This window comes from Gambusia affinis, linkage group LG12, assembly GCF_019740435.1.
Source record: "Gambusia affinis linkage group LG12, SWU_Gaff_1.0, whole genome shotgun sequence".
NCBI classification, from domain to species: Eukaryota; Metazoa; Chordata; class Actinopteri; order Cyprinodontiformes; family Poeciliidae; genus Gambusia; species Gambusia affinis.
The window spans coordinates 14,497,440-14,938,753 of record NC_057879.1 but is presented as its reverse complement, the minus strand read 5'-3'; the positions used below and the strand labels follow the sequence as shown (position 1 = coordinate 14,938,753).

The following is a 441,314-nucleotide window of genomic DNA, read 5'->3' as shown; positions in this document are numbered from 1 at the left end:
TTTTTATCTCACCAGTGAACTCAAGTAGCTATGAAAAGCAGGGCCTTCCTCTCATCAGGCATATTCTTTAAATCATAGAACAAAAATGCCACTAATGTTAATTATTTTTAGTTTGAAATAACTTCCAAACTCATGTAAAGCAAGTAAAATGTCTACTGTGAATTGTCACAAATGACTGTTGCAATTAAGATGCAGAAATGCACTGTATTTTTTCTTACATATTACATACGTCTGTGGTATCTTTCCTTACATATTTATTAACAGTTGCGTCATTCTCAGCTGCTTTAAACTTCAGTCCGTTCACAATTAATGATCTGTGGCATAACACCCATTAACGCTTTTCTAATGTGACACAAAAATATGGTTTAGAATTATCATTAAGGAAATTATGATGAAGCCATGGAAAAAAATCCCATTAGCACGCCTGTCAGTGTTCTTGACGTGCGACTGAGCGTGTTGGACCCGGGTGTCGCGGGAGCTGGCCGATATCTGTCCTTTTTCCGTGGCATGTGTCGCTCTTGTTGTCATGGCTTGTCTGCCACATGGAGACACACTTCTGAGTCAGAGACAGTGACTGATTTGTACCACTGCTGTTTCTGATATAATAGTATGAGGACGAATGGCATTAATATTTACTGGAAGCTGAATTTGCACAACCTGCATAATGAGATTATTGATTCATGAGATAAAAAAAAAAAGAAAAAAAAAAGAACTGGCACAAACGGGGTTGTTTTCATTTTTTCTGTACAATTTGTTTCACACAATACGTGAAACAATATGTGAAGGACTACAAATATTATGCAACACGATCAACATGCTTTTCTGCTGCAAATTATTTATGACACTAATCACCAGTTCAAATAATGCTCATTAAGAAAGTTATTCATGTGCAGTGTGTGTCCTCCTCCCTCCCTTCTCCCCGGCCCTAATTGAGGAGGGTTGACCTCTTGACCCGAGCTAAATTGAGTTGTACTCCCCGTGGCGAGCGTCTCCTTCCCGGTCAGTCAGGGCGGATTACACAGCCATTGTGTTCGGCACTGTATCGTCCTCGCTGGCTGTAACCAAGCAGATGAGTCACGCATATCCAGGAACACACTTCGGGGCTGTTTAAATGTCTGCGAGTTGCTCACCCCCAACACACACCATACAAAGGCTTACAGGCACAAGTATGTGGGCATACTTGTGGAAAAAGAGCATAAAACATATCCTCTATTCGTACATCTTTGTGAGCTTGCACACACACACACACACACACACACACACACACACGCACCCTAAATCTATTGTCTTACACGGTCTGATATTCTTTTCTTCTGTTTTGAATAAATGCTTTTCACAGCTTTTCCAGGCTATTTTTCTTTCTATTTGTCTTGTTTTATTTTTCTTATTTTTTACATATCAGATAAAAAAACAAAAACATTTAACCGCAATATCTTAAGACTATTTAACAACCGTTAGATGTGTTTATGGTCAGTATGTAAAGTGTTGCAGAACTTCTTTTTTTTCCACTGCATTTTCTTTTTTAAATTAAAGGTTCTTTGCCCAAATTGTCCCAAGTGTACGCAATCCTGTATGTACGCAATCAATGTGTAGCACAATGATTGCAGTCTGACGTTGCTTGAGTGATACACTGTACCTTGTCAAACATTAATTAACTGATAGCAGCGATGCGTCTACAATACTGTGAACTAAGTTTTACTCAAGTCATTACAAGCCAATCATAAGCTTAAGAACACATTAATTAAAAAGCTTCTGTTAGTTATATTTGCTCTGTTCTCTTTGTTAATCATAGTCCAGCTTGTTAAAAACATCCCTTTACTTGACAGCTTACCCTTCGTGATCGCTCCAAGCTGGCTATTAATTATCAAGCAGCCAGGTACAAATGAGAAAAGTGTTTGCGTGGTGGTGGAAGTTGTTTACTTTAAATGGCAAAACTTTTAATAAGTTCACAGTGGTGACAAATCATCGCAAACTGCAGTAATGTTTAAGTTCTTATGGCATTGTAAGATAGAATTTTCTGCCTGAGCTCCCTCATCTCGCCAACAGTGACGGTAATCAAAACAAAAACTCTTGCTCCCGCCACCATCCTCTGATAGAACGGCGGGGGATTTATTAGGACCCCCTATCTGTAGCCCATTTAAATGATCCGAGATGCAAGGCGCTCAACAGTGCTACAGAAACTCATTAAACTCTCAGGGCGTCAGTCACAGAGGCGTCCTTTAACAGGACAAGTTTTCTCCGAAGGCTGAAACAGCAGTTCTGAGGAGACGCACTACCACAGTGGTGTCCAACTAGGACTATGTCACCATTTTTAATTGATTGAGCTAATTAATTGTCTGACTTTTGACCAGTGGTTTTGCATATTTTCCATATGCAGTACATAGACGCATGAAGGAAATATTTCCAAAAAGAGCATTACAGGCATGTAAATGGTTATCTTCTGGAAGTCATCATGGACTGGCAAGAAAACAGACATCTTCTACTGTTTTGTGTCTCACAAAAAGCAACTCGACTCTCCTCTTCATTTTTCCACTGATGTTTGTTACCCTGCTTGACACCGACTCTTACTCCCCTGAGGAAAAGGCTTCTGCCACCATAGGATCCCCATCTTAATTATGCAAAGTACAGGATATTTTGTGCAATTTTAAAAGTGCGCCAATTTCTGCTTTGGCAGTCACTGCCATACTCCCCTACTGGGAGGTCCTGTCAGTTCCACCCCCCCTCTACTCCCTTCCTCTTTCCCCAAGAAAATGAAAGGCTAGAAAGAAAGGACATAATGGAGAATGCATTTCAACTGCAGGGTGGAACGCAGAGGCGTATGGAGTCCTCAGTGAGACCCTCATTTTACATAGAACAGGTGGGAGACTCTTTTGTTCTCTTCCCGCTGTTAAAATCCATTTCGTTTCTTGTGCTTGACATGCCGCAAGAAAGTCTCACCAGCTCTAAAAAGGCTCCAATTTAAAAAGGTTCTGCCTTTAACTAAAGACAAGTCATGTTTTTCAAGGCTTGTGTTGTCAAAAAGTCAAAAGTGACTTAGTTGCCATGCACCTAATGAGCAGAGTCTCCATCAAGCTATCTCTATATTGTCACCCTGCCTGTTAGAGTAAAAGCACTTTGCTGCTGCTTTGACAGTTATGACACAGAAACTGAATCTTAACTGGGTATTTCATAGTAATAGAGATACACCAATAAATTGACCAGAGAGAGAAATCAGCTTTTCCCTTTATCAGGTCTGACCAGTGATGAAATCCAGAAATGTTTTAAGGTTTTCATACTCTATGCATCAAAAACGTAAGTTTAATAAAGTTTTTATCAAATGCAATTAATAAAAATGTTTAATAAAAAAAGTTTAATAAAAGCAGACGAAGGTACTTTAATGAATACAGGAAAGTCTTTGTACCATTTTCCTTCTTTAATAGAATGAAAACTCCTACTTCCATAAATGGACCTGTAGCAAATATTTATTTTTGATGTGTTACAGTTAAAGGAAGGAGGCAGATCTGACCTTAAAGGAAGCCAGCAATTGGTATTGGCAAGGAAACTGGTGATGCTTTTAGCATGTGCATTTTGATTTCTGTGCACTGGAATCTGCTCTTTCGTCTAATTTGTTAAACTAGCATGCTGCTTAGTCGTCTTACTAATGCAGTCATCAAGGGGTTTTTTTTCTCCGACTTAGTCAATGTTGATATCAGGGAGGCATTTCAGGGGAGACGTTTATAATTCATCACGTCATTACCTAGTCCAATATGTTATTTACGTGTGTGGCTGTTTGCCTTTTTGCCAGAGCTCATACACTTGAAAGACTTGTGTGGATTCCCAAACCACAGGTTGAGCCATCGAGAGCATCTGAAAGCTCTTTTAGTTTCCATCTAGAAAAAAAAAATCAAAAATCTCAATTTGTCAAAGTTGTTTTTCACTGTTAACTGTTTCTTTCCTTCCATTCCTTCCCCTCTTCTCTCTCTTTTTTTTTTCTGGCAGTAGAAGACAATGTGACAGAGGACCAGCACAGTCCTGGGCAGACTGCCATTCCAAGCGGTAATGCTCCATTTCATATTTCATCATTTTCGGCTGGAAAGTGGATCATGTGTCTGTATGGGTGTGTTTGTGTGTGTGTGTGTGTCTCTGTCTGTAAAACCTTAGTTTGGACAAGACTGATGAAAAAGTATGAGGTTTCCTGTTTTTACGGTTTTCATGGTGTAAACTGTACGGTCGCATGTGTTTTCCACTACAGAAAGGCAGAAAGCGGTGATGTATTGTCTTGTGTGTGTGCGCGGGTGGGGGTGCATGCGTGTGTTTGTGTGTATGCCGGGTCTGCATGCATGCATGCCAGTGTGCCCATAGCCGTCCTTGTGTTTCTGTATGCTCTCGCTGTCTTTTTTTTTTTTTTTTTTTTTACACTCTTTGTTTCCCAGCCCTCTGTATGATGTAAAATAGCGCTTCGCAGATGAATGTGTTCTGTCTCCATGCGTGCCATTCACAGTGGCCCTCCAGGAACAGAGCGGTAATTCAGGTCAGGCTAGCAGAAAGCCCCCTATGAATGAAGTCTGCTTCTGATGCACCACACAGTATATTTTCATTTCATTTGTCTCTGGTAAAGGTTAAGTCTCAGGCGTGGTTATTTTAAACCCGATATGGATGGTTTTGCCCAGCAGGCTGGGGACCACGAGTACACCTAGGCTGCCACATTAGTCCGGCATTTACCCATAGCTCTGAGTGCTCCTGTGCAAAACACTGAGGCTGTGTGCAGCACTATAAATACTTGCTTGGCTCAGCTATGTTTGATCTTTTTAAAACTTTTATGTCTAAGGAGTTCTGGTGTAAAGAGATCTCATGCCACGAGATCTTGCGACATCGCCACAGTATTCCTTGTCAACCTCTAACCACTTGCTCTCAGCATGTTATCAAGTGAATTTATAACATTTAATTAAATTGACCCCAGATATAATATGACTGCTGTACATTTGTTGATTTTCATTTTTAAATAAGACAGAAAGTAGTACTTGAGTTTTCTGGTGTGTTGACAGAGACTGACAAAAGTACACTGTTGGCCTGGCAATACTTGGTTTCAGAAGCATTAAAAGCCTTCATCAGTATTTATCTAATAGAATTGTGGGTACTCAATATCTTAAGCATTAAAACATGTACAAACAACCTGAAAATTATTTTTAAACACTCTAATAATACTATATGTGAGTAACCAATGGCACCTAACAATGCTAATGTTAAGATCTGCTTTAAAGTTTGCTATTGGGATTAAATTTAAAGATTAATTCAGTTTTCTGGCTAAATCTGGATTACACATGATAACCTCAAATTTGATATATAAAATAACGATTAAATCGGAAGTGGATAATTCTACACTGCACACGTTTGTATGTGCATTGTTCCTGACTTTATTAAGTATTTAATTTAATTTTTTTTTTTTTATGAGCTTGGACTGCATTTGGTCCATTCCAGTTTAAGATTAAAATGTGACCAAACCTGAGCTGGCTATTTCTGCTGAGAAATATTTCTTTAAAACAGTTTCTAATTTGTGGAACCTGATTATAGCTCTTTGATTGTTGCCATCACATAGAAAGCACCATCATTGTCCCATTCTTTTTTTTTTTTTTACTCCTGTATTGATTAGTATCAGTTGGTTCTTTTGTGTAAAGGAGCTACTTTTCCCCCCTCTAACCCTGGACATAAGAGACTAACTTGCCTCAGAGATCTCCTGTCATCCAGAGCCAAGGCAGAGCTAATGAGTGTGCCTGATTACAACGACCCCCTCAGACACACGAATCTCCCCTCTCACCATCCCTCCACCGCTTCTATCTCCAGAGTGAGGGGAGACAGCCGCTGCATGATCGATGTCTGCCTGTGGAGAAATCAGGAGGGCGCACAAATTAATTTCTCACTTTCCTCATTTGACTTCATCTGACTGATTTATTTTGTGCATGGATTGACGAACGGTCAATGAGAAAATGAGCCGTTACGAGTGGAAAACTTTTAAGTCGCTGTCAAACCCGTCACCCGCAACTTTAAAAATGTTTCGACACAGGTAATCAAACAGCGGTCGCTTCAACTTACAGCTGAAAAACATCAAGTTGAAAAGCAACAGAAAGGGCTCACCTGATTTTTCTCCGTCTGGCACGTTGATGGACAGTCCCACAAAAGCTGTTTGACTTCTGACAAGCCAATAGCTTAATCAGACAGGGTTTCAAGACCTGCCACTGTAAGTTGTGGACTTTTGTGACTCTGCAAGTTTGCTGCAAGTCCTGCATCTTGGCTCTCATTCATGTTTGATAAGAAGCAGAAGCAAAGGATAAATTTTAACAAAAGAGACTCCTCTAACAGATAGACACTAAAATGTATAGTACAGAGAGGCAGGAACAGCTTGATGTCTGAGATTTAATGAGGCAGTATGTTTTTTTTTTTTACCAAGAGAGTCTGGGGCGGCTTAAGATCTGCAGCTTGGCTGTACCATTGTACAGCATGTGTGCAATTATGCCACATCTTTGTCCTTGTTTTCCCGCCTTTAAATATATATATATATATATATATTTTTTTCTTGCTTTCTTGTTCTTGGTGAAGTGAGACTGATAGGGCTTTTTTCCCCCCCTGTAAGATTGTTTCACCTCTGTCAAAGGAAGGTGGCTAAGAACAGTTGTAGAGATCTGAAGTCTTGGCTAGGTGCTGTAGTGTATGTTCAGAGTAGTGTGTTGTCATTGTGTGGCGTTGGAAACTCTGGCTCTGCTTAGGTTCCGGCTGCCCACAGATCAATGTACTGCAGGGCTCACTACAGCAGGAAGAGGAAGGGACTCTTTCACTCCACCACTTCAGAAAATCATACTCTCTATTATTCATTTCCTTTGATGTTTTCCTGCACTAATGGCATGGCAAGGCGCTCTGTTCAATATTATCACTCCCAGTGAGGGAGTTGGTAAGACAGAAAGAGAAAGAGCATTCGGTATGTTCAAATGTTGTTTCTCATTCAGCTGCTTTGATTTTCCCCCTCTTTCTTTGTACGCCTGTCTCTCTTCTGCACTTTCAGGTTTTACTGGTGGATGATGCCGATTGTGTACTTGTGCTTCCGTCAGTCATAATTCTCTCTCTCTGTGTTGTCTTCATATTTTGTTCTTAACATATTGTAATTGTTTTAGATCTGTATGACTTTCATCTCAGCTCAGCGTGCATCATAATGTCTTTCTTGAAAAAATGTACGGCAATTTTTTTTTGTGCTAAATAACAAACCCAAATTTTGATGTGTTCGGAACGGTTAGAGAAACAGCTCTTGATGAACACCTTTGCCATTCTACTTTTACGTTCCCTCGCATCTGAATATTAAGCTGTCCTTTAATAAGAACTTGGAGGACTGGGGGCGGGTAAAACCGCTCACATCAACCATAAGAAACCCCTGATCCCCTTCCTACATCTTCACCGCTACAGTCTTTCTATATAAGTAAACTCCTAACAAAAGCTAAGAATCCTGCAAGTTCCAAGCTTGCAGCTTCGTCGCCTGAATGATGATATTCTTTAATGATGGGGGGGAATGAGTCGATCTGATGAAGAGTCCTCTAAATCCCATCCACACAGAGGAGGGTACACTCAGAGGCACATGTGGCATTAGAATGTGGTGTGACCTATATATGTTGGGTGCTCAGCAGAAGTTTTAGATTTTTAAATAATGAGGTGCCGGCAAGCCTGTGAAGGTTATTCAATCTTAATGTCCTCCTATTTCTGACAGCCTCCCTCACTCTGATAAAGAAGTGCGCTCACCTTTGATCAGGCCCGCCGACACGTGTCGACAGAAGCTGCTCACTGGTTAAAATAAATTCTTAATTTGAACTTGGGGGTGGGTGGTTGCAGGGTGGTTTGCCAGGGAAGGAGACGAGTGGGGTGGTGGGGGGAGTCGTGAGATGAGGATCTCTTGAAAATGATGGAAGGGGGGGAAATGAGCGGATCGGTGCACTGGCAATGATATTTTTGACACCAGGTTCTTTCATTGCACAAAGAACGCTCCATCAGGGTTTAGTCTGATTGAGGCTAACATGCTTTTTTTCTTCAGGCTTGTGAGAACGTATCCCTTAGTAATTTTATTCTTCTTTGTATATTGTGCCTAAATTTGGACAAATGCAAAATTAAAACAAAACATCCATGAATCTTGTCCTTGTTTTAGGATCTTGATGCTTTTGTCTAACCTTTTTGCTTAGGGTCAGACACAATTCTATCCCAAGAGGTTAAAGTGGAAGATCTTTTTCAGAGTTAACTTTTCTGGTTAGGATTCTGTTGAGTACAGCCTTCACTGAAGCTTTGTGTCACATTTTCAGGCATGAGTCTGAAACTCTTGCAGTATGATAAACGTACTACAATGCTGTGTGGATGAAGCTACTATTATAACAGAAATGTTTACAACAAAATGTTTTATCTGATCTAATTGCTTTATGTATATCAGAAAGAATTAAAAATGTTTGACAGATATAACAATATGAATTTTAGCATTCATAGTTGTTTTTTACTGTAATGCATATCAATTTTATGTACATACATACATACATGTATGTATGTATGTATGTATGTATGTATGTATGTATGTATGTATGTATGTATGTATGTATGTATGTATGTATGTATGTATGTATGTATGTATGTATGTATGTATGTATGAGAATCATTAATCGGTAATAAAAATTGGGGTGACAACAAGGATGCCTTTCAATCTCAATAAGAAATAACCAGATTACCAGAGGAAACATGCAAGAATATGGTCTGGCTATTATAAGAACGGCTTTATCGCTGTAATGCCAATTTTTCACCGATTACTGAAAAAGCTGTGGATAATTTTGACATGTCATTTTTGATAAGTTGTATGTTAAAAATGTATCTTTTTTTTTCAGCATTGAACTTTCTTTTGAAAGAGGGTAGGGTCTCATTTTTATCAGAAGCCAACGTCTTAGTGGAATGATTTTTGTTTTGTTGTTGTTTTACATTTAAATCTGTCAGGTGTATAAGAATGTGAAATAAATGTATGTACAGGTATAATTTTATTTTTTTCTTTGTTTTATGTTTTTGTGTTTAAATTTATTACATAAAATAATTTTTAATACAGATCCTATTACTTATAATAATAATAATAATAATAATAATAATAATAATAATAATAATAATAATAATAATAATAATAATAATAATAATAATAATAATAATAATAATAATAATGATAACAATAACAACAAATGCTAATATCAGCTGTCAGTCAGTTTGTGTGGTCAGCTGTAGTTGGTTGCTTAGCCAATCCTTGTTTCAAATATTTGTCCTACTTGAAAGCTAAGAGGAAGTATAAAAATAGTTTTTCAGCCAGCTGACCAATAGTGTGCTGCAATTGATGGAGCCATTGTATCAGTTTCTCTGTCTAAATTAAACAACTTAATACCATTGGAACATTATAAAGAAAAACTGTAGCACTGCTACAATGTACAGTAAACTTTTCTGTAACTTCATACCAATAACCATCCCATGCCCACTCATTTTATTGCCTTATATAGTTTTTTCCACTCCATTCCTGTGGGTTCTTGCCCTTCCTCTTTCCCTGTGGTCAGTGTCTCCACCTGTCTCAGTGTGTGGGCCAGACAATGGTGGAGCTTCCCTGCCAGGGACCACAGATCCCCAGTGGGGCTAATGGAGCAGAATAGAGAATATCAATTAAAAGGTTATAAATATTTAAGAGCAGAAATATTCAATAATATAAGGGTGGGGGGTCCAAGAGACTCCTGAAGTCTCAAAGATGAAAGTTGTGGCATGATAAATGTCACCAGGCACCACAAGTGTGCACATGATTGATGGATTTTGGACTCAGTGCGATATTACATAGCTGTAAAGATGTCAATATCCATTCAGATCCCCACATTTTATGGGCCCAGGATTAATGCGCTTTTAGTTTGGTAAAGAGTGGAAATTCATCTGTAGAAATCTTTTTGGTGAGATCTTCATTATCCCCCTGTGGCCCTGATACCCCACCCCCACATGAATAATTTCTTAGTTACAGCTATTATCCTTCTTTGAACTGCTTTTATCTAAATATGGATCAGATCAGCAATTGGTCTGGCCTCTCTCTGGTCCTTCTGCACCAATCATGTCACTTTGATTCTAAAAATTAACACAGATGTTAGAGTCTGGTTTAAAAACAAACAACAAAATGTTGCACATCTTCCCCCAGTATTCAGCATATGATTGTCAGCCATTCCAAGCATACCGGTATTGATCGACTGTCCAGCCTGCAGAGACTGGTAGAAGAGGATGTCCTGATCTGATGGATTACTGTATGAGGCCCAGAGGCACAGGAACCTCAGTATTGATGTGGCTCTTTAATCCCTGGGTTGGACGTGACCTTGCCCTGTAGCCTCAACCCCCACCACCACCCCTGAAAAACATACGTACTCAACATCAACTTCCAGTTTCAAACTCACCAGCAGTTCCTTGTTGGAGTTTGTACTTCCAGACACTCCTTACACTGGCACACTGGAAATCATTCTTCTCTCTTACAAACTGACCAGTGGGAGCCGCAGCTGAAACATGTCACCTAAAACAAGGGAACAACAATTAAAGTTAGTTCAGACTCGAACATACATGAAGATATTTAAGTATTTATCTCAATTCCTTTGTCCCACTGATTATCAAACAGAAATAGCAGTTTCACAATTATATGGTGGTATGAGCTAGATGTACGAACTTATCCAGAACAGTATAGATACAGCACATTGCTGAAGCATGTAACTGTGTTAGGATGACTCAGTCAAAATCCAGTCCTAAATCCAATCAAGGTTTGTAGATGGAAAAATCTGGTAAATACATTCCCCAAAAGAGTTGTAATGACTGTTGTGAAAGGAGTAACTGCAAAGCATTGACAAATAATACTTTTCAGCAATTTTTCTTTCCAAGAAAAATAGGCAGAATATTCTTTTTTCTTCACAATTTGGTTTGGTAGAGCACAAAAAATCCTAACAAATTACATGGAGTTTGTGGTAATAGTGTAAAAAAAAATATGAACATCTTTAAACATAGAACTACTTACTGTAAAATGCTAAAATAGAGTCATCAGTAGTTTTCCCTGACAGAATGAGACTGTAATATTAAATAAGTGAATGATTCATGAATAGATTTGGGGAAAGAAAATCACAAGTCATAACCTTCTCTGCAGGCTGCCTGTGAGAAAAAAAAATGATATAAAGTGTTCAGTTTTCAGTTTATACTACAAATGTAGTCTCTGCATGTGTGGATGAATCATAAGTCTATATTGTGTGGCTTTTGGCCTCAGTCAAAAGTGTTTTCCCAGGAGCAAGAAAGGCCTGCGTCTGCGAGGATTGGGTTGGGATTTTCATTTTCTTGAAACACCTTCTGTTCTGTTCTGCATGGTCCCACCTGGGACCACGGCACTGATATTTTTAGAGGGCATGTTCCGAGAGCCTCCGTCGCCAAGAGGGAAGGACAATGGAGGGTGTGATGTTACATCAATACTTGGCGCAAGTGGGGGAAAGGAAAAATCCTGGGTGGCCTTGATGAGTTCTGGAACGCCTTTCCTAGAGGAATTTCACAATATAAGAGAAGGAGGTTTTAAAATGGTTCCTCCTGTACAACCCAATATATGAACGCCCACACCTGTGCATGTCGGTGCCACACACTCTTTGCCCTCAGGTGCTGTTAACAGTTTGCTGGATGAAAGAAAAAAAACTGGCTTTCACCTAATGTTCCCCTGCAGAGTTTCCAGACAAGCAGAAGAACACTTTCATCAGTGGGGCTTAAAATGGCTGCTGGTTAAGTGCAAAGGTTCTTCTCCCCGACAAAACATAACCTGGTTGACAACACTGTTAGTCTGAGGGTGCTGTCTTTTAATCAGATTGGCTTAAAGATTTTTCTTCATTATAGTGAGAAATACAGATTTGGCGAGTAATTTGAAAGATGGTTACTAGTCCTGGCTCAGGGTAGTCGTTGGCTTACCCTTGGCGATGCTGCGGCACAAAGACAACAAGAGACGAAACTGCAGATGAATTGAAGAATATTGATGTGCACGACCCGCGGCTGCCTGCGAGCAAGGCTGAATAATTTAAGCAAGTGTGTTGTGACGACAATCTAATGCACAACAATCTCGGTTTTTGCATGTTTTTTTTGTTTTTTTTAAACCAAGCTGCACTCCGAATATTCACAGTCCTGGCTTTGTCTGATGTTGGTTGAAGCAGTTCAGCACTCGCTTGGTGAAATTTCATATATCTTTGGTCCAGCCAAAAACTGCAATCCCAGATTTATTAACTGCACATATTCCCATCAGTCTAGTTTCATATACTAAAGTTTTGCTTGGGTGAAGCAGGGCAAACACAACGTAAAACCATTTCTAATAACAAGAGTGTGTGTTTGTGTGTTAGATATGAGTGTGTGCCAACTTCTTTGCTTGTATTTTTCTCACTCCACCTGCCCAACTCTTCTGTTATGGTACGAATGGTTGAGTTACAGAGGTTCAAATTGAACCCGCATTTTTATTACAGCTTTTATTATTGTTTTTATTAAATCCAGAGTCTAGAAATCCATTTTATTGTCACCCAGAGGAAGCTGTAGTACCTCACTGTGTGGGTCACCCTTCTGACTATGTGGTACTGTCATTTCCTGTGGCTCCGTAGATCCAGAGTGCGCCCTCGAGAGGGTGGCGGAGGATGGTGAGGTTGGGCATCTGAGGAAGAGGCTGCTCTCTCCAGAGGAAGGAGAGGAGGGAGAAGAGGAGGACGAGGAGCCTGCGCTGCACAGCTGCGACAGCTGCCGGCAGGTGTTCGAGTCGCTGAGCGATCTCACCGAACACAAGATTAATCAATGCCAGCTGACAGGTAAACAACGTTCAGCCCACCGAGCCTCCCCTCCATTCTGCCACTCAGCTCTTCTCCCACTCCCACTCTCGCGCTGTGCCTTCAATAGAGAATATGCCTCGCTACGTGTGTTAGTACACTGCACTAAGGAGAGCTCAACACTAGATTTCTAGTTTTCCTGGTAAATATCTACCAACAAAGGCCTTGGTACATGTGCCATGTTATTTATATGCACCTTACACTAGAAGATGGCACACAAATAGGCCTCTGTGAATCGTTATAATGTGAATATTTACAGCCTGGGCCAGAGCCTTCCTTGTTTCACCATAAATCCATATATGTTTCTAATCTCGAGCTACGCGGTCTAGATCCTCAACTGGAAACAGTAGATTTCTGTAAGAAAGTCCCCCAGTCAGCCCCACTGTTAGTACACTGCAGTAGTGATACCTTGTGGGACTGAAGAAGAAGGATGCCATTGGCAGACTCTGTCATTGACCTGTTGATGGATGAATAGGACTATAAATACACTGACAAGGTGGCAGACAGAACTAATGATGTGAACTGAAGGTTTCCATGTGCTTCTCCTGGATTTGCTGTCCTCCTTTGCACATCCTGATGGGCCTAAATTGAGAGATGCCATCTGAGGCTTGCTCAAAAACACAGCATGAGGCAGGACACGAATATTTAAACTTTCATTTGTTGTTTAATGAAAATTTAAGGGTAACTCATGAGAATCTTTGCTTAGTCTGTGTTCTGTTTACATTCATGCGCAGTTTGGTTTCACATTTTGCAGCCCAGTCAGCCAACCACAAATTATAGGTTAGATATCCCAAGAGCATTACAAAGATTTTCCTTCATCTTCAAAATACTCTCAAGTCTGATGTTTGAGTGTTTTTTTTTTCACTTTTCTTCATAGTTTGTATGAAATCGACAGTGTTGTTTCTTCAAGCAGAAATGCATGCATGCTCATTGCATGTGGAGTGGCTTGCTTACATATATCTGTGGGCCCGTCTCTGGTGTGAAAAAATTACCAAAAAAGGTGTAAAATTAAAGAAAAACTGTTCACTTTCTTTTTTCTTGTTTTTCTGCTGAGTGGCTGACATTAAGCACAACAGTTTGTGTTTGAGAAAAATTTTAGCTTTTTATGCTCCAGAATATAACTGGCCAGCCTGTATGACCTTGAGATCTTTTTCTTTTTTTTCCATCAGCTCACAACCACAAACTTCAATGTATTTTATTGGTATTTTATGTGACATACCAACACAAAATAATATATAATTGTCAAGTGGAATAAAAGGGATAAATGTATATTTTTAAAGGATAGGTATTATGTACTTTCCAGGAAGGGAGTGCAATTTTATTGAACAATCAAGTAACTATGTTTCTTTCAGCATTGTGCTGTATTTATCAAACATAACTTAAAAGAAAATTGACTTTTCAGTTTGATGCCTTGAAATTGGGCCTCTCTCTGACATAAAGCTAATAAAAAAATCGATTTTACATAATACCCTTCTTTTAAATGTTGTACTTATAATAAAAAGTCTCATGGCTCATGGTAACTCTGGAGGAGCTCCAGAGATTCACAGCTTATTTTAATAGGACAACTATTGATCATACATTCCACAAATCTGGCCTTTATATACGATTGGCAAAAATTAAGTCATTTTTCAAAAGAGAAGCAAAAGAAGTTTGGTTGGCATTTTTCTACCCACAACGTAGGGGACATGACACACAGGTAAAAGAAGGTGATCTGGTCAGCTGAAACCACAATTGTTCCTGTTCTATGTACAAAACTGTGAGGAAAAATAACATCATCCTAAACACACCATCCCTACAATAAATCTTGGGAGAGACAGAATGTCATGTTGGGGTGCTTCTCTTTAGGTGAACAGGGAAGCAGGTCAGTAAACCTGGATGGAGATAATCACAGGACAAATCTGGAAGAACGCCTAAAAGGTTTCAAAAGAATTGGTACGAGGTTCATGACCTCTAAGCAGAGCTATAGAGCTTCAACAGAATAATTTAAGTTTGCAAACCAGTTATTTTCCTTCTTCTTTAAAACTAGACACTATGTTTTCTAGCATGTAAAAATCTCAAAGAAATGCACCAAAGTTTACATTTGTATAAAGCCAAAACATGAGAAAGTTTAAAAGGCCTGGATACTTTTTACTTTTGAAAGGCAAAACATAAAGGATTTTAGCAATAGAAATATAAAAAAATCTTTTGTTCACTGCAACATGTAACAGCGGCCATTACTGACAAAGTCATATTTTTTTTCTATAATTAAGCCCAATCTTTTGTAAATGTCAATCTAACAGACAAATAACTCTTAATTGCTCAATGATAGGAAGAAAAAAAAACATCGTTTGGATAAGGGCCCCTGTGGAAACTAAACAAAAGAATCTAATTGCCATTAGGGTATTGTGATTGTGCAGAAACACTCTATTAGTATTCAAACACAGCAGGAGAAAAGAAACTTCTAGATGGCATACTAAGTACTTTGAATGTGTGTGTTTGTGTATGTGTGTGCGTGCTCATTTGTGTGTTCTCAGGAATATCGAAAGATTTCCTACGTGGCATTATGTAGACATCCATGACCAATTAATCAGCCTTACATCAAGCCTCTGCTCACAGATGGATGCTTTATTAGAACCATTTTCTAATCAACCACCAGCACCTGCTAAACTCTCCGTTTTTTACAATTTCAAATTTTTTATTTTTGGTAAACAAATTGCAGAGCTTGACTGGAACCAATCCACATTTTGGAAATTTGCATGCTCACAGAACTTGGGCCTTAACAGTGTGTTACTAGAACTGCATGTATCCATATATGCAGGCATTACCTCACATATGGCTTCTGTTTCTTATTAAGCTTCACCCTTATGCTAGTATCTAAAAACAAGAAGATGACATCTGTGAGACAAAACAAACTACGGTAAATAAAGTCAAAACATTTTCGAACTGCCTGTCGACCACGCCCGACGAGCAGAAGGACAGAGAAAGATGTCACATGCAACTTCGATCAATGGCAGCCATTGTCTCTCCCTCCATCTAGCAGAGGTGTAACACCTTTCCATGCACTTAAGCTGTGACCACTGCAGTGCGCTAAGGGAGCGCATGGGTATGGATTGCCTGGTGTCCCCGATGCGATCGGTGGTATTGATCGGGCTAATGCTGGACTGCGGAGGAAGGCAAGAGCCTGAGAAATGGAGCAAGGGAGAAGAAGGGAGAGGGAAACAGGGAGAGAAAGTGCTGCAGGAATGTGTCCCCAGGGAGCTCGTCTTGGGCTGGGGCAGGGCTTCAGGAATGCTCCCCAGGAGATCCCAGTGAAGGCTAGGGCAGGGCTGCAAGAATGTTACTCCAGAGAGTTGAGAGTGGAAGCTGGCTGGGGCAGGGCTTAAAGAATGTTCCCCCAGAGCACCCCTTTAACTCCGGGGCAGAAGTGAAGGGAGTTTTGTGGGGGTGGGGGTGGAGAGTTTTCCTCAGGCTCCAGGATGGCTGCAGATCAGGTTTCCGTGTGGGGATCAGCATCCTGCCGACAGGGCTTTAGGCTGCCCAAGGGAGGAGACAGGAGGCTGGAGGCATAGCTATTCCACAGGCCTTTCCAAAAACATTTCACAAATGCTTTGTCCCTGTATCACACAGACTCAGTGGATCATCTGTACTACCTCATATTGTTACAGATACTTCACAAAGAAAGAGGAACAGTATCTGTAGTTTGACTTTTGCTCTCAGTTGGTGCAAGACATGTTCATATGCCAGATATGAGATTGCGACGGGAGTCAATGCAACCTGCCCTCAGACCCTTTCGCCTCTTCTCATTTCCACTTGTTTACTAGCAAGCCCACATTGCAAATAAAAAACACACCACTTGCTCAAAGTTTATTTTAAAAGATTGCATTTTCGGCATCATTTCTTGAGTCCCGACTCTCCGATGGTATTTGAATAGCCAAGCGCACACACTGGCTGTCAGCCTGGTGGCTATTCTTTCATTACGGGTCCAGCTCCCCTGAGCAACACCTTTTCTTGTGTCCTTCACTAGAGGAGGAGCATGGCTGCCCCCTCCCCAAGAGAGATCCTTGCCCTGCTATTTTAACCCTCTGTGAGATGACCTTTTTAATAAGTGTCTTTCTCTGTTTTCCTGCCGGCCACTGTGCGAGCAAACAGAGCATGTCTTCTGCTTCCCTCAGATAAAGGAATCAATCAGAGAGTGTGTGAGAGGAAAAAAAAGAGAAGACAGATAACTGGGCCATATATGGATTTATATTATGCAGATTTCCCTTTTTCCGCATCCCTGTAGACATTGCAGAATGCATTCAGCTTCAATAAGAAAACATTTTCAGATTTATGAGAAAATACAAATGAAACACTAATGCTCAGTGAGAAACAATAATATCCCAACACAACGCAGAAGATGCTGATTTGATTGGAAAAGTTTGGATATGGATAAAGTCTCTATTTGTGATGGGAAATAAAACATAGTGCTGTTGAACTGTATTTGTCTTGTCACTATATCTTCCATTTTTGAAAATTTTTCGGCACGAGCAATTGTTTCAAGTCATCAAACAAAATGTTATCTTGGCCAAAAATAATGTGAGGGAATACAAAAAGCAGCGTTCAAAGGATCATTTATTAAGGGATAGCAAACCTCACCAACTTAGTCCAGTGTGAAAATGTACTTAACCCTTTTTCTGCCACACTTGTCAGCAACTGGCAGTGAGTCCTTTTCATCACTGTGCAGAAATTCTGTTCACAGAATTGTTTTAATTTTGCCAGATTGGTTGTTAGTTGAGCTGGACTGGGCTGTCTTTGACCACTGTCCTGATGTGTAGGCCACATAAACGTGAGCACAAACTGATCTGGTCACAAACTGGGGACCAGACAATCTTCTTCAAGATTTACTGATAGAGAGTCCATGGTTCTGTCAGCTGCAGCAGTTGTCCAAACCCTGAAGCAGCAAAGCAGTCACTGACAGTCCCACTACCATAACTATTTTTGAATGTCATTATGATTTTTTATGTATTAGTTTTATGCCAAATGTAATCAGGAGCACAGCTTTAAAAAATTGTGATTCTTATCATGTTGGCTCAAAGAGATCTTTCCAAACGCATGGCTTTTTTTCTGTGAAAGTGAGATGGGTGCTTGTGTTCTTTTGGACAGAAGAGGTTTTGGTTCTGGAACTCTCCCTCTCCAGATTCAGTTTTTGCTCAGTCTCTTGTCGCTGTGTGTCGAATATTGAAGACTGACTTTAATTGAGACAAATGACACAGATTTTGCTCTAGATGTTGCTTCACATACTTTTTTGCCCACCTGGATGAGTTATCAATAAGTTCTGAGAGTAATTTGGTAAGGAGGACCACTCCTAGGAAGGCTCGCCACTGTTTTATGTTTTCTTCTTTTGTAGATAGCTCTTATGGTTTATTAGAGTCCTAAAGTTTTAGAAATGACTTTGTTTCTCATATTACTTTAAGTCAGTGTGTGATGTGTTGCATTTGAATATTTTTCAGTCTACAATGAACCCTCGTTTTTTACGGGGGTTGCGTTCCAAAAAGAACCCGTGATAGGCATAATCCATGAAGTAGTTAACTTTATTTTTTACAATTATTATACAGCATAATTAAATACTCTACATTGAAACCAAAGAACAAAACTTGTTTTCAGGACCAAGCATTTTTTTAAACAAATATAATGCTTTCTTACAAACAACTACAGTAAAATAGTCATTTTAATCATCAATACGAAGTACAATAGCAGAAATTGTGACTCGCATATTTCACTGTGCCCCTGACTGTGACACTGCAGCCTAACTCCAGTGTCTTTTTCTTCTGAAGCCTGTGGTGCAGGTGTGTTTTTTCGAGAGAAGAACATAGTTATCGGTACTAGTAGGAACAGTAGTTGTTGCTCTTTTTTCTTCTAGGCAAAATTATTTGCCTAGAATTTGCCAAGCTGTATTACGTATATTTAAATACTGTAACGTTGTTGGCACACAGGTAGAGAAGAAGCGGAGAGACTGTTTAGACAATCAGGACGCAAAACACAATGCACTGTGGAAAAAAAACTATACAAAAAGATCCGCGAAGCAGCGAGACCGTGAAAGGTGGACCGCGTTACAGCGAGAGTTCATTGTACTTCAAGCTGTCAGGGAGGTTCTAATTTTGGGTTTTTTCTGAGGCCACAGGTAGTAGTCAGACCAGGGTAAAGCATGTGAAACTTTAATCACAGTTAACTTATGATTTAATATATCTTTCACATTGAGCCAGGTTGATTTGGATAGCTTTTTTGGCTAACAATCATGAATTGAAATGTACATTTTGTATGAACTAGTTATCGCTGTATTATATTGAAATGTGTTTGACATCTGAAACATTTTAAAAATAGTAAAGGAGCTCGCAGACTTCTTGCAGTACTGTACATAGTTTTGAAACAATTTCAGGCCACAACAAATGTTTCAAAGTGTTTAGATGAACTTGCATCAAGTTTTTGGGCCACGGAAATATCAAGTAGTAGCCTTAACTATGAACAACTTTCTGCCAGTACATGTTTTGTACTAACTGTTTCCAACAGGCTTTTATTGGTTGTGTTTCTTCCCATCTTCTAACTTCGCATATTGATCCAACAGCTGCTTTGTGGCTGTCAAGAAGAATGTGCCAAAGTGCGTCAATTTTTTTTTTTTTTTTTTTTTTTTGCTTCAAAGGGGGCTCACATGAGAGGAAAGCGACATGAGCAAGACCTGATTAGCCGAACTCTGAGCCGCCACTGTTCATCAGAAATTCTGCTGTGTTTTTGCTGGGGCGTCTTGCGACATCCCAGTACAAAGAGCAGCACACACTGATTACAAGGCTTTGAAAGGAGGAGAGGCGGTCAGGAGAGAATAGCTACTTCTGGCACAACCCAGCCACTGAAGAGAGACCTCATGCTAGAGTGAGCTCTTACAATTGGGCTCATTTTTTTTTTCTTTGCCATGTATGTGTTTGTGTGTCAATGTTGTGTAGGTAAGGAAAAATAGGTATGGAGATACAGGAAGGTAAAAACAAAGAGACGAGGAATAGAAAGGTAGGATTAAAGTAGATGTTTGACTGCATGGCACATCCTCCCTGTGTGTTCCCTGTTGCAACACTGCCAGTTACGTTAACAGGAGTGTCATTAGGAATTCAAAGCATATGCCCTCGTGAGGATGCCCTCCTTCTCTTCCCCCGGTGCTTCACATAGCACGCATTATGCACAGTATAAAGTATTTATTGGTCTTTGTCAGGCTCGGGCTGCATATCCAAAATAAGAATAGAAGAGTTTATAAAGCATAAATGACAATAGCCACAGCCGCAACTCTTGCTCACACTCGCATCCACCTCATCTAGCGAGATCCGTCTCTCACATGTGTGCTTGTTTAATCAGTCGTAGGCTTAGGCATGCAAACACACAAATATCACAGAGCACACGCACTCCCTCACAGCACCTGCGTGCTTGCCGTTTGCATTTTGGATGACACATAATTCATCACGTTGGGGACTCAAGACATGCTGGGACTCCATCCAGTTGACCTCTTTCTTAAGTAGGTAGCCACAATAGCAGGGAGGATGTGTGGACAAAACAGAGATAATTCCATGTCCTCCGTCAGAGCTCCTCTCAGTGGGTGAAAATCCTGTATCAGGGTCACTATTGTTACCCCCCCTCCTATTTAGCATACCATTTAAACTGTCGACCAGTTGTATGACGACTGGCCCACTGAGCCGTTGTCTTGGTGTCTCATGCGCTCTCTATCTCTCCCTGGCCCTGGCTCCGCTTGCTCTTTGTTCACTTTCTTCCTCAGCCTGCAAGTCTTTTTCAGCAGCACAAGCAGAAGAATGGCACATTAAATCTTAATAGGACTGCGTCTGGCCGTGTTGAATTGCAGAGCGTGTTAAGCCGGCGCTTTCCTCCCCCTTGGCACACGCTTGTGGAAGTGGAAAACAATTGAATAAAAGAAACCGCTCCCTCCCTCTGTAACACAAGTGACTTTGACCGCACTGCTAAAGCTATGAGACTTGAACTGACTCCCACTCACAAATGGCTCAAGATTTAACTAAGAAACTGTGGGATAAGGGAAATTAGTACTTTCCCAAATGAACAAATATCAAAGGTAGATTGCAGGGTCTATATGATCATCCACAATTAGTTATGGGCCGGTTTGCAGTATCAAAGAGGACAAGAAACTGGATATGGTAGGAAAATGAGTATGTGAGTTGCACTGAGTGCAGACGTAGGTATGAAACAGTCAGCTTTTGCAAATGCAAAGAGTCCAGGCCTGCTTTGTAAGGCAGCGAGAGGTAGTAATTAGTCAGTGATGAGTTGACTGGTTGTGTGTCCACTGCTCAGCACTGCTGGGTGGGGCTGTGGGAGATAGATAAGGCCAGCGGTGGGCTTATCTCTTCGAAGGACAGACACCAGGCCTGCCAGGCAAATCCACCCACTGACCAGCTGCATTTTATTAACAGCATCATTAAAGCCAGGTTGTGCCTGGCATTAAGATATAACGGAATGGGCAATGGAAGACATAATGGAAGGGGAAAAAACACACAATGATAGAAAATGTCTCAATTTCTGCTTGTTCTGCGAGTCTGAAGTACATAGGCACCGGTTGACCTGTTTTGAGATTTTGAAAGGATGGAGCTTGCGGAGATGTTTACCAGGTAGGCAGCCAGTGGCAGGGCATGAAGAGGGAGCTTGGCTCTTACCTCTGGGTTTTGCTCACTTGCCTCTGGGTCCCCAGAATTCAAATGATTTTCTTTTTCCTCTTTCAAACATGGGATTGCTCACCAGAATAATGATGAAGCTGATACAGAGAAGCATAACTACAGACAAAGAAAAGGCAAAGAATCTATCTTAAAACAGGGGTGGACATTTCTAGGCAAAAAAAGCCTTTTGTTAAAGGTAGTTTGCCCACGTTTCCATCTATGAATATGCATTGTTTAGTCAGTTTTCAGTCTTTTCAAGATTGTAATGTGTCTTTTAAACTCTTTTATGCAGAAAAATACATATTTATTAGGATCTCAAGTTAATCTGCTAACATTGATTTTACCTAGGATTTAGTTTTATGAATAATTTTCTTCAATTAAAACTTCAGCAAATGTTTAATATTACACATCATATATATACACACACACACACGTATATATATATATATATATATATATATATATATATATATATATATATAGTTGGGACAAGTTGGGGGTAAGAACAGTCCTTGATCCCAGAAATAAATGAAAAAATAATTTGGATGAAGAAATGTCTATAGTCAACACCCATTCTTGGACACCTAGCAGAAACATTTACAGACATTTGAACCATGTTTGTCGATACCTCTTAAAGGTCAAAAGATTTTGCTAATGTCTATGTGGAAATGTACTGCACATTGATCCCCATAGGGCTTTTTCCTTAGACAGGTTTTGCCAAACTCACCAGTAATGGGAGGAAAGAAAGGCGGGAGATGAGGGTGGTGGAAAGAGTGACCAGTCCGACAGGTTTATGTCTCCCCCTAGGCTGAGTTCGGTGGAGCGGGCCCACAGGAAGAAGCAGAGCCAGCTGTGACGGCATCCTGCTTGCCACTGTGGTTTTGGAGCTTTGGGGTTACGCTATCGCCGACTCAACATTTCCCCCTATCCTGTACCCCTCCCAGGGGTTGTTTTTGTTGGCCAGGGGGTGGTGTTTGGGTGGGGGCCCACTGCTGTGGGGGCTCTTTAGAACAGCCACTCCTCTACTTGAGGATGTAGGGAGTTACAGTCAGCAACTCACAAGGACAGATATCATGTAAAGAAACACATTTGTTCCTTAGTGCTAATTGCCATTTTCAGACTGGAAGGTGTGTTCATAAATTCAGTTTTATGGGCAGGATGGGTGTCGTTTCAGGTCTCCAAGGCCACCAGCTGGGCTGTGCTTTGGCAAAGGGGAAATCATGTGTCGGTACAGAATGTAATGGTCTGACAGTAAAGCTATGTGTTTCAAGTAATACAAAGATGTCCTTTCAATGTTAAAAGCAGTAGACAGAGAGTGCTACAGCTTCATTTAGAATGTAAAGGTCATCTAATCCATTCCAGCCTCTATCCGTTTGTCTGATCAGTCATTCTGAAGGAATCAATCAAATGGATCAGAGAATTTATTTTCAACAAGTGAGAGGGAACTTTGAGAAGCCATAAAGTGTGCCAACTTTGACATTCAATTCTTTGATTTAATAGTAACTTGCCACCTGTGGTAGGTATTCTCTAAACAGACCACTAATTTAACACAGCAAAAAAGATCTGCTTTTTAAGCAGCTATCTCTTCATATGACAATTACACTCCATCTAAATGTGATGCATGCATATGTATATATTAAGTCATGTCCCCAAAATCTGTCATAACTGACTGACTTACAGGCAAAAGAGAGTGTGTTGTAGTAAACAAAGTGGTAATATTTATATTAGAACATTATGTACCCCCCAGCCAAAGTATGACACATCTTTCTCATCATGAATTTAGTTTGTCGAACATACCCCACAAACAAAGTCAACAGACAAAACCATCTTGTGATTGGTTTTTAATCCAATTGCATTATTATTCAGGCCTCCCATTGGCCATTCATTACTCTCACATGGAGCTTGTGTGGGTTGTTATCACCCAATCAGACTCAGGACTGTATTCTGGAGAGCATGCTTTCGTTTGCATCCTTTAAACCCTGTGAGCTTTCCCTCTCTCTTGGTCCGCCAACGGAATACCTAATTCCAAAGTAAACTGATTGCTCTTTCCAACAAGATTACGTTGTGATGATGTTATCCAAATGAGACCACTACAGATGCAACCAAGGTAGGCAAGGATGCTTACCGCAAGTTGACTGATCAGCATGTTAAGAGAAACGAGGTTGGGGAGGAAGAAAAGAAGAGAGAATGAGGGATAGAAATCGAAAGAGTGAGATAGAATTGTGTGCGTGGGGGTGTTGTGGGGGGTTAAGCTGGAATGTAATTTGCTTCTCACCTCAGGCGACTGGGCTCTGAGGCCAGTAAATATGCAAACAAGCTGAGCTTGGCCATCAATATGAAGGCCCTAGATGATTACTAATCTTTACCAGAGAAGTAGATTGAGATCTGTCCCATGCAACATGAGAGGAACAAGTAAGGCCAAAGTCCAAATTTCATCTCTGTGTCGGCCTCGCTTAGTATGCACAGTTAGGTATATGGATGGAGGCTGGCCTTCAGATTGGTCCTGTTTGTGATGAATACAAATCAGCAACCAATTACGATATTGGTGTCTTAAACCTATTAAAATGTTTTAAAGGAACTAATCATGTAACTTCTCTGCAACTTTGGACCTTAGTTTCAACTCTTATCTCTTTTCATCACGCAGAAGTCATAGTCTGATTTGAGCTCCTAGTTGTGCAGCATTGTGGTTTACCAACCCATTGTCATTCCCCATCTGTAATCAGGGATAAAACAAACCTTTGGGACATGGACAGGTCTGGAATCATTAGGTGTGTGCGTGGCTTAGCCAGACAGCTAGATAAACCAGATGCCTCAGGATGGCCAGGGGTCATCTCTCTGTAAGAACATGTTGTTGATGTCCTTGTCTCTCTTTAGCTCTTCTTCTCCACCTGTATCCCTTCTCCTATTCCTCTTCATCATTCCCTTTCTTTCTTTTTCTCCCTGCCTTGATTGTGCTGTATAGTCATCACAAACACAGAGGTCCATGTTGGAGCTTAGCAGTCGAAGAACCTGTCAGCTAAAGGGAAGGAGGAAAGACAGACCAGGGAGTTTTCTGTGGCCCTAGGTTGGATGCCTGAGGGTGTGCTACGTGTGGAGGATAGTTAGTGCAGAAGGACACGCTGCAGTCTGCAGGTGAATCCACTCTTTTTAGAAGACTTAATGCATTTGAATCATCTCCTCTAGGGGGAGGTGTTATGACTTCTCTTTTTACAAAAGAAACCTTGATATAAAATGCAGCAAAAGTTGTGTTTCTCTTCTCGAAACGTGGCAGCAGGACAATGTACGCAAAATATGTATTCTAAGAAGGTTTTCCCAGTGCTGAACATAATTGACTATTCCCTGTACTTTAGAGTGTGTTTTCAGCATTGAGCTTTACCCTCTGCAGAGAGTGCACAAGGCTTGAGGATGTTTACCTGGCATGGTGCCTGTTGTAGCTGCCCTCCTGTTGAGGGAAAGCGGGTCAGGCTATAGCTTTGTGTTTGTTTGTTTGTTTATTTGTTTTTGTTTGTCCATGTGAGCATCTTCACAGCTTTTTATTAAATTGAGAACATGTTTGCCTTCTGATGCATTTATGTGCTTGTAAAGCAAAAATGGAAATCATTAAGGTAGAGAAAATTTCAAATGGTGCTGCATTTCTGAAAAAGATCATTTGTTTCTCCAAAGAAAGTTTTTATTTCGTTCAGGATAATGCAACAGTTTTATTTGAGGCTGTAGTGGATGGTTGGCATCCGTAAGAATCATCTGTCAGCTCAGGCATCAGTCTTCAACCTTTCTATCCCTGTGCTCATTTACTCATCCGCTCTTTTATCCATTCTCATCTGTGGCCAAAGGGCCATGTCTTTGTGGCCCCGATAATCTTGGCCAATTTCCTCTGCAATTTATTTCCCACCCAATCACCCACCTGGTCAAGCAGCATCAAGCTCCTCAAGGTAGATGCATTCATCTCTGCAAGCCCCTTTCTAACAATCACATTTGGAGTGTTTTTTTTTTTTCCCAACTCAAGGCTTAGATCTTTTCTTTTCTGGATGTTAAAGTTTCAGTTCAGTGCTGCAGTAGGCCAGTTACCTTTCTTTTTATCTTTGCACATCCCTGCTAGAGGCAGTAAAATGGAATCAGTTATGCTACAAAAACATATAATGTAGGGGTGGACAATATAGCTGAAAAGTGTATCACAAAATTAGCATTTCATACCAATTGATATCAATCATTATTGATTCTCTTTTTGTTTTAAACATCTGAAATACTGTCAAACTGGGGAGGTGACCTGCTGTATTGCAGTTTATTCAACAGGTTGTTGCTAGGTAACCAAAAAGTGAGTATGTTCATTGATGCCACCCACTTTGCTTAGCTGTGCATGAGAGGTTGAGCATCTGAAGCCTTTCCTCTGCCAACATCCGCCTCAAAGCTGTGCAGTTCAGTGAAATTATTGAATATTCTATTGGACACATTTTCTAGTGATACTGATCATGCGTCTATCACAATAAATGTTATTGATTTATTGCGCAGCCCAAATAATTCACCTGCAAAAATTCGACTGCAGAAATTTGTCTGCAAAAATTCACCTTCTAAAATTTGACACCAGTGTTTTGGGCAGAGAATTGTGTCTCTTAGCAGTCAGCTAACCCGATTACTGTTTGACACATGATCAAAGGAATGTATCTTGATTGGCTAAAAGCTACTTGACTTTAACTAGTGCTGATAGCTTTGGCTTGCATGGTTGCGTTGGCTAGTCAGGTGAATCTTTTAAGAACAATTTTTCAAGGCATTTTTTTTTTGCAGGTGAAAGTTTTACTTGCTAACTTGAAGTTAAAAACATCATACATATTTACACAGAAGAAAAATTCAGTTGTAAATTCAATGTCTAGACAGAGTTGGAGTCATATAGTTTTCCAACCTTTTGAGTAATGTCAATGTGCAATACTGCAATGGCAAAGACACTGCCAGGATGCAATATTTAGTAGATATGATATTTAACTGCCATTCATCCAAAATTTCAAGCCAGTAATCTTTTTGGCCTATTAGTTAGGCCAAAAAGATTCGCTTGATAAGGACACTTTATGTGGTAAGTGGCTTAGTTCCTAAAGTGATTGGACATAACGATGTTGAAAAAGTGTTTTTATGCAGGCTGTATAAGTTCACATTTCCCTCTATAACTCATTAGTCATAGCAAAGCCCTCCAAAATTACATAAAATAAGTTTGTTCCTCCTTTCAGACAAAAATGACACTGATAATAACCATCCTACCTCGAAAAATCAGCGTGAAAGAATCATGTCCTGATTTGCAGTACAAGCTACTATGCTGAAATGGTGCTGTCTCTCACTGGGTGAATCTTTATCATACATTTTATGAGTCATAGAATGCAGACGTTCTGCCTGTCTAGCATGCTGACGCTGACCTCATCTGAACTGAGAAATGAAAAAAAAAAAATTAGTTAATGAAATGATTTGCTTCAAATCGTCCATTTAAATTTGTTCATTTAAAAAGGCTCATTCGTGAACGACACAATACTAATTAGATGTTAGCCTCTCACCATTTAAAGGATTTATTCCTTTTTTTAATCTGCAGAAGCAGGACAGAAAATCACAACACAGGACCTCACTTCAAAGATCTGAACTATCCCTTTTACTGAGAATTTACCTTCAAATTCTTAGTGCCAGAAACATAAAGTTGGAGCATGATTATGATTTGGCATGCATTGTTTGACTTAACCTGTTCCAAACTCTTCTCCATCTTGGTTTCCTTATCATCTTCAAATGCACTCTCTTTCTTCCACCCTCCCTCTATCCTGTCATGGCTCCTCAGTATTCTGCTGCTGTCTTGTGTGGAGTGATTTTGCCCAGACACGTCTGGCTCTGGGTAAAGTGCAGTCCCCGGAGACTATGCTCCGCAGCCCCCAGGTCGCTAGCACCATGAATACATTATGATCCCCATTTCCATCCTGTTGCCACGGCAGCACTTTTTGAGCCGCAGGGCGATTAAGACATGTGCTGTTGATACCCTGATAGGAGCAGAAGTTGGATCTGGATGCCGGCCTTTGATCAGATTTCATCCTCCCACCTGCTATTGGGAGGCTTGGTTACAGGAAGAGATGGGAAGGGTATTGGGATTTTTTTTTTTTTTATTGGTTTGACAGACTCACCTGGTAAATATAAGCATACATACATACCTCTTTCAGCACAATTTTTCTCCCTCTGCGCTTTATCTCCGTGTTTCCTGTCTGAACTCCCCCCTCCTTCTTTTTTGTATCCTCATTTCCTTCGCTCCACCCCATCACCGCAGTTTAGCTACGGCAGCATTATACGCAGACTAGCTTTGCTCTATGAAATTCTGTTATCCTCACAAAAGAAGCAACTTGCGTACCTTTTATTGTTTCCTTTCTTTCTTTGAGGTTGATGTATAAAACATGGTGCCTCAGGTAGAGGATGTTGGGTAGGAAGCCATGTCCCCCTAAATGGCCAGCCGTGTGCATGCGCCTAACACTTCACTGAGCAATCTGTCAACATGTCAGCAACACATGTTTTGTAAAAAGCCTCTGGTGGGAGCCAGGGGAAAAAAGGCACTCCTGCCAGACCAGAAAGGAAATGCTTTTTTCTCCTCTATGCAGTGGATTTTCTATTGCTGGTGCTGTGTCCCACGGGCCCCCCTCCACCACCCTCTCCTCCCCCACACGCACACCCGTTGTCTGCACTTCAGAAATTTGAACTGGGGACCCTCGAGGGGGTTTACAGGGAAGGTGGGGGTAGGCTGGGAGGGAAAAGGCTCCCTCTTTTTTTTTTTTTTCAAAGCGTATGAAATTGTGAAGGTATATTGTGGCAGGTCCCCAAGCGGTCTTTTCTAATACCTGAGTTTCTGGCGAAGCTGGAAATTACCAGCGGCTCCCCCGAGGGACGGCTTTATCCACACCAGGAAGGAGAGCAGAACTCAGTGGGGAGGTTACTTAATGCATGGCTGAAATAAAAGAATTTCTGAAAGACAGAGGCTGAAAAGCTACTTTTTTTTTCAACCAACCCCCCTGCCTCATTCCCGTTCCCTCTCTCTCCTTTCCTCCCCAGAAGTATAGTTTACTACTCTCTGCCTTCTCTTGAAGGGTTCTAGTTTAATAAACTTTCAGAGGATCCTGCTGGTGCAGACAGCTAGACAAATACCCTTGTGTGTTCTCTTTTGTCGAAGATACAGCTTTTTGTTATGTTCTTGCAAATTTGATTTCTCCCTCTGTCTTTCTTTTTCTCCGCCACCCTCTGTCTCTCTCCCCTTCTGCATTTGTCTTCATCTCCCTCGTCCTCCTCTTGCTTTCTGTCTCTCGTTCTGATTCTGCACAAACACACACGCACACAAAGTTAAACTCTGTCTCTTGTGGTTGGGTTTATTGTTTGGTCTGTCTGTTCGTTCTCTCCCCCCTCTGTGCTCCCTTTTGTTTTCTGTATGTTTTGTTGTATTGTGCACAGAGCCCGAGATGCAGATAGAATGCAGAGAGTTTGCCCAGGGTGAAAACTGTGCATAAGCACCTTTTGGTATCTATTTAACAAAACACATTCATCTATTTACTCATGACCAATTGGATAAAACTCCAACTACGAAGCAGCATGAAATATTTCCCATTAGGGATTAAAAGCATAGTAATTCACCCATGTATCAACTTTGTTATTTTGAGTCTTCTGAAATTCAGATCTCTTCAGTAATCAGCACCTTTTCTAAAATATTTATAGATAATTAACCTTGCCATGTTTCTAACCTCATGAAAACAACAACATAAAAAATCTCATCCATGTATAAAATGCCTCTTCTCATTCCCTCTGTCCATCTCCCCCTCTACTATTGGTAAATAATTCAACCTCTTCCCTGTAACAAGTGCTGGCCTTAATAGGGAGCAGTACCTGTAGTTGGGATAAACAAGCCAGTCGGCCTCAGCAGTGAAACAGAGGGATTTGGGCTTCATGAGGGCAGAAGAATAAGTCGTTTCCTTCTGAAAGGCAGAGTCGACTGGCTGACATTAATTAAGCCCTATAGGATAAAGGTTATCTGAAGCCTAGCAAAGCAGAGACTGTGCATGCGGGATGCTACGTCTGCCGAATCCTAATCAAGACTTCTTATTATAGTGACATGTACGGGGTTCAGTCATGTATGATGTGTGCTGTTGTTGTTTTTCCAAATCTTGTTTGTTTATGGGAGACATACAAAAGCAGAAAAATATCTGAATTTCACTGAATAGACAAAACATCTTAGACCATCTGTTCTTAGACACAGATGATTACTGCTATATTTAAGCATAGTGGTAAAAAAAAAAAAAAAGCATTGCAAATAATTTTGTAAGTGTCTCATAGATTTACAGTCCCCAATACTAAAGTAATTGGGAATTTTCTAAATTTTCCTAAATTTTTTTTCTTTGTGATTTTTTTTCCCTGCTCACAACAATTTAAAATAGATTTTCTGACTCAGTTTCTACTTGTCTATTTGGTTTTTTACTTACTATAACAACATTCAAGATGCATCTACAAAATTCAATATGTTTTCGAAATTTTGTGTGCTATATCAAAAAAGTGCCATTATTGTAAAGTATTGTAAAGCTGCACCATATATTGTAATTGCATCACAATAGCAATATCATTGGACAATAATTGCAACAAATTGGTTTGACTGGAATAAATTTTATCTAATCATATAAGTACAATGCGCTTGTGCTCTTTGTGCTAACAATATATTTGATGCTTGCTGTTTGATGCAACCGAAAATGCTTTATAACATTTTAGAACTACTGCAAATATGTTCTCGTAAACTGGGACATAGATGGTTGTTGACCAAGAAAGAAAATGTAAGCTTAAAATGAAATTTGAATTTCATCTGTGTACAACCAGCTTCATATATGACTCAATAACTGATTTCTGGATTTTTAATCAATCCAAAATGGAAACCCCTCAACGCTGTTTAGCTAACGCACTGTTTCTCACAAGCCATATTGTCGCTCTAACAGTCATCACCAATATTGCATATAATCTATAAATATAGATTTTCAAGTCTTGTCTTAGATTCTTGGTTGGATTAGGTGTGAGCTTTGACTGGGCCATTCTAACTGTATGTTTAGTGATGCTGTGTTGCTGGACCAGGACTTTTGCTCCTGCTAATTCAATTCATTTTCCCATTAATTCCGGGCAACTTTTGTGATCTCGCTGAAAAAAATGAATTTCCACAGCATAATTGTGCTACAAAAAATCTAATAAAATGCACTTTGTGCTTAAAAGTTCTCTAAAAGTTATTTTGTAAAGTACTCCATTCCCAGCTTCATAAAAAAATTGTTTTACATCGTAAACCCAAACTCTAACTACTGAGGAGCAAGCAAGGACGGCACATGTTAGAAGGCTAAAATTAAAGCTCTTACCTAGTGAAGTTCTGTGTTTCTACTTGATGTAGAGAAATGTTTAACAACATATATCCTGTTGCAATCAGACTATATCATCTTCATTATGTGAGGTGTGTATTATCCAGTGGCAAACTAAACACATTGCTTTTATGACCTGACATGGCCACCTATATGCACAGCGACCTTAATTAAAGGTCACCTTATCAGTGATATTCTCTTGAAATATAAAATAGCTTTGTGAGCCGCTGGATGAGTGACATGGGATTTATTACCATTTCATTGTACACCGCTTCTGTATTAGAGACAGCAACAATGGCTGGGCCACACTAATGGTGAAATAGCAATGTCTTCTCCTTTCATATACCGATAACGGCCGGTGTCCTCTCATCTACAACGGCACAGTGAAAAGTAATTAGCTGATATGGATGTTCCTGTCAGTGATAACTGATATTAGGGGACTATTACATTCACTCTCTTGAATGATGGTCCTTGAAATTAGTTCATTGCAGTAAGCTGTACCTTTCGGATTGCCACATACAATATTACAGGGTGTAAGAGCAAAACGATTGCAGCATCCTCAAAAAGAATCTTAAAGCACACGTTTTATCCTGCTCTTCTAATAATCAGTAGCTTAGATTTGACTATCTCTCTTAACATTGCTTTTAAAGCAGAAATGAAAATGAAAAGCTTCCAAATGCTATTCTTAAGTTTTTTCGTATTAAATAGTTGGTAATACCTTAGAGGATTTTGTTTGGCAGTCATATCAAGTTCCTCTCCTGAGAGAGACATAAATAGCCTTGCAGGTGGTGGCATGTAACTAAGTAAATGGTTAGTAAGCCAAGATGTGCAAAGTATATGTAAATAGGGAGAAAAGTATGTGTTGATGTGTTGGTGTGAGAGGAGGGCATTCATGAAGGGATTTTTTTTTTCTACAGTAACCCTGAAAGTTTTTCACTATGCCCATCAGCATGCAAACTTTTTAGTAAAACAGTTCAGGGTAAAGGATTTTTTTTCTGTTTTGTCAGCTGATAAATAGATAAACAGGAATAAATCAATGTGAAGTGATGGATGAATAAGTAAAATGCCCTGTAGTCATTTGTCTGGTTGTATTCAGGCTTCATATTCTATCCCTACCCTGCAAATGAAGATCAGGGTGAGGGGCAGTGAACTGCTTCCTTTGGTGAGGTGTTCGCCCGTTAGTTAGCATGTATGGTTGTGTTAGTGTTCATGCTTTTTTTTTCAATCCTTTTTACTAATATGATTCGACAGTCATGAGCTGCCTGGACACCAGCAAAAGACAATGCAGGATGAAACAAAGCAAACTCCTAAATCTGTCTGCCATTTGTGCTCGCATGCTGTACGCACATGTCGTGAGTATTCTGGCACAGTTACTGGGCCAAAGCAGAGTTGGTCTGGGGCCTGGCCCATTCTCCAGAGACCAACCCCCTTTTGCCTCCACTTTCTCCGCCCCTTTCCCCCCTTCCTGTGCAAGTCTGTGGACACAGTCTGAGGCGACAAGGTTGCACAACAGCACTCTAAAATCCTCCCTATACAAACACGATCATTAAAGAAAACACAGTCTGTCATTAGGAATCTGTTTAAGAGGGGAAAATAATTAGAACGACTGTGATAATTGTGTCAAGGGGGAAATAGATCAGACGTATTATGGGAAGAACCAGAAAATCTTGCCATAGCTTTGTTACTTTGCTGTTGGTTCATTTCAACATTGATCCACCCTTCCATCTGTCATCCTTTTCCTTTTCTTCAGCTCCTCGTTTATTTCTTTCTTTCTGTCTCTTTCTTGGATTCAAGACTGGAGGAGCCTTCTGGCTTTAAATGCAGAAGGGATGAAGATGTTTATTCATCTGGAGGGTATTAGAGCCATGATTAAGGACGGGAGGGAGCTGTGAGGCTGATGCGACGTCTGCATTGCTCATTCGTGGACTGCGTTCGGGAATCTGGCCAACAAGCCAGGAAAACAAGAAATGATGCAGGATGAAAGAAAGAACTTGTAGTGAAATTTGATTCTCTCGGGAAAGGACAGACGTTTAAATTTTCTCTGTCTGACACACACTTGCTCATTCTCACTCGCGCTCCCTGTCCTCGTAGCTAAGCTAATTATTAATGAATGCGGTTTCTGTTGAACCTTGGAGAGGTGTCAGCACTGCAGTCACTGAGGGTTAAGAAATCTTGACATTTAAGACAGGGATGCATGAAAATACATCGTCTTGCTTGAGTTGATGCTTGTTTTTCTTCCCCTCCTGCTCTGTTCTCCAGTATGCGTGTTTTCTTCTCCCTTCTGGGTTGTATCCAGTTGTTTTACCACTGACAAGCTGAACTGCTATTGGAGAAATATCAAATAAAGCCAGAGTGTATTCATCAGTGGAAGCAGAGGTCACGGGTCATGAAGCAGGGCCATGACTTTCTAACATGAGCTAATGCTTAGGCTGGGGTAGGAGGTCATTGCTATAGTTTTTTTGTATTAATATGACTTTCATTAGGCTTTTGTGTGATTTGCAAAGCAATTCCCTCACTAAGTGCTAAAACATTTCAGACCCAACAAGGTTTACATTTCTGTGAAAAAGAGTGCTTTTTTCCCCCCCTTTGTCTTCGACCATCTTGAGCACCTTCTTTCAGTTACTTTTTCTCACGTAATCTGTTTAGTTTGGATATCTTTTTTCTCATTGTAAATTATGTCATTTGAAAACTACTTGTTAAAATGGGTTTTACCAACCGAAACATTAAATTGTGACAAAAACAAACTGCAAGGAAGGAAATACTTTTTCATGTCACTGGGTATTTGTAATGTAACTCAAACTTGAAGTGTAGTCCCAGTTTTAAAGAGCATTTAAGAGAACTAAATTCCAATTTTCAAATTCACTTAGGCTTTTGTTGGGTTTTAAGTAATAGACGGCATGTGCTCAAACTTGCAGAGCAAACCCTATTTTAATGAAGCAACCATGCTATATAGTAACTCAGCATATTTCTATGCTCATTTTTTCCAAGCTTATCACATAAATCACATTTTCTTGAGTAACTAAGTGTGTGGGCAAACATAAAAAAAAACCCCATCAAAGTAAACCCTCTTGTGGGAAAATACAGTAGGAAAGCTAGTGGATTGCAGAGCTGCAGCATCCTTCACAACAGCTGACTGGCTAGTTGACTGTCCACTGGGTCCTGCGCCTAGTTTGCTGCAGTGTTGAGGGAACAACACATGGAGACGAAAGCCCCCTTGCCTACTGAAGCCCAGCCCAGACCAGTTCTGCCCGGTCCAGTCCTGCCTGGCCCAGCGCTCCCTCAGAGCCAGCTCTCGCAGTGAGTGCAGGCGGTGAAGAGGCATGCTGGGGGACAGATTGTCATCCTCCTCCTTCCCCCTGGGAGGCTCACTGTGGCTGCTGGTCTGGCCAAGACCAGAGGAACAGCCTCCTTCCTGTTTGTGCAAAGTCCACCTGAAGTGGTCAACTGTCCTTTCCTCTACACACCAACAGCCCACTCAGTCGTAGGAAAGAAACCTCAACTGCTACATCTCTACTTGACTGCTCCAATGAGATCCTTCAGCTGGGTCTTTGCAGAATCTTTAGAAAGTGAGCATGAAAGGCATTTATTACTATCTATATTTTTTAAAGAAACAATATTTTACATTTCTCAGAAATCACAAAGTGTCTTTCAGAAGTTTTGTGATCTTTACACTTTTCCACATTTTGTGAATGTACAACCTCACACTTACGTGCTATCTATGAATGTTCTGTAACTGACAAACTGAAAGTTGCACATTAAATTTATATGTGCAACTTTCATACCCAAATTGATTCTCCCAAGACAATCAATGGGCAGCAGCTCATTTTGGGTAGAGTTGCCAATGCATGTACTCAAATAAGTGTAGTGTTACATGAGTATATCTTTACTTAAGTAGAAGTAAAAGGTAGTCATTAAAAAAACTGGTCAAGTGAAAGTGAAAAAGTATGCAGATTTTCATAGCATGATGAATTTTTTTCCAACATTTTTCAGGCAAACATCTTCTGTGTGTTTGCCATTCCTCCTATATAACTTTTGGAAACTGTAAACTGAAGTTCTTATAGATTTATTTCAGCAATGGCTTTTTCCATGCTACGTTTCCATAAAATTTTTGATTTGTGGAGTGCTTGACCACGTAATTGTCCATTGATTTTGGCTACATGCTTTGCTGACTTTCCACAGTAACACAAATATTTAGCAAACTGAGATTTTCTGCTGCATTTGCTGCCAGTGAAATTTTAGTGAGAAACATTTGATTTTTAACACAGCGTTCCAAAGTAAATATACTTAAAAGAATCTGTTTGCGACATATTTGGGAGGACTGGATTTCATGCATGACCACAACTGCCTTTTGTGAAAGAGATCACATAAACAGTCAAGCTGCTTTTGTTTTGTTTTTTACTTGTTTTTATGTTTTTGTTCACATCTGTCATGCTTTGTCCAGACTGCCCTCCGAATTCAAATATAAGCCACAAAGTGAAATGACTCAGTATAAAGTGACAGCATCAAAGAGAACATGAACTACAATAGTTTTGAAAGAATCCTTTGAATCTTTGGCTTTGGCTGGATACAGGGTATTCTTTTGAACTTTCATGTTGTAAATGTTGATGCTCTTGCCACTTACTGGCAGAATTGGTGCAGCAGCATTTGTGAAGGAATCCTACAGACAGTAGCAGAGATGGTGCCTCGAGTTTCAGGCTCTTCAGAATTGAGATTGAACTTGGACTCAGCAAGATACTTTTTGCAATCTTTGTCATATAATCAGTGAACTACAGACTGGAAAAGCAACAAAAGTTGCTTTTGTGACTAGTTGCATTATTACAAAGTCATTTTTGCTTTACAGCAAATCACTCATTATTTTTTCATTATAGCATACTATTGGAATGTGCTATATAGTCTTGAAAACAAACATTTCACATTTAGATTTGGAACATTGAATAATTAAATAATTATTAAATTCAATAGTAATACTAATAATTTGTGGATTTCGTTCTGTGATTTTTCTTTAAACATAAATATAGATATATGTTCTTAATTGGGTAGATATTGCTCTGTATTTTTTTAAATAGTTTGATGTAGCTCATATAAGTTATTTCTTCTTATGTTAAGAATAAATTATAGCTTTGTATTTATGACATTAGGAGTAAGGTCAAACAGCACAGGATTTTAATTCTCAGGGTAGAGTTGTAGACAGGATAGAGGGCATGTTTATGATTGTTTTTTGTTTTTGTTTTTCAGTCAATTGAGACCAGAGATTTGACTTGGATTTGGAAAAATGAACTGTGAAATCTCTGCTATGTAGTCAAAGATATTTTTCAACGCAGGGACACAAATACTATTAAAAAATGTCCTGAGGGGTCAGGGCCTTAATAGCATGGTGTTGTAGTGGATTAGACATGTTAAACCCAGCAGATAGTTCTCAATGAAATCCATTTATAATTCAAACACTGTAACATTATCAGATGTTCAGCCTTCCATGCTGATAAACTTTACATGCACTGATATTTGCGATATAATCCTATTTGTGTCATTCTATCACAGAAAAAAAAAACAGCCTGGTACTGTAAAGGATGACTGGCCGGCCTACTTTTCTTCCTCTGGCCTTCCATTTGTCTAACTTTCCCTGGATGCCACTGGGGCACTGAGATTTCTGGGACAGTGACCAAGTGCTCCTGTCTGAGCTGGGGGACGTGGGTAATGTGGACAAAGTGGTTGACAGTTTGCCGCTTCCCCATGGTTGAGAGACAGAGCCATGAGGGCCAGAATAATGGACACCCCCACCACAGAGTCAGAGCAGCGCTTGATGTTTCGGCTCTTTATGTCAGGCCCGGCGTGAAAATATCCCCACTGACTGCAGTTTGGGGATGTGAGCAATTCTCCTTGAAGCTTTGTGTTGTCTTGTGTTTTGGACATACGTGATGTTTGGCCAAAGTAACTTGCTGATGAAACTGCGGGAAGTAGGTCCCTATTTCAGCCAACATTTTTTTTCCCAGTATGTCCACTAAGAGACGGCATCCTTGTGCACGGATGCTCCAGTTGTCTCATTCAACCCCTCCTTCTCATCATGTAGCTTGGTGGATTTGATTGATCTGAAGCAAAGGGGGAGAGGGACCCGACATTTCCCAATGATGTGTAAAAACATATTGTGTTTGCTGAAAAAAAAAAAAAAAGAAAGCGAGAGACAGATGAGACTGCGCACACACACAACGCAGAGACTACACAATATCTGTGGCTGGAAATTTGATCTTAAAATGCTTTTCCTCATTCATACAAATTTTTGTTTACAAGTTGCAAAAAGTCCTAACTAGCCACCTGCCATGTTTGCTTGCAGCTTCTGGAAATAATCAGTGTTTCATTTTGACTGGATTTGATGTCTTAAACTGGGATGTAGCAGGACCACTGTGAGTAAATCTCCAAGCTGGTTCTCTTCCAAAAAGATGTGCATCCTCCGAGCTCAGTCCCGATTCAACGGAGTGATTTGCTCGTCTGACTGGTATCAGTTCCAGGAAAAAAAAAAAAAAAAAACTCCCTGCCCATCTCTTTGTCACAGACAGTGTAAGGCATCTTAGCTAATGTGAAAAATCTCTTTCGCCACCTCCACTATTAGATGCTAAATGACTGTGTCACAATCAGAGCCATCCACACGACAACATTCTGTTCAGACACAAGCTCCTATTTGGGCTTCAGAAAGGAAAAAGTGTGGAGATGACACATGCGTTGTCTCATGGGAAAAGGCTCACCATTTTTCCCAGTAACTGTAAAAAGACTCCCCCCTCCACCCACCCACCCTGAATGTGAAGTAGGGTCATGGTGTTACATCAGACAAGTTGTCAGCTTTTTGTTTATTCAATGAATCCCCCAATCCCCAATGTGCCACAAATGCGCTCACACAAACGCTTCTCTTATGACAACCGCCACGTTCAGATCTCTACTACAGCACGGAAAGAGATGAGGTTGGGCGCATAAAAGGGTGGCCAGCCTTCTGCTTTTCAAGGTGTAGTTTGCTCTAAAAGCAGCAAATGACTTGTAGTAAATAAATTCTTTGATAAGAGTTTGCCTTTGTTCAATTATAGAGACCTAATCTGCAGCTTTCCAGCAGTGACAAGTCAAAATATTCTGGTTCCAGAGTCACAAAGATTTGCTTTTCTCAAAGCTTTGTCCTTAAAAAGATCTCCGAAAGATATAAACCTAAGTTCAAAGTTATTCATACCCCTGGCAGATTGAGCTTTGAAAGAGTTGCTTAGTTTTGCCTACATGTTTTTTCTGATTGGAAGTGATATAAAAATTGTGAGTGGCCCAGTTAGATTTTCAAGATGACTCTGATAGAGCTCCTGTGGAGGCAGCTAAAGATTAGGGTGCTGGCAAGGAGGCCTTTCAATTTGATTGCCAAAATACTAGAGGAAACAAGTAAAAATTGATCAGCAATTACAAGAAGGGCTCAATTCTTCCATTGATTATTGAGAAGGGTAGAAAGGATTTTCAAGACAAAAGTCCAATAGCAGTTTTGTTTTTATATTGTTTTATCTTTTCAAAAATGTTCCTAACAGAAACAAAGCTCTTAGATGACTGCAAGTAATTTAATCTGCCAGGCATAAAAGTAATAATTTAGCCATGAAATATAAAGCACTATAAAGTTACCTTTCAGGAATAAATTTGGAAATAAATTTAATTAAATGAAGGTCATTATTATTATTTAAAACCACAGAAAATGTGTCTTCTAATTCATAATTCTACTTTGTATTGGTGTATCATGCTAAGACACTTAACTTCCTAAGGACATGACTTAATTCTGTTTTGAAACAGCTTTAAAAGAAAATAACATTGTGGAACTGTAACCTTAAAAACACAGGATCCATTTTTGTTTTAGTGGTATTTATTGTTCCTCTTTAGCTACTTTTTGTCTTAAATGGCTAAAAACATACAGTATACGCTAAAATCAATTACAGCACTTCAGCTTTCAGACAGCTGTGCCGCCATGCGTAATACATACCAAATGGGAGAAAATGTCATCAGGATAAATAATGACTGGATTCCTGAAAACATATATATATATATATATATATATATATATATATATATATATATATATATATATATATATATATATATATATATATATATATATTATGGCTGATTTTCACAAATTTAATTGCATAAATAAGCGTTCCTCAGGGCTTTTGAAAGCTGTGCCGCTGTGTACTAAAAAGGCAAACTTACCTTTTCCTGGCATTAAGAATCGTATTTGAGCAAGACTATTTACTTTGGGAGAAGGTGCTATAAATGAACACAGAGGAAGTGGAGCACAAAGAGTAGTTCAGACTGGTTAAGAGGAAACTGAGGCCTGCGTGTGAGAAGGAAATTTTTTATGTTTTTTCTACACCACAAGAATTAGGAAATAACTAATTGGTGCAATACTACAGATGTCTTCGTCATGCAGTTGGCATCACAGAACCTGCAGACAAAGCATGATTTTTATTTACTTGTTAGACAGTTTTTATGCCCTGTAGCTTAGTTAGCTTGTTCTTACTCTTTTAGTTAATATGGCTGTGACTCATTTTTCATCATTCCCTACAGCGTCACTTTATATCAAGCTGTTTTGTTCCATATAGGAGACCTTAAAAAAATAGTGAGGGGGGTAGGGACAGAACTCCCGGAGAGGGACAAGCCTTAAGATGGAGGTCTTCCTCCCAGGACGTGACAGGCTGTTGGCTGGAGGATGCTCAGGAAGGCCTTGGCAGACCAACAAAGACAGCCCTTCAGCTGCAGGGTGTAGTTTTTCAGGCCCCAGCATCCCCTTTGGCAGCAGCACAGAGAGCGCTGGCGTGCACAGGCCCCCAGCCCGAGAGACAGAGAAGTAAGGCCCGTTCTTTTATTTACTCAGGCTGCTGCTAAGGCCTGGGCATTTCTTGTCTGGTTGAAGAAAGAAAAGAAAACAAGTCTCTCTCTTTCTTTCCTCTTCTTTGTCTCCAGAGGAAGATTGTTCTTTCATCTGCAGTTGTTCACACACTTGTTTCGGCCACTGCTTTTTCTTTCTGTGGATGCTTGCACATGACTTGTGTGCACATATAAGTTCAGACGTGAAAGTGGATTTTGTGGAATAGTAGATGGTGTGCTTCTAATAAAGTTGGTGTGTCTGTCTGTAGGTGAGGAAAACAGTAATATGTTGTCTTTCTAATCAACCATCATCCGGTTTTCTTTTGAAAACAAGATGGTGATATATTCCTTAAGACGTTCATCATTTATTGGTAGAAATTAATTTGTTTAATTTTCACTTCATTTTTATTTATTTTATTGTTTAGTAACAAAAAAAGGTCAAAACCACATTTTTGGCACACTACATGGTGCTTTGTACTGTCTTCTCATGGTCTTTCGGTTGTTATTCACAGGGTTTTGCTTGTTATTCCTGCAAGAGGCTTTTACGTTTGTCTTGCATGCTCTGATTGTTTGATGTCTTGCCAATTTTTTTTTTAATCATGCTTAGGTCAAAGGAATGTGAGGGATATGGTGAAACCATCAGCTTGTGCCTCCTGAGACTGCCCATTGTGAATATAAAGTTGCTTCTTGGAACATTTTGCTTTTGTAAAATCCATATTTATCTTTTGTTCCACTCAAAAGTCTCTTAGATTGTAAAAAGATTCAGATTTACACACAAGTCAGTGTATGAGCTTTATCTTTAAACAGAGCCTATTCTTCAAAATGAACTTCTTTGCTTGCACATTTTTGTAGTTTCATTTTAGTCTATGCTGCTTCTATAAACAGACCAAGCACTAAAAAAACAGCATCCAGCTTTTTCTTGCTATAAGCTAATGTTTTTGGTGTCAGAAAACTTATCCATTACTAAAATCCCCAGATTTTGACAGCACAATCAGCGGGCTTTCTCACCTTGTAAGCACTCCACTTCATTATTAGTAAACTAGCATGTTTCAGCTCATTTTACTGCTGTGTGCTCTGTACAATGGCTGCTGGAAAAGGCAAGTTTTTGTTGTTGATTTACCATTCAGAAATAGCTTACTGCATTATTAATGCTTGTGCAGAAGGTTCTACTTATTCTACTTCTGTGCTCAGAGTGAAAGATTGACAGTTGTATGATTGCACATCTGTTTGCAGCCATTTTCCCAAGCATAAAATGTGAAAATAATCATTGAGTTGATTGTTTTAGAAAAAAAAGCATATACATTTTCTTTATGCAGGTTTTTTTGTATTATAATTACTTTGAAATTCTACTCAAACAGACTTAAGGTGTTCATTCATTTGCAAATTCCAATATCTGAAGTGTGCATACAGTAAACAATATTAGTTCACATTCACATTTATGTCTCACCCTCTTTATACTAAATCAACAATTTTTTCTCTGAAAATCTGACTTTGTTCCCTTTGACCATTACATCAGACAAAGGTTGAAATTGAAGGTTAAAGATGAAGGTCAGATTGTTAGAAACATATCCTTTGATGCATAAATGTGGATCTTGCACATTTATGAAGTTCTTTTTTTCTATTGGATAAAAAGGTTTACCTTTATCACTTGATACATACATTCTATGTGTGATATATAGAATATAAAAGCATATAAAAGCAAATGAAGGAACGTTATTTTTTTATTACAATTACTGGTACTGGAAATAGCTATAAAATAAATCTAATTATGAGGTGTATTCTGATGTGTTTTCACTTCCTCTTTCTAAATAATTTCTTAAATCATATTGTTTTTCTTCTCGCCCGGAACGTAGCTGGAGATAGGCACCAGCAACCCTCCTGACCCCGTTAGGGACAAGGGTGAACAGAAAATGGATGAATATTGTTTTTCTCAGCTTGAGGAGCTAGCTTTAATGTCCTAATTGTTGTTTTGTTTTTGTCAGTTTTATTTGTTTTAGTGTACAGCACTTTGGCCAGTGGTGTTTTAAAGTTATTTATAAATAGAATTATATTGTATTATGATCTACTCATTAATTTGTGGATGCCGAGCAGAGCCAGGCAAAAGTTGTTAGGTTGACGCATGGTGTTGTCCCTGCACCTCTAGGAAAAGTATTATTGTTGGAAAGTTAAAAATGATCAGAAATTGGTAGAATCAGAAGGAATGGGTAAGGATTAATAGTTTGATACAAACAACTGTATATATAAGTATATTACTTGTTAATTTAATCAAAAGAGGTATAGCAGTACGAAATATGACCACAGCTAAGACACAAAAAGCTGAATCTGTTAAATTAGAATTAAATTAGAACTTTTCTAGCCTTTATTGGAAACACCAGACCAGCACTGGACCATAGTGCTTAACGGTTTGTTTATACGTCAGAGAAACGGCTGTGATTTATAGAAAGAAAATCTTGGGACTTTTGGTTCTGACAAGCTCAATTTTGTAGTGTGATGAAAAAAAGTTGTTGCAAATTAGATACATCGTAAGACTTTAAAAGCAGTATTGTTCACTCATTTCACTAGTTTGGGGTTATTTGTGCCATATATTTCAAGTCTGCTATAATCAGTTTATGCATCTAAACATCGTATTTTTATTAATTTAACTCAAGAACTGTTGCAGCTCCCCTCCGGCCCCAAGCAGACATTATTTTATTTATGTGTGTTATTAGAGTAAGTCACTAAATAAATAATGTACATCATGTAAACAAACATCAAAATGGAAGAAGGTTGTCCTGACAGCTTTGAAATGTCTCTAGGCAAATTCATCCTCATTTAAGACAGTAGAATTTCATTTAGCCTTGTATACAGCCCCATTTATTTGTTTGTTTTATACTATTGTCTCCAAGCCAATATGTTTGACTGTAAGGCATTGACTGAGGTCATTTTTTTGCACTGTCTTCTTCTTCTGTACCCTGAGAGGCGCTATGAGATAGGGCAGATCCGCCCCCTCTGTGGAGGAGGGCATCGCACTGAGTCACTCATCCTCCCTCAAACCACAGAGAAAGAAAACATTGAGACATGGATGGGAGATAAAGCGAGTAAATAAGGCAAGGTTCGCTCCTTGAGTGAGATGTGTGTGCAGAGTGGGCGCCCTGCCAGGGGTGGGAGGTTTCCGGGAGGGCCACGGTGTGGAGGTGGGCTCTCAATGTGCCGCTTTCAGCAGTTTGGAGGGGCAAGGGAATGGCCTCCGACCCCATCTGTTTCCTGAAGATAGGCCCTGATGGGGGTAAGTGCTCAGAGAGGGCATGATATCCTGACAAAGGGCAGATCTCACAGCAAAAAAAACAACAAACATGGAGAGCGAGCGAAAAAAAGAGGGAGAGAGACTTAGATTTCTCAGTTGAAGGAAAGTAAAGTGGTTAGAATCCTGGAAAGAGCGTATGCTTTTCCCTCTCATAAATCTCAGCAGTTTCCTCTTGTTTTTCCCATTCCAAGTTATGGCCTTTTGACACAGATTTTTTTTTCTGAAGGGACTGGGATTACGTTGTTATTTAGGTAAGGAAGTTCACAGCATTTAGACTTCAGCAGCGGGAAGAAGTGGTCTGTAACCCTTTGAACCTTTGGAAAGTAGTATTCTCTGTTTTCCATTCATATCAGCATAGAATGAGCCATTGGATTGGAATGTTGGCAAGGAAGTCATTTATGTAGGGAGACTTTAAAGTATTTGTAAAAAAAAGAATAGGAGCCGTTTTTTATATATTTGGTTGATTTTTGCACCTGTTCGGCCTTGAGTGGGGTATTTAGCTTCTCCCTTTCCTCTTCCCTGCCCTCTCTGGATTTACCTCCCTGCTCCAGCTGATGATTGGCAGATTTTTATTCTTTATTGAAAGAGGGATTTAGCTGTTTTTCTTTTCCTTCCTATTGATTTAGACCTTTTTGATGGGCTTTTGTTTTTCTAAAGAAATATTCTAGAGAGTGTTCAGGAATAATAGAAATGTTCTAATTTACCTCATGCAGGGCCTACATCCTAAAGTACACCGATTGTCTTGTGTTGGCTTTAAATGTCAGAAAGATTGTGTTTTGAATCACAGTGGGCTAAGCCATTACATGGCCACATACAAGGTTAATTGTAGTAAAAGTATTTCCACTTATTCTCTTCTCTAATTATATTTTTAAATTGCATATTTAAATTTTACTTTTCATATAACACCTAAGGAGAGGCATTGTTTCAGCTGAAGCTGCTGAAGAACTGAAAAAAAAATCAAGTGTACTATAAAGAAATCTAAATTCATACACAGTCTCACAACTATGACAAATAACACCATGGTGCTCTAAATTTTCTATTCAAATAGCTGAACTAAATCTAAGAAAACACTTTGCTAATGCACTTTTTCTGTTTTTTTCCATCTACTTTGTTTTTTACTTCATCCTATCTTCTTCTCCAGATGGTGCAGATCTTGAGGATGACCCATCTTGTTCTTGGCCAGCATCATCTCCCTCCAGTAAAGATCAGACTTCTCCAGGACACTGCGAGGACTATGAGTTTGGAGAAGAGGAAGGAGGCCCTGGTCTCCCGTACCCCTGCCAGTTCTGTGACAAGTCCTTTAGCCGCTTAAGCTTCCTCAAGCGCCACGAACAGAGTCACGGTGATAAGCTCCCTTTCAGTTGCACGTTTTGCAGCCGCCTGTTTAAACATAAGCGAAGCAGAGATCGACACGTGAAGCTACACACCGGTGATAAGAAGTACCATTGTGGAGAGTGTGACTCCGCCTTCTCCCGCAGCGATCACCTCAAAATCCACATGAAAACCCACGCCTCCAACAAACCCCACAAGTGCCCTGTGTGCCGTCGAGGCTTCCTTTCTTCCAGCTCCCTCCACGGCCACATGCAAGTACATGAAAGGGGTAAAGACAGTGGTAGCACAGGCTTTAATAGAGCTGACGAATGGAAGCTAAAAGAAACTCGGAAGTGCAGTCGGTGTGAGGAAGGTTTTGATGTCCCAGAAGAGCTACAGCGGCACATCGCCGAGTGTCACCCTGAATGTTCTCCATCCGAAGATGGAGGCCTTGGGGCCACCCTGCAGTGCATCTACTGCCACGAGCCCTTCAGTGATGAGGGCACCCTGCTGACCCACATTGACCAGGCCCACAGCCGGGATAGGAAGGGCCACACCTGTACCATCTGCTCTGAGCACTTTTTGTCTGTAGAGGACCTCTATTCTCATATGGACATTCATCAGCTCCCAGAATCCAGTAATCATAGCAACAGCCCTTCCTTGCTCACTGTGGGCTACACTTCTGTCTCTAGCACCACTCCTGATTCCAATCTTTCTGTTGATAGCTCTACGATGGTGGAGGCAGCAGCACCTGTGGCCAAGACAAGAGGAAGAAGAAAGAGAGCTTCTCAGAACACATCTGAGTTGGGAGGGAGATCTTCAAAGCAGCCTAAACTCTCCTACAGTTGCATTTACTGCAACAAGCAAGTATTCTCTAGCTTGGCTGTACTTCAAATTCACCTACGAACCATGCATCTGGACAAGCCAGAGCAAGCTCATACTTGCCAATTTTGCTTAGAGGTTCTACCCTCGCTGTTAAACCTAAATGAACATCTCAAACAGGTCCACAATGCAGAAGACCATGCTGCCCTGTTAGCCAGCCTTCCCGATGCCCTCCTTCAGTGTAACTTTTGCCCTGAGGTGTTAAGTGACTTAAATGCCCTCCAGGAGCACATCCGTTGCTCCCATGGTTTTCCTAGTCCCGTTGCCAAGGAGAGTAATGCCTTCTTTTGCCCTCAATGCTTCATGGGGTTTTTGACTGAGGCTACATTAGAGGAGCATGTTCGTCAGACACACTGTGATGGAGGAAGCCTGCGATTTGACTCACCCTTGGCTGTAACTCCCAAGGAACCTATAGTAGAGGTTTACTCTTGTTCATATTGCACCAACTCACCCATATTTAACAGTGTTTTGAAACTCAACAAGCACATTAAGGAGAATCACAAGAACATTCCTCTGGCTTTGAACTACATCAACAACGGAAAGAAATCTTTGCGCACTCTCAGCCCCTCTTCACCAATATCTGTGGAACAAACTGCCATGCTAAAACAAGGCAGCTCTGCCTCACGCACAGCCAGTGAGTTCATATGTAACCAATGTGGTGCCAAGTACACAAGTTTAGACCTTTTTCAGACTCACCTCAAAACTCATTTGGATGGTCTACAGCCTCAGCTCACTTGTCCCCAGTGTAACAAAGAATTCCCCAACCAAGAATCCTTACTGAAGCATGTGACAATTCACTTCACGATTACCTCCACGTATTACATTTGTGAAAGCTGTGACAAGCAGTTCACTTCAGTGGATGATCTGCAGAAGCACCTCCTTGACATGCATACTTTTGTGTTTTTTCGCTGCACTCTGTGCCAGGAAGTCTTTGACTCAAAGGTGTCTACTCAACTTCACCTGGCTGTAAAGCACAGCAATGAGAAGAAGGTGTATCGTTGCACATCCTGCAACTGGGATTTCCGACATGAGACGGACCTACAGTTGCACGTTAAACACAGCCATCTGGAGAATCAAGGGCGTGCTCACCGATGTATTTTTTGTGGAGAGTCCTTTGGCACGGAGGTGGAGCTCCAGTGCCACATTACCACTCACAGCAAGAAGTACAACTGTCGTTTCTGCAGTAAAGCCTTCCATGCCATTGTCCTTCTAGAAAAGCATTTAAGGGAGAAACACTGTGTGTTTGAAGGAAAGACACCAAATTGTGGCACTAATGGCTCTGCTGTAAGTGGTGGGGATGGGCAGCCTAAAGAAGACGTTGAAATCCAAGGTCTCTTAACTAACAGCCATGGTCCAGGAGCAGGTGGAGGATCTGTGGTGGAGTCACAGAACAGCCATGATGGAAGTGAAGAAGAGGTGGACACAGCAGAACCCATGTATGGGTGTGAAATATGTGGAGCATCCTACACCATGGAATCCCTCCTCACTAACCACCAATTAAGAGATCACAATATCCGTCCTGGTGAGAGTGCAATGATCAAAAGAAAAGCTGAAATGATCAAGGGCAATCACAAGTGCAATGTCTGTTCCCGTACCTTCTTCTCTGAGGCTGGACTAAGGGAACATATGCAGACTCACCTTGGGCCTGTAAAGCACTACATGTGTCCAATTTGTGGGGAACGATTCCCTTCCTTGCTTACCCTTACAGAGCACAAGGTAACCCATAGCAAGAGTCTGGACACAGGCAGCTGCCGCATTTGTAAGATGCCGCTGCAGAGCGAGGAAGACTTTCTCGAGCACTGCCAGATGCACCCTGACCTAAGGAACTCTCTGACAGGTTTTCGCTGTGTAGTTTGCATGCAGACAGTGACCTCAACATTGGAGCTCAAGATCCATGGTACCTTTCACATGCAGAAGACAGGTACTATGTCCTCCAACCAGCCTATGAGTCGCAACAATGTCATCTCTCAAAGCCAACAGCCACACCACACTCAAAAGCTTTTTAAGTGTGCCTCTTGCCTGAAAGATTTCCGGTCCAAACTAGACTTAGTGAAACTGGACATCAATGGGCTGCCTTACGGACTTTGTGCATCTTGTGTGACAGCCGCTGGCTCTAAAAGCTCCAGTCCTACAGTTAATGGAGGAAGGCAACAGCAGCAGCAGGGTGGGGCCACAACTCCTGCAACAACTGCTGCATGGGTTCAAAGAGAGAGCTTGAGTCCTGGAGATGGAAAAGGCAAGGGTGTTTCTTCATCATCCTCTTCCTCTTCTACATCTTCATTGTCTGTCATCAAGACACGCTGTTCCAGCTGCAATGTGAAGTTTGAGACTGAGACCGAGTTGCAAAACCATGTCCAGACGGTGCATAGAGAACAAGCAGGGGATAGCAACAGTGGACAGCTGAAGACCCCCCAAGTGTCACCAATGCCGAGAGCCAGCCCCTCTCAAACTGAGGAGGTATTGCTGATCATTTTTGTTTTTAATTAGATTAACAGTTCTAAGGTTAAGCAACTGACTAAGAAAATATTTTTGTGTCACTTCATCAAATTGCTGAAACAGCTGCAGTTATCTGCTGTTTAAACCTTTGATTTTGATTCCTGTTTTTATATTCATAGAAGAAGACATACCAGTGCATCAAATGTCAGATGGTGTTCTACAGTGAATGGGACATCCAAGTTCATGTGGCCAACCACATGCTGGGTAGGAAAGAATGCTTTTTTTCATTAAATGGATAATCTGTTCTATTTCTGCTTCAGTAGCACTTGTGTAATTTATCAGTTTGTCTATAATATGACATATGATCAATCAATGTGGCCTTCAGGTATAAATTGTAACTGTTTTGCGAAATGATTTTCTGTGACTGTCATTTATGAAGTATGCAAATCAGTAAGGAAAATTTTCCCAATTAATTTATAACAATAACAGAAAGATTTTTGGCCACTTTATAGAGGATGAATCATATATTAAGCATTATGATTAAATACTGAAATATTTGACCCTGTCTCATTCAGGCTTACAAGTGCCCGGATCACATCACCAAATAGGTGGAATTATTTTAATATTTTGACCATCAAATGCATCCCAAGTGTTGTGCTTTCATTATTTTTCCGAGTTTCATCTTCCCTGCATGTGACTGGTTTTTGCATGCTTGTGGAGACGAAAATCTCAATTTAAAATTACTCTATTATGCTGAGTATTTTATTTTCAGTACCAAACAAACCCTTATAGAACTGTTAAAAAATACTTGCAAAGCTTTTGACATTTTTCAATAATTGTCCACACACCCATACTATCCTTTGTTGTTTTTGTTTAGCGTGTCCATTTGATGCATCTTTTTACATCAGCACTCCTCTTAAATTTGTTTGTTGTTGGTACAATATTTTGTACTATATCTTTGCACAAAGTGCATTTAAATGCATTAAATCAACTGGAAATTGAATATTATGTTGTATATTGCAAATTTATGCCTACTCTTTACAAGATTTCTAAACTGTGAGTGCCAGTGTAAAACCAGTCTCCACATTTTCAAAATGTCTTCACTTTTGGTTGCCATTTGTATGCAGGCAGAATAATTTGTAGAGAGGAGACAATTGGAAAACAGGTTTTCTTGCCTGCAGTAAGTAGGCGTCTGAATTCCGGTCTCACGTTCCTTTATTCATTCATTTATTCAGCTCGTTTGGCGGCTCTTTCATTACACTGCATTATCTGTTGTCTTCAGTGGGGGAGAGACTCATTGATCTGGAACCAAACCGCCTCTCTGTTTGGGACACGCTTCTAGGCGCAGGTGAATTTAAACACGGTGGGCAATTCTATCAGGACTGGTAGGCAATTCTATCAGGGGCCCACTGTTTGTGCATAAACAATCAGAGGCATGTGATTTGTGATTTTGATTCTGCGGCGTATTTGCAAAAGAGAGAGACGAGCTGAGGGTGTGTAGGTGTGTGTTTTGTATTCATCTTTGCGATCTGCTCACCCACTAGTCTACTGGGGGTGCCTAATACAGTACCATGCCAGCATTAGTCCTTTCTCTCGCAAAGGCAGTCACGGAGCACACTGGGAGGGTAGAAAACAAACCCCCCTACTGGTTATTTTATGTCTTTCAGCCGCACAAGCACACAGTTCCCTCATAATAGCGGAATTCAGAGAGCTTAAGATAACAGGAGGATAGGTGATTGGGTTATTGTCTGATGTCTTACTTCTATGATATGCAATTTCTTAGTATTCAACATGATAACATGTTTCATCTGACTTCTCAAAAGGTTTCTCTTAGACATATTCATTTAGTGATTTGTAAAATATGGAAAAAACAAAGTTATTGAAATATGAAGCAAAAGTGAAGGTGAACAGAGTAAAGCTAATGTGCTTAAATGTTTTAATAATACTGTACGATGATAGGATAGTTGCAAAAAGAGATTTTTCCTTTGCAGTTTCTTGCAAATGTGTTCCTACCCCTTCAATTTTTTTTTACATTTTGTGATTAAACATTTAGAAATATCAGTGTATTTTATTGGGATTTTATTCTAAAGACAAACACAAATTGTCTTTTAGAGTAGTAGTAGTAGAGTAGCACAGAATATTGCATATTTTTCACAATTTGTTTTGATTAAAAATCTAAAACATTTGGGGTGTATGTGTATTTAGTCCTAGTGAGTCAATACTTTGCAGAACTGCCTTTTGCTACAAGTCTTATGGAACATGTCTTTACCGTCTTTGCACATTTGACTTTTTTTACCCATTGTTCTTTACAAAACAGCTGAACCTAAGTGAAATTGTGTGTAGATTGTATGCGAATATCAATTTTCAGGCCTTGCCACAAATTTTCAAATTGATTTAGAGCTGGACTTTTAGTAGGCCATCCCATTCTGGCTGTATATCATTGTTGTTCTCAAAGTTTGAAATGTTTGCAACCTCAAACAGGTTTTCTTCTAGGATTGCCCTCTATTTGACTCTGACTATATTTCAATCAATTCTCACTTTTTCAGTGCCCTTCATGAATAAAAGCAAACTAACAGAGTAACCTTAAGGCTGGCTTCTGCAGTATAATGTGCTGTGGTTTCCTCCACATAATGTTTTGCATGTAGACCAGAAACCTTGCTTTTGGTTTCCTTTTTTAAAATAATATCTTCTTTCACATGTTTGCTGTGCCTTCTAAATGCTTTGTGGCAAGCTGGTAAGAGCAACTTCCCATGGCTTTCTTTCAACATTGGCTGTATTCCTGCCACTCAATCTTGATTACCTAATTTATGGAGGGCACAGCTAATAGTTGTCATTTCCTCAGATACTTACACATGAGTTGTTGAACTCTGCACCTCCTCCAAATTTATCTCAGACTTTTGGGCTGCTACTCTAAATGATGTTCTCCTTGCCTGACCCATTAGTTTAGGTGGATCCTCATGTCTTGATAGGTTTGTGGTTGTGTTATACTCTTTCCAAAAATGGAAAATATCTTTATCTTTGACCTGCCACATGTCTCTTGGTTCTTGTGACACTCTTCTTAGGCCTTTATAGAACAGTGTATTCACTGAGTTTAAATTACATACAGGTTGGACTATATTGACTTATGAAGTAAATAGGTTCCACTGAATTTTATTCAAGATTATTAGTGTATAGCTCCGCGACAGACTAGAGACCTGTCCAGGGTGTACCCTGCCTCTCGCCCCTAACGTTAGCTGGAGATAGGCAACAGCACCCATGTACTTGGCAGCCACAAGGGACAAGGGTGTTAGAAAATGGATTATTAGTGTATACAAAACTGATTTCAAATGGACGCAGAAACATGGACAACTGTGTATAATCTTTCAGTGTAAAGATTTCACTCCAAAATAATATGCTACTTTGTTTTGTTTTATCCATTAAAATCCCAATAAATTACATTTAGGTTTGTGATAGCAAAAACTGAATACTTGCTGTGAATTTCAGTGGTTCTTTAAGAGCAAATCATGGTTAAAGTTCTGGTCTGTAATCACCACGAAGTTAATGTAGAGCCAAAAGCAAATGAAAAGATCTAATTTGGAAAAAAGCTCTAAATACCTTCTCCACAGAAAAAAGGGACACTTTCTCCTTTTAATGGCCATCTGCACAGGAGAGGGGAAACAGGGGGCTGGGGTCATCTCCGCTCAGCTGTCAGCGTTATTAGCGTAGGTAATGGAGCAGACGCTGGATTCATAGGGGTGTTGTTTTCATCCATGCCCCGCTCCATGGTGTCAGTTCACACTGATAACTCTATATATAGTGATGTGTCGTGACATAACTATACTACTAAGTGTATGGAACAACAGAACCCGAGCCCGTCTCAGCCAGACGCATTCTTATTAGCTGCCTGTGTAATACAATAGTGTCTCCAAAGCAAATGTAATGAGCCCCTACCTTCACCTCTTCCCATTAGGGCGAAGTGGTTGTAGCTACCTCTTCTGTAAGACTGCCAGTGGATTTTGATGCATGGACATTACGCTCGGATGATGACGGTCCTGGTTCAGGCATAAAGGGCGGATCTGGAGCTCAGCTCCTCAACATTTACTATGATAATGGAGGTAAATGAAAGGGAGGAGGAGGCCACGATTGCAGAGGGGTTGTGCTGCAGATTGGCCCCAGCCAAACTCATGAACGGCCCCACGTGTCTTAAGATGGAGGCTGCAGCCTACCAGGGCCCAGATGGATCAGTACACATTTGCTGTACAGCTGGTCGCTCTGTTTGGGGACCTGGTGTGATACTCCTATGGAGAAAAAAATGATATCGCCACCATCCAAGGAGCAATTTAATAGCAGGCCAGAAGACAGCTGGCCACTCTTTAGTTTAGAGTTTTTTTGGCATGGCACACTTACAGAATCGAGGGTGTCCGATTTTTCTCCAGAGACGCACAGATTTTTACAGCTTTCAGCTGTTGCAGTCAGTATCAATCCTTTAAATGTCTATTTCTTTCCTCCTGATAACAATTTTTTTTTCCATCAATACATTTCTCCATTTTGATAGCTGATGCACACTTCGGCAAATGTTTCACAAACTCCGCCCTTTTATTTTGTTTTTTAAGAGGTCTTTTGAAGGTCTTTCACTGATACAAAACCCTGTTTGGTTTTATCAGCATGCCATCACGAAACCCCACTGCTTCACTTTGACCCTAGTGTAAACTATGACATTTGGGCCCTCATGGGGGGGCAAGTTTGGCCCATTTATCACTCTGTTTCAAATGTCCCTGTGTGGATTTTCAGAGGCATAACTTGTATTGAAGCGTGGGTTCATTCTTAAAGTGTTTTAAAGACAAAAAGGCATTTGGAGTTTTTTTTTAATACTTTGTTTCTTTCCTTCTTTCTTTCTTTCTTTTTTTCTTCCTTTCTTGTTTTTTTTCTTTCTTCTGTCCTATCCTCATTTCACTCCTGCCCACTCTCAGCAGCAACTGCCAAGGTGGCAGCACACAGAAGGGTGACTGTAAACAAACAAAACCAAACTACATCCCGGAAAACTGTTTTCGGGGTCACCTCTACAGAATTTTTTTGGGTTGGTGACAACGGTGAGCTCGAAGCCAAGTCGAGGGAGGAGCCCTCTCTCGCAGAGAGGAGCCGGTGGCCTGGTCAGCCCAGGCGAAGGGGGTGGCGGGGCACCGGAGGGGTGGAAAGGTTTGGGGGCGGAGAGGGAAAGGCACATTTGCTGTACAGCTGGCCGCTCTGTGTGAAGCAGGCACTGTGGGCCGTTACAGAGCTGGAGAGGAGAGCGAGCGAGAGGCCTTTAGCTCTCCTCTGTTCTCCTCCTCTTTTCCTCTCTGTTCTCCCTGTCCACTAGCTCCCCGTTTTCCTCTGTCTCAGTATTTAGCCCTCACATGTTCATATTAACTGAGCTCCAACCTGGCAAAGCATACTGTGTTGGCTGTTAGAGGAGAAACCGACAGGAGGCACACAGTAACAGTTTTTGAAGCTGAAAGCCTTGTTTTTGTCTCTTGCTAAGGGTTTTAAAATTATCCTTGACACATATCCTCTTGTCTTGGGCCCCTGGAGCAACTTGGCCTGTTGTATGTTGATTATATGGTCTCCATCACTCTGTGTGCCCTGGTGGAAACCCATTTTTTACCCCCTTTTCTTGCTCCTTATGCATAAGCAGAACACGGGATTTCTTGCTTTGTTTCTTTTTCTATAATCATCTTTGATTAGGCATGTCTGATGGTGTTCCCACAGATTCTAGGACTCATTCATAGAGGATAAACACATGTAATCTGTTAACAAACATGACAAAACATTCCTCGTTTGACTCCTGGGGGGGGGGCTGGATCAGAGTCAGAACTCGATAAACAACACAGCACAGGAACAGGATCAATCTTATTAAATAAATAAGAGAATAGGTGTGGACCAGCCACTGGAAACAAAGCAATCCATGCGTGCCATACACCGAATGTGATATCTCCCTTCTTTTATTAATTGGTGATTAATAACGCCTCTCTGTTCGTTAGCACAGTCACCTCCCGTGCAGCCAAGTGTGTTGCTGCTAATATGCAATTATGTGCACCTTACTGCTCGTTACATTATACCTCTCCCTGACTAATGTGGGGTCCATGAGGAGAATAGAAATCAGACTGAGTTGAAAAAAACAAAAAACACACCCATCAATAAGATTCACACATTCTTTGTGTTACTCACAAGTAGGATAAAAAGAGTTTCTTACAAATTCCTCGATGTAACCAGGAGACTGCATTAAAAGTTTTACAGCTTTGCAGAGACTCTTCCCAGTGTTTTTGTTGTAAAGCAGAGGTAATTGACATCACCATGGGGATGCTCTGTTGCTAGGCCAGACAAGCTGGGTCTGATGTGGTCCTTATCTATTGATTTTCCTGACATTTCACCGCACCTCACAGACTAGGCCAACATGTGAGAAAATATCTGATCCTCTCAGTTCATACAGCCTGCTTGTACAAACTCTGAGCAGGCGCTCGCTGCCCCTCGCTGCATTGCAATTGGTGGGTTAGTGTCGCAGTAGCGACTTGGGGTTGCTTCCTCGTCAAAATGTGTTTATTTGTTGTAATTTCTCTAATCTTTGTGCAAGATCAATTATTATCTTTATAATCGTCAAGCATGCTTTAGGAGTAGATATATGTAGATCAGTGTTTTTGAGCTCTCTGTTTTTAGTAAACCTCAAACATGCAAAAAATTACTTTTTTTCTTCAAGAACTATAATTTGAGAGCACATAAAATAGATTATAGTTTGGTGCTTTTTAGTTCTATTTCATAGAGCAGTTGCAATAAACAAGATTTTTCTATTTTTAAAAAACAAGGAGTTGACATTTAATACTTTAGAACCTTATTTAATAAATTAATATGGTGAGTGTCATTACTCAAACAGCTGTGTCTGTGTGCAATACCAAGAAAATGTAGATACTTAACTCAGAAATCTAAACATCTGTAAAGGTAAAAGCATACAGAGTAACTTCAACCACATCTCTGATTTGCTAAAAGTCCAAATTTGCATAACTATTAGAAAGGAATAACATTGTAAGAGGGACAAACAGTTTGTAAAAACACTCTGATTAATATAATTGTACCTTTTTGTTTTGTAAGATAGGTCATTGCATATGACACACCCCCTCAGCTGTGTTTCTCACTCCATGACCAGCTTTAAAACTTTCTTACAAGGCACCTCTTTGAAAAAGGGCTGTTGTGTGGTTCTGAATATTCTAAATTGGTAATTTCCAAACATGTCTCAACATGTTCGCAAAATAGTTTTTCACTCTAAAAATATCTAACATCGTTTTGTTTTTTTCCTGAAGTAACAACTTAAACAACAGAGTGTAACATAAAACCACTGAGATGTGATCCATTCACTGACAGAAAATAAGATTAAATTTTTTAATGTTCAGCCAGCCAATAACCAACGAGGGCCTGTTAAACTGAAAACCTTCTGATTTTGATCAACAGCTGGTTTGTCTGAGCATATCTGCTTAAGACTTTTACAATCTGACTAAAGTCTCTTCTAGACTGTCCTTCTTCTGATATCTTTTATTGATATAAAGAAGACATGTCTCCTTTAAAGTGTTAATGCCAACCCTTGTTCTAAAGTGAAAGCCATAAATAGTGGATGATCAGAATTAACCTCTGCAGTGCTCCTTCTCCCTGTGGTCTCTGAGGTTTCACCAAGGGCGAAGGTGTGTGTGCACCCCTGTTCTGATGGGGTTGCTTAGCAGTCTGACTGGAGGGAGGGCTTATGGGAGAAGTGCAAACAGACAGCCCTGCCTTAGTAAAAGGTCAGAGCTGCAACCTACACCTCTCAAATCCCAGACTAGCTCTGATGGGACCAGGGTTCCAAGCATGCCTAGAGATGCTTGTGGTAAGGGAGACATCCAGAGAGCAATAAGCGGTGTCCTGCCATTGAACTGCGTTGCTTTTAGATGTTTGTCAGCACCAATAGTGGTGTGACAAACCTGATCTAACCTGGTGTAGTGCCTATTACCCAGTGTGTTTTTGAAATTATGTGCATGCCATGACAGTAAAAGCTATCATATGCTGCTGAATAGAAACAAATTTCAAAACTGTGGTTTCATAGGTGTGGAGTGGTTTGTTTTAAAACACAAACAGACTCCAAAAGAGTCTGGCAAAAAGAAAGTTTAATTCTCTTTATGGAGCACAATGGTGGTTTTCCAAAGTACCATGTGACGAATGACCATCCTCATCAAAGTTTGGCTGTGTGAATGGTGGGCAGGGGAGGAGAGAGAAGGGGAATAGGGCTCTGAAAGGCCCCCCAGCGTCAAAGCCTTAATAATCATGTGAGCAGCGCTGGACTTCATTACCCTCCTGTTCGACAGGCCGAGTGCCAGCCTGGATTGCTGGCTGGCTGTGGCAAGGTCAACGGCGGAGGAAAAACCAGTTACTGTGTTACTCTGGAGCGGAATGGAGAGGGGCGGCCATCTGTCAGCTCAGGCCTGCCATACCCGCAGAGCAAATGGACACGGGCGGCCAGAGGAGAGGCCACAGACACCCATAGAGCTAAACCCAGCGAGCATAACACTAAGGCGTGGACACGGGTCCAGCCAAAGAAATGGGCCTTGATACCACTAAAGCACACATATATGTGTGCACATGGAGAAGATAGGGCTATCTGCAAGAAATTTGGCAGCAGGTTGTGTCTATATTTATGCAGTTTTTTTAAGCTTCAGCACACTGTTGGGCTCCCACTGATTTCCATCCAGATGGCAAACTATTTGTTAAAAAGTTAACAAAAAGTTTTGTGCTTGCCAACATTTAATGTGTTTAATTAGTTTTTTCTTTATAGAAACACTGAAAATAAGAGGATATCCTATCATATCTTTTTAAATTTTTTGTGCTATTTGTGCTATTTCTATGTTCAACACCTATCTATAGCTGATTCTGTATTTAATGTTTCACCTTGCTGGCTTTTTTGTCAGCATCTGAGTTACACGGGTCCGCTCTGCGAGGACCTTTACGATGCCTTCTGGCCAAAGTGGAAGAACCTTGTGGAATGTTCCAAAGCTCTCTAATAGGTTTCAGGTGCTATGGGCTGCCAGCCAGCCCCCCAACCCTCATCAACACCCCGCACTGTGAGTCTGGTATGATAGGATCCAGCAACAGCAACACCACTTCTCATATAAAAGGGTAATTTTACAAATTGGACTGTTGCTTTCTTTAAAATCTTAGTCTATCATGTCAGTATGCTCAGATGCCCTGACTTTGGGTCCTAAAGTTTTTTTTATATTTTTATAGGTGTTTTAATGTTTTTAAATAGAATAATAGTTGCAGTGGCGTAATAGCAATAATGCTAATGAAGAAAGCACAGATGCATGCACAAAACACACATCTATCCATCCATCCATTTTCTTTACACCCTTCTTCCCTAAATGGGGTCGGGAGGGTTGCTGGTGCCTATCTCCAGCTGCGTCCTGGGCGAGAGGCGGGGTACACCCTGGACAGGTCGCCAGTCTGTCGCAGGGCAACACAAAGACATTCAAGACAAACAATACACTCACACACACACCTAGGGAGAATTTAAAGAAACCAATTAACCTGACAGTCATGTTTTTGGACTGTGGGAGGAAGCCGGAGAACCCGGAGAGAACCCACGCATGCACAGGGAGAACATGCAAACTCCATGCAGAAAGATCCCCGGCCGGGAATCGAACCCAGGACCTTCTTGCTGCAAGGCAACAGCTCTACCAACAGCGCCACTGTGCAGCCCTCGCACAAAACACACAAAGATAAAAAAATAAATAAATAAATCTCTGGACATGCAGATCACTATTGCATGTCCAGTGGGATTTTAACTTGCATCAAGATTACAAATCAAGATTTGCAAATTGTAAATATACATACACGTAAATATACATTGGTAGAGTATCAAAATACTCTACCAACAAAAACAATCTGATGCAATTTGTTTTAGTACATGGGTTTAAATGACCATAAATTGGAAGCACTATGGCATGGAAGGCTAACGGGAGCACAGACTGGTGAATCAACCTAGATTCTTTTTGATACCATTATTTATTTAATGTTCCTCTTTGTTTTACAGTATGTTCATTTCTTTGGATAACTGTATCTAGTCACAGCCTAGCTGTTGATTTGCATATTTTTTAGTTGCAATGTCTATTCTGTAAAACTGATACAAAAGTTTTCTTAATCTCCTGATATTTTTTAACGTTTCGTCTGCAGTTCATTGAGTTCTTGTTTGTGCTTCCTATATTTCAGTTTCTCTCACAAATGATGTCAGAGATTAGACAGTGCAGCAATTTGTTTCAATCCCAGCACAGCTAAAGTTCCTCCTTGTTTTCTTCCTGCACCAAGAAAACCAACCACCCCCCAGCTTGAGAATCAACATACTCCGGAAAACAGGGAGATGGTCCTGGGCGATTCCCCTTGCCTTAATGGAAATCACACAGGAACTCCCTGGATGAAAGCTCTATTAGTTATTAAGGTTTAATGTTGATATCAGTGGTTATGTGTTTACTGGAGTGCACAGTGTTGCTGATGTGGAATTGTTGGAGAGGTGCAGATTTAGTAAGGAATTAGTGTACACCCAGGATTTAATTAAGGGGATCTATTTCCATCTTGTTAGAAAGAGATAATGTGAGTACTGCATGCATTGTGGGTTACCATATTAAATGCTGCTTCCTGTTAACGACATAATATGAACTACAAAAAAGGTTCGCAGGTTAGAAACGATGTGCTTTATAAGCAATTTGTCTTTTGTAGTCAAAGTTAGCAAAAAGGTGTTTTTTGAGAACATTTTCCCTCTTCATCACTTTTTAATGTTCTTTTTTATGTCAATGAAAAATATACAAAGTAACTTCATTGCTTTCCATACACAGTTTCTGGCTTGATAGTGGAGCGTGACTGCTACAGTGACACAGACTCTTTGTCTCTCCATTTGTCCCTGAAACAGCCTACAGAAACCTTAAGCCACTCTCTCTCTCTCTCTGATTAATCTTTTAACATTTATAATTACTAATTAAGTTAGTAAGAGACTTTTAATGTAGTCCTCCTTCAATGGGGAGCAGAGAGGACAACAGATCATTAGCTTCAATAATGAACGCAGATGAGATGGATAATGGCCTGTGATAGGTGAATACCGACAGCTACATAAAATAAGTGGAGTGTGTGGGAAACAATTCATACACCTAAGCACTTATAGTGTCATGTCAAAGTATTCAAACTTTTTCACATTTTAAGTGATTGCGAACCTCCCCTGTATCCAGTGTATCTTAAGAAAGTGAAATTGTACGTCACACCAGGTGAACTGGTCTTTTCGTCTTTTGAAAATAAAAAATAGTGCGACTGAACTGAAATTACCGGGGTAGACAACAAAAGTATTATTCAGAAACGATGCAGCCAAGCCTATGGTAACTCTGGAAGAGAGACAGAAATGTTGGGAAAATATCTTAATTGAACATCTGTTAGTGGTGCAACTCCACAAATTTGATCTTTATAAAAAAGTGGCAACAAGAAAACTAGTGTTGAAAAACTTTGTATGAAAGAAGTTTCTTTATTCTTATGAAAAAAGCAACTTTTTGGCCTAGATGAAAAACTAACACTGGACATCATCCTGCACACACCATCCTGTTGGTGAAACATGATGATGGTAATATCATGCTGTGGAAGTGCTTTTCTGTTAGCAGAAACTGGAAAGTTGGTCAGATATGATGGGCAGATGAATACAATGTGGCAGTTCGGGAATAAAACATATTAAAAACTGCAAAGAACTTGAGACTTCAGAAGTATGCAAAAAAATTTTGATTGTCCATGACAAAATCTCAATGAAATCCACAAAATGTTTTGGTTCTAACATTAGAAAAAATGGAAAGGTTCAAGAGGTATAAATACTTTAGCTAAGCATTCAATTTGGATTCACAATAAAGCTAGACAGGAGGGAGAAACCATTGTCCAACCCCAATCCCAAATCTTTCATAAATAATTAAAAAATATGTTTCTATTAAATTATGCTGGTGCTAATGTACTTATGATGCAATCTACATTGCAAAATATATAGGCTGCCTATAATAAGTAGTGGTGTCAGACTTAATTTCAGGTACAGACTTTGTTATTAGATTAATTCACACTGGTTTTATTGAGCCTCCCTAATGTTGCTAGTGTATCTCATTATCGCATTAGTACATTAGTGTCTGTATTATCCTGGTGGCTGTGAGTTGCTGCCCATTAAAACAGTCATTCCATCTCAGTTTTGTTATTTTTAACTTTTATTATTATTATTTTTCTTTTTTACCTTAACGACAGAGCTACTCCAGTGCTTTCCCACTTTGGGGAAGGTGCTTATGCCATAATGATTATTATCATTAAGAAGATATTAATGTGCTTAGTGTTTGCGACCCAGCTGCTCATCATGGCCCCAGCTACACACGGGAGGAGAGCGCCTGCCAAAACGGACAGCGCTTCTCGGCCACCGCCCACCTGTCCAGAGGTTTCAGGGTTAGCAAAGGTCACTGGTACATACCTCCCTGCCCTCTGCTGAACAAGCAGAAGGATAACTGCACCACAAACAAATTGGAGTAGATGAACTGTTTTGTGAGCTTCATTAAGTATTTCAGCAGAGTAAACTGCAAGTGAATTTAGTCATCTTCCTGTTATACAATTTCAGCACACACGTTAATTATAACCAAGTCACTCTGCTGGGTGGGGAAGCACATTTTTTCCCCCTGTAGAGATTCATGCCACATAATTATAATTATTAATTGAACTGAGATCTTGCTATTTTTTCGGAAATTTAACATTATATATGTTTTCATTCAGGTAGTTTTATGAGTACCATTTTTCTTACTTGTTTTCATCATACAACTTTTTTTTTTTCTTTTTACATATTTGCCTGATAAATCAGATGTATCATAACTTGTACTTTCAAAGTCTCACATACAGAGATATATGGTGTGTGGCTGAAATTCCTCCAGTCTCTTAGTTTCAAAATGCTGCTTCATTAGGGCTGGAAAAAGAAGCCCATAGTTACATTTAATCAAACAAATCGGTACTGCAGACCAACCTAATCAATCACAATCCTTCGCCAATACACGGCATTCTGTAACTACCAAGCTGGCTCGGAAAAAAGTTAATTATGGCCCCTGTCTCTGCTCCTCTGTACAGTTTCTGCAATTATTTTCATCATGCAAATGTGCACCGCATTCTGCATACATTTCACACATGCAGTCTTTTCCTACTCCTGGAGTTGTTTTTCTTTTTATGCTGCCAGTTCTTGTATGATACATGGGTTGTACTTTTATTTTTTGGAGAGTGCAGTGTGCCATCACTGAAATAATCAAATTAATTATTAATGATTTTTACTCTCAGACTAACAATTGCGTTACTCAGTGGGCTGCAGACAGCGATGTTCATATTTCATATGTTTTTTGAGTCCATATGGACCTGTACTCACTTCTTCTTCTTGTTTGAAATCATTCACAGTTCGTTTTAATTCCAAGTGGTATTTTCCCTTCGTCTTCCTTGAGTAGATTTATGTAGAGTACCATTAAAAAGTATTTCTAAGACTCTTACTGTACAGTGTTAGCCCTTACCCTAAAATGGAGATAATGTGAAACAGTGTTGAATCTTCTCAGGAACTGCCAGTTCCTCATGGATGACTGACTCATCCACAAGAAAGCCAAACATCCTGGAAAAGCATAAGTTCTTCAGGCCTTGTTTGTTCAATTTAACTCAGTGTTTACAATTCAACAATAAGACAGAGATTGGGCAAAATGTGCATATGTGGGAGAACGTGTAGGTGAAAAGCACTGAACACAAAGGACTGTCTCACTTTTCCCAAAAAACCTGAAGACTTTAGGAAAAATTTGCTGTGAACTCACAAGACAAAATCAAAGATTTTTTGGAAGGTGTGTATCCATAAATACATGGTACCAATCTAACAAATTTCAGAAAAAACATATTTTAAATTGTTAAACATGGTGGTTATAACAAGATTACGTAGGGCTGCATGTTGCTCCACAATCTGAGTTACATGACCTGAAATTTGCTCTGTATTAGGAAATCCTAATGGAAGATGTTCTTTCATTGGTTTGTGAACAGGACACAAGGACAGTCACTCAAAACACACCAGCACCTCCACCTCAGAATTATTGAAAACAAACCAAAGAGTGTTTTTTTTGCGTGTGTGTGTATCCCATTCAACATCTGGGCATAAATCTGTTTGGGACATTGAGGCATGGCCTTAATTAAAGAGTCATGTTATGCTCAAAAGCCCCCCAATCAGGCTGAAATAAAACTAAAAATCGTGGCTACAAATTCATCCGCATGTACGGAAATCATTGCAAGTCGCTGCAAAAGCTCGATGACAATTGTTGCCACCAGCAACCAATTACTTTTTCCCATAGGGCCAGGTTAGGTCAGTTAGCTTTTCCCTTTAATGAACAAAGTTATCATGGTGAATCTGTTGCTTTTAGTTGTGCTGTCTTTGTATTTTGTTAAAAGATTTAAATTTAAGTATTTTATTTAAAGTAATTAAGGTTTTAAATGTTAACAAAAAAAGAAGTCATCTTTATGAAGGCAAATGTTTTTCACCACATCATATGCACATGCAGAAATCTATCACTTCTATAAATCAATCTATATCTATCTTTTTTTTCAACTTCTTGTGTGTTCATTTCTCCAATTTTCCCCTCAGTGTTCAGTCTAAAACACAGCAAACACGCTGTACATAATACACACACCAGAAAACACACGAGGTACCTCGGTTGGTGGGGGCCATGGCTGCAGCTCTTCTGCGCAGTCCCAGAGTGGCTCCCGGGGCTCGGCTGCCAGTTGTTTGCCAGCGTCTCCGTGTGGAATTCATTCAAATTAAAGCGGTGGAATGAGGCCCGAGTCCCAGAATGCCTCGTCCCTCTCCTTCATCAGCATTCCGCCGATGAGAGTAATTAAAGCAGAAATTAATTCTGCTGTAAGCAGAGGAGCCACAGAATAACTGATATTAGAGGCTGGATGATGAATGCTTGGCATCAAGGGAGGTCTCAGGGGAGGGGAGGAAAATTCACAGATCTTTCTTTCTTCCTTTCTTTCTTTCTCTCTTTCTTTCTTTCTGCCTTGCTTTCTTTCTTATTTTAGTTTATTGTTGGTTTGTAATGCTTTATTTCAGATTATCTGGTTCTGATTTTAATTTTGCTTCCTCTTGCTGCTTTTACATACTAGATGATTCTTTATTTTTTGCAATTTTTTTGATCCTCTGTGGGAAGATTTGTCTTTCCGTCTTGTTTCAAAATTGCAACAAATACCTAAAGACTCTGACAGTGACAGTATTTCACATTCTGTCAGCACTCATAGTTCCCATTTTCAGTCAACAGGCATTTTGGAGCATATTGATGCTCCAAATGTCAGTGTACGATTGTTTGCCAACACAAGTTAAACTGGACACTCCTCCTAGGGTAATTACTAGCCCAGAGTAACACATTTCATATAAAAAAAAAACAACCTCTGCCAATTATATACAGAGGGGAGTACATAAACATATTAATAAATCAGTGTGTATTTAGTATTGAGCTGTCTCAGAGCTAAATATTGTGCGTTATTCCAAGAAGAATGACTTTGTTCCCTTGCTAGGCATCATTAAAGATTGAACCTTGAAGCTCTCCAGATGACGTGATATTCTACCCATGATGATTCAGTGATCCTCCAAGTCCCCAGATGCTTTTATTTTTGGAACGCCAACTCCTAAGCGAGAACAGTCACAAGACAGAAAGACAAACAAATGAACTCCTAAAACACAGAGGCTAGATGAGATTTCCAGTGTTTTCTGCTCCCAAGAATCAAATGGATTTGAACAAAGGTTAGATCTCTTTGGGGCTTTATGGTAATGTGATATACGGTGCTGCCATGGAATTTGCGAATGCATGTCTTAGCTCTGTCTGACTCCAAGGATGGAGTGAATGGTAATTATGCTGACCTCTGCCCCTCCCTCTCTTTCTCTGCCCTCTGGGTAAAAAGCCTGAGGAGGTAATAAACAATAGATAGATTTGTCTTGTTTGTAATACAGCTGCGCTCCTAATGACACGTGAGATCCGCCTCTGTTTTGAAAATAATTCACGCCAAGATCTGCAGGTATTCAAATTGCATTTTTAATTGGTTCCGCACAGGAATATCCCAATCAGATGTAAATGAATTGAATCTCAACCAGAGACTTACTGACTGGTATTAAGAATTTAGCAGGCGGGCAAAAGACCTGGAACACAGAATTAATGATAAAGTTTGGCAGGGGGGAAACACAATTGTGAGGAGGATGAAAGCCAACAGAGTCAGCCATAGACCTGTTGAGGTACCCCGTTTAAAAGAACATTGATCATCTTACAAAATATGCTACCATTTTCCAACAATGAACACAGGGAGCTTTTTTACCTTCCTTATTAACCTCTTCACCTTCTGTGGTGGCAACATCCACTTTTTGAAGTTTTACTCTGGCCATAGTTATTTGTAAACTTCAGCAACTGGCTATTTATTTTCCAGCAATTTCTTTAATTTTAAAGATAAATGCTTATTATCCTTACTTTATTCTGTGTAATCACTGGGCCAAAAAGAAATAGGTCCACAAATTATATCATATTTGTATCTCAGAAAAAATAATTTATGGGCCATTAAATAACAGTTTTTTGACAACTTAGTGGTAGTGGTTGAATTTAAGAAAGAATAAAAAACATTACATTACATTACATTTATGTTAAGAAAGCCAATAGTTGTGTCACAATAAAATAATTCTGTTAAAACTGTACATTTAAAAGTAGAATCTTTATGAATCTCCATTACTTATTTTCACAAATCACAAAATGTGATTTATATCTAAAATATATTCCAGCCAAGGTTTGAACATCTTATCTACTGCAGTTTTTATGGTTGTTTGAATCCAAGATGGCCTTAATAGAAAAAATAAACAATTAAAGATTCTCTTTTAAATAGAAGCGCTATCTTGCAATATGTAACAGAACTATATTGCACAATATGTAGAGCGATATAGTTGCTTCACAAGACAGACTTCACTCTGACAAAACATAACCCGGTGTTTTAAAATTACGATCTTCTCGTAGATTATGTTTTACAATAAGAAAGATTAATGTATCAGCTTTTTTTTTTGTTAAGAAGGAATGCCATTGTTTATGCACGTGATAACAAAATTTCTTAATTTTATTGAAAATCTTTTTAATGAATGCTAATATCACATTGATCAAATATTACCAAAGCAAATTGCTAAGAAAACAAAGATACTGAAAAGTAATTGGAACCACTTATTGACACATGATGATGCACTGGCAGCTCCAATAACAGCACTAAATCAAAACATACTCCTAACCACAGTCTTTTCTTTGCTTAGCTTCCTATTTTCCATTTTTTTTCCCATCCTCTTTTACAGGGATGATGTGAATCACCATGCAAAAATAGTAAACATACAGTAAAGGTATTTTCTCTAAATAATTCAGCAATCTTGAGTCTTTTTTAGACTCAAGGTTTACCTGCGGCCCTTTCTAAAAGCCTTCTACTTAACAGCAGTTTTCTGGGAGTGTATCCACAGTGGATCATATTGCTGTAGTGCCTGATGTCTTCCTCTGTCATTCAAATAGGAATGTTGTTATGAGCTGCAAGGAGACATCTTGTTTTATGTTTGTCTGCTTGGTACGTGCTCCAATAATAATAATAAAATTCTCAAAATGAAACCTTGCTGTAATGATGACCTTAAACACAATGACACCCTTTCCCATAACATTGTCCTGTCCAATAGTCCAGAACTCCCATAAGAGGCCTTACAGCAAAGTCTAGGAGGAACCAAATGAGAGAGAAATCGATTACTTTCCTCTCTCCACTGTCTCTGCCCTGGCTGAATTACTGAAACAAGATGCTGCACTTAGAGGAGTCTTTGGAGAGCTCGGGGGAAAGAAAGAGAGGTGGGTGAGAGAGAAACACTTTTAGGGACATGGGTGCCATTTAGACGAGGACCATCTTCTCACAGAAAGCCACTAAAAGCAGCGAATGATCCTCTTCCTGTCCCCGGCTGGGAGGTGGTTAGCCTCCTGTGGTCAAGTGAATACAGAGCTTACATTTGGGTTTGAGGTCAAGGCAAGATCATTAAAAGAATATTTATTTCTGAACTTTAAGCATGCATCATTTTGTTTGTGACTTCAGTTCAGCATGTCACTGGTGCCTACATGACCACACTTCGATGCTCTGCAGTCTTCATGATGTCACACCGTGTTGGTTAGCTTCAGCTCTGACTTTTATTGTCAAAAGTACGAAGATAAAATTGAAACTAGTTCGTCTGGCAGACAGAACACGGTGCTTAAGGGACCCAATCTATGTAAGTGCCATTAAGTGGAAATTGCTGTTCACATATTCCAGTGGTTTGATTAATTATGCTCTCTCATGTGTTTTTATAAAGGCCAAATGAAATATGGAGAGCAAATTGCATTGTGTTTCCGTATCCTGTTATGTAAAAGCAGTTTAATTATTGACACATGTTTTGCCACCTGGCAGGGGAAGGGTTTGTCGGACATGAATAGGAATCATACAATGAATGTTACGAAAGAGCAGAAATGGTACTTGAAAGAGAGGACGTTCCTGCATCTGAGGCTTGGTTGATGCTTCTGCCCTCGCACTGGCTCATACGTTTTGTGCAATCAGAGCAAAGTGCAAGAAGATGGCAACATTTTAAAGGAAGCAATGCGAGTAAGTGACTGGACTTTGAAATTCATTTAACTTTGTGAAGCAGGATTGCTTCTTGAAAGGTCTTCTCTGGCAAACATGGAATTAAGGCAATATTTTATGATGGCTGTGTAGCCTCTCTGGGGGATTAAAGGATCAGTGCAGGCTTTGTGTGGTATCTTAAGATAGCTCTTTCTGATCAGAGGAGAGGCTTAGTTACAGACATTACTTTGAACTCAAAGAATCTGTGTAAGACAACAAGCAAATTTGCAGCTTTAATTGAAATGCTTCCTTTTCTCTTTCTTCCTTTTTTGTCTTTGTTCTCAAAGTGTTTCTGAAGAGTAGCACCCTCTAGTGCCATGGAGATTGAAAGACAACAATGTGCCTTCTGTTGTACTCTGTAATACTTAGAGTGCACTTCATTCTGTATTCTACAGTGTATGTGGAGGTATTAGCTCATAAAACCCTCCTACTGTTGTATGAACCGACTGACGTCCCTCAGCTCTATATGAACAGCAGGGCCCTGATACTCAGTCCCAAGCTGTTCCTGTTTGCCCAGAACGATCAGGCCTGGCCTCATGCTCCCTACCTGATCTAGTTGACTGGGCTGTGTAAGTTAGGTAGGCAGTCCCTGTCTCCATTCCCCTCCTCCCTCCCAATATGCACTTGGACGGGGGCTCAGGCTGCACCTTTTGTGTTCCACAGGGATAGGGGGCCAGATGGAGGAATTTGATTAACCAGCAGTGGAGGACCAAATGTTCAATTGGATACAGAACCAGTTGGAAGACGGGAGTGAGCGAGGGATGAGGCGGGGGTAGAGAGAGAAATCTAAAATGGCTGGTCATGTGCGCCGGCCAACACTTTTCCAAAGGGGAGCCCAAACAGACACTGAGGTGTAGTAATGCAGAAGCCCTTTTCCAAGTACCAGCTGGGCCTTTTAGGAGCCTCTATCCCCACAGCAGACACTCAGCAGCCTCCGAGCAGCTTGACTTTACCATATGTGGAACTTTTTTATGCTCCACCTGGTTTCCCCAGGGGTCTTGTGCCGCTGGGATGCTGGAGGCAGGTGAATTGCTCTTAATGCAAGGCACTGAATCACTGGGCCAAATACATGAGGGAAGTGCCTGGGGAGTGGAGAGGAATCTGTAGAAAGATGGACTGGCACAACCTTGGTGCTGTTGCCTGCTTTAGCTAAGAAAAACTCATGGTGTGTCATCATGCCTCTACTCTATGCGCACCTCTGTTTTAGTTACGTTAAAACTAGATTTTATTTTACAACTAATCTTTTCACTTAGCAAATTGTGCTGTTATCTATGGCATTTTCTTAGTTTTGGAGTTTTCAGTTGCAATTATTACAATTGCATCTTTGTTAAAGGTATAACTGCCAAATATTTTTCTAGTATTGTCATGGCTTGTTTAAATGACGAAGCCTTCAAAAACTAATTTATTTTCTTTGACCGTCAGTTACTACATCTAAATAAAATCCAGTGCAATATTTTGACATCAGAAGTAGATTTGTAGCATAAATCCATCTGTTCTATGAAGACCTCACAAGTTTGAAGAAGTTATAAAGACCAAGGGATAGTGTGGTTCCACCTTCAAAAAATATCAACATTGCAGTGGTTTAAAACAAAGGTTCTCTATTCTGGAGGGCCCACTGTCCTAACTGAACTAACTAACCCTACCCCTTGTTTTTCCTACTGCAGCACATTTGACATGAATGCATGGCATTTATTAAGTTTCTGCAGCACTTGATGACATGCTGAGAAGACAATGCAGTTCTTTGAGTCGTGTGTGCTGGAGCAAAGACACATAGAAAACATGAAGTACAGTGGGCCCTGAGGAAAAGAACTAAGGATAATTGGTGTAGATCAAAGAAGATTGATAACCTAGTTAAACTACAAACTCAGATATAATTGAAAGTATCTGACAAAAAATAGTCAAGAATATTTACTTCTTGTGTGAAAACCTTGTGGAGGCATACCCCAACAAACTTCCAGCTATAATTGAAACAAAAGGGCTTTGCGAAGTGTTGAAAAATCTACGGTTTCCTTGTCTTCCATTTCACAATTATGTGCTATATGTTGTAGGTATATCACCTAAAAATCCAGTAAAATACATTCAACTTTGTCGTGGCAATATTCTAAATTGCAGAGAAGTTCAAGGTGTTATACAAGCATAGCTTTCACAGTCCAGGCCATCAGGACAACTACTGTAGGTCAGTTGAGTGAGATTTCGGCCAAGATGATGGGGATGTGGTCACTCTCCTGCCTGCACCTGTCTTCCTGATTCTGTGGCACAGAGCCAGAGGTCAGGGGTCACAACAGGGGGCTGTCAAGGTCAAAGGTTTATCACTCTCCAAGGGGTCTTGGAGCCATCACTCAGATCCTGCGGTACACACGCTCTGCCCAGTCGAATTTCCCTCTTCCCCCACTTTTTCTAATCCTTCCAAATGGCTCAGGCAAAACTCCTGACAGCAGCGAGAGAAACAAACTGTGGGGTGTTGAGCTCTAAGCCATCAGCTGGAGATTTAACTTTGAAAAGATTCCCTTTTTACTTGCTGCCCTTTCCACCAATCTGAGGGCACACCAGAGTCCAAGCACCCAGAGCAGCTGCCCTCTGACCCTGCCAGCGGTTGTTGGTTTATTTTGTTTGGGCATTTGAGAGGGAAGGGGGCCTGCTTTTGACAGGTCAGGCAGCAGGACTTGGATGAGGTCTTTAGCCAAGAAGGGCCAGAGAGGGAGAATTTCACAGCTCGAGAAAAGACACAGAAGCTACGCTGGGCTGGCTTTGCTGCTCCAGCTCCAGCTCCAGCATTATACCCATGATACTGGATTAGTTGTCATATTCATGGAGACATGTGGAAAATGGGCTAATTTGGGGGTCGATTCATGCAAAGTCAATTCCATCATGCAGGCAGAAATTCTACGATACCTCTGTTTGTGCAGCTGTGCCCACTTCTCAAATTACACCGACCCCCTTCACAACCCTCTTTGCTCCCCTTTACTTCCTTTGAGCGTGCCAGGAGCCTCACACAGGTCTTCTACTTATCAGGGACTAAAGTAAGAGATTATGAAACATAAAGGAGAGCCATGAGGTAGAGCCACGGTTCTTCCTTGGGTCGGTGGAGGGGAGTGCCATATAAGGGACAAGCAATGAGGCCACATCAAGAAGTACTAACCATCAGGCTGTTGCACCAAGTCTGACAGACCTCAGGGAACAGACCTGCCGCATTGAGTCTGTCAGCTGTTCCAGCAGTTCAGTGCAATCGTGGGAGCCCCTTCCACTGGGACTGTGTTACTGAGGGCCTTTCTTCTCTGCTTCTGTTTTATTTGGGGGGGGGGGGGGGGGGTCGGGGAAGGCAGGGTTGCAACACTGTGTGCAAGAGGGGGTTTTGAGGGGTATAATTTAGAGCACAGAGGGAGCTTCGTCTCTCCATCTTATGATTTGGAGGTGAAGACAAGCGCCCTCGGGGGCCCCCTGTCAGAGCTTTTGGGCGCGCTCAGTGCAGACTTCAATAAAAACACACAAAAAGAATTCCCCCACAAGGGCGCCTGGCTGAATCGCTGACGCCAATGTAAAAGATTCAGTTTTTTCTGTGAATCATTTAGTACACGACCCCAAGCTTGCCAGACAACGTGACAATAACAAGGAACTACTGCTCCGTCCTCCTCGTCGAGAAATAACGGGGAACAGTTGCAGCCAACCAGCAGAGAAGGGCCAAATGATTTCTTTCACACCAGCAATTTCACACATCGATCATCCTCTGCCACTCCTCCATTTTCCTTCCTCTACTCCCACCTCTCAATCCCCCCTTTTCTTTTCTCTCTTTTCAGTGTATTCCTGTCATGACAAATGTCAAACACAGTCAGTTAGGAATGTGTGTGTGTGTTTTTTTTTTTTTTTTCTTTTTCTCTTTTTGGCAAGCAGAATGTTGCCAAGTCGAACGTGCACTGGGACAAGGCTGCTGCAGAAGCATCACACTGGAGCATCAGCATCAGATATTTCTGTGAAAGTAACAGAAATGTTTGAAGGTGTTGTCACAAGCTCACAGGTTCCTGCTGTTTGTGTGCACCGGAGGGAAATGGCACCTTCTCAGCCCTTTTGTCTCCTCCCTCTCCGTTGTTGTTTTTTTAAACTTATTTCTCTGTTTGGTTGTTATCACTTTTTACTATGGTTAAGAATCTCAGCATGGCTGTTTTTTGTTGGTTTTGACAGTGGGGGTCGGTGTTACAGTCGGAGTTAAAATTAGAGGAGTTGTTTCTCTGAGCGACTTGGAGACATGTCATCTTCTGGAAGCGGCGGGGAGTCTGTCAGTCACAGCCATGGTGTGTTTTAATCATCTCTGTCCCACTTGGTGGAGCGCTGACGGTTAGAGTGAGGGTTCCCTCCCCTGGACAATACCAGTGCGCTAGAATCTCATATGCTCTGATGTCAGACACAGCAACCGGTTAAGAAATATGAGACGTTTTCTTCCGCAAGTTAATCCTACAAATTCAATGGGGGAATCAAGCGATGTCTGGTGAATCTGACGACGTATCACAAGCATGTTTGAAAGGCTCTTGTGATCTTTCAAAGGATGTGACAGCTGGAAGGAGATTGGCAACAAAATAGCGGGAGTTTGTCACCATATTAAGAGAATGAAGTAGATGGAATAATCAAAACTTATGATGTGTTTGAAGCTTAATGAGCCGGGGCTCCCCCCAAGCGAGCAACAATAGCAGTGTTTTGTAATTCTATAGCCATTTTCACAACACACCAAGGAATTAACAATATGCATTTATTTTTACATAAAAGTGGGTTAGACTGCATATTTTGTTTGATTATGTAGCAGCAATGACAGCAAATCTTTCCTTTCTGCTGCTCCGCGAAGATGAGCAACCTCAAAGCTGAGAAGCTCTGGGGCAAAGTCAGGCTGTAGAATCCCTTAACCCTCAGTCAGAATGGGCATTTCACCACAACCTAACCCTGGTCTGAGCACGCTCACTTTTGTCCATTCCAGAGGCTCCTTTTGGGACTATCTTTTGACAATCATAAGTTGTCATGGTCCAGAAGAACTTTTGCTCTAAAGCTTCCTGCTGACACCCTGGAAATCAGCAATGCTCTCCAGTCTTTCGTCATTCTATGATTGCGTTTGCTTGTTCAAAGAAATGTCATTTAAATCATCTACATTTGACCTTTTTAGAAGTAAAAAAGTTGCTTAATTTGAAAAGCATCCATACCCCTTTAAGGTTTTCATACTTTATAAGGTTATTATGACAAACTTTAAAGTATATCCGACCGATAGTCTCTTGGGCAGCCTTTAATTTTTTAATTTTGAGTTTTATTTGTAAAGATTGCCTTATATTTAGCTGCATTTTCCATTCCATTAAGGTTGACCTGATTCCCAGTCCCTGTTGAATAAAAGCATCACAAAACCTTTATGCTGCTTCCACCATGTTTCACCGGGGGCTGATATGTTAGTATGCCAAAAAGTTCAAATTTGGTCTCTTTTGTCCAGAGCATCTATTTCCATTGATTGAAACCATGTCCCCTGCATGGTTTATTGCAACTGAGACTTTTAAAAAATGTCTTTTATTTCTCTCTTACATAAAGGCTAGATTTGTTTACAACTTATGGATGTCATGTTGATTTTGAAAAATACCTTCAAAGTACTTTGTGATGTTGTTTTATAGCCTAACCATTATCCCCATCTCTTTTCCTAACCCGTCTTCTATGTTCCTTAGTTTTAATGGTGCAGTTTGTTCTGTAATGTTCTCTGACAAACCTCTTAAATCTTCACAGATGAATTTTTACTGCCATGCAGTAATAAACAGGTGAGCTTCTGAAGACAGTTTCATTGAATATTATTTTGATAGAGGCACAGGAGGATAAGCATACTACACCTTTTTTTAAAAATTTTAACATTTCTTGTAAATGTGCATTTGTAATTTTATATACACTTTAAAATAGTTTACTGATTTGTGTTTTATTACATTAAGTAGCATTAGCATCACCTTCCTAAAATGATGGCCTAAGTCATTTTTTGCCAAATATTTTTTACATTGCCTAAATCATCTTTTGGAAAGAAAAAGGTGCTAAGAGTCACATAAGCCATTATTTTAAAAAAAATGTGACGATAGAGGTTTGTCTTTGGATAAAAGTGGAGAAGTTCACTGTGTCTTAATACGTATGTGCTTGTTTTCTAGAAAAATTAAAAAAAGAAACATTTGTTTTTAGTGCTTTCACACTTTACTTCTTATTATCTTTTCTAGAGTGAGATTTTCCACAAATGCGTGTCAGTTGTGCTTCAAACAGAGGTACTTAGAAAAATATCCCTACAAGCTCCTGAGCAATTAGTCCAGCTGCCTGCCTTTGTCCACCCACCTATTGTGTTCTTTGTAAAACACTATTCTCTTACACCTCCACTTACTCCATCCTCTGAGACAGGGCTGGAAATCCAAGGTTCTGAATTGAACCCACAGTTGGTTTAAACGTAATGAAATGTATGTCATGTCTCTTGCTCACTCCCTCTGGCTTCTCTTCACCCGGCACTCCCACCCCACCGCCAACGCACCGTCTTTGACAGGGAGGCCTCTGTGGCTTCTGCTGCAGTGATCTTTAGCCCCTTCAGGTCCCACCGACTATTTAGGATGTCCCTGCGATTTGAGGGTGGACTCAACCATAGATGCACGCTTCATAGCATTGACTGCAGAGCAGAATAGAAAGAGAGAGGGAGGCAAAGTTTAATCAGCCTTGTAGAAACCATGGCTGATTAAAATTAAAAACAAACCTCCTCTTCTAGTAATATAATTGATGCTACAGTATCCTTATTGTAAACGTCAGAGTTAGTAGTGTTTACCACATCCACGCATGGGGCGCTAAAAAACATGCACATTTATTCTCTAGTTTCTACTTTTTCATCTATTTTGTCTCTTCTCCCCAACGGTGTACACATAATAGAAACCATGGCAACACAAATCAGGTGCCGTTTCTGGAAAAAGGACACAAGCTGAGCCATTTCAGATGATGCTTATTTAAATTTCAACATATATTGACTCAGCTCAGTATCTGTGTCTTTTTTTTATTTTGTATCCAATCTGTATGCAGATGAGACTGAACACACAGAGCATCTGTACGTATTTGTGTTTATGAGGCTTTATATGTGGTTTACCTAAAGCTTTGGAGCGTTTGGCTTTTTGTGTTCCCCGGCGCACATATGTGCATGGACATGTGTCTGTGCATAGATATCGCAGCTCGAAAACGAGTGTGCATGTCCACTATATTAGACAGAAGCGCGTGAGGGGGGTGCCCCAGCGTGTGTGTACTGCTGTCTGTTCAGAGCTCTCCGCGCCAGCAGGGTGCGCCATTCCAATTTACCCATCAGCCGAAGAGGCAGGGGGTAAAAGCGCGGGGCATCGCTGTCGGAGATTTCACATTCGAGGGACAAGATTACCTGTCAGGGGACCCCTGTGTGGAGGTGATGAGGGAGGGTGACTGCAGGGGCACAGTGTGGGGGAGTTCAGACTGTTTGGGGGGACAGGAGGAGTGCTGAAAGATGGGGAGGGCAACACGACTAAAAACCACGCTGAAATCCATGGGTTCTCTGTTTTCTGGGGAGCATAGCTGCCAAGTTGCACATCTGTTTGACACCAGGCGCTGTGGTATGGCAGTCAGGGGCTGTCTGTCCTGATTCACATCTCTTCGCTCTCTACTTTGTTGCGAGAATCTAAACCACTGTTGGAGCTCTGTGTCTGCAGAGAAGCTTGCAAAACATTTTCTTTCTATATGAAGAAAAAGAAAACCAAAAACAACAAAGAAAGCATGAAAGGAAGATGTAGTGTAAGATGGCTCAGATTTAGATTTTTCTCTTGCATGTACCTCCACACTCGCCCCTCTTGAGTTAGTTCACATTTTGAGCCATTAAAATCACACACCAGACTGCTTCTTTATAAAGTTTTATATGATAAACTAAAATAAAACACTTAAAATAATTACCAATAACTCAGGGTTTTGTTTTTTTTTTTCATATTTTTGTGACCAAAATTGTAATTTCCTTTAGACCTTATAAGTTTCCATCAGCGACTACTTTTTTTTCCTACTCTGCCATAAATGACAGACTTGTGATTTGAACGTTAAGGAGTTGTTTTGTTGTCGATTTCAGGCATGAATCTCTGGTGCTCTCCAGAGATACAGTGAGCCTCTTGGTTGCTTCTCACATTAATGTGCCATACTTATTTTATTCTGGGGTAAAAAAAATAAAGATAAAGGGTCAATGAATACAAATCCACACCTTCTTAAAATTTGTATTGGGATAAAATGTTGAAAACCATGAATTTGTTTCCTTACATATATCTCTAAGTTTGCAAGGATTGATCATATAATATATGTGTAAAAAATACAGAGAGGAAAGGTTAAAGGGGTATGAATGAAGGGGTATAAATACTCTTCCAAGGCACTTTATGTGTTAAGAAACTCAGTGCTTGAAACACCAGATTGAATCGTTCCTTAAAGCCCACAGACCCAGCTTGCTCTCATCTGAGTTCGCTCTGCTTATGTTTAAGTGTCAGCCAAGATAACTAACACTGCTCCAGAGATCCTTAAAGTCTGTTGGGAGACGGGACATTCCAAACTGCAGACCTCATTCTTTACCCCATCTCTGCTGCCATTAGTTAATTATATGCAGGTGTTTTCCTTTCTCAGTCATTCTTGTTGTTGTTTTTGTTGTTCAAGACCTAATAAAATGTAGCTATAAGAACAAAAAGCCAGAAAGGCGGCGAGAAGAAAAGGGGGGAGATTGTGTGGAGGAAGTGGCTGAATGTGCTGTGTGAAGCAAATTATTGCCCCCATGTAGATTCATCAGTTCTCCCTGCTGGATTAAGGAAGGGCCTTTCTAATGAAGTTCGCCCCGTCAAAATGAAGGGACTAATTCTGATTTAGCTGAGGTAATGAACTTCCCCTCTCCTAGTGAGAGCAGCGCCATGGGGTGAGGAAAGAGGGGTGGCGGTGTAAGAAGAGGAGGGGGCAAAGCAGAGTGGCAGCAAGAGAGAGACGGAGGCAGGTCGAGAATTGAAGAAGGGAGAGATCGATGGAAGGAGGATGAGACAAAGCCAGGAGGAAGACTGAATGCAAGGGAAGAAAGAGAAAAAAAAAATTATGCAAAACGGCTGTCTCGTATTTGCTGAGATGTATTAAATTTCCAGTGCGGGTGCCTGTGTTATATAAAATTATGTTAATGTCTTGTGGCCCGCTGCGAATGGCGGCTTGCTGGTCCTGAGCATGCGTGGCTGGCCGCTACACGGAGCGCGCTCAGTGGGACTCAGCTTTTCTATTAAGGAAAACCTCTAGACACCTGATGATGAATTCTCTCTCACCAAATGTTCCCCCTTTTTTGTGTCGAAAATATGAGCGCTTCTCTAAATGACTTTGGAGAGCCTGGCATGGCGCTTGGCGGCCCGCATCTAGCAGGGGGGAGAAAGGGTTTAAAGAAAGGGGGGAAGTGGCAGTGTGGAGAGGGGGGGTCCCCTTGCATCAGGCTAAGGGAGTCAATTAAGGCAAGCACTGATAATTATAAGCCAGCAGAACGCAAGGGCTGGCTAATTGTACAGTGTTCCATGCCGTGAGCCCAACCAAGGGGCCTTTCTTCAACACTCTCCTTCCTTGCTCTTTTGTGTGGACCGCAAACCCCAAAGACCCCTCATACCTCAGCCTGACAATGCCACAGTGAGGCTTGCAGAAAGAAGATGTAAAAAAAAGAAGAAGAAGAAAAAAGTCCAGCATGTGCCCATAATTAACATTTTACATTCAGGCCACTCACTCTTAAGTGATCTAAATTAAAGTACTGCCTCGTTTCGTTTTTTAAAAGCTCCCGAAAGTTTTATTGTTTCCCTGCTTGTTTGTAATATTCACTTTGTACACCAACTTTTATCCAGTCTTAGAAAGTCAGGGCAAAGAGGCTTGACCTTTACTTCCTCCTGAACACAAACAGGCCCTGTAGTTTAGAATAGGTAGGTATGTGGAGTAAATTAGAGCATTTCAGTGTTGTGGTATTTTTTGTGTGTGGCTGTAGGGGGTCCAGCACTCCATGCAATCCATCTCAGGCAGCCTGCATTGTTTGTCCCCAATGGACCTCCGTACCTGCCTGCAGCTGCTGCGCCTACATATCATTCGTTAGCACGTATTTGCCTCTCACCTTTGTTGTTCTGGATCTCTCCCTTCTTCTTTTTTCTCTCTACAGCCACAGTGACCTACGCACTGTACAACTGGTCAAATGTTTTAGCTGTTTTTTCCCACTTTAAACATAAAAAATCATTTGGTGATATAGGGTGGGGGTTTTAAAGCTGCAAATAGAAGTGCAAGTTGTAATATCAAGTTCTGCAGCTGGATTTCTTCTTCAAGGGCTATCCTTAGCTTTAGTCCCCCCCTAATGATCCCACAGCGATCATTAGCAGACATTATTGTTCCGAATTTGTCTGAAATCATCACACAGCTAAGGAGGGATGTGTAAATCTGACTTGTGCAAGTAAATGCATATTTAACACATCCCGAGGATCATGTTGGAAGCACTTTGCCACCACCTAGTGGTCAAAGTCTGGCCCACTAGCATACTGAACTCGAATAAATTGAGATTAACGATCCCTTCATAATTTTGAGCCTGTTTGTAAAACAAAAATATATTTTTATAAAATTACAAAAAAATATACCTTCAAGCTGAAAGAAGAAAGTTATCATCGATTTTTGCTTTTTGCGAATAATCTGAAATGCTAAGAAAATAATATATTTTGTATGCATTCATTTGCATATTCTAATAAATTTTAGGGTAAAGCATTTTTCAAAGCTCTTCAAACCACATTGTTTTCTGTGCTTATAAAAATCTTTTATCTGTGAAAAACTTAACTTTTGTAAGTATACTTGCCAGTTAATCTCCAAGTCTAACCCTGTCTTCCTCGTGTGCATAATTAATTAGACATTAGGGTTCGCACCCAGGACTGATAAACCGGGATGGAAATTGGACTCAAAATGCAACAAATTTTTTGTCATCATGAACTGAAATTATAACCATTTACATTCTCTTGCAAGTATATTTGTAGGATGACAAGTAAAATCAATTTCTGAGTAATATAAAACACACTTAAGATATCTTTTAAACACATAACACCTAGTAGTGATAAGAATAATTTTTTTTCCTGACAAGTCAAGCCACAGTTTGATAATATAACAGATGTAAGTCCTGTGTTGGACATCTGCTAAAAACCTAACAAAATGAGCTGTCTTACCTGACACCTAATAGGAAGTGACTCACAAGTCTCTTCTCAGCTGTGTTTTTTTGCACACAGCCATCTTCTCTTCCCTCTGTCCTCCTGCATGTGACCTGAAAATCGATCTCAGCATGCCAAGTTGAACGATGTCTCAATTTCTAGAATAGATCCAAAGGAGAAAGGAACAATGAGTTGAGTGAGCATGAACGGCTGTGTCGTTTTGTGGGAGCTCGTTCAGCACTCATAAATTATTGTAAAAGATTTTTACAATAATTCTAAAATGTAAATTTCACAGACACTTTTAGTGCTCATGTAAAAGAGATACAAATGTTTTGAATAGGTTTGATTTCTATTGACCGCTTAGACCAGTGAACTTTTTGGCAGAACACTCCTTTAGAGAAGAGAGTCCACCTTAACAAAAATTTGTTTTTGTTTGGATGATTGCAGTTTATATTTCAGTCTTCTATTTTTTTCTTTTCTTATATCAAAAAGAAATTGTTTGATCTTGTCCTTGTTTTTTGTCCTTTTTCAAAATAAAGTTGTAAATGTGTTTTCATAAAACAATTAAAATTTAAGAGCTTCATCAACTAAAATTATTTTTTTTAAAAAGGTGTTATCTTTTAAGACACACTTCATGAAATTTATCAATATTATTACTGATATTAACTTCATCATCACTTTACTCTCACCAATACAAACAGAATGCATTTTTAATAACAATATATGTTTACAACTGTTGGTTGTAAACATATCTATCTCGAGATCAAAGACATAAAATAATAAAAATAATAAAATTAATTAAAATGAAATAAATTTTGAGATTATTGGAATCAGTATACTCTTGTGACTGTGACAGAAATGAAAAGATGAATCAGATTTAAACTTCAGTTAAGAGAAAAAGACAGGAATCTCCAAATGTTATGTAGGATTTTGAATTTTCCACATTTATTTACTTTTCTCTCTATTGTTCTGACAAAATATGTGAACTGATACAGATTTTATTACTAATATTTAACCCAAGAATTTTTTTTGTTAGTCTGTTTTTAAGTACAACTAAGAACTTTGGTAAACAATAATTAATAAAATAAAAACATTTTAAAAATAAAAAAGGTGGCTGATCCATTAGTTTTTACTTTACTTTTATATAAACACATACACACACGCCCATACACACACCTAAATTGTTTCAAATAAAGCCAAGAAATAATAAAAAAAAACAACATAATATTTTACATTTACTCCAGAGAAATATTAAATATATTTATGAAACATTTGTAGAGAACAGATCTTTGTTTATTTCCTAACATCTACTTTAAATTTAACAGCAGGACATGTGTTTATGTCTCTACTTCTGTTTTCATGTCTTCCTGTCCTCGTTCATAACATCTGTACGCCAGCAAACAGCGACACACTGTCATCACTACTACTATGTTGTTACTGATTATCACCTAAGGAAACGGTTTTCGTTCCAAAACTTTAGAAGAAATAAGCCTCATTGTTTGGCGCATGGAGGCTGGACAGATTCGCCTTATGAGAGCCACAGCAGAGCCGCATCAGTGTTACTTCCTGTCACAGAAAAAGTGCCTATTTGTTGAATGTGTAAAGCAGAGTTTGAAACACTGGAAGACTATATACATTAGTTCTGTTTGTAATAAATAAATACACATTAACAAAAAGAGGGGATACATGTTTGTTTAAATTTAGAGGCGCTGGTACAATATTTAAAATAAAAAGCACATCACCACCATTTGACTTGACCGATGAAAAACAAGCCAAAACGGCTGTAATGCAAAGCTACTCTAGTATGTTATATGTGGAATTTGTTTTGTTGTTTTTTAAACCTGTTTAAAACAAATCTGAATTCATGTCTTGTTATGTTATTCTGAGATTGAATAAAGTTTTTAGTTGTTTTAAAGAGACGATAGGGTGGGAAAAGATGAATGCTTTTTATATTGAAAAAAAAGATCAATTTACTTGGTATGTTTGTGAAAAAGGAGAAAGTGTCCTCATGATTTTGTCCCTCATGTTTTGTGAAATCCAAAAGGTGTTCTACTTGGCTAAACCCTTTGTAACAGTCGTTCAAGCGTTACGCATGTTTATCTCAACACAAAAACCTGTCACTTTGGTGTTTCTGCCTCTGGCCTGGTAGCCAGGGGAGCTGTGAAGCGGTTAATGTAGGCAGAACGCGCCTGATCCTAGCAGGGGCCTAGCCCTGCTCTGATTAGCACCTCCAACGAGCTGCCATGCATCAGAGCTGACATTGTCTCAGAGTCTCGTTCCCCCACAATCCTCTGCTCTTGCTGTGTGAGGGCATCACTGCTGACATGTCACAGCCTCACCCCTCCTTCTCCCTCTGCAGGTTGGAAATAATCCAAAGTTGGGACAGGATCATGAGCGCTTCACTACCTGGGTTACCTTATCTGCACCTTCCTCTCGCAGAACAGAAAATGTATTTTATATCCTTTGTCTTTACGGCACTAAAGCTTATCCTTTCCTGATGCAGTTGTCCTCCAGCGTTCCCTAGTATTTTCACTTTTATGAATTGACGCATCATCACATATCCCTTGCTCTTTATGTTACATAATGATATTTTCATACATTTTGTAGATTAGGACATTTTACTTAGTAGCTATGTCACAATGAAAGTGACATGCAAAAGTATTGATACTGGAAAGTTAATAAGGTTTCATCTAAAGAAATGCAACATGAGCTGTAAGTTTAGTGTCATTCTGCTATGAGGGTGTAATCCACACCTTAATCTTTTGTGGCCTAAAATTCCTCTTCTTCCAGTTTTGCCCCTTCCATTTGTTTCCCATCCTTTCTTAAACCCTGACCATGATTCCTCTCCCTGCTATATAAATGTGTTCAGTTTGTTCTCAAATGTCCTCTAATAACCACCTTTTTTTAGGGGTGTCAAAGTAAAGTGGACTGAATACAAAGGTACACCAGACCTTTTAAATTATTATTTGTGATTAATAAAAAAAAAAAAAGCAATTGTATTTATTTTTATTGTTCCACTTAAAATAATGCCTTACTTTGTGATGTGCTGCCACATAAAACAGTCAAAATAACGTGACTCTGGTGCTTGCAATCTTACAAGCGGTGAACAAGTTGAATGTGTGCAGATAGTTTTGCAAGACGATGTAAAAAAAAAAGAAAAATCTCTAACTTGATTCTCTATGCTCCTCTTAAACTGTGGAGGCAGGAAGAAGGTATTAAAAATGTTTTCCCGTAGGCACCAGTTCTCCAATCAGTTTTGGTCCAGGGGGAGTCCATCCCTCTGAGTTCCCACCTACCACCTTCCCGCCCCCATGCTCTGCATTCCCCCGGTCCTTAATGGGCCACATAGTACTTCTGAAATGAGCTCTTGCCTTACGAGCAGTGCTTCTACCTCAAGAGAGCGCACCACACGGAGGTGGAGTCAATTTGTATTCACCCATAATTCCCTGGGCCTTAATCACGCAGATTTTCCCCCCATTATCAGTTAATGGATAGTTCCCGTGGAGAGAAGACGAAGTAAACCCACCTACTGTTTACAGGCCCGAAGCTTTCTCTTCTGCTGCCATCCAGCATCCTGCAGTGGGTTGTGTGTACAGCAGTGAGTCTGCTGAACAGCAGTTCTTGTTGGTTTATTAACACATAACTCCAACATCAGGCTGAAAAGTAGGAGACAGATGGTGAGGCAAAGGCGGAGTTCCTCATACAACATTCTCATCCAAAGCAGGTATTCCTTTCTTTTATTGCAACATTTGACATTTTAGATACTCAGCCTCGCTTTGGTCTGTTAGTTTGAGAGGACAAGCTTTGATCGCTACGTCTGCTCCCTCTCTGAAACAGCCCATTCAAGTCTACTAAATATTCTCAATTTGTTCTCCCACTTGTTTGCTCATTACTCTCTGCAAAAAGAAGTGCCCAGATTGATGTCCTTAATATCATCTACTCTGGCGACGCACAAGCAACTGGGGTCCCTCTAATAGTGAGCTTCAGAGAAGCGTTCACTGTGCCCCAGAGAGGAGAGTAAATCTAAGCATCAGATTTTTCTCGTGGAAAACGAAGCGCTCTAATTCAAACTGTTTCTCAGCAGAATTGTTTAAAAGTAGTGAGGGACAGTGATGACGTTGGAACAGAATAAGATGAGGAAGATTTTTTAATTAAACAATGCCCCTGCATTGTACTTAATTAGACACGATCGTCTTAAATTAAGGTTGCCTTTGGTTACTTTATTTTTAGTCTGTTACTCATCATTAGATAGTTATTTCAACCTTTACATTTATTTGCTTAAGAAATTATATGCCATGAATTATTTCACGTTGTCATAACTGTCAATATTAAAACTAACTCTTTTTTATAACTTTTATGTTTAAAAATATTGCCTTGTTCTTTTTTAAATTTTTTTGCTAATGTTAATAAAAGTAACTGCAGATGGGCTGAGGTGTTTTGAGCTGTGATTTGTATAAATTAAGGACATTTATATTTGCATTGGCAGGAGGAAGTCCACATGTTAAATGCTGTAAAAGACTTGAGTACACCCAAAAGGCAGTGGAATAACATAAACCATAGAGCAAGAACTACAATGGATTGCTTTAATTTCAAAAAGTTCAAGCACTGTGAATACTTTTGCAGGGTACTACAAATGAAAATTAACCCACTATGCTCAGTAAACTTTGCCTACATCAATTTTTACTCTGCTAAACTATAAGATCCGGATCCGCAAGACCCGGCTTCCCAAACAACCTTCAACAGCACGCAGTTCTCTGCCTGGATAAAAAAGTAAACAGCACAGAGAAATAGAGACCATTCTTTGTGAAAGTAGTTTTCCCCTCTCCCTCTCCTGTCCTCCACATGGGAGAGATATTAGGCGTTTGTGTTTTAAGGAGCTGTGAAATACATAAACCATGAGCCCCAGGAACGCGAGACCCTGTGGATATGCAGATGGGCTTACTTTGCTGGTGTCAGGGATGCTTAGAGGGAGCAGACGCAGGAGCAGTTCTCATCTAAAGGATTTTCTTAGGAGTGCAGGGGGACAGGGTGGTGGCAGCGAAGAACACCCGGGAGACTCGGAAAAACAGAGTGGGAGGAGGCAGAGAGGAGGATAGAGAAAGAAAGGGAGAGAGAACTGACAGTCCCCCGTGGCCTTGTAACTATATCCAGAGTCTGCACGGTGCTCTAAGAGGGGTGGGGGCCCACACAGGGCCTTGCTGATTGGGCAGGCCTGGAGAAGGGCTGGCGGGGCAAAAGGAAGTGACCTCAGCCCAATGAGGCAGCTATAGGGGTGAGGAAGCTGACTTCCTCCCTTGGCTCTCACTAAGAAACAGGCTGCCAGCCTGATTCAGCCTCTGCTACTTTGTGGAATTCAAACCCAGTCCTGAAGGCTGCATCAGCGAACGAACACAGCATAATCTACTCTGCAGTCAATTAGACTAACTTTATCTGAATGCTTGTCCTCTGTTTTCTGTCCATTTATTGTTGCTTCTTAGATTTTCTGGAATCATCTAGAATTTAAATTCACCAATATAATTGTTTTTTTTTTTTTGTTTTTTTATATATATATTTATATATAAAAATCAATAATTTTCTCTACATGACATCAAGTTCTGTTCATTTACCTTTTCATTGTTTCTTACCTCTGTAGTTTTTGCTGTAATTTGTCTGTCTGCTGTGCCTCTGCATAGACATGGACCTGCCAGTCATGGGATTTTATACCAATATGATGCGTCAATCCACACCCACCCCATCGACATTTTGTACCTTCCTGATGGATATTGAGCAACAGCATTCAATATGTCATGTGGTATCCTTCTGCATGCCTAAATCATCACATTTAGTCCACCTCTCACCTCTCAAAAAAGAACAAGATTTAAATGCATTACTATTCAAATATATTTCAACAATTATCTATATTTTATGCTTCTTCAGTCAGAACAAATATGGTTCTAAATAAGACATTTTTAACTTTAATCTGTGTAAAGGTTTATGTATAGAACTCATCAGAAGTATGTGCTGCTTAAGTATAAGTGTAAAACATGGTAAATATGTCAAGAGAAATTAAGTATGGGCCACAAAGTTCATATTACCAGTGACACGTGCCCGTAATTATTCTGCTCCATATACTATTTCATTTGAAATACGACCAAGTACCACTTTTTTTTTTTTTCAATTATGATTGTCAAAATCACCAGGCTTGTCCTTTAAAATTGAAGTATTTCAACTTCCTACCTCCACTTTCGCCTCATGCACCTGCGTACAGACACAAACATAGACATTCGCTCGCACAAGGTCAGTCATGCAGGTGCGGAGTTATCTGCATAATAAAACAGGCCAGGTCTCTAAAGGGACGGCATTGTGTACAAGGGTCAAATGAGGGCTGCGCATATGGTGGAGGAGTGGATCCGCGTAAGCTGCGGCGAACTTGACCTCAAGTGTGCACATCCTAACACAAATAGGCAAAGAGTGGTGATCAAAGAGAACAGTGATCCTCTTGCACGGCTGCATGGATGCTCTCGCGCTACCCTCCCCTAAAACCCCCTGCACCTCCCGCCGACCCCCCACCTTTCACTGATACATGGTGCTACACTCAGATGCACATGTAGGGTACAGAGTAACTCATCTGTCAAATACATGATCGCAGCAAACACAACACCAACTCGCTCCCTTTTGAACTACTTTGATAGGTTTTTGCCTGTCAAGCAGAGATGTCTGTGAGAACACGGTGATATATGGTGCTTGCAGCTTGTTTCCATGCAGTAAATAGATTATCAGAAGCTCAGTAGAAAGTTTATTCTTATGTTATTGAGAAATGATGTAAGGGAAAGTCTGGCAAAAAGGCACTATATTATAAAAGTTCAGTATGTATATATTTTCTCAATGTTTCTTCCATCACTGCAGGAAATGTTTTAATTTCCTTCTTTTGCTGGAGTATTAAGGATCGTTGGGTTCCAGTTGTCACATGGACTCACCAACAAATCGAAGTCAAAGAAACTGTGATGGCAGCTATATTTTACAGATGCCATTGCTTTGTCTAAAGCCTTACTGCGAACACTAAAAAGGAAATACAAAATACAAATGTAGTATGGTAACAAATTGATAAAGTGGAAAAAGATTGCAATAATGGCCCTGCTGTAAAATATAAAAAGAATCACAAATAAGATGTTTTACATTTATGGTTGCTATTGTCTCGTTTTTAGTTGCTTCATTCTACCTAATTTGGCGAATAACACACACAATAAACTTTCTGCTTGGACACGGCCACGCACAGCTGTTTAGCTTGATTATGTATACATGCTCCTGGTACCCAGGGCCTCTGTGGTGGGCAGTGGGCTGTGGAGACCTGGGGATAAACCCTGGATGAGCCCCTGAGGTGTCCATCCTACCCCCAGACCTGCAGTGATGGGCTCTGCCAGGAGTTTGATGGTGCACGGTCTGGCCCTGTGGCAGAGTGTAAAGCACTTTTATTGACACAGTGGAGAGGACACAGTTTTCTAGAAATCTGAGTCAGCGGGTTGCTCCAAATAAAAGTGCACAGTTTACAGTTGTGAAATCTATTTAAGTTATTAGTAGAGTTTTTGAAATGTACATGGATTCATGTGTTTGTAATCCAGCAGTTACATGGCATCCGGTTGCATTTTAACATGTTTTTTAACATTGTAGCACCAAAGAGTGCAGTATCGCGATTTGATGGTTTATTATACTATGTTTCATGTGCCGGATATTTTATCAATGCTTGAAACTAATAAAACAAGATCTTCAATATCTCTTGTGCCAACACCAGATCTAACTCCTCTGAACAAAGTGCTAGAGACATCAAGTTGATTAAAAAGTAAGAGAATAGTAGGAAACCAGGGGTTGATCTCGACTGATGTAGCCATCACTATATTCATCAGTAATATAATTTTAATGTAATAGCCAGGCCTATTAAAAGAGCAGACTGGAGACTGATCATATTAAGATGATATTATAGAAAGATCTTCTTAACAAAAATATCCTCTTGAGTTGTAATTCTGATTCTACAAATCTCAAATCCCTTTCTTTCTATCTAAACCTCTTTTAATGTTATTTTAATTTTCAAATTCTGAAAATGTATCATTTGTGCAAGTTAATCAAAAGGACGACGTACACCCCGATCTTTAGTTAGCACAATTAAGATCCCAACTGGTTATTCAATTAATGTCTGATGGGACAGGGTCACATGTTCTTTCTTTTTCCTGTTTGAATCATGAAAATCTCAGACAGGAGAAAAAAAAAACTGTTGGTGTTAGGGTTAAGACTAGAGTGAGACCTTTTGCTGCTCCCTGGCCATTCATGCTCTGTTTATTTTTCCACTCATGGCTCTCTGTGTGTTTGTGTTGTTTCTTCTCCACAGAGGAAGGACTGAACCATGAATGCAAGCTCTGTAGTCAGTCATTCGACTCACCGGCGAAGCTTCAATGCCACCTGATTGAGCACAGCTTCGAGGGCATGGGGGGAACCTTCAAGTGTCCTGTCTGCTTTACAGGTTTGCACAATACCTTGAAGACAAATTCAGTGAATTAATGGAAAAATATATATATAAAAATGGGAAATTTGTCATTGTTAACTTTGGGAAAAAAAATTGAAAAAGCAAGTACAATGTCTTGACCAGTCATACTAAATAAAAATGTGGTTACATAAAAGCAATAAACTTACTTTATTTTATTGGGGTTTGTATCAGATAGATCAACACCAAGTATTGCGTAATTAAAATGTGCAATGTAGTTTAAAACTATTTTTACATAAAATATTAAAAGGCATAGTACGTATACTTAACAAGTACACGTCCATTTTGCTGCAGTCACAGCTGCATGTCTTTTGGGGTTTGTCTCCATGTCCACATCTAGACACTAAAGATTTTGTTCAATTCTTTTTGAAAAATAGATCACGCTTTGTCATATTTGATTGAGGACAGCTAGCCACCATTTAAAAACATTGCCAGAAATTCTCAGATTAGGGTCAAATATATTCTGATAATAAATATGAACATGCTCCAAACCACTGATATAGTTGTATTTTTAGGGATTTTGTCCTGCTGGCATGGTGAACCTCCACCCCAGTATAAAGTCTATTGTAACTTTTAACAGGCTTTCTTCCTTTATTTAAGTCCATCCTTTGTATCATGTGTTCTGAACAGTTTCTATCTCCCTGCTGAAATGAAACATCCCCACTCCATGATGTATTTGTGTATTAGCTTTCCTCCAAACAACATGTTGTATGTACGTAGGCCCAAATAAAAAAAAAAAAAAAAAGAAACTCTTCACAATGTTTGCTGGGTTATCTGTAACTGAAACTGGACATTCCTCTTATTACTTTTCCATCCCACACATTTTAGTTTCTGATTAAAAAAAAAAAATACTGCAAAAACTACCTATCTTTCCACGTCACAATTATGTTGTACTTTGAGGTTTTGTTTTGTTTTTTTCACAGAAGATCCCTATAAAGTACATTGAATATTATGATCTTAATGTCAAAAAATGTGGAAAAGTTCAAGGGACACAAATACTTTTTCAAGGCACTGTAGCTTTTAAACGAGTCTTGAAAGGTCAAGCAAGCCATCCGTATAAAGCTGATAGCAGTTTGCACCATGTGGCTTTTTGTTTCGTCAAATTGCCTCAAAATCAAGGCCAAAGAAGTGTCACAAGGTGAAAGAGGGGGAAGGAAGGAAGACGGGGAAGGGGGGCTAAGACAGTGTGAGCTGAGGGGAGATGGGGGGGTGGAGGAGTGGAGAAAGAAAAGGAGATGTGCTAATTGTGGATGGCAGTGGTGCTGATAGCTGTAATGATCTCATCTGTCTCTGTGCGTGGAGGTGGAAGGACCGGACTCCTCCTGAGAGAATAGCGCCCTCCTTCAGTGTCAACAGGGTTAACTATCTCTATAATGAAATCTGCAAAGTCGTTAACTTCGGCTCTTCACTCTTTCTCCCTTCTCAGCTCTTTACTCTTCCTAACACTTTTTTGGGTCCAGCTCATTTCCTCTTCCTACTTCCTCTAACCCCTCCGCCGCCCCCAGCTTCATCCATCCATCGCACAATAAACTCATTTGCCTCATGTCTACTTGTTAGATCAATTAATATCATTACTTACTGTTCTGCATCTTTTCGTCTTCCCAAACGTCTTCATCCGCTTCAGTTCACAGCTTCCTTCCATGCACCCCCCCTCCTCTACTCTACATCACTGTTTTGGCCCTATGCCTCTTTTAGAAGAAGCCTATTGATATTCCCCCACCCTGAAACCCCTCTCCCTCCACCCCTCACAGGGGTCCAGGCATTTAATATACAGAGCATGCCTCCTTCATCTGAGCCTTCATTTTCCTGCGCCCGTCTTTGACAGACAGGTCCCCCCACTCCCTCAGCGTCCATATCGATCACGGCACATGAGAGAGAGGAGGGATAGAGTGAGAGAGGGAAGGGGGGGATGCTAGGAGGAAGGCAGAGGGAGGTAGAGACAGAGTGCTCCCCCAGGACAGCGGTCGCGGAGCAGACAGACAGATGGGCGAAGAGGCCTGTGGTAGCTGGGAAGCCGTCCGGTGGACAGTACAGGATGAACTGAAAGGCCTCCCTCTGTTGGGGATGCAGGGGACAGGCAGGCCGAGCTGAAGTCAGAGCACTTGGAGAGAACAGAGCAATTGAGAGATTAGCTGACAGCTGTCCTTGAATATATTTCTTCAAGCTGAGTCAAAGAAAAGAAAAGAAAAGAAAGAAAACATTTGTCCCTGATTTAGCTGGACATGAACTTTATTTTAAAACGTTCTAACTTTCTAACTAATTGGACTCAATACTTTATTTCCATACTCTGGATTTCCATGGACATCTTTTTAGTGCAGTGCCTTAGAAAAGCCCTTATGCTGGTTGACCTATGAAATGTTATGTCTTTATTGGTGAGTTATGTGATAAACCAACACAATGTAGTTCATAATTGTAAAATGAAACAAATATAAGACATGGTTTTCATACGTTTACACATTTTTAATGTGTGTTCAAACCCCCATGAGCGATACAAATTTATAACACACTTTTCAATAGTACTGCCAATACAACTTTTCTTATGAATGATTAATAAATAGTTAATGCAATTGTTATTAATCAAGAAAAGATAATCATGAACCATTAAGGTGTCCTTGTTGAACCAAAAGAGAGGAGTGACTGTGTTTTTGCCAGTTGAGTGGTTTATAGCTTCTTTACATCTGCTTGACGGTTCTGTGTGAAGTATTTTGGTTTATATAAATATCGTTAGCCATTTGTAAATGTGCATGTATGAAGACAAATTAACTTATTTTGCAAAGTAAATTTTATACATTTTGTTACTTTCACAGTGCTGTCTTTTTTTGCATTCACAGTTGGTTGATCATTTCCAGCGATTTACTTGAACTACGCCATAACTACTGCATGCCCGGGTTACCAAAATACATTATTTTCATAGATTTAAAGGGTGCCTTCAGTAGATGGAATGAGTCCGGACATGAAAGCAAAACTTTGATCAAACTAGGTGGTGGCAGGGCTGTTGAGCGCGCTCGTTTAACAAGGTTGCTCTTTGTTTAAAAGCCCATTCCCCCTCAGTGCACATGTTTCAGTTTGATCTGCCCCCTTGTGACCCAAAACGCAGTGGGAGGCAAAGAGTGATTGTCATTCTTCCTACACACCTGATTATCCCCAATCTAAACTCTTGTGAGCTGAAGGGAGATTGAAGTGGCGAGAGGACTGCATCGCACAGCAAAAAAAAAAAAAAAAAAAAAAAGACTGAAAAAAAGTATTAGGGAAAGTAAGTTAAAGACAGTAGATAAGGACAGACGAATGTAGAGGAGAAAAGGAGACAAAACTTAAAGGAAGCTGAGAAGGTTGCAACTGGCAAGTTTGGATGTGAGATGAAAGGAGGGAAGTGGAGGAGGAAAAGAGAGCTGTGTAAGGGAGGGAGGGTAAATGGAGAGAGGTCCATAAGCCCCTGGATGATGAGAGAGAGGCTGACTCTCCCAGGACAGATTTGACAGGTTTCAGAAGTGGGGGAGCCTGCAGCTAGAAGTGTCTGCCTGCACCCTTAGGAGCTGTAGGGAGGACTGGTGTGGAAATTGTGATTGGGAATATGTGCTTAAGACAAACAAAACAGAAGAAAGTGTGCCTGATGAAAGTCCTGTGTATGTGTGTGTGTGTGTGTGTGCACTGTTTTCTTTTTTTCAGTTTATGTCACCACATGAGGAACAAACTTAAAAAGCTACAGGATGCACTGCCTTAAAATCTACACAAGTGTGACAAATAAGGTAGTTTAATTAGCTTGTTGTTTAGTTGCAGCTCACATGCTGCTGCTATGTGAAGGTAGGTTCATGACAACTTAGATACAGAAGAAGAAAACAGGCTAAGCTTTAACTTAGAATTCAGCTATCTGCTTGCAGCTCTGCATCAACTCCCAATTTGTTTGTTTCGCCTCAGAGCCTTCAGATAAGGTTCCGTGTCGCGAGTTCTCAAATTAAGCAGAAACGAGCACATGTAGGCAAGATGGATAAATAAATGAAAACGAGAATGGGAGAGGGGAGGGCGGGGGGGGGGAGGATAAACTTATTTTTTCTCCCTACACAAACAGCTTAGTATTGGTGCAGTGCAGCCTGCAGAGAGCACCACCCTGCCAAAATAAAGATGAGCTGGGGCCTGTAGTAAAGGAGACGTCTGCCATGCGCGGCCCATGAGATCTAATCAGAGGGCTTAATATCCCCCACAGCGAGAAGACCTTGGCCCCTCAGCCCCCTCAGCCCTGACACCCCTGATGCCCAGCCCGGCTCAGCGCTCTGTGCAGCTCTGTGCAGCTCGGCTCTGGCTCTGTGGCCAACAAACTCCACAAAGTTCGCTCTCTCCTCTCTCCCCTCTCACATTCTCAGCAGGGAGAGACACAATGGCCAGCCGTTGATCCTGTTTGGATGTGGTTTTTTGGATTATTTCTTTTCCGTTTCTTTCTATCCTCGTTTCAACCCTCCAAGAAGCGTTGTATCTGCCCCCCCCCCCCCACCTGCCCCCAGCTCCTACAGAAGAAGCAATGCAGTTGTAAATTTTATATCTTTCTCATACTGCCAAATGCCAAAACATGGTCCCTTCTTAGTGCATTTTAGCGCATCCCTTTATTACAACACATTTTTACATGTTTCATGCCGATGTGTCAGACAATCACAATAGACAGGGGGACAAAGCTTGGTTTTTATGACATAAAACAAAGCAACACTTGCAGTGCCTTGAAAAACTGTTGATACCTCTTAAACCTTTTCATAATTTATCACATAACATAACATTTTTTACATGCACAAAGTAGTGCATAGTTGCAAAGTGAAAAAATGAATCCCACTTTTGTTTCATGTTATTTTTATTTTTTATAAATATCTTGGAGTCTTGCAGAGGTATAAAAACATACCCACAGTGTAATGCTCGTACCACTTTGCAGTGTTTTACAAATGACGTATTATTCGTTTTCTTTTTATCTCATCTGACCAGAGCATGTACTTCTGCATGTTCTTCCATGGTTTATGGCAGCAAACATGAAGACACAGATACTTTTTACCATTTTTAACGATGACTTTCTTCTTTCCATTCAGAAAGACAAGTCAGATTTTTGGAATGCACAACTGGACAATGTCGACAGATTCTCCCACATTAACAGTGGATTTCTGTAGGTTCTTCAGAGATTCGCTGGGGCTTTTAGCGGATGCTCTGATGAGAGCTTTCTTTATTTGCTTAAGCTTTATTTAACCAGGTAAACCAGTTGAGAACCGATTCTGATTTGATTTTGTCAAAAGCTTAGTATTGGTGCAGTGCAGCCTGCAAAAGCTTCAGCAAGGCAAAACATTCCTAAACAATTATATTGCAAAAGTATTCTAATAAAAAGGTTTTGAAGACACTGAAACCTTTGTTGCACAAAATTTGTAAAATACATTCAGCAGAATCCTACAGACGTCCCAATCATAATCACTGATGGGAAACTATTGCTTGCAAGCATTAATCCAAGTAAACATACAGGTATTGACAATGGGTTCTACAAGAGCAGAAGATGAGGCATGGGACCTCAGACGTTTGTCAACAAGGCCCGCTGTAGGTGGGACACACAAGACGTGTGTCTCTTTTGGTTGTATTTTACCCAGCATGCCGTGTGTTGTACTCTACACAGGCTGGTAGAGTAAATTTTACCATGCCGATGTGACAGACAGTCACAATAGACAGGGGTTAGAAAGTTACCAAGCTGTAACTGCAGCTTGGTAACTTTTGAAGGTAGTTGGTGGCTCTGGATTTTATTTATGGGCATCAGATTAAAAGGGGGATAAATATAAATACTCAACATGCTTTTGTGATTTGTTAAAGGATTAAAAAGCATTTTAGATTTTTTTCCACTTCACAATTACGTACTGCTTTGTAATGGTCCATTTTGTTAAATTTCATGTTCATAGTACTTTGTGGTTGTAAGAAAACAAAATGTTAAAAATTTCAAAAGCTTTTTCTCCCTTGATGAATCGGCAGCTCAAATACGTTAAAAAATATCCTCTTTTACTATTGCTTAATTAGCCCATTGAAACATTTAAAGCATTATTTATTTATTTTTTTTTTTTTGCATTTAATTATCCATCACTTTCCTTTTGGATATCAACGGATGCCAGCCTACAGCTGTTAAATGCAAAACTGATTATAAATTTGCCTCTCATTGGAGCAGAATTACATGTTAACAGCGAGTAACATCTGACTTGACATCTCAGTTGTGTTTGGCTATGCTGTATAGTATTTGAAGGCCCCCCAAGTCTCAAATCCATTTTTATTTTTGCTGTATTGACTTTTTCTTCCTCCAGCCAAAGACATAATGAAGGCTTCCTGCAGCTGCTCTGACCTGCTTCTGTACTGTATATGCAGACAAAAAGCAGCTGAAGGAAAGGGCCATTGTTTATCAGCACAATTTCTGCTTCTAGAGCATGGATTCCACATGGAAAATTGTTGTTGGGAGAGCCCAAATAAGTGTTATAGCTGAGGTCTTAACCTAGAGCCGAAATGTTTTGTCACCAGTCGTAAAACTGGCAGTTACGTTTATCCTCATATTGCTGTGGTCGTTAGTCTCAGAAATGGGCCATGGAGTTGCTGTTTGTTCATTAGAGGAGGTTTGTTCATTTGTGGTTAACATTGCTGCCATACAGACAGCTGCCACCTAGGCATTAGCAGTCTGACACCATCCCCACAGCGTGTCTGCTATGGATCTAAACTTTTATTTCCCAGGTCAGGGAGTGTGACATTCACCGAAGCCGAATGTTTCTCAACCCCACACCGCTCAATAATTAATAATCGCTCTCCCAGGTGAGCCTTACTTCTTACATGTTGAAGTTGTACCTCCACGGCATGGGGCCATAGTGAGCCTTAAAGCCTTCTCTCCGACAGACGCCTCACCTTTTGTGGCTGTTTCTTGTCTTCCTCTGTCACCCCATGGCCACCAATGCATCCATTTAAAAAGAAGTTATTTTGAGTTGTAAGAAATTCAAATGAAGCCCCCATGTGCTAACTTTTCCACAGCAACCAGACCTTTGAGATTAGAAAGCCATCTTTAAAGCACAGGGATACGGGATAACAAACGGTGTGTTTGAAGTGCTCCTTGGAGGGCGTACCAACACAAGTCGCTCAGGCACACACAATCGCATCCCCACTTAGCTTTTTTAATGTTGACCGTGGCTTAATTAAAGCACAAATGTATGGTATGTGTTTTAAGCTCCTGCGAGTTGTGTGTTTATATGTTGGTGAGTTATAATGTGTGCCTGCATAAATAAGTAGTGGAACACCATGAATATTTATACTGTCAATATACTGTAATTAGTGATGTAGACTAATGGAGGCCATGTTTTGCACTTGAAGCCATGCCAGTTTTTGTGGTTGTTTATTTCCCGGCTTGTTGTCCCCACAGCAGTGCTAAATAAAGAGCATCATTATTCCCCAAACGTCATGAATTTACCAGCTCTAGCACCAGAAATATGACTGTTCTACTCCATAGAAACTGTTTTATCCCAACCAATATGTAGTGCCAACCACATTTATTAGCACTCCTGGTAAAGAGAATTTAAAAGGCCTAAAAGAAGTTAATCTTTTATTGGAGTAGCATAATTTCATACAAAACATTTATTAAAAATCCCAACTTTAACTTGAGTACATTGATTCAGAAGTCCACACATCGGAAGCTAATTGTTTAGAACAAACTCACCGGTCCTACAGCTTACCATTGCCCGTAACAAATGCTTGAAAAGTAAATGTAACCAAAGCATTATCTTTAATTTATACTTTAGCTTCTCAAGTCAAACAGAGTTTCTTAGTGACCATGACTTTTTTTTTCCCAGAGGTACATAAAAAATGACACAGAAGCCCATTTCTTTTAGCCACTGAACACAAAGCTAGACAAGGACCCATTTTAACTTTCCATTAAGCACAGAGGAAGGCCAAATAAGTGCTCATGGTTAGAGTTTTTATATATAGATGTTAGCTCACCAAGTCTCTTGAAAATTGATTAGATGCTATTTACATGGCAGCTGCTTTTTGGGACACTGCCAGGAAAGAAAGCCTTTTAAGCATTTGGAATATAAACATGTGGACTTGCTCCATGAAACTGTGTCTTTGACAAAGTAGTACATCCTGCCTACTGCTAAGAATGGTGGAGGAGCTATAATTCATTGGGTCTATTTCTTTTTCACAGACCTTTTCTACTGCTTCTGGACTTTAACTGGGTCTGTGATCTGAAATGATGAACCTTAGAGTTAGCTTTTCTACAATAAGCACTCCAGATGGGTTTGGTGTTGAACAAAAGGTTAATATGTGGAAAATAGAGATAGACAACTATCATATCCTTTATCTTTATCAGGATTTTTTTTTTTTTTTTAATGTTAAAAATTCATTTTTATGGTAACAACAATAAATTGCAATGGGTGATGTTTCCCATTATTTTTATTTTTTCCACTATTAGATCCATGAGAGCATCAGTAAACATAAATGTGTTTGAAAATTTTAATAAATGCCGTTATTGCATGCAATTTAACAATAAAGTCACACTTCTTAATGTAACTGCTGTCCTAAAGTGGCCCAAACCATTAGGTGTCCTTTTGTTGAGAACCATATTTGTGCTTTGTGAGGCTTTGGTTGCAGTGGCCTCAAGTTACAGTTTTTCAGTTTATTCCAAAAGACATGGTTCACCAAACACAGAATCAACCTTCCTCTTATCATTACCAGGTTTGTGCAATTAAACATGTCAGCCACTGTTTATGTAATCATGTATTTGCAATTAAATAATTTTCTTCACTATTTGAAAAATCATTATTCTGTTTTATTTAGGTTGTTGCCTATTTTAATTCATCAGCAAAGTGAAGATGCATTTACGATCGTTGTTTACTATTTCATGTTTTTTTTTTTTTTTCTGTGCAGTGTTTGTCCAGGCCAACAAGCTCCAGCAGCACATTTTCTCTGCCCACGGACAGGAGGATAAGATCTATGACTGCTCACAGTGCCCACAGAAGTTCTTCTTCCAGACAGAGTTACAGGTGAGCTTTCGAACCCAGGTGTAGCCCGCCAGGAAAGACAAAGAGAGCCAATCACCGAGCTCAGCTCCACAAGCCCTAAACACAGGGCTCCGGCTATCCTCCTCCACTCCGACTGGGACAAGCGACTCAGAAGGAATTATTTCAGTCTGTTTCCAAAACTCATTTGTGATGTGCAGATATGATTTGATTTGCTTATTAGACCAGCCAAGCACTAAAATATCTGGAATTAGAGGATTAGCGGAATGCTCATTTTTGAAGAGGTAATTACATACAGCGCAGAGGCAAAAACACGGCTGAGTCAATATGCCTGCATCTCCTCTCCTAATCACAGAGGAGGCCTCGTGGCTAAATATGAGCTCTGTCCTCAGGGAGTCGGTATCTGCCCTTCAACAAAGTTACTAGTTGGACTTATGAACTCGCAATGTTAGAGAGATAATCCATTTTCTAGCAATCTTTTCCTCTGCTCCTTGGAGAACCTGGAAAAATGAAACAGACCTTATTATATTATTTCACTGTGGTGGTGTTTTCGAGCAGCTCTGTTTTGTTTGGGGGATTCTCTATTGTACACTTCTCATATCCAGATCCCTTTCTATTACCTTTTTGAAACCGAATCACTAAAATATGAACATTCTATAATTGCGGTGTTCAAAAGTGCTGAAATTATATATTTTTTAATTTACTTTAATGTTGTAAAAGAAGCAAGAAGCTCCTCCTGCTGGCATTGACCTGGATCTTGGATTATGCAGCGCCTCAGAATAGCTGGTAGCCAGAGGAAGTGCCCATTGATTGGGAGTGATTTTCATATTGAGATTCAGGTTGTAAACACATAGGTGTGCGTCTGCCAGGAGGAAGGTGAATGTGATCATTATTTGCTGGTCATTCCGGCAACGGGAACATGAATAAAACAAGTCCTGATCCACCGACATGCAACTCTGCAGCAGGGAAGATTATATGAAAAGCCTCAGCAGCACCCCACCCATTGTTAATGCCTTTCAGTCACATCAAGCCCCCTTAATTTGTCACGTTTTCATTTCTCATTGGTACAAGTGTTTTATATATGGCACGGGTTGCGAGAGATACCTGTAAACAATCTTAAACAACCTGGGGATGTTTTCCTACTTTTTTTTTTTTTTTTTTTTTATGTTTGACATTTTCAGGAAAGAAGTGATCTCCACCTCCCGGAGGTAATGTTTCATGCATGATTATATTGTTTTACTGCGTGCGAAAAGACAAGTGCAGTACATGAAAGACCTATAGCATTCTGCTGTGAAACGGGGGGTTATGAAAGGAGAGCAAGAATGAGCTTGGGGGATAAGACAATCATTATCTCCAACCTGTTCCGTGCTCTTCCGAGAGTCCCGTGTGAGCGCATGATGACATGATCTCAAACACACGTGCCGCACATATAGATACATGCGTTGCTTCTTGTAAAAGCAGATACTTAAAGGAAATTAAGTTGTCATGTGGTGCCCTTTTAGAGTTTTTACTCACAGTGCTTTGCAGCAGCAATAATAGCTATTGTTCTTATTTTATCATGCTGCAACCACAGATCTCTAAATATTTATTTGGGAATTTTTAAAGAATACCTGTAAGCTTCTGTAAAAGGGTTGAAACATTCACCCTCTGGAAGGACAATTTAGTTTTTCCTGAACTTATGAACTGCTCATGGATTTTATTTACATGCATAGCTAAAACCTGACAAAATATGGATTTGCCAACCTTTGCCCTTCCAGATATCTGCCTGATGCAGGGCGCTTTTTTGTCAGTCTGTCTGAACTGAAACTTTCCTCAAGCAGAAGAGAATCCTTTCTTTGCTTGGACCTGAGTTTGGAGTCTTTCCCTGATCCTCTCTGACTCGCTGGCCCACTGGCCGGCTACCCGGGCCCCCTCATCTCTCACAGTAGTGGGAAGGGTCAAAGGGCCAATACAAGCTGGGGAGAGGAAGCAGCAAGGAAACAGAGAGCTGCCATGGCAGGTAAAGCAAAGCAGGGAAGATATTTTATTAATTCGCTGCTGAGATCCTGAAACAGACCAAAGGCTGTGACAGGTATCCAGTGCACCACTTCGCATCCTCCCCCTATGAACTCTACCCTGTGAGGGGCTAGCCAATTTTCGCCAGCCTGTCGAGATGGATGATGGGAGAGCATCCGTCTAATCAGCCCTCCCAGGACCCCCCGCCCAGCTGCCCCCCTCAGACCGACCAGATTGACTCACTCCTGGGTCTGCGTGCCCCAGAATCCAGAGTCCAGTGGAGAAAAACCTCTCTTGCTCTTCTTTTCTATTTCTTCAATTTCTCTTTTTCACCACTTTTACCTTGACAAAAAATAAGCGGTGAGATGTATAGACCTCCACTCCACCTGAAAGTCTGCAGAGGAGTCCCCTTCTAGCATCGCAAACTCTTACACGGCCTCGACTTTGCTTATCCCTTTCATTCAACCAATTAAAATGAAATACTGAGTAAAGCTGTCACATAAAGTCATGATTTTGAGGGCAGTCTTGCTGCTTGAACAGTCTCTCACTGACCACCTGAATGACAGTGTATCTTCTCACCCATTTGACCTTAGTTCCCCCTTCTGTCCATTCATAAGTGCCTGAATGGCTCTGCTGAAGAACACATTGCAATGTGAAACTGCCCCTTTTTGCAGTTTTAGATGCAGTTGCATTTCACATGGCATCAAAGAACTGAGCCACCAACAATGGTGCTTGTCTGGATTAATTAACCAGATTCATTAACTGATAGATCCACAGTATCAGCCACAGTTTTAATCTAACATTTCTCAGAGTGCAACTCATTTGTATTTGTTTGTGAACGTCCACGTAGGCTTAACTTCCGTGTTGCACTAACTGCTGGATGGCTGCAATCAGGAGAATTTATTCTCAATGATCCTATAAAGATGAGACAAAGAGGCTGAAGTTGCTCAGAAGCACCGGGTTACATTTTCCACACAAAATTCCCTCGATCCTTCTGAGCCGCTGCGTCTTTTATTCTTTCCGTCGTCTGATTTCTTTAGGTTGTTGTAAGCCACAGAGTATTGTAAGTCTTGCTGTGATCGACAGAGAAGCCTTACAATCTGGGTGCTCAATGACTTCTCCCTCCCCTCAGACGCCCGCAGGACACGCACCTTAATTGGAGCATCTTTTTTTTTTTTCTTCCTAAAAAAAAAGGATTCCTTCAAAGACAATCCAAAGCACCCCAGCCTTAATGAGTGCCGAAAGTGACAAGAGCACATCTGCATCATTTTCTACCACCCCCCACCCTCACAAATGAGATTCTCCGCTCCCCGTGTGATGGCCATTATTGCCAAGCTGTGACCAATTCAACGGTTTTAATTAAGCATATTTATAGGTTTCACGGTCACCAGGTCAGCGTAAACAGCTACGTTTGTCATAATGTCTGTCCCGGGCAGAATGCAGGGAAAGGAAAGAGAGAGATGGTTACTCTGTGAGAGCCCAGTCTGCGGCAAAAACAGCAACAGAGTGGGTTCTTTGAGCATCAGAATGCATTGAATTACTTTTTCTTATTCTTCAAATGACAGCTCCCAAAAATGACATTTTAGACACGTAGCTTCTTTCCCTCCCTCTGCCTTTCAAAGCTGTTCTTTAGTTTGACGCAGGAGACCTAATTCCCCAGAAGTTTTTCTATTATTAATTTTAAAGTATGCCCCGGAAAATGCCCTAACTGCCCCGAGTCCCTAATGTGTCATACAAAAGCAAAGCTTTATGCATTTGTCCCCTAGTGGCTCTCAAACACCAAATTTTTCCTGAATGTCTTGATCTGCCAAGTGTGACAGCTCTTCACACATTTGAAAGTGGCAAATATATATTTATATTTCCTTTCATATGACAACTTGTTTTCTTCTTCATCACCCCAGGTCCTTGGAATTCTGGCACTGTTTCAAACAGCGGCACGGCAAAATAAAACAAGAGTGAATTAGGGGAAAAAAATAACTTTTGAGGCGCAGTCATTAATATTTAAGCTTATTTATAATTGCGTACCAGTCTTTGCGCTGCTGCTGCGTGGTGTAAACGAGCACATATACCGCCTTAGATGGCTTATGATGTTTATCACAATAGTTGTGTTCTACTTTTGTAGGTGGATCAGAATTAGACAGCATGACAGACCTAATGATCCTGGGAGGATATTCTCTTTCGCACTGCGTGTATATATGATACTGTGTTTGTGGGTATACATCTGTGTGCATCCTCTATGTATTTGTCTTTGTCTCCATCTCTCTCAGGGTCTGATATGTGCATGCAAACACAATGTCTGGAGGGAGACATGACAAAAACTCCCAGAAGCCTTTGAGCTCCTCTGTTTTTTTGTCTTTTTTTCCTCTGTTGCACCATTGGGGAAAGTTAAATCCAAACAAAGAGGAGACGCTCAGTGTACTGCGCTCGAATCCATCACCGGATCCTTTCCTCAAACGTGTCTCTTTTACTTTACTTGGTTGACTTTTTCAGCAACTTTGATAAAAACAATTTGAAGCATTTCTCAAGGAAACTCATGCAGTTTTAATTTTCTGTCTGTAGTGATTTGATTTCCAGGTTAACAGAATGTATCAGAGGACACAGTAAGCAGCATCAGAACAATGACTCCAGACGGAATTTGGTTGTCATATTTTACAAACACTGAAGTTTAACTTTTGCCATTTGGAAAACAGGATGTCTAGAGAGTCATAGACAAACATGGACATTTTTCTGTTAAATATTTTTTCTAGTTTATGAAAATAAGTGTATGCATAAAATATATGCACACAGTCAGTACATATTTGTATTTTCAAACTTCATTCCCTATTCCTTTGCCGAGATATTAACTACGGTTTCAGGCTTGCACTCAAACTCTACTTAAGTCATAAAACAAAAACTTCAAACTGGTCTTTCATGCTGTTGCCCTTTTATTCATGCTGCAAGCACTTCAGACTTGACTTAGACTCAGACTCCTAGATCCAAGTCTCATAAGCTGATTTTATTTTCTGTAACAATCAGTGAAATCAAGCTAGCATGTAAGCTGCTAGATCGAGTCAAGTACTGACCATACCAAGAGAACGACAAGACTAAGAATTACTAAAATGGAAGGAGACCAAACCCAAGGCCAAGACTAACTGGTTGTAATGGTGAACCATCTGCTTCAGTAAGGTTCTCTATGACAAGATTTTGGTGAACTTAAACCCAGATCAGTAACTGCATGCAACTTATCCAACAAATTTGACAAGCTGTTAAAAAGTTAAACAGACGAGCCAGACAACTCTGAGAGTAAATCCATCCATCTAAGCGTTAACTGACTTGGCATTAGCTGCAGGCAGAAGGGATAGAGGCGACAGGTGGAGGTGGAGGACTTAAATCACTTAAGAGCTCCTTCTTGCTGTGTACTGTAGAGACAGACAAACATCCATACATTTGCAATGGAAAAGGTTTTCCTTCGTTTTCACGTCCCTATTATCTTCTATTCTCTGACACAAAGGAGCACAGGTGGCATTGTTGAAAATTTTTTTTAAGTAAAAAACTTTATTTGTTGCAGCTAGCACCTTCATGCTAAGTTGCTGTAAAAAGAGAATGGTGCAGCAGCTGTTGTCTTGACCAGACTTGAAGTAAAAACTGGAGTCAAACATGTGTAAGAGCAAGAGGAGATTGAGTTTAAAAGAAGCTCAGATTCAGAAAAGACTAAGACTTTTGACAATGACTGATCCTGAGTCCTACACCAATAATATAGACTCTCATAGTTAATAAGCTGCATTATTACATCCTTTGTGTAAAAGGATGTATTTCATTGTTAGCCAGTGATCTTCAACTTGCTAACAATGGTGGGCTGTTAGTTGTTTTAGAACAACCTGTTTGTGTTTACTGTAGCATCATAAAAATTACCCCACTATAAAAGATTGCATTACATGTACAGTATTGAAATACAGACTTTATCAGTCTGTACTTCTATATTTGCTTTCATTTACTCACTACATTGAATACTAAATACTGCTCAGCATTCAGTATTTATTTATTAAGAGAGAAACTGTTCTATTGTATCTTTTTGTCAACTTTATATAAACATTGTGCAGTATAGAAATCAACTAAATCAAACATTTTCAATAGCCCAGATAGTTGAAATAAATCATTTGTGTGATGAAAATATCCTTCTTTATGTATATTTCTTGCAGCCTGTTTTGGTGGTGGTAGTGTGATTGTCTGGGACTATTTTGCAGCTTCATAAACTCAGGCACACTTGGGTTATGCAGGAGTACTGTGATTCAAAGCACAGCAGCAAGTACACCTGGGACTGGTAAAAAAGCTTGCAAAACAAAAAAACCCCAACAAATTAAGACTTTGTAGTGGCCTTTGTGTAAGAACGATTGAGAACTTCAGTCTGGAATTTTAGCAATAATGGCAACAACTTGCATAGTGAAAATGATGTGTCAATTAGAAGTACTTTTTTATTATTATTTTTGCCATGACTGGTACAAAAAACACTGCAAAATAACTGTTTATCTCTTGTAGAACTGTGGAAAAAATTTTGAAGAATTTTGCCCACATCTCTGATCATATCTACCACAGCGGCATCAGTTGAAAAGCAGGTGTGCACTCTGAAATATCCCTAGTCAAAGTTTGTCCCTGACTGAAGTGGTTAAATGTGAAAGTAATTGTGTTTTGTTTCTGGGACTGACATGCGGAACCCCACGGACCCCATCTCCCTCCCAGTGACAGGCAGAGATCCTCCCCCCTCGCTCTGTCTAATTAGAGGATGTAGCCCAGGGCTCGTGTCCCAGGAAGACCCATCCCCCTCCCAAGATGGTTCCCCTAAGAAAGCCCTTAATTGGGTTCTTTAGTCATAGACTTCATTTTGGCTGGAAAGGCATCTGTGTGTTGCTATCACCTCACAATACAGTTTGTATCGCTCTCTTGTGTTTTTTCTATTCCTCTTTCTCTCCCTTTTTTTCTCCCCCTCACTGGCCTTCTCTCCATCTATGCTCCTCTCTCCCTCTCCCCCTCTCCCAGTCTCTCCTCACTTAATGAGGCCCCATAATAACACAGCAGTTGTGCAGTTGTTTTGCTACCTCAGTCAAACAGCGGGATCACTGCATAGTGTGTTTCTAGTACCATTCACTTGTCTACTTAGACAGGGTAATGAGTATCATTTGGAGGTACAAAAGACCCGGCCCAGAAAAAAAGCGGTGCTCCGTCATCTCCGGTTACACCTCAGAAGTGTTTGCTCCGGGTGCTTAGATGTCTCAAAGCGTTTCAAACGTTATGGATTCAAGATGTATTTTTATAGCCGCTCAGTGTGACTACATGGAATACAGTGAAATCCATTGCTGTTGTCATCTCCGTCCTCGCCTAGTGCTGTTACAGTATGACCATGACTCCCTGGGCACCTCGCTTCAAACAAGACTGTCTGTTACCAAGGAGACTGGGCTGGTTGTGGTGCAACAATGTTTTGGGTCAACCCTCCCCATGGTCCGATAAGTGATGACTGTGGAGAATGCCAGCTGCTGTTTTATTTATTTATTTGATTTTTTTTTTTTTTTTTGTAATATCCATTGGCTAAACTAGCCAGCAGTAAGCCTGGCCTGGGGTCAGAGCAGGGAAGGATTACTCCCTCAGTGGACTGGTCGACAGTAGGGAAAGCACAAAGGAAGGACTGAGTCGATACTGGACAGCAAGTTCAACACACCATTAAAGTGCCAGAGAGAATGCAATACTCCTGTCTTTCCCTAGAGTTTTATTTTCTCCCAAATAGCAAAAAAAGATTTCAAACTATGTCACAAATCTCACACAATTACTCATAATTCTGGTCATTGTTCCTGGACAAAGAACATTTTTAAGTGACATAAACATAAAAGATTAAAACTTTCAAAGACAAAGCTATATTACTGCTGACTGAAAGCTAAAATATTCCCATCACGCTATTGCATATCTACCTTGAAACTCAGTGACATAGGGTGATAGAAAAATAATAACCATGGCCTCTGGACGCTCTAGCATACATTGGTTGATCACCTCACAAGCGATGCAAGATTGGCCCGGATTGTTATTTACATGTTAAAATTGTTTATTGCACGTGTGTTGCAGCTCTCATGGACATTCAACTGTCTTCTAAGAACCGCAGTAATCACCTAATCATTTTGACACCACACCAAAAATAATGTACGATAATGTAATGTAAAAAACCTATTCATTAGTGCATTTTATAACGACAACGTACATATTTTCCAAGTATATGCTATACATAATTTTGAATAAACGGCCTAGAAAATAGATTTAAAAAAAATAAAAGGCTGCATAATGGGACACATTCCGGTCAATTCACTGGTTAGCTCTGTGTTTGTTTAAAGTGCAAACCGCTTTATTTGTTCAAGAAACCGTGAAAAGGCCATGGCTTAAAAAGTCATTATTGTCAGGTACCAAATGCTGATGAAGGCACTTGTATCTCTTAATTGTGAACTTACACTCACCAGGCACTGTACTATAAAACCTTGCTGATATCCAGTTTTCACTTCTGAACTTTCTGGACCCTGCATGTCATAGTTGGTTGAAGGCCCCGTAAATTTGTCTCAGAGATTTTGGTCCAATTTGACTGGATATCTTCATGATTTGCTGCCGTTTTGTCAGCAGCAAATCCATGATGTGATGTGAATCTCACATTCCTAAAGTGAGGCTTTGGGTTGCACTTTGGTGACTGAGGAGACTATTGGAGTAAAATGAACTTATTGACATGTTCAAGAAACCTGTTTGAGAAGAGCCATATCTTGTTGGTTGTAGCTATCATAGCATGGTTACACTGTGGTACTCAGAGTAGGCTGTGGTGTGTAAAAGATGCTCAATTGATGTCAAGCCTCACCAGCAACCTGAAGCATTAATCCAATGTAGAATGGATTCATGCTTTAATGTTGCTTAAGCCAAATTCTGACCCTGTCATCTCTCATAGATGAAATTCCTCATCACACCAAGCAAATTTTCCAATCAATTATTATGTGCTTTTAATAATCTTCTGAGAATTGTTGTCTCAGCGTCATGTCACAGTTGACATGAATGAAACTTGTGGTCTTGTGGTGCGGTAGCTCATCTGCTTCAAGTTTCAGTGTTGTGTGTTCAGAAATGGAATCCTACACATATCGGTTGATAAAGCATGGTTGTGTGAACTGCTGTTGCCCTTTTATTATCTCCACTCTGTCAATTCTCTTCTGAACTCAGCACGGCATTTTGATCCACAGAACCACGCAAACAATATCCACTCACTGGATATTTTCTTTTTTGGACCATACTCTGTATGCCCAATTTTGCTTTTTGTTGCTTAGTTTGAACTTTAAGAAGTCATCTTATCTTAGATGCCTAAATAAATTGAGTCACTGCTATGTGATTGGCTAATTTTGCAATTTTCTTAGTAAGCAATTAATTAGAAAATCCAATTTATTAGATTGGCCAGTGAATGTAGGTGCGAAATGAAAAAAAGGCTCATGTCCACTATGATGTTTGCGTGCACGCATGTGTGATGATGACTCTGTGACAGGTGTGTCTAGTCCATGCCAGTTTACGGAGTCCAAGGCCATGTTTTAAACAGAGCGCAGCAAGTGGGGCATGTAGTTTGCATTAAAGGGATTAGCAGTCACTTCAAAAGATGACCTGGATTCAGCCCACCAGGGACACCCGTTACACACCCCCTGGTCCACACTCCCTTTAAAGAACCTGGCACAGCTGCCCCACTACAACCCCACTCTCAACTGTGTGTGTATCTGTGTGTGTGTGTGTGCGTGTGTGTGCCTGCATGTATTCCAGAGAAGCATCGTAACAGAGTTATATCCTCACCTTGTGACGGCGTCATGGTTAATTGTGCCCCAATACATATTCACAGAGGTGTGGAGGATCAAATCATCAGTGGCCTTACCTGCACCTCTTGACATTTTCTCTGCAGGGTACATGTGTAGTGCATTTAATAAATGTAGGCACCTCCAGGGAAGATTTTCTATGTGGTGTGTCAGAGTCTTGTGATGGATTTGTTGCCATTGGGGCAGCCTTTGATTGAGGTTGGAATATTTTCTGTCAGTGGTCTTAATTATAATGTTAGACCAGATTTTAAAGGAGTAGTTCACAGCATTTGAAGTGATGTTGATGTGGACACAAAACTATTTTTTTCTATTGATCAACCAACTCATTTGTTCCGTGGTCTGTACTTTACATGGCCCCAGCGAACCTTTTACACACCTTTTCTATAAGAATCAATATTTCTGATCAAATTATCCACAACTGAAATCCAGATATTTGTTTTTTCACCACAAGGCATACTGCTTAATCTCAGACTCTTCTAGAATTTTCATTGTGTTTAAATTCAGATTAGTATTTCCCAGAAACTGAAGCTAACAGGTAGTAGAGGGGCCAAGACCAATGTAGCTTCTGCTGTGTCCAACTCTATAAATGTTATAGTAATTTATGTGAGTGGTTGGTTTTGACTGGCATTTACTTAAAAGGCAAAATATTTTTACAAAGGAAATGGAACCAGAGTATCCCATTAAATATATCTATCCTCAATTAGTATAAATCCAGTGTAGTTCTTAATCTAAGAGCTGGTCTGAGAGGGACCAGGTCCAGAGCTAAAGGTGCCCATCTTAAAACTCATCCTCATTGTGTTTTTGCAAACTGTATTTCTTTGGTCTTCAAACAGTTATCTTGTTTGACCAAAAGTTATTCTAAAATGGTCACTTTGGTCTTTGTCCCTCTTAGACTAGTTGCTTTTTTCATCCTCTGTGTCAACTTATCTGGATTTGGACTAAATCAGGATGCCAAGACTCATCTGTTACAGGAGGGTTAGTTATAGTTTTGAATTTTTTCTAACAAAACTCCGCTTAGCAAAATCCAGAACCTTCACTTTTATTCTCTATATCTCTGTATGTTCAAGTTAAGCATGCCTTTATTTCTTATAATCATGTCTTCCTTGTCTTTCTGTGTTTTTTTTTTCTTTTCTTTGCAGAACCACACGTTGACTCAGCACAGCAGCTAACGTGGCAGAGCTCAGTGCCATGACCAAGAACAAGGATCACATGACGCACAGAACCAATCCTGACCGCCAATTACTGTCTGCGTATTTTCCCACTGACTGACTAGTCCTGAGCATTAGATTCAGCCACACCGGCCAGAAACCACACCACAGAAGGAAAAAAAGAAGAAACAAAAGCAGAGAAAGAACATAAAAGAAGCCTTTCTGTTCTTTACTAATCATTGTGTCCAAAGTAAAGAAAAGGCCATCTTGTTTGTACATAGACTTCTTTATGTGTTCCTTATCTACAGGTATATTACAATCTTATACAGTATTTGCCATTGTACAGTTAAAAATGTTTGTCTAAAAAAGAGTAAAGGAGGGGGAAAAAAATATCATTAAATCTGTCAAAGAAAACGGGTCTTGACCCATTGTGTGAGGAGGTGTGCCATTACGAGCACAGGACTCTTCATCACTGGCACTCCTTCGTGCTGTATACAGACACAGTCAATCATTATAAGGTAAAAATTTTGAACAAAAAAAAGAACTGAATTCACCAGCATAGGCAGATATATTGTCTGTGTGTCTGTCATACAGTAAGCATGGCTGCCGGAGGAGCAGCTGTGAATGACGGCGCAACAAATCTGCACTGCCTGTGCTGAAGTTCATGCGAGAGATGGGAAAAACTAAAAACAACACAAAGAAGAGAAGAAAAAAAAACAGGACAGGGGACAGACAGGATGCTGATATATGCAAATGCAGTGACACAGATTTGGAAAAGGCTAGCTCCTCTGGTTGGCTCGTGAACAGAGGCGTGAAGCTCCCATGTGGCTCTCAGAGCGTGGGGAAATCTCCGGCCCACTGATTCAACCTGTACATTTCTGTTATTAATGTTTACTGCTTGTTGAAGCCAGAAGATTACTGGAATTTTCTCCTTTTTTCCATGTTTTGTTATCTCTGTGTATTTTTCACAATTTGAATTTAGGGCATGAAGACTGAGCGCAATCTCAGACTGTCTCGGGGATCCAACCGTAGTTCTAAAACGCCGTCCCTGGCTCTCCTGGAGAGTGTCCACCCAACCCTCTTCCTTTGCAGCGTCTCATTGCCCACTGCTCAAACTGGAAGCCACTGTGGCACCATACAAAACTCCTGATCCATCCTGTATTGTAAATGTTTTGCATTCATTGAACCTGAGATGCACTTTTGTATGAAACTTTCATGTTTTGACATTTTGACTGAAAATTGTTCGTATACAGTTTACAGGAAAACACGATCTCCTGCGGCAAAAAGGAAAGTTATCTCTGATGTTATTAAAATGTATTGTACAAATATAGAGTTCTGTATTTGGCAGACCTCATTTTTTTTGTGTTGCACATGTGATGGAAATAATAAAAACTGTATGAGGAAATGGCTTTAGTGTCGCTTGTTTTCTAAAAGCTTTGTGTGCAGGAGTGTGAGAAAGCAAACACAATTAACCCATCAGACAAGACCTATGACAGTGCAAGCACAATAATCATCCAAAGCTTGCCCGGTTTTTTTATTGTATCAAATTGCATCCTATTTTTCCTCACTCCCTTGTGGCAGTCGCTAACGAACATCTGAGCATCTTAAGGGAGGTCTTTGTTATTAATGACTCCATTACCCATCACCCTGTGCGGTCCCATTCTACACACCCTTGCGTAAGGCCTATTTAGGGAGCCTCCAGCGCTCCGGGGGACCTGGGAAAAGATTCTCCTGCCTTCGCTGAATGGGACATTAGCATCTGTCTGTCTCAGCAAATGATTCATCAGTGGTGACACAAAAAGCTGCCAACGATTTGTTGAAGCTTTCACTTTTTGCTTTGAATAAGCCTTGCTCTGAAGCTGAAAGCTTTGTAACTATTCTACAAGATACAACAACAACGATAAGCATGCAGTGGTTTATTAATCACATTTTCTAGTGGATACCGTTAGAAAATATTGCATTATTTAGCCTCACAATTTTTACATTATTATGGTCCTCTCTTTCCAAACCATGCATGAAGAAGCATAGAGGATGTTTTTTGGATGAATATGACCCCACAGTACAAAACACAACAGAGAGGGCAAAACATAAGATGCAGAACTAGAAATAGCCTTTACTAAGTAGTCACTGAATCCAGTTTAGTGGGGTTTGCTGTGTTTTTTGTTAAGTGTTTAATGAAAAACTGCTTTCTTCACATTTTTTGTTATTACACTGTATTTGTCTACTATACCTGCTTTCTTTGTAGATTTTTTTAAGTCCATTTTGTTTTGTTGTGTACATACTGTACACTTTATACAAATAATCACAAACCACTTTTCCAGTGCGGCATGGTGAATGTGCTCTTACTCGTTTACTTTTACTTTGATGTTCAGTCTCAAAGATTCTCATTGGCTAATAGGATTCAATTTCTATAATGAGGATTAGATCACTAATAGACTAATTGCAACCCCACATCCATGTCAGAGATGGTACATCCCAGCATTAAACTGTCACAGGAAATGCAAGCTGGGCATCCATTAAACAACTTTGCTAGCATCTCCCTTTGCCAGACACTTTTAATAAGCTTCAAGGGCATTTGAACAGATCCAGAACTTTGCTTTGCCAGAGATGGACTGGCCCACATCATCCATTACATTAAATTGGGTGGTGGCCTCCAGCTCATATTTATGATTTAATTAAATTCACTTGTGAGGCGTATCAAAACCACTGCGGCCTCGCTTTTAGCGCCAGCCTAAGCAGCTCAACGCACACACACATGCATGGCTACATACATTAGTGCGCACACACGCGACGTGTTCCTGACACACGCCCAAGTGCGAGACTTTGTAGGCGCTTTGGCAGAGGGTTCTCTAGGGTTCATTTAAAGCAATATAATTACACAGCTCCCAAGTATTCTTCCATCAGAAAGCAGCAGAATGGATGGCTTGTTCAGAGATAACTCAGCCTGGCTGATCCTCTACAGTGCCGTCACTCTGCACATAACCTTAATGCAAGTGGCACTTAATGTTGCTAAGAGCCTGGCCAATCCTTAATGAAACTGGCCAGTGGGGCCAGATGTTTGGGGGTAGCTGAAATGGTGTTGTTTTTATCTGAGATGTGTTTAAAATAGCATTTGTTTGTTTGTTATTATGGGATTTTTTTTAGACTTAAGAGCCACATACCTGCAGTCCTCTTGAGGAAAAGCAGCAGTCTGTGTTAGGACTTTATTAAAGAAATATGAGCTCCTGCTGAAGCTGTGCAACATGCTGCAGTCCAGAAAGGTACAATTGTGGCCTTTCATCCCTTCTGAACAAATATACATTCAGTGCTTCTCCCTTGTGTTCCAGTGTCCTTGCTATTGCTCTTCTTTGGTGCAAAATTTAGTTTGGTGAAAACTCCACATTGTTAGGCTGTGCATTCCTCTGGCTGAAGGAGACCTCAGAGATCTCTTATGGCATTCAATATGTGCGCCCAAGCATGAGATCCAGCTCCATTTGGCTGGGAGATCCACTGGGACCGTCTGAGGTAACCTAATCTCTCACACCAGCACTTCACATCCACAGAGCCATCTTTTCACTTCAGAACTATGTTAGCAAAATGGACGTCTCAACTCGACTATGTCTAAGGCATGCACCAGATTTCTTGTTTTCAGAAAAAAAAAGAGTGAAAGGAGCAAGGTGTCAAAGAATGATCAGTTGGATAAAAAAACCTATTTACATTTACTAATTTTATGAGGAAATTTTAATCATAATAAAAACAGACAATACATGAAGGCTGAGCTTTGTCATTAGGACCTTTGTCAGTTCTGTCACCCCCCCAAAAAAACAGAGACAAAACCCTTCATCTTTCAGTAAACATCACCTTCACATTATGAAACAAGGCTGGAATAAAAAGAAAAGGAACCTCAAAGAAAGAAAAAAATCCAACCAGAGAAAAATTACACATAAAATAATAAGTGTTGGAAAACATTTTAAGAAAATATAAAAAGATATATTTTTTATGTATATAGAAAACAAAATTATATACAAATGGCTGAAGGCATAATGTTAATGGCCATTCTGAAGTAAACGTAGAACAAAAATACAAGAAAAAAATATGAAAGAGGACACTGGAAAGAAAAAAAAGACAAAACAAACAAAGGAAAACAGAAACAAAGCAAGAAAAACACTAACAAATTATCTGGACGAATTGTGGCTCAATTTAAGAAACAATAAACAAGTTTTCCAATGGTATAGATTTATTCCCAAAAAGAAATAATTAACCAAACACATATTTCCTTACTTTGTTAATGTTGAATCAAACTTAGCAGATGAAAAAAGCAAATAAAAAAAACATACTATCCATGTAATCAACTACATGTTTATTAGGATAACTTTCCACTTTTGTAGCTGTTGCTTTTAGGAGTTTATGTTTTGCTTTTGTTTTCCACAGCCCTACTTTGTGATCGTAGGCTGACTTTATCTTACTCTTCTGAAAAAAATGGCTGATTATCGGATTTTGAACTTGAAACTGAATGGTAATCATTTAAAAGTAGTAATTTATTTTTCATAAATGTTCTAATGTCTGTAATCTAATCGTGCAATACATTCACTTCTAATCTGGGTTGTAATCCATAACAATTCAGTTCTCTTCACGGACAAACAAAAACTCTCTCCTCCACTGTACCCTCCTCTAATGATCCCCGTGTCTCCTGCACTGGGAGAACTGAAGGTGAGTATCACCCTCCAGTCATCTCCCTCTGCCTCACTAAGATAGACACCTGAAATAGACAAGCCACTCTCCCCTTTTTATTATTTTTTTATTTTTTTTATTTCTAGTATGACTGGATGGGGGAGGATTTTCAAAAATGTATTAAACTCCAAGCAATGAAATATAGACCAGGTGGGGTCAAATTCCCAGTAACTCTCTTGGCTCCATGTAGCCAGCTCAGTTTGGTGTGAGTGAGGAGGACAAGGGAAGAGTCTAACAAGAGGAGTGAAAAGGGAAAGATACTATCAATAATGCAGAGTACTCTGTATGGGGCTGAAGGTAAAAATGGAAAATGCACTGACTGATAGAAGGGCTCGCTGAATTCTAGGCTGTACTTAAAGTTTTTAAACATAGTAGAAGTTTTTACACAATTAGTATTTTTGCTGCATATTTCCTTCATATAGAATATCTAGTCACATTTAAATGTTTTTGAGTAAATACAAAAATCAGCTCTACAATCACAATTTGATTTGTTAAGGGTGAAAAATTGTTTAAACTAACTTCTGTAGAAGTAACCAAGACAGGACCTGTGTAGAGATCTAAAACTGCCTAAAAGATCTCATAAATAAAATGAAACAGGAATAATCTTCAATGTCCCTAAGTGGGGAAATTAAGCTTTGCCAGCAACAAAGTGATAGGAAAAATAGAGGCATGCAGATCCACACATCATAAAATTTTACAAGAATTTATTAAGAATTAGAGACTGTGCAGTAAGGGCATGTTTACTATACAAGGAGAGAAAATATTGTACAGTTTTTAAAAATAGTATATTCAGATTAAAAGAAAATGCAATTTAGTAAAATAATAGAATAAATGACGCAAATCTAAGTGAGTTCTAGAACCAATGAGGAAAAAAGTCACTAACACTTGTCAGCCCGTACAAATAATACAGGACCACATTTGCATCGTTTTACAACTTAAAAACTGCTTTCCATAAAGATCTGATGCATTTAAGAGTGACAACAAAGCAAAAAGACAAATCTGCAGGGGATAAACCTGGTTTCCTGTCACTGTACAGTCATCTATTCATTGTCTATGCCCACTTATCCTTGCAGGGTCGCGGTGGGGTCTGGTGCCGATCTGCAGAAGTCATTACAGCAAGAGGCGAGGGACCTTGCACAGGTCAGCAGTCCATCTCAGGGCAACATGGAGACACACAGGACAAATGACCAGACACAAACACACTCACAAACACGCTCACACCTAAGGGGAATGTAGGGGACCAATTAACCAAACAGTCATTATTTTTTGATAGTGAAAGGTAGCCGCAGTACCCGGAGAGAATTTCGCATGCACAGGGAGAACATTCAAACTCCGTGCAGAAAGACCCCAGGCAGGGATTCAAACCCAGAACCTTCTTGCTGTATGGTAACAGTGCTACTATCTGCGCCACCGTGCAGCCACTGTTTTGTTTTAAATAAAACATTTCCTAATTATTTTGTTAATCTTTTCATTTCCCTTAGGTTTCATTTTATACCTCTGCTCCATTAATTTATTCAAATATCTGAACATTTTCCACATCTTGCCACGTAACAAGCAACTGTTGCAAATCAAAAAATTGAAGTTATTGCAGTGTGGATCAAGCTCAGTCAGACTGGCTGCAGAGGATCTTAAAATATCAGTTTTGCCACAAATTGTCAATTGGTCAAAAGTGTGGATTTTGACTGAATATGCTTTGGTCAAAATCATTTCATTGTAGGGTTTTCTTATCCTGTATTTAGCTCCATCCAACTTACCATAAACTCCAAACAAGTGTCCTGGCAATGCTGAGGAAAATCAAGCCCACAGCAAGATGCTGCCACCTCTTTTCTCATCACGCTTTCCCCTCCAGCAATCCCAGTCTTTATTCCCACAGTTCATTCATGTTTCCTCCTCTCCCTGTGCATCTTTTGTATTGTAAACAACTCACAAAAGCATGACAAGGGTTCTGCAAAATGTTCCCCTCCACCTCCCTTTCTCCTCTCCCAGCTATTTGTTATTGTCTCCCCGCTATCGTGCACGAGTTTGTCTCCATCGCATGTTCTTTCTTCTGTTTTTCCTCTGCGTCAGAAAAGCAAAAGTTAATTAAATATGGAACGAGATGGAGCAGCATCTCTTTAAACCATCATGTCATTAAAATGGCATCCCTGGGAGATCAGCTTAAAAGGAGCTGGAGAACAATGTCTCCTCAGTCGGATATTTATGGGGCTGGTTATGTAAACATGCTCTCTTTATTCGCTATGTATATTTCATGTAATTATCACTTTTTGTAGCTCTCCCCCCTTGAGATTCATGGAGGCAAGAAGTTACTGGGGGAATGTCATTAGAGGAGACTATTGTTACAGAGCTGCTGTGATGCCGCACAAGGAAGAAAGGTAGATTTTCATCCTGGTGAAATCTTTTATCTATATTTGACTTCATCGTATAAAAATCATCAATGTCTTTTTACATTGCATCTCCTGCTAAGAAAGGAAGAAGAAGAAGAAAAAAAAGCCCAGGCCTACGGTTCCATTCTCTGCAGTTGCCCGTCTTTAATAGAAAGTACAGCAAGCTACAGTATTTTGTTCTCCTCCCAGCATGCATTTGATCTAGACACCAGAAAATACACTGATGATTTATCAGTTTGCCAAGAAAACGTTGATGCCTCTTTCTCAACCTGCCCATGCCTCTGTCTATTAGAGGCACTGACGATCTGGAGTGAACTAGATTCTTTTTGCAGAAAACGCCAGTCACTGGTGCTCAAAGGCCTGGCGCCAGCTGACGGGAAGCCGCTAATTAAGAGGGCTGGAGAACCAGTGGGGCACCTTACGAAACACGGGCACCTGGGTTTCCTATTCTTCTTGTGCTTCCTCACTCAGCTGGGGGCCATCGCAGAGCGAGACATCATTGTGTTGCACGGTGAAAATATACATGTCAAGACGCATTCCCTTTCAGTCAGTTGCAGTTAAATACATCTGCAGCAAGGTGAACGCACACAATAAAACCTATATGCGCACAGGATTTAAAGTCCCACATGCAAAACCTAGCGCTCCTCCTCTTGCTATTGTTCACCGAGTCTTCTTTGCTGTAGGGTCAAAATGTCTTTAACTAATCTAAGTGGCTTCGACTTAGGGGACAGTATGAGGTCTGCCATGAGTTCTGTCATTACACTTTCGCGCACCAGAGGCAGATACAGCTCCCGACCACCACTGAACCTCCCCGTATTACCATCCAATCCGACACCACAGATGCAGCAAACCTAAGTGAACCGCAGTTTCGAAAGTCGACAGCAATAACCACTGCAGAATTGCTTTTAATCAACGTCTGAAATGAGGGTGACTTGAAGCGTCGCCCCATGCTGATTAAATGTAATTGTTTAATTGCCAAGTGCTGGGAACCCATCCTAAGAGGATTCCAATGGAATTATTTAATCTCTAGTCAGGAGGTGCACTGCAGGAAAAAAAGAGGAGGAAAAACGGAAGAAGTGAAAAGGCCAAAATCAAGCAGAAATAGTCTTTTTTTCCTTCTTTTTAAGTGTGTCCCTGATGAAATATTAACTGTGGTTTACATTTAGTTGGCTGAGAGAGTGAACAGTCTGTGCTGGAACTTCAGCTTCTGAAGGGGTCACGGTTCTGACCTCTTTCTGCGCAAAGTGGTTTGATCTTGTCTGCAGGTTCTTTTCTATGTTTTGCCAATATTCTGGAGTAGTGCAAATGCAGAATAGTGTTCCGTTCTTTGTAGAAGAGAGTCCAAGGACGTAAAAATGCCTTCAACTATTAGCATTAAAATACAGTGGTTTCAGTTTACATCTGATACTTTTAATTGCATTTAATCCGATTAGAAGTTAGATTTTAAGATTAAACAGATTATTTGGGATTTTTGTTAAAAGATAATAAGCAGTTGCTGCAAATATATCACCTGCAGTAACTCCATTTACATTTTCATTTAGTATAAATCCAGATTAGTTGGTCATGGAGGTTGAAGCTAAAGACTAGTCAACAACCCAAATTTCTCACAGGGGTTGTGCTAATGCAAATTATGCTAATGCTTAATCGAATTTTGAACTGAAGTTATTTCGGTGATGGTACAGATGAGAACATCATTACTGAAGATAGAAACACAAAAAAAGCCTAGATTTTATTTTCTTTGTGGTCCTATTTAACCAACCTTTACCAACTTAATGCTTGCATTAGATGGTTATTTATACAGCTGATAAATACCCATGACAAATGGAGGTAGAAGCCAGGGATCTTTCTGTGAGAAACAGTTAGGAAATAACAACTAATGTATTTTGACTCAAAGGAGTCAGAAACATTCGTCAAAGTCATTTAAGTCCTCTTTCTTTCCCAATTTGATGCTCGGCTGAACTTGAATAAGTTGTTTTCACCACATCTAATGCTTAAGGCCACTGAGTTGATCCCATAAGGTTGGCTGTTTTAGCAATTGAAAAAGTGTACCTAATAATGTGTCTGGTTGGTGTATACCACCGTGTTATTCTGCCTGTACACATTCGCATGTCTTTATAAAGAACATCACATAAGGTGCTTTGCCTCCTTCTTCCTATTGCTGGGTATGGCATCTCTTAGAACAGCTAATCAGACACCAGATCCAACTAAATTAGATCTATACTAAATACAATATAGAATACTAAGTATACTAAAAGAGATGGAGATATTAAGTCCAACAAAGTGCCAAGGAAATGCAATAAGAAGCTTTAAAAGAGGTTTATCTGATCACAAATCTGTCTTTGCTGAATGGGCTCTATAAACCAGACTCTTAGCAGTTGTCTTCTGTTTGGAGTTACCGCCCCTTAGGATCATTGCCTCCAGTTATAAGCCTTGACCAAGAAGTGCAGGATGAAAAAACAGGCAAACACACACTTCTTCACATGTCTTAATTATTATCTCCCATTGGAATTTCCCTTTGCTTAGACCAATTTAAGCTGGCATGATCCCCAACACTGCGTCAGTCAGCGGCCAATAAGATTGGCACACATGCCATGACATTTCAATCTATCATCAAAATCAATAGCAGTATCCCCCACTAATATCACTGCACAGAGTGCACAGAGAAAGTGCTCTTGCTGTCACATTTGAGAGTAAACCCAGCTTTGCCATTCTGCTGATGACTGCAGTTTTGTCAACCCCAGGGAAATACGCCTGCATCCCTCTGGTCAGAGCTGAACTGCTGTCCCCCTCAACCATGTAGTGGGCTGAGCGGGAGTGAGAGGTGGGGTGGGGGGAGGGCATAGCAGAGGCCTTGTTCCCTGCAGCTGTGCCCTTATTCCCAGCACCTGACCAGGGGGCCAGATGTGCACACAGAAAACAGCAACAATTTGAGCAATGCAAGTCCCCTTTGGGACCCAGACACCTGCAAATGAATCCTCAAGATCTGACACAAAGGCATAATTACAGGTCTAACAAGTATGCATCTGGAGAGAGAAAGGTTTAATCTTATCAAATAAAGCTTACATAGACAGAGGTATCGGAAAACAGTTTTGCACTCTCAGCATTTCATGCACACATCAAACAAAAGTAGTAGCAATTTGGCACAAACCCAGAAACTATAGGGCACAATGTGGTCATTCACAGTGGAGTGCTGAAATCCATTTTAATTATTTCCTTCCAGGCTTTCCACAAAATCCATCAGCTACTGTCTGAGATAAGTGTGTTGATGAAAGTCTTCACTAGCATTCCTGTTAAACAAAAATATATAGATAAATATATATTTTAATCAGAGATATTTCATTAAAGCCAAGTGAATAACATTTAAAATATTAATGTGTATTATTGTTAAAGGATAAATACAAAACATTCAATTGCAAAACAGCTATTTCAGGCTGTTTATAACACAGAGAAGAACATGCCACAATAACATATTTGTATCTATGCTGCAAGAGCACAGCCACATGCGATCATTATTGTTATTATTGTAAAAATGAATACACTTTCTTTTAAACAAAAAATTTACACAGCAACATCAAAGTAAACCCGATAAAGCTGATGAAAAGTGATAACATTTTGAAAGCTTACTTCAATACGTTATTGCACAGAAAAGGTTAATGGTGACATCTAGTGGTACAAGAGTATATGCACACCTTTTCATACTGTAAATTGTTTCAAAAACCTCCCGCAGTCGAATATTTATTTCTGATGAATTTCAGACAAAGAAAAAATACATTGATGCCTCACACAAAATTAAAGAGGCTCATAAGCCTCTAAAGTCGATGATTATGAGGAAACTGAAAGCAGAGCAGCAGAAACACAAGAGGTTTTGTTTGACAGTTCATCCCGTCTTATATACCTTCATGTTGCGACCACAAACGTCAGCATAGTTCATGGGGATTTCATGTAATATGTTAACAAAAAGGAGCAGATAATTGTGCAGTAAAAAAAAATGTCAGTCTACAACACTGCTATGTCTTTTGTAGAAAAGTGGAAAGTAATACAGTAATATTAAAATAAAGGCTAAATGAAAGGTTTTTGATAAAAGCATATTCCTATTCTTGAAAGGCCCAGTTAAAGTTTAGAGTCTAATAGAGTCAGGGCCTAAAAGACACTCTTTTTCTGGTGGAGAATGTGCTGTAATTGTAGAAGTAGCTGGTTCTACAAAGAACACTATTTATTGTCACCTTGTGTTAGTCTATCACATTAAATCTCAATAAAATACACTGAAGCTTGTAGTTGGAGTTGGAAGTTGGTGAGTGACAAAATGTGAAGGAAGTGCTGTGTTGTTTCCTTCACTCTTTGACAGTAGAGGGTGATATTGGCCTGTTATCATTCAGTTTTGGCAAGGATTCAATGTAGAGGACAACACCTTAAAATATAATTTTAAAATATAAACGTTTTGAAGGATATATAGACCGATACGGACACTAACACAAACAATAAATAAATCAACATATTTCAGGACTCCATTATATATTTTTTTCAAGCATATATGAAAAATGTCTATCTTCAACTCCTAAAATGTTTCTTGTTTTGTACAAATGGCAAAGACTACTTGAAAGGTTCTTTTCCTTCTGATAAGCAAACAATAATATTTACTTTTGTGAATATGCACATGAGAAAGTATTCCCTTCCTGTTGAATACACACACACAAAAAAAAAAAAAAATCAATCAAACACTACAAAATGCAGTTGGAAACTCAATTACGACCCGTATGACAAATTGCTGGACACAGATTATTTTAATCTGCATTCAATCAATTGTTTTGGCACATTGTTTGTTGGGGTATTCCTGTCACTGGCCAGGGCGCAGGGCAGAGGAAGGCGGAGTTGTGTACCGCTTTGGGCAAAGGATCTTGCTGAAGGCCCTGCGGAAGCTACTGTGGCACAGTGGGTACAGGAATGGGTTAATAGCTGAGTTAAGCCACAGGAGCCAGAAGGTGACCTCATACCAGTGATGCTGGATGCATCGCCCTCTGCAGGCAGCACGGATGATCATCAGTAGGGTGTATGGTGCCCAGCAGATGGCAAACACACATACTATGATGGCCAGGGACTTAGCAATTTTCTTATCCCTGGACAGACGGCTAGGCTGAGCAGCCCTGCTGGTTGAGGGATCCAGTTTACCCAAACAAGGGGAGGAGGTCTGAGAGTGGAAGGAGCCTCTTCCAGGCAGTTTTATCCCAAATCCCCAGTTATGGGATAGAGGGATGCCTTCTGTCTGGGCAGACGCTGGTTCACTTGCCTGAAGCTGATGCTGAAGTTGGGCCTCCCTATGGTGGCGCCTTCTCCTGCGTATACTGAGGTAAATGCTGAGGTTGAAGAAAGCCACCGAGATGAAAGGAGAGAAAAACTCCAACATGGAGGCACTTAGCAGAAAGTACCAAGAGTAATAGAACTCTGCAAAGCACTCATCCTGTGGCACGCGGCTTCTGCCCACCACCAGCTCCCAGAATATGATAGCTGGCCCATACAGGACAAAGGCCAGCACCCAGACTGCAATCATCTTGATTATGGCTTGATGAGTCATGCTCTGTCTGGCTCGATAACTTACCTGCAGGAAAAATAAGCATAAATCAGAAAAATTACTTGGATAAAGCTGCAATTAGTGCCACTGTCTTTGGACATTACAAAAATAGTTGTAAATGCCTTCTTTTTGTAACCATAACAACAATAATATATGCTGTGTTTATATTGATTGATAACATAAAGAATTTTTTTGTTTTTTTTGTGATCATGGACTAAAATCATTTGTTCAGTAGGAAAAAGAACTACTGATTGATTTTCTACAATTAATTTTGTACAACCATTGTTGGTACAAAATGTTTTTAAAATAGATGAAGATGATTTTTGGAAGTGCAGGTGGTGGCATTTTACTTAACTAATTCAAATTGGTCAGAGTTATTAATTTTTTTACTTCTAATCTGTTGAAAAAGGAAGGTTAAAAATAATCTTCAGATGTGACAGAACTGCAGCAAACAGACGCATCAAGACTTATGCTCACAGTGAAGCATGGTGGGAGATCTGTGATGCTGAAGTCTTGTTTTTCTTCCAAAGGCATTAGAAACTTTGTTAAAGTGCATGGCATTGTAAAATTAATCTTTAAAAGAAATCTGATGAGCTCTCAGAGAGAAACAAAAATTTATTTTCTCCATGTTTTAAAAAACACAGCCAAATTAACACAGGGATGTTTCCACACAAAATCAGTTGTTTTTTAAGGTCATTTCACTCTGTGGCCCTAAATCCTCTCAAGAAATTATCTTAGTTGAGCTGAAGAGAAAAGAGTATAAGACAGGACCCAGGCCTCTGAATGGTACAAAACAATTATGCAAAGAAGAATTGTCAAAAATTACTCTCTGTAAACTCCAACTGGGTCAAATGCTGCAGAGAAACACTAAATGCCGTCCTATCGACAAAGAATGTACTACCAATTAACAACAGGAGTGCCGGCAATTCTGAAATCAATGATTTTCTTCAAATAATTATTTCTTTACAAAAGGACATATGCTCAATAAATTGCAATATGTGCTTTGATAATGCTTATTAGATTAAAATTACCTTTTGAAAATGCATCCTTCAAACAGATCATAAACAAAACTTTCATTAAGTCCACATTTCTGTATTTTTTAAATTCATCTAAAGTAATAATCATATCTTGACTGTCATGTTTTGATTAGCCGTAGGAAAGAAAATAATCATAATTAACAACAAATGCTTAATTAAAAACACCAGTCTGTGCATAAATAATTAATACCTAGGTAAATTGAGTTATTAAAATAAACATTGTATAAATATTCAAACTTAATGAATATGATTGTATATCTACCTTAAAATGCTCTTTAAAAAGTAATTATTGTATTTTCAGTACAACCTTACAATAACTGTAGAACAGAGACGTACCAGCATGAATTCTGTAGCATCAAGAAAAAGTAAGATAAAAGTAAGGATAAAGAACATTAGACCGTTAAGCCACTAAGTTCATAAATCATGTAATTACATTGATCATACCACAGAATTAAGAGCTAGATTTCTCAATAATAATAATAATAATAGAAGATTTTAAAAGCCTAATATTAGTATTTGAGTAACTTCACAACTTAATGAACTATTAAATGAATTTCAAAAACCTTCTATGCGGCAGCCAACTCTTAACTAATAAACACTGACCATTGGTTATCAACACAAACCATGTCGAACAATCCAACACCATGTAGTGTTTAAAAGTGTGTGAATGAGTATTAAGTCAATGAAGCACCTCTCATCACCACTCGTCTCAATTAATGTCACATTCTGCGTCCCTGTTCGCATCCCTGCTCAGTGAACAGCAGACTTTAGAGCCTCTCCAGCTCCTCTGAAAATTTCTCACTGTGCTTCTTTCTAATTAGCTTTAGTGCAGAGAATATTAAACCTGGAACCACTTGTGTTTGTACAAATTAGTTTGTACCTGACTCTGAACCCTGCTGCATGTCAATCATCTGCTGAAACCAAGAATTATAACGTCAAATGCCTTGAAAAAGTATTCATACATCTTGAGGTTTTTCATAATTTCCCCATGACAACCACAAATCTCAATGTAGATGAAATGGAATATGGCAAAAGCCTTCATAAAAGGCATTAGGTTAACATTGTCTTTTGTTTGTTTGATTTTACACACACACACACACACACACGCACACACGCACACACACACATATAGACAGACAGACAGACAGACAGACAGACCGGCAGGCAGGCAGGCAGGCAGGCAGGCAGGCAGGCAGGCAGGCAGGCAGGCAGGCAGGCAGGCAGGCAGGCAGGCAGACAGACAGACAGACAGACAGACAGACAGACAGACAGACAGACAGACAGACAGACAGACAGACAGACAGACAGACAGACAGACAGACAGACAGACAGACAGATAGATAGATAGATAGATAGATAGATAGATAGATAGATAGATAGATAGATAGATAGATAGATAGATAGATAGATAGATAGATAGATAGATAGATAGATAGATAGATAGATAGATAGATAGATAGATAGATAGATAGATAGATAGATAGATAGATAGATAGATAGATAGATAGATAGATAGATAGATAGATAGATGTAAACCTGAAAAAATCTTTTGTAGATTTCATTTCAAGGTGTAGGTGTATTGTAAGTTACAAATGCACCACATCTTCATCAAATTATTTACTCAGGTCCTTGATCCTTCTCTTAAAAAAATATGCTCTGCCTTTTGCAAAAAATTAAAAAAATCCCAATAAATTACATCTAACTTTGTGGCTGAAATGTTGGAAAACTTGGAAATATTTAGGCTGCATGCATACTTTTGCAATGCTCCAAACGTTAAAAATCAATTAAAGATGTGTCTAATAATCCTGTCAAATTAATATTAACTCCATTCCACTGACGAAACTAGCAACCAAAAGATGGTTCCTCTCAAATGCTGTGAGATTTTGACAGTTCTCTCTCATGCCAGCTGTGTCATCTGACTCCACCTTTTTTTTTCAAAGACAAACTGTGTCTCTGACTGCTGACAGCCCTTTGTCTCCCAATGTTCAGAGAGAAATGCTTTTAGGAAAATGTTGGTCGGCTGCAGGCGGCCTGTGCCTGCAGCGATTGATCTCTCCAGGTTGGAGGGACCAGGGTACGGAGGAGGACCTCTATGATCAAAGCTGTCTAATTAAAGAAGAGGCTCACTCTCTCTCTGGTGTTATTTGTATTCATTGCTCTGATGTTAAGTGTTTGCCTCTGAAAGGAGACAGAGCACTTTCTTTGTCTCCTGTGCCAAGCATCATCCCACCTTTTGAGTTATCACAGAGGTAAATAGGATACAGTCAGCCGGGTTATGCATGTCCAAGGTGCAGAAGAAGAAGCTACATGAGGTGAAAGGCTTAAAAATATATGCTAATTTTACTTTATACATATATATATATATATATATATATATATATATATATATATATATATATATATATATATATATATATATATATATATATATATATATATATATATATGTGGGTGAAAAACAAATACGTAAAAAAAGATTTTAAAGTTTTGAAATGAAAGATTTGAGGCCTCTGGCATGATTTGTCATGTTTGTGTTTATTTCTGAAGGCCAATCTTTCCCAAAGTCATAATTTGACTTTTCTATTTTCGTCGTGAGGGAATAACTATAATTAGTGGTGGCACCAGGCCTGAAAGGGTCAGGAGTTATTAACCTTCACAGATGGACATGTTTGGGAGGATGTGGTTGCCGTGCCCCAACCACTGGCCTTTGAGTCACGCCAGACATAATAATAATAAAAAACAAAACATTAAAGAAGAAATATTCTGGTCGAAAGAATTATATTGGGTCTGAACAGGTAAAGTGAACCTCTTTAAGAGGTTGGGTTTTTTTAGATAGTTTGAGACACAAAATCAGTTCTGGTTTGACTTTCTCACTGGTTATTTTCTTCCTCATAAGATGGCTGACAGAAAAGCATACACAGCCCAATGAAAAGTGTAGGTTTCTGTAATGTAGAATATAAGACAGCGATAAAAGGATTCCAAAGAATTTTTTGCCTTTAGAGTGACAGGTATTCTTTATATTTCAAATGAAGAAACAAATTTGTTCAGGTAAAACAGTAAAAACAAAGATGTTGCTCACCTCTTTCAAGTAATGCTTTGTCAAACTAAATTTGGATTCACCGTCAGCATTCAGTTTCCACTGCATGTTGGTGTACACATGACCTGCAGCTTTAGAATAAATATACCTCAAACGTAATTATATTGCTGTGCCTCTCCATTAAACATTGAGCCCCTGCAGTCAAAACTGACATCAGTTTTGCCAAAGTTGTCCAGACGCTTAAAACTGTAACGACATCTTTTCAGGTAACCCTGTCTAGACTTTTACTGGGCCATTCCAAAAATATGCTTTTTTTAAAGTAATTTTATTCAATGACTGGCACATTTTCCTAATTTCATCCCTCTTGATTAAAAGAAAAACTGTTTCATCACTTTTCTATGTGCATATATTGCATGCTCAGTGTGGTTTTTGTGGCAAATAAATTGAGGCCAAAAGTTTAACTTTTGATGTATCAGAAAAAAATTTTTAAAAGTATATCTACAAGGTTTCACGAGATTTCAGCCAAGCAAGGATGCATTTTTGAAAGAAAAGACTTTTGTTTTATAACTCCACTCCATATTCCCACAGCTTCTTCAAAGTTGCTGTTGTCATTTTGGCAGCCTCTCTTACCAGTTATCTAGTTTTTCCTTTAGTTTGAAGAAATATCCAGATTTCTAGTATCACCTTCTTGTCCCATATTTTTTTCCAGTTATGAATGATTGTCTTCACAGAGATTTGGTAAACAGATATTGTGCTGTTGTTATTTTCAGCACCCTTGTGCTGACTGGTACCTTTGTACAATAAGATCACCTTGGTTCTTTGGAATCTCTCAATGAGTTATGAGTTATGACTTGAGTTTGAGGTTTTCAATCTCTATGGGGTTTTTAGTCCCCCACCTGGAATTATTTGCTTTACAGCTGAATTGTGAAGAACATGTATCACATTAAATGTAAAAAGAAAAAGTTATGAAATGACTTATTGTGGTCTCATTGTTCACAAAAAGTCTGGGCTGTGTAGACTTTTTAGGTCAATTTTAAATCATCCATGTGGGCGGCCAGATGCTGAAATTCACCTGGCTGACTCTAAGATATTTAGGAACAGCATGTTCCACTCACCGCTCTGGTGACAGAGAGGAAACGGTCATAGCTGATGAGCACAATGCTGAAGACAGATGCCGAGCAGAGCAGATAGTCTGTGACCAGCCACAGCTTGCACAGCCCTCGACCCAGCGTCCACCTGCCTGTCAGGATGTAGGGGATATAGACCGGGATACAGAACGCCCCTACACAAAATTGATGAAGAATAGAACCAAAACAAAAGGCCAGACAGTATAATAGGCTCTTTTTTATAGCACTTTGTAACATGTAACATGTTAATATAAATGTATTTATGTCACTTTAGAACAAAATATACATTTTCTAAATTCATAGAATAAAAATATCCACATAAAATATATAAATCATAGCAGCAGAAGGCTTTTTACTGCTAAAATAACCTCAGGAACTATTAGTTTCTAAATATGTCCATTTTAATTCCATCCCTCCATCCATCCAGCAGTAGATAAAATACTGAACAAAACTGAGGAACACTGGACTGACTTGAGCCATGTAACCAATTGAAAGGATTCCAGAACTTAATTTGGCAGGCTAAGGAAAAGTACACACATGTAGCGTTCATGTAAGAAACCATAAAAGTTTACTATTTGGTTATTACATCGTCTGTATAGGAATATTAGAAGATTGAACTCACCTACTAGAAAATCTGAAATTGCCAAATTCAGGAAGTAGTAATTGCACTGTCTCCTCAAACTCTTATCCACCTTAAAAGCCAAAATGACCAGCGCGTTACCCAGAACTATCACCACGACCAAAGTCACCATCATCACCATCAGAATGACAAATATGGGTCCTGAGAACACGAAGCTGCTCTGGATTCGTGTTGAGGGATTGTCAAAATAGTACCCGCTGGAGTTGGAATCAGTGTGTTCCTCCGACATGGTGGAGATGTGAGTCGTTAGAATCCTTAACAGGCAAGTGCCAACAAAAATAATAAACCAGCAACAGGTGCCTGGCGGACGAAAACTGCGATCAACACCCCCATATGTGCTTCGAAAGCTCCGGGCTTCCCGACGAAACTGAGCACAGTGCTCGGAAATATCCACGAGAGAGCGCAAGACGCGCTTCCATAACGCATGCCTGGATACCTGATGAAGTTTACGCACGTTTGGCAGCAATATCTCTGCACAATTTGCAGTGACAGGGTGGTATCAGATGGCATCCTTTGCCACTCATGCGGGAATACTGTTGCTTTTCCGCGGAATCAGCACCAGAAATCCAGCTCTGTAATTCCCCAAATGTTAGCTGTGCTTTTAAGGATAAATATAATCCTCTGAAACACAAACATAAATATGGCTATGTTAAGAATATATAAATCATATAAAACTGGCATTTCAGCACAGTGAACATCCTAAAGTGCCCAATCTGTTTTATTCAAATGTCAACCTCATGATGTGAATCAACACAGCGGGTTATTCCACTGTTTAACTATCCTCAGACATATTTCCCTTGATGAAAATCTTCATATTTGATTCGCAGACACACATTTGTTCTCTCCAGTAGTCACATGGGGTACGAGATGGATGGTTACCACGGCACAGGAAATCCAGTTTTATATGTTGTTTGAATTGGAACAAATGCTCATAGAACACAAGTTATAAAATACTCAGCCTGGGAAGTAATAGCATATTAGGTAGCTATGTAAAAAAAAAAACCTGCATGGTTAATTTGTTTCAAGTCATCAAAGAATAGAGGTTAATATATAGCCTAATAAGAATAAAGTTCCCATCAGAAAAATAATAACACCTAACCCTCATTTTTATACTGCCTTTTGCAGTACAGGTTTGTGTCAATAAATTAGAATTTTACAAAAGTTTATTTCAGTAATTCATTTCCAAGACGAAACTTCTGTATGTTGTTGAAGGTCTTTACAGGTTAAGTAATTCAAGAGTTTATCCATATCTCAATAAATGTTATTATTACTCAACAGTTGATTTATTTCAGGAAGTCAATTTAAAAAGTAAAACTCGTATGGTTTAATTTCTTACATAAAGGCAGTCCCTCAACAGTCAGTAAAACAGTCCAAAGGGAGGGAAAACTGCAAAAGGAACCAGGCTGTTCGTGTTGTATGAAAGCATGTATAAAATTAAAGTTGAGTGGAAGGAAAAGGTTCATCAGAAAAATGAGCACACATAACAGGAATACCTGCCAGCTTGAAAAATTATTCAAATAAATCTTATTTAAGAGCTTTGGGGAGTGGACTGCACCCAGCCAGTCTTCCAAGAGTTACCACGAACAACCATACCCAGGATATGGGCAACAAGTGTCACATTTCTTGTATTAACCTACTGTTGAACAAGAACTATCAGACATTTTGTAACCTGTTCTCTGTCGCTCAGTGGCTAAAAAGCACTTTAAAATTTGTGCATGCTATGGTGAATGATGTTTCAGTTATACATGATGCAATGATGCATCAGTAATTTACTATGTATGTTAACTCTAAAAGAAAAAGAAAACTTGTATGATCTCTTACAACTCTTGGTTTGTCTGAGCATTTCCATTCACTGGAATTGTCCATTTTTAAGACAGACAACTGCAGACAGGTATCTTATTAGTAAAGTGAAACATGGAAACTAAAAACGTTTATGATTCTGTATTAAAAATCATTTTGAACCTGATCTTTTTTCAGCTGTTTTTGCACAATTTTACCTCATTGCATCTGCATTTAATATTTGACCCATCAGAAAAATGCTGCAACTTTCAAATAAATTGTGAAATTAAAATTACATTAAATTAAAATTAAATTAAAATTACATTATTGCTTTTTTTTTTTTTTCATTTTCTCTGCTAAATTAGATCGGATTTCTATTACTATACAGAAAATTGAGCTTGATTTATTTATTTTTTCTTAAGTTTCTTCAAAGTTGACTCTGACAGCCCAGCATTTTGCCCAAAAAGAACTATATGACACTTTTTATTATGTTACCACAGTGTACAGTGAAATTTTCTTCACACCACCTTGAATTCACAGGAAGTCCTTTAAGTCCACCAGCAGGAGTCAAAGAAAGCTGCAGGACTCTCTGCAGGAGAACATTTCAAATTACAGTTCTTTTCTCACAGTGACCAATATCTCTCAGAGTTATTCCTTGCACTGAGACTAATGGAATTTATATAACTTATCTGAATTCAGAACCTCTATTTGTTTCAAATTTGGGGAAGCACAGCACAAAAGTATAAAAAGATTGCGTATGTTTATCACAAGTGACTTTGCTATGCTGTTTGATCCACACTGGGCCTTTTGGCTCACTGAGAACACATAAATAATAACCTAAACTGATTAATTTATTGCAGTAAATTCAAAAATATTAATTTAAAGCAAAATCAGTTATTTCAATTCTAAGGTTTTGACTGGCTCTAAAACTGGATAATAAATGTGAAATCTCCAATGTTTCTTTTTGATTCAAATACATAAATTGTATTTGTTGATGTCATATAAAGCGACTGAGCTGTATTGGTAATAACATTTTACAAAAGTACAATGAAATTAGGACATTTCTTTAGACATTTTGCTCCCTGTTATGTGCAAAATATAACCGCTTGAAAAAAATTGCCACAGATTCTTAAATGTCATAAATAATAGGTAAGTTATTCCAGCCCAACATCTATGTCAAATCAAAGATCATGCAATTAAGTGCAGCAACTGCACTTTAATAAATCATTTTCTTCCTGGTGAAATCCATCTCCAGTGGAGAATTTCTAGTCATCTTTCGATAACAATTTCGTTCTAGTGTGAAATAAGATAAAGTAGCACATACATATTAAACAGAATCGGTTTTGGGGGAAACAATCAGTTGAACAGGTGCAGCCTCTGGATCTGAAAATCCAAAAGTAGAGACTTATTTAAATGTCGAGGGCACTCAGAAACAAAGCTGTGTCACGGAGGATCCACAAAGGCTCTAGTGCTGCCAATTATACCGAGCCCTGCTGTGGCTCTCTGCCACGCTCTCACTCGAGTGTTTGTGTTTGGGTGCTGGCTTGGAGCACAGATGCTATCATACTGTGAGTACGGCTTCCCGTCTACCGTAATCATGGTTAAAATTCACCCATAACCTATCTGGTGCACGTCTTACGCCGCCAATTGACAAAAGCTTTGAAGTGGTTTCTTCAAAGATCACAATGCATGTTCCAGCAGCTCCTGGAACATGGCGTAAATTCAGCCCTACTGTAAAACAAACATCCAGTATAAATCTACTCTAATAAAAATGTTTATTGCATATAGACTTGGTACAGGGTAGAAAAAAATACAGCAAGATACAGCAAGATTTCTCACATGTTTCTGTATAACTGTATTAATAAAAAGTAAGTGACAAAGATCAGTGAAACCTATTTTTCAGTTGACTCTGACAGGTTCCGCTTTGAAGTTGAGGCTTGATATGAATAATTCCTTTGAAAATGTACATTTAAAAAACTGGAAACAGTTGTCACAGAAAATTTTGATTTTAGACTTGCTTTATTCTAACATCAACGCTTTTCTTCATCCGATTTTTGCCATATATTCATTGTTATTTTTTAATTATGTTTTTTCTAAATAAACTACCTATAACAAATAATTTAATATGACCCGGTAAATAAACTCTATTTTGGAATGCTGTAATAATGACTCTTTATCACATTGCACAGGCTTTTTCCAGGTTGGCGACAAAAGCTATAAAGTCTAGATGACTAAACCCTCTTAAAGAATATATTGGCCTTTGTTCTTTCAGTTGCCCTTTCACACTGTCCTGACCTTTCATCATAATATTTGTCCAAAGTCTTGCTTTACATTTTGGTATTTCTTTGAATACGTGAAGCCTGGTGAGGATCAGATTGTTTTAAAAAGCTATGACATTAATGCATCCATTATCTGACTACAGTTGTCCTTGCAGGGTCACGAGCCATCGATGGACGAGAGGCAGGGTTCACCCTGGATTGGTCACCAGTCCATCACAGAAGTTACGACATACATTTGGCAATTTTAATGGGAAGTAAAAAGCAACTATGAGACTGTTACAAACGTTACTATGTCAGAACATTTAAGGTAACCAATATAGGAGACAGTAAAAAATGTTTTACTGATAATGTCAAATTATTCATTTCACAGACTGAAGGGGGAAAAAACAGCTAAATGCAACCCCAAGGATTCACAATCTGGAACTGTCAGAAGAGAAATAAAAGGATGAGAGAGGAAAAAGAAATGTCAAATTGGAAGTGATTACCGTACATTGTTATTTTTGTGCAGTAGGCAAGAGAAGACCAATCCAAAAGATGTTACTGTGAGGTTGAACTGTCAGATGAGTCTCCAGATGACAATGCTTTGCAAAGTGCTCTCTCTTAAACCCTTTCAAATTTATTTTGAAAGAGTATAATTACAAACTTCTGCAGGTTTTCGTGGGATTTTAGCAAATGATTACGAAATAGATGGAAAGGGAGACATCCTTTCCAATACTGCAGCCCGAGTTGCAATTAAATAGTTTAGATCTCTGCATACACGTGTTAAAGTGGCCTAGTCCAGACTAAAATCCATTCACAGCAAAGTAAAAAAAAATTGATGTTCATAGATGCTCTAAGTGCCTCTGACTGAGCTTGCTATTTTGTAAAGAAAAAGTAGCAACAATTTCCATCTCAATTTGTACAAAGATGGTAGAGACGTACCCCAAAAGACTTATACCTGTAATTGGTTTTAAGAAATACAGACTCAGTTGGACAGAACATATGAGCCCAATGTTCTGTCCACGTTTTTCAATAGTGAGGACTGCTTCCTGTTCATGGAAGACTTTTTAAACAGAAAGATAATCTGAACAATGCAAAAGGAAATCACAAGTAAGAAAAACAAGCTTTGAGAAATTTTTCAGAAATAGGTTTGGCCAAGTTACAAAAACCATGAACTGACAATCTGGTTGTGAGGGTTTGCTTTGCCAGTCTTTTTACGTGTCAAAAGCGACATGAGTTCATGAGCCACAGATGTTTACAGCAGCGAGAGAAAGCCAACTCCACCTACACAGTGGAGTTAAATGAGTGAAGCAAGGAAAAAAATATATTTTTAGGCTTCATGGAATGAAGTTCACAAAACATTACCATGTCAAAAGATAAAAGTATCTCCAACTTCTGCTGTTTTTACCAAAGGAAGCTTGACTAAACTTAGCTTTCTTCTGTATAATGTGGAGCCATTATACAGAGAAATACGCACTCACACATGTTTTATTTAAATAAATAAAACCTTGGGAAAAAGCTAAGAAAATACAGCATGAACATGTTAAACTTGTATTTATTTCCATTTAAATAAAAGAGAGATATCCCTTAGTAGTCCTAGCCTTCACAGCACAACAGAAACGTCACAGTTTACATAATAAAAACGGATCACTAACCAGTGAGTTGTACTCATCATTGGACTGCACAACAACCTGTTTAGCAGAGCTGTTTGTGAGAGGAAGAGCGTTGGCATTTACTTGATGTTGGAGAACGACAGAAGCTCATTGACATGCTGTGGGTGTGCCTCAACGTGACAGTATTTGTTCACTTGTTAAATTTTTCATCTCACCCTCAAAAGCTCCTAGCTGGGTAATTACCCCTACAGATTTGCCCCTCACCCAAATGTGTTTTTTAAATTTTTATTTATTTATTTATTTTAAATCAATTCAATTCAAGTTTCGCCTTGCGCTATATATTCCCACTGACATGACAAATTATCCTTGATAAAATATAAATACATCAACACAGTTTTAGCTTTAAGCTGTAAGATATCTTTATCTTATTGAGATGTAAAGATGATGGCTAAAATTAGATTGTCCAAGTTTCCTCACAAATGTTAAGAGATAATTGTAGATCCTAAAACATCTTACCCATTTTGAATGTTTGGACTGGGTTACTACTCTCATTTTTGAATAGTACTCTTCAAATGCAAGAGCTTCAACATCTTTTGACAGTTTTCTGAGCTTTCACTTTAAAAAAGCACTGACAAAAACTATGTAACCACAAGGTTATATTTGAAGAAAGAGAGACAATGCATGTGAAAGAACTAAAACAATGGATTTGTTATGATCCTCAATTGAAATGAAAACCATTTCATTTGACATTGTAGATGCAATGTTCTGCAGCCCATGTTCCATTATGTGCTGCAGGCTTCATTTTCATATTTTAGACCTGGTACACCAAATCTACAAAATGACTAAAGAAAGTACAGCCAAAAATTGTACATTCACTTATCCTCAGCAAAACAGTTTTTTAAATCCTTCTTAATCTTATATATTCCTTCAGGAATAAGCATGAGCATAAAATGGGGACAATGGCATTTTTATTCAGGGAAAATACTTCTAATAATGCAATTAGTATATATTTACATCAAAATATGAATGGTATTTATTTTTCAACAGTCATTGAAAGAGAGCTGGAGTACATCCTGGATATATTGCCAATTCATCACAAGGCAACAGAGAGACACACTGGACAAGCAGTCATGCACTCACTCATACCAAAGGACAGATTAGATCCATGCTTTTGGAGTGAGGGAGGAAACCTGAGTACCTGGAGAGAACCCCTGTGTTCACAGGGAGTGAACATGCAAACTCCATGCAGAAAAGCCGTCGGTTTGAGATTTGAACTCAGGACCTTCTTTTCCAACTTGTAGGTATACAGTCATTTTTTTCATTAGTGTGCTACAGTCTTAATCCTGGTTTGCCTGGAATAAAGAAAAGGTTTGCAAACATGTCAAAAGTATCAAAATCCATAAAGATCTACATTTTTTTTTCTACATGCCAATAATGAAGAAGAGGTTTTACATATGTGGGGATAATAAGAGTCATTTAAGCTGTTTTGGTATCTGATTAAGATGCCCCATGGCCACCTCCCTTTGGCATGTCTCACTGGGAGGACACTTTGGGGAAGACCTAGATCTTGCTGGAGGGAATATGTATTTCCTGTCTGACCTGGGATCACTTTAGGATCCCCCAGGAAGAGCTGTAAGATTTTGGTGGAGACATTTTTAATAAAATAAGAGAAACAGGCAAAACCTGTGGCTGAAAATATAACAAACGTTCCTGATAAATAAAACTATAAATACACAGCATAGCACCGATACTTGGAATAAGCACAAACATGTGCATCTTCGGCTCATTACAGCGAAAGTAATCAGCTCGCTTATCTCATTACCATCAAAGATGTGAGAGCATACACAATTTTGCCAAACACTCCAGTAATTATTGTCACAACTATTTTGTCAGTCAGAATCTATTTTTGTCAGATCAATTTATTGCTGCTCCTGCATTGCCATGAAACGTCAATTTAAATGCTGCTCATGTTTGCAACTGACTGTGATCTAATGTGGTTCTCTGACTGATCAAATATTATCCCTTCTCCTTGTTGAGCAGTTAATATCAGGCATTTGTCCCCAGGTAGATTGAGATGCAGATCATCTGTTCAAGTGGGGAGGAAAGAAGGACAAGAATTGCTAAAATAGCAGCAAAATTAAACAAAAATTGACAGCATAAATTGTTTCCCTAATATGTTTTTTGCAATTATCTTTTCTTTTGTCTTGACAAGACATTGGCTTCTAACAATTTCAGGATATGCTTATTTGGTCTGGTGAATTTTAATCTGAATAAGCTTTGTATGCAGCATTTGCTATCACAGGTGAGACGGTGGGGTTCTTGGTAAAACGTAAAGACAACACCATACAGAAATCCTAAGTAGATGTGATTTTCACATAAATGGCACCCTGGGTGAGACCCTTTTTCTCCACCAAATGTACAATTCACAAGATGAGCCAAGATTAACTTTTTATTGCTGTTTTCACAAACAGATTTCACAAAGGCTTCTGTGTTTCAAATAATATTTTCAGTCCAATTTTGACCAATATGCAGATGAAACCAGATTTTTAAATAAACTGCATAAAAGACACATAACCAGTTTTTTTCATTGTTTAATATTGTAATCTTTTCTATATTTTCTCAAAACCAAAATAACAAGGAAGACCTTCTTGTGCAGAGTTCTTGAAGAAGATAGTTACACAGACAAAAGTTTGACCTCCCACAGCAGTCTAGGATCTGATAAAATGCACACAAGGGGTGAAAAACCATTCTGAAAGTTAAATTCTTCTTTATTCAGACCTTGGGTGAGGTCAAGGGAAAGTACTGAGGGAAGAAGCAGGAAAAGAAGGCAAAGCAATTATCCAAATGAGACGTAAACAGCATCTGCAGAAAACAAAAAACATAACTGTATCAAAAGATAATGAGTAACAGAAAGCATTGTCCATGTCAACCCATTTTAATGTACAATTGTAGGTCTGTTTGGGCCTTACATGGCGGGAGATGTAGTGAAAAAAATACAGAACCATTTGTGCTGCTGTTGTGAGTGACCAATCATCAAAAGTGTCCCTTTTGGCATATTATGAATTTATCTCAATGAAGAGAGACTGGGAAAACATAGTCTGCCCCCAGCTCAAATTTTGTGGCTGTACTTAAAGAACTGTTTGCAATTTTAGAAAATCTGAGTTTCGATAATTCAAGATCCATTCAGGAGACTCTCCCCACAGAGAAAAATAAAGCTTCCTCTTAGATCTGGTCTGAAACGGGCATCAAGCAGCAGAGGCAGTGGGGGAAGTTTGGCTGGCATGGATCTTAACCAGTAGCAAAACACCAGGAACTTTCTGCACATTTATTGAAATCACAATATGCAACAGATATCTTGTAACCTTTTCTTCACTGCTTTCGTTGCTCTTTGACACAATTGCACCCTGGGTGGTGAGCCATATTGCTCATATCAAAAACCACTGCTGACCACAATAAACTTGGGACGTTGTTCACTAAAGAAAACAAACATGCATATTGTTAAAAGATCTCTATAGAGCAAATTGCTTCACCAGAGAAAAAAATTTAAAAAATAAATAAAAAAAACCCTCCTCACTTTACCCAGAAACACTCAATGAGAAGCGACTACACACTGTTCATTTTCTCCTACCTTTTTCCTATTCAGTGTAGTTCTGTGTCTGTCCCTAAAATGGCCCTGCTGGGAATTCTATCTCCTGATTCCCTTTGAAGCAGTGGCCTCTCATTGCCTCCATTATCTTGTAATTTGTGAGGGATTATGCTTTGGAGCACACGCAGTCCATCCCTTGCTTAAAAACTGTGACAGCTTACGATAATTGCCATGCTAATTAGTAGAGACTAGCCCAGTGTGCCTCCATCCCTCACTAGACCTGATTTGATGAATACGCTTTTGATTCATGTCTCAAGCAATGTTTCCATTACAATATAATGGAAGCATTATATTGTAATAAAATATATATATAAAACATATAGTTATATACGTTATATACATAACATATAAAACTATATGTTATATATATAACATCCCCCCATAACATATATGGGGGGACGTGTGTGTGTGTGTGTTTGGGTGTAAATACAAAGATATAGAATTATAGAATGTATGTCCCTTTTCATGATTCTTAGTGTCAAAATCTTCTGAATGTTCTTGTACATAAATGGATTATGCAGTCATAATGAGGGAAGGCACAGGAAGCTGGTTTGTTTTATAGCTCTATCAGTTGTCTCACGTTGCTTTACAAACTGAAATAATAAAACATCCTGACTTGGAGAGTAAATCCATCACTGGCTAATGCTGCTGTGTCCATTTAGACACAAATGGTGGCCTTTCACTGGCACTGCTTGTGAATTTAATTCAGTCTCAGAATCTACTCCATTAAATGTTTATCTTTTGTCTGCCTCCTGCAGCTCCATTGTGCATTAGCATTCCCCACTGACTGTACTCTGGTCAGTGCAGTCCTGAGAGGTATACCTCATCTTTTTACAGGTGACTATGTAACTTATCTTTGAAGCTGCCTCTCATTACTGCGTGCCCTCTCATCACCTTTCCCTCACAAATATGCTCATCCCTCCTGAGACCTAAATGCTAGAAGCAAGCCCTTCAAAGCCACACACAGACACTGACCTTCATATCCTAAAATAATGTTTGTTGCCACTGTTTTAAAAATATGCAGCCCAGAATGTCTGAAATGGCATTTCAAACAAAAACAGACTACGTTTACAATATAATGATAAAACTCTTGACTGACATGCTTGATTCCCAGTTGTTTTCCCTTTTAATTTAATGTTACCATCACTCTGGCAGAATTATCGGAACTGGTTCTGCAAACATGAATTGCTCCAGCAAACGCTCCCAACGAGGGTGTGGAGAAATGTAATTTCATGGAGTTAAATTTCATTTGTTTTACAAAACAGAGAAAAAGTTAAATTCATGCAAGCCCAAGTGTGAAACAACATGGTTTTCTGAAAAGATGTGCAGATAAGCCTTACAATTAATGAATGTTTCATATTTGAAAATCTTAACCCTGAAAAGTGCTTAAAAATATAACATCAACATGTGTAAAAAAAAACAACTTTAACTTTAACGTGAGTTTATTTATCCAGCAGGTTAAAAAGCCCATATTTAAAAATAATGCTTTCACAAAATCATGGCACAGTTAATGTAACTAATCCTAATAACAGAGACATTTTCTTTTGTTCTTTTTTGGTCATGGCTCTCCCAATTCCTCTAATCCATCCCAAAATAAAATTCTGAAGCACAAAGCAATTACAGCAACACAGCATGTTTATATAACTTGTATTATTGTTGAAGAAAACCTTCTGAATTCAGTCTGTCAATTATTCCAAGAGCGAACAAACTCGAACTAACACTAATCAGATTGCTATTAGTTCAATCATAAATAATTATACTTCATTTGTCTGTGGTTCACAATAGATAAAGAGACATTTTTCAAACACAATATTGTTTTGTTTTGTTTGCACTTAGAAAAAGTGAGCAGTACAAGAATTAAGTCAAAATTCAATCCAAATCGAAAAATATTTTACCGAAAAATTTGATCAAATAATCCATCCATCCATTTTCTGTACACTCTTGTCCCTTGTGGGGTCAGGAGGGAGCTGGTGCCTATCTCCAGCAAACATAATTAGACAAAATAATACAACAAAAATTTCAGAATATTATGAGAATAATGTCATACAATACAAATACAAGATGAAAGTCGTACAAAAATAAAGTCGATATATTATTGCGTTTATTTTTATATCAAGGTTCTCATTAAAACACCATTGATAAGTTCTTTTAATAACAACTTTGTCATTAAATGCCTAAGTATTGTAATGTAATTACCAGTTACATTGTAGTTTTACTACTCAGATATTCATATATATTTAATGATTTAGTGACTAACTCAACAAAGTATCTTGTATGTACAGAAATTAATTAATGTATATTAAGTTTTTTATTTGTTGTAATGATTAAAAGAACATCAGAATTTTTGCACAGTGAAATATATGGAGAGTGATTTTTATTATTAGTCTGTGCATAGGAGTTGAAGAAAAACAAATGTAGGAAAATCAAGGAGAATAGAATCTGAAGTGCCTATATTGGAACGTCAAAAACTGTGTAAACAAACTAAATATAGTACATGCGCAATACCACAACACACACAGATGTATCCTTATTTTTTCTCCTTTCTGCCTTTGTTTGCCTCCATGTCTGTATAAGTAAAACACATACACATGTATATGTATTCTGTATAAAAGAGAAATGCTGATGAAATGCAGGGGCAAACATGGGAGGGTTGTAATATAACACTGGATTGTTGCTTTCTTTCAAACAAACAAGTAAAAGTAGTATATGTATTTTTTTAGGGAGAGAAAGACGTTTTTAATTTCTGGAAATAAGGTTTTAAGTTTTGCAAATTCATTGCAATGAAGCAATAGTCTTTGTGGATTTCGAATGAGGATATTACGCCATTTTCAACATTTCCAGCAGCATTTTCAGTTTCACAAAATCTATGAATAAACCTAGAATTTATGAGAGAAAACATAATTTTAGGCATCCTTGGTCTATTTATCTCCTATTTTGATCATGAATATCATTTCTCTATCTGTGATTTTCAGCACCAGTGAAAAATAGCCCACTGATTGCTAGGCTCATTATCATTGTAATAGTTGTGGATAGGCTATGAAAATCAGTCATTTTTCAAATAGAAAAGAAAAGTCGAAGCGGTAAAGATGAGGAGCAGACTGAAGAGGTGGTGGAGGAGCTCCTGTTCCTGTGGCAGAAAATGATTCTGAATGTGGCATGCTGCTTTTTGAAGGAGCCCAGGTAGTGCTCCTTTAGTCAGGGAAATATCACAGAAACTAGTTTCATATGCATAACTATATGCATAACTATATTCATATGCATAACTATATATTTGCATATAGTTATGCAAACTATATGTTTGCATAACTATATGTTAAACTCAATTTTTTTGAGAATATGAAATACATTTTAACATTGTTTACAAAGTCATGGAACAAAATATGACAGACACCTGCATGGTTATTACTTATTTTAAAAAGATGTGAAGTTTTAAGTTGTTTAAATTATTGATAAAATTGAAGAAAAAACTTAATCAGGTCTTAATCATGCAAGCATGGTATTCATATAGCCTAATTTCAACATACTTAGAAGGATTTAAAAATTCTTAAGATTTCTTCACCGGATCTATCCTGAATCCTGCTATTTTTAATGCAAAAGCGGACTACTCCACAGTCAAAAAGAGAATGCATAGCTTAAACTTATGTGGGTGGTGTGCAAGATTTGTTCTCAAAGAAAACACAAGTTGAAGTTTATTAGAAAGAGTATTGGACATGTGGAGTAATGTTCTGTGGACCAAACAAAACTGAATTCTTTGAACACCAGGAGAGAGAGTTCCTACTACTGTCCATTGGTCTGAAGATGGAAACTGATGCAAGCACAGCCTTAGTGCTGAGAGCGGAAAATAATACTTTGGGGAGCTCTGTTAGAGAAAAAGGGAAACCGTCATCCAGGAAGACATAATGAATGAGCTTTGAGATTCAAAGCTCAATGGCAGAAAGGAACTTCTGCACCAAAGGAGAAGAAAGATATAATAAAACAATTTTTTAGGAAGCGTCATCAGAAAAAGCAGAGGAGGGTAATGGTTCAGCTCACCTTTGGATAACAAGAGAAACTGGTTGGACACATAACAAATTATGTTAGTAGATTGTACAACTGGTGGAAACTGATCCAGAACACACTCAGTTCTCTATGGAGAGCTTGGAAAATTATATCCTTAACATTGTGGTTGAGCTTCCAGTGGTACCTCATGATGGTTTGGCTGATCCATGTCAGAAGAGAAAAAAAGAGAGAGGGACTAGGGTGTGATGATCTGAGAAGGAAAGTTTTGTTGCAGCTACATTTGGGGAAATCTAACACTGAAGAGATTAACATGGCAGTTTCTTTAAGCAAGCAGGGTTTTCTTTTTACCACATGTATGGTTTTACTGAAACTGGGCACAGATTGAACGAAGCTAGAGGCAATTTGAAGAACGGGATATCAGAATAATTTAATTTTACTGGGGTTTTTTTCCTTCTAAATAACAGGCTAAAGGTGAAGATTAATCATCGCACACCAATGGAACAAAATAATCTGAATGAGATGGAGAGTTGAACTAAGATAAGTATCTAGAGAACCTCAATACTGTAGAAACAGACTGTGGATTCTGTGCTGCCTGAGATTATGGACACAACAGGCGCTGATGATTGAACTCACTGGTCTGGCCTTCATACCAGCCTGATTCCACCTGCCTTAATTCCACTTTCCCTCTCAGTGAGCTTGAGCTCACTGGCCTGGAGAACAGGCCAGTGACTTAATGTGATAAGACCAGAAATGGATGGCAAGGGGTACTCCAATCATGGAGGCAAGTAAGAAATGCATTAAACTAATGCAATGTTGATATCAACCATAATCAGGATAACATTTACAAAACAAATGTAAATCTAAACAAAATCTAAACCGTAGCACAAGTTGAGTTACCAACATATCATTGACCATTACCAATGTTTTTATGCAAGAAAGCTAGATGAGGATAATTGGTCTCAGGTGAGTCTAATGCTCAGCAGGAGCAGCTCCGCCCTCACAGCAAGGAAGCACAACGGGAACGGAAGATAACGAAGAGACAAGACACAAACAAAACATAACCACTTGGGCATCATGACAATGTTTCATTATCAATTGAATAAATTTTGAAAATAGGGATCAACTGACATTCATCAGTTTGCATGTCTCATTTACAGCCACTTAGAGTTCAATTAGTTTGAATATTATTGAAAAGTTTTTTTTTATTCCAGTAACTAAATCATTTTGAGAAACACAACATGTAGCACATTTACACAGAGATTGATGTTTTCAAGCCATTATTTCAGTGAATTATGATTCTTTTCCAATTACTGTTAATGAAAACACAACATTTAACATTAGAGTACTACATTCAAACAATAATAAAAGCTTAATACAGAAATGTGGGCTTTATGAAAGTTTAATACCTGATTAGAATTTATTTCAAGAGGTAGTTTTAACTTGAGAAACACATGTTCTAATTTTTAATTATGACTGTAAAGTAAAATGATACAAAGCAGTATTTTTAAACGAACAATGGACGAGAATGTAACTACCTTTTCAGTATATTTCTGTCTAAGAATCTGTTACTGTTACTTATCTGTTAACCCTCTTTTTCAAAATATGCTGTGTCTAAAGTGGAACATTTAAATTGTAACCTCTATATATACAAATGGTGGCTTAAGTACTGCCAAAACATTATTTTAAAAATAGAAATCTACATCTTGACACACTATAAGAGCAAAACAAATCAAAGACAAGACACCAAAAAGGGAGCTTGTTCGTTGTAACTCACATATTGATGTTCATCATTTTTCTTAGGCTGTCTTTAAGAATAGGCAGCTGGTCTAATCTTTATTTGTGTCCAGCTCATTTCCATTATTTGTAACCTTCTGTTTTATGATTAGCAGACACATTTCAATATGGGGACATCAACTAGATCTCATTAAAATGTCACTCAGCATTAAATTCATATTTTTCCAGAATACGTATTGGCCAAAAACGCAGTAGAAAATATTTTGGTTTTAGTGTTTTTAAAGAATGTTTTTATAAATCTATAACAAAGTTTTAGAGATGTTTAGAGCAGAATGATTATTTCAGTTCTCATCACAAGGAGTCCAGATTAAGAGTGAAGAAGCCCTGTAGGTTTATACAAGTTAAGAGTCTTAAACTCAAGAAATTTAACCCTCCTGTGGTGCATGACAATGTTGCTAACAGTGCTCAAACATATGCTAATAATCAGAATTAAAGTGATGACAGACAGACAGCTGTCCGTTTTCTGTGCATTCCCAAAAAGAAAATGTTTGTGTTTTACACTGGAAGTTTTGTACAACATAAGTTTCCCCATGTCACGGTTTCTCTCTATTTTCAAACAATATTTGAAAAAGGAAAAAAAAAAATTAAACGGTAATGAATTATGTTTTACCTTTTACATAAGTATTGAAAGTACATACATAATTACAAATGATCTTTTTACTTTTCTAAAACCTTCTTAAATTTAATTATACATAAATTTAAAAGAGCTACATAAATAGGCCAAAATAAGCCTAAAAAGTCAAAATTATGTGATGCTGTGTGTTGCTTCTTAGCTTATTTGCTTCCTTAGGTTGTGCTAAGGTGGCTAACCACCATACGTGCCTGCAGTATTGGCCACTGTAGCAGCGCCCTTGCTCAAGTCCACTCTAACAGCTGCACGGTCACGTGACGGAGGTTTGTCAGCTGATGGACGCTATCTAATTTCGGCAGGAAAGTTTTTCCCCCTAAAGCAAGCTTCTTGTCGTAAAAGCTTGCTCAGTATTCTTATATATTTACGGTAGACAGAATTTTTTTTAACATAATGTTTTAGTTGTCTTCTTTGGATTTTCAGAAGTGCGTCCATGAATCTTGAGTTAACATTTGTTGTGAAGTCTAGAGATGGAGGAAAACACCCAAGAACAATTTCTTCTTTTTGCTAAAGAGGGCAATTTTCCTCTCATTCAGAAGCTGCTTCATTCAAGAAGAGACAAAACCAACTCGCTTGACATTAATTGCAGATGTAAGTGGGGGGAAGGGGTGGGGAAGTTTAACAGCGGCTATAATATAACTTCTGGTGTGCCTTGCAAAGTCTTAGATTTCCTGATTTTCATTACAGCCGAGTCTAAAAGCACCTTAAGATGGACAGCTCTTCATCTGGCCTGTAACTCTGGCCACAGGGATGTTGTGGAAGAGTTACTCAAGGTGATTTTATAATGTAGAGTACACTGTATTCTATATAGAATGCACTCAGCCATAGAAATGTACCACAATGGATGCATTTGCAGGCAGGGGTGGATGTAAATGTGCAAGATGACATTGGTGACACCCCTCTACACAAAGCTGCATACACAGGAAGAAAGGTATGAATATCTTACTTATACACTGACATTGTTCTCAGTGTTCATTGACACTATAATCACTATCGAAAGGCTGAATATATAAAAAGTGTTAGTTGTGCATGTTTGTGTGTGTGTGTATATATATATATATATATATATATATATATATATATATATATATATATATATATATTATTATCACTTTGAAGGAAATTGTTCTGCTGCTGCTCCGGTACAATGCCTGTGCCAATATAATCAATGGTACAGCTAGAATCCCCAAAGACGTCACAGATGATGATGAAATCATTACCATGCTGGAGGGTATGAAATCATAGTATATATATATATATATATATATATATATATTGGATATTGGTTCTCATTACAGAAGCTCAGCTGTCTTTGTTCTCAAGTGCTGTTTGGTCTGTGCAGCTGCAGAGAGGAGGGAGATGAGGCGACAAGAGGAGAGGCTTCTGGAGGCTGCTAGAGAAGGGGATCTCTCCACTCTGTCTAAATTGGTTAGCATCTGACCTTTCTTGGAACTTTTGAAGATAAATTGCTAGTTGAAAGGGTGTTTTCTTCCTTAGATTATTAACCTCTTTCAAACTTGGTGCATGTTTAATTTTTTTTCAGTTGTTCCTGAGATCCTCAAACAGAAATTTTTTCAGATTTTATGTAGTTTTTCTAGTACTGAGCTTTAACTGATAGCATGTCTATCAGCAGGGTTGCTAAAACCAAGATAATGCCTACAAGTTATTCTTGGTTTGCTTGATCATACCTCATCACTGTCATTGTACGTTTCAAATGTAATAATTAACATCTCAGTTATTAATAAGTTTCCTGAAGGTGAAATTGCTAAAGAGATAAATGTCAGATTTTGTTTTCAGTTTTTCACTTTCGTCCTCTTATTTCAAGCTCAGTGCTAAGGAGGCTCCTGATATCCACTGCAGAGATTCAGTTGGAAACACGCCTTTGCACTGTGCAGCCTACAGAGGGCAGAAGCACTGCATCATAAAACTGCTGAAGTCTGGAGCCAGTTCAAATATCAAGAATAGTAACTGTATGAAATTAATCTTATTTTCATTTTTTAATTTTTGGGGGAAGTATTAAATATTGTTTTGTCTCTTTTAAAGTACATCTTGTCCCTATATTTGTATTTATTTATATTGCTGGTCTTTTTCAGATCAGACCGCTCTGGATCTGGTTCAAACTGATGAGCTCAAACAGATGATTGCAGCGTATCAAAAAAAGGTAGAATAAAACAATATTCAACCTGTAGGTAGGCCTTTTTTTTTCCCAGAAGGGACAGGAAAGATGATTGTTTGACGAGTAACAGGCAGAGTTTTCAACTAAACAATAACCCTAAACATAAAGTGTAAGCTGCATATAATGACTTGGGTTTAAGTTTATTGTAGTAAAATGGCCAAGTAAAATCCCAGAACTAAATTGGATTGATATTCTGTGGTAAAACTGGAAGATCAATGATAAAACTTGCAGTGACTTAACTTTTGCCATTATTGCTAGTGGAGATGCAGTCTCTCCCAAAAACATGCAGCAATAAATGCTACTACATATTGTTTCTATAATGTTTTTTTTTCCTTCCACTTCAGAGTTGGGGACTTGTATTTTATGTTGGTCTGTTACAATGAATTGCACTGAAGCTTTTTGTAGCAACCTGGTAAAATGCAAAACAATTCACAGCATTTGAATTCTTTAGTGTTTTTTGAGCCAGTTTGTTGCACTGCTGCTCTACTTTTTAATAAAGTTTCATTGGCCGGTAAATAATTGGGACTTTCCTATTAACCTCTATTGTTTCTCCATAATTAAGTGTTCATTATAGCAAAGTAACTGAAACATTTTATGCGCAATTATTTCCTTAAAAGATGAGTTTGTAGCCTTTTATAGTTTTCTAAAGATTTTATTCTATGCTTTAGTATTTTTTTTCCTCATGATCGGGGGGGATGTGAAGTCAACAGATTTTCTGCATTTTTCTTTCTATTTCTGTTTGTATTCTCTCGGGCCCTGACAATGCAGAAAAGACTTAATAGCTCAGCGATTTGTACTCAGGGCTGGATGTGTGATCAACCTGGCTTAGCTTCAAAAATAAGGTTTTGTATACTAAGTTCTTATAGTAATAGTGTGATAGAAAAATGCTACACATGAAGCTGTCAAATGCTCTAGATATGTCTGTAAAAATGCTATTTGTTACCCATTAGGAAAATGTTGTTTTTCAGGATGTGACCAGTGAAGTGCAGAAGGTTGAGGGCCCTCTTTGGAAGGTACACAGATGTCAAAGTGAATTCTCATCTGCTCTTATTTAGTCTAACATCCACATATTTGGTGGTATACACTGATCAGGTGCAACAAACAATTTAAAAACAGCTGCCTAATATTGTAGAGGAGACCCTTACGTTGTTAAAACAGCTACTAACCTAATTGACATGTCCCTCCAAATCACAATTAGGAAGAGATCACATTTAAGATTTATGATAGCTAGCTTAAAGTACAAAAGCTATAAATCCCAGAAAGTATAGGAAACAGCATGTCTGGTAATGTTAATTAACTTTTTCAAGACCAATTTAAAAGTGGACCCCAAAAAATAGATTTGAAGCGGATTGTTGGTCATTTTTATGTAAAACTTAAACTGAAGCTAAAGTAAACACCGAACAATGATATAAAGTGTGATTTTGTGTGAGCTGGACAGTTTTTAACACTGAATTTGTATTGTATTTAGATGTTTATGAGCAGTAGTCACCAGTTTTTCTTTTCTCAGTCTGATGTTTTATTGTCTTAGATCATTTAGCATTCCCAAGACGCATCACTTCCTTGTGTACGCACCTCTTTTTTCCATAAACAAAATAAGAACCTTCCCAGAAAAAGTCTAATAGTTTAAGGAAGACCTTTAAATAATTATCTATGCAAGATGTTTGTTGTTAAATTGTACATTTTAGATCATTAGTTGGTGGGTTTAATATTTTTTTCTTAAAAAATATATATTAAAAGTATCTTAAATTAGATGTCTTTGATTTCTAGTTAAAGACATATAAAATTCTATTCTATTTTGCTCAGATGGATGAATTAACTGGATTTATACTTGCTTGCAATTCACTGCTGGACTTATCTGTTTTACCTTTTACAGAGTTCACGTTTTCTTGGTTGGCAATCTCACTGGGTGGTAATTGAGAACGGAAAAATCTCCTGGTACCCCACACAGTGAGACACCCTATTTTGAAGTTTGTATAATAAAATGGTTTATTAATAAAATGTTTATCTATAACTAAGTAAAGACAGATAGATAGATTTTATTACAGACTCAAAGTCCAAATTACATAGAAAAATAAAACAAATAAATTTATGCATGAGCTTTCTTAAAACAGCCATCAAAGTGCTGACAAGAGCAGATACAAACAGTTCACTGGCACTGGTCCATCTGGGCTTATTTAGCAAAAGTCTTAATGCATCATTGTAAGCTGCCTTCAATCTTTGAAGACTGGCTTTTTAAAATTGCACCACAAATGTGGAGTATACAGTGATGTACAATATGATCTAAATAAGTTCAATTTCACTTCATCAGAACAGAATTCAAACTTCTGGACCAGGATATTTGCCTGAGCATATATCATTCGAACCTGACGGTAAAGGTCTTCATCATCAGACAGACGATCATGACAAAATATCTTGTCATGACCCATGACAAGATATTCTTACTTCATTTGAGACGTTCAATCAATCAATCAATCAAACTTTATTTGTATAGCACATTTCAGCAGCAAGGCATTTCAAAGTGCTTTACGTCAAATCAAACACAAAAACACAATGCAACATAGAATCAACATCAAAACCACAACATCAAGTCAGATTCCGTCGTTCAATAAAACCCTAACCCTAGACAGCTTGAAATTTGGAAATACCCTATTTTTGCCCTCTTTAGTGCAACAAATCAAAGTGATACTTTTTGACGGATTGAACTTAACATCATGTAGCTCACCATATGCTGAACAGACATTAAGCAGCTTCTGAAGACCAGCTGAACTTGGACTAAAAACCACAAGGTCGTCAGCATACATTAAATGATTTATAATTGTATCTCCAATCATGCAGCTAGTTCTACACAGGTTTAGCCGCCTAGAGAGGTCATTCATATAAAAATTAAACAATTCCCCCTCACCAGAATGGAGGGGAGGGGAAATAGCAATTTCTCAGAATTATTTGCAATTTGTTAGTCTTTTACTATAATTTATCTGTTTTGTAGAGCCGATGCACAGGCTGGAGTTAGAAAACAGGGATGTAAATCTCTTTCACAAGCCTATTGCATGGTGAGTAGCAGAGGTTAGATTCTTGTGGTCCTCTACCACGAGTGTACAAGCATTCTCATGTAAAACATGCGCCACTTGTAATCACATGACTTGCAACATTGTTTTTGACCTTTTCTGGTGTTTTGTCACTCAAGGTGAAACCATGGGATCACTGCTTTTTCATGCTCAGGTGCATAGATGACACTGTGCATAATTTCAAGGTGCCCTCAAAGATGGACTCCATAGCAACGAGGAAGGCAAGATAAAACACTGCCTATATTGTTGCAATGCTACTGCCTCTACAAGTTTAGCTTCATGAACAGACTAATGTTCCCAAACTATTGGGATTTGCTTACACAGAGGTGGCTGGATGCTGTGGAGGAGCATGCATCCTACAGTGCTCGTCACTTCAATAAAGACCAGATTGTTTTGGATGCAGGTAGTGATGGTAATGTGGAGATGAGAAATTTGACACAAGCTGTTCAGGTAAGTAAGCTCTGTTGGACAAAAATTCTGCAGGCTTTCTGATTGTGGGTTATAGATAAATTGTGCCTCGAGTTGAACATGCACCTATTTTTGTTCCTCTTTCTTGACTGAACCTTAATCACGAGCTCACAACAAACCTGTTTTTGTTGAGAGCTGCAAGTGGTTGCATTGCTTAATTCAGTTTCTTGTCCTGTGCTTTCACAGTCAGCCAGGGCCTGCCAACATAAACTGGAGAGTGAAGTGTCAATATTTGAATCCATGGTGAAGAATGAGGAGCATTCTGGTAAGAGGCAGATAACAATTTCTAATGCATGCAGCGTCTTCCCTAAAAGTACTGGCAGTCAATTTTTTTTCTTTAAATTTTTAGTACTCTAAATTATTTTTTCTATTAAGTTTATTACTAGAAAAGAACAGAAAAAAAATTCAGCCCATTATGGAGTTTTTTTAAACAGTTTTTGAGATTTTGGGGGGTAGGTGTACCTTGGCACAAACCCACCTTTGAGTACAAAAAGATGGGGTTCTTGAAAGCCGATTACTTAAAAAATAAACCAATTTGACACTTATTTGTAATGACATTCTTTAAATATATATGAACCATATTGCAAAACATGAAAATGCACTATAAACTTCTTATTTTTAAAAAGAAGATTCTTTAAAAAATGTCATTTTGAAAAATAACACAAATTTCAATATTGACCATAACAGCAGACATGGCATGTTTGGATACCATATTAAAAAATATGTGGAAACCAAGCCCCAAAAGCTATTTTCCCAGGGACCCCATATGGTCTTAACAAGCTAAATTTTTTATAGGGTTCAGGGACTGTTTAATAAAGATTTATTAGGCCACAAAATGCTTCCAAAGCTAATATGACCAACAAAAAAAATGTTTAAAAATTTGACAAAATTGAGTATTTTTTGACCTTTCCCCAAATTTGCATTTTTCATCAGATTTCAATAAAACTTCTCTAGTACAGATAAATTAGGGTGCTGAATAACATAAAGGCATCCATTTTTAGCTATCTTTAATAGTTTCCTTGATATTGTTGGTAGGAAATAGGGATTTTTTGTTTCTTTTTAAAAAAAATCTAATTTTAGAGAATTTATGACTTGCACCAAAATGTTTTTTTTTATGCATTTCATTGAAACTTCCTTCCTAGATATCAATTAGGCTTCTGCATCAGATAAAAACATTTATTTATAGCTATCTTTAATAGTTTTCTTATTTTACTTACTGAAAACAGAGAGTGGTTTTTTTTATGGAAAATTTTCTACTACTGACCATCTGAAAAGGTGCCAAAGATAGTAAATTTTTTATAAAAGGTGTCCAGAATATATTATTATAGATACAATCACTTCATCATGCTGACACCCACATGTAGATTGCCCTGGGCAGTTGCCCATGCCGCCCATATCAGAAGCCGCCACTGAGCACATCTGCTAACGTGCAACTGTGTGTGTAATAAGAAGGATAACTATCAAATCTGTAGCATGACTTTAAATTGTCACCAGTTGCCATGGTTATCTTGCTGTTTTAACATTAGCTAACATTCTGTCGAATGTTCATCGCCGGCCTGCATCTAAACTGTCACTGGTTGCCATGGTGACTCGCCATGTACTAGCTAGCATTCATAACGGTCTATCATTTTTTTTTTATCACCGTTTATAAAACGCTACGTCAGTGAATGGGATGCGTCTTTATGACCCATACGCATTCCATTCAAGTGAATGGATAAATGACAAAAAAAAAAAAGAAGCTCAGAACATTACATACCTGGAATATTAAAGTAATTTTGTAATTTTCCAAATAATTTTGAAAATTTTAGCATGACGTTAAAAAGTTCCATTATGCTTGAAACCCTCCAAAAGGGCTAAATTAAAACCTAAAACTCCTTCACGGTAATGTTAATACAATAAGTTAAACACTGGAAACATTGCGACCAAAGATTGGACGATCATTTTTATTTTTCTTTACATATGGTCAGATTCATTTAGATATCTTTTTGCACTTAATTAAAGAAATAATATCATTTGAAAATTAGATTTTGTGATTAGATTATACATGTCATCTATACATCTCTCCATCCATCATCTGGGTGAGGGAGAAAATTATGATACATTTTTATTAGGTTTTACTAATATAATGGATATTTCCCCCAAAAAATGGTCCCTTGGTGAACTTTGTTTCACTTGAGCAGCACTGTCTTAAAAAAGAATAAGATGAATTGCATCATTATTTCAGAACTGTGTAATCAAAAATTTAGTTGTTGTTTTTGTTTTGTTTTTTCAGGTATAGCTGCCCACCTTCTACTTAAAGCCAAAGAGACCAGCAAGCTTTCAAGTAAAACCTGTGATGTTCTTCAACTATGCTTTGAGCTGCTGTCAAAACAAGAAGAGGTAAGGATAACAACTCATCATCTTAGATCAATTACAAAAAAAAAATGATTCTTCCCTCCCTCAAATTAGGTCTGCTAGTAAAATATAACATCTTGCAGCTGTTCACAGTAACTAAAATCAAGCAAGACACATTGTAATAGTTCAATATAACTACTAATTTGGCAGTTTATCTAAATTAGCAACTGTTAAAGACTCCAGACTCAAAATTAGTCAAGCACTTCATGTCTGACTTATTTTAATGCTTAACTAACTTATTAGTTAGTTGAGCACCAATTTGTTGACTTGTTGCAAATGTGACTCATAGCCAGACACCAATGATGTCCAAACTTCCTCTTCTATCTTGGCCTAAATGCTGCAGGTTTCCAGTGCAAGCAGAACCAAAGCAGCCCAGTGCGCCTCATAACCAATATTATGCTCAACTGTAGTTATTGTGTACTTTTCATCACATGCTTCATCCATTCTCCTCAAGAGAAACTGCTGGTTCAAAGATCTGAAAATTTCCAATTTTGATGCATCACCACAAAGAACTGAATCGTTAAACTTCTTTGGCCTATTTTTATAATTGGAGCTTGCCTTTTTTGCTTTTGGGTCAGTACTAATAGTGTACACCATAAAATTCAAGCATGATTCTTACTGTGGAAACTGTAAACTCAATGTGCATGTCTTCTATATGTCTTTGTTTTGTTGCTTTTTCTTCTTCTTTTTTTCCCGCCTGCCTCCTCAGGAATCTTGTGACAACCATTGCTGGTTTTCTCTTTCTGTCACATTTAGATGCAGCAAACATTATTTTTACAATTTTGAATTAAGCTGTCAGCTTTATTCCTGCAAATATTTATGGCCTTTACTATCTTTTTGTATTTCTTTGCCTGTTTGCTCATATTTTGAACTATTCTTTCAACTTGGGCATATTTTAACATTTAATGTAACCTTACTTCTGCATCACACTGTATGTCATGCAAGGTTATGTTTAGCTACACCAGGTGTGCCTGACCACGCCTGATTGGCAAATATGTGCTCTTATGAAAAATCCAGTTCAGTGGATTGAACAATTTGGAGATGGCAGTAGTCACTGCATGCAGAAACGAGTGCTGAATTTGGACAATTCGTTAAATACTTTTTAAAACTACTTAAACTTTTCTTGTTAAAATAATTTAAAAAAAATGATTTTGTTAATGAACCTAATTGCAATCAAGTTGAATAATTTTAGGCTCAACCATTTTTTGTGTATGTAGATTTTTTTCCTATTTCTACTCTCCTCATGGCGCCTTAAAATATTATTAGCGTATCATTGTAATGCATTGTGACTTCCAAATTGAATCACTGCGTGGCTCAATGAACCTTTATGAATCTTCATTTGTAGAGACTCTCATCTCCACACCCTGTGTCCTGTTCTCTTATTGGCTGATGACGATATACTGAATGATTACAAAATCCTCAGACCTCTCCTCCCTTACGTTAGCGCTCGCGCGCCAATCAGATTTGAATTTTGTGTGTGCGCGTCCACGTCACTGTCCACCTGTCTCAGTGCCTGCTCTCTGTCCTTGAGGGAGTGGGGGGAGGGAGCGTTGTGAAAGATGTTGTAATCACTGACATGTCTGTAGGAAGGATATGGGAGAGATCCGCATTTCTGCTTAGGTCTGCACTCGGCTTACTGATCAGCGCAGACACGCTCACGGCGAAACCCTCAGACTTAGATCCTCCACTCAGCCCCTCATGCTCACAGGAAAGGCTGTGCTTGTACTAAGTGAAGGAACTCATGACGCGGGTTTTCTGTCTCACCATTTGAAAACAAACGCTCGCAGACAAGCGTGCACATGCCAAAGCATCTGAGCACAGGAGGGTGAAGAGGCAGTGTTGGCACACTCATCCATCATCTTCACAGGTACAGGACTCGGCTGTTTTTCTGCAACATTCTCAGCTTTGCTCTCGATCGTCAGCTGGAAAACTGTGTTTACTGTGGGCTGGTCCCTGTAGACTTGACGTAAGGTGTTTGAAGTTTAGGGTGGATTTTTTTATTGTATTTTTTTGTAGTCTTGAGCTTTGGTCTGATGCGTGGGCACAGCCGAGGGCTTTTCATCAGTAAGTGAACGTTATTTCTGTGGATTTAATCATCCATATTCAGCATGATAAATTGGGTGGTTCAGAAGTGCTGCTTTGTGCTTTTCTGCTCATTTCATCTTCTTTTTTTAATGAGATCAGGTCATTAAGTAATGCATTCAGTTCAAGTAAGAGTCCAGGCTGGCTTGATTGAAATTGCAGTGGAGAGTTTTTAGGCTCTGTTTTGCTTATTGAAATGCTTCTTTGGTTTGAAGATTTAAAATGTTTTATTTCCCCCATCAAATGGCCATGCTCTCTACTGATGGTGGTAAAATGAATGATCGCTTTAATTTTAGAACTGATATAAGAGCATTAATAAGACATAATCTCATGGGAGACGCATGTAAAAGATTTAAGCATGAAATTGCTTTAAGAAAAATAATTATGGGAAACATAGAATAAGAATCAATTCAGAATCAAACCATCTTAAGTTAGTGGAAACTGGCTGCCAAAATAGTTCACAAAATAATTAGCCATTATCAATATAAAGGGGCTAAAGATGTCCCCTGCTGTCTCCTCAGCAGTGAAAATCTTCGATTAAGACAAGAAAGAATATGTATTAACAAGCATGCAACATCCACTACTCTATGGCACTAACCGGATTAGATTAAACATGACAATATAACTGGATTATATTCCCTCCACTGCTGAGATTGCTGGTATTAAGCAGCATTAGGTCTAATCCTGAATTTTTATTGTCACACCACTGATGGATTTTATCATTAACCCACCTTCCATGTTTTTGAACACAATATGGAGAGGCAACACTGACCATGTGGTGTTGCTCTTCAACTTCTGGGACTGAATAGATTGTGGAGAGACAGCACTTCTTAGTTCAAAGGGTTTCGCAGCAGTTACAGTAGTGCCCCTCAGCATTGTGGATGTGGCCTATTTTAACAGCTGCTGCAGTGTGCTCTCCTGTTCAAGTATATGCAGTTTTTAGTCTGGATTATTGGTGAATATGTGACATTTAAGGTAGAGATGTTCCATCTGTCAGCCCAATAAGACTGGAAACAGGAAGTTCTTCCTTGATTGATTTTAATCATTGTTCTACATGTCAACTACTGAAAAAAAAAAAGATTTTTTTTTAACCTATTGATTAAATGCATCAAAAATAAAACCACCATTTCTGTTCCATCATCTACCAACAGCAGGAAATCTGATGCACTTTAGGTACCCACTGAGAACATTATGGTTTTATGCATACACCATAATGTATGCATAAAACATACATTATCTTCATAGATGAAGGATGAAATTCCTTCATCTATTACATTTAAAAGTAAACCTCTTTTCAAACAATCTGTAGCACATTTTGTCTATTGTATCTTATTGTTCTTAACAAAGTTGTTATACTTCAGAGCAACCTGATGATTATTATTGCCTCATGAGAAATCTGATCTGTGCATCATTTTTTATTTTTTATTTTTTTTACCCCTCCAGGGGGTCTTTTTTTGTGGGCTCTAATGTCCCTTATACAAAAGTAGGCTGACAGGAAAGAGGAAAAAGAGAGGGAGGAAGACATGCGGCAAATGTCGCCGGGTCCGGGAGTCGAACCCGCAACACCCGCGTTGAGGATTCAAGGCCTTCAAATATGGGTCACGCTATCCCCTACGCCAACACTGCATGCTCGATCTGTGCATCTTTAATAAAGTGGAGACCTTTTTGCTACGGTTTCGTACAAACTGGTCCACAAATTTAAAAATCCCAGCCAGAAACCTTCCTGTGTGTTTTGACAGCCCTCGCTGATTTATAGGCCCAAGCTTTCCGAGTGCTCATTTGGCAGTACTCTTCCACAACAGTCAGGGAAACAAAATCATTGAGGTTTATAGCTTGACAGCGTATAATGTTCTCATGCAGATAAGCTGACTTGCCGGTATATATTGCTCTAGAGGTATAAGAATAGTATCACTGTATCATTTAGACAGAGATTTTGAAATGTTTTTGCAATTTTTGAGAAAGTTGAGTGCAGCTCAAAAGTCCTGGTACAGCTATAAGCTTAAGTTTATTCTTTATTAGCAATTCACCAACGAGGGTTTGCTAGGCAATACTAATTTCTAGTTTTCTTTTAAATTTGACCAACCAGTTGTGATTTCAGCCATTCCAATTTTTTGTTTGTTTTTTCTGTTGATGAAAATGAAATCTCTTTGTTGTCTGATGCTAGAACTCAAACTTGGAATGGTGAAGTCAGTGAGCAGATTCGACTTAAAAGTAAGCACTAATATACAACATTCAAATTTCAGAGGCATTTTTTATTCAAATTCTGATGGCACATATTTACTTCCATATGACAGGAAGTCCAAGTTGCTAATATAAGTTATTTATTGGGCCTCCTGACAGTTTGCGCGTCATTAAACCAGTGTCATGCATAGCGCTGTGCAACCTCTGTTTGTGAACATTTTTCTTCAGTGTTTGAACACAGAAATGGAGAATTGTATTGCAAATAGAAGTAAGCATAAAAATTAGGAAATCTCACTGTTTTGTTGACTTTCAGCTGAAAAATACTAATCTTGAAATGCATCCAATTCACTACATTTTGCACAAAAGAGGAAACCGATTTTCCCAATTCATGTATCAAAAGATATGTCCTTAACTTCAAAAGTACATCAAAGGACATACTGTCGTCTGTTTGATTTATGGAAGGAAAAATGATGGGAGTTCTTAAATTGTCATTTACAGATTTTTAGGCAACTGATCAGAGTATCTCTAAACATTACAGTAATAATTGACAGGCATTTACCTAACTAACGTGACTGCATTACATGCTTAGGAGTCTCTTATCCTGAGCAAACAGAGTTTACTGAGTTCCCCAATCATCATGCCTTCATTGTAAAAAAAAAAAAGTATTAAATCTGGTCATTTTGGATGCTGATGCGTTATACAAATTTATATTCTCATAAAAAGCTACTAAATTTGTCTGCTGAGGTATGCAATGGACTCAAAGTTATTGGTTACATGACACCATAGATTTATGATCACTGTTAATATGACATAGCATTACAGTTGAATTGTGGCAATTTTGCTTTAGAAATCTGCTTTCCTTTTAGCAAAGAGCAAAATAAAATTTCTCCCTTCAGGGTGTTGGCCAGGGAGAAGCATCCCTCTCAGGCTCCAGCGACGGCACAGAGCCTCAGCCAGGCTTAAAATAGCACAGTTTGTGCCCAGGCGAGGGGATGGAGGGAGAATAGAGGAGCTGGCTGAGATGGTTGCACAACAGTGGAAGGGCTCTTGTGCCAAGTGCCTGGGACAAGCAGTGTTAACACCAGCTCCTACACTGAGAGATGATTAACATCACTTCATCCCACTTCTGGAAAAAGGCTGTGAAAAATGGCTGTTGTTTGTTCACATGTTTTGTTTTTTTTCCCCTCGTCTTTGATGGTCAGGTTTTTCACACGGTCTGAAAGTTTTCAAGGGTGGAATTTATTCAGATTTTATCTCTGAGTAAGTGTGGTAGAACTATGGAAAAATATAGGTATTTCCAGAATTTATTCCCCATTCAGTTGTGTAAAAGATTCATCTGTCCATCAATTCTGTAATCACACCATCTAATTTATCCATTTAATCTTCCATCCAACATCTGTTTTTTTTGATTAATGTCTTTAATCTTTACTATAATTAGTCCACTTGTCTAGCCAGCTGTTTTTTTACTAAATTTGTTCTGTTTTCTATTTTTCTGCACATTCTTTGATCCACCCTTTTCATTTGTTTTTAAGTCCTTTTATCCGTCCACTCCTTCATCAATCCTTCAAGTTTATATCTGTCCATTCATTCAGCCAGCAGTCCAGGGATCAATTTCTTCAATCTATGTACCAATTAACCCATCAGTCTTCATTCTGTTCATCTGTCAATCCATGTAGTGTTGACGATGCGTCTTTTCACCCACTCATCTGTTCTTTGAACTATTCACCCAATAATCAATCCATTCTTCCTTCTATCCGTCCGTCAACCTGTCAGTCCATCTGTGTTCCTTCCATTTTTTTAATCCTTCCATTGATCCAGTGAGTGATCTGAGCTCTCATTCATATATTCTTACATCCATCCATCTATCTGTCCATCATTAAATCTTCTGAAAGCCTGCTGGTTCATCTTGAAAGCCCGACTGCTGAGGTTGAAAAGCAAAGACGTTGGATTCTGCTTCCCAAACATAAATTTTAAAGCTGTTATCAAACAGAACGACCATTCCAATGCCTCTGATGCAGCCTAAAGGACCTGAACATCCAGCAGGAAAGAAAGATACGGCTGTAGGTGTTGGTGTTAAATCTACAGTGTTTGCACCACACAGCTGTGGAAGCTTGTGTGAATCAGCTTCTTCCACTGTCTAAAAAAAGCAAAGCAGCAGCAGTGCAAGGCTGTCTGATTATACCACAATGGAAAACATTTTATTCTTAAGTAATTATTGATTATATCCAACATTTTCTAAGATGCGTGTTGAACAAATCTATAGTCTAAAATTGCTAAAAATCACTATTTGTTGTCTGTGGTCGCTCAATATTCAAGAAATGGCTTGAAAAATGGTCTCTAAGTGGTAGTTTTCTTCAGAGAGACTAATCAATAGTCCCAGTAGTACAAGTGATGAGGCTGAACATTTTTAATTTTAATCGAACACTCTGGCCGTAGTTTGCAGTCCCTGATTTACTGTTTGATTTTCAAGCTCCTCTTTCTCTAACTCATTTGTCTAGCTGAAGGTTATTTAGGAATGTGCTCCATTAGGTAAATGGAAGATTTTTTTTTTATTACTATTGTTTGTAGTAGATAACACATTATATTTAAACGTTAAAGGTGTGCTTGTTTATTTATTTATTTATTTATTAATTTTTTTTCTTGTCTCTGCTTTGATTAGTAGAGGATGCATATCAGCAGCAGACAACAGGAAACACTGATCTTGTGTGTCCCAAAGGGACTCGGCTCTGGTTGCTCTGAAAGGACACTTGATCCTGGCCTACAAAGCTTTCTGAAACTGGGGTGTATATTTCCAGCAGGAAACATACACTCCACCTATTTGCATGTTTAAAACAATAAACTTACCAGTTGAAGTCCGCAAATGATTCAAAAGACTGAAGCAAAAAGACAAATGTTGACTTCTTAATCAAAAACCAATTAGAAATTAACATGCTGTGCTTTGGTTACCGTCGAATGACTGCACTTAAACACTGGATTAATGTCAGTGGAGCAGATTCTTTTACTGGTTGCCTGTCTTATCTTTCTGGTGGGCCGGTGCTTACAGGTGTGGAGCCTGAAGGTAGAGCAGGAAGAGGAGAAGAACAAAGCTCTGACAAAAGCCCTGCAGACTTTGGCAACCGAGCACTACGAACTCAAGCAGTCTTTAAGTAAGAGCAGGAGGTCGTCTGCACTTTGTACCCTCACTGAAGATGGCTTCTATGATGCTATCTCAGGTCAGCAACCTCTTGCACAGGCTTTTGATTAGGGGAACGATGATTTTACTTATAACCATGTTATAAACTGATAATAAGTTGGTCATAATATTATCTGGGAAATCTAAATTGTGCTCGCATAAATTTGATGCATATAGTTTCAGATGTCTTTTTTTGACATTTTGCAGTTTACCTTAATTTTAAGGTGAGGGTGATTGATGGGAACATCATGATAGAAGGAGTAATGAAAAAAATGTGGGTCAATCATAATATTATATTATATGTATTTTCCCAATATGATGTTTTTCTAACATTGTGCAGTTCTTTCATAAGTTAACATCATCTTCTTGTGTTATTCTTCACTAAAATACTTCACTAGCACAATGAGTGTGGATATGAATTTTATCGCCAGAGCATGATGTTGCCACCTCCATGCTTTTATGCATTGAAGAAAATTAAAATGTAGTCTTGTCAGCCTAATAAATCATTTTCCAACACCAGTGCTTCCATGGAGTGTTATTGTGGTAGCTGCTATAGCAGCATTTCCTGTCTTCACGCGAGTGTGGTGTGTCTTGGAAGGTAAATATGATGATCAAAATCTCATATTTACCCAAGCCTGGTGTGTATGAAAGCTTTCATTTTAATTGGTCTACTTTTTACATTTTTCTTTAAAACCTATGTGCAATAAACATATATTAATCATTATAGTGCAGGGATATACTTAGATAAACATATTCCTCTTGCTTATAAATGCTTAGGTGATCTTCTGTCCTTTATTTGTATTAATACTTTTGAAACCAGTGGCAGTGCTGTGCAAAGGAGGAGAAGCACCCAGTAGTTGGAGACTAAACAAAGTAAGAGGAAATGAAGCCTCTCTGTGTTCTCCTATTGGAACACAATCCTCAGGTGGGGTTTGGCTGGCAGCTGGGAGGGAGGAGAGAAGCTCGGGCTCCAGCCCTTTTTGTTTTTGGAGCGTATGCTGTTTAATCAGCCCAGAGCGGGAGCATGACTGAGCCGGCCAATAGAACCCATCTTTACAAATGTTTGTTTTGAGCTGCCGCCTGCTTCCCACCCTTCTCTCTACTCATTCCTTTCATTGTCCTCATCCCAACAGAGTCTGAGTCGGAGCTTTCTGTGAGCGGCTTTCTGTCTGTGGCCAGCTACTCCTGGGAAGAGGACGAGGGCAGTGACACCCCTCTACAAAACAGCCTTCATCATCCCAGCGCACACGCGGGGGCTGCCGGCATGTCAGGGGAGGGTAACGATGGCAACAAAGCTGCCCAGCACAATGGAGTGAGGAAGCACAGGTAGGACACGCACCAGTTTGGATGTCGTGCTCATTTATTGGTTTAAATCTTGTGTAAATTGTCACGTCCCACAGTTGTGTTTCTAAATGTTATTTAGAGCAAATTTCAGTACATTATAAAGAGTATCTCATCATTGTTAGAATGCTGATGACCTGACTCTGCAAGAGTGTAATGCCAGTCGTCAGAGTTGGCGTAATGAGATGCCGCCTTTCCTCTCAGGTCTGATTTTGTAGTCAGGTGTGTTTTTGTTTTTTCCTTGACTTGAACTGATCCACAGAGAATAGTCAGTAATTTTGTTTTTTTCCTGAGCACTGACTTTCCAAGTGAATAATAATTTCATTGGTATTTATCAAAATGTTAAATTCCCCTCAGATCATGGTTTTGTTTTAATCCCTCTTTGCTCATTCAACAGCTGATCTCTAAATAATTCAGCTTGTGATGGTTGAGAAAAAGCTCAAAGGATCAGGTAGTTGCCTTTCTGAATGTATGCTTAGGTGTGTGTTTTAAAGTTATATCAAGTTTCTGTTTATTTAAACTTACACATTCAAAGAGACCTGTCCTGCCTGGCTGTTTGCTCTGTTCCTATCTTTATTATATTATATTATATTATATTATATTATATTATATTATATTATATTATATTATATTATATTATATTATATTATATTATATTATATTATATTATATTATATTATAACTAGAGATGTTGTTCAAATGGTTTCAAAAATGACCAAAGACTCAATCTCATGACTATTGATACAATCCCAAACTTGATCAGCTATAAGAGGGTCGTGGAACATCCTTCCTTTCATATATCTTGTTTCTTCAGTCTCTTTGTGAGAATTCTGTTCTAAACAAATAGATAAATGCCTAGTAATGCTTAATAAATAATGGAATGTTAATCAGAAATTAATGACATAAAATAAAAAGCATAAAAGGCCTGCTATTGTCATAATGAAAGAAACCCACCATGCTTCAGTACTTCTTGGAGTCGAGGGAACTGGAACAAAAACTAGGCCAGAAGTATATCCAGTATGCTTCACTGCTCCTTTCATCGTACAGATGGAGCGAAGCCCCTCCTCGCTCCCTGCATCTCTGTTTATTTAGCTGAAGTAAAGGCTTTGTATGTGCTTAACTGCTCCAGCACTCATTTCTGAACAAGGACACCATCTGCCTCCAGTCAGCCTACCTGTAAAACAGTCCATTCTACAGACGTCAGTGAAGCTGTTCAAGCAGAAAAGTATAAGTTTATGAATAATGGCAATAAACAGCTTAGCGTTTGGGCAGATTAATTAAAAGGGTTCAGAGCCAGTATTGAAAACTCAGCACACAGCCACTCACAGCTGAACATCCATTCTGGGATTCTGCATGAGGCCTGGTGTCGTATAACCCGTTTCCCCCAAAATGGCGGCTCAATGCGTAGTGCAGTGCACTGTTTGCATTGCTGGCTTATAACCAGAACAGTTACAGATCTGCAGCTGCAAAACAATGTGAGAATCTGGGTTTGTTTCACTTAGCTGGTGCTACAGCTGAGTGAGAGAAGTAACATAAATGGATTGATAGAGTTTGAAGTTTTTGAAACAATACGCTGCCTAGATTCAAGTACCTATTATTTTCTTATTTCTTTGATTTCTACTTGCTTTCCACAGAACATCTCTGCCTGCTCCAATGTTCTCCAGGAATGATGTGAGCGTCTGGAGTATTCTGAAAAAATGCATCGGCATGGTGAGATGGAGGAAAAGCAGCTTTACTCAGTCTTTTACTCTATGTGCTTTAACCTATTTAGAGCTCATTAATGCAGCTTTCTATTGGTTTGAAAGTACGTGTTGAAACGTGACTATGTGGGTGACTGTGGCTTAGAAGAGCAGTTGTCTTGTAAATGAAAAGTTGTTGGTTCAATTCCAGCTTCCTCACATTTTGATGTGAAGATAATTGACCCCAAATTGCCTACCTGTCTGCATATCGGTGTATAAATGCAAGTTTGAGTGTGAATGTGGCTCTAAAGTAAAGTGCTTTAATCGATATGACTGGAAAAGCACTATATAGATTCAGTCCATTTAGCATTGATTTAAAAATGTATATATATACCATAGTTTTATGGAAAATAGGAAGAATATAACAAATCTTATAAATCTGTAGTTCTCTGCTGTGTTTAACTTGGGTGCATAATGTAAAACTTAATTCACAGTTGAAACCAGTAACTTGTTTCTGAAAGTTTATTACTGTCTCACTGCTAGTTGACATGAGATCTTTCTCCTTGGGAAACATTATCATATAGGCTTATACTGGTCCCTTTTAGCCTATGAGCAATCTGCATATTGACAACACAGAAGCTTCTCACACATATATCTGGTATTCATCTTGTAAATGCTACATTTGTAGAATACTCTGTCAAATAACACAATTCAAACGGTTCCTGTTTATTAAATATTTGTATAATTTGGGTTATTTATCTAATTCTGACTTTAGAAAACCTTAAATTGTCCAAAATCTTTGCTTTCATCTTTGGTGGTGACCGAGTTATTTGCTTCTGAAATACTCCAAAATTAAGTTGATTTACTGGAAATTCTGATTATATGTCTTACAGTTATTTATTTAATGCATCTGTGACAGATTAATTTCATCATGTAGACTAGAAGTTGACCAATTAGGACGGGATGTCCAAAATGCAGCCTGTTAGCCATTGTGGCCCACCATAAGATTTTCTGTGGTACGTGAGTTCAGTTCAACATTAGTACAAATTAGGCCCCACCAGGAAAGAAGTTAATGAAGGTGGACACATTTTGTTCTGTATCAGAGCAAAATATTTTACTGAAAAAATGGGGTCACATGAGTGTCAAGTCCAGCAGCTTGTTGATGGTCCTTCACTCTGATTTTTGAACACTTTGCTCTTTTAAACTTGAGATTTTGTTCCATGTATCTTTTGGCCATAGTTTGTTTTCTTTGCTGAAAGTGCTCTTGTATTTACAAGGAATAAGAAATTCACATCCACGTGCTCAGTCTTAACTGATTAATTGATACAGAAATGACACATAACAAAAATAGTCCTGCTAATATAATTCTTAAAGTTGAGAATCTGCAAGAGTGGTTCAAATACACCCATTAGTGTTTCACTGTGAGGTGAGTGTGTTTGTTTGGAGACACGGACATGGAGCTCTGCTCAATGGTAATTTGCAGTCATGCAAACTACCCATTATCTACCACTAATTAAACTGTTTTGTTCTATATTCACACATTTTGTTCTCTGAGTGGCTTTTTTTCTTGTTTTTTTTTTTTACACTTTGTAAGAATTACACAAGTTGTTCTGCAGCAATAAAACCAAATCTAATTTCCTTCCATGAATGTACTTAATGAAAGCATAACATAAACTCAAGGAGGGAGTTTGTTGTTTTTACAAGCTTTTTCATATCACATCTGCTAAAACTCTCCATTTTAGCTTTGTGTGTGTGGGCTAATCAGAAAACATAGGATAATTCTTTCAGACTCCTCACATATCAGAACAGATCAAATGAAAGTTCCTCTTATTCACTTGTGTGTAAAATTAAAACAATCGATCTCAAACTGTTGTACAAGTACCACTGGTGGTGCTTGTAATTGGTTGTCTGATTACATGGTAAATATGTTATAAAATATCTAGATGATTGATAAGTTATTTAAATATTTTTTTTATTGTGTCTGGTAAATGCTGAATAAAACTAGATTTTATTCAAAAATGGTTTCTGGGACATTGATGCTAGATGTGGCAGGGAGCAACCGACATCTGCCTTCGCTCACATGTCACTGCGGCAGATCAGTCACAAATCTGAACCGCCTGCCACCAACACCTGAAAATTCAGGAAAAGCTTTTACCATATCTTACCTGATGTAAGATGAGCTACAGATATGCAACTTGGTTTAAAGTATTTAGAAAGCTGATTCAAATTCTACTCATTTTTTTCTTTTAATGCCTCGTGGCTGAGAACTGTCAGACTGAAGCGATCGTGTTTAGAAGGAGTGATATCTTTTCCCCAGTCAGACAGCAGCACAGGGGGTGAGGTGGATCAAAACAACTCAGGGATTAAGGATGGTGGGGCTAAAATGTAGAAGTTATTTCTAATAATAGATAAAAGTATGAGAATTTAATGCAACTTTGTATATTTGCCATTCTGGAAAGAAGGAGCCAATAAACCTAGACAGTCAAAAGGGTTTGCTTCAGATACATCTCAAAATAAAGGTTGGAAAAACTCAAGAAAATGAAAAGGAGGAAAGTGAACTGAGATGTACCCAGGGCTGTTTTTGCTTCATGTAATAAGTTCTGAAGTTGTAGATTTAATTTGAGAATAAAATAAAACTCAAACAGGTTGTTGTTGAACATCAGAAACCTTCTGTTATTTACCACCCTTTTTTTTTCTAATAGCGATGTACATTTCTGAAGTTTATGCATCTAAAATGCATGTAAACCACAAGCATCAAACAGGCACCTACATGTGGGAAAAAATTGTCCAGAAATTCAAATTTACTTGTTTTAACCACAGCTGTTAACTTGGAATTTGAATTATTTTACTCCAAAAAATTGAGTGGGAGGAAATCAGTGTCTTTTTCTGTGTTGGTGCTCAGAAAAGTTCATTTTGGGTGAAGAGGTAATGTTTAAAAACCTCTGCCTTAAAGTTGTAAAGCACCGCCATGTTGCTATTCCTTCTATCTCTTTTATCTCCTCAAACTCTCTTCTGCTAGGAGTTATCAAAGATCGCCATGCCTGTGATCTTTAATGAGCCTTTGAGCTTCCTCCAGCGGATCACAGAATACATGGAGCACACCTACCTCATCCACCGAGCTAATGCTGCTACAGACTCAGTAGAGAGGATGAAGGTAATTTATGGACCCTGTTTAAACATAAATGTGTTAGCTTTAAGAAGATCCTGTACATTTACTGAAATGTGCATCTTACTGTCGCCATCAAATAGTTAACTGATTCATTTCTCATGACCAACTGTTCTTTAGTGTGTTGCAGCTTTTGCTGTGTCGGCTGTAGCATCACAGTGGGAGCGGACAGGGAAGCCCTTCAACCCGCTGCTGGGGGAGACGTATGAGCTGATCAGGTATGACCGATGAACGAATAGTTTCTGTTGTTAGTAGAGTTGCTGTTATTTTTATTATTCTCTTGCTCGCCGCTAGAGAGGATCTGGGCTTCAGGTGGGTGTCCGAGCAAGTGAGCCATCACCCCCCGATCAGTGCCTTTCACGCTGAGGGCCTCAAGGAGGATTTTCTCTTTCATGGTTCGATATATCCCAAGCTGAAGTTCTGGGGGAAGAGCATTGAAGCAGAACCCAAAGGAACCATAACTCTAGAGCTGCCCAAGTGAGTTCAGTCTGCTTCCCTAATGGTTTAATGTCCCTGTATTAACTTTGTCCTCACTATCTGATGTGGAATCTCTGCAGATACAATGAATCCTACACCTGGACAAACCCCACCTGTTGTGTCCACAACATCATTGTTGGTCAGCTTTGGATCGAGCAGTATGGGAACGTGGAAGTGATCAATCACAAGTAAAGAAATCCCTCTGTCTTTCCAGTGTTCTTCATGCATCCCTTTCCAAAGTCACTCCGCTGATTTATTTGCATGCAGGATTTTTCTTCCTCCACTTTCCTCTGTGCTCTGCATGTCAATCTTCTTTTAAATCTGTCTGACTGATTATGGGAGAAAAACTGGGACAGCTGTCATTAGAATAGGGCCGTGTGAGCAAGATGATAAATGTTGAATGAACTCTTACAGAGTGAGAAAAGTGAAAGAGAATCCGTAAACAGGCCGTTGTTCTGTTTCAGAACTGGAGAGAGGTGCTGCATGACATTCAAGCCCTGCGGCCTCTTTGGAAAAGAGCTTCATAAAGTCGAAGGATACATTCAAGACAAAAGGTCTTAATTTATTAAATATGAATAAATACTTACTGTATTGTAGGATGACAAGATAGTTTATGTATTTTTGACTATAACAGTATTCGTTCAGCAGCTCTGCTCTTGGATAACAGATGGCAGCAGAAGCCGTGGTTTAATAACGTCTGTTGTTTTTATGTTTGCAGTAAAAAGAAACTCTGTGCAATATATGGCAAATGGACTGAGTGTCTCTACACAGTCAACCCCACAAATTTTGATGCCCACAAAAAGACGGATAAAAAAAACTCTGAGGAAAAAAAGAGCAGCAAAGAGGTAAGAGGTCTCCCCATCTCAAAAGCATCCTCTAATTGGTTGAAAGCTTTGAAGGCAGATGAAAAAGACGGTGACTTTTTATCTGTTAGTGGGTTTATTCTGTAAGCAAAAGACGTCTCAGTACTGTCTATCTAGGCCAAATACAGTACATTTAATCTATCTCCTTTTACAGCAAGGAGGTGGCAGAATTCAAATCACAAGGGAAAAGGAGTAAAAAAAATGTTTACAGCTTTCATTAAAACATATCTCTGTTGGTTCAATTAAAGTCCCTTCTTATCACTGCAGTTGCTTTCTGCTTCTACTCAAGCTTGTAGAAAACAAGAGCTTCTAGAAAACATCTGGGAGAAACGGTTTCGCTGCAGCCTGGCGACCTTGTGTCTTGTTGCTAGGCACACTGTCGATGCACGATGCTAAGATGAAACTGTCTGCTCTCTAGCAACCTGGCATTGAAAGTAATGCACACGATCACCAAGATTTCTTACCTTATCTTAGCTACATGCAGGTGATGATTTGGGTTGCCTTCACTGTTTTTATTGCTGTTTAATGATGTTGAGAAGTTTGTTAATTTATCTGTTTCATGCAGCATACAACTATCTAACCGTAATGTTTTTCAATGACTGCAGTGAATGCATTAAATGCCCATGATTGCAAAGCCAGGTTTTAATGGAGGGCCCACATCTTGTTAGGCCCAATGGTCATTCCAGCACCCGGATCTCTCTGTAACTTTCTCAGTTTTCAACAAACAATAAGTTAAAAATGACTATTTCACAGATTGTAGTTTGCTTTAAAGTCACATTGGTTATTTTGTATTCTTTATGAAATTAATAGCACTTGGGATAAAGTGATTTAAAAAAAAAATAAACAAATCTTTCTTCTGCCATTTAATTTTTATAGTTATCCTATGAAGCTTTCCCTTTAATCCAGACTAACACAAGGTGTTTAAACAAGGCAAGATGACCTGATGGGATGATTCATCCTTCTTGTTTTTTTCTGTAATCTAACTATGAATGAATGCTTTATTTTATTGCCCTAATATTGTTTTAGCTGCTGACAATTCTTTGTCAGCACTGAATAAAGAGCCAGATCTTCCTGCTGAAGTGTCACTCAGACCTGTTTTACCTGATTAAAGATAAAGTGACATCCGAGATGTCCCAAACTCTTAAATGTTTTACCATTTTGTCTCTATTTATCCATTGTGCCGCACAAATGGTTCATTTTCTAATCGCAGAGCTGCCCTGTAAAATTATTTCAAAATAAATTGCTAAATTGTTTGGAAGCTCTTAAATAAGTGACTTAAGTAAATAAAAGGGAGTTATTTGTCTGACTTACGCATGCCCTTCAGCCGTTATGCTAAGTGAGCACACTTCAGTTTAATCATGCTTTCAACAAAAAACCGCAGAAAAAGGTCATTATTTGCTGATTTATTTAAAACCAAAGTTATAGTGAGCAATAATGGTTCTCCTGGTTCTGAAAGTGTCAATTAGCTAGAAATCAGGACACCATTGACTCTCAAACTTTTAATGTCTTCATCAGTCTGTGTACAACTTGTGCATATGTCAACCTGTCATGAGTGCATACTAGATTCCTTGCCCTAAGCGGCTGCATGCATCACTTGTTCCTCAGGCCGACTCTGACTGTTTGCATGTCTGCTTCCACAGCCTCAGAGCAGTGTCGATGAAGAATCAGAAGAAAAGCCTCCACCTGATGCTGAGACAGTCCAGGTGATCCCTGGAAGCGAGCTCATCTGGAAGATTGCACCTCGACCGGAAAATTCAGCCAAGGTGCCGAATAGACTGAGAGAACTTTTTAAAACAAACATAATACCAAGATGTTTGAGCCCAATTGCGTCTCTCTGTTGCAGTTCTATGCATTCTCCACATTTGCCATGCAACTGAATGAGCTGGACAAGAGCATGGAGGGGGTCCTTCCTCCCACCGACAGCCGCTTAAGGCCTGACATTCGTGCCATGGAGAATGGAGATATAGGTACGGTGTCGGACCCGGCTTGACTTTTCTCTGCTGCTGCAACGATTTAATTGCATCTCTGGAGGCGCTGAGTTTTCTGCACTCATGTGTTCTAGATCTGGCAAGCTCACAGAAGAAGAGACTTGAGGAGAAACAGCGCACAGCCCGTAAAAACCGCTCCAAATCCACAGAGGAGTGGAAAATAAGGTTGGTTGGAAATACAATTTACAGTCTGGTATTGCTCGCTTTCCATTCTGGAGTTGATTTAACTCACCGTTTCTCCCATGTTGTCATCAACTATCTATTTCCATTTGCAATAATGTGAAGGAGCTCTTCACTTGGCCCAAGGTTTGGTTCAAAGATTTTCTTTAATAACTGGGCATGGTTTGCTCTGATGTGAAAGTGCTACTCTGCAGCGCCCTCTTCAGTCTAAAATTTGGACTGCTTCTGGTGTTTCAGTGATATTTGCTTTCAAGCAGAAATATTTACTGCACTCGGGTGCATCTTACGCTGGAATAAAAATGTATTTCAGTAACTCATTTTAAATGGTAAAGGTAGATTCCTTTCACACTTGTGGATTATAGATTCGATGATGTACTTTCTATATCATTATCAGTGCAATAAATCCATAATAAATTTGTTTCACAATTTTAAAGTGAATTTCTGAATGGAATGAACTTTTCAATTACTTTAAATTTTTTTGATATTGAACTATATTTACATAAATTCCATCCGACTCTGAATTTCTTATCATTTGCTATTTTTCTGTGTTTGTTTGTGCAAAGTTGAGAATTTTTTATTTTTTTTTTCCCCACTCAGAGCATATTGCTCATTTGAATTATAATCTGTTCTTGTTATCATCATGCAGGTGGTTTCAGCAAGGACCCAATCCACACAACAAAGCTCAGGACTGGATCTACGCAAAAGGCTACTGGGACAGAAGTTACAGTCAACTGCCTGACATTTACTAAATATAAAACATCCTTATGGATTTCCTTACACTTATGGATTTCCACTTTACTACCTTTGGACAACTGCTGCTGCTCTGGTGATGCATTACCAGCTCAACAATGGAGTTGGTATAGAAAGGGAGTTGCGATTTGTGGCTCGGTTTGGGAGGTAAAATAATGTATGTGAATAAAGCACAAAAACTCTTTATTTATTGTGGCTCTTAACCACTGATGTAAAGGTAATAGCATGTAGTGGAATGGCTAGAACGTATTTTAGAACTATTGCATTAGGTAAGTGGAGTGTTTCAACAGAAACCTAATTTAACTCAAGCGTGTTCATTATTTCTATTCAGTCAGGAGAACATTTTACTCATCGGTGTCAGTGCAGTGAAGTGCGAACAGCCCTTCAAGCAGCTTAGCCTGAGCTCATTTTCCCTAAACACAGCTTTGGCACTGATTGACACTTGTTCACGCATATTGTTATGCAGTGCAGAGTTTTACAGTAGATAACCGACATAGATTTGCCTTTTTCCCACATGATATAGTGAGGGGTGCAGATAACTGGTGTTTACATGAATGTGATAGAATATTTTGCCCTCTGCTTATGAGAAAAAGTCACTATATTTAATTGTAATGTGTCTACATATATCCTGATAAACATGTGCTTGCAAAATATTAGATTCTGAAAGAGAATGACTAATATAGTAGTTTGGTTTGAAAAATAAAAATAATAAAACATCCTAAATGTGTTGTAACAGTATGTATTAAGGTTAATACACTACCTGACCCAGTGGCAATGAGCCCCCTTGCCAGAAAGCAAGGACTACGATCTGCACTTGTGATTAATATGTTTAATTATCACTTAATTAATACGCTTAATTATCACTTAATTAATACGCTTAATTATCACTTAATTAATACGCTTAATTATCACTTAATTAATACACTTATCACAAGCAACAGGACCTCCAGGAAGGCATTTCTCTACGTTGGTGATCACTGACACTTGGTAGCAATAAAAACACCAATCATCTGCATATCAGTACAAGTCAGTACATATCAATACAGATGTTACTGTACCGATATGAAAAATGTTGAGGCTATTCCTTTAAATAAAGTTTAGTTATCAGTGGGGATACTTCAACTCCCTCTGGACAAATAGTCACAAGCAATGGAAGATAAATGTATGTGGATAACTTGGCGAACATGTAAAAGTAGTATTGCACATTTTTGTCCAATTTCATACAATGCTGCTTCTTGGATTTGAATATGATGCACCAACACGCAGTGTTTAACAAAAATCTGAAAACCGTGGCGTGCATTTCCATTTTAAACCCTAAACGTCAATACGTTGTAGGGTCACCTGTTCTGATCATTTAGAGATGGAAATGTTGTTCCTTCCAAAACAACTCAAGTTCGGTCACGTTGGAGGGACAGGATGTGTGGGCAACACTTTTCAAGTCTTTGCCACAAACTCTGTTAGATATTGGTCATATCTTTGACTGGGATATTCTGTCATACCAATACACTTTGCTTTTAGCCATTCCACCAATGAAAGGGAACCTCCTCCCCAGTCAAGTCTATTACTTGTATCCATATTCACGTCAGCTCTGACCACTTCCCCAGTCTTGGCTAAAGATAAGCTTTGTCGCAGCATAAAGCTGCTATGGCCATGTTTCACAATGGGAATGATGTTTATTCAGGGTGATTCAATTTGCTGATGCAGATGAATGCTCTCCCTGGCCAGCCTGTCCGTTCAGGTGACCGTCCATGTCTGGGTTAGCTGGCAGCTGTTCCACCTTCCATGATCAGAGGAGAGATCCATGAGATCTTAAAAGCTTAAGATGCTTTCATGATTTATGGCAGCTTCTACATGTCTCAACTTTCCTCCACATTTCCTCCACAAATGTTTTCAAACAGCTAAATATCCAGACTTGAGCTCAAGTGGACTGCTTAATAATTAGTTGTCTTCTGAAAGTAAATATCTGTAGAGGATTTTCCTTTTTTTTTTTGCATTGCATCAGAGCAAAGGACACTTTTACAAATCCCCACTGCATTTTTGGTATATGGTCATTCAAAGTATAAAACTGAAAACTTGCATTTCCTTCCACTTTAAAATGTACTATGCATCAAAAAGTTGGTACATTAAATCCTTTGAGGTTCCATAAAAACATGAGACAATAGAATCGAGCAAATGTACCTTTTTAAAAAATTATGCTGATTAATCTTGTTTGAAGAAAAAACTTCACAGATCCAAGTGAATACTTTATAGCACACAAAATATGTTTCTAAAAACTCAATGCTTTGGGATTTTCAATCATCATTTTTGTCTTTAGACACATTTTCCAGATGAGCTGCCATCAGAGGCCACGTCTGAATATTCGCATCTCGATTAAAGTTGGATAGTCAGAGAAAATCAACGAAAAATTTATCTAAATTGAAATCCCATTTAATAACACTTTTATTAATCTTGTAACAAATACACAGTAAAACCTGTTGACAGTAAAGAGAATTATTCTGCATTCGTACCACTTAGAAGTGGTACAATCTCTGCACATTTACTCAAGGTATTCAAAACATTTACATAAAAAAAGAACAAATCTGCTCCAAGTAGGACCAGTTACTTTTGTCTTATGTCTATGGATTAGCAAACTTTTTTTTACAAGAAACCAAGGCTAAGGTCATATCAGCATCAAGCACAATTAATCTATTTATTTGAATGATACTTTATATGTGCAGTCTCTTTACTTGGCATTACGAGGGCAAATTTTACAAATTCACCTCAAATCTCATAAATATGTAGACTTTTTGACCAAACGACCCTCTATCTTTTAAAATAAACCACCCACCATGTAAAAAGTAAAATTAAAATGTGCTAATGTGTTGTGCTGTACAGCAACAGGTCTGTAAACCTAAAAGGTTCCTCCGTGAATCATTTGTTCACGTTCCATGGAGGCGTTTTGGCTCATAACACTGTAATAAAAACACAGTAAAACTATAGGGTTCACACTTGTAATCTGATTCTCAGGAAGCCATTTTGTTTAAGGTGCTGATCAAACATTAAGGCTGGGCTGCGCTCAGACAGGCGAACGCGGAGTGAATTCGAACATGGAGCCTGTTCTCAAAGTCATAGCCGGCGTAGTCCTCCTGTATAAAAAGATCCAGAAAGAGTCAATGAATAAAATTTCCCTCCATCTTCATCTTCATGGCCACAACCTTTACCAAGCTCTGCATCGGCACAAACAGATCAATGCCCCCGCTGGTCAATCAGCTAAAAGCAGAGTCATTAAAAATAGAGGAATACAGCTTTCTGTATTCCTCTATTTGACTCCATTTGTGTTCAGTTTAGATGTTGGCACATCAATTTTATCACATAGTGATTTTATAGCTAAAGAGGGTGAGAGATCTGTGCTCAGTCAATATTAGCTGCTAATACAAGAACACAGTGAATGGAGCTGCACGAGGTAGAACTCCAGACAGATTAACTGCACCAAGGTCCGAGCAGGCAATTAAAGTCATTTGGAACATGAAACACAGGATGGTAAGAAGGAACAGATATTCTGGGGACACGTATCATAAATTCACAATAAAGTATTGCTTCAAGATAAAAAAAAAATAATAATAAATAATAATAATAATAAGCAAGAACTTTTTGGGGGTTTTCTAACTCGTTCAAGATTAAAGTCAAAATGAGTGGGGGGGGGGGGGGGGGGAGCAGATCAGAAATACAGTTGAAACATTGAGAATAGTGTTCGATTGTTTGGATTTAAGTGTAGCTATTAAACCAAGCCAACCCTGGTGAGAGGATTTGAGCTAGAAACACTTCCCCATTTCTCAAGGCAAACGAGGAAGTAACAATATATGTTAGAAATTTTCTTAGGAAATATGCAACCCCCTTACAACCAGACAAGATGAAAACCTAAGAATTGGCTTTGACCAACTGCAGAAAACTGGCAAACATAAGTACTAGTTGCACTTGCTTGTTCATTTGTTCCTTATACATTAGGGGACAAATGAACAAATATATATTTTTTATTTGCTTAAAAAGTATATAGATACTGTCACATTTTTTTGAGCAAAATTATTTGTACAATAAATTTGCTTCCCACTAATTTGCTCTATGGGCCAAACCATTCCAGTTTTCAGGGACAATGTGACTTGAAACACATTGTTTTAACTCAACACCAGATCACTAAACCTGACACCAACTTCAACTCGAGTGGTGCAAAAGAAGTCCTGTTTCTTTACAGGTTTATCTGCTCTTATGTTTCTAAGAACCAAATCCTAGAATTTTCTCTTTAGTTTGTTTTCAACTGCAATATTTGGTAGGAGATTTTTTTTTAAACCGTTTCTTCAATCAATTATTGAACTCATTGGAATACGAGTCCGAATACTTTAACTCCGAAAACTTGTTGAGCACATGGAAACAACTGGACTGCATGAAACTAAAGAATTCACAAAGCAAAAGAGAAGAAGTTAAAACAATGAATCCTTCGAGTACCTTAGCCTGAAGCAATAGCATTCGGCCCTTCTCTGCAGTCTGGAGGAAAAAAAAAAAGACAAAATAAAAAATTTATAACATGTGACTTCGAATGAGATGAGAGGGAAGACCTCACTCCATAACACACAACCAGTCACGCACAGAATCTGTACCTCTGGGGAATTTAGCAGCACACAGGCCAGTTCATAGCAGGAGTAGGGCTGCACGTAAGAGTTGCACTGACGTCCAACCTCGTCGCTTGCAGCTAGACGGAAATACTGTTGGGACACGATTGTAATTTCACGCAGGAAAGAAAACAAGGTTAGCTAATCACCATAGAATCCACTTACAGTGCGTGCTTATGAGTGCATGGATTAATTAAAATTCTGTTCAAGGAGCTATTAAGTGAAGTGAAGCATGCTGGGAATCAGGAAAACATTGCATTATTAACTACACATATACCTGCACAGCATCTTTAGTATTAAGGAGGCATCTGCTAATTGCTCCAAGAAGCAGGTTTTTCAGGTCGGTGCATGAGGCATCTTCAATCCCCTGCAAAACTGAAACAAAAACGATCACTGTGCCTCTGCTGCAAAGTGTAACAGTTCGAGAGGCAGGAGTCCCTAAACCAGGTGCCATATTTTGTAGTGCTTACCATGAGTCATTGTCTGCAGCTTGGCAGAGGAGCAGTTAGCCAGGGCTTTCCACAGGTAGAGAATCTCAATCACAGACAAGATGCAGAGCTCTTTGGATAGACCTGGGCTCCGGAGCTTCTCAGCCTGAGGCAAAATGGGAATATTTATGAGTCAGTGATTTTTATTGCAGTTCAAGAAACGTAAAAAGAAAAGAAAACAATATATGCTCACCCTCTTCAAGGAAAACACCTCTATCTGATTATTCTTGCGTTTGAAAAGTCTCTGAACATCTTTAAAGGTTGCAACAGCGCCCTCCAGATCACCTGTGGCTCCTTGACATGCTACAAAACACGGCAGATACTATCAGTTAGAGGCAACGACAACAAAAAGAAATACTTATTTCTTCAATTCCATATCACAAACATAAATAATATGTTTTACATCACGTTTTTTGTGATAAAGCAATGGAAGATTGTCAAAGGGAAGGAATATAATACATGTATTTTATTTCAACAAATAAAAATCCATAAGCTTTGACGAGTAAAGGACTTATTGCCACCCTTTACTCTGATACCCCTACATAAAATCCAGTGCAATGCCTATTGCCCTCTTTACATACCTACACATTGATTGGAATCCACCCACACATTGTTTTTCCCAGCAATAACGCCCTGAACACAACATACAGACCGGGAACCATGGTAGTGGCAGCATCATGCTGGTGGGCAGGGCATTTCTTTAAGTACAGACCAGCTAAGTGGAATAGTTCAGAAGATGGACGAAGCCAAATGCAAACCGATACCGATCCTGGGAGAAAACCATAGATGTCTAGTCAAAGCCCAAATAAGAATCTAATTGAAAATCTCATCTACAATGTCAAAACTGATGCTCTCTGCAATCTCACTGAGTTTGAGCCTTTTTCCAAAAATAAGAAATGAGAATTTCTCTCTGAAATGCTGAAAGACTTTGAAGCTGTAATTGCAGCAAAATGTGATTCTATGAAGCCTCGACTCCAGGGAGCGGTCTGAATACAAATGTTTGCCACATTTTTCCGATTTTTATGTCTAAACTAAAAACCAAGTCTGCATTACCTGCTGTTAAATAGGCGTAGTAGCACTGCGACCAGCGAGACTCCGCCTTCAGCCGCTCAAATGCCCTGTAGGCTTCTGTGTAGTTCAGTTCAATCATGCTGCACCAACCTGAAACATTCACCCAGAAGATTTTAGAAATTACAACAGACTAGCACAGAGAAATGGAGGCTATAAACCCAGGGAGGGAAATTATTACCTATTTCATATAAACACACATGTTGAATCTCCCTCTGGTCAGAGGCCAGATGTAAGGCTTCATTGAAGGAAGTCAAGGCACTACTGATCTGGCACTGGAAAGAAAACAGTCATTTCATTGTGCGAGCAATAGTGAGGTATCCCAAATCAGAAGAAATTTACAGGTAGAAAGCAAATGTATTGTTTCGTTTCTGTGTCTTTACCTCAAGGCGTTGAACTCTTCCTTTAAAAAACATGAAGAGCGAGGAGTTTGGATATGTGGCCTCCCTTTGTTTAAGTATGCATTTAGCCTCCATTAGGCCTGCTTGTGTGTCTGAGCCATCTAGAGCAAAGAAGGGCTGCACCACCGTGTGGTACCACAGCAGAGCCAGGCTGGAAGGAAGAGCAGAGAATCACGACTTAACTTTTCTGTATTTGTCATTTTGATGACGTCAACTCACTCAACTCCAACTGATTAGGATTCATTTTATTTGACTCGGACTGGGAAAATTCTAAATATCCGTTAGTGCAAGTTTATTATGAACAACCTTATTCTGTAACTTTGGAGACTCATGACTTTAGAAAGAAAAGAAGAAACTGAAATTAAGTAATGATTCAATAATAAGGAACGACTTGGAAAACGATACTGCAGAAATTGAATCAGCTGTTTTTTTTCTTCTGTCAACTCTTTGCTTTCATTTCTCTGTTTAGGAGTTTCCATCAAAATTCAATACTTCAGTTTAATTTTTTGTTTGTATTCATACGGTGCTTTGCCAAAGTATTTTTTCCCCTTGAACTTTTACACATTTTGTCTCATAACAAACAACAACTTGAATGTATTTCATTGAGGGTTTTAAGTGAAACACAAAGTTGTGCACCCTGTGAAGTGGAAGGAAAATTATATTTCTGTTTGTTTAAGATCTGAAAGTAATCTCTGTATAAATACAGTTGTGTGAATGTGGCTTAGCTGACAGGCTGGATAAAGACAGCATTAATCAGAGAAGCATCTGGGAGGCCTGCAGTAAGTCTAAAGGAGCTGCAGAACTTCACCGCTCAGGTGGGAGAATCTTTTTACACTTAATATACAATCAGTTAACTTACAGTGTTTTGTTGCTTTTTTTATTTTATTTTATTGAATGCATCAAGTTACAATTCAAATGACAGCAATGTAAACAAACGTTCAAAGGAGTGGGTAAAAGTGTGAACTTCTTAAAACTCACCCTTTTCACCAACATCACCAAATGATGTTGTGTACTACTGTGAACCGTAAGACATTTTTCTTCTGGTGTCAATGCACTTCATAAATCTGGCTCTCGTAGAAGATTGTCAAAAAGAAACAGATCATTGAAAGCAAAATGGTGATGGGAAACTGACAGCACATAACACTGAACACACAAGCCCCTTTGGTGATCTACATGTGTTCTTCACTGCTCGTGATCAACAGTTTCCAACATGGAGTGGCGGCTGAAGTCACTCACTCCTGAGATTCATGTTGGTAGTCTAGACTCTGAACTGTAAGACCTAATACAGGATTGAGGAATGAATGAGAAAAGCCTGCATTAGAACCACGACAAACTCTGCTCCCCTCAGGAAACCCTCCACACATATCTTGTATTTGTATGTTTTAGATGAGTATTACTTTACTTCCACTTCACATCTGTGCATTACTTTATATTGGAGTATCACATAAAACCCCAATACCATACACAGATGTTTGGGGTTGTAGCAAGACAATACTTTACAAAGTTAAAGGGGCACGAATACTTCATAAACATGCTCACTCACATACTCACGTAGCTAATGGGGCCTTCATGTCCTTACTTTCACTGGCATACGTGAGCGCCGAGAGGCCTTGATCGCGGTCTCCGGGGAAGCCCAGCAGGTTGACGATCTTCAAAAGGTGGGGCGGCACCATGGAGATGCACAGGTGGAAAAGGCCATAGCCAAAGCTGACAGATCCTTTCAGCCGGTCAAGAACCTCTGGTCTGACGCCGTCCAGTCTCTGAGACCGGCTCGTTCCAGGTGAGGAGGATCGGCTGCTGCCGGAGGAGGCCGAGATGGATGACAGAGAGGACGACGCAGAGGACGACGCTTGCTGTTCAGAGGTCCTTCTGTTGCCTTCTTGTAGGTGTGTGATGTCATTGTAACATTTGTTATACATCTTCCATGCTTTGCGGAGGATCCAGCCTCCTTTGATGTATGCTGGAAGGGAGTGTAGGTGATTTGAGTGAAACTTAACTTGGTATTTTATATACAATGCAAACTTTTGACTTTTTTTTTCTGCTCGTTACCTGACAGTTCTTGCTTTATGAAAGACAGAACTGCGAGGTAGACCTGGCAGTCTGCAATGATGATCTGCCGCTGCAGTCGGTCCACAGCAGCCATTCCCAACCTCTGGGAATCCACCTGCCAAACCACATCACACTTATCTACTCTGGGTTTCGGGCAAACTGCAATAATAATTCGTCGTACATTTATCTACAACAATTAAACTCATAGATTCAGGTGGTTACTCACGCTCCGCTTTATCTTGTTTTTAATGGTTTCAATAACGCTGCCATTTTCACTCTCACACAGTCGCTCCGTGGATTTGAGATCCTCAAAGGCCGTCTGCATTTTCTCCTCTTCAAATGTCATTACAGCATTCTGCACACAAAACACACCCAGATTAATCTTTCTAAATGCAGAAAATTTAAGGAAAAAGATGGCAATGCGCAACCTCGTAAAAGTGAAGCAAAAAGGTTTGGGAACTGCAGCCCAGAAAGCTGGAATTAAAATTTAAATTCTAAAAGTGTTTTAGACTTTAAACAGTATAAAACACCTGATTTGTACATGTCGCATATTTCACACAAAATTTTTGCAGATCTTTATGGATGACTTCATTACCTTAACCCTTCTGTGAATTTAGCACATGAGGAGCGCAGAAAATGTCATGGTCAGACGGAGAAGGGTGCCAATTTCCAGAACAAGTTTAAAAAAATAAAATAAAAAACTTAGAAAAGTGCAAAAGGGGTCAGGGCGACACAGCCGGACCACACACAGAGCAAAAACCCTGTGGGGTTTAAATGTCTCTCAAGACAGTGAGAGAGTTAAACAAAGAATCACTCTCTCCACAGCTTCCTAATTTGCCCACAATATTTAGGTGGAGCATAACTTAATTTCTTTTTTTTAGTGAAACCCAATGAATTCCAGATGCTTTATTAGCCTTTTGTAACTTCTCTTCCAAGTTACAAACATGAGTCTTCTAATGCTTTTTCAAATTAAAATGTTTCCTAGGGCAAAGTGACATGTTGAAGTGAGAATACTTTTATACTTTGCTCCAGTTTCTTGATGAGAGATTAGGCTATTGGGTGTGTCATCTCGTAGAGGACAGCATTTTACTGGCATTGTGAGTTGCAGTTTCAATAATTTCCGAAGCTAATGTACTGGGATTATCACCTATAGCCTTTTTATTTTTTTCCCCCACTCATTCCAATAGCCATAGTTTATTGTTGAGTTTTTGCTGTAACAAAACTGCTTGATTTACCTAAAGAGAAGTGTTTAAAAAAAATTCAAACTAACCTAATGGATTTTAGTTAATGTTGTAAACTGTGTATGCACTGCAAATCAACTGACTTGATATGCACACACACTTAATTTAACCCAGAAAATCCAACAGTTTATTAAAAATAGTAAATAATTTAAATCCTGCTTTTTTTAAAATCTTTAACTGTATGTTTATATAAACATCTTGATTAGAACTGAGCTCAAAAAGCACTTAATAAATCAAAAGTGTGAGGTTTCAAAGTAAACTGAGTCAAATTGTATTTGAATGTCAGCTTTCAAAACTATATATATATTTCTATTATTTAAAAGCTATTTTAATGCTTTTTCAAATTAAACTGTTAAGATTAAAATGAAAGTGAAATAAGAACAGAGATCTGAAACTAAACGACGTCATGCTGACAGAACAATTCTGTACTTACCAGAAAACTCACAAAACTTGCACCGAAACTCATCAAAGGACTGTGGTTCCTTAAAAAGAGGAAACAGAACATGAGTTCTTTGCAATCATTATTAGAGCAACAAAGTTTGTGCCAAGTCTGTTTCAAAGCCAAATGGAACACTACTGTGATTCTAAAGACAGGTATTAATAAGTGAAGACATTTCAGAAGCAAAAGCCAAATGAATCATAAAGCATGGCAGTGTATGGCTTACTCTGTCTTGGAGTCTTTCACGTCGCTCCATGTTTTCTTACCTATGCTGTCAAAGCAGGATGGCACTCGGTGCTTAGAGCAATTAGTGGGAGTACTGACATTTTGCTTTTCACCAGGGGTCAGGACACATAGGGGCAGCCTTCTGTGTCATCAACGTGTAGCCTTAAAGCATATTCTTCGCTTTAGATAATAAGCTCTTATGACAACACAGCATGGCAGGAGAATGAATAGTCTAAAACCAATAAGTGGATTATACTAAAAGTGCATGAATAGATCAGTTTTTTGTTGTTTATTCTTAGCTTTTCAACTCTCATATGGGTTCATTTATATCCAACAAAGTGTTTTGGATCTATCCAAAACAAGTGAAAGGGATGTTATTTCATGGAAACTTTTCAGTTGGGAGAGGCATTTCAGGAATGACAACTTGCTAAACAAACAAACCTCTTTAAAAACATGTATAGAGTAAAGATTGCTAAAATAACTACAACGCCCCATCACCAAACATAAATCAGCCATTTTATTAATCCATTACTATTTTTTCATAAACAAGTTGGTCTGCCCGAGTATTTTCTTGGGGTATTAATCTAATCCAGCTTGTGACCAAATCATAAGGTGAAACCCACCAGATAAGTAGGACAATGATACTGGCGCTTACACAAAAAAACTAAGACAAGTATAAAAAACGCTGCTTTTAAGAGAAATAACTAAAAAGATATGCAGTTGGCGGTTTAACCTGAAAGCTGCCTGGAAACCCACACAGACCTGTATGTCTTGAAGAGCTCATCACTTTCCTTGAATCCGTTGTTGAGCAGCATATTGATTCCTTTCAGAGCCAGCTCTGCGTCGTTTATATGCTCCGTCTTCTCCTCCTCGGAGCTCCGGGGAGCCGCTGCTGTTGGGTCCGCCATTAGGACACCCGATACCGCCGCTGCAGCTGGAGGTAAGTACCCGAGAGATTCCGTGTGGGGGGGTGCGGTGGCTCTGGATAGTTTACTCACAGGCAAAACAGTCTCAACCCGTTGCGCAGCTCTGAACAGTCTCCGTCATGTCTGTGTTGTTTACATTAGCAGGCTAATAACCTACATAGACGACATAAATAGCTACAAACAACTGAGAGTGTGGGCTGACCGTTGTTATGTCTGAAGGGTTGCTCCGCTGTGTTCCGTATTCTGCCGCCTGTCTGACCGCCGGTTTGTGTTCCTGTGGAGACAGGAAATGTGCTACCTTCAAGTGCATCCGGAAATATCATATTCCGCATAGGAAACCTTCAAACCTCTGTCCCGTAAAATGTTACATTATTATTATTATTAGACAACTAATTTGATTTCATCTGTGCCTCTGAGTGTGTTAGTAACTGGATTTGAAAAATTGGGTTTAAAACATTCACAAGCAAAGAGAGACAAAATTGTTTAATGTTTTCTCAGACACAAAACACAATAAAAATGTGACCTAAAAATATGACTCTAAAATCATCAGAGTAGAAACAAATATATGTTCAATGTGTGTTTTCCATCAAGCTACTATACTGCTGTGACACGTGATGAAACTCTCAACGCTCAGGCAAAAATAAGGACAAACAGGGAATTAGAGATGAATTATTTTGATCAACATTTATTATGTTGTGATGAAAATAAAAACCTAAGTGAAAAAGAAAGAAGCTGCTGAGTGGAGGACCGAATGGAGAAAGTCCTCTTCATTCTCAAACTTTAAATTCTAATGAACATTTAAAATTGGAACTGGAAGACATTTAAAATATCCTAAATAAATAAACAGAAACTAAGAAATAAAAGGAACTATGAAGTTTCTGTTCTCAATTAAACCTTTTTTTAAAAGAACAATTTTGTTTACAAAACACCAAATTGAAGACTTAATTCATCCACTTTTTGGTAAAAACAGAAATCATGCAAATGAAAATTGAGGACGGGAAGGCGACAACAGGACATGTGTGCAGGTTCCAAGTCAACCCTTTAAAAACTCAAGAATGAAACCACTTTTCAAAAACTCACTTTCAAATATTACTTAAACAGCAAAATAGTTGCAGCATTCCTTAAGAAAGATTGTTAAGAAAGTTTCAAGTCAAAACGGAGAACAATCATGAAGTGTCACCTGGGAAAGCTTCCAGGGTTTCCTCCAGAAAACCTGCTGGGGTCGTCCATCAGTGGTCTGCTGCGTGTTTGGGTTAAAAAATGTCAAGTCACAGACAGTCTGAGATGCAGGCTCAGGTATAAAAACTCAGAAATAACAGCATCGGAAGCCAACAGGCAATTGATGGGACGGCACAACTGATTCACAACTCCTCAGTCAATTCAATGCCTAACTATAAACCTTTACTTTACTGGGGGCGGCCCTATAGGGGGCGCTGGCCCGAAAAAGGCTATGATCTGCAATAACTCCAACATTTAGTTTCTCTTTGGGTTAGGGTTAGGGTTAATAACGTGGTTTTGAAATAAAATTGAATTTGAAAAAAAAAAAACTGTACAAATAACTGAACAAATGTGACTAATTATCTGAACTATAGTCAAGTTTCACAAATCACATAAAAGCTTCACAAATCCCAAACATGAATTAAAATATTCTGCTATTAGAGCAGAATAATTTAGTCCAGGTTTGAAGAGTCTGAGTTGTAATTCAGGAACCTGCCCTCCAGGACCGACTTTGGGCACCACTGGTCTAGGTGTTGTAGTTTTTTAACTGAAGTAGTTTAAAGATGCGGAAGGTAGTGAAGAATTACGTGTCATCGGAAGCTGGAAGATGAAACCAACTTCAGCCTCGTCTCACTAACGTCATCGGTGGAAAAAGACAAACAACTTAGAACAAGGTTTTCGAAAAATAACTTACCGAATAACCAACGCAGCGATTTCAAACATGGCGCTCCTGTTTGAAGCGCCTACCTGTAGGTCAAGTACAACAAGTCGTCAAACTAGATAAACACTGACACGATTTCAATCGGATCTACAAAAGTTTCAGTCATAAGGCTAGGCGTCCACTCGGATTCTGCGTCTTGGGAAATCAGAAAATATCATTTTTAATCCAGGTCCCAGAGTTTATGAATATCAGACCGACAGCTTTGTATCTCTATGCGTGCAGATGCTACCCACATCTTTTTAAACGATCACGTGGAAGCTGCGTCATATTTTTATCCAGCATAGCGCACGCGCGTCACGCTCTTTAATAACAAAAATGGCGCCATTTGCCACCGTAGCCAGATTTGAAATGTTCCTTGTCCAAACACAGGGTAAAGCTAAACATGTAAAATTTGCCCAGCTGTAAAGAAAGTACAAATCTAAACCTCTAATAAATCTCACTTTAATAGGACTATAGGTTTTATCCATAATCTATCCCCTATATATATATTTAGAATAATTTAGAGAAACAGCTGAGTTTTCTATATTTTTTTATAATGTAGGATAGATTTTTTTAGTTTTCAAAATTTTAAAATGTATATTTTCTAAGAACTATATATATATATATATATATATATATATATATATATATATATATATATATATATATATATATATATATATATATATATATATATATATATATAATTTAAATGTAAATTATGAACTTCTTGTCGTTTTGATGTTTCTGAACTAAATAAACTATATTTACCTGTCAGAATTCAGAGCTGTGCAGATAATTACCAACTTGGTGATCACTATAGAAACAGACACTCGGCCTTCAGCAAAACCACCAGTTAGATCCGCTTTTCTCTCAAAAAAGTCTAGTTTCAACCATATTTATTATCTTTCAAGTCTCTTACTTAACTATGAACCATTTACTTAAAAAAACCTGCAAAGTTACAAAATAGAAACAGAATTTTCCTCCCCTTTTCAATTTTCTCTAGCGTGTTTTGAAATAAAATCAACTTACAATAGCAGTAAAGCTGAACTGATAATGCAGTGCTTGCATAAAACAACATAGTGTTTTATGTTTGTGTATTAGCATGCAAGTCAACAGATCAGTGTGAAAACTTTCTGTCTGCTGTCGGCTGTTATCCTGAATTATGTTACAGTGTCATGGCAGCACAGTGGAGGGGGGAAAAAATCATAGCAGTCTCTCAGTCCATTGAGCAATACAAAATATAAGCAAGCAAAGAGCTTATTTATTATATCTTTATACCATCATAAGCCACAAATAGTGTTAAAATGTGCATTTTCTGTTTGTAACTAATGTTGCATATTTTCTACATTATACTAAAGCAATAACTATGTTTGGGTTTAATTCTCTTTCACGCTCAGTCGACAGTTCAGGACGCCCCCTTGTGAGTTAAAATAATCCCTTCACTCCTTTCAGAGCCTGAGATTTATTGCTGGTGTGTTTTTCAGAGAAGAAAACATTTAAAACTCATTACTTTAGAGCAGTAAGCTGTCATGTAACAGAAGCATTTTTTTCTGATTGCTGGTTCAATACAAACACAAGTTTCAGACAACATGGGAAGATTTCTGAATTAAAAGCTCCCGTTCCATCAATTTTCTGCAAAAGCCAAATAAAAAACTCATTTGGTATTTTAAAACTCAAAGTGCACATTTCACTTTACGCTGACCCACAAGAAGAGCAGTTAAATATAGTCATTTCCTACTATGAGCTCTCATTCATCTTGCAATATTTTTCTGTTGGATAATAAATTAAGGGAGGGAAAAAAACAATCTGAAGAGCTGCTTTGGAGTCGAAAGAGCAGACTAGAATGTGGTGAAAATATAGTATATGAGGGATGGGATACCTTTAAGTACAAGATAAATCATGCATGATAAGAAAATAATCATGCCAAATCAAATTTGTACACATCCCTTACCACAAAAAAACAGCTTGCACGTAAATTCAATACATTTCGATTTTAAAAGAAAAATGTCACATATTTCAAGCAAATAACTTCTTGTTTTTATGCTATTCTGATTACATCCAATTACATACTGTTATATCAAGTAGACATATAACACTAATTCAGTTAGTGATGGTGATGCAAATTAAATTCTTTTTTTGAGATAAGTTTTATTTGTTTTACCTTATAAGTCTATTTTATCACAATTTTAATGAGGCTTTGTTAAACTGATCAAAAGAAATGCAACATGAAATACTTAAAAAAAAAACTTGCCACTTTAAACACAAATCAAATAATCTTTTATTGCCACAGGAACTATAAAAACAAAGATGGAACAGGTTTACAAATCGGTCATCACAAGGCAGGAATGCATGTCCAAATGCGTCGAAGTATATAATGCATTCTTATAACGCATTTCACAATAATTGTGGTATGAATGTAAAAACAGAAAAGTAAACACCTGTTGGGAAATTTAAGCATCTTTAATACACATTTAGTTCTGTGCTAAATTGTTTGCAGCTCTTTTGTAATGGTCCCAATTCATGACTGACCACAGTTGTGAAAGCTATGTTAATGTCATAAATTAAAGATTACTTATCAGAAAAAAACAGAATAAATAGAAATTAAAATTCATGCTTTTTTATGGTGTGAAAAATCAACAGAGAACATCATCATTTTCATGCAAAAGGAATGCAAAACGGGAAGATAACTCAGGTCAAACGTGAGGATCACAGGTGTTTTAAACCAGTTACAAAGCAGAACTCTACATGCAGGCAGGTGGAAACAAATAGATCATAGCTTGGAGACCCCTGAAACAGCAATGGCGTAAGCACCGCAAGTGTAAACATAATAATTCTATTATAAAAGTTGGAGTCCAACAGAGAAAAAACTACAATCAACAACAAAGCTAGTAGTTTTCATTGCAACTGCAGCACCATTCGAGAAAGAAAGCAACATTTATTTTCTTTTAAAGTGCTGGGTTTTTGATAATGAATTCCCCTGATCAATAATCACCAGTCTGTTCAGTAGCATTTGGTTGTTTACAAAGAATCAATGGAGACATGCATCTGGTTGTGTTGCAGTTAGGAAGATTGTCCAAGAACTGGTGCCACGACGATATTTGATTTTATCACAGAATAAATATAGAGCAGCTAAAATGATAAACCTGTAAGCTGCTGCTCACAACCCCCACACACATTCCTTCAGACACACGCCACACATTCTGACACACAGACACATTCTCTGTCTTTTAACCGATTGCACATAGTTAGTAGAGGACATGGTCCCAAGGCTTGTTCAGCCATAACTGCTCAGCCCGGACACTCTTTGAGGTTGACAGGGCCAAACACGCCTGATGACCTGTGGAAGGAGACTGATACGTCGTTGATCTTCATGTCCTGTATACATCCCACAAAGGAGGATGTGACAGGAAGCATCTGCTGCATCAGAGTCTCTGTAAAAACAAATGTTCGGGTAGTAAACAAATTTGTGCTAACTTTGCTAACTTTTCTTTAATACACGGTAGCTTGTTCAAGGGTCGCCTTATATTAAACCCTAAAACAAATTCATCTTTTATTTTAATAGTATATTCCCACTAATACTGTGAATTTGAGCTTATTTATGTAATTGAGAAAAAAAATCAATATTAAAAAAAATGTGCATAAGAAGATCGGCATACACTGGCATTCCTTGAACGGCATGTTCGGTTTTCTTTCCATTTTGATGAGCAATTGACCCCAAATTCAGGTTAAATTTATACACCAGGGAAACAAGTACTTAGGTAGTTACTTTTTAAAATATATATGTTAGGGGTGTCAATTATTGTGTTACTAGTGGCTTTGTTGTAAAATCACACAAACAAATTGATTATTTCTTGTTGTTTTAAGAAATAGATAACTATTTTAAGGCTTTTTTTTTTCTTTTTTCTTTTACACATTTTTACCAGACGCTAGTCATATTTTGTTTTTATATTATTTATAATTTATTCTGAAATTCAATTGTGAATCCCACTAAGCTCTAACAAATTAAGACCATTACGAACACTGATACTCACCAGGAATGCCACCGACATAAAGAGGATCTTTGGTCGAAGGGAAAGTAGAAGATGGTGGGCCTATCTTGTAGTTGTCCAATGTGTCCACAGATAGTTGCACAACATTTTTTCTCTTGATTACTAGGAGAAAAAAGGAGGAAAGATTTGATGCTAAGTACTTACAGGGACAAAAACAAACAAATAGTTTTTCACTAAAGTACTTATATTTTTACCAATGTAGCAGCAGGTATTATAGCTTTCAGCTGAAAAAAATATTAACCCTTTCTGGTAACAAAATGACTCCTCCATTTCAGATGAGTCAGCTTTACTGGTTTTCAACTGAGCAAACAAAACGGCTAAGGAAACTGCTGAGGCTACTAAAACCTGAAACCAAAGAGAAAACCATCAAGGCCTGGATGAGCAGAGGTCATCTCTGCAAATTTATTTTGAGGAAATAAACTGATTCTAAAAATTAATTCTAGATTATTTTATGACAGAAGATGCTTTTAAAATTATTCCTGACTACAGGAATACTTTTAAGAGTGAATGAAGTTACTGTAAACAAATATACTGAATAACATAGCATCATATACGGTAGAGATAAGCATTTTCACCATTCAGCACAGTTTGAATAAAATAGTATTTTTGACTGGATCTGAGAATCTTTTGACCATGACCAGTGTTCCAAAGCTTTATTTATAAATACAAGAAGATGGTAAAAAGTGACACCCTACAATTAAATGTCGAGACACCGCATAAGTGTGCAAAAATATATATTTTGTTCCACAGTCCATAAATATTTTCTTTGTCCTCCTCAATGTTGATCTGAGTTAAAAACGTGTGACTGCATTATTTCAAATTTGGTTTGATTTGGTTTGATATTTGTATTGGCTATTAGTGCAATTCTAAGTTTTGTTTCACCTGAAATTTTATGAAATATTCCATCGCATAAAGAGGTTTTTGGCTTCACTGACGTCATGTACTCTCCTCTTCCATTGTTCACATGCGCCACCACCTGCAAATAGAAACACATGTAAATGTCTCACTGCTAACCACATACGAACTTTGAAAAGGAAGGTAGAATCAATTGACTTTGAAGCTACCAATTTTAAAGCCAAGCCTACCTAATTTAGAGACAACCTCTGCTGAGCAAAAAGAGATGGGCAAACATTTAAGACAGTTCTATGGCAGCAGAAAGCATAAAAGTATTCTCACCTCTCCTCCGAGCATATAGATGCTGAGAAAGTGGCCCATTGTGTTTACATGACTGGTGGAATCACCGACATAAAGCAGGAGTCCAGTCTGACTGCGGGGACGCATGTTAAACAGCAGCTCCAGGTCAGAACCAAAAAAAAAGGAGTCATCTGAAATACAGAAAACAAATGCAGACAATGTGATTTACAAAAAAAAAACAGTAGTGGGGAGCAACTAATGAACAGAAAACCATTTTTGGAGTTTCCTAGTTTCTAAATACTAAATAAAAAAATTTTCTAATACACTGAAACATGCCCATAAAAGCCTTAAATCATAAGTAAGTAAAAAAAAAACAAATCGCCATCATCCAATTCACAGAGTATTATGAAATAACACTTCATTTGCTCAAGTGAAGCACCAATGGTGTTCTTTTAAATGATGGATTAGAAATAAAAGTGTGGTATTAAAAGAGCACAAAAGTGATGTACTTACTGATTATGACATGTGCTCCATTTCCTGCAAAATACACCCCTTTCTGAGTCGGCCCCTCAAAGCAGGGTCCTGCACCATAGTTTGACGATGGGTTTAACATCAGTGCTCCATTCATCTTAAAATTACGCACACAGCCGGACACACTTTGCTTTGGCAGAGCCTTTGACTGAAAGTAAAAGTAGTATTTATTTTACTAAACTAGCCACAATTTTTCACCAGAAATGTTAACTGAATTTAGTTGGGTTTTGCTACCTTTAACTCTTTCTGAAGGGATTCTGGTGCACTACCCAGGTATGCAGGTAGGAGAAACTGCTGCATAGACTTCAACTCAGAGTTAGTCAGCTGACCATCCTGAGCTTTGATCCCATCTACAACCAACCGGAATTTCTTCTTTTCCAAACTGAATATGACCTACAAACAAATATATTCAACACATGCTTTGCTTTACAAAATAGACTGAGTGATGCAGGGATGGCTGGCACAATATAGCTGGCAAATGCAAATAATTTTAGTAATCCTACCTGACCTAAAACAGAAAAGATTATGACTGATTTGATTTCACCCATGTGGAGGTAAGTGTCTTTTTTTGTGAACATCAAGTTTTAGCTTTAAATATATGGAGGCTTGTATACAGTGATGTATATTTACTAACCGAATGCCATTTTCCATCATTGTACTTCTCTCTGTTGAATATCTCCCTCTGCTTTCCCACAGAGAGTCTGATCCTGCCCTTAGACATGTACAACGCCAGATGAGACTGCCCTCCTCTGGTCGCTGCAAAGAATAGCAGACCTTCAGGAGACCGAGTCCTGACATCCAGAGAGAAGTGAGGCCTGGATAGAATAAAAGAATAAAAAAACACACAAACAATCTTCTCAATTACAGCTCTGGTTTTTATTTGCACACTTGGTATTCATAGATGTGAGATCATAAGGAAACTGGCCACTCACTTGGGTTGTAAGACCTGTAATGGTAGGCTGTAGCTCAGGCTGCTCACAGGCCCTCCCATGCGATAAGCATGTTGAAGCTTGGCTGGGAATTCACAGACTGAGGCGCTTTCATTTAATATTTGCTTCACGCTATCCTGAAAAGCAGCACAAAAACAAAAAAAACAAACAAAAAAAAGAGAAGATCCTTAATACAAGTTGATATTTGAATTCCTGTCAGCTGCTGGTCTCTGGATGGCTCCCGTCCTGCTGGGAAATAAGGCAGCATGGTTTTGAGTTACAAAAATGATCACAAGCATTTGTTGAAGATTTTGTGACTTTAGAGGTAGACTTTTTTTTAATTTAACAGGCCTGCTTTGTCTGTATTATTGCTAGGCTACATTTTTATTTCTAAAAAGAATACCTGGTATTTTTTAAATCTTAAATTTCAGAAAACATTTTCCCAAAACTAAATAATTTTAATTGGAAATTTCAGACTTGTATTTGGGCAATATAATAAATCCCAGTTTACTCACTTCGCAATAAAAGTCAGACTAATGGGAGCTTTCTTTTTATTTATTTAAAAGGGCTTGCCTTCAACCATGAAGGTAAGCAAAAAAAAAAAAAGGGACAGATTAAATTTATTTAAATTTAAAGTTTTTCTCAATTGAATTTCTGAAGTGGTTAATTAAATCCTAGTTGATCGTTGGTAGCTGCAAGTTTAAAATTGATATGCGTTTCAATTTTTCTTTGAGCTCTGATCTACCAACTCGTGTTTTTTTTTTTTTTTTTACTTCTGTGGACTACAGCACATAAAAGAGCAAAAACGTTCAGCAGATCCCTTAAAATAACACATAGTATTTTTGCATCAAAGCACAAACCTCATGATATTCATATGATTTTGGCTCAAATTAAAGAAGTGCTTCAAATGACATGTTATTGATTAATGTTTTTAGTAATCAAATATGGTGGAAGTTCTTTGCTTTTACATATTTAATGAATGTGGAAAATATAAACATTTTTGCCTAAGACCTGCATACTATCAATCAGTCAGTCAGTGGGTACCTGGCTAATTGGCTAGTACAAGCCTACTAAAAAAACAAATTCAAATTCAGATTTTATTTGTTATCCATTCACCAAGTTAAGTCATAATAAAAATTAAAGTTGGACACTGTCTTTAGGAGGCACACTGTGTTTGTTTTCATTCATAGTTTTGAATTTGAATGGTTTTCACCAGTGAATGTACTCAGTTCCTTTATCACCAACTCACTAGCATTGATTGTACCAATCTAGCTCATGTTCTAATAAAAATAAAAGCAAATACAGATACAAGTCCATGCCCCCCTATTTTATTGTGACATGTATTTCTTTACACTTCCACATAAAGCTTCATAAAAATGAACTTTTTCACTCCTAAAGCTTGTATTCCCTGATTTTTTATTTGCTTCACCATGTGTAGCGTGAAAGTGGCAGCATATTATTGTACTTCTGTGACCCCATGCAGCTGATAATTCATTATTCACGTTATTCAGTTATTGTGAATCAAGGTTAATATATGGCTCCAAACCAAAATATTGTATTGTTTACAGTGAGAATGATGTATTGTACAATACAAGTGATTAGTGAAATCAATGTATTGTAGATCTGATTAAAAAAAGATAATCCAGAGGTAACATTAAAGAAAAGCCTACAAATTTTTATCTCACTATCTGGCTTATGCGAGTAATCCTCTTGCTTCTTCTCAAGTTCTCTTTTTTTGTCCTCCAGTGGGTACTTAATGTATTCTTATGTAAATTAGTACTTCCAATCATTCAGTTTTAGGACTATTGTGTGAATTCTGTTGAAATCAGCTCATCTTTTCCTTTCTCTCTTGATTTTTGGGGATCTAAAAACATCTTCAAAATGTGCAGATTTAACTAATTGCAATGTTAAAGGACCTTCACTGCCTTTTAACTTGCGGTATTCTCCATTTGCCTATGCTCCTAAAACCTTTGCAGAAATAGTTGTTTTGAAATCTTTGCCATAGGGCTAAGTCAATTCAAATAAATAAGCAAAAGTCTGATCTTCTATCTGGTACTTCTGCAAACTAAAAAGTTAAAAACGCCTTTTGAGTATTTTAACCTCAGGTCTACATGACCATACACAACATACTCACAGTTCACCCCTGACGTTTCAGTCGATGCTGTTCAGTGTGCTTGCACTTGATTACTGCAACACATTTCTTTGAGAATTTCTTTTCTTCTGATATTTCTGTGAATTTGCACACTTTAACAGGTGTCTCTGCTTCACCTTGCCGTCTTAAGCTAAACTGGTCAGCATACATCATTCACACATTCAGCCGGAAATGCAACTTCATGATTATTTATTATTCACACAGATCAAAGAGTGTTAGGAAAGGTGATTAAAAAGTGATGGAAGCGGCTGCTAAAATCAGCTGTGATTCGAGCACATTTTGTTGATTATATAATGAAGCATGATTTTATGTGTCATTAGTGAATTAAAAACAAGGTGCTTGTGAATGACGTAGAAGGATTACATGGAAGAAAGCGAAGAGACATATTCCTTTCAGGGTTATTATTCAGTGTAGATAGTGAACACAAATATGATGGACAAAGGATGAAATACAATACATTTTGTTGCTTGGCATGGGTACTGAAGCATTCATACACATTTATTTTATTCTGTAGAGTAAACAGTAAATAAATGCTAGAGAAAATCATAGGGGTACATCAGTCAGTGTTAGATTGATGTCGTCATCTGCAGGTTTTGGTCTCCTTCTTCTTCATCTCTAGAAAATGAGGCAGCAAAATTTAATACAGATAATGTCAAGTTGATAAAAGTGACAGTAAGAGGAAAATGTGATTAGATATGATTTCCTTCATAAGAGAAGAAGCAAGCATTAGGTCACAAATTATTAGGTAACATCATAATATGCTCAGAGGAAAGAAATACAGAATTAACAAAAAAACACATTATTCTTGAGAAAATGTAAAATTATGTAAGTGCATAGCATGAACATTTTGAAAGCTTTCTCTATCAATGGCTGTACACATTTATTGAAATGTGTTATTGCACAAAAAACCTTTCTAGCTGAAATATGTCATATGAATGTGTGATTTATCTTCCCTAACCCAGCTAAAAAAACTATGTCAGAAACTCAGATTCCCACCACTCCAAGATTTCAACAATGACCCACATTTTATACCCATGTGCTTTGCAGTAGCAATGCTGGTCAGAACTGGAGCACATATGGCAAGCTCTTGCCTGAACAATGCTAATTTCAGTCATTCATCACTGTGGTGATTTACCCGCAGACTGGACTTTTCATGGAATGCTTTAAAATCCCTTCATTGGTTGCCCATTTACTAAATCTTCAAATCATTGCAGCAGTCAGCAATTATTCTGACTGCTCATGTTTATGCCTACTGTCCTTTTTAGATGTGCTGTTCTTATTATACTACAGTTTTGACCCTGCTTCCTAGACAAATTTCTCCTACAGAAGACTAATAAATTATCTTATCTTAATTGTAAATACAATAGAATAAAGAAAGGTTTTAAAAAAACAAAAAAACAAACAACTATTATTTATACCTGAGCTCCCAATCCTGGTGTTTGGGGAACATTGTCCTGCAAATTTTAGAAGTGTCCCAACGCTAGCACACCTGATTCGAATGCTTTATATACTTAGCATGCCTCCAAGTGTCAAAGTGCTATCAAAACCTTGTAATTATCCATTCATTTAAGCCGGGTGTGCAGCAAAAGATGCTGGACACTGAGCCCTGAGGACGTGGGTTGGGGAACTCTGATTTATACCCTTTAGGTTTGGAATAACGGAATTCAGTATTTTACTGAGACAACTTTCTGATCTGGAGTTCAGTTGTGCATAGATGTCAAACCTCACCTTTTTGTTGAAGCGGTTTATCAGTTGAAAGGGATTGCTGACAGTGCACACATCTATCTGGACGTCTCCTGTAGCCTGGAAGTCATTTAAGTTTAGAGGCTTGAACTCTTCTGGGCTGCAAAACACAATCAAATAGGATAAAGATCACACCTGGGAAGAAACGTGGTACAACAACCCAAACCACATATATTTAACTTTTAAAGCTGAAGTGCATAACTTTTACAAAAAATATATCTTTTATATATTTGTTAAAAACTGTTATTTCATGACAGTATAATATGAGGAGCACAATCTGTGAAAAAAAAATCAAGTTCCTTTGCCTCCTCCTTTTGGAGGCAAAGGAACTAATTTGTTTTTACAAACTACCTGTCTCGTGTTACAACATAGTGACAGTTTTAGCAAATATGTAAAAAGCATTTTTATTAAAGTTACCTACTGTAGCTTTAGTAGGCGCAGAAAGAAAGAAAAATTACCGTTGAGTGTAAAAGTTGGAAATGCAGCCTTTGAAATTCTCTTTTCCAAGCAAAATAGAGCCATTTGTGTTAGGTATGGTTATGGTGCCACTCTCTTCCTGACCGTAGTCTTCATCATCAATCTGCAGTGCAATCCTTAAGAAAAAAAAAATATATATATATTTGTAGCAAAAATTATCTAAACAATCAATATTTTCCTGATTTGAATTAAATGTTATTTTATTTTAGGTTTTAAAATAGTAAGCCTAAATAATCACAGTTGTAACTGAAGAGTTACACATTTTCCATCTACTTTCAGTATTTCAGTAAGCATTACTTGGTTTCTAATTACAGTCTTAGAACGCGTGAAACAATTTTTTATTTTTTACCTTCCTCCATTTTTGGTGGCAGTCACATAGTGCCAGTTCCCATCATTGTACTGTTTGTTTGATTTCCATTTCTTGGTGTCAAAGTGCAGAATCACATAGCCATTTTCCATTGCAATGTTTAACTGGTTTTCCTGGAGGATAAAACCACAATAAACATTTTATTTCTCTTTGCATAAGCATATCAGAAGAGATTGTTATAAAGTAGAGAGGTAACTTTACCAGTTTTTTGTTCTGCAAAATAATGCCCTGGGTCTCTGTGGTCTTGAATCCGAGAGACACAGCTACGTTGTTTTCCAAGCTGAAGTCTTGGAGGTCTGCTTTCAGGGAGCTCCCCAAGTTGAACTGTGCTTTGAAAGAACTCTAAACAGAAGGTAAGACACATGTGGAGATACTTGAAAAAAGATTTTAGATAATTTCATCAGTGATTACAGCAGGATAATATCAAACTGTAAATAAAAATCCAAATGTTAATTTCATCAGATTAAGTTTAAGATGGGAACAAAAGTTAATTTAGAGTTGCCTTCATTCAACCCTCCTTTCTCTAACTTAGATGCATGCAAAGACAGCTGAAACCAGAAACTTTAGTGACACAGTTTTTAATATGGTTTCATGTAAATCTATGAGTTTTGTATGTCTAGGAACAATAAGTTATATTTGACTTGCCATTCAAATAAGTCTGACATGTATTGCTAACCAGAGGTCAGGGATTGGCTTTTTAAAAAGCTGCTTGGCTAAACTTGCCCATATTTACAGCGGAACAATAATTAAAGAAAAAACTGTCTGGATGAGAACTTCATCTTTCCACATCACACAGAGCCAGGTTGTAAAAGAGATGGACAAATCTCCAAAGCTCCCTCATAGACAACTGCTGCAAAGTGTGGCCTCAAATTTAAATGTCTCTGGGACAAATATACATCTCCATGCCAGCTAACAAAAAAGTATTCCTGTCCACCCTCACAAAAAGGAGTCACTACACACTGTTGGGGCTGCAGTAAAATGAGACAAAGTATTTTAATCAACATTCCAGACGGATCTGTTCTCAAACAAAGATTGGATGTGAGACGGCCATAAAAGAAGATTAATTTTGAGTCGAGTCTGTGTAGATTTGGCTTTTTGTTTTATATCTTTATCTTGCTACAAGAGTTAATGTTAACATGTCTGGCAGAAACCACCTCATTTTTTTTCTCTTCTTAAGGGCCGTTTGAACTTTTCCAGACAGAATGGCAGAATGAACATTTGAAAATATTCTGCTGGTCTGTGTATGTTGGTGGTCGCCGGACACTTTTTAATAATTTGTTTGAACAAGAGTTACACTGACAAATACGTTTTGTAAAATGGAAGGTTTCAAACAACAGAGTTTTCTTTTTTATTTTCATTAACCTTGACCATTGCCTTCATTTTTACTGTACAATAAAATAGGGAACATCCAGTTATTTTTCCTTAAAACAAAACTTGGACACACGCAATCATAAAATTGGTAATGGACTAAGTTTCTTTTTTGACCAGGAAAATATAATATAATCAATCCCAAAAACTTTGCATGTCATGCTCTTACATGTGAGGCCATTTTATGATCCAAGTCTATAAAGCAGATTCCTTTTCTACAAACAAATGACCATTCATTGTCACTTCAGAAAATAAAAAATGATGGGGTGTGCTCCGGTGGCGTAGAGGCTAGCACGCCCCACATTTGGAGGCCTTCAGCCTTCGATGCGGCCGTCGCGGGTTCGATTCCCGGACCTGCCGACATTTACCGCATGCCTCCTGTCAGCCTACTATGATAAAAGGGACACTAGAGCCCACAAAAAAGGACCCCCTGGTGGGGGGGAGAAAATAAACATTTCATTTTTACCTGGATAGCAGAAAATTTTCACAACTCACCTACAGTGTTTTATATGCTTCTACACTAGACCACAACTTGATATGTTCTTACCTTGTGAAGTATTATGGAAGAAAACTAAATGTAGTCTTATAGGTAATCGGATGAGACTTATTTGTCTGATTAAGAGTACGGTACCTTTAAAAAAATACCAACCTTAAGAAGATATATTGTTTTTACTGATCTGATGTAATATTCTAATCTTAAAAGTCATATTTTCATTAGCTGTATGCAAGAAATAACCATCATTAATAGAAAGAAAAGCTCTAAAACATCAGGCTGTGTGTAATTAATCTATTAGTATGCAAAGTGTTTCAATTAGAGGCAGAGTTACTGAAATCAATTAACTTTTCAATAATATTCTAATTTACTGAATGGATCTGTGCTCTTCCTCACAGTAACAGCAACATTTCAGTTGGTCTTTGTAAATAGGGTGAAAGTCATACCAGTGAATCCTGCAAGCAGCCTCTGCTGATTCCCACTGGTTCATCAACCGGTTTAAAATTGCTGTTTTCTTTCAAATTTTTCAAACATCCCTTGAATGGTAGAGTGGTGATGCCCCACCTTTAATAAAAAAAAAATAATAATAATAAAACAACAGGTTATATATACAGGTCTTATTTAAACAGTATGGAAATACACAAATAAAAAAATGCTGATAAGGTTGTACCTTTTTCTGATCTCTTGCGTTACACCGCCAACATAGAAATCTTTAAAGTTGCTGAAATCGTATTCAGTGAGTGAGGCCTTAATTAGTTTGAGGTTTGCAATAACAATTAATGTCCCAGGCCTAAACTTAAGCTGAACACTCAAAAACTCATCTTGTTTCTAGAAAGAAAAGTGGAAAAAAATACAAATAAATTGTTAATTTTGAAGGGAATAAAACTCAAAGGAAGACCATCCAGAAGAAATACAAAAAGAAGAAAATCTTTCTTACTGGGAACACTTTCTCTGTTCCGTTTTCTGTCTCTGAGATCAAGTTACCTTGCATAACAATGTAACCCTTCTCCACAGTCACCATTATGTACTTATTCTGTGTCACAGAGGAGAAAAAAGAAGTTGCGGTAAACATTATTATACACTGTAATTTAATAAGAAATATAATTAAATGCTAATCACAAAGATCCTTTACCTCATCTCCTGCGAAGAAGAGTAAAGCATTTTCCATGCTAGATTTGAAACTTATATCAATATTTTTCAGCGGTTGGTCTACAAAGACTCTGCCATATCCGGTACCGTCATAATAGTCTGAGTCTACTTGAATTATAGTTCTAGAAGGAACCAAGCAGCAGACAGAAAAAGCATGTAATCAAATTCTGAAAATAACGCAAAGACTCACTGATATCAAAATGACACTTCAAATTTCTAGTCTCAGTACCTCTTGCAGGGAGTCTGGACATTGATCTGTTCTACTTTTTGGAAATTGTAGAGACTGATGGCCTTCCTGTTAAAGGTGGAGAACTCAATGCAGCCCGTGTATTTTGGCAACTTCATCGAGGGAGGAGGCTGAAATGAAACGGAGCACAAGAAAGAATTTCTGATGACTATTCTGGACACGAAACTGTCTGTCAATTGAATGTTGGTACATGTGCCGCAGCTTCTCACGGTAAAGTTGGATGGGTAGCCTCCAACGTAGAAGACAACGTCATCAGGACTGAATTTCAGAAGGTTCTGGTTCTCCACTCCTCTCCTGATTTGACTGCTAGACAGCTTATTAGATGACCCAGAAGTTATGTCTTTGGTCAGCTTTAGCTCCACGTCTTGGTAAATTCTACATCATAATAAAGAAAAAATAGAATTTGTGATTATTGCATCTACTCATCTTTCTACAAAAAAAGAAAGATGATACTACGGCGATATCTACATATCGCCACAGAGTTGACTTAATATGGTTGGAGAACCGTAAAATCTTTACAAGTGCTTTCTTCATATTATTGCTACAAATGTTAACATACGTAATTGGAAATGTATGCAAAAGACCAACATAAAGTCTCTCTGCACTCTACACAGAAACATCTCTAAACCTACTCTTTGTAGTGTCACAAAATTTAAAACTTGCCATATTACCCGACACTGATTTTACCTTCTTCCTAGCTTTATCCCTGACCTACTTAGTGTGTACATTATGCTCATGATGCTGCTTATTTACTAATGATTTCAAACCCGTTGAGGTCTTCATGAAACACCTGGATTTACACTGAGATTACATCACAAACAGATTGGCTGTATTTACCTAACCAGTGACTTCTGAAGGGAATCGGCTGCATTGAATTTCCATTTGGGTTATCAGAAGACAAGTGAACATTGGATTTTCAAGTTTAAATTTAAAAAAGATTTTTTGGAAAACACTGATCATTTTCCTTGCACTTCTATGAACTTTGTGTGTGTCTATCACATATATTTCTAATAAACTACAATTAAATTTGTGGCAAAATAAAACTAAATGTTGAAGGGATACTGTAAGAGCTGAGCTGAAGTAAGGTAGTTCACCTGTGCAGATCCACTTTATCAAATGTGGCCGGTTGAGGGTTTGAGGTGGAAATGGTGTCAGACTCCAGCTCATACTCCTGTCCGTTCAGTTTGTAAAGGCCATACAAGCGATTTTTCCTCAACACCATACCTATGTAATTCTTTGAAGACTGCAGAACGTAGCTTTGTTAGTCTCGTGAGCAAAATTACAATCTAAAAATCACCACGGATATTGATTCACTCACGTCTCTGTTGCCAAAGTACAACACAAACATGTCTGTAATGTCTCCAGCTTGTCTGCGCCTGCGTTTTCCGTCTCCTCTCCCCATGGGTCTCTGCAGCAACAAAGACAGGGTTGTGTAGGCCTTCAGGTCATCTAGATTCTTTGGTGGGCGCAGTTCGACGTGACCCTCCCCATTAAAATTCATGGGGATCGCAATCTGAAGAGGAGACAAGACAAACTGTTATGTAGACATGTAGACCTCACCTTGATTTGTTAAAGAAATAGATTATGCTTCTCTGGGAGAAAGTATTTGCCCCCATACTGGTTTCTCTTTTCCCCCTTAAATTTCACACATAAAGATTCCGATTAATTTTGATATTGTAGAAGGAGGACTTTGGTTAATAAAAAAAAAAATCAGTTTTAAAACTATCAATTCACATGTTAAAAGAAATAAGCTATACAAACCAACCTGACCCTATGCAAGTAAAAAAATAATTCCCTACATGACGTAATAACTGGTTGTGCCTTTCCCAGCAGCAACAAATGCCATCTAGTGCTTGCAATAATTGCTAACTAGTGTTTCACAAAATTCTGACTCTCTCTATTTTGCAAAATAGTTTTTCTTTTCTGCCACAGTTGAGGGTTTTGGAGCATGAGGAGCCTTTTTAAGATGATGCCACATCTTCTTTAAGTCTAGATTTGACTAGGACACTCCACAACCTTCATTTGGTTTATTGTTGTGCCATTCAGACGTTGGTTTCAGCTCAATGACGTTCATGGTTCCATCAAATAAGACAAGTACACCAGGTTATTATGGCCACAAATTAGTCCCAGAACATCACGCTACCTCTGCCATGTGTGACTGTTGGACTGTTATCATGTTTTGTTTCTCAAATACTGCATTAGTTTTAAATCAGATGTACAGGGACATGCACCTTCCAAAAAGTTCCACTTTTGTCTCAATAGTCCACAGAATAATTTCCTAAAAGTATTAGGGTTCATCTAGATGTTGTTCCTTCCACTCTTTAAAAAAAAAATAATCATTTGAAAACTGCATTTATAAATTCTGTCTGGTTTTCAAATTTCATTGCGACAGCAAAACAAAAACATAAGAAATCGGACGGGGTGGAAACATCTTTTATGAAACTGTATTCGCACGCAAGGGTGCACTTAGAGGGATTGATTGCACGCACCTTGTCAGCTGCATCTCTGGCCTGTTCAATAAGTTCCTTGATCTTCATTATGTTTTCAGATATATTGCCGAGGCCTGAGAACCCGGAGGTCAGGTTTTCAACCTCAGAGATCTTATCGTTCAGTGATGGAATGGTTTTCAGCAAATCTTTTACTGTGTTTAAAAGTTGAGAGACAGAAAAATTGAATGTGTAAAATAGTGATCTTTTACATTTTTATTCACACAAAAATATATTTAGCATGACCAATATCGAGGCAAAGGAGAAGCACTTCATCAAAAGAATCAGAAAACTCACCAGTCTGGTCCGCTTCATTAAGGTCATTGCTTAGATTGGCATTAGCAGGAGACACACTGATCTTATCAATCTCCTTCCTAATTTTATTGAGTTTGTCCATCGTGTCGGCAGCTGTGTTATTGGCTGAAGTTGCTTTCCTCTTGGCTTCCTCAATCATATCCCCAATGGCATCTGATTGGGAAAAAAAAACAACAATGCAGAGCCCTTACAGCAGACTCAAATGTCTTTCTCAGACAGACGTAGTATAAAACTTTGAGGCATAACGAGGTCTGTCTCAGGAAGTGCTTTGCAGTTTCTGTCAACATATGACTTTGTCTGGTGAAGTAAGTTTATGCTACTATTATGAGTAGTGGAAATGCAGGAAGCCCTTCACTTGAAGTAACTATTTCAGTTTTTTAATCTTTTAAAATCTTATAATCCGTACAATGATAAAACTTGAAATGAGTAAATCTAGACATAATACAGTTGTATCTATAATGTTTACTCTAATAGTAAAAATAAACAAAAACAACAGAAATTCTTAGTTATTTTTAAATTACTACTGAAATCTTTCCTAGTCTTCATAAACTCAGTATTGTGAATGATTCGTCTTGTGATTTGGATGCATTGTTATAATCCCAATAACATCTTTTTTTCACTGATTCTAAATAATTGCTTGGATTTTTTTTTTCTACTCCACCTCTGTTGGTGTCATCTAATTGTCTCTGAACATCAGAGAGGAGGTCCTTAAGATCATTTTTCTTTTCTTTTGCTTTGGCCAGACGATTCGTCAAGTTATTGAGGTAATTTGCAGTGTCTGCAACAACAACAAAAAAAAGAAAAGCAAATAAGCTTTTAGTTTATTTCAAAAATCATGTATGGAAAGAGATTCCAAATACCCTGGAGGTATGTTTCTGAGTCCTTGGAATCTTTCAGCAGCGCACTGCTCTTGTCCTTTAGTTCTTTGGCTTTATCTGTGAGTTTCTCTTTGTTTACAATCTAAAAAGGAAAAAAAAAAAAACAATTTCCAAAATGTATGCTTCTTTGTTCCGCATTTCATCGTTGCTATGTCAAGTTTGCATGTTCTGTTCATGTACTGAATTTAAAAGCTTACATCAAGGGCCTTATCTGCAGCATCTTTGGCCTCCTTAGCTGCTGCCTCTGCAGCTTTTATGGCATCTGTAATGTTCTTATAGGCCTCAATAGCGTCCTTTGCATCCTGCACCTTGGGAAGTTCACTTGCATTCTTCAAAGCACTATTGAGATAAGATGGTTCTTAGAGATTTTTACAAAAACATTTTCAAATATTATGACTGAATTGTACTGTTTGAACTTTAAAATCACTTATGGAAAATATAGAAGACACTACAGCTCTGATTAATTTCATCAATACAGTAATAAACTTACTTCTCGATTTGTTTTGCTAGCTCGGATAGCTTCTTTGCATGTTCCTCTGCAGCTTCCACGAGGTCCTTCTGTGCTGCTGCCTTGGTGATCTCATTCACCTTCTTGGTCAAATCAGTCTTGGCACCATCCAGCTGTGCAGCTAGCCCCTCATACTCCTGCAGAACAAAAAAAGGCAGTGTGTGACATACATTGGATTACAAGAAACAAGGAATTATCACCGACTTTGGTTCAAGCTGATTTGGGTAAAACAATACATTTTCTCATCATACATTTCTCTGGCATTAAAATGTGTTTGAGGATCTGAAACATTTAAGTGCAAAAAAACAAAAGGAGAAAGAAATCCTTCAAGGTGTCCAATATGATTTCAAGCAGCGGCCTATGACTAGTTAGCATGTTAAAAACTCAAAAGTAGACGTGTAAATGCTCAAGCTTACAGTCATACATTTTGCAGGTTGGTATTTATGGCTCGACTTACAGACAATAATTCAGGAAGATATGATGAACATTTGTGAAATTTACCGTCTTTCTGTCAGAGAGCATTTTCACCAAATCCTCTGTCTTCTTCAGTTCATCCTCAGCCATAGCTATCTGGTTCTGAACAGTTTTCTGCTCCTCTTTTAAGTCATCAATACGTTTCTGCAGGGAAAACATAAATCAGCTGAGTTGGTGTGCTGACAACTGTGTTCACTGAACAATTTCAGCTAACCTGTGAAGTATCTAGCATCATGTCTGCAAAATACCATCGCAAATGACAATTAAATGAACGTTGATTATGATTGTTCACAACTGCTATTGAGGAACAAGCATGTATGACTTGCTGTTTGATTACCTCCAAGCTTTTCATTGTCTGTATATTCAGACCATTTTGGGTATTTGCTGTTTTCACCAGGTTTCTTGCTTCTTCCAAAGCTTCCTCCAAGTCCTTCAGCTTGGCATTGTAATCCTTCAGTTGGCTGCGGATCTTCTCTGCTGCAGCCTCATTCTGGTCACTCTGCTTACTAAAATTATTCTTGATGTAGTCAAGCACTAGAAATTGACGATAGAGTGTGGTTTGTCAGTGGAAACGTTTGACTTATATTACAAATCCCAACTACTCTGATTATGCACATTAGGATATTCTGTATGGGGTAACTTACATTTAATTGCCTCAGCTCTCTCTGTCTCAGCAGCTGTCTTCTGAGAGGTGAAGTTTCTGTCCTTCATCTCCGTCACCATGGACTGAGCCTTCTCCAGCAATTTAATCAAATTATCAGCAGGCAGCGAATCACCTCGACCTTGATTCTTCAGCTGAAAGAGTAAGTCTTCAGAATAGCAGAGCACCCATAATGTGAGTAGGAGGAAATAAAAGAACAGTGAAAAACAAGAGGAGAAAATGAGTCTTTTGCTTCCTTATACCTTTGATTTTTTCAAGCATTTTTTTGATCTCTTCTTCAAGGTCTTTTGCCCTTTTGTAGGTTTCGTTAACATTGCCCACGGCTTTGTCAATGTCTCCAGCACTCTTATCAGCCTAAGTAAAATCAAATTACAAAATCACACATTTACAGATCCGCTCCTTAAATTACACACTGAGGCAATCATAAAACTTCAGACATGTTTTTAAAACCTTGTCTTCCATGGATTTAATGTCAGCTGCAAGGCTGTTGACGTCTTTCTCAAGCTGATCCACTTTGGAGTTTTCCATTTTAACGGCAGAACTGAATTTGTTGACCAGAGCCTGTAAAGTCAACACACAATGTCACACCTAATGTCAAAGTGGGATGTGCTGCTCTGTGAGCAAGAAGACGTAATGCAAATGGGTGGCACAAAATACAGGGCACTACTGGAAAAAAACCTGTAAGAAGTTGAAAAGGACTTGAGCTATCTTGTGAAAACAGATGAAGACATGAGCATTACCTTAGTATCAGACACATCCTTCTCCAGCTTGTCCAGGCTTTTTTTTAAGGCGCCACTGATGGAAGCATTATCTAATTCAGCCCTGATCCTTGCCAGCTCAATGTCGAGTTTTTCCAAGTCATTTAGTAATGTCTGAGCACAATTATCACATTCTGAAAGAAAAACAGAGGACAACAGAAGAATATCACACTTCAAATATTATGAATGGCCTGAGATACCATCGGAACTCTGACATTACTTTTCTTTTATATATTCACCTTGACAGTGCTCATCTCTGTTTGTGTCTCCTGCCTCAAGAGAGTTCTTGCAGACTGGAAGGAGAGCACGATGGATTTGAATTGCAAACTGATTTTAAATTATAGCATCATTTTAAAGAGAAAGAATGCAGGATCCTACCTCCAGTTCTAGGATCACAGCTGTTTCCATTTCCGTTGCAATTACATGGCTGGCAATTTCCTCCTGGTCTCTGCGGGTCACCATAATAACCAGGGGCACAACTGCATAAGAGAAGGCATTAATGAATAGGCATCAAATTTGAAAGAAGCCAGCAGCATTCCCGTCTGCGCGTTCAGGCTGACTCACCTCTCACACCTGACTCCGGTGTAGCCCGGTTTGCAAGAACACTGGATGTCTCCAAACACATCTTTGCAACTTACTGCAAAACTGAACGTGAATCAGAGGGATTACATTGTTGTTACCGAAATAGTTGCATCAGAAAACAGCAAAGCAGTAAAGTTTAATTTTTTTTTTTCACCCACTTGTTTGAGGATACACTAAGTGGGCACGGACACAGTCTGCACGTCCTCTTTGCTGCGATGCCAAAATAACCATCTTTGCATTTCTCACATTGGTCCCCAGCAGTGTTGTACTTGCAGTTCTGAAAATGTCAGAATGCTTTCATTAGTCGTTAATCAGCTATGTCTGTCTGATTATGAGCTGTAAAAATGAGGCTCAGTGTTAGCACTGCATGCGCAGGCACAGTCTTGAGTGTCTTGCATAAGAATTTCCCAACTGGAACTCCAAAGAGCAAAAAAAACTCTGTTGTATTTCTAAAGAGAAGAATGGAGGAGAGGAACTTGTTGGGAGAAATTTAAAAGAGGACTTTTAATGAAGATTTAAAAACCTTCCAGTGGTAACAAATAGATATAGTTATGTGCACTGAAGTTGAGAGGTCCTGTCTGTGACTAAGTTCAAGTGATCAATCAATTTCCAAAGACATTTTGAAAAGTTTTGACCTGTCAATTAAAATTTTAGCTGCCACATATTTTTATTTCTCTCGTTTTAAATACTTTCTTGCAGTCCTCCTTCTACGTGCCGTTATTTGCGTCATAAGCAGCAATAAAACAGGGTTTTAATGTTGTTTTAAAACAGAGACAAACTAACGTTTGCATTTTATATTAAGGATTAGCATGATTATCAACTGGAACCTACAGTCCCTGTGTTTCCTGGAACATTAACTTTGAAATTTCAAAAAGGCTGCCAGCATTTCAAAATCCAATGTGTTTCATAGCAGGTGGAAACTGGAAGTTCAAAACAGAACTACTTTTTAAATTCCTTGTAATATGTTTAGGCTTTCAATTGTGGATTCGGACTCTCCTTACCTGATCTAATCTTGTTTAAACCATTCCAGTGGAATCAATTTGTTGTAGTGAAACAACAAATTGATTCAGAGCGTTCTTTAACACTTTTTTTTTTACACTAAAAAGTATTTTTCTTAGCCTGACTTGGTCAAGCTTAAGTTATGTGTATTCACTGATCTGGAAATATTGATTTTGGGTCAACTCAACTGAAAACTGATTCATGACACAACAGATGTTTTTTTTTTTTTTTTTTTTTTTTTTTTTTCTTTGGAATGTTGTTGAAGTCCATTTACTGAGTGAAATGACATTATCTAAACTCTAAAGATTAAGCACTAATCCTGTTAATACCTTAGCAAATTATGCTACGGCATTAAATTATGCCACGGTTAACTAATTGGTTGGCCAATTCAGATCAAAAGCCACTTTCTTGATGTGAGATTTCTTACCAGACACCTCCCTGTTTCATCTTCACACTCGTCAGCCAAACCGTTGCACTCACAGGGCAGACACTGGCCAAAAGTCAGCCAGAAGGTCTTTCTGTAGAATCCAGGAGCACATTTCTGAAAGAGAAAACACACCAAAATAAAGAGATTATTACACATCTTCAAAGCATTGCTCTCTAACTCCTTTTATAGGTGTAACACTGTAGAACTCCTTCCACAGCAAAGGAAATATATACTGGCAGTAAATTGGATTGGAACATCGCAGCTCAGTTCATTGACCTTAAAGTTGTTTTGTGAATGCAATTATCAATAGCAAAGCCATTAATTAGCTGTCTCCATATTGAATATCATGTTAAATTACACACAGATTGGGAGGTTTCTCACTGCGCATAGCAATAAACTTAGCCTGAATGTTGCTTCATAACATTAACAGAGAAACTTGCCCTTTGCTTTTAGAGATAACAGTCATTTAATCACTAACACTTTAAGGATGAAAGACAGCGTAAGCGGCGGCTGAAGTGAACGAAAAAATATTCTCTCGTAACAAAATGCAGCATAGGTTTTTACCTGAACCTGAAAACTAGCATCAGGAAATGACGGATACTCAACGATCTGTCCTTGGTTATTTAAGAATGGATATCTTATCTGCTGAGCTGCCTGGCTGTCAGTCCTCTGAGGCAATCTGTCATGATGTCCAGTGCGGCGGGGCCACTCCAGTTTGCTAAAAGGTCTGTGTCCGGCAGAGCAAAGACCAATGAAAGTCCAGCATATTAGGATCCGCAACAGAACCCCTCTACACCAGCGCCTATCCATGCACGTATCCGACATTTCCAGCATTTTTCCTGTGTGAAGTAAGTCCTTGCTCCTCTTGTTCTCAGCCTCTTAAACATGCACACACTGAGGCACCATGAGGACACACCCCGTTTACCTGAGTCAGCCAGGCAGAGTCTACTTAGTGTATTCACCACTTCCATGCAAGTATTCACATGCTCACTCACGCTCTGTCTCCCTCTCTCTTTTACGTTCTTCTTAAAAAATGTGCATACACAATAACATAAACTTGGTGACTGAAAAACAAATTTAGACAATAAAAGGACACTGGGTGCATGCAGGGACAGGTCTTAAAATAAAAATATTAAATTGACAAAAGTTAGCAAATCTGTTGGTCTATAGTTATGGCTAAAAGAATTTGACAACAATGTCTTTAGCTTCATGGTTGTCAAAGTGTGTTATCTCTACCACTGGTGGTACTTCAGGTGGCTTTAGTTTTGATCACAATAAAGTTATTTAATTATTTCCATGGTAATCAACAACAGCAAAAAATACATATCCATTGAGATGTAGTGGGCAAAAAGTGAAGAAGTGGCAGCAGTCACAACATGTACTCGCAATAAATATAAACTTACAACAAGACAAATTACTCAAGTAAAACAATTGCACTTCTGCAATGTGAACATAATGGCATGTATCATGGTCTTACATACATTCAGAGGTACTGTTTGTTCTACATTTAAGCTCTGATTGTAAACTGTTTCATGAGGTTGGGACAGGAAAGCCCAAAGCTTTGTTCCCCTGTTCTGTTCTGACATGAGGAACATTAAATTGAAAAGTCTTGAGACCGGAGGCTGTTGCTTAAAGTTAACAAAGACAAATGATAAGGTGATGTCAACTTAATAGTTTTATAAATCAAAACATACCAGTGGCCAAGATGGACAGACATGCAGAAATAAATATTTTACCTTAGTAAACAAGAGACAGGGATGAGTTAAGGCTCCATAATTTGTAATAAACAGCAAAGTGCCATGAAACAGGCTATCCAGCATGAGCATAGGTGTTCATGAATAACATATCACCATTATTGACGATAGTTAATAACTGGAAAAACGTTATTCCACCAATTTCTGTTTTACCTTAAAAGAAAAGTAGGATTTAAAATTTACGTAAAAGCTTCAGTTTTTTGTCAACAATTAAGACATAGAAACAAGTTTAATTTGTTGGCCATCACTGGTGATGATGGAGTGGTTTGACCTTGCTGTTGTTGAGCTGAGAAAGAATCAGTCAGTGAAATAAACATATTTTTCAAACTTCATACTTGGATTTGGTAAAAATATTGTAATAAACAGTCCCTGTGGATAACGTTTTTTCTCTTTTCTGTTGTCTGTGAGGTCAATAAAAATTCTGCTATATAGAAAACCTTGCATTTACTTGGCTGGTATTTTGTTAGGAATATTTCTGATCTGCTGCTTTTACGTAAAATAGAATTTTCTGAAATATTCGACTGCGACAGACTGGCGACCTGTCCAGGATGTACCCCGCCTCTCGCCCGGGACGCAGCTGGAGATAGGCACCAGCAACCCTCCCGACCCCATTTAGGGAAGAAGGGTGTAAAGAAAATGGATGGATGGATGGATGAAATATTCGAGTGTATTGCAGAGTGTACAAATATTTGTGACTGAAGGCAAAGTCAGACATCTTCAGACGACACAATCCAGACACTCATTTGTGAATCACTCTCCACACACACGCAGCAGACACACTTGGGTGTGTCAGCTGTAGCTACAGACAAATGCTTGTGCTGGAGGTACACCCAGGTGAGCACATTCAGGTTTATGAGTAACGTTATGTTACCTAGAGACACACCCTGCATTTCAAGGCAAGGCGCCGTGTCATAGCACCTCTGGGCACATAAATTAACTTCCTTTAAACATGTCCAATCAAACACGCACACACGTAGGTTTATGGAAACAGCCTTACAAGAAATAACATAACATGTTCCCTTGTAATAATGCCTCTAATAAATCTACAGGAATACCACTCCTTTAATTACTTGTTGCTTGAATTTCTTTCTTGATTTAGTTTTGTGGGCAAAACAGCGGAAATATTATGAATACAAACTGACTTCTAAGAGCTCTTTAAAAAGTTAATTTCACAGAAACAAAATGATCTTTCTTCCAAAGCAACTATATGAAATGAATACTCAGGTAACTAATTACTGGAAGCGCTACCTATTCTGGTGATTTTGGCTCCCTAGGATCCCTAATATCATGCCTGCATAAATGTGCCACATAAGGTTGCCTGGGGCTCCACAACGTTGCTGCACTGTTTTCAAAATCTGGTATTTTCCAGCAAATTCCTCCGCTGACAAGTTTTTCCTCCAGGAAAAGGGTGTGACACTTTGTACAGACATGTTAGGACACACCAAGAACCATGAGGACCAGATCCAACTTCTTAACAAGACAAGATGCCATTTCAGCCCCACCTGGCAATTTCACTTCCACTTGTGTTGCTTGTTTTTGCCTCAGTCTTTTCTTCTATGCATCTTTTACATTTGTTTTGTTCTTGACTAAAGATTGGATTTGTTAAAGAATAAACTATGCTGTAAAATCTTTAGTCAATGTGGAAAAAAAGCACAATAATTTGAAATTATAAGTCTACATACATTATTTTTATAATGCATGTTTTAAAATACATACTGTATAGAATGTGAGTATTCTGGATACTGAAACATGTAGCATAAGAGGCAAAAAAAGGAAAAGTAAGTTAGCTTGTAATTGGCTGTTCTGGAGCTCTAAGACAATATAATAAGAAAATATAGACATATTCAAAATTATTCATATTTCTGGCAGAATTATAAAGGATTTAAACTTTTCTTTTTATTTAATCAAAAATACATGTATTTTGCACATATGACACGCATCTTGCACAATTCAAGTGAAAATAAATAGATAAATACACAGAAAGACCCATCAGTTATTATAAAATCTGATGAAAGTCAGATATTCCAGACATTTGCTAACTTTCATCCGTTAGCTAAAAAGATTGCCCTCAGACAAATTACAAAGGATTTAAAGGATAGCATTAAAATATATCAGTCAGGAGAAGGGTTTTAGAATTATATATAGTAAACAAATGATGATCACGTGACAGCAGTCACCACTAATTACAGAAAATTGTGGATAATTATTTTGCAAATTGCAAAACTTGTTTCTTCAAAACTGATGAAAAGAGAAGATAGAAACTTGTGAGGGGGGCTGCCGAGATGTTGAAGGCCAAAATAAAGAAACCGTCATAATTTCCAGTTAGTACTCTCTGTGCACTTACAATCTTGTCGAAAACGTAGTCTAAAATTAACCTTTTCTTTTCTTCTAATGAAAACAAGCAGGTCTGACATTGCATATCACTAAAAGCACATGAAACCTAAATTGAAATATGATGGTGACAGTATTTGCTCTAGTGTTAATTTTAATAAAACTGAAATTAAGTTGAATGAATAATAAATTGTTCCAAATGCAAGTCAGTTTTAATAAGAAGGGAATTTATTTTTAGCAATCTATATGTCTAAAAACATAATTGATTGACTTCAAGAGATAAATGTTTTAGTTCAGGTTAAGTTCAGAAATATATCTTGCAGAAAATCTGGGGTCACCCGAAATGGGCAGTGCACAAGACATGTCCCCACAATCTGAGCAAATTGTAAAGACGTGCGAGGAAAATTTTTTACATCACCAAAACCTACTATTTTAACAAAATATATACACTATACATACAACACATAAATAAATTATTTAAATGAATAAAAATAATAATTCTACGCTTTTAACTATTCTGAAAGCAATGACATGTGAAGATGCAAATTGCATATCTTCATGCAGTTTGCAAGCTTTTAATCTGAAATCATGGGGTGTCTGCCCAGAACTTCTCACCTCACAGGAGTCTCCGGTGTACTCAGTGGGACAAGAGCAGACTTCCACAGTGTTTGCTGGACCTCCAGTTCCTGACTCTGTCGCCTCCTCCAGGCCCACCTCCCCCAAACTGAGTCGCTGGGTCTGAGTAAAATACAGGGCTCTGATCCTCAAGCCCACCAGACCTGCCAAGACCATCATGAGCTCCTGTCTGGAGACAGGTCTGTTGGTGCCAGCATGGCGCCAGTTTCCCTGCAAACAATGAGAGCATCGGGTCAAATCGAAACAACATTGTGGAGTAGAGTGCGTTCAAGAAAAACACTGAACGTATCCTACTGTGTATTGAAGTCTGCAATATATCCTTTATCATTTTTGTTTGATTTTTGTTCCACTTCCAGTTTAAAGTTCAACATTTCAAAAACATTCTGGACCATTTTTAGGATCAATCTATATGACCCCAGATTGGTTAAACATCAGATTGTACTAAAATCCATTCTAAAATACTTACATGCAGCAGACAATATAATATATTTTACCTCCAAGAGTTGGACTCTGCCCTGGTGCACCCTGTCTGGAAGGGGAGCCTGTGATGCCACATGGATCAGGCTCATAGTCTGACCCTAAAGGAGGAGAAATAATAAAGAAGCAAATATGTCTGATTTTTAAAAATGAAAGCAAAAAGCAGGTCAGTCAGGCTGAAGTGCTGGGACCGTTACATACAGTCAGCAGAACGTCTGGTTGTCTGTCAATAAGAGTCATGCCCTCACTTGGAATCCCAAATGATTTGGACTGGTAGGTGAGGAAGCCGCCATAAGACGAAACCTAAGAATTGGTAAGGAAGAGTAAATATCTGTTATTTGAATGAGATTTCAGAAAATAGACTAAAATTTCAGGAAAATGCAATGTGTATGAAATAATGGACAATTTCTCCTTAATACCTGAATTTATATTCGATTGCACAAAAAAATATTATGTCTGTTTTTGGTGACAATCAGATATGAATTTAATAAGGGGTTATGTATTTGAACATTGCACCTACAATTAGTATGAATTTAGGCATGATGGTAATTAGATTCACAAAATTTCTTTGCTCATTTTAACAATTTGTAATCAATGTTGCAAACTGAATTTCAACACATTTATTGAACAATCATTGATGTTCATCCTATAGTGTTTCATATACATCCCTCTTATAACAAATAAATATTGCATTATTTGTTATTAAATATGTACTTTTATAAATATTATCTTCATCATTATTTCTATGCAATCTTAAGTAATCCTTTCATTCAGAGATGGATAATCAAAATGCATGCACAGAATTATTGTTTCTTCATACCAATATTACACATTTCCATTCCTTCGTTGCCTAGTCTCACTAATACCCAAAATTGAAAATAAGTTTTCAAATTTGCCCACATGTTGTCTATTCTGATCCGTCATGTGTAGAAGACATTAATAAGCCTAAATATATTTTTATTGCATAACCTAGATCAAAGTTAAGATTATTTACATTAAAAATATCCGCTTCCACCTGTAGTTCACACTTCAACCACTAGATTATCGCAGCACTTTTAGTAGTATCTCTAGAATGAGAGGCATATAAAGCAACATTTGTAATATTTATACACCCCCTGACTGTATACATAACAAAACAGGAATGGTGTTAATTAGCTTCACTAGTCCATAAAGGAAAATTTGCATGTTAAGTTGAATTGTACCAAATAGATATAAGCTGAGACAATATACTGAAGACACATCTTCAGTACTAAAATACCATCCATTTTCCCTTTTCTGTGCAACAGCACCGACATTGTGAAATTCAGCTCTTCATGGGCACAGTGTTTCAGGATGAGCTGACTTACCCTGTCTCCCAAGTAGGACTGTGGCGCCACCCAGTGTAGAGTTTGAACTGTAGCAGGAAGCTCCTGAATGTCAGCCACTGCTGTGTTACTGATAGCGTTCAGCACTGAAGGAACCTCCTCCCTGTCGGGGCTTTCCAAACGCCAGCCAAGCATCTCAACAAACTAACGACAGGAAATTTGAGGAGTAAAGCTACAGGAGTTATAGTGTACTATAGTAAATAGTAAATACTATGTTCATAATGGCTTTCTGTGCTTTAATCTTACAGAACAGTGTTTCTTTGGAAGACCAGAGACTATGCTTGTGAAGAATCTTCACTTTTCAAAAAGTAAAATATGAAAGTAAACTAAAAGGTACCATGGCACGCAATGATTTGTTTTATTGGTGATGTTGTTTTCTTACAATAGCTCTAATTAAATAGTTAATATTGTACTTCTTACAGACTTTCACTCATAAAACTCTGCAAAGGATGTGTCTTATAATGGTAAGACATGCAGTTTCTGGAGGTAATCCAACCTTTCCTCGCCGTTTGTTGGAGCTCCGACACTGGTTGGTCGCTTCAAAGCAGAAGCAGCTGGAGCAGCCGAGGAGGTTCGACGGATCAAAGTAGAAGGAGCCTTCCCGGCACGTATCACACCTGACACCGTCAACGTTTTTCTGTAGGGATGAACAGTCGGAACAGGAAGGTATAAAAACTAATCAAAAGAGTTTCTAAATCAGTGGTTTGTTGAGCTGAACTCACCTTACAGAGACACCTGCCTGTGTCTGGGTGGCACACCTCGGCTGTGACTCCTCCCCGGTTGCATTCACAGGGCAGACAGTCGGGAAAGCGATAGTAGCCCTGAGCGCAGCGATCACACTGTCGGCCTCCGATACGAGGTTTGCAGCTGCACAAAATACGCAGAAGCATCCAAAAATTTGCATATATATATATAAATGCCTTTTAGTATTCTTTATTGTATGTTGTCTCATCAAACTATTTACTCTTGAGATCCACTGACAAAGATTCAGAGAGTAAACTACAATATATTCAGGTATTTCTGTATAATTGACATTTTAGCTCCCTGCAGCTTTCAGCTTTTTACAAGGACATTCCTTCCAATAGAGTGGCAGTGCTTAAGAAAGTTACAATGCAACAAGTCCAAAAAAGAAAAGAAAAAAGGCTGTTTCCTGTTTTATTTACTAGTGTTTTGTTTGCATATTTTATTTAGCGCTTAAGAATGGACATTTAAGAGTTTGTACATAGAATAACTCATATTAACCATGCACTGGTTACCTGCACTGTCCAGTAACAGCGTCACACTGAAGCCCTGCATTGACATTCACTCCGGTTGGAGAGCAGCCACAGCTCTCGCAGCCCAGTAAAGGGTGATAGCTAAACGTCTGATACTGGCACGTATCACAGGTTGGTTTCACTGTCTGAGGGGGACAGATGCAGCGCCCAGTCACTTCATCGCACAGTCGCCGACTGCATTCACATGCTGCAAAATGACAATGGGAAATACCCAGAACATTAAAGTGGGATGTGTGTATTTGCTGTGTTTCCTCAGATGTTTGAGCCAAAAGCTAAAAATCCTTCACGTTTGCAGTAGGGAAAGCCATAGTATCCAGTGGCACATTTGTTGCACTGCCTCCCGATAACGTGCTGCCTGCAGGGACACTGTCCTCCAACAGGATCGCACTCGGCCCCCGTTGAGCCGGACTTATCGCAGTCGCAGGGAAGGGCGCCGTCGTTGTAAGCTGCAACAAGAGCGCGGGCCGAATCTCTGCAAAACTGGGATGAGGTTCTAGGTCTGCCAAATGACAACCATATATAGAAAAATTAACAAAAACAAAAAAAGATCCCTCTTTCAAATAAAATAACAGTTTAATACTTGACAACCATAGCTAGTGGGCACCATTTATAAATCTCCTTCCAATACTAAAAGTTGTTTCTAAAGACGTTTGACCACATTAGAATATTAATAACCATATAACAAATAATTATATAAAAGTGTTGTTAATAGTGAATTAAGTTCAGGTTACAGATATTCAGATAAATAAATATATTGTATAAAAAGATATATTAGTTTGTTTTTTCCACTGTCTGACATTAAACCTGATTCTGATAGTTAGAATTTCCAACATTTTTCTATTTTCTACCTGCCAGAATGATAGGATAATTATGATGATGTTTTTATTTTACTTTCTACAAATTCTGATTTTCACATGCAGTTTTACATGGAAGATTACAAAGCCACTATTCATCATTCATTAAATAGAAGTAATTTCTGTAATCCCAACTGGCACAAGCAAGAAACATTTTGTCTAATTTAACATCAGACAGGAAAAAAGTGCAAGCCGTTTTTCCTAGATTGGATACCTACTCAATATGGAAGCCTTCACTTGTGCATCGTTTTATGAAATCTGCAGACTTGTCAAGTGGCTTCTCTTGCAGGTGCTCCGGAGAGTAACTACTATCAGGAACCAGCACAATATAATCCTAAATAAGTAGAAAAATAAAAATAAAAAAAAAGTATAAACAATCCGTCTTGCAATAGGGCACTAAATAATTTTTGTAGTCACACACAGTACAGACCAAAAGTTTGGACACACCTTCTAATTGAGTTCAGTTAGAAGGTGTGTCCAGACTTTTGGTCTGTACTTTACATGTTTTTCTACTGATAGTTTCAACAGACAAAAAAATAAAATATTCTGAGCATGCAAACAAAGCTGAACCTGTCCCCTGTCTACACGGCCTCTTATATAAAGCTTTGTGGGGTTGCCAGGTAGAAAACAGTCCCTTCATTGTTGTTCTAGGAGATATGGCATAACACTGAGGAGAGAGGACCACTGTGTGCCAAATCCACAACCCGAGCTACTGCACTCTCTGAAAACCTGCAGATTTTACAAGTGCATGTCTTGCAAACTTTGTTGATATTTTTTTTTTATTTTCTTCTTGAATGTAAAGATTTGCTTGAGTTACTGTAAAAAAAAAAATAATAAAAAAATACACTGACCAAAACAAGGGTCTTCCCATGTGGCACAATGACAGAAATGCTGGGTGGCTGCGCAGAATTCCTGTAAAAGTCGAGAGCGATGCGGCCTTCGGCGACAACAACCTCCCTGCAGCCTGAAACTGCTGGGCAGAATGTGGCATTTATCTCACCTGGAGGGGAAGATAGCTTCTCGGTTAGACAATATGCTGCTCGACAATTTATTTCTCTACAAACCCTTCTATAATTTTAAATCTTTAAGCATTGGATGATCTTGTCATGAGGTCAAGTATGTAATCTGATTTTAAGAAGGAATTAGCAGATAACTGCCAGAGCAAACACTAGTTACAAATCAAAATTAAATTAAATTTAATCAGATCAGACTCAAACTCTTTCCCAAAAAACTCACCTTTCCACATAAGACCTGCATTTATTCGCACTTCCACCGGGAAGGAGGCGTGTTCAGGCTGATGGTAATGCACCACAACAACATACCGACCCGGGAGAGGAACCGCTGGAGTAAAACTGATCTCAGTCTAGGCGAGACACCAGAATTTACAACTAGGATCCTGCCTGCTGTACATCCAGGCAGGATGATGCTCAACATGATGACAGGCAGATCAAAATATTTGACCCAGATACCTGAGGGAATTTAAGTACTGTCCCGTCACTCTGAGGATCATGGACTGAGAACAAGCTGGACTGTCTTTTCTGCCTCCAATCTTCACTCTTGCCCTGTTGGAGAGCCGCTGCGAGTATGGATGACAGCTGTCCATCACGGGTGGCATACAGAATCCAGGATGAGGACGGCTTGTCAAACCGCCGTTGAACACAGTGTCGACTGTAAACATCAAACAGTAACAAATTATTAAGGCAAGTCCTGTTTGCCAAGCACCAGTGCAAAGCAATCAGGACAGCAAGAATCTGGCTCACATAAAGGAGGGCTGCTCATTGAACAAAAGGGCTGTGATGCGATAGCTGTGTTTGCTCTCAGGTAAGTTCCATCGTTTCTATTTGTTTACATTATTTTCCACCTGAACATTCAAGTCCATTCATGGTCAACACCACAGCTGCACACAGACAGCTGGAAGATCTGTGACATCCAAGTTGCTTATTAGTTTTAGTGTCAGTAAAGTTAGAATGACAGATGTTCTGAAGCTCATCTTTAGCACAAAAACCTTGGCCAAGTTGGAGGAATGCTTGTATTAACACCTGGAGAACAGATGTGCAGTTATGCTGTTGGGTCTGACCTAGCAACCAGCATGGTCCAAATTACAACTTACAGTCATGGATGTTACGTTGAAAAGCTTGAACCATGTTTTTTCAGTAACATGCATGAGCCATTTAATAAAAATTACATTAAATGTAGGTCACATGACCTAAAGTACTGACCTGTCCTGAGTGAAGCGACCATGAGTGGAGACACACAGCACTTTAGGCTCCACATACTCCAGAGAGAACTCTTCTGCTGGCACTGCATAGATCTTATACTAAAAAGGAAAACAGGTGTGTTCACAATATTATGCTGATTCTTAAAAAAAAAAGAAGAAGAAAATAAGGAATTTTTCTACATGTCTTCAGGAAACAAATTGTCTCACCAGAAGGAATGACATTGTAGAAGTTTGCAGAAGAATCTCCGTCCTGTGAGACAGCTGCAGCATGGCCACTTGATTTCTGTTGTCTACTGCAACACTCCGGCACAAAGTGCTGCACGGGTTAGTGAAAAATAGGATTTTAGTAGAAAAAAAACAACAACATTTTCCTTGTACAAGTTTTCATATGCCTCCAACTTTCTTACAACTTATTACATTAAAACCACAAATTTCCACTTATTTTATTGGGATTTATTGTGGTAGGAGAACACAAAGTCAAGCATTAATATGAAGTTGAATGAAAATGATACAAGGTGATTTGTTTTTAACAAATGAATAAAAAAATTTGTGTCTCCAATAGATTTTTCTTCCAGGATTTCCATTCATTTATCTCTATTCATATTGTCAGGAGGACTCTGATCAGTTTATTGCTCCCCTGCCGGAGAAAAGCATCACCAATGCATAGCGCTGCCCTCAGCGTTGTTACGCTGCAGGCTGGCATGTCTGGCTCAGTTTAACCTTTCTCCTACAAACAGTGTTTTGGATGCAGAGCTTGAGGTCATATTTCTGTTTCATCTGAACGAGTTTCTGTTTCTTGAATAAGTTTTCCGTTTCCCTAAATGGCATTTTGCAAAATGCAAAAGGCAGGTTTGAGGTTGTGCCACATTGATTCATTTATAGATGATTGATTGAGCAGCTCTCCATAACCTTCCTGTGACTTTAAACATCTCCATGGCTTTATCCCTGGTGGCTGCTGTGTTTCTTGGTCTTAGTGTAATTATGGTGTTTATGTTCTCTGACAAACTTTACAGTTTTTACAGAACATTTATTCTGAGAACCGACTACAAACAGATGAAGTTTATTTACTGAAAACTCCTGAAAACAGATGGATTTTGCTTATGGGTGTGAAATCAAATGCATGTAACCATGTTTTGAAAACATTTGTGTAAAGCAATTCATGCATCATTGTCCTTCCACTTGATAAATATGCACGACTATGGTGTTGTAACATAATTAAATGTGGAAAATTGTAAGGGTTACGAAGAGTTTTGTAAAACACTTTGTTATAAGACACAATAATTATCAAAATGACCACAATTCTGATGTTAAAGATGTTATGAAAGACACAAACACATGAAAACACACCTAAAAACACAACTATAAATATTGGCTCTAGCCATGATCTGGATCCCTGATTGTCCAGTGATGAATATGTTGACGTTCTGGGCAGTGTCCATCTCACTGGCATACTCCAGAATGAGGGTATACAGGCCTGAGTGAGGCACACGAAGACTGAGCTCCAGACGAGACTGAAACACACAGAACATGCATGATATTAAGAGGTCCTATAAAATCTTATTTGCTCCAAATGTCCTTTTATGAAATTTACTTCAAAATATGATTGCCAGATTAGTTTTGCATTAAGCTTAGAGTCACAGATGTGAGTCTGAACCTGTCTCTTGTTGAGAGCTGCCATGTCTGGGTGATCTGGAGTGGGACGCCGCACATGCACCTGTCTCCTCTTCCTCTGCCCACTCGGGGTGGACAGCCTGCCCTGTGTGGCGAGCACAGAGCTGAAACCGTCCAGGGTGATGTGCTTGTGCAGCAGACAGCTTAAAAAAAAAAAAAACACGAAGAGAACAAAGATGACTTCATTATGCTAGCGAAGAAGAGGTTTAAGAGAAAGTACAGGGATAGGAAGAGGATTACTTTTCATCCTTGTTTGCAGTGTGTAAGTATGTGCACGGCTGAGTGACTTCTTCTTTCAGCAGAGAGGCTTCGTAGTAATCTCGAGGCAGCAGCACTAAATAATCCTGAAGTGGGAAGATAAAAATTTCACATATTTCATTTCGGTCACATTTATCAAGGTTTCCATATGCTTACCACCTTGAACTTTTAAACACTTTCTCATAATTTTGATGTCATTAAACTGAATTTGACGTGTTGCTCTGTGATGAACTACTGACCCACCAGGCACATCTTTTTTCACCAGGCAAATGTTATCCAGACACTCACCAGAAGAACTCCCTCAGCCCTTATATGAATGATCCATTTCCCAGGATTTAATGCATAAGGTTCAGTGAAGCCCTCTCCTGGGACGGTGACAAAGGACGGGGATGATCTCGGAGGAAATATCACTTCCTTACTCTGAACTTCCCCTGCAGAGCACCAAGCACAGATATCATAAACTCCAGCAGAGCTGACATAAATACTCAGAGCTAATAAACCATTTGCTCACATAAATGTCAGAAAGGAAATGTTTCACTTCTTAAATGATGGGTTAGATTTTACAGCTGGATGGAGGAATGAGGAAATTGAATACTATGTCAGAGGCAGTCTTACCTGCAGTGCCTCTGCTATTTGTAGCCTCGATGCTACCAGTCACACTGACGCTGTTGGGGTTAATGAACCGCAGAACCACATGGAAAAAATTCTGCCGCCCCTTTTTCGGATCAACATGCACTGTTACCCTGGCTTCACTCTGCAGGGACGACAGTCACACACTGATTCCAGTGACACAAGTTTGGATAGACAATGAGTCAGTGGTGTTAGGTGGAGAGATGAAAGGCAGGCGGGAAGGTTAAGCAAACAGAACGGGTTAGTCAACAGACAGCGAGCGAGGCAAAGAAAGCAAAGCGGGCCCCCTTCACTTACAGTCACAGCAAGACTCAGAGTCAGGTTCATCCACCACCAAGATCCGGCCTTTGACTCGGACTCTCCCCTTGTTTTGGGAAGTGGAGTAGCGTAACATAATGTGGAAGGGTCCAGGAAAGCCAAGGCTAAGTATTAGAATCACCTCCGGCTGAGGACAGAGAGTGTTAGTTCTAAGAGCTGATGTTCTCCCACATCAGCAGTGAAAAAACAGGACACCGAGTGATTATTTGTGCACAGGCAAAAGCAGAAAATTTATCGTGAGACCGAAAATCGCCACAGTCTGCTGTAATTGTCACATATACACCACGTACAAAGCAGCAATGAGAATGGGCGAACCTGAGCAGGTGACATTACAGCATAACCTCTCCAGCTGAACTCTGGGAACTCTTGGGGGTTAAAACCAAAGCGGACTGGTCGAGAATTTGGTGTTGTGCCATCCTCCACCTCAAACTTCAACTGGTGCAGAGATGGGAAAAAGTGACCAGGGAAAGGCCTGGTGAGAGTAAAATGACAAATATTTTCTCACTCTTGGAGTATTTTCAGATTTTATGACATTATCAATGTAGTTTATTGAGATATTATCTTATATCCCAAAACAAAGTAGTACAGTCATGTAAAGTGCAGTGAAAATATCAAGTTTCACTAAATCTTTTGTAAATTAAAACCTTTAATTTAGTCAAGTGTCACATGACTTGAGAATCTTTTGACATGACAGCTATTAGTAATGCTCTCCACAAGTCTGACCTTAATAGAAGAATGACTAGCTATTGTCAGAAGAAACCCATAGTGGTTCCTATATGCAGTTAGACACCAGGGACGTGGGAGAAACAGCAAATATAAACAAGGATAAACTCTGATCAGATGAAATTAAATAAAATGTCTTGAGCTAGATGCTTTGAGTAGGACAACTACCCTAAATATACAGTTACATCTACAATGAACTAATTCATTTAAAAGTTTAGTCATGTGTTTGAATGGCCTAGTCAAAGTCTAACAAAATGTTTTTGGAAAAGCTTCAAAATGAAGCTTTATTGCAAAGAAGAATGATGTTCTTTACAATAAGTCACATAAAATCTCAATGAAATACACTGAAGTCTGTGATTTTACCATGATAACATTTAAATAAGTTCAAACAGCATTAAAACTTTATCAATTCCCTTTATATTATCACAATGTACTGATGTTGTATTTCATTACTATTTTTTTTAAAATGGAGCCACAGCTTACTCTGCACACGTACGGCCAGTTACATTCTCCCGACACTGACATTGTCCAGAGGTCTGATGACATGTCATGCCAACAGCACCTCCTAAATCACACTGACAAGCTGAAAGAGAGAGAAGACAAAATTAAACAATTTACTGAAAGAGAGTAAATCAACACCAGACTAAAAAACAATGGCTTCTGGCAGAAACATTTTATTTTCTAACTCAAAGCCCTGGTTCATTTATTTACCTAATTCTAATTGAATGAAAACCTTGGAGTGAACTAGAATAAAAAGAAATAGTTTGTGTTTCTTTTATCTTGTACTTTTTCTAACACTTTGTAACTTACATAAAACTCATTATATTCATACGGCTATCAATCCTGCTTTTTATGATTTGTGAAACTATGTTCACCACTTTTACTCCAACTTTATTTACTAAAAGACATGCAAAGCTTTGAGTGAAATATCTTTTTCTACTTCACTCAGTAAAGTAAATTTAAGAAAACAGAAAGCTAATCAACAACAACAACAACAACAAAGCCTGTTGTATTTATTGTAACTGCTCCTCAAGATCTCCTCCGCTTTGATTTTTAACTCATTCCTTCTTCGTTCACTTTATGTGACAGAATGTTGTCCTTTGTGATCATCCAGATCTGACATCATACTTTCCAGTTCAAATAGAAAACCTACAACTGTATTTTCACATGTGCTTCAACAGAATTGAGAGTGGCATGTGAAGCTGATGTCTCACAAAGACATCTTACCTTGACAGCCAAAGTATTTCTTTTTTTGCAGCAGATAGTATCCATCTTTGCAAGAGTCACATGCATTACTGCAGACATTTGGCTTACAGTGACACTGTCCATCTCTCTGCAAAACACATCAAGGAGGAAAAATCAATTTTACATCGTTGCAAGTGCAATGTTGTCAAACAGAGACAGTGTCGTGTGCACAGAGAGGCACTGTGTCTATGTGTGTGTATGCTTTTAAATATACCCACCTGCTCACACTCTCCAACACCGCTCAGTGTCCCTTTCAGATCACACTGACATTCTGGAATGAAAAAAATAAGACAGGCTAGGGCAGGGGCTGGGAAATGTAACAGGGAAAAACTGTGAATAGGCTCTGATTACAGGGTTTTGTAACAGCCACAGGTGTAACACAACAACCCCAAAGCTCTTCAGCTTCAAAGAAATGGAGGTCAAAAGGTCTTACAGAGCTTTTTCATTCACTGATTGCAGCCCATAAAAAAAAAAAGAAAAAAAAAACTTTCTCTGAATGTTTAGCTACTTTCAACCAGAGGCATTCTTCAGATATCAAAAGTGTGTGTTGCAAATGATTTCAGGAAGAGCGGCAGAGACATTAATCAGGCAAGAGAGCAAACCTGTAACATGAGAGCAACGTCTGGAGAATGCTTGGAGTTGCTTTCCACATAATGGGAGCAACCATATCTTCCCCATGAGAGCTACATTTAGCTGATTAAAGCACACTTTTTGAAGAGTCAAAATATGGACGAATCTAAACTGAGCAGGAGATGTTTAAAAATATCATCTGGTAATAAAATGTCACATTTAAGCTTAAGAATGTTCCCAGGATTTTGCTAATTTTATGTGCGATTTTCCCGTTTCTCCCTGAGAAGCAGAAAAACAGTCTGGCCTTGGTGACAGCAGCATGTTGACACAGTCACTACGTCAAACGGGTGAAGGCTCAGATCAGTATCTTATCAGGCTTCTTCAGGCAATAAAACAATCCGAAGAAAAATGTGAGCAGCGAACAAAAAAAAAAAAAAACACTGCTGGAAATATATGTGTAACTTTGGAGCCCTTTTTTGCAAATAGTACACCAAATAATCCTTTTGTTCTAGATTCAATGCCAGAAGCTGCTGGTGGCTGCAAATAATCTAAACTTGGTCAGGATGAAATTTTAATTTTCTCTGAATTAAAATAGTCCATCAAAGATCTAAATTCAATTGATAAGCTGCAGATGACCAAAATTTCAACTTTTGATAAAAGTAATTCAGTCCAGGCCTGTAGAGCTGGTAGAGACGTAACAAACATCTGCTGCCGTAATTGGAGGGAGAAGTGGCTCCACCAATTATTGTTTGTCAAGGGCTGAACGTACATGTGCTTCTTTGTGTCGATCAATCATACAAAATTCTAATAAAATGAAGTTAATGTGTAATGTGAAAACATGTTTGAATACTTTTGCAGTACATTGAACAACAATGGTTACTGGTTACCCACCTGTGCATCCACGAGGGTTGTCTGCAGCTAGGTTCCAGTAGAGAGGTTTACACCTGTCACACAGGGTTCCTTCTACATTGGCTCGACAGCGGCAGATGCCCTGAAAACAGCAGATAAGAAATCTGTGAGGTGTTGAGACAGGCTGCTGCTGCAGTCCGGGTTACATCTGCTCACTATCATACAGATTAAATCAGACACGAGGGCCTGCGTTCTGTGTTACAGAGTAAGTGTTGTGACATGAAAATTGGCTTTTCTCTCACTCTTTGAGAGAAAAGTGACTTTATAACTTTATAAGCAGAATCACTTGAGCAGCCGAGAGTTGCTTCGTGCGATTGTTGTTTCTTCCGTTTTGAGATGGAAATGGAAGGAAGTCTCTTTTTCCGTGTTTGATTACATGTGTGTTTTGTGGGACTAGCCTTACTTTGTTGTGCAGTTTAATATCTGGGCCAAAGTTCATCCATGTTATCAGCTGTGGGACAGTAAATCTATTCAAATTCACCACCCTGGATTTGGCAGTAACCAATGGAAATTTAGTAAACATAGATTCAGTCTATAGCAAGTAAGTTACCGATAGAGGACTGGGCACTTCGGATCCATCTGGGTTACAAACTCTGATGGACTCTGAAAAATAAAACAAATGCCCTCAATAGAAAATTTACGATAAAATAACTTCCGTATGAATACATGCAAAGTTATTATTGAAACGTACCAAAAATCACCCAAACTACATTCTTGTTCATTTAAACTGCATCTGATTCTGCTCAAATCTTAAATGTTTAGTGTGTACAGTGGGTTCACTTGTGTTTACCCGAGCACTGGGGAAACCTGAGTCCAGATGCACAGCGGTCACACTGCTGGCCCACCACACCTGGCAAACAGAGGCATTCGCCTGATAATGCGTTGCATCCAGTTCCATATGAACCCTCCGACGAACACCGACAGGCTGGGGATAGCAAACAAGCAGAAATTCAGCTGCAAATACTTTTAAGATTCTTCTTAAGATCTTTATTTTATTAATTATATTTTGCTAGGTGAGTCCCAGTTGTCAAATGCAGCATTCAACATTTAGTTTTTATATAAACTCATCATTGGCATAAATCTAAAAGTAACTTTGGACTTTTGTACCTTAAAATTGGTCTGTGTCTCTTTAAGAAGCTCCTGTTCTTTCTGACACTTTGCATAAAAACAAAACATAAAAATAATGTCTCCAAATTTTAATGTTTACAACTGTTCTTAGGAGCGTTGGACTACATAGTTCATGTGCCAAGCTTAGCAGACTTCCAGTTCCATCAGGTGTTTGCTAATTGCTGCTGCTACTCTGAAGGAGCTACATGGGGAGGGAGGGTTGCTCAGTAGAGCAGAAATTTGGCTGGAGACTGTAGCTCCAAGGAAGAATCTGCAAACATGCATGAACAAATCAAAGCAACACTCCAGGTATGTTTTAGATGAAGGAATTACAATATAAATAAGAAAAAGTTCCATGTTTGATCAGGATCAAACCAACAACACTTACCAGCACAGTCTGGATATCCATAGAAACCTGGTGCACACTGGTCACACTCAAGGCCTTGATAGTTGGGAAGGCAGTTACACTGACCATTCGGACTGCACATGCTTTCAGCAACCCCAGCTCCTCCACAACGACATGCTGAGGACAGATACATGTCATCATAGCCTAAGTGGAGATTTACATTCAAAATCTTTTCACATTGCTAGAAAAGATCCAGACTTTCTTCAAAGGTTTACTATATTTCATGGCATCCTTTGGCTATCTCTTTCAAAATGAAAACTAATAATAGCAATATATTTTTTGGGATGGGGGTCCTCTCACCCTGACAGTTTGGGAAGGCGTAGTATCCAGGTTCACAACGGTCGCACCGCTCCCCCTCCACGCCCCAACGGCAGAGGCAGCGCCCATAAACATCACAAATGGCATCCACTGTCCCTCTGTAGTCACAAATGCATGCTGCAGACAAATACAGTGGAAACATTATTTTCACAATAAGAACAAATTCCTCTGCAGGTGTCAAGTTTGCTAAAAGCTATATTTATATTTGTTTTGCACAACCCCACATGGTGTTGTTTTGTGAATAGGCTTGGCACTAAGAATCCACCAGAGAGATTCCCACTGTTTTTCTTCCTACTGAAGTAATAAAATCTGCTTCGTAAAAGCAACACTCAGTTCACACGATAAAAGAACTGATGGGTTAAAGGATTATTTAAAGTTTGTTTATGTTCTTTGAAGAGTTGGATAACTAAAAATGACAGAGGTTAAAGGGTTTTCTTAAAATTGTGGTTCCCAGCTTATACTAAATCAGAAAAGGGGCCATAACTAATATTAGCCTGGTGAGTTCTTACTGGAAACTCCCAAAGGATTGGTGCTATAATAAGAGGGCAAATCTTTTTGGACCATCAGAATGTTACGCTCATTTTATCTGCAGCCCAGTAACATGTCAGTATCCCACCAGTATCTACGTTCCACGACCAAAATCAGCAACAAGTGGTTTGTTTCTTGAACGCACATCCAACTTGATTGTTTGAAAAATATATATAGCGTATTTCTAGCAAAAATATAGACAAAATAATAGCTAAAGTTGACTTAATCTGATCTTGCAAGTTCAAAACGTGGTCAAGAAAACTCATTTTACAAAACCTCCCACTGTTACACTGTATCTTTGACCCTCTGGTGTGTTCTTAATCTCTTAAATTAATGGGAGCGTCTATTTACTGTGGCAACACAGTAATCTAAATAATTCCAAATATTAAAAAAATTACAGATTTTGGTTCCAAGCTAACTTAAGTATATTCTAACTGTCTAGAGAAAAAAGACTACGGTAAACTGATTTACAAAAATTCTACATAAGTGGCCACGATTAATCCCAAGCATGAGATTCAAGCATCAACCTCACACATATACACATTTACACCTCAATCTAAATGATCTCCACTGTTGGAGCTAAATGATCTCCAACAGTGGAGATGTTTAACTTATTAACATTTAACTGTTAATAAGTTAAATGTTCTTATTAACATTTAACTCAAGAGCAAACTCTGTCAGACATACTGGTATGTAACATTATCCTCTCCCCTCCTTTTTAACTATTTTATCTTCCTCTAAGTGAATGGGACTAATTAAACTGTCCAATAAAAAATAAGAAGTTTTTTCATGATACTAGCAGAGGTCCTATAAATACAAAAAAATGTGGATGAGAACAGGAAATAAAATAATTTAACATAGCCCAGCCATGAGAACACCCCTTCATTTTAGGGCTAAGCACACTTACGTTGACATCTAGGAGAGTTGAAATAGCCTGGGGGGCAGGCATTGGGTCCTACACAGGGAGCGAAAACAAGAGGAACAGCTTAAAGTGCCTGTCAGACTCAACTTTGTTGTGACAAGCTAGAAAATCAACTTACCCACTATAGGGCCTGCAGGTGACTCGGTGGTCGTCAGGTACACAGAGTACGCTAGTTACAAAGAGATACAAAATGAAGCCAGAAAATGATCACATAACGCCGTCTTTGTTGATTCAGAAGTATGACTCATTAAAGATGCAGACTTCTGAAAATGCAAACAAATGTCAAACTCCTAAAATTCAGCTGCATACTAAAATATGAATTCCCCTTCAGGATTTTAAAATACTGTTGATTCTGCTTTGTGTGCATTTGGGTTGATGACGCCACAAGAGGCACAAGACTTGAGATGATCCATGGAAAACTTTTTCTTAAATATTAAGCCTTTTGAGTTGCATTAGAGATACATAATTGGAAGAGTATGCAAGTTTGGAGTAGTTAGATTAAAGGGGAAAAAAAAGAAAAACATACAAATGGGTAACTCAAAACAGTACGAAAACAGACAAGTTGGAGCATTCCTTCTGTGACGTCTCCAGAGGCATGTGTGAATGATAGCTTGTGTTTTGGAATGGTAGATCTTAAGTTGATTAAATTACAATTTAAACTGCAAAACAAATACAATTTCTTAAGATAGCATGTTGTTCTATAGAGATAATAAGACTTTTAAACTAATCCTTCAGAGAAAATTAATTTGGAATGTGTTAGCCAACAGATAAGGACGATGACACATTAGGGAGGTTTTTAACTAAGAACTTAAACTGTTTAACCCAGAATTCTGCTGATAGTGTTGTTAAGACTACCGTAATGTTTTACTGACAACAAGAGGAAAAAAGATCTTAAAGACAACGTAGCAGAAAGAGAGGAGACAGTGCTTTGACTTTACTCCGCTTTAAATGTGTGATAATTACCATGTAATTGCAGAGCAACATTTGCTAAACCTTCCCTTCAAATGCTAACCCACAATATGTGCAAATATTGTTGCATGCAAAGACTAAAACAGCAGATAAAGATCTCAAGGAACCCAGATTGCCTCCTAATGACTGTGAACATGTTTAGTCTGGTTTGACATGCCTCAGAGACTGCACATACATAAAACCACTTAACGTAATAAACCTTAAAGAAACTCTTTCACATATAAATGACGATTAAAAGATAAGTTAAGAATCCAAAGAGCCTCAGGCAAATTTGCAGGAGACACACACAGGTCTGCTGTGTGTGAAGTGGTATTAGAAAATGAAGCATCAAAAAATTACCAATAGAGATGAAAGAATGAGTGTGTTATCTTCATGCCTTTGCAGACAGTTTAAGCTTTGCCAGGGAAGATCAACTTGATAGTATGGGGAAAATTCTCTTGCAGATTTCAGTATCTCTGTGGAATGTTGAATTTGTCTCTCCTTGTTTTCCAACAACAATAAAGTCTCTTGCAGGGAAACTGGTGGAAAATGAAATGCTAAAAAAGACTGCCCAGGGCATGATTTTAGCCATAAAAGAAGGATCTTAAGTTTGGCTTGTTCTAACATCATTCTTCCATTTTCTAAAGGTCAGTTAGAGGTCTGTGCAAAACATGGACTATAAACTATATTTGGTGAATGTATTCATTTTCAACACTCAAAGTGAGGCCTTTGAGTGTTGAAGGCCTCCATTTACAGTGTATTTCCATTTACGGTTAACACTGTTTACTCATACATAGCCCAAATGTTTCAGATTGATGTGTATAAATATGTCTTTACTTTTTGACCAATAAATAAGATCTATATACAAGATGCAGAAAGTATAAAAAAAAAAAGCTAAACTCACGAATGCACTCAGGGTAGCGATAATGTCCATCAGCGCAGCGATCGCAGCTTTCTCCTGCAAACTGTGGCTTGCAGATACACCTCCCGGACCCCATCTCACATCTGGCTGTAATCCTTTCATCACAGCTACAAGCTAGAGAGTGGCAGAGATTTTTATTAAAATAAGCAAACATCATGAACATAAAGTCATCTTTCATTACTTTAGTGCAATGTCTCACAGTTAACTCCAGCAATGCACAATTATTCACAGCCTCTAAATTTTTTGTAAACCAAGTGTAATACGTATTTATATACAGTACAGACCAAAAGTTTGGACACACAGTTGTGTCCAAACTTTTGGATTGAGCTTTTCACTAAGGTAGATCTGGTATAAAACAGAGCAACAATATGTTGAAAATCACCTTATGCTTGTTGTTAAGCATGGTAGAGTAGCTGTGATACTCTGGGCTTATTTATATGTGTCTGTGAAAGGCCCCAGGAACTGGAACATATTTTACCAGGAAACCAGGATAATTATTCCAAAGTATTTGGTCAAGAAGCGTTCACGGGAAATACAGTCAATTTCTAAGCTCTCTGAGCCTCTTACCACACATGAATTATACAGAAAACCTGGAGGGTGAGCTGAAGGGAAGAGAAAATGAGAATTCCTCCAGGACTTCAAGATCCAACATTGTGGAAATTTATAGGAGAAGAAAATGTCCTGATGTTAACTGTTACACAAGGTACTCATTGTACAGGGAGCAATTTAATAAAAAGGTTTTTGAAATGGGTTTACAAGCATTCTTTTTGCTTGTAAACCCATTTATTTTAGTTTAGTCATGAAAGATACCTACTAACCCTCCACATGCTCCCCTTCTAAACCGACTTGAGTTTGTGGGTTCTGCAGTTCACTTTTCTGAGTGAAAGAGAACGACTTTACATCCCTCCCTTGGCAAAGTCCAAAGACAACTGTCAGCTGCTCTTACTACAAAGAACAGCTACAAAGCATTCCAGTAAAGTAAACAATGGTAAAGCCCAGTTCACAGATAGTAAAACCTGTGGTGCCAGTGTTGCTGCTCTGTTGCCTTTTGCGACTGTCTGAAACGACACGCTTAAGCCTTTCTTTGAGTAAAACTCTATTTAGGCTTCTCTTGTTATTCTGCAGATCACATGCCATCATGCGTGGACGGTATTTACATTCAACCAGCATTAATACAATGTGGAAAACCCTGCTATCATGTGCTCTTGGTATTGATTGGAGCTACAGCAAAGAGCGGATGTGATGAATAGTCTACTGGATCACAGGGAGGCCTTGAGATGTGTGTCGTGACAATGTTTGATAAAACCCAGAAAAAAACAACAGCAAGCAACTCAAACAAAAATGAAAGTGTCTTAGAAAAATACATTTACTTTACCCTACACCTGTATTAACTTTTAGATCGTGTATACTGGATGTTAAAATATTTAAACATAGATTTACTGTTTTATTCACTATTCAGTTTTGAGGGAGAAATGAGCCACTGTAAGAAAAGATGCATTAGTTTGAAATTGAAAAGTCAACCAGTTTTAGACCAAACCACACATATATTAACATTATATTTATACCATTTATTTTATTCCTAAAAGTCCCCCCACCAACATCTATTTATTGGTGTGTGAGGACCTTTGTGAGGACACAGGGATGAAAATAATTGGCGGCATATTCCACATTTTCACAAACAGTCAAATAGATTAAAAAAACAAGTTAACCAATCAGTGTCACGACCCATGTCAATTTTTATGAAGATATTCGGAAATGGAAATGATCCTAAAAGGAAGACAAATATAAAGCTATGTTAAGTGAAAAGGCTGAAGAGAACATTATACTCACGTCTGCATCCAGTTGGAGACTCAGGAGGTACTCCAAAAGGTCTGTAGAAACCTTCGATGCATCTCTCACAGTTTATTCCTGCTGTGTTGTGCTAAAGAACAAAATAAACAAGTATTGTGCATTAGACAGCTAATCTAAGAAAGATAGTCTAGATTTTACACTTAATATTTCCATTGGGTGTAAAACTTATTTGAACAACTGTGACAATATTCCACTGAGACCTTTTGCCTCACAAATTTGGGAGCTAATTTCTGAGCAAATCATGCAGCATGCCACTCTTCACTGAGAACTACATCAAACGGACAAGTTTGATATTTATTTTCTCTTGTATTTCTTCATTGATAAAAAGACACACGCATGTGTTGACAAGTTTCAGCTTGAACTTGATACATATTTCATACCTGGCAGCCGATGCACACTCCTCCTCCACTATACCTGCCGAAGATGTCCAAACTTGCTCTCCTCTTTTCAACCTCTGGGTCGTAATAACAGTCGGAGGCATGGGTGAAGCACTGGCAGGCTGAGGTGGAAAGCCCCAAGACAGACATGCAGACAAACACAAAATCAGAGGAGCATTTATATTTACCTCCCACTGAATTACCTCCCACCTGTGTTTAAACTCCTATTGCTTGTAAAGTTACAAGAGAAATTATAAATGCTAAATTGCTAATTGTGTCATCTCTGGCTGTGTAGCATCCCTGGGGCTTAATAAGTTTCAAGCATTTTTACTGACAATCTACTATTGTTATTAGTCCAAATAAATTAATTTGTTCCACAGAGGAAACACAGTGCCTTGCAAAAGTATTCATACCCCTTCAACTTTTTGACATTTGGAACATTACATCCAGAAACCTAAATGTATCATATTCAGCTTTTTGAAAAAGATAAACCCATTGCTTTGGCCTGAAAGTCTGAAGTGTAATGAAAAGAAAATAAGCAATAGTTTCAAAACAGATTTATGATGTAGAATCTGAAAAGTGTGACATGCATTTGTATTTAGTCCTTGATACTCTACGCAACATATAGAACAGCAATAATCACAATAACAATATATGCAATCATAAAGGACGGCGTGCATTCAATATTTAGTCACCTTTAATATTTGAACTGTTACAACTGTTATTGGCATTGCAGTATTTTACCACAGATGTTAAGTAGATAATAAACAGAGTACCTATTTTAATCCCAGCATAAATAGGGTTGCCCTGTGAGAGAATATTAGTGAGCAAACACTAAGTAAGACACCAGACAGGTTAGATATAAAGCAGTGGATTAGCTTAAACCTCTTATTGAAGAATAGCAAGACAGTTATTTTTGAAAGAAAACAACAACGTATCCTGTTCAAAGTTTGGAACAAAGGATATGGTGGACAGAGTAAACATGTGCATGTGCTCCTAAACTCATCATTCCCACAGTGAAATATGATGATGGCAGCATCATGTTGTGAGAATACTTTTCTCTAGCGACAAAGAAGCTTGTCACATTTGGTGGATCAAGCAAAATTAAGAGCATTCACAAAAGAAAACCTGTTCGAGGCTGCCAAAAACACAGGAACAGAAAACATAATCCTTAAAAAAAGCTAAAGATACAAATGATTAGATTTACATAAATTAATGTGTTAGAATGGCCCTGTCAAGGTTCAGGCCTGAATATAATTAAGAATCAGTGGCAACACTTGAACATTTATGCTAACAGATGATCTCCGTCCTGTCTGACTAAGATTCAGGCTATCATGCAAAAATTCCAGTTTCATGATTTGCAAAGTTCACAGCCCACTGCTTCCCACCACCACCACCAAAACTGCAACTATATTAATGCAGAATAAACAACACTTTTCCAAATGTTAATAAAAATAATAAAAACCATGTTTTATTTTCTTTCTACCTTATAGCCATTTTCTAGTACTTTATGCTGGGCAATCTGATAAAATCAAATAGGTTTATTTTTGTGAAAGTGAGAAAGCATGAAGAAAGCTAGGGGTGTGAATACATTTACAAGGCACTGTACTTTCTAGTGGAAAATATGTCAACAGTTCACTTGACTTAGATTCCAGCAGATCCAGACTCGGATGTCTCCCTGGATGGATCAATTCAGAAATGTTACTATCTAGGGTGGCACAGGCCTGCACAACTTAAAACTTACCAGCCAGCAAGGTAGGCAGACGAAAAGCAGCTATTGTGAGGCTAGTTACTCATCAGACAAACAATATGTGGAATGTCCTGTCGAATCTTCACCGACACAGATTTCATACAATACCATATCAGGGCATCAGCAACTGGGATTTAATATCGGAGACAAGACAACACTTCAGCCCACTTCTGGGGCAGTAATTCAAGAGCCAGCAGCAAGGGGAGGAGCAGAGTGAGATATGCCTTACATGTCGGATGAAGCACTGCACAAAAAGACACTCACGCTGACAATCGTTGGGGCTGTCAACAGTTGCAGCACGCCACGGCTTCTGGTTAAAGCCTGGGCAGCAGCGGTCACATGACTCGCCGCAGGTGTTGTGTTGGCACTCGCACTGGAGTCTAAAGAAAGAGGACGAGACGGCGGTACATAGTGATTCTGTGATGTTTGACACCTTTGAGAACAACAGTTTAAGCTGTATATCACTGACACATTATCGCCATGAAGCTATGACAACCATGTTGCCTTTAACACAGAGTGACATTTGATTTAATTTTAGCTGGAAATGTGACGGTGATAATCAAATTGTTTTGGGTTTAGGGCTTGTTTTGGTCCCAAACTGGTAAATAATATGAGGAGGGGTAAGATTTCTGAAATGCAATAATACCATCCACAACAATGGATAAGTTTGGTTTCTAAAGAGCAGTTTCTCCCAAAAGCTGTCAGATGTTGTGAAGTACTTATACTCTTTTAACTTTATAATTCAGTATATTAAGTTACAACCTTTTCTGGTTATAAGTTAAGTTCTTTATTCAACTATTCAAACTGAATAAGTTGTCTAAAAACTCGCTTTTTTGAGTTTGTAGAACAAAAAGAGTCTTGCATCACACCGAGGGTGTGACGGGAAGGCATCATCATTTATGGTTGATGATGTTGTCTGAAAATTTCTCACGTTCACTATAGAGCAAATATTTTTCCAAATCAAAAAATGAATGGGAATATACTGAGTTAATGAGTGGTTGCTTTTTGGCAACACAGTAAAATGATAGAGCAGCATTTTACCTACAATGATCATCCATAGAAGTAGAATCTTTATTTGTCTTCACTGCATTTTTCATGGTTGGATCTTTCCATTCTCAGACTCCCTGATTGTGCAACATTTTCTCTTTGATTATTCTGCAGTAAGAAACATTCCTTCCTAATTATCTCACAGATTTATGTGTTCCACATGTGGGATCTCATCCCACACTACTTTATGATAACCAAAAGTCTCGACATTGAACTTCACTATGAAAGGAATAATGACTCTTTGTATCCTGTTCCCATGAATAATTTTTCTTGATTGCCTCATTAAAAGATTTGAAAGATGAGGTTTGCCTTTTGTGACTGTGGTCTATGCTCCTTGTTTTCAGCAAAAATCCATCCAACTAGTTTGGTTTTAAACAGCAGAAACCATAATCCACATAGACAACTAACATATGTTAGCAAACAAATATAAGATTTTCAAATTTACATTTGACGTTAACATGTAAATAAAACAGCTTAAAGTGTAAAACGTGAGAAGTAAGAAAATAATTTCACCCCCATGAAAATGAGCAACAAGGCTGAAGACTGAGAGAGTTTTACAGACCTGCTTGGGTTGTCCAGATTCCGACCAACACCACAGACCTCGGCATGGCCATGGCAAACACAGCGACCACCGATGCTGATGTCTTTAATACTATAAAAATACTACCAGCAAACAGAGAAATGTCAGCACCAGCACAAACAGGTAGATCTGTCACATTTGACAAATTGGAACAGCTCAGGAATGCATGGGATGAACTGACATAATATTTACAATAGATTAAAGCAAACTATTTTTTCTAAGATGACAAGTCTTTAAGAAATTTCATCTTGAACACATCTTAGTGTTCTGGACCAGCCACTTAAAATTTGTACTCTGCTTCTTTTAATAGCCTGCTATCCTGAGCTTTAACCAGAAGTGCTATATCTCACACTTGCAGACTGAAAGAGCTTTCCAAACCTGTCCCTATCAAAAAACAAAAATTCCAAAGATGACTTGTCACACTCATCCAGACTTAGTTCTCCGCAAACCCTAATGGGTCAACAGAGGAGTGTGACTGTGTCAGCAAAAAGGAAGCTGGCAGGCAGGAGGTATAAAACTAAACTTTGTCCAAATGGGAAGCTAAAGGATGCCAACATGTCACATTAGTGTCAGGTTGTACGGTTTGTGTCATACCCTGCGTGTGACGGTGGGGTCTCTCTGGGCTTTGGAGATCAGGTGGCCTAGGAGAGTGCTGGTGCGAAGAAAGCGCAAGCGAATGTTTGTGGCCTTCGTGAAGTCACGGAGCACCGGTGAGTATGTGAAGTTTTTGGAGCCCGGACGGCCGTTTATCAGCGAAACCACAATCTGGAAAGTACAGCGATTATTTTAAGTGAACTGTTGTTCAAACTTGTCTGGCATTTGTTGCCAGAATATTTCAGATTTTACCTCTCCATTCTCCAAAGGTATGATCCGTGAATACTCTGTGGTGCAGATCTGGTCATCATCGTTAAAAATACGACCATTGGGTTGTTTTCCGAATTTTTCAATACACTCCCGTTTTGTATCTAGTGATGTGAATAAAAAAACAAAAATCAAAATGTTATGGTTAAATTATTGACATTTTTCATAAATCACAATTGTGATTTCTGACCGCCAAGTATAAAAATCTCCTGAGCAGAGCTCACAGACAGCAACCACAAACCCAGAATGAACAGCACTGATCTCTATTTGCATTCTTACTGTGTCATGTAATTTCTTTCTGCCCACTCCTTATACACAGCTGTCCTGCCTCAGGTCGATTCAATTTTACTCAAAGCAGCACAATAAGTTTGTAAAGCAGGAGCAACTTTTTCTCAGTTTTGTCCATTAACTGGAACAGCACTAAAATATCTTGAGTAGAATTATCAAGGAGTCACATCAAAACAGAGCTCTAACATGCTGTCGTCAGGCTAGCACTTCAGCAAACTTCTCCACATAAAAATATCGGGTTCATTCCAGGCAGCAGCTGTATTCATCAAGTCTGAAGCCTCAATTGAGTCAAACTATCTGTCAAGAAAAACAGACGCAGTCTCCAGAACTTCAAGTGTAAATAAAATTTTTCAGTCCAAATCTACTTTAATATAATATAATTTAATATAATTTGACTAATGTTATGTGGACTGGTTTTTTAATGCACAATGATGAAATGATGTGGACCACACATACACACACACAAAGTAAGGGAAACAATGACAAACATTTCCTGTCTTAAATCATCTTAAGCAGATAATCAGTGTGCACAGATTAAGCCTACACCCCTAATCACACATATATCCATCTTCACAATTTTTTTTTTTTTCATGGCAGACAGTTTAACTTGTCACTTCAAGAAAAATCTGGGCATTATTAAGACAACAGCCCTCTTTTGGGCTTTTCTAATCATGGGGTTTTTACTGTACTGCATCACTTGATGGCTTTACAATATTTGCAACACTTTTGCTCTTGCCTTTGTAACATAGTAAAATACCAACAAGAAAAATATTTAATCCATACAAAATCGCTGTGTGTCTTTGATGCAAACTTATAAACAGCTTTTCTTCTGTTGATTTAAAAAGAAAACCTTTTACAGAGAGGAAGTGAAAGTGAGTAAATATTATTTTAGTCAACTCACATTACAGAAAAACATTTTTTAAAGAGAAGGATTTACACTTACGAGCAAAGTACTGCCAAGGGGTAAATTTTCTCCCATTGTCCACAGAGCGCTCCAGCACCCACAGGTCAGGACGAGGTGAATTAGCAAACTTGATTAGGATGTATGCCACATGGAAGAGCTGAAAATCAGAGCACAAAGAGGCGTCTAAACAAAAGGCACTCACTCAGAGCGGATTTTGGCAAAAGCCTCCAGTTTCCTGAGTTGCACTGACTCTCCAGAGGAAAGGCTTGGCTTTGGGCTCTATCAGTATTCTTATTTCCGTTCTTGGAAGGGATACAAGAAGGCCCAGTACAAATTCGTCATAGTTCTTTTAACTTCTTAAACAACAAATGTACAAGTAAAAGCTTGAACTGAAACAGTTTCCAATCTTGAGAGCATTGTTTCCCTTTAGCATTCAGCCAGAGCTTTGCTTACAGGAAGAAGCATTTATTAGCATGGAGTGAATGCAATTTCTGCAGGTGCAACCATGCTAGTGAAAAGACATTAGCTAAGCCCACCTGATTCGAGTTTGTTCTCTGAAGTCTTTATCTCAACCCCCATCAAAATATAGCGCCTATACAAGGGCAGAAGAGGGGGAGTCAGTGATTGTTTCTATCTGAAGTGCATTTCCTTTGCATTTCAATCGTATCATTATCAAGCACTGAAAGGGATTGGTTTAAGGTTGATTGGCCATTGTATAACAGTCCATTTTGTTTGATGTTCCGGGATTTGGCATTACTTGCTGAAAGCCCGCCATGTGACACCTGTAGTGTCAACAAAAAGCCTTACCTTCACCTGACCATGCCCCTGTTACGTCCTGTAAGCCTGAGATGCAGATTGTCTAAATTAGTGCGTAGCTTGGTCTCGAAACAGGGTGCTGTGAGAACACATGGTAGGTTTTCAGTTGATGAATGGAAAGGCTGTAGGTAAAATGTGGTGCTCTATCTTAATAGAAGACATTTTTACAGGCTGTCCCTTTTGATAAGGATGAAGGCAGGCCCACACTCGTCTAGCATCCCTCAGCGCCAGAATGAAAAGCCCAGCGGGCATTTGAAATATTCAAGTATCCGTCTCTCCTTGCATGAGGCAAGGAGTTGGGTTAAGACTTCAAAGAAAAAGAAAAGCATGGCAAAGCCTCGGCTGAGGAGTTATTTACTCTTTCAAAATTACCCACAATTCTGGATGAATTCCTCTCTCAATCCTGGAAGTGAAGGCCTCAAACTTAAGCTGCTGTTTGGCTGTTGCATTGTGAGCAAGTTCAGGGATCAACTGCTAAACTGGGTGTCCATATTCATCATCACTATGTGAACTCTAGCTCTTACCAAGTAAATAATCCGGTTCCAAATCAGGAGCAGACCTTTATCAGTCTTGAAGCCCTCTTTGAACAGGACGTCTGAATGGCATGTGTTTTTAAATTAATCAGGGAACATTTCCACCCACATGCAACAGGATGTACAGGTAACTAAAAAAAGACTTGAATGGCGCACACAAGAAGTTGTCTAATAATAGAAGAAAGTGACTTACTATTGGTTTGTCTATTTTGCTGTGGACCGAAAGGAAGTTTAGTTCACAAGAGCTGTGATGACACGAAGAGAGGGCTTGGTGGTAGTAGGATGGAGGAGGGTAGAAAGACAAGGTGGGTAGCAAAGGGGTCGGGGTGGCAAGAGACGTGCTGGCTGGCATGCAGACCCGTTTCAAAATTCCAAACATAGCAACACATTCCCCCCTCTGGTCTAATGACCCCGAAACAAAGCTTGGCACTGCTTCCAGAAGCCCATCACTGACAGCAACACAGGACTGAAAACCTTTCACGACACTTGTTGTTGTAAAGGAGATGACGAAAATAGATCTTTTAAGCCACTTAAAAATGTACAGAGCTTTGATGATTTAGCTGGTTGAACTTATTTGTGGAACGTTGTGTGGAAGAAAACATATATGTTATATATTTAAAGTATTGCGTCATCTGCCTACACACACACACATGAACCTGAGTGGCAGACTAGTTTTAATCCATGGAGTTTAACATGACGTGGGCCCAGAAGCAGAGGTCTGTTACAGCTTTACAATTACAGCAGTTTCAACTCTTCTAGGAAGGCATGCCAAAAGCTTTAGGGCTGTGTTTATAGGAATTTATGGTCAGTCTTCCAGAAGCACATTTATCAAGTCAGACTTGATTTGATCCTAGTTATTAAAAAAATGCAGTCAAGTTTAGTGTATTGTCCAAATTGGTTTTAAAAGGTTTCTATCTAAGAAATTAAGTCCTTAACTCTCCAACAAATCCCTCGTACTGAGAATACCTGGAGCTGCAAAACATTTTACTGAAAGAAAAAATTTTAATCATAAAAAAATAAATAAAAAATCTTAATCAGTTTTTCTATTGTTCTTCAAAGAGGATATTGGTTTAAAAACACATTTTTCTGACTTTTCAAGTCAGACAGTAAAACAGAACGCCCTATACACTACTGCTGAAAACAAATTGTTTTTCTTGTCCACAAGTCTTTTGATCAGTAATATGTAGAGTTGGTGTGTGGCCACTCATTGACATCAACAAAACAAAACATATGGAACAATATTACTGCAAACATCATTTGTGAAGGAAACGTGTATGAACTCCGAGGTAATAAAAAGCTGATGAAACAAATTTAACCTTAAGTTCCTGCAGTGTCCAAAGTCAGTCCTCGATGGTTGGAATCCTGCATGTTTTAGTTCTTTTCTTGGTTAAACATACGTAAGCCAAGTGATATTTCATTAGCTGGCCCCTATAAACCTTCTGACATGATCAGGAGGTAGCTGAACCATTTGGACGAATTATTTTGCAAGACACGGGTGTATTTTGATTTGTAAAATGGACCACAAAGGCAACATCCACAGATTAAAAGGCAGTGACCCTGAGTGGAGTCTTGGAACCCCAGAGGTGAGAGATGCTGGAGATTATTGTGAAAAACTCTAACAATTATGGTCTATATAGATGAGGACAGTCTTCATTTTAATCATAAGAGATCTAAAGTTTTGTGTTAAATGTGTTCCTATTTTCTAAAGCTAAAACATTTATATACTATATACTGCATTTATACAAGTCCTTTATAAGGACATATAGGATAATCTTCATGTAATCTTGGAAGAGTTATCCCTGGAGCATGTCATGGCACAGCCTTGCTTTCTCTCCAACTGCATCCTGCCAATCTAAACACTCACTCCTGAACTATATCCAGCACATTTGTAGGGGAGGGCCTTGAAATATTGTGATGACATGCCAGGCACCCTCAATGGAGGATTCCATTGTCATACAAGACTTTAAACACACTGACAAGTTTGTGGCTAATAGACTTGGAAAACACTTGAGCTGAGCCCCTGTGTACCCAGCATCCACAGCGGCTTTGGCTGTGAGTGTTGCTCAAAGAGGTTTAGCATGAAAAAAGGTCAGAGGGTTAGCTGTGCCAGCCGTAGACGGCCTTCCTCGCCTTTAGTCATGCTTCTTAAATTCCTGACCTTGGTGTGCCACATTACTTCTCCTTGCATGTTAACACGTAAGGATAAGAGAGCCATCAGTGTCCCACAAGACCTAACACCATTTTTAAAACTCTACATTAAAATTTTCCTTCATAGCAATGTGAAATTTAAATTTGATACACAACACGTGCACACACTTCCACCACTCAGTAACTCCGCTAACCCTCAACATTTTCTCCTGTGCATGAATCCGCAAACATAAAGCAGAAAATTTGTGCATTAATCAGCGAAGCAGTCAAAAGCCCATGATAATGGAGGACCTGCACTGATCTGCAGCCCAGATGGACAAGCAGTTAATTGTACACCTAAGAAATCTGACTCTTAATAGAGGTATGGTAAAAGCAACACCTTGGTTAAACAAATACTACAAGAAGTTTAATTTAGGGTTTACCGCAAGCCTAATCTATCATTTGTGAAAGTGACGTATGGCCTAAAGATCTTTGTTTAATAAAAAAACAGTCAAATACGTAAAATATTTTGTAAACCTGACCCCTGATCTGAGCTGACTGAGCTTGAGCGACTCTGCAAAGAAGAAAGAACAGAAATTTCAGTGTCTAAGTATACAAGCTGTGAAAAACATACCACAAAAGATTTGCCAGCTTTAATTAAAGCTGTAATGCGTAGGTTCAGGAGGCTAAATATGTTGATGTATTATACAGAAATATCACCAAAACATAGTGAAGTTTATGAAAGTGACATGACAAAATATAAGAAAGGTTTAATAGATATGAATGGTTTTGCAAGGCAGTGTAATCTATTTATTTCGAATAAAATGATCAGCTATAACATAATCCAAATATGAATTTTAAAATCCACCATTAAAACAATAATGTATGCAACAACTAGTTTTTACTTTATTATGAAAAGGCCTAATAACAAAAGATTTTGTTTTTAGCTTTTGTCTAATAACAAAAGCTTTTTTTTTCTTGCTCACACAAGAAAGAAAATAGAACAGAAGACACAATCAATCCCTGTGTTATGAAAACAAAGTCGGGACACAGTGTTAAAAACTTTGAAGAAATTATTAGAATCTTGGAAAAACCTTCCCTACAAGTAATTGCTTTTCATTTAAACAGTAAAAATATAAATACCAACATGTCATTTTAGCTTTTTCTCCATTGTTTTCCAGCAAAAAATAGAAATCTTTCTTTGTTCTTCTCCAAACAAAGGCTTTTATTATGTAACACAAGAACTCAAAAGCAAAATGTTATCAGTTTTTAGTTGTTTGGGACAACTTTGCCTCTATCCTGGATTACAGGTCTAGACAAAAGTTTACCAAGCTGGATAATTTTAACATGTTTATTCAAGCATGACCTTTTGGAAATCAGAAAAGCACAAGAGGTAAAAACAACTCAAATTGCATTCAGTGCACATATGTTTTGTGACAAAAATTCTCAGTGCCATACATAGCAAAATAGTCATAACAATTACAACAAAGTCATCAGAGGTACTGCCAGGAAGATTGTGACCTAACCTTTAACTCACTATGAGATATTATGTACACAAAACAACACATCCAGTCGTCTGTTTTCTGCAACTGTTTTGTCTCTTTCAGGGTCACTGGGCCGGGGGAAATATCCCAGCAGTCAATGAGCAAAAGATGGGGGTGGGGGTTCATCATGGATGCTGGTTGATTATAAAGGCAACACAAAAGCACATGAGACAAAACAACTAAATACACTCACATTCCCTCCCAGGCTCAATTAAGAGTCGCCAATTAACCTACCATACATGTTGTTGAAGTGTGGAAGGAAACAGGAAAACATTTAACATACACAGGCAAGACATTGTTCTACAACACCATAATAGAGTCATATGGACATGAAGGAATGGACATAGTCAGCAACACAATTTGGATAAGCTGTGGTGTTTAGATTATATTCAATTAATACTAAGTACCAATAAAATAGCCATGCCGTCAGTATGTCTCAGCTAAAATCAAATATTTATTTATGTATTTCTTAAATACATGTTTCTAATTTAGTATATTGTTTTGCCTGTTCATTCACCATGGGCTCCTATAACAAATCTAAAACAGGTAAACTCCACATCTTCAGGTAAATATGTGTGCATGGAACATCAAGTATGGCAACAGCAAAAGGTTTACAGGGTTAGGATAACCCTAACCCTATCCCAAAAAGCAATAATGCAGTTGGGCAGGAGCGTTCGCTCTGAGGGCGGTTTAGCTCTCCTACAAATTCAAAACTCCTGTTCTAATAATCGTAAGCCACAAAATCCAAGCAAATTTTTGTATTTATTTATTTATTTATTGTTTTGGTTAAAGCATGTTCCTCTGTGTCAGTGGGAGTTTTTTGTGCTGGTTTCCTTTTGCACACCAAAGTTGTGTGAATTTGTTTGATTGATGATTCCAAGTGAGTGCGTGGGTGTGTGGCTGTTTCTGGTGTGTCCTTATGTTGATCCTGTGATTGATGGGTGACCTGTCCAGGGTGCACCCAATCTCATGAACCATGACCCGCAGGACAGGCTCCAAGCCTCCTGTAGCTCTAAACAGAGCAGACCTCATGTTGAAAAAATTACTTACTAAGAGAGCTTCCAGAAAGAGGGTGCACTAAGTACTTGTGCCTACTTTCACTGCAGTGCCATCTAAGGAAACAAAGATCATTTCTATGATTATTTGACGATATTATGAAAAGGAAAGAGTATTTTGTCCCAAGACTACTAAACCCATCCCCATGTCTTTTTGAGAAAGAATCAAGAATGCTCCTTCTTAACCCAGGAATTTATTTTTGTCTTTTCTGAGATTTTTTTAATGCATGAATAAAGACTTGAATACAAAAAAGCTATTGGCATCAAATGCAACTAACAAATATGTCTACATGGATTAAAATAAATAAATTTTATTTGAAATTTACAACTGCAAATAAATAAATAGTCTACTTTATGTTACCAAGTCATTCAGTGTTTCTGCAAGGCACAACACTCCAACTCTAACAGTCTTTATGTAGTCAGTTTTCTGTTGTTTGGTCCTAAGAAAAAATCTCTTCAGGCTAATGCTAAGCATGTGATGGAAGTTAAAATACTGATTTATAATCAGGCAGCAGCTGCAGTCAGACGTTCTCTCAGTCAGTTGGCTCAAACACCAAGAAGAAACAGTTGCAGATGAAGCTAATCCTTGTGGCTAAACATGCCAAGGAAATGTTTAGAAAGAGCAGTTATTGATTTAACAATAGCTGCAGACATCATCACATGCTTTATGTCACGCTCACAAACAATAAATGTGAGCGTCAGTGCTGGCTGTTTACTTCATGCTCAAGCAATGTTTAGTAACTAGTGCATAGATTGCAAAGTGTTCTCTTTTTTTCCAAGTTCTAGTTGAGTTTTTCTTTAAATCTAAAATTCCAGTTTTTCTCAAAACCCTTAAGCAAAAGTCTTTCCAATTTAGAGATTGTTTTCATGGGTGATTTAACTTTCACATCACACATTTTCTGAGTCGATGATCTTAATTGTAAACGTGCTCACTACACCTTTCTTCCATGTTAACAATAAGCAGCCACACATTCTTTCTGCACATCATGACTTATTATGGTTGTTTAAAACTCTCTTGTAATGCTTATAATGGTACTCTGCAATTTTCAATATACAATTTTTAAAACTGCTAATAATAATAATAATAATAATAATAATAATAATAATAATAATAATAATAATAATAATAATAATAATAATAATAATAATAATGATGATGATGAAAAGGGTGATTATAAGGTGATTCTCTTGATGGCAAATCCAATTACACCAAAGAGCCATTCAGCTCCAAGAAGGTAGTAAAACTGCAGCTGAAAACTAGACAGAATGTGAGAAAGCTTCAGCTAGCTGGATGAGAGATCAGAGAGCTCATATAAAAGGAGACATGGCATCAATCTCTGCTGGAGTGAATCAGTCTTGCAGACAGAACATTCTGTGGTGGGGTGGAGTGGAAGCACCCCCAACATACCCTCCACCCCGTGGCCTCTACCCAACACCCCCCAACTTTGCAACAATGCAATGTACAACTGTTTGTCTGCCTAGAACAGGTGGGGCAAAGTAGGGAGAAGGAGGGGGGAGCGTGTCTAGTATGTTTTCTCTGTCTCCATGACAGATTTTATGCGGTAACAGCAGAACAGTTGGCTAAAAGTTACAAGAGAAATGCATGTAGGTTTTACAGACACATAATGATCACTCATGTTTCTACTTGTTTGCACTTTTCTTTTAAAAGCTTTATCCTGCAGCTGCTCAAGAACTTGCACTTCATTGTTCCTTTGTGCTAAATGCTTTGTAAGTAAATGGTGTGATGTATACAAAGCCATTTAAGTTAATATATAGAACAGGTGTCAATAACTACATTTATTATTAAACTCTTGGTTAACAAAATTCTCTTTAAGTTCTTTGATATGTGAAATACATTTTTTTCAGGTTACCTAAGCTTACAGCTTGAGAAGGGTGTCCTATTTAAGATACATCTTTGTCAAATGGGTCAAGGAAAATGGCTGGTCTCCTAACATTTCCCATTGCATCAGTGACTGTGTCAGTAGACCTGTGACCAGTGATTAGCATGGCCATGTACCAACTGATGGCAAAGGCCTTGAAAAGGTGAAAAGATCCCACATGAACCTCCACAAAAGTTTCCACACCACAGCTCCAGATTTAAGTGGAGCTTCAGTCCAACAGACAAACGTGAGGCTCCCTTCAGTCCAGGCTGCAAATGGTAAACACACAAAGTGGCTGTTCAGGGGGAGCAGTAAATATCTACTGCGTTGGCTCGCCCTCCCCTTCAGGCTGCCTTAAACACAGTCACTTACATCACCTCACTCGTCACTGCAACAATGTGTCTAATAACCAATTTGGTCACTGGGCTGAGCCAGCTGCACTGTACCAGCAAATCCTTGCAACAAATCACATGTCTATGACAAAACTGACTGGACTTGCGACAGTAAATCCCTTGTTTTTGGCTCACGTAGATAGGTAGGTAGTCTGGACCTTCAAGTGAATCCCAGTACACTGATCTATGCCAACTACAGGAAATATACATATTTTTTGATTTGCTATTATTACTGGGCATTTCAGTAAAAACAAGGACTCAAGTTGTGGGTCAGAGAACGTAGAGCATCTTGTCTCATTCAACTTGCAGCAGACATTTACTGATGCCATTTCAAAATTAGAAATATCACTATGGAAAACCAGAATGTTATTGCAGTTGTAGTAACAGCACAAATGTACATAACACATCAGGACCTCATGCTTATTGAAAGGCCCACTCCATTTTTTTTTATTATTATTCCTTATGTCAATAAATAGAGATTAGATAATTATATGTGCCATCTTTTTACCCTGCTTGTATAGGTTCATAATTGTTTTTTGTCCTGCCACTTTATCCCCACAAAATTACACCACCTTTCTATTTCTACCCATTCATCCTGTGAAAAGAGAGGGCCAGGTCATTTTCAATGAGGCTTTATGACAACTAAGGCTTTGTGACAGCAAGAGAGCACAGAAAGGTTGTCACACAAAACCTGCCTTGGAGGATTCTAAGCACAAAAGGGGGCGACAGCCGCAAATAAAACATTCAAACCAAATTTGGTGGGAGGTGCACCCCTGAGAGAGAGGATTAGGTTCCTGGGGAATGTCTTGAAAATTGAGTTTTTGAAAGCTTTGTGGCGTGGAGATTGAAGAGTTGTGAAAAGAGCCAAGTTTGTTCGACTAACCTGGAAGTCAGAATTCCCCTCAAAGTTTATTACACAATCCAGTCAGAGATTTTACAATATTTACATCCTCTAAAGTTGAACCAATGTCCTGTAACCTTACCACTATCAATTTTTATAGCAAATAGTTAGCAAATCATAAAAAGAAATTATATTTTGGAATCTAGTCAAAATTTAGAGCCAATAAACGGTCACAGTGAACTTCAAAATAATGCTCATCTTTTACCTTCAAAACGAAACACCAGTAGAACCCACTGAACCTGAATCAACAAGTTTCAATACCACATTTTTAGTCAGTCTTCTGCTTTCATTCGGTGAAACCAATCAGTTTAAACTCATCAAAAAGGAGACATACGGCAGCGAGCCCTGGTATGTTTGCCTCACATGGTCTACTCTGGGTTCACTCAGGCAGATAAGCACGTGTGGTCATGGCTCCTAAAATACATTCCCAAGAATAAAAAAAAAAAAAACTGAGTGAGCGACTGGCAGTCTGAAACAGGGTGTAAATGTTCAGTAGAACAATGGCTTACCTACTGTGCCCTGTAAATAGTTTAACAAGTGCTAAATTTTCCAGGAAAAGGACCAGGCGGTTTGATGCCTGTGCACTGAACATATTAAATGGTGCACAGATATCTGTTAACCATCTTTATATGTGGGAAATATATATCGGTAATGAATCCTGCTGTTTGTGCACTTCTATTTTCTGAATGGGGCTTTTTAAATAAAAGGAAAAAAAAAAGAATTTCTTTTTAGGTCAGAGAAAGAAGACAGTAGTCTAAACTCTTTATGTCTGTGCCAAATAAAACACAAAGTCATTTCCTATTTCATGTACACTCAGTAGTAGTAAGAAAAGTAGAAATGTTAGCTTTTCAGAAGTTGCCCAACTTACCTCCACAACAATGCTTTTCAACAAAGTTTGAGAAGTTGCTGCAATTTCCTCTGCAATGTGCAGACTGAGGACCATAGAGGTCACTTCCAGATTGAAGAAGGGATTTGTCATGGGTCATAAGGTCAAAGGGCAAGAAGGCACAAACAGGGAGCAGCTTGCATGCTCACGCTGGCATTTATAAAGAACCATTCAAATTGAAGGAAGTTAAAAGCTGGATCCTGTCACAGGAGGAACTTACTGTGGCACAGAAAAATATTCTAAGCTGATTTTTGAAAAGTTCACATTATTTTTTTAGAGACATTTTAATTTTATATATAGCTTTGTAGATCAAAAATGCAAAAATGGTTTTACCCAGTTTTCTCTAGCTTTTTTATTGCCTCCATAGTGAAAACCACATATTCCAAATGCTATCAGTGCGCACAATTTGGTTGATGGATATAGAATAATTATGTGTCCCGTTTTTACTCAAAAGTAGAAATTTCCAAGTTCAAATTTGGAAAAATGTTTAGGTAAGAACATGTGATAGTCAATATTTTCTCACCAGCCTAGACTGAATAATCCCATATGGCTGCCCCACATATAATTTTCAGTGATAATTTAATAAAAATAACTCTTTCTCATACACAGTTCTGAACGTTCTGACTGTAAAAATGCTGCTACAGTGTATGAAAGGACAAAAAGCAGAAATGTACATTGTTGTAACTTTTAAAGCTAATGGTAGTTATCCTAGTCAATAACTTTGTTTTCAAAGTTATATTTAACATGCCTAAACCAATCTGTCATTCCCAGATTGGTTTACCATCATCCAAAGTAGTTTGTGCTGTGAGTTCTTAAATTATTACCCTCAGTTACTGATGACTCAAAGATCAATGTGCTTGAACAACTCATCTTTATGGTGCTGATTAATTTTACACCACAGTCAACTCATTCATATTTACATGCAAATAATCATTAGCTAAATTTTATCTGACAACCAGTAAAGAAAGCCAATAGCAAACACAGTATATACGTTCTCTGAGTGAAGGCATATTTTTCTTTACAGTGGTGTTTAGCAGAGCAGCTCGAAACATTTAGCATTAAATTCAACTGATACTTGACAGATTTGTTTGTCTTACACTGAGTATTTGCTTTGGACATTTGCTTTTGTCTTTTAAGCTGCTTCTGTGGCCATATTTCAGCCTGAGGTATTGGAATTTTGACAATGTGGGATTTTCCCCAGTGTATTATAAGCCTGTCAGGCCACCAGGTTTTACTTGTGCCCCCACTAGGCTAAGCAATGCTTATTTATTTAAGCCTTTTTAAAATGTATGCACTTTTTAAAACTTTATAATTGGTGTTCAGGTATTAATTTTCCAATCTTTCAATAACACATAATTAGCAAGGAATAGTTTCAGATTTCCTGTCAACTTTAAACATTTTTTAACTCAAAAACACAACGGGCCGCTGCATGAATGACTGCCCTAGCCCCCAACCACCGGGCTTAGCAAGTTTTCTGGGGGAAACCTTGCAAGGTAACATTTAAAATTTTTATACTCAACATGCCAACAATTCTAACTAAATTCACTTACGCTTCCACCATTTTTCCAATCACATTAGAACAAAAAAGGAGTCTGTGGTAGAGTTACCAAAAAATTATGCCAATTGTGTTTGCTAAGGACAATCCTTAGCAGATGCTGACGAAAAATGCAAACCTTTAAATGTGCACATTTGCTGGAGTAAAACAGAGAAAAAAAATACAGCCATGTGTAAATCATGAGATTGCAGTAAAATTCTTGTCACCAACAGTCAGCCATTTATTTGGTATTCCAGAGGTTTGGTAACAGAAAACTTTATGCCAGGCCATAGATGAAATGTTCCACAATATGAGAGGAATTTCAGACCTGCAGGCAGCATTAAAGGGCACAAATATCAGTTAGAGAAAAGTAAGAACATTAATATGTGTCAATTTATTACAAGGCAACTGTCCAAAATATTTTTCCCTAAAGCAAGAGCTTCAAGCTCCATGAGGTAACTCAGGACAAGTTCTACGATCAAGATCAGCAATGTAAGTGCACACCTGAATAGTATTTCAGAGCAATCCATACCAGCGTAACTGGTTCTAACTAATTCAAGGGGAACTCACAAATAAATATGTCATACTTGTGTAAATTCATCATGAAAAAAATCTACTGAGTTTAGATTTGGATAAGATTATTTCAGCTGTAATTTTGGCAGAATGTGCTTCAAACGACCTATTTTGAAACAAAGAAACCGGAAACAACATTGTCAAAAAAAAAACAAAAAGAAAACACCTTTCTTTGAACCGCTTACATTTTAACATAAACATGGTCTATACCGCTATCTTACATATCTGCTTGGAGCTATACAGAGACCAGCTGAACAGCCACCTGCATTTGTCTTGAAAGGAAACCACAGCACCTATTCAGGTCTGTCTGGCCCACACATTTTTATTAAACACATCATTTATCCTGTGGGTTTCAAAAGAATCTACAAAGCAATCAAAGAACCATGGAGAACAGACAGACACTTGACAGCTTTCTTAGATAACATGTGAGCCAGTGGAAAGGGTAGTTAAGCCTCCAGGTAAATTACTGAATATTCAAAGTTTTGTCACAAAGAACTGTAGACTCCAATGTGCTCTAGTGGGATTTTATGCGATAGACCAACACAGACATCATTTTGAAGTTAAACTAAAAGTTAAACATGGTTATCCAAATGGTTTACAAATGAAAATCTGAAAAATGCATCAGTGCTCAGCCTGTTTTACTCTTGTACCGCTAAATAAAACCCAGTGTAATAAACTGCCTCCAGAAATCACCTTATAAGGAGATAATTATATGTACATAGTTTAATCTTATTAAGTCCAGTTGAAACCATAAATGCACCACATCATGAAGATCAAGGAATACGTTAGAAGGGATAGGTATAAAATGTGGAGAAGTCTAAAGTATAACGTCTACTTTAGTATTACTTTATTATGGTAGTCAGCTCAAATCTCCATCAAAAAATGTAGAACATAATGGGTTGCATAACTGCAAACCCACCAGGGCATCACTGCCCACCTGAACTGACGAGCTGGACTAAAGAGAATATAATCTTAGAAACAGCCAGAGAAAGTGAAAATCGACTCAAAGTTCAGACGGAAGACTATTAGTAACAAGACCACTATGAACTGAACACTTCATCTGGTCTTTTGGAAAAGAGTGGTTGCAAAAAAGCCATTGAAGGAAGAAAGCCATAAGAACAGGCCAAAAATTAACTTGTGGTGGAAAACTAAAACTGTACATCACCCTGAACGCGCCATCCCCTCCGTGTCATGTGGTGGGGATAATGTGGAGATGTTCTTCTTCAACAGGTACAGTGAAACCAGTCAGGTTTAAGTGGAAGATGGATGATGCTAATGACCCTAATGTAGCACATGCAGTAAAATCCCAATAAAATACATTGGCAACTGTGGTTGCAACACAATAAAAATGTGGTAAGACACTGAAGAATTCAGAAGCCTGTTCATTAAGACACTGGGATACATCCTGCTTACTTTAAATCAACTTTGACATTAACAAATATCTTCCAATTCCGATGTTTCAATCAATGATTATTTTTTTCTTCTCACAACATTTGAACAATATAACAGAATAGGTGTCAATATGAGTCTTGCTCAATGCATTTAAAAAGTGGCAGTTATATATTTTGTTTGGTTCTGATCAGTGATGGGGGGAGTTTTGTGCAGGAGGTAGTCACAATCACAGATCTAGTCACACTCTTTTTTTAGCACACTATAATGCAGTAATGTTGCTTTCCCTGCTCCCAAATAAACTGAGCATTACCACGTATTAAAGTCAAACATCTCTAAAGGCCCTGCATGTGTCCATCCTTTTGTCAGGGCACACTATATTTAGCAGTGCAGGATTTAAGCACAGCTCACGCTGGCTAAAAACAGAAGTCAGAAAAGCCCGCACCCATTGTCAGACTCAGTGTCCACAGGGAGGCCAAAGGTGTAGAGGGGGGCGCCTTTGCGGCTTGTCCAAAACCAGTCAATGCTCCCTTGTCCACCTGCACATCTGAAATCTGATTCTGCATGCTTCTGATTTCTAATCCAGAGACAGCAATCCTTTCTTTCCTCACAGCAAATAAGCGAGGGTTAGGGGGCAGTTTTACGGGCTGCTAGCCAACCTCCTGTCAGAGACACGGGTTGTGATGGAGGAACATTCTCCAGCCAAAGGGGAGTGAATCTGATTCCTGGCAGGAATCCAGCCGTAAAGCATGATTACTGCTTGCTGAGGTGGTGAAGCTCAGACTGAAAACATAATCATGTAACACCTGATGGAATACCTGCAGTACAAACACTGAGTCAATCTGCATAAAACAAAGAGGGAACTTAGAAGCAGGAACAAAAACACTGCAAATATCCATTCAGAAGGATAGATGCAAGTAAAGCACAGATGCTACAGGTCCTGAAAAGTCCAACAAGCATGTAGACTTGCCCACCCCTGTTATTATCCACACACAGCAGGACGCAGCTAAAAAAACAAATGATTGTGCACATGATAATCTTACCTGCCCAAGGTCCAGGGTAACATTTACTTCATTGTAGACCATTCCCCTGGAGAGAGGCGGGCTCTGCCACCACCGCTCCGTCCCATCAATTGCATTGGTCACCGGGTGGGCTTTGTTTGGATCCAAAGAGTTGCAGTAGTCACAAAACTGACCCTGAGAACACATTTATTTATTTTTATTTTTTTGTCATTTAAGGCCCGGGAAAAGCCAACACATCAACTTCACAAATGAGGTGGAGAGTATTAATCATGAGGATCAGGAATTCCTAAGAGTGGAATTCCAGTGAGAACTCTGGAGATCTGCTGAAAGAGACTTCCTCTAGGAAATGTGGGAAACTATAGTGTAAAGGTATTTCTGGGAGTTGTACAAGTTGGTCCAGGCAAGAAAAAGCTACAAATGTTCCCTGGGGTGTAATAAAGGCTACCAGGCTTGTCTTGAATTGAATGGAGTTCAGAGTTCAATAATAATAATAATAATAATAATAATAATAATAATAATAATAATAATAATAATAATAATAATAATAATAATAATGTGTTTATTTGCGTGTGTAATTTGACAGAAACAAACACTATACATAGATCTGCGGAGTTATTTTATTCTCTTACCTGTATATTTTGAGTAGGGAGACCCAGATTTGGTCCTCCGACAAGCTTACAATACAAATCAAGTCTCGGTGCGCCAGTTTCATCCTGGCCGCAGGTTGCTGTTGCAGATATTCTGGAGCTCTCTGCGAGGTTGAAGTACGGCGGATTCAAACTGAACCCCGTCAACTCATTAAACGTTTTTTGGCCGTTCGCGTCCCTGAGAAGCGTTGTCCAAAAGGTCAAGAGCAGCACAGCTCGGAGATGAGCTCCTGTCCTCCGCCGCGGAGTGTTCTCCATCAGAGATCCTTGTAGATGCTGAGCCCAACCCGCCGCCTGAGTGGAGGAGCTCTCGTCATCTGGAGCTGTCCATGAAATGTATTCCTTTTTCTTTCTTTCTTTCTTCTTCTTCTTTTTTTTTTTTTTTTTTTTTTTTTTACTCGATAAGATATTTCAGTGGATCTGCGCTTTCGCTAATTTTAGAGGCTGACAATGGCTGAAGTTTATGTCCCACTCCTGAAGGTGTGCCCTCTTTTCCGGCGCATAGCCGCAAAAGAAACGAGGCGAGTTTTCCTTGTTCCGAAATAAAGTGAAGCGTGTCGCTGCGGCAGAGCTCTCAGGTGTCAGGCTGTACGAGCTGAACTCCTCAGTGCGCCGTGAGCGAGCTGGGGCCAAAGGTCTGCCAGCACAATTAGCACTGCCTTCACCAGAGACACGTGTTTCTGTTTTCTTATGGCTCCTGAATAACAAGCTTACCTTCACTTGTTCTTATGCTTGCCTATTGGTTGTAGATTATTAGGCAGCACTTCAGCTCAAACGTTTATTTTATCATCGGAATTAATGTCATTAGATAGATAGATAGATAGATAGATAGATAGATAGATAGATAGATAGATAGATAGATAGATAGATAGATAGATAGATAGATAGATAGATAGATAGATAGATAGATAGATAGATAGATAGATAGATAGATAGATAGATAGATAGATAGATAGATAGATGTAGCAATTTTGAATAATAACATGACCTGAGATAACGCAGAACAAGAAATACCTACTTGTTCCACTAACTGTTTATCATGGTGGTGGCAGCATCATTCTGTTGTTAATATTCACATCCTCAAAGTGGATGAGATTGAAACAAGGAGGACCACCTATAAATGGTTCACTTAACATACAGAACAGCTAGACAGTTCCAAAATGTGAATTATCCCAAACACATCAAGTGAACTAACACTATGCTTATGATATGTCCCTGATCTCATTGCTGTTGACCATACAGTTTGTACATAAAAGTTTGTTCTGTGTCAAAAAGAGCAAGCTAGAGTTTATCCGATGGCTAAAGCCATAAAGCTTCTAACTTGGCAAATAAATGTATGGAAATCTCAACGGGGTTCAACGTTTGTCTCTGACCCAGAGATGAATGGACGACTGTTCTTTAAAAATCCACTTAAGTCATTCATACCAGCCATGAATGTATGTAAGGTGTGGACCAGACAGATTTAACTATATAAATAATAAAACATTTGAAAATAGCCCTGTTGGTCACAGCTTTTAGAGTGTGGGATTTAAAACACATCTCTGTGATAGTATTTGTTTTGGTCTCACTTTTTTATTTTACATTTTGCAGTTAGATTGTAGAAACGGTGATTTAGTAGAGAGAAAAAACAGGCAGACATGTGACGCCTTCATATATACAAAAGTTATATGAAGGCGTCCTCTAGTGGAGTAGCTTGCCATTACATTGTCTCAAGTTCAGAACTTGGTTTCAGTTCTTCCTTTGTCGCATTGTATTTAGGTCACACTAAAAATAGTTTTTGTTCACGTAAAAACAAAACAAATGACGTTTTTTCCTGCTATTTATTGAAATTAATACTTGAAAGCAACTTTAAAATATGTTGGGACTTCAAAAGAAACAGAAACTTTCGTTTAGAACTTGCACATCAACAACAAATGAGTTTCACAGTGACTCATTGACAGGAGTGTCCTCGAGTCCAAGCATTTCTACCATTCTTCTTACGGGACAACCAGACTGAACACATTATGTCAGCGATGGGGCAGCGATAAGCAAACAGGAACTGTTTAGCGACGCTGAAATCGTACACCAAAGACTTGCTGGGATTAGTTGATCAATCTGTTCTACTTAAATGGTCCACTCCACATGGAGCCAACAAATCTCCAGGTAGGATGGAAAACTTTCTGAACGACTGGTCCGGGACAGCTTCCTGAGTTCACGTTGACATCTGCGTGGTTGACAGAATATAAAATCCAACTATTGTTCACTTGGTTAATCTGTTTCTTGTGCTAATTTATAACAAAAGTTGTATTTTAGTCGTGCCATGTTCCTGATCCGCTGCAGTTTCCTGACAGATCAAAATTTGTTTTTTTGCATCAGGCTGATAGATTAGGATATGGGATCTGATACAGCTACTTAGATGTACTCAGACAGTGTTTTATAATGGCAACACTTTTACTCGTGGCTATCTATTCTACACAGCAAATCTCGGTATCGCTCCTACGCTAGTTGTGAGCTACATTCTTCCTTGTGCATATTTCTGCAGACTGTTGAACAGAGTCAACACTGTTTAGTCAGAGGCATATTTAGAGACATTTCTTGTTGTTTGTACATAAAGTAATTCCCACTGTAAACCAGCTTTGCTTGTTAGTTTATTTTCTCACATTTTCTTTATTCAAAGCTCAGGTTTAGATAGCGTGGATTCATAGTATGTTAACACCATTTTTTAAGTCTTGTAACAGATTCCAAATTAAATGAAGGACTGGTTTGTAACTGGCTTATTCTAACATATAGTGGGCAATATGGCCATTAAAGTTAATTTACACATTATTGCAATTAATTTAAAAGTAATAATAAATATTATTTGAAAATTCATTGTAGCAATAGATTGCAAGGCTGTGATTGCATGTCACTGCACTCTAAGTGTAGCAAACACAAACACAAACATATATATATATATATATATATATATATATATATATATATATATATATATATATATATATATATATACATAAATATAGATGTAGATATATAGGTATCTATCATCTATCTATATATATATATTTATTACCATTTTCTTACCGTTTTCTAGCCCATCACACTTTTTAAAAAGTCATACCTGCTAATTTTAATACTGATTTTTTTAATGATTAACTCAATCAGTGCACTCTTAAGACATATAGAGGGTCAGTGTGACAGAAGATATAAGGTGAAAAGGAGAAACAAGATCTACAGTGACAACTCCAAATGGATAAGTTAAAAGATTTATCATGACTGAAAGAAATTGCAGCTTTAACAATACATAATATAGTGCGTTTAATTTCTTGCTCTTTCAGAAAGCTATTGCTGTTGCACAAAAAGCTTCACAGGAGGACCAGGCTGGAAACTATGAGGAGGCCATTCGATCCTACCAGCACGCCGTCAAGTATTTTCTTCACATTTTGAAACGTGCGTTGAAATGATGGGATGCTTACATAACTGATGTCACAAACATTACTGTATTACTGGCATAACATTTAGATCATCCTTAATTTGTTAATGCCATGGCTTGATTGATACATGTATTGTTAGATTCCACAATCATTTTATTTTCTGACAGTAGATAACAATACAACAAAAGATATTTCATGACAAGTGTTCTCTTTTTGTGATGCTTATTTGAATTCCGTTTGCTCTTTTCAGGTGAACCTCAAGGGAAAGATGGCAACCAGAAGATTAGAGATACATGTAAACAGTATTTGGACAGAGTGGAACATCTACAAGAGTATCTAGATAATAAAGAGGTCATTACATAGCATTTTATTTCATGTGCACATTATTGTCTGTGTGGAAGAAGTACAAACTATGTTTTGTGTTGGTGACAGGAGGTCTGAGTATTATTAAATTTACCTCGCCTGAGGTAAGAACATTAACCTGTTCACTTCCTGTCTACATATACTTTCACTCCAGCTAACAATAAAAATAACAAGAAAACAGAATAGATTATTGTTTGGTTTAGAATTTCACCTAACTACCTCTAGAAAGTAAATACTTGTATTTGTGGAGGGGAATGTCCGCAAATTAACACTTATCTTCAATCTACTGTTGTAAAATAAAATGAGATTATTTTGTTTTCCTCTCAAAAAGGAGAGGGCGTTGTTTGAGCGACGTCTTGACGTCATCACATTCCGTGCACGCGAACATCGACTTTTCAATGCGGAAGTAGCTTCCCTGATCTGACTCCAGGCGATCTGACAAACGAAAACAATTCGGCTCTAAACCTCGATTATCGAGCTGGCTGTTTTCATGTGCGGCTGAAATTTGACGTAGAGTGTTTAAAAGTATTTATTCCTAACTGTTGTGGCGTTTTTGTGGGATATCGAGTCAGTGATTTAGCCCTTATGGCTAACAATAATTTACAGGTAAGTGTTGCGACCAACCCTTGAGCTTCGCTAAAGCGCTCCGGCAATCTTTAGAAAAAAAGTTTTTTAACCCTAAATATCTCTACTTAAAATGTTAATAATATTGTAATCCAGAAATGTGAGGTGGTATTTAAACTTTTTGCGAGATATTGTGCCTTTTAAATATGTTCAAAGTGTATAACGATTGTAACAATAGAGGCTAATTAGCATTGCTAGCTAAATTAGCTGACAGGTCGGTGGTTAATTTGTGATGAATAAAGTGACCAGCTGTGGCTGACATAATTTTTCTGCGAGGTTTTTGGCACTGACGTCTGTCGTAATGTGGTTGTTGAGCTTTTACTCACTCTTAGGGAAGCTAATGAGATTATCTTGACAAGCTAACAGGTTTTATGTGGCCTCATCATACATGCGTTTGATCGGAGAACATACTGGATAATTTTAATTTCGATAAAGAAAGTTATATATGTATGTATATTTCCCTTATGACCAACATGTATGTATATATATGTGTGTGCAGTTAAATTTTTTTCCGTTTAGCAACGACAAGGAAATAAAACAAAAGCTTTGAAAGTTCGTCACAGGATCCTATTATGTGTGATGTTGCCTAATAAGACAGGTATAGCCGTAAATCTGATCTAAGGAGATTATGGCAGTATGTTTATAAAATGTATCTATACACTAAGTCAAGTCATGTTCAAATCCTTTTTAGTATCATGCTAATTTCTGCTTAATTTACAGCTGTTTTTTGTATTTTATGTTGTTAGTTTAGTAAATCTGCTGCCAGGTTTTCCTTTTAACATCAGTACAAACAGGTACTGTTATAATTAAGATTGTTGTTTTTTTTTCTATTTCAGAAAGCGATTGATCTCGCCAGCAAGGCAGCTCAGGAGGATAAAGCTCAGAACTTCGAGGAGGCACTGCGTCTCTATCAGGCTGCTGTTCAGTACTTTCTTCATGTGGTAAAATGTGAGAGAACATGTTAACAAAATTAATAACTGCTTAGCAGGTCAGGAGTGACAGATTGATAATTACCTACTTTAGCTGTCAGTGTTCTGGAAAATTGTGTACTTTATATTGGAAAAAAGTAGTTTAGTATAAAAATCTGGGTTGCAGAACATTTTGCCCTTTCACTATTTTGTGCAGTTTTAATTTTGGATTAGATGTATTTTTTTATCTAATTCATTTTAGTTAAAATAGAAGGGGTTTGCCATGGAATTTTATTTTTTTTTGTCAACAATGTGTGCTATGGCAGAGGTCAGCAATCTTTATTATCCAATAAGAGACATTTATTTCCATTCCCACTACATACAATTTGTGTGGAGCTTCAAGTTCTCTTTGAGCCTAAGAAAATGATAATTTATAAAGCTTAAGAAAAATATACAGTTTTGGATGAGTTTTATTGTGAAATTTAATAAACGACAGCTTATTTTATTTTAGATTTCTAACCAAAAGAAAAAAAAAGTGGAATACATCTTGACTATGATGAGACTAGTTCAATCATTTCAATATTTATGTAAAATTAAGATATATTAACTCCTCTTTTTATATTACCTTTGTCAGCAACAAGCTGACAAAGATCAAAATTATTTGACAAATAATTTCTGTCAAATATTATTTACAGAAATGTTAATCTTAGAAGATGCTGTGGAGATGCATGTTCCAGGCTCCCACACCAAGCAGACATTTTTTTATTGACTTAACAGTAATTAAGTAATTATCTAGAATCTTCACATAGTTTTCTTTAAAAAATGAGGTTATTTGACCACATGTATAATATCTGCAATTAATCGTAGGTTATAATATCTCCAATTCCATAAGAGTTGACTGGCCAAAAGGGATCAGAGTTAATATTAAATTCTTAGGAAAATAATATAGAATTTCAGTAAGTATTATTATAGGCAATGGCTCAAGTAAACATATATGATACTGGAGTATAAAAGAAGGAAATGGTAATATGTTGGTAGATAAAATATAGGTCTGAATTAGTCATACCCAGCCAATATATATATATATATATTTATTTTTTTTATTTTTTTTCAGACAGTAAGAATAATGATTTTCTTTTTTCCTTTTGTCATATCAAAGTGAACTTCCTTAATTTCCCATCTTTTTCTGTGAACCTCCGACAGATGAGGCCCAAGGAGACAAAGCAAAACAGAGCATCAGAGCAAAGTGTGCAGAGTACCTGGACAGAGCAGAGAAACTGAAGGAGTATCTGAAGAAGAAAGAAAAAGCTCCTCCTGCTAAACCTGTCAAAGAGTCGCAGTCCGATGACAAAGGGTGTGTTACTGGGTGTGATCTCTCTGTTGTGCTATCCATATACATTGTTGGAGAAGGTGGTTTCCATTCATGAATATAAAAATGTGATCAAAGCTAACTTGGATTTATAATACTTATGCTGTTGTGCCCAGGAATGAAAGTGATGAGGGGGATGATCCAGAGAAAAAGAAATTCCAAAATCAACTCTCAGGTTTGTTCTGAACAAACAAAAAAAAACAAACATTTTGTTTCTGGACAAACATTCTATTTATACTTCCTGGTGATAATTTTATACAATTTCTTTACAGGTGCAATCGTTATGGAGAAGCCTAACATCAAATGGGATGATGTTGCTGGTTTAGAGGGAGCCAAGGAGGCTTTAAAAGAGGCTGTTATTCTTCCAATCAAATTCCCCCACCTTTTCACAGGTATACTTTATTTGAAAAGATGTTTGTCTCATTAGTTGTCTGTTGAATAATTAAGGATTTCATTATAGTAATTTATAGTCTTAATTAGTTCTTTATGTAACTGTCAGGAAAGAGAACTCCATGGAGAGGGATCTTGCTCTTTGGGCCTCCTGGTACAGGAAAGTCTTACCTAGCTAAGGCCGTGGCAACAGAGGCGAATAACTCAACCTTCTTCTCAATCTCTTCATCGGACCTTGTCTCCAAATGGCTTGGAGAGAGTGAAAAGTGAGTTGTGGACATAGTAACTCATAAAGTAAAAATGATTCATTTCTCTGACAAATTATAACAAATAGGGTAACCTAAAAAATTGCCTCAAATACGTTGCTGTTTAAGTGTCTAAAGCACTTCACTTCACTTTGCAGGTTGGTGAAGAATCTTTTCAGCCTTGCGAGGGAGAATAAGCCTTCAATCATCTTTATTGATGAGATTGACTCGTTGTGCGGTTCAAGGAGTGAAAACGAGAGTGAAGCTGCTCGCCGAATTAAAACAGAGTTCCTGGTTCAAATGCAGGGTGAGTGTAAACAGTCACTGCTGTTATCAATGATTACTAAATAGAGATTATAATGAGTATTTGTCAGTGTAATATAATCGAAAACTCAATTGTTTTAACATTACATAGTATACATTTGTTACATTATATATGAGGAAGAGCTTCTTGAATTAATCTGGTCACTTTTCAAAAAATGTTTCATCTATTTTCCTTTCAAAAAATTTTAAGCATTTGTTTTTTCATTTTTGTTAATGCTATAAGTTTCAAGGAAGTTATACAGAGTAGCGTCGTTTTATTTTTTGTTAAAGACACATGTCCCTGTTAATGTAACCAGCAAAAGCAGTGAAAAGGGGAAGTACACACTTTGCTCTCTCCCTTTCCAGATGAATGAGCTGCTGAAATCGGTGCCAACTATTTTTGTGAAATGACTGTAGGCTGGCTAGTTTTATGTTACTTCTAAACATGAGTTTACAGATATATGGCTAAGAAAAAAATACAACAAAAATTAGGAATTACTTGCCATATAAGAAATGTCTTTCAATTCTGAAACAATGTTAAAGGTACTATTTGTTGTCTTGATATAAAATGTCTCCCTGGTTTGTTGTTTATTCCTGGTTTTTATTTTGAAAATGGGGTTTGATGGCCAAACTTTTAGAAGTCTATAGTTTAAGCAGGTTCCAGTAATTTAGACATTGTTTATAATTTAATTATCGTGTAAAATTAAAAGACTTTCTAAAAGTAATGACTTAGTTCTTTTGAATATGGAAACTGCTTTGTTTAACAAGTTTCTTCTGTTTTGTTTGAAGTTTCAGCTTTAGGTGAGGTAAAGACATGAAACTCCAGAACTAACACTGAAATTGCTATAAATCTCTAAATGTGGGGGCTTTCACACGCAACTGAAACCACATATTTACATAAAGATAAGATGAGATAACCTGAATAATGAATAAACCAAAATGTTTTCTGTTTTAGCTTATTACTTAGGCTATCTTCAAGCTAATTTATTTTTTGCTTAATGTAAAGTTAATAATTTTTTTCAGATATTTTTATTCAAAGTTAGAGATTTGTTCTAAGATCACTCTGCCTTTAAATAATCTTGGAAAGCCCAGATGGTGATGTGATGGCTTTGTAAGATTTTGATTAATTGGTTAGTTCAAAACTATTGAATTAAACAGAGCCATTCCTGTAGATGGATTTTATTCTAAAGCTTCCTGCTTAGATGTCAGAAAAGTCCAAAATAATCACGCAAAATATCAGGAAGAGAATTGTTGACCTCCTCAAGTTTGTCATCGTTGAGTACAATTTTTCAAGATCCCTGAAGGTGCCAACTTCACAACAATGTTTGTGGAAACCATTAGGTTCCAGTATAAACCGCATGGGTAGGAACAATGATTGCTCTTCTTCAGGAGAGAGGTTCTGTGTACCAGAAATGATTGTTTTGGTTCTGGGCTGTTCATCAACCCCAGAACAAAAGCAAAACACTCAAGAGATTGTTGAAGAGATTGTCATTATCCAAAGTTAAACTAATCCCATATGGACTTGGGTTGAAGGGCCACTCAAGGAGGAAGAAGTCATTACTCATAAGCAGCATAAAAATGCCTAATTACAGATTGTAATGACCTTCACTTTTGGAAACATGTTCTGTGATCTGATGAAACAAAAATTTAAGTGTCTGGTCATAATGAGGATTGGTCATTTTAGAAGTAAGAAGACAGTTGGAAACTTGAGAATTGCAAACGCAGGAGTCACGTCCATCTGCAAAGTACGAGGGGTGATTGCATCTTGTTTTATGGGTGTTTTTCAGCAGGAGTGACTGATTGGAAAATAGATCTGAAGACGTCACCAGGGAAATTGTATGTGGCTTTGATCTGTTTTATTGAAGTTTGTGTCTGCTTTACAGGTGTGGGTAATGACAATGAGGGAGTGCTAGTGCTGGGAGCCACAAACATCCCCTGGACTCTAGACTCTGCCATTAGAAGACGGTAAATGTTGCGAGATGTTTTAAAGTTATGTAATATCCAGTTGTCATCATCCCATTCTAATAATAATAATAATTTCAGATTTGAGAAGAGGATCTACATACCGCTGCCTGAGGAGCATGCCCGCTCTTTCATGTTCAAACTCAATCTCGGCTCGACCCCCAACAGTCTCACTGAATCAGATTTTGCAGCTCTGGGGAAGAAGACAAGCGGTTACTCAGGAGCAGACATCAGCGTCATGGTCAGAGACGCTCTAATGCAGCCTGTTCGAAAGGTCCAGTCAGCAACCCACTTCAAACGGGTATGTCTTCATAAGGTTCCTGTAAGGTTTGATCTAACTGCATAACACATTACAATAAGCCCACAATCTTTCTATTGTTAATATAAGGTACGAGGTCAATCCAGAACTGATCCAAATGTTATCAATGATGACCTTTTGACTCCATGCTCTCCTGGTGATCCCAACGCAATTGAAATGACCTGGATGGAGGTTCCTGGAGAGAAGCTAATGGAACCAGTCGTGTCCATGGTAAGAAAATTACTACAAATGTATTAATTGGAGATGCACTAATCAATCATCTTGATTAGGATTTGTCAACTTGTTTGGATTTGCTCTGAGTCAGCATCTCCAGTGTTGTTGTTTTCCTGTCTGGAAAATGCATCAGTGGTGAGAACTCCACCATGTAGAGCTTTCTAATGCCACCAGTATTAGAAGAAGAGATAACAATCATCAGCATGGACCTGGTTGCACCTTTTTGAGTTCAATTTAAAGCACATTAAGGTTAGAGACGATTGCTTTGCATAAATGGGATGATATTGTCATTCTTCAATTTCTGATATCATTAAGCATCTTCTATTTTATGTTTGTATCAGTAAAATGAATTGGTAAGTCAGATGACAAAGAAACTGGAAACTGGTATTGGCTAGTGATGGTCTAGTTGTTGTTTCAAGTATAGATGTGCAACTCTCCCTTGATAAGACAATCTGATATTTACATAGACTTGGAAACACAGAGGGTTGTTTAATTTTTTATACAGAGGGTTGTTTATTGTGATAACTCAGTGTGGTTTAAATAGTTTAAAATGTAACTATTTCTATAAATGTGCATGTACTTTACCAGTTGTATGAATATAGTCCTATAATAAAAAATAAAAAAAAGACCAGGGCAATTTAGGTACAGGCTTGAGTACAGAGGGAGGTGCTTTTGCATTTGCTGAAAAAAAATGCTGATGAGTTAATATTGCAAAGTTGATCATTCAAAACAATCTAACAGGGTATGTGATCAAAAATGAAGTTCTACTTATAAATCTCTACACTCCTAATAAAAGGTCTTACTTGAACCATTTTTCTTCTTCCTCCTCCTCTTAGCCTGACATGCTGAGATCTCTGTCCAACACAAAGCCAACAGTCAACGAACAGGACTTGGAGAAACTGAAAAAATTTACAGAAGACTTTGGACAGGAAGGCTAGATTGGATCCAAAGAGCCAAACCAAAGCAATGAAAGTGTGATTGTCTCTTTACTGTTTATGACCCTTTTTTCTCTCTCTCTGTCTCATCCTTATTCTCTAAGCCCCATGGGTTACCTAAGTACAAACTTAAAAAGGGTGGAAGATATTTTTTTTTTATGTCCATTCCAGTCCAAACTCAAAAGCTTGCTACATATAGTTGTCTTGTTTAAACGTAAAAGAGCCCACATTGGAAACTTCAGAGTTTAATTTGGTGTAAGCACTAGAGCCCTAAATTATTTATCATCAGAATATTAAAACAGGTTTGAGAAACCTATAAGACATACACCATTATTGCAAGTTGGGTACTTCAAACTAGAACTTGCATTTGTGTTTTGGTTTTACAGGCTACTTCCAACTCCATTATAGTTTTTCATAAACCCTATTTTAATAAGGTAATTCATATATTGTATGCCCTATCCTGTAGGTCAAGGAATGCATAAGTCTTGCAGTGTAAATCAAAGACATTATCTTCATATGTTTTGGATGTGAAACATTCTTGTCCGAGAATGGTTGTGATTATAAAATTTGTAAGACAGACTTGGATGCAAATGCCTGGATGGATTTTTTGATGCAGTTTTGAAGGAAATTAGTTGCAGGTAAATGTGTTTAGTCATTCATTATTTAAAATTAACATGGGCCTTAAAAAGTATCACCACTGTGGGTAAACCAGCATTATTTCACCATTCCTGAAGGACCTAAAGCTTTGAATTATTTCACAACTCAGTAAGGCTTTCTTTCTATACACAACTGTACATAATCATTTATACTAAAAGGCTTTGCTGATGATCCTTGAAAGCTTAAAAAAATCTAGGCCTTATATTGGAATAAAATATATTTCGTTTAAGCAAGATTGAGAGGTAAAAGGTGGACATTGATGGCTCAGATAAGATGACCTTGTGTACCTAACAGAAATGACTTGCGGTTTGCACCATGTGCCTTCCAGAAAAAAATGCATGTTTTTTTTTTATTGGTTTATTACTAAATTAAGTCATACTTCTAATATATATCAAGTGCTTTGTCACTACAACTAAGAAATGTACAATGTATGTGCATTTCAACAATGCTCTTTTAGAAATTGTATACAAATGTACTTTGTTGCTGTTGAGAGGTGGAAACTGTCTCCTGTAATTTTTTTTTAAGGGGGATGTTTTATTTTACAGTGTATGTCTACACATTTATGTAACCAACTCTTGGGCCTTTTATTGCGAGAAGAGGTACCTGATGCATCCAATGTTTTCTTTTTCATTTCTTTAGTGTAAATAAAAGTTACAGCTATACCAAATGGTGTTTTTATTTAATGCACTGCAAAAGGAATGTGTGAAAGTTGTAGATTTAAAAGCTAAATTTTGCGTTCCTTTTCAAAAAGTAACACTGCTGTGATATTGCTATTAATTAGGACTTGCAGCTACTTAAAATTCAAAATTCTGTTTTTCAAAAGTTTTAAAGAATGCTTATTCAATTTTAATGCTAATAAGTTACCTATTAAAGCTTTTTGAAGGGTGGGCTTCTGAGGGAAGTATGTGTTTGGTTGTGTATAAGATTTACCATGCAAGAACCACCACTGAGCTGAATATGTTGTGTAGCCCTATCATTTCAAATAAAAATGCATTTATCCCAGTCTGTCGGAGACTCACGTATCACTCATCCTAGTTTCAGGCTAAAGTTCAAAGTGCCTTAATGATGCGTTGCATTGTGGGAATTGCTGTCTCTGAACTCAGGAGTCATTGTTGAAACATTCACTGTAGGACTACAAGTACCAAGAATGACCGTTTACTGTACACAGTTCGGTTTGTTTTAGTTTCTACGCAGGGAGCTTTGTCGCAAGGGGCTAAAGTCCAGAACGGCTCGTTAACCTGGCCTTTATAAGTCTTTGACCAGCTGCCAAAACCAGGAGCGACCCCTCCCCAGAGGTCTGCGCTTCACCAGCTACCCCTCCCAGGGCCGTCGCTTGCCTCATAGCTGTTATAACAGAGCGGAGAAACTGGCCTGCTAGCTAGCAAGCAAGCTAAGGTTTCCCCCATGTCCTCTGAGGAAGCGTTCAGTTCACCGATTGCAGATTGGCTCTTCGTCCATTCCTGGTGGCTCCTTCTGCCGTTCATTATGTTTCTTGTCGTCGCTGCCTTCATTGTTGCTTTTGTGTTATTGCTGTACATGATATCGCCTCTCATAAGCCCCAAACCTCTGAAGCTGAACGGGTCCCACGTCGTGGTGAGTACCTCTACTTCGTTAACGGTAGTTAACGTCCACTCTTTCTATAAGAAAGAGTGGACTGATGCTCAGGCTGTAAGCATCAGTTTAACACGGTACATAAAAGTTATTTTCTGAGTAGACATTGACACGTCCACCACTACGGTCGAAGGAGTGCTTTAACGTTTCGACTCGTTTCTTCTGAATCCCGTATATTTTGGGGGGGAATTATGGAGCGACACGCCCACGACAAACACTGGGTTATTACGTAGGACGGAAAACGATCCTTGGTTTTCAATATTTTCCAGGTCTGTGTAAATGTATATATAAAAAAGAAAACTGAGCACGATATACTTTGATTTTTCATACAAAATATTGTCTTTTTTTTCAGTTTTTTTTTACAAGGGTTGATTTTGATATTACATATTTTATCTTTGTTGCTCCAATACCAATTTATGGTTTTAGTTACTGTCAAGTTAAAAGAAAAAAAGAGAAATTGTATGAATAAGCCTAATTCCTGCATTAAAGCATATGTTCTTAACTAAAGATGTACAAATCATTCTGATACCAAGTCATAGTTTTTAGTTTTGTCTTTATTGTAACCAAGGGAAACATTTTCTAGCCTTTGTTCTGCCTGCTGACCGGCTGTGCGCAGTAACAGGTGGTACTGCATAAACTATATTCTTTATAACTCTAAAACCCCAGTCATTCTGACACTTTCATGAGCCTTAGTTTTTTGTATTTTTTTAGTAAAGTCTTGCTTTAATGCCAGTGACCACCCTATACCTACTACTAACAGAGGTCTTGCTAATAACTTAGCGAGATTCAAAAGGGCCACGTCACTGGCTTTTATTCCTCTAGGTCTGCTCTCAGAATAGGTGTGGTTTAGATCCCTAACAAGCTCCGAAAGTGATGTTTTTCCAACCAATATATTCCAAACAGAATGAAAGAATCAAACAGTGAAGCATGTATTGTCACGTAATTTGCAGAAATATTAGAGGAATAAATTGTTCGTTGGTAAATGGTCTGCGGCAATGTCTAGGATATATATTAAGTAATAACTCTGTCTGTTTGGAATTACCTTTCTGGTTATTGCCCAGTAAATAACCTACAGTTCATTTAAATGAAAGTCTATAAAGACTCCCCTTTCATCACTTCGACGTTTGCTGTGAATATTCTGCTACTGCATCTTCTCAGCTTCCCTGACCTTTGCACGTTGCTGCTGTATTGATCAGGTGACAGGAGGCTCCAGTGGGATTGGGAAAAGCATCGCAATTCAGTGCTACAAACAAGGAGCGTTCATCACTCTGGTCGCTCGAGACGAGGTCAGTGCAAACATTTAACCAGTCCTTCCAGTCCTCCACAAGCTGTTATTACAGTCAACTCTTTTAGTTTATTTTTTTTGTTTTACGTCAAACCCTGCGCAAGTAAAGGTGAATTTATTCCATGTCAGGTGAATGACCACGTGCAAAAATTTGCTTTAGTTTCTGTTTGACACTTGGTGATCGTGTGATATAATTATTGTTCTTGAAATATGTTGTTCAATTCACTTGGTCCAGTGTAGGCTAATACATATGAATGGTATTACAGTTGCTTTACACTAATTTATTTCAAAAGCAATATGTTTTTGTAGTAGATTAATTACACACAGCGTTTCTTCTAGGAGAAATTACTAAGAGCAAAGAAAGAGGTGGAACAATATGCCATCAACGACAAGCAGGTATTTTTTATCTTTTAAAAATCCACTCTACAGTCTGGTCATTTCCATCATGTCATTTAGAACCTCACATCTGATTGAATTTTTAAATCTCGTTCTCTATCCAGGTGGTGCTCTGCGTGTCAGTGGATGTTTCCAGTGACTACACGCAGGTGGAAAATGTGATAAAACAAGTAATGTTACCCTCTTCACTTTGATAGGACATATCAGATTCTCTTAATAATTTAGAGTAATGTTATAAAAGTGGGATTTTGTTGCTATGCAGGCTCAGGAGAAGCTTGGGCCTGTTGACATGCTTATAAACTGCGCTGGAACGGCCATTTCTGCAAAGTTTGAGGAAATGGAGGTGACGCGCTTCAAGGTGAGTATCAGTGACTTCTAATCTTAAAGAGGTTAATAGGATCCTTCAAAACTTTCCAATTGTAAGTAATATTGCATATTTTATACATTGAAAGCAAAGTTAAATGTGAGGTTGAGCAATTTTGAGCAGAAAATGTGCTTTCTCTTGAAGTGTCTGGCTTAGTTTTCTATTATGGTCTTTCATTCCTGTCTAGAAGGATAATTAGTGTTGCTAAACCATTCAATAACACAGATCTATAAATAGTTCCAGCAAAGAAAGTGACTCATAAATGAAGCATTTGAATAAAACCTAATATTGTCTTGTTATTTTATGAAGAAGTAAATCTCTACTACTGTTAATTGAACATTTACAAGTATATTTAAATTGTGAAATGCACTTCAGTATGGAGCGTTCTCTTGCATTAGATGTGACCTTTGGTTTTACGTTGTGTAGGAAATGATGGAACTGAACTACCTGGGCAGCGTTTATCCGACACGTGCCGTGATAACCACCATGAAGGAGCGAAGAATGGGCCGCATCATGTTTGTGTCATCCCAGGCGGGTCAGATCGGCCTGTTTGGGTACACTGCCTACTCTGCATCCAAGTTTGCTCTGCGTGGCTTGGCAGAGGCACTGCAGATGGAGGTTTGTTTACTTTTTTTTTTTCCCCCCCCACTAATTTTTCTCTACACACAGCAGCTGAAATTATCTGCAAAATACAGGTAGTTGGAATAGCTTTACATATTTTTAGAACTGTTTTAAGAGATTATGCTTATGTTAATGGAGGCGGGGTTTAAAAATGACTCCCATCATAAAAAATAAAAAAAATCATAGAAAATGGGGGAGGGTTGTATATCTTAAAAAGGCTATTACTGTCGTTTATATTCTGGTCATGCTACTTCTGACTTCCAGGTAAAGCCGTACAATATCTATGTGACTGTGGCATTCCCACCTGACACGGACACTCCACTACTGGCTGAAGAGAACAAATCAAAGGTGCCTTAATCTTAAATCTTAATCTGGGTTTAAGATCTGGTTACAGACACATAGTTCCACTGAACAGTTTGTGGTATTCATTTATGGATTGGCATATTTTTATTTAGCAACTAAAGCGACTGTAATTTCTAATTTCTCACAGCTTTTGCTTTTCATTCTTTCCTTTCCAAGCCTTTAGAGACCAAATTGATCTCTGAAACCTCTGGAGTTTGGCAGCCTGACCAAGTGGCCAAAATCTTTGTCAGGGATGCAGTGGTAAGAAAATCCTTTCAGTTACTGTTGACTTGACTTTAAAATGTATATTGTGTTAAAGTTTAAGCTTCCCTGTTGGTTTTTTTTTGTGTTTTTTTTTTTTTTTGTCATTGCAGCAAGGAAACTTTAACAGCTCAGTTGGCCCAGATGGTTACATGCTATCAGCTCTCACTTGTGGAATGTCACCTGTCACCTCCATCACAGAAGGCCTCCAGCAGGTACAAACATACACATACAAGTGCCGCTCAGTAACTTGAAATTTTTCTCAGATGTAGATTTATTTAAGTAATTCAATTCAAAACGTAATTCTTTTTTATATATAGTATAGATGAATTACAAACTGATTATATATTTAGTGTTTACTTTTGTTAGTTTTGGAATATGGCTTCTATCTAATAAAACACCACAGTAAAGTTTTTAAGGAAATTAGACTAAAAAGTGATTTAAAATAATTTTTTATACATAAATGTTGGCCTACTGCAAAAATATCTTCATGCCTTTGTTTTCATGAGATACATTCAGTGCTTGCCAGAAGGATGAATTAATCATCAACACTACGTGGCATAGATGTGTTCAGACTCTGCTGAGGTGTTAAGAAAGTCCAGGTTGTCTTAAAAGTAGCACTGAACTTTTCTCCATTGATGGGGCCCCTCATTTTCCTCTTGATTATCATCAACAGGATTATCTATATTCAAATCAGTTTCGGTAATGTGGGAAGGTATCAAACTGCTCTAAAATGTATCTATGAAGCTTGTTAGCAGCAGGAAGTATGAAGTCCTCTTTAATTTCCTGGTAGATGGCTGACTTATTGCACTTAATAAAACACAGTTGAACAACACTGGCATGTCTTACTGAGGAAAAGGGTTTTGAACCAATGAGTGACAGCCCAATGCTCCTGTTTTTCTGTTTAGATTAGAAATGCCTGCAAGAAACAAGACAATTAGCCCCTGTAGCACGACCAAATTTCAGAATTTTCTTTGCTTCACAGTCTTCTGAAGGTTGCACTCATCCCTGTTGCTTTTGGTTCATTTTTTTTTCTACCATACGTTTTCCTTCCACTCACTTTTCCAGTAATATATTTGGATACAGCACCACATGAACAGCCATCTTCTTTAGGAGTCTCTTCTTCAGGATTACCCTCCTTAAGTGGAGTGTCAGCATGACAGCTGTCAAGTCAGCACTTTTCCCCATGATGGTGCAGGCCATAGAATGACCATAAACATAATGTGTTGATATTTTCGATTGCCTGATTCTAATTTTATGTGAAAAAGAGTTTCTGGGTCTCATTAGTTTTAAGCTGACAGAAATAAACAAAACATATCACACACACTTTTGTGTCGAATGTAAATTGTATACGAGTCTCAATTTCTGAATTCAGTTTCTGAAATAAATTGTTCAGCGATGTTCTAATTTATCGAGATGCGATTACAACATGACCTCAAGCATGCCAGTTTGCTGTACATGTGGTTATAACTGTGAATGTTCACACAGATTGTCACAATGGGGTTGTTTCGGAGTATCGCCCTCTTCTACCTGGGGAGTTTTGACAGCATCGTACGCCGCTGCATGATTCAGAGGGAGCAATCGAAAGCAGCCGACAAGAAGGAGTAGCCGCAGCCTTAATGTCCTCACCTCCCAGTACTGCCCCTCTTCCTCTGCAGCTTTATCCTCCGTCTTTACAAATGTACACAGTTGAGTGGGAATGCACATACAAGTCAAAAGTTTGATATCAACTATGAAAAGAACAGAAAAACATAGTGTATTATGTTTACTTTCTGGTGACGTCACTTCTCCTTAAAGTTTAAGTTTTACATTCTCTGCCTTTGGACAGGGAATCCCTTTGTTTAAATGTGAATTCCTCGTTATAGGAATGGAAAGGAGAAGGGGCAGACTAAACATTGCAGTTTTTATATTACGTGATTCCTTTGAAGCACTGAGTCACTCCAGTGCTTTTATTTTCCCCTCCTTGTGTACAGAAGCAGACGACAGCTTGAGTAGTTGTACCAAATATGGCTTAAAATTCCTTCCTACTGCGAGCTATAATGTTAAACAGAAAGTAAGCTTACACTTTCAGTCGTCTTGTTACATTATATCACAGAAGTATCTCCACTTTATACTGAGAATTTTACAGTTTTCACTAAATAAGTTTTGTACCTCAAGTCTTTGCAGGCAAAGCACCTTCCCTTTTTGACTGAATGACCTCTGACTGAACCTCTGTGGGGGGTTATTTGCCGTATGATGTTTTGTCTTTGTGATTTGCTTGTGTGGTAAGCTGTGAAGTGATACAACTGTATTCTTTATTGATGTCTGAGTGAGAGGGTTTTTTTCTTTTTTTTTTGTTTTTTTTTTTTTTGTTTTTTTGTTGCAATATTTCTGATTTTGGAAATGTAAAAAAAAAAATCCTTTCCAAATTATATTGATGTCTCTACATTTTAAATGCAGTGAGGGTAAGAAAAAATAGTAATAATTGTGGGTGAACTGTGTGCATGAATGTGTTTTTACTGTGACTGAGCCAACCCAGTGAGGGACGGAAAAGCCATTTGATTTAATCTTCTTGATTATCAAGTCATTATTAAGTTCTTTATTCCAGCTTAGAAAAGAAGCATTTTTTTGCGAGTTGAAGCCATGAAGTCGTAGGTAGGGCGAAAGGAGAAAAGCCAGCACATGATTTCACTTTTCACCTGCACAAGCTCATACACTGCAACCCAAATCTGATTTCTTATTATTTTCATGTGTGTCGATGCATTCAAATTTGGATCCTGTCGGGATCCGCTTGTCTGTTTGGTTGTTGTTGAGTCAGGTGACTCGCTGGTTCGAGTCCTGTCTCTAGGTCCACTGACGGCAAAGAAATTTGTCCAAAATATCACTCAGACAGGCAGCGTCCCTGAGAGTTTGGACCAGTAGTTCCACAGTTGGTTCTAAATTTCCGTCTGGTTTTTGTCAAACCTTGAATAAACTTCTATCTTTCCTATTCTTTCAAGCTAGGCTTAAGAAATGCTTCATAGACTCTCACAGTCTTCCTTTAGCCCATTTTACAACGAATGTACCTTCATGCCAACATTCAAATCAGGCTTTTGGATTATTATTTTTAGATCCAACATTAGAATGCCAAAAGATGTTAAATCTATGTTGCTGCTCTGTTGATCGTCGGTTGTAGAAACCATGGAGTCATTCTGAGCCTTAAGAGGTGACAACTGATAAGTCAGAAGTTGAGTAGGACAGATCTAACAGTGTGACTTAATCCACATTTTTTTGTTGTTGCTTGTAAAATATAATTTTTTTCCTCTGTATTTTATCAGTTTCTATTCTTTTCGTGATGAAAAAAAAGCCTTATTCAATCCAAGATATGAACGTGGGAATGGATGACTTTTGTTTGATGATGTTCTCATTTGATATTGGTTTAAAGGCATTCTGCCCTACACCTCTGCCCTACACCTGGAGATCATTTCATTATCCTGCATGTATTTGCTTTAATAAAGTTCTCCTTCCCTCCCTCCTCCTTGAGGTAGCAACACATAGTGAAACATGTAGCTTATGTAGAAGCAGTTTTGTTTGAACACCTTTAAGCTATGCAAATAAAGCCTATGCTTACAGTATGTTTGAACATCGGTGAAAACTGAAGCTTTAGTCTCCCCAGCTCCTCAATAGTGTTATCAGTATGTTTCCAATCAGTTTATGAATGTTGTACATGATAGTCATCCTGCACACTCTTGTGTTTTGCTTTCCCCTCTCCCCCTTTTTTTTGTTTCTGCCAAAATGATTTAACACCTTCACCTTGTGTGCCATTGAAAGAAGTTTTCAAAAGTGGAACGTTCTTATGTCTTATTTTCTTACATGATAAAATAAATAATTGTATTGAAAAAAATAACTAATTGCCTAAGTGTTTTAGTTTTACTTCTTGTTCTGAGAGCTGTAGCAAGACTTTAGTAGTAGTGCTGGAGTAGATCTATGTGGGATTAAGAGACTGTACATGGTACAGTGCCTTGCAAAAATTGAAGAGCCTCTTGGAACAAAAGCAGGGCATATTAGTGAAGTGGAAGTAACAATAGAGATGATTTTTTTTTTCATTCAAAATAATATAGTAGAATGTTTTGCCTGTTCCTCGTTGCAAGCTATTTATAGCTCAAATAAATTGGATGAGGAACATTTCTAAACAGAAGTGTTAAGGTCTTGCCACAAAATCTTAATTGAAATTGGGTCTGGACTTTGACTGAACCATTCTAACATACGAAAATGTTTTTATATGAACTATTTCTGGGTATAGTATTAAGTGCATTGTCCTGCTGGGAAGCAAACTTCTGCTCTGGTCTCATCTTTTATAATGCCTTACAGGTTTTCTTCCATGACTGTCCTGTATTTACGTGTATAGCGGCAACCATTTTCAACCAATACTGTCCAAAAGGAAAAAAAAAAAACAAATAAAAAAAACTCAGGTCTTCACCTAACCGCTTTTTTTTTTTTTTTTTTTTTTTTTAAGTACACATAGATCAATTTTCTGAAGTTGGTTCGTTGCTCTAATTTAAGTGTTTCAGAATAAAATGAGTTGTATAAAAATGAACGCTTCAATTTCCAGATTTAATTTTTTTATTATTATCCTTTTACTCCACTTTTATACTCAGTCGTGCACTACTTAAGTGGTGGTCAAGTACATAAAACTGCAATAACAAACATTTTAAGCTCGTAACGTGCCTGGAAGTGCAAAAGTTCAACATTCTTGTTCGTGTATATAGAGCCAAATGTTTAGTAAATTCTTTCAACCACAAGGGGGAGAGCGGACCTGATGAAAAGAAAGCTGAACCGTTTTCTCATGCACAATTTTAAAAATGAAAGGAACGTGTTCTTACGGAAGGTTGGCTTTTAATAGCATATACGTTTATTGTGCAATACTTACACAAATACTAGCTACAAAAAGGGTTTTCCCCCTGCCTAGTTGGAGACTGTGAGCTGACGTCAGTAAGAGAGAGCGGCCCACTGGCGGTGGGCTGGAGCTGCTGCTGATATGAGGAGTGATCGCTGAAGAGGACCCAGTCCGACCTTGTCTGACTCACAGCCCCGCGTCTGCTCGGCTTGTTGCCGGGGTTAATATCCGTTGAGCCGCCGTGGATCCCCCTTCAGGCGCGCACAACTTTGACTTTCATTCATATATTTTTCTAATCGCCGCTCTTCTACGCCTGGGGGATGTGCACAGGAACAAGCAAACTACTCCAAGCTCTTCCGCATATTGGATCTCTCCTCAGCAGTGTCCCTGCAAGGATTCGGGAAAAGAAGACTCCTGCTCAAACGGAACCGGGGGATTTTTTGAGATCCAAATAATTTTTTTTTGTCTCAAATTGATTTTCTGAGTTTATTAAATATTTTTCGCCTGTAGAGTGGAATAATTAATTGCGTTGCTTAGATCTCAACATAAACCCAGATTTAGACGAGGCTTTGCAGTGGGATTGAATAGCACCGCACAATTTCGATCAGAATGCATTCTATTTAGGGCACGCTCTGATTTACACTAAGTGTCACATTTAGGGATGGCGAACGACTACAATCGCATTATTGTGGAAAACTACATCTGCCATAAACTCTCCAAACGGGGATACGTGTGGGGATTTAACGGAGTCCCGGACGACGACGCTGCTAATAACGGAGGTTTAGGTGACCATTCACCGACTTTGGTTCGGCGCTGCCGCGATGCAGGACCGGGGCCCGACAGCGACAGCGACCCCCACCGCCTCTGCAGGCGGATCTCGCAGTCCGACCCGTACGCAGACATCCACCGGGTCATGCGCGACGCCGGGGACGAACTCGAGAAACTGTACCAGTTGGACTTCGTGGAGATGTCGCAGCAGCTGTACCTCACCAGAGACACGGCGAGGACTAGGTTCGCCGAGGTCATAAACGAACTGTTCCGGGACGGCGTGAACTGGGGTCGGATTATCGCTTTCTTCGAGTTCGGAAGCACGGTGTGCGTGGAGTGCGCGTCCAAAGAGGAGATGACATCGCAGGTGGACAACATCGCGGAGTGGATGACGGAATATTTAAATGGACCCCTTGACAGCTGGATACAAGATAACGGGGGATGGGTAGGTCTGATTCAGCCTCTTAAGCGCTTTGCAGATTTGTTGCAACGTAGGCGCAAAAGTCCTCTTTTAGGTCCGAGTGCGTGGGTTTGAAACCGGGCACTGGCTGAGATTAGAGTGGGCGCTCTGTGGCTTTATTTACGGCTCAGAACCGAAAGCACACGTGAGGTCGGTCATTAATAAAATCATCCTCAAAGATGTGCATGTGACGCACCTCAATGCGAGCGCGGCCTTTCCTGTTGAGCTGCTGATTGGATGACCACGTTGGCAGTTAAAGTCTCCGCGTCCAATTAGAATTAAGGGTTAGGTCACACCTCCCCACGCTCTGAGATAAGTCCCTCCCTTTATACTCAACAGCCAGTTGTAGACGGACAGCTGTCAGGAAGAAGAAGAAGAAGAAGAGGAAGAAGAAGAAGAGAATGTCTAAATGAAAATTTGGGGAAGTAAAAGCTGGTTTAGAACTTAGCGAGTTTGACTATCCTGTATGTTTAACATTTAATTTTTAATTTTGAAAGAAGAGCTTCACTGTAACTGCCTTTCAAACCAATACTTAAGTGAAAAGAGCAATGCTAAAAGGGTTGTGCAACAAAACCAAACATAACAACCGACAAAATGGTGAAGAAGTGAAATGACTAGCGACTCTTAGGAACATGTATAGCCATCTGGTCTGGCAGTGTCAGATGGTACATGAGAGAGGGCAGTGGTTTAGACAGATAAAATGAAGCTCGCCTGTTAAAAGACAAAATAGAAGCAAATCCTTAAATTAATTTTGAAATTAAATGGAAGCCAATAAAAATAAGCAAAACTGCAGAAATGTGCTTATGGTTGCTTGTGCCAATATTAAACATTGAGTGGCAACATTTTTTATCATTTGTCACTGAGAGACAGAAGATAACCTTATTCCAAAAAGAAGCATCTGCATTCAAAAATAAAGCAAATTTCTACAAAACAGCATCAAGTGACAACCGGTACAAATAAAAATAAAAATGTTATGGTCTACAAATGGATCCTTTGTTCTACACCTCTGATGAGGGGAGGGCTGGTTTATTGATTTCCTACAAATAAGCATTAAGGTAACAAAATCACGGAATACCGTTCAAGGTTTTGTATAAATAGTACAGGATTTATCTTTGACAACCCCATCAACTGGAAAAGGTTCATTGGGATCGGATGGAAATTTAATGCACTGGGCCAAAGCAGCAGGACTGTTCTCCCAGCCAGGGAGTATATGTGCTTAAATGAACAATTTTGTTCAGAATTGAACCTTAAATATGAGGGGACATTGTCTACTTACTTATCTCCTCTTTTTGCATTTATTCCTTCAAAGCTGGCCCATTTTCAATGCCCATCCCACACCACCTTTTACAAAGCAAAAAGATGGTAAAATTGTTTTTCACAAATAACAAGTAGGTTTAAATAAGTTTCTTAACGGAAACACTTTGGCCATCAGGAGCAGGTGGTCCTGGCAGCTGTAACACCTCATTTCTGCCCTCGCAAGCTGCCATGTATTGCATTGGAATGTGTTTCCTGCAGGATGAAGAGCACCAGACACATGTCAGCACACTGCGAGCTTCTGGTTAATGTGTTAAAGCCTCTGGGCACCACTGACTGCGTTAGGTTGTCGAAGCACTACTAGAGGGCACATGAACCTTCGAAATGTTGACCTTCCGGCGTAGATGCACACACTGAGAGAAACCTGTTAGAACTGTACAATATCATGTTTGAGGAAAATGTTTTGCATACCGTCCTGCAGTTTTTGTGTGAAAAGTGCAGAATATGCAACTTCTACATTGCCATTAAACCAAACTGTAATGAATTAGTCTTTAATTAGTGGAGTTGCTCATAATGAGAACATAACATTTGTGCTGCATGGCTGTAGTAGCTGGAAGCTACGGTAAATGGGATATATATATATATACATATGCATGTGAATGTGTGTATGTGAGAGAGAGAGAGAGAGCGAAAGCGAGTTTGAAGATGAGCGGCATCAATGATTCATATCGAATGTTTCATCTCAAAGGATAGGACCGTTTAACATTCCCCTTGTGTCTGTCTTGCCCCTGGAGGTGACAGGTTTTGCCAAATATCAAAGGCAGGCAGTAGAGGGAGGGCCCTGCAGGAACAGAGAGCTAATCTGCAGCCACTGTGTTTAACATGCAGTCCTCTGTTGTGCATTGAGGTTTTCTTTTCTTTTTTTTTTCGACCTGTGTCTTAAAGCCTAGAGCTGCATAGACGCCTGCCTACAATCCCTGGAGTGTGTGCCCACTGTACAATAATGTAGGTCATCATAGTCTGTGTTTTACAGCTGGGTGGAGATGACTGTGTCTGCATCAGCTGGGGTGGGAAAGAAAATAGCATCCTTTAATCCACAGGATTATTTAGGGATTGTTATTATGGCACATGTTTGGAGTTAGGGTTGGTTTGAAAGGTTTTATTCTAATCAAAAAACTGACCTTAAATACGTTCAGCTGAAGCTAGATTTGACATCCTAGATAGATCAATGCTGATGTGGATTTGTATTCATTTGAATGCTGGGAATTCCCCGAGGTGTTTGTTTTGGTTATAACATGTCCTGTAATAACTGAGACACTCTGTGCTCTTGATTAGGACTGTGAAATCTGGCTCCATCTTTTATTTATTTACTTTTGCTTGGTTGTTATAATTTTGAATGTAAGAAGTCCCTGTGTTACTTTGCCCATTACAGATTCTTATTTCAAGGTTATGTTGCACTAAAGACTGGAACTTGGCATCGGTTAACGCCTAGCCTTAAATGACTTTGAGTCCAAAAATCATTATTGGATACATTCTTTGTTTTCATGTTGTCTCAATCCAATGTGATCCTAATGCTAGAGAAAATGCTGAAAATGCTATTTCTATTTTTATTTTTACAAATCAGTAAATCTTTTTGCTCTGTGCTATATCGAGCAATCCAGTTGAATCAATCGTAGTACTTTAGATTTTAGTGCTTAAGATTTGAACAAGACAGGATTAAATTTGGTCCACCATTCCTAAAAACTGTGAAATAGTACATTTATTTATCACCAATAGAAAGTTACAAATAGGATGGTAACTTCAGCACTGATAAGCTGCAGCAGTGTTTGGTAATATTTTCTCACAGAGCTTACAAATCATATATATCTTTTCTGAAAACCTGGGCACCCAAAATGCTGCCATTTTGTGACTGTCTTTTTTTTTTTTTTTTTCTTTTTTTTTACAATTCAACTCTATCATAGTAAAGAACACACACATTACACTTAGATTAGCTATCTACTTAAAACATACATAGCTCTTTTTATGTTACTGGTCACTTTAAATGGCCATGTAGGACCATTTATTTATCCAAAGCAGTATCTTATCTACTCAGGTGGTGACCCTGCACCTCAAAACATAGAAATTCAGAAGGCCCGCTCTCCAGGGACCAGGAAGAGGTGAATCAGCCACATCAACGGTGTTGAAGGTTCTTATACCTGCAGTGGATATTTTGTTAAAGTTGCGTAAAGATTAAGCAAAAATATTGATTGATTTTCATAAATTATGAACATTACTACAATTTAGTGTTGTTTTAACTATCAGAGGAACAACAAAGAACTACTTCCTTTCTTACTTCAAAATAAAGGTCTCAAGTAGACATGAGTGTCAGGCTTAAGTCACTTTATCTCTGCTTCTCATAATAATAGCTTACACTTATTCTAACAAAGTCATACAAGCATTTTCTATTAAGTGAGATAAAAATATATAAGATAGATAATATTTTGTACCCATACTTCAATAGATCTCTGAGAGACCAATAATGTGTGAGATATTAGTAAGTAAAATTCATAAATGACTTTTCTAATTTAATTTTTTTTTTCAATTATTATTATTTTTACATAAAACTCAAACCACATGCTTTTATTTGTTTGTTTGTTGTGTTGAGTCGTAAAATCAGCTGTTTAAACAGGCAACATGATGACGTTTTTTTCATGGTAGGATATGCCTGAACACCCTCAAAGGAAAAAGGATGTGACCTCAGTCTCCTTACGATGTGGGCAGAACAATGGCTTCCACTGTGAGAAAATAATCTAGCATTTGTGTTGGAGCTGATGTGCTTATGTTTAATCTGATGTTGGGGTTTCGCTGGGGGGAGACGATCTAATTGTGAGGAATGTCAGTCGGTGCAGGTCAGTTTTATCCACCATCTGCCAGGTGAACCTTGCACTTGTGTGTTTTTGCTCTGTATAAAGAGTTTATACATCTTCCAAACAATGAAGACATTCAGTAAACATGGTTAAATGCCTGTTTAGACAGATTGTACTTATGGTCACATCCAGTCTGGTGTGCTACTGTGTAGAAAATGTGACTGTTGTGTTTGCCATCTTCCGTAAATAAAGGCGTGGGACCAATCAACACATTATGGCATTTTAAGATACAAAAGTGGTGTTGAAATAGCTTTCAACAGCTTTCTGTTTCTTGTTGTTTTTGAAAAGCTACATCAAAAATAGAAATGCCCACTAACTGTTGTTAAGTCTGCACACAGGAATGAGTCAGATGTACCTTTCACTGAACTTCATTGAACTAAAATGTGTCCCTTAGAAATGACAAACACTCACTGTATTTGTTGAACCCCATTGAGGGTGAAATTGCACCCATTCTGCCCTGATTACTTCCCACACCCCAGAATTTGAAACAAGGTCCCTTTCTTTGTCCCAAATATTTAGTTAAAATTTTGACCCTTGGTTGGATGGAAATTGCATGCTCCAATTTGAGCTCAGCCTGCACACCTGTGTTTATTTACAGGCAGTAAATACCGAGTGATTGAACAAAGCAGCCGAAGACAGCGTCCGAGTCCAGAAATTACATGCCTGACCTGAGGCGTTTGACTGGCTGCAGAGGCACGTGTGTGCACACGCATGCATGCGGACACTTACGCACGCACACACACACACACCCACGCACACACCCATACAGACTGCTTGGGCCAAAATGAGCCGTTAGAGGAAAACAGCAGTTTCACAACAGTTAACTGTAAGCAGCTCAGATTAAGAAAATGTGTTTAGTTCCTGATGGGAAATTGCTCAGTGCTGATGTTATGACATTTATTTTCTGTTGTATTTTGCTATGCTCCAAGATGCAAGTGTCTTTTAGTCTACTTGTGAAAAATGACAATTGATATACAATGGTAGACACTAATGATGGTCAATCAATCTGCAGGGGAGGCACGCTTATGGGTTTAAATGAGACTTCTGCCACATTAAAACTTTGCATTGAAATTTAGGTAATTAATTATTCTAAATATTGTGGTGATATTCTAACTGTTTTATTATTACTTGTTAAGATCCAGTGCCCTGCAAAAACATTCATACGTCCTTACATTTTGACACAATGCATTTTAATGTGAAAGGGCAACAAAAAAGGAGCATGTAATTGTGAAGTACAAGGAAAAAAACAACAACATAGTATTATATTTTTTTTTACAAATACACATCTGAAAAATATGACAAGCATCTATATTCAGTCCCCTGAGTCATTAATTTATAAAACTATGTTTTGCTGTAGTGGTTACAGGTCTTTTGAGGTGTCTGCCAGGTTTGCCAAAGAGGATCATCTGAAAAGACCATCTTCTAAATGCTTCTTGTTTTCCATTCATAGCTTGTGCCAAACTGCAAATAGTCCTTTCATGTGTAGTTTGAGATTAAATTTCATGCTGTTGGAGTCTTTTTACCAATCAGGCAACTTTGAAACGCAGATGTTTGCCTTGGATTTTAGTAAGCGGTATCAGACTAAATGTTTGCTTTTTAGCATATACGTTTTTAGATTTTAGAATATACTTTTTAGATTTCTATTTGTGAAAAATAAAAAATAAAATTGAGGACCATAAAACGTTTTCTTTCCACTTCACATTTCTTGAAGTTGGTGTTTCTCATAGAATACATTCAAGTCTTTGGTTGCAATGCAACAAAGTATGGAAATCTTCAAAGGGTATGAATACATTTGCAAAGCTCTGTATCTGTGTTTAGATGTTCCTTCTCATTTGATCTGAAACACACTAAGATCAGATGTCTGTCTTACCAGGTGGCCTGTTTCTGCCTTTTAAATTCCCTGTGTTACAGGTATGTGTCTGTGTTTGTCTGTTAAGAGTAGACAATATAAGCCTGGGCTGGGTCCATCCTGTGGGGGATTCCCTGAGCAGCAATCTGCTCAGTGGTGGGTGGGACCCGCATGTTGCTATGGTATAGTGGGCCTCTTGCCGCACCCCGTTGTAGAGGCTATGTGGGACAGAGAGGAAGTCATTAATCTCTATATTGGTGATGTGCTGGCAGAGGGGAGACATAACCCAAACAAAATAAATCATAAAAGAAGTATACTAGGAAAGGTAGAAATATAAAATTCCACACTGAGATCTCTCTTCTTTCCAGCGCTGCAGAGCCAGTCTGTTTAACACAAGTCAATACTAATAAAGGCATGAATTGTTCTAGGCGATACCTAGCTGTGCTTTGAAGTTTTTTTCCTTAGAAAAAAAGAAAAAGCATTGTACAGACAATGAAAGGCCTGCTACATCTGAAGACTTATGTTTTCCAGTGTAATGAGCTCTCTAAGTCATGACTGATCCATCCGTTCTAAGCTACAAATCTTCTCTTCTCCCCCTGCATACTGTCACAGTCGGTTCATCAGTCTGGACCAGCTTTATTAGTAGGATGAACACAGTCTTCTTGTTTTTTACCCATCTGAGCTCAGAACTAAATAAATACTCAAGACAATGGGAATTAGTGCTATTTCCTACCCAACTATTAAGTTAGCTTCACTATGTATGTTGACAACTCTGTGCTTGGAGAGTCTGACAACATTTAGTTTTTCCAGTTCAATTTTGACTCTCTTTCTAATAAAGACTTGCGCACCACAAGAGAGCTCAATGTGGCAAGAGGGAGCCAAGATTTCCCCCTGTGCGGTACCCCTCTTGCTGTGCAGGCCTTGGTCGCTCACCATCTGCCACTGTGTTTACACCCATCAGCTCGGCAACTGTAACCTCAGAAACGTTTCCTACAGAGGCAGGCTGCTCTGGGCTCTAACTGTTCGAATCGGTCTGACAAGAATACCGTCTTCCAGTAGCAGGCGTCTGGAAATCTCTCAGCGATCTACTGGATGCACAAAGACCTTTTATGCCAGCCTTCAGCTCTGTGTGTGGAATGCATACAAAAGCAGGGTTAACCCTTTACTGTAAGTCCTGAGAGCACCGAAGAAATTGCTTGACTTGCAATGGGGAGTGAGTGCAAAGTTATTTTACAGTCTTGGAATAAAAGAACGTAAATATTCTTGTTGTTATCAAATGTTTTTCACTTTTGCACATTTTGTCATATTGCAGCAGCAGACTCCAATTGTGGAGTGAAAGGAATATTTTTTTACTAATAAAAATCGAAAATGTGTGATGAACCTTTCTGTTCAGTCTGACACCCTGAAATAAAGTCCAGTGCAACCAATTTCCTCCAGAAGTCACCTGTATATGAAGTCTTTGAAGGATTGTCACAGAGCATTATTGAACAATCAGCATCACAGATATCAAGAAACAGAGAAGATAGTTCAGGGAGAAAGTGGATGAGAAGTTTAAGGCAGAGTTAGGCTTTAAAACAATACAACAAACTTTCACCCTCTCACCAACCACTTTTTAATTCAAATCTGGCTTTCACGGGACAATGGAAAGAAGAATCAATTGTTCACCAAAACCAGAAGAAGTCTCAATTTTAGTTTGTTAGTATGTTGTGCAAAAAGGTGTTGTGGCCTACATGTAAAGCTGTGTGGCAGAAAACTAACACCTTCCAACTTCCTCAATACACCATTTCAATCATAAAACACAGCGGTGGCACCATCTTGCTGTAAGGAAGCTTTTCTTCAGGAGTTGCTGGTGAGACTTTATTGGAAGAAACATTGATCTAAATGCTAGCCAATGCTAAAAGAAAACACCTTTAATGCCACAACAGACTACAAACAAACATCATATTTGTTTAAATTTTTGATCTGCAAGAAATAATTTTTATGGCTGTAACATCACTAAAGCTGAGGAGGTCTAACTACTTTGGAAATCCTGTCAAAGGCATGTAGTTCTCTTTCTTTGACTTTCTAACTTGACCTACTCTTTTAACCAAAGATTTTTTTAATGATGCTCAGCTTGAATCTCCACAGGTCATTTGTGGATTTTCAGGATGGCTCAACATCATCATTATACTGTAGATATACATCTTTTCCTTTGATGCGCTTTGTGTTTTCATTGAAATAGTTGGCATTTCACTGAATATATTCTTTCCTCTACTAAAAAACTTTTTGTTACTGGCTGCAGCATAAACCACCTGCATAATCAAACTCTTGCTGTACAGATGGTTATGTTTTGTACATGGATATGTACAACCTTTTTTCTTGAAACAAGCAATACTTTTTGGACATTGCAATCAAGAAGTTTTGTTTTAATTATATCAGTTCATGGAGCATGGTTCCAAATTCATCTGGTTTCATTTTTGATTTATAGCTACATTGCAGAAAAGACATTCATAAGACAAACCGGGGCAGGGGGAGAAGAAACTACTAGTTTTCTTTTAGGTTACTATTCCTATTGGCTGAATGTTTTTGAAGGTCCTATGCATTCACATATGTTTTATAAGCATCTCTGAAAGGCTTTTGTCTTGTAGGTAAAAATCTTGACCTTAAATTTTCTTACTGATATTTCTTAAACAAAGATGAATAATTTCTCTTAAACATGTCAAAAACATCTTCTGAAAAGTAAAGTAGATGTTCAACACATGTGTTCTCTCCACTGATGAAAGTTCACTCACCTCTTAATGCTGAATGCTTGAAGTGGCCCCAACAAGTGGGCCAGTCTGACCTATTTTCTGAAAACATCAGCTAATAATTATCTGACCACTTAGGGCAGAGTGATTGTGTGTTGAGCCGTTGGACTTTAATCCCCAGTTGGTCAGGTGATCATTAATTGTTGGAGTAAAACAGTGATGTTCCAGCAAAAATAACTTACGCTCAACAGCCTTCGTTTACTTACACATGCAATCTACAAAACAGGAGTGGATCACATTCTTCATAGACCTGATGTTTCAGAAAATGTGCTTTATTATTCAAGTTTAGGCACAAGTAAGGTTATATATTTGGATATACCAACATCTGTGCCAAGATAAAAAACAGTATTTTACAATTTGAACCGAGTTTGTCTTTTTTTTTGGCTTCCTGGTAGTTGGCACATAGCCAGAATGTCTGGGTTTTAAAGCTCAGATGGTTTGTGTTCCTCCACCACAAATAATGATTTTCTCCGGATTTCTCAGGTTTTTTCCAAAGTTCAAAATACTTGTTAGGTTAACTAGTGATTCTCAAGTGACTTCAGCAGTAAGTCTGCCTGTTTCTTTTTCTTCTGTGTTGGTTCTATGATGCCATCAAGACATTAAGGGTTTAAGTCGCCTTTTGACCATTAACTGCTTTGATAGGCTCCAGCTCTCTCACAACTCTGAACAGGACAAAGCGACTACATAAAAAAAATAAAAGAGCTAAAATAAAAATCATTTTTATGACCACAACTTTGTTAGTCACGCTTTATTATTGTGAAAAATTGCTGAAAAATATTTTAGACCATACAAACATGCCGTCTCTCCAAAACAAAACTCACTGTTTGATCATGCGGTTTAGTGGAACAAAGGGTCAAACAGGCAGCTTGATTTCTTCAAATCATCCTCATATCTGCGTCATATTTGCTTCATCTTTCTCATTCCACACATGCTGAGCGTTTCATGAATGTTCCAAAAACGCAGCAATCACAGCTGAGCATGGCAAACACCCAAACAACTCGATTATCTCAAAAAACACTGGGCTGTCACAGTTACTGTGATAAAGTGAGGTGGGTTTGTTTTTTATTTCCACGACCTCGCCTTTCCCCTGAGAAACCTCCACCCCATCCTGTTGTGTGCTTATTTCTGGGCCTCCTCTGGAAAACTGGAGGAATGTCTGTTGGGGAACAGTGACAGTAAATAAATAATGGAGATGTAATAAAGGTTTTCTTTTCTGAAGGCTCAGTGAAAGTTTTAAGCCTCTTTTGGGTTTTTAAATTTTTTTTTTTCACCAGATATTCCTGTCGTTAGTGCACACTTTTAAGAATGCTTACTGATGCAAGGAGTTTTTGAATATTTGAAGTTTGAGCAAAAACCCCCTTGTTATTAATTATGGGTCTCAAATAAGATTTACGATAGATGAATTATGTAGATAAATTTATATAATTTTACTTCCTTTAAAATATTGTAGTCGAGTAGCCTTCTGCTTTCCGGTTTTACAAAGAGCACATGCCTGAGCTATTTAAAAACCCCTCTGTACCACTCAAAGCACACACTGATGAATAATATATGGAACAGAGAAACATAGCCACTAAATGCATCTTCCACAAGTGGAACTATAAAGTCTGTCCACACCTCACATGGGGTATTCCATTATCTTTATTTAGTCCCTTTACCTGTGACTGTCTCACTCATCAACTTTGAGGATGTATATATTTACACACATGCCTCTTGCCTGAACAAACGACACACTAATAACCGAGACGTGACTCTCAGTGTCAGGTGATGCTCCAGATCCTTGAAAAATGCAGGGACATGTGAGAGGCCTCTAAATATAGCTGCATTACCATCACTTCTCCTGTGTGGTCCTGTAAATGTCATGTTGCACACAAACCCCTGACCTGTTTGCATCCGTGCTATCTTTCCTGCTCACATAACAAACCTGCCACTGATCTGCATAAAAAAAAAATGTCCCACTGAGCAATTTGAGATGGCAGATAAAAGAGTTTTTTCACCTTTCCTGTCAGGGTTGGAGCTGGATAATGAGCCGCCTACTGAGACACTAGTTGACTTTGCCACAAGGCACGCCCTTGTATTGTGCAGCATATCAATATAGGGCAAGGTTAAACTGTTCCTCCCATTCTCTCACTATTGTTGATCATCTTAGAACAAAGTGCCAAAAGTACTTTTTTTTTTCTCCTTTTTTTGTATATAAAAAAAGCATCATGATGGGAATATGAACTCCAGCTCTTGGAGCCTTAGAGAAACATTTTCCTTTGCAAACTGAAAGCATTTTTATGTGGGTTAGTATAGTACAGTTCAGATCACAGTTATCAGTTATGTGAAATGTTTGCAGCCGAAAAACAATTAACATGTTAGATATTCTGATATTGAATCATTTTATTCACTGTAAACATATTTTTCTTCAAGGTATTCTCTTATGCTGATGACAGACTGCAACTCTTAAGTCATACTCTTCTTTGATTAGGACGAAAAGGCAAAATTTCACACTGAGATCCTCCACCGTGCCTAACAAGTGATATGAGGTGATTTCATACAAAGCCCAAAATTATTCACTTTCTTTTTCACTTATTTTAATTCAATCAAGAAGCTAATTCTTCATATGAATTCAAACAGAACCTCTCAATAGAAAATAGAACAACATCTCTCTCTCTTTTTTTTTTTTTACATCAAAAATAGCATGTTAAAAAATAATGTATGGTCCTCTTAAACATCAATGGAAACCTCTTTGATCGTGATTAGAGCAGTCCACTCCTTATAATTTCTGACCAGCTTGCTGCATGTTTCAGTGGACATGTCGATATCAATGGATATGGGTGAAGAGCTCTAAGTCTTTGTGGCTGGAAAGTCTGCTAGCTGTCACCCTGATCTTCAGCTGCATCCAAAGATTTTAACAGAATCAAGTTGGGACTCTGGCTAGTCCTACCGGAAATGGTAATAACACTTCAAGAAGATATATGTTTTGCTTGTATATAGTTAAACATTTACCATAAGACTAAATCTACAAGGGTTATGGACAATGACTTGAGATGCTTGGAGATTTTTTTCACCTTACTGTGAGTGGTGGCCAGACAAACTTCCAGCTTTGTATGCTGAAGTTCCAGTTATCTTAAGCTCAATAATTATTCCCCTGACTGTAGACATAAGCAGTTTATATGAGAATTACAGGATGGAAAGAAAGGCAGTGATTTAAAATGAGCAAAATGAACTACTCTGAGTTTGCATTAACAGTTGCAGCCTGGACAGTGATGCAATAATTTGCACCGTTGCCTTGCAGCGAGAAAGTCCTAGACTCAAATCTATTTTTCTTTCTGCATGGAGTTTGTTCTCCCTATGCATGTGTGGCTTCTCTCTGGTTCTCCAGCTTTCTTCAGCAGTCCCAAAACATACATGTGAAGTTAATTGGTTGCTCTGAGGTACCCTTAGAAGTGTATCTGGGTGTGTGTATCTGTGTGTGTGTTCATGACTGCATTCAGAACAATCTTACCTGATTTGCTGCCTGGAAAAGTGGGTTGGCGGATATATAATATCAAGGTAATGAGTTTGTGTGATGGAAACAAACATTATTATGTTTGCCATTAATTACTTTAATAAAAAAAAACCTCTTTGTACTAAGATGAGGTCATCCTATCTGGTAAGACGGAGCAGCAGAACCACCAGTCCTAAAAAACTAAATCACATCCAACATCTAAAGAATTTGCATCCATAAAAGCTGTGTGAAAACGGCACTTTGTGGTGATGGAGATTTCTTAGTGTGTATCATAATGTGTATCTCTGCAGAAAATCTTTTCACTCACATGTGATTTAAACCGGTGTGGAGTAAGTACGTGTTTTAAACTGAAGCAGCCTTAAGGTCCAGGCAAAAATAAGGAGAACTCATAAGTTGTCTCAACCCTTCAATAGTCCATTGATGAATGCGTTCTAGACTGTACAACCTAAATCTTTGGCAGAAGGAAACCTCCACACTACCGGGACAAAAGAATAGCAAAAAGGTTGAATAATGACAAGTACAGAGAGAGAGACCTTCTTGCTCTTCTTCTTCTTGCTCTGAAAGAAAAGCTGAGAGGGTTGACAAAGAACCCAACCATCTGCATCAGTACACTTGTAACCTGAGGATGAAAATGAGCGAGCTTCTGGTAGAAAGGAAAAAGATTCAGAGAACAAAGTGGAGATGGGGGGGAAAAAAAGGAGCAGAGTGGGATGTTTTACAATTATCACTGGAAAAAGAACAACTTCAATACGCAATTTAACCTTTTGAAAAGAAGATAGAAATAAAGAAAGACAAGAGACTCCAAGAAGAGAAAGCAGAAGAAAAGTAAACAGAGGGCAAGGAAAGAAAGAATCGGGGCATTTAAAGGCAAAAGCTAATAAAGTCTTAAAATATTTGAAGGCTAAAAAAATAGAATTGCAGACAGGGAGGACAGTTTTGGAAGAAGAAAGCTAAAAACACAACAGAAACATCAAGAGGATGAAAAGGTACAACTGTTAGAAGAGGAGTCAGTGGGCAAGAAGGTGGAGGCTGCAAACTGCAAATGAAGTGTTACTGGAGAAAATGAGTAAATACCCCTAATTTTCTCAGTGGAAGGATGAGAACTAAAAGAAGCTGAAAGCAAAAAAAATTAAAAATAGAAAAAGATCTACAAACCTTTTTCTCCTTCCCTCTTTTACCCTTGAAGTCCCTCTATCCCATCCCCCCCTCTACCAGTCACCTTCTCACTGTCTGCTTCCCAACTCTGCATCTTTATTTCCACCAACTATTGTTAATATGAAGCTATAAAAATCATGTAATTGGTGGATTGGTCTTTACTGTTTACTGTGGCACTATTGTGTTCCTAAGATTGTTCTACACATTGAATACGACTGAACTTTATTAGCACTGTGTGCTAACATGCTATCAACAATCTTTTCAGCCAATCAGATCCAGCTTATGTGACTGACAAAGACAGATAAAGGTTAATTTGTGACTCATATATTAAAGTAACATTTTAATAATCACGCTTCTATTTCTGGAAGAAACAGAAAAACCGACTACAGTAATAGATAAAAAAAAATTCAGATGCATCACATTGTTGCATTTTAACGGGTCTAAATTTACAGTATTTTGAACTTAAATTGACCCAAACAGTCTGAAAGACGGACACAAATTCTGCTTTTAAAATCCTCGTTGAACCATTAGATTTTATTGTTATAGAATAGATCGCCATTCGCCTATTTTTCTATTTTGTTAATTTTAGGTCTTTCAGTTCTATTTCTATTTCTACAAAGTTAAGTAAGTTAAGCAAAAGACAATAAAATAAAATAGAAAATACATGAGTGAAAATAATGAACATTTTATTTTCATTCATCTTTACATGATTATTTATGTATAAAGACAGAAAGTAAATCATGTTCAATACATTAACAAAGTGAAAAAATGTTTTCATTATGTTATTAATAACTAAAAAAAACATTAAGGTTTTTTTTGAAGAATTAGTATTTTTATAGTATGGAGTAAGTGCCACCAGGCATGTACATATATATTGATTAAATGTTTAAAGCTTTTCTGTCCATAATGTTTGCAGTCTACAAGGTTTTGCTTTACTAAAATACAAGGATTCGAATAGATATTTGTTAGTACAGATACTCAACCTTACATCATCCATATCAGTATGAAGGTCAAATAATGCTGAATGCGTTGTTGATGTCAGTTTTCTGAGAAGTGAATGACCAAACAAGTTCACAGATAGGTGAGAGTGAGCGATGCAATCAGACTCCTAAGCCGTGTTTTTGCAAATGTGCATAATTAGGCGGTTGGAAAATGACTCAGCTAGTATGAAGTATTTCAAACGATTGCGAGAGTATACTGTCCGCTCTTAAAATAATATAGTTACAGAATATAGTTTGGGTTTGAAAACGTGCATCTGAACACACTGCGACACATCTGTAGCTGGGTTGGAAGACAAAGGCAAAATAAGAATGATGCACATAGACGACTTAACTGAAATCAGCAGAAAGCAGAACATGATTTAATACAGCATTTTAGTTTTAACTTTATTCAGGTTAAGGCAATTGGAGATTGATAAAGTTGTAAGAAAGAGAGTTAATTACAGACTTACACTAAAAGAGGGAAAAGCAGAGTAACTGTGACAATGTACTCACTTGTAATGTACCCACTTATTCTTCAAGTTGCTTTCATTTTTGCTTAAAAAAAAGATTATGAAGTTTGAATTCCCATTGTTCTTTTTCTTCTAAATATTATTGTTATTTGTTGTTAGCTCTTGGTGCAAAAATCTGTGCAACTAAAAGAGAAAGCAGAAAGTCCACATTTGCAGCCATTCAGTCGACGTTTCATTATAAAAAAAAACAAAAAACAAAAAACGGCACAACTTAAAAGTAAAACTGGAATCTTCTGCATGGATGACTACTAATCTGGTGTGGAAATATATTTTTGTGATTTGATTAGAATAACTTTTTAAAATGTATAAATTACACACACACACGCACACGCGCACACACACACACAGGCAGACAAACACAGAAGCGGATGCAGTAGTGCAAATCAATTATTTGCTGTCCACAGAATAGCTATGTATGCACACATTCACACACTCGCTTACGCACGCCGGCGTGCGCGCGCACGCACACACCAACAGTGTGTGAACACAGAAGCGGATGTGGCGGTGTGAATCAATAATGCTCTGTTGTCACAGGGTGACATGTGAGCCATGGCAGGGAGCAGATGGCCCCGGGGTGCCTAGCTTCCTGTTAGCTGTGCCATTCGGCCTCAGCGCAAACACACGCACGCACGCACGCACACACACATCCTCCGGGATTTCCCAGTGCAACTAACCACAGCACTGGCCATTAACAAACAGAATGCCATTATTGGCTCCTCTCCATACATACTCTGCTGCCCCTCCAAACACCCCTAGCCCCTCTCTGGAAAAAATAAAATAAAATAAAAAAGTGACAAGAGCCAGATGATAGTAAGTAGGTTTCTCTTCTCATCGCTGGAGGTCTGGAGTAAATAATTCTCTGCTCCCCTTCCCCAATGTGATTTTTTTTGGCTACAGAGCAAATACCCCACAGGAAATCGGATCTGTTCCTCTCAGCACTGAGTGAGGTCAGCCGCTGCTCAGATATCACTCTGTCTATGTTGTATTGATTGAGTGCTTCCGACGTTTGGTGTCAGGGTCTTTGAGCATAGACTCAATTAACAGCCAACCAGTGACCATGCAGGTCGAGTACAAAATTCAGCCTGCAGTTAAAGTTGACTTTTTCGGACGTTTATTATGCTAAGGCTATCGTTTTAGCCGGTGCTGCATGACCGGAAAAGCTTCCATCTCCCTGCTGAAGAAAATCATCCCTGAAGCATGATGCTGCCACCGCCGGGATTAGGACTTAGGATGCTGTAATTGGCGTGCAGCAGCTTTCATTCTCACATTCTCATAAAGGACAGAAAGTTAAATTTGGTTCTCATCTGACCAGAGCACCTTCTTCCATAAGTGTGCTGTGTCCACCATCCATGTAGGCGACATCAGCCGCGTAGTCATGTATTATGCCTTTCTATCACCAGTATTTCTTTGTGACATTCTTTCATGAAGTCCAGATGTGAAGGGTACAACATTCAACGTTTTTCTGTGAACAGATTCTCCCTCCTCAGCTGTGGATCTTCCCATTTTGGATGAAAGATAGAACAGTCGTCTATGCGATGTCCAAAACTTCATAGATCCTCACAACTTTATTCCTCTCCTGTCTTGATGTTCATGGTCACTAATGTTACTTAGAAAACCTTCAGTTGTTTTCACAGAACGACTACAGAGAATACAGAGCAAAAACAGACTCTGGTTGCTGATTAGGGAACTTCCTAAGGCTGTGTGTTGTACTAGATTTTTTTGGGGGGGTTATCAGAGTAAAATGGGGGTTGATACAAAGTGCCACACTGTTCACATTTTTATTTGCTAAAATAGTAAAAACCATGTGCAGTTTTTCCTCCACTGTTCAGTTATGCTCCACTTTGGGTTGGTCTGCCACATAAATAAATAAAATACTGTGGAGTTTATCGCTATAACATGACAATATGTGTTAAAAATATAAGGGATATGAGTGATGTCTTCTCGGCGAGGGTGTAATGTGGTGTTGCCAGGGTTTTTTATTTTATCCAAGCAGACACATGCAGTCTACCCCAAAGGGGAGACATTTAATTGGTTGTTGGGCTTTCACAGAAATAATGACAGATACCTCAAAGAAAATGTGGATCTTAAAACAGAAGGACTGACAGTGAATCTTTTTCTTCTAAGAGCTTGTCATTTCTTTTATTTAGGGTTGTGTATCAGTCATTTTATGTCAGATCGGATTCTTTTATAACGTCAGTATTTATGTCGGGCGCCGTTTTGCTTTATTGGGGAATTTTTTGACTTCTGTCTAGACAAGGCTCATGTCTGTAAATCTAACCACCAGAACGTTAATCAAGTCTGCAAATTATCCTATAAAAGGCCCTTTTTTAATCTATCACGTTTCAAGAGGCTATGTGGTAAAGAGGCTTCAAAGAGTGACACCAGTAAATGTACTCCTCAAGCTTAAAATCCACAGCATCTCAATACGCTGATGTTAAAAGAAGACTCCAGCTGGCGCTGTGTCACATTTTTCAACGGTTTGTGCGAACCCATTTTCTGATACCGGCAACCTGACCTTCAGGGAATCCAGGTTTAAATTAAATGAGTCTACATTCCTGCATTCCAGGGAGGAAAAGAGGGAGAAAAATATACCTGCCTGAAATGGATGGACTTTGATCAGAGGTGCAGCTAACAGGGCCGTGGAGAGGGGGGTTGGCGGTGGGGGGTGGGGGTGAGAGATGGAAGGGCAGGCAATAACTAAAGGCTTATGAAGTTATAAACAGGCAATCCTCTTATTCCTTATTGCCAGGTTGAGGCTGTTGGCTACTTTTGTAGAAGGAAAAGTTGAATGGTTGACAATGGGGTTGGCTGGGTAAATGATTATGATTTAATTTGAGTTAATGTTGACATTAGAGTCAAAAATTAATACTAGAAACTTTGGATGAAAGTTACTTGTTAAAGTCATCTGACTCGAGCATCATCTGATCCTCAGCTGACCCATCTGCTGACTAAAAAGCAGATAGACATACTCGTGAAACATCCACATGGGCGTTGCACAGCACAAAGTAAAAATAAGCAGGTATGCATGTAGTCGAAACCAACGGTTTGCATAAAATGACGAGCTTTTTGTCTCACAGTCTTAGATTTTAGATCAGATAGGATTACCTACATTATTTCTATTTGGAAAATGCCGTATTTGGACTCTTCATATACATCCTTAGTATTTTGGACAAACATTTTGTGTGGGCTTCGTAACTCCGGTTTGTAGGGCGGACGGCTGACAGACACCTTTATGGATCTGACCCATTTGTCTGTTTGGAAGATTTATTTATGCCATACCTTTAATTTTATATTTGATATCAGTAGATGTTTCCTCAATATTTCCTCATACTGTTTTCGCCTCACGATGCCATCTGTTTTGCGAACCGCACCGGTCCATCCTCCAGCTAAACCACCCGACGAGACGACATGATGCCGCCACGCCCAAACTTCACAGTTGGGTTTGCAAACTTCCCCCTATTTCCTCCAAATATAATTGTGATCATAACGGCCAAACGTTTCGACTATTTTTTGCTTCATCAGACAAAAGACATCTCTGTGATATGAAAACTGGAATCTTTTTTTTGTTGGTTTTAAAGTAATGGCTTTTTCCTCTTCAATTGACCTTTCAGCTCATGTCAGTACGTCCAACACAAAAGCTGTATCTGCACAGAATAATAACCGGACAGGTATTTTTATAATGTGTTGTCTCAACTTTGTATTTGAGTACATTTTACCATAAAAACCAGAGTTTGGGTCTTGTGGTCTGAGTACAACCAGGCTGCTGAGCAGTCTCTGATAACACTTTTCCTGGCTCACGCAAGATAGAGATGTTCTTTTTAACAAAAGTGACACAGACCTCATTTGCTTTCTGTACATTTTCCCACTGGACGATCACTGTCACAACAGACAAGCTAATTGTAATTCATCAGGTAGGATGTGCTTGTTTCCTTTTGGTCTTTGCAAGCAGACAAGGAAGGTCACACGGCTCTGAGTGAGCCAGCCTGTTCAAACAATTCGCCTTTTTTTCAAAGCCTTTTGCACAACAAACGCAGCTCTCCGCAAGGCCTCCGAGTCACATTGAACTGGAAATAGATGGGAGGGAAAATGGCATTCGTTTCTGCACCAAACTGTTGCTTTGGACTCAGGTTGCTTCACCGAAGAGAAATAAACCTCAACTGTACTTATTTTATTACATAATCGTAATGTGTGGCATAAAGCTGAGCTTTTTGCTGGCTTTCTCGGTCCGGGTGACTAAGGCTCACTGTGCAGTTGTTTGTCTCTGCACATCAATGCATTCCTGACATTCCTCTCCCCCAGCCTAGATGAAAATCAGCTGGTTGTCTAAGAGAGGTCAATGAACTTTCCCCCAGTATTCCCAGCCTTTTATAAAGGAAAACAGGGGGAAATCTGAGAACTTTGTCTAGAAGTGGCAACAGTCAGTCCTAGAACAGACTCAGGGTACATGCTTGGATTTCTTATTTGGGGAAAGGCTCTCTGAGAATATCCTTCCCCTCCTCCTCTTTCTTTTAACATTACCTCATTCCTATGGAAGTTAGAGAAGTTTTGTCATGCATTTCGCAACCACAGTCCGACTGTGAGAAAGCTTTCTGTCTTGTCTCTCAGCACCATGTCCATTTTTAATCTGTCATGAAAACAGGAATAGACACCAAATAAAGTCTCAGTCTCATTTCTGTATGTGGCGTTGCATCATCTGTTTGTCAGATATGTCATATGCCTTAGGATATATATGTCAGAATTAAAGTGGTATTGGTTTATGTCCCTTGTTCATTATCAAAAGCTACTGAGTTCAATATCAGCGCTGGTCCTACAATGGTAACTGTTGATGTCAGATCAATAAAAGGGGATTTCTACAGTCATTTTCAAAGTGAAAGTTTACGTAGTTATGAAAAACAGATGAGATATTTGGGAGTTGGGAATTTCCCCAAACTCGATCATCAACGGATCTTCATCCCTAGGAATGGATTTGCAGTTATCTCAGGTGAAGAAAAAAGTAGCTACACTTTAGATGCAACAAACTTTAATTAGCACGTTAAACGCCCAAGTCAGTTGTGTAAATCTAAAAAAAAACAAAAAACAAAACAAATACAATAAACACGTATGGCTTGTTTTTAAGGATTGTAAGAGGAACATAGATTATTTGCAAAATGACAACCAAACAAATATTCTGGAGATCGTCCAGTTTAGTTTTAGTTGCAATCAATAGCCGCTTGTAAACATTGTAGCTTAACTTAGTTCTAATCATAATTGATTAGCTCTTGAAATTAAAGAATTACGTGACAGAGGAAGACAGGGCTGCATGCAGCAGCTGTAAACACTTGTTTTGCAACAAAGGGGCCTTTCTGTGTGGCGTTTGAATATTCTGTGTGTATGTGGGTTTCCCCAAAAACAAGGATGTTAGGCTAATCAGCCTTCATGTTGTTGTGCATGCTGAGTGCTGATGGCCTGTTGACTAGTCCAGGGTATACTCAATGTATAATAAATAAATTATAGAATGAAGAATACAGGTTAAAGGACCATTATTTCTTGTTGATCCTCAAGTGGAAATGAATTAAAGTCAGATTTTGAATTAAAAATGATAGACATATAATTTGATTTGAAACAAATTTATTTAGATTTGCTTTTGCAATGCAACTTCAAAAAACAATATTCTAAATAGGACATGAATCGTATCATTCAGTCTGAAACTTCAAGTTAGCACAATTTCCAAAATGACAAAGCCTAAAACAATCGTTTCAGCCTCTTGTCTTCCTGAACAATAAATAAATGTTGAATACCAACATTTTTTTCATAAATCCCACATTACCGCTAAATACAATCGATTAAAGCTTTGTATATTTTGAGTTAAAAAGCCTTAGCATCATCTGAACTCCGAATTAGTCAAATGGATGAAAAATTCTCAAAATACCATTCATCAAAACTTGTTAGAAACAAGAAATGTAAAGACTTTTATGACACTCTGATTCTTATCTATTGTGAGAAACAATATCCTCGTCTTTATCTGTCCAACAAAGAAACTTCGACTTGATAAGATTTAATTTCCAAGCGCTATGTTTGCCTCAATTTCACTGTACTATTAGTCCATAAGAGCAGACCAGAACAACAGCGTTTGCCTCAATGCACAATGTTGCATAAAATCACCAAACTCCAATTGTCAAGCAAGGTGGTGAAAGGTTCATGATCTGGCTCCTGTTCACCCTGCAGAGTTGACAATGAACTCCTCTGTGCGCCAAGACATTCTGCAGTCATTCTAAACAACAGCAGAAGCTTCAGTTACTTTCTAACATACCCGCCTACAATAACTGACACGGAAAACCTAAGAACTGTAAGAAGTTTGATTTAGTTTTAACACCGACTTTAATTCCAGAGTTTGCAGGAGAAAGCAGCTTTTGTCTGCGACTTTGTGGAACATTTTCAATGACCTCCGCCTTTCCCTCTCTCAACTTCAAAGGCGTTCCTGTGGGAGTCGTACCTCTTACGCACGATTGTTTTCACTGACATTATCAGACATCTGAGATCGTCTATCTGCCTCCGTCCCAGAGTGTGGTCTCGCTCATTTACATGGGCGCGCAGAGAACACAGAAGAACCTGAAACCGGGCCCCTGTGTATTCGAGTCACACAAACCGTTCAAATACCTTGCTGCTAAAGCTTTCATTTCGCAGATGACTTTCCAAGACCTCTCCTCTATGAAAGAGGAGACAATGGGAGGCGAGCTTTGATGTTAGGGGACTTTCTCCTCTCCTGACAAGATTAATCCTCACCTGGATGATGTTACATTTGCCTTTGTAGGGGAAATTACAGGGGCTATTCAAGAAAAAAAGCAAATAAGTCTAATTTCTGTTAAAGTAACTGTTGCTAGATGTATTACAGATTCCTTGTGTCATGTCCCTTGAATTTTTATATATTTAGTCCCATTAAAAGCTCTAATCCTAATGAATTTTAGGTCAACTTAAACAACACAAAGTAGCAAAGGAAGGAAGGAAAGAGGGAAGGAAGGAAGGAAGGAAAAAAGGAAAGAAGGAATGAAAGATGAGTCAAGTCAAGTCATTTGTATAGTACATTTCAGCAACATGATAAAATCACAAGAAATGCATAGCAGTACATTAATAAAAGCCTCTGCTGTTGCAAAAGAGAAAGAACATATTTCATGGATACTTATTCATCCTCATTTTCTCCCTCTAAATAAATTCCAATGTAACCAATTGCCTTCAAAATGTCGCCTAGTTTGCAAATAAATTTTGCACCTGCATATTAATACATACTTAATGTTGGTATAAGTCAAGCATCCTGAATGTCCCATCTTTGTAGTGAAACGTGTTGGTGACAGTGTATCATGCTGTAGGAATGCTCTTTTTTTTTTTTTTTCTTCAGCCGGGGCGGGGAAGCTGGTGAGACTTGACAGGAAGGTGGAAGACGTGAAATACAGTCTGGAAGAAAAACAAGTTGGAGCATAAATAAAAGACCCGATGGCATCTTCCGCATGGACAATGTCCTTGAAATGTCCCAGTCAAAGTCTAGAATGAGCTGAATTTGAGCTACTTTGCTGAGGACGGTTGGAATGCAAACCCAAAAAGGCATGCAGCCGTGACATCAATGAAATGTAGTTGTACACCTCACCAATAAGAACTTTGTGTTGCTCTCCACATAAAATCTCAGAGAAATTCACACACATTTGCAGGTGTAATGTGTCAAAACGGGGAAAATGTTCCTTCACATACGAACACTCCCTGTGAGTCTCAGATGATTTGATTCAAAACAAATAAAAAGTCTCTTAGTTACAGTGTCCGCCAAACTGTAGCTTTGCCTCTGTCCACCCCCTCTTTTCATGGAATTAGTATGACTGCATGCTTGGCTTGCCTCAAGTCTTTCCCTGGCTACATACACAGACTCTGATCTGACCATACTTGGGTTGGCTTGGTTCTAAACCAGACAATGATGTCATTTGTGCAGCACTCGGTACAGGAAGTGACTTCACACTAGCTGAACTGTTGAGATTCCTTCAACAAAGACTGCCTTGCCTGACTGAAAAATCTCTTAAGGTTGAGTAATCCAGTTACATCAGAGCTACTAAACATGTCATTTCTATCAAAGAACTCTGTGTTTTATTGTACGTCGGGGAGAACATTCACAAGGCCCCTCTGTAACTGGTGTGCTTCCACACATCCCAGTCATGACTCCATATACAGTAGCTGTTTTTGGCTCACGCTCGGACATCTATTTCTGGAGACGTGGTTGTGTGGTCTTGAGGGTCAGTGGATCTTGCGTTTAAGGCTTGAGGCGGCATGCCGCCTTACGGCAGGAAATGAGCCCCTCCTCTGGATTGTGTTTGTTACTGGAGAAGCAATAGGCCACCTGGGAAATCTGCTGGTTCCCACGGTCTCTGTCTACGGTTCCTGTCAGGCAGAGCAGCTCAGCTGAAGGGGCTCCCAGGCTTTCTTCATGTGCCAAAATGAGATGGGCTTTGTTGTGTGTTTTTTTTTGTTATAAGCAGCAAACCAAAGCTGATAAAGCAGCTCTGATGTGGAAAAGTTTTAACTGGGAATGTAATCATTAACTTCTCTTCTTCCACTCAATGTTTCAGCGCAGTTCAAAAGAGCCACTTTCAATTACAAAGTGGCTCTTTAAACAAGTGCTCCTTTACATTCCCAGTTGCAACATGTGAACAAAACTGACCAGTCTGGAAAGTGTTCCCCCCTTGTTCACATGAAGATGACCAGCGTTTTTTTGGCTTTTCCCTATCACACTCTGATTAAAGGCTACAAACTCAGATGAGGTCCTCACCTACCTTCAAGTGGCAGACATCCTGTCTGTACTGGAAAGCCACTCATGCACTTTAGAGCACACCAGCATCCACACAAACACATGATGAGTCAGCTGTCCTTTTCCACCCTCCCTCTGCTCTTGGACGTCATCTGTGGCCTTTTAAATGGACCAAACAGGGGGAGGTGAGAGGTGTTTTATTAGATTGGGAAGCCCTGAACAAGGAGCCTTGATGAAGCTTCTCTGTATTTATAGCGGCGCAGCAGTTGCTCCGCTGTTGAGTCCCTTCCTGTTCCAAGGTAGCCGGATAGGTGGACATCCACTGAGGAGGAAACATCCTCTTTTAGCTGCCATGTGTATTTTTGGGGCAAATTTTTGGCCTCCTTTTGTTGAAAAATGGAGGAGGTGTGGAGGATATTGGACTGATTGCAGAAGGAACTGAGTCAGAGAGATTTGTTGAGGGAGTAAATAATTGTGTATTTGTAGTTTATCCTCTTCTTTAACATCTCAGCCATCTAGAATGGACTAATAATAAATCCTGAAGATGAAGATCACAGGGAAACCAGGAGAGCAGATTAAATAAACCCTATGCAGTTTATTTTCCTCCAAGCAAGGTTTATTCTCAGCCATTCATTTCTTGTTGCCAAAGATGTTGAGTTAAAATCAACACACTTAACAGAAATCGATGAGCTCATGACATTGAAGATATCTATTATATGGTAGCGCTCCACAAATTGGAGTACTTAACTCTGTCTTTAACAGTATAAATAAAACAAAGATAATGCAGCATCTATCTTTACCCCTTCATCTTTCCAAATAGAAACAGACATTAATGTATCTAGTAGAGATTTTCCATTACAAGTGACACATATTTATGGACTGAATGGAAAAGGATACAAATAAAATCCAAAATGTGAGCCAGACTTTTTTGTTCCGGTTGTCCAAGTCAGTGGTTTGTAGAACTGCCTTCTGTTTTTTCTGTCTTGGAGGTCTTGGGAAGTCATTCTGTTTTCCTGACAACGGTCCAAAAAGTACAGTGTGTCTGGTTGCCTTTACTGTGTAGGGATTGAATTTTCTCTACAAGGGGACAAATAAGGAGCAATTGCCTCTATCGCACAAATTAAAACTCATAATTGCAACAGCTGCTTCTGTTAGTTTACATATAGCAACACATGTTAATGCATAAGAAGTAATATTTGTTGAACCACTTTTAGCCACAACTTTACCAGCTTTGCACATCAGACGATTGATGTTTTGTATTCTTTTTTACTAAGTAAGCGACTTCTGAATGTGATTGATGACACTGGACTTTATTTATTCTGTGTATGCGGCAGAAGTCATCAAGTCAGGACTCAAACCTGTGACAGGTTCTTGCTTTAACCCTGCGCCATTGCAGCCCTCCAACAAATTTATATTTTCAGAAGAAATGTGAAAACCATTTGTTTTATTATTTTTTTTCTTACTTTTGACAAATCTCCACAACTTTGTGTTTATTTCCAAAAGGCTATCGCGTATGGTACCTTTACAATATGCTCTATGGATCTGGAGTAAAAACCAGAGTCTTGTGTGTAAGGTTACTACTCCTGTTTATCTGGCAGCTAAAGACAATAAATAATGGAAACAATAAAAAGCACGCAGTGTCATAAGGAGAGTGGGTGATTTACTGGCGATCGTGTTTCATGTTCCAGCGGTGGAAGCTCAGTCCCATGGGAGAGCAAGCTGTTTTGTAAACACACAAATGCTGTCGCCGCTGCTGCTGACGCACATTTGAATATTTATGAGCCTTTAGGGTTGCATCCAAACGTCAAAAAAGCTTCTCCTTTTACGCCTGAATGTAATGACTGTTGGGAGTGTGAAACTTGAGTTTGCAGAGAAACTCAAGAAGCCAGAAAACTAACAAGGTTTTCCATTCCTTATGATTCACGTCATGGCCTCTCTTTCTCTCTCTCTCTCTTTTTTTTGCAAAAGCTATTATTACTTTTATACTTTCACATGAGGAGAGGTTGATGCCTTTGTCGAGTATTAACAGCCTCTAGCACTCCCAAAGGATGTGGCGATTCAGTGCAAACATATTGTTTTGGACATCTATGACTGGAATGTATACATTGTTACTGTTCCTTGTTTTATATTTGCTAGGGTGGCTACTGAGATATTCTTTAACATAATTCATTTGTGACATTTTAGTATTTGTGAAAGAGACTAAAATAAAAATATAATCATGCCACTATGAGGAGATATTTAGGTAATCCAAACATTAAGGGAAATATTACTAGGTCCACATGAACAATTTTAAAATATGCATTTACATAAAGGAAACCAGTAAATGAAACAATCTTTTGAATATGTGCCTAAAATACAAGGTACGGTAATTGTGAATTGTGAAAACAAAGGCAAAGTGTAAAATAAAAACTGAAGAAGTCCTGGTTAAATATGGAGATGGTTTCATCCAGCTATGGGTTGAGAGATAAAGGTGGACATCCCTCTTTGTAGGACATTTATAAGCACTAATTTATCCAAAATGTAACGTTACTCAGTTGTTGACCACTACTCAAACACAAAGTTTTGTTTGTTGTTAGTTTGAAAGTTTGTGATCCACACAGAAGGTCATGACTGAAAACGCCAACATAACCTCATAATCGGCAAAAAGCAGAGGGAGACCTGCATGAAGTTCTGTCCATGATAACCTCAAATAGCATCTGTGACGAGGGTTCCTGTTGGACTCATTGTGAAGAAAAGTCTCACGCAGCTCTTGCTCTGGTCATAAAAGAACTGGGTAGCTTGTAAAATGAATCTCAGGAGCCCATAATCCAGCAGCACCTCCAACAAAATACATGGGGACACGGTTCTACACCCTCCCAAGGTCAACAAAATGTTCTGATTGCATGTTCAGATCTCCGTGACAGAGTCATCCAAATGGCCAACACACTCTCAGAAAGTCTTTAATGGTAAATATTTAATTATTTAATTATTACCAAAAATGCCAGTCTGAATATAACAAATAATTTCTAAATATTTGGTGGAACTAAAAACAAAAAAATACACAGAAAACTGAAGATTTGAACCCCATCAGTTTCTATGAAAAATTGCTTTCTTGCATTTTTGTTTTGTTGAACCAAAAAAAGATCAAATGGAAACGATTATCTTGCCACGAGGGTGATTAATTAATGGTCATATGCTGCTAAACTGATCTACTGTATTAGCATTGTTCTCTGGTTCGATCCATTAAAGTTCTTTGCACAGTTGATGTGTTGTGCTCCCCAGTGAACTTTGTCACCATTTGGCTGTCTGACCATTGTTTCCCCGGATTGCAGTATTGTCACAGGTCAGCGAAGGGCTCTCTGTCCGCTGCTGCAAGCTGTTTTGTGGCTGCTGACACAAGGGGATTCATCGGGTAATGAGTGTTGCAACAAACTCCACCGTCATCTCAAATTTTTATCTGGGGCCAGTCTGTGAAGGGCTCCCTGGGGAATTTATTTTATTTTGACCTTTTTCAGACAAGCAGCAGCTGACAGGTCACCCCTTGTGTCTAGTGAGGGATTTCGTTCTTTTGTTTCTTTGTAAATGTGGATTCACTATAGAGATGGAGCTAAGTTTATGAATAGATATGTTGATCTGAACTTATGAATTATAAGGACATTAATGCTTTCCTGGCATTTTTCCCCCCGTTATGCCCCTCTTTGGAACTTCAAAAGGGAGTTTTGTTTGACTCTAATTAGGTGAGAAGAAGTCTGCAAGAAGCTCATTAAAAAAAATCAAAAAAGGTGCCGTGGGAGGCAGCATGTGCAATATTGGCCTATAAGTGTCCTGCTATGTGAATGGATTGAAAATAAACAGAACATGCGGGGAAGCCTGGTACAGTGGTGGATATAGCAGCGAAGCCACAACAGGCTCCTTAATTACAAACTGAACTTTAACCCATATCCCTTTCACTCCGTCTCCTCCAGCCCACAGAAACGTCACAAAACAGAGATGGCCACCTAATCATTTTAACAGCTTGGGCAAATTACTGCCTGTGTGCGTGTGTGTGTGTGTGTGTGTGTGTGTGTGTGTTTTTTTTTTTTTTTTAATACAGCTAGACAAGCGAGCAAGATGAATCATTATTATCCGAACAGGTTGAGTGATTACTTTTAAAAAGCACGGTGAATACCCACAGGAACAAGCAAATGTTTGGTATTCCTGTTGCCCGTGAGACAGCATCCGACCAATCCGAGGAAGCCGGCAGAAGAAAATCCCTTTGTGTCCACGAGGAAGACACCAAACAAAACCCAGAGGTGTCGAGCATGTGAAAAACAAATCAGAGGTTAAGGACGAGATCTGTCCCGCTGGTGGGAAAAGCAAATTGTGTGCGGAGCTTCTAGTCTGGGTAACCATGACACATGAGCGGCCTGTTTCCAGCCTGTGGAGAAGTGTGGGACCCCGTCAACTCCTCGCAGTTATGTCCATATGAGTGTCTCAGAGGGTTTCATTGTATGTGAAGAAAGGGGTGGGATACAAACCTGGGAAGGCATTTTTCTTCTTGGCTTCTTGCTCTCTTTTGGCTGGCTGTGACCTTTTAAAAGCCACTGATCCAAAAAATGAAGACTCTGAAAGGCTGCTGTTTGGACTCTCTATCCCAAACGCACACCTGCTGCTGATGCTAGCGGGCTTTGCCACGGGAGCTTTTGTTGTAATGCAGATGTATTGTCCTGTTCGTGTCCCTGTCAAATTTCAGCGTGCTGTTCTCCACCTGCTTATCGCTGCTTTTTTTTTTCCCCCCTCAATGGCTTGCATTAACATAATGCCCTTCGGTGCAGCAGGAGGAACAGGGACAGAGGAGAAAGGGAAAGCTTCACGGTTTGTTTTGCTCCTTTCTCACATGGTTGCTGGAAACATTGCCATGTGGGTGAATAAAGTTCCGGGAGCTGAAGTGGAGCATGCCTCGGTCCCATGATACTCACCTGACATCCCCTCCCCTTCTCCTCTGCCTCTGCTTCCCTTCTCTCCCCAGAGTTATTTTGGAGTCATTACCATCCACGCCCTTCTGGGACTTTATTCACACTCCCATCACATCTCTTGTGAACCCCTTTCTATAATTGGCCTTCTTTTGTTTTAGACTTAAATAGAGTCTATGGCGACTGTCTGGGGCCTCTCAAGGACATTCATCATGAGCTTGCTATTTCGTTGAGCCGTGCTGGTGGTCAGTCACATGCACACATGCGGGATATGAGTTGTATCCTCGGTCAAGTGTTATTTTAGTGAAGTAGGTGGGAAAAGTGTTTCTCTGCTGAAGGTGGAAACCTAAGATTATCTTCTAATGGATTTAAAATGTACATAATTTTTTAATGTTGGTATATTCACCTAAACTGGAAACATATAATCTAAAAAAAAAAAAAAAAAAGCTCAATTTTATGCTTGACAAAAAATTTATTAATTAATTATCTGTAAAGTGAAACCTATTCAGCATAGTTTTCTTATGGCCAACAGGGAGCTTCTTCTCTTGTTTCAAGAACAAAACTTAGTTGCATAGTAAAACATCCATCCATCCATCCATCCATCCATCCATCCATCCATCCATCCATCCATCCATCCATCCATCAAAATGTGCATGAGTCTGTGTCAAAAATAACAATAAAAATATGTTACATTTATAAAAACTACTATTTTAACTACTATTAGTTTAACTATTTGCTAAATTGTAAATAATTTCAGTTCCTTCAGCACTTTATAATGATTCTGCCGTGAAATTGAATGACATAGTCAATCTTTACATTTTTTATTCTTTTCTTTTTGTTCTTTTTTTCTACTGAAAACATCCACCTGGAGCCAATTGTATTTGTTTTAAAGACATACAATTCAATATTCCAAATCCCATAAGCAGCAACACCAACCAGTCTGCAGGTTTGTGAAAGTTTTACCTTAAAAGAATGGCGACATGCGATGTAAAAGGAGGCCTTTGTAACTGTTTGCTGCTTTGAATGAATGAAACGTTTATGTGTAACAGTGGTGTACCATCAGTTCGAACTTGTGTTTAATGCTGAATGGTTCGCAGTTTGAACTAAAGTGACCCCTCATCTATTGATGACTACTGAATAACACCATTCCCTCTGTGGGTGTTAACACGCTGACATTGGTATTTTGGTTGGGTAATTAAAAAGACCCTGTTGCAGTTAAAGATACCAGAGGGCCTAAGCGTGCAGGATTCTGCTGATTCTTCCTCCCTCGTGTCATCAGACCCCGGCCTCAGGAATGCCACAGAATGGGAAGGGAAACAGGAAATACTTTTGTCTCCCCACAGCACTTCGGTCTCCTTTTATTAGTGTGGTGTGTTCTTTTTTATTTTGTTCTAATAAATTCTGTATTACAGCCGTAATGGATTAACCTTCAGGAATAAGGTCAAGAGAAAAAAAAAAAAAAAAAGGTTCTCCCAGCAGCATAAAACATAATCACTGTAAGCAAACTGATGCTGTTATAGCGATAACAAATTCCCATGGGAACTAACACAGCGAGGTTGCAAAGAATCAAACTTAACAATTCACCATTGTTCACAGACGGGTCAAATTGCAGCTGAAAAGAGAGACATCAGATCGACTCAGATGTACAACTTTGCCATGTAGCGGTTCATGTGGTCAGCCTTGTAACAAAAAGAAAGAATACTGAATGGGTGCTGCTGGTATTTCCTCTCTTAAACCTCTGAAATGTAGCCTATTGTACTTTGGTAAAAGATAATCTGCCTTGGAGTGTGTGTGGAGCAGCAGAGAGCTTAGCACCATTACTTCCTGTCCAGCTGTTCTTGCTGTCACTGCTTATGAGCAGACGTCTGTATTTCCTCATCTGAGACACGCTGCTCAGGCATTCGCTCCACACACGCACATGCTCTTAATTTGCAGCCTGCCTCTTTAAACCCCACAGAGTAACAATATATTTTTATGCCGGGGGTGTTAGATTGTGGTGACTCCCATGTTTGGCTTGGCTGGAGCCTGCTTCTGGGTATCTCTCTTGGAGCCTGAGCGTAGGCGGGTGTAATGGATCTGTCTTTAACATGGGTGTAATAACACTCTATTTCCACCCATGTCTGGTAGAGGCAGGGGATTTACCTTTTAAAGGGTAATTTCACATAATTCTGGAAAAAAATAAAAAAAAATCTGTCTCATCTACCAGGAGGTTTTGCTTTTCCTGATTATGAAGACTTCTGTTTTGCAAGAAAGAATTGAATGAAGCACCAAAAAAGGCAAAACTGCTAGAAAAGCAAAGACTTGCTCCTATGGGAGTAGATTTGCAGAACTCTAGAGCCGTCACAATCTGTTTTAGAGGGGTGTTATTATGTATTTTCCAGGCGCATAGTGCAATCAAGTAGCTATGTTACCTTCAATTGTTAGGAAAATGCTTAAAATATATTTCCTCACTGATGTGCATTTTATTGTAGTTGTATTTAAGTTTGCAACTGGACCAGAGACGACGAGAGTACAGATTGCCTCATGCATTGGTCAAAGTCCTTCATTTTGCACTAACCTTCGTATTCTGTTTGTTTCTCTTCCAGGATGCGTTTGTGGAACTGTACGACAGACAAAAGGAGTCGGTCTTCAGCTGCTACTGGCCGTCCATCAAGACTGTCTTTGGCCTGGCTGCGCTCGGAGCGGCCAGCGTCACCATCGGAGCGTACCTTGCACAAAAGTGAACAGTATCTCTCTCCATCTCCTGACTCCTCCAGGCTCAACTTTATTTCTCAGCACCGTCCTCCTCCTTCTTTTTCCTTTTCTTGCGCCTCCTGTTTTCAAAAGATGCCCCTGACCCCCTCAGAGACAACCTTCAGACCGATTCTGGCCCTCTTCAAAGCCTTTCTGTGAACGCTTCTTTTCCTCATGCTCCCTTCTGTCAAAACAGACACGAATCAGAAAAAAAAAAAAAAAAAGAAACAGCAGAGGGAACCAGAGGCGCGGCCCGTAGACGCATCCGAGGAGCAAGAAAACCAAGCTGACTGCGGCTGAGGAGGAACAAGGAATGCACGTCTTTTTCTTTAATTTCTTGCCTGCTTCTGTACTAGTTTATTGCATGAACATTTGAATGGTAGAGTATAGACACAAGCAAGGTGTGGAAGTGTGGGACCTGTTTTAGGAGGGCTTGGTGATGAAGAAGCAGCAGACCCCAAGCCCCCAACCTGGTTATAGGATGAAGGACCCTGTCTGAGCTGTGGACTCCAGTTACCTCCCTACAGTCGTCCTTCAAAGAACTTCTGCAGAACAGCTGCTCAGAGTGTGTAATGGAAACAGCTCACTGCAGCCAGCACAGCGTGTGTCTACTGTTTTCACTTTTCACACAGCTCAGGTGAACACATTGCACCACTATGCTCTCTCTCTCTCTCTCTCTCTCTGGGTCTGTAATGGAGGAAAAGGAAGCCTGAGCTCAGCTCTGCTGAAAGCTCCTTGATTTTTGTGCTGGGTTTTTATTTTTCTTGCATGCCAAACCAAATAAGGAGGTGTGTGCGTGCGCGTGTTTATGTGTGTGTGTTTTCAAGGAGCGTAAAATAAAGCGTGAAGGTATGTTGCTGAGTGTCCTGAGGGAAACGTGCAGTGGGGAGCACAGAGAGAATCAGTTAGAGGTACAATAAATGTTGCTTTCTTCAGCCTCCAATGTCTAGCCGGACAATTTTAAGAGCTCATTCCTCAAGCAGTGTAATGTGAAGTAGACCACCCGCTCTGTTAGATTTATAGCTTTACTATTCGCATAAACAACTCAAGAGTTTTGTGACTGCTTGTGGTTCTCCTCACAGAGTCCTTTTGGGGTCCAATTGTCTGGTCTCGCCCAGGTTTGAGGCGACGCGTGTGTCCTCCAGTTGCTGCCGCCCCGCAGTAACTCAATAATGAATCCGTTCTGACACAGACAGCTGTTGACGTGGACTGACTGAGAACTGTTCTCGCGTGGCCACATATGACTGGGTGGAAATCAAGTCAGCAGCATTTCGGTAGTGGACTCCTGGTCGTTGGAACCTGAGCTGTCCCTCCCTCCCTTTTTCTGTCCGGCCTCCGAAAGAACCCGGGGATGGATTTTTATTCCTTTCAGCCTGTTTTTATTGATGTTCGTCTTGTGTTGCAGTCTGATGGAAAATTCCAGGTCCCCAAAATAATTTTGGTTGGACATGTCTTCCCAGACTTTTAATGGAGTGGGAATTTTAATTTTCTGTCTTAGAAGATCTCCAGTTTCCTTGTTGCATGAATGAAAGTCAACCGTAACACAATAGATGCCCATGATGTGTAACTGTATTTATAATACGACAGGCTATAGAGAAGAAATAACAATAAATAAAGCTGCATTTCTTTAATTTATTTCAAGGTACAAGATAACAGACTTTCAGAATAAAGCTAGTCACTTTTATTTTCCTTTTTCTATGGAATCACACTGTAAACTACATAGTTTCCTGGCTGCTAATATAACAATGTGTAGAAATTAATCTTTGTGTTGCGTCGATGTCGGCTTCGAGGCTGCTATACTGTCAAGATTAAAACTATTCCTCACAGCTTAAACTGCCACAAATTCACAGTGTACATGTGTAGAGAGCTGGAAACCAAAGTAAACTTGTGCTGGTCTTTAATTTAAAACATATCTGATAGAGAATACAGTGCCGTGCAAAACGTTTTTCACATTTTGTCAGAATAAAGTCTGTTTTTTTTTGTTGTTTTTTTTGTGGGATTTTATGGGATAGACCAAGACAGAGTGGTGCAGAACAGGATACGTAACATAAAAAAAAATCTAAACTGTGGTGTGTGCTCTATTCAGCCCCTTTTACTCTGATGCCAACAAATAAAATACTGTCAGCAGCTGTTCTATAAACAAATATCACAGAAATCAAGAAAAACACCAGACAGGTCAAAGGTTAAATTGTGGAGAACCATTAAGCAGGGTCAGCTTATAAAACAGCATTCAATGCACTGAACACACCATAAAGCACTCCTCAATCCACCATCTGAAAACAGAAGGAGTTTGACTTGAGTGCAAACCTAAAAAGAGATCCAAGATATGGAAGAGCATTAAGCAGAAAGGCACTGAAGAGGCTCAATGTCTGGAAGAGCTGCCATCATGTCATCTGTTAGCTGTCCACGCTAAAAATGTTGCCTTTGAGGGAGAGTAGCAAGTCAAAAGCCACTGTTGTAAGAAATGAGAAATCGTGTGTAAAGTTCTGCTGTGTACGGGAAACAGAAAACGTGTGAAAGATGAGACCAAAACTAAACTTCTACAGCATGTGACAGAAAATGCACATCATCTTTTCTTTGTCAAGCTACAGGTGAAGCTAGTTGGAGTTGATGGTCAGATGGATGGAGATAGTCTAGTGTATGTCAATCCTGGAGGAAAGCAGATTAATACTGGGGCAAAAGTTCACAGAACAGCGACACTCAAAGTGTAGTCAGAGCCGGGATGAAATAGTTCAGGTCATGCAAAACGCTATGACATCGAAACAATTGGATTAAACATCAGAGTGGAAATGTTATCCCCACGGTGAAACATGCTGGGGGCATTGCATCTGTATCAAGGTTCTTTGACTGAGCTTGAGTTATATTAAAAAGGAGAAACGGCCAAATAATAAGAATTTACATGTCGAAAAGTGGTAGAGACAAGCCAAAAAAATATCTATTATTGCTGGGAAATACAAATGCACAAGACACTTTGAAAACCATGCATCAATTTTCCTCCACTTCCCAATTACGCTCTATTTTGTGTTGGCCTGTCACACAAAATCCCAATAAAATCCATAGAAGTTTGTGGCTATAATTTGTCAGAATGTGAAAAAAATAAAAAAATAATAATAATTCAACACATAGGAATGCTTTTGCAAGGCAGTGTGGCTTCAGCTCACTGAGAGGTTTCTGTGTAGTGTAACTGTACTATAGCCGCTTCCCTTCCATCAGCTTCATGCTCACACAATAACTAATGTGTAAACTGTCAAATGCCAGACCTAAACCTCCTCCTTTTTACCGCCACAGCTCACAGAGTGATGCGTGTGTTTGTATGAAACAGAGGGCGATTCCTGCACAGGAATAGGAAGAACTTTAACAGCAATATACTGTAACTTTTATAACCTCTGTGCATATATGAATGTAGCACTCTTGTTGCTGTCTTGTTTCATTGTCTATAATCTATACAAAAACCTGTAGCACTTATTAAAAGAGAAAGTGAATCGTGTTCCTGTTGTTTACCGCTATATCCACAATAAGCTAGTGGGATCATATTGTCCCTAATAAATCAGATTTCTCCAGCAGATGCAGTCTTGAGCTCCGTGTTGTGTTTGTCTTTATTGATTCTCAGCTGCCTCTCGGAGCGAAGTCAACAAGGCAGAGAGAGAATAAGAGATGCTCAAAGGTGAGGAGCGGCGCATCGGCTACACTCTTTTGATTATCTGTTACATCTATCAGAGCCCTGCGTGAGCCTGATCGTGTCAAGGCAACTGTCTCCTTGTGAAGGACTGCAGCAGCAGAAGAAGCAGCAGCAGCAGCAGCAGCAGCAGCAGACATCAAAGCTGTCCCCAAACGCTACTGCACTTGTCAGCCTTCCCCTCCTCGGCTGCTAAACACCAGAGTGCAGAGATACCCCCCAACCCCCCACCCCTCGTCTCCCGCCTCCCTTTCACAAATGCCCCCAGGCCAGGTTTTTGTACGCCCTCTTGCCTCTGCTCTGATCACACTTGTCTTCAAAGGCTGCGGACCCTCTCGCTGCTCGCTGGAATCTGTGCAGATCATGATGCAGTAAAACCTAATGTTGAAAGAGTCAAGTGGGCACAAGAAAATGAGGGCCAAGCAGAGATTGGAAAAAACTGTGATGGATGTGTGTGTGTGTGCGCAGAAATATCCCCGAGGAGACCAACAGCAGAGGAAAGTTCATTTGGAGTGAAGACGCCCCTCTCCCGCCTTCCCATCCCTCCTCCACCTCCTCTCCAGCTCTCACCATACATATAAAATGCATGACTCGCTCTGAAGAGGAATATTAAATCAGGTCCTGGACTTTCAAAAGCGAGTCCGGTTTGGGTGTGGATGGTGAATGTCTGGGCATAGAAAGCGAAAAAGATGGGCAGTGAAGACGAGGAAGATGTGGAGGTTGCAGAGAAGCTGCCCCCCCTCCTCACCCCTGCCTCTTCTGCTTTAGGGCTACAAGGTGTGAAGGAGGCTTTCCCAGAGCACGATATCACAGGGGAGATTGGGAGATCAAAGCAGATTGTCAGGAGGAAGCCTGGTCCAGCTTTACCCCTCATTTGGTAGTCCATCAGATCCTCGCTCCCTCCAAACTTAGAAGCCAAATTAACAGCTTTAAAAACTTCCTGTGCAAATTTCTTTAAATACGTTTAAGACACGCCAACACACAACTTGAAAATCATTAAAAATAATACTGAAATGTAAATACTGAAAGTGAAAGATGCCTCCCTACACCAAGATAGGATCAGCTGCAGAGGCAAGTTTAGCTACTGAAGGTGTGTACTACAGTGTCACCTTGTGGCTGCTGCTACACACACGTGCACACACACACACAAGCTTGCATTTTTTTTTTATATTATGACTTTGTATTGACTTCCATACACTTTAGTAACTGCATTTATGTCCAACCATAATCAGTGTACTCCTAACCTTAGCCAAAACTTGTTAGATGAATTGCTGTCACTAGCATGCTAACTATGACTAGCATGTTGTCGAACATTGACTAAATTTAGTTCAGTTTATCATTTTAGCTAAAACTTTATTCCTCACGCCATCACTCTAATGTGGTCCAAATAAATTCATTAATGTAATATGCAAATTGCAATGTATCAGCTAATAGTAAATGAAAATCTGCTAAAATCCTAACATAGGCAAGAGGGCTATCACTAGGATGTGACTAGCGATCACTTCCATGCTTCAATCTAGCATGGGATCTTTAGCTTGCAAGCTAAAATACTATTGTTACCTAAACAGATAATTGTCAGGTTGGCCAACATTAATTCACTGTAGAAACATTTGCTTAAAATGTAGTGAGAAAAAAATTCTGCAGGTATGCAACTAAGTTGCTAGCTAAAATAGGATTTTAACTAGCAACTTAATCATTTCCATATGTTGATGTTTAAAAATAGCACATAGGTCAACTATTGCAAAACGGCATAAAATACCAAACTTTGAGTTCCTGCTCAATTTATCTTGAACAGAACATATTGATATTCCTTATCAGGGTAAAACTGCAGCCACAGCTTATCTTATCATGCAATCCTTTCAGAGCATAAATTACATATAACACTCTGTGTTTAAAACAAGGATGGAAGAAAAAAACTCAACAGAAAAATCTAGAAATTCAACAGTATTCATCTCTCACCAGAGAATTACTCTTAGTCTTGGCAGATTAAACACGTGTCCATCAAAACAGCAGGAACATGGAGGAAGGGTTAGATTTTGTGAAGAACTTCAGAAACTGTAATACAAAAATATAGGTAAACAAGTTAAAAATTTAAATGCATCAGCGTTGTTTGGAAAAATACATTTTAAATTGAAAACAATCAAATGCCGTTGAGTAGGTTGGAAGAAGTCAGAATTAGGGTTGGTAGGCTATTAGGGTGGAGAGGAGAGCTGGAAGGAGGGTGGGGTCCCGTGTTAAACCAAACCCCCAACCCTACGGTTTGATCTTCTCCAAACCAATATGAAAAAGCTGAAATAAACAGAAGTAATTCAAAGATATGTCTAATTAGAATAGAATAGAATTCAACTTTATTGTCATTGCACTGTCACAAGTACAAGCAACGGAATGTAGTTTGCATCCATCCAGAAGTTCTCTACAGGATATAAATATTTATTTACAAGTGTACAAGACTAAATATAAATATAAATATGGGAGCTATATGCACAGATTATACAGATTATATAAGAATGTTAGGAAATTGATTATATATGTATTAGTGGGTTTATAATACAAGATAAATAAGGCCAGATAAGATTTACAGATTGTATATGTGTGAGGAAAACAGTCTGTGGTGTGTGTGTGTGTGGGTGTGCGTGTGTGTGTGAGGATAGTCCATGTGTTATTGTTGTATGAGAAGATAAGGGAGTACAGTCCTTATAGTTTATGTTTTTTGTCAGGAGGCGTTCAAAAGCGTGACAGCTGTGGGAAAGAAGCTGTTCCGGTGCCTGGTGGTTCTGGTCCGCAGGCTTCTGTAACGCCTCCCAGAGAATTAGTGTGCCTAGTACTTAGTATTATATGTCTAAACCAGCTTCTCAATTCCCATCCACAGGGATCACTGCCTTGCTTATTTTAGATGTATCCATGTTCCAGAATACCTGATTGACAGCCACTCTTAAGCACTACGCCACGTGACACCTGAAAACCTTATATTTCATGCTACCATCAGAAATCTATAACATATGTGTAGGGGGAAAAAAATGGCAAAATTTAACTTGTTGAATTGAAATAAATATTGTCTGTTTAACAGCCCCAGTCCAGCAGCATAATAGCCGCCAGTCCTTGGTTTAATCTGGAGGGCTGCGCGCCACGAGGAGGGCCGAGAGCTCAACGGCTTACGTTTTGGTAAAGACTTCTCTGCTGTCGGTAGCTGGCGAAGCGTCGGCTCCGAGAGAGAGACGAGAATCCTGATCTCACATGATAATCGGCAGGAGAAAGATTACTGCGGGGGGGAAAGTCTGTGTAGGGTTTCTGCCAGCTCCAGCTCCCTGGCATCAACACCTAAACCACGATCAAGCTGTGAAGAGAGAAAACTCTGATAACACGCAGCATGACGTGTGTCTTCATTAGTTTTTGGAGGCTGGTTAAATGTTTCTCAACATAAAAAGCTTAAGGTATTGATTTGGCTACTTATTAGTGCAGATGACTGTACGTAAAAATATATGCAAAATGTATGCATTGGTTAAAATGTATGCATAAAAATAAAGGGCATTCAAAACGACTAAATATTATTCAATTTTTTTTCAATTTCATTTCAAATAGATTATACTTTTTAGGGACGAAAGTTTGAACACATTTGATGTTAATTTTATTTTTCTTTATATAGAACCTCTATAATGCTTAAAAGTCTGAATGCAGGAGACAGACACCAGTCCACCACCTCAACACTATAAAGTTAAGCATAGATAAAATACAAAGACTGATGTTGTCCAAACGACCTTGCAGTACCACCAAGGATTTCACATTTCTGCTCCCAGTAACTAAATACAGAAATCAGTAACGTAGGAAAATGACTCGGCTTTAGAGTACATTCAGTGTCTGTTTATTTTTCTGCAGCCAGAAAAATAGAAAAAGTAAAACAAAGAACATTCATTCTGCTGAAGTGTAGTTCGTCATGCTTTGCACATTTACAGTACATGTTGATTCAATACAAAGTTTCTCTGAATTAGACATATTGCCACAATATATTTACAAAAATAACATTAAAACTGAAGTATCTTTCGACTTGTTAACACATTCATAAAAATAAAGCTTTCTGTGACATGGTTTCTGAGAACAATCTCATTTACAGAAGATGGAGATGAGTCCTGTTAAAATCCAGATGAAACACACCAGCAGCTCCACATGTTTGTGCGAAGCCTCCAAACAACTGGGGGATACACTGTAAAAATGTCTTTAAACCCCTAAAAATCCATTTTTAATCTTGTATTTCCATTACAAAAAAAAAAGAAAAAAAAAGCACTCTGAAGTCATGCCGACAGCGAGAAACCAAACCAATGCTCCAAAAATGTTATGCTTTCTCTTCTTGTCTGATCTTCCAGAAATCCTTTCATTTGAACAAGTTTTTTAATAACCCAACTAAATGAAAGGCAGCCTCTGGAGCGCAGGGTGGAAAATGTCAGCTGTGTTTTTCTTTATTGCAGCAACATGCTGAAATTACAGCTTTCATTTGAAACCGTAAACTCAAAAGGACCACAGTGAAGTGAGGTACGAGGGACGCAAAAAGGCACGAATAATTGGGCACTGAGCGATGTTATGTTGGCCCTGGCTATTATTCTCCTATTGACAGCCGTCGTCCAATCTCTGTGGGTAGAGATAGAGCTTTACAGCTGAAACGAGTTGCTTTACAGATACTGAAGTAAGAAATGTGACTTTAAATCTGATGAGAGCTGTGTGACAGTAACTAGTTAAAGCCCAGATCCATCAGAAAACATCCTCCACTTCCCCATACGGTAATCATCTGCATGTGTTTGCATATACTTTATAATATATCTTTAATGCATCTGATCAGTGTTTAAACAAACTGGAAGAAAAAAGAAAACTCATTCCTCAGTGCAAAAAAAATAAAAAAATAAAATAATCCACTTCACTCAGCTGCATCAGGCCTTCCAGAGCCGCTACAGTCCCGCTGATGGTGACGGTCTCCAGGACTTCCACACCGGCTGCACACGACCAACCGTAAACTGTAAGTTCACTCACTTCCATTACAAAAGCTGATGCACCACAAACTCATTCAGTAAGAGTCTCCTCCTTACAGGCATCTGCACAGATAACAGCAGAGTAAAGTCATTAATCACGGCGTCAGGGATCTTTTTGTAAACAGTTAAAACTGGTTTTCACAAATTAAGAGCTGCGTAGGAATCGTGCAACAGGATGTCAAAACTGTTATACATCTAAATGTTAGGCACACCAATCAGGCAAAACATTAAAACCACTAGAGTAACATTGTTACAACGATGGCTGACAGATGTGGTATGGATTAGATTTCACACTTGGTGGTCTGACTTCTCTCAGAACATCATCTGGCTGCTGAAGACATTTTGAAACTGGAATAAGCCTTTTGTTCCTTGTTGTGTTTTTGGGGAAAGTACTTGTTTGGTCCTTATGTTTTGTTTGGACAACATGTTTCTGCACAGATAAACAGGGCAGGGTTCTGCAAAACTAGACCTTTGTGGAAAGAAGTAATGATTGAGTAAAGCGACGCTGAATTTTATCAACTGGAATTTTATAACCCAGAACACCTTAACCCTCCAAACCCCTGGGTTAATGTAAATTGGGCCTCTATTGTTACAGTTTGTGTGTCGCTACATGATAATAAAAACCTATAATTTTCAGCAATAAAACAATACACTTCTATAATGTGGGTGAAGTGGCTCCAAGCTCAGAGTGGTTTATGCATTTTATGAACTTTTTGATGGATTTGTAAGGAATTTAAGAGGAACTGAAGCTCAGATCAGGACAAAAACCTGGACGTCTACAGGACTTCTGATTCTTTCACATCTGTTACTCTGTGAAACTGCATCACATTATATTTATATTCATTCTGCACATTTCTAAAGGATTATACTTTTCTTTATGTGTTTTGGAAGATAAATTTGCTAAAATATTCTAACAAGGTAAAGATACTATATTCTTTGGGCTCTGCTCCCTCTGGATGCTGAGACAACCAAAAGCAGACATCTCATTTAAAATATGTTAAAAAATGCAACCAATCAGAAATGTTACAACCCTCCTTCAAAACAACTCCACCCTAAAGCTTCAGGGCAATAAACATTACCACCCTGGGGCTGTTTTCGACCAACCTAGTCAGTCTTTACCTGCGGCAGATGCAGTGTAAAGACATATTTGGGAAGTGAGCTTTAAAATGGATTCTGAAAATTACCATGGTTCCTAAAAAATATGTCAGAAAGGGAAACTTGGCTAGAGGTTTCCCAAATTTAGCTGGTTCTGGTGTATGGAAACTAAAAGCCAAACAACAATGAAAGACTCAATATGTTCCCACTAAACCAAAGATAAGAAAACAATGTTTATGGAGGAGTAAAATTTTCAAAACACAACCATAATAGATGAAAGATATAAATACATTTAAAAGGTAAGCAATAGCACTGAACATTAGGTCTGATTATACCAAACCTTTCACTCTTAGTGGAGGCCCAAACACTGCAGTAGGTTGTAAGAACAGTCGATGGATACTGTGTCAAATTTATGAATTGATGAGTGCCTGTGTGTAGGTTTTCTTCGAAGTGCATCCCACCAATTCTGATCTGTGGGGGGTTTAAGGCCCAGACCCAGAGCTGCCCTGTAGAGCTGAGTTAAAACTCAGCTAGCTTGTTATTTTCTACCCAAGCACATCAATACCAAACATGCTTTGCATCAAAGAGCAGTCTGCGATCAACAAAACGCAGTCATGGACAGTACAAGCCAAAACCTCCAGGAGCTGAATTTTAAACATGTGGAATAGTTATTTACCAGGTGAAAAACTAGCAGAGCTCTTTCCCACTGTATGTTTTAGTAAAGTGCAGAGTTGATTTCTGTGTAAACAAGCACTAGTGCAGAAAGTATAATCCCACAGGACAAGCAGAAAGTGGACAAACATCATGCCTTCTGCGGGCTATGATCAGCCACGAAGCAAACAGGTGCTATTCCTACCTGGGGCAGGGTTAGAGGATTGGTGGCTAGGGGAAGCTCAGGGTCCGGGACACTGAGAGAGAAGGGGGGGGATTAGAGCTACCAATGCTGAGCATCTATACCTGCTGGGCTGAGCACCAGTGCCTGGAGGATGTCTGAAAGGGAAACGATGCCCTCAATACTGGAACGCTCATCAACCACCACCAGCCGATGAACCTGGAACAAACACGAGAAATGCAGCTGAAATCAGTCCTCAGGGTGGCTCAATGCACAAACAGGTCTTTGTGTCTCACTTCTGCTTTGACTATCCTGTCCACAATGGTCTCCATTGTTTCCATTTTGTGGCACTTAACAACTCCTTCGAAGTACTGCGAGCGATGTTTCAGAGCCTGCGTCACTGTGATGTCCAAGTTATTGTACGTCTTTTCTGCGGCCAAATTCTGCACGCAGACACAATTACAACGCAAGAACAGAAGCGGGTCAGCATGGAGAACTGTGTTTCTTCAAAAACAAAATGTGTAAACTTACAATCACATCAAACTTGGAATAAATATCCACAACTTTGCCTGCAAGACAAAAAAAAAAAAGAAAAAAGGTAAAACCTTGAATTATTAATAACAGAAACAGATTTTTTGTAATGGTTCATTGTGATTTTACCCGTGTCATCCACCACAGGCAGAGCAGACACCCGTCTCTCCACGAAGATGTTGAGGGCTTTAATGATAGGCGTGTCTGGGTGGATGAAAGCGATTTCATGGTACGTCCCGATGCCGAGCTCACCTAGAGTCTGCTTCATGAACGCTGGCTTTGGCATTTCACACACCTGTGAATTTTAAGCACACGCGTCAAAAATTTTGTTTCTTGAAAAGTCACTTTACTGCAATGTGAAAGGCATTGATACATGTTTTATATTACATATCTAAAGAGAGAGAGAAATAGAGAGGTCTCTGTTTAATGAATATCCATCCATCCATTTTCTGAATACCCTTCGTCCCTGATGGGGTCGGGAGGGTTGCTGGTGCCTATCTCCAGCTGCGTCTCTGGCGAGAGGCGGGGTACACCCTGGACAGGTCGCCAGTCTGTCACAGGATGTTTAATGAATAATTAAGAAGAATTAACTTAATATTCTGATATGCCAGGATTAACCTAAAGATTTTTGATCAATTTCCACATTGACCACAAGGGGGAACCAAGCATATGAAAATGAGGAAAACTTGAACGTTTACATTTCACCTAATTAGGCCTTACAGATTATAATCTTGTACATTCATCTAAACAGAATACGATGACTGTGAAAATTTCTGAACTCACAAACAGTTGGAGGAACTTTAGGATCCTCTTGTGTGTGAGAATATAAAGTGCATTCCCCGTAACAGGGTCGATGACAGGCAGGCGGTGAATTTTATTTTTGATGAGGGTGTACACTGCATCAAACAGACTGCAAAAGCGGAAAACAAAGAAACGTGTCATGAGAGCTACAATCAAGAGATTCAGAATAAAAAACAATGTGTGAAGTTTAACAGGATTTTAGAACACCTTGCATCTGGTGATATGTTCACAAGAGGTTTAAACGTTGCTTGAAGATAAACCTCTGAGAGGAAAGAATGAGGCAAATACTGGATTATTAAACCCCACAAAGATCAGAATATTACTACTGTAAGCATGCGTCAACACTTAGAGATACTTGCCTCTCCATGTTTCAAGCTTGTGTTCCTCTAACTCATAAATTTGCACCTAAAAAAAAAAAACAATCTCAGGCTTAGAAAAAAGTAACCAAAAGGTAATATTTAAATATATGCTCATTAAACTCACCAATGGTGACTTATAGTATCTGTGCAATATGATGATGAAATCTGTGATTGTCAGCATTCCTGCAGTGAAAACAGATCAAGTCAATAAACACCTCAGAGCAACGCCTGCAGGCATCATGCAGCTGGAAAGAGGGCGTGGTTTGTTCAGCACAGTGCTGGTTCCCCTTTTTGCTTTATTCTCACATTGACTTGACATTCATTATTCATCACAGGCAGCAGAGCTCAAACTCAATTCACAACTGGCTCCTCTTTTGACTTCGGAGAACAGACAAAGATGCTTCTTTGACATTTCTACACTCGATATAAATGAGTCATCTCTGCACTTTAATAGCTTGCGATGGCTTTAATGTTCTCTACTCAATAAGGAGACATGCTCTGCCAGCCATGACTGCTAACACACAGCACAGCCTCGTTGTTTATTTATGGAAAACCAGAACAGCAATGACATTTTCCATCTCAGTAAAAGGAAATAATTAAGAGATCACAATGAGGCTTAAATAAAATATAGGCCTAAAGGCATAAAAACCTCTTTTCTTTACATTTAAGTACTGAACTCTACTAACTGCATCCAACAAATTAAAAGAGCTAAACACACTGTATGCACTGACGAGGCATAAACAAAAAGTAGAATTTTTTTTTCTAACTTAATTCAATACCTAAATCATTAAAACACGGTTCAATACGAGTCTGTTGACACTAGGGCTGAAACGATTCCTCGAGTGATTCGAGTCCCTCGATTATTAAAACTCCTCGAGGAAAATCTATCTGCCTCGAAGCTTCATTAAGTTATATTTATTATTTAATGCACCGTGTTTCGGCTGGGTTATTACTTGTGTTGCGCTGCGCTCTCACTTCCGCCTGAGTTGTTGATGAAAGCTAAGTGTTAGCAGCGTAACATCCAGTTTTCAGGTTCGGCCTGGGAGGATTTTATTGATTGATGATAATATCCGGGTTTTTGTCGTTTATAGGGGGACCAATAAGCATCCTTAAAATGACTGGCGCGATGCCTGGAGTACGGTAGTCTTTTCTCCTCCCAGAACTGCTGCCTGGTGGCGGGGAAGAGCAAACAGCGATGCAGGTGTATTTATACAGGTGAGCGGATAAACTGTACACTGTGGCCGGACGAACCGGAAAAATTATTTCATATCATTCCGGTCTCAACAAATGGGTGATGGAGCGCATCGTGGCGGCACATAGTGTGTAGATGTTTGTGTGTGTGACGAACAAAGATGTCAAATCCTGTTACTAACATGAACACAAGAGCTATAAATGTCTAGGCAAGGTGAGAGTGCATCTATTAAATTAACTGAGGATGAATATATAAACTACAAGCTGGAGTATATAAGGGTCGATGAATACAATTTCAGATTTTTGTATAACTTTTCTTCAGGTCAACTTGGAAAGTGAGCTATTATTATTACAGGTTAATTTTCTAAACTACAGAAAGTTATTGTTAGGGAAGCTCAACTGTGAAAAATTGGACTGATGTTGATATGTGATAGTACTATTGCTGTCAGGTTAGATTTACCAATGTTTTACTTTATCTTTTCTTATCCGATTACTCCATTAATCGTAAGAATAATCGATAGATTGCTCGATTACAATAGCCCTAGTTGACACATTTCATTGTACTTACCCACAAAGCTTTGCTTCTCTGTGTCCCATAAAGGAGCAGCTCGCACACCGTTAGCCACCAAGGCAAAGAATGCCTTCTTAACCTGCCAAGAAATGATAAAGATTAATTATCTCATATAAACACACTGCCAACCACTCATCTCTTTGTCATTTTATTAGTTTCAGGTATGGACAGAGCCTGTTTTCAGGTTGAGCCCAATTGATTTAAAGCAATTTTGTTTAATCTCCTTCCTGCTAGAAGATTTGGTCATGTGACTACATATCATTTAAAAATAGGAGATTGTTCAGAATTAGTTTTGTTTGCGAGGGATCATAATTCTTCTTTTCCAAACCATCCTGGGGCTATTTGAAAAATAATCTGCTCAGCAAAAACAGACAATGGCTCTTCCACCTTTAACATCAGCAATTTCTATCAAGTGTTCAGAGTACTGGCATTGGGTCTGTTGTCTCTTTCTGGAGGAATCCTGGTTCAGTTTTCTTTTAAGAATTGCTTTACTTGAGCCATGGTGGAAGATTTTGAACATATCAAGTACAGACTTTGATTATGTCGCTACAAACCCTTAAGTTGAGCCACTAGAAATTGACTTGCTGGTCTGCAATGGATCATTGTTCTGCTTCACAACCCAAGTATGGTTTAGTCTGAGGTCACCAACTTGTGTAAGGACATTCAAGATTTTCTGCCAATTTCAGAAAAACAAACTAACCAAACAATTATCCATTCACTCTGTCATTAAAGTAAAAAGAGCAACTATTCAATGTAATAAACCTTTAATGTAAAAAAATGTGAGTGCATCATAATAAAATTAATCATAAGAACAAACAAATTAAATGGCAAAATAAATAGTCAAAAACTTGATGCAGAAACGTAGTTCTTGGTCTTGTGGGCACAAGAACTGTGTTTTTTATGTCTTTGGGTTGATCTTCCAACACCTTCAGAAAGGCAATCTCAACACTCAGCGGTTAAAGATTGACAAGTCAACGAGGTCCTTCTCTCCTTGGATTACTGTTTAACAGCTTCATGGCAATACAGCAAAACAATTAACACAAATTGCTCTAAGGTAAACTCACTGCATTTTGTTGTACATTAACTAAACCCGGAAGTCTGTTTTTATTCCCAATACAAAAACTTCAAAGCAACGGAAACAAAACTGGTATTTATGGAGTTTAGAGAACGCGTTTCAAGTCGGGAGAAAAATATACTAACTTGAAGCGCTGTGTCAAACACGACCAGCTTGGAGCTTGTGGGGACGATGTCGTAGCACTTGTGGGATTTCATAAAGCGCATGTAAATATCACTCTCGGGTTCAGCAGCTGAAAGAAAAATACTTTGTAAGGAAGGTAAAATCTCCTGAGGAATGCCTAATGACAGCTTGGAAACAACACATGCACACACACACGCCCACGCCCACACACACACACACACAAAACAGCCTAAACAGCCATTACGAGCAAACGGACCATTACAGCCACTTTCCTGCTGCTCCAGCTTACTGATAATTACCCACTGCTTTAAATGTCAACAACAAACAAACAGTGGAAAATCTTGGGAAGAAAAAGTCCTTGTGGGGGGTCTCAGTGAGACCCCCCACAAGGGGAGAGGGGAAACTCAGTGAGAGCGAGCAACATTAAAATTGTTTTTCAATATTTGATGATCTCACATAAAGCTACTAAAGTGAAAAAAATGACAAAAGTTAACATTTTTTAATGAAGGTTTTTCCATTTTACGAGGTTGTAAGACATTTTGTCAAAGTTAAGACTTTTCTATTTCATGAAGAAATATTAAATGTAAGCAGTCCTATAATATATTCCCTTATTTGTATTACTTCAGTTCACTATATATTCTTTTTAAAGCCTTTTCCTTGTAATTTTACAGTGCTTTAATTCTATTTTAAATATGGTACTAGCCATGCTTTTTCTGTAACAACAAAGCTGTAGATATAACTTGATGGTTGGATGTAGAATGTTTTACAGCTGGGCTTCTCCTTGTTTTGCTACTTTTGTTGTATATCAGGTTAAACATATCACTTGAAAAATAAGCTTACACACACCTGCACCTATTGGGACATAATACATATCTGTATTAAAATGTTTTTCTTTTATTGTTCTGATGTAATAATCTAATTATTATTTTGTTTTCATGACCTTTTGATGAAAACAAAAGGTCATGTTTTCGTCAAATGTGGACAGAAAGCCATAATTAGATGCCTTTACAGAAATAAAGGCTTTCAAACATTTGGTATTTAATCAATCTATATAAAAGAGTTTCACTTAGTGATAAAGCTCCTGAAAATAAAGACTTTTCAATAGCATTCTAATTTATTGAATGTGTCTTTAGTTTGTGTAAGCTAAATAATTGTTCAAACTGCATGCATTGCACCTGTCCTGTCAAATCTTCCAACCCACCAGGCCATGACTCAGACTTGCAAGGGTTAAGACCTTGCAACTCAAATGTTTCAGAACCTATGTGGAAATAAGTCCAGTCATTCATCCGCTTTTGTGTTTACTAATACCAGCTGATCTTAATTATCCCTCTTGCGATGTCATTGGAACACATAAGGAGAACTTGGTGTTATTTCCATGTGGGTTTTGTAAAATCTTCTAAGTGAACCCCCTTTTATTTTACCCAGATGCGTTTGTTTTGGAAGTCTAAATTTGTACATAAAATAACTGTTAGTATCTTTAAAACTTCAACATACAGTTTAAGAATATATTGTAAACAATTCTGAACAGACAATTTACAATATTATTTGCGTTAAGATCCTTTCCTTTTTAGCCTGCACCAACACATGAAACTGGAAACAACTGCAATACCTGCTAGATCCCAACCCTTCCGCACCGCGTTAAAGCAAAGATTTACGGCGTTAAATGAAGAGCAGCGCAGGCTCATCGGGACACTCACCATCATCGTCTAGTTCAAGTTTCTCCAGCATACCTTCGAATAAGCCGTAGACCTGTGGGAGAAAACGGGAAAAAAGTTGGGAGAGAGGAGCGCGGCAGCGGGTCAGTACACAGCCAAAAAACTTTGCAGTAAATTGGTAGTGACGCCGACTCTCCCTCCCTGCAGCTTACAGTATATCAAACCGACTGAAAAAAAAGAAGAAAAGAAAAAAAAAAAATCCCAGCAAGACAGATGAGCGGCGTCTATTGCTTCAAAGATACCCCGAAATGTGCTAAGTACAAGCAGACAACTTGACAAAAACATACATCTTCAGCGGCGCATAATATTTTGAGCAAACACACCCCCTCTTGAACAACACGCAGTGGACAGGTCCTGATCTATTTGGTGCAGCGGGGAGCGGGTGCGGGGTCGCTACTGTTCACAGAGACGTGTGTAAATTAAACCCCGACACAACAAACTATCTTTAGACGTCGCACAACGCGTAAAAAGTCAAAGGGAGCTCACCAAATGGAAACGGGAGAAGGACGAGGAGGGTGGAAAAAGCAGGAAGATCCGCGCTCTGACGACACGCCCCTCCATGCAGGACAACCTGGCTGCCTCACCATATTAGGAAATCCTTCCCGTTGCCTAGCAGCCAGAAGCTGGGAATGCCTCATCAAGCGTTCATTACTTGAAACAAACACGACCTAGATCTACGAAACATCTTCCCAGCACAGCTATGACATCATGTAACACAAAGTGGGCTAATTGGATCTCTTCCAGGTCCCAGCTGGATATATGCTGCGTCATGCTGAGGTTAGCATACGCAAAGTCTGCTTGTTAATGCACGTTTTTCCGCACTGTGAGCTGCCAAGCACTTTCACAACAACCCTCTGCAGCAGTAGGGAGGGGGGAGCTTCCACACCTGCTTTGGGATGCTCCACAGTCTCCCCAGCGGTGCTCTGTAATGATGACGCAGCACTTCTGCAGCCAAAATCTCCCCCTGCACTCTCATAAATCAGATCCCGCTGCACCACGCCAGGCAAGTGGCCTGCTTTGTACTACAGCAATCTTCTAGAAGGCACACACCCATTCAGCGAATTGCACTTAAAATTGAAAAGAGCGAACGTAACATTATGATTTTTTTTAGAGGTGGCCGAGAGGAACCACAAGTCTTCAGGCGTTAATAGTTAAATATTGATTCACCTTGGTTGGCTGGAATCCACCATCACTGCAGGCGGATGGGTTGAGACAGAATTTTTAGATAATTATTTATTCTAAAGCCACAAGAGTCATCAGTAATTCCTCTTCAGCCAAAGGAGATAAGATACAAAATACTGTGTCAGACTGTTGGAATCTGATTATACCTTAAAGCTAACTCGGTCTGAGAAGAGAAGAGAGCACATTCTAACTGGCTTTACTGCCGTATTATTCTGAATTTAACTCTATCCATCCTTCAGTCAACTATGACGTCCTTCCTAGACTATGCTGAAGAAAGGTATGGCCACAGCATGAAGCTGCCACCAACATATGTCAGCATACGGCTGATGTGTTCAGGGTGATGTAGAACATTAGTTTTGCTCATAAGAGCAAAACCCCTTCTACCACAGGTATATTGTATCCCCGTCATAACTAGGGAAAAACTGTAAGCAGAAAATCTCATGACGGTTTGTCATGCCATGACAAATAGTCACAAGGTGTCCTGTTTGTCAACAGATGTCTCTTGCTTGAACTGCTCTCAAGTAACAGAGCTCGAGATTTGCATTGGCGGATTTCACCGCCACCACTGCCCAAATAAACTTTTATGAGTCTGAGGAAAGAAGGGCATGAGTCATAGACAGGAAGCCTTTAAAGCTGCTGTTGTGTATCCAAAAGGGAAAACAGTTAGAGTAAACATCCCATGACCCATGTAGGATAATTACTGCATTTATCTCCCGCTGCTTTCCCCAAAACTTACGAAAGAGTCCTTGCCATCTGATTTTAGTTTTGGTCCTTTGGGTGTCACAGATAATTACAAAATAATTCTGCTTCCTAAAACAAATAAAAGACAGACTTTGTGAAGTATTAATTTTACTTCACAAAGTCATTAGTCATTAGCATGACTCACATGTTGTGAGGTAGAGATGGGTGGCACAGGACTGGTTGATGGGATCGGGGGCTTGGTGTAGGGAAGGCTGAGGCGCTGTCCTGTGTCCGGGGGCGTGGACAGGGAACGGGCTCGGGTACCGGGCTCCAGGCGTTCTGGGCTGGGGCCGCTTTGCTGCTGGGCCTCCTGGCTGAACACAGGTTGGCTCAATGCCTGGGTTGGAGTGGTGGGAGGTGTAGGTGTGGAGAGCCCAGAAGCTGCAGAGAGAGATAAGGTTCACGACAGATAAGTCATCTTATCTTTTCTTTCTTTACATTTGTACCCATTTTATTCCTTTGAACAAAGCTGGCTGACAATGTAGACATGCATCGCAGAGGTGCTGCCATCATGACCAGGAAGGCCATCAATTATCTAAATATTATACCTAAGTAGGACTGCACAGATTTATTGACTAGCTGATTTACCTTAATTTTGGGCTTTACATGCTTCACTTGCATGTGAAGCCGATATTATCCACCAATCTCATCTGCCTCAGCAAAGGTCTAAAATAAACGAATGCACTCTTCTCTTCTGCTTTGAGAGAGGTTTGACTGACAGAACGGCCTACCAGGTTATTTCTACACATTTGCAGTTAACAATAGTTACCCTGCTATTCCTAACCCAGCGATTTTCCTTCTTATGTTTAGTGACATTTCAGACCAAAAATTTAGGTATCTGCCAGAAAACAGCAATCGGTGCTCCTCTATGCCTATAAGACTGAAGAAAGACCTAATGAATAAATTCAACCAAAACAGGAAGAATATAAATAAGCAATGCAGTAATAAGGTTTCAGCAGTAAACATGATTGGACAACAAACCATACCACAAGTCTTGATTAACCTCTGTATCCCTGACATCATGTTCATGTAAACTAGATGTTTAAAAGAAAGGGGCACCTCATTTCTGTGTATGGAATTGTTCCAAATTGCATAAATATCAGAAGACAGTTCAAAGGCAAAGAAGGCTGAATATTGCTTATGGATGAATTAATGCAACAATGCAGGTGAGCAGCAAGTGGCTCTGCTGAGATGTCACTCAACTTTCTGTAAGTATAATAGGAATAGCACTCTGTGAATGGCCATTTTCTTAAGGTATGGTCTTTATGGCTTACCGTCCTTGAGGAAGGTGTCAATATCAGCTGGACATTTGTTTGGGCAGCAGTTTTTCCCCATTACTGTGTAGATCACAACAGGGGCATTACAAAAAAAAAAAAAAATCTACCATGAAAAAAACTAATCTTGCTTTTTAAACAGTTCTATCATCTGTTTTCATTATCTGTAAGCCAAAAACAATCAGAAGGAACCGACATAAATGCTTGCCGGCTCAGAATGGACTTGGGTAAAAATGAGTCTATTTTTTATAAATAAAGCTACCCTCACAATCTTCTGCAAAAGCAAGTCACTAAATCTCTACTTGACCACAAGTTGGCGCTATTGATGTATTTTCTTTCTCTGCAATATTTGACAACTGGTCAGATTCTTTGTGAAATAGATTTAATGCAGAGTATTAAATCAACCATTAATGCAACCAATAAATTTGACATAAACTTTAACCAAGTCTGAACAATCTTAATCGCTGCTTTAGCCAACCTATCTGCTTAAAACAGATGTTAAAATATTATTTTATTTAGTTTTTAATAAAATCGTCCCCTCCCCCCCAAGTTCTTTAAGATCTCCTTTACATACCTTTTTCTCCTGAGTCACCATGTATCCACAGCTGATTTTTCATACCTCAATCTAATTCAGCAGAACTCAGACATCGTTAAATAAAAATATTTATGTTTTTTAAATACAGTTTTAATACAGCTTTGGATGACAGATCTGGGTCAATATTTACTTTCTATTTTAAAACACTACTAATTTTATCAATACTAAAATTCTTTTCGGTTTGGAAAATAACATTGTGCTACAACTATAATTGTTGTCTAAATGATTTTAGCAGAAATAAAATGAATTTAAATTCCCATGTAGTGGTCAGCAGTCTGTGACGCAGCGGCTTCGTCAGATAGGGACGTTTATCACATGACAGCCTACATGATCTGTCACGTCAGGCCTGGCAAGCTTGTGTGGGGCGACATGCGACCCTCACGTTGCTACGGGTGCTCCCCCGTGACATGTTTCTGAGACCTGACAAAAGCTACGATGTGGGCTACACGGTTCACATTACGATCTCTTAGCCCTGAATGTTGAAGGAAACAGTTTTAATGAGAAAAGCTGAAGACGGGGAGTTTAGTTTTTTAATTATGACAGATATGAACGTTTTAAAACACTTGGATATTAGTGAGATCAGGCAACATCTAAAAGCTTCTGTACCGCAAAAGAGAGCGGCTTAAAATAATATTTAGACACAAACTTAAACATCATAATATTAAGTTGTGAAACATTTTAGTCAAAGCAGACCCCGACTATTTTCCCCTTTAACAGGATCTCTTGACATTTAGTTGGCGCCCAGCAGGCCTCTTTGGTGTGCCCAGCTTCCGCTGTGCAGCCGTCTTTTTTTAGCCACGCTGCTGAGGCACATTCCACAGGAGCAGATAACAGCGGGCCTGCGAGCCCTCTCATCTGTCTGGGTAATAGAGGACAGTTAGGCACCAGCCGGGAAATGGGACATGGATGCACTGCATCTGATTTAACTGTAAAGTGATCAAACAGGAGAGAAATTCTGACGCAACTAACTATATAGAAAAACAGAAGAAGACTCGACAATGATTTTTAAGGTTGAAAAATAAAATAAATTAATTCAAACCAAGCTGTTATGCTTTAATGTTGGCTGTTAATTAAAACTAACAGCAATGTTTACCTAATACAGATGAGCACATTATTGCAGCTTCTTAAACATATGGAAAGTTGATTATATTAATGAGGGAAAAAACGTTTTGATGCTTAGTTGGACTAGAAAAAGTCAGAAAACGAGATTCTAATCATTCTGGTAGCAATTTACTGTTCTGACACAATTATTTTCCTAGTAAAGCCAATCAAATAGAAAAATTTCTCAAATCATTTTCTCACAAAATAATATTCCTGAGCTATTTTGACAATAAACAGCACAAAAATTGCAATCAAAAAAGAAAATGATCTCTGAACAAAACTATTGGTGAATGTTATTGTCTTAAAGTCTTTAGCAACTCCAATTTAAATCACAAAATCCAAATTGGCTGCAGTTTTGCATTGGTCTGTACCCAGGCTGTATTAACAGGTTTTAAACCAACGATGTGTTACTGCAACAGCTATAAAAGTGGATCCTCTCAGCCCTTGAACAGTCTTGACTCTTAGAGCAATTTGAAACTTAACATCTGAATTCAGTCCAGTACTGAGGCCACTAAAGCTTCAGTCATTTATTTGTCACTCAGTGAGCAAACGTCTGCAGTAATGTTGCACTATGAATCTCAGCCGTTCTATGCACTGGTTAAAACTGGGGCAAAGACAGGAGAGCCTCTTGTGGCTCATTTACTAATAATTTATAATTATATGTCAGCTACACTAAATCACTTTCCCATATTAGAATATACATAAGTATAAAAACAGTATCATAACCAGATTTTTCATAATCACTTAAAAAAACCATAACAGTATTACTAAGAAGTACCAAGACTTTCTGATAGGCCACAATTCATTTTCACATGCAGAAGATGAAATCCCAAAGGATGCTGTCTAACACTGCGACAGACTGGCGACCTGTCCAGGGTGAACCCCGCCTCTCGCCCGGAACGTAGCTGGAGATCGACACCAGCAACCCTCCCGACCCCATTAGTGACAAGGGTGAACAGAAAATGGATGGATGGATGCTGTCTAACAATAGGAGGAATGTGGGTTCTGATTCTGCAGTGCCGAGGCTCTGGATCAAAGAACTGAAGTGGCGTTGAGTCAAGAAGACAATATTTCTTGTCGTCTGCATGCTGCAAAGTTGTAGTGAACCCCCAGATTGTTTTGATAGGTGCCTTCAGGTCATCTGCTTTACTGGCTCTCTTGTCTCTCATCTTCCTAATGATAACCGCCTATAGACCTTCTGTGGGTCTCAGATTAGGGGAGTTTTGCTGGCCAATCAAGAACAGGAACACACTGGCTATTGAACCTTTGGCAGTGTGGACGACTCTTGCTGGAAAATAAAATTAGCAGCTACTTGCGGCTTGTCATCAGATGAAAGCGTGAAGTTCTCTAGAATTTCCTAGTAGACAGCTGCATTGACTGCAGACTTCAGAAAACAGTGGACCAACACCAGCAGATGACACGGCATCCCAAACCATCATAGACTGTGCACACTTCTCACTGGACTTTAAGCAATACGGATTCTGCGCCCCTCTCCTCCTGGCTGAGCCAAAATAAAGCTAGAAACTAGTCTCTCAAAATAAGGGAGGCTTTTCTGACTTTCCACACAGCTGATCCATTGTTCTATTATGTTAAAGTAATCTGCAGCTGTGTCAGATTCTCTGATGATAGCAAAAGAACAACAGAACACAAAAGATAAACATTTTGTTTTCTTTTAATTAAGTCCATGAAAAATCCTCGTAAGGTTCAATGCTGAATATTTACCATGTCAAAATTTATGATGTCACTTTATGAAATTTGTAGGGTGATAAAAATGTGAAATTTTGCAGATTTAATGACCAGGACTTATAAAGATGACATTGATCGTGACATTGGATTGAGGTGAAAAAATCTTTCATTCCACAGATAACATTCCTGTGTTTGTTAAATCACACAATGTGCATGACATTGTAGCCACTGCGATAAGTGTTTAATTAGATGCATGCCAATATTGCCTCAAGTGAATCATCTGTTAATTAAGTGCACAGTTAGTTTTGGAAATGAGAGCATTCTTTAGTTCTGTTTCTTAGAAATTCTGTGCATCCCTAACACCTGGAATTGGACTTCTGCTCTCTGCCAGAAAGATATTGTTATCTTGTGACTTGGAACTGTTTCTTCTCTGAAAAGCAAACAGGATTTGCAAAAATAGGCTGGATTTTGGCCTTGACTGACTTTTCAAGGTCAAAATCCTTGACTGGAAAGGATTGTGTTTCTATGAATGAAACACATTCATAGAATTATGAATGTGCTTCATAATTCTATGAAAACACGTTCATTAAACTCCACAGTGATCACTGTGTGATAAGATCCTAATGAGGTGACTTCTATGATACTGCTAATTAATGGCATTGACAGTGAGACACCAGAAAACAGCCTCAACAAATCAGATTTATCAAGCCTCACTGACTTGGTTAAGACTTGGTTGCAATATATTTCTAAAACAAAAATCCAGCAAAGTCTATTTTGCTTTGTTCCTCTTCTCTTGAAGACCTTTTTCCTTTGTCTAATTTTTCTTTGGAGCAATCCAAGATGGAAAATCATCAAACGCCTTGAGAGATAAACCAACTCTGTTTCCCCACAACGACCATCAGGGCAGATTAAACAGCTGAGCAGAGATTCCTCTGTCAGCAGCGCTGGAAAAAGGGGATGGTGAGAACCACTTGTCAAGAGACCACTAGACTGTTCTGTGTTTATTCTTTAAATAAATATTAATCTGAAAGGATTCTAAGACATCTCCTCCCTTTCCATTGTGATTGCAGTTCAAACTTCCTGGAAATGTCAGAAAAAAAAATAAACTCTTCAAATGAATTAGCTTCATAAAAGAAAAACTTCATTTAAAAGCTATGAGAGTTAATTGAGGCCGGTTGATGTAGGAAACAATCTACGGGAGGGGATATTTCCCCTATATAGTTATGTGAAATAAAAACTGGGAACCCCATGAACTACTCCGTTTTTGTTTTTTTACATTTTATTTAATTTTATTTTTTTACATATCAATATATGGTATTTTTGTTCCATCTCTAAAAGATGTTAAGACATCCTGTTATAACATCCTCTATGATGTTGGCTGTACAAAACCAAAATGAGACACTTGGGAACATTTTCCCTGCTCCTCCCTTTCTGCTGTGAGACGTTTAAGGGGTTGTACAGCCCACTTCAAGTAATCCCAGAATATCTGTGGATATCTGGGCTTTGATTCTGCCAATCTAGGGCTTTCCGTCTCTTAATTCTCAGCCAGAGCTTGGTGGATTAACTAGTACTAGTCTTGAGTCATTGTCATGCTGCAGAGATGGTCACTTTTTCCTCAAAAACTCTCTTATACTTATTAAGACCTCATGGTGGAAAATATGATGGTGAGCTGACCAGATCCTGCTGTGGTAAAGCATCTCTGAACCATGACACTTCCACCTTAATGATTTACGATACACAGGAGTTTTTTTCTGGAAAACTGGATTTGGAATCGGCCAAATATCTCTGCTCTGGTGTCCAAGAAATTAAGTTTCAAACTCATCCGTCCATAGAACCTTATTCCAGAAGTGGACTTTGTCAATGTTCTCTCTGGCAAACTTCAGTCTGGGTCTTATGTTTTTCTCAGAGAGCAAAAGTTTTCTCCCTGCAAAACTTCCATCAGAGTTTAACTTGCCTAGTCTCTTTCTGGTTGTACAACCAAACAGGTTAATATCAACAGAGTTGATCATTCCGAATTTCACCATTTTTTTAAGAGCCTCATAACCTGGTACAAGTCTAGGATTCTTTTAATCTTAGCATACATTCGTGTGCACATGGTGCGATATGCCTGTTTGCAATTTTAGGCATTTGAAGTTGGAAATACAGTCACAGTTTCCTATCTTTTGCCAAAACAGAGGCTGGAATTTCGTGGTTTGCAATTTATTTATTTAAGGCTGCTTTACCCAAAAACATCTACTTGATCTCGATATGCTTATACAGCTTATACTCTACTTTACTGACGTGCTCCAAGTGGAGCAGCTATTCTGAACTCCCCTCGGATAACGGGACAGAAAAAAAAATGACATTGAAGGGACATGGAGTAGAGCAGCTATAAATTACTCTGGTGCTAGAAAACGGATTAATTGATTTAAGTTTGCATCGTTCTATCAAAATCCTACAATGCTGGCTATAATATTTAATCCAAAAAAGTACAAAAGGTGCATTTAATATGAACTCTGCAGCAAAAAAACTGCTGACTGCCAGGACCGCACACATAGCCACAGCTCCATAAGCTTGTGCCCCAGTACTGTGTTTGCTGATGCAGATGCATGGCGGTACGTGTGAAATTAAAGATTTGCTGCACCAGTGGTGCCTCAACTCTATGTGTTGCTATAATGGTGATCATGAACAGCATTTGTTACCTATCTGCAGCCCTCTTGTCTTTTCTAAATGGCAATAAGATAGAGAAACTGAACCAGGGTAGAGTGATTACTAGAAGAGGTTGGCTGTTGCTTTGTGTGAAAGTTATTTCAGCATTATTCAGATTGGCCACCATACAAGACATGCTACACCTGTGTCAGAAAAAACAAACAAAAGCTGACAACTAAAAGGTATTGCCTAATGCATCCGGACTGAGGCAGGCCTAGTTTTTCTTATGTTTTAGCAAAGTATCAATCAAACTAAAACGACAAGCAGTCATTTGCATTCCACAAAGATAAAAGATTTGACTTTCAAATGTTGCAACATTGAGTACAATCTGTGTGCATCTGTTCTTGTTGTGCTTAAAAGTAGATTTGCAGATAATGACTCAAAATAGTTTCCATTGCGATATTGATGTTGCTGGTTATTTTGTAGTCTGTTGCTCTCTACTCTGGTCCTTTCAGCTAATACAGTTCTTAGTCCCGATAATCTTGATTAATAAACACAAGATAAAACAAAACATTAATAGCAAAACAGAACTCGTTTGCATCAGTGAGTCCTTAAACCACATTTCAGACATTGTAGCTCACTGCAGCATTTCTACTGATGCCAAATACAGCAGCATAACGGCAGACTTAGTTAAAGCTGAATGACAGTTTATAAAACTTTAACAAATGAACCGCAACCCTGATGTTCAATGTTAAGAATACTTAATGCAAAATGTATTTTCATGACATGAGAGCCTCACCAGAGCAAGAAACAAAGTGTCTAAGAAAGCTGGAAATCCTATCATAGGTGAGACAAGTGAGGAGTGTGGAACGTTACCGGCCAGACATGAAGCCTCGGACGGATGCCTCCCTTCTAGCCCATCCTGCTCTTTTCGTTTCTTGCTCCTCCTTAGGCTGCCAAACCGCTTCATGGAAAGCAGTGGGTGGTCGGCTCAAGACTCAGTGTGGTCATGACCATCCGCATCACGATGGGAATATACTCTGAAAACTGTCCCAAGTGAACAGTTTACTTTGTTTTTGTTCTGTTTGTTTGTTCGTTGAGAATAAATCCAGATTAGCAAAAATGATGATTGATGGAATTAATTAGAGAAACTCTCCGACACATAAGATGGCGTGAACAGCAAATAAGAAGGAGGAAGAAAAAGTAAGTGCTGAGCCAGCAGGAGGCGGTATGCAGGTCATGAATTCAAAATAAAAGCCAAGAATGTGAAAGCTGTAAATTCCAGAGAGCCAGAGTGATGCTCGGATCAGGGTGCCTCTCCCTCTGTGTCAGAGGTGCTGGTGCTGTAAATTGTCAGGTGCAGCTGTGGGTGGCATCTCTCTAATATAGCAAGTCGCTCCACTGCTGTAAAAGGAGGCGAGTCCACACAAAAATCCCTGCTGATTGGCTGAGGCAGGCCGTCTCCCCGCCCTCCCTCTTCCTCACGGAGTAAATTCAGCACAGGAACATCTGCTTCGCTCAGTCATCACGTGAAGTCACTTCGTCACGCTGCTTCTGGGGGTAAACGCATTCATCTGATCTGGCAGTTTAACACAATGCGGTTGCCCAGCTCAGGGACAGTCGTGCGGTTCGGTGTCTGTAACCTGACCTTTAAGACTGCTGAGACCAGGCCCCCTGTCAGATGACGGCAGCGGGCCATCCCATGCTCTGTCAGCTGATCAGAAAGCTGCAGTTCAATACTAGTGCCCTCTCCTACCCTCTACTGATGCCCCACAACTGCTCATAGTAGTTCAAACTGGGCAAGTATAGATTTTAATTAACATGTTATGCAACGGGGGAACAGCCAACATGAGCTCAAATTTAATCAATGATTTATGCTTTTAGGATTTTATTGCACTCGTAATAAATGTAAAAAACTATCCAGATATTAAATCCACAAGAAACGTAATATTTCATCGTGGGAGAGACTTCTCTTTAGCTAAAAGAAAAATAATAATACCTTGTAAGGATTGGCGTGCAAGAACGAAGAAGGTCAAAGCTACCCAGTTGCTTTATTTACTGACAACAAAAGGCACATTGGCAACCAAAAGGGAGAGAGAAGAGTGGGGGAAAAACTGTACATGGCTGTGAAGGGAGCTCCTGAGAGTCTGGTCACTTCCAGATAAGGCGATGGAAGAGCAGCAGCAGCAAGAGGCTGACAATATCCAGGCAACGGGGAAAACATATTTAGAAACAGACCAGAATGGAGCAACATTCTGGTCATATAAGAATAGATACAAACATATCAAAGACAATGCTGTTGTCTGTTGAGTGGCATGTGAAAAAGATGCAAACTCTGGAGCTTGGGGAAAAAAACAAAAAAAGCAAACTTCTGTGGTGTTAAGAGGAGGTGCCATAGCAATCTGGAGAGAGAATTTATGAATGTGACTTTGCTATCAGCACCCCCTTGTGGTGAAAGCAAACCATCAATAGAAACTTCCACTTGATTTTTAATGACTTGGAAAATAATTTCTTGAGCTTTTCCACATTTTGCCTTGTTACAAACACAAGTAACAACATCTACTATTAGATGTTGTAGGGTGGACTGAAACAAAGTGGTACATAATTACAAGCCTGAAGGGAAAGGAAACATTTTTTTTTAAGTGTGCCAGGGTGTTATATGCTGCCTCACTTTACTCCGCTACCTCTAAATCAACTAAATGTAAAAAGAAACCACCTGAATAAAAACTAGAGTCCCACTTTTTTGAATCTCAGAATAAATCCAGCTGTTCTGTGAAGGGCTCAGAACAGGGAAGACAACAGTCAGCTTAGGAAGAAGGCTGTGGAGAAGTTTAAACCCCAAACTCTGAAAGTCACCGTTCTATCCGTCATCTGAAAATGGAAAATGTTTGGCAGAGAGTAAAACCGCCCAAAAAATGACAACACCTGAACTAACCAGGCAGGCAAGGAGAGTTTTGGTCAGTGAAGCAGACAGGGGGTCAATGGTAACATGAGGTCCAGGAGAAATTCACAACTCAGACAGGAGAATATGTTGCTATGACAACTACTACTTACTTTATAAATCTGCCAATTACAAAACACTAGAAAGGAAAAAGGCCATTATTATAGAAAAGCCATGAGATGACCAGTTTGGAAGCACATAAGTTAAAAACTTAAGCAGGGGACAAAGTTAATGTGAAAGAAGACGATCAGGTGGGATAAAACCATGACTGAACTCTTTAGCCAACAAGCAAAAATGCTGTGGGGTTAAAAATAATCTAACAAGAAAAATCCTCATGAAATAGTCTCTTTTGTGAAACTGGGTGATGGCAGCATCATACTGTGGGGATGGATGTTTTTCTTCAGGAGAGACAGGGAAGCTGTTTAGAATTGATAACATGGATGGAGATCTCAATACTTTCCAATTCTTTAACGGTCCTGTTAAGGTCCAGGCCTAAAAATTCAATTCAGAATTTTTAAATTACCTAAAAAGTTAATGTCTGTATTTCCTCCTCTCCGTTCAATCTGACTGACTTAGAGACATTTCACAGAGATAAAAGACACACATTTCATTCTCTAGCAAAGTCTGTAGAGACAAACGGCAAAAGACTTGTTTGTACCTCTAACTGCATTTAACATATGTCCAACTCACTCGGGGAGCCAGAGTACAAATGCACACCACACTTTTCAGATTTTTAAATCTGAAAAATATTTCAATCATGCACATCATGGTTACGCACTAATTCCTGTTGGCCTATCACATAAACTTGCAGTGAAATACACTGATGTTTGTGGCTGTAAACTAACAAAATGTGGAAAAATTTAAGGGGTGTGAATAGATTTTCAAAGCAAAGTAGAGAGACATTTTGAAATGAGCACTCAATCTGTCTTTGACATTCAGTTTAAATCTCGCTTTCCACTGATCATTCAGAGATTAAGCTGTGCCTCAAAGCAAATCACACTAATAAACCCAAGCTGGTCCCTCTGGAGGAGTGAATCAGCTGCAGTGTGTTCTTGTTATGTTTACTTTTTTTTGTTGTTGTTTTTGGTTTGTTTTACGATCGATGCTGTTCTCCAGAGGAAGCTGAGCATGATAAGGTTTGGCCCGAGCTGAGATGTTCCACCAGCCTCTGCCAAACTGACCCTCTGCGAGGAAACACAGAAGAATGGGTTCATGTGCGCGCCAAAAAAACGCATGACTCATTTGTGTAGCTGTTTGATGAAGCTTCCAGCAGGGCTGTTTCCATGAATACAAGGCTGTTAACTGTTATGTAACTATAAACCCGCAAATGCATGGAGACACGAAAGCTTCAAGTCTGCCAGTTAGGTCTGTGCTCCATAAAGCAGGGCCTTGTTCTACCAACTCGCTCTCATTTCTCCCTGTTTTTTGATTATGCCCTAGTGAGCTGCAGTGGTAGCTGGTGAATGCACTTTGGCAGGCCTCCAAATGCCAACCTTGGTTCAGATGCCAAACTTCATAAAACAAACTGGCCTTCAAACAGCAAAAACAACCAATTCCTTTTTCCTAGAGAAAAACTGTTGACGACAATAACACGGAAAATCTCTCCACAGGTTATCTGTCATGAGATTGCTTAGCTGCAGAGCACCACAGTGAAAAGAGGTGGTTTTATTCTTCTTCTTCGAGGTGGATGTTTCCTCTTTCAAGTCTGTGCCACAATGTCGAGCAGTGCAGAGTAGACAAAGGCAGACATGTTCTGTATGAGCTCAATCACAAGCAGCACAGGGACCTGGATGTGGCTTTAACCAGTGCAGGAAACCCAAATAATGTGACATTAGTTCCCCCACTTGAGTCGAACTTCTTTTTCACTGCTTTTTCTCCATCATGAAATCAGTGTTTTGCTTTCAAAGTTATAAAGATAAGAATGCATCGTTTAATGAACAAGCGGAGCCTTCATTACGATTGTGACTCATCCACTTACCTCTCCTGGTTCTGGAGAAAATTTTGATGCTCGTCGATGTGGGATTGGACCGGAAGATGCCACTGAAGCTGAGGCGATGGGGGGACTTGGGCGAGGAGTTCTGAAGGGAGGGATAGGGGAAAATGGTTTTGGGTGACATTGAAACGGCCTTTGATGACACCGGAGCTGAGTGGGGCGTGGAGGGTAAGCTGGCCGGGTTCTTTGCAGAAACTCCTTTTGTGGGGCTGGCTGAGCGGATCAGACGATCCCCCTGAGAGACAATAAAAGAAGAGACAGCTTCATTCTCCTGCACTTAAGTGAATGTGTGGTTCATTATGAGTGAGAGGCTGCAGAGCTGCTTGGTACAGAACCAGCAAAGTGAAGGAAGAAAGTGAAGAAAGCAAGAGTCAGGAAAAGATTTATTGTGAAACAAGGTCTGCTGATGGCACATTTTGAGTCACTTCTCCTTTTTACGCAGGCTTTTGTTTATATAGCTGCACTGTAGCAGCTAATGGTGCCTCATAAAATGCTGTGTACAAATCTCAGTCCCATGTGAAACTTGTAATAAAGCCCAGATTTGAAAGAGGTAGTGTTAAACACTTTAGGTATTGGATGCAAATATTACTACTGACATATACATAAATGCACTAGTAATACTAGTATGTCAGCCTGTTGTAAAAGGTAAGTAATTAATTAATTGCATAATAAATTTAAATGAGCTTGAAAATTTCTATTCTGATTATAATTTTTTGAAGGACAATTTTGTTTAGAAACATCAGAGTCTATTTTATTTATGATTTTGGTAGTGTGTGGTTTTAATTCCTGTTTTCATTAATGTTTTTGTTGTTGTTGTGTTTTATTTTGTATATCTAAAATATCTTCCAATTCCAGTGTTAAAGGTTCTCTACAAAATTAATGTTTACTGCTGTTTTTGAAAGCTGAACTTGCACTATTATGCCATAATGAATGTGTTACTTGCACCATTTCTCAAAACATTATCCTTTACTGCAACAATTACTCGCGCAATTAATCGACCAGAAAACTTGGTATTGAGACAGGCCTAACAATCTATCGTCGTCTCATTTAATCTCAGTATAAATCCAACTGTTTCATGAAGACGTCGGAGGTTGGTTAGAGAATATTAGGGAATAAACAGCATCATGATGAACAAAGAGCACAGTAAACAGAGCAGGGATAAAGTTTTGAAGACATTTATATCAATTTTAGGGGACATAGATTCAAACATCTGAAAGAGCACTGTTCAGTCCAAAAGAGGGAAAAGTGTAGCATAAATACATTTCTGTCCATCAAAACTGACAGGCTGGGCAACAAAAACATTAATCAGAAAAGCAGCCAAGAGGCTCATGGTGGCTCTGGAGGAGCTGCTTAAAACCATTAGTTACTCTGAGAGACAACCTGTCAACTTAACAACTACTAGTAAATATAGATTTTAGTCAATAGTGATAAAAATAAGGATACTAGTGAAAGAACTCTCAGTTAAAACAATATTATTTCAGAGAAAGAGAAAACGTGTGAAGAGAGATTGTCTGGTTGGATAAGACCAAAATGTAACTTTTTGTCCAAGATGCAAAATGCTGTGTAGTGGAGAATCTAACTCTGGACGTCCCCCACCAAACACACCATTCCCAGGTGAGTGGTGGAAGCAGCATTATGCTGTGGGTATGAGGTAAATACGGGAAAACTTTGACAGAAAACGCAGCAAAAGATCTGACACTGTGGTGAAGGTTCACGGTTCAACAAACTAAGACCATTAAATCTACAGCCAGAGCTACAAAAGAATGGTTTGCATAAGAAATATAAGGATAGAATGGCCTAGATAAAGACCAGACCTGGATCTAATCTTTCTATGTTTAAGATACTTTGCAAAAATGAGAGAGCAAAATTTTCAGTCTGAGTAAAGCTGATCTAGACATACCCTGAAGACTTACATCTGTAACTGCATCAAAAGGTGGTTCTAATGTTGACTTATGGAGACTGAATACAAATGCATGTCACATTTTCCTAATTGTCATTTGTACAAAAACAAACAAAAAATAACATTACTTGAGCTCATATTAAACTATCTGAATATCTAACAAACCCCACCTTAATAGAGTTTTGTTTATAGTTTAACTTTATGAAATAAATGTTTTGCATATAGTTTCTGGCTATTTTGAGAGGTTATGTTTAATAACGCTGGTTTGCAGTGTACTCGAGACTTTCCATTCAGCACAAAACCATAATTATGTCTATCTTTATTGTAGTGCTGTCTGATGACCAGAGAGTAAAAAGATAGAGGCTCAGGGGTTTGTTGGTATTTGCAGAACACTGAAGCTGTGATATACTTGTAGTAATAACCTTGAACGATGTACTCGTGTTATGTTTTCCAAGAATATTGCCCACTTGTTGGTAAAATAAGATAGACTAATGACAGATTTGCAGCACCTGCAAGGCTGATTTTTGTCATTTCACTTTATACACATAAACATATTTTCTTTCAAGCTAATGTTATCGCTCCTGCAGCTGAGGGCAGACAGAATAAGCTAAGATCTACTCTCTAATCTGTAAACAGCCTCTGCTTGACTTGGAGCAACCAGACATAACATCCAAGTAAAGCCCGTCTTTAAGCTACCTCCTGTAGATATGACTTGGAAATAACCATGGAAAATAATGGAGTCAGGACAAACTGACAAGAAGATGAAGGTAATGGCACATTTACGTTTATCAGGTACCGATAATCACATTGCATTCATCTGATCGGGCTTAGAACTAATCAAAGTGATGTCCTTCACTTTATCAAAGGAGCTCTGAAAGATGGCCATCTTGAAGTTCTCTCAGTGAAGACTCCATCTTGTTTATTTGTTGCCTTAAACAAGATTGTCTTTATTTTAAATCTGAAAAACAATTTGTGTTTATCGTCTCCACGTGGATGTGAAAAGCAGCATGCATGTATTCAAAGGCCTGTTTCTTAAAATATGACAACTATTCCATAATATGCAATGCACTGTGACGTGGGTGTATTGTTGGGAGGTTTTTTTTTGGCTTTGCCCCTGTTGTACAGAAATTTCTTTTGATTGTGTTAATCTCTTATTGGCATTTTCCTCTGCAGAGTAAGAAATAATAAAGCTACTATTAATATCATTAAACTGTTGAATTTTCTTGAGCCTGTACGACTCATAGCCTCAGTTTCCTGCTCTAGGCCGACAGGATGGACACACCTCAGTCGTTGACAGCCGATGTCCTGCAACTTTTAGGTGCATCTTTGGTTAAACACACCTAAATCAAATAATTAGGTCTTTAGTAGAACTCTGGACAGCTTGACTGCACACTGAGGTGGTAACTCACCCATCTGAGTCAGGGGTGTTGGACCAGGGACACATCTAAAAGTGGCAGGACCAGGGCCCTTTAGGACCAGAGCTTGACACCCTTGTGGGAGGTTCAACTAGTTGTGCAATCAGAGATGGTATTCTGTGTACCTAGAATGTATTGAGCGGCTATTTCAGCAACTGTTTCGTTTGTATCTCGACTTATTTTTCTCCAACCTTTGAAGCCAAAAAGGCATTTTCACCAACAAAATTGTATTGTATTTCTTGAGGCCGACTTCCTGTATTCTTCAGAGATTTTTTGAGCATAAAGAAGTCCCAGGAAATCAGCAGTTTGAAAAATTCAGACAAGCCCATCTGGCACCAACAACTGTGACACATTCAGAGTCACTTAATCGCCTTTCTTCCTCATTCTCGTGTTCTGGGGGAACTTTAAGCCATATTCACTACTTTTACATGCCTAAATGTTATTGGGCGAATGACTATTTGGGTAATCAAGTTACTAAACTAAATAAAATGACTGGATAGTTGATCTTTTTTTTTTTTAAAACAAAACAGTACCCTAATTCAACAATAGAGTTAGACTATATAAACATCACATTTCAGTCTAGCTCCTTTTTTTTTTTTAAGTTTTCCTTTACAAGGTCAATAACACAGAAATAGATGGAGAAACCCTTCACTATTTGCTGTATAGAGACGAAAACAAAACATGAGATGTGGAAGCCAGTCGACCAGGAGACAGAGAGCGCCTCCTCCTTCTACCACTGCCTCCTGCCTGCACTGAATGAACCAACAACAACTCATTTAACCATTTGCTGGCCCTGATACACTGGCACATTAAAATACTCAGAGATCTCCAGGGGAGATCTTTACTGCAAAGACACTCCTCCCCTTAAGAAACATGTAAATGGTGTAAGCATATTTTTTGACAAAGTAAATTGAAAAAGGAAGGGCAGTTGTATTATGTTTGTTTGGTTCATGGGCACATTTCAGCCTGACCCAATCATTTGGCAAACTGGAGGAATGCGAGAGCACACACCCATCTTTCCTATTTGCCAACAAATCTCAATCTCATATTGTGCAAGAGCTTGTTAAAGCAAGCAAACGAGGCATCAGGGTTTTGCCTTGACATTCTTGATAATACAAGCCAGCACAGAGTTTTATCTCTGCTGCACAAATATTCTACAGATAAAATTACAACATGCATCTTCAGGTATAGTGAATGGTTATTCTAATGATGAATAGAAGCAGACAGAATGGATGGGGCTCCTTTTTGTTTACCAAAAAAAAATAAATAAAAAAATCAATGTGCTGTATGCGCTTGAGCTGCGCCTGGACACTGTGGGCGTGATGTTACTGTAAGCCAAAGTGAGTTGGCAGAAAAAGAAGACGACCTAGTGTAATATCCTGCTCTTCCAAATCCACGTTAATTTGCTCAAAGCCAAACAAACACATCAAAACAGACGCCATAAATCATCGGCGGGGAGGGCAAGAAAAGTGCAAACTTGAGCAAACAAACAGTTGGAAAGCGATTTACAAAGTGTGTCAGAAACAGGATTAAATGTACCTTCTGAAGGCCACTTTTGGTTGAGGCACTGGTCTCCGATTTAGGGGCAGTAAAATCACCAAAGTCCTGCACAAAGCAGAGATTTGTGAGTCAGCTTCCTGAAAATATAGCAGAGTAAATAAAGTGCATGTCTCAGCATGTAACATGATGTGCTCATTGGCAACACAGCCTGTTTTTCTACAGAATAGATCTAGACCTGAGGGTGGAGTGTTTGCAATCACTGTGGAAACCTGTGCAAAAAAATGCAAAGGGTTAGGCGTTACTTTCTTTAGCTGAGACATTATGCGGCAAAAAAGCAGCTTTGTTACAAAGTTTTAACTGGCTGGCAATTATAAGCTGTTTTCTTTTATTCTTTGTCCAACTTGAGGGTGGAAAAGTTCACACAGCACTGTGTAATTCCAATATGTTACATCTGAGTGTCACATTCATAACATTACAACGCGCTGGAACGTTTTCCACTTCAGCACCAGAAAAGTGCAAATAGTAAAAAAAAAAAAAAAAAGAACGAAATTTTTTAACGACAATAACTTCTGCTTATCCCCACAGTCTGAGAAAAGCAGATAAGTAATATCTGTGTTTCAACCTCGGCTAATAAAATGAAAATAAACAAAGTCTGCAGATATCATTGGTCATAGTATATTAGTTCTGACCTGGAGAAGAAGATATATTAAAAAATACTTCAAATAAAGCAACCTTTAGTGTCCTTGTTTTGGGAACTGTTTTGTTTATTTTTATCATCAGAAAATGATGCAAAATAACAGAAGATTATTTTATTTTTGATGGAGCTGGGAGGTTTGTAGTTTGTAGTCTATAGGGATGAAGAAGAATTCTAATTTGTTTTGCATTTGTTTTTATATTTCAAATAATATGAAATCACCAACAAGGAGAGAAGCATTTCCAGACAACCTGTACACAACTTAAAAGTATATTCTTCACCCCGTGACATCACTGCCCATATATGGCACAGAAGAGAGTCATTTTGTTTTATTTTGTTTTTTATTTTTACATAGCGCTCAAATGTTAACTGTCTCTGTGGTAAAATCTGAAAAACTAGCCATTTTTTCTCCTCTCCTTTTTATTTTGAGTCTATTTTTTAAAAATGTGACACATTAAAAGAAAATTTAATAATTAAATGTTATCTCAAATTAAAATTTAATCAGTTTTAAAATACAAAAAAGAAAAGTATTTCAAATTAATATATTGTATTTTGAAACGATAATCCTTTCGCCAAGTGCTTTGTTTTTGTATTCTGACGATCGCATTCAAAACACTAAAAAAAGCACGGATAGGTTTCCTCATCACGTTCTGGAAAATTCCATACATGTTTGGGACAAAGCGAAAACATAAAAAAAAACAACTTGATTTTATTTGCACATGTAAACAATTGCAGCTCCATAGTGGGAGTTGCCTGCAGTGACATCACAATAAATGCTTGCAGTTGCAGTTTAACCTACAAGTTAGAAATGCTTCAATGAAATGCTCAAGCAGTGCAGCAATGTTTCTGCACAAACTGAGGCTACATTTTACACAGATTAGAAACATATTTAGTGAAAGCAAATAAACTAATGAATTTGGGAGACTTTACTCAGAGGCGGAACGCAGCTGAAAAAAAAAAAGCACAACACCTAAAAGTTCATCTAAAAACTTCACTGCATGTATATATTTTTAAAACAACAATAAAAACAAACTGGGTAATACTCCACCGACTTACTGGCATGTTAATCCGGAGACCTTTCTTCTTTTTTGGCATTTTCTTTGAGCTCGCCTTTGTGGACTCCATCAACGTGCTTCCCATTTTCTTCTCGTTGTTTTTAAAAAAGCAAAACAAAAATGTGTGATAAACTTCCAAACTAAGAAACCAACTGGGTGTCTTCGACAGCCGAGCCTCAGTCAGCCGTGCCTACTTTGACTTCAGCTGCCCCCTCTACTCTTTACTACGACAACATCAAGCGAGGAGCAGGCTCGTCTACCAGGAAGTAGGCTCGGCTGTGAAAAAGAGGCAGGGCGCCCCTCATACTCCACATTGTTTACAGGTGTTCTGGTGAAATCTGTCACCCAGAGGAAATGCGCTCCCTGCTGTGTTTCCGGGCCTGATTCCAAAAGAACACAAGCAGCCGGTCCCTGCCTTTTTAATCAAAGCTGAGGTAGAAATCGTGTTTTTGTACCATTTAGGGTCAGACGCTCATTCACCTATCGGTGAATCAAAATGGACCGTGTCTTTAAAGTTTTAAGCAAATTTACTCCTTTATAGAGTAAGACTGTGAAGAAGTAGCAGGGTCACTTTGACGCGCCTTTATTAAAATATGTGTATTTTTTTAAAAAAAGTTTTTAAATATATCTATTAAGGCAAAGCCGAGGGCACACTGCCAGGAAAATTGGTTTCGACGGAAACTAATTTTGACATAACATCGCCCGAGTCTAATGTAATTCCCCACCAACAGATGTCAGTATGATTCAGATATTCATTAGATCATGTGGCCATGCAGGAAACATCAAGGCTAGATTTTAAAACAAGTTGATAGAACACATTCACTTCAGAGAGCACAAAGATGCAATTAATTTCATTTTATGTTTTCCTGTTTATTGTATAACTGCATGTTTGTTATTGCTTTTTTAACCTTGGTTGGTTGGTTTTCATGTCAAAACCTTGAATTTTCTGTCTTTTTAAAAATTTTAAATTACAAGCACAAAAGTTCTCTATGGAATTGATATTTCAGCAAAGGACACACTTTTAAAATGGAACAAGCACATCAAACTTTCTGATACCTGATTGAGTTACCTCCCATACTGCAGGTTTCCAGTCACAGGATCACTGACCACCAACATACTTCACTGTAGGCAGTGTGGTCTTTTCAGCATGGTCTTTATTGTTACTCCTACAGACAGCCTCTGATTTATTGACAAAAAAGCTTCAGTATTGATTCATTGCACTGCCAAAAGGAATCCCAAAGATCTCTCTGGCTTATTTATATGGCTGTGAGCAAACAGAAGCTTCTTGTGCTTTTGGTCAGTAATGACGCATTTCTGGAGTTCAAGTATGGAAACCTCAGAGGCTGATGCAGGTCTTTTGCTGACAAGTCAATGGTTTGGTATCCAATTCTTGGAAAACTCAGGGTTCATGTTCCTATGTTCTAGTCTCTAAACATTTAGACAATAACCCAGACTTTCTAAAATCAACAATCCTGGTTTTTAAGGTGTTCAAACTCAAGCAAACCTATTGCAACTCAGACAAATTTTCTTCTCTGGGTTTAGCGTTGAATCCTTATGAAAATTCTTGCGTTATTATTCAAGCCTTGTTTTGAGATTTAAGAGAATACCTTCAAATTATTTCAATTCTAATGTGGTATGAAAATTATTTTTGATTCACTTACAATTCATCCGGAGAACCAGTGACTTAAAAACAGATACACAGCTTGTAACATGTAAAATAGTTTATTTTTGTAAATGTTTCTAAATTCAATTCCACAAAATCCAAACCTCGTACTCTGTACACTTCAAAAGGCATTTTCAAAAATAAACAACAAAAAGAAGAAAAAAAACAAACAAAAAACATCTTGACTACTTTACACGACCAAGAAAATGTAGCACAAACACACTGGCAGGATAATGTAATATCATACAAGAGAAGAAAAATATCCAAGAAACAATTTTGTTACAACCATTCATTGAGAAAATATATACAATTGAGTTTTCAGAAAGTTAAAAAAATACATGCCATATACATTACAAGTTCTAAGACTGTCTGCAAAATTTTACAGTCGACTTGAAATTGTGCACGCAAAAAACTCGTCTGTTTCTAAGCATGTGACTTGTGAAGTGTCAGTATAAGAAATATTTTTGATTAAGCAGAACTCCGTTTCTGTCCAAGAAAAGGTAGAACGACCGTTGGTTCCACATACAATTCTCTCTGTCGCACACTGGTTCATCTACGTTACATGATTAGATGTTTGCACCTTTTCCCCCCGAAAAAGTAAAATAAAAACACTTTGCTGCTCTTGTTTAAGATAAAAAGTTAAAACGCTGTATTTTTTTAGGGTGGTGGGGGGGTTGTAACTCCTAATTCACAGTTCTTTAAAATCAGACCTGATTAACAGTAAACAGATCACGATGATCCTTTTTTTTTTTTTCTTCTCGATTCTGTAACTGATAACTCGTTAGTCAACAAAAATATTTCTTTCGAGTGGTCAAAGTATGTGTAAGTCACAAAAAACACTACGCTACAATACCTTACTTTTAATACAACAAAAATACTTTGTGAATTATTGTGGTTATTTTACAAATTCTGTACAGAATAATCATAATATATACTCTCAAACTGAAATAACGTCCATCTTAAATAAATTTCAAAGACAAATAAAAACAAACAGAAAAAAAAAAAAAACGATTTTAAAAACACCCAAACATCAAGAAGGTTAAGGTAGTATTTGGTCGGTTATTCCTATAGTTTTCTTTATGTACATTTGTACAAAAGTAACAGCATGTCATCTTCAATCTTCAAAAACAATAGCCTTCTTTAACTCAATCTCATCATTTTGAGAATAAAATTCACTCACTCAGTAATAAATACAAAACCTCTCAAATTCCACACAAATCACATGACGGAGACCTATGATACAACTGACTCATGGAATCAAGTATTTAAAAGTTTTTCTGTGTGTATGTTTTTGTTTCTTTTGTTTCTTTTTTTTTTTTTTAGTGCAAGTTAATATTCCCTTCACGGTATTCATTGCTGTACATTCCTCAATCAGTGATGTCTACATTTAGTCTAACGGCATACATTATTATATAACAAAAAGGGCCTGCCCTTAGTTAGCAGTAAGGCCGCACCCTGCACAGTGCTTTCTCATTCGCTGGTGGATTCTGCACCCCCATGTACACCACAAATATACGAGCAGATACATACAGACAGATGGAGGCCTTGTGAACGACAAAAGCCTCTTTTACATATGGCACAAGTCACATCCTGCTACCGTGTTGGATTTCTCCTCCTCCAGACAAGGTTTTTCCCCCCTCTCCTATAATCCTCATGAACTAGCCTTCAACCCTTCTGTTGATTTTTTTTTTTATTCATTTTTTAAATTTTGTTACATCGACTGCAGCGTGGAGCTTTTCTTTTTCCTCTGTGCAGAGATCATGACACTCACTCGCTCAAGCGAGGAATGGTTTTGATGTTTAGCTCAGTTAATCCACTTTCTGCACTCAGGAGCTCGGCAATGGCAAGCAATCTTGTGCTGGCCTTCGATGGCGTCGAACTGATAGTCAAAACACAGCTGAAAAACAAGGTAGGGAATTTTGTTACCGAGCTGTAACGCTGTATTCGTGCAGCAGCTTTTGGATACTCACCTCTTCTCCTTTTTCAACTCTGCGAATACAGCTGATGATGATTTTGTAGCCTCTCTCGAATGTAACCACCTCAGCGACACAGTTAGGGGCGCAAGAATGGTTGATGTATCTAAGGAACAATAAAAAAATATCTATAAATTTGTTTTTACACATGGTTCCTAAAGCGTCTTCACATAAGAGCTCCACTCTTCTCTAACCTTTCAAGCTCCCCGTCCTTTAGAAGTATTTGCTAATATTAAAAAAATCCACAAATGGAAGATCATTTTACACTTGTGGGTGGGTTTTAAATATGAAATTAGAACAGGAGGAGGAGAGTGGAGTAGAGTTTAAGGTCTGCAAATACAAATGTTTTTCCATTCTTGTCCGTACTTAAGACCTGGAAAATACTGACTCTTTTTATTCGAACTTTAATGGAGAGTTTTTATACGGAGTACAATTGAAACCACCTGTTTTCAGTGCGTGGCTGTTAGTTTGTGCTACAAGCAAGAAGAAATCACCACTTCTAGCAGTACGCAGCACATATTAGCCAACAGAGATGAATTTAAAGATGTTCTAACCTCAGATAAAGTTTAATGTTACACTCATGAGATAAATCAGCACGATTTGTAGTGGCAATTAATTCAAGCTACGCTTTACAGAGGAAGCAAACAGAGAATGACCTATAAACTGTCTATAATAATGTCATGAAGGGTTTGATAAATATGGTGCATGTAAGTTCCTAAAACCCACCGCTTAAACCTGAGCCTTTCCAGCTGCTTTTGGAGCACAAGAGAGAAAATCGCAGCTGAGATTGTAAGCCGTGCTCTGCATGCAATGATGTGATTATTTCTCAGTGGTAACACTTTAAAACAGAATTTAGACGGATAAACTCTTAAATATTTATTAGAAATTTAAGGCTACGTTGCACATCTAAAAAAAAAAAAAAAAAGCATAAATTACACGCCGCATGTTTACACTTTGTCACCATAGCAAACCTAAAGTAGAAGTCCACACTTCATGCAAAGAATATTTCCAATAAATGTAGTAATTTTTCTTACTCTATTTTAATGAAGACCTTTGTAAAATACTGATATTAAGTATGACTGAATTGGTTTAATGTTGTGTTTGCAAACGGCCTCCCCCTCAGGGATGTTTTCAGGGTGAATTACAACCACGGCAACCTGATTTGGCTCTGGTTCCAGCAGCTGAAACAACCAGGTTAAAATAACGGCCTAGTAAACTACTCTGTTCACTGGAAATGGTTCCTGCTGTTGGAGCGCGCCTACTGTACAGCTACAGCCACATTCAGGGCAAAACTTTAGCAACATCGACTTCAACCGTCTCTAATTTTGAAATTGTAATTCAGATACACGCACAAAAAAACAAAAAACAAATGTAAAGTGACTCATCAAAAATCTAATATCACACAAAAACAATATAACTAACATGTTTTTGATTTACAGCTACATCAATATAGTTTGATAAATTTCAGACCTTGCAAGCCCTCCACTTTGAGTGGCATCCACAACATGCTCGCTGTCGATGCGGAACATGAACACTGCTCGGTTCTGCGTGGGAGCATGAAAATGAACTGTTATTTTCAATTAAAGATTAAGGCAAAAATGCGGCTTAATTATGTAGTTGTTTTTTTTTTGTTTTTACCTGAGATCTGTAAACCTTTGCCTTCCTGATGGCGACCTCATTTCGGAGGACAGTTCCATTGTACTCGATCACCATGGTTTGCTTTTCGATGTCTCTAGCAGCAAACAGCCCCAGGCCCTGTGTAGATATCATGTTAGCATTATGTTACATTATTTCTCTAAGTGTTTATTACAATAGAAAAAAACTATATTTAAAAATTAGATTTAAGATATTTTCTGTTTAAAGTAACTATGTCAACCCAACAAAGCTTATCAATTCTGGTATCTGAGATCAGAGATAGTACACCAACGTTACCTACTTCACATGCAAACAAAAATGTGAAGCAATACTTTTGATTGTTTTTTTATCCAAGTATTCAAATAATTGTTCTCCAGCAAGCCTTGTTAAAGATACACTTATAAGCTAGTAGTGGATTATGTAATTGCCTAAATATACAAAGAAGGGGCCTACAGTAAAACTTGGTCAATGCGTTGATTTTTATTTTTTTTATTTTGTAAATTAAAAATTAAAAATCAATGTACAGTGCAGCCCTAAAGTTTGGACACACCTTCTAATTGAATTCAAGTAGTTTTCTAATTTGTTTTTTAATTCAATTAGAAGGTGTATCCAAACTTTTGGTCTGTACTGTAAGTTCCCTTATTCTATAGAAATTTTACAGTTTGGATACCAGAATAACAAAGAAAGAGTTAACATTCTCTATTGTCTTTTTTTAGTCACTTATCCAGATCTATAAAATTGTAAAAGCAATTCAAGACGGTGCAGGAAATCTGTACAGTTAAAGACCTTGCAAAAGCCCTACAGCCTTTCAAAACCAGAAGCTTCAATGAATTGTAGTTCAGTCACCTGGATGCGGGAGCAAGCCAAATACACATTACTTCTCCACTCGCTCTTCATCCAACGGTACTGGGAGGACCTGGGGTGCACAACTGGAGTCTTGCTGTGAGGAACACCACCTTCTCCTTGCGCCACATTTTGATTAGACCTGGCACTGCTGCTGGACACAACCTGTGGTTGAGGTCTGCATTTTGAGGGAAAAAAAGAGACTTATTAACGCAAATGTTACAATTTTGCTTCACTGAATTCATCTCGTAAAGCATTCATACTATTGTGATTCTGTTGGTATTCTCATATGTTTATTTGGCATTCAAGTACTGCACGCTTTCTATTTCAACCAATTTACTTTTAAAACACTCAGCTGGCGACAATGTTGCAATTGCAACATTTCAACTCATTGCAATGTTGGCAATTCAGCAGATCCCAACATATGCAATACTACAGCAGCTAATGGGAATCAGCAACATGGACAGAAAATTTTATCTTGACATTTTGTGGCATTTATCATAATAGTTATAAAAAAAAGTATTAAATTGGCCTGTCTTTCAGGAAATTAATCAGTCACTGCAGACAGAGGTTCATAAACACAATCACTGCTATAAAATTATACTTTATCTATTGTCAATTTCAGGCTGACAGAAATAGCCTACATGATGGTTACATTAAGTAGAGTGACTATACCACTAAACAGCACTCATTAATTTGATTTAATTATATTTTAATAATATATTTAATGATGGTGGCATGGCAGAAAGAAAAAGCTATAATCCCAAACAGCTTCTGATCATTTTAAAGTTAGCCAGCAACGTTTATTGTGATCACAATAATTACTTTGTTCTATAAAAATTTACCAAAATTAGCAAATGTTCATTAACTTTAGCTACCGTGCCATTAGTATGCTGACATTTTAAACGTTTTTTATAACTAAAATAAGTTGGAGCCTTAAATTACAACCTTTAACACCCTCCATTTTTCCTACACTTCACCTTCTATTCCCCTCAACAGATGGGTGTGGTTCACATAACTTACCGGAATCACTCTGAACGCTTGCTGGAAATACAATTTCCTTAGTTTATTACAATGTTGTTTATAATCCTTTTGCTTCAATGGTGTGGAATGACTGCACAAGGCATTTGGCACGGTATTCTAACTGCTCAGAATCCACAAACCTTGGCATGTTGGATCCTTGAAACTGACAGCTTGACCTACTTTCTGACTGACTGATTTGGTAGATGAATGCCTGACCACTTGAGGGCACTGAGAGAGATTTGAAATTCTATTCAAGATGACCAGTTGATCCCTAAATATGGTGATGTAACAAGAAAAGTAATGCAAAAGCAAAGGGGTGAATTCCACACCCTTGGTCTCATTGTGTATCCTCCATTCTGTACGGAAATGTATGAAAAGAGACACACATACTTCAAAGATTTCATTTAATTTCATTCATTCATTTCATTTCTTCAATTTCAAACCAGAATAGAAGCTAATTGACCTAATTACCTTATCACCAGCGAAGTGTGGGAGGAGCTTGTTCTTGGTTCTGCGCGTGCACACCCCGCTGGATTGAACATGAGAGGTAATTCCACAAGAGGGTTGCGCCCGTAACGGAAAGAGTACCTGAAACATGCCTCCACTCCTGGGAGCTGAAGCGAAGCAGCACCAGGATGAAGGATATAGTTTAGATGTTTGCCAGTATTTTTTTAACTCTTAAAGCAACAGGAACACAAATTTAGTTACAAACCGATTCAGTAATTCTGGTGACTGCGGGGACTGTGAGTCCAAACAGATCCTCTCCTTTCAGATATACAGGGAAGAGCCTCAGAGTGCCAGACTCAGCTTTTTTGTCAGAAACTGGACCAAGCACTTTATCCCAAACTCCTAATTGAAATAAACACAAACTGCTTAGGAACAAGCAAATCTCAGAAAAAAAGTCCAGAAAATGATACCTTCCTTACCTTTAGGAGATGTGTCCGTCAGAATCAAGTCTTGGTAGCCTTGTTCAACGACTCTGATTGTAAATTCTGGAAACCCGTCATTGTCTTCAACTGAACAGACATAGCGACAGCGGCGGTTGCCATGGCGCATGCTCCAGTAAATGCGACAAGCCTCGTAGCCAACGGGAAAGATGGTGGTTGGTGAATGGAAGGCAGACATCTGTAACGGGGTGAGTTGTCCTATCGCGTGCAACACCAAGCTCCCTACTCGAAATGTGTAACCCAACTCTGGCTGCTGCACGGCCGTGGCAATCTGTCGCACTTCGTCTCTTTGAACATAGACGCGTCGGAACACAGCAAAGCAGCGCAGCTCGTGCTCCAAGGCTTGCCCTGCTGTTCCCCGGGGCCTATGGGCATGACAGAGCATGGTCTTGTCTTTGAAGAAGGTGCACTGGGCTTGCAGAGCACAGGTGAAATGATAAACGTTGGTACAGCGCAGGCGGTGGCAGCCGCTGGTGGCTCCGGTTTGCTGGCAGTAGGCGCAGCGTATCGTCTGACCGCGGCGCAGCGCGAGCTCCACGTTGATGAGGGCGCCAGCTTGCGTCTCATACACCTCAGTTGACCATAGAGCACAGTTTAGGTGAACCCATACGTCAAGGTCTAGATTTAGCAGCCTGGCCGGCCCATCAGTGATCCCGTCTCCAAACTGGTGACAGAAACAGCACCTCCTCTTATCTTTGAGCAAAGACGGAGGGCGCAGGGATGCTCCTAGTTTCTTCAGAAGCTCGTCAATCTTATCTTCCTCGGGAAGCTGTGAATTCATTCGAGGCGGTAAAACCACCTGAACACTCCACTTTCTCCAGCGGAGACCTTTCTGTCTCTTTCCCTGGTTCCAGCCATCGTGGGACCTTGGCCGGGCCTTAAGCTTCACTGTCACCTTAAGGGCGTCAGCTTTGGTCTCAGACAAGGGTGTTTCTCCAGCTGTAGGGAAGGGGATGGGCGGAGTAGATGGAGGAGACATTTTGGGCTGAAGCTGGGCGAGGCAATGAACGTCCAGCGAGGACATGTTGTTGTTGTACTGATGCTGAGTTTTGCAAAAGCTCTCGCTTTGGTCAGAGGCAGGAAGAAGGGACATAGACTCCTGAAAATGTCAGAGAAAATACAGCAAACAGTTGTTACTTGGACCACGCAGGTTTAAACTGCATGGGTTAGAACGATACAAACCTTTGCCTCTGTGGTGGGTCTGGACTGAGGGGACGAGGAGGAACAGTAGAGAAGGAAACAGTTTTGACTACAGAAGACCAGATTTTCATCCAGTCTCATACGGCCTTCATACTCCTAATATAAAACAAAAACATGAAATGGAATACTTTACCCAGCCAACAGATCTGAGACCGATTTAACTTCAGCAGGCAGGACTAATATAAAATAATATATTCAGTGTTACTGCAGAGATGTTGGCCTTCAGTATGAAAGCAAATAATATTTTAGATTCAATGAAGCTTGCATGGTCAATAAACGTGCCTTTAGACCATCTACATTCAGCCTTTAAAAAAAAAAAAATCAATGCCTTTTGAGGGTTTTTTCTATCTGAGAGCTGAAATCTCAATCAAGTGTTTGATTGCCAGAAGGATATATTATTAACCCTGAGCACTGCTGAGTTTCAAAAGCAAGTATGATATACAAATTAAATTTATCACCAGAAAAGGGAGGGAAGAAAAAACATTTAAAGTTAATTACATACCTCAGCACTGAACAAGTTTGAAATTTCATTTTTGATAGATTCTGTATATTTTGTGCAGGATGAGAATGTGTTTGGTACCTTCATGCGAGCAGGGAGATCTTTGATGGCTTTCTGAACTCCATTTCCCAAAACTACCACTTTACAGTGGCAGCACCAGTGGGGTTTACATCCAGCACTGGCAGGAGTCTTATGGTCAGCTCCCCGAGCTACAGCAGCACCTGAAGCAACAAATATTGATTCTTAAAAATGCATTCTGGCATCAATATTAATCAACAGCAGAGACGGCATGGGTTAGAATGTATATATGTATATACTGTTCTGTTCTATTCTATATTCATACATCAATATGCAGAATGGTAGGCAACTTGCCCAAGTGCTCATCAACATTTAGTAGAGAAAAAGATGGAATCAAACCCATAACTTTCTGACTCTCAGTCACCCAGAGCAGCAAGAACATACGGATCTATTCTGTCACTATGACAGAAACATTTGAAGGAGTCGAGATGAACCTTTTAAGCATGGTGGTGGCATCGTGCCGAAGGTTTATTTTCTTACAAGCAGAACTAATGAATTGAACAAAGCAGCTGGGTTCTCCAACAGAATAATGATCACAAACGCATAGCGGACGTAGTTTTGTTGTTTGGTCATTTTAAGCTTCTGAAATGTCTTACACTTCAAACCTTTTAAAATCTGCTGACTATGCTTAAAAGCAGATCTGTTTCAAGAAGCCATTTTCAATGAGCTCTATTATTTCTAATGAGAAAAGTGGTCAATTATCCAGGCCGACTTATGCCAGGAGTTTGCTGCTTACAACAAAAAGGGCCCGGTTTCTCTAGAAGATGGGCAGAGACTTTATACAACTCTGAATTTGCGGATTTACAGAAGTACACCATAATTATTGTTTAAATTCTGTTTGTCATGATCATTCCATTTAAAATGGTTCAAGTACATGAAAAATGATGAAATTTAATCTAATGTTTAACGTGAGTAAACTTCTTCTTGGCAATGTCATGGAGGAAAGACTTGCATAGGATCAACATGTCAAAAAAAAAAAAAGAATAAACTTTCAGGACAAGAAAGAAAGCAGTGCAAACGGTTACAGCTGCAATTCACTGAAATCATATTTAATTGAACATTTTTGAACTTGCTTGACTACTCTGCATACAAGTCCCGCTTAGAAATAAACAAAATTTAATCACCTTCGGATTTAAAAGAAGAAGAAGAAGAAAAAAAAACTACACACAAAGAAGCGACTGCTGCATTCTTCCATACAGTCTTATTACATACAGCTAAATTAGAAATGACATTTCAATTACAGCACTCTAAGCAACTCTCCTGTTTAATTTGGTTTCATTCTCTCACCTGGGCTGTTGGGATGGAAATGGAAAGGATGTGGCTGCTGCTGCATCATTCCCTGCGGCCCAGTGGGTCGCATCATCTGACCTGGCCGGCCGTGGAGCACGGTGTGGTCCCCCGGTCCGTGGAAGAACATGGGAGGCCGCGGCTCCATCCCATGGGGACCCATGCGAGGGGCCATAGACAGAGGAGGCCTGTCCGGGGTGCTGCTGACCTCGTAGCTGCTGGGGATCTTCACACACAGAAGGTCTGAAATGGCCGCTACCACACCTGTAATGTTCTAAGAGAGAGGCATGCACACATACAATCAAATTTAAATCATTTTATCTTATAAGAATCATAAAATATTTTAACAAATATAAATATTTGCTTTGAAACGTCACACTAAGCCTGGAATTATAATTTTATCCCTATCTATAGTCTCTAAACTTCAAAAGACTAGAACTTCAATTCTGACCAATGAGTTTGTGATCGTCATCTAAGCAGATTATGACTAGATTTGGTGAAAATATTTTAGCTGAAGCAGTCATACAGTCCTACAGTCAGTTTACCTCAGCTGCAGCTGGTCGCAGTGTGATAGCAACAGAAACCAGCCCTTGTTTGGAGTCATTAGACGTGGGGCCAAAGGGGGAGCCAAAGAACATCGAGGAAGGTTCAGTCTTGATGTCCTGCAGTTTGATCTCTGACCCTGAAGAGTAAAAAACAACAACAGAAAAATGAATGAAACTCGGTCCAGATAAAAAACAAACTGCACAAAATGGCCTAGAAGCTTGAGTTCTGTGTAAAAACTACAGATAAATTCTAATTAATTATGAGGTAATTAATTATGTTTGATTGAATTATGTAGGATGTTGTGGGTGTTCACCTTTCCCGTCAGGGGCAGGCAGCATGGGGAGCACGGGAGACAAGCACGGCGACGGTGGCTCTTCCTTCACCAGAGACAGGTCTGGGTAGCGACTGATCTCCATGCCAACCACGCTCTCAGGAGATGAGGAGGGAACGAAGCTGTCAGGTGAATCCCTGTCCTTGCACGGCTCCTGTCCTCTATTACTGGTATCACAAAAGAAAGTAACAGTCAAAAACCATACAGCCGAACCGAATGATCCACTTATAAATTACTGTTGTTGATTCAATACCTGAGCTCCTCCTGGTTGTTATGAGGAGGGGTGGGAAGAGAAGCTGGAACATCCACAGTTTTGGGTCCTTGAGCGATGGCCCGGGCTAAAAGATCTTCCTCAGCTCTGAATGGGACGTGAAGCGGCTTGGGCACCAGACCTTTTGAAACTGGAGATTAATGGAAAAATAACTTCAATATTATAGCAATACTGAAAGCATTATTAGTTAATAGTAAAGTAATTGGAGAAAAAGGAAAATTAAGCATTTTTTTTTCCCCACAAAGGTGAAGAGGTGATTTTTCTGATGATTACCCCAAGGACATCCCGCTGTAACTGTAGTGAAAGATTCCACCAGGTATGAATGTCAAACCTTTTTCATTCTATATTTGTAAAACATTTAGTAAAAGACATTTATTTTTTCCTTACACTTCCAAATTATGCACCACCTCAGCATGTAAATACACTGGCAATTGTGGTTGCAATTTGATCAAATGTGAATATGTCAGAGTGGTATGAATACTTTTGTTGCCCACTGTGCAAATATACAACTGGTGCAAATGGCGAACTGTGATGTAGTTGTCTTCAGAAATGTAGCTGCATGCTGCTAAATGTTTACCCATGGCAGCAGCTTTGCTGGCCAGCTCTTCAGTCGTAGCAAAACCGTTGATCATTTTCTGTCGATTCACAGGTGGCGGGGTTGGAGGGAGAGACGCCGGTGGTGTTGGTGGATTGCTCAAGTTATTCTGCTGCAGATTCACAACCAATGCAAAGTCAGCACATGTTATGTTAATGCACTGAACACAAACTCTTGTATTTTGCAATTTTTCTACAGTAATGAATACACACTTTATAGGCCAATTGGGAGTAATAATCTGAGACTCCATCCAGTGAGGCGCTGCCAAAAGTACCAGACAAAAGGTTTTCTCCATTGAGCTGGCCGCTGCCGTAGGGAGCAAAATGGGCAAAGTTCACTCCAATCAATGGTTCCATGAGGGGCAGCAGGGAAAGCTGCTGTGTGAAGACAAAGAAACGAAACAATTGTGAGATTAAAGATAACAATGGACATGGGAACTGTGTATTTAGTTATTACAAAAACAAGGTTTTACTGAAAACACAGCAAACTCATTTAGATATAGTTTTCCCTGCAAGTCAGCGTTCTATCAATATGCTCAGATACAGCAATGTAAACAGAAAGCTGCTTTAGCAATCACCTTTTTTTTTACCTTTTGTTGTTTACAGTCCTTGAGGAGGAAGTCAGTGGAAGCTGGAGTTGTTAGCATTCTTTAAGCTACAATCCAACATATTAAACATATGCCGGAAAACTAATTTGTGGATTTTCATAGAGCTAAGCCATAGTCATCAAAATAACCAGAAAGGCATATTTTAAATTAAACATGCCACTTTGTGTGGAAGTTTTACTAAAATCAATAAACGTTTCAATTATTTTCTGATTCCTTAAAAATACAAATTCAAAACTTTTTTTCAGCTGTTTGACAAAAATGTGACTGGAAGAAAGAAAACAGTAAAGCAGACTTACTTGTTTGATTTGTGTCATAACGGTGTCAGGACCTGAATGGATCAGCTGCCTGTCATCTCCTTCCTTCTTTCTCTTTTTGTAGCGAGCAGGCTTCTCTCCTCCCTTTGGTGGTCTCTTATTCCTCCCTTTCTTCTTATCTTGTTCAGGAAGCAGAGAGCCAGGAAACTCAGAGGTTCCGTCAGAATAGGCCTGAATTTGGAAAATAAAAATAGTTGCATTAAAAGTATAATTTATTTCTTTTGTGCTATACACCATGAAAGGTTCTTATAAGACACAAAAACACATCCAAAGATGCAGACAGAGACCAACGTCAACATTTTTCAAACATAAAATGTCCTCTTCTGAAAACGGCAAGCTTGTGAAACATACTGAGGTAACTGAAACTGTAACACTAAAATAGTGTAGTTTATCTTCATCATCCATGTAAAAGAAATCTCAATTTCTAAGAATCCTATATAAAGGACAATGAAACAAAAAGTACATTTCAATTTCATTTAAATCACACAAAGAGGTAAAATCTGACCTCTGGTTTTTGCTTAAGTTCCATGTCACATAAAAGTCTAAAATACAAGTTTGTAGTTTGTGTTTATGTAAAATATTGGTAAAACCTTGCCAGACCACTGTGTTGATCTGTTCTCTATAACTACAGGATAAACAAACACTGACCCCGTTGCTGTCCATGGAGCTTTGCCTCAGCAGGGTTTTGCAGTCGGTGGCCTCCTCCTCCTCTGAGCGCAGGCTGTCCTCTGACCTCTGCTGTGACAGGCCAGGTGGAGGTGTGTTCTTGTTCTTCAGCAGGTGTTTCAGCAGCTCATTGCCACCCTCTCCCTTGTTTGGACTCTGTCCAGTGGGGAATGGAGACATGTTCCCTTTGTTCCTTTCTTCCTTCACAGAGTTCATCTCCGAGTTGAAGGACCCGTCACATTCAGCGGCATCGGTCTGCTCCAGCTTTATGTTACTGAGGATCCTCTCGTGCTCCTGAGCCTGCATCCTCGACATGTCTGATGCTGGAGTGGGATGACCAGACTGTCCAGCAGAAAGCTGCCTCTCCAGCTCTGAATGGCTGGGCGTGGAAGACCCCAGTAATGGAGACCTGGACAGGTCCTGATCGCCAAAGACGTGGGTGTTTCTGGTAGGGGTCGAGGAGGTGTCAGAGACGCATGGCGTTAGGGGGGCTGTGAGGTCCGAGTGTGGAGTCGAAGGTGTCTTGACTGAATCTGCATCATCATCTTTCTTCTTCTTGCGGTTTCTTTTCTTTTTCCCTTTTTCATCTGGAATGATGTTGGAGTACAGTTGGATAAGAGATTGACCTGAGCCTGGAAAGTTGGATGGAAGTGGTGTGGCAGAATCAAACGAAGGACCCTCTCCGGGCATCTGAGGCATCATTCCTGGTCCGCTGAACTGGCGGGGCCTCGGCTGAGCGTGGGGGAAGTTAGGTCCTGGTATGGCGACACCATCTGGCCCTAAACCTGGCCCCGTGTCCGGGGGCATCATCCCATTGCCCATCATTGGTCTTCGGTCACCCTGAATGAACGTTCCAGGCGGTGAGCCCAAGCTGCGCTGCATGGCCTGCTGCTGGGAAAACATCGGTCCAAGTTGTTGTTGTTGCTGCATCGGCGGCCTCTGAGGTTGCATGAAGTCTTGCGGCAACTCAGAATTGAAAAACGGCATCTGGGCGAGAGGTGCGCCGCTGCCATCTGGGGCCAGCATCCCTTGCTGCTCCATTTCCATGCGATGCTTCAGAGCTCTCTGACGCTCCACTTCCTGCATGAGCTGCACGCGCTGCCTCTCCTGCTGTTCCCTGAGCCTCTCCCGCCTCTCGCGCTCCTGGAAACCTTCGCTGAAGGGGTTGTTGTCGTCAAACTTCACACCACCCGCCTGCCTCGGTTTAACCGCACCTGGCGGGGCAGGTGTGCCTTGGGGCTCAACAGGCATCTGTGAGTGCTGAGAGATGCTGCCCACCGGTATTTGAAGGGGCTGAGCTGAACCTGGAGCAGCTACCTGAGGGGGCATCATGGGAGGCATCTCTGGTCCACCCAGAGGCATTGTAGCCCCAGAATGCCAACCCGCAGGAGGGTTCGGCATGCGTGGGGCTGCGTTTGGTTGGCCAGGGTGAAGAGGCATCTGCATCATGGGGTTCATGGGAGGCTGGACCATTGGTGGGCCGCCAGGAACCATGCCGTGATTGCCCGTCGCTGAGTGAATAGCGGGCATGATGGGGGTCATGTTGTTCTGCTGCTGTTTCACTCTGTACTCCTCGATAAGCTCAGCGTGCTCTTTTTGCTGCTTGCGAATCTGATGAAAGATGAAAACGGTTTCATCAGCGTGATGAGGATTCAGCGTTCCCTATATTGTGCTTCATCAGACTTCTAAAAAATCTCAAATATTTTGATATTTCTGTCAATGTCTGGTTCATATTTAATTTAAAAAGTATACATTATAAACACTGCAGTATAAGTATAAGTATTATACAAATTGTAAAATATATACTTAAGAATGATAAAGCTTGCCAGACTACAATATTTTTGAAGAATTTAGATATTGCATAAAGAGATTAAACCTACATAAACCCAAGACTGTAAAAAAGGGTAGATAAATAAATGGACAGAAAGATGAAAAATGTTTTAGGCAGATGAACATGTGGATGAATACAAAGAAGAATGAACACATGAATAGCTGTTGGAGAGATGTATGAAGGAAAGGATAGACTGATTTAAAAGATGGATAGAAAGAAATAATGGATGTATTCACAGTGGACAGATGACTAGCCTGAGACATGGATGAATCAGTGATAAATATCCTGAAATGAGGGATGGATGGATGAGAAGATGAACAGACTGAAGGGTAAGTTGCTTGATAGAAGGCTGGGTTAACTGGAAAGTTGACTGAAAGGATGGAAAGTTAAATGGACTGAAGTTGGTGGATGGGCAGACAGATTAATGCATAGATTAATGAATATACTTTAAAAAGAAAATGTATAAGATGTATATGGTCACATATGTATTAGAGGGAGGTGTGGCAACTTTGATTGCTGCAACCAGTTTAGACTCCTTGTCTTCAATGGAACAAAGTCTGAAAACACTTTTTCCAGACCTGGAAATAATTAAATCAAACTCTATACTTTGACCATTTGAAGACTGTGCAGAAATCCTGGGTGTTAAATATACATGTCGTAGATGTTTTCAGTTCTAACTGTCGGATATGAGTTTTTTTATTACTCCATATGGAATTTTGAACTCACTAACATTTCCAGGAGAGACATACCGTACGCTTCTCTGTTTGAATTATTCTGTGTGGATATTTTGCAGGTTTGACAGAAGAGACTGCAGCTATACTGGATAAATGATATCCCTTCTTTGACAATTAAATGCTTTGCTTACAGATAAACATATTTATGCTGATGGCTACTTGCATATAAAGGTCACACAGAACTCAGTGGTGGAGCTCATCAAACCTTGCATTTACCTGCTCCAGTTGCTTCTGCACTACACCCTGCTGCTCTGTGACATGTTTGAGCTGCTCAGCATCCTCCTCAGGGAACTCTCTGCCTGCCTTCTTAGCAGTTCTCTGCTTGGCAGACAGGGCTTTCTTTGACTTTCTGTGAGCTCCGATCTTCTCTTCTAGAAACTTTTGCTGCATTTGAAGTAGTTGCTGAGTCTCCTGAAGCCACTCCTCGTACTGAGCCCTCTGAGGGTTGTCTGATGGAAGAAAGATGGATGTTTTCTTAGCAAAACTTGACAGCAGGAAAAACAAATATCTTTACATTTACAGTCATAACATACCTTCAGAAAAATGATGCTTCATAAAAAAAAAGTCTTTGGAAAACTTACTGACAAATCCTGGTCCAAAGTTTGGAGGATTTGGTCTTGATACTTGGGTCAATTTGCCATCCTATTACAAACATTGACAAAGATATTATTATACTGACAACATAAACTTTTGATATTTTCTTTAGAAAACTGTTAATTACCGGTCCAATGACTTGTGGAGGGATGGGTGTGCTGTCAGGACAAGGTGGTGCAGGACTGGGAGGGAATCTGTGAAACAAGGTTACCATAAAATGCTTGTCAATGTTCTCATTTCAATGCTGGAGAATGCAGCATTATTAATCAGGTAAGGCTAATCATTGTGAGAGTAACTTATTTACTAGCATAAAGTACAGGTGCATCTTATATTGGAACATCATTGAAAAATATATTTTTTTGATAGCTGAATTCAAAAAGTGAAACTCAGCAAAACCAGAAATATGGAGAGGTTTTTATATCAAAGAGATCTCTCTACATCCTTTGTTAGTTGTCCTCTTTTCAAATGAAAGTAACTTTATTGAGAATTCTACATGGGATTTAAATATCTCACTCTGTGTAATAAAACACAGGCTAAAATGTTTGAACTGACTCAACCCTTTACAGATTTTCAAATTTATTGAGTCATACCTGTAATTATTTTTGATTTCAGTATGAATATTATTAATGTGTAAAATCAGTGACCTTTACCTGTTCATCACCATTGGAGCCATCCCCATGTTGTTCTGAACCATGACTTTATTGATACCTTTTAAGGCAACCATCTTTGCTTTCATAATGGGGTCAGTGATTGCATCAAAATCTGCCAAATAAATGCACAGACAGATGTAATCAAAGCACAGCGTGTCTAGCACAAAATCCTACAAAGGTTGGCGGAGACCCTACCAATGTTGGGGAAGAAGGCGTCACTGGAACGTTGTCGGATCATGGCTTGCATCTGACGCTGCTGCTGTTGTTCTTGCCTTTCCTGGTCAAGGAGGTCCTGCAACAGGAGGGGCTGCTCCTCCAGCAGGAGAGGACGCTGTTGCTGGCTGTGCTGACCCAAATTCTGGTTCAACACAGTCTGCTGGGCTTGACTTAGACCAGACGGGTCTACTCCAACTTGTTGGTCGGCTCCAAAGCCAGAAGCAGATAGTTGTCCTGCAGTGGCCGTGTCTGCTATCGTTTGACTCACTGTAAGCGCGGAGGTATGCCGATTATCACCGGCTGGGTTCTGTTGGGCCATGAGGTTACCTCCCTGACTGACGGAGTCGATGATTGGATTTAATGACTGCTCTTCAGGCTGCTGTTTAATGAGTAAACTAGAAAGGACTGGGGTGGAGTCAGAGAGCACGCCCTGCTGCGATGAGGGGTTTTCAGGTCGTTGCTGGTCTACTACTTCAGATGGCCCTTGACAGTCTTTGACCTCCGTTTTAATTTCCTGATCTGGTGCCAAGGAGTCAGAGCTGTGACTCCCAGGTACTTCCGGCTTAAGTTCAGAGGTGGATTGCTCACCTGTGGACTCTGACTTTGACGGAGCAGATGCTGAGCTAGATGAAGGCTCATTTTCAGGGATTGCACTTTTAGGAATGTCCGTAGCATCAGCGTTATCATCCATGGGATCACTGAGATCCAGCTCTTCATTGAACATGTCTTTCTTGATATCATCCAAGTCGGGGTCTGTGTATGCAATTATGTCAAATTTGCCAGATGTTAGAAAGTCATCAAGGTGTAAGTCATTTGTCTCCAGATCCAGGTCTTTACCATCCTCTGGATCCAAATTGAGATTTTCCAAGTCAGCATCAACTAGGTCTTTGACCTCCACATCTTCAAGATCTTTGACTGCCGAGTCTTCAGCATCTAGTTTCTCCTCCACGGCTTCACTGTTAGTCACTGAGACAGCCTCAGACTGTCCAGCAGGGGGTGCAGAGAGGATGATGGACGACGTCATATTCTGGGTCTCATTTGAAGCAGGTTGGCTCATTGATCTCATTAGAGGAGCTTGTTTGATGGCACTTATTCCTGGCATCTGGGTTTGCTGATGAAGATTGTCCAAACTGGCAGACAGGTGCAAGTGACCAGACTGACCGGGAAGAGAGTCCACCATTTTAGGCCCCTGATTCAAAGGGAACCTGGAGTCATGTGGTCCGGGAAAGCTTGGCAGCCTCGGACCCTGGAGATTAGGGTCCATGCCTCCTTGCATGGCGCCAGGTGGAAACTGCATGCGCGGCCTATTTTCTACAGCTCTGTGACGCAGCTCGATGAAATGCTGACCCATTATGTTGTGTTGCTGCATGGGCACGTTGCGTGGTGGGCAGTGGTGAGGCATACCCATAGGGCTTACTCCCATGCCTTTTGTCATCTCAGTGGGCATGGGCATTCTCATCTGTGGAGGGACTTCCTGCATTGGGTGTTCCCCTCTGAGGAAGAACTCTTGAGGGCCATGAGGACCTATAGCTGCAGGTGGAAATCCAAACCTAAAAAGGTTGAAAGATAAATAAAAGTGTAAGCGTTGTACTACAAATTAGATTTTGAAAAAAAAAACTCTTGAAAAACTAAGCACAAAAAAGTTGCAACTCAAACCTTGGTCCCTGATGTCTTAAATTAGGATCTCCAGGATGTGGTGCCCGCTGGATTTGCCCGTCATTAGGGAAGCAGACTCGCTGATCCCCTGGAAAATTTCCAGGAAATCGTATTGGCCCTCTCATGGGTCCTTGTCCAGGATAGGGTGGAGGAGGTCTGTTGAACATTTCCCCTTGTTGACCAGGGCCCTCGTGGGGCCAAGGTCGTGGTGTTCCCGGGGTTAAGTTGCGAGCAGGATCCTGAGGGCCCCTCTCCTGTCTGTTGGCAGTCCTCTGTTGCTGTTGCTTGAGGATTAGCTCTCTAATTCGTTGTCGCTAGAGAACAGAGAAAAATAAAAAGCGTTACTAGGACATGAAATGTTCAAAGAATTTTTTCTATGCATATATATTTCATTCTTGGTATTTACAGCATTGCCATTTTCTATTGTGGATATTTTTCCACATTTTCCGTTTGTTAAGGTCAAGCAACCAGGCAAGTAAAAAGATCTAAAGAACAAAACTTACATTAAGAAAAGAAAAAAAACATTTTGACAATGGATTTTTTTTCAAAGATAGAGATGATTTATTGGCAAAAAATTGTAAAAGTATAACAATGCAAAATCCAACTTTTAATTTGAAAACATTTATTCACTGCATGACATGAGAATGATTCAACAGAATCGTGATTTATCTGCTTAGTTCTGTCTATTTTGAGCTCCTTTCAGAATGAGTTGTTTTAGAGTTTCTTTCACTTATGCAAATAAGCTGCTGCTGGTAACGCCCCCCCAACTCAAATTTGCACTTTGTACACGTGAAAATGGCTGCAAAAAGATCTACAATTGTACAACTGGACATCTTTCACCCTGAGTCAGACTCAGAAGCAGAAGAAATGGAGCCTCCAGCACAGCCATCAAGGATGTACCAGCTGTTTCTGAATGATAACAATAAAACACTTGTCTTTTCCAGCAGCCATTGTACAGTGCATACAGAGGGTAAAACTAGCTAACCAAACATGCTCTTCTTCTAATAAAGTGGAAGGAGTTCCACTTCGGTTGCTAGGAAACATGAGAGACTTATTTCTTTTTGCTAGTAACGATAAAACTGGATGAAGACCCATATTTCTCTCATCATTGAACACATTGGGCAAGATCAGAGGGTACTCCAGCTAAAAGTGGCAACTTGGGGGTCGCCAAGTCTCCATATCAATTATTAGAGGTGAATTAAATGCAACCAGGTATTTGGGAGTGATACCAGAAGAAGGCATTTCCTGTCTTACTACCAAGTATAAAAATGTGGAGTTTACTAAACTCTGCTGGGATTCATCTTGAATGAAGAAACAATGATGGAGCTTTTCTACAACAAGCACTCCAGCTGGGTTTGGTGTGAAACAAAGGAGAGAGTAGAAAAGCCCTTCATGGCCCTCAGTACAAAAGCATCATGTCCCTCAGTAGAAAAGCATGTTGGAAGGCAGTGCCTTTGTGGCCCCTTTCCTCTTCCAAACAAGAAACAGAATGGATGGCAAAAAATGATGGTGTTCAAAGCCAATAAAACTAAAAATGTATGACTGTGTCTTTCAAAATGGTCAAAAAACAGAAAATCAACCTTCTTCTAAGACTATCAGAGTTCCTAACCCAGTCTTTGCAAGCCCCAACTTGTTGCGGCAGAAGAATATATGATATCTTATTACCAAAAAGGGGTTGCACAAAGCATTAAGAGAATATGTACAAAACATTGTGATAGTTGTCGGACTGTATTAAAAACTATTATTCATTAAATTTTTCCTCCACTGAATAAATACAAATCAACATTTTTTTCCTAAATTTTCCAATGTGAGATTATGCAACCGCAATGAAAGATTTCATTTCATTCCATTTCATTCTTCACCAAATACATTATAATCCATGACAAATCTATAATAATCTCCATGGTTACCTATTCATTATGAAATTGACCATGTAGCTGCAGGGTCAAAGAGCAAATCAAAGAGACAACCAGTACTTACTGCTGTAGAGTCACCTCATCAGTCCTGATAACAATAAATTAGATAACTCTACAACAGTAGGAGCTGGTTTTCCGTATGTGACAGAAGAAAAAAGTATTTTTTCTGGAGGGTTTCAGTTCTGGGGTACCTGTTTTAGTCTCTCCTCCGTCTCAGCGAGAGCCACACCTTGTGATTCAGAAGATGAAGCAGGCATTTGTGGGTTGCTTGGCATTTGGGTGAGATCTTGAGGGCCCGCTCCGCTGTTCCCCACAGTTGTCTGATCTTTTATTTCCATTTTCTCAGTTGACTGTGGACAAGGCGCCATGGACACTTGTTCAAATGGGTCATGCCCAGGAGTCTGACTGGGTCTTGTGGAAGGTGATTGGCCAAATCCATCTTCAGAAACTCCAGGGTGTTTTGGTGTGAGAGAGTCTGGATGAGGAAACTGCTCTTGAAGCCTGGTTTGAGGAGGTGAGAAGGGATCTTGGCCTACTCCTGGTCCTGGCCTTACCATAGGTCTGTTATGCACATCAGAACCAGGCCTTGGGGTCCCTGGAGGTTGGGCATAAGGATCGTTAACCATTGTTCTGTGGGCCCCTGGCTGTGAAAACATGTCATTACTTCCTATCCTAGATGGCCCGGGTGTACTAGCAAATGCTTCTACTGGCCCCCTTTGGCTACCTGGTGACTTAGAGAACCTTTCTCCCACAGAGGGCCGTGGAGTACCTGGTGGGGGACCAAAAGGATCCATTGAGTGGGAAGGGGACATACGTTGCCCAATGTGGGGCTTATGAGCAAACTGGTTCATCCCACTGGGACGAGGAGTAGCAGGAGCCTGTGAGTAAGGGTCGGAGGACGGACTACATGAGTTTGATGACTGAACGTAGTTGTCATGAGGACGTGGGGTACCTGGTGGTCGAGCATATGTTTCAAAAAATGGTCGAGGTTGAATGCTGTGTTCATTCATGGATCGCTGGTTTCCTGCAGGCTGCGAAAAAGGGTCTGGACCTGGCTTGTTGGGACAAGGGGGCTGGGCAAAGGGGTCATAAGTAAAACGATCTGGCCTGGGTGTGGATGGTGCATGTGCATAAGGATTTCTAGACATTTGAGGAACTGGTCCTGACTGAGAAAATGGGTGCCCCTGAGGGTGATGCTGACCCATTCTAGGTGGACTGGTGAAACTATCATTTGCTGATGGTCTTGGCGTATGCGGAGGATGTGCATAGGGGTCGTTTGGTTGATTTTGGGAGAATCTGTCAGTGGGATGTTGACCTGGTCGGTTGAAGGCATCCTGAGCCTGAGGAGGAGGCATTGGTGTTTTAAAGAGAGGAACCGCTCCAGATTCATTACTTCCAGGTATTGGTGCAATTAGAGGCCTTGAGTAAGGGTCAGACAAAATCATCCTATTCTGGGCCATGCGCTGATAGGCATCATTTCTTATCATGGGCCTTGAGTATGGGTCTCTGCCAGGAGAACCCATTGGGGATCTTCCTTGAGCTGCTTGACTGCCCCTGGGTGGTCCTATGGGTTTCAGAAAGGGATCCATTTCTCCCGTAGGTCTGGGTGTATCAGGAGGTTTGGCATAAGGGTCATTGCACACTGATGTGGGAGAACCAAATGATTCATGTGCTGGAGAGGGTCTTCCTCTGTCTTGCGGTTCTGTCAAAGAGGTGGGTGATTTACCTGACTCCACAGACATTCTGCGACATGAATTTGGTCCGAGAGGTGGTGGTCTTGGGGTCCCTACCATTTTGGCATATGGGTCCCATGGAGAAGATGGTCCAGAACCAGAGGACCCAGGTGAGAAAACTTGTGGAGACTGAGGCTGGGATGATGGACCAGATGGAGGGGGAGGGGGCGGTCGCACAAAAACATCCTCTGAAGGACAAGATGTTGAGGTTGCTTGTAGTTGTGGCCGTGCAAACGTTTCTTTTGAGTTTAACTGCTGCATCGGGGAGGAGCTGCCATTACTGGGCTGAGAGGCTGGACTCTGGTTACCACTGTTGGTACCATCTCCCTCTGATTGACTGGTTGTCTGTTGTTGCTGTTGTTGCTGCTGCTGTTGCTGGAGTTGTTCATTTTTTACTTGCTCCAATTTCTGTGTAGCTTCAATCTTGGCCTGTTGCTTGCTTTTCTGCCTCATTTGCTGTCAAGACAGAACACACAGAGAGAGATAAGGAAAGATTAGATTTCAACAAAGATGCAGAATTTATTCTCATGCCAAGAATGAACTGGACCTACTAACCACCAATGTCATCACGGTTAATGCGAAGGATAGTGCAGATGTTTAGGAAGCGTTAATAAACGACCACTTCTTAGCTGTCTTTATATAAAGTGGACCTGGCGCTGCATTCTCTGACTTCATTGCATACACTCTTACCTGTCTAAACTTCCACTCTTGTTCATGCTCTGACTCTTTTGGTTTCAAAGGGTCTTTAAAGAGGAGATCTGTGTCTAGTGGTATGTTGGGATCAAACACCTCAGGGGGATGTTGCTGCGGATGATGCCTCTTCACCGTCTCATTCGACATCTGGACTTTGTTGATGCGCAGGGCTGCTCGGTTATCTCTTGCCTTTTGCTAAACAGCAAAATCAATCACATTGACAAATACAGGCGTCACATAAGTTTTTCATAACTATGGGTCTGACAAAACAATTTTCTGTAGAACAGGTGTAAATTGTATATAAATTAAAGCACAATGATATGGTTCAAACAATAAAAATGTTTTAAAAACCAGTTTCTATGTTATACAGTAATAATTTTAGATATATTAGGTCTTTAGTAAAATCTTCTTTACCTAAAAAGAAAAAGGATGTTTGCTTTGTTTTTTTAATGCCAACAGGCAGAGTTAAGTTTTATGAGGTTTTTCAACAAACTGTGGCTTTTTTTTCTTTCATTGTTTTTGTTAACAACCATAGATGAGCAAAGAGACTAGATTGACATTGCTATTCAGATTAATAAGTGCTAAATAAAACACAAGGCAATCCTTTTGAACACTTTGATTTGTTTGCTGTGTAAACAAAATAAACAATGCTTCAAGCAAAGGTTACAAATGCCATTTCAGGTATCACTCCTGGGTTGTGCAGATATTCTTTCCTTAAGATAATCACAAATATGTTTTATACCTCAGATTCAGCAGTCTATATATTTCTTAGTATTAATATAAAACATCACATTACAGATTAGCATTCAAATTCCAATATATTTAATAAAATCAGCAGGATTATGAACCCCTATTGACCAATATGCCTGCCTTAAGTGACACCCTTTGGCAGGCATAATGTGTTAGAGTTACATACTATATTCTTTTATTGTAAACCACATTGGGGCTTTTACAGTCTATAGGGCTGGATCCTGCCCTATACATATCCAGGCCTGTATAGGGCAGATCTAACCCTGTTGTGGATAAAAGAATATCTGAAATTAAACCACTTGAAGTAGGAATTTAACATGTGAAACTGAACACCTTCTTTTATTGGAAAAAGCAACTTATTTTGAAGGTAAGTGATCCAGTTTCTCTGTTTGGGTGGCTACATCAACATCCTAGTATATGCACCTCTGTCCATTTATACTAAAAATAAAGATTAATGTGGAGTTTTAAACAGGACATTTTCTATGGACAATTAGGGCTGCACAATACATCTGATCCCTATACCAGTTAAATACCAGACTAGCATAAATCAAATTTTTTTATGACTATCTTTTTTCTAAAAGATATTTAAAATTCAGTAAGATAGTGGGAGACAATGACTGTCAACATGTCATTTTGCTTTTTATTGTTCAGCTGCATAGATGACAGGACAAATAGCTCATAAAAAAGGAAGCATACTCCCCTTTTCTCTGGGCGAGTATGCTTCCTCGCCCAGAGAAAGGGCGAAACCTTCTCCTGAAACTACAGGAGAAGGTTTTCCACTTCAGGCATCAGTAGCCAGTGTCCTGTGTGTCCTTGGTTCAATACACTTCATTCAAATTATTGTTTTATTAACCACAAACTCTGCTGAATTCAGTCATTTAAATCTGCTATGGTAACGTGCTATGTGAAAGGATTACATCTCAAACATGCAGGATTCTGGCTCTTGAGTACTGGAGCTGAAGACCCTTAGATAATTTGCAAAATTACAGAAATCTACTTCTAATCCTCAGCTATAAAGGTGAGTATAAAATGCCTTCAAGGCCAGTAGAAACATACGGTCGCTAAGAGACATTCACAGCAGTTTCTCTATTCAAACCTCAAAAGTCTCAAATCGTGAAGGTAAATGCACTAGATAAATCACAGTCTTAATTTTCAGGGTAAACTATTCCAAAAATACAGCAATTTACTTATGCTGAAGATAAGCGGTTTCATTGTTCTCTTCTAAAGAGTCTAAAAGGTCTGACTGGATTATTCACAGCACTGTCAAAAACCAGGAGGCCAGAGACAGGAAAGGGACTTTACCACATATGGGGCCCTGTCTTGTGAGCTAGCTTTCCTCCAAAGTTTAGCAATTTGCTTTACTCTTGTAGACCAATCTGTTGGAAGAACAAAGAAATTAAATGCAAATTAAATAATGCAGTAGCAAAACATGCTCAAATGAAAGAAACTGAAAAAAAAAAAAAAAAAAAAAAAAAATCTGTAAAGATAAATTAAAGCTTCTGAACCAACTACTAACCTGGATATTCTTCTTTAAGATTGGGGAAATTGATATTTGTATATAGGACGGGCGCAACAGTGGCAAGCTCCCCTAGCGTTTCCTCCTTCTCCCACTTGAGTGTGCTCCTTTGGGCGTTTGACATGGCTTCAGTTTCCCCATCAGGCAAAGACCCGGGAGGTGGAGGGCCAGGGCCATGGGTAGAAGTTGGCCAAGGACCAACTGCCTCTCCGGCCATCTGATTAAATTTACGGTCCCTGCAACAAAAAGAACTGCAGCTCAAAAAATATCATTCAATGTCAGAGACAACAAAATAAGAGCTTTATTAATAGCAAGCTATGCGTTACCTTGGATTGTCAGTGAAAGGCATACGGTTCAGAGGGGAGAAATTTTCTGGTATGCAAGGTCCTGTTGCGGGATTTGCAGGGAAGCGTGGGTTTGGTCCCCTCATACCATTGATCATTGGCATCCTTGGAAACATCGAGTTACCTACACACATAATATGAAGCAGTTATTGTTTTAAAAACCTTTATGTGATGCTTACATTCAAATAAATACAAGATGACGGGACAGTGTACCTGCATTATGGTGAGGCATACCAGTGCCAGGTGTAGCAGGGAGGGGTCCTGGGACCTGAGGGTGAGGCACCTGTGGTGGAGGTGGTTGGCTCGTGCTCGGGCTAAGGACTGCAGTGAAGAGATCTTCCACATCCTTGCCCTCCAACTCTGGAACAGTGTGGCAAACACAATGTTGCGCATACTGGTAATATACCTAATCTAATAGATCAAGTAAAATTTCTAGTCTGTTATTCAAACTCATTATCTACTTTGTATCTGAGAAATAACTTACTATAAACATATTAATAATATTATAACATTGATTTATTTTGGGTCTCTTTCTTTACTAAACACTGAACTGCACATGTAGGTGGGCAAAAATGTTAAAGTACCAACCTGGAATTTTGTAAAATTTGCTGAGAATTGATTCTGAAAAAGAAGCAACATCAGAAAACATCATTATTCAACATGTCACTGAAGATTAAAGATAAAAAGTATTTTATGAATCAAATACTGCAAGTGTTTATTCAATTTCAGAGCTAAAGTAAATATCTACCCTGTCTAAAATGAACACACAAAAACAGATGTTTTTGAAATAGAAATTATGATAACCACTAATAGGGTTATGATTCGTTTAGAGGTTATAGTGATACTAATGTTATTTTCAAATGTCAAATTCACAATTGACAAATCTTCATTTCATAGAGCCTTTCAAGCCATAAGGTTAGAAAGCATCTTAAGGAAGAAAAGCTGCCAGTATTAATTAACTTATGATATTTTTTAGTCTCAGAAATTTATCTGACAGAAAAATCCTGATTAGACTCAGTTTGATGTGGAAGCTTTCAGTGTAATAATCAATCGTGTGTTTTCCCACTGACCATCGGTGACCATCTTGTCTAGCTCCGGGCTAAGAATGCCGTCCAGGGGTTCTTCTGGGATGGTTCGAGGCGTCCTTCGGCCAGTCTGAGACTGGGGCGCTACTGGGGAGCCATCTGCAAGTGGCCCGATGTCCAGTCCAGCTGTGGAAACACAGACAGACAAACAAAGAAAGATGTAACACAAAGGGGGGGGGGAAAGTCACCACAGGTGTTGCTTTTAAATGAGTCAGTGCATGAGAACTTGTTTGAGTAGAAAAGCAATTCAAACCAAACAATTTAAAAGTCGAGATTGGTTTTTATAAAAGTTCTCAACACCTTTCATGTGATGAAAAGAATTCTTTTCAAAATCATTTAATAAAACTTGCATAATAGATTTATGCACTGTAACTCCCAGGAGTGCTTAAAATTAGAGATTGCCACAATTTTCATTTCATAAACACCCCACAAAATGTACTGCATAGATTTTTCTCAGGAAGTCAAAGGCATGAAGATAGAGGCTTTTTACTGCATTCAGAAACTAAGAACATTTGTCAAGGCCCTTTACTCTCTAGACTGCTCATTTTTGAATGCTAGGACATCCTTGTCAGTTTTTCTTCTTTGAGCCAGATATAAATTTATGAGAGGTTATTTGAAGGCTCACGATCACAAAGACTGGCACACCAAATACATTTGGGCAAAAACTAAAGGTGTGTTAGACAGATACTAAGCAGCTCATGAGTGTTATTGCAATTTGAAATGGCTAAGAGAGAGGGGGAAAAAAAAGAAAAGCTAGGTATGATGTCACTGTAATGCTTAAACATGCACACCCAAAACAGAGACACACACTGCAGGAGAAATGCACTAAAGCAGAAAACTGGAGGCCAAAGCACCCTTACCAAAAGGAGGAGGTGAGCTGTCAACCTTGAACGGGCAAAAATCAAGACCTACAAGAACCCAAAACCAAGTAAAATAAAATGGTGAAGACAGAATAAACTAAACAAAAGATAAAAACCAAAACGAACAATTAAAATGAGGCAATAAATAAAGAAAATCACAAAGGTGAAGAAAGTAAAATAAACATGTTGCCTGGGTATATTTCTGTATAAGGAGTAGTAGAGGATTACATAAACCCATCATAGGTGACCAATAATATATTCTGTCACTGTCACTGCCTGTGAGATATTTGACGCACCAGAGTCACCGCTTGGCTTTCCGAGCACTCCCAAGATGTCTGCACCAGTGTTCAGAACATCAGCTAGATCAACTAATGGTTCCTCTGTCGTCTCTGCAGATGAAGGAAAAGAAATAAAAGGGGAAAAAAAAGGAAAACCAAAGTGTCACAAATAATAAATGATGATGAACTGACATGAAGGGATCGTGAGCTGCTTGTCGGGATGTCACATGTAGAACTTGCTGTTGATTAAACCTTGGATGAACTCAAATTTTCAAAAGGCGTTTTCCCCCAAAAGAGGTTATAACAATATTTGTCTGAGATGGAGTTTAATGTGATATAAAAAGACAACACAGGTTGAAGATAGATAGCTAAACTCTACTGAAACAGCGAAACACAAATGTTGACAAAAGGAGTCAACAGGTTCAGTTAAATGATTGAAATCAAGTCTTAATTTTTCAAAATGGTGGTTGATAGATCAAGACTGAAAGGGGATCACTTAAAATAATAATAAAAAAAAGCTTCAGTTGGAATCCAGTACCATCAAGCAGGCTTCGGTAAAGTCCACAAGATTAAAAAAAACAGTACAAACATAACAATCTTAATTTCTGTTCCTTGCAAAAAATTATTATTTAAATGCTACCATCAAATTAAGGTTGTTTCAATTATTGTCTGCTCAAAAATTGCTCTTCATTTTTGCATGTAGAGAAACCTATAAGTAACAGTCTAAAAAAAAAATCATTCTCTATTCTTGACTAAGTAATAATTGAATCTTGGGGAAAAAAAGAAACAAAGCAAATAAATAAAAGCTTTGTGATAGGAGAGCTTTTATTTTCTTTTAGACAAATGGTCATTTTTTTGTTTCTGGCTTCATGTTTTGTACAAAAAGCATTTTTTTTTTTTTTTTACGTCACCCATTAAAATAAAAAAAGAAACTAACATTAAAACAACAAATTCAAATGTACTTTATTGGGATCTTATCTGGTGGAGCAAAACAAAGTAATGTATTATTTTGAAAAATGGAAAAAAATGTTTTAAATAAAAAGAAAAAAAAAAAAGAAAAATTGGAAAAATTATGAGAGAATTTGTATCCAGCCTCCTATTCTTTGATATCATAAAAAAATCCAGTTCAACCAATTTGGTAAATTATTACCAATAATTTCCAAATATTAGTAATTGGTAAATAGAGTCCCTGATGGCTAATTTAATCTTAGCATATATCTAGCTGTTATTTGAAGGTCTCACAAACTTGTTATTTGGTCATTGGGGATCCAACAGCATCACAGAGATCAGAAAGGTCAATGGAAAAATGGACAAATATAAGGCAGGATTAGGCTAACAAATAACATCCCAAACTTTCACGATTCCACAGAAAACCAACTGATATATCATTGGAAAATGGATACAGTTTAGCCCAACTGTAGACCTACAAGAAAAAAAAACTGTTCACCTAACTCTACAGATGCTTTGGTCAGAAGAGACCAAAATTCAACTTTGCCAGCAAAATGTTATGTGCGGAGGAAATTAACCCTGCATATTATTCTAAATATTCCCATACTGAAGGTGGCAGAATCATGGAGAGGGGATGGTTTTGTAAAGGGGGCATGTGAGGAGGAGAAATTTTACCCTTTTTAATGGGAGGCATATTCTAGAAAACAACATATCAGCAGCTTGAAAACATTTAAAAACTGGGCTTCATGTTCCACCAGTACAGCACAGGCCAACATCAACACAGAGCTATGGGTGACAGCAGCTCAGTCAAAGTTCAGAAGTAAACCTAATTTGAATTTGACACAAGCCTTGAACCTGAGTGACCTTGAGCTTTCTTGCAGAGAACAAAAAGAAACATTTCCTTCTTCACATGTGCAAAGCTGGCAAAAACTTGAAATTGTAACTGTAGTAGAAGGTGGTTCAACAATCTCTTTGTAAGAAAATATTTAATCATGTATCATTTAATTTCCACTTCACACCATGCATTAGTTAGTTGAGCAAATAAAATCCCGATAAAGTACATTAAAGTGCGTGGTCATGATGCAATAAAATGAAATAAGTTCAAGCGTTATAAGCAATTTTGGAATGCCGTGTGTTTAGGAACAGAGGAGAGAAATTTGTAATCAGAAACAAACCGTTTTCTTGATATATTCAATATTTACCCTACAACATTGCATTCACTGCATGAATTACATCAGAGCTAATCACTTGGAACAAAATCATTGTTTAGACATACGTGGTGCTGCCGGCCTGGAGGGAATGGATGCTGCTGATGCACTTAGCAGCGGGTCTGATGTTGAATCCAAGAAGCCTGCCGTGGGCTGCTTCCTCTCCACGTAGCTTTGCCCGTCCTCCAGCAAGCCTGATTCGACCCCCTGCTGTCTGCTCTGCTTGCTTTTGTCCAGTAGGGCCTTTCCAAAGAAAGCCTCCTGAAAAAGACAACAAACAGGACCAGTCAAAACCATGTCGACGACGATAAATACCGTAAGAGGCAAATGATTATTGAAAAAGATGAGATTGACAATACAAAACAGAAAAATAGCTGGAAAAAACTTTAACAAATGTGCACAATACAAGTAAAACTGAAATAAAAAGATCAGTACCATTTTTTTCCTGGTCAGTATAGGAAGAAAGTAACAAACATTGTTCTGCTGTACTGTTATACACAATGACGGCCCTTGACAACTGAACAGAAACTCTAGACACGCCACACTTTTTGGCAAGCAGGTGAAGTAGAAAATATGTCTGGACCACAAAAATGAAATCATAAAAATGTATTAATTGATATTTTAATAAAAAATGTATACTTTGTCTCGTGGCCTACCTTTACAATTTGAAGAACATTTGAATTTGTGTCTTTTCCAAAAGCCCCCGCATCAGGGAAAAGATTCACCCTAAAACCTTTACATACATCTGCCTCAAACATTTGTGCTAGTGGGCTAAACTTGGGATCATTTTTGAATTGTGGTCAAAGGCTGCACATGACACATCTACCCCCAGGCTGCACTTTGGAGAGCCCTCCTCCAAATCATCAGTCACATGGTTCTGACCCCTCAGGATCGACCTCCACTAATCAGCTACATCCCAGCTATCCTCAGCAACATGGAACAGTGCTCACTGCTGCACTGAGACGGTAAAGCTCGACGTGTTATCTCAATAATTAATGGAATCTGCTTCACTGTGTAAGACTTTTAGGTTTTCTCCTTAATGTGGTGGGATAAAGAGTGGCAGTGACAGCCACCACTGGCTTAATGCACATCACCTATCGAGGTTTTGGGCAACACAAAGTGACACTAAGATACTGGCTGGGGACAAGCAGCCATCTACAGTTAAGCCTTTGTATGTCAATTCACAAGAAAGAAAGGAACCATTTAAAAAGTTATGACAGTAGACAAGCATGCTCTACTCAGAGATACTTCATGATGCTCCATCTTTTCCAAAAGGCCCACAGAGGGGGTTGGAGTGCATACTGGCAAGTAGTTTCAATGCAACTTACTATGCCTTCCCTGCCTTTCCCAGGGGTGAAAGAACAATTTTCAGAAAGACGTAGCTCAAAACAGACTGACTTTTTTTTCCATAAAACTGTACGTTTGAAAAAGAAAAACAAACGTTAAATTCACTAACATTACAATACAGATTTGATCTAATTCACACACTAAAACTCATATAACATGGAATGTGTTGATAAAATAAGCAACACATTCCATATGTAGGTTTCCGTGCACATCGAATTACAACTGAAAACCATTTCCATTAAGAAAAAAACCAAAAAAAAAACCAGATTAATGACATGAAATCCAACCGTGGCTACATGGATGCATAAACAAGAGGCAGAGATTCTCACACAATGATAATCTTGAGTTAAGAACACAAAAGTAACATTATCTCTGCCACGACAATTATGTATGGATTATTACAGTTATAATAATAATAATAATAATAATAATAATAATAATAATAATAATAATAATAATAATAATAATAATAATAATAATAATAATCTATATTTTTCTGTAGTTCTAATACAGAAATATGGCACAGAAATTCCAACATCATTCCACACTCAATTTATTTTCCATAAGATCTGAAAAATGGGCCAGTAAATGTTCAAACTTGTCTAGACTTTTTGAGACACTGTGTAGAGACCTTGTACATGAAAACCAGCTAAATTTAGCAGGTTCAAATGGCCTTTGTGCAGAATGTGATACGTTTTTCAACATTAACCTGCTACTGTTGGACAAAAACCTGGACAGAATAGATACAAGTAAGACAGGACATGAAATCCAGGACAGGCAACATAAGTCAAGAAAGTAGCTACTGGGACCAAAGTAAACCTTACTTTGTGCTGTACAATAGTCCACAACTATGACACTTACTTGTATCAGATTGAAATATAGAAAGAGTTAATTGAAAAGAATTAGACTAACAACTAACATTTCAAAAACTAAAATTCTAAACTAAAATAAATTTGATTTTAGTCAAAAACAGGGCGAGTCGAATTTAAAAATGTGCAGTCAAAACGAATACTGGTCAGGCATATAAACTGATAGCTTCCTAATTAGTCAGGCTTTCTATAGTTTACTGTTTAATAGACATGTTGCAGATTAAAAACTGTGCTGGTTGCTGCATCTTGACATTCCAAGCCAGCCCTCTACATGTAATGACTCGTAAATATCCTAACAGCCAAACGTATATTTACTGTGAGCGGGGAAAAGCATGAGAAGTCAGCTGACCAGCAGTGCACAATGACAGAATGAGAACATGTGGCTCTACAGTCCACCTTATGTAACTGGAGAATATGAATGTATTATATATGTAAAAGATTAATATATACATATGTAATACACAGATAAGTGGCAGATATAAATATTTTTTAAATAAACCATTACATACTCCAGATTACTGACCTGCAGATAGGCTGGAAAAGCTTCTTCCAGCTTGGTCTTCTTTTTTCTGTAGCGTTTTTTAATCTTTTCTGGGACCTCTTGCCCTCTTGAGGGCGTCTCATCCAAAGGCGTTTCTGGCTGGGCTTCTGTCCAACCTGAAAACAAAACATTATTTTAGAAATTTCTGAGTCCAACGACACAAATTTAAATTATGTGCATAGTTTTGGTGCACTGACCTTCATCTTTACTGATGGGATTCTCTGACACAGAGCCAGACGAATCTTTTCTGCAGAGGGATCGCTTTGCTTTGCTTGGACCTTGGCCTGGCCGGCTTCTTTGACGGACCATGAACCCCCCAATGCCTGATAACAAGCAAAAACAGATTTACTTGCAGACTTACATTTAAGTGCAATTTACCATTTCAAAACTGAGGCTGACTCGTTTAAAGCCTAGCCTTTCTCTGTCTCTGTTAAGTGGCAAAATAATGCAGGCTTGAAAACACCAGACAGAGCCCTCTGTGCATCTGAGGCAGTGAGATGGCAGCACATCTCTGCAGCTACAACGCTGGGCATGTACTGCACCATTTTATGCTTCAGGAGAGCTGTCTCCTTGGATCAGGTGCCCTACCCGGTCGGTACGGTTTCCTCTTCCTCTTCTTGACGCCGTCGGCCCCTTTGGAGTCATCTTCCGCTGGCTCTCGCTCCAGGCTTGAGTCAGACTTTGTCTCGCAATCAAGGAGCTCCGCCTCTGTAAGAGGTAGAGAAGAGATGATTAGTGACAGCCCAGCAGCTGAGAGCACCCCGGTTAGGCCCCTCAAAACAGTAACGGGGTCAGTTTCATCCAAACCCCACTCTACAGCAAGATATTCACCTGATTGAACTTCAACTGCACAAGTTCCAAGAGTGAATATCGTCCTATTAAATGTACACTGATCAAAATAGACCAAAGACTACTTTAGTAAACAAGTGAAATTTTAATTAGTTACATTGAGCACATGCTAATATATCAGCTGTTTTTCATTATGTGATTATTTCACACAATGATTATTGCTAGCTGAACATTAGTCAATCAGATAGTTACCAACACCACAAGGTCATTACTGAAGAAGCTGGCTGTTCACAGTGTGCTGTACGAACATATTAATGGAAAGTTGAGTGGAAGGAAAAACTGGGGCAAAAAGTTGCACAATGTTTCGTGTTGATGTTTTAGCAGGCAGTGATGATTTCAGCACCACTGTGTTTTGCCTAATCCAAAGTCAGTGTAGCTATTTACCAAGGAGCACTTTGTGTTTCCCACAGCTTCACTCAGCACCTGCCTCCACCGTCAGTAGTACTAATCCTTGCTTTAATGACCACAGTATCATTATGCTTGATTGGCCAGAAACTCATCAGACTTGAACATCACAGAGAACCTGAGGACTCCCGTCACGGGGAAGATATGAGACACCAGAACCAATAATCAAATTAAACTGAAAGTTGCTGTTAAAAGGTACCTGGGCCTCCATAACAGCATGGCAATGCATCAGTGTGTTCCATGTCACAACACACTGATGCAATACATAGACATACTAGTCATTAGGCCAATATTTCTGTATTAAAAAATAGCTCTTCTGTTTTCTATAATGTTCTATTTTTGCTAGACACTGAGTCATGGGTCTTCTTTATTTACAAGCTATGAATGAACAGAAATAAACTCTTGAAATGTATGCCTCTCAGTGGAAGAAACCTTTCTAATCTTAAGATTAAATTTTTTATTTGAATTACAAAAATATATTAATTTCTAAACATATTTAATTTCCTAAAATGGGTCGGTACAACAGGATTACATACAGGTTGTGAGATCATAGATACCTCTGTTGTCCTCCATGTCTTCGTCTCGAGACAGTTCTGAAAGAGGGTCCAAGGGGGCCTGAAGCACTGCCACGCTGTTCTGGTTAATGATCTTCAGCTTTAGCTTTGGTTTGGGTTTCCGTCGTCGTGACGCAGCAGCAGACAAGCTCTGGAGCTGACAAAGTCCTGACTCTGTCAAACAAACCCCATCCTGGGTGTAGGTCCGAGACAGATCTGAACAGAAAAAAAACAGCAAAACAGGTTAAATAACTCAAAAATAAATATCCATTTCCTTTGACTTGCTTTAAACTTACCAAAATCTTTAGCTTTGGAAAATGTCTGTGTCACAAGTAGTGGCTCAGTGATCTCTCTTGTCTTTGTTATAACTGCAGTAGAACCAAAAGGACAAAAGCAGTTCAGTAATTTAACAAAGTAATTATTAAACATGTGGCAATAAAAACACAACACATTTGCTTTAATAAAAAAAACCCCAAAAAAACCATTGTGCTAAATCCCAACGCTCCCACCTTTTGTGGTCTTAAATGTTCGGCACATCGTGCAGTCGAAGCTGCTCTCTGCCGCCTTTTCTACATCATCTTCTGAATGAAGATTTTGACAAGAAGCATGAAACCATCTGCAGAGAGGAGAAGTTCAGATAGTTTCCAGAGAGTTAGTCAGGGTTCTCCTCCCTCCTTGACAGTTCTGCAGGAACAACACAGACCTGTCACACTGGCGGCACTGAACAATGATGGTGCCCTCGCTGTAGTCCACCAGGCAGACTGGGCATGATGTAAGACTGGCACAGGGAGCACACTGTGTGTAATTATTTTGCCAGTCACACCTCAGTCCTGGAGTGGTTGCACCACACTGAGTGCAGGACACACACCTGCAGGAGATGGGAGAAATACAATGGTTATTTAGCCCAAATTATTTCCAAGAGGAGAGAGATAAAAACAAAAAAACAATATGAGGCCACATATGTTAAATTAAACAATTGTTTTGTTTAACCTTAAAGACAACATCACAAAAAAGTCAAAAATTGGGAAAGAGTGAAGTTAAGAAAACCGAAATGTGACTCTGCAAGGCACCAGTTCAATTCTAATTTAAAAGATTTACTGCTTGAAGCCCATGTGAGCACAATGATCAAAGAGTTACTCACCACTTGCACTTCCAGCTGTCCTTAGGAACATTCTGCAGAGGAGGATCCAGACAGTATGTGTGATAGCTGATGTCGCAGTCGTCACACAGCAACAAGCGGCCAGGATCTGTGGCTTGCCCACAAGCCTCACACACCGTACACTCAAGACATCGCCAGCCTTTACTGAGCACCACCTTGGTGATCTGTAAACAGTAAAGCAGTAACAGACATGGGAAATGTAGTTTCTGCCCAGCAAGCTGTCTTTTAAGATCCTACAGAAAATAGGAAGTTCTCTATTAAGAAAGGGATGGAAGTCCAAATCAATCAGAGACAGAACTCAAGAATGGAAGGACAAAAACAAGGAAGGAAAGACATTGAAGGAAAGTAGTCAAGACATGAGGGCGTGAGGAAGGGAAACAAGGCAGAACAACAAGAAGGAGAGAGTAACAAGGAAGTAGATGAAAGAGGGGAAAAAACTATACCTTTATACCGACACAGAAGGGATGGTAGCACTGGCCACACTGTACACAGGCCAACAGACGTCCCTCTGCACCGAGACCAAAACTCCCACAAACCACGCACATGTCCTTAAAGGAAAGACAGATGTGAGTCAATAGATTTCGGTGCAATGGTCGAGTTGTGCCAGTAAGTTTCAGAGGTTAGAGTAAAACAAGGCTTGACAATTTCTATTTTTGTGCTGTTAGAAAAAACAACAACTCTGGAGGCCAAACTTTTGAGCAAACATTTTATTATGAGGCCATACAGCATGAATACTGAAATTCATGGTCAGGAATTTCAACTTAAATTCAGAATGAGCACAAAACAGATACAAACCTGTTTTAGCGTGAAACTGTCATTGCTGGAGAAAATTACGACCGTGTTGTGCATCGCATTTTCCTCCTCTTCTTTGAGGGGGTATTGTGTTTCCATTGCAGTGATCTGCAAATAAGAAGGGGAAAAAAAAAAAACACAAAAAAATAACATATAAATGGGAGAGCACAGGCTTTAAAACTATTTTATCACTGTCAAATAAAACTGTGTAACTTTTCTTTGCTATAGAACTGAAAATGCACAACCTTTGATTTGAACATCACTGCTTATAAAATAGCTACCGTTTGCTAAACTAAGTATATAAACAATCTCGCAAAGATCAATCATACCCCAGGGCTGATGGCGGGACTCACTCCGTTTTTCCCTCTGGCTCTGCCCCGTCCAGCTCTCCCCGACAGCCCTGCTCCTCTCGGCCTCCTCCTACCAGGAAAGCCTGATCCTCGACCCTGCAGATGAACAAAAAAAAAAAAAACAAACCAAAAAAAAAAAACAAAAAAAAAAAAAACACAAAATGGCCAATTCAGTCGAACCATGGAATCATAATTCATCGTCATACAAACTGAAAACGACAGGCCCAAGGTTGGTCTGATTGCAAAGTCTGCTTCTTTTCTGAAACACCTCCTTGGATGCTGAATGCCCAATTTGTTTAGCTAAAGGTGCAACTATTAACCAAGATGCTTCTTCTGCAGAAGATTTGCTAGACAAAAAAAATATACAATTTCTTAGCTCAACAGCTTCATTTCTAGTTCATTTAAGAGACTTTGTATTGTAACAACTGAGTTTTGTCAAACTAGGATTCCTTTATATATGCTAATTGTTATACTGAGAATTCATTCATTGACGGGACGAAGGAGCGACTGGACACTTTTTCAATACATATTTGCACTACATGCTAAAATTACACATTTCACAGATTGACTGAGGCCAAAATGGTTCACGAGTGATGTGAATGTCATGGTGAGGGGATAAAAACAAAATTTATTTATGATGGGTGACACATTTAAATCAATATTAAACATTGATATTGCATATTGTATGGTTCCAAGAAAGCAAGCCTAATTTTAACTTGACACCACTCTGTGCTTCTGCATTCAATAAAAATGAAGGCAGCAACTGTTCTTCAAATTAGAGCTGCAAAATATTCACTGGATCTTCACAATATATCAAAGCCATTGTTCCTACACAGCATGTTACATGTAAACAATATTGTGTAGGAACAACGGATGTTGAAAATATATAAATCAATTTTAAAAAAATCAACGTTTCTGCCCTCAGCTCTTTATGGCTATTTGTTACAATAAACTACAAAGGTTCACCATGAGTCTGTGGAGGTCTCTCTACAATAGCTGGTCATTATATATGAAAGCAAAAAGAAAAGAAAGAAGGGGGAAAATAAAGAAAATGAGGAAGAGCGGAAAGAAGGGAGGAAGAAGGAAGGAAGCTAAGTAAACTGAGTTAAGTTAGGCTAATAAACACACTCTGGCTAATTAACCAGAAATAATAGCTGGTAGTGTTAACACACTCTGGCTAATTAACCAGAAATAATAGCTGGTAGTGTTATTCTATAAGATTATATAGCAGAGCACATAATAATAAGCACGTTTGTTTACAAATGTTCTACTAAATTTCGCAAGCGTTAATCCTATAATTTGCGCTATTCTTCTAACACTCTGTACTTTCTCTTAGGAAAAAAGACAAATCACATATAAGTACATGAAACCTCTAATGCACCTTTTAATCACAGTGAACATCAACACATTCAATCTATGTGGAACTAAAATAAATGCTACATCCATTATTATAACCATGTATCCGTTTTGACTAAATCAGTCAGAATATGTTTATTAGTAAATACATTTTTACATTTAATTTTAACATAAATACCGTCTTTTCGTTATATTGACATAATCTCATACACACCATTACTAATGACGTAATGGCCTCTAATGTGCAATTTCAAATAACATCTGGTGTCCTCTGCCAGAAACTGAAATTGGTCTTTCAGCAGGATAATGAGTCAAAACAGTAAAAATAGTTTATCCGACACAAAATCAACGTTCTTCTATTGTCATCTGAGTCTTCACATTGAACTGCTGGTTTTCTGTAGGAGTTAGGTCTGACAAAAAAACAAAACAAAAAAACAAAAAAAAAAACTGAGTAAAGAGTGAGTAACTCACATGAGAAGGCTACCATTGCTAAGTGATTTCTTTTTCCAGTTTGTGGTTTTAAACTGTTACAAACAACAATCAAAATTTTTGCAAACAACAATCTGAATGAGTACTGGGTGACTGTTAGCTGTCATTTGTATTCAGTAGTAAAATAGACCAACACTCTTATTGCACCTTGGGCTCCTACTGACGACTCAACATCCCTTTTCCCTGACATGATCACCGAGAGGAAGGCTGTTGCAACAAGTCAAGCCTGCATAACTTTACAGGTAGACAAACCTCAAAAGCAAGCTCTCTCCATATTCTTCCCAAAATTACCATTCATTTCCACCACTAAACTGTACATTGAACATATTCTGGCTATAATAGCAATTATGGTTTAAAGTGTATCAAATTTAAGGTAAAAGGAAGCTCAAGATATATCCTTCAACAAAATGCAAAAGCTATGAATTAATAAAAATATAAATCATAGTTAGCACAATATTTTTCTAGCATTTAGCAAAAAGTCCCTATGTAACACATCCTAAATTAATGCCCAAGTAATGCTTTTTTGTTGTTGTTGAATCTCGATTGCGTGAAGCTCCTCGATCTACACGTCTGTTAGAAAGTGACTTCATAATACAGAGTGATTAAGAAAGTGAAGGCAGGATCTTCCTGAACAGGTTGCACAATGCCTTGGGCAGATTTCCCACAGGGGTTCGAAAGCTTCACATGACTGTCAACTTCCATCTGCTTGAACCTCCTAAAAAACTTTCCTAAAAACATTTTGGCCACATAGTTCAAATGCTCTTTTTGACGACCCAACTTCATTTAACCCTGAACTTGAACTCTCACAAAGGCTTTTAAAAAAAAGGTTAAAAAGGAAACCGTCTAAAATCCACCAAAATGTTGTACCATTCTTACAGTTAAAACATTTTAATAAAAAAAGGCCCAAAGGTTTTCTCAAGCTGTATGAAGCAACGCAGCACTGCCCTGCCCCACCTGTTGCTGCACATTGCCAGGCAGCTGTGCTGAATGAAGACTCCAACAGATTTACCAACTTTAAGAAAAATAGCTGTTTGGAAAAAAAAATAAAATCCTGATTGTTATAGATAATACAAAAAATTATTAAACCACACTTGGCAAGGTATGAGCAAAGCATGCTTCCCGAGCAGCCAGCAGCAGACTGGCTACTTGAGTAGACAGCCCAAACCGAAACTAATACATACTTGCTATATTTGTGCTAAACTATGAAGTCTAGAACAGTACACAAGAAAAAAATTCTGTGCAGTCAGCACCTGAAATGTAAAATAATTTTGAACTGATATTCATAAGTTATTTTCCTGCCTATGTATCAACATGACAAATAATGTTACGGTAATTATTGTAACCGTAACAATGACTTTTCTGTTTTTGTCAGTAGCATGACACAACGGTATTTTTTCCGCTCAATGCTGAGTAGAGATACGGAATGAGTAGATTACTCTTTACACTTGTTCAAAAAGGAATTACAGAAAACACAAAGTGTATAGTTGGCAAAGGCAGTCTGAATTCAGTGCTAAAGTGATTCTATAATATTTTGTGAAAAATCTAATACTCTTGTTCACTGAATTCAACTCCAACATGACAAATATTTTAAATCTTCTTCCTCACATTTTAGTAAGCAAAATTTCTTATGCCTCTTCTTACTCCAAAGTGTACGTCATCATTTATTGTTGGCAGCATTATAGACCAGTGAAGCTCAAGAATACTCAGAGAGCGAGCATCACAATAAAAACGGTCAGAGAGGGCAGCTGCTGCCCTGGCGTTTCTCGGGGGGGCCACTGTATTTACCACTCTGATGCTCCAACTGGGGCTGCCATAAGACTGCCTGGTCCTTGGGTCCCAACCCTCTGGCTGGTCTGGTGACCAGGAAAAGGGTGAGCACACAGTGCTATGGGGGCTCCATGCACCCTAAGGTAAGAAGGGATGGGTGAGAGGGTGAGAGAGAGTGAGAGAAAGAGGAGGGAGGGAGGAGGAGGGCGACAAAATGCAGCAACTTAAAAACAAAGCCGGCAAAGAAACCAAAACATACAAAGAAGGATGTTAAAGAAATGTGGTGAGGTTCTCATCTAGTAACTTTAGATTAAGTCGATACACATTCATTTAAGGAAGGATCTTAAAAGCCAGAACATCTACAAGTTATTAAGTGACATGACGAGTTAAAGCTAATCCTCATTTTCCATGCACCTAGTTTAAAGAGCGAAACTTGGACAGGCAAATGTGTTAGTTACAGTTTGTATAGAAGAATTTACTAGCATTAGCATGGCATTATAAATTAGAAAAGAGTGGGAAATAGACCTCTTACATCTCTTTATGGCAATCATATGTTTGGCATGCTGACAAACAAGCAGCTGCATTCGCACAGCAAAACATCAGCGCATTAGCCATGCTTGACTGAAGAGACTGATTTATGCTTTTTAGGAAAGATTTTCCCATACTGGGCGCAGTAAATTAATTTGAGCCCTGTAATGCTTATTTAACAGTTAAGATATACTACCTCTAGAAAAAAAAAACCTTTATTCAACTGAACTATCTCTCCTGCACTCGCGTCATTTATAACAGATAAGCAGCCAATGGCACAATTCAATATTTTTTGAGAAAATTCTACGTTCTGTATGAGGCAGACTTAGGACGCCAATATCAAAATAATCTGAATATTTGGTGTTTAATCTCCCTCAGCCACTCATAGTACATTATGTAAACAATAAAAGTATTTACTACTGCTGTTTCTGACTTAATGGATGTTCATCCTATGTCAATGCATGTTAATGACATGATCATGAGATGAATAGAAAGACAGATGATGATGATGATGATGATGATGTTTGAGGTGGATACCAGTAGGGAATGTTAGCAAAATATCTTCAATCCACAAAACCTCCATCTCCTATGGGGATTTACAAAAAAAAAGAAAAAAAAAAGACTGCCCTTCCTGCATAGTTTTGAACGCAGTGTTACAAAGGGAGTAGAAAAATAGCCACTTTTGTGCTTTACTTGTGTAGGGCACTGTAAGAGGTAAAATAATGTTATAGACAGAAACAAACAAGTTCTTATCCCAAGCCTGAAGCTACTTCAATCACACAGAAACCAGTGACAGAAAAACTCTGATCATGTTTCAAAGAGCATGACCCATAGCTAACACACAAAGAGGTAGTGAACTAGGTGCTGATACCTATTAAAATGGCTTTGAATTTTTATCTGAATTGCAACAGGGAATCAGGTAGTAATTCCCACTGTGCCAACGAATGGTAGTAATCTCAACGATTAGCAGCTTGGCGTCATACCTGTTTGACCCGAGGCCTCCCAGGAGAAAACTTCCTCTTTGTGATGGCCGGTTTTCCCATGCCAATCTTCGGCGTGAACGGTATGAGGTTTGTTGTTGGTATTATACTGCTGTGGTCACTCAGCGTGGGTAGGATCTGGGTCTGAGACGGGTCTCTGAGAGGCATCCCTCTGGCTAGAGGAGAAGAGTGTGAGGGAGAGGAGACCATTTCGGCCAATCTCTCCACAGCTGTCTTGACGGGTTTCTCCTCTAAAGACAAACCAGGAAATAACACATTGGGCTTGCTGTCCAGTGTAGAGTTCATCTCCTCTGATCTACTAGAAGTTGAAGGCTTAACAGTCTCTGCCAGGTTCGTGTGAAATACACCCTCATTCGTCTCTTTGTTAGGTTGTTTAGGAGCAGTTTCCAAGAAAGAAGCCTTCACTACATCCATACTTGAAGTTTGGTGTAGTGCGACTTCCATTGGCTGTTCCATGAAAGTTACTGATGTAGTACTTGGTTCTTTGGTGGTTGAGATGATGGCCTTAAAATCCTTTGTGCTGGGGTCGACCGTGCCCTGCTCAGGGCAGGCCTCTGTATTTGCTGGCTTTATTAGCAATGTGATATCCTGCGTCTGTAGCGCCTCAATGGGCTGCTGGACAAGAAAGGGTTCCTGGCTCGGAGATGACAATGACGCAGAACTGTCTGTGGACGTGAGCTGGGGTCTAGCTGCTGGTTTTGTTTCTGTAAAAGAGTAAACAAAAGTTGGTGTTAAGAGCATAAATGTATTCAACATAGTATTTACAAATAAAAGAAAATTGAGGGGCATGGAACCTAACAACACTTTCAGCTGTGAAACCCTCACAGCTGATAGCCACACAATTTGTTTGCAATAAATTAAATCGAAATGTACGAACCTGGATTGAATTCTGCTGTAATTTTGTTGACGGAAGGTTCAGTACTCTGCATCTCAACAGCATCTGCTCCTCCTTGGGCTTCTAAAGAGAGAAACAGAAACACACTTATTAGTTTACAAAAATACTACAGCGACAGGATAATAGCATATTGTAGAAAATCACCAACAAGCAAGCTAATGAAAGGAACTGTTTTAGGTTTTCGCTGCCTCAACTAGCCCTGATGAATGATCCGCAGGCCGAACACTAAAAATCCAATTATTTTCCAATCAGTGAATGCACCTCATGCTGGAGGTACCAAATTGTTCTGGTAACAGGACCCTTTAATGTAAAAGCTGTTGCTATGTTAAAGGTAGCTGTTTGATGCAAGTTGCTAAAAAACTTATAAAACAATAATTCTTACATTTTTTCATCTTTGTTCTGAAATATTAGTGAAATCCTGCACTGACTGATCTCAGACACTATAAAATCACTGTGATCTCAACGCAAGTAATTAATCACAGAATTCTTAATTTATCCTTACTGTATAAAATAACACTATTGTTCTCTGTAGTTCTTCAAGAGAAATCAAAATTGATTTTAGTCCATCAGAGCTTTACAAAAATAGCAGGAATCTAGCACAAAATCTCTGATCGGTGTGGATCTCATTGTTATTGACAAGAATCCTAAGGAGATGGATAGCACCCACAATAACCAATAGAAAAGTAAAATAAAACAACAGCAAAAACAATATAGAAACTACCACTGACAGAAGCAACTACGGTGCAACTGGTTGCTATTAGGGGACTACTGGCCAGGATGCACTTGAAACCATTGTTTTGCCTTTTAACAAACTGGTGACAACTATGCCCTTACTCTAGTGTTTTATGTCCAATGTCTGTTTTGTTTAAAAGCTATCAATTCATTTAACTTGTGCTGTATGAATAGAACCAGTCATCCCTGGCTATCAGAGATCCACACACCGAGCCAATATTCTGCCAGATAGCATCTGACAGTACAGACAGCCTAGTCTTAAGGAGGCACCCACTATTTCAATCCACAAGTTCCCATGTCACACTGATCCTGACACACACATGCACCTGCTACGCATCAATGCCAGGGAAGGGAGTAACCATGACAACCAACATCCCAGGGTCTGTGTGCTCTGGGCTCATGAGTGTGCAGCTTGCAGGTGCTCATCCGGTGCTCATGCCGGAAAGTAAATTAGGAAGATGGGCCTACAACCATCTCTTGCCTTCAGCTATTGACCAAGCTGAACACACATTCATTATAATGAACTCCTTCCAACATTTTTTACTCACTGAATAAGCAAACTAAACAGTTTAGTTTATTACATAACTAAAACTCTGCAAAAAAATAAAAAATAAAAAATCCTAAAGTTAGGACTAACTTGCACATGCAGGGCAGATTTAACAGCATCTATTAAACATCAATTAACCTGGAGCCGTGCTAAATCTGGCAGTCAAACAGCTCAAATAAAGAATTTTATTAAAGTACCCATTTGGGTGTATGCCAGACGAGTAATAATTGCAGTTGTTATCTTGTTAAATGTCATATTAAATTCCTTCTAGAGCGATGCAACCGAGGTTTGCATGAGTGAGAATGAGATTTTTACATTGTGACTAATACCAGCAGTATCTCTACAGTAGTCAAAATTACACTGCTAGTTAATTACATCTGGTAAACAATTCTTAAATTAGTCTAAAGCATTGATTCAGTTACTTAAATCTTACTGCACATATAAAGAGAACACAAATAGATATTTAAACAGTTGCACCCTTTTCTCTTATCCATCAGTAAGAAAACCAGAAAGCTGTTTCTAGAGAGCATGAAGTATAGAAATATTGGCTACTGGTAAACAGTAAAGATAAAATAGAACATCAAACTACGTCATTCACGCTCTGTGATGTCGCCACAGTCTGACGAGCCTGGTGTGTTATTAAGCAGATTAATACAAAATAAACATTACAGACTAATACAAGAAAGTGTGGCCTAAAGTAGAACTGTGCAGTACAGCAAATAGCAACGGTCATCACAACATCACGGATTTCAGTACAGTAATAGCAAAAGAATGTTTTGTTGTAGACCGTTATGTTTTAAATGATGTCATGCAACTTTTCCTACTTGCTAATTGTCAGCAGATTACATACAGTAACACGGCCATCCTTTTAGACAATTTGAGAAAGCCTAGCTGATATTATGATTTTATGACTTTGTGGAATAATTCAAAACTACAACAGTTATTTGGAGGCACACTTTAATGTGTTTCAAAGCAACACCTCAAATACACCACTTTCTTGTGTGACATCACGGAAAAATTAAAAGCAACCAGGAGGGATTAGGTAGAGAATTGTGTGCCTCCACAACTCCGGTTCATCCTTGGATACAAATATCCAGATACTTGATGTTGCCATGTTTATCTATTCCAGCAATTATGCACGAATAAAGACAATGATCCACCATCTTAAAGTTTAAGGAGTCGTGTTCCGAGTCCCAGAGACTCTTTGAATCCCCAGAACAAAAAACCAAAAGATGTTGGCTGTAGCTGAAAACAGTCATTGTTCACATTATTAATCCTGTACTTATATGGAAGATCACATAGAAAGAAGCAAGCTATTATGGTATACTGAACATAAAACACTGTAGTACTTTTATGAATCCACTGACGCACAAAGACATTAACTTTTGGAGAAAAGTCCTGTGAAGTATTTGGCCAAAACAAAAGAAAAACAGTGAAGCTTGAAATCCTGAGAATGCCATTCTGACTGTGAAGGACAGGAGCTCTAGCATCATGTTGTATGGGTGTTTTTCATAAGGAAAGTGTGTGGAAACATTAAAGCAACATTTCAAGGAATCAGTTAGGAAGTTAAACCTTTGCACAAATGCTTCTTCCAAACAGACAATGACCCCAAACCCCACTAAATTCATTAGAAAATGGCTTACGAACAACAAAGTTAATGATTTGGAGCCCTGAATTTAATCCCATAGAAGATTTAGGGGCAGAGTTTAAAAGGTGTGTGTGTGAACAAGGTAGCATGCAAACCCAACTCAGTGGCACCATTTCTGTGAGGAGGAGTGGGCCAAAATTACAGCAAACGTAGAAGCTTGAGGAAGGAGACAGTTGATGTGATGAACTGGTCAATTCATCTGGCTGAACGAGCTCCACGCTCACAAGTATGATAAACACTTGCAAACAGCCGTAACATATTTTTAAAAAAGGAAAAGAGGGGAAAGCTGTGCTTTTCTAGCCAAATCTAATAAGGGGCTTGTAAATGACCAGAAGTAGAAAAAGAGTGAGCATCTGTGCCTAGTGTGCAAAGCAAGCAGACAGACTGTGTCAGTAGTAATGAATGAGCCAGCATTGCTTCAAGGCAGGTTAGCAGACAGGGGATCAGTGATACAATCATAATACTCTCATCCATTCTCTACAGTCAGTTGAGTGGGCTGTCTCAACAAGAGTGGGCAGGATAGTGAGCTGCCACTGGCATCCCTAACCTAGCTTGCTGTACATATTTGGGGAGGAATTTTGCACTTTAGTCCTGGCTGACCTCACTTGGACCAGATTACAGTGCAATGTACTGTACATAGGTGTTGGTCTTAGTTTTGGAATGAGTGGAACTCTGAAATGGCTCTTGGTCCAAATAAGATTATGAGCATGTGGGTTTCTAACAAAAATTGCACATCCATGTACAAGTCAATAAAAAAAAAAAAATAGTATAAATCTTGACTGTCTGGTCAGTTTCCCAAAATTATAAGCTAGGTTTATCAAATACAGGTAGACTTTACCTAAAAGAATAACTACTTAGTGGTTTAACTGAAATCTAGACTTTTGACATTTATTACCAAAATATGCTTCTTAAATTAATACAGAAAACAAATCTTTCATTCTTGCTCAAAGGCAATCCATCCCAACTTACATATACATTAAAGGGAACCCATTATACTTCCTTTTAAACAAGTTAGGATAGACCTACAGGCTACACAAAACATTACATTTTTTCACATATAATGAGATTTCCCTCATTTTGATCTCCGTTTATAATGAGCTGTTTAAGGGCCTCCTGTCTCTTATGTTAAGTTACTGTTGGCCACACAGCAGCAGTGGAAGCGTAAACTCTGTTTACACTCGCACTTTAGACACATGAAAATGGTTGCAGACAGATGTACAACTGTACATCTTAGCCCCTGAGTCAGATCCAGAATGAATGGACTGAACAAGTCAACAACAAAACACTTGCTTTTTCAGCAGCCATTGTACGGCGCATACAGCGGTAAAACTAGCAGACTAGCTCTGCTTGTGTTCATAGGAAACAGAAAAGTTCCCACTGACTGTCATGAGTATTGGGAGGTCTTTTAAATGGCTCATTTTCCAGACACCAAAAACATTACTTTATTGCCAGAAAATGGCCAGTTGTTTTTTAAGCACAGTAGAGACCATAAAGGAATTTAAAAAAATTAATTGTACATAATAGGTACTTTTAAGGTAATTTAAAATCAGAGAATTATGAAGAACAACACTGTTTTAATTCGCTATTAGTGGGACACCATATAGTGGTGTGCGAACACTCAGATGTTTGCTTGAAAATAAGGGGGTGTTTCTTTCTGTGCTGCTGCGGTACACACAACTCTCCTTTCAATTTTTTTTTATCTTCATAAATAGTAACTTTCACAACTTCATTAACACTGATATTAAAGTACAGGCTGGTATGGCAAACCATTTCTGAACTATATCTCTGTGGCCAACAGTTCTTTGAATGAAACCCTGGGTTTCATTTTCAGTCACACACGCTGAAGCTTGGTGTATGATGCAGCCATTGTTCAACATATTCAAAAACGCAACAATTTTTGGGCTTATCTTCTACGAATTCAAGATTATTTGATCAGCAAAGAGAAAGGGAGAAAAAGATAGAGAGAATCAGAGACTGAAGTGTGTGTAATTTTTGAACAAAGACCCACCAGGCTTTTGGTCTGGCATGGGCAACTTCTCCTCCTGGACGGTGGCTTGAGCAGGCTCTGGATCAGAGTGCAATGGAACAGCGAGTAATTCCGGTTTGGAATCATTGTGCATTTCAGGGGACAGCTGAACGCCAGGTTCAAGGTCTTTGTGCTTTTGAGCCGGCGGTAGGCCAGTCTCAGAGTCTATGTGCATGGGGGCTGGTTGAGGACTGAGCTCTGGGCCAATGTCCATGTCCTCTGCCTCCAGCGCCCGCTCTGCAGCAGGAGACCTGCAGTTGGAGCAAACATAGTCCTCCCTGGGGTGGATTTCTCCATGGCCTGAGTTCTGACGCTCACATTCCAGGTGTAGCCATCTGACAGGAGTGCAAAGGAATCCACAGGATTGTTCAACAAATGTTTCTATAACACAAATAGTAAGCCAAAGGCTAAGCACGTTTTTTTTCTTACCTTTTACAAGTCTGGCAGAGTAGTAAGTCTTTCTGATGCTCAGGGTCCAGGATGCAGGAGCACATTGGACAGCACAGAGCGGGGTCCTGGTTTTGGACACAGTTCTCACATAAAAGACTGGTGTGGTGCCATTGTCCACTGGTTCGTGTTCCACACTGGATGCAAACCCTGCAGTTCTGTGGAGAAAGTGGCATAATATGCTAGAGCCATTTAGAACAGGCATAGTACAAAAAAGAGAGGGGTCATTTCATTAATAAATATATGCAAGGACTATTTAATCATAACTCTACCTTAATTATATCAATTTCCATTTGTTTTGGCTTCATGCTGAATCTTAACCATTTATCTCACTTAAAAGTGCTACATAAAATAAAACAGACTAGTTGACAGAAAGCCTGAAATAGGGAAGAGCAACAAGCTGCTGTTTTAAACCTGCAATAATTGTTTATAATAAAACCTTTTCAGGAAAATGGGAGTTAAAGCTTAGGAATGAGGCATAGAATTTTTTGCTATTGTCCATGAGAATGAGGAATCTAAACATAAAAGTGTGAATATGTAGACAAGATACATCTGAAACTCAAATAGGTATTGCACAGATTTTAAGCCTCTATGTTAAATTTGATATGCAAGACGAGCCAATGATAAAAATAAGTGGTTTCTCAGAAAATTTGGTTAGAAAATATTTTCTAAAAAAACATCACCTAATTTCTTTTTAACATCCACTTAAAGCTTACTCATGATATGTACAGTCACACAACTGAGTTTGCAGTTTATAAGACCAACGATCCACACAGCTCGACAATGTTTTTTTCTTTCTTTCTAAAGAGAAGAATCTGCAGCTCAATTCAACAGAGATGACGTCAGAGAACACAGCATCTTTCCAGCAATAAACTGGAAAGATGACTATTTTTTTTTTCGATCTGTATGTCAGAAAGACCGCACAACTCAGAACAAAACTGACACACATATGGAGACAGGCGCTGATGCTGAGGAGATGTGAGCATCAACGATTTGTGTTGGCTGCATGGTTCTGTGCTGAGTCAAGCAGAGAAGCCAAAATGTGGTGGAACTCTTCACCTCCTGCTTCCTTCTCTGTGACCAACTCCAACATAACACTTGTGCATGTACACGCAAGTACACTTTGTACTATCTTTTGGCACTGAGGTTGAACTGAAACCTTTAAGGGATCAGCTCCTCCGAGTCATTTCTTTCACACACAATGTGCATATTTGGGTCTAAGTCACTCTACCCAGCAACAGAGACTCAATGTATTTATTTTCTTCCCATCTACACACACTGAACACAACATGACTCTGCAAAAAAAAAAAAAAAAAGGGGAAATAGAGTGCCATTATGTAAAAACAACGATATAAATCAACCACAATAATTCCCCACTGTGACATTGTGTATCAAGTTTCACTCCTTTCATTACAGTTGAGTTACAATTACAAATAACTTCTTTTTTTTTTATCAGTCAGGGGATTGAGACGTTTAGGATGACTCCTACCTTACACCTCCACCCATTGGTTGGCAAAGAGTCAATAGCCGGTTGCAAGCAAAAGGTGTGGTAGCCTTTGTCGCACATGTCACACACAAGCATTTTAGTGTCCTCTCCTGGGTTCCTACAGGCAATACAGAAAACGAAGAGTGAAGTGATACCGTGTGATGTCCTAAACAGAACTTTTTGTCAGATTCAAAGTATTTTCTTTCATTTAGTCATATTTCAAAATTAGGTAGGCACGATCTGGATCATCTACAACTATTGTGAGTGTGTGCAACTTTATTATGATTTTTAGGTCGAAAGACAAACAGTTACAACAACAGACAAATGCCAACACTAGTTTTGGAAGACATGAATACATAAATACTGCATTAGATTTTTGCAGGACCTTCTATGTGGCAACTGATTCCAACAAGCTCAAAATGTTTACATTCCTGCTGTTGCAAATTTTTAAACAACTGAATCAGAAAGTGTTTATATCCTATTATTTGCACAATTTAGTTTGCCGTTTTTTGATGCACAAATATACAAGTACAGTTTGTACATTTCATTTTTAAATTATCCAATTCGGTTTCACGTTTCGTACAATATATTTGAATGTAACTTCACAGTATTTTTTTTTTCTTATTGGAACCTCATACTTCAGAATTTTTGTCATTATGTTCTTTGTGTGAATCTGAATGTTTCTGTTTACCCATCACTTTACTGTTGGTACTCCTGAATTTCCCTTCTACGGGACAATAGAGGATATTTCTATTCTAAACTTGCAGTACAAAGCATTAATGAATGGCTGGCTCTTTACAAGCGTAATGTTAATACAAAATTTCAGAAAATGTTGACTCTAGTGCAATTGACAGTTTATTGCACAAGATATGATAAAGTGTGCTAAACAATTAAAAAACATTTGGGATTTCTGCACAAATGTAAGACTTAAGCCTCAATGGGCAGTTTATGTAAAGGTCAGAGGTTACATGAATTAAGCTTCAGGGTTAAACTCCCCAGTTCATTTTTCACAAGCCACAGAGGCAAACAAAACAACATGCATCATGCCTGGGAGCAGTGCAGAAACTAAGAAGGACTACCAGTGAAAGAGACAGGTTATTTGTAAGGCTTCATTTAGGTGGGAGGTTAAAGTGACTCACTTGCATGTCTGGCAGACTTTGCACTCTGGGCACTGCCAACCTGCCCTTTTTAGAGGGGTCACTGCTATGTCCAGGCACATCCCGTGGTAATGCAGACCACAACTGGTGCAGAAGAGCTGGTCTAGTAGGTCCCCTGGGCTATCGCACAGCACGCAATTTACATCGTCTACAACTATCAAACCAAACACAACAGGCACATCAGTAAATATCTAGCACATGATATTCTTTACCTAATTATGCAATTTGTTAACTTACATTTGTGAATTGCCAATTCAATATGTTCTGGGCAGTGGAGTGAAAGACTTCTAATATCTTGAAATGTCCCAGCTGCCCCTGCGCAGGGGTAATGGTAGAGTTGAGCACATCCTTCTGCACAGCACTTAATGGAGGCTCCAAGGCGCTTACAGTATGCACAGTGCTGTAGAGACAAAAAAATAAATAAAATTACATAGATTTTTGTAAAACCAGTCTTTGTCTGCAAAAGCATAATAATTATACCAGCTTCATTAAAGATCGTGACTAATACTGACTTTAAAAAAAGGAAGGATGATTTAGATCCTTCAACATTTCTGAAAAAAAAAAAAAAATTTAATCTGGATTTTAGCCTTAAGAGCAAAACAACAAAATCTCAAACACCTTCTATTGTCCACCAACTCCATGAGTGTGAACTAATAGCCACAGTGGAGATCAAGTGGCAGAATTGCTATTCAGCTGCTGGACCGATGGGCTGCAAACAATCAGAGAACTTTGAGCAGCAACACTGCTACCAGACACAGCCAACCGGCTACGAGAGCTGTGTGCTGCTGAGTGGCATGACCTTTTCCATTTCACAGCTGAGAGATCCACGCTGCCTCTCTGACCTTTACCAGTCAGCCTGATCCAGCCGCTTTTCTGTGCCTCAATGAAGCAGTCCCTCTCTGCTGCCCTGGCACATTAAGATGGTGTTAACACCCATTAGTCTACAGATGTTCTCCCTCCACTTACCTTTGTGCTCCCTGAGTCAATGGCTCTGTCCACATTAAGAAGAGATTGTCCCTCGCCCTCACAAACACCGTCAGACCACAAGGCACAACTCTGATGTGCCCAACATTGCCCTAAAAAATGTCAAGTGATAAAATACAAGAATAAAAACCTCTAAGGCAAACACTAGCAATCAAATGGGGTTCAAATATAAAGTTCCATTAACAGAGCAAAAAATAGCATGGTTTAAAAAAAAAATTAAGTTATCACCAATCCTACCTGACTCAAACAGAGACTGGACTTTAAGACCTTGTGGAAGGCCGACGTGAGAAAGCTCATCCCAAAATCGACTGGCAGAGTCTGGTTCTTCATGGCAGGTTTCATACCCACTGAGGGGGAGGAGGAGGCGAAGTTTAATACAGGAAGGGAGTTCAAAAAAATTCAAAATGATTTGATTGTACGTAGACTGTCAAATAGCTAAAATAAGGAGACAAGAAAACTGAAATGAGGGAGAGTAAAAGGCCAGTGAATTGTAGTGAATGAAGAGTCTGGTTGTCCTGAGTCATACAATGATTAAAACGGATGTTTCTTTAAGTTATACAACATAGGAAATAAATGAAAAAGCATTAGCGTTTCAAAGGTACCTTCATTTCAATCAACAGACAAAAAAATTAATAATTAGAAAAGATTGCTTTTGACAAGATTGCACACTCATGATAAGAATCCTTATTGTTTACAGCCTAATTATGTAATTATATTCACTTTCTTCTTACAACTGCACCGTGTTTGTCTATCATGGTGATTTAAAAAAAACAACATAAAAGGTACCTACTGCCTGGCAGACTGCCAGACCAAACCACACTACTCTCATGACAATATTGGGAACTGAGAAAACCAGAATTCAGTTTATTAAAGACACCAAAAAAACACTAGGCTGTTGTTCAAGAAAGTCAGAAACAGCAGTGACTGGCCATTTGAAAAATGAGGATCCAATCTCTCTCTGACAACAACATTCAGTGAAGAAGAAGACCACAGGGTTACATAGAGTAATCCCTGCTTCTTTGATAACAGTGTTGTCTTTCATTTTGGGAATCGCCGGTCACCCTGAAGCGATTCCCGCAGTGAAACTGAAAGCAAAACTGAAGTGGAAAAGAAAACTGAATTTTCCTTTCAGGCATGGATGGCGTGTTAGCAGATCCTTTAGACCGCTACGTTTTGAACGTGGAAAACCTTCAGTAGATAACAGGAATGGCGAACATATTATAGCAAGGATATTCAATTTCATCCTTAGAGTCAAATTCTGTCAATCTGTCACGGGAGTCTCCAGGAAAGTTGAGGAATTATGCTAAAACTAAGGGTCTGGGGGTTTTAATTATAGATAATTTTGTCCAATTATCAATAAGGCTTTACTATAGTTTCATATTTTTAATGATACAGAGGGAGACCGCTATGTAGCTTTGCGTTGCTTTGGCAAAAATCTATTTTTATGTACCTGCATATATTTTAATGTTACAATATTTTAAATTCATATAGGGATTTTTTTAAATTTATTTATAGCTCAAAATCACAAACTTAAGTTAACAAAACCCAGTAGTGGCAGATTAAAGATTTACAAAAATCAGTAATCAGGCAAACTATAGTCGATATATCTCCAGAAAATGTCTTAACAGATCAGAAAGAAAGAAACAGAAGAACACTCCAGGCATTAAAAAGGAAGAACACAAAGGTTCAGGAGATTTGTGGTTAATGCAATCAATTTTCTTATTATAAAACTATGATGATTTTGAATATTAAGGAAATCAATAAACATTCATTGGTCACAAAATAAATCCTCCAGCCCCACAAGGGATTAAACCTAAAAACAATTGTGTACCAGTGTGACTTAAATACATATTTAAAAGTGGCTAATATTCTACAGGAAAAAAAACATGAACCCTTCAGATTGGTTGAATAATGAGTTTTCTTTATGCAAATTGCCCCCAGTCACCTCATCTCAATTCCACTGGGGGAAAAAAAATATTATAATGATGCAGACCCAACAGTGCGGCACCAAAGTGTCAATGTTGACAAAGTGGCAGGAAATAAATTCAAGATATTGTAATTCAAAAATGTGCCAGTTCGAAAAGATAAAATATACTTAAATCAGGATAAAGATGTGATTCATTTTAAAATGAAAGTAACTCTTTGCCTTTATTCTATTATACAGTCAGAAATTCAGCAGCTTTCTGACAAACAACTTGCCCATAAAAGAAAAAGTTTTAGAATATGTTGTTCAAAACCTTTGAATCTGGAAGCAATATTTACAAACTAATTAAATTTTTTGGTTAGTTTTTCTACCTTTTTAATTAATCTTTTAAACAAAAACATTTCGAAGATGGGCTTACTTGGTTTCCTTCTCTCCTGAGGTGTCGTCAACAGCCGTTTTTGGCTGAGCAGTTACGTCGCCATCACTGCCGTCGCTTGTCGAGCTTTCCTCACCATTATGGCTGACGGGTGTTTCATGCAGAGATGTGGTGCTGAATACTTGTAGTTCCCCCTGACCCAGAAGGCTACGACCACCACAGTAACAGAAGGCACAGAGACGCTCCCTGAAATCAAGGAAATGTTCGTGTTTAATTGTAAACCTACTGTGAATAAATACAAAACAATGCATGTCATCATGAATTTAAACTTTCTCAATTCTGGCAAAAGGCATTTAGATGGCTCTCTTTTTCCATTTTGAACCAAAAAAAAACATAATCGTACACACATCTGGACATGAAAATGTTTCAGATTTCTTACGAAGAAAGCCATCGTTCAAATTGTTAAGCTGTGTTGGTAATAAGATCCCAGGAGATGCTGCTGATCTGACCTCAGTCACTAACATCAATGGTACAGACACGCTACGAGATTGATTACAGCCTTTAACAAAGTGACACCTGGGTAGAGCGGACTGGATCCACCACCCATGACTTCCACACGTGTGTACACGAGAAAGGCAAAAACCAATATTCTTCACTGGACACACTACACGTTTCTTTTATTCACATACATATAACCTATATTAACTGTAGGTCAGGCAACGTTTGGTGTTACTGACCTGCTTTTGATTTCTCCACTTGCTGGGACAGATGGTCCTGTTGAACTCTCTGCTGGGGGGCTCTGGGCCAGAGGGGAAGGGCGTTTCTCCTCCTCTGGCACCTCAGTGGTCTCCACTTCCACAGTCTCCACTGGCTGGATTTGTGTTTCTGTAGAAATAAACAACAAAACCAAGAAATTAGTTAGTCAAATATCTACCAATAACTTATCATGGTTTACAAATATGCATACTAAGACAAACCAACACTATTGCAGATTAATTGCACTGAAGTCAGATTTGAGGTCAGAACCTCAAGCATTGATTACAGCTAACCCACAAGTGAGGCACAGAAAACAAACATTTCTCAAGTAGTAATGCTTATTCATAAGTCCTGTCAAGACTGACAACATCCTGTGTTTATTACCATTACATAATGACTCACTTCAAAAAACCTGAAAACTTGTATTATTACTTAGAAGTAACATTTAACTAGGTTAGTGCAGCAAACATTCAGTGACATCATGTGGAATTTCACGCTGACAATTTAAAGAGCTTTACATCAAAATAGCTTAACAATCAAGACAGTTAAAGAGTTGTGCAGGAAACTAGATAACAGTTTTTGACATTAATATTCAAATAACCTTTGTTTCAATAAAGAACAAAGGTTATTTTCCGTAATTTATTTCAAAGTAAAACTATGTTCATCTATTGTACAGCTTATGCACTCAACACTTGGTCATGGGCACCTTCTGCTTGAATTCCAGAATCAATGCGGTGACATAGAGGCGATCAGCCTTTGACACAGCTGAAGTGTTTAGGAAGCCCAGGGTACTTTGATAGCAGCCGTTAGCACATCTGCATTATTAGGGCTGGTTTCCTCCTTTTGACTTTAATCTGGACAATCAAGCACAGTGTCTTTTGGCAGCATGGGTATACACCAAGCCCTGCCAAGAAATTAAATGAGCAGCTCAACAGAGCTTGTCTGCAGAGGGAAGAATGAATTTTTCTAAATTTCCTACTAGACGGCTGAGTTTGACTTTGGACTTGATTAATCACAGTGGGCCAACACCAACAGATAACATGGCATCCCAAATCACTGATCCAATCATTTGTCTTTCTAGCCTGGTTAAGACATTTCTGGTCCTGTCTGTGGATCAGGAGTAGCTTAACACATGGAATGTGAGATTTGTGGTCCATATCCTGAATACGTCTACGTGGTGCCTCTTAAATCTCTGACTCCAGCTAAAGTCAGTCTCATGTGAATCTCCCACAAACATTTAAATAGACTCTCCTTCATGATCCCCTTAAGCATCCAGTTATCACTGTTGCTTATGGACCAGTTTTTTCCTTCCACCCAACTTCCTATTACTATAAGGGTATCCCCGTATTTATTATAAGCCTGGTGGGCTGCCAAGCTATAACTGCCAGGCTAAGTGTTGCTTGATTTTATTTTATTTTTATTTTTTTTAAAGAAAATACACCAGGTTTTGCTGTGATTCCAAAAAGAAATTATTCTTTAAAGCTGTAGCAGCTAAAACAATAGTCTCTGTAGCGCTTATTAAAAACTCAACAGTCGGAAAATGGAAAAGCTCTGTCTCATAAATTCAATCTCACTGTTTGTCTATATCCAGCAGGGAGATGCAAAGTGCAGGGGGTCTAGCTCGTCATGCAGGGCCGGTCCAAGGTTGTAAGGGACCTTGAGGAGAATTTGATCTAGGGGCCCCTCTTCCTGCTAAGAACATCAGCACCTATAAACAGCATTTCAAGTGAAATCTGGGAGGAAGGGGATCTAGTTTAATTGGTTGAGCTTAAAATCAATCACTGATAATTGTTATTTAATGGAAACCCTGCCTGTGCTGGCATCAAGCACTCTGAACAGCAAGCATGCAGAGCAATATCCATCTTTGGCTTAGTGTGGAAGGGGTACATTTTGAGAAACTGAATTTAGGGTATTCATAAACTGCATTAAAACATAGCAGAAATAAATTGTTAGAAATACATCAATGAATAAAAAAAAAACTCTATAATGCATTTCACTTTCTAATAAATTTACTTTTTCAAATATATTCTTATTTATTACATCACTGTAGTTCTTGACTCTTTAAAGCCCACAGTCAGAAAAGCAAAAAAAACAACAACTGTTTTGTTCGCTAAATAAAAAATGACTGTGGTTTGAGGTAAAACAAAAGACACGCCAGTTCATAGATTCAGAATTTTCCAATATCTCAGGCACAGCGAAGCACTAAGATGTATGAGAATGGAAGGCCTGGTCATGTGATGTGATGTACACATAAAAAAGCACATAAATGGGTCTGAGGAGACTGATGGGATTTTAAAAAGCTTTTAGAGGGCATTAGCCTTGGGCTCTTTCCCACTGCACCTCAATGCCAATCTCAGAGCAAGAGGAAAGATGGAAGTGGAGAGAGGAGAAAAAACGCACACCCAAAGCAGCATCGCAGTTCCATTTAAACCCTTTCAATTATAGCCCTAAAGACGAAGCATGGGGTGCTAAGAAAAAGCTCTCACTCGTAGTTCTCACCAGTCCTGCTACCCTTACTTTTTGATGCACTCTTGGCAAAGGGCTGCCTGGATGTAAAAGCTTACTAAAACCAAGGTGTGCATAATAGATCAAGAAGGGGGACTACAAAGTCTTACCTGCATCCTGAGGGTCTGTGGTCTCCGTTATCTCTGTACCATCCATGCTGTCCTCCTCATCCACAACAACCCTTCCCCTGGTGCGACCCCTACAGCAAGGAAGAGACACAAGCAAGCAGAGGAAATCAAAAGGGGAAAGAAAAGAAAAACAGAGGTTGGCTAATGAAGTGAAGCTGATGGTGGGGTTATGAATTAGTTAAATAAAGCCACAGTTTCCAAGGTGATTTAATGGAGGTAATAGAGTCCAGGGCAAGGCAGAGGCTGAATAGTGACGGGGGCTGCAATAGTTATCATCAACATGAACAAGATGGAAAACACCACAAACCACCACTGAAAGTATCCACATAAAATATTTCCAGCATAGTGGAAACTTGTGAGAATCAAAAGATGCCTTTATGTATAATCCACAGCTAGTTATAAACATGAAGTATTCTATTAATTTATAATGCACTGCACCCAAGATACAACCACAAATACGACAAAGCTGGGTAGACAAAAAGATAGTAATGCGTGTGTGTTTAAAATGCACGAGTGTGGGCAAGAGTGTGATTAAAATACACACTCACGCCCTACTTAAATATGAACAGATATAAAGCAAGCCACAAGTGTTTCAAAAAATATTTCTATAGAAAAACTTTTTGAATTCTATTTATTGAGATAAAAAAAAAGGTTTCTGCTCAAGGTTCCATTTTAGAACCGTTGTAGTTCAGTCATTTGGCAGTAAATATTCAGGCTTTCAATAAAGCCACTTGATCCATCTGACCATTTGTCTCACATTTTAAATTCAAAGCAAAAAAGTGCTGCATTGTACTAGTTGCCCCAAAAAAATTACTAACTTGCCTTCCTTCACAACAAACTTGACTAATTAATATAAGGTAAAAGTTTTTTTTTTTTTTTTTTTGTGGGCTCTAGTGTCCCTTTTATCATAGTAGGCTGACAGGAAGGGGGGAAGGAGAAGGGGGAAGACATGCGGCAAATGTCATCGGGTCCGGGAATCGAACCCGCGACGGCCGCGTCGAGGACTGAAGGCCTCCAAACGTGGGGCGCGCTAACCTCTACACCACCAGAGCACGCCCCATATAAGGTAAAAGTTAACTATTCTGATAACTGATGGTGATTGAACAATATCAACAGAACTTATGTTCAATAACATGTTCAATAATTTCTTCTCTGAAGAGGCCCCATTATTATTAATTTTTTTATAGGGATAACCACATTTTGATAGGCTTAACGTAAAGCCCATACACTTTGCACTTTGAGATGATAAATTGAGGAATGATCTGTAAGATGTTCAAGGTTTTAAGCTTTCCCACAACTTCATATTCCTGAGGTGTCTGCTGTTCTATGGTCTTCATGATGATGTTGGCACAATAACATTCTCTAACAATCCTCTGGGGCTTAGCAGAACAGATGCATCTACACTATGATTGAGGATGTTTCACACCCAATAGTCCGGTAGGTTCGACTAGCGACCAAACTCCCAACATTTGATACATTTTCAGACAGTGTTGTTTTGCTTTTACACTGTACCGTTTCGAACTAATGTAACACTTTGCAAAACCTGTTTGTCTTCCTCGCCTGTGGTAGCGGTGTATCTCTGAAGGAATTGACACAAAAACCTCTGAAGAAGAGAATAAGCGCAACTTCCTTCCTCACGAAATGTAAACAAAATTGGAGTGCCATCAGTTCGTAGGATTTCACTTTTGTAAAAGAATACGAACCGTTTCCTCCCACTAACGCTAGGCAAACAGTTTTGTTTTGTTTTGATTTGACCAGAATGCCCTGCGCTATAGTTACCTTCCTGCTTTGGGAACGGTCTCTTCACATATGAACTCGAACCGCGCCGGAGTTCACTTCAACTGAACCCAAATGAATTGAATTTTCTAGGCAAACAAACTAGAGTTCAACTAAAGCGGACTAAAGAGGGCTGGTGTGAATGCACCCTTAGCTTACACATGGGTGGACTATATTTAAGAACCAGGTCACTTCTGAAGGCAATTACTTGACCTAAGATTTATTTAGAGTTAGACAAGTAAAAGGAGGGTGAATCAAATAAAAATACACAGCACATTTAAAGAGGTTTATTTATGAAAACTTTCAAAAACTAATTTATTAACTGTATACTACTTTGTGTTGATCAAGGAAAGTAACATAACAGATTACTCTGGTTGTAGTATAAATGAAAGTGATTTAACAAACAAACAAAAAAGAATAGGCAGGTGTATACTAGTCAACAATACAACACTACATTTTGCATATTAGACTTTAACAGACTAACACACTTCTTAAACAGTACAAATACCCTCAGCAACTACTACCAAAGAATCAGCCAAGCTAATTGTGGAAACACTATTTATAGTAAAGGTGAGAATACTGAGATGACAATTTTCATAAATACAACACTTAAAATCATCCACTGTTAGCATGATATATTGGGAGAGCCAAAACAGTCCAAGTGAGAGCAATGTTTCTTATGAGCTCAGAAAGAAATGCAGAATTAAGAGAAAGAAAAGACTGGGGGTGGTGGGGTAATCTTCAGTGCCACTGGAGAGAAAAATCACAAATGGCTATACGCCAAATCAACCCCTCCCTCTAAATGACTTCCATGGGAAGCAAACCTTAATCACAAGAATGACAGAAGGAGCCTCAAGGAAACCTTGTCTGAAAACATAATTACCAAAAACCTTGAGTCATACCACTGAAAATGAATATCTTGGTGAGGTTGAAACTCCCATTGTTCTGAAAAAATAAAAATAAAAAAATTACACAGACAAGTCATTTAGCCCCTATTGAGAGGCTCGCTTAGCTTTCTGTGACCTTTAAAGCACAATGCTTTCCCCAACATAAACACACCAGTAAGCTTTATTTTATTAGCATTTGCTTGTATATTAAACTTTCTTTCCAGTTTTATTGTAGATTTAGTTTGGTTAAAAATATTTCAAACATTTACTGTAGAACCACTAATAGACAACCATGGTAAACAGGATTTTAGTATCTTAATGTTGATAAAGGATCTTAAAATTCACTGTAACACAGACAGGACATCTTTCCTGCCCACAACCATCAGCATCTACAATAACTCTTTAATTAAATTAATTGCAACATTTAATTTTCTTTTGGGATCAATAAAGTGTTTTTGAATTTAAATTGAAAAAAATATTCCAATGGCATATTTCTATGGCAGTGAAAGATATTAGAGGGGAAGTACTATTTATTTTCCAGGCCCGGAGTACCATTTCATAGCACAATCAATTTCTTATTTTACTTTCAGTTGTTAGAAAATTCAGAAAATTGACTTCATAAATTAACACCTTGAAATTGGGCCACTCTCTTAAAAAAAAATAAACAAATAAATAAAGAGACAGAGGCCATTCAGGAAGTCATCACAGCAGCGCTCCTATATTAACCCTTTGGTAACTTTTTAAACCAGAGTTTAACTGAGATATAGCTCCTTAATGAGCTCAGCAGATGCACAGTTCCACCACCAGGTGTTTGCCAATTGCTGCTGGATAGTCTGAAGGAGCTGAGTGGGAGAGTCACGAGAGAGGGCAATGAGTTTGGGTTGAAAACTGCAGTTCGGAGGAGGAGCTTCATCCTCAAATGTAGTGCTAGGTCTTCCCCAAGCTGAATGGCTGACATGAGAGATTAAAGGATTTCTCAAACATGCATGAAAGATTCTAGGCAACACTCCATGATTCTGATGAGGGAATAACATTATAACATGATGTAAAGCTCCAAAAGGTCAATTTTATATAATACTGCCCCTTAAAAAGTTCATCAAATTTTTGTTATGGAATATGTATGGCAATTTTATCCAAAGTACTGCATGTGACAAACATGAATACATTTAGAAATTCAAGAAGGAGGAAAATACTTTTTCAAACCACTGTATGCCAGTGGTAATATTACAACAAATATAAATATTGGTTATCTGCCACACCAGCAGTATTAATATTGGGTATCAATATCAGTCTTAATTTGCACATCAGGGCATGTGTAATTTAAAGCGTGCTCAAGATCAACCTTTGTGATATTAAAATATTGCAGGCTAAAATGACATAAGTTATACAGGCAATAAATGAGAATATATGTACATTTGTTTTATTGTCTTCTGCCAACCATATACAAAAGTATCCACCTTATTGATAACTGTGACTTTATGTTTCTAAGGTGGCAAAAAATGTAAAGCAAGAAGCCTCAGAACATTTAACATTTGAATTCAAGTTGTAATTTCTGAGAACAAGTCTGCATAGCTTTGTATTTCACAAACTGAGCAAGCCATATTAGCTCCTAAAAATAATTATTTTAGCTCCATCTTTAAAGAAATGTAGATAAATTTTCCCTTATGAACAAAAATTTTTTAAGTGCAACTCTTTAAGGCCCGCTTACAACGGTGCACTGGTAGAGGGACTCTACATGGGGCTTATAAATAATGACATTCCTTATAAGACCCCCCCCCCACCCCCCCAAATAAATAAAAAGACATTCAGCTTCATAACAAGAAATAACACCACTATTGGCTTTGCGCAATAAAGGCGTATTTAAAAAAAACAAAACAAAACAAAAAAAAATCACAATATAGTCATGGTTAAAAACAAACAATGACTGGACCCTGCTGTAGTAACAACTTGTCAGAGGTTCACAAAAGAAAAGTGAATCATCATGGTCTTCTAGATCTTAACATTTGATGCTATAGTTGTGTATATATGTCCAAGTATTTCTGGATTAAATTGCCATCTTTTTAAAATAGCTTCTGTGTTTTTCCATTTTGCACACCGCTCACAAATCCTCCTTAGTTTTTATCAGATGTAATCTGCATGGATTTTAATTGGAAATTAACGCAATAAAAATTTTGCCACATAAAAGAAAAAAAAGAAACAGTACAGTATGCCATAACGTAGTAAACTGTGGTTAAACTTTTATATTTTTACATAGTCTCCCACACAACATTCAGCTGTAATTATATATAACTACAATGGAAGCATCAGATTTCAGTGTTCAGACTGCCAGTTATTTCACTGAAAAACACCCAGGACTAGGGCTCAATCCTATATCGTGCACAAATCCCCCCCCACCCTCCCCACAGTCCCACCACAGGGAGAAAAAAAAAAGGTGAAAATAATGCTGTGGTAAGTAGTCCCAGCAAGCACAGTGCTGCCTGGAAAACCAGACCAGGATCATGCTGCTCTGAAATGGACCAGTCAGCAGATGAAGCGTGGGCAAATCGAGTAATTTCCAACAACCAGGTTTATGAGAACAATATCCAACATCCTCCTTGTTACATATTGTACATTTTAAAATGTGACGTGAGTTTCCTAACTGCAGATAAACGGCTTTGAGATAAGAGCAAAATTTAATGCTCCACATGACCACAAGGTTTAGACAATGGAAGGTTGGACAGATGTGAACATTGAGCTGAATGTACCTCCAACTAAGATAGCAACAGTGATCAATAAAAGTGGAAGTGAAGCAAGTACATATTTGCTGAATGACAATTTATTTTCAGATGATCAAGATCAAGCAACTTAACTCTGTTTAAAGTTGTCTTTCCGCTGGGGCATTGACACATCATCTGCATGCTTACAGATTAAGCAATCCATTGGGAACAGGGTATTAAGATTGATTGAGAGGACAGACTTAGGAGTTAAGAAGCTAGACGGTATCATTTTACAGAGCAGTCCTAGTCCATAGTGTGCGCTATGATAGTCAGACTGAGACATAACACCCTACCAGCACCCCATGAAAAGCATTTAAACTGGAATTACTGGAAATAAAGGAGCTACAACTTTTCACATGAAGTTCTAACTCATATTTACACATTCTTGATACCATGCAAATCATCAAATCACAGAAAAGGCTTCACATTTTCTGTAATAAAGTATATTTGCTTTCAAAGTTCATATCCCAAGCATATCCAGAGTGTGTCAAAATGGGTTGCCCTGCCAAAGATCGGTATGGATTTTTGAAAGCTTCTTCCAAAGCTACCTATTTTATCCCATTACAAACCTATGCAACCCATAAGTCCAATACAATATATCTTTATTGTCAGACCAAGCCTGAAATTTGAAGTGCTGCATATCTGTCCCAAAAGGTTCATCAAGACTTAATGGAAAACACTGTCCAGAAGAAAATTTCCTGTAGTATTATTTCCAATAGGAAATAGGAAAGGGAAAAAATGAGAGCAACTGCATAGCTATAAAAAAAACATGTCAATCTGCACTACAATCTATTCCAGCAATACTTTATCCACACTAATTGGGAGACTTCCAGGCATGCAACCAAAATTAACCACCAATTGAACAAAATATTGACAGTACTGCTGAACTCCTTTTCCATTTGACACGGCGGCTCCATCATTTTGATGAGAAAGCCGTTTCTTAAGAGGATCTAAACGTAAAGTTACTTCTTTGAACACTGGTAGTGCAATAGACACCTACTTTTTCTTGCTTTTAGCAGTTGATAGGGGTGGTAGTTGTGGTAGGACGGCGGCCGCAGCAGCATCCTTGCGCGGCCTGCCACGTGGTCGCTTGTCTGCATTGGCAGGACTTCCTGTGGACGTGGCCCCTACGCTGCTGGATGACGGCGAGGGTCCCTGGTCAGAGGTCTCCACAGTTTTATCCTCTGATGACATTCTGAAACGATAAGAAGTAAAGTTAGTTTTAAAAATTGGAAAGCAGAAGCCAACATACTATATAATTAGACCTAATTCTACTTAGGTCTAAAAATATACTACTTGAAAATCACCGGAATTTCAAATAGTATGTAAGAAAATAGCAAGACATGGGGTGGATAAAATAAATCTATTCACACAGATACAAGCCTCAATATACTAAGGCAAAGCAATGTTTTTGCCACTGTGTGGGAAATACATGCCACACAATACCCCAAAAGCCAACAAAACAGGAAGCATTACCTCTGTATAATTTTTCACCACCACAAATTCTAATGTTACTTCGAGGATGCAAAAAACTGTGAATATTTTTTAATGACTGTCGTAAAACATTAGATTTGGTTCACGCTTTTACACTAATCTCAAACATGCAATTAAGGTCTTAAAGTACATGCACTTAAGCATAATGGTAGAGTGTAAATGATTGGCATTAAAGACATTGTGTAAAAGTCAACATAATTAGGCAGTTTTCATCACCACTGCAACACAATTTTACTAGAGATGCACCAGCTGGCAACTAGAATCTGACAATTTTAGGCTTCAACAGCTCCAACAAATCCCTGGCCTGACAAGTGAAAATTACAGAAGTAATTCAGGCTCACAGTAACAATATTTGGGGTGGATGTTTTTACAGTTGGAGGAATCAAACTTTTTTCAGTTCTTATGAAAATAAAAGAAAAAAACCCAACATGATGCATGTTCAGATGTTTGTGGTTCCTTCAGGCTGTGAGTGAGCGTAAAACTAAAGGTAGATAACAAGAAGGGTGAATGGAGAACCTAAAAGCAGTTCTGTTTTACCTTTTTGATTCTTTGAAAAAACTATAGATAAAATTATTAACATTAACAGATTTCAGAGACAGACTTATTTTATTGTTGTTGCAGAAAACAAAACATAGAAAAATCACAGGTGTGTCTCTAAATACATACAAATAATGCATTGCTAAATATCTATAACGTAGCTTTGTCAGACGGTCTTAGTGGGGGGATTATTGGTGTTGAGCAATATGATGACCAATGGGAGGTACCTATTTCTGAGTCTGGCTGTTCTACAGCGGATGCTGTGGAAACTCCTGCCAGATGCCAACTAGATGAACAAACCACGGAGAGGGTGGGTGGAACTGGAGAGGATCTGGTGAGCTCTGGCTAAGCAGCGTCTCTGTGCAATGTTCTGGATGGCGGGGAGTGGAGTCCCAATGATCTTCTCCGCTGTCTAAAACCATTCTTAACTTTCAGTATGTCGCGTTTTTTGACTTAATAAATATTTATCTAGATTAAAACATCTGAAAACCTATACGCATGAAGTTAGACAGCGGTGGTAAAAAGACCAAAATATAAAAGCTTCACCACAGAGAACAAGATGCACCAATTAGACTTTTACTATATTGTTTAAATTTCAGCGTTGATTCCTCAATATATGACGTCTTGCCAATATATTTAATAGACTATAATCTATTAAATATATCCCTCTGCAGACAATTTCTTGTTTAATGAGGAATCTGGTCTATTTCTGGTTTCATATCCAAGAACTACAACATATTAAAACTAATGCATGCAAACTGTGTTTTAATTCTACTATATAATGTAACAAACATTGGCTATAAAACAAACAAACAAACAAAAAAACATTCTGCAGCTTCATTAATAAAAAGGTAGTAGTTTTAAGACCAACAGAACATGACGGTACTTTTCCCAGTCGGTGGAAATGCATTTATCCCTAAAACCAAAGAACAACTGTGAACCAGGTCCTGCATGTATTCTACACCTCAGTGACAATTATCTGTTCAACAACAGAACCTTGCCTAAATAGGGTCCCGCAACAAGATTCTGACTCTAAAAACAGCATGAAATCTATAACAATAGGAGTGAAAAAAGAAAATAACCAAGGTGTTGCAGTGGTCCAGTCAAAGTCCAGGACTAAACCAGACACGAACGCTGTGATTGGATGTCCAGGAGGCTGTGAATAAACAAATGAACTGAGGCAACACTGTCGAGACAAATGGCCTTGACAGTGGAAACTTCAACAGGAATGTGAAAGTGAAGATCATAAAGTTGATTCCATAAGCTGCTAAATCATAAGATGTGCATAATTTTTTTTCTTTTTATAGTAAAATATATCAAGTGAATGAGTGTACATACTTGAATTTTACCATTAAACTGTATATGTGGGGTACCCCTTCCCAAATGCAGACCAAATTACACTAATTTAAACATCCATATGCAGATTAGACAAACTTTTGAACATTTATGGTGACCCTTGAAGCAATTAGTTTCTGTGATCTATACAGTTATTTACATTTCTTGCCTACAGTTCTTTAGGTGACCTCACAGATCTCCGGTCAGATTTACTTCTGAATTTTAACGAGGCAATTAAAACCTTCAAATGTCCTCTCATGAAGTAATTTTGCTGTTGATTTCGGTTTATGTTTGGCCTGCAAAATGATGCAAAATAAAATCAATGTTCAACTTCTGCTTTATATAAATAATCAAGATCTACCTAAATAAAGTTGATCTCAAAAGATGATACGCAATATTTTACTGTGGGTTTGGTGCATTTCTAGTGATGTGCAGTGTTTTTGTGCCACACCATTTGGAATAGAGAGTTCCCACAGTACGTCACGCCTACATCCGGGTGCTCTGTCGCCATCTTGATAGTACGGAAGTAGCTCTCCACCTCATTGATCGCACACAAAAGGACCGCAATGGTTGGAGATTGTTGGATTCAAGGGCGTAAAAACAAGTGTGATACAACAATATAGAGAAGTTTTCATTACATCCCAGGAAGACGAGCAAATTCTCTGTTACTAAGCATTGAGTGTCTACTAGAGTGACTGGGTAATATACTGAGGGAACAATAGCCATCTAATACAGTCAGTGTACTGAACAGATTTCTGTAAAAATGTATTTTGGAGGCAAACCTGCAGACGTGTAAGACAGATCCATTTGCAGAAAGTAGAAACAAAGTTATAAAATCTAAATGTGCAAATATACATTTCTTCTTGTTTAACGCCAGCGCTTGAACAGAAAATAAACTGCTGCTGTACTCTAGCATGTACTTTGATATATGCAATTACTGCTTATTTCACCATATTTGCAATCATGTAATGTTAATAAAACAGTACTTGCTTAAATTTATATTCCAGTTGTTAATTATAAAGTGTCACATATAGCAGGTGGTAGAGAAGGAGGCAGTAGACTGCACATGACGGTTAATACTCAGGCCTTCTGCTTGTTATTAATGTTTTTTTTTAGGGGTTTCTGGTGCTTCAACTGACAATGTGCGCAGTAGAAACAGCGTTTTGGGAAATGGATCAACTTTATGCTCTTACAGCTGGAGTACGTAACTTTTACATATTTTGGAAACTGTCACCATGTGACCATGTGGTAGTATGGTATGAGATAGAAAACCATACTATCTCATACCATAGTATGAGATAGTATACTATGGTATACTATAGTATACTATAGTATACTATAGTATACAATTCCAACCAATTCCAGTGCTAACTGGAATCAACCAATCCGAGCCAGGAGGCGGATCGAAGCGCTGTCAACCACAATCAACCACACAGCCAGAAGTTCTTGCAAATGCTTTAGTGTTATTTTAATATCTCGAAAAATTCCCAATCTGGAAAAATAGCTTTTCTGCAGGACACATTTGAGTTTTTAGAATGCCTCTTTATGTCACTATTATTTTCTCTACTTTTTAAATTCTTGATGGCTGGTTTCACAATGCCATAAAATTTATGTAATGCAGAATACATTTTTACTAAGTTTTACTGTACAACAGAATTATTTTGATGCTTTGCAACCTTGAAATAAAGAATGCATATGAGCTAAAACCATACTATGAGCTGATATTTTACTTTTTTTTGGTGTTTTTTTCTTGATTAGGCTAAAAACATTATACTACTACTTACAGCTCAAGACTCGAATAATGAAAGTCTGGGACTTAACAGTTCAACAAATATTTCATTACCCATTGTCATAAAGTGGTGTTGTGGTGGTGGTGAGGCAAACGCAGCAGACCCAGATGATGTGAGATGAGGAGTTTAATGGAGACAAACAAACAGAAAACACAGTCCACAGACCTGGCAGCACTGCTGAGCGGAAGGCTGAAGCTCACTACAGGTAGCAACAGGCGATACGAGGACTCGACATACACAGACTGAAAACGGACGTAGCAAGACGTACACTGACTGACACTGACGTAGGACCCGACGAAGACAGACACACACAGGTGACGTTAAATACACAAGAGGAAATCAGGGAACGAGATACACCTGGGGACTAATCACGGGGAGACAGGACAACACAGAGACTCAGACACACAGGAAACTAGAAATAAACATACAGAAAAACACAGAACACAACAGTACCCCCCCCTTAACGGGCGGCTCCCAGACGCCCCAAAAACTGAAATACAACAGGGTGGGTGGAGGGAGATGGACGGGGGCCAGAGTCTATGGAAAACGAAAAACAACATATCAAATAGTAGGATACACGAGTGTCCAAAGTCCAAAAAACAAAAACAAAACAAACCCACCTAGGTGGGCGGAAACACAGGGCGGGAACCAAGGAGGACGGTCCGGCGCCGTCCAGGGCGCAGGGAGGCGGGAACCACGGAGGCTGTCCGGTGGCCGTCATGGCGCAGGAGGCGGGAACCACGGAGGCTGTCCGGCGGCCGTCCCGCGGCGCAGGAGGCGGAACCACGGAGGCTGTCAGCGGCCGTCCGCGCAGGGAGGCGAGAACCACGGAGGCTGTCCGGCGGCCGTCCCGCGCGCAGGAGGCGGGAACCACGGAGGCGGTCCGCGGCCGTCCCGCAGCGCAAGGCGAAACCACAGGCGGTCACGGCGCGCTCGGCGCAGGCGGGAACCACGGAGGCGGTCCGCGGCGCTCGCGCGCAGGGAGGCGGGAACACGGAGGCGGTCCGGCGTCCTCGGCGCAGGAGGCGGGAACCACGGAGGCTGTCCGGCGGTAAATCGCCCGCGGCGACGAGGCACAAAAGTCTCTAGGCTGCACGGGCGGCGAGCACAAGGAGTCTCTAGGGCGCATGCACGGCGGCGCAGAGCACAAGGAGTCTCTAGGGCCGCCGAAGGCGGCGACGAGGAGCACAAGGAGTCTCTAGGGCGCACGGCGGCGAGGAGAGCACAAGGAGTCTCTAGGGCCGCAGGGGCGGGCGAGGAGCACTAGGAGTCTCGGGGAAGCACTAGGAGTCTCGGGAAGCACTAGGAGTCTCGGGGAAGCACTAGGAGTCTCGGGGAAGCACTAGGAGTCTCGGGAAGCACTAGGAGTCTCGGGGAAGCACTAGGAGTCTCGGGAAGCACTAGGAGTCTCGGGGAAGCACTAGGAGTCTCGGGGAAGCACTAGGAGTCTCGGGGAAGCACTAGGAGTCTCGGGGAAGCACTAGGAGTCTCGGGAAGCACTAGGAGTCTCGGGGAAGCACTAGGAGTCTCGGGAAGCACTAGGAGTCTCGGGAAGCACTAGGAGTCTCGGGGAAGCACTAGGAGTCTCGGGGAAGCACTAGGAGTCTCGGGAAGCACTAGGAGTCTCGGGGAAGCACTAGGAGTCTCGGGAAGCACTAGGAGTCTCGGGGGACGCACTAGGAGTCTCGGGGAAGCACTAGGAGTCTCGGGGAAGCACTAGGAGTCTCGGGAAGCACTAGGAGTCTCGGGGAAGCACTAGGAGTCTCGGGGAAGCACTAGGAGTCTCGGGAAGCACTAGGAGTCTCGGGAAGCACTAGGAGTCTCGGGGGAAGCACTAGGAGTCTCGGGGGAAGCACTAGGAGTCTCGGGGGAAGCACTAGGAGTCTCGGGGGAAGCACTAGGAGTCTCGGGGGAAGCACTAGGAGTCTCGGGGGAAGCACTAGGAGTCTCGGGTGCGCCGGCTGGAGCGGGCGGCAGAACGGGCTGGCGCGCCGGCTGGAGCGGGCAGGAACGGGAGTCGGTGCGCCCGGCTGGAGCGGCGGCAGGAACGGGAGCTCGGTGCGCCCTGAGCTGGGCGGCAGGCACGGGCTGGCTCGGGTGCGCCGGCTGGAGCGGCGGCAGGAACGGGCTCGGGTGCGCCGGCTGGAGCGGCGGCAGGAACGGGCTCGGGTGGCGGAAGTGTTGCTGGCGGCTCCGGCTGCGGAGGGTCTGCTGCTGGCTCTTCAGGCGACGGAACGGGGGTGGTGGATCGGGAGGACAGAGTCTTGGGTCTGGGAGGCAGCGGTTCTCCAGCCATGACAGCATACGCTGCCTCACGCTCCCACTCTGCCTCCCTCTGCAATGCCACCAGCTCAGGAAGCGGAAAACGTGGAACCCAGTAATCCAGCAACAGACCCAACCGGATGGCGAATCCAAGCCGTTTTGTCGCCGCGTACGGCTTGGCCATGGCAGCCTCATACTCCCGTATGGTCTCCAGTAATTCCTGCATTTCATCTGGGTCCATGGTGGTTTCTGCTGCTCACCTTTCAGCTTGGTCGGGTCCTTCTGTCATGTAGCGGTGTGTTGGTGGCGGTGAGGTAAACGCAGCGGAACCCAGTTGTGTGGTGATGAGGAGTTTAATGGAGACAAACAAACAGAAAACACAGTCCACAGACCTGGCAGCACTGCTGAGCGGAAGGCTGAAGCTCACTACAGGTAGCAACAGGCGATACGAGGACTCGACATACACAGACTGAAAACGGACGTAGCAAGACGTACACTGACTGACACTGACGTAGGACCCGACGAAGACAGACACACACAGGTGACGTTAAATACACAAGAGGAAATCAGGGAACGAGATACACCTGGGGACTAATCACGGGGAGACAGGACAACACAGAGACTCAGACACACAGGAAACTAGAAATAAACATACAGAAAAACACAGAACACAACACCCATGTCTTTTTATTTTTGTCTTTTCCCTTAAAATGTACTTTATATCATATAAATAGTGAGAGTTTTCAAGTGATTTATAGAGCATGTAAGGTTTAAAAAACTGGCATTTCAAACACTGAGTAAATATATATTACACAAATATATACTACTCAAAATAATTCACTTGATTTTTGTGATAATTACCAGAGCTGTTTATATAGTGACACATTCAGATAGAGAGGTCCATAATACGCAATTAGTTATTCTGTAGCAAATTTGACCGAGGTCTTTAAACATCCCCTAGGCAGCAATGATGGCCAGTCCTGTGTGACCTCTCAAAATCAATGAACCAAACATAAGACATTTCTTAAATCTACTTAATTTTAATCATGCTCAAATAATAAGTGTATGTTCATCTGCATGCAGTCTTCAGCTGACTATTTTTTTTTTGTTCTGACATATGAATGAGGCTAACATCTTGAAGGTTGGTAATGCAACAAAGTTTTGTTCAGCATGAAAAAAATATGAGCAGCTCTGAATGTTTAATACTTATTTTAGCTATTTAAAGAACATTTAAAATGAAAATGTGCATTTCAGGAGTACACAATACTACATTAGTGGACACTAACCTGTGTTTCACAAGAAACTGTTGATAAGTTTAGAGCCCAGTTATTCAGCTAGTTCATTTTAAAGACCCATATGTGAATAGTGCCGACCCAAGATGATAACTGGCCGTAACCAGAGGTACGATTTCTTCATTTTATGTACTTTGTCTTGATTAATATCTTTTAACACAATTTTAATAATAAATAGTTACAATACCCTGACATACAGCTCTAAGCAACACCAACACTAGTGTGTTTACTTTTTTTGCAATTAAAAAAAAAACTTATTCAAACCAATCCTTCAAACAAAGGTAATAAATATTATCTAGTGTTTTCAAATGCAAAAACAATCTCAAAAACATTCAGAACAAACACACCAGTGACCCATCTTCAATTTAACTTGTCTGACAATATGTTTTTTCTTTCTTTGTCTCTTCATTATTGTGTTGATTTCCAGGAAAGACTAGCATAACTTTTGACTTTCAGGTCCTTTTTAAAAAATAAAACTAACTTTCTGCTTAAGTATGTTCCCAACTGCTTTGAATATTAAGCATATATTGCCGAAAAAAGTGATCAGAATTGGCTTTACTGGTCAAGATGGTGTAAAAAAAACAAAGAATTTGACTTCAGCTTCACATGCTCACAGCATACAGACACCAAGTATAAATGTATAATATCTAGAGGAAATAGAACACTGTACAAGTCTTTTTTTTTTTGCAATATATATATATATAAAGCTTATCTTTCACTGATCTGTGCTTTAAGTTGTTTTTTTTTTAAAAATACATTATTATTCTCCCTTATATTTTAACCTTATATTTGCATTTATTTACTATAATCTAAATTGTAATTTTATAGTGAGGCACAAAATGGCTTTCTTAAAAAAGGACATTACACTTTGAGGAATATCAATTTTCAGAAATCACCTTTCAAATTAGACCAAGTGTATGACGCATCCTGGCCTCATGTGTGAAACTCTTAAGAGACAAAATGATGTTGGTTTACCACTTGTCTTAGAGAGGTCAACAAAAGTAGCCAGAGCAGAAGTTTAGAAAAGAAAGTTCAGGCAGCTGAAGGACATACTGACCAAAGCCAACTTTGCACCAATTGGCACTTTATGATCAGTGGACTTTAAATTTTATCATTACATAATTAGGATCAAATTGAACTATTGGGGTGTTGTGGAGGCACAGGAGTAAAGTACAACCCAAATATGGAGGCCTTAGTCCTCAACACAGATTCGAGTCTCGGCCTGATGACCTTTGCCACATGTCTTCCCCCTCTCTTGTTATCTTCTTTCCTGTCTGACCACTCTCAAATAAAGGCAGGCTGAGTCAAAAAAAAGAGACTTTAAAAAAATGTTTACTGTAAATAACTGGATCAGAATGCTACTATATGGACCGTGTTATTTAAAGTAAAACTAATTCCATAACTGAATTTAGGTTTTGAGTACATTCAACTCATTTTACAAAACAGACAATGTAATCTCGTCAATCTGTGCTGTAGTACAAACTAATATTACTTTTGACATAAAATAAAATTTTCTGAAGCAATAACATTATAAACATAACACTATTGCTAAGGAAATGTTGCTTTATATCCCAAATATAAGATATACAGAAACGACTCTGAAATGGAATCGTATGGAATTCATGTTTACTTCGTCATGCACCCGGCCTGGTGGAGTCTCATTGCAGTAGATCCCCACACCGGACATTTTTCATTTTGCCACAGAAACTGAGGAGTGAAAGTAAAAGTGCTATTTATTGAGCTTTATTTATTTTTCATAGGTAGCATAATGTTGGGTAAGGGAAAGTCTGCTACAGGAGAGACTAGTCCACATCAAAATTATAATAGCACCTCGAGGTGAGGACGGCATGTGAAAATAGAGATACTGCTTTGAGGCAGTATTTCTTTATAGAACCATCATATCACTGTGTGTAGTAAATACATACATTTTACTTATAGAATTGAATTACTTAATATAAATAAAAATGTATCTGAAATGTTTTAAATGCAACTAATTTGTAAACTGTATTACTGTGACAGAGTAGGAATGCTAACTCAATAAAAAAAAAATTAAAAATACAATGAAATAGTCTGCTTGTCAAACTTTGAAGGGATGCGTGAGATGCAAGTGAGGGATGTGATTTTGTTGAAGTACAGCTTCCCTACTAGTTTGCTAAAAACGATCTGAGGCCCGATTCAATATCTTGCCAAAGATACAGTCGGTGCATTAAAATGGGGGGGGGGGGGGGGAATAAAAAACAAAGTTGCATGCACTGAAATGAAGGTGGTTTCAAAACAAAACCTGATTACAAGACCGACCTTCTGGGTGCAAACAGAATCACTACAGAGTAACATGTTCTTTATTGCGCAGCACAATACTGTAAATATTGTCAAAAATCTTTTTTGAAACCATTTATTCATTTTTCAGATCACCAAAGGACATAGTGCAACTAGTTACAAAAATGCTTTATTAACCGTTATATGCCCAACGAGAGCTGACTGAATATTTTGACATTTTTGATTACTGTGAACATGGGGCGTGCTGTGGTGGCGCAGGGGGTTAGCACGCCCCACGCTTGGAGGCCTTAGTCCTCGGCGCGGACGTCGCGGGTTCGACTCCTGGTCCTGACGACCTTTGCCGCATGTCTTCCCCCCTCTCTTTGCCCTCTTTCCAGTCTGCCTATCTGCCTATTGTCGCAAAAATACGAGCCACTAACGCCGCAAAAAAAAAAAATTTAAAAAATGTTTACTGTGAAAAATGGATTAATCAAAGTACTTGGGACTATTTCCAGGGTTAACCAAAAGAATAACAAAAAGAACACATTAAAAACAAATATTATATCAAATATATATTTGCATATCATCATCCTTTTAATACAACAATGTACTTCAAACTTCTGACAAGCCACATTTTCTCAAAAAATTTTATTCTTATTTTTTTTACGAAAGTTGATCCAATAACTAGCACATACCAAGCAAGATTATTTTTACTAAAGAGCAATTACATATAAAAAAGTCCAAAGTTTTAGGTTGAGTCATAAAGCAATATTTTATTTAAATGTTTCACTATTTAGCAAATCAGCTGTGAAGCATTCTCTGATGTCACTGTGGGAGACAGAAGGTACACACTGAAGAAAAATGCTACATGAACTATGAAAATGTAATATCTCCAGATTAAGTATTTGTACATTGTAAATATATAAATATAAAGAATAAGCAAACAATACACACAAGTCAGACATGGAAAATGTGTACAAATTTGACTGTTACTGTCCACCAAATCATTTTGTGAAAAATGGGGCCTGTTTCCAAAACAACACGAGCAATAATAACTAGCTGAATCAAGATTTTGTACTATTTTGAAAAAAACTTAAAGCTCAATTTTCATCACTGTTTTAAATTATATTCTGATAACTACCTTTTTTTTTTTAAACTTTAAGACATCTGAAGGTGCTTGATGCGTTACAATTACAAAAGTACACAAAGGTTTTAAAAGAGGTACAATTTAAATGCCTTAAATATTTTGAAGACATTGTTCCAACAGTATAGTCTTTTTTTAACAAAGTACAGGGGTGATCGGAGTTTTCGCGATGTGGAGAATGGAGTGACACAGTGCTGCCCTTGCTCTGCCTGTTTCTGCACAGCTATGAAAGAAACAGTGAAGTTGTGGAAACAAATGGAGGGACACCCATCACCTTCCTTAATGGAATGCCATTTTCATACAAGATGGTTGGTTTGCTGGCTACCGGAAGAGCTAGCCCCATAAATAACCCAACCATTTATAGCTCTGCAACTCTACTACTATTCAGCACAATAAGCAATTGAAAACTCATTTGATGTTATAGATTTCTGTTTAAATAGCGTATTATTATAAAACTGGTACTTTTTCCAAAAGCAGTCATTTAATTACTGTCAGGGTATAGGTCATTTACCCGTAGCTATTTCATACAGATGCATTTTGATTGTTTTATACCCAACTTTTGGTGGGGGTGTTAAATGTAGCAGTCTAAAACGGGACGCTCCATTCACCAATTCTGTTCATTACTTTTATGGACAGAATTTCTAGGCACAGCCAAGGTGTTGAGGGGATCCGTTTTGGTGGCCTTAGGATTGCATCTCTGCTTTTTGCGGATGATGTGGTCCTTTTGGTTTCATCAGGTCGTGATGTGCAGCTCTCGCTGGAGCGGTTCGCAGCCGAGTGTGAAGCGGCTGGGATGGCGATCAGTGCCTCCAAATCCGAGGCCATGGTCTTGAGCTGGAAAAGGGTAGAGTGCCTTCTCCGGGTCAGGGGGGGTGTCCTGCCCCAAGTGGAGGAGTTCAAGCATCTCGGGATCTTGTTCACGAATGGGGGAAGAAGGGAGCGGGAGATCGTCAGGCGGATTGGCACAGCGTCTGCTGTCAAGCGGGCGCTGTACCGGTCCGTCGTGGTGAAGAGACAGCTGAGCCAAAAAGCGAAGCTCTCGATTTACCAGTCGATCTACATTCCCACCCTCATCTATGGTCATGAGCTTTGGGTCATGACCGAAAGAACAAGATCGAGGATACAAGTGGCCGAAAATGGGTTTTCTCTATAGGGTGTCTGGGCTCTCCCTTAGAGATAGGGTGAGAAGCTCAGTCATCCGGGAGGAACTCAGAATAGAGCCGCTGCTCCTTCACGTCGAGCGGGGCCAGTTGGCTCGGGCATCTGGTCAGGATGCCTCCTGGACGCCTCCCTGGTGAGGTGTTCCGGGCACGTCCCACTGGGAGTAGGCCCCAGGGAAGACCCAGGACACGCTGGAGGGACTGTCTCTCGGCTGGCCTGGGAACGCCTTGGGATTTCTCCGGAGGAGCTGGAAGAAGTGGCTGGGGAGAGGGAAGTCTGGGCCTCCCTTCTGAAGCTACTACCCCTGCGACCCGACCCCGGATAAGCGGAAGAAGATGGATGGATGGATGGATGGATGGATGGATGGATAAAACGGGACGCTCCATACCGCCTGTACACCAATTTGTGCAACCCTGGGGTCCTTTTGGTACCCACTTTGACAACTAAGGATTTCAAGTGACTTCCTACAATCTACATAATGGAAAAGTAATTATTTGACTGCAATAAATAATCTCTAGTAGCTTGAGGCCACTTGGAGCTATTTTGGTTAGATATGGGATTATAATCTGTCATATTTCACAAGTGTCGACTAGCCCAACAGAAATCAAAACCATAATAAATGAAAATTGCATATCATAAAAGGTGCTCAGGAAAAGTACTGAATATAGGCAAGTTACCGTACATTATACATGGGATTTGAATATCTTTATGACCACTAAAATGAATACGTTTCAGATATTTTTGACTGTGCTTTACAGCTAACAAAAATTTTATTTCCCTGGAAACTTTAATATGGAAGATAAGTGTCAATCTACTGCTCTGCTGAAGTTTTAAGGAAAGCCCACCTTCCTTTTATGTCAGCTATCACTTCTGCAACACCAGCAGATCACCAAATCATCACCGAGTTTAAAAACTATACACTGGACCTCAGGCAAAATGGATTCTCAGCCTCACTTCCTCCAGATTCTGGGATCACGAATATCAACTGAAATAATGATAAAAAATTACTCTTTATTTTCATCTGAAAAGGATGACTTTGGGCCACTTGGCAACAACTCAGGTCTTTTTCTCCTTCGTTCAGATAAGACTCTTTCTGAAGCTGAATGCAACAATTTCTTGATTGGAATGTAGGATATGTCCTGAAAATGCTGGCGTGTGCTGGCTGAACCTCTCCAAAACAAAAACTTCTATCTCAAGGTTATGCAATATTTTCTACCAAACTTGTTTTTTCAATTTACCTTTCCAATTGAAAATTTTGAAAAATTTGCTAAATTTTTCCAAATTTGGAAGCTAGTATACAATAAATTATAAAATACAGCACTCTGAACAGAAATTATCTTTTGTGGCTTACCATCTATAGAGATGGTGTCAATGAATGTGAGCTGGAGAACTGTTGGGTCAGCAGTCTTCCGCTTGATTACGTAGGCTATGACATAACATTTTTGTATTAAAGACATTTCTTTAAATTGATTTTAATATTCCAGTATTCTGAATAGCTATATTTTGAGATTTTATTAGCTTTAAGACTTCACAATCAAACCTAATTTAAATAAATGGTTAAAACAGTATGTGTGTAACATACCAGTTTCTTTTTTAATAGAATTACTAGAACAAATTCACTTTTCAAGTATATTCTTATCTGCTGGTATTCACTTATAGGCTTTTAATAATAAAGACATTGTAGAAAAGAGATGAAATGGCAATATGTGGATATGAAATTAGATTATAAACTGATAAATGGGACAAAATCACGTAGAACATTAGAGAAAACAAAATTTTATTGACATCACGTCATAATAATGAGAAGTGTTGAAAGAGCAATTATTATTATTACACAGCCAAACCATCTTTCACAGCTGGATTTGCCTCTACTACTCGCCTAGACCAGTGGCCAAACTCTACGAAATATTTTTACCTGATATTTGCTATGGTATAATATGCATATCACTAAATTATTGACATGGACATGTTTTAAGAAACAGGTGGTCACTACCCAGCGATGGACTGTATGGAGACAGTTCTCAAAAATGGTAGGATTACAGATATTTTCGAGTATTAGTCAAGACAAAAAAATACAACACTAGATGTGAACATTCCGACATGCACTGGTGGGACATGCAAAGCATAGATTTTTTTAAAGCGGTTATGGGCAGCAGGGGTGCAAATTAAAACATGCTAACGTTAGCTTTTGTTAACCCACATCTTGGGCACAAAGCAGCTGCACAGGGGCTAACTACAGCTAGAGCTAGCCTGTTGTGTAGGAACTCTGTCGCCTTTCCTCGATCATACAGACTAGACAGACTCTGACATCGACCAAATTTAACTAAAATTGCAAAAGTATAAACTGATCCACCATGTCTTAGCCGCCCTTACACAGCTGATTGGATTTAGTTTCAGGAAGACAACTCTGAAAAGAGGCTAAAAGAGCAAACAGGTTACCAGTGGATGCAGATAGTTCACCAACTCATCCGAACTACAACCCACAACAAACCATTTCACACAAACGCGTTTTTCTTTATCTCTGAATAGGACGGGAAACATAACACGTAACTTTTTTCATATAATCAACGACCAATCGAAAAGAAGGCAATGATCCGGAATTGTGGCCAGCACACAAAGGCTCGGTCTATTCAATGGAACGGAACAGTTCCAAAGAACTACAATGCCCCTCTAAAAGTGAAAATGCTACATTACACAACGACGCTAAATCTGATTTCTACTTCTCTTGGACAACTTGGGATCATTGTGTATGGTTGTTCATGTATTACATTGTGTGAAACGGAATAAACCCCCATTTTCGGTTTATGTAGCACCAATGAACCTTTCCATTTAACGTTCCGTTCAATAGTCTGAGTCATGAAAAGCCGAGGCGGCGACAAATCCCCCCTCCCCTCCATCAGACTGGAGGATGATGATGTTGGCTCAGACTCACTTCAAAAAGGTTAAATTCATTACAGAAATCAACCCAACAGCGATAGGAAAGAAAGTTCAGATTACATCTTACCTTCCAGTCCTATGGACAGAGAATTATCCTCTTCATGTCCCAAAATACTGGGGGGGTGAAACGTCGTACTTTTATTTGCCAGCAAGCTAGCGAGCTAATGGAGCTAGCTAGCCTCTCTCCAATGAAACAACACTGCAGTTCTCAAAAATGCACAGCACATATCATTATATCCCAGCGTTGCAATGGTATTCCCAACTTTGCCCATTTGATGGAAAAGCAGCTGATGTAAATCCAAAGGAAAAGCACTTCGCTGGCTCGCTCATTTGCGGGGGATCACTTTCCTTTCTCCAATGACAGCTGTCGAGTTCGGGTTATAATACAGCTAGTTGCTGTTAGCCACCCAAGTCTACGGCCAGCAGCAATTTCTCCACCAACATACAAAACGCCCTCAAATCTGAAATTCAGGCTGCCCTATGAGCCAGCTTCCCGTAAACTTCAAATACGAATCCTCGGGGAAAGTATGGCTGCGGCTGAAGCAAATGTTGGGTACGGACCGCTGGCTTGGCAACTGGTTCTATTTTCTTCAGCTGCGACAAGCTGCGGGACCAAGCGGCCAGTTAGAAGACTCTCGTAACCAGCCTGCCACGCAGTAACAACCGGCTCCAAAAATGTGCAAAAACAAACATTGGCTTCCCTAAAAATGACACTCAGTCTGCCACACGGACCGAGTAAAAATATCAGCAATAAACATGACAAAACCAAGTTGAAGATGACGCTTCGGTGTACTCTATAACGGTGGCCATATCTAATGATAAGTGGCACCGAAGCACAGCCTCCCTAGGTTCCCAACAAAATAGACCCACCTCGTCCAAGCAGAACTACACCGGACGATTATTTTTAGATCGATTTAAATGGTCAAAAAATACGCATTTCAAATATTTAGCAAATGTATTCATCTATCGATAAGACGAGACAACAAATAATAGGAACCAGACCGTTTCACAATTTCTTCAAAATACTCTCTGACCCTGCGGAGTGATATGGGCATTTAGTAAATAAAATAATGGCATGGGAAAACATGAAAAGACGGATTTTGGATTTCACTCTTATCGGAACTGGACTGCGAATAGTTAACGCTCCAGCTCATGCAAAAATATTCCAGCAGCAGCTGCCAGAAGTGAATCCAACTGTCGGCATTGGTGATTACAATAAAACACAAAAGGGTTGTTTTTTTCGCGACAAACATGGACGTTTAAATCACGAACAAATTGGGGTTCAGCTTGCTCCCTTGTGCCTTTTCTTCCTCTCTGTCCCCTCTACACACCCAACCCCCATTCACACACTTACACTTATACATACACGCACATACACAGCAGGCATTGCATTGCAAGTAAAGGTAGCTTGCAACCAGGCAGACATATATAGGCTGTATACTCTGTACATGCAGGGGTTAACTTTCGTAAAAGTCCCCAGGGGTTGGCTTTCAGCTGCACATAATATGAGCTAGAGCGGAGGGTGTTGTTTATTTACGTTCATTTTACTCTTTTTATGGGCTCCTCACAACCTCACGTACCCCGTTTTTGAGTTACGCCAGGAGAAAAGAATATTATAAATACAAAAATACACAATTTGTTTCAGCACTGAGCTTAGGCATCTATTAGCCAAACTAAGAGCTCCCCCTACTGGGTAATACAAGGTAGTTGAATAACATCTTCAGGCGCGGTGCTTCATAATATCATTCCACTCAACTTTTCAAAAATTTTGCCTCGGCAAAAAAAAAGTGTAAACTGATGCGTTACAAGTACACTCAAGATATGAGTGGCAGAAAATTGCCACTGTACATGACGCTGAACATCATGCTGTGGTGATAGATTTTTTTCAGAATGGACAAGGAAGGTGGTCAGAGTTAGAGGATGTATGGTACGGAGACAACACAAGGTAATCCCGAAAGAAAAACATTTGCAGAATTTTACAGGCATTGAAATACTTGAGACTGTGTAGGAGGTTCACCTTTTAATAGGACCAGAACCTTAAACGCATAACCAAAGCTACAATCGTGTAGTTGCTCAAGGCATACTTCTGTGTTACATTGACCAAGTCAAAGTTAAGACTTACATTTTACAAATGCACAACAAACTTTTCAGTAAAAAAAAAAAAAAAAAAAGAAACAGTTAGCTTTTTTCTTCAAAATTGTGCACTACTTTGCATTGGTCAGGTTGTGGAAATTTTTCTTTAATAAAAGTGAGGAAAAACTGTTTCAAAACCCAAAGAACCAAATAAATAAAAAATATAGTCTTAATCAATATTTATTTGAAAGCTTTGCGGCGTTCGAAGTCTCTGCTCACTGATCGCAGTCAGGAGAAAGAGCCTCGAGCAGAACACATCTTACAGTTTTATAGGGAGAGTTTCATTCCATTCACATAGTTTGATAATCTACTTGGTTACAGAACAGATAGCAAGCACACGTATCTTTTTTCACTAGGGGAGTCAAGGACGTCATGAGGGTGCATAGAAGAAACAATTTAATAACTTTATTGAAATACCAAGGTCTGAGAAGTAGCTTCATGAGCATGTGCATTACACAAGTATCATTATACTGTTATGCATTGTTTTACCCATAATCATGTAGTAATCTTAAAACTTTCAACTACATTATGAAAATACTAAAATATATCGGAGCTTGGGGCAAGTTTAACGTATTTTTGAAAAATGAAAAAGTTCAGGTAGAGATGTACATCTTTATAACTTTTCCAGTAAATGCAAGTAAATAAATAAATAACATTATTTAACTAGCTTCTTCAACTATAGATGAAATACAATTAGCAAGAACAGTTGGTAACACTGTTGCCTTGCAGCCAGAAGGTCCTGGATTCGATTCCCAGCTTGGGATCTTTGAGTTTGCTTGTAATCCCTGTGAATGTGTGGGTTCTCTCCAGCTTCCTCCCACAGTCCAACAACATGACTATAAGATAAATTGGTTTCTCATTGGTTTCTAATTGGCGTGCATGCATGGTTGTTTGTCCTGTCTGTCTCTGTGTTGCCCTGCGATGGACTGACGACCTGTCCAGGGTGTAACCTGCCTTTTGCCTGAAATGTCTTGCTGGATATAGGCACCAGTACTTCTCTTTACCCCACTAGGGACAAAGGAGGGACAGAGGTGTAAGAAGATGGATGGATGCTATAATTGTTCAGAGAAAGAAGCAAGCCTCATTTCCTATAAAGTAATAATATGCACTTGCTATAAATTCTTCTAATAAAACTTAGATTTCAGTTCAACGAACTATTTAACGTCCATTCAAAAAAGAAAAATTGTCTCATGGCACTTCAAAGTCAGAGGAAAATTGCTTGTTGGGTCATTGACTTTGCAGCAACCCCTCATATTGAGTATACCTGTAACAAAACAGAGTGTGTGTGTGTGTATGTGTGTGTGTGTGTGTGTGTGTGTGTGGGGGTTTGGTGTGACGAGTGTGTGTGTATCAGGCTCTATTAGTCACATCAGATGACAAGTTGTTGGTCACCAGTGTTTCTTGACTCTGGACATACTGGTGTCACTTTCTGAGTTATGATCTGTGTGGTAGTGTGTGTTTACACCACTAACAAGCAATGAGCTAATTATTCAGTCTGCACTGAATAAAATAGAAATAGTCTTTGTTGGCCCTCAATGGGGAAAGTCAGCAGCAAAGTGACAAGCCAAAGGAAGTATACATTTTCACACAATGTGTATGATATAAAAGCTAAGAATTAATGCTCTGCTACTTATGTATAGGTAAGTCACACTTTTATGTGTCAAATAAACAAACAAATTTGAATATAACACAAAGATAGCTTGAGTAACTACAAAACACATTTTTACAATCATTTTATTTTATATTAAAAAAAAGTTGTCCAAATGAGAATAAAAACAGAAATGTCCTTTATTCTACCACAGGGAGAATTTCTAGTACAAAAACAGCAAATTGGCAGGCAATCAAAGCATACAGATTCACACAAAGACAATAATTTAAGATATATAAAAGAAAAAAAAAGAGTAACCGTATGTTAAAAATTGCACCACAAAATGATGTGCAGTTATTAAAAATAGCAAACTCTGTTCCAAAGGAATGTGTAACTGAGCAGGGTCATTTAAAGCTTCTTTAAATATTAAAAAGGAAGATTAGGAAACTACAATTCTGATTCAAAGTTTGAAGGAGGATAGACCAATAAAAGCATAAAATTCTCCTTTAAATCCAAATGAGATATATAATGTAAAATATCAAATGTGATTGTATATAAATATAGCTTCAAACATGTTCTAATTTCTAAACCAACACACTGAACTCTTTTTTTTGGGTATATATTTAGAGTGCAGTATGGGTTCACAGCAGACAGAGGGCAGTATGACTCTACTTTGTACTACTGTGGAAACAGAAGCTATATCACATTACTCTTTGCTATGTAATATGAAAAATTAAGCCAGGCAGTTTCCTGTCCAGGTCCATTGGCCATCAGCAGTAAGGACATTTTCAAAACAATACAGTGACTGAGAGATTAAAAGAAATACTCTGTGAGGATAATAGCCCACATTTTAGTGGCCTTGCAAGTCATCATGTGGGTGTAAAGTTTTAAAATGCACTGACTAATTTATTGGTGAGTGTTCATTGACAGTTCTAGATGGGGGCCAGCAGGGGCCTAAGCCCCTGTAGTGTTGGTCCTGGCCTCTGTTGTGACCCTATGTGCTGAAGAGATTATGGCAAATCAGTTTCTTATGATGATATGTGGTGACACAGAAATCATAACTATCCATCCATCCATCCATCCATTTTCTTACACCCTTCGTCCCTAATGGGGTCGGGAGGGTTGCTGGTGCCTATCTCCAGCTGCGTTCCGGGCGAGAGGCGGGGTTCACCCTGGACAGGTCGCCAGTCTGTCGCAGGGCAACACAAAGACATACAAGACAAACAACCATGCGCACACACACTCACACCTAGGGAGAATTTAGAGAGCCCAATTAACCTGACAGTCATGTTTTTGGACTGTGGGAGGAAGCCGGAGAACCCGGAGAGAACCCACGCATGCACAGGGAGAACATGCAAACTCCATGCAGAAAGACCCCGGGCCGGGAATCGATCCCAGGACCTTCTTGCTGCAAGGCAACAGCTCTACCAACTGCGCCACTGTACAGCCCACGAAATCATAACTAATTGGACCAATTTCATTTCGTACCTTCAGAGTTGTATCTTAACAAGGATTTAAAAAAATGCACTTTTAAACCTGAAACATGCAGAACTGGCTCACTTAATATATTAAAGGAAGAGATATTGTCGTGTTTTAGTCTTTTCATTTTTTTTTTGTTCTGTGCCCCCATGAAAATATATTTAGACTGCATGCATTAGTTTGATTAGAGACGATCCAAAATAAAGCTATCATAATTCCACTCTATAAGAAAGGATGGTTCAAATGCATCGGTAAAAGCACATAATTAATACAACATTTATGTCCAGGATGAGAGAATGAAAGTCTTTAAGTGGACTGCACAAAAATGTAAAAAACAGAAAGAGTAGCATCTTGAAAGTGTATCTGCCCTTAAACAAGAAAGAAAATCCTGCTAATATTAGATTCATAAACCACAGATTGTTTTTCATGTTCATGTTTCTCTCTAATGAGTGTGTTTTAGAGATGTAATACTAGTGGTACTCAAGGTAGGGTAAAAGGCAGTTTCAGAATAAAAGGCCAGCTGCCTGCTGAACAGATGATAATATAATAAAGGAGTCAAGAAACATGAAACCAGATGCTGGTTGAGCTCTTTGTGAGTAGAGGAACATGTATTGTTCAATTCCGTCTATATGGTCATATTCAATCAATCTGGAAATATATGTACTTATGAGGCTCGGTGCCAGTCTCATATTTAACACCTTTAAGCTGGTGTTAATTAAACATACTTTCAATTAAGCCTGCACGTTTCTGTATCCCAAATGTATTTTTTATTGGTGTGAACATTGGTAGAGAAAAATTTCTTCTCATAAAGACTTAAAAGGGTTTATACTTGAGTAGTCCCACTTGTTTATTAACTAAATTATTTGAATAATGTTACCTATTCTCAGTCAAAGTTCTAGCCAACAACTGAATTATTACTTTTCAGCACCGTGGTGAAAACCCTCCATTTAGAAGGTTTTGCACCCCTTAAAATTGTTTTCAGCGAATTCCACACTAGAATCATAAGTTTTCATGCATATAATTTGGATTTAATGATATAGAGAATCAAAAAGCACAGCATATAGTCTGCTGATAATACTTAACTTTCAAAAATCTTCCAAAAATAAAATATGATTTAAAAAAAAAAAATTATGAGGTGTCCTTTAGAACCACCTTTTGCAGAAATTACACTCGTAATTTTTTGGGGGGAATTTTTCAGAGTCAGAAATTGTCATCACCACCATGTTTCAAGTTTGAAACTGTGTGTGTAATGTGAAGTGCTGGTATATGGGCACAACGTTGACTTTTTGCTGCAACTCGTTCTTCCACAGGTTGTAGTCCTGACAACATGACTTATTTAAACCTTAATCTAAACTTGCTTATGGGTTTCCTTCATGAAGGCCAGATTTGTACAGAGCAGGGACGATGCTTCTGTCTACATGTTCTCCCACCGGGGCGTGATTATCTTTCTTGTTTTGGATTATGGATCAGACAGTGCTCTGTGACATGTGCAAGGCTTGGCATGTGTGTAAACACAAATGGTTGTACCTGATTTTATTTCGCAGTATCACATTAAACAATACTGAAAACATATCTCACCTTTCAGACATTTTTTTTCTGAAAATGTGGAAAAGTGTATCATTTTCCTTTGACGTCACTGTTATGAGCTACACTGTCTCACAAAGCCTACTAAAATTTAAGGCTGCAATGTAAAAAAAAGCAAAGGATTTCAAGGGAAACAAGATGTTTTGCAATTATTAAAAGGCATGTTATCAGGAAGATGAGTCATTAGCTAGATAGCAGAGCATTTTTGGTTTGAATTTGCAGAGCAGCACATTTAGTCTGACTGCCTGTGTTATTTACGTGGGAGGCTGAAGGACCCAATCCTGACTGAGACTTTGAGGCTAATTTAGATGTGTAATGAACTGAGAAAATGAGATACTGGTGCAAAATGCTCACTGAAGTCAGCACTGACAAGACGAGGAAAGGAGTAGGGCTTTAAAAACAAAGCGTTAGCCTACTGTTGTGCTCGTCCTCATCTTGAGAATTGCTTCTTATTTCTAGTATTTACAGCTGAATTACTCCCAAACAATAAAAACCTACCCGATCTCAGCATAGAATTAAGAAGACATCAAAGGCGACTGTCCTTTGGTGTAATGTGGAGATGTGGGTGTGATCATATTACAATATTTCTGGAAAAAAGGGTTAAGCCTAATAGGTTTCTTATCCTGAGGGGTTTGTTTTGGGAACATTATCAAAAATGTGAAATTTTGTGGATCAGGTTATTGATTTTTTATTTATTTTTTTTGTACAAGCAATTGCCGAATGTGGACTTAAAATTATTAAAACATAGAGAGGAAATGAAAAAAAAAATGCTTATTTTACCAGGTAAGTGATCATCAGACACCGACTACATTAAAAACTGGTTTAAATATCAACTTCTGATTTTGTGGGACTATTCCTCATTTGGAATAGCACATGAAAATTAATCACTGCTCTACAAAAAAAAGAAAAAAAAATGAAATTGAAGCTGAGGGAGTTTGATACTCTTTTGGCTTATACACAAGCTTTAAAGTAAGAAGTCTTCTGAGCGCAGTGATGAACAATTCTACTGCCCATGGCTGGAAGAGCTAATTAGAATCTATTTATAATCACAGGGGAACATATCCAAAGAGCTAGGAGAGAATAGGGGACAGAACAAAAAGGGGGTGTGGAAATGGGGGTTGCTCTAAGAAAATTTGTGCAAATGGTGGAACGGTGAAAGGTTCAGCACAGGATGACCAGGTTTGAGTCAAGACTTTCCTCCTGGAAGAATAAAACTGCTGTTTACTACACTCAAGGTGTGGACTGTCAAGAAGGCTGTTTAGCTGATTTTAAAGGTATACTTTTCTGAAACGTTTCATGACATCTGAGGCTGGGTGTTATGCAATGATCTCATGGGACAACACAAAAAGAAAAAGCAAATCATGGGGAAGGGGGGATTTTTAAAACGAAAGCAAGGAAGCCAACAAATTTTTTATTTCCTACTTTAGTACCAACATTTTGCAATAAAATACAGTACATATTAAACTAGAGGCGAGAAAGACTAATTTCCTTTTTTCTCTGAGTCTCTCTGGCTTAATTTTCCCTCAGCGCTTTCATCATCAAAGATTCCTGTGAAGAATTGGCTCTTCTTTAGGACTACAAAAATACATCTAAGTTGCTGGCTCTCTGCTGGCTGCAGCTTATTGTTTATGCGGTGATGCAGTTAAGAACAGAGACAAAGTTCACTGTGGATCATCCATCATCTGTTTGTAGGCAATAAAAGTCTTGGAATCACAAGCAAACACCAAATGGTTTGGTGCTGTGCCTTGCAACAAGGATTTCCAAACTTTTCATAAGATCTTACAATCACAAATTTCAAATTATTTTATTCAGATTTTATGTGATAGACCAAGTAGTGACTGTAATCATTTTGAGATGTCAATACTTGCAAGGCACCGTATAGACAACAAGGTCACAAACACTGTCAGGTCTATATATTTATCACATAATTTTAAATTTACTGTATTTAATTAAAACTGCATTCGGATGTATTAAACTAGTATGAACTGGACAGGTTTTATTATATTTTCTGCATAACTGGATATAAATTGGACCTTTTTATCTTGTAAAAGTGTCTTTGGAATAAATTTGTCATAAACTGGTGCTTCCAAAACAAGCAGAACTAAATTGAAAACTATTCGAATCTACCCTGCTTTTACAGAAAGTTGATGAAACACTATGAAATACGAAGCAGTAGCCTAGAAGAGAAACTGATTAGGGGTTATTATGACCAAATATTTATTTTACACTTTCTATGTTCTTTAGACGACATAAAAAAATATTTTTTTATATTAAACCACCCTGTGGCCTGTGTCCACTGTGGGGTCAAGACATTCAAAACTATACAGAAAGAAATGGGGAAAAGAGTGACAGAAAAAACCCAAAGTGCTGCAGAGAACATAATGATAGTTTAGGATAAAAATAGTTGTGACTAAAATAGTTCAGTGTTATTGGATGTGATGGGAAGAAACATCTACTCAGCTTATAAATGGAGCGTTCTGTCTATTAAACATGCTGCTGACCTGTAATGCCTGTCGCAGTGTTGAGCCACTGTGCCCTGCTCCAAGTTTTTATGTAAAAAAAAAAACAGTAAGAAAAGCAGTGAGCTCCCACACATGCATCCCCAAGAGGCCCTATTAAAGTCAAGGTTAAATCCCTTTCTGCGCTGTCTCACACTTCACACTAACACCCTCTCTGAAAGTTCTCTAATATCAGGGATCCTTTGCAGCACTTGAAATCCTCAGAGACATGCAGACATTGGTATGATACTACTGGTGGTGTTCTTGCAATCCAAGGTGAGCTTTTAGCCCACTTTTGCCTGCACACTACCCTCACAATGACCCACCATTTTTTTTCTTAAGGAAAATAAGGTATTTCAGAGTTTTTTTCGTTTGAGCCTACTTGTTTTTATCTTTCAAAGTACACTTTTTTATTTTGGCAGAAAGAGGAAATCAATCTTCCAGGACTCCCATGTGACAGTTCAGCATTGTCATCTTTGTTGTTGTTGTTAAGATACATTTGTGAAAAAAAAGCATATATATATATAAATTTGCCTCAGAGACTTTGCTTGTGAGAAGGTCCATGTAGGATTGTCTTGAGTTTTCAGAAAGTTTTATTTGTGACATTGCCCATTAAATGTTGGCGTTTTACAAATACATTTATCAGATGTATGAATCAGTCAAATAATGCCTGTAATTTCTCAAATCTGATCCTGCAATATAACCGAGATGAATTTATAGAAGGCATGCTTTTCGTGTAATCCCAGCAGAGAAGGGAACTGGGCCGTGACAGAGCTGAACTTATGCAGTTTCGCCTGAGTTACATAGGAAAATGAAGTGAATGTGAGAGAGAAAACTGAGATGGGCTTTGTGATATTATGTAAGTCTATAGTTTGCAGAAGCTCAATATTAACCCAAGGGGATGAATGCATCAATCTTAAAAAAAATTCCCTATGGGGTTAGTAAATTTGCTCTATACATCTTCAGGATTATGCTGTTCATAATGTTGATAAAACTATAAAAAGTTGTTCCATAACACTTGCTGCTAAGTATATTTAAACCGATATGACCTTTCATGTTCAAATGTTCAGATGTTACTGAACATTTGACTTTTCAGCTTTTGAAACATTTGAACATCTCAATGTGAAATTAAAATCTTCTGAATCTACATTAATGTTGTTGCTTGCAAAGCTACAGGCAATTCTAAAGCTTTGCAAAAGTGATTTCTAAGATAGCAGAAGACAGAGTAGCAGAGATTTGCAAAGTGAAAGGAAAATCATTCATTGGTCAAACGAGACCATTTTGGAGCAAATGGCACACATTACTCTGATTCCTGCATGATGGTGGCAGCATCGTGCAATGGGGATGTTTTTTCCGACAGAAGTATGGAAGCTGATTAAAACTAACGGGAAGATACAAAGTAATCCTGCCATATACAGGCCTCCTAAACTACATTTTAGCCTCTGATGTTAAATTGCTAAAATGTGGAGAAAGGCAACATTTGCATAAAGGCTATATTTTTAAAAAAGTCATTCGAAAAATACCTTATAGTTTGTTTCAGTTTTCAAGCTTTCTCATACATTAAACCTAATATTGATGAAGCTGTTATACACACTGTTTCCATAATGAACACGGAAACCTCCAGCCTTCATGTGAATATTCTATTGACTTTTTTTTCCAGCTAATTATAACCAATTAATGAAAACTGTTGTGCTCATTTTTCTGTTTTACTTTGTGTGACAGCAGAAGGAAACTTTTTTTTAATGAATAATCACACATCACAAGAAAAGAAGGTGGATTTATCTGTGTTATACAGCCTGTTGTCCATGAAAATGAGACTGCAGAATCGCTGAATATTCACACAGTGCACTGCAAGTGTGATACTGAATACCAGACAGGAAGAATAGTTTGCTCATATTTCACCTTTCACACTGGTGTGTTGTGTGCTTACAAAGCAATGAGTTAAAGCGTCGACTTGTTTTTTGAAGTGATTTCCAGACATTTATATTTCTCTCATTACTGCTCTGTACAGGGCAATATGTCAGACACAATATTGCAGATTAATAACTGTTATGCTAGATTTTTTTCTAATAAAACTAGCCTGAGTTCTTCTGCATGACTCCATGTTTATTATTATGCATGTTGTTTGAACAGGACAAGCAGTTACTGGAAATTATGTCCTGTGGATTTAATTGTTGGAAAGAGAAAAGTGAAATGCTGCCACCAGGCACTTAGCAGAGTGGGAAGTTAAGGATGAAAGAACAATTTCTGTAATAATTTGTTCATCTGCTTATGAAGCATGCACTGTGTGAGAGATTCACGGGTTATTCTACTAATAAATGTGCAACTCTGATTCATGCAGAACTAATAAATGTGATGACTTTCATGGATGGCCTAGGACAGAAAAGATGTGACTAAGAAGCAGATTTAGAAGTACACAGAAAAGCTATGTACTAAATACATGCTGAGAGTGAGAGTCCTTCCTAAAGATGAAGTTATATCACAGATTTAAAAAGAAAATAAGAACGGGAGACCGCGGATAACATAGGAAATAGTGCCCCCTTCACTTCCGGAGTGCAATGGTCCCATCTCCAAATAAGGTATGAGACTGACAGTGGTCCGTCTTCATCCCTTTTTGTTTGCTTCAGCGAAGTGTACTGGCGTTAATCTGCCTGCATTTATAGTGCTTTTCTGAGGTGGGGACCGGAGCGGTAGTGGCGAAGCGGAACCTTTGTTTGGAGGGCGTTGCTTCCAGGTTGGTTTTGGGATGGGCTCCCGATTTGTCTCAAACGCAATCTGAATGCTAACGGCAGCGCTTCGGTTGACATTGCTGACTTCTGTTTATTTTTCCTTCAGGACAAACACAAAAACTGCCCTGTAAGATGCTTACATATTAGTCGACCAGATTATATCACTGAGTTATGGTTTCTGTGCACCGTTGTACCAATAGTTGCCAGTTTTATCAGGCGAGGGTAACATTGGCAATATGCCAGCTCGCGCTGAGGGCCGTTATCCATGTTTGAGGAGTTCTATTTTGCTTTGTTTGAATAATATTCTGTTAAAATCATTGTACATTCTAATGCTTATGTCAGTTGATATGGAACTAGATGCAGTAAAGCTTTGTGGCTGTTGATTTGTCCTGTCTGGTGCACATGCCGTGATTGTCTTCGTCTGGGTGGGGGATGGAGGTGTGAGGGGGTGATGTGAGGTTCAGTGTTGTCTGTGATGGAAGTAGACCAAGTTTATAAGACAATTGTAATTTAAAACATTAATATTGTACACTGTAAAAGGTTTGTTTGTTAGCAAATAATAATAATAAAACACAATCTGGATGCTAACGGCAGCTCATCGGTCGTCATTGCTGACTTCTGTTTATTTGTCCTTCACATTGTGTCATCAGTGTTGCAGCAGTCCTGACACTCAGGACCTGTAACATTCCCATAAAAACACTTGTTTTTTTGCAATTGTTGTTGGCTTTTATTATGATGGTATGTCATAAGCCAACACAAACTACTGTGTATTAGAAATGAAAACGTAAACTATACATACATTTTAAATGTATTCTGAAATTGTGGTATATGGTATTTATATGTAACACCTTTGGGTCAATACTTTGCAAAAGCACCCTTTGATTTTAGCTGCAAGTCTTTTTGATATATTGTCTGAAAAGAAGCATGTTTTAATCTCTATCATTCACTGTATCATCATAGAATTTTGAAGCTCTATTTAAATGTAAAGTAACTCTAAATTCACAGACCTTTCCAAACCCCCCAATAAAACTGCTTTCAAAATTGTTATAGAGGGTATATATGCATTCTAACATTAACATTGATTTTAAACACATACCAGAGTTAGCTAAATTAGTTTTTGCACAGGCTTGTGCATATTGTGAATGCCTTACACAAAGTATCAAGGTTACTAATCGACTGGCTGGACGTTTGGAATCTTCTGGATGGGTGTCAATCTAATGTCAGAAAGGACTAAAAACAAGAATAATTAATAAATTAGGAGGGTGTTTTGCTCAGATCCAACCTGTTGCCCTTTCAGGCTCAGTTTCTGGTTGCAGACAGCTCTGCGAGTATTGAGGGTCAAAGTACAAAAATTACCTCATTCTTTCTCCGACAAGATGAAAGCTTGACAGGCATTAGAATATTGGGTGGTGATTTTCACTGTTGTCCATTTCTGCCTACATTTGTCTTTTACAGTCTGATAAATGGCTCTAAAATATTATTTTAAGGGATATAAAATGATGTGATGAAATAGAAACAAAGTCTGAAAATCCTTAATGTGTTTTTAATCACATGGGTAGCATGTTAAATGTTACCCATGTGATATGTTAAATGGTGACATATCTCTTAGACAAGAGGTAACCAAAACCCTTTTGGTATATTTAGTTCAGTTTTATTATTTGAACTGTCTAAACTATTGACTTAATTTACCTATTAAGTCTAGAAGAGTCTCAGATTAAGTTATTCCAAAAGGGCATAAGACTAGCTAATTTAAGGTTGGGTGTCCAAAACCATTCTTTTAGTTAGATAAAGTACATTTATGTTTTTATATATCGCTAAAAAGTAAAAAAAACCGAACAAACAAAAAAACTTATTTGTGCAAATAAGTCGTGCTCATCTCCAGAGATAAATAAAAACAAGCTTAGAATTGATAATTTAGCACAATATTATATGTGAGGTATTATTATTATTTTTTTAATTCTCATGATCATAAATATGGTTTTGAACAACCCAAGGAACAAAACAAGGAATAAATAAGTGGGTGAAAACTATTTCAAATTCTAGTGTGGAGCTGAATGTGAGGCTGCTGAATAAGTCATGCAAACCCAGGGTCCATTAGGGGATTGCCAGAATTCTTTTTGCTGGGTTGGAAGGGATCACTTCAAAGTTTGATGAGGCAGGTGATGAGACTGAGGCAACACACATCTAACAAAAGTTTTTCCAGGTATTTTTTTTTTATCTACTTGAGGGTAACAAAAAGTAAAGTATCAATTTTTTGTTGACTTCTATATTTATTGACCTGATATGCTGACTGACACACACACACACACACACACACACATATATATATAAATACATATATTTTTATATATTTATACATTGCATTTAGCTATAACCATCCAGACAAAAAATGATGAGGAACCACAGGGGTTTCATTCTTCAAGATCTCTGGGCGGAAGAAGAAAATTTCTGTTTGGTGCATCGCTGAATTTTATAAATTATGAATTCAGGTTTAACAAAAAGCTGTGCTTTAGGTCTCCTCTGAGTCTCAAATAAACAGGTCAGGAAGTGAGTGGATTTTCATTTTGGGGGAAGGCTATAGGATGTAATCTGTTCACATTAGAAAGAAAGACACAAAGGCATGTTTGCTGCCCCGTAGCATCTCTGTTTTTACCAATGTTAAATGGCTCACTTTTCATTTTGCTAATGTTCATTTTAGGTTAGGTTCATTTTGCTACGTTTGCTGGGTTCATTTAGGTTCATTTTGCTAACCTGATGTCTTGAGGCTCTCTTTGTTTGATCTTTCATTTCAAATTGCACTAAAGTTCTCTGGAAGTCACATAAATACACAACAGAATTTTGTCAGTGTTTGGTTTAGATTAAGCAAGCATCAAGTAATTTTTTCATATAAATGACAGTCATACAATGAAACAAATGTTCATTTCTTGGGAGAGAAGCCTTTCTCTGTCGTAATTCATGACCAAGCCTGTAGGAGGACTAAACCAAACAATCGCCATGACTTTCAGATCATCAGTGTCTAACCCATTAGCTGTCTTCAACCTCCATGGACACCAACTGAGGCACTTGTGTATTTGTGGCGGTTCCACCACATTTTCTGTTTTTGCTTTGTGAATTCAGCTTTGATTCCCCACTGCGTTGCCAAGTCTGCGACTTGAGACTTTTTTTTTCTAAAGTTGCATTCAAATCTTGTGAAAGCTTTATTTTTTTTTGCCTTGTTTTAAAATGTAAACTTGCATATTTGAGCTTAGGATTTTGTTTGAGAAAGCCTCTTTATCTGCCAGCTCCCAACAATAAAGCAAAACACTAGAGGCAGGTATTTTGTCCTTCCAATTCTTCCATTTTGGCATCTCAAACACACACAAAGGTCTCAAGTAGCAGTGAAACAAGTGGTAATGCAGTGTGAGAATGATTTGCAGTAAGTGTTAAAAATGTGTGAAAACATATTCTAAAGAGTAGGAGAAAGGCAGCACATCAAAAGACTGGATCCGACCTCAGACGGAAAGTGTCTCGAAGACATTCTGCAAGTGTGAAATACTATATTTCACTATATATTTATATCACTCAATCAATCAAATTTTATTTGGATAGCACATTTCAGCATCAAGGCATTTCAAAGAGCTTTACATCAAATCAAAAACAGAAACACAATGCAACATAGAATCAATAATCAAAACATGACAATGAGTCAAGTTCCATCAGTAAATTTGTAATTCATTTCGTTTCAAATACAATCCTAAACAGGTTGGTTTTTAGTCGAGTTTGCATCCATAAAAGGTTTACTGGTTACACTTCTACTGTGTTATAAGGAAAAAAAATACCTACTGCTATTTCTATTCCCACTCACGCTCACAATCACACAGTTTAAAATGATGTAAACAGCCTTTCAAAGGGCTTCCAGCACCAGGCTCCATACACCTCTTTCACGGAATTTCGAGCAGGGACTCCGCCGTCCGTCACGGATTTTTATGCAATTTTATGGTACCTGTTAGTGTCTAGAATTTACAGGGTTTGTCTGTCGATCCTTACAGCGCGCAGTACTGCAGTACCGGTCCGCAGTACCGGTCCGCAGTACTAAAAAGGTTGGGGACCACTGCTTTAAATCATCATGTAATGTTTTGAAAGAGGAGCTATAAACATTGTTTTCTTCTTAAAATTCCTATTTGTCCTTGGTTGGTAAACAATAAAAAATGTTCTTACTTGTCCAAAATCTCCACAGCTCACTGTAGTGTAGTAATGTCCAGCAGTGTCTGTTTATTAGTTCGTTGTTTTGTACTCCAATAAAGTTGGCTGATATTAAAAGAAACAATCAAACATTCATAGATGCATTTGGTAATACATTTTGATTGAAGTATTCTGGTCCACCGTAAAGCATGATGAAATACTGTAGATTCATAAGGGAGAAGCTGTTACATCAGCTAATTGCAATGAATAAAACAAGAAATAAAAATGAGTCAAATGACTACAATTTCTTTATCCTAGTAAACATTTCATAATCTCTCATGTTTGCCCTTTCCATGCTACTTACAGCAAACTCAATATGGATGTTTGTTTACAATGAAATATTCATAAACACAATACCGATTATTCCCAAATCCCAAATATCATTACTATTAATCATAACCCACAAATCATCTCAACATCAAAGCTAAACATCTGTTTTTTTTCAGAGTGTAGTTAGATTTACAAAAGTAAAGCAGCAAAGAATCCACAGTGTCTCCTTACATTCACAATGATGAATGGCTCACTCTCATTTCATCAAAACAACAAAGCACCCAGAAACAGAAGGCGTTGATAGTGAATAATTGTCCTGAGTTGGAAGATGTAGACCTTTGTATGTGCAGAGCATTTCTGTCAACATGAGCTATTTTGTTCACTTCACCCTTTATAATTCCACTCCATGAAGTGAACTCAATGCACTGCCAAGGTGATGCATGGAATGGGTGTCCACAGAATAATGAGATGGAACTATGTCAGAGTGTGACTTAGCTTTGTGAGGCGACCTGATTGGAGTGGAGGCGACATCTTGGCCTCCTGATGCCTGTAATGGGCATCAGGAGGTCTTACCGCCATAACAATATAACCCCTAGAACTCAACTCATTCAGAAGGCATAATAACACTCAGAACAACGTCTACAGCACTGTAGGCCTCACTTGCCCCAGTTAAGGTCAGGGCTTAACAATATGATTCAACAATAAGAAATGGACTGGGCAAAACTGGCATCTATGAGGAATTGAGCAAACAATGTGCCAAAATTAGTCCCCAGAATCAGTTTCATAAAAATGTTTGTTTGCAGTTATACCCAGTTGTAACAAAGGTGGCATAAGCTGTTATTAATTTTACATGTATTGCTTTTACATGGAGACTTGTTGGTTTGAACAGATTTAGTTCCTTTAATGAATGAACTTTGTATTTACTTATGTCATCTCTGTGTGATATAAATTTTAGTTTGGTGATCAGGAGCATTTTAGTTTCACAAAAATAGTAAAAACTGAAGAAATCTGTGAGGGAGAAAATACTTTTCACAGCACTTTACTGAAGCTGACAGGATATCAGCTCAGATGGGAAAACTGAGCGATTTAGCCATTAAATATGAAGTTTTTATGACAGCCACTGTCGGTGTGTGTACTTTGTTCATGTTGTTTGGTCTGTTTTAAAGTGCTAAACATAATCATTTGAGCCCACACAAATCAGATCTCTTCCAGGCTTATTTTGGGTCCTATTCGTCTCCTCTTATTGACTTGTGGATACATTCTATAACAGAGCATGGCAGCTTGTACAATATAAAATTTTTGGCTAATTTTAAAGCTTAATCCAGGCCAATCTGTTCCTTGTGGCAATGTAAAGCAACACAACCACACAATGACCCGATTTTTTTCCCCAATCACAGTCACTGAGAATTCCTGACTGTGAAGGGAAGTTGTCATCATTTCCGTGGGGTTATTGCGTCTGCGAAAGTCTTGACAAAACTTTATAAAGACATTTAGCTGATTGGCAACAAAAGCATATGCAAATAAGCATTTTTATTCAACAATGGCACAGAAGCACTTCCACATAATAAAAGAAAAATGTTTCCTTCTCTGGTTTTTGCCTGATAAGTAAACTCTCCCACCACCCATGTCCAGATCGATTCTGCAATAAATGGCTTAGCAGAAGAGGTTTCACTACCTGCAGAGTGGATATTTCAGTTCTTATTACACTAATGCACTACAGTATCTTGAAAGGCTTCCATATAAAGAGCCACATTATTTCCTTAGAAATCCAGGACATATAGTCTTGTAAAGATGCTCTGTAATTACCGAATGGTTGTCAGTGGTAAACAGGAGCTCTCTGGAGATGAGCAGCTGAAAGACGATAGGATAGGAAGTCTACACGTTACTCTTGACCACAGGCTTGGATTAAATTGCAGGAAGGTCAGAGTCTTGGCCCTGAAAACTGATGCAGGCCGTAGGTCAATGTGGGATCATTTCTGGTGTGTTGGTTTACGTGTAGTATTTGGTTTCACTTATTTAAAGAGAGTCTTGATTTAGAGTTTGTAGGAGAAATAAAAATCAGTAGAATCCATATATTGCCCAGGAGCTGGAAATCAATGTTATGTTTGTTCCCTCTATGGACTGAATGAATATGAATAAATTATTGACATTATTCCCAGCTATGCAATTTAAATTAAAATAAAGGTAGAACTAGCAATTAAAAAAAATGAAGTGAAATGTCTAACTGGCTGCTAGGGTGAGCCTGCATGCTTAGAGGCAACAGAATATGTCTTTTATAGATTGATCGTGCTTGTGGCTTAACTCAGAGACAGGAAAGAAGACATGCAGATATGTCTGAGGTCTTTTGGAGTTACAGCCTGGACAGCTCAGTAGCTACCACTGAGACTTGCTGTGCCCCATCCTGGAGAAAACTGACTTCACATACAACATGCTAAGGAAGAACTTCATTTGACAGTATTGCTATCGAACTGAGAAATTGTAGTCTGGCCTTCATATTTCTCTTAGAGAGATGATCTTTATACCCTTATACATGGCACGCTTAAAGGTGGAGACTGTGATTTAATATATGCTGGTTGATTATTAATAGATGGATTGAAATCAATTTATTTATCTTAATTTCCAGAAACCAAACCTTTTTGTCTTCTTGAACGGCGCTTTTATCCATTTTTATTACATTTTTGCAGTTAGTATAAAAAAAACTGAGCTTTGACTGTTGAATTGAAAAAAGGATCTAATTGACGGATGAAAATAAAACCATTTTCGCCCGACCTTTAAAGATAATGTGTATTAACTGTCCTGAAGCTCTTCTCAAAATGGATCTTTGGAAAGCGACTCACCTGTTAAAGTGCTTTTCTCCGAGGATTACAGACATTACATGACCCACGTGTCAACAACCAGGAACACTAAGTACTTCGAGGTAAAAAGTGGGAGTGAAAATGAAAGTTAAGGACACTTGCATGCTGTTAGGTCATTCATATCAGCCCTTTATGTTGAGATGTTGTTGTTTTTGTTTTTTTTTTACCAATGCCACGGTTTTGTCCAGTTGTTAAAGTCTTTGTCAGGACAGGACCTGGCTTTCCACATTTGTTTTTTGTTCCCCAGATGTTAACAATGAGGCATCAAGTTCATTAAGTCAAACATTTTGAAGCAAAACCTTCTCTGCTGGCCCAACAGTTCCTGTGGTCAGTGTTGTTGGTATTTTAATGAGAAAAAGGGAAAACCCACAGGGAAAGAAATTGGATTTTCAGCAAGGGTTTAATGGTGTATTTCCTGTTGGCATTTGAAAATTGAAGCTGGAATAAATAACTCACATTTAGAAGAAATGCATTCTGATTCCAAAAATAATGTTGGTAGCTACTGGATTTTTGATTTATTAATGTTAAAACTGCAGCAACATTTTCTTCAAATGTCTTTTGAGCTGGCAAATGAAAAAAATGCTTTCATGTTCACTTCATAAAAGCAAGTATTGTACATAGTCTCAGGTAATTTAAGGTCTTTTGCAGACACTGAGAAATGGCCTAATATATGCAGCAGAAGCTTCACAGTTCTCTCTAATCTGAAAGGAAATGTGATGCTGATAGCAAGGTTATGAGAGTTCAGTGATGATTTTAATCAGAACTGGGTGGATATCATCTACTTTCAGTTACACTTGTCAGAAAAGCAAATTACTCACATGTATCAGTAGATATAGCTTCAAATCTGTTTCCCACGAGTAATCTAAAAATATGTATTCGTTGACATGTTGATTATACTGCAAAAACAAAGTCATAACCATGAGCAAGAGTAAAAGACACAACATTTGTTATGCAGATGTGCCTGCTTCTGCCTCTTCCACTCGATTCAATCCATCTGAACTCCCAATTTATTTGTGTTCTGTGTAATTCAGTTCGTGGTTCAGAAGCTCTACTCCACTTGAGCATTTCCACTACACTATAACAACTGTAATTGGTCTCCTATGGCTTCAGAACACCCTTCCCAGTTCTTCCATTAACACCGCCACAGTGCTGCCTGGCTGCTGTCCATGGTGCTGATCTGTAACTGATATGGGATTGGGAAGGAATGCTTTCATGTTACCAAGTTCACTGTCTCATATATCACACACATTTTGATACATCCAGCCATAACATTTATGATTTTTCTTTTCCTTTTAAAAAAAAAAAAAAAAAAACGTTAAACAGAAAAAGCCTATATTTAAATGATAATTAAAATGTGATAAGTAGAATTTATGTTTGCTCACAAGTTCCTGAAGTGATTCCTGCTTTTTAATCCAATCTCTAAGCGCTAAGAGGTATCAGTGCAGTTTATGTTGTAACAATAATATAATTTAGCCCAAAGGATGTGTCTTATCTGAATCATGTGTTTCATGAATTCTACTGAATTTGTATGATAGAGAAGTTGCACGTTGTTGTGAACATCTGTGTGGGAAAAAAAAAAATCAAGTCTTAATATCAGTCATATTTTCTAGGACAGGTAAAAAGTCATGCTTTATTTTCATGCAATAATCTGTCTGTTATATCTTACCTCTTTAAACTCTCCAGCCCAGGATAATTAGCATTTGGAGGAAGCACCACTTTTCTTCCTTCAG

At 38.9% G+C, this 441,314-nt stretch overlaps 10 protein-coding genes and 2 long non-coding RNA genes across 47 annotated transcripts in view; 5 read left to right on the top strand and 7 right to left on the bottom strand.

Moving 5' to 3' along the window:
• Nucleotides 1-107,507, top strand: part of LOC122841211 (zinc finger protein 521) — a 111,375-nt gene extending 3,868 nt beyond the window's left edge. For 2 of the 10 annotated variants that reach the window (XM_044134321.1, XM_044134327.1), the window contains 8 exons: nucleotides 3,982-4,035; nucleotides 12,648-12,848; nucleotides 44,208-47,716; nucleotides 47,875-47,959; nucleotides 48,271-48,303; nucleotides 85,973-86,104; nucleotides 95,024-95,139; nucleotides 106,091-107,507. In XM_044134321.1, coding sequence (XP_043990256.1) covers nucleotides 44,564-47,716; nucleotides 47,875-47,959; nucleotides 48,271-48,303; nucleotides 85,973-86,104; nucleotides 95,024-95,139; nucleotides 106,091-106,120 — 3,549 coding nt within the window. In that variant the 5' untranslated portion in view covers nucleotides 3,982-4,035; nucleotides 12,648-12,848; nucleotides 44,208-44,563 and the 3' untranslated portion in view covers nucleotides 106,121-107,507. Of the gene's footprint in view, nucleotides 1-3,978; nucleotides 4,036-12,647; nucleotides 12,849-44,207; nucleotides 47,717-47,874; nucleotides 47,960-48,270; nucleotides 48,304-85,972; nucleotides 86,105-95,023; nucleotides 95,140-106,090 lie in introns of all 10 variants that reach the window. The other 8 variants (XM_044134320.1, XM_044134326.1, XM_044134324.1 and 5 more) reach the window with 5 other exon arrangements.
• On the bottom strand, nucleotides 9,236-22,402 carry LOC122841213. Of its 2 annotated transcripts, XR_006372360.1 has the most exons (4): nucleotides 22,266-22,402; nucleotides 10,489-10,558; nucleotides 10,232-10,399; nucleotides 9,236-9,654 (listed from the first exon to the last, which is right to left on the bottom strand). It is a non-coding gene; the product is annotated as an uncharacterized LOC122841213 (long non-coding RNA). The 2 variants fall into 2 exon arrangements; XR_006372359.1 differs by having other exon boundaries at nucleotides 9,236-10,399.
• Nucleotides 107,508-117,998: 10,491 nt separating the features above from the next.
• Nucleotides 117,999-124,829, bottom strand: LOC122841210 (histamine H3 receptor-like). The gene is made up of 3 exons (XM_044134319.1): nucleotides 124,583-124,829; nucleotides 123,949-124,115; nucleotides 117,999-118,786 (listed from the first exon to the last, which is right to left on the bottom strand). Exons 1-3 carry the CDS (start codon nucleotides 124,827-124,829, stop codon nucleotides 118,028-118,030), a joined length of 1,173 nt encoding a protein of 390 aa, XP_043990254.1. The 3' UTR covers nucleotides 117,999-118,027.
• Nucleotides 124,830-140,589: 15,760 nt separating this feature from the next.
• Nucleotides 140,590-167,022, top strand: LOC122841209 (oxysterol-binding protein-related protein 1). Of its 6 annotated transcripts, none has more exons than XM_044134312.1 (27): nucleotides 140,590-140,908; nucleotides 141,005-141,090; nucleotides 141,174-141,248; nucleotides 141,437-141,548; nucleotides 141,660-141,745; nucleotides 142,143-142,287; nucleotides 142,411-142,478; nucleotides 143,462-143,506; nucleotides 144,367-144,440; nucleotides 145,480-145,543; nucleotides 145,678-145,779; nucleotides 145,883-146,008; nucleotides 146,213-146,291; nucleotides 148,299-148,405; nucleotides 155,727-155,895; nucleotides 156,989-157,181; nucleotides 158,831-158,906; nucleotides 161,895-162,029; nucleotides 162,162-162,259; nucleotides 162,336-162,518; nucleotides 162,599-162,706; nucleotides 162,983-163,072; nucleotides 163,237-163,363; nucleotides 165,022-165,144; nucleotides 165,225-165,348; nucleotides 165,444-165,534; nucleotides 166,196-167,022. In XM_044134312.1, the coding sequence occupies exons 1-27, from the start codon at nucleotides 140,788-140,790 to the stop codon at nucleotides 166,296-166,298; spliced, it is 2,910 nt and encodes a 969-aa protein (XP_043990247.1). In that variant the 5' UTR covers nucleotides 140,590-140,787; the 3' UTR covers nucleotides 166,299-167,022. The 6 variants fall into 6 exon arrangements, with proteins under 6 accessions (XP_043990247.1, XP_043990248.1, XP_043990251.1 ...); XM_044134313.1 differs by having other exon boundaries at nucleotides 155,727-155,829; nucleotides 166,196-167,016; XM_044134316.1 differs by lacking the exons at nucleotides 140,590-140,908; nucleotides 141,437-141,548 and having other exon boundaries at nucleotides 141,073-141,090; nucleotides 166,196-167,016.
• A 1,692-nt stretch (nucleotides 167,023-168,714) lies between these two features.
• Nucleotides 168,715-179,996, bottom strand: LOC122841208 (tetratricopeptide repeat protein 39C-like). 6 transcript variants are annotated; one of them, XM_044134310.1, is made up of 17 exons: nucleotides 179,692-179,996; nucleotides 178,960-179,019; nucleotides 177,982-178,053; nucleotides 177,616-177,787; nucleotides 176,623-176,671; nucleotides 175,175-175,303; nucleotides 174,949-175,063; nucleotides 174,451-174,859; nucleotides 172,882-173,050; nucleotides 172,680-172,773; nucleotides 172,484-172,591; nucleotides 171,624-171,733; nucleotides 171,413-171,536; nucleotides 171,220-171,317; nucleotides 170,931-171,035; nucleotides 170,779-170,817; nucleotides 168,715-169,424 (listed from the first exon to the last, which is right to left on the bottom strand). In XM_044134310.1, the coding sequence occupies exons 4-17, from the start codon at nucleotides 177,759-177,761 to the stop codon at nucleotides 169,338-169,340; spliced, it is 1,782 nt and encodes a 593-aa protein (XP_043990245.1). In that variant the 5' UTR covers nucleotides 177,762-177,787; nucleotides 177,982-178,053; nucleotides 178,960-179,019; nucleotides 179,692-179,996; the 3' UTR covers nucleotides 168,715-169,337. The 6 variants fall into 6 exon arrangements, with proteins under 6 accessions (XP_043990245.1, XP_043990241.1, XP_043990246.1 ...); XM_044134306.1 differs by having other exon boundaries at nucleotides 177,616-177,902; nucleotides 179,692-179,945; XM_044134311.1 differs by having other exon boundaries at nucleotides 177,616-177,902; nucleotides 178,960-179,016; nucleotides 179,692-179,945.
• A 1,968-nt stretch (nucleotides 179,997-181,964) lies between these two features.
• LOC122841207 (laminin subunit alpha-3-like) lies at nucleotides 181,965-248,421 on the bottom strand. 2 transcript variants are annotated; one of them, XM_044134303.1, is made up of 77 exons: nucleotides 247,750-248,421; nucleotides 247,142-247,294; nucleotides 232,508-232,625; nucleotides 231,262-231,380; nucleotides 231,010-231,180; nucleotides 230,398-230,498; nucleotides 229,053-229,168; nucleotides 227,042-227,160; nucleotides 226,641-226,731; nucleotides 224,793-224,924; nucleotides 223,059-223,109; nucleotides 222,926-222,973; nucleotides 221,473-221,607; nucleotides 221,155-221,289; nucleotides 220,450-220,584; nucleotides 220,210-220,262; nucleotides 219,642-219,741; nucleotides 218,399-218,451; nucleotides 218,163-218,268; nucleotides 217,419-217,518; nucleotides 216,528-216,684; nucleotides 215,880-216,018; nucleotides 215,553-215,695; nucleotides 215,247-215,350; nucleotides 214,990-215,149; nucleotides 214,683-214,846; nucleotides 213,543-213,651; nucleotides 213,337-213,434; nucleotides 212,587-212,785; nucleotides 212,354-212,480; nucleotides 211,969-212,117; nucleotides 211,336-211,451; nucleotides 210,551-210,762; nucleotides 210,246-210,450; nucleotides 209,712-209,856; nucleotides 209,486-209,626; nucleotides 208,972-209,133; nucleotides 207,827-207,928; nucleotides 207,643-207,726; nucleotides 207,128-207,358; nucleotides 202,428-202,541; nucleotides 201,160-201,278; nucleotides 200,984-201,064; nucleotides 200,798-200,898; nucleotides 200,659-200,712; nucleotides 200,402-200,553; nucleotides 200,112-200,222; nucleotides 199,904-200,015; nucleotides 199,645-199,809; nucleotides 199,338-199,534; nucleotides 199,028-199,144; nucleotides 198,509-198,663; nucleotides 198,216-198,357; nucleotides 198,001-198,100; nucleotides 197,802-197,918; nucleotides 197,123-197,293; nucleotides 196,829-196,980; nucleotides 195,658-195,852; nucleotides 195,434-195,582; nucleotides 194,549-194,714; nucleotides 194,322-194,449; nucleotides 194,076-194,214; nucleotides 193,881-193,976; nucleotides 193,614-193,771; nucleotides 193,390-193,507; nucleotides 191,284-191,424; nucleotides 191,065-191,195; nucleotides 190,697-190,831; nucleotides 190,224-190,338; nucleotides 186,347-186,480; nucleotides 186,049-186,229; nucleotides 185,649-185,807; nucleotides 185,397-185,562; nucleotides 184,926-185,074; nucleotides 184,632-184,725; nucleotides 183,732-183,851; nucleotides 181,965-183,131 (listed from the first exon to the last, which is right to left on the bottom strand). In XM_044134303.1, exons 1-77 carry the CDS (start codon nucleotides 248,023-248,025, stop codon nucleotides 182,989-182,991), a joined length of 10,236 nt encoding a protein of 3,411 aa, XP_043990238.1. In that variant the 5' UTR covers nucleotides 248,026-248,421; the 3' UTR covers nucleotides 181,965-182,988. The 2 variants fall into 2 exon arrangements, with proteins under 2 accessions (XP_043990238.1, XP_043990239.1); XM_044134304.1 differs by lacking the exons at nucleotides 181,965-183,131; nucleotides 183,732-183,851; nucleotides 184,632-184,725; ... (3 more) ...; nucleotides 186,049-186,229; nucleotides 186,347-186,480 and adding an exon at nucleotides 188,882-189,110.
• Nucleotides 248,422-249,738: 1,317 nt separating this feature from the next.
• vps4b (vacuolar protein sorting 4 homolog B) lies at nucleotides 249,739-260,462 on the top strand. Of its 2 annotated transcripts, XM_044134301.1 has the most exons (13): nucleotides 249,739-249,909; nucleotides 251,082-251,193; nucleotides 251,428-251,528; nucleotides 253,001-253,112; nucleotides 254,276-254,426; nucleotides 254,558-254,616; nucleotides 254,714-254,833; nucleotides 254,941-255,097; nucleotides 255,235-255,383; nucleotides 257,263-257,344; nucleotides 257,423-257,642; nucleotides 257,730-257,870; nucleotides 258,710-260,462. In XM_044134301.1, exons 1-13 carry the CDS (start codon nucleotides 249,889-249,891, stop codon nucleotides 258,809-258,811), a joined length of 1,527 nt encoding a protein of 508 aa, XP_043990236.1. In that variant the 5' UTR covers nucleotides 249,739-249,888; the 3' UTR covers nucleotides 258,812-260,462. The 2 variants fall into 2 exon arrangements, with proteins under 2 accessions (XP_043990236.1, XP_043990235.1); XM_044134300.1 differs by lacking the exons at nucleotides 249,739-249,909; nucleotides 251,082-251,193; nucleotides 251,428-251,528 and adding an exon at nucleotides 251,902-252,146 and having other exon boundaries at nucleotides 258,710-260,460.
• Nucleotides 260,463-260,533: 71 nt separating this feature from the next.
• kdsr (3-ketodihydrosphingosine reductase) lies at nucleotides 260,534-268,350 on the top strand. The gene is made up of 10 exons (XM_044134302.1): nucleotides 260,534-261,058; nucleotides 262,273-262,362; nucleotides 262,701-262,757; nucleotides 262,862-262,927; nucleotides 263,020-263,115; nucleotides 263,548-263,739; nucleotides 264,007-264,090; nucleotides 264,262-264,345; nucleotides 264,459-264,560; nucleotides 265,834-268,350. Exons 1-10 carry the CDS (start codon nucleotides 260,870-260,872, stop codon nucleotides 265,951-265,953), a joined length of 1,080 nt encoding a protein of 359 aa, XP_043990237.1. The 5' UTR covers nucleotides 260,534-260,869; the 3' UTR covers nucleotides 265,954-268,350.
• A 796-nt stretch (nucleotides 268,351-269,146) lies between these two features.
• Nucleotides 269,147-305,379, top strand: bcl2b (BCL2 apoptosis regulator b). Its single transcript, XM_044134299.1, has 2 exons — nucleotides 269,147-270,413; nucleotides 301,656-305,379. Exons 1-2 carry the CDS (start codon nucleotides 269,862-269,864, stop codon nucleotides 301,791-301,793), a joined length of 690 nt encoding a protein of 229 aa, XP_043990234.1. The 5' UTR covers nucleotides 269,147-269,861; the 3' UTR covers nucleotides 301,794-305,379.
• Nucleotides 305,380-309,315: 3,936 nt separating this feature from the next.
• LOC122841202 (5'-AMP-activated protein kinase subunit gamma-2-like) lies at nucleotides 309,316-339,793 on the bottom strand. 6 transcript variants are annotated; one of them, XR_006372356.1, is made up of 16 exons: nucleotides 339,494-339,793; nucleotides 337,783-337,848; nucleotides 332,914-333,163; nucleotides 320,856-321,091; nucleotides 318,770-318,821; nucleotides 317,075-317,181; nucleotides 315,872-315,953; nucleotides 314,237-314,295; nucleotides 314,113-314,158; nucleotides 313,961-314,015; nucleotides 313,736-313,862; nucleotides 313,082-313,247; nucleotides 312,953-312,990; nucleotides 312,718-312,864; nucleotides 312,446-312,640; nucleotides 309,316-310,557 (listed from the first exon to the last, which is right to left on the bottom strand). XR_006372356.1 is itself a non-coding variant. In XM_044134294.1 (16 exons), the coding sequence occupies exons 1-16, from the start codon at nucleotides 339,575-339,577 to the stop codon at nucleotides 310,526-310,528; spliced, it is 1,641 nt and encodes a 546-aa protein (XP_043990229.1). In that variant the 5' UTR covers nucleotides 339,578-339,789; the 3' UTR covers nucleotides 309,316-310,525. The 6 variants fall into 6 exon arrangements, 5 of the variants coding, with proteins under 5 accessions (XP_043990229.1, XP_043990230.1, XP_043990231.1 ...); XM_044134294.1 differs by having other exon boundaries at nucleotides 312,547-312,640; nucleotides 339,494-339,789; XM_044134295.1 differs by lacking the exons at nucleotides 332,914-333,163; nucleotides 337,783-337,848; nucleotides 339,494-339,793 and adding an exon at nucleotides 328,871-329,573 and having other exon boundaries at nucleotides 312,547-312,640.
• An 836-nt stretch (nucleotides 339,794-340,629) lies between these two features.
• On the bottom strand, nucleotides 340,630-341,193 carry LOC122841201. Its single transcript, XR_006372355.1, has 2 exons — nucleotides 341,154-341,193; nucleotides 340,630-340,671 (listed from the first exon to the last, which is right to left on the bottom strand). It is a non-coding gene; the product is annotated as an uncharacterized LOC122841201 (long non-coding RNA).
• Nucleotides 341,194-341,198: 5 nt separating this feature from the next.
• On the bottom strand, nucleotides 341,199-421,037 carry kmt2cb (lysine (K)-specific methyltransferase 2Cb). 9 transcript variants are annotated; one of them, XM_044134284.1, is made up of 61 exons: nucleotides 420,295-421,037; nucleotides 405,020-405,214; nucleotides 398,583-398,671; nucleotides 395,949-396,096; nucleotides 395,254-395,457; nucleotides 393,149-393,258; nucleotides 392,894-393,003; nucleotides 392,165-392,327; nucleotides 391,910-392,081; nucleotides 390,774-390,888; nucleotides 389,267-389,442; nucleotides 388,820-389,172; nucleotides 383,867-383,947; nucleotides 382,972-383,693; nucleotides 381,479-381,598; nucleotides 377,828-377,944; nucleotides 377,502-377,606; nucleotides 377,150-377,254; nucleotides 376,689-376,870; nucleotides 376,251-376,415; nucleotides 376,057-376,163; nucleotides 375,844-375,915; nucleotides 375,551-375,763; nucleotides 374,328-374,447; nucleotides 373,937-374,062; nucleotides 373,722-373,855; nucleotides 371,051-371,243; nucleotides 368,845-368,937; nucleotides 368,549-368,596; nucleotides 367,674-367,814; nucleotides 367,192-367,224; nucleotides 366,817-366,963; nucleotides 366,586-366,727; nucleotides 366,260-366,495; nucleotides 366,046-366,119; nucleotides 363,991-364,188; nucleotides 361,759-363,756; nucleotides 359,652-359,965; nucleotides 357,975-359,545; nucleotides 357,780-357,891; nucleotides 357,257-357,323; nucleotides 357,117-357,177; nucleotides 356,752-356,984; nucleotides 353,953-355,581; nucleotides 353,287-353,475; nucleotides 352,596-352,760; nucleotides 352,366-352,495; nucleotides 351,771-351,918; nucleotides 351,500-351,684; nucleotides 351,186-351,322; nucleotides 350,641-350,914; nucleotides 349,357-349,496; nucleotides 348,759-348,872; nucleotides 347,556-348,675; nucleotides 347,342-347,478; nucleotides 347,101-347,243; nucleotides 345,610-345,784; nucleotides 344,767-344,883; nucleotides 344,599-344,672; nucleotides 343,126-343,234; nucleotides 341,199-343,052 (listed from the first exon to the last, which is right to left on the bottom strand). In XM_044134284.1, the coding sequence occupies exons 2-61, from the start codon at nucleotides 405,211-405,213 to the stop codon at nucleotides 342,960-342,962; spliced, it is 14,943 nt and encodes a 4,980-aa protein (XP_043990219.1). In that variant the 5' UTR covers nucleotide 405,214; nucleotides 420,295-421,037; the 3' UTR covers nucleotides 341,199-342,959. The 9 variants fall into 9 exon arrangements, with proteins under 9 accessions (XP_043990219.1, XP_043990224.1, XP_043990220.1 ...); XM_044134289.1 differs by having other exon boundaries at nucleotides 364,090-364,188; XM_044134285.1 differs by having other exon boundaries at nucleotides 377,852-377,944.
• Between the last annotated feature and the right edge of the window lie 20,277 nt (nucleotides 421,038-441,314).

What these genes read in the sequence shown, in the direction of transcription:
- LOC122841210 (XM_044134319.1), bottom strand. Translation starts at nt 124,829, where the DNA reads ATGTCGGAGGAACACACTGATTCCAACTCCAGCGGGTACTATTTTGAC. An exon ending in AATTTCAGATTTTCTAGTAG is followed by an intron (nt 124,116 to 124,582) that starts GTGAGTTCAATC and finishes AATTTTGTGTAG; the next exon opens with GGGCGTTCTGTATCCCGGTC. An exon ending in TCCTCTCTGTCACCAGAGCG is followed by an intron (nt 118,787 to 123,948) that starts GTGAGTGGAACA and finishes TTTTTCCTGCAG; the next exon opens with GTAAGTTATCGAGCCAGACA.
- LOC122841209 (XM_044134312.1), top strand. Translation starts at nt 140,788, where the DNA reads ATGGAGGAAAACACCCAAGAACAATTTCTTCTTTTTGCTAAAGAGGGC. An exon ending in CTGCATACACAGGAAGAAAG is followed by an intron (nt 141,249 to 141,436) that starts GTATGAATATCT and finishes ATCACTTTGAAG; the next exon opens with GAAATTGTTCTGCTGCTGCT. An exon ending in TGAAAAAATGCATCGGCATG is followed by an intron (nt 158,907 to 161,894) that starts GTGAGATGGAGG and finishes CTCTTCTGCTAG; the next exon opens with GAGTTATCAAAGATCGCCAT.
- LOC122841208 (XM_044134310.1), bottom strand. Translation starts at nt 177,761, where the DNA reads ATGGCGGACCCAACAGCAGCGGCTCCCCGGAGCTCCGAGGAGGAGAAG. An exon ending in GAAGAGTTCAACGCCTTGAG is followed by an intron (nt 172,774 to 172,881) that starts GTAAAGACACAG and finishes TTTTCTTTCCAG; the next exon opens with TGCCAGATCAGTAGTGCCTT. An exon ending in ATACTAAAGATGCTGTGCAG is followed by an intron (nt 171,036 to 171,219) that starts GTATATGTGTAG and finishes GTGTCCCAACAG; the next exon opens with TATTTCCGTCTAGCTGCAAG.
- LOC122841207 (XM_044134303.1), bottom strand. Translation starts at nt 248,025, where the DNA reads ATGGAGAACACTCCGCGGCGGAGGACAGGAGCTCATCTCCGAGCTGTG. An exon ending in ATTAGATGACACCAACAGAG is followed by an intron (nt 197,294 to 197,801) that starts GTGGAGTAGAAA and finishes TTTCCCAATCAG; the next exon opens with ATGCCATTGGGGATATGATT. An exon ending in TAAACCGCTTCAACAAAAAG is followed by an intron (nt 186,481 to 190,223) that starts GTGAGGTTTGAC and finishes GCTGCTTTTCAG; the next exon opens with GATAGCGTGAAGCAAATATT.
- vps4b (XM_044134301.1), top strand. Translation starts at nt 249,889, where the DNA reads ATGGAGCCAACAAATCTCCAG. An exon ending in CTTTCTTCATGTGGTAAAAT is followed by an intron (nt 253,113 to 254,275) that starts GTGAGAGAACAT and finishes AACCTCCGACAG; the next exon opens with ATGAGGCCCAAGGAGACAAA. An exon ending in GACTCTGCCATTAGAAGACG is followed by an intron (nt 257,345 to 257,422) that starts GTAAATGTTGCG and finishes TAATAATTTCAG; the next exon opens with ATTTGAGAAGAGGATCTACA.
- kdsr (XM_044134302.1), top strand. Translation starts at nt 260,870, where the DNA reads ATGTCCTCTGAGGAAGCGTTCAGTTCACCGATTGCAGATTGGCTCTTC. An exon ending in TGGAGGTGACGCGCTTCAAG is followed by an intron (nt 263,116 to 263,547) that starts GTGAGTATCAGT and finishes TACGTTGTGTAG; the next exon opens with GAAATGATGGAACTGAACTA. An exon ending in CTGAAGAGAACAAATCAAAG is followed by an intron (nt 264,091 to 264,261) that starts GTGCCTTAATCT and finishes TTCCTTTCCAAG; the next exon opens with CCTTTAGAGACCAAATTGAT.
- bcl2b (XM_044134299.1), top strand. Translation starts at nt 269,862, where the DNA reads ATGGCGAACGACTACAATCGCATTATTGTGGAAAACTACATCTGCCAT. An exon ending in TACAAGATAACGGGGGATGG is followed by an intron (nt 270,414 to 301,655) that starts GTAGGTCTGATT and finishes TTTCTCTTCCAG; the next exon opens with GATGCGTTTGTGGAACTGTA.
- LOC122841202 (XM_044134294.1), bottom strand. Translation starts at nt 339,577, where the DNA reads ATGGGAAGCACGTTGATGGAGTCCACAAAGGCGAGCTCAAAGAAAATG. An exon ending in CCATCTCTACCTCACAACAT is followed by an intron (nt 318,822 to 320,855) that starts GTGAGTCATGCT and finishes TTTCTCCCACAG; the next exon opens with GTCTACGGCTTATTCGAAGG. An exon ending in AACATATCACCAGATGCAAG is followed by an intron (nt 313,863 to 313,960) that starts GTGTTCTAAAAT and finishes CCGCTTTTGCAG; the next exon opens with TCTGTTTGATGCAGTGTACA.
- kmt2cb (XM_044134284.1), bottom strand. Translation starts at nt 405,213, where the DNA reads ATGTCATCAGAGGATAAAACTGTGGAGACCTCTGACCAGGGACCCTCG. An exon ending in CTTTTCCAGCCTATCTGCAG is followed by an intron (nt 371,244 to 373,721) that starts GTCAGTAATCTG and finishes TGTCTTTTTCAG; the next exon opens with GAGGCTTTCTTTGGAAAGGC. An exon ending in CTTTGGACCAGGATTTGTCA is followed by an intron (nt 356,985 to 357,116) that starts GTAAGTTTTCCA and finishes TTCTTCCATCAG; the next exon opens with ACAACCCTCAGAGGGCTCAG.